This window comes from Neoarius graeffei, chromosome 14, assembly GCF_027579695.1.
Source record: "Neoarius graeffei isolate fNeoGra1 chromosome 14, fNeoGra1.pri, whole genome shotgun sequence".
NCBI lineage: Eukaryota > Metazoa > Chordata > Actinopteri > Siluriformes > Ariidae > Neoarius > Neoarius graeffei.
The window spans coordinates 50,085,417-50,566,510 of record NC_083582.1 but is presented as its reverse complement, the minus strand read 5'-3'; the positions used below and the strand labels follow the sequence as shown (position 1 = coordinate 50,566,510).

At 42.5% G+C, this 481,094-nt stretch overlaps 1 protein-coding gene across 1 annotated transcript; it reads left to right on the top strand.

Moving 5' to 3' along the window:
* Nucleotides 1-95,496: 95,496 nt before the first annotated feature.
* nrg3b (neuregulin 3b) lies at nt 95,497-446,294 on the top strand. The gene is made up of 9 exons (XM_060939918.1): nt 95,497-96,325; nt 325,467-325,599; nt 413,021-413,094; nt 424,513-424,542; nt 429,579-429,681; nt 430,737-430,863; nt 438,831-438,943; nt 439,461-439,628; nt 445,661-446,294. The coding sequence occupies exons 1-9, from the start codon at nt 95,497-95,499 to the stop codon at nt 446,292-446,294; spliced, it is 2,211 nt and encodes a 736-aa protein (XP_060795901.1).
* The last annotated feature ends 34,800 nt before the right edge of the window (nt 446,295-481,094 follow it).

The following is a 481,094-nucleotide window of genomic DNA, read 5'->3' as shown; positions in this document are numbered from 1 at the left end:
GTTGCCCTTCTTCAGCCTGCTTCCATATGCAAATTTTTTAATTGTGTCCTTCTGACATTGTTTTATAAATAAGTTAGAGTTTACTCTGCCCTGATAACACCATCCTAATTTCAAACTGTCACACTAATTTTAAACTTTAATCACTAATTAAAGAATCTACATGATTCTAACGAACAGCTCGCACTAAATATATTTGGAATATAGTGTCAGGTTTCTTACAAACCGGAGACACACACTGTAAGGACACAGCTCTCTGGTTTCTAATCTTGTTTCTTTGCTGCTGGGATTTGTAACTGTCATCTAGTGGTTATGGATATATAAGGCGCTCTTACACATCATCATGACCAAAGCTTCTCTACTAGCTCCAGGGTCTCTGGTTCATTCCTGAGCTTAGGTTACTGTCTGTGCTGTTTCACATGTTCTTTACATGAAGGAGTATGTCAGCTTAGTCAGTGTGGTGCTCTGTGATGGACTGATGCACCATCCAGCAGGCGTTAGGCTCCAGATTCCCCCCACCTGTAACCAAAATGAAGCAGTTACTCAAAATGAATGAATGTAAGACCTCATCATTACCAGTACTTACAGACCAATGATATGCAGGTACAGTCATGAGACAAACAAATACTCTATTAACTGTTTATTTGGATTCGGAAAATGTTTAAAAATAGTATACAGTACCAGTCAAAAGTCTGGACACCCCTACTCATTCATAGGTTTTGCTGTATTTTGACTAATTTGCATTACATTAATGGCATTTAGCAGACACTCTTATCCAGAGCAATATATAACACACCCAGAGCAGCCTGGGGTTAGGTACCTTGCTCAAGGGCACTTAAGCCATTCCTGCTGGTCCAGGGATTCAAATCGGTGACCTTTCAGTCCCAAAGCTGCTTCGCTAACCATTAGGCCATGGCTTCCTCCCAGTTTTGACATTATAGAATAATAGTGAAGACATCAAAACTATAAAATAACATATGTAACATATAAGGAATGATGAGATAAACAAAAAAGTGTTAACAAAAAACAAAAACGCTTATATATTTTAGATTCTTCAAAGAAGCCAGCGTTTACCTTGATGACACTTTGCACACTATTGGCATTACCTTAACCAGCTTCATGAGGGAGTCACCTGGAATGCTTTTCAATTAACAGGTGTGTCTCATCAAAAGTTCCATCCATCCATTATCTGTAGCCGTTTATCCTGTTCTACAGGGTCGCAGGCAAGCTGGAGCCTATTCCAGCTGACTATGGGCGAGAGGAGGGCTACACCCTGGACAAGTCGCCAGGTCATCACAGGGCCGACACAGAGACAACCATTCACACCTATGATCAATTTAGAGCCATCAATTAGCCTAACCTGCATGTCTTTGGACTGTGGGGGAAACCGGAGCGCCCGGAGGAAACCCACACAGACATAGGGAGAACATGCAAACTCCACACAGAAAGGCCCTCACCGGGCACTGGGCTTGAACCCAGGACCTTCTTGCTGTGAGGCGACAGTGCTAACCACTACACCACCATGCCGCCCCCTCGTCAAAAGTTATTTAGTGCAATTTCTTGCTTTCTTAAGGCATTTGAGATCAAACAGTAAATAGTAAATAATAAAAATACAGTAAATAGCCCTATTCCACAACTGTAGTAATCCATGTTATCTCAAGAACCGCTCAACTAAGTAAAGAGAAACAACATCCATCATTACTTTAAGACATGAAGTGTCTTTTAATTAATAAAAATAAAGAAAAATCCCCCACTGAATTAGAAGGCGTGTCCGAACTTTTGACTGGTATTGTATGATGAGTGAAACTGGAAAGTTAATTATACAAGAAGTTATTTACTTCTTCCTAATCCTTTCCGAACATTATTATGTTACTGCCTTGTGGCTACGCTATTCTGTTTGTTTATGACGATGTTTTGATGATTGCATTTTTTAATTTTGTTTTTTTTTTGTTTTTATATCTTCTTTACTGTTCGGAATCAATCAATCAATCAATCAATCAATCAATCAATCAAGATATTACAACCCCGATTCCAAAAAAGTTGGGACAAAGTACAAATTGTAAATAAAAATGGAATGCAATAATTTACAAATCTCAAAAACTGATATTGTATTCACAATAGAACATAGACAACATATCAAATGTCGAAAGTGAGACATTTTGAAATTTCATGCCAAATATTGGCTCATTTGAAATTTCATGACAGCAACACATCTCAAAAAAGTTGGGACAGGGGCAATAAGAGGCTAGAAAAGTTAAAGGTACAAAAAAGGAACAGCTGGAGGACCAAATTGCAACTCATTAGGTCAATTGGGAATAGGTCATTAACATGACTGGGTATAAAAAGAGCATCTTGGAGTGGCAGCAGCTCTCAGAAGTAAAGATGGGAAGAGGATCACCAATCCCCCTAATTCTGCACTGACAAATAGTGGAGCAATATCAGAAAGGAGTTCGACAGTGTAAAATTGCAAAGAGTTTGAACATATCATCTACAGTGCATAATATCATCAAAAGATTCAGACAATCTGGAAGAATCTCTGTGCGTAAGGGTCAAGGCCGGAAAACCATACTGGGTGCCCGTGATCTTTGGGCCCTTAGATGGCACTGCATCACATACAGGCATGCTTCTGTATTGGAAATCACAAAATGGGCTCAGGAATATTTTCAGAGAACACTATCTGTGAACACAATTCACCGTGCCAGCCGCCGTTGCCAGCTAAAACTCTATAGTTCAAAGAAGAAGCCATATCTAAACATGATCCAGAAGCGCAGACGTCTTCTCTGGGCCAAGGCTCATTTAAAATGGACTGTGGCAAAGTAGAAAACTGTTCTGTGGTCAGACGAATCAAAATTTGAAGTTCTTTATGGAAATCAGGGACGCCGTGTCATTCGGACTAAAGAGGAGAAGGACAACCCAAGTTGTTATCAGCGCTCAGTTCAGAAGCCTGCATCTCTGATGGAATGGGGTTGCATTAGTGCGTGTGGCATGGGCAGCTTACACATCTGGAAAGGCACCATCAATGCTGAAAGTTATATCCAGGTTCGAGAGCAACATATGCTCCCATCCAGACGACATCTCTTTCAGGGAAGACCTTGCATTTTCCAACATGACAATGCCAAACCACATACTGCATCAATTACAGCATCATGGCTGCGTAGAAGAAGGATCCGGGTACTGAACTGGCCAGCCTGCAGTCCAGATCTTTCACCCATAGAAAACATTTGGCGCATCATAAAACGGAAGATGCAACAAAAAAGACTGTGGCAGCGGGGGCGTGGTCAAGCGCCGGTCTGTGACAGGAGGGCGGAGTCAGGGAAGGTAAGTGGCAGAATCACGTCACCTGAGAGCAATTAACCTGTTTGTGTGTCTTCCCAGTGACTGCGCCCTATATCAGGAGGGAGAGCGAGAGCAGAGGGGCGCAACCCTGAACCAGACGCCAGTTGTGTGTGTGTCTCTGTAAAAAGTATTGCTAGACTGAAAAGTGTGGCAATAAAGCCAGTTGATAAAACCTGATCTCTGTCCTGCCGTCCTCTGTGCTCCACCCACACGTAGGGTCGTTACAGTGGTGCCGAAACCCGGGACAGTGGAGCACCAAACCCGCAGCCCCATGGAATCCTCCCCGTTCGCCGATCTGATCCACGCCCTCGCCACGGCTCAGCAAAGCCAGCACCAGGCACTCGTCACGCTCCGAAAGGAGCAGGAGCAGCGCTTCAAAGCCCTGGTGCTGGCCCAGCAGGAAGATCGCGAGGCGTTCCGGCATCTCCTCGCGTCGGCGGGGTCCACCAGCGCTCCGGCCGCGGGCCCGTCTCCCCTCATTGTCACCAAGATGGGCCCGCAGGACGACCCCGAGGCTTTCATCACGTTGTTTGAACAGGTCGCCGAAGCCTCGGGGTGGCCGATGGAGCAGCGCGCGGCGCGCCTCCTCCCCCTGCTCACGGGAGAGGCACAGCTGGCCGCGCTACAGCTCCCCGCCGACCGCCGGCTGGCCTACGCGGACCTTCGCCGGGCCGTCCTCCAGCGCGTGGGGCGCACACCGGAGCAACAGCGCCAGCGCTTCCGCGCGCTGCGACTGGAGGAAGTCGGCCGGCCGTTCGCGTTCGGCCAGCAGCTCCGGGACGCCTGCTGGCGGTGGCTGAGGGCCAACGATCGCGACGCCGAGGGAATCGTCGACCAGGTGGTACTGGAACAGTTCATCGCCCGCTTACCAGCCGGAACCGCGGAGTGGGTCCAGTGCCACCGCCCGGCGTCGCTGGATCAGGCAGTCGAGCTGGCGGAGGATCATCTGGCGGCTGTCCCGGCGGCAGGACAGCAGATGGCATCTTCTCTTCTCTCCTCTTCTCTCTCTCTCTCTCCCCCTCCTCCTGTGTCCTGTCCTCGCCCCATTCCCCCTCCGCGGAGGCGGGGGCCGGCACCCCCCCAGCCGGCCCGCCGCACCCGCGGTGCCCTCCCGTTTCTCCCTTCTGTGTCTGTCTCTCCCCCACCTCAGGTGAGTGAGCCCCAGATCACCGGTGCAGAGGGAAAGCCCGGGCCGGTTTGCTGGCGCTGCGGGGAGCCGGGCCACCTTCAACAGCAGTGCACGGCAACGGAAGTGGGCGCGGTGGTTCGGATCCCCGACGCGCCAGAGGCCGCCCTCGATCGGGCCGGAGCGTATCGCATACCGGTGAGTATCCAAGGGGCTACATATCAGGCGTTGGTGGATTCTGGTTGTAATCAGACCTCAATTCGCCAAAGCCTGGTTCAAAACGAGGCATTGGGGGGAGCACAAGGGGTGAAGGTGTTATGTGTGCACGGGGATGTTCACAGCTACCCTTTGGTGTCGGTCCACATTATTTTCAGAGGGGAAAAATTCATAGTAAAGGCGGCGGTTAATCCTCGCCTTACCCACTCTCTAATTTTGGGGACTGATTGGCCGGGATTTCGGGGTTTAATGACACGCCTAGTCGAGAGTGGGTCCTGCCATTTGACAGGGGGAGGTCCCGGTGTCGCTTTGGCGGGAGCAGCTGTCACAGAGCCGTCTACGTCATCTCCGCGTCAGAGTGAGGAGCCGCCGGCTCCTCCTCTCTCTCTTGGGGAATCCCTCGCGGATTTCCCATTAGAGCAGTCGCGAGACGAGACTCTGCGGCATGCGTTTGACCAAGTGAGAGTAATCGATGGTCAAACGCTCCCGCCGAACGCCACCCCGTCCTTCCCCTACTTCGCGATTATGAAGGATAGATTATACCGAGTGACGCAGGACACTCAAACTAAAGAGCGAGTCACGCAGCTTTTAATTCCGAAGAGCCGCCGGGAATTGGTATTCCAGGCGGCTCACTTTAATCCCATGGCCGGACACTTGGGGCAGGATAAAACACTAGCCCGAATAATGGCCCGTTTCTATTGGCCGGGGATTCGCGGCGATGTCCGTAGGTGGTGTACGGCATGCCGCGAATGCCAGTTAGTAAACCCAGCGGCCATTCCAAAAGCGCCTTTGCGCCCTCTACCGTTAATCGAGACCCCGTTCGAGAGAATTGGGATGGATCTCGTCGGGCCATTAGATCGGTCAGCACGAGGGTACCGCTTTATATTAGTTCTGGTGGACTATGCAACGCGATACCCGGAAGCAGTGCCTCTGCGCAATATCTCAGCACGCAGTATTGCCGAGGCACTCTTCCGCGTCATCTCCCGAGTTGGAATCCCGAAAGAGATTCTGACTGATCAAGGCACTACGTTTATGTCACGAACACTGCGCGAACTGTATGGGTTATTGGGGATTAAGCCGATCCGCACCAGCGTGTATCACCCACAAACGGACGGTTTAGTGGAACGATTCAACCGCACCCTCAAAAATATTATTAAAAAATTCGTAAGTGAGGACGGACGTAACTGGGATAAGTGGCTCGAACCCTTGCTGTTCTCAGTGCGAGAGGTCCCCCAAGCCTCCACGGGGTTCTCCCCGTTTGAATTATTATATGGGCGTAAGCCGCGCGGCATCCTGGACGTGCTGCGGGAAAATTGGGAGGAGGGACCTTCACAAAGTAAGAACGAAATTCAGTACGTTATGGACCTGCGCGCAAAACTCCACACACTCACGCACCTAACTCAGGAGAATTTGCGGCAGGCCCAGGAACGGCAAGCCCGCCTGTACAACAAGGGTACGCGCCTTAGAGAGTTCACTCCGGGAGATAAGGTACTCGTACTGTTGCCCACGTCGAGCTCCAAATTGATCGCCAAGTGGCAAGGACCCTTTGAGGTCACACGGCGAGTCGGGGACGTCGACTATGAGGTGAGGCGAACGGACAGGGGTGGGGCGCTACAGATTTACCACCTCAACCTGCTTAAACTCTGGAACGAGGAGGTCCCCGTGGCGTTGGTGTCGGTAGTTCCAGAGAAGGCGGAGCTGGGGCCGGAGGTTCAAAAAGGGACATTGGCATCGCGTACCTCTCCGGTCCCCTGTGGAGACCACCTCTCCCCGACCCAACTCACGGAGGTCGCCCAGTTGCAGACCGAGTTTTCGGATGTGTTCTCGCCCCTGCCCGGTCGCACTAACCTCATAGAGCACCACATAGAGACGCCCCCGGGGGTGGTAGTGCGTAGCCGCCCTTACAGGCTACCCGAACACAAAAAAAAGGTGGTTCGGGAAGAACTTCAGACCATGCTCGAAATGGGCATCGTCGAGGAGTCCTACAGTGACTGGAGCAGCCCGGTGGTCTTGGTACCCAAGGCCGACGGGTCGGTCCGGTTCTGTGTGGACTATAGGAAAGTCAACGCGGTGTCTAAATTCGACGCGTACCCAATGCCTCGTATTGATGAGTTGCTCGATCGACTCGGCACTGCTCGCTTTTATTCGACACTGGATTTGACGAAGGGATATTGGCAGATCCCCTTGACTCCACTATCCCGAGAAAAAACGGCCTTTTCCACACCGTTTGGTTTACACCAATTCGTCACCCTTCCGTTTGGGCTGTTTGGGGCGCCCGCGACGTTTCAGCGGCTGATGGACAGAGTCCTCCGCCCTCACGCCACGTATGCAGCAGCATATTTAGATGACATAATCATCTATAGTAATGACTGGCAGCGGCACCTCGAACATCTGAGGGCTGTCCTTAGGTCACTGAGGCGAGCGGGGCTCACAGCCAACCCAAAGAAGTGTGCGATTGGGCGGGTGGAAGTACGGTATCTGGGCTTCCACTTGGGCAACGGGCAGGTGCGTCCCCAAATTAATAAGACGGCAGCAATTGCGGCCTGCCCGAGGCCCAAGACCAAAAAGGGGGTGAGACAGTTCCTGGGGCTGGCTGGCTATTATCGCAGGTTTATACCTAATTATTCGGACGTCACCAGCCCGCTGACTGATCTCACTAAAAAGGGGGCACCAGATCCGGTCCAGTGGACGGAGCAGTGCCAGCGGGCTTTCTCAGAGGTAAAGGCTGCACTGTGTGGGGGGCCACTTCTACACTCCCCTGACTTTTCTCTCCCTTTTATGTTGCAGACCGATGCGTCGGACAGAGGGCTGGGGGCGGTTTTGTCCCAGGAGGTGGAGGGGGAGGACCGCCCTGTCCTGTATATCAGCAGGAAGCTGTCGGTGCGTGAGGGGCGCTACAGCACCATAGAGAAAGAGTGTCTGGCCATCAAGTGGGCGGTTCTCGCCCTCCGGTACTACCTGCTGGGGCGCCCTTTCACCCTCTGTTCGGACCACGCGCCCCTCCAGTGGCTCCACCGCATGAAGGATGCCAACGCGCGGATCACCCGTTGGTATCTGGCGCTCCAACCCTTTAATTTCAAGGTGGTCCACAGGCCGGGGGCGCAGATGGTCGTGGCGGACTTCCTCTCCCGTCAAGGGGGGGGGGAGTCGGCTGCAGGCCGGACGGCCGCCCGGCCTGAGTCGGGCGGTGGGGGTATGTGGCAGCGGGGGCGTGGTCAAGCGCCGGTCTGTGACAGGAGGGCGGAGTCAGGGAAGGTAAGTGGCAGAATCACGTCACCTGAGAGCAATTAACCTGTTTGTGTGTCTTCCCAGTGACTGCGCCCTATATCAGGAGGGAGAGCGAGAGCAGAGGGGCGCAACCCTGAACCAGACGCCAGTTGTGTGTGTGTCTCTGTAAAAAGTATTGCTAGACTGAAAAGTGTGGCAATAAAGCCAGTTGATAAAACCTGATCTCTGTCCTGCCGTCCTCTGTGCTCCACCCACACGTAGGGTCGTTACAAAGACCTAAGACAGTTGTGCAACTAGAATCCTACATTAGACAAGAATGGGTTAACATTCCTATCCCTAAACTTGAGCAACTTGTCTCCTCAGTCCCCAGACGTTTACAGACTGTTGTAAAGAGAAAAAGGGGATGTCTCACAGTGGTAAACATGGCCTTGTCCCAACTTTTTTGAGATGTGTTGTTGTCATGAAATTTAAAATCACCTAATTTTTCTCTTTAAATGATACATTTTCTCAGTTTAAACATTTGATGTGTCATCTGTGTTCTATTCTGAATAAAATATGGAATTATGAAACTTCCACATCATTGCATTCTGTTTTTATTTACAGTTTGTACTTTGTCCCAACTTTTTTGGAATCGGGGTTGTATATAGGGAAGCAGGAAATGCAGTGATTCATAGTGTCTCTCATTTATTCAACTCACAATAATAAAAAAAGGGTCACACTAAAATCCTTGGTGTCCAGGTTTCACAGCTTAACCTTAAAAATCACCAATTCCAGCCAGAGCAACAGTTCTGTTCCTCTTTGCTGCCCTGCTCACTGATGTGGCAAGTGCTCCTCCTGATAGCCTCCCACTACCTCCCACTGACTCTATCCACCAACCAATGTGCCTGTGCACGACTGGCACTTGAAATGAAATAAATAATATCAACAAAATTCAAGCGCAAACTTTGTCAAAGGTCTGTCTGTACCTGCTGACTGCTGAAAGACAACAGTGGACCACAGGGGGCCAGTGTGCATGTCAATAGGTTTTACTTGCTGCTTCTTCACTTGCAAATGTCAGAGGATCTGACACTGCTGTCTGTTGATGTAGTCTTCAGAGAGCACTCTTTCTGGCGGCAACCCTCCTCTGTGCAGCTCAATGTTCTTCAGCAGAGTGCTCTATACCCCTGGACGAAGGGTCCTTTCTGTTAAGGGTCCTTTCTGTTAAGGGAACTGTTCTTTGGCTCCAGGTGGGAGGCATCTGACTGTGGGAGCATTAGACAACTTAAAGATCCTTATTTTTGCTTGTGAGACAATGAGACATAAGGATGATCGGCACAAGCTGGCAACGCAGAGCAAAATATTGGACAGCTGTTATCCTGACAAAAAGAACAGAGAGAGATTTAGAGGCTGGTTTGTCCTTGGCTCCTTTGGGAAAGTGTCATTCAATCATCACCTGAACAACAGAGAGAAGCCAATCAGCTTATGATCAAGAAACATGGATGCTTGCTTTTCCTTTTGGGCAGCGGGCAGCGTATTTTTTTTTAAATACAGTAAACACACAGATCAAGCTTTCCCTCTGCTGACTTCATCTCAGTCCTTTAGTCACGATTCTGAAGAATAGCCATGTTGGAGTTTGGCCATGCCGTGAGTCCTTTCAAGCCTGCACAAGTTGTACATTTGGTTGGAGAGTGTAGTAAAAGTTCAGCAAGTAGGAGTGAGAGCATGAGGTGTGCAATTTAATTAGTCCTAATTTAAGCCGTGTTTCTCATGGCCTGCTCTGTTCTTCTGTGACTGCTGGGCTCTGTGCTGGCAGGTCTGTGCTACTGTGAGCTTTAACTATGCTAATCATCTAAGTGATTTCTGTTTCTGCAGCCTAGCCATAACAGCATGAGAAAGGTGAGAGTATCACCATGGTAACACACTGTAGGTCGAAACAAAAGTCAGCAATGGTTATTTTCAATGTTCACATTTTTAGATGTCTGTTCATGCTAGTCTCACATGGCAAAATTCACCTTCTAGGTAATGCCATGCTATGGATATTCTAAGGTACACACTGAGCTACAAGAACCGACTAGTCAAATGATCTAAAACAAAAGTTCTGCTGAGATCTAAATGGGTCATGTCTTAAAAATAAAAGCCTCTCAGCTTTGCTGGTTCTTCTCTGAAAACCTCTAGCATCTTTCTTGACTGACTCTGCCATGTCCCTGCTAATTAAGTCTTGCACGTAATCCAGATCTTTTATTGTCTGAGCCACACATGTGAACAAGCCTGTCTCACTCCGCCTCACTCAAGTGAGTTAACATTACACAACTGAGCCCATACTAAGAGAATCCAGCCATGTTTCCTGTTTAAATGCAGTTAACTGGTTTAATAACATATCTGTGAGAAACATGAGTCTGGATGTCTGTGTGGGAGGAGAGGATGTAATAAAAGTAGAGGAAGATGATAGCTGTGTGGTTGGTGAAAATGTGAGCTCTGGGCTTGGGGACGGAATATGATCTTAGTAAAGTCAGGACCCTGAGGCAAGTGTTTAAGCAGTTAAGGAGTGCTGCTCTTGATCTGAGAAGGCCAGGAGTAGCCTTTTTAAATCTGCCATATGGAAGTACACTTTTGAGTCCCTGCCACATCTCAGTAAATGGGTTGTATGGGGTTGTGGGTATTTCAAACTTCCTATGTGTATTCTCAGAAGAGATAAATAATGCAAAATGGGCTGATTGAGCTGCATACTAAGTTGTCAAAACTTGTAGTGTTGGTTGCTCTGATATGACATGGGTGGTAAATCGGGGCATAGCTGGGGGGGAGGGGGGGTTCCTGGGGTGCCCATGACCCCGCTTTTGTTGGACCATACATTTTTTCAATAGCCGCATAAGAATATTAGAAAAGTGCCCACTGTAATTTTTCTAACATTTAAAAAAAAAAAACTAGATTGTCACCTCAGCCTCATTAGGGTTTCTATAACCTTGTATGGATTTCCTGTGGTTTGGGAGTGAAAACCCAGTTCTGCGCAAGCACAACAGGATCGCACTAGAAAGCATGGTCAAGCTGCCAGTGTAGCTGCAGTCTTTTTAGTTGCGAATTATGAGTATTTCCTCGTGTTAATAATTTGCTATGTCAAAACAAGTGAAACTTTCCTCCTTCTTTCAACGTGAAGAGAGGTAAGCAATTTTTAATATATTTTTTTCCATCAAAGTTGCATTTTGTGGCTTCGAAGCTAAGTTTTAGTGTGCCCTTTCTAGAACACAGCATCAAGAAAACGTGGAAGAAACAGCAATAATGGAAGATCCGGTTTCTAAGCTACCTAAAACTCATCTTGTCTCGTCTTCATCCGCTTTATCCGGGGCCGGGTCGCGGAGGCAGCAGTCTGAGCATGGAAGCCCAAACTTCCCTTTCCCTAGACATCTCGGCCAACTCCTCAGGAAGAACACCGAGGTGTTCCCAGGCCAGCCGAGAGACATAGTCCCTCCAGCATGTCCTGGGTCTTCCCCGGGGCCTCCTCCCGGGGGGACATGCCTGGAACACCTCCCCAGGGAGGCGTCCAGGAGGCATCCGAAAGAGGTGCCCGAGCCACCTCAGCTGATTCCTCTCGATGTGGAGGAGCAGTGGCTCTACTCCGAGCTCCTCCCGAGTGACTGTGCTTCTCACCCTATCTCTAAGGGAGCGCCCAGCCACCCTGAAAAGGAAACTCATTTCGGCCGCTTGTATCCGCGATCTTGTTCTTTCGGTCATTACCCAAAGCTCATGACCATAGGTGAAAGTTGGAACGTAGATCGACCAGTAAATCGAGAGCTTCGCCTTTCAGCTCAGCTCCTTCTTCACCACAACGGACCGGTAAAGTGACCGCATCACTGCGGAGGCTGCACCGATCTGCCTGCCGATCTTACGCTCTATCCTTCCCTCACTCGTGAACAAGATCCCGAGATACTTAAACTCCTCCACTTGAGGCAGGACTTCTCCACCAACCTGGAGAGGACAAGCCACCCTTTTCTGGTCGAGAACCATGGCCTCGGACTTGGAGGTGCTGATTCTCATCCCAGCCGCTTCACACTCAACTGCAAACCACCCCAGTGCATGCTGAAGGTCCTGGATTGAAGAAGCCAACAGGACAACATCATCCGCAAAAAGCAGAGATGAAATCCTGTGGTTCCCAAACAGGATTCCTTCCGGCCCCTGGCTGTGCCTAGAAATTCTGTTCATAAAGATTATGAACAGAACCGGTGACAAAGGGCAGCCCTGCCGGAGTCCAACATGCACTGGGAACAGGTCTGACTTACTGCCGGCAATGCGAACCAGACTCCTGCTCTGTTCGTACAGGGACCAGACAGCCCTTAGCAAAGAGCCCCGAACTCCATATTCCCGAAGCACCCCCCAAAGAATACCACGAGGGACATGGTTGAATGCCTTCTCCAGATCCACAAAGCACATGTGGACTGGTTGGGCAAACTCCCATGAACCCTCGAGCACCCTATGAAGGGTATAGAGCTGGTCCAGTGTTCCACGACCAGGACGAAAACCGCATTGTTCCTCCTGGATCCGAGGTTCGACTATTGGTCGAATTCTCCTCTCCAGTACCCTGGAGTAAACCTTCCCAGGGAGGCTGAGAAGTGTGATTCCCCTATAATTGGGGCACACTCTCCGGTCCCCTTTCTTAAAAAGAGGGACCACCACCCCAATCTGCCACTCCAGAGGCACTGTCCCCGACTGCCATGCGATGCTGCAGAGGCGTGTCAGCCAAGACAGTCCCACGACATCCAGAGACTTGAGATACTCAGGGCGGATCTCATCCACCCCCGGTGCCCTGCCACCGAGGAGCTTGAAAACCACCTCAGTGACTTTGGCTTGGGTAATGGACAGGTCCACCTCTGAGTCATCAGCCTCCGCTTCCTCAATGGAAGACGTGACGGTGGGATTGAGGAGATCCTTGAAGTATTCCTTCCACCACCCGACAATGTCCCCAGTCGAGGTCAACAGCTCCCCACCCGCACTGTAAACAGTGTGGGCAGAGTACTGCTTCCCCCTCCTGAGGGCCGGACGGTTTCCCAGAATTTCTTCGAGGCCGACCGATAGTCCTCCTCCATGGCCTCACTGAACTCCTCCCAGTTCCAAATTTTTGCCTCCGCAACTGCCCGAGCTGCGGCACGCCTGGCCTGCCGATACCTGTCAGCTGCCTCCGGAGTCCCGGAGGCCAACATGGCCCGATAGGACTCCTTCTTCAGCTTGACGGCGTCCCTTACTTCCGGTGTCCACCACCGGGTTCGGGGATCCCCGCCACGACAGGCACTGGAGACCTTGCGGCCACAGCTCCGAACAGCTACGTCTACAATGGAGGTAGAGAACATGGCCCACTCAGACTCAATGTCTCCTGCCTCCCTCGGAAGCTGGGAGAAGCTCTCCCGGAGGTGGGAGTTAAAGACCTCCCCGACAGAGTGCTTGGCCAGACGTTCCCAGCAGACCCTCACCATACGTTTGGGCCTGCCAGGTCTGTCCGGCTTCCTCCTCCACCAGCGGATCCAACTCACCACCATGTGGTGATCAGTTGACAGCTCAGCCCCTCTCTTCACCCGAGTGTCCAAGACATAGGGCCGGAGATCCGATGAAATGACAACAAAGTCGATCATCGACCTCCGACCTAAGGTGTCCTGGTGCCACGTGCACTTATGGACACCCCTATGCTCGAACATAGTGTTCGTTATGGACAAACCGTGACCAGCACAGAAGTCCAATAACAAAACACCACTTGGGTTCAGATCGGGGAGGCCGTTCCTCCCAATCACACCCCTCCAGGTATCACTGTCATCGCCCACATGATCGTTGAAGTCCCCCAGTAGAACAATGGAGTCCCCAGTCTGAGCACCTCTCAGTAGCTCTCCCAGGGACTCCAAGAAGGCCGGATACTCTATACTGCTATTCAGCCCGTAGGCACAAACAACAGCAAGAGCCCTCTCCCTGACCCGAAAGCGCAGAGAGGCGACCCTCTCATTCACTGGGGTAAACTCCAACACATGGCGGCTGAGCTGGGGAGCTATAAGCAAGCCCACACCAGCCCGCCGCTGCTCACCATGGGCAACTCCAGAGAAGTGGAGGGTCCAGCCCCTCTTGAGGAGCTGGGTTCCGGAGCCCAAGCTGTGCGTGGAGGTGAGCCCGACTATCTCTAGCTGGTACCTCTCAACCTCCCGCACAAGCTCAGGCTCTTTCCCCCCCAGCAAAGTGACATTCCATGTCCCAACAGCTAGCCGCTGTGTTCGGGGATCAGGTCATCGAGGCCCCTGCCTTCGACTGCCACCTAATCCACACTGCACCAGCCCCCTACGGCTACCTCTGTGGGTGGTGAACCCACAGGAGGTCGGGCCCACGTCACCGCTTCGGGCTGAGCCCGGCCAGGCCCCGTGGGCAAAGGCTCGGTCACCAAGTGCTCGCATATGAGCCCCAACCCTGGGCCTGGCTCCAGGGTGGGGCCCCGGCTGCGCCATACCGGGCGACGTCACGGTCCTTGATTTTATTTTATCCATAAGGGTTTTGGTGAACTGCTCTTGGTCTGGCCTGTCACCTAGGACCTGTTTGCCTTGGGAGACCCTAACAGGGGCGTAATGCCCCCGACAACATAGCTTCTAGGATCATTCAAGCACACAAACCCCTCCACCACAATAAGGTGGCAGTTCTAGGAGGGGTTACCTAAAATAATTACCTAAAACTAGCAATGGTAATTATTTTTCGTTACATAATGTACTCAGGCTGCCAGTCAGTGTGAAAAATCCTAGCAACGCCCCTGTAAATGCTCAAGTCCTTCTGAATTCTTTAAGACTTATAAGACACAATACATAAGGATCCCACCATCCACCTTTTCAGTTTTTCTGATCTTGAACCTCCTCAAGAGTTTCCAGTCCAAGCCATTACAAAATAAATAAATAACTAAAATCATTTTGCCATGGTATATAGCATGGCCAGAGGGAGCTTTTGACAACACAATAATGCTTATATTTGTTTGTAGGAGGAACTTAATAGACAAAATGATGAACAACATGAAAGGACACAGAGCAGAATATTGCCACCTCTCATCCTGATGAAAATAGGAGACAATTTCAGGAGTAGTTTATTTTCATGTTATTCTGACAAATTGTCACTTAATCATTGCTTCTACAGAAGAGCAAAGCAAATCAGTCACAAGGAAATAGAAGCCTGATCAAGAAAGACAGCTGCTTAGTTTCCCCTCTATTCATCAAGAGTCCTACTGTCCCATTCCACCATGTCCTGCATCAGCTGAACAGTCTTGATGGATCAATAAGAGCATCACCGACAGTATACCAGACATTTACAGCCCACAGTTTCAGAGTTGATACAGGGAGTTGGAGCTTTCTGACCTCCTGGCTTCTGTCACATTAATGGAACTTAGCTGTCTCCAGTTAGGATGTCACTCAGGCTTTCTCAGCCTGAAACTGTGTGACCCAAGGTTTAATGAGCCTGCCGGAAAGGTTGAGTTCTTAATCAGAGCTATGAAATTAGCATCGTTTCCAAATGCGCAATTTAACCCTGCTCACCTTTAAAAGCCCGAGCTTCCTTTCTTTATTTGGTGATATAATGAATCCTCACAGCTCATTAGCTTGTACTGACATTACCTCACTCAAAAGAGCCTTGAGCAAACAGGGTGAAATCAGCCAACATTTGCAAGCATGCAAAACCTTTGTAAATCCAAGTGGAACCTCACTCTGGGGTAGGAAAAAGCACCTTTGAGAATCCTCAGGTGCAGACTAGAAGAAATTTGTGTTTGTCTGGTAATGGTGGCAAATGCTGAACCAAACACGTATGCTGTGTAGCTATATAATGATCTGCATGCTTGAACACAGTTTGCTTTTTTGCTGCAACTAAGCTGACATGTTTTGAGAACAAAAGGGGGATATAAAATGATGTCATATAGGTGCATGATGGTTGGCTTAAAGCCTGAATGAACAGCACAAAGAAGCAGTGCTTCCACTGTGGAGGAGGTGTGGAAAAAGAATGTGTATGCCATATATTTTCATCTATAAAGTTGCTATGAAACAAGGTACTGGTAAAATATGATCAGATAATGGCACACATACCACACATTCACGGGCGCAGATAGAGGGGGGGACGGGGGGGATTCGTCCCACCCAGATTTAAATTCACCTCGTTCGGTCCCCCCCACTTATAGGGAGGAAAAAACGTCTATGCTGTCTTTCTTTGCATAAGGCAAACCTCACGGAAAAATCAAAAGACTAATTACCATTCGGTTTATTGAGGTGCACAGCACCCACGTGCAATGAACCGGTGCTACAGGTGCTCTAGCCCCTGCCCCTTTTCTGTTTGCTGTCCAAAGTGCCTTTTCATAGGGACTGTTTTGTTGTTTTTTTTTTAATATTTGTAAAAGATAAGTTAGCTCCAACATCAATATTCTCTACAATTTGACAATAATATATGAAATTATAAATTCATAAAATAACGTTTTTCTATGCAAATGCGGGCATCAATCCGTGACGTCATGCATTCAGTGAGCCTCTGTGCAGAAAGTGCATGCAGGCGGTTGACAGTGGGAGACAGTGCGAGGAACGGCATGGTAAGGTCACACTGAAAGTCTCCTTTCATTTCTTATCTGAACATGCAATATTGTGCAGCTTAGAACACAACAGTAAATGCGTAGGGTTGTTTATCATTTAATGAAGCCGCCTAGGCTATATTTAAACCGTTTGCTCCATCCATTTGATTAACGTGGCAGATTCGGAAACTTTAGTTTGAACGACGGCGTTAATAACATATTCTAGCAGCTTCGAAAACTTAAGGCTGAATGACGACGTCCACAACATATTCTATCAAGACTATTATGTTATAGTAGCTTAGGTTAGTTGAGTTAAAACATAGGGAAACGTTTTCTAAATAAGTGAAAACCTGCATTATGCAAAGATGCCAAGGAAAGAGAGGATAAAGAAGCAGAAAGAGAAGGAGCTGCGGGAGGCAGCAAAAGGCAGTGGATCTCTGTCCAGTTGGGTCAGAAAGAAAACTACCTGTGTCAACTGCAACGGTAGAGCGTTCCTTTTCAAAGTTAAAGCTAGTGAAGACAAAACTCCGCAGCCTTTGTCATGAAGAAAGGCTGTCAGACCTTCGTCTGCTGGCAATTGAGAAAGATATCCATATTGAATACAGTGTTGTCATAGACATTTTCAAGAACATGGCAAACCGAAGACTGCTGCTTTGAAGAATACTGCAGCATTTAGATGGATCTCACTCTCTCTCTCTCTCTCTCTCTCACACACACACACACACACACACACACACACACACACACACACACACACACACACACAGAATGTTCATTTGCAATTGAAATTTAGTTTTGAATAAAGTTAACTTGTGTGAAAAATTTGTTCCAAGAGCCCTTTTTTGAATGTTGAGCCCCTGCCCCTCCAAAGGTCTTTGCACGGCCCTGGTGCACAGCAGTACAGACATAGTTGCAACTGTGCAGACTGCACAGGTTGCGAGCTTGAGCTTGGTTGCTATGGTTACCCACAACAAGTTTGACAGGCATATCGGGGACAGCGCCTCCTAGTTCAGGACCCCAACACGGCATGATGAAGGGTGCCAAAAGGCAGAAAACGATTGCATTGTTTTTTCAAAAAAAAAAAGACTGTAAGTAAACTGTGCCTTACTTTATCATATCACCTTGCAATTTTTTGATAGTCTGTTCAAAGTAATGTCGTAGTGAAAGTAAAATCGTACGGAGTAGAGATGCCTTTCTGGTAGCCTCCTTCTTTCGGTGGCAGCCTGTAGATACAGTGCTCAGAAGGCAGTTTTAATGTTTAATCTGGCGTTCCCTGCCATAATTTCAGCGAACATATTGTTTCATAAGGAAACTTTGCGAAGAGTTGTTGACTGACTGCTGCTCACGCAACACACAGGCATAGTTAGAAAGTCAGGACACTGGTTTACACTTTACACACACACACACACACACGCACGTAGCCCAGCCTCTCGCTATGTTTAACAGTTGGAACTTAGCGGTTTTAAAACTAGTTTGCAGTTTCTGTGCGTGATGATAATGTGTAAACTTTGGATTTCCATAGGCTATGTTAAAATGTTATCATTGTCCTGGCCTGCAGGTAGTTCCTGGTGATGGCAGTGAGGGAGGTGAAATAACATGTATACACACTACCGTTCAAAAGTTTGGGGTCACCCAGACAATTTTGTGTTTTCCATGAAAAGTCACACTTTGATTTACCACCATAAGTTGTAAAATGAATAGAAAATATAGTCAAGACATTTGTCTGGCCATTTTGAGCATTTAATCGACCCCACAAATGTGATGCTCCAGAAACTCAATCTGCTCAAAGGAAGGTCAGTTTTATAGCTTCTCTAAAGAGCTAAACTGTTTTCAGCTGTGCTAACATGATTGTACAAGGGTTTTCTAATCATCCATTAGCCTTCTGAGGCAATGAGCAAACACATTGTACCATTAGAACACTGGAGTGAGAGTTGCTGGAAATGGGCCTCTATACACCTATGGAGATATTGCACCAAAACCTAGACATTTGCAGCTAGAATAGTCATTTACCACATTAGCAATGTATAGAGTGGATTTCTGATTAGTTTAAAGTGATCTTCATTGAAAAGAACAGTGCTTTTCTTTCAAAAATAAGGACTTTTCAAAGTGACCCCAAACTTTTGAACGGTAGTGTGTGTGTGTGTATATATATATATATATATATATATATATATATATATATATATATATATATATATATATATATATACACACACATTTTATATATATATATATATATATATATATATATATATATATATATATATATATATATATACACACACACACAAAATGGAATCATTTGCTGACAGCTCAGTCCCCCCCAGTTCAAAAATCCTATCTGCGCCTCTGCACACATTTAGTGGAGAGAAAACTATGAAAGATGTGGCTTAGAAACATTTGTCAAGAGTGCAACACAGACATTTACAAAAAAGCAAATCCAAGAAGAAGAACCACTGGAATAAAAGCACAAACAAATGTTCTCCATCATAGGAAGAAATTTCACCTCACTTTACTTGGAAAGGAAAGCTGTCAGGTTGGCCATAACGTCTTATCACCAAAATGAGATCATTAGAATATAATAAAGAACTGATTCACCTTCTGTTTCTTTACATATCCATATGCATTTGCTTTGGTTCACCAACCATTAGGTTTACATGCCCTTGATGGTTCATAACCATGTAGAGTGATGATGAGTGATGATGACTCCAGAGTGCTGCCAAATCAGAGACTGGTGGTGGATGTGTGAAAGGCATGAGAGAGAGAGAGAGAGAGAGAGAGAGAGAGAAATGAGTGATGAAGACCCTTTAGGAAAGTGTGATTTTCATCAGAGCTGTTGGAGCTTTAATTAGAGCCCTTGGAAATGCTGTATTGAGTCTTCTCTAATTTGGTTAAAAAATGCAAGCAATTACAGCACAGATGTGCACAATATGGAAGTTTAGCATCAAGCATCAACTAACTATCACTTGGCTTGCTTCGCATGCCAAATTGAACAAGAGGCTGTGTAATGTCAATGGCAATCTGGAGCTCCTTTTAATAGTGCCCACTGCAAACTGTAGAACAATGTGAGCACCTTCTGGCCCAATCCAACTTTAGTCTGGAATGCATAAACAAGAGCATTGTGCTGTGGGAGAGCTTTTTTAAATTAATACTGTAGGGCATGGCTTGGTGGTGGAGTTGTTGGTGTTGATGTCTCAATGCTCCAGGGTACCTGGTTTGAGCCTGTGCTCAGGTTACTGCCTATGTTGAGGTTTTCATGTCCTCCCTTGTCTGTTGGGGCTTCCTTCAGGTTCTCTGGTTTCCTTCTACCTCCCAAAAACATGCCAATAGGTGAACTGGTGACTCTATTCCTACTTCACGCCCAGTGTTCCTGAGATAGGCTTCAGATCCCTTGTGTCCCTGAACAGGATTATTATTATGCAGTGTGGTAGGTGAGAGTGCAATATGTTGATGGTATTTCCATCACTGAAATCAATGTGTCAGAATTATTATTACAGTTGAAATATTTAGATTCATCCTGGATGTTTTTTTTTTTTTTTTGCTTGTCATATTGTATTCACTTTGGAATTGATCAGATGTTGGAGACAAACTCAAAAGGTTCAGACATTTGTTTTTTTCATGAGACTTCTAACATCTGTTTCAAAATCTTTCTACATAATGCATCATTCCATCCACTGGGATTTTGCATCCATCTCTCTTTCGTCAACTCATTCAAGATGTCAGACATATGAAAGATATTCAACTAGAGCATTGTCAGGACAGAAAAGCTATGTGAGGACAGTCACTTAATCAGATTGTGTATTGCACCATCCATCTCTAGCTCTAAGTGTCTGTCTATAGCTGTTTTTAACCTCTCTGACCATTAGACTTCTAATATATATATATATATATATATCCCTGTGAGGGCAGCACGGTGGTGTAGTGGTTAGCGCTGTCGCCTCACAGCAAGAAGGTCCGGGTTCGAGCCCCGTGGCCGGCGAGGGCCTTTCTGTGCGGAGTTTGCATGTTGTCCGCGTGGGTTTCCTCCGGGTGCTCCGGTTTCCCCCACAGTCCAAAGACATGCAGGTTAGGTTAACTGGTGACTCTAAATTGACCGTGAGTGTGAATGGTTGTCTGTGTCTATGTGTCAGCCCTGTGATGACCTGGCGACTTGTCCAGGGTGTACCCTGCCTTTTGCCCGTAGTCAGCTGGGATAGGCTCCAGCTTGCCTGCGACCCGGTAGAAGGATAAAGCGGCTAGAGATGATGAGATGAGATGATCTCCCTGTGATGACCTGGCGACTTGTCCAGGGTGTACCCCGCCTTTCGCCCGTAAGTCAGCTGGGATAGGCTCCAGCTTGCCTGCGACCCTGTAGAAAAGCGGCTAGAGATAATGAGATGAGATTATATATATACTCACACTTTAAAATCATTTTTGTCATGTTTTGCTCACGTCATTCTTTCTATAAACAACATACACACCCCATTGTGTTAATTTGTGAAATGCATGTATGAATTATCTATGGTGGGTGCATATTACACCATTACCTACCTCCATCTAACCATGGCTGGGGTGTAATTATGTCAATCATAGGGATGCTAACAAATATGAGTCTCATCTCAGATCAGCTCACCCCACTGCTGATGATGGCTGTTTTCAGTGCAGATTCATTTGCCTGTTTTGTATACTCAGTGGGATCAGGGATATGAGCTCATTAGCATATTTGTGATGAGAAAGCCTGCCTTGCCAACAGAGAGAACAGGATCAAATGTGAGATGCATTAGCAGATGGTATACTAAAGCAGAAAGTGATGTGAGCACAGGAATTTATACCAGATTCCTTAGTAACAAAAGAACAATAGGATTTTGTGTGCATTGTGTAAAATGTATTTGGGTGTTTGTTTTTTTTTTCCACTGAGTGTAGTGTGTGTGTATGAAAGATGCTGCATATGTGCATTGTATACAGAGCACTGGTTTATACTAATAATGAGATAGTAACCTAGCAACAACATGGCAGGTGTTGCAAATGTTACATAGCACCTATCTGTTCGCTTCTGCGTTCTCCTGTCTCTCATTCCTTACATCCTGGCCACCCTCTTTTTTTTCTTTATCTTTTTCTCATGGCCCATGGTGAACTCTTTCCATTCTACATCCTATTTTAGTATATCACTTCCTTCTTCCTGATATTCTGTGCCCAGCTCCCAGCATGCTCTCCTTCCTGTGCTTTCTGAGCGCCATTGAAGCCTCCTCCAGCTCCACATATTGCTTCAAATCTAACACTTGGCCTGGGAATGAGGTCTCAGCTGAAAGACTGAATCTAGTTTTATGGTAGAAGAAGAATAAAATGGGAAAATCCTCCTATTCTTTTTCTTTCTTTCAGCTCTGTTGAGGGTGATTGGTGTGCCTCTTCAGGCTGCAACTCCAGCACATCTCTGCAGTTTCTGCTTTTATGCCTGAGGGCAGCTTAATTTTAAAACCTTTCAGGGTAAACCCAGCCATTTCTGATTATAAAGAATATTTCAAAAAGCACTCAGTACCCTGTTTTGGAGGAATGGATTTAATTAATCAGAATATATTTACCACTGGTAAATTTTAGTTAGATATTATTTTATGGCAATACAAGGATAATGCAACATGATTGATTGACATTTTCAGTTTCTACCAAGTTTCAGTTTGTTTTGAATCTTTCCACTTGTGTCACCATTCTCTGTACAAAGATTAATGGCTGTCATTCGAAAAGTTCTGATTACACCAAAGATCCAACGTATCTGCTCACTTCTTCACAGTGTGTCATACAGTTTTAGAAATGTCCTAAATTGCCCACATTTTTTCCCTTTAGTCTTGCTTTGCATGGATTAGTAAACAGAAGGAATAAAGGAATTTCAACTATATTGAAGGATAAATGATTCCATAAAATCTTAACATAAAAAAGATAAAGTAAAGAATAGATTCTATCTTGTATCTGTGTAATTTAAGTGACCATATGAATTTTGCTTGGGTTCACATGTTTTTGGTGGCTCAGAACTGTTTAAAGCATTGTTTATTTGGAGTGCTGACAGAACACAAATTGGTGGTAGATGTGTGAAAGGAAGCATGAACAAATTAGCTAGATTTTTGCTTTAGTCTCATTTTTCTTTAATCGGAAGGTCTGTGATTTAAATGAATTTGTTCAAAAACATGATTTGAAATGGTTAACATTTGGTATATTTTACAGTTATTCTGTTCCAGCGTTGCATCACAGGCATTATAAAGCTGAGTAGTTTGGAGCTGACCTGTCTGAAAAACACAACAGTGCATATATCCCACTGGCTACTGTGTTAAAACCTAAAAGGACTTCACCAACTCCTGTCCAATTACACAGGAGCTTGTATTCAGACAAAGTCAGGCATTACAGATACACCACAAACTCCTTGGAGGCAAACAGTGAGCATGCCTGCTCTTGGGATACCCTGGAGCAGAGTTAAAAAAAAAAAAAATGGATGGAGCTTCTCGAAGGTGATGTGTGAGAGAACTATGACACTGTTTAGCCCTCCAGCCAGAAAATGAGCACTTGCCATCTTGTGTGAGCCAAATGAGCAAAAAAAGAGGATGCCAGAGCTTAGATATGAGCAATAAGGCTGTGAGTCAAAGCACACTATTTATAAAAGCACTCTGACATGCATATAAATTGCCCCATGTCTGTTGATGGCAGATGGATACTTTCATACCAAGCTTTTTCACATTTAGCACTCTTAGACTCAAGCAGAGTCTGTCAGTCTTCAAGAACGACATGATGACCACTCATTAAAGTAGAGTTCTTCCACTCAGTTCACATATCTGATGACCTCGTACTCTCATAACTAGTTCCTCAAATGCCTGATCTTTTTAGGATTAGCACGGACATTTCTAAGAGTTACTAACAGTGAAAACTACAGTGGTGCTTGAAAGTTTGTGAACCCTTTAGAATTTTCTATATTTCTGCATAAATATGACCTAAAACATCATCAGATTTTCACACAAGTCCTAAAAGTAGGTAAAGAGAACCCAGTTAAACAAATGAGACAAAAATATTATACTTGGTCATTTATTTATTAAACGAAAATGATCCAATATTACATATTACATATAGTCTGCAGCTGGGGAGAGTGCCCACCCTCTGGAAGACATCATATATCATTCCAGTTCCCAAAAAAAATCGGCCCAGCGAGCTGAACGACTTCCGACCGGTGGCACTCACTTCACATCTGATGAAGACGTTGGAGCGGCTCTTCCTCAGCCTCCTCAGACCCCAGGTACAACATGCCCAGGACTGTCTGCAGTTTGCGTACTGGGCAGGTGTCGGTGTGGAAGACGCCATCCTCTACCTGCTACACCGAGCCCACTCGCATCTGGATAAGGGAAATGGCACAGTGAGGATCCTCTTCTTGGACTTCTCGAGTGCCTTCAACACCATCCAGCCCCTATTGCTTCAGGACAAACTGAACAGGATGCGAGTGGACCCCTGCCTGGTCACCTGGAGCTCCAGCTACCTCACTGACAGGCCGCAGTATGTCAGGCTGAAGGACATCACATCTGACACTGTGATTAGCAGCACTGGAGCACCCCAGGGCACAGTGCTGGCCCCTCTTCTCTTCACCCTGTACACCGCGGACTTCTGCTACAACTCGGAGCTGTGTCACATTCAGAAGTTTGCCGATGACACAGCCATCGTTGGGTGTGTCAGTGACGACAGAGAGGAGGAGTATAGGATCCTGGTGAGGGACTTTGCTGTGTGGTGCAACAGGAACCATCTGCAGCTCAACACCTCGAAGACCAAGGAGCTGGTCATTAACTTTGGGAGGTCCAGGCCAAGGTCATGCCCAGTTCTGATTGAGGGAGTCGAGGTGGAGGCTGTGGATTCCTACAAGTACCTCGGGCTGTGGCTGGACAGCAAGCTGGACTGGACTTGCAACACCAAACACTTATATAGGAGGGGACAGAGCAGGCTATACTTCCTTAGGAGGCTGCGGTCCTTTAACATCTGCAGGAAACTCCTGTGGATGTTCTATCAGTCTGTGGTCGCCAGTGTCCTGTTTTACACCGTGGTGTGCTGGGGGGGGGGCAGCACATCCAAGAAGGACACATCCAGGCTGGACAAACTGATCAGGCGGGCTGGCTCTGTGGTCGGCATGAAGCTGGACTCTCTGGTGACAGTGGCAGAGAAGAGATCTATGGACAAACTATTGAACATCATGGATGATGCCAGTCACTCTCTGCACACCGTCATCAGCAACCAGAGGAGCCTGTTTAGTGACAGAATGCTCCTTCCCAAGTGCAGGACAAACAGACTCAAAAACTCCTTTGTCCCTCACGCTATCAGACTGTAGAACTCCTCTCTGGGGGGGAGGAGGGGTAACAGGAGGACAGAAGACGGGAAGGAGCAGTAGCCTAGCCTAACAATAAGCAATACCGGACAACGTGCAATATAAAGTGCAATATCTCTCCTACCGCCACCCCCCCTTCTCCCCACCTTTCCCCCTTCCCCATATCTTATTCTTTTTATATTTGTATATGTAAATACTTAATTTATTTTAATTTATCTAGAAGTTTTATCTATTTCTTTTCTCTGTTTATCTGTAATGATGCTACTGGAATCTTAATTTCCCTGAGGGAACCTGCCCAAAGGGATCAATAAAGTTTTATCTAATCTAATCTAATCTAATCTAATCTAATCTAATCTAATCTAATCTATCTGTAAGTGGCAAAAGTATGTGAACCTTTGCTTTCTAGTGTGACCCCTTTGTGCAGCAATAACTGCAACTAAACATTTCCAGTAACTGTTGATCAGTCCTGCACACCAGCTTGGAGGAATTTTATCTCATTCCTCCATACAGAACAGATTCAACTCTGGGATGTTGGTGGGTTTCCTCACATGAACTGCTCGCTTCAGGTCATTCCACAAAATTTCGATTGGATTAAGGTCAGGACTTTGACTGGCCAAGGGACAGGCTCCCTCTTCTTCCACAACCATGCCTTTGTAATGTGTGCAGAATGTGGTTTTGCATAGTCTGGTTGAACTGTCCCTGGAAAAGGTGTAATATTGAAGGCAGCACATGTTGCTCCAACATCTGAATGTACTTTTTCTGCATTAATGCTTCCATCACAGAAGTGTAACTGACACAACCCCATACCATGACAGAACCTGTCTTTTGGATTTACAGTGGTGCTTGAAAGTTTGTGAACCCTTTAGAATTTTCTATATTTCTGCATAAATATGACCTAAAACATCATCAGATTTTCACACAAGGCCTAAAAGTAGATAAAGAGAACCCAGTTAAACAAATGAGACAAAATATTATACTTGGTCATTTATTTATTGAGGAAAATGATCCAATATTACATATCTGTGAGTGGCAAAAGTATGTGAACCTTTGCTTTCAGTATCTGGTGTGACCCCCTTGTGCACCAATAACTGCAACTAAACGTTTGCGGTAACTGTTGATCAGTCCTGCACACCGGCTTGGAGGAATTTTATCCCATTCCTCCGTACAGAACAGCTTCAACTCTGGGATGTTGGTGGGTTTCCTCACATGAACTGCTCGCTTCAGGTCATTCCACAACATTTCGATTGGATTAAAGTAAGGACTTTGACTTGGCCATTCCAAAGCATTAACTTTATTCTTCTTTAACCATTCTTTGGTAGAACGACTTGTGTGCTTAGGGTCGTTGTCTTGCTGCATGACCCACCTTCTCTTGAGATTCAGTTCATGGACGCATGTCCTGACATTTTCCTTTAGAATTTGCTGGTGTAATTCAAAATTCATTGTTCCATCAATGATGGCAAGCCGTCCTGGCCCAAATGCAGCAAAACAGGCCCAAACCATGATACTACCACCACCATGTTTTACAGATGGGATAAGGTTCTTATGCTGGAATGTAGTGTTTTCCTTTCTCCAAACATAATGCTTCTCATTTAAACCAAAAAGTTCTATTTTGGTCTCATCCATCCACAAAACATTTTTCCAATAGCCTTTTGGCTTGTCCACGTGATCTTTAGCAAACTGCAGACGAGCAGCAATGTTCTTTTTGGAGAGCAGTGGCTTTCTCCTTGCAACCCTGCCATGCACACCATTGTTGTTCAGTGTTCTCCTGATGGTGGACTCATGAACATTAATATTAGTCAATGTGAGAGAGGCCTTCAGTTGCTTAGAAGTTACCCTGGGGTCCTTTGTGACCTTGCCGACTATTACATGCCTTGCTCTTGGAGTGATCTTTGTTGGTCGACCTCTCCTGGGGAGGGTAACAATGGTCTTGAATTTCCTCCATTTGTACACAATCTGTCTGACTGTGGATTGGTGGAGTCCAAAATCTTTAGAGGTGGTTTTGTAACCTTTTCCAGCCTGATGAGCATCAACAACACTTTTTCTGAGGTCCTCAGAAATCTCCTTTGTCCGTGCCATGATACACTTCCACAAACATGTGTTGTGAAGATCAGACTTTGATAGATCCCTGTTCTTTAAATAAAACAGGGTGCCCACTCACACCTGATTATCATCCCATTGATTGAAAACACCTGACTCTAATTTCACCTTCAAATTAACTGCTAATCCTAGAGGTTCACATACTTTTGCCACTCACAGATATGTAATATTGGATCATGTTCCTCAATAAATAAATGACCAAGTATAATACTTTTCTCTTATTTGTTTAACTAGGTTCTCTTTATCTACTTTTAGGACTTGTGTGAAAATCTGATGATGTTTTAGGTCATATTTATGCAGAAATATAGAAAATTCTAAAGGGTCCACAAACTTTCAAGCACCACTGTAAGTGTCTGGTTTTGTTGTAGGTGTCAGGTTTTGGGGGGTGGTATGGTGGTGTAGTGGTTAGCACTGTTGCCTCACAGCAAGAAGGTTCTGGGTTCAAGCCCAGTGGCCTTTCTGTGTGGAGTTTGCATGTTCTCCCCATGTCTGTGTGGGTTTCCTCCAGGTGCTCTGGTTTCCCCCACAGTCCAAAGACATGCAGGTTAGGCTGATTGGTGGCTCTAAGGTGAGTGTGAATGGTTGTTTGTCTCTATGTGTCAGCCCTGCGATGACCTGGTGACTTGTTCAGGGTGTACCCCACCTCTTCCCCATAGTCAGTTGGGATAGGCTCCAGCTTGCCTGCGACCCTGTACTAGATAAGTGATTACAGATAATGGATGGATGTCAGGTTTTTGCTCATATTAATGTAGGCACAGTATAAGTTAGATAAACAAACAACTCATCAAGCTATTAGATGGGAAGGCTAAATATCTATAAATACCATACCTTGACAATGAAATTATTAGCATTGAGCAATGCATTATATCACAATGACTCATCAAAGGCATCAGAAGACTGATGTGATACCTCCCAAAACCTATTTGATTAAAAATGTCATCAGTTGGAACAAGTGAAAGAAATGTGGATGCAACACTAACTCAATCCTGACACTAATCTTAAACTTCATAATACAGGGTGTTTTTAAAAAATTATATTATTTGAGATGTAAATATCCCAGAAACTACATAGTCTAGGCAAATGAAACTGAACAGGCTTAATGTTGAGCAATACAAGTTTTATTCCTCAAAATTTGAATGAGAAATTCAAAGGTATGTGTATTCCGTGAATGATTTCACAAATTTTCAATATTCCCGCCGCCTGAGACACAGACACACACAGACAGCCTTCCTCTTTGAACTTTTTGTGCCATGTCCAAATCTGCATTGCAGTTGGTGCATTTTTAGAGAATTCTCTCATAAATGCACGCTGCAGTCTTGTTCGACTGTGTTCAAGCGTACTCTAACACACAAAACGCCTTTTCTTTTCCAGTGAATGGCATTTTTATACCTAAAAAGATAAAAGCAAAAAACATTAAACATAAAATTTTGACCTGTTTCCACACATGCTGTTAAAATTTAAGGTCAATTGAACAAGAATTGCCAAAGTTATGGGATTGTGAAATGATATCAAATTTTTTGAAACACCCTGTCTCATCTCATCTCATTATCTCTAGCCGCTTTATCCTTCTACAGGGTCGCAGGCAAGCTGGAGCCTATCCCAGCTGACTACGGGCGAAAGGCGGGGTACACCCTGGACAAGTCGCCAGGTCATCACAGGGCTGACACATAGACACAGACAACCATTCACACCTACGGTCAATTTAGAGTCACCAGTTAACCTAACCTGCATGTCTTTGGACTGTGGGGGAAAACGGAGCACCCGGAGGAAACCCACGCGGACAACATGCAAACTTCACACAGAAAGGCCCTCGCTGGCCCCAGGGCTCGAACCCAGGACCTTCTTGCTGTGAGGCGACAGCGCTAACCACTACACCACCATGCCGCCCTGAAACACCCTGTATTCTATTAATTTGAGTTGTGCAAATTTGCAAGCCTGAGTCTATGTCGATTCACAGGGCTGTCTTTCAATGAAGAGAAGACATCAAAATAAGGTCTAATTTTCACCAACCACATCAGATTATTTGCACTTGATTATTTTGGTCTTAAGGTGGATTATTTGGTTCTTTTGTGGAACCAAGCACAATAGCACCAGCAATGGTCCTAAGAAAAATACACAGAATGGTATAAAGAAAGAAGGCTGGGGTTGATTTCTTTCTAGCCCAAACTGTAGATGCATGTGATTACACAGTGAGTAAAATGCATCCTATTATCTGAAGATATGAACTCCATTTGAGCTTGTGTTTCAACCACATTTATCCCACTCATTCCAATCAATGTGTGTGTGTGTTGACAGATCAGCTTTGTTGCATAGAAAAGTAGAAACATAATGTGATATGCAGTGATTTTATGCTATTAATCATTGTGAGACATCACTTCATTTTGTCACTGAATGGAAAAAGTCAAAACATGCAATCATTCTAAAGGCTTTGCTCTATTACACAGCACATTTTTTAGTTGTCAGACAGAATAAAGTATGGCACTTTCATTATGTTTGCTGTTTGCTCTGTGGCTCTGCTTCAGGGACAGGATCCCCCCCTCAACAGTTTACCCATTATCTCTCTTAGCAAGCTTTCTGTATTAATACACCCTGTACCTTTCCTCTGTGTTGTACATCTCTCTCTCTCTCTCTCTCTCACACACACACACACACACATATTTATGCACCTACAGTAGCAGTCATATGCAACTGACTTAAGTAAATACTGCGATGTCCAAATGAGTTCTGTGTGTTACATGAGCCAGGCACTGCAGTGATAAAGATAAATGGAAACGGCGAAGCAGAAAACTGCCTGACTGGTCATTTGCAGCCTTACTCTCCTGAGCTAAATGTAATCCAGCGTAGCCCAGCTTGCATGATTCTGGTTTATCTTCTGCATGGCTGCCATGCAGCTCCACACTGCAGTTCAGAGTGAAAGGGAAATGTGGTGCCAACTCAGCAATACATCATACATCAACACTCCATATGCCATGTGTTCTGGCCTGGAGGAACTGTGAGACTGAAATAAACAGAGCCATAACTCTTTTGTCTGTGGAACATTCTGGACTTTGACTGAATAGCAGTAGATTGATTTTGATCTAATTATTTTGTTATTTGTTTTCCCTGATATAAATGCTATGATTATAAAAAAAAAAATAGATCCAACAATCTTATTAAGGCCTCAATATTTTTATTTAATGCATGTAATATGTAATTTCAGGTGACACGCTGGTGTAGTGGTTAGGACTGTCACCTCACAGCAAGAAGGTTCTGGGTTTGAGCCCAGTGGCTGATGAGGGCCTTTCTGTGTGGAGTTTGCATGTTCTCCCCGTGTCCGCGTGGGTTTCCTCCAGGTGCTCCGGTTTCCCCCCCACAGTCCAAAGACGTGCAGGTTAGGTTAATTGGTGGCTCTAAATTGACTGTAGTTGTGAATGTGAGTGTGAATGGTTGTTTGTCTCTGTGTGTCAGTCCTGTGATGACCTGGCGACTTGTCCAGGGTGTACCCCGCCTCTCGCCCATAGTCAGCTGGGATAAGCTCCAGCGACCCTGCACAGGATAATTGGTTACAGATAATGGATGGAAAATGTAATTTCTTGTAAACTTTCCCTAATTCCAGCAGATTTAATACTCTAACCTCATTGAGTTGTGTGTAGTTAATAAATTAATTCATTTTCTCTTGAAGGATTGAATTGTTGACAATTTAACCAATAGAATTTGAATGTGTCTGAATGACAAATGGACAATTTTGTGATTAGTGAAATTTATTATTTTAAACCAAATACTGTGTAATCATTAAGGATTTGACACATGCTGATTGGGGCACAGGCTTTCTGCAGTTATGCACAACATAATTTGAATCTGAATCTGTATGATGGAAATTAGTGATTGGTGGGATTAGTGGAATTAGTGATTGATGGAATTAGTGATTGGTGATTTATTGTTACCTAGAATAAAGCCAGGCAGCACAGTGGTGTCACAGTTAGCACTGTCACCTTACAGCAAGAAGGTTCTGGGTTTGAGCCCAGTGGCTGACGGAGGCCTTTCTGTGTGGAGTTTGCATGTTCTCCCCGTGTCTGTGTGGGTTTCCTCTGGGTGCTCCAGTTTCCCCTACAGCCCAAAGACGTGCAGGTTAGGTTAATTGGTGGCTCTAAATTGACCGTGAACGGTTGTTTGTCTCCGTGTGTCAGTCTGGTGACTTGTCCAAGGTATAGCCCTCCTCTCGCCCATAGTTAGCTGGAATAGGCTCCAGCACGCCTGCAACCGTGCATAGGATAAGCAGTTATGGATAATGGATGGATGAATAGAATAAAGCTATGTTCATGTGATCCTTAATCTTTTATTCCTTTTGGCAAGAAAGGAACTGTAGCACAAATTCTTTTCATTGCATTGTGTTGGTGGGAGACTTGAACAGATCGATGAAGTGCTACAATTTAAAAACAGCCATAAAGCAGATATATGAGATCAAACAGAAATCACTGCATCTATATCTCTTGCTCTAATAAATAAAGTAACTGAATGGAATGTTTCAGGAATTCATTTATCTGGAATCATTTGTTACATTGTTCTACTAGTTGGCCAGAACTGATTGCATAATGAATTAATTAATAATAAAATAAAATAAAATAAAATAAATGAAGAGCTTGTGTTTATTCAGCAAACAGCATGGTAATGAAAAGCCACTTAATCCACTGTATCCTCAATGACTTTTACCTCAATCAGAATAATATAATAATTTTCATCTCACTTGTAGTACATACCAAACAAGATTGCATGGCTATGCAACTATAAATGACTTCAGGGGAATCCCACACAAATATAATTTGTGTAATACTTTATTTTACAGTATGGTATAGATCTTGTATTTAATAATCAAGCATGTTATAATTACCTATTGATTTTAAAGTACATAGTAACTTATAAATCATGCTAGGAAGTAACATAATTCAGTAAATGCATACAAATTTGACTGTAAAGATACCGTAAGTACTGATAAGAAATATATAATAATACATTATACATACACATTATTTCATAGAAAATCAACAGTCAGCTGAAATTAAATGGTTATCGGTGTCCGAATATGAATTTAAGGAACCTTGGACTTCATTTATCAACAATGCAAATTAAAGTGCATGATTTATTAAAACAAATGTGTGTTTAGACTGGTGCATATTTTATTTTATGTTCAAAAAGCACCCAGTTGTGAAAAGCCAAAAGTAATGTGTTAACTCAGATGCACTTTTATATTGGGACTTGTTAAGTCATACAGTTGTTTATGAATTGAAGTACCTATGAAAGTAATTTGAGGTAAATACAGACAATATTGTAATGAAAGGCTAACAGAGGTGGCATGTTAATGGATGTAGCATGGCTTATCTTGCTTTGTTGGAGGATTTTACACATTGTGCCGTTTGGAATGAGCATATTTTCAGGGACTGGACCAAATTTATTCCCCCCCCCCAAGTGGCTTATCAGTGGTTACTGATTCCCAAAACCAAAATTGATGACGTGTGATTAGCTGGGACTTAGGTTGGAGAGGGACACAAGGTCTTCAACTATGATACAAGTACATACCGTACCCAGTTTCTTTCAACCAAGCACATTCAGAGAGAAAATGGTTATTTTGTGTGTATGTCTCTGTAATCATTTAATGTGATTATGCTTGCAGTGTTAGATGGCATAATTTCTCTTGGCTTGAACTTGATCCAGTTCCCCTACACCAATGCATAACAGGCACATGTGAAACTTCTACACAATCACTGGCTTTACTGACATCAATATATTCATGTCACAGTTAAAATAAATTCAGTTATGTAAATCTCAAAGGTTCCTATTCCATGTACATGCAGCTGAGTTACAACATGCATTTGTTAATGTTCACTAATTTTCTTATCTGTAAAAGACAGATATACTCAGCACCACATATTAATAACTCTACTTTTTAAGATTTTGTTGGTCACATTCTAAATCTCTGCCTCGGGGGGTGGGGGGGTGGATTATTTTCTTTGCCTGTTTCTCTAAATATTGGAGTCCTTTTTAGGTACACTTTGAAGTAATGCATGCTAAATCTGAATAAGCAGCGACATGCACGTGCATTACAGCTAGGATTGGCTACAACTGATATTTATTAAGCGTCATTGCCTATGCTTATGCATATGATATATGTACATTTGCGGAATCCCAATTTTATTGTGTATATATGGCTTATAAATTGCATGTGTAAGAAGCAATTTGGGACACTGTGTTGATAAATGAGAGCCCTAAAAAAAGGGGGCGGGGGTTTGCTGGTACCAACAATACTACATTGTTTCATAGCTAACCCATGAACAATACCCAACCCATGAACAATACCAAGCTATGTACAAGAGCTGTGTACAGTCTGAATAAGCTCACAGTATCCACTCCAGTTTGCAGTACCCCTCTGAGACAATCATCTCCTTTTTGTGCTTCTGTTCTTTAGCAACTGTGTAATACTCTATTACACAACAGTGAGATAATTGAAGTTGGAAAGCCAATAAGGAATGCTTCAACGTGCATTTTCACAGTTGTTATTATGCAAATGTTTTAATATGTCACAGTTATGTTTATTTTTAACCCATATACAAACAGCCTCCCACTAACCTCAGTAGGGAGTATTGGAAACACATTTTTTCAGCTGACATGGCACATGTATACACATCTCTTCCCTTTACCTCTCTTCCCTTTAAAGGGTTTCATGGTTCATTGTTGCACAGTTCCACTTCAGACATTTTGTATAAGCATTTTAGATCATAAAAATCAAGGGATTGTATAACATGTTGAGAAATAGTCAGAAATGCACTTCAGACGCCACACTCAGCTAATTATTTTCTGAGTGCATGGAGCATGATCACAGAATTGCTCCCTCTTTGTAATGAATATCGCTCACTAAATATAGAAGTACTAAATATATGAATACAGAAGTATGAATATTGTAATTAGCCATTAAGCCATTAAGTTGCATTTTTTTTTTCTGTTCTGCGAATAATAGCTGGGAGGCTGACTGATTTTGTGTCCGTGCAGTCTAGATGAGGTTGTGGCTGCACCCTGATCCTTACTCATACAGCCTCCATAGGAAGTCAGTACATAGTGCACATCATTATTTTTTAGCTTTTAATTTTATTTTTTTAATTCTTCAGCTGAATTATAACTGTGTAATTGAGAGAGCTGAACCCCTCCCTGGCTTATTAAATCCTGCTGCTCCACTCATTTGTGGTGACAATTGATTTAATCATACAATAATCTCCTTCTCTCTTTCTTTTCTTACATACTCTCTGTCTTCCTGCCACCCTACTTGGTGCCCCATTGCTTCTCCATTTTAATGATTTAAGCATGCACTGCCAGAGCCCTGGCCTCATTTTGATGGCTTGAATTCAGCAGTATCAGTGAAATGGAGTGTTTTGCTCCTTTAAGGGAAATAAATTTACATGCTGGAAACTATAACATATGGAGTCAAAGTAGTGCTAAAAAAGAATAAAAATAAACAAATTGGAAAATAAATGCAGAAATAAAAATAAGAGCAAAAGAATAAGAAAACAAATACAAACAAAATAAAAGAATAAGAAATTAAATACAACCCCAATCCCCCCCCCCCCAAAAAAAAAAAAAAAGGTTGGGACACTGTGTAAAAAGTAAATAAAAACAGAATGTGAAGATTTGCAAATCATGGAAACCCTATATGCCATTGAAAATAGTACAAAGAAAATATATCAAATGTTGAAACTGAGACATTTTATTGTGTTTGAAAAATATATGCGCATTTTGAATTTGATGCCAGCAGCATGTTTCAAAAAAGTTGGAACCAGCAACAAAAGACTGGAGAAGTTGTGTAATGTTAAAAAAATAATAATAATTAGCAACTAATTGGCAACAAATCAAAAATAAAAGAACAAGAACATAATTGCAGAAATAAAAATAAAATAATATGAAAATAATTGCTTTTCTTTATTACTTTTACTATTCCGTATTGCTTTTCTTTTTCCCTGTTGCTTTTTTGTTTGCTTGAGTGGCCAAGCTGTCAATCAACTAGCTTTGGGCGGGCCTTCCAGCCCAGGATAAGCAGTCAATTCCTGCACACATGAATCCTGAACCATGGGGAGGTTTACTTTTTAGATATACAGTGCTCAGCGTAAATGAGTACACCCCTTTTGAAAAGTAACATGTTAAACAATATCTCAATGAACACAAACAATTTCCAAATTGTTGACAAGACAAAGTTTAATATAACATCTATTTAACTTATAACGTGAAAGTAAGGTTAATAATATAACTTAGATTACACATTTTTCAGTTTAACTCAAATTAGGGTGGTGCAAAAATGAGTACACCCCACAACAAAAAACTACTACATCTAGTACTTTGTATGGTCTCCATGATTTTTAATCACAGCACCAAGTCTTCTAGGCATGGAAAGAACAAGTTGGTGACATTTTGCAACATCAATCTTTTTCCATTCTTCAACAATGACCTCTTTTAGTGACTGGATGCTGGATGGAGAGTGATGCTCAACTTGTCTCTTCAAAATTCCCCAAAGAAAATAATTTCTTTACACCACAAAGGTGAAGGCTACAAGAAGATCAGCAAAGCTTTACTTATCAGTCAGAATACTGTAGCAAAAGTGGTACAAAAATTTAAGAAAGATGGAACTGCAACCATCTCACAGAGACGTCCAGGTCGTCCACGGAAGTTAACACCTCGACAGGAGCGTCTTCTGATGAGAAGGGTTGAAGAAAATCGGCATGCAAGCTCACTGCAGTTATCTAAAGAAGTAGAAAGCCAAACTGGGGTGACTATTTCCCATGACACAAGATGGCGTACAGTGCAGAGGAATGGCATGCATGGATGCCGTCCACGAAAGAAGCCTCTCCTAAAGCCCAGGCACAAAAAAGCCCACCTAGAGTTTGCCAGGGCCCATGCTGACAAAGATGAAGACTACTGGGACTCAACTCTGGAGTGATGAGACCAAGATAAATGTTTTTGGAACTGATGGCTTCAAAACTGTATGGCGTCGCAAAGGTGAGGAATACAAAGAAAAATGCATGGTGCCTACAGTGAAACATGGTGGTGGCAGTGTCCTTATTTGGGGCTGCATGAGTGCTGCTGGTGTCGGGGAACTGCATTTCATTGATGGCATCATGAATTCACAGACGTATTGTTCTATACTGAAAGAGATGATGCTACCATCACTCTGTGCCCTTGGCTGTCATGCACTTTTCCAACATGACTAAACACACATCTAAGGCCACTGTTGGATTTCTGAAGAAGAACAGGGTGAAAGTGATTCAGTGGCCAAGTATGTCTCCTGATCTGAACCCAATCGAACACCTACGGGGAATTCTGAAGAGACAAGTTGAGCATCACTCTCCATCCAGCATCCAGTCACTAAAAGAGGTCATTGTTGAAGAATGGAAAAAAAGATTGATGTCGCCAACTTGTTCATTCCATGCCTAGAAGACTTGGTGCTGTCATTAAAAATCATGGAGGCCATACAAAGTACTAGATGTAATAGTTTTTGTTATTGGGTGTACTCATTTTTGTACCATGCTAATTTGAATAAAACTGAAAAAATGTGTAATCTAAGTTATATTATTAACCTTACGTTCACCTTATAAGTTAAACAGATGTTATATTAAACTTTGTCTTGTCAACATTTTGGAAATTGTTTGTGTTCATTGAGATATTGTTTAAATGTTACTTTTCAAAGGGGGTGTACTCATTTACGCTGAGCACTGTATATTGCAAAGATTGTTTCAGGATGCTAGTTTGGGACCACAGCGTCATCAGTAAAACCAGTAAATCCTGAAATTAGTCTCCATTATGAAATTACACTTAAAAAAAATCATTGAATTTACCAGATTTAAAATGTGTACATTGGTTGTTCATGAATGAAGTGAGTTGTGTTTACACAGCTTGTTTTCATACAGCCAACAGGATTTGATAGGCGAAATTTTTATTAAGCACTCATGTAAGCTGAGGATTTACACAGAAATAAATAATGAGTAATTTTCAAGTCATTTTAAATGGAAAAAAATAATGTGAGGAAAGCAGAACAATGTCATAGGAGTGCCATTAAAAAGACTAAAGCTGTAAACGAATAAGACCAGATAATGGCTAGCGTACACACAGAGGACGCAAATCCTCTCCTTCCCTCCACGATTCCAACTTCTACCACATTCACACTGCAGAAAGCAGGATTCATGTTTATGTTCAGGAACTGCTACAGGAAGACCCGCCCAAAGCCAGCTGATTGACAGCTTGACCCCTTAAGTAAATGAAAAAGCAATAGCGGAAAAAAAAATGGGAATAGCAAAAGCAATAAAGAAAAGCATTTATTTTCTTATTCTTTTTTATTACCTCTGCCAATGTCGTTGGAGGAGGTTATGTTTTTGTTTCCGTTTGTTTTTGTTTGTTTGTCTGTTCCCAAAGTAACTCAAAAAGTAGTGCATCGATTCTGATGAGATTTTGAAAGATGAGCCATGGGCCAAGGAACAATTAATTAGATTTTGATGCAAATTTGGATATGTATGTGGATCCAGGATTTTTTTTTGTCTGCTTCTAACGTAACTCAAAAAGTAGTGAACGGATTTCAGTGAAATTTGGTGTACAGATTTAGTATTATCCTATGTCTATGTGATCTGATTTTGATGTTGATAATTTGTGGCTTGGCGGAGATATACACTCTACCAAGTTCCCTTCTAGTTCATTTTCTTATTCTTTTGCAGATTTATTCTTTTTTATGGCACTCCTGTGCCTCCATAATAATTCATGTCAGTGAACTCATACTCGAAGAAATGATTGTTTGGAAAGCTGAACAGAAGATGAAGCCTCACTGCTAACATAATGCATGGTCCTAGTGTGGCTTTGTAGTTGACAGTAAATTTTCATTCTTCACCTGTTTGTTGTGCTTCTCACCAAGCTTGCACTGATCTTCCAACTCTGGCAGCCCAGCTATGAATGCTGTCAACTCCTAGGCTTCATACTTGACTTCTTCTCTACTGCTATGATGACATTAATATTGTTGGGAGCTAAGATTATTTTTTTTGTGCCATGAATGTAAAATAAAATAAAGCATATAAATATATAGTTACCACCTCTTTTTAAGCATCCCTTTTTTCTGAGCAGTGCAAAGAGCTCCTCTGAATGATAGACATGTAATAGCTCAGATTTTTTGAGGTAATTCAGTGATAAGGGCTCACGGTATTTCCATCAAATGAAAACATGACAGCAATTTAAAGCATTCTCCATGAGTAAGTGCTTGCTATTTCATATTCATCACAAACATCTCCTAATTCCTGGCATAAAAGTAGGGAAATCACAGACAACCCAGTGAAGCAGGTTCAACAGAAATATGCTGTTATGTAATTCAACCTCTCAGAGTCTGCCCTGCCATGAAACCCCTGAATATTCTGAAACAAATCCTCCTATATTAGAAACTATATGTTTCAAATATAGCTTCAGCAATATGTTCTCCAACACTTATTATCAGCAGTCTTTGACTGATATTTTTGTCTAACCACTGAGATTTAAGACTGGACTGATCTCATGTCTCGCTGTATGTTGTTCTTCATGACTGTACTGTGATGATATGGCCTTAGATTGATTTATTATTATTATTATTAATAAATAATATTGGCTGGCTTTGAGTGGTATATCAAATATATTCCATCTAGCTAGCATGATATTGAATGAGTAGAAGACGAGTTCAGTATCATGCTAGTTAAATGGAATATATCTGATATACCATGAAAAAAGCCAGCCAATATTATTATTATTATTATTATTATTATTATTATTATTATATATATTACATCTGATGGAACAATTATAGATTTTACAAAAAGTTAAGAACAGGGGGGTAACTTACCAATACTGAATGCTGATTCTGATTGAATGTAATTCAATGTTCTGTCAATCGAATGTACTATACAAAGTCAAAGTTCTAACAATAAAAATGATACAAGTCCAAAAAACCTGAACAACAACCCACTTATCTACAAGCTGTATCCAGGTTGACATTTCAAGTTCACAGTTACTTTTGGTAGTGGTTCATTGTTACATTGCAGTTGTTCAAAACAAAAGAGCTTTGCTAAATGAAGTCCACGAGTGAAGTCCTCTTGTAAAAGTCTCCATCACTTTTCTTCACCTCCAAGTAGAACTTTGACAGTATTTCCACTATTGCTCTCTGTGGCAGTGGGGGCGTGGTCAAGCATCGGTCTGTGACCAGAGGGCGGAGTCAGGGAAGGTAAGTGGCAGAATCACTACACCTGATGTGAATTAACCTGTGTTTGTGTTTCTTCCCAGGAGCCGCACCCTATTTAAGGAAGAGAGCGAGAGCAGAGCGGACTCTCTCCCGACCAGAACACGTGTGTGTGTGGCGTGTGTGTATATGTATATGAGTAGAAGCTGAAAAGCTGACAATAAAAGAGTTATTGAGAACTCAGTACTGGCCTGCCATGCTTCTGTGCTCCACCCACCTAGAACGCTTGCTACACTCTCTTTTCCAGTTTTTCAATGTCTGTTGGTATGTTTTTCTCTTGTAAATATGTGTGAAGAATATCCAGTGATGTTTTGGTGGCCTTTTGGGTGTTCAGCGCATTTCTCTCTTTCAAAAATTCTCTCTAAATCTTCCGCTTTTAATGAAGCAAAGCTTGCGGACATGTTTGGGTACAAACTGTCAGTCACTCGCTAGCGTGGAAGTTTTACACCTCTGACGTGTCTCTTTTCCGTTTTTTCAGTGTCTGTTGGTATGTTTTTCTCTTGTACATATGCGTGAAGAATATATAATGAAGTTTTGGTAGCCTTTCGGGTGTTCAGCGCTCCTTTAGTTTCAGTTTTCAGTTCATTTATTTAGTGCTTAAACCCAGCACTGGATTAGCCTCGTTCTCTCTCTTTCCCAGCTGACAAAGAAATGATTATGTGCATGCACAGCAAAAAAGTTTTGTCATTGGAGCTTCACGTGAGAGTTGATGTGTGATGTTGTGTTGACAATATGCAATATTATAACAATATTGCATGCTCATTCTCCATTGGGGAGAGTGGCGTAATACATGGAGGATAAGCGACATGATAATATTGCATGCCATCAATAAACCCACTAAAAGGGAATAGAATACATGTTTTTATTCCATGGAAAAAATGGCCTGTATGTGAAATAATTATTATTGCATGTCCAGTGACTGAAGCTATTATTTATATCACAGCAGTATTGATGTGCATCACTGTAACACTGCTCTGCTATTTTAAGCCTGGAGTCAGAGGAATGGTCAATACTAACTCAGTAGCAGCAGTGAGAGTGGATTGACAGTCTAGTGCATATGCAGGGAACTGCAGAGATGACAGACTCTGCATCTTTATTGACTGATTCAAGGCAGGATCAAAAGCATTGGATAAAGCCATCTACTTCTGACAAAGCCCTGTCATGTTCAGCATTGTAAATATACTGGATCCCATGGAGACAGCACACCTGCATTTTGACAAATCCACCTGGGCAAAATCCAGCCACAGTTATCAGGGTCTAATTTGCTTTAATCTGAATTTGAGTCTTGGCGGCTTGTGCATGGCATCAAAATACCTCATCATCTTGAATATAAATTGGGTTTTTAACTTGTACTCTATACAAATATATCAATTTGGCTGTTATCTTCATGCTGCAGTAGATATCAATTAGGTGAGCCAGGCATGTAATTGATTTTTACCCTGTTAACTTTGCATCACTAAGCTTTGACACAGAGCCATCAGAGCTCGAACCTGATCTGTTTTTAGGTCCACTTTCCCCAATTCACACACAGGTCTACCTGTACATTTCAGATAGTCACTGCAGCTTTTTTTTTTTTCTTTACCTGAATGCATTGCTTGTGCTTGGTGTAATCATGAGCAATCTGTGGCTAATGACTGGAGGTGAATAGCATGGGTCCGACCAACCAGCTTTAGATTCATGTGCTGTTGTGACTGAGTGGACAAACCTGAAAATAACAGGTACGTTTTGTAGTTTAGATAAAGGAAATTTGAATAAGGGAAACATAATTTTTGAAAATGCTAAATGATCTCCACACTTCCAAATGTGGAAGATATTGTGATTCTATTTTCTCATCTCATTATCTCTAGCCGCTTTATCCCTCTACAGGGTCGCAGGCAAGCTGGAGCCTATCCCAGCTGACTACGGGCGAAAGGCGGGGTACACCCTGGACAGGTCGCCAGGTCATCACAGGGCTGACACATAGACACAGACAACCATTCACACTCACACCTACGGTCAATTTAGAGTCACCAGTTAACCTAACCTGCATGTCTTTGGACTGTGGGGGAAACCGGAGCACCCGGAGGAAACCCACGCGGACACGGGGAGAACATGCAAACTCCACACAGAAAGGCCCTCGCCGGCCCCGGGGCTCGAACCCAGGACCTTCTTGCTGTGAGGCGACAGCGCTAACCACTACACCACCGTGCCGCCCCGATTCTATTTTCTGTATAATGAAATTCAATTTCAAGTGTGACTGCTTTGAATAGTATATAAACAGTGTTATAAATCAGGGGTATTCATCAAAATATAGTGAAGGTCCTAATAAACAACGAATATGATTTTATGGCAACAACAGTCACCTTTTAATGCTTAACAATTAATGATTAGTTTAAGGCTATAAATAATACAATTTGAAGTTGTGTTTTTTTTCATAATGGTGCTTTATGCTATGATAGACATACCATGGACAGATGAGAAATCTAGTTTGAATTTAAAGTGAGGAGAATAAACGTATACTTTATTGTCCAATCACTTTAATTTATTTTAAACAAGTCCTTTTGTCCATTGACTAATAAGCACAGACAGTAAATTAAATTAACTTCTGAAAACTCTCACATTTCTGACCTAATGCCTTTAGCCCTGTAGCCAGTCTCTGGTCTAATGGGCTGCCTTCAGATAAATAATTTACACAAATCCTAATGATCAGAAAAGGATTTAAAGAGGATCTGCTACAGAATGATTCATAATTAGAAAACTAGAATCCTTCAACTGTGGCCAGGTGTTTTTTTTTTTCATATGTTTATTGGCTTTGCTCCAGTATTTCCTTTAAAGCAGTACTTGTTTTGGCTTGAAGAAATACTGCAGTCCACCAGCTGATGCCTCTACAAAAAAGTGTGCTTTATAATCATGTTGTCAAAAGATACAAAACTGTCAGAAAATTCATAAACGCTTCACATGCAACTTATCTGCAGCTTCTTCACATCAGTGTTCTGCCACAAGCATATGTTCCACATCAAAGTTTATTACACCAATATAATTGAAATAAGCCCAACTCTAGCAATATGCAGTTTTCATAAGATCAGTGTGTAACCAGAGGCATGGTGGTGTAGTGGTTAGCACTGTTGCCTCACAGCAAGAAGGTTCTGGGTTTGAGCCCAGTGGCCAAGGGGGGCCTTTCTATGTGGAGTTTGCATGTTCTCCCTGTTTCTGTGTTAGTTTCTTCTGGGTGCTCCGGTTTCCCCCAAAGACATGTGGTTAGGTTAGCATAGGGTGGCCTTGGGCTGATATTTCATGTGATGTTGCACAACAGACGACTGCCTACATCAGTGTTAATGCATCTGTATATGATTAAGAACTTTCATTTTGTTTACATGACCTGGCGACTTGTCCAGGGTGTACCCCGCCTTTCGCCCATACGCTCAAAAAAAAAAAAACATTGGATTTACTTAACCGAGTTATGGCAACCGGTCCCACAAAACTGTGTTAATTTAGATGTATTGAATACAGTTGAGTTTTTCAACACATAACTATATTCAATACATCTAAATTAACACAGTTTCGTTGGACCGGTTGCCATAACTCGGTTAAGTAAATCCAATGTTTTATTTTTTTGAGTGTAGTCAGCTGGGATAGGCTCCAGCTTGCCTGCGACCCTGTAGAAGGATAAAGCGGCTACAGATAATGAGGTGAGGTGAGATTTTGTTTACACTGAATATCAGTTGGGTGGCATGGTGGTGTAGTGGTTAGCACTGTTGCCTCACAGCAAGAAGGTTCTGGGTTTGAGCCCAGTGGCTGACGGGGGCCTTTCTGTGTGGAGTTTGCATGTTCTCCCTGTTTCTGTGTTAGTTTCCTCTGGGTGCTCCGGTTTCCCCCAAAGACATGTGGTTAGGTTAACATAGGGTGGCCTTGGGCTGATGTTTCATGTGATGTTGCACAACAGAAGACTGCCTACATCAGTGTTAATGCATCTGTATATTATTAAGAACTTTCATTTTGTTTACACTGAATATCAGCTGGGTGGCATGGTGGTGTAGTGGTTAGCACTGTCACCTCACAGCAAGAAGGTTCTGGGTTTGAGCCCAGTGGCTGACGGGGGCCTTTCTGTGTGGAGTTTGCATGCTTTCCCTGTGTCTGTTTGGGTTTCCTCTGGGTTCTCCAGTTTCCCCCACAGTCCAAAGACATGCAGGTTAGGCTAATTGGTGGCTCTAAATTGACCGTAGGTGTGAATGTGAGTGTGAATGGTTGTTTGTCTCTATGGTGGGGTTTACATTAGACTGTATCAGCGGATCATCAGATTAACGTTTTTAAAAACGATTAGCGTGCACACAGCAACGCCAATACACGATTCGCGTGCACACAGCAACGCCAATACACGGATACGCTAATCACATGACTAATTAGACGGCACGTAAGTTGAAATGTGTAAATGTGTAATGTGTAAATTTCTCCTCAGCGGCTCGGCTCCGCAGGCATCCTGCGCTCCAAATCACTCCGCCCTGAACAGCGAGTGCCCTCTGGAGGGTGCGCACTCCGGCCCTGCGCAGCTCACAGAGCGCGCGAGTGAAGCGCACAAGCAGTGATTCGGGACTGAGCCGCTGTGTGTGTGATCCCAGTGCATATCGGGCATGCGCAAGTCACTTACCACTTGCAAGTGGAAGGATGGCAAGCCTAAAGACAATCATAACTACACAATGGGCAGTATTTGCATCAGTATTTGCAGTATTTGCATACTTTTATACTCTTTAATGAAAGGTGATACAAGGCGGAAGTCCGCGCCGTTTTTCAGCAGTCGCGTCACATGACCAACACCAGCGAATCAGGAAGGTGGATGTCACAGTGACGTTGTCCAATAACGACGTCAGCTAGAGCTCAGCACAGCGTATCCGCGTATCCTCAATGTTTACACAGCACCGGACCAGACACGAACTGGGTTGAATACGTGGGCCCTGGCGGATTCCCGTTTCCCGGCGTTTCCCGGCGTTTTAATGTGAACAGACAGTGCATCCGCGAAGAAAACGAGACAGATACGGTCTAATGTAAACTTGGCCTATGTGTCAGCCCTGTGATGATCTGACAAATTGTCCACAGTGTACCCCGCCTCTTGCCTATAGTCAGCTGGGATAGGCTCTAGCTTGCCCGTGACCCTGCACAGGCTAAACAGTTATGGATAATCGATGGATGGAATATGTAACCAATAACAAGTTTGTGATTTTCATAAAACACATGTACAATTAGACCCACCAGGCTTACAAAATAAGTCTAACTTCTTCTGCACAAACACAATCAGGCTTGGAAGTAATGCACTAACTTGATATGGTAACATAGCTATTTTCAAAATGCAGAAAGTAGTGCCTGTAGCCTAAATAATTCACAGCTTAAAGACTAAAGGGTTTTTGAAAACACTTTTTTCCCCCTCATACAAAGTTACCACATGACTTGTAATACTGATTGTATTGGCTTTTCATTGTGGATGGGAAAGTTTGGCCATAACAAAAACAGCATTTTGAAAATGATCCAGTGTGGACTAGGCCTGAGATCAAGTGGAGAGCTAACCAAAGGGGATCAGCATCTCTGTCTAAAAACAACAAGCACAGCACAGGAACAGATATGCCAGCTTCTGACATTTATACCATGCTACTGCTGATTTATTTTACACTGCTGAGGTGGTGGTCAGAGTAACAACACATTTGTGATGGTTTTCTTGTACTGAACAAGGCAAGCTGCCATGAACTCTGGTGAAGTTTGCTGTAGTGTTAGCATCAAAACAGTTCTCAAAACACTGAAGGAAAGGTTACATATGCACCCATTGGAGGTGGTAGATCTAAGCCTCTGATCATATTAATGTGTTTTTTCCCCAGTCTTTCCTCACATTAAATATCTAGAATGCAGAAAATTGGATTTCTGATTAGTTCACACAGTTCCAGATGGGCCATTCTACGACACAAGCTAAAGGATGTAGAGGTACAGCAGGTGGCTGTATTCATCATCTGATAAATGTCTCTCTCTGCCTTAGCTGATGGAACTGCATGTCTCTAAGGGAAGTGCAATAAGACATATATAAGCATAAACATATCATTCGGAAAGGAGAGTCAATAAAATCCAGAGTTTTTTATTTCCTCTGAAATGGGGATTGTTAAGAGACAAATCCAAGCATAACAGATGAGCCTATAGATAAGAAAAACAAGAAAAATAAACATGAATTTTTACCTATTCATTCTCTGCCTCTGACTTAATTGCCTTTCATTATATCCTATTGGGGATTGCTCTCAGCAATAAAGGGAGAGCTTAAGGAGACAATTTCAGTGTCATCACCACCTCAGTCCAATCATTTGATTTGTGGTGGTGGCAGGTTGAGAGTGCAGACTGACTCAGCCATGCTCTGTGCTTCAAGGTTACGGTGGGAGGACTCTGCTTTATCTCCTGCAGAGTGTGGAGACGCTTCCATCTCCTGCCTCTTCACATCTCCCTCACATACACATGCACAGACACAGACGCAAGCACTCAGTTTAGCACCTGTACAAATAGATATCCTATGTCAAGTCAAGTTTATTTTTATAGCGCTTTTAACAATAGACATTGTCGCAAAGCAGCTTTACAGAATTTTAATGACTTTAAACATGAGATAATTTTATCCCTAATCTATCCCCACTGATATACATATGTGTATTATTAACATATGTATATCAATCTTACTCAATATGCATGTACACAAAGCAGGGTTTGCCCTTCAGATCTCAGCATGCCCTTACATTTTTACAAACAGACAATAGATAATGTGATAACACATACACATTGTTATGTTCAAAGTACAGGTATGCTAGTAAGGAAGAATATCCATTCATCCATCCATTATCTGTAGCCACTTATCCTGTTCTACAGGGTCGCAGGCAAGCTGGAGCCTATCCCAGCTGACTATGGGCGAGAGGCGGGGTACACCCTGGACAAGTTGCCAGGTCATTGCGGGGCCGACACAGAGACAAACAACCATTCACACCTACAATCAATTTAGAGCCACCAATTAGCCTAACCTGCATGTTTTTGGACTGTGGGGGAAACCGGAGCACCCAGAGGAAACCCACGCGGACAACATGCAAACTCCACACAGAAAGGCCTTCGTCAGCCACTGGGCTCAAACCAAGGACCTTCTTGCTGTGAGGCGACAGTGCTAACCACTACACCACTGTGCCACCCCTAAGGAAGAATATATTATTGATTATCTGTAAGCAGTAGACAGTTCATCACAAGACTTACCAGAAGTAAAGGTGCTTTTAATTTCATTTAAAACCTGGATGACTTTATTAACTTCATTAATTGCAGTCTATAATTAAAATGCTACCTGAAGAGAGCTTGATTTCTTTGAAAATGGCTGACATAGCAAACATGGCTGCATTAACTTTGTTGCAATTAATCAGTTACTTATAATACCCGTTGTTTATAGTGGCATGATGTACTGCAATAACGTTATACTGCCAGTTAGAAATGAGGGAGAATTTTTCTTTTTCTCATGAATCTTGCTATTTATATGTAACTCAGTCCTTTTAATACATTCTACTGCTGTCCCAAAATCTCTGTTACCACCTGAAAAATAACTGACAATGTGTATCCATAAAGACTTCCAGCTACACTTAGCTACCATAAGACTGGTTTTTGTTTGCTATATAAAGTTAAACTAATATCATCAGTGAATTTTTACTCAATTATAAAGCTCAAACATATACAACCCCAATTCAGAAAAAGTTGGGATGGTATGGAAAATGCAAAAAAAAAAAAAGAAAAAAAAAGTGATTTATAAATTTACTTTCACTTATATTTCATTCCAGACAGACAGTATGAACCCAAGATATTATTTCATGTTTTGCCTGGTCAATTTCATCTCATTTGTTAATACACATCCATTCCTGCATTTCAGGCCAGCAACATATCCCAACAAAGTTGGGATGGAGGCAATTTAGGGTTAGTAATGAGGTAAAACAATTAAATAATGATGTGTTTTGAAACAGGTGATTGTAATCACGATTTGGTGCAAAATCAGTGTCCAAGAAAGGCCTAGTCTTTGAGGAGAAAAGATAGGCTGAGGATCTCCAGTTTTCAACAAATGTGTGAGAAAATTATTGAAATGAAACAATGAAATATATATGGAGAGATATGGATATTTCACCATCCACCATCTGCAAGGAATCTGGAGGAATTTTGATGCGTAAAGGGCAAGGGTGCAAGCCGAAGCTGAACACCCATGATCTCTGATCCCTCAGATGGCACTGCATCAAGAACCATCATTCATCGATAGCTGATAGAACCACAATGGCTCAGGATTACATTGGCAAACCTTTGTCAATCACTACAATACAGAGTTACATCCACAAATGCCAGTTAAAACCTTACTGTGCAAAAAGGAAACCATATGCTAACTGTGTCCAGAGGCACTGTTGGGTCCTCTGGGCTCAGAGGCATCTGGGATGGACCATCACACAGTGGAAATGTGTATTGTGGTCAGCCAAACAGCATTCCAGGTCTTTTTTTTTTTTTTTGGAAGAAATGGACGCCATGTGCTTTGGACCAAAGATGAAAAAGACTATTCAGACTGTTACCAGCAATACAGTGGTGCTTGAAAGTTTGTGAACCCTTTAGAATTTTCTATATTTCTGCATAAATATGACCTAAAACATCATGAGATTTTCACACAAGTCCTAAAAGTAGATAAAGAGAACCCAGTTAAACAAATGAGACAAATATATTATCCTTGATAATTTAATTATTGAGGAAAATGATCCAATATTACATGTATGTGAGTGGCAAAAGTATGTGAACCTCTAGGATTAGCAGTTAATTTGAAGGTGAAATTAGAGTCAGGTGTTTTCAATCAATGGGATGACAATCAGGTGTGAGTGGGCACCCTGTTTTATTTAAAGAACAGGGATCTATCAAAGTCTGATCTTCACAACACATTTATGGAAGTGTATCATGGCACGAACAAAGGAGATTTCTGAGGGCCTCAGAAAAAGCATTGTTGATGCTCATCAGGCTGGAAAAGGTTACAAAACCATCTCTAAAGAGTTTGGACTCCACCAATCCACAGTCAGACAGACTGTGTACAAATGGTAGAAATTCAAGACCATTGTTACCCTCCCCAGGAGAGGTCGACCAACAAAGATCACTCCAAGAACAAGGCGTGTAATAATTGGCAAGGTCACAAAGGACCCCAGGGTAACTTCTAAGCAACTGAAGGCCTCTCTCACATTGGCTAATGTTAATGTTCATGAGTCCACCATCAGGAGAACACTGAACAACAAGGGTGTGCATGTCAGGGTTGCAAGGAGAAAGCCACTGCTCTCCAAAAAGAACATTGCTGCTCGTCTGCAGTTTGCTAAAGATCACGTGGACAAGCCAAAAGGCTATTGGAAAAATGGTTTGTGGACGGATGAGACCAAAATAGAACTTTTTGGTTTAAATGAGAAGCATTATGTTTGGAGAAAGGAAAACACTACATTCCAGCATAAGAACCTTATCCCATCTGTGAAACATGGTGGTGGTAGTACAACCCCGATTCCAAAAAAGTTGGGACAAAGTACAAATTGTAAATAAAAACAGAATGCAATGATGTGAAAGTTTCAAAATTCCATATTTTATTCAGAATAGAACATAGATGACATATCAAATGTTTAAACTGAGAAAATGTATCATTTAAAGAGAAAAACTAGATGATTTTAAATTTCATGACAACAACACATCTCAAAAAAGTAAACAAGGCAATGTTTACCACTGTGAGACATCCCCTTTTCTCTTTCCAACTGTCTGTAAACGTCTGGGGGTTGAGGAGACAAGTTGCTCAAGTTTAGGGATAGGAATGTTAACCCATTCTTGTCTAATGTAGGATTCTAGTTGCTCAACTGTCTTAGGTCTTTTTTGTCGTATCTTCCATTTTATGATGCATCAAATGTTTCCTATGGGTGAAAGATCTGGACTGCAGGCTGGCCAGTTCAGTACCCGGACCCTTCTTCTACGCAGCCATGATGCTGTAATTGATGCAGTATGTGGTTTGGCATTGTCATGTTGGAAAATGCAAGGTCTTCCCTGAAAGAGACGTCATCTGGATGGGAGCATATGTTGCTCTAGAACCTGGATATACCTTTCAGCATTGATGGTGTCTTTCCAGATGTGTAAGCTGCCCATGCCACACGCACTAATGCAACCCCATACCATCAGAGATGCAGGCTTCTGAACTGAGCGCTGATAACAACTTGGGTCATCCTTCTCCTCTTTAGTCCGAATGACACGGCGTCCCTGATTTCCATAAAGAACTTCAAATTTTGATTCGTCTGACCACAGAACAGTTTTCCACTTTGCCACAGTCCATTTTAAATGAGCCTTGGCCCAGAGAAGACATCTGCGCTTCTGGATCATGTTTAGATACGGCTTCTTCTTTGAACTATCGAGTTTTAGCTGGCAACGGCGGATGGCACGGTGAATTGTGTTCACAGGTAATGTTCTCTGGAAATATTCCTGAGCCCATTTTGTGATTTCCAATACAGAAGCATGCCTGTATGTGATGCAGTGCCGTCTAAGGGCCTGACGATCACAGGCACTCAGTATGGTTTTCCGGCCTTGACCCTTACGCACAGAGATTCTTCCAGATTCTCTGAATCTTTTGATGATATTATGCACTGTAGATGATGAGATGTTCAAACTCTTTGCAATTTTACACTGTCGAACTCCTTTCTGATATTGCTCCACTATTTGTCGGCACAGAATTAGGGGGATTGGTGATCCTCTTCCCATCTTTACTTCTGAGAGCCGCTGCCACTCCAAGATGCTCTTTTTATACCTAGTCATATTAATGACCTATTGCCAATTGACCTGATGAGTTGCAATTTGGTCCTCCAGCTGTTCCTTTTTTGTACCTTTAACTTTTCCAGCGGCGGCATGGTGGTGTAGTGGTTAGCGCTGTCGCCTCACAGCAAGAAGGTCTGGGTTCGAGCCCCGTGGCCGGCGAGGGCCTTTCTGTGTGGAGTTTGCATGTTCTCCCCGTGTCCGTGTGGGTTTCCTCCAGGTGCTCCGGTTTCCCCCACAGTCCAAAGACATGCAGGTTAGGTTAACTGGTGACTCTAAATTGACCGTAGGTGTGAGTGTGAATGGTTGTCTGTGTCTATGTGTCAGCCCTGTGATGACCTGGCGACTTGTCCAGGGTGTACCCCGCCTTTCGCCCGTAGTCAGCTGGGATAGGCTCCAGCTTGCCTGCGACCCTGTAGAAGGATAAAGCGGCTAGAGATAATGAGATGAGATGAGATGAACTTTTCCAGCCTCTTATTGCCCCTGTCCCAACTTTTTTGAAATGTGTTGCTGTCATGAAATTTCAAATGAGCCAATATTTGGCATGAAATTTCAAAATGTCTCACTTTCGACATTTGATATGTTGTCTATGTTCTATTGTGAATACAATATCAGTTTTTGAGATTTGTAAATTATTGCATTCCGTTTTTATTTACAATTTGTACTTTGTCCCAACTTTTTTGGAATCGGGGTTGTATCATGGTTTGGGCCTGTTTTGCTGCATCTGGGCCAGGACGGCTTGCCATCATTGATGGAACAATGAATTTTGAATTACACCAGCAAATTCTAAAGGAAAATGTCAGGACATGCGTCCATGAACTGAATCTCAAGAGAAGGTGTGTCATGCAGCAAGACAACGACCCTAAGCACACAAGTCGTTCTACCAAAGAATGGTTAAAGAAGAATAAAGTTAATGCTTTGGAATGGCCAAGTCAAAGTCCTTACTTTAATCCAATCGAAATGTTGTGGAATGACCTGAAGCGAGCAGTTCATGTGAGGAAACCCACCAACATCCCAGAGTTGAAGCTGTTCTGCACGGAGGAATGGGCTAAAATTCCTCCAAGCCGGTGTGCAGGACTGATCAACAGTTACCGCAAACGTTTAGTTGCAGTTATTGGTGCACAAGGGGGTCACACCAGATACTGAAAGCAAAGGTTCACATACTTTTGCCACTCACAGATATGTAATATTGGATCATTTTCCTCAATAAATAAATGACCAAGTATAATATTTTTGTCTCATTTGTTTAACTGGGTTCTCTTTATCTACTTTTAGTCCTTGTGTGAAAATCTGATGATGTTTTAGGTCATATTTATGCAGAAATATAGAAAATTCTAAAGGGTTCACAAACTTTCAAGCACCACTATAAATCCGAAAGACAGGTTCTGTCATGGTATGGGGTTGTGTCAGTTACACTTCTGTGATGGAAGCATTAATGCAGAAAAAGTACATTCAGATGTTGGAGCAACATGTGCTGCCTTCAATATTACACCTTTTCCAGGGACATTTCAACCAGACTATGCAAAACCACATTCTGCACACATTACAAAGGCATGGTTGTGGAAGAAGAGGGAGCCTGTCCCCTCTGTCCCCTATTGAGGTATTTCACCTGACGTCACAGGGTCACGTGACGCCCCGGTGTCCGCCATTTTGAACGTCAAGCTAGCTAATGTCAACAACAGTAGCTGGTATGTTACTGTAGCAATGTTTACGTTCAGTCATTTGGATGACTGTTAAAACCTTTCAGTCTCAAGTTTTTCCTTTACTGGATTTACTAGTTTACTGAGCTAGCGCGCGCCGGCCGCCGGGGAGCTAGCGCGCGCCGGCAGGCTAGCGCGCGCTAGCTCCCAGCTTGCCTGAGCGTGCTAGCTCAGTAAACTAGTAAATACAGTAAAGGAAAAACTTGAGACTGAAAGGTTTTAACAGTCATCCAAATGACTGAACGTAAACATTGCTACAGTAACATACCAGCTACTGTTGTTGACATTAGCTAGTGCTAACAGCTAGCTGCTAGTGCACTGCTACAACTACACCGACCCTAATAATACAGTTCTTGGTCATTGCCTGGTAACAGCAAATTTATAACGGGCCATGTCTCTACAGACTAAGAAGTTATTTCAATGACATTTAATAACATTTTGTTTATCATGAGGACCAAAAGTAAATGAAAATGTGAACAAACCTTAGCTGTAATAAGATGGCGACCACCGGCTCCAGGGACGACCCGCTGATGTAGGCATGTTACCCAGCCTGACACAAAATATTTTTAGGCATCCAAACTCTTATACGCTTTCAGATCAATACCTGTGTATGGCGATGGGTTTTTAACGACATAGGTATACAGATCATGTGGGCCGAAGTCAGGTAAAGACGAGGGCTTCGTGTACTTCCGTACGTCAGTGAGCAATCCTGGTGGAAGCAGGTAAACATCGTTCTCTAAGCCTGCTAACCTCAATTTTTGCAAATACCTCTCCCTCTGCTCGCCTTGTAAATGCCCTATGTCGCTGGATAGTGAAGGTGTTTTCTGCATCTCGATCCTTTTTCTTTTATGTTTTTCGTTTGTCGCCTTCCTCGCATTCAAACTGATTTGAGCCGTGCTGTCCAAAATGGCAGCCTCACATGACTTGCTCACGTGGGTGAAATACCTCAATAGAGTATGTGTGGTGAATTTTGAAGTGAAAAATATGACAATGAAGATGCCGTACTGTTGCACACCTTAAAACCCATTTGCTGGAAGAATGGGACAAAATAACATCTGAAACGTTTCATCACTCGGTGTCTTCAGTCCCTTTGAATCTTTGAATTGTTGTGAGAAGGAATGGAAACATACTGTAAAGTGGTAAATGCTTTACTGTCCCTTTTTTTTTTGCAAATGCGTGTTTACTTAAAAAAAAGAACAATAAATTTCATGAGGTAAAACAATAATAATAATGTGCTGTTGTATTGTTTTGAGTGCAATACAGGTCAAAGATTATTCACAAATAATTGTTTTCAGTTTTAATTTTATTTTCAACATATTGTCCCATTTTTTTCTGATTTGGGGTTGTATATTTTGTGGTCCAAATAAACTTCGTGTTATTTCATGTCATTTGTGAAACAATCAAACCAATGCATAAGCTATTCTTACATGGAGAGCCAGTTAGCTATGTAAAAAGGAATTAACCTACAGTAGCACATCCTCTCCTAGAAATATGCTAGTCAGCCACCAACAGTTTCATTTGATCTAGAACAGGCTTACAAGCAGGAGGATGTGATGGTGGCTCAGGGGAATAAACTGGCTGCATTTACAGAAATAGTGCCAATGTGGCAGTGCCCATCCCCATTTAAGACCTTAACCACTGAAAAAAAAAAAAGATACCTGCTTACCCAATTACACCTGAATGTCACTGTGTAATTTATATTCTGTTTCATACTGGTTAGACACTGACATTGAAACCAGATGGGCATACACTATGGGCATTGTACTGATATTGCAGTGATGTGAACCTCATTGATATTTATCAGCACCTCCTCTGGATCGTCTCACTGATGCCATCAGGCTGATGTTCAGCATTCACGCTTGAAACACCACCATTGTACAAATGTCAAGGAGTGGGAGAGATTGACAGTTGCACAATGCTATGCAGACACACATGCAGGGAAAACACACACCATTACCATCGCGTTTAATAGGATTTGCTAAGAAATATGTCCATATGGGGGTAACTATATATACCACTACAGTTCAAGAATTTATGGAAATAGTTACATAGGTTATCATATCTTCAGGCTCGTTTTACAGGATTATAGAGTACAACAAACTTGCAGCTAGTTTTTGTTCCCCTTGTGACTTTCAGGCAATAGAGAAACCATTTCTTACATAATCATGATACCCATTGGTCCCACAATAGAACTGATTCTTATTCAGAAGTCTGAAAAATTCAATAAAACATGAAAGGAGATAATGAAGGACATGTGACCACTGATTTTCCAATCTCATTAAGATAATGAAAATAATCTATAAATAAATGAATGTACCATCTTCACCTAAAACCACTCACGTTCCACTTTATATGAAATGCTACATTTTAAGAATTCACTAAGGCTATTCACACTGGAGCTGTTTCTACAGGCTCACAGTTTGGAGTCGTTGATTGCAACGATTTAATAATCATGAAACATCTGCGCTTCAAGAGAACACAACAAATGCATAATAGTAACCTTAGTTATTGTAGTAGTTTTGTGGAGCACCATGATGAGATTTGAATTCGTGACTCGAGCCACTTTACCACTGAAATTATATGCTATTGTGTTACTCAGCTATTCACTTCGCAACTCTCAGAATAAAGCACCATCATGGTGCCCCAAAAATGGTTAAATTTCCTTCCACTGCATTTTGTCAGAGCATCCTTGAAGACAATTCCCTAAGTTGTGATCAAAAGATTATTTGATGTAAAAGTTCCTTTTTAGGGAGTATTTTACAGTCGAATAGAACAATTTCTTCTGGGTTTTACTCAGCATGTCTACGATAAGAGCAGCAAAGATTAAAACCCCAGGAGTTTTTTTCTTTCCACACTCTAGCTCCTACAGTACATGTGCCACACTGTCTCCATATAAATCTTTTCAACTCCATGGTCTGTGTTCAGATTCAGCAACTTCAAACCTCAAACTTTACATCAAAATGTATGCAGGAAAATTCTTCCGCATTCAGACAAGGCTTACACACATGCTTGTTTAAAACAGACACTAAAGAAAATATCAAGTCAAAGTCCCTTTCACGCCAGAATCTGGTCTTCCCAGGCATTCTCCTGTCCCAGTACTAAGTGTATGGGTGCGGCGCCGATCTCTGTTTCGATAGTCCTCGGCCGCTCACCTATAGTGCGGGGCTAGTCCTCTGGTAACCGCAAGAGTTTGACTTCCCCACTTGCATCTGTGAATAAAGTATACCAAATACTAAATCATGGTCATAAAATTTAAGGTCAAGAAATTGTAATATATGCACGGCATGGGCGCTATTTTAATTTGCATGTAATCCTCTATTTTGAATCCAGTTGATAAAAGAGTTGCTCTGTTTTTGCTAATTTGTTAGTTTCTCCTGAAAAGAAAACATGCTCATGGTTTAAAAGAAATCCGCGTGAAACACTATCCATCCATTATCTGTAACCGCTTATCCTGTGCAGGGTCATGGGCAAGCTAGAGCCTATCCCAGCTGACTATGGGCGAGAGGCGGGGTACACCCTGGACAAGTCGCCAGGTCATAGCAGCTGACACATAGAGACAAACAACAATTCACACCTACAGTCAATTTAGAGCCACCAATTAGCCTAACCTGCATGTCTTTGGACTGTGGGGGAAACTGGAGCACCTGGAGGAAACCCACGCAGACACGGGGAGAACATGCAAACTCCACACAGAAAGGCCCTCATCGGCCACTGGGCTCGAACCCCTGTGTGAAACACGTTCCAGTCATTGTGAGATAAGCCAGCTGATACAGTTAATGAATCCAATTAAGATGTTGTTTACTCTGATGTCCTCTGTGTGGATTTAACAGGGATGGTTTGATTAATAGGATCATATTAATTGATTAATAGAGTCATGTATTTAATATTAATCTTAAGTTCCATATTTTTCGCATGTAGTTACATAGCCAAAACATAAAATACAGTACTACATATTGTGGCTATGGTGGCATAGTGGTTAGCACTGTCGCCGCACAGCAAGAAGGTTCTGGGTTCAAGCCCAGTGGCCAACGAGGGCCTTTCTTTGTGGATGTCTGCATGTTCTCCCTGTGTCTGCATGGGTTTCCTCCGGGTGCTCTGGTTTCCCCCACAGTCCAAAGACATGCAGTTTAGGCTACCTGGTGGCTCTAAATTGACCGTGAGTGTGTGTGTGGTTGTTTGTCTCAATGTGTCAGCCCTGTGATGACCTGGCGACTTGTCCAGGGTGTACCCCGCCTCTCACCCACAGTCAGCTGAGATAGGCTCCAGCTTGCCTCTGACCCTGCACAGGATACTGTAAGCAGTTATGGATATTGTGGCTACAGCAAATGGTCAGACAGTTATGTTTGGCTTAATACTGATTCTTTTTTTTGTTGTTGAAATCACTCAAGAATAATCCAAGATTAAAACCACGAGTAATTGAGAAATGCTCTCTTTGAAACAAACTCTACTCACACACTCAACTGCAGTGGAACTGTGTAAGTAGTGCATACATCTGTAGTTACGTCTGAGGTCTAAATACCTGTATTATGGGATTAAATCCTCACTCTGCTTGCATTATTCAATTCTGAATATGGTTACCTATCACCAAGCATAAAAGAATTAAAGCACAGGACAAAATATGAGGATAAGTTGCCCATTACATGTATCTTGAAAAAATGCTGATCGCTCCCTTGATGAAATCAAATTCAAGCAAAGTCGTAATCCCTATATCGTCTGCCATCTTCCCTCCTTCAGCCCACTCCATATCTTCTATAACTCTCAGGCTCCAATCTTCACTCCATTCTGATTGCTCTTTTGTGAACAGATAATCCCATAACCACTACAGTAGCTAATAGAAGTACTTAGATCCAAAATGTGGGCTTTAAGACCAGGCCAAATGACTGATCCTAGGTGATAGAATGGCCATACAAACTCAAAAGGATTGGTACAATCCAAACAAAGTGTCATTCAATGGTCATAACCACTGGTTGTAGCAGCAGTTGAAAAGGCTTTTTCTTCACACTATAATAGTCACTGTGGTTTGTTCAGTATAAGAAGTTGAACCTCTGTAAAAACTCAGTGAATTGGCACCTCAGGTGAAGGTTGTTGTTGCTGGGCTGAGAGCAGCAAGCTGAGGTGTCTGGTTAAGCGGCTCAGAGTAGCTGTGGGAGGCTCAGATAAGGATGAAACACAGATTGTCTGCTGGCACAGACACTAATGTGAGTCATTATTTAGTGGTAGCCTGCCTTTCTTCTTCTTCACTCACAGAGAAAATGGCTTTGATTACAGGAAGGGCAAAATGGAGAATCTATCTGAAACAATAGTACCTTGTGAAAAATTAAATATGCATGAGCTAAATATACAGTAAATCAAGTCAGTTTATTTGTACAGTGCTTTTAACAGCAGACATTGTTGCAAAGCAGCTTTACAGAAAAATAAAAACTTTAAACCTATGAATTAATTTTATCCCTAATAAATGTATTTATCTCTAACAAGCAAGCCTGAGGCAATGATGGCAAAGAAAAACTCCCTCAGACAACATGAGGAAGAAGCCTTGAGAGGAACCAGACTCAAAAGGGAACCCATCCTCATTTGGTTGAAAACAGATAGCGTGATTATAAATAACTTGCTTCTCTAACCATGTCCTATATAATCACAAAGTATAACTGTGTAACCAGGAAATTCATTATAGTTTTAACATGAAGTCTATTTTGTTGAAGTTATCAACTGTTCACTGATGGTGACTTGAGTGCAAAACTGTTCATGACAACTGCAGTCCTAAAGTTATCATGACAATTGTAGTCCTAAGCCATCGTAGGAAAACTGTAAGTGTCCAGCGCCATCTTCTAAGTGTGTCATTCGACTGTCCATATGGGGCCATCCTCACAGGAGTGATGTGATGAGAACTCCAGCCAGACGTAGGGCATGGATCAGTAAGGATGGATGGATCAGGCAGACCCATGTACTGTGTCTAAGTCCTAAACACTCCTTGGAAGGCTGTTCCATAACTGTGGGGCATTTTAAGAAAAGGTTCTGCCCCTGATGTAGCCTTCACTATTTGAGGTACCAACAGATAGCCTGCACCTTTGATCTAAGTAGGTGTGGTGAGTCATAAAAGACCAGAAGTTCACTCAGGTACTGTGGCGCGAGGCCATTCAGTGCTTTACAGTGCAATATAGGTCACTACCAGTGAAACGTTTGGACACACCTATTCATTCATAGGCTTTCCTGTATTTTGACTATTTTCTATATTGTAGAACAATACTGAAGACATCAAAACTGTGAAATAATATATGAAACAGATAAACATGGAATTACACTCACCGGCCACTGTAGGAACTTGTTCTTGATTCTAAGATTCCTGTTCTTGGCTGGCAGGAGTGGAACCCAATGTGGTCTTCTGCTGTTGCATTCTGAGATACTTTTCTGCTCACCATGGTTACAAAGAGTTGCTATGAGTTACTATATCCTTCCTGGCAGCTCAAACCAATCTGGCCATTTTCCTTTGACATCTCTTATCAACAAGGTGTTTCCATCCGCAGAACTGTCACTCACTCAGTGTTTTTTTATTTTTATTTTTTGCACTATTTTGTGTAAACTCTAGAGACTGCTGTGTGTGAAAACTCCAGGAGATCAGCAGTTTCTGAAATACTCAAACCAGCCCATCTGGCACCAACACCCATGCCACAGTGCAAGTCACAGAGATCACAATTTTTCCCGTTCTGATGTTTGAAGTGAACATTAACTGAAGCTCTTGATTTGTATCTGTATAATTTTATGCATTGTGCTGCTGTCAACGGATTGGCTGATTAGATAACTGCATAAAGCAGCAGGTGCATGAGTGCTCCTAATAAAATGACCAGTTAGTGTATGTGGTAAACAAAAAGATGTAAAAAAAACAATGAAACAAATACAAAATACGATTCATATTAGATTCTTCAAAGTAGCCACTGTTTACCTTGATGATGCTTTGCACACTATTGGCATTCTCTTAACCAACTTCATAAGGTAGTCACCTGGAATGCTTTTCAATTAACATCTGTGCCTCATCAAAATTGTTAATTAGTGGGATTTCTTGCCTTCTTAATGCATTTGAGATCAAACAGTAAATAGTAAATAATAAAAATACAGTAAATAGCCCTATTCCACAACTGTAGTTATCGATATCAAGAACCGCTCAGCTAAGTAAAAAGAAACGACATCCATCATTACTTTAAGACATGAAGCGTCTTTTAATTAATAATTAAAGAAAAAACATTGAATTAGAAGGTGTGCCCAAACTTTTGACTGATACTCATCTCATCTCATTATCTCTAGCCACTTTATCCTGTTCTACAGGGTCACAGGCAAGCTGGAGCCTATCCCAGCTGACTACGGGCGAAAGGCGGGGTACACCCTGGACAAGTCGCCAGGTCATCACAGGGCTGACACATAGACACAGACAACCATTCACACCTACGGTCAATTTAGAGTCACCAGTTAACCTAACCTGCATGTCTTTGGACTGTGGGGGAAACCGGAGCACCCGGAGGAAACCCACACGGACACGGGGAGAACATACAAACCCCGCACAGAAAGGCCCTCGCTGGCCACGGGGCTTGAACCCGGACCTCCTTGCTGTGAGGCGACACCGCTAACCACTACACCACTGTGCCGCCCCTTGACTGATACTCATCTCATTATCTCTAGCCGCTTTATCCTGTTCTACAGGGTCACAGGCAAGCTGGAGCCTATCCCAGCTGACTACGGGTGAAAGGCGGGGTACACCCTGGACAAGTCGCCAGGTCATCACAGGGCTGACACATAGACACAGACAACCATTCACACTCACATCTACGGTCAATTTAGAGTCACCAGTTAACCTAACCTGCATGCCTTTGGACTGTGGGGGAAACCGGAGCACCCAGAGGAAACCCACATGGACATGGGGAGAACATACAAACCCCGCACAGAAAGGCCCTCGCCGGCCACGGGGCTTGAACCCGGACCTCCTTGCTGTGAGGCGACACCGCTAACCACTACACCACTGTGCCGCCCCTTGACTGATACTGTCTATACAAATTGATTTTTTAAAATTTTGTTGTATGAGTAAACTTGTAGTCTTTATCACAGTTTATGCTTAACAGAATTCTTAGGGCTTAATTGCTTTCCGAACAGCATGATATCTTTCTGATGAGAATACCAAAAGATATTCTGTTGAGTGAGTCGGTGGCATGGTGGTGCAATGGTTAGCACTGTTGTTTCACAGCAAGAAGGTTCTGGGTTCGAGCATCACAGCCGATGGGAGTCTTTCTGTGTAGAGTTTGCTCCGGTTTCCTACAGAGTTCAAAGTCATACAGATTAGGTAAAATACTCAACCACTGGGATTGTACAAGCCAGTGCATGCTAGTGCTGGTCCTATGCCTGGATAGATTGTGAAGGGTTGTGTCAGAAAGGGCACACAGTGTAAAGCCTTATGCCAAATCAAATGTGTGGAACAGATCTGCTGTGGTGAGCCCTAATGGGAGCAGCCAAAAGAAGAAGATTCTTTTGACAGAATATTTGTACATGGGTCTGGATAAAGTCATCTACTAAATGCTGTGAGTGTAAATGTTAATTTAGGAACCATTTCACAGTGTATTTGTTTTAAAGTAACAATTTCATCATATATATATGAAAGGGTACATGGAGGTTTAGGCACTGTGTTTGTGTGATCAGAGTGAAAACCAATTACTTTTCTCATTCTCCATCTGCACTTACAGAATGGGGTGAACTAGTGCAGAACTCTTATTTATACAAGGAGTTGTCCTTTTGTCCTTATTACTCCGTGTGCGTGCGTGCGTGTGTGTGTGTGTGTGTGTCTTCCTATGCTCTAAACTGTTGAAATTTTTTATATTCTTCAAAACACAGATTATGCTGTGTATAAGTTTTGAAGAAAAAAAAGTGAGACACAGCAGCATAAAAAAATCATAAGAAACAAGTGTTGCCAGGCAAAACTAACCTTGCCCGGTAGCACTTATGATGACTATGAAGGAAGATATTGTGAAATAAATAGGTACCCTATGGGTACATGTGGCTACTGCTTATAAATAAAATTGTTTTCTGATACCATATCTATATAGTAAATATAGCATATACTGTATATTTACTCTATGAGGCGGTAGCCACAAAAATGAAGCGTAATCCAAAAATGAACAATTTAAAAATCACAGAAGTAAAATATACAAAGTGTCTGTACTTTATATTATTCTACTCTTACCTCTTACAGTTTTCGAAACTGAAACCTCCAAACCGAGGCTGACATACACATGCTGTCGCCATGACCGAAATGCTTATTTCCTGGAAATGGCCAAGTGCTAGAGCTCAGTGGAACATGCTTTCCCTCTGTAATAAGCATAAACATGTCTGAAAGCGATTTCTTTAGTCTAGTCCATTTATTTTGAATGGTGAACTGAATTGTATACACTAACCGGCCATTTTAATTGGAACATGTGTATGCGCATGTGCAGTGTGCGACTGTTACACTTTTACATTCTTACAGCATGGTGACATAGTGGCTAGTGCCTTTATATGAGGCAGTAGCCATAACAAAAATGATTCTGACCTTTTTGGTGACCTTGACCGGATGACCCTCAAAATGTTGGAGGTTCTATTTGAGACCAGTGCCCATCTATCCTGAAAGCTTCATGAAGATTGGTCTAGCCGTTTTCCTGTAATATCGTTAACAATGAAAACAAACAAAGAAACCCGGCTGTAAACAATACGTCGCCCCGCTTACTCCGTAGCGGGTGAGGTAATGAGAAAATGACATTAAAAGCAAGAAGTAAAGCCAGTCAGATCTCATTTGTTCATTCAAGCTCTAAATGATCAGTTATCTTCTGCAAGGCAAAGATTTATGGACATGGATAAGGCTCTGTTGTGTACCTATTACCATTTAAGCAGGGTGTTGTGTGTAATTACAGTAGCAAATAGCTGCCCAGCAGAACCCACTTTTTATAGTAGAAGATGCTGTCACTGTGATTTACTATTAGCTGAGGAGTATCAATCACTGCTGAGGTTCCATTTTCAAAACTATGGCAACATTTTGAATTAGTCACTGTATGTGTGTGTGTGTGTTTGCGCGCACGTGCGCGCATGTATGTGTGTGTTGCTGTATCAGGCTACTGTTTGGGAGATAGAATTACACAATTTTTCGATTCCGTTCGTGTGCAGAATGTGATGTGCATCTAAATGTTTAATTTCCAAATTGGCATGAATGAATAATGATTCACATTGACATCATCCATCTTCCTCCATGGCCTAACAAATCTTTTCTATTTATTGTGGGCTGCCTTAAACCTAGGGCTTGACTAATGCATTGTTTAGTCGATAAATTCACCCTATATACAGTACATACACTCACCAGCCACTGTAATAGGAGCTTGTTCTTGATTCTAAGATGCCTGTTCTTGGCTGGCAGGAGTGGAACCCAATGTGGTCTTCCGCTGCTGCATGCTGAGATGCTTTTCTGCTCACCACGGTTGTAAAGAGTTGCTATGAGTTACTATATCTTTCCTGGCAGATTGAACCAATGTGGCCATTTTCCTCTGACCTCTCTTATCAACAAGGTGTTTCCACCCACAGAACTGTCGCTCACTCGATGTTTTTTTGTTTTGCGCACCATCTTGTGTAAACTCTAGAGACTGTTGTGTGTGAAAACCCCAGGAGATTAGTAGTTTCTGAAATATTCAAACCAGTCCATCTGGCTCGAACCAACATCCATGCCACAGTGAAAGAAAGTCACACTTTGAGATCGCAATTTTTTCCCATACTGATGTTTGAAGTGAGCATTAACTGAAGCTCTTGATTTGTATCTGCATGATTTTATGCATTGTGCTTCTGTCAAAGGATTGGCTGATTTGATAACTGCATAAAACAGCAGGTGTATGGGTGTTCCTAATAAAGTGGCCAGTGAGTGTATAACTATTCCATACATTTATAGGCACGTGACAGCAATATCTGTGACGCTATTGACCAAATAGGGTGCTAAAAATGGTAAATACATATTCTTGCCTGACCATCACATGAAAATATAAAAGCCACACAACCCAACAGGACAGCAGATGTTTGACCTTTGCAATGATGATAAATTCGCACAGATCCATATTCAAGGTTGGTAAATTAAGTTCCAATTTATCAATATATATTTGGCATGGGGAAAAATCTGTGTGCTGTTCAGAGGTTGTCAGGTCTTACTTACAACAAATTGCTGAGGTATTATTTTACCTCAGCAATTTGTTTCCGTTTGTTCATCTTTTAAACCAGTTTACATCTTATTTGACCTGGCTGACTAACTGTCTAATTATTCCACGGTTAGTTTTCGTGTGTGTAAGAGCTGTTAAATCTGCCAACTCCTGAATTATCTTTCATTTTTACTCGCCGGGTTGTTTTGGTCCTGTACAACATCATGCCGGATTTGAGTGGTTTGTGTCGTCGTTTTACTGGCCCTACTTCGCTCCAACGGAAATACCAGTGCTGCTATTTTCTTCAAGTAGCTTTTCCTGAACTCAAGTCACGTTATAGAGGAAACAGAGCTGGTAAGAAAGTAAAAGAAAGGTCTTCCTCGAACTTAAAAATTCAGTCTATTGTTACGCAACGTTGCACACAGAGACATGCTAATCCTGTTCGTGAAAGAACTTTGATTAACATAAATGTTAGTCAAAATCAAGCTTCTTATCAAAATGTTGATTCTCATCTTGCTTTATGGAATGCACTGACTAAAAAAACTACGGCTGTGTGCGATACTGTACTTTCTGAGAATATTGGCATCATGCTTATAACAGAATCCTGGCTTAAAGATGATGTCCGTGATTCACCCATTATAGCAGACATTACGAACAGTTTGACAGATCATCAAGTATTCCAACAGTCAACGTCCTCAAGGGGTGGTGGCGGCGTATGTGCTATACTGAGAAAAGGTTACTCTGTCAAAAGGAACACTACATCTGTATTTAAATCGTTTGAGCACTTGGATCTACGAGTTGAATCTGGATCTACTCATTTTCGTATTATTGTTGTCTATCGTCCTTCTCCGTCAAGGAAAAATAACTTGTCTGTTTCCCAATTTTTTGACGAGTTCTCGACGTTTCTGGAGACTGTTTCGATCCTTACCCATAATCTTATAATTGCTGGCGATTTCAAGTTTCAGTTAGATGCTATTTCTAGTAATTTTGATGCTTCTGCTTTCGCTAATCTCCTCTCGTCTTTTGGGCTGATCCAACATGTACAAGATCCTACACATGAACGTGGGCATCTACTCGACTTACTGTAATTATTACTAAATCAGTTGGCGGATTGGTCATTAAGCCTAATGTCACCTTTGGTTTACCATCTGATCATGCCTTGATCTCTTGTCGTGTTACCTTGCCTAGACCACGCCCGACTAGAGTTCTGGTGACTCGCCGTAACCTACGTAGCATCAATCTGGATGAATTTAGGGAATCAGTGATCTGTTTGTCTTTGGCTCGTGAACCTTTTGCTGACCTTTCATCACTAACAGAACAATTTGACACTGTTTTATGTGATCTTCTTGAACAGCATGCACCTCAACATACGCGCTATGTAATGTTACGCCCTCATGCTCCTTGGTTCGATGACTCACTAAGGAATGCCAAGCTCATTAAACGTCTTTTGGAGAGAAAATGGCGTTCGACTCGTTTGGAAGTAGATCGCCAAATATATCGTGAATACTGTGCAATTTACCAACAGCTACTCAAGAATGCCAAGTCTACTGATCATAACAACAAGTTGAAAGATCTTGACCAAAAAGCTTTATTCAGAGAAGTCAACATGCTTGTCCATGGAAGAAAGGTCACGATTCTACTGACTAACATTGATAAGTCTGATTTGCCAGCTGCTTTTGGTGACCATTTTAAAAGCAAAGTTGACAATCTTCAATCATCCACTACTGACTCTGAACATCTATTTGCTCTTCCTGAAAACACATGTTCTGTACACTTGACGGAATTTATCTTGCTAGATGCTGATGAAATTCGCTCAATTGTCATGAGATCGCCTTCTAAATCCTGTAGTTTGGACCCTGTGCCTACCGTGTTGTTAAAGGAATGCATTAATGTTTTGCTTCCTATTATAATGTCCATCATCAACAGTTCTCTGGCCTCTGGATCTGTTCCTAGTGTCTTCAAGTCTGCTTTGGTTACTCCCTGCATTAAGAAGCCAAAATTGGACGCTAACATACTGAATAACTATAGACCTATCTCCAATCGACGTTTTCTCTTGAAAGTTCTTGAACGTGCTGTTCTTCCTCAACTGCTGTCCTATCTACATGAGAATAAACTGTATCCTGAATTTCAATCTGCTTATCGCCCTTGCCATAGTACCGAGACTGCACTACTTCACGTACAAAATGATCTTCTTAGAATTTTGGATGAAGGCAATGAGGCATTCCTGATTTTGCTAGACTTTTCAGCTGCATTTGATACGATTGATCATTGTCTACTTCTCCAATGTCTTGAAAAGCATTTTGGGTTCTCTGGTACTGTTCTCTCTTGGTTTCATTCTTATCTTAACAACCGGACTCAGTGCGTCAAGATAGTTCCTTATCACCCAACTATCTACTAGAATCTGGCGTCCCACAGGGTTCTGTTCTTGGATCAGTCCTATTCAGCCTCTACGTTGCACCACTGGAAGACATATTTACATCTCATGGAATATCGCCTATGATGTATGCTGATGATACACAACTGTATTGTGTTATCCAGAAGCATCAGCAAGACTTTGCACAATCTGCTCTTGAGAACTGCATATGTGATATCAAGTTCTGGTGTTCTGCCAACAAGCTTGTTTTGAATGATGGCAAAACTGAACTCTTGCATATTCACTCAAAGTTTGCCCGGTCACTCTCTACCTTACCTGGAATTGCTGTTGGCGATAAAATTATAGCACCCAAACCTGAGGCCCGCAACCTTGGTGTTCTCTTCGATCATAATCTATCTCTAAAGGGTCAGATTACTAATTGTTGCAAAGCGTCTTTTATGGCTTTGAGTAACATTGCTAAGATTCGACGATATCTGGATCAAGACCAAGCTGAAAAGTTGGTCCATGCTTTTGTCACCTCTAGAGTGGACCACTGTAACAGCCTGTTGTATGGCTTACCTGCTTACGAGATCAACAAGCTTCAACGGGTCCTGAATGCTGCTGCCAGAGTTGTCGCAAGACCAAAGCCTGATGATAATATCCAAGATACTCTTAGGAGGTTACACTGGCTCCCAGTTCAAGATCGAATAATCTACAAGATCCTGTTACTGACATATAAAGTACATAATGGCCTTGCACCTCAATACCTAACTTGTCTCTTGAATGATTACTCTACAACTTGATGTCTGAGGTCCACTACGAAGAATCTCTTGGCTGTTCTGCACACATACACAAAAACTTATGGAGATCGTGCTTTCTCTGTAGTCGCACCGAAGCTCTGGAACGCTCTTCCTGCTGAGCTTAAAGACTCTCCTTCAATAGATAGTTTTAAATCTAAGTTAAAGACATTTTTGTTTAAGTGATTAACCACCATGATCATTTTTTATTAGCTACTAGTATTATTTTATCATCTTTTTCTTCTTGCCATAAATAGTTCCTTTTTTTGGGGGTGGGGGATAATTCTTTATATTTATCACTTTTTTTTAGTATTTTTCATGATTTTTACTGTAAAAAGCATTGAGATTTCTTGCCTCCCATTGAATATGTGTGATGTGTTATGACATGCAAAATATGACAATGGAGACCTCGTATAACAAGAGTTATATATCAAGCAAAATCAGGAAAGAATTTCACATTCAAAACTTCACCAGTTAGTGTCCCCAGTTTCCAAACGCTTACTGAGTGCTGTTAAAAGAAAAGGTGATGTAACACAGTGGTAAACACACCCCTGTCCCTTTTATTTTTTGGAACACTTTGCTGGCATCAAGTTCAGAATGAATGTATAAACCCCATTTCCAGACAATGGTGACCATGGACTATTGGGCAGCTGAAGTCTCGTATCAAGCAAGAATGGACAAAAATTCCAATCACAAAACTGCAACAATTAGTATAATGAGTTCCCATACAATTAAAAAGTGCTATTAAAAGGAAAGGTGATGTAACACAATGGTAAGATGCCTCTGTCCCAACTTTAATTGAGTGTGTTGCAGGCGTCAAATTCTAACTTCGTTTATATTTACAAAATACAATTATATTGGTCAGTAAAACTATTGAAAATCTTTTCTTTGTATTTTTGTCAGTTAAATAAAGGTTCACATAAATTAACAAAATCACAGCATTAATTAAGAGTTGGGATGCTGTGTTTTACACAGCATCCCAACTTTTTTTTTGGAATTGGGGTTGTAAAAATAGCAAAAAGGCAAAGATTCAAATAAACGTTATAGAGCAACCTAAAACATTGAAAATAAATTGAAATTGGTTGCCAGTTATGCAAATCATGGTACAACCCCGATTCCAAAAAAGTTGGAACAAAGTACAAATTGTAAATAAAAACGGAATGCAATAATTTACAAATCTCAAAAACTGATATTGTATTCACAATAGAACATAGACAACATATCAAATGTTGAAAGTGAGACATTTTGAAATTTCATGCCAAATATTGGCTCATTTGAAATTTCATGACAGCAACACATCTCAAAAAAGTTGGGACAGGGGCAATAAGAGGCTGGAAAAGTTAAAGGTACAAAAAAGGAACAGCTGGAGGACCAAATTGCAACTCATTAGGTCAACTGGCAATAGGTCATTAACATAACTGGGTATAAAAAGAGCATCTTGGAGTGGCAGCGGCTCTCAGAAGTAAAGATGGGAAGAGGATCACCAATCCCCCTAATTCTGCGCCAACAAATAGTGGAGCAATATCAGAAAGGAGTTCGACAATGTAAAATTGCAAAGAGTTTGAACATATCATCATCTACAGTGCATAATATCATCAAAAGATTCAGAGAATCTGGAAGAATCTCTGTGTGTAAGGGTCAAGGCTGGAAAACCATACTGGGTGCCCGTGATCTTCGGGCCCTTAGACGGCACTGCATCACATACAGGCATGCTTCTGTATTGGAAATCACAAAATGGGCTCAGGAATATTTCCAGAGAACATTATCTGTGAACACAATTCACCATGTCATCCGCCGTTGCCAGCTAAAACTCTATAGTTCAAAGAAGAAGCCATATCTAAACATGATCCAGAAGCGCAGACGTCTTCTCTGGGCCAAGGCTCATTTAAAATGGACTGTGGCAAAGTGGAAAACTGTTCTGTGGTCAGATGAATCAAAATTTGAAGTTCTTTATGGAAATCAGGGACACCGTGTCATTCGGACTAAAGAGGAGAAGGACGACCCAAGTTGTTATCAGCACTCAGTTCAGAAGCCTGCATCTCTGATGGTATGGGGTTGCATTAGTGCGTGTGGCATGGGCAGCTTACACATCTGGAAAGACACCATCAATGCTGAAAGGTATATCCAGGTTCTAGAGCAACATATGCTCCCATTCAGACGACGTCTCTTTCAGGGAAGACCTTGCATTTTCCAACATGACAATGCCAAACCACAGACTGCATCAATTACAGCATCATGGCTGCGTAGAAGAAGGGTCCGGGTACTGAACTGGCCAGCCTACGGTCCAGATCTTTCACCCATAGAAAACATTTGGCGCATCATAAAACGGAAGATACGACAAAAAAAGACCTAAGACAGTTGAGCAACTAGAATCCTACGTACATTAGACAAGAATGGGTTAACATTCCTATCCCTAAACTTGAGCAACTTGTCTCCTCAGTCCCCAGACGTTTACAGACTGTTGTAAAGAGAAAAGGGGATGTCTCGCAGTGGTAAACATGGCCTTGTCCCAACTTTTTTGAGATGTGTTGTTGTCATGAAATTTAAAATTACCTAATTTTTCTCTTTAAATGATACATTTTCTCAGTTTAAATATTTGATATGTCATCTATGTTCTATTCTGAATAAAATATGGAATTTTGAAACTTCCACATCATTGCATTCCATTTTTATTTACAATTTGTACTTTGTCCCAACATTTTGGAATCGGGGTTGTAATTTTGCTCTGCAAATTTGTCTCAATTTGGCAATCTATGATCCACCCAAGGCAGCACAGTGATGTAATGGTTAGCACTGTAGCCTCACAGCAAGAAGGTTCTGGCTTTGAGCCCAGTGGCCAACAGGGGCCTTTCTGTGTGGAGTTTGCATGTTCTCCCCGTGTCTGTGTGGGTTTTCTCTGGGTGCTTCGGTTTCCCCCACAGTCCAAAGACATGCAGGTTTGGCTAATTGGTGGCTCTAAGTTGACCGTAGGTGTCAATGTGAGTGTGAATGGTTGTTTGTCTATGTGTGTCAGCTTTGCGATGACCTGGCAACTTGTCCAGGGTGTACCTTGCCTTTCGCCCATAGTCAGCTGGGAGAGGCTCCAGCTTGCCCATGACCCTGCACAGTATAAGTGGTTATGGATAATGGATGGATGGATGATCCACCTACATTAATCGATGACCAGACCATAAAATGACATTTAACACTATTAGTATGCAGTAAGTAGACCAGATAGAAGAAATCCATTTTCTAAACAATGAAATACAACTTCTACCACTGAGATCTTTAGTTAGAATACTAGTGGCAACTAGTAAGTATTTAGTGGCAACAGCTAAAGAATAGCTTATAGGATTTAGCTTATAGGAACTTTGGAGGTCAGGTTTTGTGAAGATGATTGCAACCATTAATTCTAAGGCTGATGAGGCAAGTGGAGTGCAGTGGATACCGTTACTTGACCATAATTTGATTCACTGTAATCAGTACAAGAACAGAGATGTCCTTCCTTTTTTTGCACAAAGAAGAACACTGCAGAGACAGGTGATGTGGACGGTTGAATATAATCTTGGAAAAACGCCTCAGAGTTATACTCTTCCCTAGTTTTGTATAAAAATAAAGGTTGAAAGTTCTGCAAGGTGGCAGAGCACAGGCTTAGATTTTTCTGAACACAACTTGGAATTTAGACTAACATTTGGGAATTGTTATGGACTGATGTATACTGGGGTTTTCAAAAGACACTGATGATATGGTTAATTTGGTTATAGAAAAGCCTCATGACAATGAGCAGACAAGGCAGTGGTTTCTTGTTCAAAACAATATTTTAGGATATTGAAGCTATGGAAACCTGCGCGTAATAGGAAATGTAGGATGTGCTGTGACAAGGAGACAGATTAGTTTGATGTGAAGAACATATGCTTAGGCATAGGAGTATGGTCAGATGAATGATGAACTGCTCTCTACCTGGTTTTCCATCCAGAGATTGAACACGAATTGGGATTGCCAGAGGTTGCACAGGAAATTTGAGCCTATAAAGTTTGCCGACAGCTTTGGTATCAATGAAGAACACAGTGTTTGATGTATTATAACTGGTATGCATAATGGCTTACTGGTGTACTCTCTACATTAGCATGTGGATATTCCCCCACACAGAAAATGCTCTTTGCTGAGCCCTCTTGAGATCATAGCAAATGAGCCATTGTGTGATGCACTGAGAAGCCTCTCTGCAGTAGACGCTTCTAAAATCATGGTTGGCATATATCACAGATTAGTTTGGTGCTGCTGATTTGCATGGGTTCTGATGTGGGAGTGGCTTCTCTTTCCCCAGTAGTAAGGTCAAGACTGAGGACAGGTTTCTCTAGGTGAATAATTCACTGTCTTAAAAGGGCAGTTCCATGAGCACCTAAGTCATTAAACAATGAATGTCATAGGTAGCAATAAGCAAGAGCAATCAAATTTGATTGTTCCACCCGCTTCTGTTAGCCAGTTTCAATGCAAAGTCCACTGAAGTGCATTGTCCATGTTTCAAGGTAGAGAGATCTCTCTTGCTTTTCTGCCATCAAGTGAACAGGTAAAATTGTTTGAAAAGAGTTCAACAAAATATCGATATGGCTGTGTATTGTCACCTCTGTTTGACTACAGAGCGGTGGCTCACACTAATGCTCTACTTGCGAGGATGGAGATGAGCAGGCTCTCCGTCATACTTGTTGGTTAGAGCAATGAGTAATAGGTTGTGAGTGCTTAGTATAATGGGAGCAGTGAGGAAACAGAGCTCAAAGCAAATAGATTAAACAGGGAACACACACAGCTCAGAAATGTCAAAGCCAAACTCTGCAGTGAGACTTCACAAATATATAATGAAACTCCTGTTTGTTCAAAAGGTGCATGTGATCAAGTATAGATGTGTCACTTCTGACCATGGATAGGTTTCAATTTGGTCTTGTGACTAAGAGTCATGTGATATGGGATGGCTGAGGATTAAGGGAGTTGGTGGATGCAGATGTGAATGTGACGCATTGTCCAAAAGCTAAATTTCAAAGCGAAATATTGTGGTTACAACAAATTATCAGGGGAAAAAAAAACAACCTTACATATAATTAACCCTCATTGAATGTCAAAGATGTGTACTTCTTTGGTATTGAGATTTCTGTGCAGCACTGTAAACCTCACTGTTCCCTATGGATTTCCCAAACATTAAAGATGCCTTGTTCAGTTACCACTATCATTCAGACTTCTTGAAACTGTGGTTTCTGCAAAACATGCTGCAACATGCACTGACAGACTAAATACCACATGCAAAATATTGATCTGAAAATGGACTGTAAAAGTGTACATGACACTGCAAATATTGTTAGCAATCTTGGAATGCGTCTTATCCTATCAAATTAGTGGACCAGAACTAACTGTGCTATAAGTTTGCAATAACATACTATTCATTGCTAATTTTCAAAAGTCAAGGTCCCTTCCATGCCAGTATCTGGTCTTCCCAGGCAGTCTCCTGTCCCAGTACTAACCAGCAATTTGAGGCGCATGGGTGTGGCACCAATCTCCATTTCTAAAGTCCTCGGCCTCTTGCCTATTGAGGTATTTCACCCACGTGACCAAGTCACGTGATGCAGCCATTTTGGACGGCACGCTTAAGTCCTTCAGTGCAAGGCGGTATGAGATGGTGGAGACCTTTGCACATTTTAACAAGAAAGTAAGCTGTGATTCGTGTTAAATTGGATCTGTCTTTTATCACAAACACTGTACCCAGCCTTGGTATGGAGCCAAGGTTGTCGACAGAAGTCAACAGTTTGATGAAGGATGACCCCAGCAGTTTGAAACGGTACAAGGTAGGCTATGTTCACAACACTGTCTTGTTACTCGGGGGATCCGAGATCCCCTGAAACAGACATGAGATCCCTTGAAAACATGATTTGGGAAATGTTGGGGGGTCTCTAAAATATTGGCAAAATGATGTTTATTGACATAGCAATCGTGTGTAACAGGAAGCATTTGCATATCCGAAGTGTTGTGTTTACATGACAACGACTGCTGCTGCCAGGTTGGTTGTTGAGTAGCCTGACTGTTTTTTTTTTTTCTTGCGTGTGGTATCATTGTTGATGCAAGGTTGTTTTTTGAACATGCCAATGCGGACACGATTTCCCCTGATGAGTTATGACTTCAGATGCGATGCGTGTGTGGAGTCCGCGTGATATGTGCGTAAGATAGGCTTCTCATGTGTTTGGAGATCCGCGCTCTTTTTTTTCTCTCTTTCTTTCTTTCTTTCTTTCTTTCTTTCTTTCTTTTTACTTAATTTCCCTGTTTATTTCTGTGTCCCGTTTCTTTCTAGCCTCTGTTATTGCGTTTTATGTCTGATGTCTGCTACATGCAACCCTAGACAAATTAACACTGCCTTGTTTCACTGCTCAGATGGGTTAACAAACACTGACCCATTTACTTTTTGCTATATATTTTATCAAAATTGCGTTAACTGATAAACTAACCTGAAATGAAATGATCACTGCAAAGTCTGGAGTACTCTGTTGGCTCCCAATCCTGTCTCTTCACAGCTGCAATCCATTTGGCCCTCTTGTCTGGGTCAGTAGGAAACCGGTAGTGATGTGTCGGTCGCGAACGATCCGGTTCAAAGAGCCGGCTCTTTGAAGTGAACGACGGGAGCCGGCTCTTCGGTGGGAGCCGAATTAGTTTTTTGTCCTTAGGTGCCTCAGCGAGAGAGACTTTCACAAAAAAAGTTGCTGTCCGATTGCGTCTTTGTGTTGTCTATTACCATTCAAAGGAAAAAAAGTAGCATGGTGTACGCCTACTTTTTTTGGTTGATGTCATTCACAGCTGCGAAAATACGAAAATTGGTGTAATGCTTAAAGCTGTGGAGCGCAGGGGAGAGGAGTCTGTGAGGCACCTGAGGAGGGGAAAATCAGCTGTGTATTTTATATTGGTAATATAACACAGTTTTGCATTATGTTTGTGAGAAAATAATTTATTAATTGGTAAGTAAGTTTTATTTCTATAGCTAGAACATTGTTACACTGCTATACTTTACAAAGCTTTACAATGGCTACAAAAACTAAAAAATAAAATGGAAAACATCCTATTGATAAAATATAAATAATGTAATTAATTAGCTAGTTAATTGCAGCAATTAAATCAAAAATAAAATCTCAGGAACCGTTTGGGAGCCGAAAGAGCCGGCTCCTTATAGTAAGAAGAGCCAAAAGAGCCGGCTCCCGAAAAAGAGCCGAAATTCCCATTACTAGAAACCGGTAAAAGGAGCGTCCTGCACGCTGTCCCTGTCTGTTGTGGCAGCCCACAGCACAACAAGCAAACACCATGGTTATTTATAGAGTGCTTACTGACAAATTAATCTATTCTAGGTGTCTGTAACACATTTTTTTTCAAGCCGGCTCTCCCTCTCTGTCTGCAGCGTTAGTATGTAGCTTGACGTTCAAAATAGCGGACACCGGGGCATCACGTGACCCTGTGACGTCAGGTGAAATACCTCAATATAGCTAGGGTTACAGTGGGGGGGGTAGTCCTCTGGTAACAACAAGAGTTTGACTCCCTACTTGCATCTGTATTGCAGTGTGCCTTGCCAGATGGCAGCAGGTACCATTTTTATGATGGTCTTTGGTATGACCCAACTGTGAGTAGAACTCGCGATCTCCCAGTCAAGCGGTGGACACGCTAACAACTAGGCCAGCTCACGGTCCATTGCTAATTTTAACATACACTAAAACATTTAAGCATTCCCAGTAACTATGACAGTAATGTAAAGCTATGTATTGTAATATAATGTAATTGCATCCATAAACAATACTTAGCTGGTGGAAACTACTTAGATTGTGAATCCAAATCTATTGTGCAGTAACAAAGAAATGTATGAACAATCCATTAGGCTAGTTAATGAACTGTTGATAAAAGAAACAAGCAAGCTTGACTTTCTTAATGAATTAGTGTTTGTGTGGCACAAGTTGAATAAAGCCATGTTCACCTGTTCAGACATGGAATCGTTTTTTAAGATGAAATATATGTCTCTTCATCAGCACCAAGCACTGAGCAACCAGCGTGCGTATGAAGAGTTCATGTTTGCATCAAATCCTGTCTCGGCTATTTAAAGCCTTAATGTGCTAGCATTCTCAAAATGACACTGTATGTGATAAAAGAAACATAATTGACCCCAAGCCCATAGTTCCAAAAGGTCCAGGATTTGCCATTCGCATCAGTGGAGTCATTCAACCCTGTACTGTAGTGGGGAATTGGGACATTACTGTTACTTGTGAGTCTCCCATTAGAAAACTCACTATAATGCAATGTTGCTCACTTTGATTAAGTAAACAAATGTTATGTGAACTGAAAGTTTTTAGGTCCTCGCCTTAGCAATGAGTAATTTTAAGAAAACATTTTGCATAATTTTATGAATAGTTTCAGTTTGAAAAATACAGACCCTGCTCTGTTTAGATTTCTTAGCTACATATTCAGAGGAAATTTCTTTTTCCTACATTACTTTGACTACCACCAAAATATTCTGGTAAGCTGCACTGAAGTTCATGAAACCATTTCCCATATAAAGGGAAGGAAAACCTTATTCACATAACATTTTCTTACATTATATTCTACCCTTGCTGTTTTCTTTGCAGTATGTACCACTGCATTTTTTGTTGTTTTGTTTTGTTTTTAAATGTATTACAAAGATCCAGGATTAATCTTTTGAATTTAAATACATCTAACAAAATAAAAACACCTATTTATGCAGGATGTCATTGAAAAGTTTCTGGTAAGGTTAATATGAATAGTTTGTAAAGGTTTTCAATGAAAGAACAGGACGAGACAACAACATGCTTATGCAAGTGGCTTTTCATACAGAAGCTCAAGGTAAGAGTGATTTATCCTTGAAAATGTGAGCATATTAACGTGAGCAGGAAGCTGCCTGGACTGAAATCCACTGAGCAACTGACTGAAGGAAATAGCATTTTCCTTTGGGGTTTGGTGAAAGAGAGTTTTTCCATTTTGTGGGAAGTGATGGGAATTGATTTAGGCACTTGTTGTACTGCATTGACCGCCACCCTGTTGGCATTTTACTGAAGCACTCTGTCTCTGATCAATGTTAGCACATGTAACGAACCAGCTGAAGAGCAGATATAGGAGACCCTTCCTTGAAAAGTAAGAAAAGGACTCGGAGACAAGACAGACATTTGCCTCCAAATTCATATTCGGTGTAAGCACACACACACACACACACACACACACACACACACACACACACACACACACACACACACACACACACAGCAGTGCAATTCTCTAAATACAAGCCCCCGTTTGGCTAACCAGTTTAAGGATATTGAAAGAATCACAGTCAACGTTACAACTCAAATTGCAAAAAAGCCTTTGTTTATACCCAAATTATAATGTGTATAATGCAGTTACAAAGTTGATGGACCTTCAGTGTATTTCACTAATGAAATACAGTGAATGAAATAGAAATGTGTCTGCATTCTCTCCAAGTGATAAATATTTATTTAGATGCATTAACTTCTTGTTCAAATGTATCACTGAGTGTTGAAAAAACAAAATATAATGGTGTATAATAGGAATCCAGAAGTATTCCTATTATAATATTTTCCATGCTGTGCATTTACTAAGCCTTACAGTCAGTTTTGCATAATAGTTTCTTGAGTTGCCAATTCTTCTTCCCAAATACAATAAATATATAAGAGTAAAAAGTGGGAAGGTGTGTAGGGTGGGGTCGGGGGTTAAGTTCTTGGTAATATGTGCAGGTACCTATATTATGAAGTTTAATAACACTCATTAAAATATTCATTAAAGTAACTTACTGTATACTGTGGTGTTGTATCCGATTGGTCAGAATCTTACCACGACAATACTGATGACTATAATTCAGATCACAGGTTTACCATTTTTCTAATATGTTATTGTTTTTATAGTAACAGCTCTTTCACTCAAACATGCGTGGTGGGCACTCAACGTAATCTAAGTCTAAAAATAAGTGAATAAGAAATAAACCTTATACTTGTTGATATAACCAGGACAGGACAGACAATTTCTGCTTTCCAATTTCTCTGCAATAATACAAGCTCAAACTAATTTGTCTCTCAGACGTTCCATTACATTAAATGCCACTATACCATTTTATATGGTTAACCTTCATCTTACCAACATGTTTAACATACATGTTCTACTGACTGGGTTCCCTGGGGACCCCAAGAAACATTTATTGTAAGAAGCAATCATAACAGCATAATAATAATAATAATAATAATAATAATAATAATAATAATAATAATAATAGCAAAACTTATTTATTCTCAAAGGATTATTAGTTATGTAATTAGTGTAATTTAAAGAAATTATTATTATTATTATTATTATTATTATTATTATTGTAGCAAAGGTACAATTAATTTTGTGCATTTTGTAAAACAAAAATCTATATTTTTCTTTAAAAAGCATGGTGGGATGTTCATTAATAAATCAAAATAGTAATTGTTGGCAAATTGGTGTGAATAGGAGAAATCTCATCTCATTATCTCTAGCCGCTTTATCCTTCTACAGGGTCGCAGGCAAGCTGGAGCCTATCCCAGCTGACTACGGGCGAAAGGCGGGGTACACCCTGGACAAGTCGCCAGGTCATCACAGGGCTGACACATAGACACAGACAACCATTCACACTCACATTCACACCTACGGTCAATTTAGAGTCACCAGTTAACCTAACCTGCATGTCTTTGGACTGTGGGGGAAACCGGAGCACCCGGAGGAAACCCACACGGACACGGGGAGAACATGCAAACTCCACACAGAAAGGCCCTCGTCAGCCACGGGGCTCGAACCCAGGACCTTCTTGCTGTGAGGTGACAGCGCTAACCACTACACCACCATGCCGCCAAATAGGAGAAATAAAACAAGAAATAAACCAAGGGACCATTTTATCAAAAAACAAACAAACAAGCAAGGAAAAAAAACCCTCCTCATACCTCTTTGGAGTAATACAATCTTTATCACAGTCTCAAGTGTATTTAAACCTAAAAGTCTAATCCAGATAAATTAAAAATAAAAAAAGGAAAAAGCAAAAGGAAATGGTTTCAATTCCCATTGTGCATCCAATGATCCACAGTCTTCTTGCCTTTGCAATGACCCATCCCAAGTCTTTTAACCATATGGGTTATTCTGTGTTAATTCAGATAAGGCTGTTGCTGCATGTGTGACATTATGTTCTTTTTTTTTTTGCTTTTGACCTAAAACCAAAGTCTGTAAAGTATTTTGTCTGAATTCTAACATCACCTTTTTTTCACTCCACTAAATATATAATATTTTTTAATTAAAACAAAAAATGTCTTATCTGGGAAGCCATGTTTAGGATTTAATATCTCTAGAAGAGACTGTTGTGTGTGAAAATCCAAGGAGATCAGCAGTTTCTGAAATACTTAAACCAGCCCATCTGGCACCAACAACCATGTCATAGTTAAAGTCGCTGAGATCAATGTTTTTCCCCCCAATTCTGATGTTTAATTAACTTGCAAGGAAGGACCTTGCAACTTGGAACATATCAATACATTAAACATTTCACACAGTTTTTTCATGATTGTACTATTGAGTCGACATCACCATCTGGGTCTGTAAAATAGAGCAAGCTTTCCAACTTATCTTGTAATTTTGTTCATATCTTTAATTCTATTGGTTGAATTGAGATTTTTATGATACAAAGTCAATAAACTACAGTAGTTTAGGGACAAACTGTGACTTTTAGCATTTGTGTCTATTAAAGTGGAGTCTATAAGCTATTAATATCTCTAACTTTGGAAAATTTGCAATTTTTCCCATTTGGAGGACCCCAGAAGAAAATAACTGGCCCTTTGTGGTGACTTCTGAGCATTTTGACAGATTAAAAACAACAACAACAACAACAACAACAACTTTATCTTTACATCTGCCAAATTTCATGTAGCTGGGAATAATATTTCTGGTGATATTAAATCCTAAACAAGGCTTCCCAGCTAAGGATTTTTTTTTTAAATAGAAAATATTATACTTTTTCTGGGGAGTGGAAAAATGTGATGTTAGAATTCAGCTAGAATATATTCCAGACTTTGCTTTTCAGTCACAAATAATAATAATAATAATAATAATAAGCAAAATTTGGGGCGGCACGGTGGTGTAGTGGTTAGCGCTGTTGCCTCACAGCAAGAAGGTCCTGGGTTCGAGCCCCGGGGCCGGCGAGGGCCTTTCTGTGTGGAGTTTGCATGTTCTCCCTGTGTCCACGTGGGTTTCCTCCGGGTGCTCCGGTTTCCCCCACAGTCCAAAGACATGCAGGTTAGGTTAACTGGTGACTCTAAATTGACCGTAGGTGTGAATGTGAGTGTGAATGGTTGTCTGTGTCTATGTGTCAGCCCTGTGATGACCTGGCGACTTGTCCAGGGTGTACCCCGCCTTTCGCCCATAGTCAGCTGGGATAGGCTCCAGCTTGCCTGCGACCCTGTAGAAGGATAAAGCGGCTAGAGATAATGAGATGAGATGAATAATAATAAGCAAAATTTGGGGCGGCACGGTGGTGTAGTGGTTAGCGCTGTCGCCTCACAGCAAGAAGGTCCTGGGTTCGAGCCCCGGGGCCGGCGAGGGCCTTTCTGTGTGGAGTTTGCATGTTCTCCCTGTGTCCACGTGGGTTTCCTCCGGGTGCTCCGGTTTCCCCCACAGTCCAAAGACATGCAGGTTAGGTTAACTGGTGACTCTAAATTGACCGTAGGTGTGAATGTGAGTGTGAATGGCTGTCTGTGTCTATGTGTCAGCCCTGTGATGATCTGGCGACTTGTCCAGGGTGTACCCCGCCTTTCGCCCGTAGTCAGCTGGGATAGGCTCCAGCTTGCCTGCAACCCTGTAGAAGGATAAAGCGGCTAGAGATGATGAGATAAGCAAAATTTGTGACATGCACCAACAACTCTATCTGAATTGACATGGCATATCCCATAAGCTACCTGACAAGGGATTTAAAAAAACCAAAAACAAAACTAGTTTCTATTCATTCTCTTTCTGGCTGACGTCTAAACCCGCACTCTCTCCCTAAACAAGAAGTATGTTGCTAAAAAGCCTGTGCCTAGTAGAGTTGACATAGAGTTGTACATAATAGCTTTAGAATTGTGACACAGATGGGTGAAGGCTGTAGCTCAGATCTGTGGGGATGTGCATGTGTGAAACACCACACTACACCCTCTAATCAGCACAGCAGCATGCGCATGCCTGCCGTGTCTGAAGATGAAAGAGCTGAGCAGAGGGGTGTTTTTTCCCCCTCTGTATTTGGTGTTTGCTTATTTATACGGTATGTGCTAGAGTCAGAGTGAGAGAAAATATCTCATCTCATCTCATTATCTCTAGCCGCTTTATCCTTCTACAGGGTCGCAGGCAAGCTGGAGCCTATCCCAGCTGACTACGGGCGAAAGGCGGGGTACACCCTGGACAAGTCGCCAGGTCATCACAGGGCTGACACATAGACACAGACAACCATTCACACTCACATTCACACCTACGGTCAATTTAGAGTCACCAGTTAACCTAACCTGCATGTCTTTGGACTGTGGGGGAAACCGGAGCACCCGGAGGAAACCCACGCGGACACGGGGAGAACATGCAAACTCCACACAGAAAGGCCCTCGCCGACCCCGGGGCTCGAACCCAGGACCTTCTTGCTGTGAGGCGACAGCGCTAACCACTACACCACCGTGCCGCCCGAGAGAAAATATGTGTACAGAAATGCATGGGTACAAGTGTGGTGTACGGTTGTATAAGAGGTGTCTCCTGCATGACACCATTCAGCCATAAACCAAAATACTAAACCTAACACACACACATTAACTGGACTGCAATTAAATAAAAAAAAACATTAATTAATTACAACATTAACAAGTCATTTTTTAAAAATATGGTCAGTGAGTGATATTTCTCTTTTTAGAGAAACATGTTGTGCATTGATATGGTGTCAGTGTTGCTGCTTGTCCTTCAGAAGATTCCCTTTCTTATATAGGCTGTGCTAGAGCTTTGCTCTGCATGCAAATACTCTGTGTGCGTATGTGAGTGTGTGTTATTCACATTCTCCTGTGTGTCACAATCTCTTGTCTGTCGGAAGGTGCTCCAGAGACGAGAGAGCTCTCTGTTTGATTTAGCCCTGATTGAACATGATCATCAATTGCCTCTCTCCATGCTTATGTTTACACATTCTGTGCATGAGAAAGTGAGAATGATCCCTGTTCTCTCCTGCGTGCCTCTCCTGCTTCCTGTAATCCCATACTAGATCTTATGCCAGGAACAGTGGACATGCTTCATGGTCTCTTTGACCACAACTAGTGACTCAGCATTTACTTTTGTGAATCAGTAAGATTAAGATCCAACCCACTCTTTCCCAAACGTATGCAGATTGCCATAATGTTTGCCAGAATCTGACACAGGGTTTTTGTGACTAGCCAACTGGCAGAAGTGCGAGAGGCAGACAGAAAACAATGCATTCAGGAACCTGTTAGTTATCAAAATGGTCAATTTACACGAGGCTCCAGTCCAGGCTGGGGAGCTATGCTGGGGAGAGAAGGGAATTATGTGAACACTCAAACTTAGAGTGCTTCATTAAAGCAATAACTGCTCTAATGGGTTTTCTGTCAGGAAATTGCTCGTGTTTTGTGACAGCAATATTAAAGTGTGTTGTTGCCAGAATCAGAGTGGCATTAGATACTAATGCTTCTAAATGATAAATTTGAACTGAATAAAGTATAATTTACTTGAGGAACAATGTACCAGCCAATAATGCATAATTTAAGAGGACCAATATCAGACCAAATCGCAAAAGTGCTTCCATTTGTTGTTATGGCCAGAATTATTTCCTCCAGCATCTGTTGGATAAACCTGTTCTTTTCAAAGTGTTTTAAAAGCTCAGACCTTCTTGCTACCTTTCTGTTTACTCAGAAACTATTAATCGACATGAGTTTTCACATCATTGTTCCTGAGTATATCTGCCTGGGCTTAAATTGGGATGGAGGTTGGGAAGCCCTACTGCCTTCATATGGAAACAGTACTGTTCAATTTATGCATTGTTCTAAGGATATGTCACCACTGATTCCACGGAAATGGAAATTGATATTCTTTTTCGACCCTAAATGCTTCTTTAACTAACCTCAATCTGCAGCCAGATTCAAATTTTGTCATAATTTGGCATCAAAAAGATATGAAAATATGATTCAGTGTTTGAATTTGCAAAATGGGGCGGCACGGTGGTGTAGTGGTTAGCGCTGTCGCCTCACAGCAAGAAGGTCCGGGTTCGAGCCCCGTGGCCGGCGAGGGCCTTTCTGTGCAGAGTTTGCATGTTCTCCCTGTGTCCGCGTGGGTTTCCTCCGGGTGCTCCGGTTTCCCCCACAGTCCAAAGACATGCAGGTTAGGTTAACTGGTGACTCTAAATTGACCGTAGGTGTGAATGTGAGTGTGAATGGTTGTCTGTGTCTATGTGTCAGCCCTGTGATGACCTGGCGACTTGTCCAGGGTGTACCCCGCCTTTCGCCCGTAGTCAGCTGGGATAGGCTCCAGCTTGCCTGCGACCCTGTAGAACAGGATAAAGCGGCTACAGATAATGAGATGAGAATTTGCAAAATAAGCACATGTTTATTTAATGATCAAGTGTACACAAGCAGGCGGCACGGTGGTGTAGTGGTTAGCGCTGTCGCCTCACAGCAAGAAGGTCCGGGTTCGAGCCCCGTGGCCGGCGAGGGCCTTTCTGTGCGGAGTTTGCATGTTCTCCCCGTGTCCGCGTGGGTTTCCTCCGGGTGCTCCGGTTTCCCCCACAGTCCAAAGACATGCAGGTTAGGTTAACTGGTGACTCTAAATTGACCGTAGGTGTGAGTGTGAATGGTTGTCTGTGTCAGCCCTGTGATGACCTGGCGACTTGTCCAGGGTGTACCCCGCCTTTCGCCCGTAGTCAGCTGGGATAGGCTCCAGCTTGCCTGCGACCCTGTAGAACAGGATAAAGCGGCTACAGATAATGAGATAAGATGAGGTGTACACAAGCAGAATTTAACAACCTCTGATGAAGGAAAACATTTTGGAACTTGTAAAAGAAAGCATTTTATAAAGCATTGTGAAATTGAATTACTAAATCATTATTATTTTAACCATTATGTCATGCTATGACTTATATTTCTATAACATTAAATTTCTGGATTTATGCTCACTAAACAGTGCAAGGGCTCTGCCCTAATTTAACCCCTGGTCTGCTGGAATGTACAACTCTACCATATTTTTGTCACTAATGAACTCTAATAACTCTACTAACACTAATAACATTTATGGCATTATAAGGAAATCCCCCGGAAGGATTGTTTAAAAAAAAAAGTAAGACAGAAAAACTAGAGTTCACTCGGAGAATATGATCAGAAAATGGAAATTACTATCAGCAAAGATGAAGAGAGGGAAAGAGACAAACAAATTCAAACTACATCAGAAATAGTCCTGCACTTTAAGTTTGATTTACAGGTCAGTGAGTGCATTCCCTAGGGAGGGAAGACCTTGAAACTGGGGGTCCATGAAGTGAAGTGACAGCTGTCTATCAATAAGCCAGTGCAGTCAAAGCTTTGTTTAGCCTGGATGCTAATCATCCATCCATTATCTGTAGCCACTTATCCTGTTCTACAGGGTCGCAGGCAAGCTGGAGCCTATCCCAGCTGACTATGGGCGAGAGGCGGGGTACACCCTGGACAAGTCGCCAGATCATCACAGGACTAACACATACAGTAGAGACAAACAACCATTCACACTCACATTCACACCTACTGTCAATTTAGACCCATCAGTTAGCCTAACCTGCATGTCTTTGGACTGTAGGGGAAACCGGAGCACCTGGAGGAAACCCACGCAGACATGGGGAGAACATGCAAACTTCATACAGAAAGGCCCTCATCAGCCACTGGGCTCGAACCCAGGACCTTCTTGATGTGAGGTGACAGTGCTAACCACTACACCACTGTGCCGCCCCATACACTATTTGACACATTAAATGAATATTATTCTCTATAAGGCTAATTTTGGCTTCAATTTTTCAAAACACACATAGTGCAAGCAAACTATAATGCCTAAATGCTTGAGCACAATAATGACTGGTCATAATATTGAATGATTTGCCTAAAAAAGTCTACTGACTTACTCAGAATTAGTATCATGATACCATCATGGTTAGAGAATTATAGCACTGGATCTATATGCCTACAAAAGTAGGCATAAAACTATTACACATACACATTGGAATACATCCATTGAAAAATAGATAGGTAGTACCACTCGTGATTATGATTTATTTGTCAAGTGCTTCATGCCTGTAATCAAGGGATTAACTTTGATTTTGACATTGGTGGGGACACAAAAGTGATCCAAGGCAGAGCTTCCGAAAGGTGTTTTTTTTCCATTAGCAATCATCATTTCATGTCATGCAGATCCTATAGGTTAACAAGGGCAGCCGTGGCCTAATGGTTAGAGAGTTGGTCTTTGGGTTGCAGGTTCAAATCCCACCCTTACATCTCCATCCATGGCTGAAGTGCCCTTGAGCAAGGCACCTAACCCAACATTGCTAGAATCTGGTGATTTATTACTTTTACACCACACAATTCCTAATGTGTGTTTAAGCAGTCATTCTGTCTCTTCCACAGAAATACATGAAAATAAGAATTAAAAACTTTAAGCATTTTTAGCATTAAATATTGTTTTTTTTAAATTCAATATCTGTATTGTTTGACATGGGGAGTGTCTCAAAATTCACTGACTGCCTTATTGAGACACTCATAAATAGGTGCTACTGGTGGCATTTTCTATTCTGTAATTAAGCTCAAATTTAGTTAAAATGATATTTGGATATATAATTTAGTGATTGCCTATTATAGCATGATTATGATTACATTAGTATTGCATTTGTAGTATACCCCCCATTTTTTTTGTCTTTTTGTTGCCCCTCCATTTTCCATATTATGTCTTTTTGTTGCCTGTTTCTGTGTTCATAACGTGTGTTATGATTTTCACTGCAGATGTGCTTGTGACTTCTTTTATGTTCATGCTGCAGTTACCAATATTCGTCTGTAGGTGGCAGTAAAGGACCATGGATTTGTTGTATCTAGCCTAGCCTAGTAGTAGTAGAAAGAGGTCTCTGTAAAACGGTGAATGCAGCAGACTCAGCAGCAGACTCAGCGGCTGTCACGCTGTTGATTCTGAAATGCAAGTCGCACATCTGCATGGCCATGCAGTAGCCTACATCTGACTACTTTCATTCTGTAAAACCATTAAGTCTATAAATTTAACATTCATTCATTGTGGATATTATCTAACACCAAGTTACATTGCTCCAGCATTCCTTTTTTCTGCAGCTATGCAGTAGCCTAGCTCTGATGCGTCGTGTCACGTTGCTAAACTTGCCTAAGGAGCCGCAGCAATACTTTTATGAAGGGTTTCCATACATCAAAAGGATTTTGTTGAGTTTTTAAAGCTCGACGGAAACCCTGCTCTTACATTCTTGACTTTGAAGAAGAATGAACGAATGTCTTGTTTCTTGGGAGGGGGGCCGTCATCCATGATACTCAGCATGCAAGTCGTAGGGCAAGCATGCATGGACATTGAAGTCCAGCTCAATTTGTAGGCTGACGGAGAGTGGGAGGTGCGTGGGGTAGGTCAGGTGTGTACGTGTGAGATATGGGGGGTTGATGGGTGGGTAGTCACGGCTGCTGTGGGAAGTGTGCTGCTTTTACAGCAGATGGAGTGACAGCTGGGATAGCCAACCATGTAAGTTAGCGAGAAACAGGTAGCTAATCAGAGAATGTATATCTACGTTAGAGGGGGGATTATTAGCAGTGTCATACATTTAACCCTTTGTGTGCCATATAATCATTGCTCAGGTTAGGACATCGGTTTTATTGATCATGATTACACAGTAGCGGCTGAATATTGGTAGGGACACGTCCCTAGTGTCCCTACCCAAAATTACGTCCTAGCCTGTAATCATGCCATGTCTCTTCTGAATAGCAATCATAGTGAACAGAAAAGCTGACAGCCCTTTCATTCAAACCAAGTAAAAATTTGGTTCTGTCTTTGTCCCTTTATGTTATTTATACTTTTTAATTGGGCAATGTTTGCTTCATCTTTTTATTTCTAGTTTCTCCTCTAAAGGCATTTTGAAAAATCAATGATCAAGAAAGTAATCCACCTTGTTCATGTTTATTATACCTTATTATACCTAATAATTCACATAGTGACTGAAGACATTTTATGGATGTGTCAGTGATGTAGGCTTAAATAAATCAGTGTAATGATTTATTGTACATGTAAATTGAGAGAGCATTTCACCAAGTATAGTAACATGACACGACTGTCACTGACAGGCTGCTTGAAGCTGCTGTCTTTGCTGGAACAAATTCAGCTCAAGTCTCACAATGTTTTCAATTTAGCTACTGTATCACTATATTTGGTGACTAACAAACAGTTGGTGACAAAACTAGTGACTTTTTTTTTTTGCAAACCTTAGCAATTGTCCTTATCAGCTTTCCAGTTTAGATTACAGCTTTGCTCAAGTATATGTTCACAATAACCAATCACTTATCACCATTATTCCCAATGATCAGTCACTGGTCACCACTGTTCTGACTGATTAATCACTGATCATCTTTGTTCCTAATAACCGATCAATGATGAACATCCTTCCCATAGGCCAATCACTTATCAGCATTGTTCCCAATGTCCAAACACTGATCAACATTACTTTCAGTGGCCAATCACTGATCAACAACTTCTTTGTTCTTTGTTTTGAATTCTCATCTTGGCTATATATACAAATAATAAATGCAAGTTAGTCGATCAGTAACATTTCCTTCATGGTCCCAACTACCCTCTACAACTGCTTTTTTTCGGTGTTCTTCATAGTATTTAGTATTTTTCAATGTATGTGTGTAAGTAGATAGTTTGTGTTGACATGACAAAAAAAACCTTCTTTCTATAAGAAATGTTTTAATGTATTATTTCCTATTCTCATAAAACACTATTGTATTACCCTCTGAAAGCATTGGAATATCAAGGCCAATTCGTTTTAGTTTTAAAGTACACTGAAGACGTTTGGGTTTGAGATCAAAAGATGAATATGATATGTCAGAATTGCAGCTTTCGTTTCTTGATATGTACATGTAAATATGTTAAACACCTTAGAACATGGCACCTTTGGTGGCAGACCACCAAATTTTAGATGACAAAGTACTGGAACAGATAGTCTGAAAGTAAAAAACACTTAATATTTGGTTGCATAGACATCCATCTTCTATACCAGTTAACTGTCAGGGTTGCAGGGAAGCTGGAGCCAATCCCAGCTGTCTTTGGGTGAGAGGCAGGGTACACTCTGGGCAGGTCACCAATGTATCACAGGGTTGCATAGTCCTTGCTTGCAATAACTGCATCAAGCCAATGAGCCACTGACCTCACCAAACTGTTGCATTCTTCTTTTGTGATGCTTTTCCATTCTTGTCCTGCAGCTTCTTTCAATTGTTTGTTTTGGGGTTTCTCCATGATGAATGGTTTGCATCTTGTGGTATCCATCCATTATCTGTAACCACTGTGCAGGGTCGTGAGCAAGCTGCAGCCTATCCCAGCTGACTATGGGCGAGAGGCAGGGTATACCCTGGACAAGTCGTCAGGTCATCGCAGGGCTGACACACAGAGACAAGCAACCATTCACACTCACACCTACAGTCAATTTAGAGCCACCAATTAGCCTAACCTGCATGTCTTTGGACTGTGGGGGAAACCGGAGCACCTGGAGGAAACCCACGCAGATATGGGGAGAACATGCAAACTCCACACAGAAAGGCTCCTGTCAGCCACTGGGCTCAAACCCAGAACCTTCTTGCTGTGAGGCAACAGTGTTAACCACTACACCACTGTGCCGCCCATCTTGTGGTATGACATCTTTATTTCTGCTGTTGAAGTCTTCTCCAAATGGTGGATTGTTATGGATTAGGACCTTCACCTCTGTCCTATGGAGAATGTTAGTGATGTCACTAACTGTTATTTTTCATTTTTTTCCCTTTACAGCTCTCACAATGTTTCTGTCAACAACTGTTGCTGTTGTCTTTGGCTGACCTGTTTGATGTCTGGTTGTTAATACACCAGTGGTTTCTTTCTTTTTCAGGACATTCCATATAGTTTTGTTGGCTATGCCCATTGCTTGTGCAATGGATCTGATCAATTTTCCCTCTTCTGAGCTTCAAAATGGCTTGCTTTTCTCCCATAGACAGCTCTCTGGTCTTCATGTTGGTTTTTCCTTTTTAACAACAAATGCAGTCTTCATAGGTGAAACCCAGGGCTCAAACCAAAAGTAGACATTCAGAGCTATTAATTATTTAAACAATCAATCTAACAGGACACACCTGGGCAACAAGATACTACAGTAGATCCCTTACCTACATGTTTCTTCAAACAGATACTACCAGAAGCAATTGAGCTTCTTCTCAAAATAATCAGTTCTTCCTTTAGCACTGGCTATCAACCTAAATCTTTTAAACTAGCAGTTATCAAATCCTTGATTAAAAAACCTGACCTTGACCCCGTCAACTGTCCAATAAGCCAATATCAAACCTACCCTTTATCTCCAAGATCCTAGAAAAGGCTGTGCTGCAGCAGTTATAACATGAATGAAATGCATCAGTCATGATTTAGACTTTATTATAGCACAGAGACAGCACTGGTTAAAGTAGTAAATGACCTACTGCTGGCCTCTGATAAGGGTTGTGTTTCCTTCCTTGTTTTGCTTGACCTTAGTGCAGCTTTTGACAGCATCGATCACACTATTCTCCTTGATAGACTAGAAAATGTTGTTGGAGTTAAAGGACCTGCCCTCTTTTGTCTCAGGTCTTATTTAACTGATCCTTATCAGTTTGTAGATGTAAATGGTGACTTCTTTATGCATACTAATATAAAGTTTGATGTTCCATAAGGTTCTGTTTTAGGCCCACTGCTTTTTCTTTATTATATATGCTACCTCTGGGTAATATTATTTGTAAGCCTAGTATTAGCTTCCACTGTTATACTGATGACATGCACTTGTATGTTTCAGCAAAGCCAGATGAGAGATACCAGCTTAATAATATTGAAGAATGTGTAAAGGAGAGACAGTGGGTGCTTATCAACATTATTCTACTTACAGTAGTTCTGACAAAACACAAGTACATGTACTTGTACTAGGACCACATGCAGCTAGAAGTAAGCTTTCTGATTATGCTGCAGCTGTAACTCTGGATGACCTTTCTGTTTTATTGTGTGCAGCAGTAAAAGACCTTTGTGTGATTATTGACTCCAGTCTTTCATTTGAAGCTCATGTAGGTACTATTACTAGGATAGTTTTCTTTCATCTAAAAAATATTGCTAAGATAGGAAATATAATGTGACTACATGACGCAGAAAAACTAGTTCATGCTTTTTTCTAGGTTGGATTATTGTAATGTCTTACTGTTTTTTTTTCATACCTCAAATAGTAAAGACTACAGCAGGGGCAGAGCTTTCTTTTACAAAGCTCCATAGTTATGGAACAGCCTTCCAAGCAGTGTTTGGGACTCAGACACAGTCTCGGTGTCAGTGTATGTGAGTTATTATAATTATGCTATCTATTATCACACAACTGAAAATGGGCTCCCTTTTGATTCTGGTTCGTCTCAAGGTTTCTTCCTCATGTGGTCTCAGAGAGTTTTTTTCTACCCACTGTCACCTCAGGTCTGCTGATTAGAGCTAAATGTGTACATTTACATGTTTAAAATTTATATCTGGAATTTATATATTTCTGTAAAGCTGCTTTGTGACACTGTCTATTGTTAAAAGTGCTATACACATAAAACTGAACTGAAGATACAACTGTCAGTCACATGTTCTAGTATTTTTTGATCATTTGAAAAATGGGTGGGTTCAAACAAAATATGCTATGTTCTAAGTTATTTAACATAAATGTAAATAAAAGGACTTGAAAGCTAAAATTCTGATTTATTGTGTCATATTCATCGTTTGATCTGAAGTCTAAAGGTCCTCATTGTATAGAAAAAAGGCCTTGCTGTTCCATTACTTTCTAAATCAACATGCAATATAATTTTTCTAATTGTTGGCTGAATGTTGCTGGTTCACATCAGTTATTGATTTTAATTTCATTTACAGTTTGAGGCCGCCACTGAGAGCAAAGTTTTTCCTTTGAGCAGAAAATTTACTGACAGTTGCTGGAATGTGGGAAGATATTACAAAAAAAAAGTCATGCTATCAAGTTCATTATTTCACTGCCACAGATGTTGCAGGGTTGTAACATAAGCTATAGCGATCTGATCCCAAGAAAACAGATGCTGTTATCACAAGATCATGAGGAAAATGAAGTTCTAAATTTGGGATTGGGGGGGGGGGGGGGGGGGGGTAACATATGGCCTCTGGATATCCATATGATTAAGACTGTTGCACATCACAAGGTTTTGTAAGAGCTCGTTTGTCTCAGTATATTTCTTTGCATATTCATTTCCTCCCTGCATTAAATTGCTATTTTATAAGCATTGAACAGAAAGAAAACAACTAAAATATGACTGCACTTGACTGCACTGATGTCTTTATGCATCAATCATAGGCTGAAGTAAAATGAAACCATATCAATCATCTCTGTGTTATAGCCACAGGAGTAGGACCAAGTGAATGTCTTTCTTTTCTCAGTAAATTAAAGCTGGCCTACAATTAATTTGCATCTGTTTGTAAAGCAAGCTATTTGTATACTTTATATATTATTTGACAATATTTATATATTTTGTGTATTATTCCACAATATATACACAGCAGTCAATGTACTACTAAAAAACTCAGCAAGAAATGTATTTATTTTTATGATGTTTTATGTCTTATGGGTGATGTTTTATTTTGACACTTAATAAACTGGAAAAAAAACCCTGCCACCTGCTGGCAGACAGTACCAAGTGCATGCTGATTTCCTGTAACAGACTGTTTACCCCATACCCTAATTCTTCTCTTCTACACACAACTCATGCCAGCTCCAACTGAGTGTTTCACACTCTCCCAAAGCTCAAAGCTAGCAGTCTAAATGCATGTGAATGTTTGTTTGTCTTTACTATTTGGTGTTTGCTTGTTTTGTACCATGGGACAAACAATGGGAATAACCAGAAGGTTTTCTGAATGTGCCAGTGTTTTCCAAATTTGGAGCATTGGCATCCTTGCAGCACTTTTTAGCCTAACACCCATGTGTCTGTCTCCGACACAAAGGAAAGGAAGCCTTGAAAAGGAACTCCGCTTTCTCCGCATTTTATAATTCAAGAGCCAAGGCTCGCTTTAGTGACAGGCCTGTGTTAGTGTTGCTGTGGAAAACTGTCACTCATAACCACCACATTCCCACGTTAACTCCACTCCATCTTAACTGCACATTACAGATTCTGTGAGGAATGTGATGGCTCACTATGACGTCTTTGACTGAGAGAACTCTTTGAATCCGGTGTCTTTGATTAAGAACTTTACAAGGAAAAAGTGGCACATTGAACACAGGGGACTGAGAGTCTATCGAGAGGGTCCCCGGAAATGAAAGATGTCCTTAAACATCCTATGCAGCCTGCCTGCATATAAATAGCCAATTATTCTGTTTAGAAAAGCCACTGATTAACTATAATCATATCTGGAACAATGAAACTCCTTTATGCTACAGGCAGAACATTGTTTTCCAGTTTCATTCCCTGGGCACTGGTTACATTTGCACTGTTGTATTTCTTCAGCGTTTGCATTTTCAGTTAAAAAGGAGGGAAATGCAACACCTTTGTTCACACATACTGTGCATCTCACTCTACATTTGTTTTATTTCTATTAAAGGTGGGGGTTAGTGAGTAAGAGCACCCTTGTGCTACGTATGTGTGCTAAGTTCTCACCATTCTCATTACAGCAGCTGGCAATAAAATTAGAGTATAAACTCCAGTTTCCATGGAGGCACAACATCCAAGAAGTCATGACAAGCTGACTATGGGCGAGAGGCGGTGTACACCCTGGACAAGTCGCCAGGTCATCGCAGGGCTGACACACAGAGACAAGCAACTATTCACACTCACACCTATGGTCAATTTAGAGCCACCAATTAACCTAACCTGCATGCCTTTGGACTGTGGGGGAAACCGGAGCACCTGGAGGAAACCCACGCAGACATAGGGAGAACATGCAAACTCCACACAGAAAGGCCCCCGTTGGCCACTGGGCTCAAACCCAGAACCTTCTTGCTGTGAGGAAACAGTGCTAACCACTACACCACCGTGCCGCCCATCTTGTGGTATGACATCTTTATTTCTGCTGTTGAAGTCTTCTCCAAATGGTGGATTGTTATGGATTAGGACCTTCACTTCTGCCCTATGGAGAATGTTAGTGATGTCACTAACTGTCATTTTTAATTTTTTTCCTTTACAGCTCTCACAATGTTTCTGTCAGCAACTGTTGCTGTTGTCTTTGGCTGACCTGTTTGATGTCTGGTTGTTAATACACCAGTGGTTTCTTTTTCAGGACATGCCATATAGTTTTGTTGGCTATGCCCATTGCTTGTGCAATGGATCTGATCAATTTTCCCTCTTCTGAACTTCAAAATGGCTTGCTTTTCTCCCATAGACAGCTCTCTGGTCTTCATGTTGGTTTTTCCTTTTTAACAACAAATGCAGTCTTCATAGGTGAAACCCAGGGCTCAAACCAAAAGTAGACATTCAGAGTTATTAATTATTTAAACAATCAATCTAACAGGACACACCTGGGCAACAAGATACTACAGTAGATCCCTTACCTACATGTTTCTTCAAACAGATACTACCAGAAGCAATTGAGGTTCTTCTCAAAATAATCAGTTCTTCCTTTAGCACTGGCTATCAACCTAAATCTTTTAAACTAGCAGTTATCAAATCCTTGATTAAAAAACCTGACCTTGACCCCTGTCAACTGTCCAACTATAGGCCAATATCAAACCTACCCTTTATTTCCAAGATCCTAGAAAAGGCTGTGCTGCAGCAGTTATAACATGAATGAAATGCATCAGTCATGATTTAGACTTTATCATAGCACAGAGACAGCACTGGTTAAAGTAGTAAATGACCTACTGCTGGCCTCTGATAAGGGTTGTGTTTCCTTCCTTGTTTTGCTTGACCTTAGTGTAGCTTTTGACAGCATCGATCACACTATTCTCCTTGATAGACTAGAAAATGTTGTTGGAGTTAAAGGACCTGCCCTCTTTTGTCTCAGGTCTTATTTAACTGATCCTTATCAGCAGCTGGCAATAAAATTAGAGTATAAACTCCAGTTTCCATGGAGGCACAACATCCAAGAAGTCATGACAAGCTGCCTATGGGCGAGAGGCGGTGTAAACCCTGGACAAGTCGCCAGGTCATCACAGGGCTGACACACAGAGACAAACAACCATTCACATCTACGGTCAATTTAGAGCCACCAATTAGCCTAACCTGCATATCTTTGGACTGTGAGAGAAACTGGAGCACCCGGAGGAAACCCATGCAGACATGGGGAGAACATGCAATCTACACACAATAAGGCCTCTGTCGGCCACTGAGCTTGAACCCAGAACCTTCTTGCTGTGGGGTGACAGTGCTAACCACTACACCACCGTGCCGCCCCATGTTAGCCATGTTTTCTGTCAATTCAGAAAATCCCCGTCTTGCTAGCATTTAGGTAGTTTAGTCTAGTATAATTTTATGTCCATCCATCCATTATCTGTATATTATATATACAGATAATGGATGGATATTATATATAGTTTAAACAGTAGGGGTGTAACTGAATACCATCCATCCATTATCTGTAGCCGCTTATCCTGTGCAGGGTTGCGGGCAAGCTGGAGCCTATCCCAGCTGACTATGGGTGAGAGGCGGGGTACACCCTGGACAAGTTGCCAGATCATTGCAGGGCTGACACATAGAGACAAACAACCATTCACATTCACACCTACGGTCAAATTAGAGTCACCCGTTAACCTAACCTGCATGTCTTTGGACTGTGGTGGGAAACTGAAGCACCCGGAGGAAACCCATGCAGACAGGGAGAGAACATGCAAACTCCACACAGAAAGGCCCCCGTCGGCCACTGGGCTCGAACCCAGTCGCTGTAAGGCGACAGCGCTAACCACTACACCACCGTGCCACCCCAATTTTATGTCTTTTGGAGGATTTAACTTCAACTACATTCTAAAACAAAAAAAAAAGAAAAAAAGAAGAACTACTGGCTATACCTCAAATCCCATTCAATACACTTCATATTTTTTGCACATTTAAGTTCTCAAACCACAAAGTATTGGAATTATTCATAAAACCCTGAATATATCTTGCTTTTCCATCCTCTCCAGCTACTATTAAATTACCCCAGTCACACTGTTATTGTGTTTCTGTAGGTTTTTGAGAGGTTTGTATTATTATTCTGTCCATATAAAATGCTAGGACCCACAACATTCTGCTAAAGCATGTCTCATCTCATCTCATCATCTCTAGCCGCTTTATCCTGTTCTACAGGGTCGCAGGCAAGCTGGAGCCTATCCCAGCTGACTACGGGCGAAAGGCAGGGTACACCCTGGACAAGTCACCAGGTCATCACAGGGCTGGCACATAGACACAGACAACCATTCACACCTACAGTCAATTTAGAGTCACCAGTTAACCTAACCTGTATGTCTTTGGACTGTGGGGGAAACCGGAGCACCTGGAGGAAACCCACGCGGACACGGGGAGAACATGCAAACTCCACACAGAAAGGCCCTCACTGGCCACGGGGCTCGAACCCAGAACCTTCTTGCTGTGAGGCGACAGCGCTAACCACTACACCACCGTGCCGCCTGCTAAAGCATGTAATGATTGTATAATGTTTCTGTGGTTTGTGGTTGGTGTTGCTTGTGTGACACTTGCACCTCGATGACAAAAGCATACACCCCTTTCCTTCTCTACAGTCTCTAACTTCCATATCCCATATTTGATACAATTTCTCTTCTATCTCCCTCTAGGGAACCAGGGGGAGTGTCTGCAAGCCTTGAAGCTTTGCATTCAGCGCTGCTGCCTCACACTTACTGCATACTCCACTTTCATTTCACTCCTCCTCCTCCCCTTGTCCCCATCTTGTTCTCATTCATTTTCTTTATAGTTCTCTAAGCTTTTTGCATTTGCTCCTCCCTTTATTTACTGCTAAATCTGTCATTATTCACACACACACACACACACACACACTAGAAATTGTGGTCGCACAGAAGGAGGAGGAAACAGGTGACAGAAGAAACAGAAAGACAGCATCACTCACAGACTCACAGTCCAACCCTCCACACACACACACACACACACACACACACACACTGCAGCCTCTAAGAAAAGCAGCCGCATCAGTTTTCAGAGCAGCGCTCCCTCCTCCTCCCATGCTCTTCTCACTTGATTCTCTTTCTCTTTCTCTCTCTCTCTCTTTCTCTCTCATGCTTACTCACATGCTCTCTCCTTCTTCACTAGCACTCTGGTGTGCTCTCTCTCTTTAACTGTATTAGTGCCAGTGTCTGTGTCTCTTAGTGTGGGAATGTAGCAGACTTGGAGGCAGCGCTGCTGTTCAATTTGAGCGCATGGATGGACCTTGGACAGTTGTCTGGATGTGTGTGGGCACAAGGGTCTAACTAAGGGCATGGATTGTCAAAAAAAAATCAAATGGATTTAGCCCCTCTCTGCGCTCTGTGATTAATTCCCCTGGATCATTGTCCATCGCTCAGCTGCTTCCTCCTGGGGAGGAGATTACCGTCTGCCTGAGTCGGCTGGAGAGCCACTGGTGAGTGAAGAGAGATGAGGAGGGCAAGCTTGGCGTATATGTGGAAAGAGTGAGCTGCAAACGTGCCTTTGGAGTGAAGCTTTGCTACCCACCGCTATTAGAGCTTTCCAATTCAAACCCACAGACAGAAACGCTGAAAGGCAGGGCTGCATCAGCTGCGATGGTTGCTGCGTTGGTGCAGCTGTGAGAGGGGCTGCAGCAGGGAGTTGCCGGGTACATTCTCACTCAGCCTTGGATTTACATCGTATTTCTAACGGTAGCCGCAGTGTCCTCGAGCCACTGTTCTGTCTGTCAACCTTGTTTTTTTCTTGTTCTCACCTTTTCTATTCACTGGAGCATCTTGGGAATTATCTTTAGCTCTCTGGACACTGAACTGGATAGAGGCACGTCTCTCAAACCCCCCCTCTCCCTTCCCTTTCCTCACTTACCTCTGATCTCTGAGTGTGTGTCTGTGCTACAGCATTTGTGTGTGTGTGTGTGTGTTTGTGTGTGTGTGTAATTATTCCTGGCTTGTAATTATTGTACATTGTATTGTTGAGAATTTGTATTCAGGTAGCTATGTGTAGGCTAAGGTCTTGTTCACTGTTAATATGATCTGTCAGAGATTGCATCTGTCTCTGTAGCTGTGGATGAGTGCATGTTTGAATGTTAATGAAATGCCCAGCCCTGGTTTCTTGGTTAGTCCCCTCCCCTGCTTGCATTGCCTCCTAGCCAGGCCCTAAACTGCAACAGCATGAGTGAGAGAACAGCTCTTGGGGCCACCATGGAGACCATGACCCTGGAGGAGCCTGGGGTTGAAGAGTCCTCTCCTCGGGTCCCGGGGCCCCTCCGCTGTGGCCCCTGTGCCATGTGGCCCCGCCAACAGACATGGCTGTGCGCTGTGCCCTTGGTGATGGGATTTGTGGGACTGGGCCTCAGTCTTATGCTCCTCAAGTGGATTGTAGTAGGCTCAGTCCAGGACTACGTGCCCACTGATTTGGTTAATGCCAAGGGTATTGGGCAAGACCCCATCTTCCTCTCGAAACCTAGCGCCCTGCCAAAGGGCCCAGATGTCACCACTACATCCACTACCTCCCCAGGCAATACTAATGGGCCAATACCTGGTTCAGCTGCAGATGGGACCTCTACAGTGCACAGGACTCAATCAGGCACATCCTCAAACCACAGCAGCAACAGCAGTGGGGCAAGAGGTGCTGGGGCAGTGGAGGGAAGCTCTGGGAATCGAGTTCCACACCTTCATAACAGGGTTGGCACACGAGGGAATGGCACAGCTATACCTGGGGAAAAAGAAGTAACCCCACGCAGTACCACAGTCAGAAAGCCAAGTCCAGGTGGCAGCCGAAATGTTTATCCCTCATCAAGAGCTGTACCACCAAGCCCAATATCCATCACTACCACAACTACTGCAATTACCACTACTTCTACAGTGAAAAGCACAGCCACTACCCAAGTGCCCCCACCTATCACTACATCTACTAGGCCTACTCAGCGCTTAAACCATGGACGCGCCTCCAAGGGGCCTTCCACCAAGCCCACTCGTCCTCACAACCGCTTCAAAACACGTAAGTCTAATAACCCAACACTTCAGCAACACTGTGTTGCATGTGTTTTATGTATGTGTAGTCATTATGCATATGTGACTGCGGTTTTCTTTTTTCAGTTTTCCCCATTTTCCAACTTTGGAATTTGCTGGTTGTTATCAGACAATTTATTTTACTGTGATTTCAGTCATGCAGTAGCTTCTTATTCCTCAGCTTGTTTATGCAAAGGAGAGTTAGTATGTAACACAGTGGATATACTCACATAGACACTGCTTTCAGATCAGTCTTACAAAAGAGCCAGTCAAGCAGAGTAATAGTGCTGGTGCTGCTGCGCTCATTAACTGTGCATGGTAATGAGGGCTCACATGAGTCCTCTGTCTTTCTCTGCACACTCGGAATTGGATCTTTCATTCAAGCCTGTTTTTGCTATCTTTTAAAATTAATGATTAGGAATAATATTTTTGGTATTCCTATATATTCTTGGCTTCCTCTGATATTCTATTTTTTTTCTGTAGCACTAGCCTATTCTATCTCAGTGTTGATCAAGCATAGGAGATATGTGCCCTTATCAGGTGCAACCCTTAGAGACAGAGCAAACAAGACAGAAAGGCGAGAATAGTTAGGAGAGAAGAATTTAAGAGGAAAGGGCACTGCTCCCTCTGTCAGCACAGATCAAGTCTCAAGGAAAAGATTCCATTTAGATAAGTGAAGATATGAGTACTGCGGTAGGTATGGCGGGTAGACTGGAGACAGCGGCTGCAAACTAGTCTGAGAGCTCTACTACTGGGAAGACAAGAGAAAGAACGAAGGATCTGAATCTGGAGGGGTTTTCATTATAGATCTGAAAAAGCTGCAAGCAGAGAATCGTTTTTTTTTTTAAGTGTGTATCTCTCTATACATGTCTATTATTCAAATCTGTTTCTGAATTCATGTATGCTTTTTGCGAACAGTAACTCCATTGTCTGAGCAATGTGATAACTAGGCACAAATGAAATCACTTCATCACTTCAGAAAAATGGGGAATATTAATGGCACCAGCATGAGTTGTAGCCAGAGGATGAGCCACAGTGGGGAATTAGCACTACTCTGTGTACTAATTAAATGTTATTCTCTAATCAAATCCAGAAGGCTGTTTATTTAGAAAGCAGGGTCCTAAAAACAGGCCACCAATTGTGAGTGTCACTAACAATGATCAACTTTAAGATGATAATTTCAGCAGTTTACATAGGACTTTAATGCTTAATTCATTAAGAATGAACTCATTTTAGTGTGGTTTATGAAGGAGCATCAGTCTGTGCATCATCTTTACACCCTAATTTCCTTTTTAAAAATATATGATAGATATGTCATATTAGTCTGATGAATATGAAAAAAAAAGATGATCCAATTTTAGCCAGTAATTTTGGCTGATATAGTATTAAATTGGAATAAATTACATAAATGCCATTCAGTTTACTGACATGATAAAGCAGAAACTCATAATTTTTTAGTTGAAAGGAACAATTGGATTGAATGTAAAACTGATTTAAAAAACACTTTCCCTTCTTCTTAGGTACTGTTGATCAGTGTCTCACAATTTATCAAGTGAGATAGATGTCGGCGGCACGGTGGTGTAGTGGTTACCACGGTCACCTCATAGCAAGAAGGTTCTGGGTTTGAACCCAGTGGCCGGCAAGGGCCTTTCTGTGTGGAGTTTGCATGTTCTGGGTGGCACGGTGGTGTAGTGGTTAACGCTGTCGCCTCACAGCAAGAAGGTCCGGGTTCGAGCCCCGTGGCTGGCGAGGGCCTTTCTGTGTGGAGTTTGCATGTTCTCCCCATGTCCGCGTGGGTTTCCTCAGGGTGCTCCGGTTTCCCCCACAGTCCAAAGACATGCAGGTTAGGTTAACTGGTGACTCTAAATTGAGCGTAGGTGTGAATGTGAGTGTGAATGGTTGTCTGTGTCTATGTGTCAGCCCTGTGATGACCTGGCGACTTGTCCAGGGTGTACCCCGCCTTTCGCCCGTAGTCAGCTGGGATAGGCTCCAGCTTGCCTGTGACCCTGAAGAACAGGATAAAGCGGCTAGAGATGATGAGATAGATGTCTGTTTCTTTTACACAACTCAAACTGAACTTTTGCAGTTAAAACACTGGCTGTCTGCCTGAGTGATGTGACAGGTTTAGACTAAATAAATACTAAATTACTACTACAGACTAAACGTTCAAGTAATAATCAAACAAATCTTATTATACCATATAAATACTGTTGTAATATATATGAAAATTAATATCAAAGAAAAGGTTATGAGAATAATGTTTTCATAAAATTTTATATATATACATGGTGTTTCAAAAAATTTGATATTATTTGAGATGTAAATATCCCAGAAACTACATAGTCTAGGCAAATTAAACTGAACAGGCTTAATGTTGAGCAATATAAGATTTATTCCTCAAAATCTGAATGAGAAAATCAAAAGGTATGTGGAATCCATGAACAATTTCACACATTTTCAATATGCGCGCCGCCTGAGACACAGACACAAAGACAGTCTTTGAACTTTTTGTGCCATGTCCAAATCTGCATTGCAGTTGGTGCATTTTTAGAGAATTCTCTCATAAATGCACACTGCACAGTCTTGTTCGACTGTGTTCGAGCGTACGCTAACACACAAAATGTGTTTTCTTTTCCAGTGAATGGCATTTCTATACCTAAAACGATAAAAACAAGAAACATTAAACATAAAATTTTGACCTGTTTCCACACATGCTGTTAAAAATTGAGGTCACACAGTAAAATCGCCAGTGTTAATATAACACTTAAAGAGTTAATTTCAACACTACCTCAGTGAACATATGGCCCCTATCTACAGAGTGTAAAATGTACACTGAACATAGAGTTAAATTTTCAGAGTCAATTTTACTCTGGTAAGAGTTAATATTTTACACTACGCTACACTAAGAAGTGTCAATCAAGTTTTACACTATGTGAGAAGTAACACCCATAGTGTTATTCACTTTCAACACTGAAGAGTTATTTCTTAAAGGACCCATGGCATGGTGGTTTGTTGATGCTTTAAACGGGATCGTGGAGGCTTCTGGATGTTATATGAACCCTCGTAACGTAGATATAGCCTCCTGGAAGAAAACCCCATTTCAGCCCTTTTCCCAGTGCGTCGTTTTGCTAATGAGAAGCAGGAGGCAGGGAAGGGTAGAGGGTGGGGGCGTGCCATGGGGGGAGGGGGAAGAGCTGCCGTCTGCCTCCCAAGCCGGCCGAGAGCACTCCTCGTCGGGCACGGCCAGGCGGGTGAATGCCCTGGTCCGTCCGCCCTGTCTAAAAAAATGGTACAACTCGAGCCCATGGTAAAACTGGGACTTTGTCGGTTTTTTTTCAGCCTGAGGCCCATGGTAAAACTGAGCAGTTTTACCATGGAGGAGTGGGGACTTTGCCGTTTACTCACCCCTGGGAGAACCGCTGCCTCCACGGGCGGCCGGTGCCGCTGGAGGGCCGCCCGCGCGACCTCGGCTCCCGACAAAAGATTGGATCTAGGGCTGACTTTCAATGGATCGCAGCGATGGAGCTGCTCTGCCACTCACGACACCCCGGCCCAGAATCAGGGAAAAATACCGTGCGCTGACGTCATTAAGGTGCGACGCGAGGAAATAAAATAAATTCAACAAATGTTTGGGTTTTTACTGAACAAACAAACAAATAAAATGAACGAGTGACTTAAAAAAAAGAATGTGGGTGTCTTTGTAAAAACTGTTTTGATTGGCTATTATAACAGAGGTAGCGCAGAGTACCTGGCTAACTGCAGGAAGCGGTTAGCTGCACAGCTAATGTAGCCATTGCAAATGCACCGATTTTAAAACACGGCAAAACGACTTAACAGTTATACACTTACTTGTTCGGTGTTTGTTGCTGATGCGGCAGGGATGCTTGGTACGGACCCAGGCTTCAGTGACAGTTGATGTGCAAAACCTGCCCTGTACTGTCCCAAGTTGTGGAAACATTCCTCAGGAAAATGCTTCCGACAAACATACACCGTCTTAGGTAGACTCAACGGCGTATTATTGAAGTAAATAAAATTAAGCCACTGCGTCTTCAGGGGCTCTCCTGTCGGCAGTAAAAACAGACTCTTTTCTGTGTTGTCACATCCATGTACAGCGCAATTTCCATGTTTCGCTCGCTTAGGTGATGCCATGTTGTTGTGTCCTCTATGGTCTCCTCACTACAACTGGGCGGGCAATTCATACAGTGGGTGGGAATCCAGAGGGGGGGCATAGGGATCATCTCCCTTGCTGACGTAGTAAAGGGAAGAGCTTATCAACGCGCCGTTTTGACGCGCCATTCTCAAATGTTGGGCATAGTTTGGTTTACACATTATGAAATTTCTAGCCACTGGGGTGACTTAAGAAGGTCAGAGGAACTCATTTTAACGTTAAAAAACCTCAGAAAGTGAAAATTTCATGCCATGGGACCTTTAACACTTAACTTTCCCAGTGTTAAACCTACTTAACACTACATGTTGATTAAGAAATTACTCCAAAGAGTGTTGATTTTTAACTGACTCCTACCAGTGTTACACATGATCTACTTGTGTAGTCCCAGTGTTATGGCTCACCATGTAGAGCTACACTACCGTTCAAAAGTTTGGGGTCACCCAGACAATTTTGTGTTTTCCATGAAAAGTCACACTTTGATTTACCACCATAAGTTGTAAAATGAATAGAAAATATAGTCAAGACATTTTTCTGGCCATTTTGAGCATTTAATCGACCCCACAAATGTGATGCTCCAGAAACTCAATCTGCTCAAAGGAAGGTCAGTTTTATAGCTTCTCTAAAGAGCTAAACTGTTTTCAGCTGTGCTAACATGATTGTACAAGGGTTTTCTAATCATCCATTAGCCTTCTGAGGCAATGAGCAAACACATTGTACCATTAGAACACTGGAGTGATAGTTGCTGGAAATGGGCCTCTATACACCTATGGAGATATTGCACCAAAAACCAGACATTTAGTAGAATTTAGCTAGAATAGTCATTTACCACATTAGCAATGTATAGAGTGTATTTCTGATTAGTTTAAAGTGATCTTCATTGAAAAGAACAGTGCTTTTTATTTCAAAAATAAGGAAATTTCAAAGTGACCCCAAACTTTTGAACGGTAGTGTATATGACACAAAACTTAATATGTTTGCAGGGGGAAAAAACACAAACAATTATATCCATAACTTAATACCAATTTATTCAAAGAAAACATGAAATATTGGCATTAAAAGTGTTAGGACTAGGACTGTTTTGACCTCTAGAGGCCGCTGTTATTTCCTTATCTTTTCCAAGACCGTGCAGGAGCACTGCCACCATGTCCGCCAGGTTCTCCAGAGGCTGCTACAGAACAATCTGTTCGCTAAGGCCCAGAAATGCGAATTTCATGTTCCCGAGGTCTCCTTTCTGGGATTTATTGTACGGACAGGCCAACTCCAAATGGACCCTGCCAAGACCCTGGCCGTCCGGGACTGGCCTACTCCCAAGTCCGTTAAGGAGGTTCAGCGGTTCTTAGGATTCGCTAACTTCTACCGCAAGTTCATCAGGAACTTCAGTTCTGTAGCAGCACCCATGTCAGACCTCACCAAAGGGACAGGTGGATCTTATGTCTGGTCTCCTCAGGCGGAAAAGGCGTTCAAAGACCTCAAGGACTGCTTCTGCACGGCACCCATTCTGGTCCTCCCGGATACCTCCCAACCATTCATCGTGGAGGTGGACGCCTCGGACAGTGGTGTCGGCGCGGTGCTCTCTCAACGTTCGGAAGGAAAGCTGCACCCCTGCACTTACTTCTCCCACTGCCTGAGTCCTGCGGAGTCCCGGTACGATGTGGGGGATCGAGAACTGCTAGCGGTCAAACTTGCCCTTGAGGAGTGGAGGCACTGGCTGGAGGGAGCGCAACATCCATTCCTGGTTTGGACTGACCACAAGAACCTGGAGTACCTCCAGCAAGCCAAGAGACTGAACCCTCGACAGGCTAGGTGGGCCCTGTTTTTCAGTCGGTTTGACTTCACCCTCTCGTACCGCCCCGGCTCCAAGAACACTAAACCTGACGCACTGTCCAGGCTGTTCTCTGCCACTAACAGGGAGAATGAAGTCGGGCCTATTATCCCTGTGTCCCGGATTGTAGCCCCTGTCCGCTGGGGTATTGAGGAGGCTGTCCGACGAGCCCAATGCCAGGACCCCGGTCCTGGGACGGGGCCACCGGGCCTCTTGTACATCCCACATCAAGCCCGGGCCAAGGTTCTCCAGTGGGGTCACTCTTCCCCTCTCACCGCCCACCCGGGAGCTCGGAGGACCCTGGACTTCCTGAAAAGACGCTTCTGGTGGCCTAACATGGAGAAGGAAGTAAGGTCATTTGTCCTGTCCTGTGAGGTTTGCACCAGAACCAAGAACCCACGACAGTGTCCCCAGGGTCTCCTGCATCCTCTGACCATTCCCCGGCGTCCCTGGTCCCACGTGGCAGTCGACTTCATCACGGGTCTCCCTGAGTCACAAGGTAACACGGTCATTTTGGTCATAGTTGACAGATTCTCCAAGGCCTGCCACTTCATACCACTGTGCAAACTCCCCTCTGCTCTTGAGACAGCGAAACTTATGTTTAATCATGTCTTCCGAGTCTTTGGTCTTCCACAGGACATCGTCTCAGACCGAGGGCCCCAGTTCTCCTCCCAAGTGTGGCACGGGTTCTGCAAGGTCATCGGAGCCACTGCCAGCCTCTCCTCTGGGTTTCACCCACAGTCCAATGGTCAGACGGAGAGGCTCAACCAGGACCTGGAAACCACCCTGCGAGGCCTGGCTATGGATAACCCGACATTGTGGAGCACCTGGCTGCCATGGGCAGAGTACGCCCACAACACCCTGCAGTCATCGGCCACCAAGCTGTCGCCATTCCAGTGCCAATTCGGGTTCCAGCCACCTCTGTTCCCGGACCAGGAGGAGGACGCGGGGGTGCCCTCGGTCAACCAATATGTGAGACGGTGTCGCAAGACCTGGAGCAAGGTCAGGAAGACCCTCATACAGACCTCCAGAACCAACCAGACTCAGGCCAACCGCCATAGAAGCCCTGCACACGCTTTCCGCCCTGGGCAGCGGGTTTGGCTGTCCACTAAGGACCTTCCGCTGCAGGTGGAGAACCGCAAGCTTGCTCCTCGCTACATTGGCCCCTTCAAGGTGGTGCGCAGGGTGAACCCTGTCTCCTACCGGCTCCAGTTGCCCCGGACTCTGAGGATCAACCCCACTTTCCATGTTTCCCTGTTGCGGCCCGTACTGATGTCTACGTATGCCCCTGCCCCTAGGAACCCCCCACCCCCCCACATCTTCCAGGGTCAGACTGTGTTCACTGTGCATCGCCTGCTTGACTCCCGCCGGGTCCGCGGCGGGTTGCAATATCTGGTGGACTGGGAGGGCTATGGTCCTGAGGAGCGCTGCTGGGTTCCTGCTCGGGATGTCCTAGATAAAGAACTGTGTCGGGACTTCCATTCGGCCCATCCGGATCGCCCTGGGAACATCAGGAGACGCTCCTAGAGGGGGGGGGGTCCTGTTAGGACTAGGACTGTTTTGGCCTCTAGAGGCCGCTGTTATTTCCTTTTCGTGTCATGTTTATTTTGGCCTCTAGAGGCTGCCACTGTTCCTGTGTTTTGTGTTTGTGTTAATTGCATGTTTAGTCCTGATTATCTTCACCTGTGTTCAATTTAGTTTGTGTATTTATACCCCCTGAGTTCAGTCCTCTTGTCACGGAGTCTTTGTGCTGTTATGTTTATCTCCATTTTCCTCTGTACCATGTTCTTTGTTTTGCACTTTGCTTTTCTTTTGGACCTAAGTATTTACTGTGTTTTTGGATCTTCTGAGTGTTCAGCATTTTGCCTTTCCTTTTGTTTTTGGACTTTGCACCTTTGGATATTTTTATTTTTGTTATCTTCTGAGCTTTTGGATTTTCTTTTTTTTTCATCGGATTGTAAATATTGTCTCATCTCATCTCATTATCTCTAGCTGCTTTATCCTTCTACAGGGTCGCAGGCAAGCTGGAGCCTATCCCAGCTGACTACGGGCGAAAGGCGGGGTACACCCTGGACAAGTCGCCAGGTCATCACAGGGCTCCACTGAATCAATAAAGAGCAATTATACTGTCATCAAATTTGATGGCAAGTATGCCAGTGTTGGGCTGCTGCGCTATGTCAGAGAAGACCTCCGCATCCACCTCAGTTCCTGTTTCATCAAAAACCTTGACACCTTCACTGACTGGTGGAACTGAGAACTTCAAGAAAGCTATGACCAAGAAAAGCAAACAAACTAACTAACAATATTTCAATCCATACAAAATGCTCAAGATTAACCAAGGCCATTCTCCAAAAACACGTCAGTGCATTAGTAGCATGGTCTGAGGTGCTAACATGCTACTAATGCACTGATGCTGCCAGGCACTGAATCTTTCAATGGTGTACAACTGTAAATACAACTCAACTAAACCAACCACAAAACTTAGATCTTAATTGCTGACCCCTGAACATGCCTCATAGGGTAGCTTGCCAAGAAGGTGAAGACAACGATTATTTTCAATTTAAAAATACGATGAACACACCAACGCTCTTAGTTCCTTTAGTTTTAACAACGGTGTGTAACTGACAGTGTCATACTGACTGTGGCTTACCAGAATTTAAGAATTCCTCGAGGCTTGGCTCGTTTATCTTGACATATTTCTGTGTATTGTAGATTCTGGTTTTGATTAACATGATGGTATCTGCAAAGACAGCAAACTGAAATCAACATTATGCTCCACAACACAGCAGTATAAGCTGTGGCACAAAAGGTAAATAGACAAACTGAAATGACCTATTTCAGCTTTAAAAATCACAAACACACACAATTCAATTTTGTATCAAGTACATCAACTTATTACTTACCACCAGAGCACCACAGTACATTACAGAACAATCTGAAAGAAAAAAGAAAATGTGCATATTATGAAAAAAAAACGGGAAAACAAAGCCATCTCAAATGTGGGTATGAAAATATTTCAAAGTCCAACGCGCGCGCGCGCACACACTATTTCTGTCCAATTTATTGTGATTCACAATTTACAATTAAAGCCATTCTGCACGCACCACCACCTCCCCAGCCCCCACAGCTGACAACACGACATCCTGTGCTGATGTGCTCACACCGCGCTAGTAAAACATATCAAAAATCATTGATATTGATCGGCGTATGAAATTTTAGCAACAGCGACCATGTTTTAGCAGCCACGGTGCGTGGTATGTAAACACATCCAGAGCACCGACTGCACCGACCGACACCGGAAACCGATTCATTCAAGGCCACGTTCGACTAAAATCTTCATGCCAGCGTGCACATTTATCTCCCTGCCGCGTTAGCCACCACAGACACCAAATCACTAATGTTAGCTACTTTAGCCGATTCCCGACACATGCAGTGTTGGCTCTTTTACTGGAATAAATGTGCAAGCATAACACACAACACAACAGCCCGTCCTCGTTGACATTAACGTTACTTCGTGTTGTTTTTGTTCAGTTTGGCGTTGCATGGTCAGCCTTAATTATCTCCATGTGGCTGGTACATTTAAGCTAGCCGCCGACCCGATATCACATTAGCCATTTGAAATTCGGTATTTGAAGACACGTACACAACATTGACAGGTATGGTAAATGACGACGTACCTTTATTCTTACACACAGATTCTGCATGAATGAAAAAACAACAACTAATAGTTTATTTGGAAAAACTTACCATAGTCTTTCGATGCAAGGAAGATGGCGATGCCAGAGTCGATGTTGTCAGTTTGAGCGGGGAAGTTGGTGGGCGGGGCTTTTCAGAGTAAATGTTTTTTACACTGGAAGGTATTGTGCTCTAATCAGTGTAGAATTAACTCTGAGAGAGTCAATTTACTTTAACACGAAATATGTGACACTGACAGTGTAAAACCTCTGTTAACTCCAATTATTTTCACCAACACTGGAAGTTCATCTCATCTCATTATCTCTAGCCGCTTTATCCTTCTACAGCAGGGGTCTTCAATCCTATCCACAAAGGGCCAGTGTGGCTGCAGGCTTTCATTCCAACCAAGCAGGAGCTACACCTGATTTCACTTGTTTAATCATTTCACCCTCGTCTCCAGTCAACAATCAAGGGAGCCTCCAATTTGGCTGTAATGAAAGCCTGCAGCTACACCGGCCCTTTGCGGATAGGATTGAAGACCCCTGTTCTACAGGGTCGCAGGAGCCTATCCCAGCTGACTATGGGCAAAAGGCAGGGTACACCCTGGACAAGTCGCCAGGTCATCACAGGGCTGACACAGACAACCATTCACACCTACAGTCAATTTAGAGTCACCAGTTAACCTAACCTGCATGTCTTTGGACTGTGGGGGAAACCGGAGCACCCGGAGGAAACCCACGCGGGCACGGGGAGAACATGCAAACTCCGCACAGAAAGGCCCTCGCTGGCCACGGGGCTTGAACCCGGACCTTCTTGCTGTGAGGCGACAGCGCTAACCACTACACCACCGTGCCGCCCCACACTGGAAGTTATCTTGTTCAATTTCATTGTTGGAAGAACTCCGAAAGAATTAAAATACTTTGACACTGCATATTTTACACTGGCAAATTTACTGTGCAATTGAACAAGAATTGGCAAAGTTATTAGATTGTGAAATGATATCAAAGTTTTAAAACACCATATCCATTTAATCACCCAAAAAGGCAACATGCTCACCTCAAGTCAAAAGACAAGCATGGATTTCATGTTTTCCTGTGATGGTAAAGCAAAAACCAGTAATCTAGAAGCAACAACTTCGATCTTGACCCTTTGTTTGGCTGTGATTGTAATAGGCATCTGACTCATCTAAGTGGTTTTCCTGTGTAATATTCAGTGTGCCAGCCAAGCAGCAAACCAAACAAAATAGCAAACAAACCAGAAGTATCAAATTTCACTGCTGCACATGGACTAATAGGTAAGAGTTTCCTGCATGCATTTCAACTCTTCATATCCTTTAGCCAACTTTTTTTTGGTTTTTGGTTTGTAGAACGTATCAAATTTCACTCTAATTCAGACTCTGCAAATGGACTAATAGATGTGAAAGCACCTTTAATCTCTCTCAATCCTGAAGAGTGAGTAAATGATAATTAAATATCACATATTTTATCCAATTAACAACATATTGGTCAAACAACAGTGAGAAGATGTCCTCAATTTCTAATATATTCTGTGATTCATATTCTGCATTTATATTCAGGAACATGATCATTATGTTAATTTGCCATGCCAGTGATTTGGATTTACCCTCATGCAGGAAGTGCTGTACTTAAGGGCAAGTACTGAACAAGCCATGAACCAGCACTGGATGGAGGGTGGTTATGGGTTAGGGTTGAAAGCCTCTACAGACCTCATGGCACTCATTTATTTATGTGTTGACGATATTTTCAGTCACATCCCCGGGCATGATAGAGATAGCAGTGGTTACAGAGCTGAGGTCTTTATGACTTGAGTTTTATGTGTTTGCAGGACTGGGAGCTGCCCCTAGGGCTAGTGATATTGTGACACACTCCACATGGCCTTTGCATCCTGTGATAAGTGTTGCTTTTGGAAATGGGTGACGTTTTTAAGTTCATCCTCAGTGGCAATAAAAGGATGAGGTTTGGCTGCTTGTAAAATAGACTTCAATTTCTTTTCTGCCATATTGTGTAAAGGTAATCTGTCACAATTTAATGCAATCTATTCCACTCTAGCTAGAGCCTGCATACACTGTCTTCTGGGCAAGTGCATGATGAAATGGCCTGTAGTGACCAGATGCACAAACATCCATCTTTACAGTGGTGCTTGAAAATTTGTGAACCCTTTAGAATTTTCTATATTTCTGCATAAATATGACCTAAAACATCATCAGATTTTCACACAAGTCCTAAAAGTAGATAAAGAGAACCCAGTTAAACAAATGAGACAAAAATATACTTGGTCATTTATTTATTGAGGAAAATGATCCAATTGTAGGGGGGGCTGCCATGCCGTAGCCATAGTAACCAATTCCCTGCTTCACTTTATGAACCATCTTCTCCCTTCCACTGTACAGCATTGAACACAAAAATCCCTGTACTTGATGCCATGTTCTATCTCCGCCCATTTTTCTGACTCCCTGTAATGGTATTGGATACAGAGATGATACTGGATGCCAAATACAGTGACATCACGACTGTGCTTAAAACCCGCAGTAAAATCGAAATTCCCTCTCTCTGGCGGTGGATCCCATGCGTGAAAGAGACGTTGTTGCATCTGTGCTACAGAAGAACAAAGGACAAAGAACGAGCTATTGATACCGGACCTTTAGCCAAAGTTCAATGTGTTTGATCTTCGCATAGTTGCAATAATAACTGAACCGGTTAGTTACTGCAGCCCACACAGTATTTTAAAGAGAAAAGGTGACTGGATCCCTTTTCCCTTTCGCAACGTTGACAAACTACAAACAAGATTCCTTCCAGATCATCGGACGACTGACGGGACACCGAAGATCTTCAGCTGACAAGCTGTAAAAGCAAAAGGAACAGAACTGTTTTCTCCCTGGATCTTCGCTCTGTGCTGTCTTCGGATAACAGACGGCGGAGTTTCAGTCACCAAGTAAGAGCGATCTCAAGTAAGGCTGGCATTTGGGCAATTGTTAGTCTTGGTTGCGGCTAGTTAATGTGAAGAGTGTTGTTTAATTGAATTCATTCATGGTTTAAATGTATGCATTTTGATTCACATGAAAGTCGGTCTTAGACCATGTGTTGTTTGATTTGCTTTGTTTACTATCTGTATTTAGTTAGATCGTGCATGCATTTTCTCTCTCTCTCTCTCTCTCTCTCTCTCTCTCTCTCGCTCTCTTTTTAATTCCCTCCGTCACACTACACCCCTCAACATTGGGATTTCAGGAGTAGCTAAGGTTGAGTAGAAGTTTGGGTTTAAGGCCTAGCACAAAGGCTCGCGCATTACATTCACATACCACACCCATCTCGCCCGCACGTGCACACAACTTCGTTCCTCACTCCCCTCCTCCTTGTTGTGCACCTGCATACACCCTCTCTCCCTAGCTCCTCCTCATCTCGTTAGTGTGCAGCTGCGCACACGCACGCACACACCTACCCCCCACACACACTCTCACACAGACAGACATAAACACGTGATTTCCCTCTCACATTTTAACATTCACTTGCCCCTACACTGAACACTTGCATATAGCCTATTACTTCTGATCACCATTAGTGCCTTAGCTATCATCATATTCACTGCTGATTTCTTACTCTGTTTACTGCTGGTTACTATTCTACTTACTAGTGACTATTGCTCTATACACTACTGATTATTACCTGTATACATTGTATCACCATTTATATTGAATTGTTCCTTGGCTGCTATTGTTGCTATATCTGATCAGTATTAGTTTCCTAATTCATGTCAGCTATTTCAATAAATGGTATCTTTGGAATAAACTGTGTCCTGTCTATTGCTACAACATTCACTGAGTGCCAACCTCTGCCAAACAAGTATTCTAATTGCCATCGCCCATTTGGTTGTTATATGAATGTTATAGATCTAGAGTAAACGTATTACATTAGAGCTACAATAGTCACTAAAACTATAGCAACATCACCACATTGATTTTAATAGTTTAGCTATAAACTATTAGACACTTGAATTAATGATTAATGAATTTGAGACTGATCCCTTTTTACATGATACTAATTCGATAAGCCTATTGCACCTACACAATATTACATATCTGTGAGTGGAAAAAGTATGTGAAACTTTGCTTTCAGTATCTGGTGTGACCCCCTTATCATTGCTGTCAGTTCAAAACCTGCTATGTGACAATTTAGGTCAAATTGGGTTCTCTATGCTGATTGGTCAATTTTGACCTCGTGCTTCCATTTATGCTAATTAGAAAAGCTAATAATAGAACAAGTAAACTTTTACTGGCTTCTCAGCTTGTTATTTCAGAGTTTTATTCAGTTTTTTACGTCTCCTGTAAAAAAGGAAAAATGTCACATAGCAGGTTTTGACCTGACAGCGACGTTATGTAGCAATAACTGCAACTAAACGTTTCCAGTAACTGTTGATTAGTCCTGCACACCAGCTTGGAGGAATTTTAGCCCATTCCTCTGTACAGAACAGCTTCAACTCTGGGATGTTGGTGGATTTCCTCACATGAAGTCCTCACTTCAGGTCCTTCCACAACATTTCGATTGGATTAAGGTCAGGACTTTGACTTGGTCATTCCAAAACATTAACTTTATTCTTCTTTAACCATTCTTTGGTAGAATGACTTGTGTGCTTAGGGTTGTTGTCTTGCTGCATGACCCACCTTCTCTTGAGATTCAGTTCATGGACAGATGTACTGACATTTTCCTTTAGAATTCGCTGGTATAATTCAGAATTCATTGTTCCATCAATGATGGCAAGCCGTCCTGGCCCAGATGCAGCAAAACAGGCCCAAACCATGATACTACCACCACCATGTTTCACAGATGGGATAAAGTTCTTATGCTGGAATGCAGTGTTTTCCTTTCTCCAAACATAACGCTTCTCATTTAAACCAAAAAGTTCTATTTTGGTCTCATCTGTCTATAAAACATTTTTCCAATAGCCTTCTGGCTTGTCCATGTGATCTTTGGCAAACTGCAGACGAGCAGCAGTGTTCTTTTCGGAGAGCAGTGGCTTTCTCCTTGCAACCCTGCCATGCACACCATTGTTGTTCAGTGTTCTCCTGATGGTGAACTCATGAACATTAACATTAGCCAATGTGAGAGAGGTCTTCAGTTGCTTAGAAGTTACCCTGGGGTCCTTTATGACCTTGCCAACTATTACATGCCTTGCTCTAGGAGTGATCTTTGTTGGTCGACCATTCCTGGGGAGCGTAGCAATGGTCTTGAATTTCCTCCATTTGTACACAATCTGTCTGACTGTGGATTGATGGAGTCCAAACTCTTTAGAGATGGTTTTGTAACCTTTTCCAGCCTGATAAGCATCAACAACGCTTTTTCTGAGGTCCTCAGAAATCTCCTTTGCTCATGCCATGATACACTTCCACAAACATGTGTTGTGAAGATCAGACTTTGATAGATCCCTGTTCTTTAAATAAAACAGGGTGCCCACTCACACCTGATTGTCATCCCATTGATTGAAAATACCTGACTCTAATTTCACCTTCAAATTAACTGCTAATCCTAGAGGTTCACATACTTTTGCCACTCTCAGATATGTAATATTGGATCATTTTCCTCAATAAATAAATGACCAAGTATAATATTTTTGTCTTATTTGTTTAACTAGGTTCTCTTTATCTACTTTTAGGACTTGTGTGAAAATCTGATGATGTTTTGGGTCATATTTATGCAGAAATATAGAAAATTCTCAAGGGTTCACAAACTTTCAAGCACCACTGTAGGTGAGATTTGTATGATAATACATTTGGGAGAGGCTGTGCTTCTATTCCAATCGAGAGAAAAGGATCAACGAGACTAAGAACATTTTAATATCACTCAAACACATCCCACCACACATAGCACTTGAATTAATCTCTGTTTGTTCTGTAGCAGGGATTGCAGCCATTTTTAGGAATAGTAGTGAAATTAGAGAACTGCATATATATATATATATATATATATATATATATATATATATATATATATATATATAATGTCTCCAGCTCTACTGCACTTCACCTTCTTCTACTCCTGTGGAAGCTCTCCTCTTTTCTCTCCTCTTTAGCTATTTCATTTTTCATTTTACCTGTCTTTATCTCTCACGGTCTCTCTTAAATTGCCTGTCTGTGCACATGTGTGTGTGTGTGTGTGTGTGTGTGTCCCCTTGCGTCCAGTGTCTGTGTTTCTGTTTGGTGTACTTGTTCTGTACACAGCCTCATTGCTTCCTGTATGAGGAGGTGAGAAGGCATAGAGCAGTTTGCTGACTCCTGGTGAAATTGGGAAAGAGGCACACCAGCCGAAACATCTTTGTTATTCCACACATATATTTCATGATAGAATGGTAAGAGTCAGAAAGTAGTGTGCTAGAATGGGTTTCTGTCAGGAATGAAAGCATTTGGAGGAAGAAACGGTAACGGAGGGGGGGGGAATATGCAAGGCTAGAAACTTACAAAACCAGGAAATAGCAGTCGAGTCAATCAAACAGAACAGTTTTCAGGTAAAAGGAGTGAAGGCGAACACTGTGCTGCTTTGATGTGCTAACCTGGAACATGCCAACCGTTCACGTCAGCAGCATCAGCAGTCTCAGTGTCGCACATGCTTAAACCTTAGGATTACAGATGAAAAACAGAAATCCATTTAGAGCAGACCCAGGGGAGGTCATCTGGGCTTTGGCTCAGCTGCCATCAACACATTGCTCTCCCCAGATACCAGCAACAGGACTGTCACATGACCCTCAACTACCAATCAAAAATGATAAGAGATATAGGAAGACAGACAGACCCTAAGGGATTGATACTTTACTTTCTGGTATGGTAATGATATCTCCAAGCCAAGCATGACCCAAAATATTTTTACTCCTACCGTAAATTGGATTTGAAGAGATTTGACCATGCAGTATGTAAGATTCCGAGTGACCATCTATGTTCAGGCTGGACAGAGGTTCCTCTCCAACCTGACCCTGTTTGTCAGTGACATTTAAATAATATTGGCTGGCTTTGAGTGGTCTATCAGATATATTCCATTCAGCTAGCATGATACTGAACGAGTCGAAGATGAGTAGCTGAATGGAATATATCTGATAGACCACGAAAAAAAACCCCATTATTATTATTATTATTATTATTATTATTATTATACATACACACTTCATATCAGCATTCTCAAAGGCCAATGGTAGCTTACCTGTGACTGTGCTGTTAGTGTGGCAGTTCAGTTACCTTTCAGCCGATATAGTGTTAGCGAAGGCCAATGCTAGCACAGTAAAGCCGAATATTATTATTATTTTCCCTGTGTAATTTACTTAGTTACTTTTAAAATCAAAATCAACAACTACACACAACAGACCGACCTGGCAGCCAAAATTCTCTCAAAATCTTCTGCTTTTAACGACGCAAACCTTGCAGCCATGTTTGTTCACAAACTCTCACAGTTACTCACTAGCAAGGAAGTTTTACATCTCCAGTGTGTCTCTTTTTCAGTTTTTCGATGTCCATTGGTATGTTTTTCTCTTGTAAATATGCGTGAAGAATATCTAATGAAGTCTTAGTAGCCTTTTGGGTGTTCAGCGCATCTTCAGTTTCAGTTTATTTATTTAGTGCTTAATTATAGCATAGCTAATCCTAGCAGTAGCACTGGATTAGCCTTGTCTTCTCTCTTTCCCAGTGGACAAAGAAATGATTCTGCACATGCGCGGCAGAAAAATTGTCACGGGATAGCCGCATGAGCTTTGATGTGTGACGTTGTGTTGTCTTGACAACGTGCAATATTGTAACAATAGTGCATGCTCATTCTCCATTGGGGAGAGTGGCGTAATACATGGAGGATGAGCAATATGATAACAATATTGCATGATATCAATAAACCCGCGAGAAGGGAATAGAATACATATATGTTATTTACCAGCTGGGAGGTCTGTATCATGAAATACCATGACCGAGGTCTTGAAAGTACTGACTGAGGCCCTGTTCAATACCTTAAGCTGGTAAATAATATATTTATTTTTTTTCTTTACCAAATTCTAACAGAAAACGAGAGCGCCCAAAAAGAAACGAAGCCAAGGCGAGCCGCCATTTTGAATCCTCATTCACGGCTGTAATGCAAATGGCTTCCTCCTCGGTATACAAGTGCACTTCCATGGCAGGAAAAAAAACTACATTTTGCCACCTATGTAGTCCCCTATTTATACAAAATTGAGTCATTCAGGATTCAGCCATGTTTTTGCTCGGTGTTAGCAACAGTTACAGGTTTTCAGTTTTCTCCCAAAATGTTTTCTTTTATTTTGTCTTCATCAGGGTAGTAAAACTTGCTTTCGCTGTGAACACTGTCGTTATCGCTATCCATGCTGTAAAATTAATGCTATTCTCCTGAGAAATGTGAAAATAAACGTTGACAAAAAATGCTACTATGTTTGTTGTTGTTGTGAACAAGTGAGTTGCCAAAGGTCCGTAACCAGGGTCCGTAACTGGGGTCCATATCGTAGGATATGGAACCGCTCGCCAGCCAATCAGAGCGCAGGATTTGATGGAAACCGGACCACGAAAAAAAAGGGTTTTATTCCATGGAAAAAGTGTCCTGTATGTATAATAATTCAGCATACTGCATGCCTGACCCTTTACAGTCTAGTGGGAGGCAGGGAGGTTGACATGGCCTAATATTTGGCTGCAATAAGTGGCACTGAAGACCATCTTATGCTTCCTTAATGTCACCGAGAGATTTATGGGAGCAAAATGTCCACTGGAATGCAGAGACTGTGGACACATGGGGATGATATGGCAGATGCTGAAATGTTAATGCACAGAAAGAGAAACATGTGGAATGTGTGTTGGAGGAAACATGTATATTTAATGAAACCTTATTTTAAATGTGGAAAGGATGTCTCAGGAAGAGTGTACGAGAGGAATCACTTTATAGTGCAGATATAGAGTGCTACAAGCTTTGTGAATATACCTGGAAATCACACCCTGACAGAAACTGACAAAAGACACCATTGCCGAAAAAAACTTTAAATGCTACAGTACCAGTCAATAATTTAAACACACCTTCTAATTCAACAGTTTTTCTTTATTTGTTTTAATTAAAAGACACTTCATGTCTTCAAGTAATGATGGATGTCGTTTCTCTTTACTTAGTTGAGCGGTTCTTGACGTAATATGGATTACTACAGTTGTGGAATAGGGCTATTTACTGTATTTTTATTATTTACTGTTTACTGTTGGATCGCAAACACATTAAGAAGGCAAGAAATTGCACTCATTAACTTTTGATGCGGCACAGCTGTTAATTGAAAAGCATTCCAGGTGACAACCTCATGAAGCTAGTTTAGATAATGCCAATAGTGTACCAAGTGACATCAAGGTAAATGCTGGTGTAGAGCTCTTTAAAGTGTGGGTGGAGCACAGAGGACGGCAGGACAACGCTTCAGATGAAACAGGCTTTTTATTTCTCCGACTTTTCAGTTTACTCGCCAGTTCTTAATCTGGTAGCGTCACATATATATATATACACACACACTGTGTTCTTGTCCCTGGATGAGCTCTCCTCTGCTCTCCCTCTGCCTCCTTAAATAGGGCGCGGTTACTGGGAAAACACACAAAACACAGGTTAATTACCGTCAGGTGTAGTGATTCTGCCACTCACCTTCCCTGGCTCCGCCCTCCTGTCACAGACCAGCGCTTGACCATGCCCCCGCTGCCACAGCTGGCTATTTTGAAGAACCAAAATATGAAAGGGTGGCACGGTGGTGTAGTGGTTAGCGCTGTCGCCTCACAGCAAGAAGGTTCTGGGTTTGAGCCCCGTGGCCGGCGAGGGACTTTCTGTGCGGAGTTTGCATGTTGCCCGCGTGGGTTTCCTCCGGGTGCTCCAGTTTCCCCCACAGTCCAAAGACATGCAGGTTAGGTTAACTGGTGACTCTAAATTGAGTGTGAATGGTTGTCTATGTGTCAGCCCTGTGATGACCTGGTGACTTGTCCAGGGTGTATCCCGCCTTTTGCCCGTAGTCAGCTGGGATAGGCTCTAGCTTGCCTGCGACCCTGTAGAACAGGATAAAGCGGCTAGAGATAATGAGATGAGATGAGGAAATATGAAAAATATTTCATTATTTAAACACCTTTTTGTTTACCACATAATTCCATACATGTTCCATGTGTTATTTTATAGTTTTGATGTCTTCACTATTGTTCTACATTGTAGAAAATAGTCCGAATACTGAAAAACCTATGAATAAGTAGGTGTGTGCAAACTTTTGACTGGTACTGTATGTCTGGGAAGATCTGTTATTTTTTTCTCCTAAAACTGCACAAGCTGGGTTTTTGTCAACCGTTATTGCTCCAGATGTATATAAAAAAGCTACCAACCCTGACTTTAGCATTATAACCTCAAGTATTTTCTTGTCATCAAATTTTACTCTAGAGTGGGTTCAGCATGTACACTCACCTTACATCACTTATGGTAATTGAGTACTTAAGCCTGGATTGATGTATCTGTCAGGGTCTGAAACCAGAGTAGGAGTGCGGTAGAGTACTGCAGTACAGCCTCAGTGTTCACTTTTGACAGACCTGCACTGCAGCCCTGCTCCGCTGATGGTGATCTATGAGAGCGCTGTAATTTATCCAGATTACAGGCATGTAAGACACAGCAGCCTAGATGCTCATGGCCGTTCATGGCGCTCTGTGACCTTCGTCCCATTTACAGACTACGAAAAGCAATATACTGTAGCTACAGCAATACAGTATTACACACAGCTGAGCTGGTACCAAGGGGATTACAGTTCATCATATCTGATCTTAGCCACTTAGCTCCCCTCTATCAAATTCCACATCCAAAGGGCCCCCTGGATTCCAGTATCAATTTACCCAGTGATGGAAGGATGAATTGAAGTGAGATTTGCACATTCTCAGCAGAGTGCCACCATGTTGGAGGCGGGAGTAATTAGAGTAGGAGAGAGCAAGGCATGTGGGATATGCTGGCCCATTGCTGACAGCACTCTGCTGCTCTAGTTCGTGAAAGCAACCAGCAAACCTACTGGGAGTCTAGATGCTGTCAGCCAGCTGTGTTCTGCCTGACTTATGGGTGCTTGCACTGCAGTCTTACCATACTTCCTGAATTGGAGGAAAGGGACATAGATGTTTAAAGGAGACACACTTCTCTCTTCTTTTCTCATTATGGCCAAGTTTTGGAGGATCTAACTTTCATAAGCTTCCCTTCTGTTGTTATTACTGTTGTTGTTAAACGGTTTCATCGTTAATGATGTTTAACCGTCCTTGTCTTTTCAAAGCATCACAAATTTCCTTCCTCCACTGAGTCCTGTCCTGGCATGCTCTAATGTTTGCAATGATGTTCTTTCCTGCCCATTGTCTTGTAGTATGTTGCTTCATGATGATAAGGGTTTTCAGCAGGTAATTAGACACAGTAGTCTGCCATTGCTTTCTGTGTCTGCAATGCTCATCTGACTAGAGTCTTAATGATCCTGTCCATTCACCTAGTTGCACTTGGGATCTGCACAGCATCTATGCATCAGTGCCATTTATCAAGTTGTGCTTGACTTCTGCTATATAAATGCGAAATGTTGTCCTGCTGCCAACAAACATAGAGCATAAATGGGGGTTTGGGAAAAGCATTCCCAAGTCACCGATCTGGAATCCACAAGATCAGCTACCCACACAGTTCAACCAGTGGGTCGACACTGTTGCCCAGGGTGTGGCCACTGCTCTACCCCAGAAGCAGCTACTAGGAGCCATATGTGCGAGTTGAGTGCATGTGTGTGTACCAAATCCATTTCCAGCACCCATAGTGGGTCGACCACCTTAAACATTGAGGTCTTAACACTACACATGCACCCTACACCCCTTCTGTTATCCAGTACTCTCTGTCAGACATCGCACACTCCCGTATTCTCTCCAGAGCACGAACTATCATCAAGGACAATTCTCACCCAGGTCACCATCTGTTTGAACTGTTGCCCTCTGGCAGGTGTTACAGGTCCATCAAATCCAGAACCACTAGATTCATAAACAGTTTCTTCCCATATGCCATAAAATACCTAAACAAACAGAAATGACAACTGCCTAAGCCACCCTCTCACTTATGGACTCATCACGTTGTACTTTTTATTCTTGATTGCATTTTGTGTAGATGTTGTTGTTTTTCATTGTTTTACTGTTTTATTTATTTTATTATTTTACTATTTATTGATGGTATTGAGTACCGAGTTGGAGTAGCAGCATAATTTCGTTGTACTTGACATATAATGACAATATATATATATATATATATATATATATATATATATATATATATATATATAATGACATTGAATTGAATTGAATTGGAAAGAACAGAAAGACTGTGTCCATATGCTCTGAAAACACAAATCCTGAATAATGCACAGTTGTACAGTACAATGGAATGTTTTTACTGGTCAGTCAGTACGTTTACATGCACATCCAAATCGAGCTACTGTTGGTAATCGAGCAAAGGGTCCCAGCAGGGGTGCCAGAGAAATCCAATCCTACATGCACAAGTGAAATCGGGCTATTGTGCAAGGTGCATTGTGCACCCGAGCCACACGTGGCGCTACACGCCCCATCGTGTTGGTACACTTCCGGTTGTCGTCATGAAGAAGAGCTATACTGCTGACGTATTCCAGCCCAAAACATGTTCAAATCCGCCAAAAAGCACTTAAAACCCCCCAATCTGGCAACATTGGCAGTTCCGTGTTCAAGCTGTTAGGCTTGCTCTAACAGACTGTATGGCTACAAACTGTCCGGCGCAGACCACTGTTTTGTCTCTCATCTCATTATCTCTAGCCGCTTTATCCTTCTACAGGGTCGCAGGCAAGCTGGAGCCTATCCCAGCTGACTATGGGCGAAAGGCAGGGTACACCCTGGACAAGTCGCCAGGTCATCACAGGGCTGACACATAGACACAGACAACCATTCACACTCACATTCACACCTACGGTCAATTTAGAGTCACCAGTTAACCTAACTTGCATATCTTTGGACTGTGGGGGAAACCGGAGCACCCGGAGGAAACCCACGCGGACACGGGGAGAACATGCAAACTCCGCACAGAAAGGCCCTCACCGGCCCTGGGGCTCGAACCCAGGACCTTCTTGCTGTGAGGCAACAGCGCTAACCACTACACCACCGTGCCGCCCACCCACTGTTTTGTAAGACAAATTATTTTGCACAATTGTATATTTTTCTAAAGTCCATTTTTTGCTTACAAAAAAATATTTTTTTTTGCTTACAATTTAACTTATGTCTTAATAAACACACAAAAAGTTCAATTGTTTTGTTTTTATTGACATTCTTCAGATGTTGGACATCTATACACACACACACACACACACACACACACACACACACAAATACAGTGACTTGTTTATGTACACAATTCACAGCTATGCAACAGCTGTACAGATGTATTTGGTGATACAGTAAGTGAGCTAAATTTTAACAGTGCAAACAATGCCACAAAAAGAAAAAGATTCATGCCGTTGTCATGCCGACCGAGGCTGTTGTGTTTCCCGCTTGTGGTCTCATCACTCGTCACTTCCGGAAGGGGCAGTGCTGAAGTAAGTAGCTCGAATACGTAGCTCAATAGGGTTTACATGCAGTAAGTAGCTCGGCAGAAATCGCATAATCTAGGTCGTGTAGCTCGATTCCGAGAAATCAAGTTCGGTTCAATTTCAGCAGAATTAAGGTGTATACATGGCATTTTGAACTTCGATTTCAGTCGAGCAACGGCAGAAATTCGATTTTCTCTGTGCATGTAAACGCACTGAGTGTATTTCTAACCATGTAACTATAAACAAGTAAAGGAAATGCCAGAATCTATGAATATGCATGATTATGCCTGGTTATGGCCCATGTCATCTTGCTATCTCAAATAATTAGCTGTGAACAAGCTAGCTAACATTTCTTGTAGGTGGATAATGTTGAATTATTATTTGTATTGTCATATTCTCAATAATTTATTTAACAGTAGCTATTCCTGACCTAATGCCCAAGATTTTGTTTAAGTAACCTGCTAGTAAACTATCTTGGGTTGTCACAAGTAGATGTGTGTTTTTAGTAACTGAGTCTTGATTTGCATTGATATATTCTTTCAGAGATGGAAGTCAAATGAAAGAAAGTACTCGATAGAAAGTACAGGTCATGTGTCAAATTCTCACACAATTCAAAGTGAAGGTTTCTTGTCACAAATGTATTTGAATAAAATGTTAAGTTTTAAATGTACTCAAGTATTAAAAAGTATTAAAATATTATAAAGTATAAAATTTTTTAACTGATGAATTGTTAAAATGTCATGTTTTCATGTGAAAGGTTAATTTGTTATTTATCTAAAACTATTTTAAGCAACTACTTGGTTTTGGCTGAAAGCGTCAATCAATCTCTGTAAGTTTGCTGGTGACTAACACAGCTTGCTTTCCATCCTATGCACGAATATGTAATTTGATCAAGAAATTATTGGAAGTAAAATATCATGGAAATAACCAATATTTAGCATCAGCTAGAATTTGACTTGCTGCCTAGACAATTTATGTTAACTTCTAGAATCGATACTAGTCTAACCTGACATGAAAAACATAAACAGACATAGTTAAATAAAGCCAATTAACATTAGCAAATTAGCAAAACGTGCCTGAACATGCTTTTTCAAATGATCAAATTAAAAACCATGCTATTTGTTGAGTTGATTCAATTCAGTTGATAGTATACAGTTATTGGCTAGAAGAAAGAAGAAGAGACCTTTGAGAATTGTACCAAGTAACAGGTAACAGGCCAAAAGTCAAGTCAAGTTTATTTGTATAGCGCTTTTAACGATAAACATTGTCGCAAAGCAGCTTTACAGAATTTGAACGACTTAAAACATGAGCCAATTTTATCCCTAATCTATCTCCAATGAGCAAGCCTGTGGCGACGGTGGCAAGGAAAAACTCCCTCAGACGACATGAGGAAGAAACCTCGAGAGGAACCAGACTCAAAAGGGAACCCATCCTCATTTGGGCAACAACAGACAACATGACTATAACATTGTAACAGTTCTAACGAAGGGTGGAGCACAGAGGACGGCAGGACAGAGATCAGGTTTGTAAACAAGGCTTTTATTGCCACACTTTTCAGTGAAACATCAGTGACTAACACAGACACACACACACAACCGGCGTCTGGTTCGGGGATGAGCTCCTCTGCTCTACGCTCTTCCTCCTTAAATAGGGCACGGTCACTGGGAAGACACACACAAACACAGGTTAATTGACCTCAGGTGTAGTGATTCTGCCACTTACCTTCCCTGACTCCGCCCTCCTGTAACAGACCGGCGCTTGACCACGCCCCCGCTGCCACATACCCCCACCGCCCGACTCAGGCCGGGCGGCTGTCCGGCCTGTAGCCGACTCCCCCCCCCGACGGGAGAGGAAGTCCGCCATGACCATCTGCGCCCCCAGCCTGTGGACCACCTTGAAATTAAAGGGTTGGAGTGCCAGATACCAACGGGTGATCCGCGCGTTGGCATCCTTCATGCGGTGGAGCCACTGGAGGGGCGCGTGGTCCGAACACAGGGTGAAAGGGCACCCCAGCAGGTAGTAACGGAGGGCGAGGACCGCCCACTTGATTGTCAGACACTCTTTTTCTATCGTGCTGTAGCGCCCCTCATGCACCGACAGTTTCCTACTGATGTATAGGACTGGGCGGTCCTCCCCCTCCACCTCCTGGGACAAAACCGCCCCCAGCCCTCTGTCCGACGCATCCGTCTGCAACATAAAGGGGAGAGAAAAGTCAGGGGAGTGTAAAAGTGGCCCCCCACACAGTGCGGCCTTTACCTCAGAAAAAGCCCGCTGGCATTGCTCCGTCCACTGGACCGGATCTGGTGCCCCCTTTTTAGTGAGATCAGTCAGTGGGCTGGTGACATCCGAATAATTAGGTATAAACCTCCGATAATAGCCAGCCAGCCCCAGGAACTGTCTCACCCCCTTTTTGGTCTTGGGCCTCGGGCAGGCTGCAATTGCTGCGGTCTTGTTAATTTGGGGACACACCTGCCCATTGCCCAAGTGGAAGCCCACATACTGTACTTCCACCCGCCCAATCGCACACTTCTTCGGGTTGGCTGTGAGACCCGCTCGCCTCAGCGACCTAAGGACGGCCCTCAGATGTTCGAGATGCCTCGGCCAGTCATTGCTATAGATGATTATGTCGTCGAGGTAGGCGTGGGGGCGGAGGACCCTGTCCATTAGCCGCTGAAACGTAGCGGGCGCCCCGAACAGCCCGAACGGAAGTGTGACGAATTGGTGTAAACCGAACGGTGTGGAAAAGGCCGTTTTTTCTCGGGATAGTGGAGTCAAGGGGATCTGCCAGTATCCCTTCATTAAATCCAGCGTCGAATAAAAGTGAGCAGTGCCTAGTCGATCGAGCAACTCATCAATACGAGGCATTGGGTACGCGTCGAATTTAGACACCGCGTTGACTTTTCTATAGTCCACACAGAACCGGACCGACCCATCGGCCTTGGGTACCAAGACCACCGGGCTGCTCCAGTCACTGTGGGACTCCTCGACGATGCCCATTTCGAGCATGGCCTCGAGTTCTTCCCGAACCACTTTTTTCTTGTGTTCGGGTAGCCTGTAAGGGCGGCTATGCACTACCACCCCGGGGGCGTCTCAATGTGATGCTCTATGAGGTTGGTGCGGCCGGGCAGGGGCGAGAACAGGTCCGAAAACTCGGTCTGCAACTGGGCGACCTCCGCGAGTTGGGTTGGGGAGAGGTGGTCTCCACAGGGGACCGGAGAGGTATGCGATGTCAATGCGCCTTTTTGAACCTCCGGCCCCAGCTCCGCCTTCTCCAGAACCACCGACACCAACGCTACAGGGACCTCCTCATTCCAGAGTTTGAGTAGATTGAGGTGGTAAACCTGTAGCGCCCCACCCCTGTCCGTTCGCCTCACCTCATAGTTGACGTCCCCGACTCGCCGTGTGACCTCAAAGGGCCCTTGCCACTTGGCGACTAATTTAGAGCTCGATGTGGGCAACAGGACGAGTACCTTATCTCCTGGTGCGAACTCTCTAAGGCGCGTACCCTTGTCGTACAGGCGGGTCTGCCGTTCTTGGGCCTGCCGCAAATTCTCCTGGGTTAGGTGCATGAGTGTGTGGAGTTTTGTGCGCAGGTCAATAACATATTGAATTTTGTTTTTACTTGGTGAAGGTCCCTCCTCCCAATTTTCTCGCAGCACATCTAAAATGCCGTGCGGCTTATGTCCATATAATAATTCAAATGGGGAGAAACCCATGGAGGCTTGGGGGACCTCTCGCACTGCAAATAACAAGGGTTCGACCCATTTATCCCAGTTACGTGCGTCCTCACTTACGAATTTTTTAATTATGTTCTTGAGGGTGCAATTAAACCATTCAACTAAACTGTCCGTTTGTGGGTGATACACGCTGGTGAGGATCGGCTTAATACCCAATAACCTATACAGTTCGTTCAGTGTTTGTGACATAAACGAGGTGCCTTGATCAGTCAGAATCTCTTTCGGGATTCCAACTTGGGAGATGACGCGGAAGAGTGCCTCTGCAATACTGCGTGCTGAGATATTGCGAAGAGGCACGGCTTCCGGGTATCGCGTTGCATAGTCCACCAGAACTAATAGAAAGTGGTACCCTCGTGTTGACCGATCTAATGGCCTGACGAGATCCATCCCAATTCTTTCGAACGGGGTCTCGATTAATGGTAGAGGGCGCAAAGATGCTTTTGGAATGGCTGCTGGGTTTACTAATTGGCATTCGCGGCACGCCGTACACCACCTACGGACATCGCCGCGAATCCCCGGCCAATAGAATTGGACCATTATTCGGGCTAGTGTCTTATCCTGCCCTAGGTGTCCAGCCATGGGATTAAAGTGAGCCGCCTGGAATACCAATTCCTGGCGGCTCTTCGGAATTAAAAGCTGCGTGACTCGTTCTTTCGTCTGAGTGTCCTGAGTCACTCGGTATAATCTATCCTTCATAATTGCGAAGTAGGAGAAGGACGGGGTGGAGTTTGGCTGGAGCGTTTGACCATCGATTACTCTCACTTGGTCAAACGCATGCCGCAGAGTCTCGTCTCGCGATTGCTCTAATGGGAAATCCGCGAGGGATTCCCCAACAGAGAGAGGAGGGGCCGGTGGCTCCTCACTCTGACGCAGAGATGACGTAGACGGCTCTGCGACAGCTGCTCCCGCCAAAGCGACACCGGGACCTCCCCCTGTTAAATGGCAGGACCCACTCTTCACCAAGTGTGTCATTAAATCCCGAAATCCCAGCCAATCAGTCCCCAAAATTAAAGAGTGGGTAAGGTGAGGATTAACCACCGCCTTCACTATGAATTTTTCCCCTCAGAAAAAAATGTGGACCGACACCAAAGGGTAGCTGTGAACGTCCCCATGCACACACAACACCTTCACCCCCTGTGCTCCCCCCAATGCCTCGTTTTGCACCAGGCTTTGGTGAATTGAGGTCTGATTACAACCAGAATCCACCAACGCCTGATATGTATCCCCTTGAATACTCACCGGTATGCGATACGCTCCGGCCCGATCGAGGGCGGCTCCTGGTGCGTCGGGGATCCGAACCACCGCACCCACCTCCATTACCGTGCACTGTTGTTGGAGGTGGCCCGGCTCCCCGCAGCACCAGCAAACTGGCCCGGGCTTCCTCTCTGCACTGGTGTTCTGGGGCTCACTCACCTGAGGGGGGGGAGAGACAGACACAGAAGGGAGAAACAGGAGGGCACCGCGGGTGCGGCGGGCCGGCACAGGTGGCGCCGGCCCCCGCCTCCGTGGTGGGGGAATGGGGCGAGGACGAGACACAGGAAGAGAGGGAGAGAGAGAGAGAGAGAGAGAGAGAAGAGGAGAGAAGAAGCTGTCTGCTGTCCTGCCGCCAGGACAGCCGCCATATGGTCCTCCGCCAGCTCGATTGCCTGATCCAGCAATGCCGGGCGGTGGCACTGGACCCACTCCACGGTTCCTGCTGGCAAGCGAGCGACGAATTGCTCCAGTACCAACTGGTCGATGATCCACTCGGCGTCGCGGTTGTTGGCCCTCAACCACCACCAGCAGGCGTCCCGGAGTTGCTGGCCAAACGCGAACGGCCGGCCGACTTCCTCCAAGTGCAAAGCGTGGAAGTGCTGACGCTGCTGCTCAGGGGTGCGCCCCACACGCTGGAGGACGGCCCGGCGGAGGTCTGTGTAGGCCAGCCAGCGGTCGGCGGGGAGCTGTAGCGCGGCCAGCTGCACCTCTCCTGTTAGCAGGGGGAGGAGGCGCGCCGCACACTGCTACATTGGCCACCCCGAGGTCTCCGCGACTTGCTCGAAGAGCGTGATAAATGCCTCAGAGTCGTCCTGCGGGCCCATCTTGGTTAGGGTGAGGGGGACGGGCCCGTGGTGGGAGCGCTGGTGGACCCCGCTGACGCGAGGAGGTGCCGGAACGCCTCACGATCTTCTTGCTGGGCCAGCACCAGGGCCTCAAAGCGCTGTTCCTGTTCCTTTCGGAGGGTGACTAGCGCCTGGTGCTGGCTTTGCTGGGCCGTGGCGAGGGCGTGGACCAGTTTGGTGAACGGGGAGGACTCCATGGGGCTGATTGGCTGCTGCGCTCCAGGCCCCAGGTTTCAGCACCACTGTAACAGTTCTAACGAAGGGTGGAGCACAGAAGACGGCAGGACGGAGATCAGGTTCGTAAACAAGGCTTTTATTGCCACACTTTTCAGTGAAACATCAGTGACTAACACAGACACACACACACAACCGGCATCTGGTTCGGGGATGAGCTCCTCTGCTCTACGCTCTCCCTCCTTAAATACGGCACGGTCACTGGGAAGACACACACAAACACAGGTTAATTGACCTCAGGTGTAGTGATTCTGCCACTTACCTTCCCTGACTCCGCCCTCCTGTAACAGACCGGCGCTTGACCACGCCCCCGCTGCCACAAACATTAACAGTTTTAACATGAAGTCAGTTTTGTTGATGTTATAAACTCTTCATTGATGGAAACTTGAGTGCAAAACTGTTCATGACAACTGCAGTCTTAAAGTTAGCAAGTCAACTGTAGTCCTCAGCCATAAAAGCATTACTGTAAGTGTCCAGAGTGTCCTCCAAGTGTGACTTTCAACTGTCCATATGGGGCCGTCCTCCACAGGGGTGATGCGATGAGACTCCAACCAGACACAAGGCACCAGGATAGATCAGACAGATCCGAGGAGCAGAAGAGGTCAGCATCTCGATCCCAGGACCGACATGTAACTCAGAGGGACAGATTTTTTTTTGGGGGGGAGAGAGAGAGAGAGAGAGAGAGAGAGAGAGAAAAAACACAGGTTGTTAGGTATGCCCAATGTCACCTGAATAAGTAGGAACAGTATACATATTGCACTGAGTACAAAAGTATTTTTTTCTTGGAAATGAAATTAAGTAAGGGTACAAATATTGAATTTTAAAAGTCTTCAGGAATTTCAAGCAAGTCCAACTTTACATGTGATCCATTTTGTGACGTCACAAACTGAGCTCTTATAAATCATTTCCAGAATCAGTTTTATTTTAGATTCACCCATCCAAAAGAAATTAAGAATTTAATTTTTGACTTTAAGATTTAATCTCTAATTTAAATATTCAGAATGTTGCATAAAAACAGGTGAACACTGGAGTCATTCCTCTGAAATATTTTGACAACTGCTTTATTGTTAAGGTTGAGAATGGTTTTATGAATGTGCCATACTGAAAAGGAAAAGATTGTTTCAAGTAAACTGCTATAGCTTGTGTTACAGTGTCTGTGGTTGTCTAAGAAGGCCTTTCCTTGAGATATGTTCAAGGTCAGGGTAAAGTGTTCATTAATAAATAATGTATAACGAGAGCAATACACTTTAGCATCAGTCATATTGTTTCAGTTGTGGCCAGGTTATGTGCACCATAAAGCTTGTATTATAAGCTGCAATCATGTAGGTGTTTGTACCTATGTAAACAGGTGAGTGTCATAGCTGGCTGTTCATGTATAATGCAAATTTAGGGATCCTTGTACGGTAATGCCATATGGGGTATGTGTATGTGAGTGGCTAAGTGACTCACACTCAGAGGCTGTCCACACGGCAACGGATTCAGGTGAATCTGATAAAATTGTTTATCGTTTCGGCCTGGCGTCCACACGGCACTGGCGTTTTTGGTGCCCCAAAATGATATTTTTTGAGAACGGGTTCCAGAGTGGAAAAATCTGGCAACGGCGCCGTTGCGAAGTCGTCTGGATGAGTAGAACGGATTTGTTTACGATGACGTCACAACTGCATGACTAGAACAAGCAGCACTCTTGCTGTTTTGTATGAACCACTGCATTGCATTCACTTTTGTATGCAGCTTTTCTTTTAAATAAACAAGTGCTGCCTCCGCGACCCGGTCCTGGATAAGCGGAAGAAGACGAGACGAGACGAGACGAGTAACTGAACCATTTCTTGAATTTCTTTTTTTTATTGGATAAGACTGCTTTTCAAAATGTTCACACACAATATAAAAAGTTATATAAATTATATAAAAATGCTTTTCAAAATGTTCACACACAATAAGAAAATTAAGTTATATAAAACTATGCACACTAATAAAACAAATTTGTACACACAGAAGGCACGATTTCCTCGTGTAGTCGCAGCCATCTTCTTCTTGTTGTTGTGTGTTTGTTCCTGAGAGTGCTTCATGCCGGGTAGAAGAAGGGGTTTATGCGCATGCGTCCTACTTCTTCTATTGTTCTGGTGTCTCCGATGGGACCGTCTTACAGCGCACGTAGAGGTGTGGCATGTATATTGCATCGTTTTCAGCAAGCGTTGCGTTGCCATATGTACCTGATATTTTACTGATCCGTTGCCCATGTGGACGCGATATCAGTTAGACTAAGTGTGCCTGAGGTACAGAGTGAGAAAGAGGCCATCACTTTTGTCTGGACCAGCAAAGTCTTGCTCGCTGTTGTAATCCTGGTATGGTGACCTCTCCAGGGAGATGATGTAAATCCTCCCCTGGAGATGAAAAGTGCCCTATGTCTTGCTGTCTCACTTTCTTTCTATTTTTCTATGTTTTTCTGTTTGGTCAAACCTTCTTTTCTATCCTTTTAATTCCCCTAAAAATAGAATTATAATTTAAGCTCTCCACACTTATATTCAATGTTTTAGAGTGTCGAAATGTCAGTTGCTCAGCCTGTGATGGAACATTGTGAATTATATATCAGATGTTCTACCTAGACTACTCTCCTCAACATGTCCCTCCTTCTATTTGATGTTGGGCAGTAAATCATTGATGGGTACATGTTGAACAATAATGCTCAGCTCATGAAACACCTGTCACAGACAGACTGAGAAGAACACACAAGCACAGCAAGAAGAACTGATATAAAACCATACCAGAAGTTTACGGGAAGTAAATTTAGATCAGGGTGGTCAAGTAAAATTCATGAGGGTTCAGCTACAGGAAACTCCTTACTTACAAAGGTCCAGATAAATAACTAATGTGACTGTAGACTTCCCTAGGTGTGGGTGGAGCACAGAGGACGGCAGGACAGAGATCAGGTTCAACAAACAGTTTAATTGTTTCCACTTTTCAGGGGACACAAGAGGTTTTAACCAGACACACGCACACACACACACAGGTGTCTGGTTCGGGAGAGATCTCCTCTGCTCTCGCTCTCCCTCCCTAAATAGGGCGCGGTCCCTGGGAAGACACACAAACACAGGTTAATTGCTCTCAGGTGAAGTGAATCTGCCACTTACCTTCCCCGACTCCGCCCTCCTGTCACAGACCGGTGCTTGACCACGCCCCCGCTGCCACATACCCCCACCGCCCGACTCAGGCCGGGCAGCCGTCCGGCCCGCCGCCGACTCCCCCCCCCCCTTGACGGGAGAGGAAGTCCGCCACGACCATCTGCGCCCCCGGCCTGTGGACCACCTTGAAATTAAAGGGTTGGAGCGCCAGATACCAACGGGTGATCCGCGCGTTGGCATCTTTCATGCGGTGGAGCCACTGGAGGGGCGCGTGGTCCGAACAGAGGGTGAAAGAGCGCCCCAGCAGGTAGTACCGGAGGGCGAGGACCGCCCATTTGATCGCCAGGCACTCCTTCTCAATCGTGCTGTAGCGCCCCTCACGCACTGACAGCTTCCGGCTGATGTATAGGACCGGGCGATCCTCCCCCTCCACCTGCTGGGACAAAACGGCCCCCAGCCCTCTGTCCGACGCATCCGTCTGTAACATAAAAGGGAGAGAGAAGTCAGGGGAGTGTAAAAGTGGCCCCCCACACAGTGCAGCCTTTACCTCAGAGAAAGCCCGCTGGCACTGCTCCGTCCACTGGACCGGATCTGGCGCCCCCTTTTTAGTGAGGTCAGTCAGCGGGCTGGTGACGTCCGAATAATTAGGTATAAACCTACGATAGTAGCCAGCCAGCCCCAGGAACTGTCTCACCCCCTTTTTGGTCTTGGGCCTCGGGCAGGCCGCAATCGCTGCTGTCTTATTAATCTGGGGACGCACCTGCCCGTTGCCCAAGTGGAAGCCCAGATACCGTACTTCCACCCGCCCAATCGCACACTTCTTTGGGTTGGCCGTGAGTCCCGCCCGTCTCAGCGACCTAAGGACGGCCCTCAGGTGTTGCAGGTGCCGCTGCCAGTCGTTACTATAAACGATAATGTCGTCCAGGTAGGCGGCCGCATAGGTGGCGTGGGGCCGGAGGACCCGGTCCATCAGCCGCTGAAACGTAGCGGGCGCCCCAAACAGCCCAAACGGAAGTGTGACGAACTGGTGTAAGCCGAACGGTGTGGAAAAGGCCGTTTTCTCCCGGGATAATGGAGTCAAGGGGATCTGCCAATATCCCTTCGTTAAATCCAGTGTCGAGTAAAAGCGAGCCGTGCCTAGTCGATCGAGCAGCTCATCAATGCGAGGCATTGGGTACGCGTCGAATTTAGACACCGCGTTGACTTTTCTATAGTCCACACAGAACCGGACCGAGCCGTCGGCCTTGGGAACCAAGACCACCGGGCTGCTCCAGTCGCTGTGGGACTCCTCGACGATGCCCATTTCGAGCATGGCCTGAAGTTCTTCCCGAACCACCTTTTTTTTGTGTTCGGGTAGTCTATAAGGGCGGCTACGCACTACCACCCCCGGGGGTGTCTCTATGTGGTGTTCTATGAGGTTAGTGCGACCGGGCAGGGGCGAGAACACATCCGAAAACTCGGCTTGCAACTGGGCGACCTCCGTGAGTTGGGTCGGGGAGAGGTGGTCTCCACAGGGGACCGGAGAGGTACATGATGCCAAATTCCCTTTTTGAACCTCCGGCCCCAGCTCCGCCTTCTCCGGAACTACCGACACCAACGCCACGGGGACCTCCTCGTTCCAGAGTTTGAGCAGATTGAGGTGGTAAATCTGTAGCGCCCCACCCCTGTCTGTTCGCCTCACCTCATAGTCGACATCCCCGACTCGCCGTGTGACCTCAAAGGGTCCTTGCCACTTGGCGATTAATTTGGAGCTCGACGTGGGCAAGAGTACGAGTACTTTATCTCCCGGTGTGAACTCTCTAAGGCGCGTACCCTTGTTGTACAGGCGGGCTTGCCGTTCCTGGGCCTGCCGCAAATTCTCCTGAGTTAGGTGGGTGAGCGTGTGGAGTTTTGCGCGCAGGTCCATAACGTACTGAATTTCATTCTTACTCTGTGAAGGTCCCTCCTCCCAATTTTCCCGCAGCACGTCTAGGATGCCGCGCGGCTTACGCCCATATAATAATTCGAACGGGGAGAACCCCGTGGAGGCTTGAGGGACCTCTCGCACTGAGAACAGCAAGGGTTCGAGCCACTTATCCCAATTACGTGCGTCCTCACTTACGAATTTTTTAATGATATTTTTGAGGGTGCGGTTGAACCGTTCTACTAAACCGTCCGTTTGTGGGTGATATACACTGGTGCGGATCGGCTTAATCCCCAATAACCCATACAGTTCGCGTAGTGTTCGTGACATAAACGTAGTGCCTTGATCAGTCAGAATCTCTTTCGGGATTCCAACTCGGGAGATGACGCGGAAGAGTGCCTCTGCAATACTGCGTGCTGAGATATTGCGCAGAGGCACTGCTTCCGGGTATCGCGTTGCATAGTCCACTAGAACTAATATAAAGCGGTACCCTCGTGCTGACCGATCTAATGGCCCGACGAGATCCATCCCAATTCTTTCAAACGGGGTCTCGATTAACGGTAGAGGGCGCAACGGCGCTTTTGGAATGGCCGCTGGATTTACTAACTGGCATTCGCGGCATGCCGTACACCACCTACGGACATCGCCGCGAATCCCCGGCCAATAGAATCGGGCCATTATTCGGGCTAGTGTTTTATCCTGCCCTAAGTGTCCAGCCATGGGATTAAAGTGAGCCGCCTGGAATACTAATTCCCGGCGGCTCTTTGGAATCAAAAGCTGCGTGACTCGCTCTTTAGTTTGAGTGTCCTGCGTCACTCGGTATAATCTATCCTTCATAATCGCGAAGTAGGGGAAGGACGGGGTGGCGTTCGGCTGGAGCGTTTGACCATCGATTACTCTCACTTGGTCAAACGCATGCCGCAGAGTCTCGTCTCGCGACTGCTCCAATGGGAAATCCGCGAGGGATTCCCCAATAGAGAGAGGAGGAGCCGGTGGCTCCTCACCCTGACGCGGAGATGACGTAGACGGCTCCGCGACAGCTGCTCCCGCCAAAACGACACCGGGACCTCCCCCTGTCAACTGGCAGGACCCACTCTCTACTAGGCGCGTCATTAAACCCCGAAATCCCGGCCAATCAGTCCCCAAAATTAACGAGTGGGTAAGGCGAGGATTAACCGCAGCCTTCACTATAAATTTTTCCCCTCTGAAAATAATGTGGACCGACACCAAAGGGTAGCTGTGAACATCCCCTCTGCACCGGTGCTCTGGGGCTCACTCACCTGAGGTGGGGGAGAGACAGACACAGAAGGGAGACACGGGAGGGCACCGCGGGTGCGGCGGGCCGGCAGGGGTGGTGCCGGCCCCCGCCTCCGCGGTGGGGGAATGGGGCGAGGACGGGACACAGAAGGAGGGGAGAGAGAGAGAGAAAGAGAAGAGGAGAGAAGAGATGTCGACATCCGCTGTCCTGCCGCCGAGACAGCCGCCAGATGATCCTCCGCCAGCTCGACTGCCTGATCCAGCGACGCCGGGCGGTGGCACTGGACCCACTCCGCGGCTCCTGCTGGTAAGCGGGCGATGAACTGTTCCAGTACCACCTGATCGACGATTCCCTCGGCGTCGCGATCTTCGGCCCTCAGCCACCGCCAGCAGGCGTCCCGGAGCTGCTGGCCGAACGCGAACGGGCTGCCGACTTCCTCCATCCGCAGCGCGCGGAAGCGCTGGCGCTGCTGCTCCGGCGTGCGCCCCACGCGCTGAAGGACAGCCCGGCGAAGGTCGGCGTAGGCCAGCCGGCGATCGGCGGGGAGCTGTAGTGCAGCCAGCTGCGCCTCTCCCGTCAGGAGGGGGAGGAGGCGCGCCGCGCGCTGCTCCATCGGCCACCCCGAGGCTTCAGCGACCTGTTCGAATAACGTGAAGAAAGCCTCGGGGTCATCCTGCGGGCCCATCTTAGTTAAGGTGAGGGGAGACGGGCCCGCGGCCGGAGCGCTGGTGGGCCCCGCCGACGCGAGGAGACGCCGGAACGCCTTGCGATCTTCTTGCTGGGCCAGCACCAGGGCATCGAAGCGCCGCTCTTGTTCCTTTCGGAGTGTGATGAGCGCCTGGTGCTGGCTTTGCTGAGCCGTGGCGAGGGCGTGGACCAGGTCGGTGAACGGGGAGGATTCCATGGGGCTGCTGGGTTGGTGCTCCATTTCCCGGGTTTCGGCACCACTGTAGACTTCCCTAGGTGTGGGTGGAGCACAGAGGACGGCAGGACAGAGATCAGGTTCAACAAACAGTTTAATTGTTTCCACTTTTCAGGGGACACAAGAGGTTTTAACCAGACACACGCACACACACACACAGGTGTCTGGTTCGGGAGAGATCTCCTCTGCTCTCGCTCTCCCTCCCTAAATAGGGCGCGGTCCCTGGGAAGACACACAAACACAGGTTAATTGCTCTCAGGTGAAGTGAATCTGCCACTTACCTTCCCCGACTCCGCCCTCCTGTCACAGACCGGTGCTTGACCACGCCCCCGCTGCCACAGTGACTGAATAGTGACAACTGTTAGAATATCTACTGCTTAATCATTAGTGACTAGTTCATAGCTATAAATATGGCACATCAATTTAAAGTGGTTATATTTTGTTTTACACTAGTGCTGTACATTAATACTGTATATATACAGGGTTAGTTAAAATTATGTTAACACTAATGGATTATTTTTCTCCTGAATGTGTGGTGTGCCCTGACTGCTGCTGGCATAATTGGGCCCTACTTTTTTGACACCCCAACAGTGGCATCAAACGTCTACTTAAAGATGGTGCAGCAGTATGTCATTGATGAACTTCCACTACAGATTCGATTGGCGGGGTATTTCCGACAGGGTGGCGCACCACCGCATTTTGGCCGTACTGTTCATGCTTATCTCAACCACACATTTCCAGGTCGATGGATAGGTCACGGTGGACCATTGCTGTGACCTCCACACTCCCCTGATTTGATGCCCTGTGATTTCTGGTTATGGGGTATGGTGAAGGAGCGCGTGTATAGCAGGAAAGTTTGTGATATCAATGACCTCAAGGACAGAATAAGGACTGTGGTATCATCTATTCCCCGCGAAATGTGTGTCCGGGCTTTAAATGGTACTGTTGTTCGTTGGTTTTTGTGTGTTGAAGAGGTTGAAATCGTCCTGTAAATCATCTTGCACATATGATGTATGTTTTGTGAATAAATGGTTTCTACCATTTAAGTGTTAACATAATTTTGACTAACCCTGTATGTGTGTGTGTATACTATCTATCTATCTATCTATCTATCTATCTATCTATCTATCTATCTATCTATCTATCTATCTATCTATCTATATAAAATTTAGTTCCTTTGGTGTTCTCTAGGCGGCACGGTGGTGTAGTGGTTAGCGCTGTCGCCTCACAGCAAGAAGGTCCGGGTTCGAGCCCTGTGGCCGGTGAGGGCCTTTCTGTGCGGAGTTTGCATGTTCTCCCTGTGTCCGCGTGGGTTTCCTCCGGGTGCTCCGGTTTCCCCCACAGTCCAAAGACATGCAGGTTAGGCTAACTGGTGACTCTAAATTGACTGTAGGTGTGAATGTGAGTGTGAATGGTTGTCTGTGTCTATGTGTCAGCCCTGTGATGACCTGGCGACTTGTCCAGGGTGTACCCTGCCTTTCGCCCGTAGTCAGCTGGGATAGGCTCCAGCTTGCTTGCGACCCTGTAGAACAGGATAAAGTGGCTAGAGATGATGAGATGAGATGAGATGAGATGAGATGAGATGAGATGAGATGAGATTCTTGCCTCTTCCCGGTTATACTAACCTCATAGAGCACCACATTGAGACTCCTCCAGGTATGGTTGTACACAGCTGCTCATACCACTTACCTGGACACAAGTAAAATGTAGTTTGGGATGAACTCAACACTATGCTCGACATGGGGGTAATCGAGGAGTCCCACAGTGACACCAGTTCGTCACCCTTGACACCAGTTTGTCACCCTTGATACCAATTTTTCACCCTTCCCTTTGGGTTGTTTGAAGCCCCAGTGACGTTTCAATGACTCATGGAAAGAATCCTCCACCCGTGCAATGCATGTGCATGTGTCAGCCCTGTGATGACCTGGCGACTTGTCCAGGGTGTACCCCGCCTTTCGCCCGTAGTCAGCTGGGATAGGCTCCAGCTTGCCTGCGACCCTGTAGAACAGGATAAAGCGGCTAGAGATAATGAGATGAGATGAGATGGTGTTCTCTACAGTTTGGTCAAATAATAATTCACACTCATCATCCAGCTCTCCCCTATCATACAACTATTACTAAGTGTGGAGGGTGAAAGCTATCACATGCTTCTGCTGAGACAAGCGAAGCTTGCCAACTACATCCTTTTGAACCACAGCTCAAGCTGGGCTGTATAACATTCAAACAAAAGTGGTATTTGCCCTCTTCAGCATATAGGTACATGATCTCACAGACACCCACCACTGGCTAGTGGAACTGAGATTGACAGGGTAGAAAGAGTAACACCACACCTCCCACCCAGACAGTAAAGCCAAATGTGCTGTCTTGGCTCCTGGTCATGGATACCATCATTGTGATTTAAACATGCAGTCTTCTGACAATATGGCAATATCTACTGAATCTACAGTGGTTGGTGTTAAAAAAAATAAAATAAACTAGAGGTGCCATTGTTCTTCACACTTATTTATGAAGCTTGTAGTTCTATTTACCATAGCTGTTTTATTTGTTGATGCTTCGGCATCCTAACCAGTTTTCTACTGGTTTTTATTTGGAGCGAATGGTCCCTCTGGTGTGCTTCTTTCACTCAGCATTTAATAATGATGGGTATTATCCTGAAAATTTTTGGTTATTGCTTTTACTTTCCCATTTGCCTCATAGCCAGATGTTGATATATTATTTAAAGATTCCAGAAAGCAAATCGTTGTACTCCTGTTACCTTTTCTATGTGCAGTGGTGTGTGTCTGAGTGTCAACTTAATATTTCAATACACAGACCTTTGAATTCTAAGGTTCTACCTGACAGTTTTGTGATTTTAATATATTGAGGCATCAAGGTTTTGGCCCTCAATAATTTAGACCTACAGTATATTTGGGTATTTACTTATTTCTTGTTTCTTCATTTCTCTGTCTCTACAGATTATTTCATTGCAGTGGTTAAGAAGTAAATGGGGATTTTGAGTTTATCTTTATAGAGTATCTTGGATTCTCTTGGTGGATCTCTTGATAAATATCTCTTTCTATTAGAAATAAAATATAAAACAATAACAATAGCAAATTACAGGTAGTCGTCGACTTACGACCTACAGTATGCGACTTACGACCGATTGACTTTACGACCGTCTGGTTATGACTGGCAAGTGTTTCCCAGCTGAGCTAGCTGAGCGTACGACAGTTTCCGCCCCAACTCCCGGCAGCACCTCTCGCCACGTACAACAGTTTCGGCCCCAGCTCCAGGCACATGCGCAGTCTCTCTCGCGCTCCCTCACGCACTCCGTCATACAGTTTCCGCCCCAGCTCCAGGCACATGCACAGTCTCTCTCGGGCTCCCTCGTGCACTCCGTCATACAGTTTCCGCCCCAGCTCCTGATTTATGAAACGAGCAAATGCTCCCGCCAGCCCGAGCACTGCAACAGCTGATGATGACGTAGACGACCCACAGCCAAGCACCAGTGATGCCAGCGGTCACTAAATTTTGTATTTTGCTATGTTTTACATTTGTATTTTGGTATGTTTCAAACTAAAATGTTTTCTATTTTTCACACCTGTATTTCGTATTTTTTGTTTTGCACATATTAAACGAATTGTACTGTACACAGTGTAGTATGCAGTGTTTGACTTAAACCAAATAATGAGCCAAGGTAATGAAATAAGAAAATGTTGATAAAATAAGACTTTAAGATGATTACAATATCATTACACATCACAGTATACTTACGTTCATTTAACATAGGCCGATTTATGACCATATATATATACACACACACACACACTGTATATATATGTAGTAACAGTAAATAATTTACAACTGAATCAATTAAAAAGCTAATTTGTTTTAATTGTATATTCTATAGCTTAATTGCAAGTATCAACAAGTATTACTTTATAAATAACTAACCAGCACTACACTATTATGACAATCTGTAACTTGACCATTGGTTTCTTTGATCTGTGTTTTTGTTTTTGTCATTAGTTTTCTATAAAGTATTTCTCAGTATAACTTATTGCATAAGCAAATAAAATATGTTTAATTTTACTTAAAAATTAACCTGTAGATGAAACTCTTCAAATAGATTTTTCTAAAACTCTCGCTCTCTCTCTCTCTCTCTCTCTCTCACACACACACACACACACACACACACACACACACACACACACACACACACACACACACACACACACACGTGCATGCTTAAATAAGAACAATGACAAATTATAATAAAAATATGCTGGAGTTGGAGATTACATTTTTTACCTAATTTTGTCAAAGATTTTAAATTTTATAAATATTAAATTTTATAATTCAGCATACCCACAAAAACAACTCGACCTCACCTTGTACAAAGGAAGCCCTGGATTGGCCAAGCATGTGTAGTGTGAATTGTGGTTGGGAGATGATACACACATTGATAACACCAATGAAGAATACGTAAAGCAAATACACTTTGTGTAAAAAAAAAAGGCAAAAACAAATTTCATGCTTTGTGGCATGTAAATAACATATTTTGAATATAGACTGCCAAATAGAGCTTTAGAATTCCAAACTGTGTTTGTATACCAATATTCCCAAGAGGAATCCCAACAGGTATAATTGTTGGCACTAAATTAATGTGATACTACCCCTTTTATTACAACTCCGATTCCAAAAAATTTGGGACAAAGTACAAATTGTAAATAAAAACGGAATGCAATAATTTACAAATCTCAAAAACTGATATTGTATTCACAATCAAACATAGACAACATATCAAATGTCAAAAGTGAGACATTTTGAAATTTCATGCCAAATATTGGCTCATTTGAAATTTCATGACAGCAACACATCTCAAAAAAGTTGGGACAGGGGCAATAAGAGGCTGGAAAAGTTAAAGGTACAAAAAAGGAACAGCTGGAGGACCAAATTGCAACTCATTAGGTCTATTGGCAATAGGTCATTAACATGACTGGGTATAAAAAGAGCATCTTGGAGTGGCAGCGGCTCTCAGAGGTAAAGATGGGAAGAGGATCACCAATCCCCCTAATTCTGCACCGGCAAATAGTGGAGCAATATCAGAAAGGAGTTCGACAGTGTAAAATTGCAAAGAGTTTGAACATATCATCATCTACAGTGCATATTATCATCAAAAGATTCAGAGAATCTGGAAGAATCTCTGTGCATAAGGGTCAAGGCTGGAAAACCATACTGGGTGCCCGTGATCTTCGGGCCCTTAGACGGCACTGCATCACATACAGGCATGCTTCTGTATTGGAAATCACAAAATGGGCTCAGGAATATTTCCAGAGAACATTATCTGTGAACACAATTCACCGTGCCATCCGCCGTTGCCAGCTAAAACTCTATAGTTCAAAGAAGAAGCCGTATCTAAACATGATCCAGAAGTGCAGACGTCTTCTCTGGGCCAAGATTCATTTAAAATGGACTGTGGCAAAGTGGAAAACTGCTCTGTGGTCAGACGAATCAAAATTTGAAGTTCTTTATGGAAATCAGGGACGCCGTGTCATTCGGACTAAAGAGGAGAAGGACGACCCAAGTTGTTATCAGCGCTCAGTTCAGAAGCCTGCATCTCTGATGGTATGGGGTTGCATTAGTGTGTGTGGCATGGGCAGCTTACACATCTGGAAAGACACCATCAATGCTGAAAGGTATATCCAGGTTCTAGAGCAACATATGCTCCCATCCAGATGACGTCTCTTTCAGGGAAGACCTTGCATTTTCCAACATGACAATGCCAAACCACATACTGCATCAATTACAGCATCATGGCTGCGTAGAAGAAGGGTCCGGGTACTGAACTGGCCAGCCTGCAGTCCAGATCTTTCACCCATAGAAAACATTTGGCGCATCATGAAACAGAAGATACGACAATAAATACCTAAGACAGTTGAGCAACTAGAATCCTACATTAGACAAGAATGGGTTAACATTCCTATCCCTAAACTTGAGCAACTTGTCTCCTCAGTCCCCAGATGTTTACAGACTGTTGTAAAGAGAAAAGGGGATGTCTCACAGTGGTAAACATGGCCTTGTCCCAACTTTTTTGAGATGTGTTGTTGTCATGAAATTTAAAATCACCTAATTTTTCTCTTTAAATGATACATTTGCTCAGTTTAAACATTTGAAATGTCATCTATGTTCTATTCTGAATAAAATATGGAATTTTGAAACTTCCACATCATTGCATTCCGTTTTTATTTACAATTTGTACTTTGTCCCAACTTTTTTGGAATCGGGGTTGTACTCATTTTACTTCTCTGTGTTTAAATTCATACATTTCACAAGAAATTACAGTGAAGCTGTTATTAATTAAGCAGGAGGTACATGTTCCTGATTGTGTTCCTCCTGATTGGAGGAAAGTACAAAAAATTACAGCCTACATTAATCTTTCACCCTTTAACCCAAAAAATAGTATACAAATGGATAAATGAACGAATACATAAAGCAATTCTAAGGTTCTACCTGAAATGAAACCAATTCGTTCATTTATCCATTTGTATAACATTTTTTGGGTTAAAGGGTGAATGATTAATGTAGGCTGTAATTTTTTGTATTTTCCTCCAATTCGTTCATTTACCCAACATTGTAGACGCTGGTCATTTGCTACAGTGTCATTACAAACTGACTCTGTTGGAGGTTACTTGGGCTATTTTTTACTTAAACCAATATAACACTTAAACCCCTTATTCATTCATTTGTTCATCTTCAGTGAATTAAGAATTTAGACCCCACCCAGGAATACTGGACATGAGGCAGTATACCCTAGGACTGCAAGGCAGATCCACATTCACACACTCATTCACATCTAGAGCCAATTTATGGAACCTTGGCTTGAAATACAGGGTCCTGGTACTCCCAAGATGCCTGTGTAATTTGTATATGTAAATGTGGTTATATACAGTAGTACCTGTTTTCAGGGGCTTGTGTGTTGTCTTCCATTCATGTGTTCGTCATTTTCTTCTAGGCTTTACACAGGATGAAGTCTCTGCATTAAAAAAATACTCACTCAGTCACTCACTTACTCATTCACTTCTGTTGTGCATCCTACAGCTTCATTAGGGATGGAAGTGTTTAAAACTCTGTGCCAGACTGTGTACTCAGACCCTCCAATGCTAGATATGAAAGCTTTGATCCTCACAGACTCTGTGCTACTGTTGGGATATAATAAGATATATTTGAGCACGCAGAATGGAGTTATGCCAAGACCAGCCACACTCCCAGCTTTAGCTTCCTTATATGATTTCATATGTCTGTGGGTATGCATCTCTCAATTTCTGGCTCTTATTTATCCATCTGGGTGGGTGGATTGCTGGTGTGTCCTTTGTGTACCTGCTTGTCCCTGCAAGTCACGCCAATGAGTTGAGTGAGTGGAACGCTAGGTGGAATAATGAAGATTAAGTAGAGATTGAAGAGATAGATTTGAGGTTCACAAAGAGAGATGGTTAGAGTTCCCTTTCCGTGTCTCTGCGCTACATTCTCACAGTTGGATCCATTTTTATTAAAACAGCTCACTCTATTTCTTCTCCTAGAGCCATGTCTGGGTTTTACAGGTCGCAAGTGGGAGCTGAGCAGACCAAGATGTTTTTTGTACAGGGTCAAAGTTTTGCGTATCTGACTTACAGTCACTTCAGAACTGAAAGAGCAAAAGAGGCAGTGTGACAGTAGTGATGGCGATGGATGATTTTCTCTGTCAGAACAGTTCAGTTTGGGTTATGCAGTTAGAAGCCACAGTAGGAGGGAATACTAGAAATGCCTAAAGGAAGTTTATTTTTAAAGCAAGCAGTAGGTTACTCAAAACCCCCCAAAACAAACCAGTGAACGCAGTAGTATTCCAGCTGTCTGTTGTCAGGGGAAAAGTGGAGACGCGTGTTTCATGTGATTGATGAAAGTTATGTATAGAATGTGGATGATTCATAATTTTGGCTTATGAGTGTGCAAACAGGTGGGCATATGTGTGATGTCTGCAGTTTTATGCAATATGTCTTAGTGGTGAGTGTGTGGGCAAGTCCTACATGGTGTGATGCATAGTGTCTTATTTTCAGGTGTGCTGGCACTGGATGGTCTTATCAGCAATAAGAGAAAGTAAAATGCAAGTATAGAGACTCTCTTGCGGCAAGTTGACTGCTGTGCTTTTTCATGAACACATGTCCTGTAAGTAAAGAAGCTCAGTGCTTCAGTGGGCACCACAGCTACAGACAGCTTCAAACTAACCTGGCTCCTGGAAACCTGAACTAAACCTGCTTCATCTGGCCATCCTGGATGAATTTCTTGCAGCTAGAAACCGTCATTTCTATAGTTACGTATGTTAGTAGTGTTATAGCTCTTCCATAGATGCCTTGACTTATTTCAACAAAAAGAGCTACAGGCATTTAGCATTTTTTCCACAATTGTGAATGAAAGAAGAAGAAAAACAGAAATAATTGAAGCTATGTTTTTAAGCAAAACTTACAATTAGAAAATAATGGGGAAAATGGAAAAATTACAAAATTAATTTGTTGCTCCAAGTAAATTATTTTGGTGCTTGTTTTACAGTCACTTTAAACTTTGAGTAAACTCTCATCACCTACAACACATTACAAACTGCAGAAACTGCAAAAACACAAAGTCCTCTGTCTTGAAGGCTTTCCTGAATTGGAAAAATTAGTTATAGCTTTTGCTTTGACTGTTACAAAGTGCTGACACTATCCATCCATCCATTATCTGTAGCCGCTTATCCTGTCCTACAGGGTCGCAGGCAAGCTGGAGCCTATCCCAGCTGACTATGGGTGAGAGGCAGGGTACACCCTGGACAAGTCGCCAGGTCATCACAGGGCTGACAGTGCTGACACTAGAGACCCCTATTAATGCTAAATACAAGGGGTGATCAGAAAGTTCTGGGACTGTTACTGTTGCGAACAAACGGAATGTGGCAAGGTCATGCACATGCAGCAGGACTGAGTAGTAGAAGAAGAAGCCTTTATTTGTCACATGCACACTCAAGCACAGTGAAATTCGTCCTCTGCATTTAACCCATCTGAAGCATTGAACACATGCCCACACACAAGTGAGCACTGAGCACACACAAATACCCAGAGCAGTGGGCAGCTATGCTACAGCACCCAGGTAGTAACTCTCACGAGTCACAGTATGTCATGTGACACTGTGCTGTCAACTTTAGGACCTGTTACATCCATTTTTGTGACAACATGCACATGCTTGTAGTACACGAGTCCAGGACTCGAACTCAAGTCCGATTTGTGCCCTAATTTTAAGGATTCATGACTGGACTTGGACTTGAGCATTGATGACTCATACTTGGACTCGGACTCGTGCATTAACTGCATTAGGACTCGTAAATTGGAGACAAGGACTCTGATTTTTTCTTTTTTTTTGGAACATGCCATAATAATTTGGCTTAAGACATTTATATCTACATACACCCCTTTTGAAAAGTAACATTTTAAACAATATCTCAATGAACACAAACAATTTCCAAAATGTTGACAAGACAAAATTTAATATAACATCTGTTTAACTTATAACGTGAAAGTAAGGTTAATAATATAACTTAGATTACACATTTTTTTCAGTTTTACTCAAATTAGGGTGGTGCAAAAATGAGTACACCCCACAACAAAAACTACTACGTCTAGTACTTTGTATGGCCTCCATGATTTTTAATGACAGCACCAAGTCTTCTAGGCATGGAATGAAGAAATTGGCGACATTTTGCAGCATCAATCTTTTTCCATTCTTCAACAATGACCTCTTTTAGTGACTGGATGCTGGATGGAGAGTGATGCTCAACTTGTCTCTTCAGAATTCCCCAAAGAAAATAATTTCTTTACACCACAAAGGTGAAGGCTACAAGAGGATCAGCAAAGCTTTACTTATCAGTCAGAATACTGTAGCAAAAGTGGTACAAAAATTTAAGAAAGAAGGAACTGCAGCCATCTCACAGAGACATCCAGGTCATCCACAGAAGTTAACACCTCGACAGGAGCGTCTTCTGATGAGAAGGGCTGAAGAAAATCAGCATGCAAGTTCACTGCAGTTATCTAAAGAAGTAGAAAGCCAAACTGGGGTGACTATTTCCCGTGACACAATACGGCGTACACTGCAGAGGAATGACATGCATGGATGCCATCCACGCAAGAAGCCTCTCCTAAAGCCCAGGCACAAAAAAGCCCACCTAGAGTTTGCCAGAGCCCATGCTGACAAAGATGAAGACTACTGGGACTCTATACTCTGGAGTGATGAGACCAAGATAAATGTTTTTGGAACTGATAGCTTCAAAACTGTATGGCGTCGCAAAGGTGAGGAATACAAAGAAAAATGCATGGTGCCTACAGTGAAACATGGTGGTGGCAGTGTCCTTATGTGGGGCTGCATGAGTGCTGCTGGTGTCGGGGAGCTGCATTTCACTGACGGCATCATGAATTCACAGATGTATTGCTCTATACTGAAAGAGAAGATGCTACCATCACTCTGTGCCCTTGGTCGTCGTGCACTTTTCCAACATGACTAAACACACATCTAAGGCCACTGTTGGATTTCTGAAGAAGAACAGGGTGAAAGTGATTCAGTGGCCAAGTATGTCTCCTGATCTGAACCCAATCAAACACCTATGGGGAATTCTGAAGAGACAAGTTGAGCATCACTCTCCATCCAGCATCCAGTCACTAAAAGAGGTCATTGTTGAAGAATGGAAAAAGATTGATGCTGCAAAATGTCGCCAACTTGTTCATTCCATGCCTAGAAGACTTGGTGCTGTCATTAAAAATCATGGAGGCCATACAAAGTACTAGATGTAGTAGTTTTTGTTGTGGGGTGTACTCATTTTTGCACCACCCTAATTTGAGTAAAACTGAAAAAATGTGTAATCTAAGTTATATTATTAACCTTACTTTCACGTTATAAGTTAAACAGATGTTATATTAAACTTTGTCTTGTCAACATTTTGGAAATTGTTTGTGTTCATTGAGATATTGTTTAAAATGTTACTTTTCAAAGGGGGTGTACTCATTTACGCTGAGCACTGTATGAGTGTGATGATCAAGTGTCCACAAACTTCTGGCCATATAATATACTTATACATAACAATATAAGCTAATTATACAGGTAGTCATCGACTTACGACTGCGTTTGGTTATGACTGACCGGTCGTAAACCGATCTGGTCGTAAGTGGGCCTATGTTAAATGAACGTAAGTATATTGTGATGTGTAATGATATTGTAATCATCTTAAAGTCTTATTTTATCAACATTTTCTTATTTCATTACCTTGGCTCATTATTTGGTTTAAGTCAAACACTGCATACTACACTGTGTACAATTCGTTTAATATGTGCAAAACAAAAAATACAAAATACAGGTGTGAAAAATAGAAACATTTTAGTTTATAACATACCAAAATACAAATGTAAAACATAGCAAAATACAAAATTTAGTGACCGCTGGCATCACTGGTGCTTGGCTGTGGGTCGTCTACGTCATCATCAGCTGTTGCAGCGCTCGGGCTGGCAGGAGCATTTGCTCGTTTCATAAACCAGGAGCTGGGGCGGAAACTGTATGACGGAGCGTGAGAGAGACTGCGCGTGTGCCTGGAGCTGGGGCGGAAACTGTTGTATGCGGCAAGAAGCGCTGCCGGGAGCTGGGGCGGAAACTGTTGTACGCGGCAAGAGGCGCTGCCGGGAGCTGGGGCGGAAACTGTTGTACGCGGCGAGAGGCGCTGCTGGGAGCTGGGGCGGAAACTGTCATACACTCAGCTAGCTCAGCTGGGAAACACTTGCCAGTCATAACCAGACGGTCGTAAGGTCAATCGGTTGTAAGTCGCATAGGTCGTAAGTCGAAGACTACCTGTATTATCGTGCACTGCGTATACACTCATCGGCCGCTTTAATAGGAACTTGTTCTTGATTCTAAGATTCCTGTTCTTGGCTGGCAGGAGTGGAACCCAATGTGGCCTTCTGCTGTTGCATGCTGAGATGCTTTTCTGCTCACCACGGTTGTAAAGAGTTGCTATGAGTTACTATATCCTTCCTGGCAGCTCAAAACAATCTGGCCATCTTCCTCTGACCTCTCTTATCAACAAAGTGTTTCTATCTGCAGAACTGTCGCTCACGCAATGTTTTTTTTTTCTTTTTCACACCATTCTGTGTAAACACAAGAGACTGTTGTGTGTGAAAACCCCAAGAGATCGGCAGTTTCTGAAATACTCAAACCAGTCCATCTGGCACCAACATCCATGCCACAGTGAAAGTCACAGAGATCATGATTTTTCCCGTTCTGATGTTTCAAGTGAACATTAACTGAAGCCCTTGATTTGTATCTGCATGATTTTATGCATTGTGCTGCTGTCAAGGGATTGGCTGATTAGATAACTGCATAAAACAGCAGGTGTATTGGTGTTCCTAATAAAGTGGCCGGTAAGTTTATACAGTAGTTAAGGGAACACTGCAACCACAGAGCACCGACTAGCCAAGCTGTTACCTTTTCCCACCAGTACCAATACATTTTGCTAATTTCTAACTTCATAACATGAATTTCGTTACCCACAATCCAATATAAACCTTGGAAATGGAAATAGATGAGCAAGAAGCAGCTGATTTGTGCAGCTCTGTGGTGCAGTAGAGAGTCCATGTGGAATACTCCAGTTTCGTCTCAGCTCCCAAAATCGTGCTAGTAGGTGATTTGGCTATGTTATACTTTCCTTGCTTGAATGTGTGTATGCAATGCCCTGCCATGGGCTCATGTCCCATCTATAGTGTATTCCTGCCTTCCTGTCTGTGTTCCCAGGATAATCTTTGGCTCCACCAAACCCTGACCAGCATAAAGTGAACTGGAATGAAGCTCAAACAATGAATAAATGAGAAATATCAAATGAGCAGGGGCGGCACGGTGGTGTAGTGGTTAGCACTGTCGCCTCACAGCAAGAAGGTCCGGGTTCGAGCCCCGTGGCTGGCGAGGGCCTTTCTGTGCGGAGTTTGTATGTTCTCCCCGTGTCCGTGTGGGTTTCCTCCGGGTGCTCCGGTTTCCCCCACAGTCCAAAGACATGCAGGTTAGGTTAACTGGTGGCTCTAAATTGACCGTAGGTGTGAATGTGAGTGTGAATGGTTGTCTGTGTCTATGTGTCAGCCCTGTGATGACCTGGCGACTTGTCCAGGGTGTACCCCGCCTTTCGCCCGTAGTCAGCTGGGATAGGCTCCAGCTTGCCTGCGACCCTGTAGAACAGGATAAAACGGCTAGAGATAATGAGATGAGATGAGATGAGATCAAATGAGCATAATGCAATAGCCATGTTACATAGCATTATGTGTGGAATTGGTGTTAGGGTGGCTGCAACCTGAGCATGCTTAAATCTCAGCAAATCCTTGTGTGTACAGTCACATGAAGATTGTGATAAAGCAGAGGAAGTGGTTATCATCAAATACAATGGGGATACCAAGCTGTAACCTGTACTATTTTTATAAGTGATAGTTTGATTGGAGCAACAGAGACGCTGATAAGACGAGACTAGCTCATCCTCCAAGACAGACCCAGGTCAAATAGGAGCAAATGCTGAGCATGTAATGTAAAACAGCCTAGCCTAGCCTAGCCTAGCGTCTCAGTCATCCGCAACAGCTGCTCAGCTGGTATGTATGTGTGTGTGTATGTGTAGTGTCTGCTTGTCCAGATGGGGCAGCTGTGGATATGGTGGCCTAGATTAGCTACTGCACCTCTCTAGGCCTGTGCCAGTGAGGACTGATACAGTGGGTGAGGGCTTTGGACTCACGGGGTCAGCTCTCATTACACATCTCAAACCAATGCCATTAATCAGCCTCTGTGCATATACAGTACACAGGGGAGGGGAGCATGTCTCCTGTTTATTAATCAGACAAATAGTAGCATGCCAATCTGTGCTTAATAAATAGATCGTTGCTCATTCTTCTGCCCCTTCCACTTCATCATCAAATTAATGGAAGTTTGGTCTTGCCCTGGAAAAGACCTTTTCCTCAATGGAGTGCTAGTGGAGGAAAGGCAAAAGGCAGGTAAAGGTTGAGCTTTCTGTCCTCCATGTGGCCACAGAGAGGTAGCAGATTAATGCTGGGATCTTTAATATTTTATACACAAATGTATTAAAGTTCCCTCTGCCTCACTTTTTTTTAAATTTGCTGTCTTGCTCCTTTCTCCACTATGCCCTCTCTGTATCTTCCTGATGGATAGGGGAGAGGATGACATTGACTCAAACGAGAAGACAGATACCCCCTTCCAATACTCATCCCTGGTCTGTCATTATGTCTCGTTCTCTTGTCACAACACTCTGTCTATCTCCTTTTCCATGTCTCTCTTTCACTTGCCCTGTGACCAAGAGTTTGCACATATAGTTGTGCTGTGAAAGCTTTCACCAAGCACCCTTTTTTTCTTCTCTGGCATATTGCGGCATATAATCCAGCACAGGATATTTATCTGTTTATATTTCCATTTCATTTCTGTCTGTTCTCTCATTACATCCATTTCAGAAGCTTAAGTCTGGGCTGCACTGTGCTGTTTGTGATATATGGTAATGTGCACCAGGCCTGACAGCCTGTACATCGACTTTAAGAGGATTAGACCTGACAGTGTCCCTCCATGTGCCTGTTGTTGTATGGTCTGCTCAACTCCAGAAAATATATTGAACAACCTAGCTATTCAGCTGCTCTCTGTCACCCCCTGTTGGTTTGGAGGAACATCTGGACTCCACTGACTGACATCTCTCCAAAAAGATAAAAAGAAAACTGCGTTATAGAAACGGATATAGAAATGGTTTCCATCTGTCCGTACGTCTGGCTGTCTATCCGTCTGGTCATGTTTTCGCTTCCGAGCCATATCTTTAAAACTACTGAAGATATCTTCATGAAACTTTGTATACATATCAAGCAACATGTGAACTGGTGCCTTTTGCTATTTTGGATTTTTTTTTAAAATTATTTTTCAAATTTTTACATAAAAATAGATTTTGACTTAGTTTCTAAGAGCAATGTTCATTTCTGGAGCATATATCCAAAACTATTCATGATACAGATTTGAAACTTGGTATACATATTAACAAGGTGATGTAGATGTGCCTTTTCATACTAAGACATTTGAGAAATGTAAATTTTTCATGTTTCCATGGAAACAATTTCAGACTTAGTCTCTCAGGTTAGTCTTAGGGGTAGGTTTTGTTTCCGGAACAGAACTTGAAAACTATGAGTCATATGGTCTTGAAAGTTGGTCTATGGGTCCGTCTCAGAAACTGGTCTTTCATTTGGGACATTATGGTCAAAAAAATACATTTTCTCATTTTACTTTTTTTTGCATTTACCTAACACTCAATGTTTCTTTTGTCATGTTTAATAAGAATAAAGATAGCATCTTGCTTTATCTGGCCTCCACTGTGGAAATTTTTTTTGATTACAATTCAAATGCTTTTGTAAAATTGATTTACATATAAAATAACTCCATCATGAAGAATTAAAGCCCCTCCTTCACAGATGAGTGAAAATATTGAATAAATTTCCTCTTTTTGATTGCTTGGGTTAAAAATGCCAAGGTATGATGACTGAATTGATTATTCACTTAAATATGAATAATATGATACATTTTGGGTATTTGATATGGTGAAATGGGACACAATGGAAAAATCAAGAACACACCAGAAAGATAAGAATAACGGCGGTGGTAAAAGAACAGCGATTGTACCGGCTGAAGGTCGCGCGGGTCTCTGCTGCGGCGCGTGAGCAACAGGACATCACTACCGCACCGGATGGAGTGCGAGGTGGGGGCGGGGCAAAATGACTGGCCGTAGATTCTATCAAAAGTTCGATCTAAATTGACCGTGGTTGCAAAATATTGGCCAAAAATACGCAAACACTACGAAATATGAAAGTAAAAAGAAACATTCTATTGCCTTATACTGCAAGACTAAAACAAAATAAAACTGTCAAAACTCACCTTTTCAGTGATAACGTCCGAACAGATCACTCGCGTAACAGAAAGACCGCAAATGGAAGCACGATCAACTTCTAACTATCGGAGTGGAAAATTCCATTCTACACATGCAAATTGTTAATGCGTGTCCTTCCCCGCACACAAATAACACGCTACGGTAAAAAATAGACCACAACTCATTTTATAGCTCAGAAATTCATACAAGACCAGCTACCATCGTAACATATTCTGTAAGAAACATTCTATAGCTAACTTTCAGCTTTCGTTTTAAAAAACAAAATTGCAGATTTATAACTAAATTTTTATATGGCGTAGTGATTTTAAGTTCCTACTTTTGGTGAGGTAGTGACCTTGACCCTGAGGCTTTCCGTTTAGATCAAAACACACAATCGTATTGGTTTTGGGTCTGCGGAAAATGGAGTTACAACAGTGATCAAATATTTTGCATGATGTTTTATTACGATTATGATTATTCTGTGAGCGCACCAACTTTAGGTAACTTTAGGTAACTTTAGGTGTATAAAGTTACAACTTAAAATATAATCAGTGATAACTGTAGAATTTTCAGTGGACTACAGCCTTTTTAAGGGAATGCGATGTAGTCAACCATTTATCATGTCCCAGATCAAGCCGCCATTTTTCCACAAATTTGCAGAATTTTTGCCAAATTCTGAATAGAGTATTCACATCAAAGATTTAGTTTTATCTGTATTATTTCTTTCATCATTTTATTTCAAATTAAAACCAACATCACCATTCAAAACCGTATAGTTTATTGACTGTGAGTATATTTAGTGGGGTACCCCCACAGTACCCAGTTTCTGAGACAGACCCATATATGTTCATTAAGTAATGTATATGTGCCTTTTGATACTAAGAAATGTGAGAAATTTTAATCTTTAGCTCACCTGGACCAAAGGTCTGGTGGGTTTATGCCATGGGCTGCTGAGGTCAGTGTAAAGAGGTAGGGTTGGTTTCCTGCAGCAGAACTTGAAAAATGTGACAAATAATATTGTGAAACTTGGTGTATAGTTAGTATATAGGGTGGGGGATATAGATGACTCTGTCTTATTGTTTGTTTGTTTTTTAAAACTAGTGTGTGGTATCTTTAACCTTCATGGCTGTAAGTAGGTCTCATGATTCGCTCATTTTTAATTTTTTTAGCTTTGCCATAGCAAGATATATATGTCCATACATTATGGCTGGGAAACCACAATAGCATGCACCAATTACAGTGGCCCCATTGTACCTAATCTGCATGTCTTTGAACTGTGTGGGAAACCAGAGCACCCAGAGAAAACCCACACAGACACAGGGAGAACATGCAAACTCCACCCAGAAAGGCCCCGTCAGCCATGCGGTTCAAACCCAGAACCTTCTTGCTGTGAGGCAACAGGGCTAACCACTGCACCTTCGTGCTGCCATGATGGTGCTGGGCTTTCACTCACACCTTCAATGCACAGTATTGCCACAATTTACATTAATTTCAGTGTCGTTATCAATGTAATAGCTGCAATATCTGTCCTCAAAGATTAAATCTCCCTGTATGTTTGTTAGGAAGCTTATTGCCTGTTCAAGAGAGTTTTAGTCTGGCAGTGTGCACATTTCTGCTGCTCCTAAAATGGCAGCAGAGGGGCTATTCCTCAGTAGTGTTTTTCTCATTGCTAGCCCTTATTCATTATGCATACTGTTTAAAATGTCACTCTGCATTTAGTGCCCTAAGGCTTTGTGCTGAGTAAAGTGGATCTGCTCACTTCCTGTGTCTCTACTGTCTCTCTTTTATTCTCTAAAGACTTCTTCACTCTTCTAACAGGGAGGCCTGTTATCTCCCTTCTCCCCCCTCCTTCTATTTCTCAGCCTCTTGACTGTGTTTCTCTAGTCCTCTTCTCATCCTCGTTCTATGGTGGTCAGTGTCTCTCTTTTTTATCAGTCATCTTGCTTAAAAAAGCAGTCTCTCTCTCTCTCTCTCTGTCTGTCTGTGCTACACACCCACAAACCACACACACACAGTCGTGATAACTGTGAGACCACCACAGTGCAAGCTGCTGGCTACTGCTAAATTGCAGAATTGTTGTAATGAATCGTGCTCTGGCACAGTGTCTAATAGCTTAGGGAGCATACAAAAAGGTAAAGTTCAGAAATCTAAGTAATGAAAACAATGACTAAACAACCCAATTGTTTTATTATTGCTCAATTCACTTCTGAAACAGTGTTGATTTGCTTTGATATCCTCAATGTCTAGCAAGTTCCTGAAGAACTAGTACTAAAATTTTTAGCACCCTGTATCAAATAGCATACAATATCAAACCCTTCCAACAATAGCGATAATAACAGACTAGATTAATTGCACATTCAAAATGCATTTCTGAGTCTTCAGAATCACCATCATTTCTGACCTGCTTTCACTAGCCACAGTGTGTAAACATTAAGCTTGTCAGCATCAGCAGGGAAAGAGGAAAAGCTTTTTCTTGCCAAGGCTGTAAATATGAGGAGAGCTGTCTAATGACACTGGGACTGAAACAATGGAACACTGAAGTGCTTTGGCAGACAGGGAGCTGTCCAACGCTGAAATCTGAGGATTGGAGTGGAACAGAATAGAGGAAGCAGCAATTTAGGTTGATGTTTGTGCTAAAGAAAGACAGGAAGAGAGGACGACAGGGAGCAGGAGAAAGGTCAGCCCGAGCAACATTGCTTTGTAAGGTAGAGCACTGCTTTTGTGGCAAATTAGGGTGTTACTCTGTTGACCGTGTAGGTTAATTTTTGGGGGTCCTGAGCTGTGTGATAGCTGCAGTGAGGCCTGTCCACTGTGAGCAGTTTTGATAACAGCCCTTCCATCCAGTCAGAGTGAGAGGAGGATTGATGCCAACCTCTCATTTTGTCTTTCACTCACTCTTTCTGAAACTGTGTGTGTGTAATGCCATTTGGGAGTCTTTGCAATATAGGAAATTTTGTATTGCACATAAATGTTATTGATGGAAGGCAGGATAACCATTACATATATTTACTTCTGATGTTTCAAGATTTGTTGAGTGATTGACTGGAAGTTTTCTAATTCCTATAGAATTTTATTACAACCTCAATTCCAAAAAAGTTGGGATGCTGTATAAACTCTAAATTAAAACATAATACGATAATTTGCAAATCACTGAAACAATGTTTATTTTTAAAAGCGTTATACAAATAAACTTGACTTGACACCCTATATTTCATTGAAAATAGTACAAAGACAACTTATCAAATGTTGAAACTGAAAAATTTTAATGTTTTTTGAAAAATATATGCTCATTTTGAATTTGATGTCAGCAACACATTTCAAAAAAGTTGGGACAGGGACATGTTTACTACTGTGTTGCATTATCTCTACTTTTAACAACACTCTGGAAACGTTTGAGAACTAAGGAGACCGATTGTTGTAGTTTTGAAAGAGAAACGTTCTCCCACTCTTGCCTGATATACAATTTCAGTTGCTCAACAGTTCAGGGTCTCCTTTGTCATATTTTGCGCTTCATTATGCACCAAATGTTTTAAATGGGAGACAGGTCTGGACTGCAGGCAGGTCAGTTTAGCACTCAGACTCTTTTGCCATGGAGCCATGCAGTTTTAATATGTGCAGAAAGCGGTTTGGCATTGTCTTGCTGAAAGAAGGAAGGCCTTCCCTGAAAATGATTTCGTCTGGATGGCAGCATATTGTTCTGAAATGTGTATATATCATTCAGCATTAATGATGCCTTCCCAGATGTACAAGCTCCCCATGTCATGTGCGCTAATGCCCCCTCATACCATCACAGATGCTGAACTGTGCACTGATAACAAGCCGGATGGTCCCTCTCCTCTTTAGCCTGGAGGACATGGTGTCCATGATTTCTAAAAAGAATTTCTACTTTTGATTCGTCAGACCTCAGGACAATTTTCCACTTCACCTCAGTCCATCATAAAAGAGCTCGGGCCCAGAGAAGGTGGCGGTGTTTCTGGATATTGTTTATATCTAGTTTTAACTTGCTTTTGTGGATACAGTAATGAACTGTTTTCACAGACGATGATTTTCTGAAGTGTTCCTGAGCCCATACAGTGATTTCCACTACAAACACGTCAGCTTTTAATGCAGTGGCTCCTGAGGGCCTGAAGATCACAGGCATCCAATGTCAGTTTTCAGCCTTGTCTGTTGCATACAGAGCTTTCTCCAGATTCTCTGAATCTTTTAATGATATTATTTACCATAGATGATGTGATTCCCAAATTATTTGCAGTTTTACATTGAGGAATGGGGGTGGCACGGTGGTGTAATGGTTAGCGCTGTCGCCTCACAGCAAGAAGGTCCTGGGTTCGAGCCCCGGGGCCGGCGAGGGCCTTTCTGTGTAGAGTTTGCATGTTCTCCCCGTGTCCGCGTGGGTTTCCTCCGGGTGCTCCGGTTTCCCCCACAGTCCAAAGACATGCAGGTTAGGTTAACTGGTGACTCTAAATTGACCGTAGGTGTGAGTGTGAATGGTTGTCTGTGTCTATGTGTCAGCCCTGTGATGACCTGGCGACTTGTCCAGGGTGTACCCCGCCTTTCACCCATAGTCAGCTGGGATAGGCTCCAGCTTGCCTGCGACCCTGTAGAAGGATAAAGCGGCTAGAGATAATGAGATGAGATGAGACATTGAGGAATGTTATTCTTAAATTGTTGCACTGTTTGCCCATGCAGTCTTTCACAGAGCGGTGAACCCATCCCCATCTTTACTTCTGAGAGACTCCGCCTCTCTGGGATGCTCTATTTATACCCAATCATGTTACTGACCTGTTGCCAATTAACCAAATTATTATTATTATTATTATTGTTATTATTTTTTTAGCATTACACAGCTTTTGCAGTCTTTTGTTGCCCCTGTTCCAACTTTTCTGAAATGTGTTGTTGACATCAAATTCAAAATTTAAAAAATTAAAATTAAAAAAAAACAACAACAAAATAAAATTTCTCAGTTTCAACATTTAATATGTTGTCTTTGTACTATTTTCAATGAAATGTAGGGTTTCCATGATTTGCAAATTTTCACATATCTGTTTTTATTTGTTTTACACAGTGTCCCTACTTCTTTGGAATTAGGGTTATAAAATCATCATGAAAAACTTTATCCTGGTCATGTCAGATCTGTGGCCTATTCCAGAAATACACATGGAATACGCTGTAGACGGGACTCCAGTCCATCATAGGGTGCATTCTCTCTCTCTCTCTCTCTCTCTCTCTCTCTCTCACACACACACACACACAGAGCTTACTCTTTAGGTAATTAGATAAATATTTCACCTCACATGATGCCAGTTGGTGTTTAGTATTTAAATGGTACCCGCAGAATTTTTTTTTAATTTCATGGCCTACATAGGGGCAGCATGGTGGTGTAATGGTTAGCACTATCGCCTGACAGCAAGAAGGTCCTGGGTTCAAGCCCAGCAGCTAGCGAGGGCCTTTCTTTGTGGAGTTTGCATGTTCTCCCCATGTCTGCGTGGGTTTCCTCTGGGCGCTCTGGTTTCCCCTACAGTCCAAAGACATGCAGGCTAGGTTAATTGGTGGCTCTAAATTGACCATAGGTGTGAATGGTTGTTTGTGTCAGCCCTGTGATAACCTGGTGACTTGTCCAGGGTGTACCCCACCTCTCGCCCATAGTCAGCTGGGATAGGCTCAAGCTTGCCTACGACCCTGTAGGACAGAATAAGCGGCTACAGATAATGGATGGATGGATGGATGGATGGATGGATGGATGGATGGATGGATGGATGGATGGGCCTACGTAGGTATATATCATCTGTGAATATCTGGGTCAGAGGACAGGTAAGATGGTGGCAGACTATCTGAATTGTGTCCTTACTACTTACTTGCATACTCATAGAATGTACTCCAGTTACGGTCAGGTAGTCAGTACATAACTGACATTAGTACATACTGAGAATTTGGATGCAGCCAGTGAAGGCTTTACCATTATGTCATGTCAGTGCAAATTAATGGAATATTTTGGGGGAAAAAATGTTTTAGTTAAAACTCAGGCTTCCAAGTGTTCATTCTGTTGTTGAGTGTCAAATCCCAATGATCTACAGGAATACATGGTGAAGTGGCAAAAATTAAATTTGAGTTTTTCTTTAACCCCGTATTCCAATTTTCTATTATTTTACCACGTGGATAGTGTAGGTGCAGTATGTCAGACTTGCAGCCTTCCTCCGAGCAATGAATCCAAAGAGTGTGCCATTGACTTTTGCTTAGGATTTATTGTCAAATAAACACAATATGAAAATAAACTGCAGTTATCTTATATTTTAGCTTGCAGCATTGCCAATGCCATTGAACAACAGACGCATTGGGGTTGAGGAATGAGGTCAAGGCTGAGGCCGGTGACAATATCTGCTGTAACCTGCATTCCCTGCCATGACCATTGCACACAATTTGTAGGATAGAGCCTTCACCACTTGTGGAGGATGCACACTCACAAACACAAATATAGAAAGATAGTTAAATTATGTAAATCAGAATTAAATGTAAATGCAGCTCTTCCACACCAGCCCCTGATTGTTCTCTATAAAACCAATTACTTTAAAATAAGTACAAAAAAGGAGCCATAAAATAAACAATAACTAGTCAGTTTATTTTTTTTAAAGTATATACATTATATCCCTTATTGGTGTCTTTGATCTTTCGCAGGAAGGTCAGTCATTCTTCAGCCTTGAGTATGAGGCACAGCTTGGTTATAGGCCTTTCAGTGACTGAAGTCTTAGGCTACATCCACACGACAACGGCAACGAGATTTTTTTTTTAAATATTGCGTCCACATGGGCAACGGATCAGTAAAATTTCAGGTACATATGGCAACGCAGCGCTTGCTGAAAACGATGCAATACACATGCCACACCTCTATGTGCGCTGTAAGACGGTCCCATTGGAGACACCAGAACAATAGAAGAAGTAGACGCATGCGCATAAACCCCTTCTTCTGTAGCATTAGCCACATAAAGTTTTGATTATTAATCAGTAGCGTAAAACGAAAGACGCAGAAAGAGGAATGAATGGGGGTAGATGGAAGCCGGTACGCCAACATTCTGATATCCTAGAGAATTCTTTAATGGTCCGGAATAAATTGAATGCTACACGTTGACGGATTACTTTGTTCTTCTATGCCCTTTTTGAGGAATGTATTGTCGGACTTAAACCAACATCTGAAGAGGTGAGATCGCTCCTTTTTTTTCCCTATTTTTGCTGACGGGATTGTTTTTGTTTTTGGAAAGCGCACGGGCGGTGCGCGGTTTGGTACTGCTTCCACAGTGTTTGGACTAAAGACTCTGCCCTAAGGGCTATTCTCTCACTCTCTCTCTCACTTTGCACCATTACACAATAAATATCTCATCTCATTATCTCTAGCCGCTTTATCCTTCTACAGGGTCACAGGCAAGCTGGAGCCTATCCCAGCTGACTACGGGCAAAAGGCCTGGACAAGTCGCCAGGTCATCACAGGGCTGACACATAGACAACCATTCACACTCAATTTAGAGTCACCAGTTAACCTAACCTGCATGTCTTTGGACTGTGGGGGAAACCGGAGCACCTGGAGGAAACCCACGCGGACAACATGCAAACTCTGCACAGAAAGGCCCTCGCTGGCCACGGGGCTCGAACCCGGACCTTCTTGCTGTGAGGCGACAGCGCTAACCACTACACCACCGTGCCGCCACAATAAGTATTCACAGTGAAAATATTTTGTAAGCGTGTTTCATGAACCAAGTTATAGGATTTGTTGACAACTCGCATCAAGTTCGTTACACTTCTACCCGGCGTGAAGCACTGACAGTCATGTGGTTGTGACGTCATCATAAACAAATCCGTTCTACTCATCCAGACGACTTCGCAACGGGGCCGTTGCCAGATTTTTCCACTCTGGAACCCATTCTCAAAAGATTTCGATTTGGGGCACCCAAAACGCCGGTGCCGTGTGGACGCCAGGCCGAAACGATAAACAATTTTATCAGATTCACCTGAATCTGTTGCCGTGTGGACAGGGCCTTAGTCTGGAGCCTCACTGAGTAGACCAGACCTCTTCCATTAGGCACTGAAAGGCCTTTAACCAAGCTGAGCCTCATCCTAGAGACTGAAGAATTAGGAGTCCAAGAGATAATATTCGGTCCTTCTCTATGGAAAGGAAGAATATTATGCCTTTCCATCCCTCGATATGCATTCATCTGCCAGATTCATATATATATATATATATATATATATATATATATATATATATATATATATATATATATATATATATATATATATATAAAGAAATGCTTTGCTACCATGCATTTGACTGTGGCATACATATGAACAGTATTTCATGGTATTTCAGTAATTTACAGCAAAAAATAAACAGGGAAACAAGAATATTATCAATATTCATCAACAGTAATGACATCCACTTCATTTCAGTGTAAAAAGGAAACTTGTGATCAGCATGAAGCCTGGGTTAAATACAGACTATAATCTGCTCTCTTGTGGGGGTAGAGCTAATGTGGTCACGATTCAAGCTGTGCAAACTAAAGTAAACAAACTGACATATTTGGAATTGACATGAAAACCTGTAAAAATCTCTGTTTTGAAAGCATTTTACACAATGACGCCTGGGTGATCATATTTTACACTTCAGTGGTTCTACAGCAGTAATGTGTAGACTCTGCAGACAGATAAAATGCAGGTACCAATAATTTTCAGAAGGACATAGAGGAGATTTTCAAGCCTTTCACTATTTTGTCCATGGAATTCCAGGTATATGTTGCCTTAGAGATCTTGTAAAGCATTTGGCTTAACCACTGAGGTGTAGGAGCAGCACTTGATCTTGGCAACAGTGTGTTTGCTAATGAGGCTTAAATGGAGGCTTTGATGCTATATTTGGGATTTACTGTGCTTTGGTGCATGGCTGATTGACTGCAGAATTAAAGGCCAAGAAAATGTCTCCCTAAGGCATATCATTGTATCATTAGACTACCTAAACAGTCAATCACCGGGGCCCAAGTGAGACTTCAGGGTTTTAACTGCTTGCAGATTTTTACATTTTTTTTTAATTATTATTTGGTGATGATGCCTGGTATCCAGCTGCATTTTCAGGTTTGTTCCTCTTTTCAAACTCTAGGATGCAGCGAACCAAGAGCTATCTATTAAAGCTAATGGTTGTCCATGAATGTTTTAACACTCCAAGGGATTTTAGGTTTAATAAGTGTGTGACTTTAGGGGTCAGCTTGTTCCTTTTGTCACACAACGAGTACTTGAATGAAACTCTTGTAATTCTGTGCTTCTTGGCAATGGAACTTGAATGTAGGAAGTTAAGGGGGAACATAAAGGGGAAAGTAAAGGTTAAGATAAAGTAAATGCTAGTGCTCTATAGAGATAAAGAGGCTAATAGATTAACAGATGGCCCCACCATTCAGAAAGCAGAAAAGGGTCATGTCAATCCTGCCTTTCTTATAAATGACTAAACATTTGGAATAATGTTGGGGGTCTTTTCTCTCTCTCTCTCTCTCTCTGTAAAGGAGGTGTGGTAGTACTGAATAGTGATGAATTACCATGATGTTGTCAGCTTCCTACCTAAAGTGTAAGTGACAGGTGAAAGCTCACGCTGCTGTTTCTGCTCTAAAAGCAAGCCAGCAGGTGACTTAAAGGGCTATCTACCTCCATTCTACAACAGAATCAGTTGCTATTAAAAGTGTAATTTACCTGTTATCTCCATCATTTTGCTTTAGTGCAAGCCAATTTCTTTTTGTATTTTTGCACTTTTGTTATTTTTATGACTATAATTAATGTGATACTCTGATGTGGGTAAGGTTTTTTTAAAGGGCTTGTGACTGTCAAAAAAATAAAATGCTAACCTGTTAAACATGTGTTTGCTTGTAATACAATCAATCCTAATTAGTATATAGTGACAAATAAATAAATGTATCAATAAACAAATGTGCGTACATAAAAATGTAAATACGTTTACACTTGTTCCTGAATCTCTGCACACCAGACACTAACACTAACAAATACATGTAAAATCTAGCAAAAGAGATAGCCAAAAATTTTGCTGTAAATCCTGTCAGTCAGCTAGTTATTGCTACTCGAAAATTTGTAAATCATCCGTGATTATGGAAACATCACCAATCAGCTCTTTAAGGGAAACAAAAGAGCTGATTTGATTGGATATCGACCATAATCACACATCTTGATATAGTAATCATTCAAACTCAACCCCATTTTCACCTCTGCCGATGATCATAAAGATTCTTAAAATAAACAACGTGCCTAGCTCATATCTTGTTTTTGCGATATTACCACAAAAACAGAATCCTTTGATATTTCCGCTGCTTCTCCATGGTGCCTTAGTCAGGATGTCAAGGAGTGGATTGAAAAAAATACATAGCACTTTAAGCTAAGTAAGTTCAGTTCTGTTGGAAAGCGAGGCAGTGACAGTCTCCACAAACATCTTAACAGCTTGTTGTACACAGGATGATTGCTTAGGTGAGGCTTTGCTCTTAAAGTAATCACTTAAAAGCAGAATTTCAGGAACTGAAAAACAAACACTTTCTGCTCAGAATCAGAGACAATCTTTGTCAGGGGAAATAATATTCCAATTATTCAGAGAAAATGAAAAACAAATGAAGCCACTTTGAATGGTGAGGTTTACGTGAATGCAGTTGCTGGGTTTGAGTGAACATATTTGGTGTCAACAGTCACGTTTGTAAAGCTTTAAAAATGTTGCATTGATTTCATAAGAATATTTTCATGTAGGTTGTTGTAACACTCTCACGGTTCAGGGGAAATGAGGAAATGGTAGACAGGCTTGTGACAACTCAAGGTGTGTTTTATTCTCTCTTAGTTCCACTTTTCAGTGATTTTATTTCTATTTTATTGCACTCAGCGCCCGCGCGCACACACACACACACACACACAGTGCTGAGCTGCTCAGCTCTCTCTCTCTCTCTCTCTCTCTCTCTCTCTGTTTACCAGCTTCTCTCTGCATGGACACATACACAAAGGACACACATAAATAAACTGCCAGCAATCTGACGCAGGTGAGACTCATCATGTGTTACCTGTTGGTTCTATCTGCCTCCTCTCCGTTTACAGCTGATGTTCGACCATGTCCCCACTGCCATATACCTCCACCACCTGCAGCTGATTCCCCCCTCTAGTGAGAGACATAATCTGCCAACACCATCTGTACCCCTTGGCTGTGGACCACCTAAAACTTAAGTGGCTGAAGCACCAAATACAAATGAGTTATCTGCATGTTGGAATTCTTCATGCAGTGGAGCCATTGGTGCAGGACGTGATTTGAACAGAGTGTGAAAGGGCATCCCAGCAGGTAGTATCGGAGCGTGAGGACCACCCACTTGATGGCCAGACACTCCGTCTCTATTGTGCTGTACTTCATCTCTTGCACCGAGAGCATTCGTCTGATGTACAGCACAGGTCACTCCTCCACCTCCATCACCTGGGAAAAAATGGCCCCCAGCCCTCTGTCAAATCAAGTCACATCAATTTTATTTGTATAGTGCTTTTAACAATAGACATTGTCGCAAAGCAGCTTTATAGACAAAAATATAAATTTTAACCATATGAATTTATCCCTATTGAGCAAGCCTGAGGTGACAGTGGCACAGAAAAACTTCCCTGAGACAACATGATGAAGAAACCTTGAGAGGAACCAGACTCAAAAGGGAATTCATCCTCATTTGGGTAATAACAGATAGTGTGATTATAAATAACTCACTTCTATAAGTGTGTCCTAGATGGTCCAAAAGTGCAGTTGTGTAACCAGGAAATTCAGCATAGTTTAGACATGAAGTCTATTTTGTAGAAGTTACCAGCTGTTCACTGATGGAGACTTGAGTGCAAAATTGTTCATGACAACTGTAGTCCTAAAGTTATCATGGCAATTGTAGTCCTAAGCCATCATAGCAAAACTGTTTGTATTAATTGTCAAAAGCATTTAGGCTGTCCATACGAGGCCATATGGAGAGAGAGAGATTGAGAGAGAGAGAGAGAGAGAGAGAGAGAGAGAGAGAGATTGTTAGGTATGCCCATTGTCAAAAGGGAGAGCCAGAAGCTAACACAGACATGAGCGCACCCTGGGACATAAAGCAGCTGGCCACTCTACCATCAACAAACATGAGTGAACATGTGAGAGTGAGGTATGGCACTGCACCAGCATCCAAACATTCCAGTTTACCAAAACACTCTGTGCCCAAGAACCCTCCAGATATGTTCATTTACCTAATAAAAAGCTATTAACAAAAAGCTTGACTAAACAAATATGTTTTCAGTCTAGACTTAAACACTGAGGCCCTGTCCACATGGCAACGGATTCAGGTGACTCCGATACAATTGCTTATCATTTAGGCCTGGCGTCCACACGGCACCGGTATTTTGGGTGCCCAAAACGCAATCTTTTTGAGAACGGGTTCCAGAGTGGAAAGATCTGGCAACGTTGCCGTTGTGAAGTCGTCTGGATGAGTAGAATGGATTTGTTTACGATGACGTCACAACCACATGACTGTGAGTGCTTCACGCCGGGTAGAAGTGTAACGAACTCGATGCGAGTTGTCAACAAATCCTATAACTTGGTTCATGAAACGCGCTTACAAAATATTTTCACTGTGAATATTTATTGTGTAATGGTGCAAAGAGAGAGAGAGAGAGAGAGAGAGTCTCTGCCCTTAGGGCAGAGTCAATCCCGCCAGCAAAAATAGGGAAAAAAAGGAGCGATCTCACCTCTTCAGATGTTGGTTTAAGTCCTACAATACATTCCTCAAAAAGGGCGTAGAAGAGCAAATTAATCCATCAACGTGTAGCATTCAATTTATTCCGGACCATTAAAGATGCCGCCTTCCGCGTAGAATCATATGTCATCCTCGCCGCCATATTGGATAGGTCAAAGCGGAGAATAAAGATTCATGTGCTGCGTTTAACTGTACCAACAGGTTTACCGTCCAAACGAGATCACATGGGATTACCTTTCACAGGTGAGAAACAACAAATTAATCCATCAACGTGTAGCATTCAATTTATTCCGGACCATTAAAGACGCCGCCTTCCGCGTAGAATCATACGTCATCCTCGCCGCCATATTGGATAGGTCAAAGCGGAGAATAAAGATTAGCTGCGTTTAACTGTACCAACAGGTTTGCCGTCCAAACAAGATCACATGGGATTACCTTTCACAGGTGAGACTGGAAAAATACTTTTCATTGTATTTGGTCATTATAATGTAATTTTACGAACAGATTTTCCTGACTTTGTGGCTAATATGAAGTCTCGTGCATAATAGTTTATGCGCATGCGTCCTTACTTCTTCTATTGTTCTGGTGTCTCCGAAGGGACCGTCTTACAGCGCCCCTAGAGGTGTGGCATGTGTATTGCATCGTTTTCAGCAAGCGTTGCGTTGCCATATGGACCTGATATTTAACTGATCGTTGCCCATTTGGACGCGATATATTTTTAAATAACATCTCGTTGCCGTTGTCGTGTGGATGTAGCCTGAGACTGTGTCTGAGTCCTGAACACTATTTGGAAGGCTATTCCATAACTGTGGGGCTTTGGAAGAAAAGGCTCTGCCCCCTAATGTAGCCTTCACTATTTCAACTATCAACAAATAGCCTGCACTATTTGATCTAAATAGGCGTCATGGGTCATAAAAGATCAGATGTTTGCTACTATAAGTACCGGCGCGAGACCATTCAGTGCTTTATAGGTTAATGGTAGTATTTTATAATCAATGCAAAATTTGATTGGGAGCCAATGCAGTGTGGATAAGATGGGGGTGATGTGATCATATCTTCTTGTTCTAGTAAGGAGTACTGCATTCTGGACTAACCGGAACTTGTTTATGCACCTACTGGAACAGCCAGGCAGTAAGGTATCACAATAATCCGACCTAGAGGCAACAAAAGCATGAACTAGTTTTTCTTCATCATGCAGTGACATATATTTCCTATCTTAACAATATTTCTGAGGTGAAAGAAGGCTATCCTCATAATATTATCTACATGAGCTTCAGATGAAAGACTGGAGTCAATAATCACACAAAAGTCTTTTACTGCTGCACATGATAAAACAGAAAGGCCATCCAGAGTTAGAGAATAATCAGAAAGCTTACTTCTAGCTGCATGTGGTCCTAGTACAAGTAATTTTGTCTTGTCAGAATTAAGTAGAAGAAAGTTAATAAGCATTCCGTGTCTAATGTCCCTTAAAAATTCCTCAAATGTATTTAGTTGGTGTCTTTCATCTGGCTTTGCTGAAACATACAACTGTGTGTCATCAGCATAACAGTGGAAGCTAATACCATGCTTATTAATAAAATTACCCAGAGGCAGCATATATAAAGAAAAAAAGCAGTGGGCCTAAGACAGAACATTGTGGAACACAAAACTTTACCTTAGTATGCATAGAGAAGTCACCATTTACATCTACAAACTAATAATGATTAATTAAAAAAGATCTGAGCCAGGAGAAAGCTGTTCCTTTATCAGGATCTTCCCGAGTGGTACAGATACCCTTCTGCCCTAACAGGACAGCTTTGCCCTTAAAACTACTTCAATTGTCTATAAAGCCCACACTGTTTTCTGAGCACCACCTGTACAAACAGCAGTTCAGTCACCGTAACCTGCTGTAAGCTACATCACCACGCCGCACTGGGATGAGGTGAGAGCATATTACAATGCTCTGTCTGACACATCAGTCTGGAGAACAAAAGGGAGAGAAAAGTCAAGTGACTGCAACAGCAGGCTCCCACTCAAAACTGCTTTCACCTGGGTGAAATGCCACTCACACAGATCCATCCACTGGATCAGATCAAGCGCCCCCTTTGTAGTGAGGTCAGTCAACGGGCTGGTGACATCCGAATAATTAGGTACAAATCTTCTCTAATACCCAGCCAGCCCCAGGAGCTACCTCAACCCTTTTTTTGGTCTTGGGTCTCAGGCAGGTCACAATTGCTGTTGTCTTATCAATTTGGGGATACACCTGCCCATTACATTACATGGCATTTAGCAGATGTGCTTATCCAGAGCAATGTATGACAAGTGCAAAAGTGCAAGAAATGCTGAATTTCTAGACAAGAAAGTTCTAGTACCAACTGAACAAGTGATAGAATAACACCTAGTGTAATGTTCTGTTGAAGTACCAATACTCAGCAAACAGCCAATGAAAACAATTCAACCATACAAATGAGCTGACAAAGTACAACTAAATAGAGAAAAATAAAACTCCATCAGCTAACCCCACTAGACAGTACACAGCCTGGGTTAGTCAAGACCAATATGCAATTACACAGTGGACATGAAAGCAGGGTAGAAGTGCAGCCTGAAGAGGTGAATCTTCAGTCTGCGCTTGAAGGTGGTCAGGGAGTCAGCAGTTCTGACCTCAATGGGAAGGTCATTCCACCAATGGGGAGCCAGAAGACAGCTGTCTTGAGTGGGCTGGGCAGGAGGAGAGGAGGAGGGGCCAGGTAACCAGTTGTAGCGGAGTGTAGGGATCTGGCTGGCATGTAGGGGCAGATCAGTCTCTGGAGTTATGCTGACCCTAACCCCTTGACAGCCTGGTAAGCTAGCACCAATGACAAATTTAATGCGAGCTGCACTAGGTAGTAAGTGAAGGGTGGCAGGCAGAGGGGTAATGTGGGAGGAACAAGGGAGGTTGTAGACCAGGTGGGCTGCAGCATTCTGGGTGAGCTGCAGGGGTCTGAGGGGAGTTGCAGGGGCCCATGACTCAATTGGAAGCTCAGATACCATAATTCTACCTGCCCAATTGCCTACTTCTTTGGGTTTTCTGTGTATCAGATGTTGTAAATGCCACTGCCAAGCATTACTGTAAATGATTATGTCATCTAAATAGGCAGTGGCACATGCATTGCATGGGTGGAGAATTCTTTCCATGAGTCATTGAAACGTCACTGGGGCTTCAAACAACCCAAAGGGAAGGGTGAAAAATTGGTATCAAGGGTGACAAACTGGTGTCAAGGGTGACGAACTGGTGTCACTGTGGGACTCCTCGATTATCCCCATGTCGAGCATAGTGTTGAGTTCATCCCAAACTACATTTTACTTGTGTCCAGGTAAGTGGTATGAGCAGCTGTGTACAACCATACCTGGAGGAGTCTCAATGTGGTGCTCTATGAGGTTAGTGTAACCGGGAAGAGGCAAGAATCTCATCTCATCTCATCTCATCTCCTCTCATTATCTCTAGCCACTTTATCCTGTTCTACAGGGTCGCAGGCAAGCTGGAGACTATCCCAGCTGACTACGGGCGAAAGGCAGGGTACACCCTGGACAAGTCGCCAGGTCATCACAGGGCTGACACATAGGTGGGGTTTACATTAGACCATATCAGCGGATCATCAGATTAACGTTTTTAAAACGATTAGCGTGCACACAGCAACGCCAATACACGATTCGCGTGCACACAGCAACGCCAATACACGGATACGCTCAGCTCGGCAGGCATCCTGAGCTCCAAATCACTCCGCCCTGAACAGCGAGTGACCTCTGGAGGGTGCGCACTCCGGCCCTGCGCAGCTCACAGAGCGCGCGAGTGAAGCGCACGAGCAGTGATTCGGGACTGAGCCGCTGTGTGTGTGATCTCAGTGCATATCGGGCATGCACGTCACTTACCACTTGCAAGTGGAAGGATGGCAAGCCTAAAGACAATCATAACTACACAATGGGCAGTATTTGCATCAGTATTTGCAGTATTTTCATACTTTTATACTCTTTAATGAAAGGTGATACAAGGCGGAAGTCCGCACCGTTTTTCAGCAGTCGCGTCACATGACCAACGCCAGCGAATCAGGAAGGTGGATGTCACAGTGACGTTGTCCAATGACGACGCCAGCTAGAGCTCAGCACAGCGTATCCGCGTATCCGCGTATTCTCAATGTTTACACAGCACTGGACCAGACACGATCTGGATTGAATACGTGGACGCTGGCGGATTCCCGTTTCCCGGCGTTTCCAGGTGTTTTAATGTAAACGGACAGTGCATCCGCGAAGAAAACGAGACAGATACGGTCTAATGTAAACTTGGCCATAGACACAGACAACCATTCACACTCACATTCACACCTACGGTCAATTTAGAGTCACCAGTTAACCTAATCTGCATGTCTTTGGACTGTGGGGGAAACCGGAGCACCCGGAGGAGACCCACGTGGACACGGGGAGAACATGCAAACTCCGCACAAAAAGGCCCTTGTCGGACACGGGGCTCGAACCCGGACCTTCTTGCTGTGAGGCGATGGTGCTAACCACTACACCACCGTGCCGCCCAGAGGCAAGAATACATCAGAAAATTCATTCTGCAGCCTGGCACCCTGGGATCTCTGGGACGGTGAGAGGTGGTCTTCACAGAGGACTGGGGTGAATTGGGTCACACTTTTTGGGACCTCCTCTCTCCATGGTTTTACGAGATTGAGGTGGTATATCTGAAGTGCATTGCTTCTATCTGTTCATCTGACCTCACAGTTGACTTTTTCAACTTGCTATGTGACCTCAAAAAGTCCTTGACACTTTTGCAAGTAATTTAGAGGTCAAAACAGGTCATAAAATGAGCACTTTATCTCCCGGTGCAAATTCCCATACAGCTGGGATTGCCGTTTTTGTGCCTGTAGCAAATTCTCCTTGGTTAGGTGGCATCTAGAGTTTTGCCTTCAGGTCAAAAACATACTGAATTGCTTTTTTACTCACAGAAGGTCCTCCCAAGTTCCCCTAATGATGCCAAAGACACCGTGAAGCTTGCAACCATACAATAATTCCAATGGGGAGAACTCCACGGAGGCTTGGAACCACCTCTCAGACTGCAAATAAGAGGGGTTCCAGCCATCTATCCCAATTTCTAGTGTCATCATGCACAAACTTACAAATCATGTTTTTAAGCATCTGATTAAATCATTCGACTAGCCTGTCCATTTTCAGATGGTACAGGCTGGTACAAATCGATTTTATCTCCAATAATTCATACAATTTGTAAAATGTGTGTGTAACATGAATGTAGTGCCTTGATCAGTCAGGATCTTATTTGGATTCCTGACTAGGGTGATATATAAATGATCACATGACCAGTCATTTCCTATCTATTTTTTACCTCAGAAAAAAGTGAAAGTAAAAGAAGTGATTAAAACAGATGAAAATATAAATACAACTAGCAAATGTCGTAGATTTTGCATATTGAAATGTTAATAACTTCACATAATAACATTCACATTCATGGCATTCTTACAGGATATATAAATATGTCAATGGGCACACGTACAGTGGGATAACTCAATGTACGTAAATAATCCTTCATAACTTCCGTATTTTGTGTCATGTCAAGTACGGGCCATTATAGTCTAAGATGACCAGTAATGGTTTACTCCCTCTCTTGGGGTGGCTTTAACGATCCAAGATAGTAATAATGTTATATAGTGATAATAATCTATTTACTGAAAAAAATATCATGGCTTATTATTCTGAGGTTATTCAGCTACTACTATGAATTATTCAGTAAGTAAAATGAAACTTCATTTTAACGTATATAGTAATAGTAGCAGTAAGAAATATAAAGAAACTCTGGACCTGCTGATGGCTGCTGGGAGTTTAAGGGGTTAAAGTATTGTATATCTAAATTGCTTGTGTTGCATTTTTAATTATATAGTTAATTAAATCGAGTCTCTGAAGGTCTCTGGCTTATTCTACTTAACAACCAAACATGGCCAGCTTTTTTAAATTCATTTTATTTATTTATTTATTTATTTATTTAAGACCTATATTCCTTTCTGATTGTATGAGTGCTACTAATTGTTAAAATTTTTTCTCAACAAAACAATGTCAACCTAAGCAAAAGTGATGACTGGCAGCAAAAATCAGCTGCAATGCAGCAACCCTGAATAAAGATATTATTAATAATGTGATGTACTGTCTCACTTAGGCAAAAAAAAAAAACAAAACAGCAAACTACTGGAAATAATTATCATATGGTGCTACAGTATAGCTGGATTAGAAGTCATCTTTGATGTTATGGCTGCTGTGGTGGGGGAGCTGGTAATGATAATCAGTATGCTATTATTATAACAGGTGCCTGCAGTTGTTATGAGCTCATTCTAGCCAAGGCAGTGATGGGAGCTTAAATTCGTGGGCTGGATTCTGGGGCAGGAACAGAAAAAGCCATTTGATATAGACCACTAATATTCAGGCATTTGTAATCCAGGCACAGCTGTGCAGCATAATGAACTATTGCTCTCTGTGCCTCTCTTACACATATGTCCTCACAAATATGTTCACTTGTATGTATTTGGTGGAAACAATAAACGCCACACCCATTGTGATTTCAGCATCTGCCACGTTAGTGTCACATCTACCTTCATTGCTAGTAATACAACTAAGCGGACCAAAAGTGCAGCTATACATAGTTTCACTGACGTCACGGCATTCCGGGGAAAGCCCTCCAGCCGCCATCTTGTGGGTCAAACAAAACGGACCATCGCCATTACCGGCTACGTTATCTCGGATGAATTTATGAAGTTATATAGTCAGTTTTCTAAAATAAAGATCAATGTCGGCAAAATCAAGCAAACAGAAGTATATAGATACATTAGACGACATCTCACGACAACGGTATGCAGCCAAACTGGCCTTGATTGGGGGAACTGACCCCTACGAAGTGGACAAAGATGCATTTTCAAGTGACTATGCAGGGCTGCCAAAGCCTGAAACTGCCAAAGCCTGCTCCAAAGCCTGAAACTGACTTCATCAAACTTTAAAGGCTGTCTGATATATACAACTTTATATATTCTAGCATTAAATAGACTGTTGAATGTTATGCATAACACAAATCAAATCATACAGAATAGACCTAAAATGTTTTTCAAAAATGACCCTTGCGTGAGTGAAGTGACAAGTGTGAAATAGAAACGTGACAAATGAGCGATATTAAGTGTACATTACAATGTAAACGTACACTCAGCGGTTCCAGTTAGGCATTCTCCAGAGATTGTTTACATGATGTTTTGGTTTCCAAAAACAAACTTAAACACAATTGATTGTTTATTTAAACAACTTACCACTTATAAAATGATCAGAGCAGACTTTGCTGTGTTTGGAAGGCTGATAATCCTTGCGGTTGATTCTCGCAAGCCATAGATTTCTCCTTTGTATGCTGAGTTTCTTTGTTTGCTCGCCTTCGTGCTCCCGTACAGTGGGAATTCCATAAAACCTCCGCTTGACGTCATCATCTGACCTATTACGACAGCCGTGAATACAACAGGTGTGCACCATTGCTAGCTTTAAATAGCCTGCTTGGGTTCTTTTGAAGACTTTGTACTCACGCGTTACAATGTGTGCTCAGTGACCCGTACGGTAAGCTTGACCCACAAGATGGCCACTACTGGGGAATCCCCGACTCTGTGACGTCATGTGCAAACTATGTATTGTAAACCTTACAAAGTTATTTGTTCCTACAGGTATGAGTGATAATACCTACTATTGTGTACCACTAATGTGGGTGCATAATGGGCGCTTTGAACAGGTTGATTGTAGAATGGCTGTATGCTGCAGTGGACCGGTGCCTGGGAGGTGTCAGGGATCATCCAACAAATCACATCATTCATGGCTCATTTCCATTCTGGAGTGGCCTGGACCCAGGGAGCATGGAGAGCCAATGTGCTAATTCATTCTCTCTATCCCACAGAAAGAGTACACATTATCTTAACACTGGGTTACCCTTGATTTCACAGCATCATAATGACGCAGTGGCAATTCAAAACCAGACACAATTATAGGCTTTGATTCAGTGTTGGGGGGCTTTAGAGATAGAACTGTATAATTGTCACAAAACTCAAAGATGGCAATACATGGGGGAATAAATGATGTAATTCAGACAGCAGACACTGTTTTGAAATGTTGTTTTGCTAGTTAATTTTTCTCAGTCAGTTCTGTCAGAGTTTTTTTTTTTCTCTTAATGCATTCTGTTTTGAAGTTCGCTGCTGGAAAGTTCAGTTTTCTTTTCCACAAGCATAGTGTTGAGCAAACAAGACAGTTTAAAGTAGGTTTTTTTTAATGATCTGTCACTTCAGACTAGATGCCTATACAATATGTTCTGTAAATATACCATACTATTTGTATATACAGTACCCTCCACTAGGGTATTAGGCAGAAAAAGAAAATTACCAGTCAAAAATAATGTTTTATATAATCCTGATGAGCGCCGCAGGTGCGAAGACGAGCGCCGCAGGCGCGAAGTCCCTCTAGGGGGGTCTGGGGGCATGCCCCCCCAGAAAATTTTTGAAATTTAGACTTCATTTCCTGCATTCTAGGACATTTTCAGGGTGAAATGGCGTGTAATTTTTGATCAGAAATATTGCATATTTTTACTTTGTATTTTTTTCAGTTTCACTCCTGAATGTATCAGATGTATGTATGGTGTTTGATTTGGTAACAAAAGTGAAAAGAAAATAAACAACAATGAATTGTGTATAATCTTTTGATCTAGTTACAGTATTTAATAAAAAAAAAAAACAGTATTCTATTTTACCATACCCCCATGAAACCCCCTTGTTAATCAATGTATCACACATACCTTTTCTGTCTTTTTGTGGAAAAACGAATCAATTTTTGTAATATTCAATTTGGGGCGTTTGTTGGGATTCATCTTGATCCAGAAGAGTGAGTCAGCAAAAAAAAAAATGCGGTTCTCCCGCCAAGAAAGAGGAAACTACAACGCAGGGTGTTTGGCAATTTTCGACCAATCAGAATTCGCGATTTATTCAGTCCGCATGTTACAAGATTCAGTGCGGGCCAAAATGGCGGAAGCGATGAAATATTCTGATTTTTCATTTCAAGTTTTCAGTATTTTTCGTATTAAACTGTGTTTCTTACGATTTGTAAATGATGGCGGAACCACACACGGACTGGCCATCGGGAGTAGCGGGAGTTTTCCCGGTGGGCTGGTGGTTCAGTGTGGGCCAGCGGAGAAAAAAAAAAAAACAGTTGCGCGCTGGCCTTTAATATGATAAGCAATGTTAACAGTTTCTTTAACAAACTGTTAACATTGCTTATCATATTAAAGGCCAGCGCGCAACTGTAATAAGCAATGTTAACAGTTTGTTAAAGAAACTGTTAACATTGCTTATCATATTAAAGGCCAGCGCGCAACTGTTTTTTTTTTTTCTCCGCCGGCCCACACTGAACCACCGGCCCACCGGGAAAACTCCCGCTACTCCCGATGGCCAGTCCGTGTGTGGGCGGAACATAACTGGATTTATCGGATGACGTGGGAGTATTCATGTGCGAAAATTTTCGGCATTATCGTCCGTTTCAGTATCCGTCTGTGTGTATACTTGCCCGTTGAAATCGGCAATCGCCCATCAAATTTACGGGTGGACGGGTCTCTGCCTAATACCTTACCCTCCACAATTATTGGTACCCTTGTAAAGATTCATAAAAAGTGTTAGAAAAATTCCACCTTTTGATGAAGTAGCTTCATCTCAAATTGAAAAAAAAAAGAAAAATCCAACCTTGAATTAAAATAAATGTATTCAGAGAAAAACAAATCACATGTGCCACTATTATTGGCACCCCTGGAAAAGATAGCAAATACAATGTAACTGAAGCATGTTTTCCATTTAATTTGCACATTTTTGAGTTGATTGGAGTGTGTAGGAGCTTTCAAGCTGTAATCCATGACTTCCTGATTAACTGAGGTACAAATATGACGTGACACAGAGGCTAAATTCCCTTAGTCATTCATCAACATGGGAAAGATAAGAGAACACACAAACCAAATGAGGGAGAAATGCGTTAATTGACTGTCATAAGCCAGAGAATGGTTATTAAAAAAATGTCCATTTCTACTGTTGGAGCAATAACAAAAAGGTGGACATCAACTGGAACTGTTGAAAACTTGCCTGGAAGAGGACCCAAGTTTATTTTGCTCCATGTTCAATGAGAGGGATGGTAAGATAGGCAAAAAAAAAAAAATCCCCAAGGATCACTGTTGGTGAATTACAAGAAAAAGTGAAATATTGGGTTTTCCAAGTCTCCAAAACCACCATCAAATGCCACCTCCATGCCAACAGATTATTTGGAAGGTATGCCAGAAAAAAAAGTCTTTTCTGTCAGTGAACCACAAATATAAGCACTTGAAGTTTACAAAACGCTACTACAGCTTTGATTGGAACTGTGTTCTATGGTCTGATGAAACAAAAATAGAGCTTTTTGACAATAAACACTCAAGGTGGGTTTGGCGTAAAAAGAAGGAAGGCTATAATGAATCCCAACTGTAAAATATGGTGAAAGTTCTGTGATGTTTTGGGCTGTTTTTCCTCCAAAGGCCTTAGAACCCTTGTTAGGGTACATGTCATCATGGACTCCATGAAATACCAGGGCATTTTAAATCAAAACCTGGCTGCCTCTGCCAGGAAACTAAAACTGGGTCGTCATTGGATCTTCCAGCAAGACAATGATCTGAAGCATCTGTCCAAATTAGCACAAAAATGGTTAAATGACCACAGAATCAAGCTTCTGCCATGAACATCTCAGTCCCCTGACCTGAATCCCACTGAAAACCTGTGGGGTGAGCTGAAGAGGAGAGAGCAAAAGAGAGGGCCGAGGACCCTGGATGATCTGGAGAGATTGTGTAAAGAGGAATGGTCTCAGATGCTCTGCTCTGTATCTCCAACCTTATAAAATGTTATAGGAGAAGACTCAGTGCTGTTTTACAGGCAAAGGGAGGTTGTACAAATACAGGGGTGCCAATAATAGTGGCACGTGTTTTTGTTGAAAATAATTTCTTGACGAGGGATTTGTTTTTCTCTGAATAAACTTATTTCAATTAAAGATTTGATTTTTTTTTTCCGTGTGAGATGAAGCTACTTCACCAAAAGGTGGATTGTTCTAACAATTTTTACTCATCTTTACAAGGGAGGCCAATAATCATGGCGGGCACTGTAAAACTCTTGCAGTGGTGCTTGAAAGTTTGTGAAACCTTTAGAATTTTCTATATTTCTCCATAAATATGACCAAAAACATCATCAGATTTTCACATAAAAGCTAATAGAGGTATTTAGGCAGTGCCTAAAAGCAGAGCTCCTGATGAGTGTATGAGCAAAGTATTTGCAAGGGCACAAAATCAACATAGAATAATACTATTATAGCATGTGAACCATTGAATTGTGTAGTGCAGTGTTTCTCAAAGTGGGCAGTGAAGCGCCATCTAGTGGGCCGCATTTTTTTTTTTTTTTTTTAAGTTTGAAGCCAAATACTAAATAGTTCAGGATGTTCTAGTGTCCCAAATCTGGTAGCTGGTTTGATGTACACTTTTCAAGTGGAATAAAACCATTTGTGGGTAAATTAAGAAGAACAAGCCTTTATTTTTTGTCACATTCCTCCTCTACATTTAACACACACACACACACACACACACACACACACACACACACACACACACACACACACACACACACAGAGCATGCAGTGGGCAGAATAAATAAATATGTTTGTGGGTAAATTCTATGGATCTGTGATGCATGCTGGAAGAGAAGAGCAGGGAGGATTGAGAATCGGACAGCCATGGTTTGTTTACACCCAATACTAAAACTTGTAGCATCCTAGCAACCATCGCAAAGACATGTGCAAAAAACCCAGAAATCCCTCCTTACCCAGGCTAAAACAATGCAGGATTTATCTTGTAGTGTCCTGATCCTCATAGCTTTAACCCAGCCACATATAAAAAGTTGTTCGTCTCCATGCTCTTCCAGGTTTTCATCTGTTTGTCCATGTAGAATGATGTCTGCAGCACCAGGTAGTTTGAGATGTCAGGGAACTCAACAGATGGATCATTTTCCAGCTCATAATGAATGAATGAATAACTTTATTTAAACATGATAAGTTGATCAGCAGAGCTGGTGGGGTTGTGCATGTACAGATACAAATAATTACAAATACAAAAGACTGAAAATATACAGAATCTTGAAAAAAAACCTTAAATCTGTTGATTACCTGTTAATTATCTTCACATTAAGTTAATACAATACCTACAATTAAAAAACAGTTTGCTTTAATTGCATTTATTTAATTCCTGGGCTCCCATTTGTAACAGAGAGCGATGTTGCATCCCTTTAATATAAAAAGTGCAATTCCTGCATTTTATAATAGATTATTAAATTCTAAGAGAATAGATGAGCCAAAATAATTGGGGATCTTTTTTAATGGGCCCTGACTCATTACAAATATGAATAGGTGGGCCTCAAAGTAGAAAAGGTTTAGAACCCCTGGTGTAGTGTATTTCGCATCAATAAATTGCTGCATTGTCCTGTGACAGTGAGGCCAATAATGAGACACATATCACAGTTATGAATATACACTTATTCCTTTCTTTGACACTGCATGTAATGCGCCAGAAACAACACCACAACATTTATTATGGTGTGACTCTGCTGGGTGCCTGGTGGATAGCAGTGAACCAGCGCTTTCACTTTATATCATTACTGTACAGTTATGATTGAATATTATTGGACGTGAGAACTAATTGATATCGATCCATGGTAGTTTCAGATTACCTCAAACTAAGGAAAGATGCTTATAATTGCTATTGAACTATACAATAATTATGTTTCCATGAGTGTGCTGGGTAAGAAATCATTCAGGTAAAAAAAAAAAAATCATACAATGCAAAGATATGTTGCCCACTATGAAAAACCCAGTAGGATAAAAACCTTCGGTAAAAACCTACTGGAAAACATGATGCTCGACTGAATGCAGCTCCAAGGGTTTGAGCTGCCATCTTGATATTTCAAGCTTGATATGTCAAACAGTTGTCTGGTTACAACTGTCAATTGTCCAACTGTCATGTCTGTGTACCTCAGACGGCAACTCACGCTCAAGCTTATTAGGACTAATTGCCAGCACCTGTTCTTGATTAGAGTGCTATCACAGCTCGCACTTAGCAACACAGACTTTGCAAAGTTTTCATTCTGTACTCTGTGCCTGACATGACCAAGCTTTGTATTTTGTATATTCTGGTTTTGACTCGAGTTTGTGCTCTTGGATTTTATTTCTTCATCTTTCCCTCTGATGTCCTGTCTGTGCCTTGCTTGACTATTGCCTGTTTTTCGACTGCCTTTGTTTGACATTTTGGAGCTGTTTGCGATCATGCTTATTATTACACTCTTTCTGCACTTACGTCCGTCTAATTCCCAAATACATGATGCCAACAAGCTAGTGGACTGTTTTAACTAGTTTTATATTAAACTGTTGTTAATATTTTCCATAAAATGTGTTAGTAAATAATCCCATGTTATTTTTTAAAAAGCAAATTAAAAAAAAAGCACTGGATAAAAACCCATCTATCTTATGTAAATAAAGATACACATTTTGTTGTCTGGTGGTCAAGTGTTTATGAGCTACGTTGCCTTGCACTTATGATCGGCTTCCCTGTGGTGGAACAGGTATGTTGTTCATATGGATGTTGTACGGTCACAAAGGCCATCAAAAATCAGGTCGATACATTACCATGTTCTCTTCTGTACTCAGAGCACTGCTAAAAGTTGATAAAAAGAACCCAATTAAACAAACAAGGCAAAAATATTATACTTGGTCATTTATTTATTGAGGAAAATGAGCCAATATTACGGGCGGCATGGTGGTGTAAGGGTTAGCGCTGTCGCCTCACAGCAAGAAGGTCCGGGTTCGAGTCCCATGGCCGGCAAGGGCCTTTCTGTGTGGAGTTTGCATGTTCTCCCCGTATCCGCATGGGTTTCCTTCGGGTGCTTAGGTTTCCTCCACAGTCCAAAGACATGCAGGTTAGGTTAACTGGTGACTCTAAATTGACTGTGAGTGTGAATGGTTGTCTGTGTCTATTGGCCCTTTTCCACTACCCTTTTTCAGCTCACTTCAGCCCGACACGGCTCGTGTTTCGACTACCTCAGAACAGCACGACTCAGCTCGCTTCAGCCCTGCTTAGCCCCTAAAACTCGCACGGTTTTGGAGTGGGGCTGAAGCGAGCCAAACTGAGCTGAGTGAGGCTGGGGGCATGAGCAGACACTCCCCTGTGCACTGATTGGTGAGGAGGAGTGTCCTCACATGCCCACACACGCCCCGCGAGCACGCTGGGATCTGTAAACACCGCAAACCCGGAAGAAGAAGAATTATGAATTACGAGAATTTCTGAAGCCTTATGTGCCTCGCCTCATCTATACGCTCTTGCCAGTATCTGTTGGCGTTGTCGGTGACAACAAGCCACAGCACCAAGACCAGCAACACTAACGACTCCATGTCCTCCATGTTTATTGTTTACTATCCGGGTCGTGAGACTACCGCTTAAAAGCTCACTGATGTCACTGTTTGCGCTGCTTAACAACATCACGTGACGTCCACCCACTTTCGCTAACTCCACCCAATGTGTCCACCCACTTCCAGCCAGCACGGTTCAGCGCGGTTGTAGTCGAAATGCAACTCCAATAGCCCCACTCAGCTCGACTCAGCCCAACTCAGCACAGCACAGCTCAGCCGCGTTTGTAGTGGAAAAGCGGCATATGTGTCAGCCCTGTGATGACCTGGCGACTTGTCCAGGGTGTACCCCGCCTTTCGCCCGTAGTCAGCTGGGATAGGCTCCAGCTTGCCTGCGACCCTGTAGAACAGGATAAAGCGGCTAGAGATAATGAGATGAGATGAGAGCCAATATTACATATCTGTGAGTGGAAAAAGTGTATGAACCTTTACTTTTAGTATCTGGTGTGACCCAATTGTGCAGCAATAACTGAAACTAAACGTTTCTGGTAACTGTTGATTGGTCCTATATATTGGCTTGGAGGAATTTAGCCCATTCCTCCATACAGAATAGCTTCAACTCGTTAACAATACAAGTATTACTGTGTTATTCTTGTGTTGTAAAGTAAAACACATGGAAACACGTTAGTAATGACCAACGTGTTAGTGTGTACTTCTTCAGTCGTTAATTTAGATGTGGAACAGCACTGTCAAGTGAAACACATGGAAACTCATTAGTAATGACTGAAATGTTACAGTGTCATTCCTCTGTAGTTAATAAAGCTGTGGAACAGTACTGTAAATTGAAACACATGATAGCTCAATAGTAATGAATGAAGCGTTAGTGTATAGTTCTTCAGTAGTTAATTAAGATGTGGAACAGCACTGTAAAGTAAAGCACATGGAAAATTTTACCAATGACTTACATTCTTCTGTGTTGTTTTTCAAAAAAAATTGAATTTGTGTTAATGGACAGTTAAGCTTTCACTCACACTGTATCCTTTTGTTGAAAAACGCATTCCTTAATACTGACAGTATTTTAGGGACTGAAACAATTTGTGGAACTTTCTAAAACACTGACAACTCCAGTTATACACAACCCATCAGTTTTTTTTCTTTCTTACTTTAATACAAGGTTTTAGAAAGAGCTAACTTTGCTCAGCCAAACAAGATGAATCAAGACCCCATTATGACCTTATAGATCTGCAGGTAGTAAATGTCTGCCATGCATCAGGCCTTGTTAGATGTTCATGGATTTCTTTTGCTTAGTCTTATAATAAATAAATTGGATTGCATCTATTCCAATTACTGGTACTACAGAGACCTGTGAGCAACGGTTGATACAGAAGAAGTAACAACTTATTTATGCCATTTTTTTGTGTTGATGGTTGTTGACACAAAATGTCTGAGCAAAACGGAGACCAGTGTCTAGATTAAGATACAAGCAGCCTCTAGTGTTTATGTTCAGCCATAGAATTTCTCAGCTTGGCCAATTGGTGTAACACTAGGACAGTATGTATTGATTCATTTTCACTCAGAAATATCCCTGTACTGCGACTTGAGATACACTCTGATTCAATTCACATTATCGAAAGTTTCCAAGGGGCTGGCTAATGCTGCTCTGTTTGTCTTGCATTTGATCTGATGGAGAAACATTGCAGGATGGAGAAAAACTGCATAATTATTTAACTGTGGTTCATTATAGGACTGCTAATATGAGGCGTGGCCATTGTAGGAATGGGAAAAAAAAAAGATTAACCTTGTCAGAGTTCATATTTCATTTAAAGTATACCAGCTCTCTTAACACAAAAAGACGTTTGCTGACAGAATTATTAATGGAGCTGACACTTATCAGTGTGAACCTTGCAGACTGCAGGTTAAACACAAGCAAACATGAAGTGCTTTTCCTTGTACAGTCTTGAAGGTGTCATCAAGCACAGGGCTGCTAAAGGGTGACCTTCCATACCTCATGCTGGAGAGAGAGAGAGATGGAAAGATAGAGGAAGATGATGAGGACTCCTACAGTTAAGGGGAACTACCACACTTTAGCAATCAGTGAACATTTTTAAAGGTGTACTTCATGAAAGGGTAAAGTTCCATTTCAGGGTCTTTGTTTACAGCATTAAACAAACACCCTTATCCAGTGACACAAACATGCTTTGTAGTCTCCACCAGAAACATGGCCTTGTGTTAGTTCAAAAGACCAGGTCTACGAATTCCATCAAGCTGAACCCTGTTACAGAAAAGTCAGTACAGCAAAACAGATAATAACTCAGCTGTTCAGTCAGTGGTTGGCATGGTGGTGTAGCGGTTAGCACTGTTGCCTCACAGCAAGAAGGTTCTGGGTTCGAGCCCAGTGGCTGACGGGGGCCTTTCTGTGTGGAGTTTGCATGTTCTCCCCGTGTCTGCGTGGGGTTCCTCCGGGTGCTCCGGTTTCCCCCACAGTCCAAAGACATGAGGGTTAGGCTAATTGGTGGCTCTAAATTGACCGTACGTGTGAATGTGAGTGTGAATGGTTGTTTTTCTCTATATGTCAGCCCTGTGATAATCTGGCAACTTGTCTAGGGTGTACCCCGCCTCTTGTCCACAGTCAGCTGGGATAGGTTCCAGCTCGCCTGCGACCCTGTACAGGATAAGCGGCTACAGATAATGGATGGATGGATGTTCAGTCAGCCAGGAGAAGTTAAATCCACCACCTGCATGCCAATAGAAAGAAGATATATGTGTTTTCCTTCTACTTTGAGGAATGGAGGGTCAAGTCATGCTAGAGGCGCAAAGGGACCAATGTGTGATAAGTGTCTTTAGGTAGTTGGGTGCTGGTCAATTTTTGGCTTTATATGCAAGCATCAGTGTTTTGCATTTGATGCAAGCACTGTGCAAGCCAGTGAAGTGAATGCAGCATTTGGGTGATGGGAAGAATTTGGAGAGACTTCGAAGACATGTCATGCAGCTGCATTCTGTGTCAGTTTCAAGGCTCAGATGGCATGCAGGGGAAGATCTGCCAGGACTGAGTTGCAGGGGTCCAATCTCAAAATGACAAGGAACTACAGGATCACCTGAGTGGCCTCTGTGGATAGAAATGGATCCCCCTAATGTTGAAGGATAAACCTGCATGAACAAATCAGATTAGCAGTGTGAGGTGAGAAGGATATTTGGTTGTCTAGAACTACCTCACTGTTGCATGCCTTGCTAGATGATGTGATCTGAGAGTTCTCCAGGGAGATCACAAGATATCTTGATATGAGGATACATCTCCAGGGATATACAGGAGCTCAGTCTTGCTGGGAATGAGTTTCAGTTGGTAAGCTGTCATCCACGATGAGATGTCTTCCAGACATGTCAAAATCAGTACAGAAACATAGGTGTCTGAAGGAGGAAAGGAAGGGATGAGTTGGGTGTCACCAGCATAGCAGTGGTATTAAAAAAGCATGAGGATATTGCCTCACTGAGAGACATAGCATAGGGGAAGAACAGAAGAGCACTTGGTACTGATCTTTGTGGGACACTTGTGGAGAGTCTGCATGGAGCACCTGATATGACTGTCCCTCCAGGTAAGAAGCAAACTATGCTGTACCACTAATTTCCAGGACTTGTGAGGATGGACTGAAGAGTCTTGTGACTGAGAGTGTTGAAAGCTGCTGAAAGGTCAAGGAGGAGGAAGCCCTTTGATAGTTTGTCTGATCTAGCAACTTGAAGATTCCCAGTAACAGCTACAAGGGAAGTTTCTTTGGAGTGTGCCACTTTGAAGCCAGGCTGGTTAAGAACTTGGAGGGCATTCTGGGTAAGATAGCAAGACAACTTATTGTATACAGCACATTCAAGAATTTTAGAAAGAAAGAAGGATTATACACTGTAGGTGGACTCCTACAGTTAAGGATACATCTCTGGGGAACTACCACACTTCAGCAAAGAATGAACTACTTTTGTGTTGAAAGTTGTATGTGTGTTAGAGAGGAATGAGTCATGAGGGATATGCTTTCCATGCTCACTCCTGTACAATTACTTCACTATCATCAAAGTGATTCACAGAGGAAGAAAGCTCATAAGCTTCACACATGCTCACCTTCTTGGTCGTCAAAGTGCAGGGATGTCAGCACAGATTGCAGGACGCAGTTGCAGAAATGCTTTAAAGGTGAATTTTATGAAAGGGTAAAGTTAATGTTGCATCTGCAGTTCATGAACTTCTGAGACCAGAAATTTTATTTGACATCCGGAAAAAGCAAAATTAAGTTGCAATGTGCAAGTTGGCAGAATTTATTTTCACCACGGCCTAGGCAAATCAGTTGATCATTATTATTCACATAACTAATTGGAATTGTACTAATTCTGTGATGGATATTATTTACATTAATTTATATTAAAGCTTTCCAGACAACACAGTGGTCATTGACAGAAAATCTGCAGAGTAGAAAACATCTGATTCTCTTTATTCTTTTACTCAGCTGCCCAAAATCAGTATTTACAAAATAACGACTTACATTGTAAAATTGCTTTTTATTGCCAAACTATCATTGCATAAAGCTGTATTTACGAAATCGCATTTGGTTTAGACTCAATGTGGCATTTGTTGCGATACATTGGCACATGTTTGGACTATAAAGTTAAATACATATTAATGAAGCCATCTACTGTAAGTTAGCCTAATTAAAATAATTTCATTTCATGGATGGAAACACATTTCACCTCACAAAGACAACTAATTAAAAGTTATTTAGCCTTGCAGAATAGCAACACACAAAATTGCTGAGTTTTACCAGCCCAATCCTCTGGGCAATTCTAATGCTATATCTTGCTGGTGGTGGAACAAGTTACACTTGCATCCATATAACAAAGACGTCAGCTATTGTGAACACAAATCAAAGTGAGAGCATGTGTCTATGCATGTGTGTGCAGTCAGAAAGCACACACCTTAATAGAGGCAGCACGATGCATTATACAAATATATTTCATTTCACTTTTTAAGGTATGAATCAGACAGATAGACAGAGAGCACCTTGAGGAGGGATATATTTATGAGGGGAATTATGTGTTTTATTGCTGTGTGCAGTATGTGTAAATAAGTAGTTGCTGGTGTTAAAGTGAGGGTAGTTATGGCTTTATAATATATTTTCACCCTGAGGACCATGAAGCCGTCGAGATGAAACTCAAATCTTCTTCATAATGTACTGTGCAAGGGAAAAATTACAGTCCTCGGTGCTGTAGCAGCTTTAAAACACACACACACGCCTGCACGCGTGCATGCTCGCGCGCACACACACACACACACACACACACACACACACACACACACACACACCTTAGTCTTTAGATAAATATTTCACCTCACATGATGGCAGTTAGTGTCACTTAAACCCAGGGCTTGACACTACGCACACTTTTGCACTCAATTTCAAGCTCATATTTAGTTCCCAGGTACAAGTGTTTGCCTGTGTGTTCTTTTTGGTGAAAGTGCAATTACTGTCAGCATAGTGAAAGCAGACAAAGTCCTTGGGCATGTCCATATTGCCCTTTAATTCCCCATCTCCCTGGAAGCTGCATGTGATCTATAATTTAATAGTGAGCGAGCAAGCGAGGGAGGCTAGGTAAGGAATCTACAGCCCCATTTGAAGTCATCTGTCAGCCTCTGCTCAAAACCAGCCTCAATGCAGTGGAGTCAGATATCAAAACTGTGTCAACACTCTTGATTTTTGAGTTTGGTCATTTCTGAGTCTGGTCATCCATCCATTATCCATAACCGCTTATCCTATGCAAGGTCGCGGGCAAGCTGGAGCCTATCCCAGCTGACTATGGGTAAGAGGTGGGGTACACCCTGGACAAGTCGCCAGGTCATCGCAGGGCTGACACATGAGACAAACAACCATTCACACTCACATTCACACCTACAGTCAATTTAGAGCCACCAATCAGTCTAACCTGCATGTCTTTGGACTGTGGGGGAAACCGGAGCACCCGGAGGAAACCCACGCAGACACGGGGAGAACATGCAAACTCCGCACAGAAAGGCCCCCGTCGGCCGTTGGGCTTGAACCCAGAACCTTCTTACTGTGAAGCAACAGTGCTAACCACTACACCACCATGCCACCCAACTCGCATAAAATACTTTGTTTTGAAATCGATAAAATAAATTACAATTCCACCTTACCTTTGAATAGTTTTATACCAAACTTCGTAGTATCTTTATTGCTTTTAGGAACAGCATTTTCTTTCATAATTTGTAATTCTTTCTCACTTACAGTGACAAAGCAATTGGCCGCCATTTTGCCTAGTCACTCAAGTTGATAATCAAGACATAATCCAATTTTATTGACCAATCAGCATGCATGATTTTCTATAATCACTTGCGTAGTTATACTAAAAAATAATATATAATAGCTACATAATGCAGGAAATTGATATTTCTGAATAATATAATTGTCACAAAGACAGTATTTTTATGACATTTATATATCCATTTATATAACCTCACACCCGAGTGGGGCCTTTCTGTGTGGAGTTTGCATGTTCTCTCCGTGCCTGCATGGATTTCCTCTGGGTTCTCCGTTTTTCTTGCACAATCCAAAGACATGCGGATTAGCTCAACTGGCTACTCTAAACTGCCCATAGGAGTGAATGTGAGTGTGAATGGTTGTTTGTCTCTGTGTTAGCCGTGTGATAGTTTGGCGACCTGCCCACACTCAAAAAAAACAAACATTGGATTTACTTAACCGAGTTATGGCAACCGGTCCCACGAAACTGTGTTAATTTAGATGTATTGAATACAGTTATGCTGAGTTATTCAAAACATAACTGTATTCAATACATCTAAATTAACACAGTTTCGTGGGACCGGATGCCATAACTCGGTTAAGTAAATCCAATGTTTTATTTTTTTGAGTGCAGGGTGTACCCTGCTTCTTGCTTGAATTCAGCTAGGATTGGCTCCAGCTTCCCCTTCGACCCTGACAGGTAAGCGGTATAGATAATGGATGGATGGATGAATGTATTAGTCTCTAATTAACTTTATATTTTGGCTTTTATACACGTAAAAAAAAATCCTTTCGGCAGTATGGTGGCAAAGTTGGTAGTGTAACTGTCTCACAGCTCCAAGGTTTACTGTATGTGTGAAGTTCCACATGTTCTCCCCGTCTTTCTGTGGGTTTCCTCTGGGTTCTTCAATTTCCTCACAACTCTGAAGACATGTTAGTAGGTGGACTGACTAAGGCCAAGTTTACATTAGACCGTATCTGTCTCGTTTTCTTCGCGGATGCACTGTCCGTTTACATTAAAACGCCTGGAAACGCCAGGGAACGGGAATCCACCAGCGTCCACGTATTCAATCCAGATCGTGTCTGGTCCGGTGCTGTGTAAACATTGAGAATACGCGGATACGCGGATACGCTGTGCTGAGCTCTAGCTGGCGTCGTCATTGGACAACGTCACTGTGACATCCACCTTCCTGATTCGCTGGCGTTGGTCATGTGACGCGACTGCTGAAAAACGGCGTGGACTTCCGCCTTGTATCACCTTTCATTAAAGAGTATAAAAGTATGAAAATACTGCAAATACTGATGCAAGTACTGCCCATTGTGTAGTTATGATTGTCTTTAGGCTTGCCATCCTTCCACTTGCAAGTGGTAAGTGACGCGCATACCCGATATGCACTGAGAGCACACACACAGCGGCTCAGTCCCGAATTACTGCTCGTGCACTTCACTCGCGCGCTCTGTGAGCTGCGCAGGGCCGGAGTGCGCACCCTCCAGAGGGCACTCGCTGTTCAGGGCGGAGTGATTTGGAGCGCAGGATGCCTGCGGAGCCGAGCGTATCCGTGTATTGGCGTTGCTGTGTGCAGGCGAATCGTGTATTGGTGTTGCTGTGTGCATGTTAATCGTTTTAAAAACGTTAATCTGATGATCCGCTGATACGGTCTAATGCAAACCCCACCTAAGATAAATTGCCCCTAGGTGTGAATGAGTATGTGTGTCAGTCATGCTCTTTAATGGACAGGTGTCCCATTCTGGGTGTATTCCTGCTTCACATCCAGTGTTACCTGAATAAGCTCCAAATCTGCCGTGACCCAGACCAGGATAAACATAATGTGAACTGAATATGAGTTTTAGTGTAGAAGCACTTTATATTTTGACCTTTTTAGTGTAGTAAATGAGGCACTCTGTGAATGATGTACTCCTTTTTAAACTAACCCCTTAAATGTCAGTGGGTACTCATGTATATCATTTCTATTAATTTTACTGTAGTAACTTAGTAATTCATAGTGAATTAGTAAATAATATGCTTCATGATGATGAATAATTGAATAATGAGTGTTTAATGGATGCAGAATCCAAAAGAAATATTACATTACTGATCACATATTCAGCACTACATTACATTTCCACAGTAATCTCCCCAGCATTGCTCAGGACTCACTTTGTCATGCTGCTTAGATAGTCAGCATGAAATAAGGGGCAGTGTTTGCTTCTGGACAGGCTTAAATGAACAGAGAGCTTGGTGCTTCCCACTGATGAGGTTTATTCAGCTGTCACTCAACAAAAAAAGGTCAACCAAGGACAGCGTCCCTAGGGGATCTTGGTAATTTGATTGAGGTGCATCCCCACCACCACCTTTCTTTTACCTATATTCCTACATAAAAACACTGAATGTTATCTTTTGAGCTGTAGGGAAGCATAGCACAGAGTGCTCATGTGTGCTTGTTGTTTCTAAATTACCTGCTGATATAGTGGCTGTGTGGAAGCTCATCTGGCTCAGGAACCATGCAGCTGGGCTCTCTGTCTCCCAACACAAGGAGAGGAAGGATGAAGCCCCCGTAGACAGAGACTGGTTGATGGGGTCACGCCCAGTTGAGTTAGTGAGATGGGCTCCAGTCCACCTTTTGAGCCAGGCATTAATGAATGTATCGTTGATTGAGCTGCTTAACCTAATGCTACAGCCATCATAAGTCTCCTGTATACAGGGACTTGAGTGCCTGGATTAATATGCGGATGACTGCGTGTGAGTAATGATGACGAGTCCAGCAGAACCAAGTCCCTGCTGCACAGCAATGCTTGCACACAGCTTGCACATATCATGTCCATCTGCACCTATGCGGATGGTCAGCTGTGTCATATATTCTTGAATTAGCAGATTTAGATATCAGTAACTGCTGCATTGACTCTTGGAGATTGAACTCAGTCTACTGTGTGATGATAGAGGAAAAGAATTTATACACTCGCGCGCGCACACACAGAGAGTGTATTTTAAATGGATAAAGTCTCAAATTGTCTCTCTGAAGCCAGTTCCAGGTGAAGTATATTCCCATAATGCAGCCTTAGAGTGGATTTCTCATAGATTGTTAAAATGTCTTGAGGTGAATAAATTGGTGAGTAGACTCATTACCTGCTATGTAAAGTAGCCTGAAGCACAGGTTGTAAACATTGTGTGTTCTCTCTCTCTCTCTCTCTCTCTCTCTCGCTCTCTCTCTCTCACACACACACAGAGCTGAAAAAGGTCTTATTTAATGAAAATTGAAAAAATCTGGAAACTCGAGCCTTTCAGAATTTGCTCTTTGAATTTCCCACAATTCTGTACAACACTTCAATCTCTTGCATTTACGTATATATGCACGTAAATGTGAGAGGGTGAAAGCAGGAAAGAGAAATTCATTTCTTTAGGGCTTTAATGCTCAAGGTTGTGTCAGAACATTTTAAAAAGACATCATTGTTAAATGGTGTTCAAAGTTTCATTACATTAGTCATCAGAACCAAGTTTTATTCTGTCCTTACATAACAGTTATTAGTAACAGCATATTTCTGTGAGTGATGTAGATTTCCATCTGTTCGAGGTTTATTCATTTTAGCATGCAGTCACTGAGCTCATTAAGGCATGTTGAGTTAATCAAGCATTAATGCCACATTTCCCACACAATCAGTTTGGTTGATGCCCTTTGTCCTAAAGAAGATCCTTTAGAAACTGCCCAGAAACTACCTCCTCCCTTGACTGTTGCCATGCAGAAAAACAACCAGTTTCTGTATTACCAATAGCTCCAGTAGCTTTATATCTGACAGACACTATCAGATTATATAAAAATCTCTCCTATAGTCACGCTGTTGAAAAGGACCTAGGAGCTGTAATTGCCACCTTCATATTTGGGGAGGAAGATGAGAACTGTCTGCCTTGATGTAGTGACAGGTGCATAATGGTAGCAGGATTATAGCATATTATTTTCTTGTGAGTGTGCACTACTGGAGAATGATGGTGTTTGCACTTGGTGCAGATAATAAGCTCCACTTTTGAAGGAATACTCGGGAAGGTTCTGAGTTTACAGTGAGGTAGCGACAAGAAGACTGCTCAGTGGAGCTGACCTTTGGGTTAAGGCTATTAAATTATACAGTGGTTCTGTGAATTAGATTACTATCACTGAGCGATGTTACAAAATAGTAATTTGATTGAACTGATTAGATTGGTATTAAAAAGAAACAAGCACACACTTTGACATCTGAAAATTATGTGCTTTGTTTATTTCTGGCTTAAAACAGCTTTCTCACACACACACACACACACACACACACACACACACACACACACACACACACACAAATCTAAAAGGCAATTATAGCCTAACTACTGATTCTTATTTTCAGATGTAGCTATCCCAGTCTAGTCACAGCAGCAGGAACAAAAAACAAAACAAAAAAAATGTGTGTATGTAAATGTTCAACAGAAATATCAACATTACATATAGGCGTCACGGTGGTGTAGTGGTTAGCACTGTCACCTCACAACAAGAAGGTGCTGGGTTAAAGCCAGTTTCTGTGTGGAGTTTGCATGTTCTCCCCGTGTCCGCGTGGGTTTCCTCTGGGTGCTCCGGTTTCCCCCACAGTCCAAAGACATGCAGGTTAGGTTAACTGGTGACTCTAAATTGACTGTAGGTGTGAATGTGAGTGTGAATGGTTGTTTGTCTCTGTGTGTCAGCCCTGCGATGACCTGGTGACTTGTCCAGGGTGTACCCCGCCTTTCGCCCATAGTCAGCTGGGATAGGCTCCAGCTTGCCTGTGACCCTGCACAGGATAAGCAGCTACAGATAATGGATGGATGGAACATTATATATAAATGGAAATATTAAATATACCTTTAAATCTTAAGTGTAAATGTAGAACTTAAATGTTTTCTTCATATGCTAAATACCCCTGCCCTATCAGAGTGTGCTTTACTGAGAAAATTCTGGCAGTAGACTTCCCAGGTTTACACCATACTGTGCTAGATTAAGTACAATGTAGCCGGAGTAAAGAGCAAGTCTGCGGGTGGTGGTGGTTTTTGTTTGTATTCGGCGTGCTCGATTGGGATCATTATGTCATCAGTACAACTGGTAAATTGTTAAATTTGTTTCTTCTGTGAAATAACAAATATAGAAATAGAGAATTAGGTACACAGTGCATTAGCTAAGCTGTCTACCTGACCAGCTAGTACCACAGCTACTACCTGCCTTTATATTTATCTACTTCTGTATTTTTATACATCTATGTATGTGGTTGGTCAGATGTAAGAGAAAATATTATGTCCAGTTTACATTAAAAAAAATGTACCCTCATCAAAATGTGATTTCATTTCTCATCTCATCTCATTATCTCTAGCCGCTTTATCCTGTTCTACAGGGTCGCAGGCAAGCTGGAGCCTATCCCAGCTGACTACGGGCGAGAGGCGGGGTACACCCTGGACAAGTCGCCAGGTCATCACAGGGCTGACACATAGACACAGACAACCATTCACACTCACATTCACACCTACGGTCAATTTAGAGTCACCAGTTAACCTAACCTGCATGTCTTTGGACTGTGGGGAAAACCGGAGCACCCGGAGGAAACCCACGCGGACACGGGGAGAACATGCAAACTCCACACAGAAAGGCCCTCGCAGGCCACGGGGCTCAAACCCGGACCTTCTTGCTGTGAGGCGAAAGCGCTAACCACTACACCACCGTGCCGCCCCTTAAACCAATATCTAATCTACTAATTTGAATTAGTATGTAAAGTGCTCACATGGTATAGCTGGGTAGCATAGTTGGCAGTATCATGGTGACACCGCTCTAGGATCATTGGTTCAGTGCTCAGATGTGTGGTGTTCAATTTTATTCTAGGGCTTTGAAAATATATGATCAAATCATGTTGGCTGTGGGAAAACAAATTGTGTTAATGCAACTCAATTCAATCCTGTGGAACCAATGTACACATTTGAATCAGGTAATTTCAATGAACTTTTTTTTTTTCAGTTTAATTTCATAGCGGAGACAGATTTCAGGCTTTACCAGTCTTAGTGATGACATTGTGGTCCCAAATGAGCATCCTGAATAAATCTTTGCAATATAATAGCTAGATAGATAGAGTTATGAGAAAAAGAAAGTACACCCTCCTTCAATTCTATGTTTTTATTTATCGGGGACTTAATAACAGTTGTGTGATCCTTGCCAATTATATAAACAAACAAATAACCTAAGGTGACCCCCCCCCCCCTCCCCCCCGAAGAAGAAGAAGAGCAACAACAACAACACAGATTTCAATGGAGTCATTTATTACCCCTAAAAAGTAAACCCAACATTCAGAAAACAGGATGAAAATAATGACACCCTTCCTACTTCCTTCCTACTGAGTAATGAGCAGGTAGGTGAAATTTACAAAATTAGTTAATCATCACAAAGTGTGACTACTTCTATAAAAACAGAACCTTTGACAGTTTGGCATTCTGGAGCACTCACATGTGTCTACATCATGCCAAGAAGAAAAGACATTAGCCATGACCTCAAAGAAGCAATAGTTGCTGCTCATCATACGGTAATCTGGAAATAATTTAAATTCACCATTCTGCCATTTAATGCTCAGAGATATAAAGAAAAATCAAGAATTACATAATTTGACCTTCAGGCCTCTGTAAGCACATTAAATGCTTATATTCATGACAGCACAATCAGAAAATGACTGAACAAACATGGATTTCATGGAAGGGTGGCTAGGAAAAAGCCCCTTCTCTCCAAGAAGAATATGGCAGCATGATTTAAGTTTGCATAACTACATCTGAACAAACCACACAAACTCTGGAATAATATCCTTTGGACTGCTGGGACCAAGGTGGAGTTGTTTAATCATCATGCTCAGCACCATGTTTGTCGAAACCAAACACACACTGTAAGAAGTGATTTTGGAGAGTGGTAAATATAATCTAAGCAAACCAGATAAAATTTACTCGATTATTGCAGTCAGCCAAGGAATTATAAAGTAATGGGTAAATTATACCTATTCGTTAACAGTAACAACCATTACATGGAAAAATATGGTAAAATATACCCCAAAGCCGTGAGTCCTGTGCTCCAGATTGCGCATGCGTCAGACCGTGCGTTCGAGTGAGCGGGACAGGGAACTCTCGGACCGCCATCTTCATCTCTCCGGCTGTTAGTTTAGTGAGTTATAAAACAGGTTCATTACTTGAAATGTTGTGTGAAGCTGTTGTACTGCACTTTATTCTGTGTTTTTTGATCATTTGGTGCATCATTGCTGCATATAAACAAGGCAGTTCAGTTATTTGTTGTATAAATGCACCTGGACTGCAGATTTGGTCAGTCCAGAAACAACATTTGAAGCTGTTAGTTAGTGAGTTATAAAACAGGTTCATTACTTGAAATGTTGTGTGAAGCTGTTGTACTGCACTTTATTCTGTGGTTTTTTTGGATGATTTTATGGATTAAAAACATTGAGATGATGAACCATCTGAAAGTCTTTTTTTGGGGGGGTACATCTTACCTTCTCCGAATAAGTAATGGTTACTAAGTGATATTAATTACCTTTGATTAGTAATTATCAGGTATTACCTACTAGCAAACAAGAGATAATTTTACCCAATTTCAATGAGAAAGTAGCTGTTGAATAGATACATAAATGTGAGGTAAATTTTACCCAATTTATTTAAGTACTTCATAGCTTTTTATTTCAGTTATTTTATACTCAATATATGGAATGAAATCTACCCCAAACAAGTCAATGCAAATTGTTACCTCAGATTTATTGGGTAAATTCTATAGGTTACTTTTTTCAGTGCAGTGTATCACCACATACCTTATACCAACTGTCAAGCATGGTAGTGGAGGGATGATGATTTGGGCTTGTTTTGCAGCCACAGGACCTGGGAAACTTGCAGTTATTGAGACAATGATGAATTCCAATTTATCCCAGAATATTCCATCTGTCCAGCTGCTTAAGCTGGGAAACTGGGTCATGCAGCCGAATAATGATTCGAAGCACACCAGAAAATCAACATCTGAATGACTAAAGAAAAGAAAAAAATCAAGGTGTTGGAATAGTCAAGTCAAAGTCCAGGATCTTAAGACAGCTGTGCATAAACAAATGTCCTCAAACTCCAATCAACTAAAACAAGAGGAGTGGACCAAAATTTCTCCAAAAAGAGAGACTGTGAGAGACTGACAAACTCCTAAACAAAATGTTTACTTCAAGTTGTATTTGCTAACGGTGACTTTACATGTTACTGAATGATAGGGTGTACTTATTTTTCCCCACCTGGTTTCTGAATATTGATTTTCTTTTTGAAAAAAAAAAAGACTACATATTGAAACCTCTGGTTGTTTTTGTTGTCAACTAAGGGTATTTGTTTATACAACCCCAAAAATTTGGGACAGTGTAGAAAATGCAAACAAAAAAGAAAGCAGTGATTTCTAAAATTACTTTGCCTTGTTTTTCATTGCAGACAGTCTGAATTCAAGATATTTCATGTTTTGTCTGGTCAGCTTCATTTTATTTGTTAATATACATCCATTCCTACATTTCAGGTCTATAACACATTCCAAAAAAAGTTGGGACGGGGGCAATTTAGGGCTAGTAATGAAGTAAAACTATTAAATAATGATGTGATTTGAAACAGGTGATGTCAACAGATGATTGTAATCATGATTTGGTACAAAATCAGTATCCAGGAAAGTCCTAGTCTTTGAGGAGCAAAGATGGGTTGCAGATCTCCAGTTTGTCAATAAGTGTGTGAGAAAATTATTGAAATGCTTAAAAACAATGTTCCTCAAAGAAAGATACAAAAGGATTTGGATATTTCACCGTCTACGTTGCATAATATCATTAAACACTTCAAGGAATCTTGAGGAATTTTGGTGCATAAAGGGCAAGGGCACAAGCCTAAGCTGAGCACCCGTGATCTCCGATCCCTCAGACGGCACTGCATCAAGAACTGCAATTCATCTGTAGCTGATATAACCACATGGGCTCTGGATTACTTTGCTAAACTTTTGTCACATAGTACAATACAATACCACACTATAGTTACATCCAAAATGCTAGTTAAAACTTTACTGTGCAAAAATGAAGCCTAATGATTACAGTGTTCAGAAGTGCTGTTGACTTCTCTGGGCTCAGAGGTATGTGGTATGACCATCACACAGTGGAAATGTATATTGTGGTCAGATGAATCAGGTAACTTACACTTCTGTGATGGCGACATTAATGCAGAAATGTACATTCAGATTTTGGAGCAAAATATGCTGCCTCCAAGATGATATCTTTTCCAGGGATTTTTCAACAAAACATTGTAAAACCACATTCATTACCAAGGCATGGCTGTGGAAGAAGAGGGTGCCTGTCCCCTCTGTCCCTAATATGTGTGGCAAATTTTGAAATGAGAAATGCAACAATGATGATCCCGTACTGTTGCACACCTTAAGACCTGTTTGCAGAAAGAATGGGACTAAATAACATCATCACTTCATCACTTGGTGTCTTCAGTCCCTAATACATCTTTTAAGTGTTGTAAGAAGGAATGGCAACATTATTTAGTCATAAATGCTTTACTGTCCCAACTTTTTTAATGTGTTGCAAGAATCAAAATTGAAATGTCTTTATTTAAAAATAAATAAATTAATAATAATAATAATGGGGCGGCACGGTGGTGTAGTGGTTAGCGCTGTCGCCTCACAGCAAGAAGGTCCTGGGTTCGAGCCCCGGGGCCGGCGAGGGCCTTTCTGTGTGGAGTTTGCATGTTCTCCCCGTGTCCGCGTGGGTTTCCTCCGGGTGCTCCGGTTTCCCCCACAGTCCAAAGACATGCAGGTTAGGTTAACTGGTGACTCTAAATTGACCGTAGGTGTGAATGTGAGTGTGAATGGTTGTCTGTGTCTATGTGTCAGCCCTGTGATGACCTGGCGACTTGTCCAGGGTGTACCCCGCCTTTCGCCCGTAGTCAGCTGGGATAGGCTCCAGCTTGCCTGCGACCCTGTAGAAGGATAAAGCGGCTAGAGATAATGAGATGAGATTAGATGAGAATAATAATAATAATGAGGTAAAACATAAAAAAGTGCTGTTGTATTGTTTTGAGCGCAATTCATCTCATCTCATTATCTCTAGCCGCTTTATCCTTCTACAGGGTCGCAGGCAAGCTGGAGCCTATCCCAGCTGACTATGGGCGAAAGGCAGGGTACACCCTGGACAAGTCGCCAGGTCATCACAGGGCTGACACATAGACACAGACAATCATTCACACCTACAGTCAATTTAGAGTCACCAATTAACCTAACCCGCATGTCTTTGGACTGTGGGGGAAACCGGAGCACCCGGAGGAAACCCACGCGGACACGGGGAGAACATGCAAACTCCGCACAGAAAGGCCCTCGCCGGCCACGGGGCTCGAACCCGGGCCTTCTTGCTGTGAGGCGACAGCGCTAACCACTACACCACCGTGCCGCCCTGAGCGCAATTCAGGTCAAAGAATTTTTTTTTTTAACAAATCAACATTTTCAGTTTTAATTTCAATTTCAACATACTGTCCCAACTTTTTTTCTAATTTGTGGTTGTAGAAGCTGGTGAGGACCACACCATTGTTATTTGTTCCCTGATATCAAAAAAATATATAGAACTGAAGGAGGGTGTACTTTCTTTTCCCCAGGACTGTAGATATTTTATTGACCCACAGGAGAATACTGAGGGGAAAATACAACAAAAAACTATTCAGTCACCTGAGTTCAGGATTGAACCCAAAATCTTGGGGTTTAAAAGCAAAAGCTCTTCCACTGCAGTAGTTATTTTCTCCAATATCAACCACTGATTAAAATAAAAATGGGTTTTAATAACATTAAAAAAGCAACAACATAACTGATCGAAAGAAAACAACTTTTGTTATCTTGACACAAGAAAGAAAACTCATGTCCTTTGTGTACTCCCACAGGGAACAAAAATGGTTATGTACCTTGTAGACAGGTATAGACTGTCTGCATTTAAATGTTCTCCTTGCCATAGCATATGTTTATAGCAACTAGTTTGATTTAATTCTGATTTACTTTAAAGCAAAATCTTGGTGGCCACAAGCTATTTTTAAATCAATTCCAAAATAGCATCAGTGTACTTGTTTTTTCACATCAAATTTATTTATTTATTTATTTATTTATTATTTATTTATTATTATTATTATTATTATTTTAAATAGCACAGTATGGGGTAAACCTAGTGACCCTACTGGTGCCATATTTTCCCATGATGCACACTCTGAATCAGAGAAGAAAAGAGTATCTTTTTACATTTGGCATCCCATATATTCCCAGTATAGGCTCTGGATCCAGTGTGACTCTGAGCAGGATGTTGTGGTATTGTAGTGAAGAAGTGTGTTACTGAAAACAAATGAAAGGATCAAGGCTACTGTCTTTGCAGAGCTGTATCCCCAAAACAGAATATGAATAGTGGCTACAGAAAGTAATCAGATCCTTTCAATTTTTGCACACTTTGTTGCTATAAATTTGATTTTAAATGGATTCAATGAACATTTAGTAAATCATCAATCTAAACAAAATAATCCATAATGACAAAGCAAAAACAAGTTTTTGGAAATGTTTGCAAAACAACAATAACTTAGTTGTGTAAATTCTTGAGCAGGTTTTCTTCAAGGACCTTTCTGTATGTGACTGCATTCATTCTTCCCTCAATTCTGATTAATCTTCTCGTCCCTGCCACTGAGAAGCATCCCCATAGCATGATGCTTCCACCACCATGCTTCATCATAGGGAAGTTGATGAACAGTACCTGCTTTTTTTGTTGTTGTCATTCATAGCCCCTGGTGTTCAGTCTCAAAGAATTCATCATCTCATCACACCAGAGACTTTTTAAGTGCCTGCCATATGCCATTCAGGAGTGGGTTCTTTCTAGCTACTTTGCCATGTAGGCCTGATTGATCAGTATTTCTGAGATGGTTGTCCTCTTAGCAGGTTTGCCCATCTTTGCAGGAGACTTTTTAAAAAATCTCTGTTAGAATCGCCATTAGTTTCTTGTTCACCTCTTTGACCAAGGAGCTCAGATACTGAGTTTGGCTGGTCGGCCAGCTCTAGAAAGAGTCCTTGTGGCTCCAAATGTCTTCATTTCACAATGATGAGAATCCACAGTGCTCCTGGGAACATTCAAAGATTTAGAAATACTTTTATACCCTTACCCAGATCTATGTCTCAACACAATTTGAACATGGAAGTCTATGAAGAGTTCCTGAAACTTCATGGCTTGCTTTATTGTCCGACATGCACTGTGGATTATTGGGCCTTATACACGCACACAGGTGTGTGCCATTTCAAGCATAACAAGGCCACAGGCTGTGTTGAGACTGTTTGTAATCAGGCAGTGACACAGGCACAGTAAATGGTACTACAGGAAAGAAAATTAAGACACAATTTACAGAATAATGTCCCCCCTTCCCCATTACTCACACCATCATTTTACAAAGTGCTGCAAGAATTTCAGATAAAATTCAGTATATTTGTGCAAACAAAAACATGAAAGGGACAGATATCTGATTACTGCTTTAAATTACATTAGATGATTATGGTGTTATTAGATAATGAATAATGTAATAAGGGGATGGAGTGATCAGCAGTTATGTATGCTAGTTACACCAGATGCATATAAGAAAGAAATGAGCTCTGTACTTTTATTTCTTAAAGGTGCCATAGAATGGAAATCTATATCTGCCTTGGCATAGTTGAAAAAGGAGACTTCAGTACATGGAACTGTCATACCGTGAACCTCAAACACTGTTTCCTCTTTCAAATGCAAATCCTGCATATGCAAAAGTGAGTGGTAAAACAGACCAATTCCGAAATCCTGGAGTGCTTTGTAACAGTCCAGACTCATGAATAATCATGCCCCAAAATTTGCATACACCAGTCCATGCACAGCTGAAACTTCAATAGCTCTGCAGGTATTGTGAAGAATGAAACAATTTCCATTGCATAAATATAATGAGATTAAGTGTAGTTGGTGCACCAGTGATTGTTGACATAGATATTCCTGCTCTTACCGGAATCCTTTGTTTGGTCTTTGTGGTGTATTGTCTGGTTCATTAGCCCCATTGCCTTTTTGGAAACCATTGAGTTGGAACACACAGTAGTCCTTCCGAGATCTTTGTATGTTGAGCCACAGCCTTACTTCATCCATCTTGTTAGTGAGTGACCAGACATTTATGAGGAAAGTTCTTAGCAAAGAAGGTCTGTACAGAGCACTTCTTAGCCTGGCCTGCAGGCCAGTACACCATCCCTATTCTTGCTTTTTTTCATGGCACCATCTTTTTCTCCTTCCAGCCAGTGTGGTGATCCATGGAGCTGCAGTACTCAGGCTCTCTCTTTCAGGATGCTCCCAAAGTAGCTAAAAACTTGTTGGTCATAACTTTGCCTGATGTTAAGCAGTTCCTTGTACTGTAGCTATATGAGTGATTCGCACTGGCGACTAAATTTAACATTAAGACAAAAGATAAGTAAATACTATAAATAGTATCTGTATGGAGCACGCAGAGTTGATGCATCTGGATGCATTGCTGCACATTTCAAATTTCCTTTATGAGCGTGAGTTTGTTGGAAACTGACAAAAATTCAGATTGCTTTGAGCATTGGTTTATGGTGAAAAGAGATTTAAATCACCACTTGATTGAGATATATCAGAAAATATCTGGCAACCCTGGTCATTGAGGTGTCTGTACAAGTTGTCATGCTGCCAACCAGCCAATCAGAGCAGAGTTCATCAACATATTAATGATCCCACCAAAAAGGGCATGCAGCTTGTTTCATTCTAGAGCCATATCATAGGGCTGTGTATGGGTGTGTAAAACCACATCTGGGCATTTTTTCCCCAAAACTATGCCACATACCTTCTATTTGGACATCAGAGCACAATATAAAATGTTGAATAAATATGTCATGTAATGATTCACCTGATTTCACAATTTGATTCGAATTCATAATACAGTATTGGATTCACAATTTGATTTTCTCACAATATTTTTGAAAATAATTAAATGAATTTCATTTCCTTCATAACCAAAATTAATTATTTACTGACATTTGTAAAAGTTGTAGTAAAATGTAATTGCATATTAAATGAATTATTCCTTTTATTAAAATGAAAAAGTTAATAATAAATAGGCCTTCTCTTCATAAACTTTTATCAAGTTCAAAGTGTTTATTGTCATATGCACAGTAAGGACATGTCCACTTGCACAATGAAATTCTTAGTTTGCTGTCCACCATGAATGCCAATTACAAATAAATAAAATAAATAAATAGGTGGAAGAAGTAATACAAAAGTAAAGACAATATAGTGCAAAAATAAAAGCAAAAGCAACAAAAACACCCAGTATAGTACAAAATAAAGGTAAATGTAGTGCAAAATAGGTAGTGTAATACAAAAATAAGGCAATGATCAGACGTAGCAGCAGAAGGGCAGTAATGTGTGAATGTGCAAACAATGTAAACAGTCAAGGAAACAGCAGCAAAATGGCAGTAATGTGCAAATATGTGCAAACAATGTAACCAGATGTAAACAGTCAAGGAACAGCAGCAAAAAGGGCAGTAATGTGCAAACAAATGTAAACAGATGTAAACAGTCAAGGACAGTTTACAGGGAGGTAATCCATGGTTATAGACTCCTGCCAGCTGTTTAGGAGTCTGATGGCAGTGGGAAAGAAAGAGTTCTTTAGTCTGACAGTCTTACATTTCAGACTTCTGTACCTCCGGCCTGAGGGTATGAGTGTGAACAGTCCGTGCTGGGGGTGGGTGGGGTCTTTGAGGATGGAGGCAGCTCTCTTGAGGACTCTGCAGTGGTAGATGCTCTGCAGAGAGGGCAGTGGAGTTTTGGTGATCCTCTCAGCAGTCTTCACCACCCTCTGCAGGCATTTGCAGTCCATTGCTGTAGTGCTGCCGTACCACACAGTGATACAGTTGGTCAGGATGCTCTCAAATCACGCAGCTGTAGAAGTTGCTGAGGATCTTGGGTGACATGCCAAACTTCCTCAGCCTCCTCAGAAAGTACAGTCGCTGTTGAGCCTTCCTAACCATCTGTGTGGTGTTAGGTGTCCATGTGAGGTCCTCACTGATGTGAACACCCAGGTATTTGAAGCTACTCACCCTCTGCACCTTAAGCTCCCGGATGAACAGTGGCCGATGAGGTCTCCTCTCCTTCCTCATGTCCACTATCATCTCCTTTGTCTTGTCCGTGTTGAGGGTGAGGTTGTTGTCCTCACACCATGACACCAGACTGGCCACTTCCCTCCTGTAGGCCGTTTCGTCAACGCCAGCGATGCGTCCTATCACTGTGTCGTCGTCTGTGAACTTCAGGATGATGTTGTCCTTGTGGGAGGTGACACAGTCATGGGTTAACAGAGTGTAGAGGATAGGGCTGAGGACGCATCCCTGTGGGGTGCCAATGTTTGTGATGATGCTGGATGAAGTCCTATTACCAATCCTGACAGTCTGGGGCCTGCCAGTCAGGAAGTCGATGAGCCAGTCACAGAGGGTGGGGTGCAAACCAAGTGTGGACAGTTTATGGATGAGTTTGTGGGGGATGACAGAGCTATAGTCAACAAAGAGCATCCTGATGTAAGAGTCTTTCTTTTCCAGGTGGGAGAGGGCATAATGGAGGGCAGCAGCAATGGCATTTACCTCTACATCCATTTGCTTCTCTTTTCTTTTGCTTTCAGTAGTCTGTAAAAAGATAGCTCCAATTTCTTATTAAATCTGTTTGTACAATCAGTCGCACAACAGTGCTTTCCCATTTTAGACCTGGTTTGTTTGTGCATGTGTGCATGTGCGCATGCGTTTTCACGATAGAGCTGTGTTACTTCCACCCAAGGTCACGTGCATTCGTGACACCCTCTGCTGTCTAAACAATGCAATTACAGAGAGGCAAATCTAAGCGAATAGATTAATTACTCCCTGTAAACCAGGGGTGTCAAACCTGATCCATAAAGGGCCGTGTGGCTGCAGGTTTTCATTCCAGCCATGCAGCAGCACCCTGATTTGGCTTATTCAATCAACTGACACACCCACCCTTTAATCAAGGGTGGGTGTGGCTGCAAGTATTTGACTGTGTGAAAACAGTTCAGTTGATTGAATGAGCCAAGTCAGGTGTGCTGCTGCATGGCTGGAATGAAAACCTGCAGCCACAAGGCCCTTTATGGATCAGGTTTGACACCCCTGCTGTAAACTGTCCTTGACTGTTTACATCTGTTTACATTTGTTTGCACATTACTGCCCTTTTTGCTGCTGTTCCTTGACTGTTTACATCTGGTTACATTGTTTGCACATATTTGCACATTACTGCCATTTTTAAATTCATCGATTTGAATGGTCATAAATTTGTATCTCAGTATATCAGTACACCATATATTGCTACATGCCTACCGTTAATTATTGCTTGATACTTTCTTTATGTTCAGATTTCCTCTTGATGCTGTTTCATTTCTAGCTGCCATCAAGTCTTTCTCTCAGTCTCTGATGTAGCTGAGTATAGCTCTGGACAGATCAGATAATAATTCATTTCTCCTAATGCATTAAACACAATATCTTTTAAATATTCAGACTGGAGAATTGTTTTGCTACACACTATTAAATACTATATTCCCAATATGTAGATGTTGTAATATTCCCAGGATGTCTAAGTCTGGGCGTCACGGTGGTGTAGTGGTTAGCGCTATCACCTCACAGCAAGAAGGTCCGGGTTCGAGTCCCGTGGCCGGCGAGGGCCTTTCTGTGTGGAGTTTGCATGTTCTCCCCGTGTCTGCGTGGGTTTCCTCCGGGTGCTCCGGTTTCCCCCACAGTCCAAAGACATGCAGGTTAGGCTAACTGGCGACTCTAAATGGACCGTAGGTGTGAATGTGAGTGTGAATGGTTGTCTGTGTCTATGTTTCAGCCCTGTGATGACCTGGCGACTTGTCCAGGGTGTACCCCGCCTTTCGCCCGTAGTCAGCTGGGATAGGCTCCAGCTTGCCTGCGACCCTGTAGAACAGGATAAAGCGGCTAGAGATAATGAGATGAGATGAGATATTGTTTCCAAAATCCAGATGGAATTTATGGACAATTTAACTGTTGGCTGGTACAGTAGATGACTATGTCTTTTGTCCTTGTATTGTTTCTTTGGAACCTCTTGCTTTGTACTGAGGGTTTTTCTGAGATAATGTTACCTGACAGGAATGGACTGCAGTGCTATTTAAGATGGATAATGTATTTTCCTGAGCTTTTACTGACTGTTATCACCCTGCTGTCAGCTTGACTGCTTTGTCCTTGAATTCACTGGCATTCTCAACAGTTTTTCTTTGAACATGGAGACAGAGGGTTATGACTGAGGCAAAAAATAAAGCTTACCACACTGAATATCCAATTGTCTGTTCCATCAGACAGATGGTCTGGATCTGTACAAAATCTTATCACATCTCACACCCAATTCACACAATTCCTCTGCACTCTTAACACTTAAATACCTTTGATGACAAGTGGCCCATGGTTTCATTTGTCCCCTCTACATCGTCCTTTTTTTCCAGTTAGGCTTCACCTCTGTAGTATCATTTAATCATAATTTGTTTAGTAAAATTTACCAATATTGATATTGGTACAATACAAATATCCTGTAAAAACTTACAATACAAATACATTGTATATAGCATATCGTTCAGTATTCTCCTATTTATCTCTGATATGTGAATAGTTACTGGATAGTACGTTCATCTTATTAACGGGAAACATAATTATATTTAAAGAATTATGTAACTTTTTTTTACATAGCATGTGGGGTAAAATGCCCCTGGTGCCATGGGGTAAAAATATTTACTGTAGTTAATATGTTCTGACCATCAAATCCATTGTTTTTCACTAAATGTAGCTTAACTTGGTGGTTGAGTCCAAATATTTGATCTCAATATAAAAAAAACCTAGCTCAAGTTAGCATCAACGAGCTAATGTTAGCTAAAGGCCCGGTCCCACTGCACTTACGGATGCAAAGAGGATGTAAAACGTAAAAAAATCTTTGCCATCCGTTGGAAAACGCTATGCATCCGTTGTGTACTCATTGCATACGTGCTTCATACGCTCTATCCATCGAGCATCCGTCCACTGTGATTTCATCCGCGCAAAAAGTTTTGAGCTGCACAAAACTTTTAGAACGGATGAACTTTCCGCCGTGTACGATGTAAATCCGCGACATATACGAGCAACAAACGTTCTATGTCCGTCATCATCCGTTAAACGTCTGCTGTATCCTCTCTGCATCCTCTGGGCATCCTCGCAACTCACATCCGCTGCAGCTGAAAACGGAAAGAGGGAGGAAAGATAAGGTACATGAAACGTCTATTCATCGTTAGTAGCACGGAAATAGAACGGATGTAAGCGTATGCATCTCGTATATAAAGTATTCAAAACGGACAAAGCGTTTATATCTGGGATGTATCTCGTAGATTTAGGATGTCTGGAGTATGTCTAGAGTATGTAGAAGGACACCTAGCGGACAATCGATATTTTGTATAAAAAGGGGGAGAAAATCATCTAGTAGTAGAGATGTATCGATGTAGCCGTCAGCACGTCTTTCCACTTTATGCTGACGGCGTGCGTGCTGCATCCCTTTATTTCCACGGAGCAGACGCAATTCATACCCCCCGCATGCGCAGTGAACGGTCTGCATCCGATATACATCCGCGCAACATCCCCTTTGTTTCCGTTAGGCGTACGTGATGCATCCCTTTCATCTGCTATGCATCCGCTCTTTCTGCTATGCGTCCGCTTCTCAGTTATCACCGGTAACCCCTTCGGAGCTGTCATCCACTTCCATCCGCTTTCATCCGCTAAGCTTCCTATGAACATGCGTTTAACATCCCCGCTATATACTACCCACGTCCGTTCTTTTCCGTTCTGTTTTCGCAAATTTTCGCCAATTTTGTCCATTTCTGGAGCGGATGAAAACGGATAGAGCCACCCCCGAAATTTTGCTCGTCCACTGTGTCCTTTTTGCATACGTTTTGTGTCCATCGGCCAGTGGGACCGGGCCTTAACTAGCTCATGTAGGCTAGCTAGGAAAGTTGACTAACAGTAATCTATTGATCTAATATCTATACAGTGGCATGCAAAACTTTGGGCACCCTTACTGAAAACGTCTGTTACTGTGAATAGTTAAGTGAGCAGAAGAAGAACTGATCACCAAAAGGTATAAAGGTAAAAACGACATTTCTTTTCAGCGTTTTCTGCAAGATGTGTGTATTATTTTTGTTTTATACAATTGGAGAGTGAAAAAAGAAAAGGGACACCATGCAAAAGTTTGGGCACCCCAATACATTTGAGTTCTGAGGTAACTTTTACCAAGGTTCCAGACCTTAATTAGCTTATTGAGCTGTGGCTTGTTCAAATTCTTCGTTAGGAAAGGTCAGATGATGCAGATTTCAAAGCTGTATAAATTCTCTGACTCCTCAAACTTGTCCCTAAAGTCAACAGCCATGGGCTCCTCTGAGCAACTCCCTAGCATTCTGAATAATAAAATAATTGATGCTCACAAAGCAGGAGAAGGCTACAAGAATGTAGCAAAGGTGTTTTCAGGTAGCTGTTTCCTCAGGTTGTAATGTTATCAAGAAATGGCAGTTAACAGAAACAGTGGAGATCAAGGTGAGGTCTGGAAGATGAAGAAAACTTTCTGAAAGAACTGCTCATTGGATTACTAGAAAGGCAAATAAAAATCCCTGTTTGACTGCAAAAGACCTTCAGAAAGATTTAGTAGACCCTGGAGTGGTGGTGCACTGTTCTACTATGCAGTGACACCTGAACAAATATGACCTTCATGGAAGAGTCATCAGAAGAAAACCATTCCTGCGTCCTACCCACAAAATTCAGCGTCTGAAGTTTGCAAATGAACATCTAAATAAGCCTGATGCATTTTGGAAACAAGTCCTGTGGACTGATGAAACCAAAATAGAACTTTTTGGCCACAATGTGCAAAGGTATGTTTGGAGAAAAAAGGGTGCCAAATTCCAGGAAAAGAACACCTCTCCAACTCTGAAGCATGGGTGTGGATCGATCATGCTTTGGGGTCGTGTTGCAGCCAGTGGCACAGGGCACATTTCATTGGTCTAGGGAAGCATGGATTCGAATAAATACCAGCAAATTCTGGAAGCAAACATCACACCATCTCTAAAAAAGTTGAAGTTAAAAAGAGGATGGGTCCTACAATAAGATGATGATCCAAAACACTCCTCAAAATCTACAATGGACTACCTCAAAAGGCACAAGCTGAAGGTTTTGCCATGGCCCTCACAGTCCCCTGACCTAAACATCATTGAAAATCTGTGGATAGATCTCAAAAGAGCAGTGCATGCAAGACAGCCCAAGAAACTTGTAGAACTGGAAGCCTTTTGCAAGGATGTATGTGTGAAAATCCCCCAGGTAAGAACTGAAAGATTATTAGCTGGCTACAATAAATGTTTACAAGTTGTGATACTTGCCAAAGGGGGAGTTACTAGGTACCAACCATGCAGGGTGCCCAAACTTTTGCTTCGGGCCCTTTTCCTTTTTTGTCATGTTGAAAATGTAAAAGATGAAAAAAAAATTGTTTTTCCTTAAAATATAAAGGGAATGAGTCATCTTTAACTTTATGCCTTTTGGAGATCATTTCATCTTCAACTTGCTTAACTGTTCACAGTAACAGCAATTTTGACCAGGGGTGCCCAAACTTTTGCATACCACTGTAGTTGCCTATAATAATAATAATAATAATAATAATAATAATAATAATAACCGCTTATCTTGTAATTTTGCTGTTAATGTATGAAGTGAGTTGCTTTGTCGAGCTGGGGCATTTTACCCCACATCATGGGGTAAAACACCCTTTGTACAAATTTATTTTCTTGTTAAAAAACTAATTACATGTAAATGCTAGACAATTTTCAAATTTGATTTATACTTCATGTCATTGTCACAAAAACTAGGATAAAAATCCTACACGTTTACCTTTTGTTTCATAGCAAATTTGCATATATCTTAAGGGGGGTTTCCTGCACCCCACTAATTATTTTTAAAAATTTTGTTTGAAGGTTTAACACTACTAGTGCAGTATTGGTAAAAATGTGTTGGATATAATCACTGATCTACTTATGACCCACAGTTTATATAAGCACCCTTGCATTTAAGGTTAAAGGTAATTTCATCTCATTGCAATTTTGCCAAGAGTCTAACAAACAGTTCAGAGTATAATGAATGATCTGCATTGTTTGTAAAATCTATATTGCCACTGTTCTTCAGATATGTGGATAAAATATACTAAGCTGGAATATAATCAGTTTGCTTAAACTGATTATTTAAAGCACAATGAGATTATAGCCAAGTCATTATTCTGAGATTTGTCTATTGAGTACATCTGCACAGCTGCTAGCTGGGCTGCTTTTCACACAGTTGTGAGCTTCTGCCATGTGGAAGTCACTGGACAGTCTCTGGCACAGGAAGTTTGGCAGGAAATACTATAAGCTGTTACTCACAGTCCAGTGATTTCTGGCTTGGTGGCATAACAGTTTAATGCTGACACCTGCCAGTGCCTTTTTTTTAATACTGCCATCTGTTTTTGAGATGTGCGTTTGACCAATTGACAGAGGAAGAATGAACATTTTCTCTTGAAACTAGGGAGCAATGGAGAACGCAGCACATCTGAGTCAGTTATATCAGACTATTATGAACAAATTACTTATGAGCTGACAATACATGGTCAGAGGCTTTATCTCTTCAGGGTTGCTTTTGTGTACTTGTTCTGGCTAGGTTCTATTGCCCAGTATGCATCATGAAGAATTTTCATATGTTTCTCCATTGCTTCCATCATTCCACATGAAACAACTTTTTGTGTAACTTAAGTTTCATGGTTTTCCATATAGGGTAGCCATACTTCAATAGCTGAATCACTAACAATCCTGAACTAATAGATGTCAGTGCATATAACTGGAGGTTCTAAGGTAAGTTAATTCAGAGTGTGGGAAGTTTGGCTTGGCTTTAATTAAAAAAAAGTTTTTAATTTTACTAAAGGCAGATGTCACAACACCATCCATCATACCTCTATCACTCTTTCAGCTTTTTAATGCGTGTTAGGTGCAGAGGTTTGTTAATGAACCGCTGTATTTCAGAGTTGGTGAAGCCATTCTGTAGCTCCTGAGTTAATTCTGGGTTAAATTGTGGGATGAATACTTATTAAAATGAACATGAGAGACAATCGTTCTAATTCACATTTATAAAGGCACCCCACACACTCCAGCAAGATAATGAGAAGGACTGGCAGTAATGGTGTGTGGAGCTATAACAAGAGGTCCTTCTTCCTCTCGCTTCTCTTCCTCCCACTCTCCATCCCTGAGCTGATTCTTTCCATCTCAAAGAACTGCGCTTCTCTATAATTCTCTCTTCCAACAGACCCAACTTTTGTCTACAGCCTTGAGATTGAACCATGACAGGTTATGAAAAGCAACATGTTGAAAGATGTAGGGATGAATACATGGCTGTGTGAATGGGACTGGGATGACACATGCTTTGTTGCCATGTTCCCATATGCATCGTTTCTCTGTGTTCCCTCCGAGCTCTTGGTGCCGATCTCTGTTTGCCACATCCTGCTCTATTCCTTCTGTAACCATTCCAGCAGAACATGGCCAAAATGCACTTTTCTTCTTTCTTTCTTGAATTGTTTTGAGAATGTCATCTGGAAAAGCAACACGATTGGCTAGTTGACCACTGAAGAAGAAGCAAAGAGATGGTGTAATGAAGAAAGCTTTTGTGTGTATGTGTGTGTGTGGGAGAGATAGAAATGAGTAAGAGAGGAAGGAGTAAGAGAAAAATGGTACAAGAGATGAGTGATACAGCCAGCCCCAGGAATCAAAATTAAGCCCATGGCCTTGAAGCAGAGGCTGGGGTAAGCCCTGCCAGCTGCCACAAACACAGGCACAGAGGGAGGAATATATTTTCTTGACAGTGAGAGGCAGGGCCAGATGCTCCATTTCCGTTCTGTTTGTCAGAGAAGAGGCCATCTTCCTGTGAAAAACAGTCACACATGGGGGCTCGGCCAAATTCTGGTTCTGGGATGGTGTACTTTCTTTCTTTTTTTTGTTGGGGGGTGCAGTGATGCTCAAAATCCTCTTCTAATCTTGGAAAGGATAGTGGGGCAGAAGTTTTTTCACTAGTGAGTAATGATGACACAGACATGCAGCAATTTGGCTAAACATCTCAGGAGTGTTCATTTGGTGGAAAGTGACTATAGCTGCTTAGTGTTTAATCCCATTTCTCTGACAAAAAGAGGTAGCGGGTGTGGACAGATCTCATTTGTGATCAATGGTTGTGTCAAGGACACATGTTTTAAATCACATTTCCAGCACCGTGTCCACCATGCCTGCCCTCTGCTGATGACATATTCAACCCAATGTGTCTCTCACTTTCTCACTAGTGCTAAATTAAGTTTGTTACTGAGGCTAGACATTTATTAATGGCTCCTCCTGCTCGCCATGGTAGCCATCTCACTCTGTTTCTCTCTCATCTTGGCTCTATCTGCTCTATGGTAGCGCTGAGCGAATGTTGAGTAGATTTCGGGATTTTATGGAAGTAGTCTGGACTAGGAATCCTGCGTGAACTAGTGGACTTTTAGTGCTGTAGGCAAACACATATTTAAGAAATGGTTCCATTGTCTGAGATGAGAACACAAAACCAGGACCACATTATGGTCTTAATGGTATCTGCTTATTATTGTACCAACATGACACTCTTTTCTCACTTGGCTCATCATCCATAGCTGTCCATCTGGCTGCAGCAATAGATAGCTAACAGTACCATCACATATCTGCAAAATCCGATGATAATTCTTTCAAATAAGTCTTTGAAACTCCAACAGACTCAATTTGCTCTGCACTGTGCAAGCCTGTAATTATTTCTCAATTATGGAATGGAAGCAAAAGACACACCGTTTTTGAACCAATTGTGTGAGTGAAGTGTTGCACCTCAGAGGCCAGGGACAAACGATCTATTATGGGGGCTCACTGGTTTGTTTCCTCCATGGTTCATTTGTTTGTCAGACAAGTTTATTCAGTGCTGCTGGTCTAATTATTCTCTTGTTATGGCTGAATGCTGCAGATGACTACATGCTTCACAGCTGAACGCAGCCCAGCTTTTGTCTCAACCTTTCTGATATGCCGTCCCTAAAATGGCTTTCAAAGGTTCATCATTGTACACTCAGTGTGTATACGTATATATGCATCAATTTAAGGGAGTACAGACAATGTGTGGGAAAGTGTTTAGGAAAATATAATTGGTCTGACTGAAGACAAAGCAACATAGTGTGCATGTATGTGTGGGTTCAATAGTGTTTGTGGACATTTTTTTTTTTAATATATCTTGTTTTGATAACTTCACACTTTTGACCTTGTGGGGATATTTTGTTGAGCCCCATGAGGAAAACTGTTCTTTTTATTATTACAATAACTACTGCTTTTATTAAAAAAGTAAAAGACTCAAAGGTTTACTTTTGGTAACTGAGGTTAAGGTTAGATTTAGGTTTAAAAGTAGCATTAATTATCTATACTATTAATAATGTGAGCGGAAATTCCTCACAAGGATAGTAAGACAAAACTGGCTGTCGATGTATTAGTGGAACTCTGAAAGAATTCATTTACCTTCATTATATTATAGTTAAATAATATTGGCTGGCTTTTTCATGGTATATCAGATTTCTTCCATTCAGCTAGCATGATATTGAACAAGTCAAAGACAAGTTCAGTATCATGCTAGCTGAATGGAATATATCTGATATTCCAAGAAAAAAGCCATTATTATTATTATTATTATTATTATTATTAGTAGTAGTAGTAGTAGTAGTAGTATACATTTGATGGAACAATTATAGATTTTACAAAAAGTTAAGAACAGGGGAGTAACTTACCAATACTGAATGCTGATTCTGATCAAATGTAATTCAATGTTCTGTCAATCCAATGTACTGTACAAAGTCAAAGTTCTAACAATAAAAATGGTACAAGTCCAAAAAGCCTGAACAACAACTCAACTTGTATACAAGCTATATACAGGTTGACAGTTCAAGTTCACAGTTACTTTTGGTAGTAATTAATTGTTACATTGCAGTTGTTCAAAACAAAAGGGCTTTGCTGAGTGAAGTCCTCTTGTAAAAGTCCTTGTCACTTTTCTTCACCTCCAAGTAGAACTTTGACAATATTTCCACTATTGCTCTCTTTTCCAGTTTTTCAATGTCTGTTGGTATGTTTTTATCTTGTAAATATGCGTGAAGAATATCCACTGAAATTTTGGTAGCCTTTTGGATGTTCAGCACGTCTTTCTCTTTAAATCTAATGCTTTTAATGAAGCAAACCTCACGGCCATGTTTGTATACAAACTGTCACAGTCACTCACGAGCGAAGACGTTTTACATCTCTCACGTGTTTCTTTTCCAGTTTCTCCATATATTTAATGCAGAAGATTAAATGCGTGAAGAATATCCAGTGAAGATTTGGCAGCCTTTTGGGTGTTCAGCGTGTCTTTCTCTTTCAAAATTCTCTCTAAATCTTCTGCTTTTAATGAAGCAAACCTCATGGAAATGTTTGTGTACAAACTGTCAGAGTCACTTGCTAGCGTGGAAGTTTTACATCTCCAACATGTCTCTTTTCCTGTTTTCGATGTCTGTTCGTATGTTTTTCTCTTGTAAATATACGTGAAGAATATATAATGAAGTTTTGGTAGCCTTTTGGGTGTTCAGCATGTCTTTAGTTTCAGTTTTCAGTTTATTTATTTAGTGCTTAAACCTAGCACTGGATCTTCTCTTTTCCCCAGCTGACAAGGAAACGATTGTGCCCATGCGCAGCAGAAAAGTTTTGTCATTGGATCTTCGCATGAGCTCCAATGTGTGACATCGTGTTGTCTTGACAACATGCAATATTATAACAATATTGCATGCTCATTCTCCATTGGGGAAAGTGGCGTCTGACATGGAGGATAAGCGATAATATTGCATGCCATCAATAAACCCACTAGAAGGGAATAGAATATATGTTTTTATTCCATGGAAAAAGTGGCCCATATATATTATATTATATTATATTATATTATATTATATTATATTATATTATATTATATTATATTATATTATATTATATTATATTATATTATATTATAATAATGGGGCACTAGAATGAATTTAAACAACAGTTAGTTCATCACAGTGGTCAGTTTTTGCAATAACCATTGGAAGGTGAAGGGGGTCACTTCTTGACCCCCTTCAGTTCGCCTACCAGCCCCATCTTGGAGTAGAGGACGCAATCATCTACCTGCTCAACAAAGTCTATGGCCACCTGGACAAGCCAGCCAGTACTGTGAGGATCATGATTTTTGATTTCTCCAGTGCTTTTGACACCATCCGGCCGGCTCTGCTGGGTGAGAAGTTGACAGCGATGCAGGTGGATGCCCCACTGGTGTCCTGGATTGTGGATTATTTGACTGGCAGACCACAGTACGTGCGCTTGCAGTGCTGTGTGTCGGACAGAGTGATCAGCAACACCGGGGCTCCGCAAGGGACTGTCCTTTCTCCTTTCCTTTTCACTCTCTACACCACTGATTTCAACTACTGCATGGAGACCTGCCACCTCCAGAAATGTTCTGATGACTCTGCAGTGGTTGGATGTATTACCGGTGGTGATGAGAGCGAGTACAGGACAGTGGTGGATAACTGTCACATGGAGTAGGAAGAACCACCTACAGCTCAACGTGATGAAGACAAAAGAACTGGTGGTCAATCTGAAGAGAATCAGGGCTCCGGTGAACCCTGTTAACATCCAAGGGGTCAGTGTGGATGTGGTGGAGGAATATAGGTACCTGGGGGTGTACTTGGATAATAAACTGGACTGGTCCAAAAACATGGACACTGTATACAAAAAGGGCCAGAGCCGTCTCTATTTTCTGAGATGGCTGAAGTCCTTCAACATCTGCCAAACAATGCTGCGGCTGTTCTATGAGTCTGTGGTGGCCAGTGCCATCCTGTACGCTGTTGTCTGCTGGGGCAGCGGCTTGAAGGTGAAGGGCACTAACAGACTCAATAAGATCATCAGGAAGGCCGGCCATGTTGTAGGCGTGGAACTGGATTCTCTGACAGTGGTGTTGGAGAAGAGGACACTGTCCAAAATAAAAACAAATCTTAGACTGTCCTTCCCACCCTCTACATGAGGAGCTGATCAGCCACAGGAGGACATTCAGTAAATGGCTGATTCTTTCACGCTGCACAACTGAGAGACACAGGAAATCATTCCTACCTGTTGCAGTCAAGCTGTACAATGTCACTGTATAATTGTGGTACACTGTCTTACCATGTATACTGTATCCTTAACTCAGGTGCAATATATGTATATAGGAATCATTGTATATAAAATCACTTCATTTTGCTTTTACTTAAGTTATTGAACTTATTTTATTTTTTCAGACGATTTTATCTTCTATTTTTTAGACGTTTACTTCTTCTTTGATTCAGGATCTTGGTAGCAAATTTGAATTTCCCTCTGGGGATTAATAAAGTAATTCTGATTCTGAACATCATTAATAGCGAATATGCTAGTGGTTCCATTCCAAGCAACATCCAAGTAAGGTAGATAAGGGACTTTTATTTTAACATGTCCTTTCATGATTTAATAATAAATATTTATACTGCTGATGGCTAAAATTAGTATCAGCTAATGTTACAAATGACCTGTTGTCACGTTGGTGCCGGAATCCGTCTCAAACTCCACTTCCCAGAATACACTGTGGCCTACAGACATGGACTACAACTCCTGGCAACCACACTCACTTTCACATTCACAGTCCCCCATTACTGATTACGCAGGCCTGGGCTCAATTACCACCATACACTTCACAAGCACACTCACAGCCCAATGACTTTTCAAAGGCTATGCTCAGACTGTCAGTCCAAATCAATTTTTTGCATTATCCAAACTGAATCCAATGTTCCTAATTGTCTGTCCACATTATACTTTGCAAGTGATGAGATCTGTCTGTGTGGCAATCATCATTTCCAGTCCGATTCACATTGGTTGCTATAGTAACGACATTGCCCCTGGAAGTAGAAGCAGAGTGAATTGAAGTGGAATATTCTAAGATCTTTGGTAGAAGTAGTTGACATAAACAAACCAAAATGGAGGGTAATGAAACGGCCTTGCTTATTTACCATATGGCATTGCAGAACTGCAGCGCAGGTTTTATAAAAATGAGACAACGTCAGAGATGGAGGAGGCTTGCCTGCTCCACTTTATTTCCTGCACCACCAAACTAGCATGTGTCCTCTATGTCTGACGTAAGCATGAACTTAACCTGGCACCAAAAGTCACAGACATAAAAAAAAACAACAACACCTGAAATCTGATCAGAGCAGTCAGACCTAAACAGATTTGCAAAAATGTGATTTGAATCATATATCATACCACATATGAATGTACTTTGAAACAGATTTATAAAAATCAGATCTCGTAATTTTCAGCTATTTACGCTACGTTCACACTGCAAGGCTTAATGCTCAATTACGATTTTTTTGTGAAATCCGATTTTTTTGTGAGGTCGTTCACATTAACAAATATATGCGACTTGTATGTGATCCTCAGTATGAACGAAAAGCGACCTAAAAGTGTTCTGCATGCGCATTGCAGGATACGACGACGTCACACGCAGTGAGCATGGCCAGTGTTTACGGAAGTAAAACCGCCCGGTTGCAGTATGACTCATCCAATCTAGCTTGAATAGCTGTATCCCCCCAAATGGAAATCAGCTCCCTAACCTCTGCGTCCTTCCATTGAGAAGATTCAGAACCTTCACAGCCCGAAGCGTCCCTCGCATTGATGTCATGCGCAGGGGCGCAGATACGTTTTTTGAACTGGGAGGGACAAAAAACTGGGGGGGGACAAAGCTGCCAGCAAACCAACCCCAACCCCGATATGCCTGTCAAACTTGTTGTTAGTAACCATAGCAACCAAGCTCGAGCTCGCAACCTGTGCAGTCTGCGCAGCTCAACCAACCGAATATCAGTCTTTGTTTTATGTGAGTTGTTGCAACTATGTATACACTGCTGTGCACCTCAATAAACCAAATGGTAATTAGTCTTTTGATTTTTCCGTGAGGTTTGCCTTATGCAAAGAAAGACAGCATAGACGTTTTTTCCTCCCTATAAGTGGGGGGGACCGAACGAGGTGAATTTAAATCTGGGTGGGACGAGTCCCCCCCCATCTGTGCCCGTGATTATGCGCCATGTTGTTGTAACTTTTTTTGAGAGACCCGCCGCCTACTTCAGCGCAGAATAGTGTGGCTTGTTGATGACGTGTAAGTCGGATGAATGCGACCTGGCGGTTCAGACTGAAGTCGCATATGAAAAGAGCGGATAGGGATCGGAATTAGGACCACATATCCAAACGGCCTGGGTCGGATTTGAAAAAATCGGATCTGTGTCGTTCATATTGTCAATAAAAGATCGGATACAGGTCACATATGGGCGAAAAGATCGGATTTGAGTCACTTCAGCCTGCAGTGTGAACGTAGCCTTAGACTTGCTATATGTGATCAGATATGCTTATAAATCAGATTTGGATGGACAGTCTGAACATAGCCAGAGTAAATGCTCAGTGTGATTTTGCTTGACTTTACCAAGCCTTTTGTTATACCACACATCACCTGATATTTCTGCCTGTCCCTGACCATGAGTTTGATTCACGTATTGGATTTGGCCGCCATGCTTTGAAATAAATTCTTAAACTGCACCTGCATCCACATCCAACCCATCCCCGACATACCTGAAACAAAATGCTACAACTTTTGTGCAGATGCAATGTGCAATATTTGTACATTGGATTTACAGTTCATTGTGGGAATTTAATTTATTCTTTGATACTTTAGACAACACTACAAAATGCCTCACACCAAAAATAATGCGTTATGTAATAAATAGGGAACAAATTCAGTTTGTATCTGTGTGCATAAGAATACAGTATATAACACGTATGATATTTTGAATTCCAACACATGGGAACATTGTATAATTTTATTGTATTAGTTTATTTCTTCATTTTAATTGAGATCAGCTCTAAAATGATCACCATGCTTGCAATTGCATTTTGGCAATCCTCCTTTAGAGAGACTAACAGCACTCCTACTCCTGTCATGTCTGTCAGGGTTGGAGATGATTGTAGAGGATGGTACACAACATTCAAGTTGCTTTATAGTCTTAAGTTTGTACATGTGGACTTTCCTCTTCAATTCAGTCCACAGACTTTCAAAAGGGTTGAAATCTGGGAATGGATGTACAGTATGTTGGGGTTCATGATCCTCACCCCCTGTCAGAAGCAGGCAGGATTTGGGCTAAAATATCCTGGTGCTTAACAATGTTCATGCTGCCATCAGTTTTCACAAGGATCATTAACCACACAACTGCCCAAAAGCACCAATCATCAACCATAATTTACAGTGGGTATCAGGTGCTTTTCCTTGTAGGCAGTACCTATTTATTGCCGAACATGCCAAATGATGTCCATGGATGAAAAGTTTGATTGTGGTCTCATCTGATGACAACACAATACAAATTCCAATTTTTTTTTGTACCAATGATGCTTGGCGAAGTTCAGGTGCTTTATTTTATGGGTTGCTCTCAGGAGAGGCTTCTTTTTTGCAACCCTTCCAAAGAGTGTGTTGTTACAGAGGTGGGATCTAATTTGAAACTTGACTTGGAATCAACTAACTATGGAGTCTTCTTCACCTCAATCAAAAATTCCTTCCCTTTGCTCATAGGTCCAATTCTGGACAAACAGTTAAAGGAATAATCCGGAGCGATATGCTTTCTATTTTCGCATTATTGGGAGTGCATACGTTGAGTTGCTACCACAATCATGTCAATCGGATGTGTTTTGAGACAGTTAGTTTTTTGCGATTTCAACCGGAAAGCGCTAACACGGCAGTGCGAGGGGCATGTCTTTTTGCCGATACAAAACGCTAGTTTTAAAACCATTGCAAAGCTCAAAACATGACAGTTCTGTGGAAGTGAATAGAGGGTTCCTACAAACAAAACGAAGCTCTGCAAGTGCACGGACAGAGTGTATAGAAGAGTAAATACAAAGCCAGTACCTTACCTGAAGTTGTTCTTCTCCAGACGCCATCTTCAGGGGAAAGTCTGTAAAAGTCGAGTACCGAGTGCAGGATGGGCTTTGCACTCGGCACTCAACTTTTACGGACTTTCCCCTGGAGAAGAACAACTTCAGGTAAGGTACTGGCTTTGTATTTACTCTTCTACACACACTGTCCATGCACTTGCAGAGCTAGGGACACTTCGTTTTGTTTGTAGGAACCCTCTACTCACTTCCACAGAACTCATCTCATCTCATTATCTCTAGCCGCTTTATCCTTCTACAGGGTTGCTGGCAAGCTGGAGCCTATCCCAGCTGACTACGGGTGAAAGGCGGGGTACACCCTGGACAAGTCGCCAGGTCATCACAGGGCTGACACATAGACACAGACAACCATTCACACTCACATTCACACCTACGGTCAATTTAGAGTCACCAGTTAACCTAACCTGCATGTCTTTGGACTGTGGGGGAAACCGGAGCACCCAGAGGAAACCCACACGGACACGGGGAGAACATGCAAACTCCGCACAGAAAGGCCCTCGCCGGCCACGGGGCTCGAACCCAGGACCTTCTTGCTGTGAGGCAACAGCGCTAACCACTACACCACCGTGCCGCCCCTTCCACAGAACTGTCATGTTGTTTTGAGCTTTGCAATGGTTTTAAAACTAGCGTTTTGTATTGGCAAAAAGACATGCCCCTCGCACTGCCGTGTTAGCGCTTTTCCGGTTGACATCGCAAAAAACGAACCGTGTCAAAACACATCCGATTGACGTGATTGTGGTAGCAACTCAACGTATGCACTCCCAATAATGTGAAAATAGACCTAGAAAGCATATCACTCCAGATTATTCCTTTAACTGTTATAGACTTTATATTGTGCTTAATGATATATTATTATTATTATTATTATTATTAATAATAACAATAATAATTTATTATTATTATTATTATTATTATTATTATTATTATTAATTAGTTGACTTTTACAGGTCAGCAAAATCTGACTTTTTTGTATTTTTGTTATGGTGAAGGATAGTGAGAGGATTTTACTTGCTCACCACCTCAAATTTATACCCCAGGGATGTAAGGCATGGTCAAAGGCAAAACTAGTTCCTGAGGATGTTTTTTTCTTCGAGGAAATGTTTTTCCCAACTGAGTAAAAAACTGAATGAAAAAAAATACAAGCTGCTTATTTTATTTCGTAATTTTTGCTCATGTACAATAAGGGTGCCTGTAGTTCTAGAGTTGACTGCATGCATGTGTGTAGTGATACTGATAAAAGCCTTTCTTGCTTTCTTTCATGTATCTCTGGTGCAGGAGATGCTATTCATACCTATTGTTAGAAAGAACATCAAATCCCTGTAGTCGCTCCTGTCAGCCATGTATTCAGCTCACTTTTTTTTAATCTCCAAATAGCATTTTCATCTTTTCTATGAGCAAAGAAAAACTGGCTGTTAGTTCTTATTGGTTTTCTTTACATCTAATTTTCCCCTAAGAAAACACTCATGGGGAAGCCATGACCGAAAGGTTAAAGAAGCAGCTTTGGGACCAAAAGGTCTCATCTCATTATCTCTAGCCGCTTTATCCTGTTCTACAGGGTCGCAGGCAAGCTGGAGCCTATCCCAGCTGACTATGGGCGAAAGGCGGGGTACACCCTGGACAAGTCGCCAGGTCATCACAGGGCTGACACATAGACACAGACAACCATTCACACTCACATTCACACCTACGCTCAATTTAGAGTCACCAGTTAACCTAACCTGCATGTCTTTGGACTGTGGGGGAAACCGGAGCACCCGGAGGAAACCCACGCGGACACGGGGAGAACATGCAAACTCCACACAGAAAGGCCCTCGCCGGCCACGGGGACCAAAAGGTCAACAGTTCAATTCCCTGGACCAGCAGGAATGGCTGAAGCGCCCTTGAGCAAGGCACTTAAAACCCAACTGCTCTCCAGGCTGCCCACTGCTGTGGGTATGTCAGGGTCCTGTTGTATATTGCTCTGTATAAAAGTGTCTGCTAAATGCCTGTACTGTAATGTAATTTCAGTAATTGGCATTGTGCCATTGACTTTAATGTTTTTAATGAAGGTCAAGTGTCATGGAATTGTCATACAGTGGTGCTTGAAAGTTTGTGAACCCTTTAGAATTTTCTATATTTCTGCATAAATATGACCTAAAACATCAGATTTTCACACAAGTCCTAAAAGTAGATAAAGAGAACCCAGTTAAACAAATGAGACAAAATATTATACTTGGTCATTTATTTATTGAGGAAAATGATCCAATATTACATATCTGAGAGTGGCAAAAGTATGTGAACCTTTGCTTTCAGTACCTGGTGTGACCCCTTGTGCAGCAATAACTGCAACTAAACGTTTGCGGTAACTGTTGATCAGTCCTGCACACCGGCTTGGAGGAATTTTAGCCTGCTCCTCCGTACAGAACAGCTTCAACTCTGGGATGTTGGTGGGTTTCCTCACATGAACTGCTCGCTTCAGGTCCTTCCACAACATTTCCATTGGATTAAGGTCAGGACTTTGACCTGGCCGTTCCAAAACATTAACTTTATCCTTCTTTAACCATTCTTTGGTAGAACAGCTCGTGTGCTTAGGGTTGTTGTCTTGCTGCATGACCCACCTTCTCTTGAGATTCAGTTCATGGACAGATGTCCTGACATTTTCCTTTAGAATTCGCTGGTATAATTCAGAATTCATTGTTCCATCAATGATGACAAGCCGTCTTGGCCCAGATGCAGTAAAACAGGCCCAAACCATGATACTACCACTACCATGTTTCACAGATGGGCTAAAGTTCTTATGCTGGAATGCAGTGTTTTCCTTTTTCCAAACATAACGCTTCTCATTTAAACCAAAAAGTTGGTTCAAAAGTTAAAGTGCAGAGAACCTCACAGCACAACATGAAGTTACCTTAAAATATAATATAAATGCCTCAGCTTTCATGTAAGAATGTTACGTTCCCCGCGGCAAATAGGGGATGGGGGAAAGCAACAGAGATAAACCAAAAAGACCCGGGAGGAAAAAGAGGACAAGGAGGCGGACTCAGGGCCGAAATGGAAACCGTTTTTATTCACAAAATAGAAAAAAAAAACAACTAAAGTCACTGGTCTCCAAACAAAGGAAAAACAAACACAAGAGCCAGGTTTTCTCACCAAAACTACAATAAACAAACCACAACCAAACAGTTCCGGGATTACGCACGCTCCTTTCCCCTTAAAGGAGCAGCACACTCTCACTAGATGCAGCTCACAACTCTCTCTCTCCTAACTGTCACCGCCACAGCCCACCGGCTCACACACCTCTCTCGAAAGGCGTCTGCCTCTCACTTTTAAACATGGCCCCTCAGTGAGGTGAGTGGGAACAGCTGCGTATAAGAGGAAGGGGCGTCCATCTGAGAGAGAGAGAAAAAAAAAACATGCACCCACACAACCACACACACGACCCCTGACACCAGGGTTGTAACACCCCCACCCATAAAAAACAAACCCCCAGTTTGTTTAGGAAAGTGGTAGGGAATACCGGTCTACAATTTTCAATTCCTTACCTCACCCACGGGAGAGAGTGTCAGCTACCACATTATTAACCCCTTTTTTGTGTTTGATCTCAATGTTGTACCCCTGCACCAACAAAGACCAACCCATCTGCCGTTGGTTATGGTTGTACATTTGGGCCAGAAACACAAGGGGATTATGGTCAGTGTACACGGTCACTGGGAGTGTACTGTAAAGTGTACAGCTTCAAATTCTGTAAAGCTGCTTTGCGACAATGTTTATTGTTAAAAGCGCTGTACAAATAAACTTGATTTGATTTGATTTGAGTGTACGTGAGCCTACATAGACCTCAAAGTGCTGTAAAGCGAGTAACATGGCTAGGGTTTCCTTCTCAATGGTGGAGTAGTTCAGCTGATAGGGTTTGAATTTTGCAGAGAAGAAACACACTGGGTGAGGAACCCCACTACCATCACTCTGGAGCAATACCGCGCCAGCCCCAGACGCACTAGCATCGACTTCTAGCTGGAAGGGAAGAGAAAAGTTAGGTGCAACAAGTACAGGGGCACTACACGAGAGATTTAGCCGCTTCAAAAGCATGCTGACACTCTGTGGTCCACACAAAAGGGACGTTCGGGCTACACAGAGTAGTAAGAGGGGCGACTACAACAGAGAAATTCTTTTCAGAAGCACCGATAATAGCCTTTCATGCCCAAAAAATGGCGCAGCTCACACCTGGTGGTGGGAACTGGGTAGGCTACCACAGCAGAGATTTTAGCCTCCACCGGTCGGACCTGCCCCTGCCCCACCTGTTTACCCAGATAGGTGACGGTAGCCTTGCAAAATTCACACTTGGCAAGATTGAGAGTTAGATTCGCATCCGCCAGCCGCTGAAATACTATCCTCAAGGTGGACAGGTGGCTCGACCACTTACTAGAATACACCACCACATCATCAAGATACACATTACACTGTGGAACATCACCCAACACTTGGTGCATTAAGCGCTGGAAAGTAGCAGGCACATTCTTTAACCCAAATGCCATGACTGTGTACTGCATGAAGTGGTCAGGGGTCACAAAAGCCGAGATGTCAGATGCTTGGGGTGTTAGCGGGACCTGCCAGTACCCTTTTAAGAGATCTAACTTTGTGATGTAAGTGGCCGGACCTATACTGTCCACGCAGTCATCAATACAGGGCAAAGGGAAACTATCGGACACCGTGACCGCATTTACCCTCCTAAAATCAGTACAGAAACGGGGCATTCCATCAGCTTTTGGCACTAACAAACACGGGGAACTCCAGGGACTGCGACTAGGCTTAGCTAAACCATTTTCCACCAGGTACTTCACCTCAGCCTTCATTAGCTGACGCTTGTCTACTGAGCATCGATAGGCACGTTGCTTAATAGGAGCAGCCCCCCCCCCCATCAATATCATGCTGCAATACCTTGGTACAAGACGGCACATCCCCAAGCAAGGTAGGAAAGGACTGAAACAAGCTCAGAATTTCATATCGCTGTTCGGCTGGGAGGTTAGAAAGATGGGAGTCAGCATCCGACAGAAACTCAGAATTTGTTAGTTTACCACTCTGTTGGCCACCAGAGGGCACATTGAGTCCCTCATCTGCTGGTACCTCAGCACACACCAGGGAAGCCAGCTGTCCAGCGCTGCCCCGCACCTGAGACGGTTCTCTGGGAAAATAAGGTTTTAACATGTTTACATGACACAGTCGTGTTTTTCGTCTATGTTCAGGGGTGCGGATGATATAATCCGTGTCTGATGCCCTTTTGTCCATCACATACGGACCCAGAAACCGAGCGGTGAGAGCAGAACCAGGCACCGGTAGCAACACAAGCACTTGATCACCAGGGTGGAATTGGCGCACCACCGCCTTACGATCATACCACTTCTTCATATCCTCTTGGGAAGCGGAGAGGGCTTCCCTCGCCAGCGAAGTGGTGCTATGTAATCGGGCTCTACACTGTGACACAAAATCTAAAACATTGGTTTTAGGAGGGGAACTGGTTGTGAACTGGTCCTGCAACACTTTTAAAGGGCCACGTATATTGTGGCCAAACACCAGCTCCGACGGACTAAACCCCAGTGACTCCTGCTTAGCATCACGGATAGCAAAGAGCATAAACGGCAGCCCCTCACCCCAATCTTTCCCGGACTCGTAGCAATATTTCTGCAACATTGATTTCAGGGTTTGGTGCCATCACTCCAATGCACCCTGTGACTCTGGGTGGTAAGCGCTACTTACAGAATGGGAAATCCCCAAGGACTGCAGGGCCTGTCGGAACGCTTTTGACATAAAATTTGTGCCTTGATCTGTCTGCATGATACTGTAGGTGGAAGGCCAAAAGTGGTGAAGAACTTTAGGAGGGCTTTACTCACCACCGATGCAGTAATTTTCCGAAGGGGAAAGGCTTCAGGAAAACGAGTCGCGACACACATCACCGTCAATAAGAACTGGTTACCGGATTTAGTTTTTGGTAGGGGACCCACACAGTCTACAATAACATGCTCGAATGGCGTGCCAACAGCGGGAATGGGACACAGCGGGGCTGGGGGAACCTTCTGATTTGGTTTACCAGTTACCTGGCATGTGTGACACGTTCGGCAAAAACGGGCTACGTCCGCTTTCATTTCGGGCCAAAAGAAATATTTTAGGACCCGATCATACATTTTAGTCACCCCCAGGTGACCAGACCACAGATGTTCATGGGCCAACGACAACACATGCTGCCTACAACCCTCCGGAATCACTATTTGATGGACCGACCCCCAGTCCTCATCCACCCCTCCCGGTCGCGGAACCCACCTCCGCACCAACAAGCCATCATCCAGTAAGTACAATGATTTTCTTTTATTTCCGTGATTACCATCACCAACAGCAGCAAAACACTTTTTCAGAGAGGGGTCAGCCTTCTGAGCTTTTATAAGGGCGTCCCGATTTAGTGGCAGGGTGACATCAGGAGCGGTAACCATCTCCACTACTTCTGTCAACTCAACAGAAGGGGGAAGCTTGTCCTCAAACAGGGCGGTACCGAACAGAGAGTCAGACAGATTCACTTCCTTACCTTGCTTACGGGCCTGAGCTCTGGTCAAAACACTGATGCCGAACACATCTGGGTGCTTTTCAGCCAAGACATCAGGCTCATGAACAGAGATAGGGACACTCATGACTTCTGGAGGAGGGTAAACTTTCCCACCCGCCAAGTCATTTCCCATAATGAATTCAACGCCTTCTATAGGGAAAGAGGTGCGAGCAGCCACCGAAAAGAAACCAGTCACTAACTGTGATTGCACATGGACACGGTGGAGGGGCGCAGGCACAAAACTCATCCCAATCCCCCTAACCACAGCACTCACATCACAGGCAGACTCTTTATTCAAAGGTAAAACACTAGATAGGATAAACGACTGGGAACCACCAGTGTCACGGAGAATGGTAACCGGATGCTGATCCTCCACTCTACCCATGAGTGACACGAACCCACGAGAAATGAACGGTTTAAAGCACTCATCTGACTCGGGTATGGCAGGACACTGACTGATCGGTGACGAGGCTGCCATTTTAATCAGACCCACTCCTTTTGGTGGTTTCGGCGCAGCCCCCTGCTACCTCCGCTTCAGCGCCTCACAGTCAGCAACCAGGTGGCCCGGCTTGAGGCAATAAAAGCAGGGCTTTCCCCCTCTTGGGCCCTGAGCAGGTGGACTGGCACTGGGAGCTGGACCCACCGGCGAGTCAACAGCCTTGCGGGAAAAGGTGCGGGTGGAAAAGGGGTCATGCTGGTCGAAGTTGGTTTTGTGCGTCAGCAAAAACTCATCTGCCAGCACCGCAGCCTGCTGCAGTGTTGACACCTTTCGCTCATTTAAGTATGTAACAATACGGTCAGAGACACAGTTCTTGAACTCTTCCACCAGCACCAGTTCCCGCAAGGAGGCTACATCCTGAACCTTACATGCCGCACACCACCTGTCAAACAACATGCCCTTTTCCCAGGCAAAGTCGGCATAAGTTTGGCCATGGCTTTTCCTGAGCCCCCTGAAGCATTGGCGGTACGCCTCTGGCACCAGCTCATATGCCTGCAGGACAGCTCCTTTAAGTTTATCATATTCTAGGCTATCAGTAACCGAGAGCGATGCGCAAGCTTCTTGGGCTTTACCACTTAGCTTGCACTGTAGCAAAACTGCCCACACCTCCTGTGGCCAGCTTAATGCTACAGCGATTCGCTCGAATGCACTAAAATAGGTCTCAACCTCGGCCTCGCGGAACACCGGGACCAGGGGAATGTTTTTACTCACATCGAAGCCCCCTCCGGTCAGAGACGGCGGAGACTTGGTCACCACCCCCGACCCTGTCTGTAGTTCCAACTGCCTCATTCTAATCGCCATATTTGCCTCCAATTTCCTCAATTCCAACTCCCTCCAAAGTTGGAATTCCCTCTTACGCTCCTCCTTCTCCAGCTGGAGGCGAGCGAGCGAATCTTCAGCCGAGCGTCAATCTTCGAACCAGGGGAGGACTCGGCTGAAAAGGGGTCAAATTGCGGCAGAGTGACCGGCTTCTTTTCCCCCAGCACACTGGAGTGAGGAGTCAACCCAGTCAGCTGGGCCTCAGCCGGCTCCTCCAAAGGAGAAGAGGGGCGGCTCACCGCAACATTCGTCTCCCCGATACCACTTGGGAATTCCACGGGCGCCGGGCTAAGCACCCCCTTAGCCACTAAAGCCTCCGCAACCGCAGCCTTCAGGTCACACTTACGGAGAGAAAATGGGACAGAGACACCATAGTGCCTGGCAATTTCGAATAAGTCCCGTTTCCTACACTCCTCCAACTGACCCCACGTAGGACTGGCCGAAAACATTGCTACATCAACTGTTGCCATGGCTAACAGTAGCGCTACAGTCACAAAACAAGAGAACACAACTAACCTATTACACAAAACAGACCCACCAGCTAACAGTTCACCCCCGGTTCCTACCTAACCAGAACTTCACCTACCTCAATCTTCTCGGAGCGTTCCGGGCTCGAGGCGACTTTAAAGGCTATCCCTCGGCGGCCGGAGCCCCGAACGCCTACCCCCGCCAGGGAAATACATCCCCACCCAGGATTACTCCAAAAACAAAAAAGGCAAAATAATAAATGAGTGCCTGATGGAAAGACTGAAATCAGCCTAGCTGGTCACTCACCTATCTCAACCAGGGAGACTGTCAAAAACCACACACACACACACCGGTGATCCACGACCAAAACCCTCTCCTTCGATAGGGCGCTCCCGGACGAGCCCCCACTTGTTACGTTCCCTGCGGCAAATAGGGGATGGGGGAAAGCAACAGAGATAAACCAAAAAGACCCGGGAGGAAAAAGAGGCAGACTCAGGGCCGAAATGGAAACTGTTTTTATTCACAAAATAGAAAAAAAAACAACAACTAAAGTCACTGGTCTCCAAACAAAGGAAAAACAAACACAAGAGCCAGGTTTTCTCACCAAAACTACAATAAACAAACCACAACTAAACAGTTCCAGGACTGCGCACGCTCCTTTCCCCTTAAAGGAGCAGCACACTCTCGCTAGATGCAGCTCACAACTCTCTCTCTCCTAACTGTCACCGCCACAGCCCACCGGCTCACACACCTCTCTCGAAAGGCGTCTCCCTCTCACTTTTAAACATGGCCCCTTAATGAGGTGAGTAGGAACAGCTGCGTATAAGAGGAAGGGGCGTCCACCTGAGAGAGAAAGAGAGAGAGAAAAAAAACACGCACCCACACAACCACACACACGACCCCTGACACCAGGGTCGTAACAAAGAAAAAAAGCCTATTAATACTAGTACTGTGTGCAGGCAGTCTCTCCTGAAGACTAAATTAAACAATAATTATAAACTAATAAAATAAATGGCTCAGGCTTCATAGAAGAAAAAAAACAATTTGAACAGAATCTCACAGTATGATGCTGAAGCTGCCTAGATAATGGAAAATAAAATACCATTTTGCAAAATTTTGGCATCCATTAATTTCTTGTATTATGTAAAAAAAAAATGTAACGTGCACACAGTGCTTCAATGTAAGCATAACACACTTTCAGTAACACTATAGAGAATTGAAGCCTATAGAAACATGGACTTCAAATTCAAAAGGAAATTCCTCAGCCTTCATATAAGAAAAAAAACTATTAATACTAGTGCTGTGTGCAGGCAGTCTCTCCTGAGACTCACACATGCTGCTTCTCTTGAACGTATACATGGAAGTAAGGCGGAAGGTAGTTTGTCGATGTCACCTCAAGACGACGCCAATGATTGGTCAAATTTGCGGGAAAGTTGCGGTGATTGGATATAATTGCAACACCGCCCTGAATTCATGGGGATTGGTTGAATTTGCGTTGATGTTGCAAATTGCAACATCGCGAAATCCTGGAGGGTCTGCTCTGCTCTTCCATCACTATTTGGTTTGGATTGGTCACCAAGCAGGACAAGAACAGACTGCAACGGACAATAAGGTCTGCAGAGAAAATTATTGGTGTCAGCCTGCCCTCCATCCAAGACCTGTACCTGTCCAGAGTCAGGAAACGGGCAGGTAACATCTCTGCAGACCCATCACACCCTGGTCACAAATTGTTTAAACTTCTCCTCTCTGGGAGACGCTACAGATCACTGTATGCAAAAACAACCAGACACAAGAACAGTTTTTTCCCCCCTCAGGCTGTCTCTGTGATGAACAGCTAAAACCGAACTCAAATATCAGTAACATCAACTGTGAAATATCTGCACGCTCATACTGTCATTCTGTACACACTGTATATTTATATTTACTAAGTCATCTTTGCACTATGCACCATTTTGCACCAAAAGATTTAAAAAAATCCTTGTCTATACATATATTTACCCTTCTACACGAACATAGCTTTTTGTTTTGTTTTTGTCTATGCTTTTTTATCTGTTTGTACTAAGAGAGCTAAGTGAAACCAGAGTCAAATTCCTAGTGTGTGTTCACATACCAGACAAAACATGTGTTGTGAAGATCAGACTTTGATAGATCCCTGTTCTTTAAATAAAACAGGGTGCCCACTCACACCTGATTGTCATCCCATTGATTGAAAACACCCAACTCTAATTTCACCTTCAAATTAACTGCTAATCCTAGAGGTTCACATACTTTTGCCACTCACAGATATGCATTATTGGATCATTTTCTTCAATAAATAAATGACCAAGTATAATATTTTTGCCTCATTTGTTTAACTGGGTTCTCTTTATCTACTTTTAGGACTTGTGTGAAAATCTGATGATGTTTTAGGTCGTATTTATGCAGAAATATAGAAAATTCTAAAGGGTTCACAAACTTTCAAGCACCACTGTAGGTTTGCCTTTGAAACACTTTCTTCAGAGAAGGAAGTCCTCTGGAATTCTCATCAAAATGCAGAGCGTCACACTTTGCTGCACTAATAAATTTTCCCCAAGATGCTTATTGCAATGTGCCATTGATCTTAGTGTCAATCCACAGTATTCATCAGCCTGGGGGCACACTTTGCCTGCATCCTCCACCATTAAGCAAGTGTGGTTCAGAAACATGACTGCCTACTTACTAAAAAAAATAGAAGCATATATGACTGTTTATTTTATATATTTCTTGTAAATGTCATTTCTCTCAAACCATCGCTTAAGTTTTGAAAGCAAGAAATTAAGTGTCTTATTGTCAGTGGTAAAAAGGTGTCATAGTAACCAGTGAAACAAAACAATCAGGTGTCATCATTAAAACAAACAGATTCTCCCACATAATCCTGATCTATTTCAAACCCTAGCTGCATCTCTGCAACTGAGAAACACCTGAAGAGCATGGTGTGTACACACACACACACACACACACACACGTTAGGGGTGAATCCAGGACAATTAGAAAGGGGGGGTCAGCCTAGTAAGGCTGGGGGTTCAGGGGCCAGTAGAGGTTACTGGAATCTCTGCAGTTTTTAAATGCCCAGAGATGCATTTTGAGCTGTCAGAGACATGTTGTAAATGAAGTCTCTTAAGGCTAGAAGGCCTTTTGAGTTCATAAAATCGGTGAAATTTAGTTCCCTCTGAAATTTGGTTATTGTGGTATATGTTTATATCTGTAATATCTCAACAAAAAAAAACCCAGGCCATTCTGTGGCTGGGAAATTATTTCATTTGAGGGGATTCCCGAGCAAATAATATACATGAAATCGCTCACATCCTGCAGTTACGCAAACAGAGGAAGTCCATTTGTGCATGCGCAGGTTTACCTTCTTCTTCTTCTTCTTCTGGGTTTTACAGCAGCTGGCATCCAGTGTTGCATTACTACCATCTACAGGTTTACCTTGACCGTGCACTGACAGTTACATAATTCCGTCGCTAAACGAACAGCTGATCACACAGAGGTGCTCACTGACTACCGATATTTATTAGTTTGGTCCTGCATTTCCTTTCCTTCGCAACATAACGTCTTTTTTTTTTCATGGTGTGGTTTCCATCAAATCCCGCACTCTGACTGGCTGGCGAGCGGGTCCGTATCCTACGGTACGGACCCCAGTTACGGACCCCGGTTACGGACCTCTGGCGACTCGCTCATTCACAACAACAACAAACATAGTAGCAATTTTTGTCAACATTTATTTTTGCATTTCTCAGGAGAATAGCATTAATTTTACATCATGGATAGCGATAACGACAGTGTTCACAGCGAAAGCGAGTTTTACTACCCTGAGGAAGAAGAAATAAAATAAAACATTTCAGGAGAAAGCTAAAAACCTGTAACTTGCTAACGCCGAGCAAAAACATGGCTGAATCCTGAATGACTCAATTTTGTATAAATAGGGGACTACATAGGTGGCGAAATGTAGCTTTTTTCCTGCCATGGAAGTGCACTTGTATACCGAGGAGAAAGCAATTTGCATTACAGCCGTGAATGAGGATTCAAAATGGCGGCTCGCCTCGGTTTTCCCTTTCAGGCGCTCTCGTTTTCTGTTAGAATTTGGTAAAGAAAAAAATAAATATATTATTTACCAGCTTAAGGTCGGTCCGTATGGTGAAATACTGTGACCTCGGCCAAGAGGGCCTCAGTCAGTACTTTCAAGACCTCGGTCACGGTATTTCACGATACGGCCCTCCCAGCTGGTAAATAATATAGATTTCTTCTCGCTTTCCGTTACTGTCGTCGGTCTTTCACTTTTCATTTGCATACTCACGTCCTCCATTTTTCTCTCCTGTTTCAAAGTTGTATCCCACAATGCCTTGTGCAAACAGGGAAAGCCCACCACATGATGCATGACATAGTACAACCCCGATTCCAAAAAAGTTGGGACAAAGTACAAATTGTAAATAAAAACGGAATGCAATAATTTACAAATCTCAAAAACTGATATTGTATTCACAATAGAACATAGACAACATATCAAATGTCGAAAGTGAGACATTTTGAAATTTCATGCCAAATATTGGCTCATTTGAAATTTCATGACAGCAACACATCTCAAAAAAGTTGGGACAGGGGCAATAAGAGGCTGGAAAAGTTAAAGGTACAAAAAAGGAACAGCTGGAGGACCAAATTGCAACTCATTAGGTCAATTGACAATAGGTCATTAACATGACTGGGTATAAAAAGAGCATCTTGGAGTGGCAGCGGCTCTCAGAAGTAAAGATGGGAAGAGGATCACCAATCCCCCTAATTCTGCGCCGACAAATAGTGGAGCAATATCAGAAAGGAGTTCGACAGTGTAAAATTGCAAAGAGTTTGAACATATCATCATCTACAGTGCATATTATCATCAAAAGATTCAGAGAATCTGGAAGAATCTCTGTGCGTAAGGGTCAAGGCCGGAAAACCATACTGGGTGCCCGTGATCTTCGGGCCCTTAGACGGCACTGCATCACATACAGGCATGCTTCTGTATTGGAAATCACAAAATGGGCTCAGGAATATTTCCAGAGAACATTATCTGTGAACACAGTTCACCGTGCCAGCCGCCGTTGCCAGCTAAAACTCTATAGTTCAAAGAAGAAGCCGTATCTAAACATGATCCAGAAGCGCAGACGTCTCCTCTGGGCCAAGGCTCATTTAAAATGGACTGTGGCAAAGTGGAAAACTGTTCTGTGGTCAGACGAATCAAAATTTGAAGTTCTTTATGGAAATCAGGGACGCCGTGTCATTCGGACTAAGGAGGAGAAGGACGACCCAAGTTGTTATCAGCGCGCAGTTCAGAAGCCTGCATCTCTGATGGTATGGGGTTTCATTAGTGCGTGTGGCATGGGCAGCTTACACATCTGGAAAGACACCATCAATGCTGAAAGGTATATCCAGGTTCTAGAGCAACATATGCTCCCATCCAGACGACGTCTCTTTCAGGGAAGACCTTGCATTTTCCAACATGACAATGCCAAACCACATACTGCATCAATTACAGCATCATGGCTGCGTAGAAGAAGGGTCCGGGTACTGAACTGGCCAGCCTGCAGTCCAGATCTTTCACCCATAGAAAACATTTGGCGCATCATAAAACGGAAGATACGACAAAAAAAAGACCCAAGACAGTTGAGCAACTAGAATCCTACATTAGACAAGAATGGGTTAACATTCCTATCCCTAAACTTGAGCAACTTGTCTCCTCAGTCCCCAGACATTTACAGACTGTTGTAAAGAGAAAAGGGGATGTCTCACAGTGGTAAACATGGCCTTGTCCCAACTTTTTTGAGATGTGTTGTTGTCATGAAATTTAAAATCACCTAATTTTTCTCTTTAAATGATACATTTTCTCAGTTTAAACATTTGATATGTCATCTGTGTTCTATTCTGAATAAAATATGGAATTTTCAAACTTCCACATCATTGCATTCCGTTTTTATTTACAATTTGTACTTTGTCCCAACTTTTTTGGAATCGGGGTTGTTTCTTGAATAGGGTCATGGCGAAGCAGGAAAAAATAGTGGAGAATTCAGGGCCATGTGGCCCTACATTCATTAATTGTTCTACTTAAAAAAAAAAATTGGAAGTCTGATTTGAATTCAGTAGCTTTCGGTCCACTAAACAAAAATAATTGGGTGTCAGGGAAAATTCTGTTTATGACCTACACTTGAAAAATCTGAAAGACAGTCTACCTTTAAAGAAAATTACCATATCAAAAATATGCTATAAAAGTAGGAACCTTCAAAACCATTTTATTCGTCACTGAAAATGATATTGTTAGAGTTGCAGGTATATATATGCAGAACATAATTACAACTGATATATGGTAATATTGATGAAAGTTGCATTGTCATGTAATGCATTACCATGACACTACAGTGTAGTACACTGACCACAAAACACCTTATATCAATAAATTATTACTATTTTAGCAACTGCAATCTGAGCCCCTGCTCAGGACATTCAGTGTACATATAAAACAGTGAACATACCCAGGTAAACTGAGTGAATGTAAGTGGCCAGTTAAAGGTCATAGGCAATGGTTGGAGGTGAAACGTAGAATATCAACTTTATTGTCTAGAAGAATGACCCAAAAAGCGAATTCAATCTTCCTAGTGTCTAATTTGCACCCTAAAATTGAATAAAACGGTTAAAATATACTGTTTTGCCCAATTTCCGAAGGTTTGTTTACATCTCACTTATGCGCACTTTCACCGCCACGGGACCGTCGTTGTGACATCATTTAAGCCAAACAGACTGGGAGCAGCTCTGTGTTTACTTGTGAACCGAGCACATGTGTACGGATTTTAGTCGTGAGAGGTTGTGTAAAATGTCTGAAAGCGATAGTGATTTTGAAATAGGAAGTCTCCAAATTGAATATTGAGAGGTGAAACCATACATGTATGAACCTATGGCCATTGCGAAGCAATCGGTGAATGTGGCTCACTGGTTTGACCGTGTGGCCTCAGAATCGGAAAGCGACTCGGCCGACTCTAATCGCGGTGACCCCGGACCTTAACAAGCCTCGCACCCAAGCGATTTATCCGGGTAGTTATGATAAATTCCTACTTTCGTTGTAATACTAAATAAGAGCCCTTTTGAAGAATAATTAAACTGCCCTCCCTAGTGGATATAGGTAACGATTACTTGACAGTGTGCCGGTATGCTAGCCTAGTAAACTAGACCCACCCGCCTAGCGGCCAAAAATATTTTTTGCCTGCGAGTGGGTCTAGCCTCGCACCATATAAACAAAAACACCCCGGGCATCAAATCGTGCCCGCCAATCACAACGCAAGGTTTTTGTTTGGATTCTTTGGGCAGGCTTTTGCAGGAGTGACGACAAAGCTGTGCGACGCTGGAGAAAGCACAGCAGGAAAGATGGCTACGGCTAGTGAACAGCGCGCGTTTGACTCCGCTTTGGAATCAGTTTTAGAAGAATTAGACTTGGAGTTTTCGTTGAAACATGAGCAGGAAGAGGCTCTCCGCTCATTCCTTTTCAAGAAGGACGTTTTCGCTGTTTTGCCGACCGGCTATGGCAAAAGTCTGATCTACCAGCTGGCTCCGCTCGTAGCCAAAAGGATGGGGCTAGTTTGTGCAGTACGAAGAATTAATAAACAGCTTTGAAACATTACTTTTTGATTGTTTCTTATTTTTCCGTTATTTTAAATTTAAGGGAAATTATTTCACCAAACACCACTAAATAAAAACTCTCAAAAACAGTTTAAGCAAACCCTTGAAAAACACTTGGAAAAAAAAATGAGTGTATGTGGTACAGACTCCAAACTTGTGGTCATTATCTCCAAACTTCTTAATATCTAGAACCTGTTTATTAATTAATACGCATTTTGAAAAATTATTTATTTCAAGGTCTCCCCCACTGCTTTCTGTTGCTCTGACTACGTCACAGTCACTGTTGCGCTGATTGGTCAGAGCGTTGGCCTATACGCACAGAGACAGTTTGAAAGACAGCGGTTTGTTCCTCCCACCCCCTTCGGAAATGTCTACAGATCGAGGCCAGACTAAATATTCACATTTAGTCTGGCTTGCCAGGCTACCGGTAGGCCACATTAGCCTGCCATCCACGGCATTATACTATTTATAGCCTACTCTAAGCGAGGAAATATCCCTTTGTCTCATTTCCACAATGATTGTACAGGATCCCTCAGGATTCTTGACTTGTCAATTGCAAGCAAAAGTAAAAATGTTTACCTCCAATCTTCTCCTTTTTGCTTGAGCGTTGCTGCTCCGTTTCTTCTTTGACTGCTTGATTTTGTTTCATGCGCACAATCCACTCTCTCCGCCTTGTCTCCTCTTCTGGAAAAAAAACAACCCTCTGGCTTCACGCACACAACCCACTCGCTCCGCCTCTTCTCCTTTTTCGGAAAAAGCCAATCCTCTCACTCTGCCTCTTCTCTTCTGGAAAAAGCCAATTCTCTTGCTCCACCTCTTCCGGAAAAAGCCAATCCACTCTCTCTGCCTCTTCTCCTCTCTCGGAAAAAGGTAAAAACTTCTTCCTGAACTGGTCCTGTTGTTACAGTTCACTGCACAACAATAAGGCATGGGGTTTTTCTTTGGAAATTCCTGAACACACATCTGCACTCAAGCCGAACGGCAATGTAAGTAAATGGAAGTGGACTCAACTCAAGCGGTTTGTTTATCTTAAATGACATCATGCGCCAAGTGGTCACAAAAATAGCCGAACAGAAATTCGCCACGATCCGCGCTAACTTATTTTAATTATTACTTATTAACAATATTTCTTGGGATCAGAAGAAGATTACAGAGGGTTTAACATATAAAGTTTCAAATGTGCATAAAATTAAAACCGTTGCCTGAACTTTAAGACAGAGCTTAATACCGAGATAACTATAAACAAAGACTGCAAGAGTTGCGTGTCTATAATACAAAGTCAGTAACTGCAAGCTGAGCTCCTGAGTCTAACAGACTGAGATAACTACACAATGATTGTGTGAGTTGCATGTGAACAAGTCCTATAATAAGTCTTAGTTCCCGAGACTCAGGGGATTTCAAGCAGATTTTCTTCAGAGCCGTTGCAAAAATCAACATCTCTCACAGACCTATTCAACCGCTGTTGTAAAAATCAAAGTGAGGCTCACCCCCAAAACGGCATGTGTACCATGTACATACACGGGGTATAGTGAGTACAGGGATACCCTATTAATGAATACGAGCAGGAGCTGGACAGCCGACACGCGTGTGTGCGCTGCAGCATCTTACCATTTTGGCTTGTGAACATGCATGTTAACAATACCATAAACATAAAAGGATGGTGCACACCCTTTACATGTAGTCTACAGTGCAGTCCAGGAATACATTATGTTATTATGTCGATGCACAAAGTTCCTGCAGCCTGTTAAAATCCAATAGGACTCACCCAGCTTGCTTTTCACTGCATTCATGTCATGAGCAAAAAACCTAAGTCAAGTCAACTTTATTGTCAAATATGCTATACATGCTCGACATACAGCACAGATGAAATTTCAGTCCTCTCTGACCCACGGTGCAAACAGGCAATGCAATAAATAAAAATAGAATAATTGAAAAAAACAAACAACAATATAAACAGTATAAACACTCTAGATAGGAACTAGACATAGACTAAACACTCAGACAAACAATATAAACAGTATAAATAAACAGTATAAACACTAGATAAGAACAAGACATAGACTAAACACTCAGACAATATAAACAGAGTAAACACTAGATAAGAACTACACACAGACTAAACACTCAAACAGACAATATAAACAGTATAAACACTCTAGATATGAACTAGACGTAGACTAAACACTCATATATACACACACACACATAGACACACACATAAATTGGTTCAAATAACCAAACAGTCGGGGCGGCATGGTGGTGTAGTGGTTAGCGCTATCGCCTCACAGCAAGAAGGTCCGGGTTCGAGCCCCGTGGCTGGCGAGGGCCTTTCTGTGCGGAGTTTGCATGTTCTCCCCGTGTCCGCGTGGGTTTCCTCCGGGTGCTCCGGTTTCCCCCACAGTCCAAAGACATGCAGGTTAGGTTAACTGGTGACTCTAAATTGACCGTAGGTGTGGATGTGAGTGTGAATGGTTGTCTGTGTCTATGTGTCAGCCCTGTGATGACCTGGCGACTTGTCCAGGGTGTACCCCGCCTCTCGCCCGTAGTCAGCTGGGATAGGCTCCAGCTTGCCTGCGACCCTGTAGAACAGGATAAAGCGGCTACAGATAATGAGATGAGATGAGAACCAAACAGTCAAGGGCACTTGAGGTATAGCAGGTAAACATGAAACATGAAATAAGCAGTATAAACAAACTAGCAGCTGTTAAGATGAGGTAGTGCAGAATAGTGCAAATGAGTGAGGTAAAGTGAGATGTGCGGTCCCTGAGTTCAGTGTGTTAATGAACGATGAGATGTATGCATGTATGCATGTATGTGTGTGTGTGTGTGTGTTGGGGGGGGGGGGGGGACTGTGAGGATGACATGTCAGATGCTGAAGGGGGTGTGTGCGAGCAGAATCTGTGGCAGGGGGCAGAGGGGGGAGGAAGGGCAGAACAGGGAGGGAGTTGAGCCTCCTGACTGCCTGGTGAAAGAAACTGTTCTTGAGCCTGCTGGTTTTGGCCCGGAGACTCCGCAGTCTCCTCCCTGACGGCAGCAGACTGAAGAGGCTGTGAGATGGGTGGGTGGGGTCACCTGCAATCCTGATGGCTTTGTGGGTGAGGCGGGAGTTATAGATTTCCATAAGAGAAGGGAAAGAGACACCAATGATCCTCTCAGCTGCTCTCACGATGCGCTGCAGAGACTTGCAGCAGGACACAGTGCAGGTGCCGTACCACACGGTGATGCAGCTGGTCAGGATGTTCTCGATGGTGCCTCTGTAGAAAGTGTGCATGATGGGGGCCGGGGCTGTTGCTCTCCTCAGTTTGCGGAGGAAGTACAGACGCTGTTGGGCTTTTTTGGCCAGTGATGCGGTGTTGTTGCTCCAGGACAGGTCTTCAGAGATATGCGCACCCAGAAACTTGGTGCTGCTCACCCTCTCCACTGCAGCACCGTCGATAGATAGTGGAGCATGCTGGGTGTGCTCTCTCCTGAAGTCCACAACAATCTCCTTCGTCTTCTCCACGTTCAGACGGAGATTGTTGTCCTTGCACCACATGGCCAAGCGGCTCACCTCACTCCTGTAGATTGTCTCATCGCCATTGTTGATGAGACCCACCACAGTCGTGTCATCCGCAAACTTAATGAAGAGATTTGAGCTGGATGTTGGTGTGCAGTCGTGGGTCAGCAGAGTGAAGAGGAGGGGGCTTAGCACACATCCTTGGGGGGCCCCCGGGTTCAGTGTGATGGTGCTGGAGGACCTACTATTAAATATAAATTTACACCATAAACTCTTCAGCTCAATCCCACAAAACGATTTATTTTGTTTATTTTTTAAGCCGGCGGCACGGTGGTGTAGTGGTTAAAGCTTTCGCCTCACAGCAAGAAGGTCCGGGTTCGAGTCCCGTGGCTGGGGAGGGCCTTTCTGTGTGGAGTTTGCATGTTCTCCCCGTGTCCGCGTGGGTTTACTCCGGGTGCTCCGGTTTCCCCCACAGTCCAAAGACATGCAGGTTAGGTTAACTGGTGACTCTAAATTGACCGTAGGTGTGAATGTGAGTGTGAATGGTTGTCTGTGTCTATGTGTCAGCCCTGTGATGACCTGGCGACTTGTCCAGGGTGTACCCCACCTTTCGCCCGTAGTCAGCTGGGATAGGCTCCAGCTTGCCTGCGACCCTGTAGAACAGGATAAAGTGGCTAGAGATAATGAGATGAGATTTTTTAAGCCTTATTAATTAAAAAAACGGTGGGTATATCTCGGTATCTGCAATACAATCAAGTCACAATTCCAAGGAGCCATGTACTAAAACTTTTTTTTTTTGGACGGGGGTAGGAATCCCGCCCAAAAAAAAAAAAATCCGTGCCAGCACACACGCACACACACACACACACACACACACACTGGAGTGGCACTTTCCTCTTGAACAACATCACCATATCTCCCAGACAGTAATATTCTCCAAAGAGCACTCTTGGAGCTTTTCAATCTGGTCACTGAACTTTGAGAGACAAAGAAGAAATTGCTTTAGTGCGAACATGCAGGAGGCTATACAAAACGAGCCACAACACAGAAGCATCTAATGGAAAATATATTGTTGGTATGCTTCAAATTTGTATTCCAGAGACATTAACAAAAAGATTGAGTGTTCTGACTGAGTGTTGGTTCTATTTAGAGTAGTGAATGAAGTGTGAACTGTCTCATGTGTCCAGTATACTCCTGATACAGATGTGAGAAAATCAGCAAACAACAAGCCAATTATAATGAGCAGCTTCACAAACACTCTAAACATGGCCTTTGCGTCGAAAATCTTTTAAATGTGTTAAGCGGCAATGACAAAGACCAGTTCAAACAGCTCATTACTGTGATGGATGATTTCGCTGGCCGGTAACACATACTGGTCACAGCTTGGTGGTAAGCATCATGCCATGGCTGAGGGCTGACCATGTTTTGGAGAACTAAGAGTATGTGTACATACATGTGAAATTAAAATTTTGGTGAGCTGAGTGTAACTTTAATTGTTAGCATTTATAATTGCATATTATGAGTGTTTACAGCAATGGTGTCTAAATACATGCCTTTGGGTGAAGGCATTAAAAGCCTAAGTTTTCCCACGAAAACGATCTTACTTGTTTTTGTGCATCTGGTATATTTTAGGGGTTGCAAAACTATTCATTTTTACTAGTTGACTAGTTAAAAAAAAAAGCAGTTGACTAGTCATTTATTCCACAGTTAAAGCAAAAACTGATTTAGGACATGGCTATTTTTTAGGCTGTTTTATTAGTGCATGTTAATGCTTATACATAACAGAAAGAAAAAAAAACATGTCAAACTTTAATTAACAACCAAACACAGAGAACAAATTACATTCACACCTATTTTAGGCTACACCAGAAGCAAAATAAATAAATAAGAGCAGTAAGTGTGCAAATGAATATTACCCCGTATAAACAAAGCAATTTAAAATAGACAGCAATTTAAAATTACTCCACAATTATTGGCCCCCATTGTAAAGATTAGTAAAAAGGGTTAGAAAAAAAATCCACATTTTGGTGAAATAGCTTCATCTCACACTGAAAATGAGAAAAATCCAACCTTTAATGGAAATAAATTTATACAGAGAAAAACAAAATCCCTCATTAAGAAATTATTATTTTCAACAAAAACACATGTGCCACTATTATCGGCGCCCCTGTATTCAATACTTTGTACAACCTCCCTTTGCCAGTAAAACAGCACTGAGTCTTCTCCTATAACATTTTACAAGGTTGGAGATACACAGCAGGGCATTTAAGACCATTCCTCTTTACACAGTCTCTCCAGATCATCCAGGGTCCTCAGCCCTCTCTTGTGCTCTCTCTCCTCTTCAGCTCACCCCACGGGTTTTCAGTGGGGTTCAGGTCAGGGGACTGAGATGGCCAAAGCAGAAGCTTGATTCTGTGCTCAGCGAACCATTTTTGTGTTGCTTTGGACAGATGCTTCAGATCATTGTCCTGCTGGAAGATCCAGTGATGACCCAGTTTTAGTTTCCTGGCAGAGGCAGCCAGGTTTTGATTTAAAATGTCCTGGTATTTCATGGAATCCGTGATGTCATGTACCCTAACAAGGTTTCCAGTCCTTTGGAGGAAAAACAGCCCTAAAACATCACAGAACTTCCACCAGGTTTTACAGTTGGGATCAGGTTCTTTTCATTATAGCCATCCTTCTTTTTACACCAAAACCACCTTGAGTGTTTATTGCAAAAACACTTTTTTGTTGCATTTTTGTTACATCAGACCAGAGAACATGGTTCCAATCAAAGGTGTAGTAGAGTTTTGCAAACTTCAGGGGCTTACTTTTGTGGTTAACTGACAGAAAAGGCTTTTTTTTTTCTGGTATACCTTCAAAATAATTTGTTTGCATGGAGATGGCATCTTATGGTGGTTTTGGAGAATTGGAAACCCCAAGATTTTACTTTGTCTTGTAATTCACCAACAGTGATCCTTGGGGATTTTTTTTTTTTTTGCCTCTTTTACCATCTTCCTCACTGTATGTGGGGGCAAAATAAACTTGGGTCCTCTTCCAGGCAAGTTTGTAACAGTTCCAATTGGTGTCCACTTTTTTTTTTTAATCGTTTGGCGGGGGATATAGAAGCGGGTTCCATCCATCCATCCATCTGGCTGTCTGTCTGTCGGATCACGTTTTCATTTCTGGGCCATATCTTTAAAACTACTGAAGATATCTTCATGAAACTTTGGACACATATCAATCAACATGTGAACTGGTGCCTTTTGCTATTTTTGAAAAAAAGAGTATTTTTCAAAATTTTACAAAAAAATTAATTTTGACTTAGTTTCTAAGAGCAATGTTCATTTCCGGAGCATATATCCAAAACTATTCATGATACGGATTTGAAACTTGGTATACATGTTAACAAGGTGATGTAGATGTGCCTTTTCATACTAAGAAATTTGAGAAATTTAAATTTTTCATGTTTCCATAAAAACAATTTCAGATTTAGTTTCTCAGATTAGTCTTGGGGTAGGTTTTGTTTCCGGAGCAGAACTTGAAAATTATGAGTGGTATGGTCTTAAAAGTTGGTATATGTGTTTGATACTAAGAAATGTGAGAAATTTTAATTTTTAGCTCACCTGGACCAAAGGTCTGGTGGGCTTATGCCATGGGCTGCTGAGGTCAGTGTAAAGAGGTAGGGTTGGTTTCCTGCAGCAAAACTTGAAAAATATGACAAATAATATCTTGAAACTTGGTATATAGTTCAGGGCTCAAAATTCACGGTGGTCTGGTCGCCCGAGGCGACTTAATTTGTCATTTGGCGAGTAATTCCTGTCACTAGCCAGCCCGGCTGGCTAGTTGAAAATTAAAAAAAAAAAAAGATATATGAAGCGAAGATTCAAACACACCATCAACTAAAGCCGCCACATATTAAGCGCGTGCTGTGTCTGTGTTAATCGATGTGTTTATCTGCAGGACAGTCAGGCTGTCAGTTTTTTCACTACTGCGCATGCATATAACAGACATCCCAAGTCTCCTGGAAGTTCCGGGAGTCTCCCGCATATTGATAGTGGCTCCCTGATGCCCGCAAATTGGAGAATATCTCCCGGAATCTAGAGCAAGCGAGCAAGAGCGTGCACGCGAAACATTAATGTCTGCATCGCGCATATGACGGAGTGCGCGAGGGAGAGCGAGAGAGACTGCGTGTGTGCCTGTTCATGAAGCACATGCTAGACAAAGAGCATCCTGATTGGTTTATAGACATCCCAACCTGCAGACCCCCCCGCTGATGGGGGAAAAAAGTCCAATATATTATTATTTGTTGATATTATATTATGGTGCTCTGTATTGTTCTCATTTATGTATTTAACAACAGTATCAAAATACTCCGGTTCTTGAAATAAATGCACATTAGTCATGAACAATGGTAACTACTCTCTTTTGTGTTATTTTTGACAGAAGTAAAATTCATACATGAACAAATTTTGGCTAGTTGATTTTCTGTTTGGCTAGTTACTTTGGAAGGTAACTAGTCCGGCTGGCTGGTGAAAAAAAATATATGAATTTCAAGCCCTGTAGTTGGTATCAGTGGCGGCTGGTAGTCTTTCAAACAGGGGAGGCTGGTCGGTTACGATATTTCCAAATTTTAAAAGAAAAAAGAAAAAATACATCAATTTTGCCCATACTCTTGCCTCTGATCTGGCTGATTGTTGGCAGGGTCACAAACTGTGAAATAACAGGTTTTTTTGGCCCATTAGCCTACTGTCCAATATACATGATGGTGGTGTTGGGGGGGTATATTTTAACATTTTATATTTTAAAATTGCGGCAGGGCGGCACGGTGGTGTAGTGGTTAGTGCTGTCGCCTCACAGCAAGAAGGTCCGGGTTCGAGCCCCGTGGCCGGCGAGGGCCTTTCTGTGCGGAGTTTGCATGTTCTCCCCGTGTCCGCGTGGGTTTCCTCCGGGTGCTCCGGTTTCCCCCACAGTCCAAAGGCATGCAGGTTAGGTTAACTGGTGACTCTAAATTGACCGTAGGTGTGAATGGTTGTCTGTGTTTATGTGTCAGCCCTGTGATGACCTGGCGACTTGTCCAGGGTGTACCCTGCCTTTTGCCCATAGTCAGCTGGGATAGGCTCCAGCTTGCCTGCGACCCTGTAGAACAGGATAAAGCGGCTAGAGATAATGAGATGAGATGAGAAAATCGTGGCATGTTGTTTAAAAATTGATCATTATTGAAAGCAGCTCTTTGTCAGGAACCTCAGCAGTAACAGCAGAGTGTTCTGGAATAGGCACAAACACTGACCTTGGGGAGCCAAACATAGAGCTGGGTGCCACACATTTCATTCAATGACACTTTCCCTATATTTTATTTATTTTGACTGAGAAATGTTTTATTGACAATTTTGATAACCCTTCACTTTTAATCCAGGTCTGTAGTGTGAAATGTTCTCGGCTGTGTTTTTGTTTAAAAATTTTTTCAAAATTGTAGCTGTGTTTAATTCATATCCAGAAAAATATATCTCATCTCATCTCATTATCTCTAGCCGCTTTATCCTGTTCTACAGGGTCGCAGGCAAGCTGGAGCCTATCCTAGCTGACTACGGGTGAAAGGCGGGGTACACCCCGGACAAGTCGCCAGGTCATCACAGGGCTGACACATAGACAACCATTCACACTCACATTCACACCTATGGTCAATTTAGAGTCACCAGTTAACCTAACCTGCATGTCTTTGGACTGTGGGGGAAACCGGAGCACCCGGAGGAAACCCACGCGGACACGGGGAGAACATGCAAACTCCACACAGAAAGGCTCTCACCGGCCACGGGGCTCGAACCCGGACCTTCTTGCTGTGAGACGACAGCGCTAACCACTACACCACCGTGCCGCTCAGAAAAATATATATTCCAATATAATATACTCAGCATAAACATTTTAAATAGATTCTATATTTTTGGTCCATCCATGACATATTACTAAAGTAGCCTATTTACTGTTGTTGATGTGGGTCACTTGCTGTTAGCCAATTCACTTTCTCGTACCAGGAGAGCTGAAACGAACGAGTATTATTCCCTACCTTTTTCACCAAGTCAATTTGAGGCGTTGGTCTACCCTGCTCTTTAATTTTAATTTTTTTCCTCGGAAGGAAGACTGGCAAATGGCTTTGCCAAAATTAAATCAGCAATGCTTGGCATCCGTGCGCAGCTTTCTTGCTAGCTGACTAGCCCCCTCAAGTTCAAGTTCAGTCACTCAAATAAATGAAATTTCTGGAACTAAGATAGCAAACTTGAGAACACTATATTTACACTTTATTTACAATGAAAATATATACAAACTAAAAAAGCTGGTAGAAACCGTATGTAATGAATGAAATCGAAATGTAAGCTGATCTCTTACAATACACCACAGCACTTGCGAATCCGCATGGGACTGAACTGAAATTCACCACTGCCTGTCTATATTTGAAACGAGCTGTCAATCAAAGAAAATATCCGACCGCTTTCACCAATCACCAGTCTCCTCGCGGAAAGCTTTGCCATGTCCCTCCCATGTGAGGCTCGGAGTCCGTAGGCGGGCATTTTCACAGTATTTGTCCAATAATTATCTTGCATTTTGAGATTGAAAAGCGCATAGCTCCCAAATGCCATTGAAGTCCACTGAGGCTCGGAGTCCGGTGGGCGGGCGTTTTCGCAGTAGTTGTCCAATAACCGTCTTGCATTTTGAGATTGAAAAGCGCATAGCTCCCAAATGCCATTGAAGTCCACTGAGGCTGGGCTGCATCACGCTGTCACGAGGGGGAAAAACTCACGCACACATTAAAGTTATAACGGAATGATTTCACACTGTAGTTGGGTTGAGCACATATATTTCTATGATTCTGGATCTGAAATAGCAATGTTATAAGGTCAGCTATAACATAAGCCTAGCGCAATTCATCCTACACGATGTTCGTCATTTTTAGAGGAGGCTGAGCCTCCCTCATTGTCTTAGAGCAATCGCCTGTGGTTGGTATATAGGGCAGGGGATATAGATGACTGTCTTTTTGTTTTAATTATTATTGCCCTAACAGTAGAAATGGGCATTTTCAGGTGAGTAGCTGTTTTATATAACCATTCCCTAGCTTATGAAGGTCAACACACTTCTCCCTCATTTGGTTTGTGTGTTCTCTTATCTTTCCCATTTTGATGGATGACTAAGGGAATTTGGCCTCTGTGTCCCCTCATATTTGTACCCCAGTTAATCAGGAAATCATGGATTACAACTTGAAAGTCCCTCCACACACCAATCAACTCAAAAATTTACAATTTAAATGGGAAACATGCTTCAGTTACATTGTGTTCACTATAATTTCCAGGGGTGCCAATAATAGTGGCATATGTGTTTTTGTTGAAAGTAATTATTTCTTGACGAGGGATTTTTTTTCTCTGAATACATTTATTTCAATTCAAGGTTGGATTTTTCTCATTATTTCAGTGTGAGATGAAACTACTTAACCAAAACGTGGATTTTTTTTCCCTAACCCTTTTTACTAATCTTTAGGAGTGCCAGTAATCATGGATGACACTGTAAATTAAGATCAAGTCATGTGAATGATGGAACTTCCGCTAAAATCTCCGATACTGGAACTGACAGTGCACGGCACATACATGTCCATCAAGAGAGCCCTCCTTACAGCTCAATCACTGGCTTTCCTTGGATGGAGGATGTTTCTGCATTTTTCCAGACTGGTAATGACTACCATATTTAAAGGAGGTACGCAGAGCCTTTATTTTTAAATAAATTTCTGAGTGGATCGTATCTCCATCCTTGACTCTTGTATGCTGCATAAATGGGAATAAAAATATATTTTTTGAGAGTTAAAATCGACCGCAAAGTTGGCATTGGAGCTGCTCCGCTGAGCCAGCCAGCCCTGAGTGCATGACATCACAGCAGTAACCGGTTTTAAGGCCGAGGCCTTTGATAGCTTTAGACCAAAAGTCATATCAATAAAAATTGATGGTGAGAGTAAGAAATACTGTTACTGACTTGCTCAACTAAGACTGATTTGACTTCACTGATTGTGGGTTGACTCTCATTAAAACAGGATAGGTGTTATAACTTATGCAACATACATGTACATGCATGCATTTTCACTGATAAAACATAAAAGGCTAATTAAATAATCAGATGAACTGAGACAATCACATTCTGTAGCAAGTTAAATAATCTTATACTGGAAACTTAAACACACAATACAAGTTACATGTATTAATCTAAATGCAGGTAAACAACGTGGTTTTTTTATCCAAATGAGAGTCAGAGCTTACCCGTCTGTGTTCTCGCTTCTTGAAGGTCGATATTGTGGCTGACTGTTTTTGAAACAATCTGACTTTCAGTTGTTCGTTCAGTTCTCCATTCATTCACTTCTTCCACGTAAGGGCGAGATGGCAGCAATATCCAGCTTAGAAATAAGACAGCTGGTCCACTCATTCACTTTTCTTCATAAGGTGTATTCTGCCATTACTGCTGGGCTCAGGCAATTACTAAAACCCAGGACGGAACGGGATGTCACCGATTTTAGCAAAAACTGCAGGGAGGTCACTGCCCGAGTGATATGACCCATCACGTTCCGTCCCGGGTTTTAGCAACAACCCTCGGCTCACTCCGGAGGACTGGTGCAACTGAACTCACGTTCCTTTTAAAATAAATAAATAAATAAATACTTTCCTTTTCTTGTAGTATTCTTTTCCTTTAATTGTTGGTACTGCACCCTCTTTCAATACAGGCTTATAGCCAACGCTCCTCAACAGATCAGAGGTCTCGTACGAGTCTTCAGTAAAATGTGCAGAGCAGAGGAGAGACCACTTCGTAGGTGCCCAGTGTGCCCATGAACTTCTCGCAAAACGCGTCCAAATCTTTGCAGTTTGAACATTCTTGGGCCATGAATGCAACATGAATCCACCTTCTGTCGTGTTGCTGCACCCACCAGCAACACATCTACGTGGCATGGTGATAAATTAGCTCAAAATGGAGGATCGGAGTTGCAGTCAGCTCTGTGTTTTAGTATAGCAGAAATAGCGATGAGACCTATAGACTTCCTGCTGTGACGTTACGGACGTCAAGATCATTCACTCAGACCGCTACCTATATGAATCACTTTAATCGTAAAAATTACTATATTAGATTTATTTTTAACGCTTAAAACTATTCCTGTGCCATTCTTGAGGTTTCAAGGTGTTTATAAACGAAAGTGAGGCCATGGCTCTGCGTATATGCTTTAACCTCAGCTTCAGGAGTGTCCGAGTCTGGATCAGTCTCTGTCAATTACCATGCTCTGCTGTAATCTATCTGCGTGGGCCTGGATAGTGACATGCAGTCAGCTGGAACAAATGCGGCACTTTTGCACAGTGCTGATCATAATGGAATTCACTATGCCATTACCTTAAACATTATTTAGCTTTAAAGGATGACAAAATAACCACTTGAGGAAATTATTTACATTAGGTATGAGTGGGGTTAGAAACCACAGTCCTGTGCACCCCTCATTACATCATATAAAGTGATATCAATCTGATTATGTTCCATTAAAGCAAAAGAAGATTTAAAAAGAAGTGTAGACTTCCATAATGTGCAATTTCTGACTTTTTAACCTTGGAAATTCTCTATTTTTTTTTCTCAAAATATTACCCCTCACCTCAGGTCCATTTTTTTAAAACCTACAATGGCCCTAATATGCTGTCATAAAAACCAGATTGGTAAACATCAAACAAATTGTTATTAGACAGATCCATATACAATTGTTGGTCTATAACCATTTTAAGTATTTTTTTCCAGGAATGGAAGGTTTGGGATCGGTCTGTAGTTCTCTCTCTCTCTCTCTCTCTCTCTCTCTCTCTCACACACACACACACACACACACAATTAGATGAAGATTACCCTTTTTAACAGTGGTGTTATAATAGCTTGTTTAAGACATGTGGGGAAGAGTCCAGAGAGTTAAGCGGTATTAACAATCTCAAAGACATCATCTACCAAGCAGCTGAAAACATTTTTGAAGAAATTAGTAGGTATTAAGTATAATTAAACATGCAGCACATGCTGCATAAAATTTCCTGCTACGCTATTTCTTGTTCATTATATTGAATAAGGGTGAAGTTGGAAAAAGTGGCAGTATAGCATTGAGGGGAGTAAGGATAATCACATCCACCAGTAAAGGAAGCCACAATGCTATACCATCCTTCCATCCATTATCTGTAACCGCTTATCCTGTGCAGGCAAGCTGGAGCCTATCCCAGCTGACTATGGGCGAAAGGCGGGGTATACCCTGGACAAGTCGCCAGGTCATCACAGGGCTGACACATAGACACAGACAACCATTCACACTCACACCTACGGTCAATTTAGAGTCACCAGTTAACCTAACCTGCATGTCTTTGGACTGTGGGGGAAACCGGAGCACCCGGAGGAAACCCACGCGGACACGGGGGAGAACATGCAAACTCCACACAGAAAGGCCCTCGCCGGCCCCGGGGCTCGAACCCAGGACCTTCTTGCTGTGAGGCGACAGCGCTAACCACTACACCGCCGTGCCGCCCATGCTATACCTAATATTGGAAATTTTATATGTACAGTTTGAGGTAAATTCATTTGTTTCATTGATGAGGTAAAAAGAATACATTAAATTTATTACATTGCTGAATTTAAAAAAATATCTTTCTGTCTGTCTTCTCCAGGTGCACAGAAGGGTGAGAGAGTATTTTTTTTCTCATACTGTTAAGTAAAAATAGTGGGTGACAAATCATGCCACACACCCTTTAACCATTCATCCAGCATCTCTGCTGCTTATCCATCAGGGTCACTGGGGGAGCTGGAGCCAATCTGTCACAGGGACACAAACACAGAGACAAACAACCATTCACATTCATAGCTATGGGCAATTTAGAGTAGCCAGTTGACCTCATCTGCATGTCTTTGGACTGTGGGAGGAAACCCAGGCAGGCATGGGCCCCAGGCCAAGTTTACATTAGATCGTATCTGTCTCGTTTTCTTCGTGGATGCACTGTCCGTTTACATTAAAACGCCTGGAAACGCCGGGAAACGGGAATCCGCCAGGGTCCACGTATTCAATCCAGATCGTGTCTGGTCCGGTGCTGTGTAAACATTGAGAATACGCGGATACGCTGTGCTGAGCTCTAGCTGGCGTCGTCATTGGACAACGTCACTGTGACATCCACCTTCCTGATTCGCTGGCGTTGGTCATGTGACACGACTGCTGAAAAACGGCGCGGACTTCCGCCTTGTATCACCTTTCATTAAAGAGTATAAAAGTATGAAAATACTGCAAATACTGCCCATTGTGTAGTTATGATTGTCTTTAGGCTTGCCATCCTTCCACTTGCAAGTGGTGAGTGACTTGCGCACAGCGGCTCAGTCCCGAATCACTGCTAGTGCGCTTCACTCACGCGCTCTGTGAGCTGCGCAGGTCCGGAGTGCGCACCCTCCAGAGGGCACTCGCTGTTCAGGGCGGAGTGATTTGGAGTGCAGCCGCTGAGGAGGAAGCGATGAGCCGCACTGACACATTTCAACTTACGTGCCAAATTAGTCATGTGATTAGCGTATCCGTGTATTGGCGTTGCTGTGTGCACGCTAATCATTTTTAAAAACGTTAATCTGATGATCCGGTCTAATGTAAACCCCACCCCAGTCAACCATGAGGTTCAAACCCAGAACCTTCTTGCTGTGAGGCAAGAGTGCTAACCACTGCACCACCCTATCACTTAACCGATGATATAAAATTGAATTTTTTCCCTTCACTATAATCAGAATGAGCCAGCAGGGAATGTTATAATGAATGCACTGCTTTTACATATATTTATATAGAGGGATTTTAACTTTCCGTAGCCTATCTTTAAATACGATATATGGATTCTCTTATGATCAAGTTCTATGATTGTTATTCTTTGGAATTTGTGCAAATGAAAATGAAAGCTTTAAGACGTGTGGGTGTGAGGTGGGGTTGAACTGATGTGCGAGTTTGCGCTTGCCTTACCTCACTATTAGTGTGGGTTCTTTCTGATATCAAGTAGTCAAATGGTCTAATGTAGATTAAAACACATCTATCAAGCTCATTTTTCCCTCTCTCTCTCCACCACTACTAACCTCTGCACAGCTTGACATTTTCAGATTTTCAGCCAGTGTCTTCATTCAGCTCTTATTATTGGACTGAACATGTTCCCAGAATGCACAGTGGAATGTATCAGACAAATTGTATTTGATTGGTATCTTCAACACATAATGTCCTCTGAGAAAATCATTATGGCTTTTAAAGCTATTAGCAATTTGTTTTGTGTTTTGTATTTCTTTTCAGTTTACATTATCATTGCCCAATAGGGACATTTTGATGCAAATACTGATGCAATGTAAGTACTGTTTTTCATCAAAGCCAAAACCAAAAATCAAAAGCATAAATCTGTCGCTATTATTCGCAATATGTCAAACGCACTCCCTCACCACTAGTAGATTTCCTCACCATCATCGTATAAATCATCGCATAAAGTATCTAGCCCAGTGGTGCTCTTCATCTTTGGCAATAGACCAACCCCTTCAGTCACGATTGCTCCCTGTCTCAGCATGGCAAATGAACAAAACACATCTGCATGTGTGGCTCACCATGGCCCTTCTCCATAGCAACAGCTCCCTGCCATTGAAAGCCTGAAAATCATATTCATTAAGATAATAAATCTAAATATTTCAACAGCATTGCAATGGCTTTTTTTCAGTATGATCTTGTTAGAGGAAATTCTGTCATTCTCCAGCGTGTGATCATGAGTTATAATTTCATACTGTATAAGCATGAATATCATAGGGATCTATTTACAAAAGCTAATGAAAAAATATAAGCGATAAAATCTGATGACATAGATGGCAATCAGGTCAAGTATCTGTTCTTCCTAGATATTGTAGATAGTATGAGTCATAGAGGCAGGCCTACACCTTCATCACCTAGCTCTATCAATAACAATTCTCCCAGCACAGGCAAGGGAGTCAGGGTGCTTAGAATCCTCTCCGTCATAAGAGTAAGGCCTTGTCTAAGGCAAACTGTCTGATGTACGAAATGGCTCCCTTTTCATGTCCATGTCACATAAGGCGTATATAAGATTAGGTTAGAGGAAGGAGACTGGAATACAGTGTGAGTGGAGATCTCCATTTTAGATGCATTTGCCCACACACAGACAGATGTGGACAAAGTGGGATTTCATCACAGTCCTTCTAGTAAAATCTGTCCACTTTGTGGCAATCTTAACAATCCTGAGCAGTTATTTTCAGCCACACAACACTCTTATCTACTTGATTAGGAGTGTTATTCGAGAAACAGAGCGACAAGATGGCCTTAAAATGGCTGTTCCATTTTACTGATGGGCAATACTTATGTAATATAGCCACCATGCTGAGTGCCACATGCTGCTTCATTCATATTTTAAGCAGTGGACTGTCTCTGTTCAAATCGTCGCTAACTCCATCCAGCATGTCAGCTAGGCCACATCTCTTCCTGCGCTGCCACTCAGCACAGCACAGAGGTAGTACGTCTCCCAGTGCTGTCAAAGATTTAGTTCAGCAAGTCACAGTGTGATCTGTGTTGCATCTGCCTTCACTGCCAGGCCAGTAATGAAAAAGATTCCGCTCTGCAGGTTCCCACCAATCTTTATAAATGGTTCTGCTCAATCGCAATTTATTTGAAATAGATAAGAGAGCCATGAATGTTTATGGTTTATTTTGAATAACAATCGATAGTTTTATGGACACCAAGAATGAATTTTATCCCATACTTGTTAAAATTGGCATTGTTTCTTGTTTTTGGCCCCTGGTTATATGAATTTTGACAGGCTGTTACTGCAACATTAATTTTATGAATATAAAAAGCTAATGACAAAATTGTTAAACTCTGAAGCAATGCTTGAGGAGCCATTTTCTTCGTTCTACACTCCCACACCCTGCTAACATTTTAAATAAATGCATTGTGTGACTGGATATGGCTTGAGGGGGTATATACTGTATGTGTGAAGGAGAAGACAAACACAGCATGCTGGGATGTTTGTGGTGTGAAAGCCAGTTCCCAGATGCTAATTGGTAATACAACCCAATCCAGCAGGGCAGTGATTAATGATGATTATTTTTGCATTCAGCAGACTTCCCTCATTAAGCTGGAGTTTTCATGTGAGTAACCCTGCACATTGGAAAAAGAGCCAGGTTTCCTATAGTCACTATAAGTCATCAGCTTTCCACTGAACCTGCTTCTGCGGGGTCTCTCATTCTGTGTGTGTGTGAGATCATATCTGTGCCATACATGTGTAAGATCTACTCGTGTCTACCATTCCCTATATAGTATATATAATATATGGAGGAGGAACAGTTGGAGGTGTGGAGCTGGCCGATTAGCCTCCTCCACAGCCTACTTTTGCTCACAGCCTGCCACCTTCCATTTACAATTCCAGCATAGAGAGCACAAGGGCAGGCAGAGGTGGTGTAGGAAATAGATTGAAAGCCTCTCACCTTCCAGTTCTCATGCTCTAGGCTTGGCAAGATTCATTTTCACTTTCATTTCTAAGGCCTCCATTCCCTTGTCCTGCTATAATGTTCCTCACTCTGTTTTCAACCCACAAGCAGCTTCCCCCTTGAGCATTGTACCTCAACCTCAGAACATGAAACAGGGTATTTAACCAAAACACAAACCAGAGGGCTAATCTGGGAGATTTCTTCTGTATGGTCTCTGGACAAGAAAATAGAGCTCAATATGATCAAGCCCTGCTTATACGGTATATCTGTATATTTTCATTCAGCGTCTGCTTATCTGATCTTTATTACTCAGACATCCGCAACTGAACTGGACCAGTGCAGTATCAATTTCAACATCCAGAAATAGAGAGCAAGGCAGAAACAGAATCATCTTAAGTAGAGTCTCAAGATAAAGAACCAAACATCCAGGTGCAGAAAATAATACAGAGATTTAACCATCAGTATGTTTACATGCACACTAATATTTCAGCAATGTAACATGAGAGAGAGTGTTGTTGTACTTGAATATCAGCATGGTGGCTGTGATTCAGTCATATATAATCATAGCCCTGCTGATATTCACTACAGCAGCATTGACATTTATGGCATTTGGCAGACACCGTAATCTAGAGTGACTTACATTTCTCTCATTTATACTTCTGAGCATTTGAAGGATAAGGGCCTTGCTCAAGGGCCCAACAGTGACAACTTGGCAGTGCTCAGGTTTGGACTCATAAGCTTCTAATCAGTAGTTCAGTGTCTTAAACACTGAGCTATCAAAGCATGACTTCAAGTGTGATATTGCTTTTATTCAACAGTTCTATAAACATTTTTGACATTATGGCCCTCATTTATCAATCTAACATAGAAACTGGCACAGACTCAAGTGCAGAAACCATCATAAGAGGGTTCATGTGCAATTCATGAAACATTCATATCTCTGCAATCACAAAGTAAGAATGATTAGGTGTTGATAAACATGGCTGAATTATTCTCGGTTTAGAGGCCACGCCCCTAGACTTTCCGACATGGAGAGTTATAACATGGGCAAAAAGAGAAACTTCGCCCTCGAAATTGAAACGCTAACTTTGCAAGTCAAATTGAATGTATTATTTCTATTGCCAAGCTGAAAAGTAGCAGTATAGGAAGTTAGAAAAATACTATATGGAAAGAAATCACTGCTGTGGTCAACAGTGTTGCTGTTGACAATGGAACTCCAGCTGAGGTTTGAATATTTAATTTATACATCTGTGATAGGCTATTTAATTTATTTAGTTTTGCTGGAGCGAGATATATATGTACTGTACATACATTATGGCTGGGAAACCACTACAGCTCGCACCAATTACAGAGGCCCCATGGTACCTAATCTGTATGTCTTTGAACTGGGGGGGGGACTGGAACACCTGGAGGAAACCCACGCAGAGAACATGCAAACTCCACACAGAAATGCCCCTGCCAGCCATGAGGTTCAAACCCGGAACCTTCTTGCTGTGAGGTGACAGTGCTAACCACTGCACCACCGTGCGTATATACTGTATGTAATAGTAATATAATAGTTTATATCACAGTTCTTGACATGTAGGTGAAGAAAAAATGGTCACATCTCAAACTCTCCACCAAAAATTACCCAGGTGTGGAGTATCTTTTTTTCTCATTTTAATGATGTTTCAGCTCAGTCAGAGCCAAGCACAAGTGGTGTTCAACCTTCAGCTAGGCAAACCGGCTTGGAACCCCACAGAGCCAGGCAACAGCTGTGAGAGACAGAGTGTGTCCTCTGCCCCCTTTGTTGGCACACCCCCACCCTGGATGCCTTGGGAGATGAAAATGGCTTAATAGCCACTCGTCACCCACCATAAAAATTCCCTGCACTCCCTCTCGCTTCTTACGGACACACAGAGGTCTTCTAACAGAGCCAGATGTTCCATTGCCACGATTTGATGACTGGCAAAGCTCTTGTTTAAATAGGTGACTGAACAAGCATCTAACCTACCAGATTACAAATCCGTTAGCCTACTCATTGCTTTTAATTGATTAATTTCAATTGCTTATACTTATGTCACCAGTAGCCTAGTGTAACAAGTATGCTATGAAAGAGAAATTAATCTTCTGTCAAAAAAAAAATTGTTAACCCCGTTAATTGCAAACAGTCAGAAAATACCTGTTTAGCCTGTGTTAGGGATATATGACACAGAGTTGATGTAAGCCTTTACAAAGTATGATATTTTAGCATACATATTTTAAATTATGAATATGTGTCTGCATATGCTTAGATGCTAGTGAGGATGTATGGTCTGATAAAAAAAAATTCTCCACTCAGCCAGATTAACTGTGCTGCACTGCACATTCGCGCTGGCACAAAAATTTGCATACACGAGGTGAAACTTGATGTGAGATTTGATCGTAGCCTCCACTCACATCCACATTGATAAACGCTGAGCTTTGTGTGGATATGACCGTATGCCCAGTTTTCTGTCGTATGTTCATTTTGTAAATGAGGGCCAGTATGGCCAAATGCTCCATTCATTTTTGCTTTGTGAGTGGAAATAGTCCAAAGAAGCCACACTCACTTTATAGCATGTGGGCTAGCTGACTTTGATTTTAAGTAGCAACGACAGCGCGCCACTGCATTGATGAACCTCCCATACGTTTGTATGGGAGAACAGTATGTTTTCGTTTGGCCTTTAAAGATGTTTAAAAGTGTTTAATCTACATAAAACTAGTGTCGATTGAAGAATAAATAACATTTATGGAATATATTGTTAATTTTGTGTGGTGCTGTGATGAGTTCTTACTTTAAGCGTTTTTTTAACATTGTGTGATGCAATACACCAAACTCACAGGCGCCGTCATCATGGATGTTTTAGTGATATTCATCATCGGTCCGTGTGTTTTGTTGTTACTTCCAGCTCAGTCTCTGTTGGTTCAATCAGCTTGAAACTCATGATTTCCACCTATTGTTCGAGTCTCTCATATTGACTTGATTTTCCAATAAAATCGGCTGAACACTTTGCTGTCTAGTGCCCATGAAAGATCAGATCACTGAGGGAAATTTTGTATCCTTCCAAAAAATAAATGATTTTCCTAATGCCCTCTTGCCCTCCTGCTATGCCATTCTGATGCCCTATGTCTGGCTGGAGTCTCATCACATCGCTCCTGTGGAGGACGGCCCCATATGGACAGATGAAAGTCACACTTGGAAGATGCTCTGGACACTTACAGTAATGCTTTTATGGCTGAGGACTACAATTGACTTGCAAACTTTAGGACTGCAGTTGTCATGAACAGTTTTGCACTCAAGTTTCCATCAATGAAGAGCTTATAACTTCAACAAAACAGACTTCATGTTAAAACTGTTAAAAATGTTATAATCACGTTGTCTGTTATCACCCAAATGAGGATGGGTTCCCTTTTGACTCTGGTTCCTCTCGAGGTTTCTTCCTCATGTCGTCTGAGGGAGTTTTTCCTTGCCACTGTCGCCACAGGCTTGCTTATTGGGGATAGATTAGGGATAAAATTAGCTCATGTTTAAAGTCATTAAAATTCTATAAAGCTGCTTTGCGACAATGTCTATTGTTAAAAGCGCTATAAAAATAAACTTGACTAATATTTTTTCATGGAGAAAAAATGAGAAGGTGTATAAATAGCAGTAATACTGTTTTGAAGAGAATTAACAAAAGTTTTACTCTCTTATACACAGTGCATTCGAGCACTACCGTCGTTAGTCATGCTTGGTGTCAGCAATTTAAAAGTGAACATACCCGCTAAATTCTGGCTTTTATGTTTAAACACAAAGGATACTGGTTTGTGACCAGGGTATTCATCCATCCATTATCTGTAACCGCTTATCCTGTTCTACAGGGTTGCAGCCAAGCTGGAGCCTATCCCAGCTGACTATGGGCAAGAGGCGGGGTACACCCTGGACAAGTCAGGGCTGACACAGAGACAAACAAACAACCATTCACACTCACATTCACACCTTCAGTCAATTTAGAACCACCAATTAACCTAACCTGCGTGTCTCTGGACTGTGGGGGAAACCGGAGCACCCAGAGGAAACCCACACAGACACGGGGAGAACATGCAAACTCCACACAGAAAGGCCCTCGCCAGCCACTGGGCTTGAACCCAGGACCTTCTTGCTGTGAAGCGACAGTGCTAACCACTACACCACCGTGCCACCATGACTGGGGTAATGGACAGCAATAGAAATTTCATAAAACACTGGATTTTCATATGTTCATAACTTCAGTTCTTTAGACATATTTACAAAATTAAACAAGTTCAGAGCCCTGTGATGACCTGGCGACTTGTCCAGGGTGTACCCTGCCTTTCACCCATAGTCAGCTGGGATAGGCTCCAGCTTGCCTGCGACCCTGTAGAACAGGATAAAGCGGCTACAGATAATGAGATGAGATGAGAACAAGTTCAGCTCTTCACACTCTTTAATTTGATACATTACACAACACTACTTTTAAAAAAATGGCTTGCCATTGCTATTTTAAGCCGAAAGTTATATACCTGAAAAGTATCCTTTGCCACGTCCGCTGATGATGTCACTAAAACCACTGTAGTAACCGGTTAAAACTAGGAAGTGGAGTTTTACGTGGCAAGTGGTATGATACACACATGCCCCTTTTCCGCCAAAGCAGTTCCAGGGCTGGTTCGGGGCCAGACCGGGTTTTCTGTTTCCACTGACAAAGAACTGGCTCTGGGGCCAGAAAAAAATGGTTCCAGGCTAGCACCAACTCTTTGCTGGGCCAGAGGAAAGAACCGCTTACGTCAGCGGGGGGGGGGAGCAGAGTTGTTAAGACCAACAACAATAACAAGACTGCGAAAGATTGCCATTTTTAAGCGACAAGAAGCAGCAGCTGTACAAATGCGAAGTCATCCATTATTATTATTTTTGTTGTTGTTGTTGCTGCTGCTGCTGCTTCCGTGTTGTTTTTGCTTCGATATTCGCGCCAAGGTTTATGCAAACGTAGCGACGTAACTGACGTATACAGCGACGTAATGACGTGGCTTCCCTTAGCACCGCAAGCTATGGAAAAGCAAACTGGTTCTCAGCTGGCTCGCAAGTTGAACGAGTTGTGAACTAGCACCAGCACTGGCCCCGAACCAGCCCTGGAACTGATTTGGTGGAAAAGGGGTATCAGTGAATCATCCCGGTACTGTTATCCTGAAATATCAGCACCCTCGGAACACTGCTCAACCAATTAAATTAGTGGACCGGAACTAACCATTGTATAATCCACTGTTATTCTGAATATCACAATATGCAGAATTTTATATGGGTCATGTAAACAGCATATTCCGTTTGGATATTCCAAATTTGGCCCTATTTTGAATTTAGCATTTTCCGATTCAGACATGTGGATTATGCCAATATTATTCAAGTTTTTTAGCATTCTTTGCACATGTATACAGCACATTTGGAATATCCATCTCAACTAGAGTTTTTAATGGCAGTTTGCGACACAAAGCTTCTTGCCTGTTTATGGTCAGCTCTGTCCACGGTACACAAACCAACTAGACAACAACTTGCAAGACTGGAGAAGAGATGTGGCGACATGTAAAGTGCAGCCACATCTCTATCTCTTAATATTAGTAGAATATTCATTTTTATTAGCCATGTAAACAGCTTAGTAGGAATATTTTCTTTTTCAGAATGAGAGCAAAAACCAGAATCTTTTAGAATGTAAATGTAGTCTTTTTAGTCACAGTGCTGTTGTGCTTAGAATGGAGTATTTCTGCAAGGGGAAGCTGGTTCTGTGCTCCCTTTGCTTCAGTGTCCTTCTTGTTTCCATTTCAGTCACAGCAGTGAGACCTCTCAGTGGCCTGTGTTTTGCCTGAGGGTAGAGTGGTCCATGGTAAGGGTCATCCATCTGGAGATGTACATACATAAGCTTATGTAATACGCATAAGCCCTGGGTGATGCCCACATCTAACTTCTGTCATTTGTTCCCCAATGGGTTTGTATACAGCATGAGTTAGTATTATAAGGGCAGGCGTTGCACAGGTAACCAAGCTCTTTTTTCCACGAAAGCACTGTAGCAGCAGAGAGTGTTTTAATACAAGTGAGAAAGGAAAATTGAGTGTAGCTTAACAATGAATAATCTGCCTGAATAGTGGCCTGTCCTGAATGTAGTCTTGTCTTTAATTGACAGTCTATCTGGCTGAGCAATCACACTTCTCCAATTTATTAAAGTGCACTGGAAGTCACTTGTGCCCAACAGAGAATGGTAGTCATTTTTCATCTACTGGTCAGCTAAGAGGTGCTGCAATCATTCTCCCTCCTTTACATACTCTCTCCATGCATATCACTCTCTCTCTTTCACTCATTCACACACACACTTCTTCCTCACACCATTTCCTAGCACTTCCCACACAATGAAATCTAATCTCAGCTGTATTTTTTCCAAGCCCCCAAAATAGTTCATCTGCAGTCAGTGCAGGTTTCTCTTCTTCCGGAAGACCTGTGTACCTTACATCAAGTAAGATGATGGACTGAGACAACCTTTATGCTTGATTGGTGCATGGCCAGAGGCTATAAACACACTCTAGTGTGGCATAAAAGCCCCAAGTATACTCCTGAATATTGGCTATCATACTACTAAAATTCACTAAGCAAAATTTCATGTGACCTTCTTAAAAAGAGGAGGAGTGGAAGTTAAAGAAGATGCATCTTGTATCAGCTTATTTTACAGATTCTGTCAATACATTGTCAGATGCCTGTCATAAAAAAACATAACTCATCAGTGGGTGTTTGAGTGAAAGGGGTGGGATGTAAAACATTTTATAACAGATGTGTCTAGGAGGTGGGAGAGGACTTCCACAGGCTGGTAGTAGTTTTCATGTCTACCATGTCTAAGAAAGCACATTACCTTATGCCATAGGCTTAGAAAGTACCGTACCAGTATAACAAATAGTATTTTCAGTCGTGTGACGTATGCATACAGAGACAAAGAAAACTCCAAATATTTTACACATACTGTAGATGTAAAACATACTGTGATACTGTCATTTAAGCTTCAGCAACTTTTATGAAAGTTAACCAGTTATAGTTGAGTAACTATAGCTATTTGGTACACGGTAAGAAGAATTACCTTGAAAATTTACTGTAAAATATTTCCAGCAGGGCGGCATGGTGGTGTAGTGGTTAGCACTGTCGCCTCACAGCAAGAAGGTCCTGGGTTCGAGCCCCGGGGCCGGCGAGGGCCTTTCTGTGTGGAGTTTGCATGTTCTCCCCGTGTCCGCGTGGGTTTCCTCCGGGTGCTCCGGTTTCCCCCACAGTCCAAAGACATGCAGGTTAGGTTAACTGGTGACTCTAAATTGACCGTAGGTGTGAGTGTGAATGGTTGTCTGTGTCTATGTGTCAGCCCTGTGATGACCTGGCGACTTGTCCAGGGTGTACCCCGCCTTTCGCCCGTAGTCAGCTGGGATAGGCTCCAGCTTGCCTGCGACCCTGTAGAAGGATAAAGCGGCTAGAGATAATGAGATGAGATGAGATACTACTAAAATTCACTAAGCAAAATTTCATGTGACCTTCTTAAAAAGAGGAGGAGTGGAAGTTAAAGAAGATGCATCTTGTATCAGCTTATTTTACAGATTCTGTCAATACATTGTCAGATGCCTGTCATAAAAAAACATAACTCATCAGTGGGTGTTTGAGTGAAAGGGGTGGGATGTAAAACATTTTATAACAGATGTGTCTAGGAGGTGGGAGAGGACTTCCACAGGCTGGTAGTAGTTTTCATGTCTACCATGTCTAAGAAAGCACATTACCTTATGCCATAGGCTTAGAAAGTACCGTACCAGTATAACAAATAGTATTTTCAGTCGTGTGACGTATGCATACAGAGACAAAGAAAACTCCAAATATTTTACACATACTGTAGATGTAAAACATACTGTGATACTGTCATTTAAGCTTCAGCAACTTTTATGAAAGTTAACCAGTTATAGTTGAGTAACTATAGCTATTTGGTACACGGTAAGAAGAATTACCTTGAAAATTTACTGTAAAATATTTCCAGCAGGGCGGCATGGTGGTGTAGTGGTTAGCGCTGTCGCCTCACAGCAAGAAGGTCCGGGTTCGAGCCCCGTGGCCGGCAAGGGCCTTTCTGTGTGGAGTTTGCATGTTCTCCCCGTGTCCACGTGGGTTTCCTCCAGGTGCTCCGGTTTCCCCCACAGTCCAAAGACATGCAGGTTAGGTTAACTGGTGACTCTAAATTGACCGTGAGTGTGAATGGTTGTCTGTGTCTATGTGTCGGCCCTGTGATGACCTGGCGACTTGTCCAGGGTGTACCCCGCCTTTCGCCCGTAGTCAGCTGGGATAGGCTCCAGCTTGCCAGCTTGCCTGCGACCCTGTAGAACAGGATAAAGCGGCTAGAGATAATGAGATGAGATGAGATATTTCCAGCAGGGGTTCCAAGTAGTTTAATTAATAATTACAGCATTCATTCTGTAATGCCCATTTAACATAATGTACATAACGGTACAGCATATAATGACATGTTGTACTGTAGTTTTAAATAGGGTGCAATACTGCATATTGATAACATTATATTCCTGTTAAAATTATGAAGTTTAGTTATACTGTTATTTAAGTCATACAGTTAGACCATTATTTAATGTTATACAAGTATATTATTGCCAAATATAGATCTCAAGAAATGAGAAATAATCAAAAATTAACATGATAAACAGAATAACTTTAAAGCTTTTATTCAATTTCAGTTTGCATAAGAATAAACATGTCAGATTATACTATAAGAAGCTATTAAAATCATTGAGGGTTATTATACAGTTTTTTAAAAAAAAAACTGCTACAATGAACAGAGTGAATAGCCTGAATGCTACAAGGAAAGGAAAAAAAAAACAGGATATCAAGTGAAAGTAAGTTCAGAAATAGAGGTACAGGAGGAGTCCATTTCTGTATCCCATGGTACAATCTACACTAATGTACCCCTTACGGCTTATTATTGGACCTCAAGGTAACTGTGTGTACCTTTTTTAGGGCATACCTGCCAACTATTACAGTTTGCCTGTAGTCATTACAGTTTTCACAGTCTTGCTATGGGCTACGGATTTTCATGAATTTGTTACGGTTTTACATAATTTTATAATTATTTTTTGTTTTGTGTAAAAATAAAAGAAAAACAAACATTTGTTGATATTACAGTGTTTCCCACAGACCAGGTAGCAATTTGTGGTGCTCCACTGTGCCGATGAGGGAATCGTGCGCGGTGGTGTTGTGGCGGTCAGTGGAGTCGGTCATTGGGGTGTATGCAAAGTGTTTATAGCGGGCGGTGTTCAAACACAGTATTTTTCTTCAGAGTCACCTGCTGGGATTATTTTAAAGCTACAAGAAGCATTTGAGATTATTCAGTTCAATCTAAATTCTTTTAAGTTCTTTAAGAGAAGACAGCTAAAACAATGTTTACCAGAACCCTGCCTGGTTTCATTCCTTGACCCAACTTTACATTACAGGGCAGGCCATTAGTTTGCTGGGCTTGATGTTGGTGGAAAACCTGTCTTTTAAAATTTTTGAAAATTACTCACCAAAATTGAAGTTAAAGTTTAGTTTTTTGCCTTTTTGGTGGCAATCATTCAATCATTCTTTAGTTGACATTCAAGGAATAAATTGCAAAAAACAAGCTGGAGGTTTTTATTTTAAATATTGAACTCAACACTTACCTCAACCAATACTAAAATGAAATAAATAGTATAATGTAACAACAAAATAATAATAAAATATCATAATTAGATGTAAGAAACCACTTAAGGTAACACCAAGGCAACTAACAATAATGAAAAATCATTACCCTAATTGGTGCAAAGCCTGCATGCCCTATCAGAATATTTAATTCTGTGTGGCTTCCTGAAAAAAAAAACCTCAAGTGGCCTATTGTAAGGGAAGTCATTGGGTTCGGGACCATTTATGGAGATTCGTAAGCAGGCTGCCAGGTGTTCCCCTTGGAGCCTATTCCTGAGGTCTGTTTTAATCTATGGATAAAAAAAGTACATTTTCTTCATCATCAAAGCACTAAAAATTTCCATTACATCAAAAAAATATACAAAGGAATACTGAATTTCTATGTGCTTACCCTATTCATAGCTGAGAAATCCTGCTTGCAATTCTACTTCGCCAATAAAGCTAAAAAAAAGATGTTTCTTAAAATATTCAGATTTTATGCTTCAGATAGTATCAACTAGGCATCCCCGCGAGTATAACAACATTTTATTTAGGCTAGTGGGAAATCCTTATTTATTGTGAATGTCAAGCCATTATTAATAAAGTTAGGGATGCACTGATACCACTTTTTTGAAAACCGATACGAGTACGAGTACAGTAATTTCTGTACTTGCCGATACCGAGTACCGATACTACCCCCGCCCCCATCATACAATGAAAATAAATGGAAAGGCAGATATTATTCTTATTCTTTTTATTCTCTTTATGAATTTCTATGCATAGTTAGCACTTACCAAACAGTGAGTATCAACTGAACACTTTATCCAGCTTTGAACAAATAGGGAATCACTTTAATGGTATCTATTGCCATCTTAATTAAACAAAAGACTAACAGCACACATGTTGCAGCCTCTGACACAGGCCTGTGCTTTTTCTTTAAGAGGCACCTTTTTGAACATTCTGACATGTCTAAAGGGCTTGTGTCAATTAAACAAAAAGTAAATTACATGCCCATATTTAAATTAAACACATTAATTATCAGGGATTGCTGTGAAATAACTTTTCAACTCACACTGAACTATGCCCTATGCTTTTTTTTTTTTTAGAACGTAAGAGGCAGATTTTTTTTAAGGAACAAAATCATCTCTGCATGTTCAGGTGTCAGCCTGTTTCTACTTTCATTCACAATGTCTGCTGCTGAGCTAAACAGCCACTTGCTTTCAACACTACTGCAAGGTGCTGAGAGGTATCTGCAAGCCATTTTGGCCAAAGTAGGGAACCTAACTTTGTTAACCTTCCAATATTGTAGTGGATCGTCCTCACAAGCCAAAGGAGGCTCCCCAAGGTATGTCTCTAATTGCGCAGTACAGCATACAATGCCTGGGGTGAGTGCTACTGCTGCCTGCTCGTTTGCAATTTCATTGAAGATACGGTCAAGACAGCTGCTGGTCTGGTCTGTGCGTGCTGTTTTGGTGGGTGGCTCCTGTACATCTTGTGCGCCCTCCTCCGTAATTTTCTGCAACTCAAGTAGCAGCATATCCTTGGCCATTGTGGAAGCGTTGGTTCTGGAGAAAAATCCAGTTTTGTACCTGAACAAAGAAAACATTTACCGGTATAGTTAGATAATCTGTATTTATGTACAGTAGCTGTAGCATATACATGCATAATGAGTCTCTGCAAAGTAACGTCACTTTTGTTAGAACTGAAGCTTTTCTCTCTCGCGCACACGCACACACACACTAGGCCTACCTCGGGTCAAGTAAGGTTGCGATGATGTAGAGAGGGTTTCCTTCGATTTCGGCGAATCTCGTCTTGACAGCAGCAGCCAAGGTCACCTTCATTGTTTTGATTCCATGGTCCTCGTCTGTCTCTCTAGACAGGAATCGCTGCAGCACTGTGATAGCAGGAATTACATCTCCCACCATTGCGTCGGATGAGCTTACTCTGCGTGTCAACTCCTCAAACGGACCTAGAACTGTAGCTGTTTTCTCCAGCAGTGTCCACTGGTTTGCGCTGAGGTTGTCTATGTCGTTTTCGGATGTGTAAATCCCCAATGCCCGTTTTTGTTCAATCAAGGACTGAATCATGTAGAACGTGCTATTCCAGCAAGTTATTACGTCCTGTTGGAGGTGTTTTGTAGGCTGGTTCATCAGCTACACTCCTCTGTGACAGCAGACCCTCATTAACCATGAGCTGGAGAGAGTGAGCGGCGCAACACAGGCTCGGTAGTCCAGCATCACTCATGCCCCGAATCATATTTCTCGCGTTGTCGTGGAGGACAACATGAACTGAATTTTTTTGAATCCCCCAGAGTTGTAGCATGTCAATGAATGTCTCCGCTATAGCCAAGCTTGTGTGGTGGCCTCGAAATGGTCTCGTGTGGAGTATAACTTGATGACGAGTAAACGCCTCATCATCCATCAATTGGGCTGTCAAACTTAATAGTGACATTGGGCAGACACTGCTGCTCCAAATGTCAGTCGTAAAACTTATTGATTTGACCTCATGCACCAACGACTTCACGTGAGCTTTGACGACATCGAACACTTTAGGCAACATCACATCTGTGATGTAGCGACAACTGGGTAGCTCGTATCTGGGCTCAAGAACATCTATAAGATGCTGAAACCCAATATCGTCGACGACTGAAATTGGTTGGTCGTCCAGCGCAATATACTGGGTAAGTGCCTCTGTAATTTTTTTTGCCTGAGGGCTATCTTTGGACAGTTTCTCCCACTTCAGTAAGACTTCATTCAAAGTAGGCTGCTTTTGGCGGCTGCTAGCCTGCGTGAACTTGGCATACTGGTCATCATGGTGTGTCTTCAAATGTTTGATCAAATTGCTCGTATTAAACAAAGTGTTTTCCCTCCCACCCCTCGATACTTTGGCACTACATAACTTGCAATCCGCCTTACTCCTGTCGTCCTCCCTAACACGAAAATACTCCCAAACTGCTGAGCCAAACGACGACATGATTGCGCATGTTTGAGCATCTGACTTGCAGCTTCTTCTTCTCTGTCTCTTCGTTCTAATTCTAATTCATTTTCCTGACTCTTTGTCTCCCCCTAGACATTGAAATGAGGTAGAACAACAAATGGAATCCTGAACATGACCAGTGATGTTGTGTACTGCTGTCTAATAATGGTATCAGTGCATGGTATCGGCAAATGTTTAACGAGTACGAGTATATTACTGAGGTATCGGGCCGATACCCGATGCCAGTATTGGTATCGGTGCATCCCTAAATAACTTGCATGAATGCTGAAGCAGGATAAACGGGATAATGCAATAAGGCCGGTTCCTCGCGTCAAGCTGCTACTGTATGCATCAAAATTGGTTTATAGCCTGTCTCAGGGATGTCCGTTTCATGTAAGCCAAGAAGGCTATGATAAAGCTCATCATGAGCACGACGTAGGCTACCTTTTAAAATAAGGGGTCGGAAGGCGAATCGGGAAGGCTGCGATATTTTTAATTAGCCTAACAGGCCTACTTGCAGTCCGGGTATATGCGCAACGGCAGGCCTGTGTACACGTCTCTCCGTCTCTGTGTGTGGGTGTGTGCGCGCGCGTGCGTGAACGAGAAGAAAGAGCACTATGAATGAACAGAACGATACGCAACGGAAATTTTTTTTTTCAAAACCACGAGTCTGTGTGGCGATAGGAATCCATTGTGTGGCACTGCGCCACACAATGGTCTCTGTATGGGAAACCCTGTATTAACTTCATTAATATTGAAAATAAAAACCTGAAAACTTCGCTGTTAAACTCAGCCATTGTTTTGACACTTGGCACTGCTGCCATCTTATTTCCTTTTTTTTGTATAACTTTATTTCAATCAGTAAACATTAAAGGTCTCCTTGCATCGTTTTTTCATTAATTGTGTGGTGGTCTCCAGTATGAATGAATGCCCTGTGAGCCGGTTTTGGTGAAAAAAAATGCTGTGGTTCTCCTGTTTCAGGCTGTTCTAGTTTGCTGGAGAAGTGGGTGGTGGGAGAACGACAGGATTTCAGCTCTTACTCATTAAATATTCATGACATGTAAACGTGTTACCTCTGATTGGCTAACAGCACTCTGACGCTACCTCCAGCGAGTCTTTTTTTATTTATTTATGCAAAACAACAACAAAACACCAAGAACAAGTGAAAAACAGTGACAGACATTCCAAGACACGACACACACACACACACACACACACACACACACACATATATATATATATATATATATATATATATATATATATATATATATATATATATATATATATATATTATGTGTGTGTATACACACACACACACACACACACACTAGTGCATCTCAAAAAATTAGAATACCATGAAAAAGTTCCTTTTTTTCATAATTTAATTCAAAAAGGTAAACTTTCATATATTCTATATTCATTACATGTAAAGTGAAATATTTAAAGCCTTTTTTGTTTTAATTTTGATGATTATGGCTTATAGCTCATGAAAATCAGAAATCTAGTATCTCAAATTATTAGAATATTCCCTAAGATCAATCAAAAAAGGATTTACAATACAGAAATGTCCAACTTCTGAAAAGTATATTCATTTATACACTCAATACTCGGTTAGGGCTCCTGTACCATGAATTACTGTATCAATGCGGTGTGGCATGGAGATGATCAGTCTGTGGCACTGCTGAGGTGTTATTGAAGCCCAGGTTGCTTTGGTAGTGGTCTTCAGCGTATCTGTATTTTTGGGTCAGGTGTTTCTCATCTTCCTCTTGACAATACCCCATAGATTCTCTATGGGGTTCAGGTCAGGCAAGTTGGCTGGCCAATCAAACACAGTAACATCATGGTCAGCAAATTATTTGGTAGTAGTTTTGGCACTGTGGGTAGGTGCTAAGTCCTGCTGGAAAAGGAAATCAGCATCTCCAAAAAGCTCGTCAGCAGATGGAAGCATGAAGTGCTCTAAAATCTCCTGGTAGATGGCTGTGTTGACTCTGGACTTGATAAAATACAGTGGACCAACACCAGCAGATGACATGGCACCCCAAATCATCACAGACTGTGGAAACATCACACTGGGCTTCAAACACCTTGGATTCTGTGCCTCTCCATTCTTCCTCCAGACTCTAGAACCGTGATTTCCAAATTAAATGCAAAATGTACTTTCATCTGAAAAGAGGGCTTTGGACCACTGAGCAACAGTCCATTTCTTTCTCTCCTGAGCCCAGATAAGACACTTCTGACATTGTCTCTGGTTCAGGAGTAGCTTGATATTAGGAATGCGAAAGTTGTATCCCCTTTCTTGAAGATGTCTGTTCGTGATGGGTCTTGATACACTGACACCAGCCTCAGTCCACTCCTTGTGAAGCTCTCCCAAGTTCTTGAATCAACTTTTCTTGACAATCCTCTCAAGACTGCGGCCATCCCTGTTGCTTGTGCACCTTTTCCAGCCACCCTTTTCAGCAATGACCTTTTGTGGCTTACCCTCCTTGTGGAGGGCATCAGTGATCATCTTTTGGACAACAGTCAAGTCAGCAGTCTTCCCCATGATTGTGGTTGTGTGTACTGAACTAGACCGAGAGATACACTGTGTTCATACTGTTTTACTCAAACTCGAAATGAAGTATTCTAATAGTTTGAGATGTTTTTTTTTTATGTTTTTGTACTGTATGCCATACTGATTAAAATTAAAATAGAAAAATGCTTGAAACATTTTAGTTTATGTGTAATGAGTCTATAATATATAACATTTTCACTTTCTTAAATAATTGATGGAAAATATTGAACTTTCACAACATTCTAATTTTTTGAGATGCACTTATATATAAAATGTGTGTGTGTACACACACACACAGTGGTGTTTGAAAGTTTGTGAACCCTTTAGAATTTTCTATATTTCTGCATAAATATGGCCTAAAACATCATCAGATTTTCACACAATTCCTAAAAGTAGATAAAGAGAACCCAGTTAAACAAATGACACAAAAATATTATACTTGGTCATTGATTTATTGAAGAAAATGATCCAATATTACATATCAATATTACAGTATCTGGTGTGACCCCCTTGTGCAGCAATAACTGCAACTAAGCATTTGCGGTAACTGTTGATCAGTCCTGCACACCGGCTTGGAGGAATTTTAGCCCATTCCTCCGTAAAGAACAGCTTCAACTCTGGGATGTTGGTGGGTTTCCTCACATGAACTGCTCGCTTCAGGTCCTTCCACAACATTTCCATTGGATTAAGGTCAGGACTTTGACTTGGCCATTCCAAAACATTAACTTTATTCTTCTTTAACCATTCTTTGGTAGAACAACTTGTGTGCTTGGGGTCATTGTCTTGCTGCATGACCCACCTTCTCTTGAGATTCAGTTCATGGACAGATGTCCTGACATTTTCCTTTAGAATTCGCTGGTATAATTCAGAATTCATTGTTCCATCAATGATGGCAAGCCGTCCTGGCCCAGATGCAGCAAAACAGGCCCAAACCATGATACTACCACCACCATGTTTCACAGATGGGATAAGGGTCTTATGCTGGAATGCAGTGTTTTCCTTTCTCCAAACATAACGCTTCTCATTTAAACCAAAAAGTTCTATTTTGGTCTCATCCGTCCACAAAACATTTTTCCAATAGCCTTCTGGCTTGTCCACGTGATCTTTAGCAAACTGTCGACGAGCAGCAATGTTCTTTTTGGAGAGCAGTGGCTTTCTCCTTGCAACCCTGCCATGCACACCATTGTTGTTCAGTGCTCTCCTGATGGTGGACTCATGAACATTAACATTAGTCAACGTGAGAGAGGCCTTCAGTTGCTTAGAAGTTACCCTGGGATCCTTTGTGACCTCGCCGACTATTACACGCCTTGATCTTGGAGTGATCTTTGTTGGTCGACCACTCCTGGGGAGGGTAACAATGGTCTTGAATTTCCTCCATTTGTACAAAATCTGTGACTGTGGATTGGTGGAGTCCAAACTCTTTAGAGTTGGTTTTGTAACCTTTTCCAGCCTGATGAGGATCAACAACGCTTTTTCTGAGGTCCTCAGAAATCTCCTTTGTTCGTGCCATGATACACTTCCACAAACATGTGTTGTGAAGATCAGACTTTGATAGATCCCTGTACTTTAAATAAAACAGGATGTCCACTCACACCTGATTGTCATCCCATTGATTGAAAACACCTGACTCTAATTTCACCTTCAAATTAACTGCTAATCCTAGAGGTTCACATACTTTTGCCACTCACAGATATGTAATATTGGATCATTTTCCTCAATAAATAAATGACCAAGTATAATATTTTTGTCTCATTTGTTTAACTGGGTTCTCTTTATCTACTTTTAGGACTTGTGTGAAAATCTGATGATGTTTTAGGTCATATTTATGCAGAAATATAGAAAATTCTAAAGGGTTCACAAACTTTCAAGCACCACTGTGTATATATACACATACACTATTTGTAAGAAAGGAAAAAAAAGAATAAGGGGTTTATGAAAGGTTAATTTCTGCTATGTGTACAGTTTATTTGCATGGGGATTGTTTATATATCAAACAATTTTGTAACAAACCTCCAGTGAGTCAGAACAAGCGGATGTGGGTGTCTTACTACGGCGAGAGAGAAGGAACAAACCGCGAAGGGAAAAATACTGCACGCTGACGTCATTGAGGTGCGACGCGAGGAAATGTTTGGGATTTTACTGAACAAACAAACGAATAAAATGAACGAGTCACTTAAAAAATGAATGTGTGTGTGTGTCTTTGTAAAAACTATTTTGATTGGCTATTATGGTCTCGACGTCGATGTTTTCACCAATAACAATGTAGATAACACGAATTTTCCATCACATTAAACGAGACTAAAGATGGCGACTTACAAATAACGTGTAAACATCGTTGGAGTTAATAAAGTTTGAACAGCATGAAGGAACATACCCCAACCCCCTGAAATTAATAAAAAAAAAATTTCAACGGATTTGGCATAATATAAAAAGGTCATTTTTTTACTCAGAAAAAGTGGAAAACTCTCATCCCTGCCTAGCTTGTGACCATGTCATGCATGCTAACGTGGAGAATATGAACATGCCATTTTGTAACAAAAACCTTCAAACAAAAAGTTCATGTTTTACTTACAGCTTGTAAGCTGGTGGTCGATCTTGACGGCGCAGATCCAGGGATTAAATGCAACCTCGAAGCAAAACCACTACTGAAGGCACCGAAGTTTGAAAAGTCACTGTGGTTGAAATGATCAGAACACAGTACTAATGCTGCATTATACTTCACTGGTGGTGTTCCAAAGATAAATTCCAACCACTTATTCTTCACCTCTTCTATCTTGGGCAAGAAATGCAACGTTGATGTGTTACTGCCACAAATAACACAGGCACGAACTTCAGACATGTTTTCAACTTGCTGTTAGATCCTCTTCTACCACTTTTCCACCAAATCAGTTCCAGGGCTGGTTCGGGGCCAGTGCTGGTGCTGGTTCACAATTCGTTCAACTTGCGAGCCAGCTGAGAACCAGTTTGCTTTTCCATAGCCCGCGGTGCTAAGGGAAGCCACGTCATTATGTCGCTGTATACGTCAGTTACGTCGTTGTATACGTCAGTTACGTCGCTGTATACGTCAGTTACGTCGCTGTTTGCATAAACCTTGGCGCTAACATCGAAGCAAAAACAACACGGAAGAAGCAGCAGCAGCAACAACAATAATAATAATAATGGATGACTTCACGTTTGTACAGCTGCTGCTTCTCGTCGCTTAAAAATGGCGATCTTTCGCGGTCTTGTTATTGTTGTTGGTCTTAACAATTCCGCCCCCCCACTGACGTAAACGGTTCTTTCCTCTGGCCCAGCAGAGAGTTGGTGCTAGCCTGGAACCAGTTTTTCTGGCCCCAGAGCCAGTTCTTTGTCAGTGGAAACAGAAAACCCGGTTCCAAACTAAGCACTGGCCCCGAACCAGCCCTGGAACTGCTTTGGTGGAAAAGGGGCATTCGTTAGCTACTGACGAGATGGGCTCTGCTCAGTGTTGCCAGATACTGTTGACGTTTTCCAGCCCAAAATATGTTCAAATCTGCCAAAATGCACTTAAAACCGCCAAATCTGGCAACACTGGCTCTGCTGTCTCTCCTCGCGCTTAAATCCGAACTTCCTTCCCGTGGGCGGTCGCAAGCCAAGGTGGGCGAGGCCATGAACACTAATTTACGAAGTGACGTAAGATCGTAGGGCTTTTTCAGATCCGCTCGTTTTTCCGACTATTTTCTTTCATAAGCTAATACAGGGAATGGGGGTAGAATTACATTTTCACATGCAGCATGCATATGCAACTTGGTATTTCAGAAAGAGCCAGTATTAAACGTTTTTGGTGGAAGGGCACCTTTAACAAAAACAGACATGAAATCATTTATATTCAAAGGCAAAAGTTAAAAACAATTCACAAAAGATAAAAATACATAAATAGATAATAAAAATAATTAAAAAAATAAATATATAAACACATGCTCATCTCATCATCTCTAGCCGCTTTATCCTGTTCTACAGGGTCACAGGCAAGCTGGAGCCTATCCCAGCTGACTACGGGCGAAAGGCGGGTACACCCTGGACAAATCGCCAGGTCATCACAGGGCTGACACATAGACACAGACAACCATTCACACCTACAGTCAATTTAGTCACCAGTTAACCTAACCTGCATGTCTTTGGACTGTGGGGGAAACCGGCGCACCTGGAGGAAACCCACGCGGACGTGGGGAGAACATGCAAACTCCACACAGAAAGGCCCTCGCCGGCCACGGGGCTCGAACCCAGACCTTCTTGCTGTGAGGCGACAGCGCTAACCACTACACCACCGCGCCGCCCCATAAACACATGCTAATAATACAAAAAAATTAAACAGTAAATGCAAGGTTACTGAATAAAACCATCAAGTAAAGACATTAAACATAGTGCATATATTAATTGTTTTAGCTGCTTTTTTGTTTTGTACAGGGGAAATTGTTGCAATGTACTGCTCCATTTCTGTCTTGAGCACCAAGCAATGAGGCTTCTCATTTGAGGATTTGCATTCATGAATGTGAAATTTGGCAAGAAGTAAGATCAGATTGATGAGGAAAAATACATTATTGTCCTTTTTACTGTGATCATAACAACCAAATATATCATTTCTATAGTAAAGAACAAATTCAGAGAAAACATTGTTAACAATAAAGGAGTTAATGTCTTTCCAAAGTTTATGCACAGATTCACAAGACCAAAATAAATGAGAGACAGTTTCAGGGTGCAGTTCACAAAAAGAACAATTCACATCGATGTCACACTTAAAACGATGCAAAAACACTTTTGTGAGGTAAAATCTATGGAGTAACTTGAATGAGACCACTTTAGTTTTATTTGTTAGAAAGAACTTTTGGGGTAAGAACCAGACTTTTTTCCAGTCTATATTGTTGACAAACTTACTCCAGTAGAATGTTGCCGAGGGGGTAGAGACTAAATCAGCCTGAAACAAAGACCTAATTTTAGAGTTCGAACCTTTGTTGAAGGAGAAATAAATTTTACCTAAAGGAAGCTGAGTTGGATCTGGGGATGACACTGCCAAAAGCACAGAGACATCAACCATCCTGAATAACATGCAAAGGCCAGAAGGAATAGCATCAAAGAGTACAGAAAATTCCTTTGGACTTATTGGTATCTTGTACCGTGCGAGAAATTCTGAATAGCTGTATAGTATCCCTTCTTTATTAAAGAGCTGACTAACAAGTATAATACCATTGTTGAACCATTTATCATAAAACAATGACTTGTTCTTATATACAGTACTGGAATTGTTCCAGATATAACATCTCTGTGGAGAGAAGTTGTGCTTATAGTTATTTCCTTGTACAATGCATACTGGGTTGCAGAAATGACCAGGGAATCATAATTGGCTATGGCTATTTTTAGCACAACAGTATTCAACGCCAGCACCATTGGTCAGTTGTTCGATATGAGCACGCGATCGTATCATGGATAGTAATGACCTAATTTCTAAACAAAAGCTAAAACAAAAACTCAAGTTGCAGACATTTTGAGAAGAATACTCAAAAAGTTATCCAGGCATTATACTTCCTTCAGTAAAAAGGGAAAATCACTCACATTGCACCTTGTGCCACCAGGACTTTTAAAGCAGACATGGAGGAATCAGCGACATCAAAGACCACATGGGTATGAAAAAGCACAAATCTTTCTTTCACCTATGCTTCTGATTCTAGTAGCAAACTAAGTACTTTTTTTGTTGCTCCTTCCGACCCATTGGAAATTATCAATGCAGAAGTGTTATTTACGGAAGCGATTATTGAACATGGGCTTCCAATTGCCTTGCGTTGTTGAAATGTGTTTATTGATATGGACCTGTTCTTCAATTTTATGACAGTAATATTACTGTAATTCCAGAAAAAAATAATCAGAAGGAATTGATGTTTTGAAAAGTGGCTATCATTTTTTGAAAATAGTATACTCCTACAATAGGCTAGATGTTGAAACATTTCAGTTGCTTTTGTAGTTTGAACAATTCGAGTTCCTTGAAGCATTAGGTATATTTATTGAAAAGTATATTGCTGTTATGCCAAGTTTGCATGTTACTGTATTTTATGTCACGTGCTATTTCGATAATACATTGATGACATGGCTAACAAACAACACTTTGCATCAGTGCAGAAAGATCATTTATAAACACATTGTCAATTGGAAAGTATGCAATAAAAGGTCATTTTTAACATGGTTTTGAATTTTTGTGTCACCAGTGGCAAGAGGAAGGCAACCAAGACAGCTAATGTATGTTTCAAAAGTCATCTGCAAAACAATGCAGTAGATCCCGATTTTCAGGTTTAAATTGCTTAAAAGCATTTTCCGTCGGGGGACTTTGCTCCCCTGAACCTTCCACCAGGGCATTGCTGACCAGGGACCTGCAGCCTCTGGACCCCAGCTATTAGGGTTTTTGGTTTCCAAAAGTTGGCAGGTACAGTATGTTAGGGCCCAAAAGGTACATATATGTTCCCAAGCAGTATATAAAGGGTACAAATAAGTACCTTAGAGGGTACTGTCCCAGTGACAAGCCACTGTACCCTTAAAAGTACAATAATATACTTTATTTCTGAGAGTGTAGATGTTTAAAATCTATTTAAAATATCAGAAGGTAACAAACTAGCTGCCTAGCTAATCTAGCATGACCTAGTATTGCCTAGCTTTATCGCTACACTTACCCCACTTTGCTAACACAATTATTATAGTAACATTAAAACAAAATTAGCTTTTATATCAAAACATAGGATGACAAAATAATAGAAGAAATGAAAAATGGAAAATTAGCCACACACAATTAATCTGCTGCTTCAGGTAAAGATTGTGCTACTGTGTTTTACAGTAAGGCTAATAATACTGTATGGTTTACTGTGGTTTTACATCTTAGAAGTGTTACAGGAGCTATACTCTACAGTATGGTTCTTTGATATGGTATAAAATGATAGTACTGTTAATATTTTGTCAGAACTAAAAGGCAGGCTACAGTATTGAACTGTAAAGGACACTGAAGCGTTATACGAGTTTGAATACATATAGGATATTACACAGTGGGTGGAAAGATATGAAGTTTATCTTTGAGTGGTGAACATATTTCATGAGTATGTGCAACGAACAAGTAAAATATTTTTCAACTCAAGAAGATAAACTTCCTATCTTCATGCCACTGGGCAATATTCTTTTTATTACATAGACACATCCACAAAAAATACGCAAGTTAATCAAAATAATTTTAATTTTGAACCGGGTAGTCGTTTTGACAACACGCATCTAGTCAGTGGGAAAACAGTGGAAGTGATATCATTGATATCCTCCTGAGTGAAGATAATAGGAAATATGTTACTCAGGTTAGGGATGTATAGTATGTCATATGAAAAATACAAGTTTTTCAACACGAGAAGATAAACTTCATATCTTCAAACCAACGTGTAATTTTCTTTTTATTCTATAGACACATTCACAAACAAAAACTATGCAAGTTTATCAAAACAATTCATCAATATCCTCACAAGTGAAGATATTAGAAAATATGTTACGCAATGCCCTGGATGTAGTTCATATGAAAAATATGAGTGGTGTATATCCCAGTAAAACACTCGTGTCTATGTAATAAAATATTTTATTGTGTTACAGAAATTATTTACAGTGTAGCTTGACTTTTGAGTGTGACAACATCATTGTAGGTCCCAGTAAAAGGGCTGGCTTCCCACTTAAGGTTCTGGGTTTGATCCCAGCAGCCGACGGTGGCCTTTCTGTGTGGAGTTTGCATGTTCTCCTCGTGTCTCCGTGGGTTTCCTCCGGGTGCTCCGGTTTCCCCCACAGTTCAAAGACATGTGGTTAGGTTAACATGGGGCAGCTTTGAGCTGAAGTACCCTTGAGCAAGGCACCTAACCTCGCTTCAGATGGGTTAAATGCAAAGGATGAATTTCACTTTGCTTGAGTGTGCATGTCACAAAGTCTTCTTCTTCTTCTAATTTCAACATCTGAAAAAAGCAAATCTTTAGTGTTTGAACAAAGCATTCAAGACATTTTTGCCCCAGAATTCCTGAATTTTCCCCATGGATGGAGAGCAAATTTGATGAGTGGTTATCAGAGTGAAAAAGGAAATGAGCTGTGCATGGGGGTGTTATATCTGTCATGAGTTATCATTATAAGATGCTAACTGTATGAATTATCCTCCAGTCTTCCCATAATCTGAGCCAGACCATTTGTAATAAAAAGGCAGGCAGTTCTTGCTAATTCAGTCTCATAAAGAACACACACACTAACAGGAACATTTTAAAATTGTCCCTATTTGTGGTGTGGATAAAATGAAACACAGTTCAAATGGACAGAATATTTTCACCTGCTTGTTCTCATGTCCTCAGAGAGCACTGTTTCATTGGTAGAATGGTTGCAGGGGGCTTTTTAGATAAGATCTCAAGCTACCCAGGCAGTCAATACAGCATGCTATTTCTTCCGCTTGAAAGATATTTACAACTTGGGGACAAAAAATGAGCTGACAGTACATTGTTCTAAAAATCCAGCAAGCATTTAGTGCATTTTCACTACAAAGCCAAAATATAGACCTGTGTGATGAGTAGTAATATACCCCTATAAGCAATAGAGTGCTGGTATACATAGGAAACAAAACAGAATTGGGGAAAATAGTCAACTATGGGATGGTGTGATACAGCGTAATGTGAGACAGAAGTTGATCATTATAAGGATTATACCATACATAAGGGACTATATTCCTGAATGGGTGAATGAGCATAGACCTTTAAACTGAGTTGGATACACAAGTGTGTTTGTGTCACTCAGAGGTGGACAATAATGAAGTATATTTACTTGAGTACTGTACTTAAGTACAGTTTTTAAGTATCTGTACTTTACTTGAGTATTATTTTTGTTGGAAACTTATGACTTTAACTTCAGTACATTTGAAAGACAAATATCGTACTTTTCACTCCACTACATTTCTATCAATGTCCTCGTTACTTGTTACTATGAAGCAGCTTTGAAAGTTGTTTTTTCTTTTCTTTTCTAAAATGTGATTTTTTTTTTTTTTTGCAGGTGACACTGAGACAGCCTATCAGTAATCACTAGGGTCACGTCACGTCCATAGACTGTATAACATCGATGTTATACAGTTTATGGACATGACGTGAACCATGGGTGTGTGCATTCCCCAAAAGAACTGCCTCCTTCCATTCTGCCATCTACTGATTGTATTTGAATACGATCAGTACACTGCAAAAAATGGCCTTTCAAAAATAAGAAATAAAAGATTAAAACAAAGCATATTTGCTTGAATCAGGTGAAAAAAAATCTGCCAATGGAACTAGTCAAATTTGACTTAGTAAGATTTCTTAAAGTAAGATGAAAAATCTAATCTGTTTTTAGATGAAATAATTCCAAAATAAGATTGGGGAACTTATTATGCGAGATCTGATTAACTCAAAATAATTCTTGTAACAAGATCATACTTCTTACATTTAGCCATTCTTTTTTAAAGATTTTTTTCAGGCCTTTTCCACCTTTATTGGATAGGACAGTGTAGAGACAGGAAATGAGCAGGAGAGAGATTGGGAAATGACCTCAGGTCAGAATTGAACCCAGGTCCCTGGATTTATGGTATGGCACCTTATCCACCTGAGCCACGGCAATGCATTTTGGGGGCACTAGATTCAAAGATTTCAGTAAAGTTCATTTATTCCCAAACCAAGCATACGGTACTTTGTTGTTTTTTTTTTCTTGAAACAAGATGAACCGCATTTGACAAATGTCCAAAATGTACTTACTTGTTTTAAAAAAAAATTGTTTTATTTTCAAAGGTGCTCCAAATAAGACTTTTTCAAGACATTTTGTCTATACAAGATTTTCAAGATGGACTGTCTGAAAACTAGCCTTTCTAGCTAAATGAGGTTTTGCTTGTTGGACAATTATGTCTTATAATAAGGGTGGCTAGATGTTTTGACTTGAAAATAGACACATAAACTTCCTAAGATTTTTATTTTTTGCAGTGTAAATGGCAGAATGGAAGGAGGCGGTTCTTTTGGGGAATGCATGCACTCATGGCCATACCTAGAACCCACGTTTCAGTTTTGTGAAAGGATTAAAGATTCGTTTTGTTTTAAATGTTTGCTTTGTTTGCCTAAAACAGAGCATGTCACAGCCTACAAAAACTCGCCATCCAACCTGCGGAAGCATATTGAGGTATGTACCGTAAATGTTTTATTCCAAGAGAAAGCTTGTACTGAAGTTGTCTATGCTTTTAGAGCTAGCGATAACGTTGCAATAGCTATACAGTCTGGTTCGTCAAATGACTGTCTATGGATTTGCCCACCAAGTTGCCATAGCCTAGTCTACAGCTAACATTAACACATAGCTAGTTAACTTGGACACTGTTAGTTAGCATGTAAAAACAGAGTTACGCTAACGTGAATAATGTTAACTTATCTGAAGTCCTTTCAGAAATATGTTTTAGGATAATCTTGTCAAATAAACAGAATGTAGAAATCTTTCTTTTCTAGTAATGTTAGCTACCCAATATGATTTTGAGTTTGAAAAGAGTTTGCTTGCATGTCAGGTGGGGCTTCAGCTCTACAGGTTCTACAAGCTAGTCAGTAAATCCATTCAGTTCCTTCAGAGGCATTCGGTATTATAGGCATTGTGGCAATAATACAACAATGCGCTGACAGAAAATGTAATTTTAATACTTAAGTATTTTTAAAAGCAAGTACTTCAGTACTTTAACTTAAGTAAAAAATTGGCTGGACAACTTTCACTTGTATCGGAGTAACAGTTAACCAGTGGGATCTGTACTTTGACTTAAGTAATGAAGTTGGGTACTTTGTCCACCTCTGGTGTCACTGCAGGGTACATCATCTTTATTTGCCTCTCCAGCACAGTGAGATCAAACTACGCCAGTCAACCCTCATGCTCTGGGCACAGACCTGTCCAGTCTAGCACCTGAAGGTTATACCGTATATTGCTGGGAGCAAGTGAATGTCTCCGAGGTTCAGTTTCAGTCTTATATAACTAGAGGAGTATGTTTGTCATGACAGAAGTGACTTTTTCACGCAGTTCTGGGTCTTTCTGTCACAGGCTTTGCAGTGAGAATGGATCAGCCAAATCAATGCATGACTTACTATACTACAAACTCATTCACACACACAACACATAAACTGTATGTACACAGCAGAAAGACAGTAAACAGAGGATATTTGTCTCTGTTCTGTCAGCAGTCTGCTTTTCTAGCTGTCAAATAGATCCAAACCTTCTGACCTTTTCAGTAAAATATCGCAGCAGACTCTAACTGTTGTCTGTTTAAGATCTCTGGTCATTCAGGCAGACGTACAGATGGCCATGTTGGCACACTCTTGAAATTGTAAAGTTTGATATAAGAATTAAGCTGCCCATGTTACGGGAGATGAAACATGTTTCCTTGAGGTAGAGGACAGTGTATATGTAGTATATATGTGTGCATCCATGTGCATGTGTGCAGATAAATTAGGATAAATTGTTCCTCTGGACAAGGGAATTAGCAGAATGGGAAATGATACAGAATTCTCACTGGATGTAATTAAACACATATTTCCCGACCAGCCCCAAAGGTTGAACTAATCATAAGAGTAATAATGAGAAGAGGGAAGAGAGCATGTGCATCGAGTTCTGTGTTTATGTTGAGAGCTTTCTACGCAATCAGCAGCACAATGATGAATGCAGCCTACAGAAGCTAAATAGTAATAACCAATCAGCGCTCAAATGGAACTCTGTGTATGTGTGTGTGTGTGAGAAAGAGAGAGAGAGGTGTTCTTATGTGCCTTAATGTGTGGATTACATTTGACAGCCTGGAGGGCATGCAGGGATGCTTCCTCTGACGTTCTTGCTAAACAAACCCGTTTCTGGTTCATTCACATTTTCCATGCCTGTCTATTAGACAACCATCCATCCATCCATTCACTCTCCTGGGGTTTGTTGCCTTGTGATGGTTAGGGTAGCTGGGTAGAGGAACACCATTTGCCAAGGGTAAGTGAGGTAGAGAGAAATAGATAGATAGATTGAGAGGGGGGAGAGAAGCTCCTTCATGCCTCATTGGCTCTGTTTTCACTCACTAATTTCCCTCCTCTGTCAGCTGTCCCACATGTGTCTGGGCTTTGTTATTTCCCCTGATGCCTGTCACTCCTAAGCTTGTCTGCGACAATCTGCACGACTGCAGCACAATCCCACACTCACACCCATATATGTGCTAGAGCAGTCACGGCACAGCAGACACACACACACAACACACTATATATATATATATATATATATATATATATATATATATATATATATATATATATAAAATACAGCAAATATACAGAAAAATACAAGTAAAACATTTGTGTGTGCATATATATATATATATATATATATATATGCACACAAATGTTTTACTTGTATTTTTCATATGAACTACATCCGGGACACTGAGTGACATATTTTCCAATAGCTTCACTCATGAGGAAATCAATGAATTACTGATTCACTTGCATAGTTTTTGTTTGTGGCTATATAATATAAAGAATGTGGCTACATAATATAAAGAAATTTACATGTTGGCTTGAAGATATGAAGTTTATCTTCTCATGTTGAAAAACTCAAATTTTTCATACAAAATACATTTCAGATCTGAATGGCATATTTAAATAATATTGGCTGGCTTTGAGTGGTATATTTGAGTATGGAATATATCTGATTGACCATGAAAAAAAGCCATTTATTATTATTATTATTATTATTCTACATACATGCACTCTTCTTATCAGCATTCTTGAAGGCCAACGTGAGCTTACCTGTGACTTGGTGTTGTTAGCGCAGCAGTCCAGTTACCTTCTAGCTGGTGTAGCATTCAGTAGTAGCATTAGTGAAGGACTACGTGAGCTTACCCGTGACTTGGTGCTGTTAGCGCGGTAGTCCAGTTACGTTCTAGCTGGTGTAGTGTTAGCGAAGGCCAATGCTAGCACAGGCTAATGCTAGCACAGTCAAGCCAAATATTATTATTATTTTCCCTGTGCAATTTACTTAGTTACTTTTAAAATCAACATCGGCAACTATACACAATGGAGCGACCTGGTAGCCAAAATTCTCTCAAAATCTTCCACTTTTAACTAAGCAAACTTCAGGGCCATGTTTCTTTACAAACTGTCACAGTCACTTACTAGCGCGGAAGTTTTACATCTCCAGTGTGTCTCTTTTCCAGTTTTTTGATGTCCGTTGGTATGTTTTTCTCTTGTAAATACAGTGGTGCTTGAAAGTTTGTGAACCCTTTAGAATTTTCTATATTTCTGCATAAATATGACCTAAAACATCATCAGATTTTCACACAAGTCCTAAAAGTAGATAAAGAGAACCCAGTTAAACAAATGAGACAAAAATATTATACTTGGTCATTTATTTATTGAAGAAAATGATCCAATATTACATATCTGTGAGTGGCAAAAGTATGTGAACCTTTGCTTTCAGTATCTGGTGTGACCCCCTTGTGCAGCAATAACTGCAACTAAATGTTTCTGGTAACTGTTGATCAGTCCTGGAAATCAGCTTGGATGAAATTTAGCCCGTTCCTCCGTACAGAACAGCTTCAACTCTGGGATGTTGTGGGTTTCCTCACATGAACTGCTCGCTTCAGGTTCTTCCACAACATTTCCATTGGATTAAGGTGAGGACTTTGACTTGGCCATTACAGAACATTAACTTTATTATTCTTTAACCATTCTTTGGTAGAATGACTTGTGTGCTTAGGGTCATTGTCTTGCTGCATGACCCACCTTCTCTTGAGATTCAGTTCATGGACAGATGTCCTGACCTTTTCCTTTAGAATTCACTGGTATAATTCAGAATTCATTGTTCCATCAATGATGGCAAGCCGTCCTGGCCCAGATGCAGCAAATCAGGCCCAAACCATGATACTATCACCACCATGTTTCACAGATGGGATAAGGCTCTTATGCTGGAATGCATAAGATAAGCAGAAATGTTCTTTTTGGAGAGCAGTGGCTTTCTCCTTGCAACCCTGCCATGCACACCATTGTTGTTCAGTGTTCTCCTGATGGTGGACTCATGAACATTAACATTAGCCAATGTGAGAGAGGCCTTCAGTTGCTTAGAAGTTACCCTGGGGTCCTTTGTGACCTCACTGACTATTACATGCCTTGCTCTTGGAGTGATCTTTGTTGGTCGACCACTCCTGGGGAGGGTAACAATGGTCTTGAATTTCCTCCATTTGTACACAATCTGTCTGACTGTGGATTGGTGGAGTCCAAACTCTTTACAGATGGTTTTGTAACCTTTTCCAGCCTGATGAGCATCAACAACACTTTTTCTGAGGTCCTCAGAAATCTCCTTTGTTCGTGCCATGATACACTTCCACAAACATGTGTTGTGAAGATCAGGCTTTGATAGATCCCTGTTCTTTAAATAAAACAGGGTGCCCACTCACACCTGATTGTCATCCCATTGATTGAAAACACCTGACTCTAATTTCACCTTCAAATTAACTGCTAATCCTAGAGGTTCACATACTTTTGCCACTCACAGAAATGTAATATTGGATCATTTTCCTCAATAAATAAATGACCACGTATAATATTTTTGTCTCATTTGTTTAACTGGGTTCTCTTTATCTACTTTTAGGACTTGTGTGAAAATCTGATGATGTTTTAGGTCATATTTATGCAGAAATATAGAAAATTCTAAAGGGTTCACAAACTTTCAAGCACCACTGTATGTGTTAAGAAAATATAATGAAGTTTTGGTAGCCTTTCGAGTGTTCAGTGTGTCTTTAATTTCAGTTTTCAGTTTATTTATTTATTTAATGCTTAAACCTAGCAGTGGATTAGCCTCGTGTTCTCTCTTTCTTGGCCGAAGAAATGATTGTGCGCATGCGCAGGAGAAAAGTTTTGTCATTGGATCTTTGCATGAGCTCCAACGTGTGACGTCGTGTTGTCTTCACAACATGCAATATTATAACAATATTACATGCTCATTCTCCATTGGGGAGAATGTCATAATTCATGGAGGATAAGCGATATTATAACAATATTGCATGCCATCAATAAACCCACTAGAAGGGAATAAAATACATGTTTTTATTCCATGGAAAAAGTGGCCCGTATGTATAACAATTCCCAATATTTCACTCCAGTAATGTCTCTTCCAGTGTTTTCCCACTGACCTGATGTGCATTGTCAAAATGTCAAACTGGTTCAAAAATTAAAATTCTTTTGATTAACTTGCATGTTTTTGTGGATGTGTTTATATGATAAAAAGAACATGACACTTTGGCTTGAAGATATGAAGTTTATCTTCTCATGTTGAAAAATATTTCATTCGTTTGCTATGCTCACTCATGAAATATACATTCATCACTTGAAGATAAACTTCATATCTTCATGCTACTGTGCACAGTATAGAACAGTATAGACAGTATAGAAGATGTAAGGAATAAAAAATGATGGGGCGGTGTGATGCCTCAACGAACTTAATTAGTTCCAATAACATCACGTCCCTAAGTGTGATAGTCCACTCACACTCCAGCAATTTGCCAACAGCTTCAATTTTACAAGAACCCAATGTATCTTTATGAAGAACCGAATGTATGTCTCAACCCTTGTGCAAAAAAATTATTTTTGTGTTCATTTCTTATTAACTGGATCACAAATCAATTAAATTCTATTGACTTTACATCTGCCAACTTTGTTAGAGGAAGTTATGTTTCACCTACATTTGTTTGTTTGTTTGTTTGTCTGTTCCCAATCTAACTCAAAGCGTAGTGAACAGATTTAGATGAAATTTTGAAGAAAGGTGGGCCATTGGGCCAAGAAAGAATTGATTAGATTTTCATGCAAATCTGAATACGTATGTAAACATAGTAAACTTCTAATATGTGGCTTGGAGGAGGTATGGACTCTACCAAGTGCCCTTCTCGTATTTTTTTTTTAATTTACCCTTTATATTAGGAGTTATGGACATTTATTAGCTGGTGGAGTTGCTGGTTTAAGGTAAACAGTCGAAGCACCTCTTGAGCACAATGGACTAGCAGTATGGTTTTATGTTAACAGTTACAAATTTTTAAGGAATGTTGATTGTAAACTTTTCTAAGTGTCAAATGTTATCAAAATGATCTTAAATATTTTTAGTCTCTCACTCTTGCTGTGTTCACACTTATACCGGTACGAAAGTGGTATAACTGTATCGATACAAAGTATACCGGTACAGTTTAGTGCATCTGTCCACACTAGCGAGAAATGTTTGCGGTTTTCTTTCACGGTAGTTGAAATGCGCGTGCGTGAAATGTTTCCGTGGTTACCGAGTAACTTCCTTCCGAGAATATATGGCATCCGTTATTTCGAGATCTCGAGAAAACAAAACAATTATTTCATGATCTCAGCTGGATCACTGTATCTCCATCAGTAGAGACGAAGCTGGGCCAGTCTTTTGCGGAGGTGCCGCGGACTAATTTTGAAATTATCCCTTATTAAAAGACTTAATGCAATCTCTCCCTGTGTCAACCCCTGATCAAAATATTGCCTTATTAGGTGATCGATTATTCCAGACATTCTAATGACCAAAGTTGCGTCTATACAGAATGAGAAATAGCCCCAAAGTCAGCATATCACAAGTCTCTTGGCACACCTGAATGAACCATTTCTCAGCTGTTTACTCGAGATCATGAAATAATTGTTTTGTTTTCTCGAGATCACGGAATATGGTAATTGTTTTGTTTTCTTGAGATCTCGAATTAATTATGTCGTTATCTCGGGATAACAAGGTGAATAAAAAAAGGATCATATGAAGGGCCTCTCTCAGCTTCTGTACAGATGAAACAACATGTGTGTGCTTTTTGTTGTCAATGTACAGTCTGTATTTCTGGTGGTCATTTATTCAGTTGAATCGTATAAAACGCGTGAGGCAGTTGAGAAAGAAACAAATGAATCTCCGTTCTTCACTATTTTATTCAGCGAAGACATCAATTGAGGTGTGTGACTTTGCGCATGCGCATTATATTTGTATCGATACAGAGCCGCTTCATCTGTCCACACTACAGCGAAGCGCTACAGTACCGATACTGTACCGGTACGAAACCCATACATTTGTGGGTTTCGTACCGATACAGTTATACCGCTACAGTACCGGTATAGTTGCTAGTGTGGACAGGTGTTGCGGTACGAAAGTAGTTTCGTATCGGTACAAAATCCCTAGTTTGGACAGGGTAACAGACTAGACAGGACGAGACCATGACTATCACCTTCTATAAGAGTATCACGTTCTATTTAAAAAAAAATACTACAAGTACTTATCCTACACATATATTTAAGTTAAAAGCTCATAGAACTTTAATCTATAGCTGCTAAGGTTGTGAGCCTGTCTAGTTTGTCACCATTCCTTTTTACATTTATGGCATTTGGGAAACGGTTTTATTCAGAGGGACTTACATTTATACAAAATACGGGTGTGTGTGTGTAGTGGTCCTGCCACCTCACAGCAAGAAGGTTCTTGGTTCAAGTCTCATGGCTGACTGGAGGCTTTCTGTGTAGAGTTTGCATGTTCTTCCTGTGCGGGTTTCCTCTGGGTACTCCAGTTTCCTCCCACAGTCTAAAGACATGTGGATTAGGTCAACTGGATATTCTAAATTGCCCATAGGTGTGAATGTGAGTGTGAATGGTTGATTGTCTCTGTGTTAGCCCTGCAGTAGATTGGTGACCTGTCCAAGGTGTACCCCACCTCTAGTCCTAAGTCAGCTGGTATTGACTCCAGCTTCCCCACAACGAATAAACGGCATAGATAATGGATGGATGTATATACAACTGAGCACTTGAAGACCTTGCTCATTAGTGGCAGTGCTGGGATTTAAACTCATAACCTTCTGGTCAGTAGTCCAATGTCTTAACTACTACCAGAGCTCTTATTTTATTTCTTTTTCTTTTTTTTTTCTTTCCTGTGTGTTTGTGTAGTTTGGTGTTTGAGTGTTTTGTCCGCTGGTTGTGGTGTAGCTCTGGACCCAATTTGGGGCGTCGGTTCCCTCCAGGCCTTGGTTCACTGTGGGTGATGCCTGCACTCCCAGCTGTGGACTGCAGTGAGCCTGTTGCTCAATTTACATCGTGGTTGTCCAGCGCTCTGTGCTTTAATGCTTGGCGTGATGTTCCGAGCGATGTTGCTTGGTGGCGTCGTGGCGGCTGTGCAGGCGGTTTGGGACACACCAGTGCTCTGCATGGCGGAGCTTCTCTGCTCGCTGTGTGGATCCACGGTGTGGTGTTCGAGCGATGTTGCTGACGGCGTCACGGCGGCAGTGCTGGAGATGTGGGACTTGTTTTCGTGTGCCTTTTGGTGGGACTGTGGCTGCTACACCACGGGAATTACATCCTGACCCTACTTGGTGGACTTTTTACTTTTTATTTTTTATTATATTTTTATTTATTTATTTTTCTTTCCTTGTCTATAATTGTAAAGCATCCTTGGGTTTTTTGAAAGGCGCTATATAAATTTAACTTATTATTATTATTATTATTATTACTAAGCTACCAGTGCTTTTTCGTTAACTATGACAAATAAACCCTGAGGACTATGGTTCATGAGTGCAGGTTCCTTGTAATGATATACAACCCTGATTCCAAAAAAGTTGGGACAAAGTACAAATTGTAAATAAAAACAGAATGCAATAATTTACAAATCTCAAAAACTGATATCGTATTCACAATAGAACATAGACAACATATCAAATGTCAAAAGTGAGACATTTTGAAATTTCATGGCAAATATTGGCTCCTTTGAAATTTCATGACAGTAACACATCTCAAAAAAGTTGGGACAGGGGCAATAAGAGGCTGGAAAAGTTAAAGGTACAAAAAAGGAACAGCTGGAGGACCAAATTGCAACTCATTAGGTCAATTGGCAATAGGTCATTAACATGACTGGGTATAAAAAGAGCATCTTGGAGTGGCAGCGGCTCTCAGAAGTAAAGATGGGAAGAGGATCACCAATCCCCCTAATTCTGCGCCGACAAATAGTGGAGCAATATCAGAAAGGAGTTCGACAGTGTAAAATTGCAAAGAGTTCGAACATATCATCATCTACAGTGCATAATATCATCAAAAGATTCAGAGAATCTGGAAGAATCTCTGTGCGTAAGGGTCAAGGCCGGAAAACCATACTGGGTGCCCGTGATCTTCGGGCCCTTAGACGGCACTGCATCACATACAGGCATGCTTCTGTATTGGAAATCACAAAATGGGCTCAGGAATATTTCCAGAGAACATTATCTGTGAACACAATTCACCATGCCATCCGCCGTTGCCAGCTAAAGCTCTATACAGGGAGTGCAGAATTATTAGGCAAATGAGTATGTTGACCACATTACCCTCTCTATGCATGTTGGCCTACTCCAAGCTGCATAGGCTTGAAAGCCTCCTACCAATTAAGCATACCAGGTGATGTGCATCTCTGTAATGAAAAGGGGTGTGGTCTAATGACTTCAACACCCTATATCAGGTGTGCAAAATTATTAGGCAACTTCCTTTCCTTTGGCAAAATGGGTCAGAAGAGGGATTTGACGGACTCAGAAAAGTCAAAAATAGTGACATATATTGCAAAGGGATGGAGCACTCTTAAAATTGCCCAGCTTTTGAAGCGTGACCATCGAACAATCAAGCGCTTCATTCAAAATAGTCAACAGGGTCGCAAGAAGCGCGTTGACAAAAAAAGGCGCAAACTAACTGCCCGTGAACTGAGGAAAGTCAAGCGTGAAGCTGCCAAGATGCCACTCGCCACCAGTTTTGCCATATTTCAGAGCTGCAACATCACTGGAGTGTCAAAAAGCACAAGGTGTGCAATACTCAGGGACACGGCCAAGGTAACAAAGGCTGAAAAACGACCACCACTGAACAAGACACACAAGATGAAACGTCAAGACTGGGCCAAGAAGTATCACAAGACTGATTTTTCTAAGGTCTTATGGACAGATGAAATGAGAGTGAGTCTTGATGGGCCAGATGGATGGGCTCGTGGCTGGATCAGCAAAGGGCAGAGAGCTCCAGTCCGACTCAGACGCCAGCAAGGTGGAGGTGGGGTACTGGTATGGGCTGGTATCATCAAAGATGAGCTTGTGGGACCTTTTCGGGTTGAGGATGGCGTCAAGCTCAACTCCCAGTCCTATTGTCAGTTTTTGGAAGACACCTTCTTCAAGCAGTGGTACAGGAAGAAGTCAGCATCCTTCAAGAAAAACATGATTTTCATGCAGGACAATGCTCCATCACACGCATCCAAGTACTCCACAGCATGGCTGGCCAGAAAGGGTCTAAAGGAAGAAAGATTAATGACGTGGCCTCCTTGTTCACCTGATCTGAACCCCATAGAAAACCTGTGGTCCCTCATCAAATGTGAGATCTACAAGGAGGGGAAACAGTACACATCTCTGAACAGTGTCTGGGAGGCTGTGGTTGCTGCTGCACGCAATGTTGATTGCAAACAGATCAAAACACTGACCGAATCCATGGATGGCAGGCTTTTGAGTGTCCTTGTAAAGAAAGGCAGCTATATTAGTCACTGATTTTTTTTTGTTTGTTTTTGAATGCCAGCAATGTATATTAGTGAATGTTGAGTTGTTATATTGGTTTCCCTGGTGAAAATAAATGAGTGAAATGGGTATATGTTTGTTTTTTGTTAAGTTGCCTAATAATTATGCACAGTTATAGTCACCTGCACACACAGATATCCTCCTAAGATAGCTAAAACTAAGAAAGCCCTACTCCAACTTCCAAAAATACTCAGCTTTGATATTTATGAGTCTTTTGGGTTCATCAAGAACATAGTTGTTTTTCAATAATAAAACTAATCCTCAAAAATACAACTTGCCTAATAATTCTGCACTCCCTGTAGTTCAAAGAAGAAGCCATATCTAAACATGATCCAGAAGCGCAGACGTCTTCTCTGGGCCAAGGCTCATTTAAAATGGACTGTGGCAAAGTGGAAAACTGTTCTGTGGTCAGATGAATCAAAATTTGAAAGTTCTTTATGGAAATCAGGGACGCCGTGTCATTCAGACTAAAGAGGAGAAGGACGACCCAAGTTGTTATCAGCGCTCAGTTCAGAAGCCTGCATCTCTGATGGTATGGGGTTGCATTAGTGCGTGTGGCATGGGCAGCTTACACATCTGGAAAGACACCATCAATGCTGAAAGGTCTATCCAGGTTCTAGAGCAACATATGCTCCCATCCAGACGACGTCTCTTTCAGGGAAGACCTTGCATTTTCCAACATGACAATGCCAAACCACATACTGCATCAATTACAGCATCATGGCTGCGTAGAAGAAGGGTCCGGGTACTGAACTGGCCAGCCTGCAGTCCAGATCTTTCACCCATAGAAAACATTTGGTGCATCATAAAACGGAAGATACGACAAAAAAGACCCAAGACAGTTGAGCAACTAGAATCCTACATTAGACAAGAATGGGTTAACATTCCTATCCCTAAACTTGAGCAACTTGTCTCCTCAGTCCCCAGACGTTTACAGACTGTTGTAAAGAGAAAAGGGGATGTCTCACAGTGGTAAACATGGCCTTGTCCCAACTTTTTTGAGATGTGTTGTTGTCAAGAAATTTAAAATCACCTAATTTTTCTCTTTAAATGATACATTTTCTCAGTTTAAACATTTGATATGTCATCTATGCTCTATTCTGAATAAAATATGGAATTTTGAAACTTCCACATCATTGCATTCCATTTTTATTTACAATTTGTAGTTTGTCCCAACTTTTTTGGAATCAGGGTTGTATATTCAATGCATCATCATTTTGATAATCATTATAAAACCTGATGCTCATGAAATTGCTGATAAATCTTGCTCACAACTGACTGAGAGCTGGGAGTGAGCTGCTAAGGCCAAGTTTACATTAGGCCGTATCTGTCTCGTTTTCTTCGCGGATGCACTGTCCGTTTACATTAAACCGCCTGGAAACGCCGGGAAACGGGAATCCGCCAGGGTCCACGTATTCAATCCAGATCGTGTCAGCTCCGGTGCTGTGTAAACATTGAGATATGCGGATACGCTGTGCTGAGCTCTAGCTGGCGTCGTCATTGGACAACGTCACTGTGACATCCACCTTCCTGATTCGCTGGCGTTGGTCATGTGACGCGACTGCTGAAAAACGGTGCGGACTTCCACCTTGTAACACCTTTCATTAAAGAGTATAAAAGTATGAAAATACTGCAAATACTGATGCAAATACTGCCCAATGTGTACTTATGATTGTCTTTAGGCTTGCCATCCTTCCACTTGCAAGTGGTAAGTGATATGCGCTGGGATCACACACACAGCGGCTCAGTCCCGAATCACTGGTTGTGCACTTCACTCGCGCGCTCTGTGAGCTGCACAAGGCCGGAGTGCGCACCCTCCACTAAGTAACCGTGTGGTAATACTTGTTTAAACTCATGTACAAATACCAGGGCATGACTAATATTGCACCTCCATAATGTCAAGAGTGGAAAGTCAAAAACAAGGTATGTGTTTGACTTTTTACCAATTTTTTAATTTACAAATTTTTGTCATTTTAGCTGGTAATATCAGTGTCCGGTTTTCATACCAATTTTAAAGCTATATTTCAAAAATTGAATGAGCCCCACTGTAACTATATCAACAAGACTCATTGAGATACAGGGAAAGGTTGGAGACCAATTTATGACACTATATATTGGAATTACAGTGACAAATGTGTGCAAACATGTGGTTGTGCAATCTGTTAACCATTTGTAGTTACATTTAATGTTGTAGTACGTCTGTGAGAAACATTTGTTCCTGTTTCACTTCTGTTATAGCAGTTATAAACACTTTCCCTACAGTCTCTCTCTCTCTCTCTCTCTCTCTCTCTCTCTCTCTCAGTTAATAGTAAAAATAGCTTGTCATGTTACAGAGAAACTGTTAAGCACAAATTCCTCTATCCTGAAGACTCTCCTGTGGCAGAACATTATGACCAATCAGAATTTAATTGCGGGCGGCATGGTGGTGTAGTGGTTAGCGCTGTCGCCTCACAGCAAGAAGGTACGGGTTCGAGCCCCGTGGCCGGCGAGGGCCTTTCTGTGCGGAGTTTGCATGTTCTCCCCGTGTCCGCGTGGGTTTCCTCCGGGTGCTCCAGTTTCCCCCACAGTCCAAAGACATGCAGGTTAGGTTAACTGGTGACTCTAATATCCTGTCCACACTAGGGATTTTGTACTGATACGAAACTACTTTCGTACCCCAACACCTGTCCACACTAGCAACTATACCGGTACTGTAGCGGTATAACTGTATCGGTACGAAACCCACAAATGTATGGGTTTCGTACCGGTACAGTATCGGTACTGTAGTGCTTCGCTGTAGTGTGGACAGATGAAGCGGTTCTGTATCGATACAAATATAATGCGCATGCGAAAACGAAATGACCGTGGAGCTACATGGAGCAAAGAAAAGGGGGAAAGAGGGAGGAAGAAAGGAGGAAGAGGGGAAAAGGGAGAGAAAGGGAGGGGAAGAGAAGGAAAGAGGGAGAAAGGGAGGGGAAGAGAAGGAAAGAGGGAGAAAGGGAGGGGAAGAGAAGGGAAGAGGGAGAAAGTGAGGGGGGAGAAAGGGAGATTCGTTTTCTTTGTTTCTTTCTCAACTGCCTCGCGCGTTTTATACAAGTCGACTGAATAAATGACCACCAGAAATACAGACTGTACATTGACAACAAAAAGCACACACACGTTGTTTCATCCGCCATATTCTCGGAAGGAAGTTACTCGGTAACCACTGAAACATTTCGCACATGCACATTTCAACTACCGTGAAAGAAAACCGCAAACATTTCTCGCTAGTGTGGACAGATGCACTAAACTGTACAGGTATACTTTGTATCGATACAGTTATACCACTTTCGTACTGGTATAAGTGTGAACACAGCATAAATTGACCGTAGGTGTGAATGTGAGTGTGAATGGTTGTCTGTGTCAGCCCTGTGATGACCTGGCGACTTGTCCAGGGTGTACCCCGCCGTTCGCCCGTAGTCAGCTGGGATAGGCTCCAGCTTGCCTGCGACCCTGTAGGACAGGATAAAGCAGCTACAGATAATGAGATGAGATGAGAATTTAATTGCATTATAATATAGGGTGCAAAGTTCAGTGAACAACAAGTAAAACTTTGTAACAATCAACAATCAAATTTTTTACCTAAAAACTGGTTTCTATGCAAATAGGCCAATTTTGGCTTAAAGAGGAATGACCTGGCAAGTGATCAAGGTTTATGAAATTAAAACATCCAGATGTTCTTAGATGAAGTTGTGAATATATTTGGGTTGGGTATTAAAATGGACAGGAATGCCCAGCTCCAGCTGACAGTGTTGACAGATTAATTATATGAAGTCACAGCAGCGTAACCTATTAGACATGGGCAGGAATTAAAGCAGGAGGAGGACGAAGTACTGCAGTGAGTTTGAACTGTCAAAGAAGAGCTGCAGTAAAGCCTTCATACACTCTCCTCAGTTACTCTGTGTGTGTGTGTGTGTGTGTGTGCGCACACACATGGTGTTTTGCGGGTAGGTGCCTCTAGAGGCACAGAGACAGTGGAACGAGGAAAGCGACAGTATGTGACAGAGACAGAAAGAGAGAATGAGATGTGTGTGTGTGTGTGTGTGTGTGTGTGTGTGTGTGTGTGTGTGTGTGTGTGTGTGTGTGTGTGTGTGAGAGAGAGAGAATTACTATATGACAAGAAAAAGCTATGTTCCATTCAATGATTATCACCTCACATCCTCTGGTATAGTACAGAAGAACATCAAGTTATACACAAATGAATATCTCACTGTTTTAACCTTCACAAGAATAAAATATGCTGAAACTTTCAAGCATGTCAGTCATAAAATTTAAAATGGAAGTCATGATTCAATGGTCGATATATACTTTAAGTTCAAGTGGACTTCTGCCTTCCTATAGTCAAATGCGGATAATGAAAAGGTTAGGCTTGACTGCACGGTAATCCAAAAGAGCTTTGTTTACAAGTAAAAGAAAATGAAGGCGCTGTCTAAAGATTTTCAAACAAACGGTGCAGGCTCACCCTCAGTGCTCAGTTGTGACTCAGGAAATCACTGACAACAGCAGATGGAAGAGGAAAAGAAGTGTCATTGGCAAACAGATTTCAGTTTGTCAAGCATTTCTTTAGTCCATGGATATTGTTATTAGTTTGCTATTAAGGTACATGATTTGTATTGGGAATTCCTGATATTTCATGCAGTTTTTTTTTTTTGTCTAAAAAAATTCAGTCGTCCTCTCATATTATGTTCTATAAGTTCTGAGCACTAAAGTTTAGTTTGCCATTTTGGAACATTTCCATTTAGAAGATTGAGATTATATAAAAATATGATTTAGATATGGTGGTGTAGTGGTTAGCACTGTTGTCTCACAGCAAGAAGGTTCTGGGTTCGAGCCCAGTGGCCAACAGGGGCCTTTCTGTGTGGAGTTTGCATGTTCTCCCCGTGTCCGTGTGGGTTTCCTCCGGGTGTTCCGGTTTCCCCCACAGTCCAAAGACATGCAGGTTAGGCTAATTGGTGGCTCTAAATTGACCGTAGGTGTGAATGTGAGTGTGAATGGTTGTTTGTCTGTATGTGTATGACCTGGTGACTTGTCCAGGATGTAACCCGCCTCTCGCCCATAGTCAGCTGGGATAGGCTCCAGCTTGCCCACGACCCTGCACAGGATAAGGGGCTACGGATGATGGATGGATGGATGATTTAGATAGATAGTCAGGGTCATGATACATTAAAATTAAAACAAAATTTGGTTACACTCCAAATTATTTGGCTCTTATATCAGTTATAAATTTGGAACATAATTTTCACTAAAACAACTTCCAAGTAAGGTAGATTCTAAACCAAGCATATAACTCAGATGTATGGCTTTGCTCCCAGACAGTGGCACTCTGTAAATTCCAGGATTTGAACTTACAACCTTCCAGTTGAGCCAAATGCTGAGCCAAAACTATGTTGCAATGTCCTGATTATGTCATTTCAGCTACTATCAAGTCTCAAAAAAATCTCTAGTGCTGGCCTAATTTTTTTTTTTTCCTGTGACTAAATTGTTTTAAAATGACAGCTGTTCAGTGTATATGTCTTTTAAAAATAAGGTATATTTATGTGTCATATATGCATTATTCATAAACTTCAGAATTGTCAGCTGTCTCGTGATAACTCATTAATATTACCCGAGTTTTTAAGACCTCCCACAGTAAATGTGAGATTCCCATGTTTACGATATCAAGCCTGTCATCATGCAGTGAAAAACAAAATTGGAGGTAAACCATCACCTATAGAGATCTTGCAGTCACGTGACCGGAAAGTACACAACCGCCATCTTGTCGGTCAAAAACACCGCTGAATACTGCTGCACTCGTGTACAGAATGGATCAATTTCAACCGACGGACTACACGGCTCATTTTTCTAATGAACAGATAACTAGATATATGTCTAAAATAAACGATCTACAGATTAGTGACCCTTATGGCTTACCGGACGGAGTTTTCACGACCGTGTCAGTGGATATGGAACTGCCAGAGGTGGAATACCCGGACGTGTATAATTACCTCATTAACTTTCCCTCGCTGTTCAGTGGTGAAGCACTGCGTGCCTATAAATCTCTGGACAGTTTTCTCTACAGAAATTCAGGATTTGTCAGCGACTCAGATGTGGCATCTTGTAAACAAGAATCCTCATTGGATGGGTAAGTCACTTAAGTATTGAGTATAGCACTGACCAGCCGATTATAATTTGTAATTATATTGTAATTCCAGCTGTAATTCCAAATCGTCCGTGTTGTTTACATGGATCTGGCATTGGAGAGGTAGAGGCTTAGCAGTGGAGGTTTGAGTAGCTGTTTTCTGAGCTTAGTCAACAGGCCGGCTCTGCAGCCTCGCTTTTGCTTCCGTTCCCGGCGCCGCCTCCTTCGCTTTGCTTCCGATAACAATCCACGGAGACCCCGCTGGTCTCGCTATCTCGTCCGGAATGTTTTTTTTTTTCTCTCGTCCGGAATGTTGTGCATGCGATGGAAATCGCTACAAACCGTCATTTTCTGCTGGAAACCAATGTCCAGTAAGTCCATATGGTTGTAGTGGATATTGAAGTCCGGTACAGACGAACAACACGCAAAAATACACACAAAAAACATAAAAAACGTGCACAAGTAGGGAGAGCTTGTAGCCGCAGCCGTTGTAGTAGAATTGTATATAGTAGGGTTTTCCAGAAGAAAAGGTAGAAGTAGAAGCAGAAGTAGAAGGCGGAATATGGCGTTTGACCGACAAGATGGCGTCTGTCACAATCTGGATCGGCTGTGACGTCACATGCAAGTGCTCCATTGAGTTTGTAAGGTTAAAGCTGCAGGAGTCCCATTGAGCTGTAAACAATGCTGTGGCATTATAGCAACTGATATTTGGAAAGCGAGGAGGCATTGTATTATCATAGAAATGAGTTCAGATCACTATATTAGTGCTCACTGTCCCTGTGGTTACATCATGTACAATGAAAAGGTATCGGACATATTGAAAGAAGTAAGATATAGTTATTTCTGGCTGTGGCTTATGTGATGAAACACAAATACAGTTGCACCTCTATGTACTTGTTTGTTACCCAGAAAGCTAAAGGTTTGAAAGGTTGTTTTGCAAAGCATGGGTTTATAGAAATAGCAATATGCCTCAGAGCAAAACACCCTTTTTACTTACATTTACATTACAGAAGAATGACAGTTTTCCAAGCCAAAAAAAACACAAAACAGTTTATTTTTAGGCATGTACTTATTGACTTATTTATTTAAAATTGATTTAGGATACAAAATCAAATAGCCTTTAAATCTGTCTTCCCTGCCATACCAGATGCTTTGGCATATATAAAACCTACGAGTTAACAGCTTCCAATTTGCATTTATCCACTTTTAGACACAGTAATATATTTAGACACAGTATTTCAGAATTTTTATACTTTTTTATTGTCACTATACCCTCATAATTCGGTCTGTAAATTTTATTCTCTCAAATGTTCTTACATCAAGTCATTTTTTTCAGACCACCAAAGCGGGTTCCTTCAGAAGTAGCACAATTTTCACCTTGTGACTATAACCTCACCACAGACTATAAAAGGTGCCTGCAATGTCACACTCATCCTCTTTCCCATTCTTGCCTTGTTACTTCGTATAGGGCCCTCATATCGTCATAATCACAAGGCTGTTTATGGGATCATTCTCTCCTCTGCAAGTAGATCATTGGAGCTTGATAACAACAGACCAGTGGTTATAGAGTGGCTTCATTTACAGTTTCACCATTGGCCACTGCCAAACACAGAGGTCCACCCAAGGCCCAAGCCAACTGGTTATACTGACTGACTATATAGTTTGACTGTTTTTTTTCTGCCCCATTTTAGATCTAAGAGACTTAAATTTCCTTTTTAAAATGACTGATGTTTCATATGCCACACATAACAGATGCAATGTGAGTGATGAACAAACATGATTGGTTTGTACCTACAGTTCTGGAGCATACAACACTTCTGCTTCCTTTTTTGTGCTTTGAACAATATGGGATTCCTAATTTTCTATTTAAAAAGTGTTTAGTATTCATATATGCAAACAGATAAGAAGTAAAAAACTGAAAAAGAAATGTTTTGTACTGGTTTGAAACATTCATCACTTCGCTCCTGCAAGGATGGCCCCATATGGAAAGCCCCTGATCCATCCTGATGCTCTACTTCTGGCTGGAATTCTCATCACTTCACTCCTGTGGAGGATGGCTCCATATAGAGGATGTGCAGTCACGTGACCCGTCCGTGTTTACTCCGCCATATTGGACGGCTTCAGGATTGTTTACCTTGCGCGAGCGTAATGGATCCAGGGAGTAATCCCCAAGAAAATTCGGGAAATACCCCATCTACATCGCGCGATAACTTGTCTAAGTTTGTTCAGCATCTTGAAGGTGACGTGAGGCAGCGTTACGTGGAAAAGTGTTCCAGGTTGGGAATTCCAGATCCGTACAACTTGCCACAATCCTTGTTCAGGGAAATTCAGAGCTGCGGTGCCGGCGATTTGCCCGATCTGGCCTACCACGACATTTACAATTTTCTTGTTAATCGTGAATCGTGTTACACTGGCAAAGCCCTCAAAGCTTACAAGAGCCTGGAAGCTTATAAATATTTTGTTGCGGGATGGGTATCCCAACTATACCTCTGGAAGGTTCCGAAGAAGAATGTCTACTTGATAACCTCATGGGTAAGTGGCATTAAGACGTTTATCATAAAGAGACTATGCAGGACGTTTTATCGTAAGAATGTTCGAAATCTAAACTCAGTTCCAGATAATGACAGGGTTGTAAATATGTATGTTTTTGTCTGAAAAAAAAATCACAAATCACCGCTATCTTTATCTGTGCAGAATTATTATTCAATATCAGATATAAATGTATTAGAAGATTACACCTACCTGATATGAAGTGTTCACTACAAATGCGGCTGGTAGAACTGGGGTACCAGTTTTCTCTTCGCACAGCGGACACCCATTTTGCGCGTCTCTCCTCGTCTGCGGGGAATCTATAAAATGACAGGCCCTCCTTTTGGCCCTGTCTATTGGTACAACCAAATGCTGAACAAGATATAACCATTCTCGAAAGATCTACTCCCACACACTTGATAATTAGAACGGGTTCGTCTAAGTTCTATGCGCGGCCATGCTGTCCAAGATGGCAGATAAACAAATATCATGTGACCTCGTGACGTCACGTGCACACTCTCTATAGACAGTCTAAAGATACACTTGGAAGATGGCTCTGGACACTTATAATTTTGCTATTATAGCTTAGGACTACAATTGTCATGAACAGTTTGCACTCAAGTTTCCACCAATCAACAGTTAATAACTTCAACAAAATAGACTTCATGTTAAAACTATAATCTCCTGGTTACACAAATGCACTTTATGACGATATAGGATACACTTATAAAAGCAAGTTATTTATAATCACAATATCTGTTATCACCCAAATGAGGATGGCTTCCCTTTTATTATTATTATTATTATTATTATTATTATTATTATTATTATTGTAAAGCTGCTTTGCAACAATGTCTGTTGTTAAAAGCACTATACAAATAAACTGACTTGACTTTTTTCTTTGTTATTAATTAGTCATTGTTAAATTAGTCATTAACAGTCATTGTTATTAATGCTTAAGTAAAACTATTTTCCTTTTAGAATGTCTTTTCATGACACTTTCCACCACTGACTATGTCCCAGACTTTTAAATTGCTCAGTACAGTCTGTGAAGAGTCTGAAACTGCTGCTCAGTCACCCAGTGGCAGCCAAATTGGACCAATATTGCAAAAGAAAAAAAAAGCCCTCATAGCCTACTTTTTACTTCTTTACCCTAGTTTTGTGTAAGATGCGCTGTGCGCATTAATACACAGCACGGTCTGCTTGGTCAGAAACCTGCCTAGCTCGAATGCCATTTACTACATGTCATGAATCAGTAGCCCCGCTATCCAAAGCAGCCTCAGTGCTATGAGTCCTCAGATTGTATTAGACTGATATTCAACTTCATTCAAACTTTCACCAATCATTCTCTATATCCAGGCATGGAGATACATTTAAATAAGAAACAAAATATTGATAATGAATATTTTATTATTAAATTGGAGATGAGTAATCAGTCAATACAAAATGAATAAATACAAAAACCATTCTTACTATTCAAACTTGTGTTATGTGAAAATTAACAAATGTTAATTTAAATAATGACTTTATTGTTGATTGTAAATGCTGTTGTGTGCTTTGGTTTCAATGTGTTTTTTCCTGTCGTTCTTAAAAATAAAATAATTATCAACACTGAATCAGAAGAGAAAAAACAAAACAAAACATGAGTCACTCTGGCAGGCCTGTAATAGCCACAGTTAAAGTCACTCTGGTCAGATGTAATTGGGGAACAAGCTAATGTTAATGACAGCTAATATTAGCAAGCTAGGTAAAAAACAGACCAGAGATAAATACGTAAAGCATAAAAGAAAATGCCCAGAGGAGAATACACAAATAATCATGTACACACCAGGCATGTGCACATTGTTCTACATTTTTGCCTGGCTATATTTTGTGTTTTAGTTTGCTAGTTAGCATCATTTAGCTAACTGGCTACCTTTGTCCCTGTATGTTGTACCATAGAACTGCATGAATCAGCCAGTACAATAACAGTGAGGTACTGGATATCGACAAATTCTCCTGCCTCCAACAAGGGCTTGTGTTTTAGTTACTTAGATTGTGGCTAAAGTTAACTAACTAGCTCATTCATTAAGCTCTATTTGTTGTGCTGTGCAGTGATCCCACATGACACCATCTTGATTTAGATGATGCACAAACAGCACTCAGAACAAGCAAACTGGCTAATATTTTCTTGCTATCTTAAACAAAGCTTCTTGTTGGAGGTGAGAGTTTGTAGGTTTCCTTGGTAATTATGATCTTAGATTTTGCTAATGGGTGGCACGGTGGTGTAGTGGTTAGCGCTGTCGCCTCACAACAAGAAGGTCCGGGTTCGAGCCCCGTGGCCGGCGAGGGCCTTTTTCTGCAGAGTTTGCATGTTCTCCCCGTGTCCGCGTGGGTTTCCTCCGGGTGCTCCGGTTTCCCCCACAGTCCAAAGACATGCAGGTTAGGTTAACTGGTGACTCTAAATTGACCATAGGTGTGAATGTGAGTGTGAATGGTTGTCTGTGTCTATGTGTCAGCCCTGTGATGACCTGGCGACTTGTCCAGGGTGTACCCCGCCTTTCGCCCGTAGTCAGCTGGGATAGGCTCCAGCTTGCCTGCGACCCTGTAGAACAGGATAAAGCAGCTACAGATGAGATTTTGATAACAGTTTTGTAATACTAAGGTGATGACAACAATGGTAAGTACACACTTTGAGTCTCAAATACCTAGATCATGTCCCAAACTGCATTTGCCATGTGCCGTGCCATGTGCAAAACTACTGTAAATAGCATGCCAAATTAACACAAATTCATAACTACTACAACCCCAATTCCAAAAAAGTTGGGATGCTGTGTAAAATGTAAATTAAAACAGAATGCAATGATTTCATAAACCCATATATTTTTCACAATAGAACATAGACAACAAAAAATGGTTAAACTGAGACATTTTACTATTTCAATAAAAATATTCACTCATTTGGATTTGATGGCAGCAACAAGTCTCAAAAAAGTTGGGACGAGGGAACAACAGGCTGGAAAAGTAAGTGGCACTAAAAAGGAACAGCTGGAGGAACATTTTACAACTAATTAGGTTAATTGGCAACAGGTCAATTGCATGATTGGGTATTAAAAAAAAGCATCTAAGAGAGGCAGAGTATCTCAGAAGTAAAGATGGGCAGAGATTCACCAATCTGCGAAAAAACTGCATCTACAAATTGTGGAACAATTTCAGAATAATGTTCCTCAATGTACAATTGCAAAAACTTTGAATATCTCATCATCTACAGTACATAATATAATCAAAAGAGTCCAAGAATCTGGAGAAATCTCTGTGTGCAAAGAACAAGGCCAAAAATCAATATTGGATGTCTGTGATCTTTGGGCCCTCAGGAGGCACTGCATTAAAAGCAGACATGATTCTGGAATGGAAATCACTGCATGGGCTCAGGAACATTTCCAGAAATCATTGTCTGTGAGCATAGTTTGCTGTGCCATCCATAAATGCAGGTTCAAGCTCTGTGATGCAAAGAAGAAGGCATACATGAAAATGATCCAGAAACGCTGCCATCTTCTCTGAGCCAAAGCTCATTTAAAATGGACTGAGGCAAAGGGGAAAAGTGTCCTATGGTCAGACGAATCGAAATTTGAAATTCTTTTTGGAAGCCATGGATGCTGTGTCCTCCAGGCTAAAGAGGAGAGGGACCATCCACCTTGTTATCAGCGCTCTGTTCAATAGCCTGCATGTCCGATGGTATGGGGGTGCATTAGTGCCTATGGTATGGACAACTTGCACATCTGGAAAGACACTATCAGTGCTGAAAGGTACACTGTAATAAATGATTTATTGTTTTAACTTAAAGTTAGTACCCAGGCTGCCTTAAAATTTTGAGTTCATTGAAATTAATATAGTAAGTTAACACAACGAGGTGAACAATTTAACTTACTATATGAATTTCAATGAACTCAAAATTTTAAGGCAGCCCGGGTACTAACTTTAAGTTAAAACAGCAAATCATTTTTTACAGTGAACATGTGCTCCCATCCAGATGATGTCTTTCTAGGAAGGCCTTGAATATTTCAGCAAGAAAATGCTATAGCGCATACTGTATCTATTACATCAGCATGACTTCATAGTAGAAGAGTACAGGTGCTGAACTGGCCTGCCTGCAGTCCAGACCTTTCACCAATTGAAAAAATTTGGTGCATCATGAAATGAAAAACACGACAAAGAAGACCCAGGACTGTTGAGTAGCTAGAATCGTATATCGGGCAAAAATGGGACAACATTCCTCTCCCCAAATTCCAGCAACTGACCTCCTCAGTTCCCAGACATTGACGGACTGTTATTAAAATCAGAGGGGATGCTATACAATGGTAAACATGGCCCTGTCCCTACTTTTTTGAGACATGTTGCTGACATCAAATTCATCTCTCATCTCATCTCATTATCTCTAGCCGCTTTATCCTTCTACAGGGTCGCAGGTAAGCTGGAGCCTATCCCAGCTGACTACGGGCGAAAGGCAGGGTACACCCTGGACAAGTCGCCAGGTCATCACAGGGCTGACACACAGACAACCATTCACACTCACATTCACACCTACGGTCAATTTAGAGTCACCAGTTAACCTAACCTGCATGTCTTTGGACTGTGGGGGAAACCGGAGCACCCGGAGGAAACCCACGCGGACACGGGGAGAACATGCAAACTCCACACAGAAAGGACCTCGCCGGCCCCGGGGCTCGAACCCAGGACCTTCTTGCTGTGAGGCGACAGCACTAACCACTACACCACCGTGCCGCCCACATCAAATTCAAAATTACCTTATTTTTTTTTCCTTAAAATGGTACATTTTCTCAGTTTAAACATTTGATATGTTGTCTGATACATTTTACACAGTGTCCCAACTTTTTTGGAATTGGGGTTGTAAATTTTGCCTTTACTCTTTATACACACTAATTAATGTGTTATATGCTGTTTGGGGCACACCCTTGAATAATCCTAGAATGTGATATATTCTACTGTTTAATGTAGTAATAGGTCACATATGATGAAACTGGGTGGCATGGTGGTGTAGTGGTTAGCACTGTCGCCTCACAGCAAGAAGGTCCTGGGTTCGAGCCCAGCAGCCGGTGAGGGCCTTTCTATGTGGAGTTTGCATGTTCTCCGTGTGTCTGCATAGGTTTCCTTCGGATGCTCCGGTTTCCCCCACAGTCTAAAGACATGCAGGTTAGGTTAACTGGAGGCTCTAAATTGACCGCAAGTGTGAGTGTGAATGGTTGTTTGTCTCTGTGTCAGCCCTGCGACCAGTAACCTGGCGACTTGTCCAGGGTGTACCCTGCCTCTTGCCCATAGTCAGCTGGGATAGGCTCCAGCTTGCCTGCGACCCTGTAGAACAGGATAAGTGACTACAGATAATGGATGGATGATGAAACTGTTAAAGTGTCCTTAAGTCTATGATCCTTCATTTTCCATTTTATATATACAGTGATGCATCCCTTGAACTCTTGAAAGTACTTAGAAATCTAATGAAGGCTTTGAAAGAAAGTTTTAGAACATTTGTCATTTAGGCACACAGAATGGATATAAACTGCACAAATGAATTTTCTGTAGCATTAAAAGAAAACATCAAAAAGGTTTCCTAACATTAAAGAAGTGTTTCACACACACACACAAAAATCATTATTTAATAAGATGCATGACAGTGAAGTGAGTTTAGAGTAATATACCCAATATTTTCAATGCAAACAAAATCATCCAGCAGTGAAATAATGTCTGCGTGACATTGTATAGATGGTAGAATCCTTTTGTGTAGGTTTTATTGAGAAGAAAAGTTGAAGCTGGTGAGTAAAAACATAATCCCAGGGCCAGACTGGACCCAAGAACCCTGCTTTATCAGAATAAATTTTATTTGCCAGATATGCTGTGTAATTTGTCTTGCTGAAAGCAACATAGTAAACAAATTGCTTACAAATTAGCAACAAAAAATAAATTCGATAGAAACAGAAATAGATAAAAAAGAGTAAACCCACCTGAAATAAATGTTACATCATATACGATAAAGAGGACAATTATTGGAGAATCAGTATAAAATAATAATGAATATATACAAGACTAGGTATACAGTACCAGTCAAAAGTTTAGACACACCAACTCATTCATAGGTTTTTCTGTATTTTGACTATTTTCTAGATTACAGAACAATACTTAAGACATCAAAACTATGAAATAACATATGGAACATGTAAGGAATTATTTGGTGGACAAAAGAAACATGTTAAAATACAAAATATGCTTCATATTTTAGATTCTTCAAAGTAGTCAGAGCTTCATGAGATAGTCACCTGGAATGCTTTTCAATTAATAGGTGTGCCTCGTCAAAAGTTAATTAGTGGATGAGTTTCCTGCCTTCTTAATGCATTTGAGACCAAACAGTAAATAATAAAAATACAGTAAATAGCCCTATTCCACAACTGTAGTAATCCATATTACTGTATGTCAAGAACCGCTCAACTAAGTAAAAAGAAACGACATGCATCATTACTTCAAGACATGAAGTGTCTTTTAATTAATAAAAATAAAGAAAAAAAACATTGAATAAAAGGTTTGTCAGACTTTTGACTGGGACTGTATATGTGCAATACTTTAAGAACCATGCACAGTAACTGTGTAATGATACAGTAAGAATCAGTATATTATTGCACAGATGGTATCTTTGTAAAAAATGGTGCAGAGAGATGAAGTGCTGTACTACAGTGGACTGGGTGCTGGGTTTCAAGCTGGGTTTCAAGCTATTAGCAATTATTTAGCAAAATAATTGAGTCATGGTTGCCAATAGGAGCATGACCTGTCTATGGCTGCCTTTTACTCTTTTCAATTCTTTTTATTTTATATAAGTAGGTTTTTATTGTCATCACAGCCATACACAATGAGATGAAATAACATTTCACCTGGACCCAATGAGCAAAGATACATGTATGACATATTCAGTGCTGGCAGGACATATACATATGTAGTTATATGAATTTCTACTGTTTTTTTTTTTTAAAGTTATGGCCAGGTTCTTGCCCAAACTGATAATCACATCATCAGTTTTTCCTTTGGCTAATCAGATACAAGGTACACCAGCACTCTTGCCAGAGCAGTTGGGGGTTAGGCACCTTGCTCAAGGACACTTAAGCCAGTCCTGCTGGTTCAGGGAATCAAACCAGCAACCTTTTGGTCCCAAAGCTGTTTCTCTAACCATTTGGCCATGGCTTCCCCTATTGGTATGGTTGGTCAAATAGGCAGGTATGCACTCAACACTCAGATCTAGAACCCTTCAGGATTCTACAATCAGAAGGGGTTCTAAGTATAGGAAGTTAAGAACCCTTGACTATCGAAAGAATCCCTTGAGAAACATTTGAAGAATCCTGTTTTCAGAGGGTGTATGTTCTGGATATTACAAATTTGTTCCATATTTGCTGCTAGTTGCTATGGTGTTATCTAGCTCTTGGAGTCTATCCTGTATCTGAGCACTCTGAATTTGTGAGCCTAAGGGATTTGATTTCAAATAAGTAATAACTGGGTGTGAAACAGAAAGTTCTCTATTAGTTTGCTTTACAAATGTGGCCCTGTGTTGAATATTTGTGTGCCTGCATTAGAGAACAACCAACGTAAACTATACATTGGTACCATTTTGCTCTACCAGACTATTGGTATGTTGCAAGAACATTCTGTACTGCTATAAATGTCTTGGTTGTTACTTTAGAAAATACAAGGAAGAGTGATTTTATGTTACATAAGTGGCATGCACACAAATACATGAAAAAAAGTGTTTGCCAATGTATCATAATGCACATAACACCATGAAATGAGACTGTCGCTTACTCTCTGGTGGAACTGATTACAGCATGCAATTATGAAGAGTGAATCACTTATGGACAAATAGTTCCTGCAAATAAATGTTTATATTTTAATATTTAAAAGCTAAAATATCCTGCTCAGTTTTTAGTATAACCGGATGCTTATTGATTCTATTGTGTATATGTGTTTGGCATTTGAGAAAGAGAACATGTGCAGTAGTATACACCGATCAGCCATAATATTCACTTTACCACTGACAGGTAAAGCGAATTACATTATGTTGTTACAATGGCACCTGTCAAGGGGTGGAATATATTAGACAGCAAGAGAACAGTCAATTCTCAAAGTTGATGTGTTGGAAGCAGGAAAAATGGGCAAGCGTAAGGATCTGAGTGACTTTGACAAGGGCCAAATTGTGATGGCTAGATGACTGGGTCTGAGCATCTCCAAAATGGCACATCTCGTGGGGTATTCCCGGTATGCAGTGGTTAGTACCTACCACAAGTGGTCCAAGGATGTCGATGGTCATGGGTGTCGAAGGCTCACTGATTTGCATGGGGCACGAAGGCTAGCCCATATGGTCTAATCCCACAGAAGAGCTCCTGTAGCACAAATTGCTGAAAAAGTTAATGCTGGCTAAAACAAAAAGGTGTCGGCATTAACTTTCTGTTGCTCAGATCCTTAAGCTTGCCCATTTTTCCTGCTTCCAACCCATCAACTTCAAGAACTGACTGTTCTCTTGCTGCCTAATATATTCCACCCCTTGACAGGTGCCATTGTAACAACATGATCAGTGTAATTCACTTTACCTGTCAGTGGTTTTAATGTTTTGGCTGATCAGTATATATGCACACTTAGGTTTTCTCTTATAATAACTTGGATTGTAAATCACAGGGTTGCTGGGTAATGAAAATAAAAGACAGTAAGAGACAGACATAGAGAGAAAGATCTGCATCTCTGCATTATGCTTCCTGTCCTCCTCTGCTATGTTAAAGGAACAGTCCACCGTACTTCCATAATGAAATATGCTCTTATCTGAATTGAGACGAGCTGCTCTGTACCTCTCCGAGCTTTGCGCGACCTCCCAGTCAGTCAGACGCGCTGTCACTCCTGTTAGCAATGTAGCTAGGCTCAGTATGGCCAATGGTATTTTTTGGGGCTGTAGTTAGATGCGACCAAACTCTTCCACATTTTTCCTGTTTACATAGGTTTATATGACCAGTGATATGAAACAAGTTCAGTTACACAAATTGAAACGTAGCGATTTTCTATGCTATGGAAAGTCCACACTATAATGACAGGCGTACTAACACCTTCTGCGCGCTTCGGCAGCGCATTGATATCTGAGCTCCATATCAATGCGCTGCCGAAGTGCGCAGAAGGTGTTAGTACGCCTGTCATTATAGTGCGGACTTTCCATAGCATAGAAAATCGCTACGTTTCAATTTGTGTAACTGAACTTGTTTCATATCACTGGTCATATAAACCTATGTAAACAGGAAAAACGTGGAAGAGTTTGGTCGCATCTAACTACAGCCCCCAAAAATACCATTGGCCATACTGAGCCTAGCTACATTGCTAACAGGAGTGACAGTGCGTCTGACTGCGTCTGACTGACTGGGAGGTCGCGCAAAGCTCGGAGAGGTATGGAGCAGCTCGTCTCAATTCAGATAAGAGCATATTTCATTATGGAAGTACGGTGGACTGTTCCTTTAAGTTCTCCCACCCTCCTTCTGAGTATGTTCATGGTACTAGTATGCACACCATAGCACTTAGCAGGGCACCAAGGTTAAATGTGATCACACACACTGAGCTTTAGAGATGCCAGGACCCAGAGGCTATAACAGCCACTCCAGAAAGGGCGTAGCATGACCCCTCTCTTGTTCTGAGTGTGTTAGGATGATTGGTTCTGATGTGCCTGTGAGAGGGGAATCTCAGACACAGGCTTGTAATCCTGTTTGCTGGAGTTCCAAGGATCTTGTGTACCTAATGTTTGTTTGAATAAAGTCGGTGTGTGAAGTGAAGCACTGTGGTGCATATTGACAAGAAGATTAGATACTGTGCACATCCACATATTTCTCCTCACAGGAAAGATAGCAGTCTCTTCGAGCAGGAGTCTGCCATTGATCTCAGCTGTCTGAAGGAAAACTGAAAGTCATTCCTCACATTTCTTCTTCAGTAGTCTGCATTTTTGAAATAACTTACAAAAACAATAGGAAAGGAAAGAAAAATTCTGAGTGTCATTCACAGTGCCATTTTTGGGTCAGGCCACTGGTGTGTCAGTGGGTCCTAATGTCTGTCCTTAGCATAGTTAGCCTTGAGCCTTATGCTGGGAGCAATGCCAAGAGGCTCCAAGTCAGACAGACTGATTGGCAAACAGATGCCCAAAACATTGTTCATCCAGAGCTACTATTTAGCATTATATTATTCTTTAACATAAAAACACAGGTATCTGGATGTACACTGTGTATGCAGACTAGAGATCTAACTGAATACATTATTTGTATTGAACAGATAATATGTCCTAAACGGATCCAAATGCAGATATGAATAGGAAGTGCACTATTCTTTTTAAATTTTAGTATTTTTTTTTAGCAGCATAGGCTAGACAGTGACAGGAATCCCGTGGGTCAAAGCAAAAAATAAATAAATAAAAATGCACGAGCAGGAGGTTTTTACTTTCATACAATGCAGGCTTAAGCACAAACAACACATATTACATGGGATAAACAATGTTCACTAACATGAACTTTTAGCATCCTTACTAATTGCCTAGACGGGGGCATGGGGGTTTAAATTAGGTTACAGTTAATTCCCACATCTAATATAAAGCTATCTGAGTCAGAAACCATGCTGACAGTGCTGCCATTTCTACCTCTGGGTTATATATTTATTTATCTTCAGTAATTCCTTTTTCTACTTCAGGGTTCTGGTAACGGCAGCACGGTGGTGTAGTGGTTAGCGCTGTTGCCTCACAGCAAGAAGGTCCGGGTTCGAGCCCCGTGGCCGGCGAGGGCCTTTCTGTGTGGAGTTTGCATGTTGTCCGCGTGGGTTTCCTCCGGGTGCTCCGATTTCCCCCACAGTCCAAAGACATGCAGGTTAGGTTAACTGGTGACTCTAAATTGACCGTAGGTGTGAATGTGAGTGTGAATGGTTGTCTGTGTCTATGTGTCAGCCCTGTGATGACCTGGCGACTTGTCCAGGGTGTACCCCGCCTTTCGCCCGTAGTCAGCTGGGATAGGCTCCAGCTTGCCTGCGACCCTGTAGAACAGGATAAAGCAGCTAGAGATAATGAGATGAGATGAGGTTCTGGTAACACTAGATGCAAGGCAGGGGAATTCATCCTAGATGAGACACAGGGTATTATTTACACAAACGCAATAATGTCTAACTGCATGTTCTTCAATAGTGGGAGTAAATACACACAAACACAGGGAGGACATGATACACACTAACCTAAACTCAGGATTGAACCGGAGACCCTGGATATGTGAGGCAGCAATCCAGTGAGGCGCCACTGTACCACTGCTGGATAGTTATGTTTAAATAAAAAAAAAAATAAATTTAAAAAATTGGAAAGGATCCACTAGGAAAATAAATAACCATATCACCTCTAAACTTGATACACACTGATATGCTGGTGTGTTATCATTCCATTTGCGTTTCATAAGCTTGCTAGTTTGCTTCCAAGCCATTACAAACCTCCTGCTGAGAGACCTGCTTTCTATCAGCAGCAAGCAAAAGCACAGAGTGTATAATTCATGGAGTGTAACCATGCAACTTATGAATAATTATATTATATGTGTTTAAGGAGAACATACCTTGCACCTCTGAAATGTGGTTTCGTCTGTTTAAAGGGATTGAGAGTCGAGGAAGACTTTAATAAAGGTGAGATTAATGTAGGTGCTGAGAAATGCATCTGAAGACTGTTCGTAAAAGATGAATCTGAATTTAAAATCATGTTCCATCTTTTATTTGTCTTGTGAAATAATCTTCATGTTTGCCATTTTGCAACAAGCAGAGAAAGAGAAAATGGGTGAATAAAACAACAGAGTAAACATTTGTGCAAACATGTCAATATGGAACATTTTTGCAAATCTACACTTGTAAGCGTTTTGTGTTTATATGATTTCAACCCATTCCATGTTCCGGCTTTATCTCTGTCTCTGGCTCATTCCCCATGTTTATGCTGGCTCTGCACATCCTCTTTCTCCCGTGTATCAGCCAGTGGATAAATATTTCATTGGACGTTAAATATAGCCGTTCTTTCAGTGAGCCTGAAAGCGCTGGGTCTCCTCTTCAGGGCAGAAATTAAGTGGGGAGGAGAGACAGAGGGTGCAGAGCTAAAGGAGACCCCCTATGCCCTTGTAAGCTCTCGCTCTTAGCCAAGGTTGCTCTTGTCATATATTTACTGTATTGAATGATCAGGTTCAAGTGTGTGTGTCTCTCCAGAAGTGGATATAAACTTGTCTGTGTTACTCATAGAGAGAAGGGCTTCCTAAATATATTATGCTTCTATAGTTGCTTTTTCCTTCTTTCATAGATATGCTTTCTATTTGGGCTGTATGATGCCCTTGTAATGTTACCCTTTCAGTTATGCACACAATAAATAGGAAATCAAATACCTAAAATACCAATGTGTGCATTTATGTATGTTTCATGGGAAGAAATGCAGAATGTCTCTTCTGTAAGCCCTCTGTGATCATGGCATGAATCAGTCTGATGTGTTTTGAGAGTGTGGGAGGCTCTGCCATTTGAGCAGATCAAATGATGAAAAACCAGCCAAATCTGCAGTCCATCAGGGAAATTGGGAAGGCTAGGGGCCCCTGGGTTGCTTGGCACTTGCAAGGAGATGTCAAATTGGAAACTCTGTTGGTACATTTTTTATTGGCTTTATTATGAGGATAATGTGTGCTGAAATATCAATTAAATGTCTATGTGGGAATTCAGTGTTTTGTTCTGCATACATCACTTGAATCTGCATTTCTCCTCACATCAATATGGTACATTCAAAAATACTTTGAAGCTCATTCTAGTGTGGTAGCTCACATGCTTTTATTTCCAAAGCACCCAAATGTCATTAAATATACATTTACTTTTAATTTATCTATATGCAACGCATTATAAGCCACTTAGAACTATTCACACATGCTCAGATGATAATGAAGGCAAAAGCACAATTTTAGTCATTGGCTTATGACTTCTCATGCTTCAAAAACCTTTTACTTGAGCTAATCTCCAAACTTTTACTGAGCGCGGCCAGATAAAAACACATCATATGATTTGAATATCTCATCTCATCTCATTATCTCTAGCCGCTTTATCCTTCTACAGGGTCGCAGGCAAGCTGGAGCCTATCCCAGCTGACTACGGGCGAAAGGCGGGGTACCCCCTGGACAAGTCGCCAGGTCATCACAGGGCTGACACATACAACCATTCACACTCACATTCACACCTACGGTCAATTTAGAGTCACCATTTAACCTAACCTGCATGTCTTTGGACTGTGGGGGAAACCGGAGCACCCGGAGGAAACCCACGCGGACACGGGGAGAACATGCAAACTCCACACAGAAAGGCCCTCGCCGGCCCCGGGGCTCGAACCCAGGACCTTCTTGCTGTGAGGCGACAGCGCTAACCACTACACCACCGTGCCGCCCATGATTTGAATATGCTGTAAGCAAATTTCTTATAGAACACAACTAGGAAAATTTCTGTAAGAAAGCAGTCCTTGTTGCTTTTCAGTTGTTTTATATGTGCACAGGCAGCCCATACAAGAATATGAATAAACAGGAAACAAAGACTAGGTAATAAACCTAATATTATAGTGGCAGTATGGATATATTTTACAGAAGCAATGACAGAAGGCTGAGGTTTGACCATAAATTCCAGTTCAGCGAGCTTGTACTACATATAAAAAAGAAGGAAAATGAAAGAAGGCAGAAAGAAATAGGAAAAGCAAGATGGAAGACTAGAGCAAAAATCATCATAGCTCGAGATTACTGGAGAGACATTAAGCTTGGCATATGTTATTGATTTTTGAAAAGCAAAAACATTTAACACTTTTTCATGCTAAATTTACTGTCTGTTTGTTGTAAGAGTACAGTAAGAGCTTAAGCAAAAAGAAAAAAAAAATCACAAACTTCATGAGTTTTGCAATAAAAATCTCAGAATCCCAAATCTGGAGGTAATCAACACAATCCCATTATAATCTGATGGTAACAAAGTTACAGCTGCATGCGCTGTATAGTCCTGGATTTGTTTGTGTCTTTTTATATGCAGACATGTATAAGAAGTTAAAAAGTACTTAATAGTGGATGAAGATATTGGCTGGTTAAAAGTGGACGTTTATTTCATTGTTCCACAGGCTCTTTATATATCTTTGCCCAGATGTAAAGTTTATAAATTTCTTTGACATTTTGCATGCAGGGGTGGCACGGTGGTGTAGTGGTTAGCGCTGTCGCCTCACAGCAAGAAGGTCCGGGTTCAAGCCCCGTGGCCGGCGAGGGCCTTTCTGTGCGGAGTTTGCATGTTCTCCCCGTGTCCGCGTGGGTTTCCTCCGGGTGCTCCGGTTTCCCCCACAGTCCAAAGACATGCAGGTTAGGTTAACTGGTGACTCTAAATTGACCGTAGGTGTGAATGTGAGTGTGAATGGTTGTCTGTGTCTATGTGTCAGCCCTGTGATGACCTGGCGACTTGTCCAGGGTGTACCCCGCCTTTCGCCCGTAGTCAGCTGGGATAGGCTCCAGCTTGCCTGTGACCCTGTAGAACAGGATAAAGCGGCTACAGATAATGAGATGAGATTTTGAATGCAGTAGGTGAACTTCAGTTTGAGTTTGGCATTAGAACCGTAAACATCAGTTATATTGGCTTTAATTGATAAAGACAGATTTTACAGCTTCACAGTTTGATAGGTCTTGTAATGTCATTAAAACGTATTACACAGCCTGGATAGTATAGTCAAGACATTTTTGGGTACCACTGTAGTTAAAAATTTTTTTTTTTTCGTTTCTTTTTTTTTTACATCCAAGAAAGGCTTGCCAGTCATGTTGCTTAATTAAAACCATTTAATGGTGGCAAGCCACTAAGATCCTTTCTGTGCCTAATTGATCGTGATCTTATGTTTTGATGTCCCTGGGCTAGCATAAAACAGTTGAAAAAACGTTGTTTTTAAATCCTGTGGAGTGCTAGCCTTTGTCCTAAATGCCACTTCAGGTCATACAGGCACACTTGCATTACATTACAGGCATTTAGCAGACACTCTTATCCAAAGCGACATACAACATACCCAGAGCAGCCTGGGGAGCAGTTGGGGGTCAGGTGCTTTGTTCAAGGACACTTCAGCTATTCCTTTGTCCATAGAGAGCTGTCTTCATCTGTAGAGGAGTCATTTCAGAGTGCCAAGAGGATTCAATTTACATTTTCTCAAAAAGGTGAAGGGTCTTACTTTTCATCTCATACTCCTTGGTTCTATTTGGTAATGGCCCTGTTTTTCTGGCATTTGCATGATGAATAAGTTCTTTAATTCTCACTGGAGAGCATACTGCCATGGGTAACCAATTTTCTTCCCTGAGTACTTCCTAGGTTAGCTACAACTGGAACCCAAACCAAACCAGAATCTCATCTCATCTCATTATCTCTAGCCACTTTATCCTGTTCTACAGGATCGCAGGCAAGCTGGAGCCTATCACAGCTGACTACGGGCGAAAGGCGGGGTACACCCTGGACAAGTCGCCAGGTCATCACAGGGCTGACACATAGACACAGACAACCATTCACACTCACATTCACACCTACGGTCAATTTAGAGTCATCAGTTAACCTAACCTGCATGTCTTTGGACTGTGGGGGAAACTGGAGCACCCGGAGGAAACCCACGCAGACACGGGGAGAACATGCAAACTCCACACAGAAAGACCCTCCCCGGCCACGGGGCTCGAACCCGGACCTTCTTGCTGTGAGGCGACAGCGCTAACCACTACACCACCGTGCCGCCCCCCAAACCAGAATAATTCTTAAAATGTAATTTACAATAAGATATTGTAGTCTGCCTGGTATTGTAGGAAAATATTTACAGAACTAGAGGTTTATACTGTGGAGTTTATCAGTGGGCCATACTGTCATGTCTGCACCTGCTCACAGCGGCCGTCAAATTTGGCTGCCACGGACTACAACAACCATCCTGCATCTCACCACTTACAGTCTCCCGAATTCTAACACAGTTTGTCATTGGGAAGTAAACACTCAGAGTTCCTGTGCTTGATTTTACCATGCCTTGTTGATTTGTGCTGTTTATTTGGTTATTGACCCAGGCTGTTCTTCGATTACTGCTTATCGTGTTTGCCTTTGATATCCTGTCTGTGCCTCGCCTGACCATTGCCTGTTTTACAACTCTGACTTTAATTATTAATTTGGATTTGTCTGCCAACTTTGCTGCAATAAACTCTCTATTGCTTTTACATCTTTCTGTCACCTGCATACCAGACACATACTGTACAGCTACTGTAACATCGCTGTCACAGTGCATATTGTAATAAAACATTAAAGCAGACAGTATCATTAATTTTGCTCTAGCATTTACCTAAAGCAGCAAATGAACTTTGGCTAGCTAATGTGGTCATTGTGAGGTTTGATAAATGATGTACAGCCTCAATTATTTTAGCTGATAATAAGTACAACAAGTTTAAACCAGATATAAAATTAAGTTAATCTGAAAGCTAGCCAGTTATTTTAATTAAATAACCCACATACGCTTAGATTGTTCTTGTTTTGTTTTTTTTTCCTCTTTGGTCTTCAGGATTGTATCTTACTGTATAATCATCAATCATTTTAGCAGGTTCTTATAGTGTAATTTGATAGTTTGCTTTTATGAAACAATTTGGTGCCATTACTGTAAACAAGCAGGACAGTAAGGATGTCATAAGTGCAGTAATTAACATTTACAATTTATAATTGTATAATAATATTGCATTACTTTATGAACTTTTTTCATGCTTACTAAGTGGTATCCTATAAAAATACTATTTTCTACCTTCTTTTAAAAAAGATTTGAAGCTAAACACAAAGTGAAAATTTGTCCATAGATGCTTATTTTAGCTTAGCATTAACTTTAGTGATATTAGCAAGGAGGAAGAGAGAGGAGCACTATTCTCTTTATTAACATCATTTCCTCAATTACTAAATGCACTGCTCTCAACATCCCCCTCTGTAAAAGCATTTTACATCTCTCTCAAGGCCAGTCCAAAAGGTGCATATTGATGAAATTAATGTTAATATAGCTCTTAAAATCACTGCTTCCTTCTAAACTCCACTTATCTGATAAGTGCTTGTACCTGTCCAGCAATCCTTTTTGTATGTTTTGAAGTAATGTGGTTTTAGCTTTGTCATGTGTGCTGCCATTTGAACTATCAGAAGCTTAAGTGTCTTACTAATGTGTTGGACTATTACAAGCAAAGAAAAGCTTCAATAGATAAATCTACAGAGTCTAAGGCCAAGTTTACATTAGACCGTATCTGTCTCGTTTTCTTCGCGGATGCACTGTCCGTTTACATTAAAATGCCTGGAAACGCCTGGAAACGGGAACCCGCCAGCGTCCACGTATTCAATCCAGATTGTGTCTGGTCCGGTGCTGTGTAAACATTGAGAATACGCGGATACGCTGTGCTGAGCTCTAGCTGGCGTTGTCATTGGACAACGTCACTGTGACATCCACCTTCCTGATTCGCTGGCGTTGGTCATGTGACGCGACTGCTGAAAAACGGCGCGGACTTCCGCCTTGTATCACCTTTCATTAAAGAGTATAAAAGTATGAAAATACTGCAAATACTGCCCATTGTGTAGTTATGATTGTCTTTAGGCTTGCCATCCTTCCACTTGCAAGTGGTAAGTGACGCGCATACCCGATATGCGCTGGGATCACACACACAGCGGCTCAGTCCCGAATTACTGCTCGTGCACTTCACTCGCGCGCTCTGTGAGCTGCGCAGGGCCGGAGTGCGCACCCTCCAGAGGGCACTCGCTGTTCAGGGCGGAGTGATTTGGAGCGCAGGATGCCTGCGGAGCCGAGCGTATCCGTGTATTGGCGTTGCTGTGTGCAGGCAAATCGTGTATTGGTGTTGCTGTGTGCATGTTAATCGTTTTAAAAACGTTAATCTGATGATCCGCTGATACGGTCTAATGTAAACCCCACCTAAGGCCCTGTCCACACGGCAACGGATTCAGGTGAATCTGATAAAATTTTTTATCGTTTCGGCCTGGCGTCCAGACGGCACCGGCGTTTTGGGTGCCCCAAAACGATATTTTTTGAGAACAGGTTCCAGAGTGGAAAAATCTGGCAACGGCACCGATGCGAAGTCGTCTGGATGAGTAGAACGGATTTGTTTACGATGACATCACAACCACATGACTAGAACAAGCAGCACTCTCACGCGCATCATTCGTAACAACAACAGCAACAATGGCTTTTAAATAATTTTAAATAATTCTTTTAAATAAACAAGTAACTGAACCATTTCTTGAATTTCTTTTTTTTATTGGATAAGACTGCTTTTCAAAATGTTCACACACAATATAAAAAGTTATATAAATTATATAAAAATGCTTTTCAAAATGTTCACACACAATAAGAAAATTAAAGTTATATAAAACTATGCACACTAATAAAACTAATTTGTACACACAGAAGGCACGATTTCCTCGCGTAGTCGCAGCCATCTTCTTCTTGTTGTTGTGTGTTTGTTCCTGTGAGTGCTTCACGCCGGGTGGAAGAAGGGGTTTATCATAGATTTACATAGAAGACTAGATGCCTCGTCCCCGTTGCCCGTCAACGAAGTCGAACATCCGCACATGGCGGCCATCTTACCTCAGACAGCTGGCTTACCCATTACATTGTGTTGGTAGCGATATGTACTTTTCAGATGACCGTAACTTCCTCAAATTTCAATCGATATTCAAACGGTTTGGTTTGTTATATAAAAAACCCAAACGGAAGTATGTATTTATGATATTAATGATTATTCATCATTTTATGTTTTAAAAAAATACGCATAGCTTGGCAAAAATATTTCAGACTGTAAGACAGGATGCATGCTGAAATTCCTATGCTGTGAGAAGCCTAACACTGCATACTTATGGATAACTGCGGCCTGAGGACAAATAACCATACAATTTATTTCCAATTTTTAGTGAAAATATTTTTACATGTGATAGGGCCGTAGGGGAAGCTAAAGTTAAATAAACAGCTTACTCACTTCTGAAACTTCAGAAATACTTCATCCACCTCAAAAACCTAATGCACTCACATCATAGCATAATAACAAATGTAAACTCACATCATAGCATAATAACAAATGCACTGCCCGAGTAAGTAATAGTATAAAACAGTGACAGCGACTCACAGTAGTTTGTGACAAAAAAAGCATTTAATTAAATCACATGTGGTTATACTTCCAAGGATAAAAAGATATCTTTACATTTACAAAAAGAACATTCAAAGCTGATTATCATGTCAAAGTCAATATATGTTAGCACAGAAGGTTGAAATTTCATTTGACTAGGCTCCAATGTGCAGTTAAAATAAAACTAAACATACTGATATAAACATCTACAATTAAAACACACACAGACACACACATCATCTTGTCATCAAAGTCATTACTTTGATTTCCTGTAAATCATAATGTGAGTGCTGTGCTGTGCTTGCGTAAGTCTTCATACCCCTTGTCTGTGGTAAGATGGCCGCCCTGTGCGGACGTTCTGGAATACGCGGTGAGGAATCTAGTCTTCTATGTAAATCTATGGGGTTTATGTGCATGCGTCCTACTTCTTCTATTGTTCTGGTGTCTCCGATGGGACCGTCTTACAGCGCACATAGTGGTGTGGCATGTGTATTGCATCGTTTTCAGCAAGCATTGCGTTGCCATATGTACCTGATATTTTACTGATCCCTTGCCCATGTGGACGCGATATTTTTTTTACCCGCTAAAAAAAAAAAAAAAAAAAAATCTCGTTGCCGTTGTCGTGTGGCTGTAGCCTAAAGGCCAATTTATGCTGACAACCCAGTCCTCGCAGACGGTGTCGCAGACAGTGTCTGCGTAGCCCCCCCACCTTCGCAGACGCTCTGCGCGCACCTCCCAAAAATTGTGACCACCGCAGAAGCCTCGCAGACAAGAGGGCTCTGATTGGTCCACTCTATATTCGCTGTACACGCACTTCCGCTTCCCTACTTTCCCGGTTTGTTTTGTTTTCACGACCGGCATTTTTAAAAACACGAGCGAAGATGGAGCAGCACGAAGAGCGGTTGATCGAGGAAGTGAGGAAGTGCGTACATCTATACGACTCCAGTTCTAGTCATTATAAGTAACCGGAGGATAAACACTCCACTAACCACACCCACCAACTACTCCTAGCGACTTCGCGCCCCCTTGCGTTGTGCCGGTGAATAACATCGCGCACGCCTATTATCCCCGCTCAACAATAAATTACAACTGTCTGCGAAAAGCTGTCTGCGAAAGCCGTGTCGCACAAGCATGCAGAGGCCTTAAGTCTCTTCAACAAAACTGGAGGGACGAACACTAAAAGATATACCCTCAATTGGTGGTTTGATGATAGTGGTGGAGAGTGCTCTCTAACAGTTTGCTGCAAAATCTCCCAAGTGTTCAATTGGGGAGGGTTCTGGTGACTGTGAAGGCCATAGCATATGACTTACAACATTTTCATACACCACTTACTGAGTCACTGTGCCATGTGAATGGAGAAATTGTCATCCTGAAAGACAGCCTTGTTTCATCATAGGATAAAGGTGATCATTTAGAATAACTTTGTACTGATTTGCAGTGATGCTTTACTCTAAGTGGACAAGCAGACCAAAATGCCTCCAACAGCATAACAGACACACCATTTTTCCTTTAATTTGTCATCTGTCTGTAGTGACAAATGTAGGCAAAAACAATTTAGCTTGGCTCAGGTAACACTATCTTGAAACGTTGTCTATGGAAGGAATAAAACAAAACAGGTTCTGTTGTTATAAGAAAAAAAAATCAGCAGTGGGTTGGTGGGACAGTGATATTTTGATCCATTTATTATTAACCTTATATTTTGTAGAGCATCTAAGTCAGTGGATCCACCATCTAAGTAAATGAGTTGTTACTATGGAAACAGTAATGTATTAGAACATGCACATTTAATATAGCCTTGAGATTTGAAATACACCCAGCACTACTGCCAGAGCTGATGTTAAGAAGAATAAGAATAATGAACACCAACTAATGAATTCAAATTTGAGAATTGAACAGTGGTGGGGTATGAAAAATTATAATTGTTCATTATACCAATATGGTTATATTCTGACACCATAGCACACAAGAATGTGGCTTATTTTTAGTCATAGAAGATTTTCTTTATATTTTCAGATTTATAGCCTAGTAGAGATTTCTCTAATGAACGTGGGAGCACGTGGTGTGTGTTTCAGGCTACATCCACACGACAACGAGATGTTATTTAAAAAAATATCGCGTCCACATGGGCAACGATCAGTAAAATATCAGGTCCATATGGCAACGCAATGCTTGCTGAAAACGATGCAATACACATACCACACCTCTAGGGGCACTGTAAGACAGTCCCTTCGGAGACACCAGAACAATAGAAGAAGTAAGGACGCATGCGCATAAACTATTATGCGCGAGACTTCATATTAGCCACAAAGTCAGGAAAATCTGTTGCTAAAATTACGTTATAATGACCAAATACAATGAAAAGTATTTTTCCAGTCTCACCTGTGAAAGGTAATCCCATGTGATCTCGTTTGGATGGTAAACCTGTTGGTACAGTTAAACGCAGCACATGAATGAGGCATCTTTATTCTCCGCTTTGACCCATCCAATATGGCGGCGAGGAAGACGTATGATTCTACGCGGAAGGCGACGTCTTTAATGGTCCGGAATAAATTGAATGCTACACGTTGATGGATTAATTTGTTCTTCTACGCCCTTTTTGAGGAATGTATTGTAGGACTTAAACCAACATCTGAAGAGGTGAGATCGCTCCTTTTTTTCCCCTATTTTTGCTGGCGGGATTGACTCTGCCCTAACTCTCTCTCTCTCTCTCTCTCTCTCACTTTGCACCATTACACAATAAATATTCACAGTGAAAATATTTTGTAAGCGCGTTTCATGAACCCCTATGGAGAAAAAATCCAGGACCGTGACGTCGCCCGGTAGGACGCAGCCGGGGCCCCACCCTGGAGCCAGGCCCGGGGTTGGGGCTCGTATGCGAGCGCTTGGTGGTCGGGCCTTTGCCCATGGGGCCCGGCCGGGCTCAGCCCGAAGAGGCGACGTGGGCCCGACCTCCTGTGGGTTCACCACCCACAGAGGTAGCAGTAGGGGTTTGGTGCAGTGTGGATTGGGTGGCAGTCGAAGGCAGGGGCCTCGACGACCTGACCCCCGGACACAGCGGCTGGCTGTTGGGACATGGAATGTCACTTCGCTGGGGGGGAAGGAGCCTGAGCTTGTGCGGGAGGTTGAGAGGTACCGGCTAGAGATAGTCGGGCTCACCTCCACGCACAGCTTGGGCTCTGGAACCCAGCTCCTCGAGAGGGGCTGGACTTTCCACTTCTCTGGAGTCGCCCATGGTGAGCGGCGGCGGGCTGGTGTGGGCTTCCTTATAGCTCCCCAGCTCAGCCGCCATGTGTTGGAGTTTACCCCAGTGAACGAGAGGGTCGCCTCTCTGCGCCTTCGGATTGGGGAGAGGGCTCTTGCTGTTGTTTGTGCCTACGGGCCAAATAGCAGTATAGAGTATCCGGCCTTCTTGGAGTCCCTGGGAGAGGTACTGAGGGGTGCTCAGACTGGGGACTCCATTGTGCTACTGGGGGACTTCAATGCTCACGTGGGCGATGACAGTGACACCTGGAGGGGCGTGGTTGGGAGGAACGGCCTCCCCGATCTGAACCTGAGTGGTGTTTTGTTATTGGACTTCTGTGCTAGTCACAGTTTGTCCATAACGAACACCATGTTCGAGCATAGGGGTGTCCATAAGTGCACGTGGCACCAGGACACCTTAGGTCGGAGGTCGATGATCGACTTTGTAGTCGTGTCATCTGATCTCCGACCCTATGTCTTGGACACTCGGGTGAAGAGAGGGGCTGAGTTGTCAACTGATCACCACCTGGTGGTGAGTTGGATCCGCTGGCGGAGGAGGAAGCTGGACAGACCTGGCAGGCCCAAACGTATGGTGAGGGTCTGCTGGGAACGTCTGGCCGAGCACTCTGTTGGGGAGGTCTTTAACTCCCACCTCCGGGAGAGCTTTTCCCAGCTTCCGAGGGAGGCGGGGGACATTGAGTCTGAGTGGACCATGTTCTCTACCTCCATTGTGGACGCAGCTGTTCGGAGCTGTGGCCGCAAGGTCTCCGGTGCCTGTCGTGGCGGCAATCCCCGAACCCGGTGGTGGACACCGGAAGTAAGGGATGCCGTCAAGCTGAAGAAGGAGTCCTATCGGGCCATGTTGACCTCCGGGACTCCTGAGGCAGCCGACGGGTATCGGCAGGCCAGGCGTGCTGCAGCTCGGGCAGTTGCGGAGGCAAAAACTCGGAACTGGGAGGAGTTCGGGGAGGCCATGGAGAAGGACTATCGGTCGGCCTCGAAGAAATTCTGGCAAACCGTCCGGCGCCTCAGGAGGGGGAAGCAGTACTCTGCCAACACTGTTTACAGTGCGGGTGGGGAGCTGTTGACCTCGACTGGGGACATTGTCGGGCGGTGGAAGGAATACTTTGAGGATCTCCTCAATCCCACCGTCATGTCTTCCACTGAGGAGACTGAGGCTGATGACTCAGAGGTGGACTCGTCCATTACCCAAGCCGAAGTCACTGAGGTGGTTTGCAAGCTCCTCGGTGGCAAGGCACCGGGGGTGGATGAGATCCGCCCTGAGTATCTCAAGTCTCTGGATGTTGTGGGGCTGTCTTGGTTGACACGCCTCTGCAACATCGCGTGGCGGTCGGGGACAGTGCCTCTGGAGTGGCAGACTGGGGTGGTGGTCCCTCTTTTTAAGAAAGGGGACCGGAGAGTGTGCTCCAATTATAGGGGAATCACACTTCTCAGCCTCCCAGGGAAAGTTTACTCCAGGGTACTGGAGAGGAGAATTCGACCAATAGTCGAACCTCGGATCCAGGAGGAACAATGCGGTTTTCGTCCTGGTCGCGGAACACTGGACCAGCTCTATACCCTTCATAGGGTGCTCGAGGGTTCATGGGAGTTTGCCCAACCAGTCCACATGTGCTTTGTGGATCTGGAGAAGGCATTCGACCATGTCCCCCGTGGTATTCTGTGGGGGGTGCTTCGGGAGTATGGGGTTCGGGGCTCTTTGCTAAGGGCTGTCCGGTCCCTGTACGAACGGAGCAGGAGTCTGGTTCGCATTGCCGGCAGTAAGTCAGATCTGTTCCCAGTGCATGTTGGACTCCGTCAGGGCTGCCCTTTGTCACCGGTTCTGTTCATAATTTTTATGGACAGAATTTCTAGGCGCAGCCAGGGGCCGGAAGGAATCCTGTTTGGGAACCACAGGATTTCATCTCTGCTTTTTGCGGATGATGTTGTCCTGTTGGCTTCTTCAAACCAGGACCTTCAGCATGTACTGGGGCGGTTTGCAGTCGAGTGTGAAGCGGCTGGGATGAGAATCAGCACCTCCAAGTCCGAGGCCATGGTTCTCGACCGGAAAAGGGTGGCTTGCCCTCTCCAGGTTGGTGGAGAAGTCCTGCCTCAAGTGGAGGAGTTTAAGTATCTCGGGATCTTGTTCACGAGTGAGGGAAGGATGGAGCATGAGATCGACAGGCGGATCGGTGCAGCCTCTGCAGTGATGCGGTCGCTTTACCGGTCCGTCGTGGTGAAGAAGGAGCTGAGCCAAAAGGCGAAGCTCTCAATTTACCGGTCGATCTACGTTCCGACTCTCACCTATGGTCATGAGCTTTGGGTAATGACAGAAAGAAAAAGATCGCGGATACAAGCGGCTGAAATGAGTTTCCTTCGCAGGGTGGCTGGGCGCTCCCTTAGAGATAGGGTGAGAAGCACAGTCACTCGGGAGGAGCTCGGAGTAGAGCCGCTGCTCCTCCACATCGAGAGGAACCAGCTGAGGTGGCTCGGGCATCTTTTTCGGATGCCTCCTGGACGCCTCCCTGGGGAGGTGTTCCAGGCATGTCCCCCCGGGAGGAGGCCCCGGGGAAGACCCAGGACACGCTGGAGGGACTATGTCTCTCGGCTGGCCTGGGAACGCCTCGGTGTTCTTCCCGAGGAGCTGGCCGAGGTGTCTGGGGAAAGGGAAGTTTGGGCTTCCATGCTTAGACTGCTGCCTCCGCGACCCGGTCCTGGATAAGCGGAAGAAGACGAGACGAGACGAGACGAGACGTTTCATGAACCAAGTTATAGGATTTGTTGACAACTCGCATCGAGTTCGTTACACTTCTACCCGGCGTGAAGCACTCACAGTCATGTGGTTGTGACGTAATCGTAAACAAATCCGTTCTACTCATCCAGACGACTTCACAACGGCGCCGTTGCCAGATCTTTCCACTCTGGAACCCGTTCTCAAAAGATTGCGTTTTGGGGCACCCAAAACACCGGTGCCGTGTGGACGCCAGGCCGAAACAATAAAAAATTGTATCGGATTCACCTGAATCCGTTGCCGTGTGGACAGGGCCTCAGATTGCAGGAATTTCTCAGATGATGTTTCAGGAAATTGCCCTTAGGGGACTGTCTACCTGATTGGTGAAGGACAAGGTGGGCTGTGACTGTGTGACAGATGTTTGTGTCTACAGCTATTCCAGGCCGTCAATGCAGCCAAGCCTTCACAGTCCACCACCCTGCTGGCAAGAAGCACACTGCCCCCTCACTAACCCCCATTTGTCTTTGACAGAGGATGTCATGATGAGCATGATGGAGTTAAGGGGAAAGTATTGGCAGAACCAATCTGTCTATGACCTCTCAGGCCTGGTAACACTACCTTTAAGTCAGAGGCTTGGCTGTAAGAGAAAAGATCAAAACTGTATGAATATAGAGCCAACAATGAAAAACTAGTTGTTATATAGTGAACACTTTCCAAATTACTAACTGACACACATTTTGCTCATTCAAAGAATAAAAAACTAACCTTACAAAATAGTTTCCATCAGACATGGATTTGTCTTGCAAAGAACCTCCTACTTCTCTGTACTTGACTGAAAAAAGTAGAAGGGCTGTAGGGAGTGGTGGATGATGGGTAAAGATAGTGTCCTCAGCAGTCTGTTTGATGGGCTTGGCTGTAAACACTGTGAGAGAACTCTCCCCAGAGATCAGCCACAGCCTGAGCACACTAATGAGCAGGGTGATTACAGACAGGGCATTCAGAAAACTGCTATGTAAATGTACATCCTAGTTCCTATCCTGACTTTAGTGACTGTATGCATTGTTTTTTTTTCTTCAAAGGGGTGCATGATGCACTGTATGTAATGCATATATTTATCTAGATATACTCTATAGCTGAATAAATCTTACAGCCATGCAATTTCCTAAATACAGTATGCTCATAGTTTCCATTGCTGTTCTATTACAATTAACATTATGCATTATACTGAATATTTATCTATTGAAACAATATTTACAGAAACAGGATAATTAGCTTGTATTTAGTTTGCATCAGATCCATTTTAATCTGCTTAATCTGTATGTAGGGAGGCAATGTGTCTTTGTTTTATGCTTTTCCCATGTGCTCCCTTGCATATACATAGAATATTAATTGACTCTTTTACATATCACTGGAAATATACTGTAATATCATGTTTTTTGAGCCTCTACACAGAATACAGTTTCATTTTTAACTCGTTCCAAGGCTATATTATAGTATTCTACAGAGGAATCACATGACATTGTGAATGATTTACTAAATTGCCTTTTGGACTACTTTTAAAGTGACCAGGATGAATATAGTATTTAGGGAATAACTACAGGGATAATTCTTCCATTGAGTACAGACTGAACAATTATCCCATCAACACCTGAACAATTACTGAAGCTGTTTTTGCACATTACTGAGCAAAATTAGTGGAAGCTCACAGCATTACACTGAGTGGTAAACACAGAGAATGCTTTAAATCCTGCACACTTCATTTTGCAGATGGTTGGGGTTGGCAACCACAAAATTTCAATTTCTTTTCAGCTTGCTTTCAGTCTGTTTCTTTTAAATAATTTGTCGACAGAAGTGAAGGCTGCTGTGCTTCAGAGAGGACCTCATAAGCTCTACTTTAAATGATTGTTTTTCTTTTGGTTGGTTTAGTTAATGTTCCCAAAATGTACTCATTGAAAAATCCGCTTTGTAAAGCTATAAATGTGCTTATTTAGCAAACCATTAAATATGTCTCACAAAATTGAATAAAGAACATGACTAGCTGGTATCAGTATTGTAGCTTTCCCAGCTCTGATAGTAGTTCTGGCTGGATTTCAAATTATTTATATTTAATTCAAATGAGCTTTAAATTAATGCTTTTACCCTAATATTTTACTGTTCTTATAGTGATAACTCATAATGCTTTATTGACTTCAAGAAAGAAAAGAGAAGCTGGTGAGACTATTTATAGCTACTATAATGTAAATAACAGGATACTAACTTATCTCATGGACATTCCACAATATTAAATGTAACTGTAAATGGTTAAAAAGCATGAAGTTTCATTCACTGATAAATTAAACTTTGTAATCATTGGCAAATCCTATGGTATAAGAGGAATAAACTGCTTTACAAAACACTAAATGTTTTGGGAGTAGACTCCCAAACAATCCACTTCGGGGTTGTATCACTCCACCTCATTGTACGTTATTTTTGTTGTACAATTCATCCATCCATCCATTATCCTTAACCACTTATCCTGTGCAGGGTTGCGGGCAAGCTGGAGCCTATCCCAGCTGACTATGGACGAAAGCCAGCGTACACCCTGGACAAGTCGCCAGGTCATCGCAGGGCTGATACATAGGTGGGGTTTACATTAGACCGTATCAGCGGATCATCAGATTAACGTTTTTAAAACGATTAGCGTGCACACAGCAACGCCAATACACGATTCGCGTGCACACAGCAACGCCAATACACGGATACGCTCGGCTCCGCAGGCATCCTGCGCTCCAAATCACTCTGCCCTGAACAGCGAGTGCCCTCTGGAGGGTGCGCACTCCGGCCCTGCGCAGCTCACAGGGCGTGCGAATGAAGCGCACGAGCAGTGATTCGGGACTGAGCCGCTGTGTGTGTGATCCTAGTGCATATCGGGCATGCGCGTCACTTACCACTTGCAAGTGGAAGGATGGCAAGCCTAAAGACAATCATAACTACACAATGGGCAGTATTTGCATCAGTATTTGCAGTATTTTCATACTTTTATACTCTTTAATGAAAGGTGATACAAGGCGGAAGTCCGCACCGTTTTTCAGCAGTCGCGTCACATGACCAACGCCAGCGAATCAGGAAGGTGGATGTCACAGTGACGTTGTCCAATGACGACGCCAGCTAGAGCTCAGCACAGCGTATCCGCATATCTCAATGTTTACACAGCACCGGACCAGACACGATCTGGATTGAATACATGGACCCTGGCGGATTCCCGTTTCCCGGCGTTTTAATGTAAACGGACAGTGCATCCGCGAAGAAAACGAGACAGATACGGTCTAATGTAAACTTGGCCATAGAGACAAACAACCATTTACACTCACATTCACACCTACAGCCAATTTAGAGCCACCAATTAACCTAACCTGCATGTCTTTGGACTGTGGGGGAAACCCACGCAAACATGGGGAGAACATGCAAACTCTGCACAGAAAGGCCCCCATTGGCCACGAACCCACAACTTTCTTGCTGTGAAGTGACAGTGCTAACTATTACACCACTCTGCTGCCCTATTGTACAATTCTCTTTACATAATTGGTGAGTGAACACCAGCCTTGACTAGCCTATATTCAAAGCTAATTCCTTTAACAAAACATTTTCTCTTATCAGCAGGATGGAAACTAAGAATGTGGTATAGCAATATAAGAACAAACTAACAGTTCTACTGTATTTATAAATAAAATCTTTATTCATAGTCACATCACAGCATGTTACAAAATAATGTCACAATATGTAGTCAAATTGTTCCTGATTTGAGTGCTGAGTGAACTGTATGAGGTTGATGTAAAATTGATGGACGCCACCTTCCGTGTTATATGGGCATATTCTAGTGCTGGGATTTATATGAAAGCTATAAAATGTACTCAAGGTTAAAAAAAAAATCACTAGCTTTGACAGCTAGAAACTGTGTGCAGAGTATGACTAGTAGTTTGCTCTGATGTGCAAAATCAATCAAGAAAGAAATAATAAACTTATCATTGTTCAGACATAAAAGGTTGCTTATTGTTAGTCGCTTCTCAGAATCCCTGTGCATTGATTATGGTGTTCATTAATTCATTAAACACCTCCCCCAGTCTCTCAAGAGCACCAATATTGATGCAATTATTATTGATGGTTTGTAATTTTTAATTTAGTGCTTGATGATGTTTATTGCATGTTTCTGCTCTCTTAGCCTGCAGATGGTCCCTTTTTATGAGCATCTTAATCAAATCTGTTGTAGTAAAATATCTGGTCCATGAGTGGCCCTAGGTCACACAGTAAACACAGCGGATTGCTGATCAGGTTCCTTGTCAGTGGTAGTATTCTGGCCTCACTTTTAAAGAGCACTCTAGAGGATAAAACTGACAATAATAATCTGAAAAGAGTTACAATTTTCTGTTTTTACAATGAAACATTTGATGCAGTAACTTCTGATCAATACTTTCGAGATGATTTATATCATGTTATAACCCTCAGAATGTTTATGGTGGGCTCGATGCAAAATAAAACTCTCGCTGATGCTTCCAAATGGCAGAGCTGAATTACATACATAAAACTTCATGAAACTATTTTCAGTGAATGGGTATCATTGTCGATCATAATTTGCATAAAATTCTATATGATAGCAGCCTCTGTATCCCTGTGTCCTCGTGTTCTCATCTTAACACCATTCTAATCCGTTCTGATCCAGAAGTAGTGGCTTGAAGGAGCTAATCTTCTGACCTGAGGTTCATAAATCAATGAGAACAACAGATTGATTTGACCACAACACTGTAAATGCCTGACTTATTTGGGCTACAGATTTTTCTCCCATTGTTACATGCATTGACAGATATTCATGATTTTAGATGGGAGCTAAAATCTCCCTCTTGGCTCTTTTATTATTATTATTTTAACCTTCAAGCGACCAAGCTATTTTAGCAACTAATATGACCGGGTGGGGTCATTTACAGTGGTGCTTGAAAGTTTGTGAACCCTTTAGAATTTTCTATATTTCTGCATAAATATGACCTAAAACATCATCAGATTTTCACACAAGTCCTAAAAGTACATAAAGAGAAGCCAGTTAAACAAATGAGACAAAATTATTATACTTGGTCATTTATTTATTGAGGAAAATGATCCAATATTACATATCTGTGAGTGGCAAAAGTATGTGAACCTTTGCTTTCAGTATCTGGTGTGACCCCCTTGTGCAGCAAGAACTGAAACTAAACGTTTCCGGTAACTGTTGATCAGTCCTGCACACCGGCTTGGAGGAATTTTAGCCCATTCCTCCGTACAGAACAGCTTCAACTCTGGGATGTTGGTGGGTTTCCTCACATGAACTGCTTGCTTCAGGTCCTTCCACAACATTTTGATTGGATTAAGATCAGGACTTTGACTTGCCCATTCCAAAACATTAACTTTATTCTTCTTTAACCATTCTTTGGTAGAATGACTTGTGTGCTTAGGGTCGTTGTCTTGCTGCATGACCCACCTTCTCTTGAGATTCAGTTCATGGACAGATGTCCTGACATTTTCCTTTAGAATTCGCTGGTATAATTCAGAATTCATTGTTCCATCAATAATGGCAAGCCGTCCTGGCCCAGATGCAGCAAAATAGGCCCAAACCATGATACTACCACCACCATGTTTCACAGATGGGATAAGGTTCTTATGCTGAGATACAGTGTTTTCCTTTCTCCACACAGAATGCTTCTCATTTTAACCAAAAAGTTCTATTTTGATCTCATCTTTCCACATAACATTTTTCCAATAGCCTTCTGGCTTGTCCACATGATCTTTAGCAAACTGCAGACAATCAGCAATGTTCTTTTTGTAGAGCAGTGGCTTTCTCCTTGCAACCCTGCCATGCACACCATTGTTGTTCAGTGTTCTCCTGATGGTGGACTCATAAACATTAACATTAGCCAGTGTGAGAGAGGCCTTCAGTTGCTCGGAAGTTACCCTGGGGTCCTTTGTGACCTCGCCGAATATTACACGCCTTGCTCTTGGAGTGATCTTTGTTGGTCGGCCACTCCTGGGGAGGGTAACAATGGTCTTGAATTTCCTCCATTTGTACACAATCTGTCTGACTGTGGATTGGTGGATTCCAAACTCTTTAGTGATGGTTTTGTAACCTTTTCCAGCCTGATGAACATCAACAACTCTTTTTCTGAGGTCCTCAGAAATCTCCTTTGTTCGTGCCATGATACACTTCCACAAACATGTGTTGTGAAGATCAGACTTTGATAGATCCCTGTTCTTTAAATAAAACAGGATGCCCACTCATACCTGATTGTCATCCCACTGATTGAAAACACCTGACTCTAATTTCACTTTCAAATTAACTGCTAATCCTAGAGGTTCACATACTTTTGCCATTCACAGATATGTAATATTGGATCATTTTCCTTGATAAATAAATGACCAAGTATGATATTTTTGTCTCGTTTGTTTAACTGGGTTCTCTTTATCTACTTTTAGGACTTGTGTGAAAATCTGATGATGTTTTAGGTCATATTTATGCAGAAATATAGAAAATTCTAAAGGGTTCACAATCTTTCAAGTGCCACTGTATGGCCCCACTATATTCAGTACATGAATCTGTATACCTAGTTATTTTCTCTTGGTTTTACATACATGTACTACTTCCTGTGTTCAAGACAGATAGTATAAAAATATATAAAATGTAGATAGGTATGGTTTACAACAAATTTTAATGCAGAAAGAAGATAAAGAGACACAGCATAAGAAGAATATAACGTAATCTAGATGGTCTTTGTTATGTCTTACTGGAACATTTTCTTAATTCAACAACACTGACTGAAAATGTATCATGAAAATAAAAGTATGAGCAAAAATATCCATTGCAGTGTTGATGGGATCTTTGTAACATCAAAACTAGTTACTAACTAATATACTAATACTCACTAACATGCTATTTCTAGCGGATATGCTAATACTAAAATTAATCATCATCAACTGAGCGATTTTCATCATCACTTTGGGCCTCAAGTATCTGTCTCAATGCTTCTGCAGCTGTAAATCTAGCTATTCTTAGTCTACTTGCTATGGTTCACTGTAACAATAGTACAACATACAGATAAGTAATTGGTAAAAGCAAAATTTGATAAGGAATAACTGCAAGAAATCCTATGCTTCTTTCCGGTGTCATAAATTACCCCACACAATTTTTCATTACTCTTGCCACACCATTCGGCTGATCCCTGCAAAAACCTATGAACAGTTGTAGGACAAGTTAACTGACAAATTCATGGTAGGAAATATTTGTCGGATCAAATGTATAAAAACTGCACACAAAATTATATGCCCGGGGTCATAAATGACCCCACTTGGTCGCTTGAGGGTTAAATACAGAAAAAAGTTATTTTTCTTGTATGGCCCAAATTCTCATATATTCCTATCCTTGTGGGGACATTTGGTCCCCACCAAGATATAAAAACCTGCCAGCCCCCTCCATTCCTCCATTACACTGACAGTCTGAAAAATATCAGGGAGTGTTCCACTCTATGTAATCACCTTACACAAATGTCACTAATAGGCTGCAGTAATCTACAATCTGGGATAGATTCTACTCTGTGTGTGTGTGTGTTCATGGATGCAGTGTGCATGTGTTTCAGCTGGGCCGTGGAAACACAAGAAAGCAAGTACATGAATATATAAGGTTAGCGTTCTAGAATAAGGCAAGTACAGCTGGATCAATGCAAACTATTAGCACATACAAAAGGAGACACAATAACTACAGTATTTTATGCTATTTTGATTTGCGCTCCATATTGATTCATTGTGATTTAAGCCTGGGGAATTGATTTTAGCCTACCATGTATTGCACTAATTAAATGATAATAAGCAGCCAATATATTGTTTCCTCATAGCATATGAGATGCTGTACACCACTTGGGTACTGTCATGCAGTGAATGTGTGTATTTAACTACCAACAGATAGTTGTTTCTCATTAAGTGTTCTCCATCTGGTCTATTGTCCGTGGCACTGTATTATTAACCCTGCCACTGTATAATACATGTTGGACAATCTTGTTTGCTCAGTGACTCAATTAAAAACAGGGGATGTATTATGAAATTCACCATACTTGAAAATGTCATTCATCTAACATATTTAATCCCATAACAATGTTAACATAACATATTTTTCTCATTGGAAATTGACAAAATAAATGAAATGTATTTTTATGACTAAATTTAAATTGTATTAATTTCTTTCTCACCCTGTTTGTTTCTTTTTCATGAAGTCGCACCTACAACCCCGACTGTCCGCTCAGAGTTCTTCAAACCTTGTCAAGACAGCCAAGAGTTGGCCTTCTGTCTGAACGAAGGAGAATGCTTTATTATCGAGACAGTGGCAGGAGTTCACAGACACTGCAGGTAAGACTTTTATTTTTAGGGCATTTGCGTGTCAGTCACATGCAAGGGAAATTAGCATGAATTCTTGACTTGCACTTTTCTCTACAATTGCTTCATTCTTTGCACACATTGCTGCAACAGTCATTCTGTATGATTTAGGTTTATGTTAGTTTACTAATACAGATCCATAAACAAACAAACTAAATCTTTTGACTGGTTATCAGTATGTGTGGTGGGCAGTGGCACCCTATGTATGGGGCAGCCATGGCCTAAAGGTTAGAGAAGTAGGCTTGGGCCCAAAGGGTCACTGGTTTGATTCCCTGGACCAGCAGGGAAAATCCATGGCTGAAGTGCCCTTGAGCAAGGCACCTAACCCCAACAGCTCCCTCAGCACTGGGTATGTATGTTGCTCTGGATAAGAGCATCTGCTACGGTAAATGCCTGTAATGTATTGCAGTTTACACAGGTAACAAAAAATATTCTTTTAAAGTTTTATATTTACTTTTTAGAGAACAACAGGCATTCAAAGCTGTACAGATCAGGTCATGTGCTCTTTGTCATGTCTACGGCAGAATCTGCAAGGAACTGCACCTCCCAGACTGCTCCCATAACTACAAATAGTACACACACTCATTGTCACATTCACAGTTACCTGACTACTGATTACACACACCTAGACTTTATCACCAAACACCACTCATCTCTACATATGCACACATGAAGCACGACTCTGACATGGAGTATTGTTTAGTGTTTTTGTTCCTGATGTGCCAAGCCTGGTTCACAGTTTGACTTTGCTATTGTCCTTCAGTTTTGAGATTCTGTTTTTTCTAGTCTGTTCTGTTTGCTGATCACCTGGCATTTGCATGTTTTTTTTTTTAAATCACTGTTTTTGTTCTATGTTTTTGGATTGTTTGCTACCTGCATGTTTAGTAAATGCATGACAGAATTCGCCACTTCAATGGATACAGCAAGTATGCTTGAGTGGCAGCAGGCGATCACTTCTCAAAGCCGGTTAGTGGGAGAACATCAACAACAGCTGATCCAGCTAAATGCTACTGTAGACTCATACAGCTTAGCAGCATGCTGCCATTGCAGCCAGCTCCACAGGTGGCACCCACTTATCAAACTCTCCCACTCATTGCATGGTCAGAAATACGCCAGTGAGCCAGCCTGTGTAAGGATTTTTGTTACAATGTTCCCTGTATTTTACTGAGCAGGAGGGAGTTTCTGAGCAACATAAAATTACTCGCTGTGATTGCACATTGGGCAAATGCCATTTGGTCTCAAGGAGGTGAGCCTGTCTCATCTTATGAATGAATGAATGAATGCTTCATTGAATGCTTTCAAGAATTGCTCACTCCCCAGAGGGAAAAGAAATTGTGGAAAAGCCCCTTGACATCAAGCAGGGCAACTGGAACATCTCTGAGTATGCTCTAGAGTTCAGAACACTGGTTGCCAGCTGTGGATGGAACAAGCCGCCATTAAAAGCAGTGTGCCAACAAGAATTATGTCCAGACATCTTAATGGAGCTTTACTGTCATGACAAACAAGCCATAGTATATTTGCTCATCAACCTGTCAATCTGCCTCAGCCAGATTCTAAAACAGGAGACAGATCACCTGCTGAAGAAAAGCCCCCTCCTAACCCAAGCATCACAGAGCCCATGCCGGTTGGTAGAACTAAGCTTAGTACCTTTGGACACTAATGTTGCCAAAGTGGAAGACTTTGCCTTGAAAGCAACAGCACCAAAGCACTTGGTCTCTCATTGCCCTGAATATCCTTCTCCACAGACCATGCAACCACCTCAGGAGTGAATTAGCTGTTCCCATCAATCAAAAATAATGAGTCCAATTCAATGAATTTCCTACCCAGTCTTCACCATAAAAATACAAATAAGACACTCATACCCCTTTTCCACCAAATCAGTTCCAGGGCTGGTTAGGGGCCAGTGCTGGTGCTGGTTCACAACTCGTTCAACTTGCGAGCCAGCTGAGAACCAGTTTGCTTTTCCATAGCTCGCGGTGCTAAGGGAAGACATGTCATTACGTCGCTGTATACGTCAGTTACATTGCTGTATAAGTCAGTTATGTCGCTACGTTTGCATAAACCTTGGCGCGAATATTGAAGCAAAAACAACACGGAAGAAGCAGCAGCAGCAACAACAATAATAATAGATGACTTCGCATTTGTACAGCTGCTGCTTCTCGTCGCTTAAAAATGGCGATCTTTCACGGTCTTGTTATTGTTGTTGGTCTTAACAACTCCGCCCCCCCCCCCCCCGCTGACATAAGCGGTTCTTTCCTCTGGCCCAGCAGAGAGCTGGTGCTAGCCTGGAACCGGTTTTTCTGGCCCCAGAGCCAGTTATTTGTCAGTGGAAACAGAAAACCCAGTTCCAAACTGGCCCCGAACCAGCCCTGGAACTGCTTTGGTGGAAAAGGGGCATCAGAAGATTTCTCTGTTATTTCAGCACTCATTGAGTATGTAGCAGAGGGTAATATCATAGACTGAGCTCTAGTAGAAAACTCTGCCTTGACAGCAAAGCATTCCAGGCTCCACTCAAAATGCAAGCCCTCAACGGAGGATTAATTGGAGATGGCTCTATCATGCATTGTACCAAATCCATTGAACTGCAAGTCAGCACCCTCCACCAAAAGCATACAGTACATCTCTCATCATCACCACAACCACAAACTTCCCCATCATCATTGTTTTTTCCTGGATGCACATTTGCAACCCACAGATTCACCTCTTTTGAGGGTCCCTAACCGTCCACTCAGGTAGAAATTCCCACCTGTTACCATGATTTCTAGGACATGTTTAGTAAAGTCAAGTCAAAGCCATCATCTTTATGAATGCACCATAAAGCTCATGGCAGGCAACACACCACCACACAACAGCATTTATCTGTTGACAGGAACTGAGAATCAAGCCATGGAAGAGTACATTGAGGAGGCACATAAATTCAACCCTCTTTATCACCCTTATCAGCAGGATTTTTTTTTTGTAGAAAAGAAGGGGTGGACTCATGCCATGCATTGATTATTTGGGATTAAATCCAATTACCATAAAATATTGTTACCTCTTCTACTAGTTCCATCATTTCTAGAGCAACTCTGAAAGGGAAGCATATTTACCAAGCTGGACACTTCAAGACACGCTGAGCAAGTTTGTGACTGCCTACATAGATGATATTAATCTATTTCCCATCTTTAAAGACTCTAACTATGTCAAACAAGTGCTAAAAAAATACTGCTACAGGACCAACTGTACATTGAAGGAGAAAAATGTGAATTCCACCAATATAAAATTTAATTCCTGGGTTGTTATCAGCACTGAAGGGGTCCTTATGGAAACAAATGAGGTAATCACCATCAAAGAATGACCCATACCCAAAACAGCCAAGGACCCTCAAGCATTTCAAGGGCTTTGCAAAAGTCTATCAATGATTCATCTGCAACATCAGCCTCCTCCACACTTCCCTACTTAAAAATGGGATCAAGAAATTAAAATGGACTTCAGCTGTGGAACAAGCCTTCTCTCAGCTCAAGGAGGCATTTACCACTGCTCCCATCCTTAACCATTCGGACCCCTTTAGATAGTTCGTCAGAGAGGTTGATGCCTCAGAAACAGGAGTTGGGGCTCTGCTGTCTCATAGCCCTTTTCCACCAGATCAGTGCCAGGGCTGGTTTGGGGCCAGTGCTTAGTTTGGAACCGGGTTTTCTGTTTCCACTGACAAAGAACTGGCTCTGGGCCAGAAAAACCGGTTCCAGGGTAGCACCAGCTCTTTGCTGGGCTACAGGAAAGAACTGCTTACGTTAGCGGGGGGGGGGGCGGAGTTGTTAAGACCAACAACAATAGCAAGACCGCAAGAGGGCGCCATTTTTAAATAAGCAACGAGATATCATGGATGCAGTAAAGCAGCACTCATCCATTATTGTTGTTGTTGCTGCTTCTTCTTCTTCTCTGTGTTGTTGTTGCTTCGATGTTCGCGCCAAGGTTTATGCAAACGCAGCGAAGTAACTGATGTATACAGTGACATAATGACATGGCTCCCGTTAGCACCCCGAGCTATGGAAAAGCAAACTGGTTCTCAGCTGGTCGCAAGTTGAACGAGTTGTGAACCAGCACCAGCACTGGCCCCGAACCAGCCCTGGAACTGATTTGGTGGAAAAGGGGTATCAGTGATTTGAAGACAAACCCAAACTTCACCCTCTTGCCTTCTTTTCCTGGAACTAAAACAATGGTTATCAAAAACTACTGTCTGTTAAACTGTCATTGGAGGAATGTCGCCACTGGCTGGAGGGGACAAACTTCCTTTATTGTCTACACCAACTACAAAAATCTTGGGTAAATCAATACTGCTAAGTATCCCAAGTTTGCTGGCAAAATGGGGATAACCCAATCACAAGATCATCTCTTGCCAGAATCCTGCCCCATGGAATGAATGTATATACCTACCATATGGAGAGACAAACTCATCACCTGGGCTCATCCCTCCCACCAGATATTCACAGGTACACAAAACCCACCAGCTCTTCCATGATAAGTACTGGTGGCCAAGCATGCTTACCAACATCAATAGGTTAATCTCCTCCTGCTCCCAGTGTGCCCAAGCCAAAGTCTCCACAACCCTATTGGCAGGTAAATGTATGCTTCTACCCATTCAACAGTGACCATAGTTCTATTGATTTTGTGACAGATTATCCCATTTCCCAAGGAAACACAGTCTTAATGGCTATCATTCACCTCTTCCCTAAATTTATGTTCCTCAATGCACTACCAAACTACCATCTGCTTTTGCAATTGCCAAACAATATGTTCAATACATATTCAGACACTTTGGCATCATGGAGGACATCATCAGTGATAGAGAAGTACAAGTACGAGTTTGGTCCAGTTTTACAGAAAAATTGGAAGTCATGAACAGTCTTGCCTCAGTATACCACCCACAGTCCAATAGTCAAGTGGAATGGGGCAATTAAGAAATCTTCAGGTTTCTAATCATTTTCTCTGCCACTAACCAGCAGGACTGGTCTCAGTTTCTTCCTGAAAACACCCAGAACTGCCTGCAAAACTCATACAGCTGAACCTATTCCCATATGTACTTGGTTACCAACCACCTTTGTTCCCCTGGAATGCAACCAGAATGGACTCACCAGCTGTGAATGAATGATTTGGACACTTGGCAGACAATTGAACAAGCAGCATAACCATACCCTTAGCAAAAAGAAGTTTATTCAAGTGTACTATGAGTATACTTATTTTTTTTACTAAAACTGCAGAAGTATACTTGAAGTTGACTTTTTATAAACTATATTTTATATACTTAAGAATAGTAGAGTGAAGTATACTTGGCTTATACTGAAAAGTATAAATAAAAGTCTAAGACTAAGTACATTAATACTAAGACTTATACTTTAATACTAAAACGTATACTTTAGTATACTTTTCACGTTTTTCTGCCACAAAGTACTAATACTTAGTATATCTTGCTCCAAGTGCATAATAAGGTCAAGTCATTGACTCATGCTTAACATTTAATTTATATATTAATATAATATAATGCTGGAGTTTAAAACTTTACAGTATATAGTATGTGTGCTCAATTGCATTATCTTTATGTACCTTAAAATCATACACAAAAACAGAAAAACTTTTGACTTGATCAATTTCTCCAGTAAGGAAGGACTTGATTTCATAGGTCTTTATTTTTGAAATGTTTGAAAATATATCAAACTTGTTTTCAACATTCTGTCTTGTGATTTTGTAAATGCATCACACTCTTGTGTACATACAGTATGAGTAAACTTTAAGAATACATTAAGGAGTATATTTCCGGTATATAAATAGTAAGCTACAAGTAATATGCCAAGCAAACTTAAAGTATAACAAGTAAACTAGTGAAATAACCAACGTTTATAACAGTATACTTAAAGTATACAATAATAAACTAAAAATAGGGACTTGAAGTATGTAACCAAGGGGTGTTGTGGCTCAGTCAACTAAAGCGCCATACCATAAATCTGGGGACCTGGGTTCGATTCCAACCCAAGGTAATTTCCTGATCCATTTCCTGTGTCTACACTGTCCTATCCATTAAAGGTGAAAAAAGCCCAAAAAAAGAAGTATATTGATAAGTGTACTTGTGGTATACTTTAAGCATGCAAGAGGGATATACCAAGTACATTGATAGTATATAGATGAGTGTACTTGTTGTATACTTTAAAACGAACTTTAAAGTATACTTTTATAAACTTGAAATGTTCCAATTTAGTCCGAAAAAGTATTAAATTTGTATACTTTCTAGTACACTAAAAGTACATGGTCTGTAGTATACTTGCTATACTTATACTCATACTGAAGCATACTTAATAAAATGAACTTTAAGTATACTACTTTTTGCTAAGGGTATAAGGAGTTTGCTGACCAACACAGAGGAGAGATCCCAAGCTATGAGCCAGGTGATTGTGTGTGGTTGTCAACCCGAGACCTCCATGTGAACCAAGCTGCAAAAAACTCACACACCACTACACAGGCCCTTATAAAATCCTCCATCAAATTAACAAAATTATCTACAAACTGGAATCACCCCATCACTGCTGCCTAGCTCCATCAGTGCATGTGTTTCAAATGAAACCAGTCACCCCAGGCCCAACAGCAGCCAATGTTCCACCTTCCACCCCCCCCCCCACCCAGCACCCCTCAACATTGAAGACAAACCAACTTACATTGGCAAGAAAATGCAAAACTCACATCTTAAGAGGGACAGTTTCTAATACCTCAGTGACTGGAAGGGTTATGGCCCAGAGGAGCAATGTTGGGTCCAAGCCCAAGACATTCTAAATCCCATCATTTGTAGTGAATTCCATACTCATCACCCTGAACACCCAGCTCCTCAAGCTTGACGTAGACAATCTGTGCCTGGGGTGTGCTCTGGGGTGTTGTCAGGTCTATGCTGGAATCAGCAAGGAACTCCAACTCCCAGACTGCCCCCCGAACTACAAACATGGCTGGCTTGAACTCCAGTTCACAACCCACCTCACAGTCTATGGACGTGACTGCTATGAACTCCGGTTCCCAGCACACACCCTCAGTCAGTACGTTCACATGCACATCCAAATCGAGCTGCTGTCGGTAATCGAGCAAAGGGTCCCAGCAGGGGTGCCAGAGAAATCCAATCCTACATGCACACAAGGAAATCGAGCTATTGTGTGAGGTACATTGTGCACCCGAGCCACAGGTGGCGCTACACGCCCCATCGTGTTGGTACACTTCCGGTTGTCGTCATGAAGAAGAGCTATTCAAGAGTATAAACAAAGTTATCGGTTCCGTGTTCACAAGAAGAGTGTTTGTATGTACGAACAGAAGTGTTCCTAATAAAATGGCCACTAAGTTGAAGTTGAGCTGTAATGGTGAACATATTAACTGTTAGCCTGCTAACATGCTAATAACTTACCAACTAATTGGAAATGGGTGCGTACATGCAAGGCCAGATTAACTATATGGGCCTGCGGCACAGTGCCCAGGGGCACTAACCACTCACAGCCAGTGGGGGGGCACCACATGACAGAAACTTTAAAAATATTTTTCGTGAATGTTTGTACACTTAAAATGGTTATACACCTGACATTGTTAAATAGTCATATATAATTCATTATGAACACTAATTTCATAAGAACAATAATCATAATTCTGAGCAAGAGTGGCCTATGTGACCATTAAACCCCCTTTCCTCAACCTGTCAGTTGAGCCAGTCCACCTACGGTGAAATGTATCAATTTTTTTAAAACCGCGGTAGAAATGAAAAATGGACAGACATCAATTGAGTGGTTGTGCGAAGAGAAAATTAAAAAAAGAGAAAGACTCCAGGCGTGTAGCTGCAATTAAAAATGTTCCAGTGTTAGATCGTTTTTTTATAAAAACATCGACATCTGCTGTCACTACCAGCGCTGAAGCCGGGGAGGAGGATATGTGCGAAGCCACTTTAAGCCAGGTAGAGATCAGTTCACACCATGGTGACGAGAAGGAAGACGAGGGTGTTATGGATGTCAGCCCAGCGCAGCCGACGCCGGTAGAACACTTCTGTATTTCAACTGATCCTGCGCTATGGGGAGAACATGTCTAGGTTCATACAGAACAGATACTCTTTGAATCGATACACATATGTACATTGTACATCTGAATATGCCGTAATGGATGTTATTTGAATTTATATTTCGAATTGAGACATTTGAATATGTTGCCTAGATCGATGCTATTTTAATTGATACACATTTTGAATTGACACATTTGAATATGCTGTATTGTATATAGATGGATGCTGTTTAAATTTCTGATGCTGTTTGAATTGATACACATTTTGAATTGAGACATTTTAATATGGATAGAATAGAGTATGGATGCTTTGAAGGTTTTTATTGAGACATACAAATATATGCTGCTCATTTTTTAATAAAACATTTCAATATGGGCGGCACGGTGGTGTAGTGGTTAGCGCTGTCGCCTCACAGCAAGAAGGTCCGGGTTCGAGCCCCATGGCCGGCGAGGGCCTTTCTGTGCGGAGTTTGCATGTTCTCCCCGTGTCCGCGTGGGTTTCCTCCAGGTGCTCCGGTTTCCCCCACAGTCCAAAGACATGCAGGTTAGGTTAACTGGTGACTCTAAATTGAGCGTAGGTGTGAATGTGAGTGTGAATGGTTGTCTGTGTCTATGTGTCGGCCCTGTGATGACCTGGCGACTTGTCCAGGGTGTACCCCGCCTTTCGCCCGTAGTCAGCTGGGATGACCTGGCGACTTGTCCAGGGTGTACCCCGCCTTTCGCCCGTAGTCAGCTGGGATAGGCTCCAGCTTGCCTGCGACCCTGTAGAAGGATAAAGCGGCTAGAGATAATGAGATGAGATGAGACATTTCAATATGCCTACATGCATATCGTTGGTTGTTTTCAGTGAATTTGATGGGCTGATGTAGCCTACTTAATAAATTTTCAATGAGGAAGAATGACCTTATGTGTACTATTGTTTATGTATATGCTACTATTTTTGACAGCAAAGGGCAAGGTTTGTGAGTGTGTGCAGGAGGTTACTGAACGTGTGCGCGCAGGGTGGTGGTGGTGGGGGGCACTTGAGGTATAGTGCCCAGGGGCTCCGCATTGGCTTAATACTGCACTGCGTACATGCCCAGACACAAGTGTTCCTAATAAAGTGGCGGCTAAAGTGAAGTGTCATGCCAACCGAGGCTGTTTTTTTTTTCGACCAAGGCTGTTGTGTTTCCCGCTTGTGGTCTCGTCACTCGTCACTTCCGGAAGGGGCAGTGCTGAAGTAAGTAGCTCGACTACGTAGCTTAATAGGGTTACATGCACTAAGTAGCTCGGCAAAAATCGCATAATCTAGGTCGTGTAGCTCGATTACGAGAAATCAAGTTCGGTTCAATTTCAGCCGAGCTAAGGTGTTTCCATGCCATTGAGAACTTCGATTTCAGTCGAGCAACGGCAGAAATTCGATTTTCTCTATGTGCATGTAAACGCACTCAGTGTCATGTTCACAGTAACTGGACTACTGATTACACACATCTGGACATCACCAATCATGACTTACCTCTAGATAAACACACACCAAACACCAGTCCAACACTAAGTATTGAGGTATTTCACCTGACATCACAGGGTCACGTGACGCCCCGGTGTCCGCCATTTTGGACGGCAAGCTAGCTAATGTCAACATCATAGTATCTAGTATGTTGCTGTAGCAACGTTTACGTTCAGTCATTTGGATGACTGTTAAAACCTTTCAGTCTCAAGTTTTTCCTTTACTGGATTTACTAGTTTACTGAGCCGGCCAGCCCCGGAGCGCTAGCTAGCCCCGGCCAGCCCCGGAGCGCTAGCTAGCCCCGGCCAGCCCCGGAGCGCTAGCTAGCGCCGGCCAGCCCCGGAGCGCTAGCTAGCGCCGGCCAGCCCCGGAGCGCTAGCTAGCGCCGGCCAGCCCCGGAGCGGTAGCTAGCCCCGGCCAGCCCCGGAGCGCTAGCTAGCGCCGGCCAGCCCCGGAGCGCTAGCTAGCCCCGGCCAGCCCCGGAGCGCTAGCTAGCCCCGGCCAGCCCCGGAGCGCTAGCTAGCCCCGGCCAGCCCCGGAGCGCTAGCTAGCCCCGGCCAGCCCCGGAGCGCTAGCTAGCGCCGGCCAGCCCCGGAGCGGTAGCTAGCGCCGGCCAGCCCCGGAGCGGTAGCTAGCGCCGGCCAGCCCCGGAGCGGTAGCTAGCGCCGGCCAGCCCCGGAGCGGTAGCTAGCCCCGGCCAGCCCCGGAGCGGTACCTAGCCCCGGCCAGCCCCGGAGCGCTAGCTAGCCCCGGCCAGCCCCGGAGCGCTAGCTAGCCCCGGCCAGCCCCGGAGCGCTAGCTAGCCCCGGCCAGCCCCGGAGCGGTAGCTAGCGCCGGCCAGCCCCGGAGCGGTAGCTAGCGCCGGCCAGCCCCGGAGCGGTACCTAGCCCCGGCCAGCCCCGGAGCGCTAGCTAGCGCCGGCCAGCCCCGGAGCGCTAGCTAGCGCCGGCCAGCCCCGGAGCGCTAGCTAGCCCCGGCCAGCCCCGGAGCGCTAGCTAGCGCCGGCCAGCCCCGGAGCGGTAGCTAGCGCCGGCCAGCCCCGGAGCGGTAGCTAGCCCCGGCCAGCCCCGGAGCGGTACCTAGCCCCGGCCAGCCCCGGAGCGCTAGCTAGCGCCGGCCAGCCCCGGAGCGCTAGCTAGCCCCGGCCAGCCCCGGAGCGCTAGCTAGCCCCGGCCAGCCCCGGAGCGGTAGCTAGCGCCGGCCAGCCCCGGAGCGGTAGCTAGCGCCGGCCAGCCCCGGAGCGGTAGCTAGCGCCGGCCAGCCCCGGAGCGGTACCTAGCCCCGGCCAGCCCCGGAGCGCTAGCTAGCGCCGGCCAGCCCCGGAGCGCTAGCTAGCGCCGGCCAGCCCCGGAGCGCTAGCTAGCCCCGGCCAGCCCCGGAGCGCTAGCTAGCCCCGGCCAGCCCCGGAGCGCTAGCTAGCCCCGGCCAGCCCCGGAGCGCTAGCTAGCGCCGGCCAGCCCCGGAGCGGTAGCTAGCGCCGGCCAGCCCCGGAGCGCTAGCTAGCCCCGGCCAGCCCCGGAGCGCTAGCTAGCGCCGGCCAGCCCCGGAGCGCTAGCTAGCCCCGGCCAGCCCCGGAGCGCTAGCTAGCGCCGGCCAGCCCCGGAGCGCTAGCTAGCCCCGGCCAGCCCCGGAGCGCTAGCTAGCCCCGGCCAGCCCCGGAGCGCTAGCTAGCGCCGGCCAGCCCCGGAGCGGTAGCTAGCGCCGGCCAGCCCCGGAGCGCTAGCTAGCCCCGGCCAGCCCCGGAGCGCTAGCTAGCCCCGGCCAGCCCCGGAGCGCTAGCTAGCGCCGGCCAGCCCCGGAGCGCTAGCTAGCCCCGGCCAGCCCCGGAGCGCTAGCTAGCGCCGGCCAGCCCCGGAGCGCTAGCTAGCCCCGGCCAGCCCCGGAGCGCTAGCTAGCCCCGGCCAGCCCCGGAGCGCTAGCTAGCGCCGGCCAGCCCCGGAGCGCTAGCTAGCGCCGGCCAGCCCCGGAGCGGTAGCTAGCGCCGGCCAGCCCCGGAGCGCTACCTAGCGCCGGCCAGCCCCGGAGCGGTAGCTAGCGCCGGCCAGCCCCGGAGCGGTAGCTAGCGCCGGCCAGCCCCGGAGCGCTAGCTAGCCCCGGCCAGCCCCGGAGCGCTAGCTAGCCCCGGCCAGCCCCGGAGCGCTAGCTAGCCCCGGCCAGCCCCGGAGCGCTAGCTAGCCCCGGCCAGCCCCGGAGCGGTAGCTAGCGCCGGCCAGCCCCGGAGCGGTAGCTAGCGCCGGCCAGCCCCGGAGCGGTACCTAGCCCCGGCCAGCCCCGGAGCGCTAGCTAGCGCCGGCCAGCCCCGGAGCGCTAGCTAGCGCCGGCCAGCCCCGGAGCGCTAGCTAGCCCCGGCCAGCCCCGGAGCGCTACCTAGCCCCGGCCAGCCCCGGAGCGCTAGCTAGCCCCGGCCAGCCCCGGAGCGCTACCTAGCCCCGGCCAGCCCCGGCGCGCGCTCAGTAAACTCGTAAATACAGTAAAGGAAAAACTTATAACGGGCCATGTCTCAACAGACTAAGAAGTTATTTCAATGACATTTAATAACATTTTATCCTGAGGACCGAAAGTAAATGAAAATGTGAACAAATCTTAGCTGTCAGTGAACAATCCTGGTGGAAGCAGGTAAACATCGTTCTCTAAGCCTGCTAACCTCAATTTTTGCAAATACCTCTCCCTCTGCTCGCCCTGTAAATGCCCTATGTCGCTGGATAGTGAAGGTGTTTTCTGCATCTCGCTCCTTTTTCTTTTATGTTTTTCGTTTGTCGCCTTCCTCGCATTCAAACTGATTCGAGCCGTGCCGTCCAAAATGGCAGCATCACATGACTTGGTCACGTGAGTGAAATACCTCAATTGTTCACTATTTTTATTCCTGATGTGTTAAGCCCTGTTCACAGTGTTTGATGTTCTGACTTTGCTATTGTCTTTTAGTTTTGGGATTCTGGTTTGATTTGCTAGTCTGTTTAGTCTGTTCTATTTGCTGAACACCTGACCATTGTATGTTTTATGACCATTGATTTAGTCCCACATTTCTGGATTGTTTGCTACCTGTATATTGTTTAATAAATGCATTTCTTTGCAGCTGCATACACTTCTGCCATATGACACATTACTCATGGGTTGTTATACATAACAAAAAGTAGATTTTTAAACCAGCATTAATATCTAACTTTGCTTTTTAAATAGATTCCCCCCCCCCCCCCCCCAAAGTTCAATGGCCTACTTTCTAAATCTCATGACTCATGCTTTTCACATGGATGTGTTAACTGATTGTACATAAAGTACATAATTATTTAGTGATAACAGATCTGGGTGATTACATTTACTGTATATCAATAAAATTGGCTGAGTCTGACAGTCTAAATTTTTATTTTTATCCAATTGTGGCTTTTACTTGAAATTGTGAAGGGTCTGAGATGTGACGCATAGATTCATACTTTGCACCAAAACACTGAAGAACAAGATCTGATTTGTTATATATACAGTTTTTGCTGTTTAATGCTGTTTGTTACAAGTGTATATTAAAGATTGTACACTCACCATGCACTCTAAGAGGAACACCTATAGAGATCTTGCAGTCACGTGACCGGAAAGTACACAACCGCCATCTTGTCGGTCAAAAACACCGCTGAATACTGCTGCACACGTGTACAGAATGGATCAATTTCAACCGACGGACTACACGGCTCATTTTTCTAATGAACAGATAACTAGATATATGTCTAAAATAAACGATCTACAGATTAGTGACCCTTATGGCTTACCGGACGGAGTTTTCACGACCGGATTTTGAACTGCCAGCGGAATACCCGGACGTGTATAATTACCTCATTAACTTTCCCTCGCTGTTCAGTGGTGAAGCACTGCGTGCCTATAAATCTCTGGACAGTTTTCTTTACAGAAATTCAGGATTTGTCAGCGACTCAAATGTGGCATCTTGTAAACAAGAAAATAATCCTCATTGGATGGGTAAGTCACTTAAGTATTGAGTATTGAGGTATTTCACCTGACGTCACAGGGTCACATGACGCCCCGGTGTCCACCATTTTGGACGGCAAGCTAGCTAATGTCAACAACAGTAGCTAGTATGTTACTGTAGCAATATTTACGTTCAGTCATTTGGATGACTGTTAAAACCTTTCAGTCTCAAGTTTTTCCTTTACTGGATTTACTAGTTTACTGAGCTAGCGCGCGATGGCTCCCGGCTTGGCCGGCGAGCGCGCGATGGCTCCCGGCTTGGCCGGCGAGCGCGCGATGGCTCCCGGCTTGGCCGGCGAGCGCGCGATGGCTCCCGGCTTGGCCGGCGAGCGCGCGATGGCTCACGGCTTGGCCGGCGAGCGCGCGATGGCTCCCGGCTTGGCCGGCGAGCGCGCGATGGCTCCCGGCTTGGCCGGCGAGCGCGCGATGGCTCCCGGCTTGGCCGGCGAGCGCGCGATGGCTCCCGGCTTGGCCGGCGAGCGCGCGATGGCTCCCGGCTTGGCCGGCGAGCGCGCGATGGCTCCCGGCTTGGCCGGAGAGCGCGCGATGGCTCCCGGCTTGGCCGGAGAGCGCGCGATGGCTCCCGGCTTGGCCAAGCGCGCTAGCTCAGTAAACTAGTAAATCCAGTAAAGGAAAAACTTGAGACTGAAAGGTTTTAACAGTCATCCAAATGACTGAACGTAAATATTGCTACAGTAACATACCAGCTACGATGTTGTTGACATTAGCTAGTGCTAACAGCTAGTTGCTAATACACTGCTACAACTACACCGACCCTAATAATACAGTTCTTAGTCATTGCCTGGTAACAGCAAATTTATAACGGGCCATGTCTCAACAGACTAAGAAGTTATTTCAATGACATTTAATAACATTTTGTTTATCCTGAGGACCGAAAGTAAATGAAAATGTGAACAAACCTTAGCTGTAATCAGATGGCGACCACCGGCTCCAGGGACGACCTGCTGATGTAGGCATGTTACCCAGCCTGACAAAATATTTGTAGGCATCCAAACTCTTATACGCTTTCAGATCAATACCTGTGTATGGCGATGGGTTTTTAACGACATAGGTATACAGATCATGTGGGCCGAAGTCAGGTAAAGACGAGGGCTTCGTGTACTTCTGTACGTCAGTGAACAATCCTGGTGGAAGCAGGTAAACGTCGTTCTCTAAGCCTGCTAACCTCAATTTTTGCAAATACCTCTCCCTCTGCTCGCCCTGTAAATGCCCTACGTCGCTGGATAGTGAAGGTGTTTTCTGCATCTCGCTCCTTTTTCTTTTATGTTTTTCGTTTGTCGCCTTCCTCGCATTCAAACTGATTCGAGGCGTGCCGTCCAAAATGGCAGCATCACATGACTTGGTCACGTGAGTGAAATACCTCAATAGCACTGACCAGCCGATTATAGAATAGAATAAGGTAATTCCAAATCGTCCGTCTTGTTTACATGGATCTGGCGTTGGAGAGGTAGAGGCTTGGCAGTGGAGGTTTGAGTAGCTGTTTTCTGAGCTTAGTCAACAGGCCGGCTCTGCAGCCTTGCTTTTGCTTCGGCTCCCGGCGCCGCCTCCTTCCCTTTGCTTCCAATAACAATCCACGGAGACCCCGCTGGTCTCGGCATCTCGTCCGGAATGTTTTTTTTTTTCTCATCCGGAATGTTGTGCATGCGATGGAAATCGCTACAAACCGTCATTTTCTGCTGGAAACCAATGTCCAGTAAGTCCATACGGTTGTAGTGGATATTGAAGTCCGGTACAGACGAACAACACGCAAAAATACACACAAAAAACATAAAAAACGTGCACAGGTAGGGAGAGCTTGTAGCCGCAGCCGTTGTAGTAGAATTGTATATAGTAGGGTTTTCCAGAAGAAAAGGTAGAAGTAAAAGCAGAAGTAGAACCAGAAGTAGAAGGCGGAATATGGCGTTTGACCGACACGATGGCGTCTGTCACAATCTGGATCAGCTGTGACGTCACATGCAAGTGCTCCATACACCTTATTTATGCAGTTATCCAATCAGCCAATCATGTGGCAGCAATGCATAAAATCATGCAGATACAGGTCAGGAGCTTCAGTTAATGTTCATACTGAATATCAGGGGGGAAATTTTTTGATCTCTGTAATTTTAACCATGGCTTGTTGGTGCCAGATGGGCTGGTTTGAGTCTTTTAGAAACTGTTGATCTCCTGGAATTTTCACACACAGTAATATTTTAAGTTTACACAGAATAGTATGAAAAACAAAAACCATCCTGTGTGCAAATGTCTGCAAGCTGAAACACTTTGTTGATGAGAGAAGTCAGAGGACAATGACCAGACTGGTCTGAGTTAAGAGGAAGTCTATAGTAACTCAAATAAGCATTCTTTACAACAGTGGTGTGTAGAAGAGCATTTTAGAAACCAGAAAACATCAAACCTTGAGATGGATGAACTACAACAGCAGAGGACCACATCAGGTTCCACTCCTTTCAGTCAAGAACAAGAATCTGTGGCTATCATGGGCACAGACTCACTGAAACTGGACAGCTGAAGACTGGAAAAAAAACAGGTGATTCTCCCCCTAAACTTCAACTGCCTGGTTTGTTTGAACCTGGGCCCATGATAGCCTCACATTCCTGTTGTGGAACCCATTAGGGTCTTCTGTTGTTGTAGCCCATCCACCTCAAGGTTTGATGTTTTGTGCATGCTGAGATGCTTTTCTGCTCATCACATTTGTAATCATACGAGTTACTATATCCTTCTTGGCAGCTCAAACCATCCATCCATTATCTGTAGCCACTTTATCCTGTTCTACAGGGTCGCAGGCAAGCTGGAGTCTATCCCAGCTGACTATGGGCAAGAGATGGGGTACATCCTGGACAAGTCGCCAGGTCATCACAGGGCTGACACATAGAGACAAACAACCAATCACACTCACATGTACGGTCAATTTAGACCCAGCAGTTAGCCTAACCTGCATGTCTTTGGACTGTGGGGGAAACCAGAGCACCCAGAGGAAACCCACGCAAACACAGGGAGAACATGCAAACTCCACACAGAAAGACCCTCGTCGGCCACAGGGCTCGAACCCGGACCTTCTTGCTGTGAGGTGACAGTGCTCATCACTACATCACCGTGCCACCCCCAGCTCGAACCAATCTGTCCATTTTCCTCTGTCCTCTCTTATCAACAAGGCATTTCTACCCACAGAACTGTCATTCACTGTTTTTCCCCCCCCATGTAAACTCTAGAGACAGTTGTTTCTGAAAATCCCAAGAGATCAGCAGTTTCTGACCATACAGTTTCTCACCAATACCCAAACCAGCCTATTTGGCACCAACAAACATGCCATGGTTAAAGTGACAGAGATTACACTTTTTCCTCATTCTGATGTTTGATGTCAACATTATTGTACTGCTGCCAAATGATTGACTGACTGGATAACTGCACAAAGAAGCAGGTGTACAGTACAGGTGTTCTTATTAAAGTGGATGGTGAGTGCATGTAGAATGCTACAAGAGTGTTTCCCTATTAGAAATGGACTAAAACCTTTGTCAGGAAGCATAGAACTCTCAAATATCCAAAATAACATTTTTCACCCCAATACAAAGTGGAAAAAATAAACATTTGAATACAGAGAAAGAAAGAAAGAAAGAAAGAAAGAAAGAAAGAAAGAAAGAAAGAAAGAAAGAAAGATTATTGGTCCTGGGAGTTCATCGGTGCAGGTAGGAACCTTATGAAGCATAGTTACCTAATTGCTGACATGAAAGCAGGAAAGACATTGTAGTAGGCAGTATAGGGTTGTTAGCTGTTTGGTGATCGACTCTTTGTGTGCACATGTGATGGGTAATTGAAAAGCCAGGATTTCTGCTCCTGTATTGGAGTCTGTAATTATGGTCAGAATTTCCTCACTGAAGGGACTGTGGGCTATAACCTGAGGAGTTGAATGCTGGCAGCTTTTTCAAAAATGAGTGACTCTACTCTGAAAGAATAATTGCAGGTTTCTTTGACTGCTCTGAAATGCTCTTGCATCACTCTCTGGAATGTAAGACATTATATTACATAAAGCAATTACTTCATCCAGCTCATCAGGACTGGATATACACGACATTTAATTGTGATAGCAGTTTACAAAAGTTTCTCTAACCACACACATGCATACACTTATTTACATTTAGGGACAAATTTAGCATTAGCCAGTCCACCTACTGGCATGTTCTTGGGAGGTCGGAGGAAACCAGAGAACCCAGAGGAAACCCATAAAAATAAGGGGAGAACACCCATGCTCAGGATCAAATTGAAGACCCTGGAGCTGTGATGCAGCAACACCACCTACTTTAACACCATGCTTCCCCTAGAACACAAATTGTGCTATAACTTACGCAATGTGTTTTATAATGATTTACCACAGCACTGCTGAAATCTCAATTATGATTCGAGATTATTATTGTTTCTATATAAATGGATTTTAAAAAAATGTGTAGTTGTTGATATGGTAAAGTTTTGTGGACATGGAAGGCTTTGTGGTTCTCTGTACAAAAAATTTTTTTAAACCTTTTAAATCTTTATTTGTCACATGCACATATTTTTTTGTGGGTGGTGTGGTGGTTAGCACAGTTGCCTCACAGCAAGAAGGTTCTGGGTTCGAACCCAGCGGCCGGCGAGGGCCTTTCTGTATGGAGTTTGCATGTTCTCCCCGTGTCTGCGTGGGTTTCCTCCGGGTGCTCCGGTTTCCCCCACAGTCCAAAGACGTGCAAGGTTAGGTTAATGTGGGACGGCCTTAGGCTGAGGTGCCCTTGAGCGAGGCACCTAACTCCTAGCTGCTCCCTGACCGCTGTTAGCATGGCTGCCCACTGCTCTGGGTATGTGTGTGTGCATGTTCACTGCTTCAGATGGGTTAAATGCAGAGAGGAAATTTCACAAGTGTGTGATGAATAAAGTTGTGCTTTCTTTCACACTTCAAGCACAGTGAAATTCATCCTCTGCATTTAACCCATCTGAAGCAGTGAACACACACACACACACATCCAGAGCAGTGAGCAGCCACACTAGAGTGCCTGGGGAGCAGTCAGGGGTTAGGTACCTTGCTCAAGGGCACCTCAGCCCAAGGCCACCCCACGTTAACCTAACTGCATGTCTTTGGACTGTGGGGGAAACCGGAGCACCCGGAGGAAACCCACGCAGACATGTGGAGAACATGCAAACTCCACACAGAAACGCCCTCGCCAGCCGCTGGGCTCGAACCCAGAACCTTCTTGCTGTAAGGCAACCGTGCTGACCACTACACCACTGTGCTGCCCGTGTGAAATTCAGCTTTTCTGTACCATGAAAAGCTGAATTTTCTTGTCATATTAACATCAAGAAAGAGAAAGAGGCTGGTGAGGACTGTTTATGTCTATTATAGGACATAGATAACAGCAACTAAAATTAATTAAAAATAAGTATAAACTTATTAGGATCAAATGTATGACCTTTTTTCTTCTATTAAAAAAAATGCAAGCCTGGCAAATTGATGTGGTATAAGAGGAATAAAACACTTCAGGGTGTCAAGCTAATGGAAAATAATCAACTTTGATTATTTTCCTATAACAGTACACTTGTGTTTTATTTATTACTTGAAATACAGGCAAAACCTTCCTGACTTTTTGTGCATAAATACTTAGGTAGTGAGCTACACAAGATGAATACAAGATGAATTATTATTTCTACAGTATTTTGATATTGGTAAATTTTTCAAGACAAAAATTTTTTGAAGAATGCTATGTAGGCAGGAAAATGGTCAGGTTGCAGGTCACTAGCAATCTAATGTACCTATTTAAGGGTTTTTATGCTTCATTATATCAAAGCAACGCAGTTAGTAAAGAAAAAATGCACTCCAGTCCGGTGTGATGTTTTTCTGCCTGATAGACATATGGCTTCAATACCTAAGAGAATTTCTTGTCAAAATTATAGAACATAATTAAGGAAATGAAGCTGATGAATATCCTCACAGAAAACAAGGTGTGTTTTTGACCATGCAGGTACTCATTTAATATATATGAGGCATTATTTTGTATTCTCAGTCCCATTTATACTGGCAGGCAGGAACATTGCTTCTTATCAAATAATGACACTTCTCGAGGAAGCTCAAACTAGCCAGTGCCATCTTAGGCCCTTAAGTACAAACCTCAACCACGTAATATGCACTTAAACCCTTCTAAAGGCGCACATTTACTGTACTTTAGCTGTCACTCACATTCATGTGCTTGCTATTTAATCATTTTTTAAAAAAATCTCTCTCATTTAAAGCAAATGTGACATTAAGTGTTGTAAATCATGATTGTCATAGTAACACTCAGTGCGTTTACATGCACATAGAGAAAATCGAATTTCTGCCGTTGCTCGACTGAAATCGAAGTTCTAAATGGCATGGAAACACCTTAGCTCGGCTGAAATTGAACCGAACTTGATTTCTCGTAATCGAGCTACACGACCTAAATTATGCGATTTTTGCCAAGCTACTTAGTGCATGTAAACCCTATCGAGCTACGTAGTCGAGCTACTTACTTCAGCACTGCCCCTTCCGGAAGTGACGAGTGACGAGACCACAAGCGGGAAACACAACAGCCTCGGTCGGCATGACACGTCACCTTAGCCGCCACTTTATTAGGAACACTTCTGTTCGTACATACAAACTACAAACACTCTTCTTGTGAACATGGAACTGATAACTTTGTTTATACTCTTGAATAGCTCTTCTTCATTACGACAACCGGAAGTGTACCAACATGATGGGGCGTGTAGCGCCACCTCTGGCTCGGGTGCACAATGTACCTCACACAATAGCTCGATTTCCTTGTGTGCATGTAGGATTGGATTTCTCTGGCACCCCTGCTGGGACCCTTTGCTCGATTACCGACAGCAGCTCGATTTGGATGTGCATGTAAGCGTACTGAATCTCTAACCAATCCATTATGGGATGGAAGGTCTGGACTGTTGTGTTGAGATCACATCTTTAAAAAAAAAGAAAGAAAGAAAGAAAGAAAGAAAGAAAGAAAGAAAGAAAGAAAGAAAGAAAGAAAAGAAATGCAGCATTAAAAGACTGATTCCAATTTTAACTTATGAATTGAGGAGGAAGAGCTTTACTTACCTTTGCTGCTTTTATGAAAGGAGGAGAGAGAGCAATTTAAAAGTACACTTCAGCATATCAGTTCACGTTGCTATTTTAGCTGGTGCTTACTTTGGTTCATAATAGAGAACAAAATGTTAAATTCAAAACAGCTTGGGTTTAAATGAATGCCATGCATTTTAAAATACAATTACATTGTCTCTATTTAATTTTATTACATTTCCTGGAAAAGTGTGTATTGAGGAAGGAGGAGAACTGTTACAGATGTGGAAAGAGTGAGAAACAGTGAGAAAGGGGGAAAAAGAGAGAAAGCAGTGTTTCATGAATGAATAAATGCTTGTCTGTGACAGAAAATATCATAAGGTAGACTTTCTCAGTGGCAGTGAAGCCAACTGATTGAGAAATAGGTGTTAAATGGCCAGGCAGGATCCAGGAGACCAAGGCAAGGTGATTAACCATATCTGATATGACAAAATAAATCTCATTAATGATGAGGACATTCACTTTTTAAACTCTTTGTCCACTCCCGCAGGAGTGGCACGTGAGTAAATTATCACTTGGCTGTCAGGCTGTGGATATCACGACAGGCTGCGTTAATCCCAGTTGCAGTCTCCTCTTATCTCATTTCTCCTTAGAAGATGAACTAGACATGTCTGTATCCTTTGAGCCATGCATAACCTCATGAAAGAAGGCAACTTCTTGTATGTAAAATTTGCATGGTTATAAGGGTAGAATAAGCTTTTAGAATTGCTCATTACAGACAATGAATATTAATAGGATTAGTTATGCACAATTGTAAATGAATGTTAATCAGAGTAGCTGATTATGAATGCATATAGCTTTCCAACAAAGCCGATTACTTTCTTCCTTAACAGAGACGAACCTTACAACAAAATTCATAATATAGCAAAATATCAAAAAAGACAAAGCAATACATCATAGCATATCTCACCATAATACAACATGCAGCAATGCAAATGATAAATTGCACTGAACATCGTGCGAGACGTCTGCAGTTTTGCAGTTCACTGTATATGGCAATGGCAGAAGTGTGCCTGAAATGTTTGTCCTTCCTCTAGGCTTCTGAGCCTGTGTGGGGAGCAGAACATCTGTGGACGATTCATTCTGTATGTATAAGTGGATTACCTACGCAGTCAACACCACAGAGCAGACCTGTGTGATTAACATATGGATGTTTAAGCGCAGACGCATGTTTCTGCTTGTTTAGATAAACAAGAGAGTCCATGTCGAGCTCTATACTGCAGATGATTGTGTAGGGAGCTGGTGATTGTTCATCCAGAAAACTGATCCTGTTCCTAATGACAGAACAGGAAACAGTTCTGGAGGAAGAGAGAGAGAGAGAGAACATGAAACAAGTTTTATCGAGTTACTTTACCTTATTGAACTGTCCTGTCACAACCCATTAAATGCTAAATTGTTCAACTGTTTTTGAGCTATTTCTTTGTTATATACTGGCAGTGTTATTTATGTGTCTGTTTTGCCGTTATTGTTGTTGCTGCTGCTGTTGTATGGCAGCCATGATGGTAGATGGACTGATCCTTGAATTGCATTTGAATGGACTGGATTGGAGTGAGGAATGCACAGAATTGTACATTGGTGAAACAAAACAACCGCTTCACAAGCGCATGGCTCAACACAGGAGAGCCAGTTCCTCAGGCCAGTACTCTGCAGTCTGTCTTCATCTCGATAACAAAGGACACTCGTTTCAGGACTGTAATGTACACATTTTAGCCAGAGAAGACCAGTGGTTTGAAAGAGGAGTAAAAGAAGCCATCTTCATCAACCTGGAATGACCATCACTGAACAGAGGTGGTCTGAGGCTACATCCACACGACAACGGCAACGAGATGTTATTTAAAAATATATCGCGTCCAAATGGGCAACAATCAGTAAAATATCAGGTCCATATGGCAACGCAACGCTTGCTGAAAACGATGCAATACACATGCCACACCTCTAGGGGCGCTGTAAGACGGTCCCTTCGGAGACACCAGAACAATAGAAGAAGTAACGATGCATGCGCATAAACTATTATGCGCAAGACTTCATATTAGCCACAAAGTCAGGAAAATCTGTTCGTAAAATTACATTATAATGACCAAATACAATGAAAAGTATTTTTCCAGTCTCACCTGTGAAAGGTAATCCCATGTGATCTCGTTTGGACAGAAAACCTGTTGGTACAGTTAAACGCAGCTAATCTTTATTCTCCACTTTGACCTTTCCAAAATGGCGGCGAGGATGACGTATGATTCTACGCGGAAGGCGGCGTCTTCAATGGTCCGGAATAAAGTGAATGATACACGTTGATGGAATTAATTTGTTGTTTCTCACCTGTGAAAGGTAATCCCATATGATCTCGTTTGGACGGTAAACCTGTTGGTACAGTTAAACGCAGCACATGAATCTTTATTCTCCGCTTTGACCTCTCCAATATGGCGGCGAGGATGACGTATGATTCTACGCGGAAGGCGGCGTCTTTAATGGTCCGGAATAAATTGGATTAATTTGCTCCTCTACGCCCTTTTTAAGGAATGTATTGTCGGACTTAAATCAACATCTGAAGAAGTGAGATCGCTCCTTTTTTTCCCTATTTTTGCTGGCGGGATTGCACCATTACACAATAAATATTCACAGTGAAAATATTTTGTAAGCGCGTTTCATGAACCAAGTTATAGGATTTGTTGACAACTCGCACCGCAATGAGATCATTGGCACTACTGGTGTTAAGAATCAGACCATTTCATAAATGAATATTTTGCTGTAGAGCTGCAGTGTTTGTACAATTGCATGTTTTTGCTTCACTATTACTGTCACTATTCTGCTCCTTGCATTACTACTGTGAACTAACACTGAACATAATAATAATAATAATAATAATAATAATAATAATAATAATATCCAAGCTCGTGTTTCACTCTCACTAGTGCTCTGTAAGGCTTTTTCCTGGTGATATTCGTTACACTTCTACCTGGCGTGAAGCACTCACAGTCATGTGGTTGTGACGTCATCGTAAACAAATCCGTTCTACTCATCCAGACGACTTCACAACGGCAACGTTGCCAGATCTTTCCACTCTGGAACCCATTCTCAAAAAGATTGCGTTTTGGGCACCCAAAACGCCGGTGCCGTGTGGACGCCAGGCCTAAACGATAAGCAATTGTATTGGAGTCACCTGAATCCGTTGCCGTGTGGACAGGGCCTGAGACACCACTTATCAGCCACCTACAATGCAGTCCTTGGCACACTTCCCAGAAAACTGAATACACATCCACACCAAGACTCAGCTGACTTCAATAGCTCACATGATGGCAGAGAGAGCCAACAACCCACAGATCACCCTAACGACCTTCTAGGCTGCTAACACCATTCACACTTGGCCTCCAGTGACCCTAACAATCTACAGGATGACTGAGAGGGTCAACGACCCATATGACCTTAACGACTCTCCTTAGGGTTGCTTTTGGTCTACTAGAGGATAAATACATGGAACTCCCCACTAGTCAGACAGAACTGAAGAAGTCTTTTGGATGAGAGGTGAAACGTTTTCAAGAATTTCAAGCAAGGCCAGTTGCCTTCTTTAGCACATACAGTTTACGATGACCTGGGTGACTGAGAACCTTCACAGACATTGGCATGAGAGAGACAAAGATAGAAAAAGGCAGAGCAAAGGAGGAGGGTGCTGCTCTTTCTCCCTTGAGTGAAGCAAGTTGTCAGGTAGAGGGCTTGACATAATTAATTATTCTAAGTGCATTAACAGTGAAAGAAAGGTTGAATAAACGTCCAGTAATCACACCATCTTGGCTTTTTAGAACGAGGCCTTTAAAAGCTGTCCCATGACAAAGAAGGTTTAGCGTTAACACTTTGTGGTAACACTTTCTCTAATACCCCTTTTCCACCAAATCAGTTCCAGGGCTGGTTCAGGGCCGGTGCTGGTTCACAACTCATTCAACTTGCGAGCCAGCTGAGAACCAGTTTGCTTTTCCATAGCTCGCGGTGCTAAGGGAAGCCATGTCATTATGTCGCTGTATACGTCAGTTACATCGTTGTATACGTCAGTTACATCGCTACATTTGCATAAACCTTGGCACGAATATCGAAGCAAAAACAACACAGAAGAAGCAGCAGCAGCAGCAACAATAATAATTAAAGCCGCAAGCGGCCTCGACGGGCCCTCGCGCCAGCGGCCAAGGGGGGCGGGGGCATGCGTCCCCGCGAAATACCTTCCACAGCTTCTTCGGCAAGAGACATTACTCCCACAATGGCGACAAAGCACAGAATCGGACACAGAGTACACGGTGCGCTGAGATGTTGTCATGGACAGAAAATTTTATGCCATGGCTTCCCAACCAAATTAATGTATTTACCTCATCAGTCACCAAGCTATAGCTACATAGGATTGTCTTCTGTTAGACATCCATTAGTCTGTATGTAACGCTACAACACTTGCTCCCGACTGCCTACCCATTCCCCACAAGTCATGTTTGTTTAAGGCAACCAAAACAGCATACTCCTGGTGCCTCATGAGTGTAAACACCTCTCCTGCAACTGATACAGCGCAATGAGCGCCCCCAGTGGTGAAAGTTCACCAAATTTGGTATACATGTCAAGGGACCTATGAAGAGTTGTTGTGTCAAGTTTGATCAAGTTTGACCAATCAGAAGCCGAGATATAAAATGTTGCCTGAAAACAGCGCCCCCAGTGGCAAAAGTTTACAAAATTTGGGAGATATGTCAGGTGACCTGTTAAGAGTGTGCGTGTCAAGTTTGATCAAGATTGAGTAAGTAGAAGATGAGATATTGATTTTTGAAGAAAAAATGTTTTGGTTTTTCCCATGTCAGTAGGTGGCGCTATGCTGTACATGAGCGATTATGAGTTGGAAAAATAAGTGTCTACAACAGCAACGTACTATCACAAGGTAGTGGTGTGAAGGAAAAGCATTATGGAATTATTTACCAAAAACCCGTTTTGGAGCAATTGCGTCGGCCAAAAACAGCGCCCCCCATGGACGAAAATTCCCAAAATGGGGTATACATGACATGGGAGGCAGTAAGAGGGTGGCCATGAAGTTTGACCAAATTTGAGGAAAGATTGGATTTTTTGCCCAAAAATAGCGCCCTCAGTGGCGAAATATCACAGAATTTGGGTAGCATGTCAGAAGCCCAATGAGTGATTTGTGTGTGAAGTATGAGCAGTTTTGAGCAATTAGAAGAATTGTTATGAATTTTTAAGCATGTAAAATTTTGCATTGAAAATTGATTGACGTATAACTTCTGAACGGCTTATCCCACGTGAAACGCATTTAGGAACTTTTGTCAGCCATGTCTGTAGATGATGTCTATCAATTTTGGTGACATTCCTATGAACGGCCTAGGAGGAGTTGCGCCGTCTTCGTGGCCATGCATTTCGCACAAAAGTGAAATTACCTCACTTCCTGTTGGGCGTGGCTAATGCATTGGCATTACATTTTTGTCCGGCTTAGTGAGATACATATGCGTACCAAATGGCATGCAACTACTACAAACGACATGGCAACCAGGCACCGTTATGCGGGAGGCCAAAATCACAACGACTTAGGGGGCGCTAAAGAGGCCCTGAGGCCCGCCTGGATCTGGGCTTCTGGTTCTCAGTAGCGGTGGCAGTGTAAGAAAAAGGAGCCAAATTTCGTGCGTTGTTGACCATGGCAAGCGCCCCAAAAAGGGTCTTGTAAAGAGTTTGCTTGCCAAGTTTGACAAATCAGAAGCTGCAATATCATTTTTGCCATAACCAGCACCCCCAGGGGCAAAAGTGCACAAAATTTGGCGTATATGTCAGGTGAGCTATGAAGAGTTTGCGTATGAAGTTTGATGACAATTGAGTAAATAGAAGATGAGATATAGATTTTTGAAGAATAAATTTTTAGGTTTTTCCCATGTCAGTAGGTGGCGCTATGCTGAACATGAGCGATTATGAGTTGGAAAAATAAGTGTCTACAACAGCAACGTACTATCACAAGGGAGTGGTGTGAAGGGAAAGCATTATGGAATAATTTACCAAAAACCCGTTTAGGAGCAATTGCGTCGGCAAAAAACAGCGCCCCCCATGGACGAAAATACCCAAAATGTGGTATACATGACATGGGAGGTAGTAAGAGGGTGGCCGTGAAGTTTGACCAAATTTGAGGAAAGATTGGATTTTTTGCCCAAAAATAGCGCCCCCAGTGGCGAAATATCACAGAAATTGGGTGACATGTCAGAAGCCCAATGAGTGATGTGCGTGTGAAGTATGAGCAGTTTTGAGCAACTAGAAGATTTGTTATGAATTTTTAAGCATGTAAAATTTTGCATCGAAAATTGATTGACGTATAACTTCTGAACGGTTTATGCTACGTGAAAGGTATTTAGTAACTTTTGTCAGCCATGTCTCTAGATGATGTCTATCAATTTTGGTGACATTCCTATGAACGGTCTAGGAGGAGTTGCGCTGTCTTCGTGGCCATGCATTTCGCACAAAAGTGAAATTACCTCACTTCCTGTTGGGCGTGGCTAATGCATTGGCATTACATTTTTGTCCGGCTTAGTGAGATACATATGCGTACCAAATGGCATGCCACTACTACAAACGACATGGCAACCAGGCACCTTAATGCGGGAGACCAAAATCACAACGACTTAGGGGGCGCTATAGAGGCCCTGAGCCCCGGCCAAGTTTGGGCTTTTGGTTCTGAGTAGCGGTGGCAATTCTCAGAACTGGTGCCAAATTTCGTGCGTTTTCGCCCATGGCAAGTGCCCCGAAAATGGCCCAACAGCGGAGAAAAATAAAGAAGACGGAAGAATAATAATAGTGAACTCTTACAAGAACAATAGGGCCTTCGCCCATAGGGCTCGGGCCCTAATAATGGATGACTTGCCGTTTGTACAGCTGCTGCTTCTCGTCGCTTAAAAATGGCGATCTTTCGCGGTCTTGTTATTGTTGTTGGTCTTAACAACTCCACCCCCCCGCTGACGTAAGCGGTTCTTTCCTCTGGCCCAGCAAAGAGTTGGTGCTAGCCTGGAACCGGTTTTTCTGGCCCCAGAGCCAGTTCTTTGTCAGTGGAAACAGAAAACCCGGTTCCAAACTAAGCACTGGCCCCGAACCAGCCCTGGAACTGCTTTGGTGGAAAAGGGGCATAAGAGTTCCATTAAACTACTAGGTGTTTGTGAGAAACTCAATGGTGTTCAGTGTTTACTTTTGTTTAAAAAAGAAAAGAAAAGGGGGAAGTACCAAGACTTTGTAACAATAATGCAGTGGAAGGGAAGAGAAGTGTGTGAAGCAAACACTACACAAGTGATTAATTATTTTGGTTTATAAAGACAGTTAACTCATTTTCACTGAAAGGCCTAACAGAGTATAAGTATTAAGAATAAAAGGACATGAAAACGCTTCATTTGGATAGTCATCTAGAGTATCAAGCTGGAAAGTAGAAACATACGCATAGTAAATTTTACTGTAAAACCACGTTTTTGCAGCAAGATAAACAGGAAGAATCTCAGTGCACTGGCAAGTTATTCAGCCTAAGTTCAAAGCTGTTATATTAGTACGAGAACACTACTAAAGTAGGTAAAGGGCACTCAAAAATCTCTCTAAAAGGAGAGATCAACAGGGAAAGAAATCAAAGGAACAAGGAAAGAAAACCTTTGCAAATATGGCTGGAAATTGTAATGATTTATACATCATATCCAGAATCACATGTTTTACACATTTCACGGAGGTTTGCGCTCAGTAGCATCCTGCTAAATACAGTCAGGTAGGAATACACCCGCTACTTCACTGTTATGGAATACTGAGTGGGAATGAAAATGTGTTATCTATCCTGTGCTTGTTTTTACTTGATACATTAAATATGTATGTGAAAGGGGCTGTAGACTAACATGCATATTCCTTTATTCATCATGATCACTGGCATATCAAATTACAAATTAAGGTATATGAAGAAGGCAGACTTTCACTTAGAAAATAAAAGAGAATATAATAGAGTTTTATCAGAATGAAATAATAGAAAATAATAGATTACAATTTGTTTCTAGTTCATATAGAAAGAAGTCATCTTTGGTTATGGCACTATGCATTAACTAAACTTTTAACACTATACTACAGTGTCTTGCAAAAGTATTCATCCCCATTGGTGTCTGCCCTGTTTTGTCGCAGCTGAAATTAAAATAGATTTTTGGAGGGTTAGCACCATTTGATTTACACAACATGCCTACCTGAGCCTACGACTTTAAAGGTGCAAATTATTGTTTTATTGCGACACAAACAATAATTCAGATGAAAAAACAGAAATTTGGAGTGTGCATAGGTATTCACCCCCTTTTGTATGAAACCCTTAAATAAGAGCTGGTCCAACCAATTCACTTCATAAGTCACATAATTAGTTGATTAAGATCCACCTGTGTGCAATTAAAGTGTCACATGATCTGTCACATGATGTCTGTATAAATCAACCTGTTCTGGAAGGACCCTGACTCTGCAACATGAGAACCAGGAGCACTCCAAACAGGTCAGAGACAAAGGGCATCAGGACACTTCGTCCAATGACCATTTCGTCCAAAGCCTTTTTCATATGCACTATCAATTATTTTATATGTGTGACAAGATCGAGATATAAACAAACCATAATTAATTTAAGGGAGTGCATTGAGCAGGTTTATGACTGCATCTCCCCGTAATAAATGGAAATAAACAATTTTTGAAAAGCAAACGAGTGCCGTAGTACGAGCGCTTCGACACAAAAGAGTGATGTAAGGGGTGTAAACAAGTAGACCCTTACCATTACAGGCTGCTCGCCGAGCTTTGAGTCCAGCGAGGCTGTTTAATTCATCGTATAGCCAGTCTTAATAAGGCCAACACAGCCTTAATCAGTAAAATGGTTCAATAAATATTTTATTTAAATAGTATTTTATTCATTTAAGGGAGTGCATTAAGCAGGTTTATAACTGCGTCTCCCGCGATTTATGTACCTCCCACTGTCAGAGAACGGTAGGAGATGGATGCAAGTGCAGAAATATTGTTTATTAACAAATGTGAACACACACAAGCAAACAATCCAAAATGGCAGGCAATCTCGTAAACGTGAAACTAGCAAAAGGTTGGGCGAGGCGCAAATAGGCTAAATCAGGCAAAGACAAAAACAGAAACTAAGAAGAGGAAACAGGATCGGAAACCAAGGGAATCTACACGGGAGAATAAGGCTCGGTAATGCGCACTGACGTGGTGTAATACTGTGCACTGAACATGCGTTTTCTCAGTCTTTATATAGGCACGCCGATGCCTCTTGATCATTTTCAGGTGAGCCTCATTAACAGCACGCGCGCAGTCCAGAGCGCACCCAAGCAGACTCTCGCACCTGCGCTGTTAATGAGGCTCACCTACACATGATCAAGAGGCATCAGCGTGCCTGTATAAAGACTGAGAAAACGTATGTTTTCTCATATCTGGATATCATATTTCATATCTCGCACTTGCTAAGGATATCTGGCAAGTGCGAGTATAGATTTTCTATGTAATTTGGTCTAATAAAAATGATCTCTCCCCACAAGCGGCCCCAGCCGAACGCGCCCAAAGTTGACACTCGCTGATTTCCATCATTTCTGGTTTCGTTTTAATTTTGCAAAAATGTGTTTTGCTTCAGTCAAATGCCATGAGGACTTCCTCCTTTTTTCAAACAAACAAATGCCTGAAATATAAAATAACTGATAGTGCATATGAAAAAGGCCTTGGACAAAATGCTTTAACTATTGGACGAAATGGCACTGGATGAAATCACCTGTATCCAGACAAAGTTGTGAAGAAGTATGGATCATGATTTGGTTAAAAAAATACATATCCCAAACTTTGAATATCCCACAGAGCACCATTAAATGCATTATAGCAAAATGGAAAGAATATGGCACTACTACAAAACTGGCAAGACAAGGCCACCCACCAAAACTCACAGACCGGGCAAGGAGGGCATTAATCAGAGATGTAACAAAGACACCAAAGATAACACTGAAGGAGCTGCAAAGATCCACAGCGGAGATGGGAGTATCTGTCCATAGGACCACTTTAAGCCATATACTCCACAGAGCAGAGCTTTATAGAAGAGTGGCCAGAAAAAAGCCATTGCTTAAGAAAACATGCTCGGAGTTTGCCCAACAGCATGTGGCAGATGCCCCAAATACATGGAAGAAGATTCTCTGGTTAGATGAGACTAAAATTGATCTTTTTGGCCGTCATGAGAAATGCCATGTGTGGCGCAAACCCAACACCCTGAGAACACCATTCCTACAGTGAAGCATGGTGGTGGCAGCATCATGCTGTGGGGATATTTTTCATCTGCAGGGACAGGAAAGCTGGTCAGGACTGAAGGAAACATGGATGGCACTAAATACAGGGCAATTCTGGAGGAAAACCTGTTTGAGTCAGCCAGAGGTTTGAGACTGGGACGAAGGTTCACATTCCAGCAGGACAATGACCCTAAACATGCTGCTAAAGCTACACTGCAGTGGTTTAAAGGGAAACATTTAAATGTCTTGGAATGGCCTAATCAAAGCATAGACTTCAATCCAATTGAAAATCTGTGGCATAATTTGAAGATTGCTGTACACCACCGCAACCCATCTAACTTGAAGGAGCTGGAGCAGTTTTACCTTGAGGAATGGGCAAAAATCCCAGTGGCTAGATGTGCTAAACTAATAGAGATGTATCCCAGGAGACTTGCAGCTGTAATTGCAGCAAAAGGTGGCTCTACAAAGTATTGACTGGGGAGGAGGATACTTATGCACACTCCGGATTTCTGTTTTTTTTTTTCATCTTAATTATTGTTTGTGTTACAATAATAAAAGAAACAATGTGCACCTTTAAAGTGGTAGGCATGTTGTGTCAATCAAATGGTGCTAACCCTCCCAAAATCCATTTAATTCCAGCTTGTAATGCGACAAAACAGGACAAACACCAAGGGGCCTGAATACTTTTGCAAGACACTGTATATAAAATACAAAATACTCTATTTTCTATTAAGAAAGCAGACAAAAAGAAGCGGTCATAGTGAGCATTCATGAAAGAAACAGTTATTTGCTTGTATTACTTGTAAATATCTCCATAAAGAGAGTTTAAAATGAAGAACAAAGAAGTGCAAGGATGGGAAAAACAGTGGTGATCAGTGATTTTTGGGAAACATTGATAATTAGTGATTGGGCTTTTGGAGCATTGGTGGTCAGTGATTGGTCACGAGGACAACACAGTCAGGCTCTACACACTGGTAGTGAGTGGAGGGAACCTGACCTGACTGGAGGGTAGGGCTTTGACCTTGGCCCAAAAATCATATTCGAAGTTCGTTTGGAAATTAATCTAGACATTCGAATAGTATTCGAACTTTTTTAATTATATTATTCTTAAATGCCTCACTAACACCTCGGCATCAAAATTAAATATGATATTCAGTCCACCAGGGGGCAGTGTTCAGTCAATGTCAATAAGATTACGTGCAGGAAATACGAAATATTCAGGCGTGTTTTTACAACCACTACTAATGAAACATGCAGTGTCGTAGTAATTGGCATTATACCGGCTGACACTTTTAACGTTACATAATCCACAAACTTCGTCGTTTGTCCGTTGCCTTTTTTGTGTGAAACGCTGTTCCTTCGGTTTCCTGGTTGCTTGTACTGATGAAAGCCTCTAAACTGTAGCCTCACTGACAATCAAAGGGGAACGTTTACAAAATGAGCAGGTACTGCTAGGCCTACACCTAATCTGTGAGTTTATAACACTGCCGTTCCGAGCCCATTCGTGTTGGCTTTTGAGAATGTTTGTTTTGAATGAGACCGGTGTCAGCTGTCATGTCACTGCTTCCTGCTCGCGTCTCTGATTCACAATTCAAACAAACACGGACACGATATGTTATAAGATCACAGATTAGTTTTACGTGCTCATTTCGTTAACTTATGAACTTCATGGTATGTAAATTCCACCATGTGTAGGCTAAATTAATTTAGGCCTATAGGCTACTTGCGCAAGTAAGCTAATATGTTTTTTTTTTTTAGCAACTATCCCAAGTTGACAAAAATAACAGCGCATGAAAGCATTACTGCGCAGTGTCGCATAGTCAGCTTGACGCTAACGTCTACAGGTGCCCAGATAAGACAAAAGACAATGACCTTCGCGATTCACATAAATTCCACAGACGTTAAAAAAAAACAAAACCTGCGACCTGAACTGAAAACGTTTACAACCACATTCACAAAAATAAAATAATTATGCCTAATGATACCATATACAGGTTCGAATATTTAGAGCTGCCTAATATTCGTTCGAACATCTCTTTTTTTCACAACATTCGAATTGTATTCGAATATCGAAGTTCGAAGTCAAAGCCCTACTGGAGGGAACCTGTTCTCTCAACTTATACATCAGCAGCTGTGATGTGAGCTGGATATGAGCCATTTTAATTTATGGAATGTCCCTTCAACATTTTTATCCTTGCATATTCAAAAAAAAATCCATGTGAATGGAAACATTATTGTGGTCATCAAAATGTGACAGAGTTCATTCTGTTTTCCCCCAGATTTTTCTCTTTACCTCATAACTGGCAAGAATTTACTGCTAGTTTTTTTTTTTTAATTGCAACAACTGTCATAAATATAGTAGAATTATAATTGACCTCTTTGCCCTATATTATTCATAATGTATGTTACCACATCTTATTGCATTGGAGCGAAATCGTATTATATGGGATTGCTGGCTGTATTAATTTCATCTTTCATAAATGACATTGTTGTCACATAAAGGTCTGTATTATATAAAGTCTCAGAAGAGTGATATACACGACCATTCATACAAACGTCTCAGGATCTTTCAAAGGCACAGGAATCACACAGCCCATTTTATAGCCCTCTCAAGTCAAATTGGAGGCCAGCGAGATATGTTTATACCCTATAGCTCATATTCTATAATTTATGATGATTGAAATTGAACAGTGGCTTATCTACTTTACATATGAATCTCCGGAAAGTGTATATATATATATATATATATATATATATATATATATATATATATATATATACACACACACACACACACACACATACACAGGCTTTCGTCTAAACGGGGGAACAGGGGCGCTGCGCCCTCTTACTCTCGGCGTGCACCCCCTTACCGACTCCGTGAAAACATCCCAGCAACACTACGTGACAATGTGTCTGATCATCAAATACGTTATAATTGCTCCAAAAATATTCCAATCATAGTAGATACACCGCCAGACGGTGCAAAAACAATCCGAATTGGCGTTTTCCAGACTGAGGCGCCATGTTGTTTAGTTGTTTACTTGTCGCGGCTGCTCTCGCGAGATTTGACATGGGTTACATACAAGGTCAGCTGACTTGTAGCGCGAGATTTCTCGAGACTGAATGACCTTTCACCCACGGGCGCGGGAGCTTTTGACAGAAGTAGTTCGCGAGTTGTTTTTGTTGACACTTGGGCATTTAAAGATGTCATCCTGCGGCACGAAACGGAAGAAAGCCAAAGACTGTCAGGGGCAGAAGATTAGGCCAAAAAAAAAAAAAAAAAGTGTGTTTCCGGTAACCCGACCGATCGAGAATTTCCGCGTCGAAATTGCCGACCGTAAAGTTTTTATTACAAATTTCCCTCGATATTTTAGTGTAAGCGGCGTTAGTTTGTCATAATTTTTTGTTTCAACGCATTCAAGTTATGAAAGAAACGATAAAAAGTAAAATGTTTCGCCACTTCTATCAGCCCTCCTCCATAAACTGAGCCGAGCCGCCATTTTGAATCCTCATTCAAGGCTGTAATGCAAATTGCTTCCTTTTCAGTATACAAGTGCACTTCCATGGCAGGGAAAAACACTACATTTTGCCACCTATGTAGTCCCCTATTTATACAAATAGGAGTCATTCAGGATTCAGCCATGTTTTTGCTCGACCCAAGTTCTACAGTAGGTTAGGCCAGGCCGTCTGCTTTTAATGGAAGTAGCCTAGCCTAGGACGTTATTTTCACGTTATTTCTTGATAAGGTGTTTTCACGTTATTACATGAAAATATTATGAAATATCGCTTCCGTAGATCATAACTCGAACTCTCGCGATATTTTTTTTATTCGTTTAAATATTTAAAACACTTATTTTATTATGATGTGTGGTATAAAGGATTCTGTGCCAAAATACTATTTTGTAAGATGTTTACTTGTGTTAATTTTTTCGAACAAAATTAAGAATAAAAAATTAAGAACAAAAATAAACCTTTCCTACCTACCGACCTTATTTTAGTATTTCATGTTACCGGAAACACACTATTTTTTTTTTTTGGCCTTACTTCTTTCTTTTTCAATGTTGACAGACAATTTGTTACAATTTCCCTCTCAGATAGCCTCAGAATGTCCCATTGGAGCATTTTTCAAAGGCTTTGCACGGCGGGGGGGGGACAACCGGCACCATATATATATATATATATATATATATATATATATATATATATATATATATATATATATATATATATATTTGATTGCACTGACAAGCATTTTTACAACAGTACCATGCAATCTCATTAATTTAATGTGAAGTTTAGCAGGAAATTAATTGCCACAGAGCAATGCCAACAGTATGCCAACTTTCAATTTTTAAATCAACTATGAGCTACAGCAAACATCTAATGAAATATAAAGGTTGGGACTGGGGTGTTAGTAATGTCTTTACTTTTCACATGAGCTTTATTAATATCAGGATATAAAATTAATGAAGGAAAGTAGATCCAGCTTTAAAACTTAACCAGAGAAACAGATCTAATCATTCGTTAGTACATATGGCATTTAATTGACATTTGGATTCACTTAATAGTCCACATTTGCACTTGATACTTTGCTGCTCAATGGTAAGAATAAAGTTGAAAATAATGCTATTAACGTTTACTTTTTAAATGAACATTTTACTGTTCATTTGAGACTGAAAGCCTTGAGGATGTGCACTGACATTATTGTTAACTCTATATCTACTGTATCTATCTATCTATCTATACATCCATGGTACACCCTGGACAAGTCGCCAGGTTATCGCATATATATATATATATATATATATATATATATATATATGTGCGATGACCTGGTGACTTGTCCAGGGTGTACCCTGGATATCTATCTATCTATCTATCTATCTATCTATCTATCTATCTATCTATCTATCTATCTATTTACTTACACACACACACACACACACACACACACACGTGCATCTTAAACAACTAGAATAATGTGAGAAAGTTCATTTTTTCATAATTTAATTCAAAAAGGTTAACTTTTATATTCTATATTCATTGCATGTCAAGTGAAATACTTCAAGCCTTTTTTGTTATAATTTTGATGATTATGGCTTATAGCTCATGAAAATCAGAAATCCAATATCTCAAATTATTAGAATATTTCCTAAGATCAATCAAAAAAGGATTTACAACAAAGAAATGTCTAACTTCCGAAAACTATGTTCATTTATACACTCAGTACCTGGTTTGACTTTTCTTTACAATCCTCTCAAGGCTGCAGTCATCCCTGTTGCTTGTGCACCTTTTCCAGGCAGCCTTTTCAGCAATGACCTTCTGTGGTTTACCCTCCTTGTGGAGGGTGTCCATGATCATCTTCTGGACAACTATCAAGTCAGCAGTCTTCCCCATGATTGTGGTTGTGTGTACTGAACTAGACCAAGAAATACACTATATTTATACTGTTTTACTCAAAATGAGATACTCTAATATTTTGAGATGTCTTAGTTTTATTTTTGCGCTATAGGCCATAATTATTAAAATTAAAGTGCATATCACGGGTAAATTCAGGAGCAAGATCAATGTAATTCTCCTATTTTAGATTAAACTTTGGTCAAATATCTGTAACATTCTGCATTCTCTACAATTTTTTACCTTGCGCAATACCAGAAAAATTCAGTTGAAATCAAGCCATTTGAGGCGAATTTGTCCGCCTCTGAAAAAGCTTTGCATTTGAATTTCCCGGCAAACACTGATTTTCATGATGTCACGTGTGGGACGCCTCCTTCTGAATCCTACGTCAGCGCTGGTTTGTTTATGAGGAAACGACCTGGTGGTTTTCTGCAAATTTCTTCAACGTTATCGCGTAATTATTAAAATGGTTAACAGATGTATCGTAGGAGGGTGTAGCAACACCAATCTTGATGGGATTAGTACTCATCGTTTCCCAAAAGACCGGACAATGAGAGAGAAATGGGAGCGCTTGGTCTACACAGGCTGTGCACTGAAACCGTGCAAAGCTCGCGCAGCCTGCTGGTGCTTCCGCAGGTAACGTCACGAATCTGGCTCCAGACTCCCTTGGGATTTTTCCAGACGCGTTTTGTTATTTAATTTTTTCCTGCTGTAGACAGATGGCCTTGTGCAAAATTACCCTTCTGGATGAGTGTGTAAAGGGACATACTTTCATATAAAAAAAACTAAATTGGTCCACAATATGCCCTTTAAAGTAGAAAAATGGTTGAAACATTTTAGTTTATGTGTAATGAGTCTAGAATATATTAAATTTTCACTTTCTTAACTTATGGAAAATATTGAACTTTTTCACAACATTCTAATTTTTGGAGATGCACTTGTGTGTGTGTGTGTGTGTGTGTGTCTGTGTGTGTGTGTGTGCATGCGTGCCTGTGTACACTGAGTGTTGAGTTGGCTATAAGCCATGTACGATGAGATTGAGTGGAATAACTGTTTTATACTATCCACATTCCCTGAATTTTGAGAAACAGAGCATTTTTATTTTTATTTTTTGCAAATTTGATAAATAAAAAAACTTCATCCAAAAATGTCAGACAAAATCATTTCCGCTTAGAATGTAAACAAACCGGTGAAATGACAGCAGCAATTTGTAAAAAAAAAATGCTAGAATAATAATTCTTGAAAAATTTAAAAAGATATGTTCTTACCTTCAAATACTTTTATTCCATATTTTGTTGCTTTTTTGTAATTTGTGGGGCTTTGTTTTCGAGTAGAGTTTTTATTTTGTCCTCGGTTGGTTCAGCAAAATGCGCCACCATTTTCTCCTTCTTCTTTAGGGTTTTTTTTTTGTCAGTTGGCAAACCAACTTAAAGGTGCATTACCGCCACCAACTGGGCCGGAGTGTGGAACAGGAGATACCGGGGGGGACTATATTCTTTTAGCTATTTCTCTTTCTTTTAAATGCTTAATAACAAAGCCACTATTTTGTTTTTCTTGCCTCACAATATATGAGCTGATATCCTAGTAGTAGAATAGCCAATCAGTGTGTGATTGCTCATATCCAGTGAATGTGAATTGAAAAAAAAAAAAATATATATATATATATATATATATATATATATATGGGCAGCACGGTGGTGTAGTGGTTAGCGCTGTCGCCTCACAGCAAGAAGGTCTGGGTTCGAGCCCCGTGGCCGGCGAGGGCCTTTCTGTGTGGAGTTTGCATGTTCTCCCCGTGTCCGCGTGGGTTTCCTCCGGGTGCTCTGGTTTCCTCCACAGTCCAAAGGCATGCAGGTTAGGTTAACTGGTGACTCTAAATTGACCGTAGGTGTGAATGTGAGTGTGAATGGTTGTCTGTGTCTATGTGTCAGCCCTGTGATGACCTGGCGACTTGTCCAGGGTGTACCCCGCCTTTCGCCCGTAGTCAGCTGGGATAGGCTCCAGCTTGCCTGCGACACTGTAGAAGGATAAAGCGGCTAGAGATAATGAGATGAGATGATATATATATATATATATATATAGGCGGCACGGTGGTGCAGTGGTTAGCGCTGTCGCCTCACAGCAAGAAGGTCTAGGTTTGAGCCCCGTGGCCGGCGAGGGCCTTTCTGTGTGGAGTTTGCATGTTCTCCCCGTGTCCGCGTGGGTTTCCTCCGGGTGCTCTGGTTTCCCCCACAGTCCAAAGACATGCAGGTTAGGTTAACTGGTGACTCTAAATTGACCGTAGGTGTGAATGTGAGTGTGAATGGTTGTCTGTGTCTGTGTCAGCCCTGTGATGACCTGGCGACTTGTCCAGGGTGTATCCCGCCTCTCGCCCGTAGTCAGCTGGGATAGGCTCCAGCTTGCCTGCGACCCTGTAGAACAGGATAAAGTGGCTAGAGATGATGAGATGAGATATATACACACACACCAGAGCAGCAAGCTTCACTCTGTAATAATTTCCATTTTCCTCAGAGTTTTTTGTTTATTCCAATTGTTATCCAATTGTATTTTCTAATCTGACACCCATAACAGGGGCAGGCAGTGAGTAGGAAAGAGCAAAGGAAATAGGGAGAGTGGAGAGATGCAAAACACTTTTTGACATGGCATGCCTTTTAAGTCTGAAGTTTTTGATGTGCTAATGAGATGCAAATATATGCAAATGAGCATGCATTTGCCCAGATTCAGGCAGAATGTGTGAAGTATAGTTGCAATCTCAGGGAAAGTGTGTGTTTGCTATAAATACTCAAAATTAATAGGACGTTGTGGCATTAAACTGCGTAGACAAAGTATTGTGTGCTGTGAAAGGATAATAGGAGGAGAGAAGGAGTGTAAGGACAGCCTCCTCACATTCAGATTCATCTCATTCTGTCACTTGATTTATTCTGATCATTTCCATTTCATTTCCATTTTTCCTGCTTGTGGTTCTCATATGAGTGGTCACGATTACAGGTCACTTGTGTGCATGAGTCTTAATCTTCATATTAATGTTGAAGTCCAACTAAGACTTGTCTGACTGATTTAACTCGCTGTGTACACATCATTGTACTAACTCATGATGTCGTGATGCACATTGCTCATGTGTATCTGATCAGCCTCTGTGGCCTGATGAGCATCTCCCTCTATAGAGCACAAGCACTTAGGTGTGAAACTGCACATCAAGCTTCACATAGATTTGAAGATTTGACTTGTTTGTTTATCTCTTCTTGCAAAGCATGAAATCAATATGCTAAAAACAGAGGAGAAGGGATGTAGGATGTGCTTATTTCCCTCATTTTAGCACATTGTTGTTTTCATGATTGTTGTTTTCATAAAGAACTAATGCTATGGTACTGTCAGCCTCGTAACTGCCATACATATATATCTCATCTCGTTTGCATTATCTCTAGCCGCTTTATCCTGTTCTACAGGGTCGCAGGCAAGCTGGAGCTTATCCCAGCTGACTACGGGCGAAAGGCGGGGTACACCCTGGACAAGTCGCTAGGTCGTCACAGGGCTGACACATGCAGTAGACACAGACAACCATTCACACTCACATTCACACCTACGGTCAATTTAGAGTCACCAGTTAACCTAACCTGCATGTCTTTGGACTGTGGGGGAAACTGGAGCACCCAGAGGAAACCCACGCTGACACGGGGAGAACATGCAAACTCCGCACAGAAAGGCCCTCACCGGCCACAGGGCTCGAACCCAGACCTTCTTGCTGTGAGGCGATGGTGCTAACCACTACACCACCGTGCCCCCCATACTGTACATATTAGTGCATCTCAAAAAATTAGAATACCATGAAAAAGTTCCTTTTTTCATAATTTAATTCAAAAGGTAAACTTTCATATATTCTATATTCATTACATGTAAAGTGAAATATTTAATGCCTTTTTTGTTTTAATTTTGATGATTATGGCTTATGGCTCATGAACATCAGAAATCCAGTATCTCAAATTATTACAATATTCCCTAAAATCAATCAAAAAAAGGATTTGCAATACAGAAATGTCCAACTTCTGAAAAGTATATTCATTTATACACTCAATACTTGGTTGGGGCTCCTTTACCATGAATTACTGTATCAATGCGGTGTGGCATGGAGGTGATCAGTCTGTGGCACTGCTGAGGTGTTATTGAAGCCCAGGTTGCTTTGATAGTGGCCTTCAGCATATCTGTATTTTTGGGTCGGGTGTTTCTCATCTTCCTCTTGACAATACCCCATAGATTCTCTATGGGGTTCAGGTCAGGCAAGTTGGCTGGCCAATCAAACACAGAAATATCATGGTCAGCAAACCATTTGGTAGTAGTTTTGGCACTACGGATAGGTGCTAAGTCCTGCTGGAAAAGGAAATCAGCAACTCCAAAAAGCTCATCAGCAGATGGAAGCATGAAGTGCTCTAAAATCTCCTGGTAGATGGCTGTGTTGACTTTGGACTTGATAAAATACAGTGGACCAACACCAGCAGATGACATGGCACCCCAAATTATCACAGACTGTGGAAACTTCACACTGTGCTTCAAACACCTTGGATTCTGTGCCTCTCCACTCTTCCTCCAGACTCTAGAACCGTGATTTCCAAATTAAATGCAAAATGTACTTTCATCTGAAAAGAGGACTTTGGACCACTGAGCATTAACAGTCCATTTCTTTCTCTCCTTAGCCCAGATAAGACACTTCTGACATTGTCTCTGGCTCAGGAGTAGCTTGATATTAGGAATGCGAAAATTGTATCCCCTTTCTTGAAGATGTCTGTTCGTGATGAGTCTTGATACACTGACACCAGCCTCAGTCCACTCCTTGTGAAGCTCTCCCAAGTTCTTGAATCAGCTTTTCTTGACAATCCTCTCAAGACTGCGGCCATCCCTGTTGCTTGTGCACCTTTTCCAGCCACCCTTTTCAGCAATGACCTTTTGTGGCTTACCCTCCTTGTGGAGGGCATCAGTGATCATCTTCTGGACAACAGTCAAGTCAGCAGTCTTCCCCATGATTGTGGTTGTGTGTACTAAACTAGACCGAGAGATACACTGTGTTCATACTGTTTTACTCAAACTCGAAATAAAATATTCTAATATTTTGAGATGTTTTTTAAATGTTTTTGTACTGTATGCCATACTGATTAAAATTAAAATAGAAAAATGCTTGAAACATTTTAGTTTATGTGTTAGTTAAAAGTTAAAGTCCTTCCCGCGCCATGTGGCACATTGGGCGGCGCCGATCTCCGTTTCCGTAGCCCTCGGCCTCTCGCCTATTACATAGCTAGGGTTACAGTGGGGGGCTAGTCCTCTGGTAACCACGAGAGTTTATAGTTTATGTGTAATGAGTCTATAATATATAACATTTTCACTTTCTTAAATAACTGATGGAAAATATTGAACTTTTTCACAATATTCTAATTTTTTGAGATGCACTAGTGTGTATATATATGGAAAATATATATTCTTTAACCAATTCAATATGCTCCCACTTCTGAAGCAAGCCATATGTTCTTTTTTTCCTCCCTTAGACTCCAGCTTACATTTTTTTCTTCCATTCTTTCTTCTGTCAAAGGGAACATGCTGTGGAAAACATTTTTTTTCTTGTTGTTTTTGAAAAAGATATGTTGATATGACTTAGGGACGTACTGGGCCTTACAGAATGGACTGTTACCTTCTCAGTATGTAATGGCCATGGAAAGAAAATAGGAAGAGAGAACAGGCCAGCTATAAAAGTGCATGCATCTTACATAGAATTTCTTGTCTTTCTTTGATACCACGCTTCATTAACATATGAATTGCTACCCCATAGCAATCTGAATCAAGAAGATAGAGCCATCTACCTAGTTATTCAGCAAATGATAAGCAGATATCTTGGGCAGAAAGCACAAGTGTGCTCTTCCAGGATATACAAAAGAAAACCTGAGTCTGCATATTCTTCCAAAGCATCTGGTGAGCTCTCACTGGTTCCTGAAAATCCAGGGGAGAGGGGGTAAATCTTGTGTACCCATATCCACAGCAGGTCTCCAAGGTGAATAGCCTCTGCAGTCTTGATGGTGGCACTGGCTCAATGTCTGCCCCTTCATTTTCCTATTCTGACTCAGATTCATACATGTTCAGCTGTAATATTGGTGCCGAAGCCATTGCTTACCTCTCAGGGTTTAGCTACAGTTCCACACATGTTGATGGAGAGAGTATGGATAACAGCGTACTTGTATAAAGATTTTTGTCATTCAGAGTGAAGCTAATTGCATGCTTAATATTTAAAAGCACAGCCACAAAATCACTGTCTTATCCTATAGGGTTTGCATACCATGCTAAAATGGCATGAGAAAAAAGAACCAAGGCGTTCTTTACAAACTTTACAAAAGTGTCTCAGGGAATAATATAAAATAATTGAAAAGTGTATGGCATATCCCCTTCAACAAAAATGTGCTCATTTTCTCCTGAAAGCCTGCCTGCAAGTGGCTTAGAGTATATTAATTTCCGTTAATGATAACGAACTGGGGGCGGCACGGTGGTGTAGTGGTTAGCGCTGTCGCCTCACAGCAAGAAGGTCCTGGGTTCGAGCCCCGGGGCCGGCGAGGGCCTTTCTGTGTGGAGTTTGCATGTTCTCCCCGTGTCCGCGTGGGTTTCCTCCAGGTGCTCTGGTTTCCCCCACAGTCCAAAGACATGCAGGTTAGGTTAACTGGTGACTCTAAATTGACCATAGGTGTGAATGTGAGTGTGAATGGTTGTCTGTGTCTATGTGTCAGCCCTGTGATGACCTGGCGACTTGTCCAGGGTGTACCCCGCCTTTCGCCCGTAGTCAGCTGGGATAGGCTCCAGCTTGCCTGCGACCCTGTAGATGGATAAAGCGGCTAGAGATAATGAGATGAGATGAGATAACGAACTGTTCATTTTAATGAGTGTCAGGCCAAAGTGAGACATATAGACCGAGGACACAGGAAGGTCACAAATAGTAACTGAGGTGTTTAGTGACATGCATTGTGGAGGTGAGAAAAATAAGGCATTTCAAATGTGACCCTGGTGATTTATCTTGCAGAATAATTAACATCCATCCATCCATCCATCCATTATCTGTAGTTGCTTATCCTGTACGGGGTCACAGGCAAGCTGGAGCCTATCCCAGCTGACTATGGGCGAGAGGCGGGGTACACCCTGGACAAGTCACCAGGTCATCACAGGGCTGACACATAGAGACAAACAACCATTCACATTCACACCTACGGTCAATTTAGAGCCACCAATTAGCCTAACCTGAATGTCTTTGGACTGTGGGGGAAACCCACGCAGACATGGGGAGAACATGCAAACTCCACACAGAAAGGCCCTCACCGGCCACTGGGCTCGAACCCAGAACCTTCTTGCTGTGAGGCAACAGTGCTAATCACTGCACCACCATGCTGGCATTATTATTATTATTATTATTGGAGGTGAGGTGCTGGTAGAGTAATATAGGTTGCTAATTTTGGTGTAAGTGTTGCTGTTGTTGGTGATGCAGCATTATTATTTTTGGTGCCACTATTATTGTTGGTGATGGTATTAGGGTTCTTAGTGTTGTTTATGATTTCTGTAATAGTAGATGTTATAGAAAAGTTACAGATTATTTTAATATCTTGGTCATCTACCAAACTCAGGCGGCATGGTGGCGTAGTGGTTAGCACTGTCACCTCACAGCAAGAAGGTCTGGGTTCGAGCCCCATGGCCGGCAAGGGCCTTTCTGTGTGGAGTTTGCATGTTCTCCCTGTGTCCGCGTGGGTTTCCTCCCGGGGCTCCGGTTTCCCTCACAGTCCAAAGACATGCAGGTTAGGTTAACTAGCGACTCTAAATTGACCGTAGGTGTGAATGTGAATGGTTGTCTGTGTCTATGTGTTGGCCCTGTGATGACCCGGCGACTTGTCCAGGGTGTACCCCGCCTTTTGCCCGTAGTCAGCTGGGATAGGCTCCAGCTTGCCTGCGACCCTGTAGAAGGATAAAGCGGCTAGAGATAATGAGATGAGATGAGATCTACCAAACTCCCTTAAGACACGGAGATATTTATTCCCTGAATTATTCTCAAAGGCTAGTGAATATTTAAGTCCTATGGATAAACTAGCACATCGTTCAAATCAATACAGGGGTGATGGCATGCAAGCAAAACTTGGAAAATCAAACATTTTACTAACTTGAGTGGAGTTCATGCTTGTAATAGACTCTCAATCATAAGATGAAGTTGTAAAAGAACCGACTTCATATTTATATGAGTCCATAAAGAAATAGTCCTGTTTGTGCAGAGAAAGTCCTTAGTACAGAATAATATAGAGTCCTTAGGTTGACAAAGACTGACTGGCAAGATTTTAGTAGGAGCAAGAAGTTATTTTATAACTTCCTATTAGCACGAGTGTTCTCCATTATGGAGATGTTAGGCTGGAATCAATACTGAGTAAGGGGGTATAAGAGGAGAACACAGAGCCTTGTGATTCTTTCTATAAATCTGCATGGTCCTGTGAGCTCTGTAAACGATTATGGGTGCATTCTTAGAATGACAGTAATCACGGTAGTAATATTTTACATAGCTACTCAGTTCTGCACAGAGTTTCTCTAAAGTCCCAGTCCCTATAAAACTGTCACCAAGTGCAAACAGTATATGTGTTTTATGTGAAAAAAGCAAGTTGATTCCATTGATCTCTGCTAAAAGTTGGTCCACACTAATAGCTTTGTTTTGTCATTTTCTTTCTGAATTGCTATCTCACAAAGCAGGGAGAATTTGACTTCTTTATTTTTTTGTTTATTTATTTGTTTATTTATTTTTACAAAGCACATTCATTCATAGTGAAATATTCCACACACAGCCAGACTCAAGCTCTATATAATCAATACCTTGCTTTGTAACATTTCTTTTCCTGATGCTTAAATATATTTTGTCATAACCAACAGGCATTCTCATAAATTCATTCTTGGCCATGATTAAAAAGTTTAAAAAATTATACTTTACTTGATTGGTGATAGCGGCATGGTGGTGTAGTGGTTAGCACTGTCGCCTCACGGCAAGAAGGTTCTAGGTTCGAGTCCAGCGGCTGGCGAGGGCCTTTCTGTGTGGAGTTTGCATGTTCTGCGTGGGTTTCCTCCGGGTGCTCCGGTTTCCCCCACAGTCCAAAGACATGCAGGTTAGGTTAACTGGTGGCTTTAAATTGACTGTAGGTGTGAATGGTTATTTGTCTCTATGTGTCAGCCCTGCGATGACCTAGCGACTTGTCCAGGGTGTACCCCGCCTCTCGCCCATAGTCAGCTGGGATAGGCTCCAGCTTGCCTGCGACCCTGTAGAACAGGATAAGCGTCTACAGATAATGGATGGATGGATTGATTGGTGATATGTTACTGAACCTGAGCCTCAGTGTTGGATATTGTTGAAAACAAATTGAAACCCATATGCTCCCTTAGTTTTGTGTTCATGTCATCTGTATTAATCACTTAAAATACAAAACACTTCACCATCTCATCTCATTATCTCTAGCCGCTTTATCCTTCTACAGGGTCACAGGCAAGCTGGAGCCTATCCCAGCTGACTACGGGCGAAAGGCGGGGTACACCCTGGACAAGTCGCCAGGTCATCACAGGGCTGACACATAGACACAGACAACCATTCACACTCACATTCACACCTACGGTCAATTTAGAGTCACCAGTTAACCTAACCTGCATGTCTTTGGACTGTGGGGGAAACCGGAGCACCCGGAAGAAACCCACGCGGACACGGGGAGAACATGCAAACTCCACACAGAAAGGCCCTCGCCGGCCACGGGGCTCGAACCCAGGACCTTCTTGCTGTGAGGCGACAGCGCTAACCACTACACCACCGTGCCACCCAACACTTCACCAATTTAGGAAAAAAAATGCATTTAAATTTCCATTTCACTGTATTTAAGGTGTGGCAGAAAAATAGGTTTGACGGCGAATTGTAGCTTTTAAGTGAAATGGAAATGCATGCATACATACAGTGTGGTATGTTGCATAAGCTTTATTATTTGTTGTGATCAGTAATAGAATTTTTATCTTGTGGGATTTGTATAACATGATATAATTTGAGTGATGTTTAAATTTGAAAAAGGTTGGGCTTCTATACTAAAATATACTAAACTTATTAAAGCTAATAAAAACAGATCTGCAGGAGACAGCAGGCACACTGGCTAAATTAATATTTTTCTTATGTTCAACGAGAGGGGAGTGCATCTGTTTAATTTGTCAAGACTCAGTTGTTGTTTTTAAGAAATGCAATTAATGAGTGAAATGTATAAAATCTTTATTTAACAGCACTGTTCAAACTTCAAAAAATAATGATGACCGCAGGCCTACTATATATTTATCCTGCAGCTTTTCTTCTTCTTCTTCTTCTTCTTCTTCTTCTTCTTCTTCTTCACTTGTGCCTCAATTAAAAAAAAAAGTCTGGATACCCCCGCTAGGATAGAGAAATGCTACAGAAAGAGAGGATATCTGAGAACTAACAGATCATAGGGGATATTAGGGGTATTGTCATGCCAAAGTACATGTTAAATCCATTTTTGCTTATTTTCTAAAGACTTGTCTCAGCCTATCACACAAGCTAATTCAATAAGGAGCCTTGGCATCTTGTCCTTTTTCACTTGAAGCAGACAGACATATCTTATATGATCATGGTGTATGTGTCAGGACAGACAGACGAGGACCCAAGAGCGCAAGTTAAATGTTGAGTTTATTGATAGCAGGGGAAACGGAGTTGGGAGGATGTGTGTGTGAAGTGTGTGAAGCAGGGGCCGCACCATCTTCACTGTCGGAAGACTCGTCATCCAAGGGCCCCCGCCCAGGATTCGGTTCAGTGTCAGACTCGGACACTGGAGCAGGGGTGGCGGCAGGGTCCAGAAGTGGATCCGCACGGTGAGAACCCCTATGTCGACCCCGTCAGATGGAGGGCTGGTCAGGGTGTAGGCGATGGAAGTCGGCGATGAGGGCTGGATCCAAAATCCTTCCAGCGGGGACCCATGCCCTCTCCTCAGGACCATAACCCTCCCAGTCTACCAAGTATTGGATGCCCCTACCCCTGCGTCGAGAGCGGAGCAGTCGCCGGACCATGTAGACTGGTCCACCATCAATGAAGCATGGAGGAGGAGGCGGCGGTGTTACCGGGACCAGGGGGCTCTCGTGCACCGGTTTGAGTTTGGAGATGTGGAAGGTGGGATGTATTTTCATGGTCTTGGGCAGCAGCAGCCAAACTGCCGTTGGACTGATGACCTTCTGTATGGGAAAGGGTCCGATGTAGCGAGGCGCCAATTTGCGTGACTCCACCCGCAGTAGTAGGTCTTGAGCAGACAACTATACCTTCTGGCCGACATGGTAAATGGGTGCAGGGGTCCTCTGCCGGTTGGCCCCAATAGCATAGCTGGTACTGGACTTCAGGAGTGCGGTGCGGGCCTGGGCCCACGTGCGGCGGCAGCGGCGGGCGTAGGCGAGAGCAGACGGGCAGGTGGCATCTCCCTCCTGGCTGGCAAACAGAGGTGGTTGATATCCATACACACACTGGAAGGGGGAGAGTCTGGTGGCAGAACTGGTGAGGAAGTTATGGGCATATTCCACCCAGAGCAGATGTTGAGCCCAGGCGTGGGGGTTGCGTGAAGCCACACACCTAAGTGCCTTCTCCAGTTCTTGGTTCATGCGCTCCGTTTGGCCATTTGACTGTGGGTGAAACCCAGATGACAGACTGGAAGTGGCCCTGAGGAGGTGGCAAAATTCTTTCCAGAAACTGGCAGAGAACTGTGGTCCCCGGTCAGACACGATATCCCTGGGCAGGCCGTGGACTCAAAAGACGTGTTCTAAGATGACCCAGGCAGTCTCCTTCGCCGTTGGCAGTTTTGGGAGGGGCACAAAGTGGGTCATCTTACTGGAGCGGTCCACAATGGTGAGGATGACCGTATTACCTTCCGACGGAGGAAGACCAGTAACAAAATCCAGGGAGACATGGGACCAGGGACGCATGGGTACTGGCAGGGGCTGGAGTAACCCGGCTGGGGGCTGACTGGGGGATTTGTGCTGGTTGCAAGTGGGGCAGGCTCTCACAAAATCCTGGATGTCCTTCCTCATCAATGGCCACCAGAACCACTGAGACAGCAGATGGAGGGTGCGTGTGACCCCAGGGTGACAGGCCAGGCGGGAGTCATGTCCCCATTGAATCACCTGAGACCTCAGACCGGCTGGGACATAGAGACGGTTGGAGGGGCAAGCGCTGGGGCTTGGCTGGTTCCTGATGGCTTCTCGAACCTGCTCCTCGATGTCCCAGGTCAAGGCAGCAACGATACAGGGGCTTGGGAGGATGGGTATTGATTCATCCTTGGATGCCTCATCCTTCTGAAACATCCAGGAGAGTGCATCGGGCTTGATGTTGCGGGAGCCAGGATGGTAGGAAAGGACAAAGTTGAATCGGGTGAAGAATAATGACCACCGGCGCTGGCGGGAGTTTAGCCTCCTGGCTGTCCGGATATACTCCAGGTTTTTGTGGTCAGTCCAGACCACAAACAGAACCTTAGACCCCTCCAACCAGTGGCGCCACTCCTCGAGGGCGAGCTTGACAGCCAGTAGCTCGCGGTTGCCGATGTCGTAGTTGCTTTCTGCTGGGGTCAGTCTTCGGGAGTAGAAGGCACAGGGGTGCATTTTGCCATCCTCTGCTGCTCGCTGGGAAAGCACAGCCCCGACTCCTACATCCGAAGCATCTACCTCCACTACAAACTGCTGCTCGGCGTCAGGCATCCGGAGGATGGGAGCTGAAGTGAAACGGGCCTTGAGGGTTTCGAAAGCTTTGTCAGCTGCTGCAGTCCATTGGAAAGGCTGTTTGATGCTGGTCAGTGCGGTGAGTGGGGCTGCCACGGTGCTGTAGCCCCGGATGAATCTCCTATAAAAGTTGGCAAACCCCAGGAACTGCTGCAGTTTCTTACGGCTCTCTGGAACCGGCCACGACGTCACTGCCGACACCTTCTCAGGGTCCATTTGAATGCTGCCCTCAGTCACCACATATCCCAGGAACGAGACAGACTGAGAGTGGAACTTGCACTTCTCTGCTTTCACAAACAGCGAGTTTTCAAGCAGGCGGCGCAGGACCAACTGGACATGGTGGGTGTGTTCTGACAGGGTTTTTGAGAAGATCAAAATATCGTCCAAGTAAACAAAAACAAACTTATTGAGCATGTCTCTGAGGATGTCGTTTACCAGCGCCTGGAACACTGCTGGGGCATTGGTGAGACCGAATGGCATGGCAAGATATTCATAATGTCCCGTCGGGGTGTTGAACGCAGTCTTCCACTCATCGCCTTCTCTCACTCGCACCAGATGGTAAGCGTTCCAGAGATCTAGCTTGGTGAACACTGTGGCCCCTTGCAGCAGTTCAAAGGCGGAGGAGAGTAGTGGCAGAGGGTAGCGGTTCTTAACCGTAATGTCGTTCAAGCCCCGGTAATCTATGCATGGGCGAAGAGAACCATCCTTCTTTCCCACGAAGAAGAATCCAGCTCCAGCAGGAGAGGACGATGGACGGATTATGCCAGCAGCCAGAGAGTCATTTATGTAGTCTTCCATGGGCTTTCTCTCCGGGGCTGACAGGAAGTAGAGACAGCCCTTCGGGGGTGCGGTGCCTGGCAGGAGGTCGATGGCGCAGTCATATGGTCAGTGTGGGGGCAAAGACGTGGCCTTGGACTTGTTGAACACCTCTCTCAGGTTGTGATAGCAGACAGGAACCTTGGATATGTCGGGGGCGGAGCTGGTGGTCTCCTGGTTGGTTGGCAGGATGGCTCCCTTTAAGCAGGTCTGATGGCAGCCCCTTCCCCACTCTCGTATTGTGCCAGTCTCCCAGTCAAGTTGGGGGTTGTGTTGACGGAGCCACGGGTAACCTAGGATGAGTGGTTGGCCGGGTGAGTGTAGGAGGTGGAACTGGATGGACTCCTGGTGGTTTCCTGACAGCAGCATTGTCACGGGGGCTGTGATGTGTGTCACTGTGCCGAGACGATGTCCACCCAGCGCTCGTACAGGAACGGGTGGAGTGAGATGGTGACGGCCCACACCCAGCTGCCGTGCGAACTCTGTATCCATGATGTTTGCTTCGGCTCCAGAGTCCACCAGGGCGGCCAAGGCACAAGTGGTGTCAGGAAGCTGAAGGCGGAGCTGAAGCAGGGGTTTTCGGATGGAGGGAGACTGGATACATGTCGAGCTCACCCGGATCTCCCCTACGCCTGGTAAGCTCTGGCTTTTGCCGGGCAGGTGGTGACACAGTGACCCTCCCCACCGCAGTAGAGGCACAGGTTTGAGGTTAGGCAGCGCTGTCGCTCTTCGGGGGTGAGGGAGGCACGGCCGATCTCCATGGGCTCAGGCTGATTATGTTGGCTTTGGGGCGTGACAGGCGGGAACTGGGCAGCGGAAGACTCACCCCGAGTGCGGGTGGCAGGTTGACTCGGACGCCCCTTCTCTCGTCTGCAGATCTGGATACGGTGATCGATGCGTACGGCAAGGGCAATGGCCTCATCGAGTGTCGGGGGTTGCTCATGGGAAACGAGCTCGTCTTTGACGTAGTCTGCCAAACTGTGGAGGAAGGCATCCACTAGTGCCGCCATGTTCCACGAACTGCGCCTCGCCAGGGTACGAAAGTCGATGGAGTAGTCTGCCACCATCCGGTTGCCCTGACGGATACTCATCAGTGCTCTTGATGCCTCTGTTCTTGACAAGCCCAGGTCGAACACCTTTAACATCTCCTTGGCGAAGGCACAGGCCGGGGTCTGCCAGTCGAACTCTGCTGTCCCCCACAGCCGAGCCCGGCCGGTCAGGTGAGTGATGACATGCCCCACCTTGGCTCCCTCCGTCGAGAAGGTCCTGGGCTGCAGAGAAAACTGGATACGGCAGCTGATCAGGAATGGCCGGACCTGGTTTGGGTCATCATTGAAACGTTCCGGATTACCAATCTTCGGTTCCGGGTCACCGGGAGCCAGAGGCTGTGCCACCAGGACTGGAGCAACTGGATTTTGAGGGGCAGCCATGGCAGAGGGGCTTGGTGGTGCAGACGGAGCTGGAGCGGTGAGGTTGGCGAGTACTTGCAGGACTTGGGTTAGCTGATGCTGCTGCTGAAACAGTTGTTGCTGCTGGTTGAACTGCTGTCGTTGTTGGTGGCCAAGCTGGAGCAGAGATGCAATGTTGCCGGACATCCGGTTTATGTCTCCCTCTGTGCATTCCAGTCGCTGCAGGGCAGTCATTTTGGGCTCAATCCCCATGCTGGTCGGGAAGGGCGCTGGGTCCATGATGGTCAGATCGTTCTGTCAGGACAGACAGACGAGGACCCAAGAGCGCAAGTTAAATGTTGAGTTTATTGATAGCAGGGGAAAGGGAGTTGGGAGGATGTGTGTGTGAAGTTCAGTGGCAGGAGGACTGAGAGGCAGGGATGGCTGGTGGGAGCGTGGTGGTGATGTCTGAGGTCTCCCCTCCAAGTACTAACCAGGCCCGACCCTGCTTAGCTTCTGAGAAGAGACAGGATCAGGCGTTGTCAGAGTAGTTTGGCTGTAAGCTGACAGCACTTGGTATTCAGGCAGTCTCCCAGCGAGCAGTCTCTCAGCAGGCAGACAGGACAGCACGACAGACAGGAGTTTGGGAACAGGCTGAAACACAGAGTCACAGGTCAGGTAGCGAGAATGGGGACAGAAATGCAGGGTCAGATTACCAGGGCTGAAGAGTTGACGGAGTCGATGCCTTGAAGACGATCTGACACTGAAGCTTGGGAGGACTGCAGTTTAAATACACACAGAGAAGGCAGCAGGTGATAGGCAACAGCCACTGAAAGTCAATGAAAGTCAATGATGGTAAACTGACAGCAGGTGAGCCTGATAGAGAAGGAGCATGCGGACGTGGCAGGTAATACTGAGTGGAGAGGAGTGGAATGTTACCTGATGAGAGGAAAACCACAGGTAGGACCATGACAGTATGATGATGTTAGGGACCTAGAATATGTGACAGGCCAACAAGTTATTAAGCGTCTCTTAACATATTAAACATTATCAGACAGCCAATTCAGTGCAACAAGCATGATACAGTGATAAACAGGAATAATGTTCAAGATTCCAATCTACATTTCAGTATATATTGTTGCTGTTGATCAGCATGAGTTACTCTGGCCATGTGGCTGAGGCAGCAGACATTTTGTTTTGCTGGTCTGTTCTTCTCTTCTCTTCTAAGAGGAATGTGTGTCTGTTCAGATCCAATGTGTGACATTTTGTTTTTGACAAATGTTTGAGGTGTGCCCTTGTTAAAGCCACAGCTAGTATAATTCCAACAGTGCTGAATTTATTGATAAATCTGTTTCATTAAGTGTGCTCCCTTTCTGACATTTTACTATGGCTGCTCTTTTATTATGTCTGGACAGCAGCAATACGCTGCAACATAGGAGCTCATTATTTGTACATATCAGAGAACCTTTATAAATGTGAGAAGAGGATGTCAGATCAAATTCAGACCAGATGATCATTTCATTCAGCTTCAGTAACTGCTTCTTCCTGGTAGTGGAATCAAGCTCCGGAACAATGAGTGCAAGGCTAGAACACATCCTCAATGGGACCAGATTGTAATATATAGAATAATGGGTGGAACTTTCCACTGGACCCTTTGGTCAATAAAGTGCTCAGGAAAAGTGTTGCAGAAGTGCATTTGAAACCCTCCGGGTATTGCTAGGCTATCTGTGCAGGGAGGAAAGCAAACACATTGCACAATCATGAACAATATCCACAGCTTATCAAAAAAAATTAAAAATTGACTTGGGAAAGAATTCTGAATAAAGGATGGATATTCATCTTTTCTCAAAAAAATATGAACAACAGAATTATCTCTGCTCTTTCTCTCTCTCATTCTTCATCTACAGAAACAATGTCTGTTTCTCCGCATAGTGATGTGTCTTATAATATTTGCATGGAATACTGAATGCTGTGGTGTTATCCATGGTGATCTGCTCAAATTAGAGACCGAATCAACACTCCAATCACAAGAGTGCCATGTTTTTAAACATTCATGTGTTCTCAAACAATTTTTCTGTCTGATCTGAAACCGCAGCCACTGTTAATAATTTAGCTAGCCTGTCTGGCACTGAAGAGTCGTGGCAATGGTGGGATAGGTGCAATTGGCATGCCAGCAATATTCTGCCTTTCCATTTCTGATCCCACAACACGATTCACAAAAGGCTGACAAACTATCATAAGGCTCAATTTGCATGATTGCATGTTCGTTAATCAACAGTTGCTAGAGTCTGAAAACACAATGGAAGGCCGAAATGTTGCAAATAGGAAATTGCTATTAGACCAGGGTTGAGAGACTAATGATACTGCAAATATTACATAGCTATTACAGAATAAGCATTACTTAAGCACTAATTAACATAGCACTATACGTTCTGTAATTGGGTTTTGTCATCCTACTGAAAGCACCCATTATGTTTTCTCTGTAATATAGTTGATACATGTCTTAGAAGTAAGGTCTTTGTTTCATGTTTGGGTACAGAAGATGCAAACACAGCTTAAGCTGTCTCAATGAAGCAACATATAGGGAATGTGCACATAATTATAGCTTATACAAGGATAAGTGCTGCAGGATTACTGTCTTGATTTGTTTGTATGTTAGTTTTGCATGACTATACTCCATATCTTCTACAGTTCTAATCTGTTTCAAGTCAGTTCCTATATATGCTTATGAGCAGGATGACATTTGAGGTTGTTACAATTAGCTGCAGTATAAGCTTTATTTGCTTGCATTACATTAAGTTGTATTAGGCCATAAATAATTGCCTCTCTATTTAATCAAGACTTAATCTACTTTTTTACTACAAATCCCCAGTCTGATACCATGCCATAGGGATCCTCAGTTTGCATTTATTAATCTTATCATTAGTGATGCCCTAAACTGAATTTTTCTAATTTACATAAAGCTAATCTTCATTTATCACATCACAGTAAAGTGACCAGGAGGATTACTTTCATTACTTACTGACCAACCGACAGTGGTAGAGCCAGACAATTTTTCTAGGGGTGGCCAGACTGAGACCATTGTTCACACAGGGGTGGCACATAAACTGATATCTTCTTGTTATTTTTCTGGGCGGCAAGTCACTGTAGGTCTAGTGGTGTTTCTTGGCCACTCACTCATTAATTTGGGCAGGCATTGACTGCCATGTAGAATTACATCATGAAGACCTGCATAATAAGTTTTGTAATGCATTACTAAGCTGATTAAAAAAAAAAACTTAAACAGTTGTGAAAATTGTGCCTTTTTAATTGGTGAGAAAGCTCACACAATTAAAAAATTCACACACACACACACACACACACACACACACACACACATATATAAAAAAGAGAAGGTACTTATGACCGTGGCACATTCCGATTTTTTAGAATTCTGTCCGTGATTCGGAAAGAGGGCGAGGAAACTCTGAGGCTTAGTACAGAGAGGAGACAAGGGGATCAGGACACTTCGTCCAATGACCATTTCGTCCAATAGTTAAGACATTTTGTCCAAAGCCTTTTTCATATGCACTGTCAATTATTTTATATTTCACGTATTTCAGTGTTCGCAAACAAAGCCCCCGCAAGAGCGCTGCTCTGCGCCTAAAGATTTGACATGATCCAGCCGGCTTCAAAAATTAATAATTCAGCCAATGGAGCTCACAGCAAAGCCAAATTTGACAGGCACCTCCCTCTAATCCTCCCCCTTGGAAAGAGCATGGTCTTGGGTCGGTAGGACCGTGCCTCGGCCTGGGATTCAAGAACGAAGCCCCTGCGAGAGCGCTGCTCGACACCTAAAGATTTAACATGATCCATACTATGGCACTCATTTGCTTTACAAAAATGTGTTTTGCTTCAGTCAAATTTCATTGAAAATTCCTTCTTTTTTCAAGCAAACAAATACCTGAAATATAAAATAACATGAAAATGGCTTTGGACGAAATGACCTGTATTCGTACGCAATGGTCGGTAGAAGCATCTTATCTTCAGAAAAGTCTGACATTTTTAAATATTATGGGTCAAAACCGCACATATCTATCTTCTCTTTGTATCGAATCTTCGCTCGATTGTTCAAATCTTGGTAATACTGAGAAAATTCAGTATTATATACAGACACGCTTTCAGCAGTTGCCATCCTAGTTGTTTTGTATATCTACCATCATGGCAGACGCTCATGACGTAGTACATTTTGATCCTGTGGTTGCAAGTCATCTATAGACAGCTACTTGTTCTTCTTCTGTAACTGTGTTGATGGTGGTTCATATTCAAGTTGAGTGTATTACCGCCACCTACTGTTTGGGTGGAGAACTACTGGTTTGAGAGTTCGCTGCTGAATTGCGCCCGTATGGGAACAACTGCATACAGACATAGTTTCGCAAAAAAGTTGCAGACAAAGCGGTGTTGGGAGTGGCCGAAAGAGTGGCCAGAGATTAATTTAGGGTGGCTTTGGCCACCACTGGCCACAACCTTGGCTCTGCCCCTGCCAACCAACTAGCCAGGGAGGACTGTGCTGGAATTATGGCCTCATATCAGATCTGTTTATTTCCTTTCCCTGGTGACTAACAGAACCACTTTTAATCACTTAGTTCAATTAATTAATTCATTTAATATTTCTAAGGAACTTTGAAGAGCCAGTCATGATTTTTGAAAGCAAGTAATTCACTGCTTTAATTAATAATACAAATAAAAGCTATTATAAAGACCAATTATTGAATATAGAGGAGGGCAATTCCATGTAAATGTCAACCTCACCATGCAAAATTAAAGCAACATGTAATACATCAAAACCACTCCCAGAGATATCACCTAGGCCTGTATTTTACAGAGGTGAATAAGTTGAACCAATTTGTAACCAACCTAATATGTCAGTCAGTCTTTCTTTCTTATAATGTAAAACCCAAGCTAAAACCAACTTTGATCATGTACAATTCTATATTATTGCCACAAGCCACAGAAATGTATGCTAAAATCCACAAAACAGCAAAACAATAGCCATTCTAAATATTATTTAAGAACTTTGATAGTTTTAGCTGATATTTAGAGAGTTTTTCAAAGGGTTATGGTGGTTAAATTGCTGATTTTCTAAACATATGCCATATCTATTTCAGACGCGTCACATCCATAACGGAATTTCGTCACATCCATAACGCTGACTTTTCCTTCCGAAACTCTGCATGAAATACAAAATATTTTAAACAAAGATTTTTTAATATTCACCTTGGACCCCTCTATCAAATGGATATCTCCATTTCGACATTAGGTTTACAATTTCACAGAGTTTGATAAAAATGTACAGTCACCCAAGAAAAGTGATACTTTTTCTGTCACATCCATAACGCATCTTTTATTGGCATTTTCTGGCATGCCCTAGATGTACTATGGGAATTGTTCTTGTTCTATCACTTCTCCAGTATGGTACAGCCTTAAAATATGCAACACCTGTTTAAATACTGGGAGACAATAAAACATGCACTGGGTCATTTGTTGCCATTTTGAGTTCAAGTGTCACGTCCATAACGCTGGAATTGCTCAGTATTGAAAAGGCAAAGGCGGCACAGTGGTGTAGTGGTTAGCATTGTTACCTCACAGCAAGAAGGTTCTGTGTTCGAGCCCAGTGGCCGGTGGGGGCCTTTCTGTGTGGAGTTTGCATGCTCTCCCCGTGTCTGTGTGGGTTTGCTCCGGTTTCCCCCAAAGACATGCAGGTTAGGCTAATTGGTAGCTCTAAATTGACTGTAGGTGTGAATCTGAGTGGTTGTTTGTCTCTATATGTCTGCCCTGCAATGATCTGGTGACTTGTCCAGGGTGTACCCCACCTCTTGCCCATAGTCAGCTGGGATAGACTCCAGCTTGCCTGCGACCCTGCACAGGATAAGCGGTTATGGATGAAAATACAATGCAAAAACTTAGATTTTATTATGCCAAATAATAAATATGGATCATGTAACATGAGTGGCAAGCTTAACATAAAAGACTCCATAATTATGCTAGTATATTGTCACTATGCTGTTTTAATCCTCCAGCTCATCTTTCTTTACCATGCACATCCTTATCAGTGTCTTCAGCTGATACCCCAAGCCTTTGCTAAGAGCATATTGACTGGCCTCTTTTTCTGCACATTTGCAGCAATGCACTCTTGAGCATGAGGCATTGGGGAAAGCTACAGTAAGTTGGAGATAGATTGACTGGAGACATCTGGTCAGTACTGTACATCATGAACCACTGCTGAGAGGCACCTAGGTAGCCAGGTAGAGGTTGTATCGGCATTTTTGAGAATGCCATTACAAACTCAAAGGGCTCTTTTCTTCTCAAGCTGAATTACCTTGAGAGTTATGAAATGTACAGAACATCAGGGCATTTTGAAGGAGAAATCAATTTTTTTGTCTCAGAGGCATGCTAGAGTCTTTGTGCAATGACTCCTCAAGAAAAAAAAGTAATATAGAAATCAGAAACAGAGGAAACTTAAACAAAAACAGGGACATGGAATAGATATCAGTTGAGCTGCTAGTGTAATGTGTAATGGAAATAAAAATATCAATATGGCGTCTGGTAATTTCTTGCAAACCATGTAGCAATTTTCATTCTTTTTTCACTTTTTTTTCTATATGATATACACCCACAGAACACTTTATTAGGAACACCTGTAGACCTACTCATGAAATTATTATCTAATTAGCCAACTGTGTGTCAGCAGTGAAATACATGAAATCAAAATCATGCAGATATGATGCATGGGGGGGGGGGGGGGGGGGAATGTGATCTCAGTGACTTTGACTGTGGCATGATTGTTATGATTGTTGGTGCCAGATGGGCTGGTTTGAGTATTTCTATAACTATACTGCTGATCTTCTGGGATTTTCACCCACAACAGTCTCTAGAGTTTACTCAAAATTATGCAATAAAGAAAAAAAACCATCCAGTGAGTGACAGTTCTGTGGATGGAAATGAATTGTTGATGAGAGAGGATGTCAATGGACAACAGCCAGACCGGTTCAAGCTGACAGAAAATTACAGTAACTCAAATAATCACTCTTTACAATTGTGGTGAGCAGAAAAGCATTTCAGAATGCACAACACGTTGAACCTTGAGGCGGATGGACTACAACAGCAGAAGATCATGTTGGGTTCCACTTCTGTCAGCCAAGAACAGAAAGCTGATGCTGCAATGGACATAGGCTCGCTAAAACTGGACAGTTGAAGACTGGGAAAACGTAGCCTTGTCTGAGAAATCTCTATCTCTCTCGAGGCACACAGATGGTAGGGTCAGAATCTGGCACCAACAGGATGAATCTATGCTGAATCTAACAGTCCCAGCTGGTGGAGGTGGTGTAGTGTTGTGGGGAATATGTTTTCTTTGCACACTTTGGGCACATTAATACAAATCAATCATCACTTGAATGCCACAGCCTATTTAAATATTGTTGCTGGCCACAGTTTACCATTGTCTAATGGCTATATCCAGCACAATAATGCACCATGCCGCAAAGCAAAAAGTAATCTCAAACTAGTTTCATGAACATGACCATGAGTTCAATGTTCTTCAGTGGCCTTCACAGTCATTGGATCTGAATCCAATAAAACACCTTTGTGATGTGGTCAAGTCAAGTCAAGGTTATTTGTATAGTGCTTTTAACAATAGACATTTTCACAAAGCAGCTTTACAGAAAATTATAGGCTTTGAACATGAGCTCATTTTATCCTTAATTTATCCCCAATGAGAAAGCCTGTGGTGACGGTAGCAAGGAAAAACTCCCTCAGATGACATGAGGAAGAAACCTCAAGAGGAACCAGACTCGAAAGGGCACCCATCCTCATCTGGGTGATAACAGATAGTGTGATTATAAATAACTCGCTTCTATAACTGTGTCCTATATAGTCACAAAGTATAACTGTGAAACCAGGAAATTCATTAAAGTTTTAACAAGAAGTCTGTTTTGTTGAAGTTATAAACTGTTCACTGATGGAAACTTGAGTGCAAAACTGTTCATGACAACTGCAGTCCTAAAGTTAGCAAGTCGACTATAGTACTCAGACATAGATGCGTTACTGTAAGTATCCAGAGCCATCTTCCAAATGCGACTTTTGAGTGTCCATATGGCGTCATCCTCTACAGGAGCAATGTGATGAGATTCCAGCCAGACGTAGGGCATCAGGATGGATCAGGCAGTGAAAGAAAGGGAAATTTGCAACATGAAAGTGCACCTGACAAATCTACAGGAATTGTGAGATCCAATCACGTCATCGTGGACCAAAATCTCAATGGAATGTTTCCAACATCTTGTGGACTCCATGTCATGAAGAATTGAGGCTGTTTTGAGAACAAAGAGAGGCCCTACACACTATTAGTGTTGTGTTCCTAATAAAATATTCATTGAGTGTATATAAAATGTATTGACCTTTCACTGGTTTTATTTTTATTTTTGCTCTCTATTTTATGTGCCAGTTGTTGCATTTTTTTCTTTTTTGGTTCAGTAACAAAATGTTGATTGAGTGATGCATCCATCAGGTCTTTAATCAAAAACCTGATGTTGTGTTGTGCTACACTGTCTCATCCAGCCTACTGGGAACAAATTTGTCTACTGAAATGAAGAATGTAACATTGTGAGCTGTGAAATGAATTTGTATTCCGTGGCTGTCCATCATGATCCTCAGTCCTTACACACATGGATAGTCAATGTTCTACAGAAACCCTATGTTGTACAGAGTTGTGTTTCACCTAGGAGTCATATGAGTGAATGTTCCATTATATATTCAGTTGGAAAGCTTGTGTGTGTGTGTTTTTGGGAGGAGGCAATCCAGATTTCAAAGCATCGACATTTATTATTCCATTAAACCAACCTAAGGTCAGAGCATCACATTCGGCTGGGGCTTTGAGCAGAAAGTTGCTGAGAAATTAATCTAAAAAGACAGTCAAACTGACTTTCCAGCACACAATTCTCTTGTTTTGCTTGATTATGCGATACACTCATCTGTTTCTAATCAATCAGGGAGATACCCTCTAATGACCATACTGCAACATAATTTTACCCTTCTTTAAATGAGCATGTGGAAAGCTTGTTATTGCAGTAAAGCAGCTGAACTGAGGAAAACTGGTGGAGACGCAACAACCGCTGTACCACTAATGAGCAGTAACCTCAGTGCTGTGTGTGTGTGTGTGTGTGTGTGTGTGTGTGTGTGTGTGTGTGTGTGTGTGGTCCTCCAGTTTGGGGGTTGGGCATAGGGCAAACAACCCCATCCTGTAATAAACTGTAGGGGATCTTCGGAGCTACAGTGGTCCCCAGAGGTCAAATGCACAGGCTCACATGGAGTGACATGCCCTGCATTGGCCAATCACTGTCCTGCTGCCTTTTGGGTAAGTCGAGGATGACAAAGGCTAGGGGAGCACACCCTGAGAGAAAAGCAACGTGTGTGGCAGCATGTGACAAGCGGTTCTCCGAAAGACTGGAGTTCCGGCAGCCTCCTGCAGCTGTGGAAGAGTGCTGGTCGTCTTGGGCTTTCCCTCGCCACCAGGTCCCACCCTCTCACGGTGAAGAAGTGCTGCTGAGACATGCGCACCCCCAACGGCACTCTAAATAATGTCTCTGCGCAGGTATCCACCTCTGCCTCAGTGAGACCAGCAACAAGAAATGGAAAGTCTGGTGGCGATAGGGTATCTGGTGACAGGAGCAGATTTGAATGCACTGGGAGCTCCTAGTCAGATCCCTGCACGCCAGTGGCACAGGGCTATTTATGGTCGCCAGCAGCTGGGCTGAGTGTCAGCTGCTCTCGGCAGACTCCTGTGTGACTGAGCAGCCCTATTTGGGAGCTACACTGCTCACCCCAAGTGGGAAGGGGCCTAGAAAAGGTGGCCTAAACATTGCCCTCTCAGAGTATCCTGGATAGGCTACCGCACCTATCAGGACATTCCACTCTGTGGTCGAAATAAATGCAAGAAAACTGTCCCTCTTAAACTGGCAACACGGAACATTCAAACCCTGCTGGACGCCAATGATGAAAGACCTCAGCGAAGAACTGCACTCATTGCAGCAGAACTCAATGGCTACAACATTGACATTGCTGCTTTGAGTGAGACAAGGTTCCTGGATGAAGGCTCCCTGAAGGAGGACACCTACACATTCTTCTGGAAGAGATACCCTGCAGGAGGACAACACCAGCATGGTGTAGGACTTGCAATAAAAAATAGCCTCCTACCAAGACTCACTGAAACACCGATTGGCATAAGCGAAAGGCTCATGTCACTCAGGATCCCTCTGGCTAAGAAACACTACGCTACCCTCCTAAGTGCCTGTGCACCAACACTACCATCAGGGGATGACGTGAAGGACCACTTCTATCAGTCACTAGATGAGGCTCTCCGTCGTATACCCAAGGAAGACAAGATCCTTTTGCTGGACGATTTCAATGCTAGAGTGGGGAAAGACAACAAGGTATGGAGTGGTGTCATTGGTGGGCATGGCATTGGTCATGTCAGTGCAAACGGTCTGCGTCTGCTAAGCCTCTGTGCTGAGCATGGCCTGACCATCACAAACACACTCTTCCAGCTCAAAAATAAACATAAAACATCCTGGATGCACCCACGCTCCAAACATTGGCACCTGCTGGACTACATCATTGTGAGATGGTCTGAGATAAAAGACATCTTACTCACTCGTGCAATGAGAGGCGCTGAGTGCTGGACAGATTACCGGCTCATCATGACCAGGCTCCTAGTGAAATACGCCCTGCTGTCCATCTCCAGAAGCCAAGAAAGAAGAAGCTGGACTGTATCCAGCTAGAAAAGGCTGAGATCTGGAAAAGCCTCTGTCTCGCTCTGGCTGAAAACCTGGAAGACATTGAGCTTCTCCTGAGCACAAATGACTCCATAGATGAGAAGTGGTCTTCTTTGAGCTCTAGGCTCTACGAGTCAGCTTCCTAATCCATTAGGTACAAGGGCAGAAAGCAACAGAACTGGTTCAGTGACAACACGGGCACAATAACTTCCATACTGAAAGGCATGCACAAAGCACATAGTGCTGTCCTCACAAATCCTACATCAACTGCTCTCCGGCAAAAATGGCAAGAATCCAGGAGAGAGGTGCAGTCAAGATTGCATGCCCTGCAGAATGAATGGTGGATATCAAAGGCAAATGAAATATCTTATGCCGACAGAAATGATATGCATAACTTTTATGATGCAGTGAAAACGATCTATGGCCCAAGAAACTGCTCCATCTCCCCCCTGAAGTCTGGCGATGGTACCACCCTCACAAAGGACCAGAACCTGATCTCAAAAAGGTGGGTAGAGCACTTTCAAGCTCTGCTGAACCAGCCCTCCCCAGCAGATCCCTCAGTCCTGGATGAACTACCTGTCCACCCCACCATCCAAGACCTTGACCATCTACCAACCCTTGAAGAGGTTCATCATGCAGTAAGGTCACTAAAGAACAACAAGACCCCTGGCCCTGACAACATCCCTGTGGAGATCTTCAGATAGGGAGGCTACCTCTGCACCTGTGCACTTTTCCTCTTTATCTCACACATATGGAAGACCAAAACTGTCCCCCAGCAGTGGAAGGATGCTAACATCATCCCCATATACAAAGGCAAAGGAGAAAAGTCCCTCTGTGGCAACAGCCGTGGCATATCACTCCTGACTGCTGCTGGAAAAGTCCTGGCCAAAGTTATGCTACAGAGGTTGGTGGAAAAACATCTCAGAGGAGCTGCTGCCTGAGTCTCAGTGTGGGTTCAGGAGAAACAGGAGTACTGTGGACATGGTATTCATAGCACGGCAACTCCAGGAGAAGTGTAGGGAGCAACATCGAGACCTCTTCATAGCCTTCATTGACCTGTCAAAGGCCTTCTACACAGTCAACAGGGAGATCCTATGGAAAATCCTTCTGAAGTTTGGCTGCCCACAAAGGTTTGTTAACATCCTCCAGCAGTTTCATGAAGGCATGATGGCACATGTGACCATCGGAGGCCAGGAATCCGAGCCATTCAGGGTGTGCACTGGTGTACATCAGGGGTGCATCCTTGCTCCAGTTCTTTTTAACATTTTCCTCCTGTGTGCGACACTACTGCTCCACAAGGACATCCAGAGAGACAGTGGAATTACCTTGGACTTCAGACTTGACGGGAATCTGTTTAACTTCCAAAGGCTCCAAGCGGCCACAAAAACAACATCTGAGCACATCATTGAGCTACAGTATGCCAATGACTGTGCAGTCGTGGCCCATACACCAGAAGCACTGCAAGTCACCCTTGCAGCTGCTGCAAAGGCATATGGCAGGATGGGGCTTTCCATAAACGTGGCCAAGACTGAAGTACTATGCCAGTGGGCCTCTACTCCTCCACTCCACTCACCAACCTTCACCGTCTCCAACAAACCACTTACAAGAGTGGAATCCTTCAAATACCTGGGCAGTTTCCTCTCTGACGACTCCAGCATCGACAGAGAGATACAAAACCAGATTAAACATGCGTCATCTTCCTTTGGCAGACTCAGAAAAAGGGTCTTCCAAAATAAAGACCTCAAACTCCACACCAAAATATCAGTCTATCTGGCAGTCATCATCACAACTCTCCTCTACACCTGTGAGGCGTGGACCCTGTGCAGTCACCACCTCTAGATGCTTGAGGCTTTTCATATCAGATGCCTCCAATGCATCCTGGGAATAACCTGGAGTGACCGAGTGCCCCATACTGAAATCTTCCGCAAGACCAACTGCGTCAGTATGGAGGCCATCATCACCCAGCACCAACTTCGCTGGCTCGGTCACATCATCAAGATGCCGAAGGAACACCTACCTCACAAGGTGCTGTATAGCCACCTACATTCTGGCCGCCGCCTGGCAGGGGGCCAGAAAAAATGTTACAAAGACCAACTGAAGACGACTATGAAAAAGTGTGGTTTGAACCCAAGCCAGCTGGAGGACATTGCCACCCAACGTTCCATCTGGCGGCAGCTCTGTCAGCAAGGGGTGCAGAAGCTCGAGGAGGACCGAGGAGACCGACGGACCAGGAGACACTTGAAAAGACATGAAGCCAGTCCCACACCCATACCCCCAGTCAGTGCCCTTAACTATTCTGTTTGCGGCAGGCAGTGTGGCTCACAGATTGGACTTTATAGTCACATAAGAACTCACAAGTAGCAGAGGCAGGATTGTCATCATCGGATATGATGAACATCCTTAAGTAAGCAAATGTGTGTGTGTGTGTGTGTGTGTGTGTGTGTGTGTGTGTGTGTGTGTGTGTGTCGGGGGTTGAGGGGAGGAGGAGTTGTGCATGATTGTATATGAACTCTGGCATTGGTAGCAATGCAAGTTAAACAAAGCCCACCTAGTACTTGTTAAAGAGGATGTCTGTGGTAGATCCTGATCTCCTGCATCTGTCGATAATGACTTATGGTATGCTTGTATTTGTTTGCTCTTGTTTCCTCAGAGTCTGTGATGGGAAGCTTTTGGATGAACTATGCTGCATCAGAGACAGGACACGTATTAATGTAGAGGAGGGGAAGGGAGAATTCTCTGTCCAAACAGAGAGATAAAAGAGTGAGAGAGGTTACACTACCATGCTAAAAAAAATTTAAAAAAGGAAGCGCTATCTGAGGAAACTGGGAACGGTAAAAAGCAATGTATAAATATCTCAGGCAAGGTATAATTCTGGTATCTTGCAGGATTCAAAGTGGGGACTCCAGCTGCAATTTCAGTGAAAGTTAAAATGCAGTCTTTCACTGATAATTACTTTTAATATGTACTTCCTTAATTAGTTCTGAGAAGGTATTTGGAGTGTGTAGGAAGAAGCTGTGAGGGAAGTTAGAGGCCATTGAGCTGACAATAATCCCCTACCCCTGGATGTTTTTCTCTTTCCTTGAGAAAAAAGAAAATCTCAGGGGGTGTTTTTCTTTATCTCTGCTCAGTGCTCAGATGTCCAGTTTTCACTGTTACTTCATGTGGAAATTGGATGGTGACACACAGAGAGGTTACCTAGCTATCACTTGATATTCCATCAGTGTCTGGGTTAACTCAGAAATCACATGCACAAACATGCCTGGAGCAGTGGGTCACATACTCTGCCTAATCTTGATTATGTTCCACCCTCATGAAATGCATTTGTTTATTGAGTGCAATCAGACCTGATTTCACAGACTGGGTTTCATTTTCCAAAGCACATTAGTGATTAAGGTTCCATCACATGCACTTTTCAGCTATGTAAGCAAAAGCTGATGGTAGATATTCTAACTAACAATGCATAATTACGTGGTATGGATTCAAAGAAAGTCATTAGTAAAACTAGGGCCCAACCCCCTCACCCACCTGCTTCCTCCAATAGCAGTAGTGATGGGAGTGTGAAAAGATGTGCTATATTCATCTCATCTCACTCCACTTGCACAACACACTCACACCCATTCTACTGTCATCCATCTGCACCTGACAAAGCACTGAGATGAAAGCTAACAATTTATCATATCCATGGAAAGTACAGGAAAAGCCCTTGGAGATTTCACGCAATGCATTGCTGGAGTTACAGTTAGGCCTAATCAAAACTCTGCTCGCTCTGAATTTAATATACTGGTCATCACTATGATAGCAAATTAGCTTTATGCTTTACTAAGACATAAAAGCAGTTTTAATTGGATTTTAATGAAACCTAAAGACGCATGTCCATCTGACAGCTACTGGCAGGAGACACTAATCAACTCCAGTCCTCTGTCAGAGAGGACAACAAGAGCATGACCAAGCAGAGGAGAGACGTATCTGTGTTGTTCCTCGCGTGCATCTGAGTCTCTGGCAAGAGCCTGGCTGTGCATGTTAAATCTGTCAAAGCAGATAAGCAGCAGAATAAATCCAATTCTCCACCACTGTGGCTTTACAAAATTCTTCCAATTAAGCATACAGTACGTACTAGCTGTATACTTTATCCCATTACTAAAGATTGAAGCTATGACAACTATTATGAACTTAATTAATTACATTTCACAAATTGATAAGGGCATCAAACCTTTGATGTTATTTCAAATAATGCTATTATTCCCCAGATACAAATTATATGCCTGGCTTTTTCCCAGCAAGAGGATGGCACTTCATGGAGTCCAACTGTTCCCTGCAGAGCTTAGATGAGTTCTGATGTGATAAGGTGTCTGCTTCTTGCATGTGTCAAGTACAAGAAGTGCTTATAATGAGCAATGATAAGAAGATACAGACTTGGACATGCTCACACAAAGCCATAGTGCAAGAAAAAAAAAAACCTTGAAAACTGTGGCCAACCTCAATGGATAACAATGTAGGTTATACGCTACCAGTCAAAAGCTTGGACACACCTTTTAATTCAATGATTTTTCTTTCTTTCTTTTTTTTTACATTGTAGAACAATTAAATAACACATATGGAAAACTATGTAATAAAATGTGGACTTGTATAGTAAGCAAAAAAAAGTGTAAACAAAGCAAAATGTTTTATATTTTAGATTCTTCAAAGTAGCCACCTTTTGCTTTGATGACAGCTTTGCACACTCTTGGCACTCTCTCAACAAGCTTCATGAGGTAGTCGCCTGGAATGGTTTCCCAAGAGTCTTGAAAGAGTTCCCATATTTGTTGAGCACTTGTTGTTTTCTTTCACTCTGTGGCCCAGGTCATCCCAAATGATCTCAATTGGGTTTATGTCGGGTGATTGTGGAGGCCAGGTCATAAGATGTAGCACTTGTTTTCTCTCCTTGGTTAAATAGCCCTTACATAGCCTGGAGGTGTGTTTTGGTGATTGTCCTCTTGAAAAACAAATGAAGCATAAAACGGATAGGGTGACATGTCATTGCAGAATGCTGTGACAGTGATGCTGGTTAAGTGTGCCTTCAGTTTTGAGCAAATTGTTAACAGTATCACCAGCAAAGCACCCCCACACATCACACCTCCTCCTCCTCCTCCTCCATGCTTCACGGTGGGAACCACACATGCAGATACCATCCATTCCCTTTTCTGTATCTCACAAAGACACACAGGTTGGAACCAGAAATCTCAAATTTGGACTCATCAGACCAAAGCACAGATTTCCACTGGTCTAATGTCCATTCCTTGTGTTTCTTGGTCCAAGCAATTCTCTTTTTATTCATCTTATTGGCCTCTCTCAGTAGTGGTTCCTTTGCAGCAATTCGCCTGTGAAGGCCTGATTCACACAATCTCTTCTGAACAGTTGAAGTTGAGATGTGTTTGCTACTTGAACTCTGTGAAGCATTCATGTAGGCTCTAATCTGAGGTGCTGTTAATTGGTGATTTCTGAGGCTGATAACGCTAATACACGTATCCTCTAGAGCTGAGGTAAGTCTTGGTTTTCCTTTCCTGGGACAGCCCTCATGAGAGCCAGTTTCATCAGAGTGTTTGATGGTTTTTGCAGCTGCACTTGAAAATACATTAAAACTTTATGCAATTTACTGGACTGACTGATCTTCATGTCTTAAAGTAATGACGGACTGTCATTTTTCTTTACTTAGTTGAGCAGTTCTTGACATAATATAGGTTACTACAATTGTTGAATAGGGCTATTTACTGTATACCAACACTACCTCCTAAAAAGATGGTGGAACAAACTTCAGAGAAGTGATTTTGTAGACAAATTTTTTTTTTTTGGACTTTTTCGGCTTTGATTTTTTTTTTTGAAAAGTCAGTGAGAAATAAACATTGTACTATCTTATAATCTAGTGACTGTAATCAAATAAATTTATTTGATATCATTTGTGAGACATGTGTTAGCATAAACTAGCTAACTCTTTGGTTTAATTACATGGTGTGCTGACATCACATGTTACCGTAAATGCTATCCTAAAGGGTCATTCCAAACTAATGTCCTTAGAAGATGCCTTCAGTGGAAAGTCCTGCCTTATGAGACACCTGTTTATTATGGTAGTGAGGCAACAAGGCAGCATGAACGCAGCCATATCTAGCTTGCTTAGCCAAATGCTCTTGTAAAATGCAGCTGAATAGTTATTAAATATCTACAATGGTGCACCTACACTGTAAAAAATGATTTGTTGTTTTAACTTAAAAAAGGGGCGGCACGGTGGTGTAGTGGTTAGCGCTGTCGCCTCACAGCAAGAAGGTCTGGGTTCGAGCCCTGTGGCCAGCGAGGGCCTTTCTGTGTGGAGTTTGCATGTTCTCCCCGTGTCCGCGTGGGTTTCCTCCGGGTGCTCCGGTTTCCCCCACAGTCCAAAGACATGCAGGTTAGGTTAACTGGTGACTCTAAATTGACCGTAGGTGTGAATGTGAGTGTGAATGGTTGTCTGTGTCTATGTGTCAGCCCTGTGATGACCTGGCGACTTGTCCAGGGTGTACCCCGCCTTTCACCCGTAGTCAGCTGGAATAGGCTCCAGCTTGCATGCGACCCTGTAGAACAGGATAAAGTGGCTAGAGATAATGAGATGAGAACTTAAAAAAGTTAGTACCCGGGCTGCCTTAAAATTTTGAGTTCATTGAAATTCATACAGTAAGTTAAATTGTTCACCTCGTTGTGTTAACTTACTATATTAATTTCAATGAACTCAAAATTTTAAGGCAGCCCAGGTACTAACTTTAAGTTAAAACAACAAATCATTTTTACAGTGAAGAATGTTGAATGAAGAGGGAAGAAATTTGTCTGTCAGTTAGATTCATACAGATCTCTCCTAAACTAGGACCACATTTTGATTATTTATCTTTCACAAAATATAAACTGCTCATTAAGTAAATATACAAGATCAAATCTAGCACCATGACAACTGCCTGAAGCTGAAAGCATCCTAAAGTGCTAGAATGCTAGAATTGGAAGAACAGGTGAGATTTAAAGCCACATAGTATATAAAGAGCTGTTGGGCATCTGTTGGGTCCTATCTGTGAGACAAAGGATCCAATATGATAGTAAGAATCTGTGATTCACATAGAATTGAAAAATGGCCCATTAAGGGAAAGTTATGGTTGGAAATCTCATTAGGGCAAAATTACGTTTGAAAAACAACCTCCCAGTTGACTGTCAAACTCTCAGATTTATACGTATGAGGTGGACAGTGATATAAATAAATAAATATATCACTGTCCACCTCATGCGTATAAATCTGAGAGTTTGACAGTACTTATATAAAACATCTCTGTAAATGGGGCGGCACAGTGGTGTAGTGGTTAGCGCTGTCGCCTCACAGCAAGAAGGTCCGGGCGGCGAGGGCCTTTCTGTGCGGAGTTTGCATGTTCTCCCCGTGTCCGTATGGGTTTCCTCCGGGTGCTCCGGTTTCCCCCACAGTCCAAAGACATGCAGGTTAGGTTAACTGGTGACTCTAAATTGACCGTAGGTGTGAATGTGAGTGTGAATGGTTGTCTGTGTCTATGTGTCAGCCCTGTGATGACCTGGCGACTTGTCCAGGGTGTACCCCGCCTTTCACCCATAGTCAGCTGGGATAGGCTCCAGCTTACCTGCGACCCTGTAGAACAGGATAAAAGCGGCTAGAGATAATGAAATGAGATGAGAATGAGATCTCTGTAAATATAACAATATTTTCTGATTTACTCATCAGGGCATTTTAAGAATAAAGATTATTTGTAAAACTTAGGACAGCAGTGAATTCTTATTGATTACATTCTAATTTAATTCTCTCAGTTGTGCTGCTTAGGGCTGTCTGATTTCCCTTGCAAGAACCTGAAAAGATGCATGAGCTCATGCTCTCAGTGTGCTCTGTGTGCAAATATATATGACCCCTGATGCTTCAATTACCTCTTGATATTCTCTGGCCAGATTCTTGCAGTGAATTATCCTTGGCATGATGTCAGCCTATGGGTTTTAGCCACTCCTGAGCACTTGGAAGTGCTACCTTTCCCCTCTCAGACGCCTGTCTTCTCCACATGGACATGCAGTTCCATGGAGGCCAGAAACAAACCTCTCAGTTTGGGGTGAGGCAGCTGTTGCAGTTGCAGAGCCACATTTAAAATGGTCACCCTTCACTGTGACCAAGAGATGGAGGAGGGAGGGAGGAGAGGCACTGGCAAATCTGAGTGAGAGAGAACCTTAATCCATCACCTCCAGCTGATTGTGTATAAAGAGTGCCCAGGTCTGGCACAGCTTCACTTGTAACTAAGCCTGTGTGTGATGTGTGTATGTGTGTGCTGCATCCGCTTCTGTCTGTTAAACATTATTATAATGCCTGATTGTGTAGCGGGTTTTTTGATAATAGCCCAAATGTGTATTTGAATAGGTTTGTTTTGTGCGTGTCCAGTAGTGAGCATGACAAATCTGTGTCTGTCCCTTCACACACATTAACATTTGCAATTATTTGATCTCAGTCATGCCTAATGTAGCTGACAGGAATAAAATCACAGAGGCAAATGTCAAAATCACACACTTTGCTTATAAAAGGCAACTACACCATTTTCTGCTTGGAGCAATTTGAAAATGCCAGCATGTGTAAGGCTTCAAGCAGCAATGTCACAAAGAAAAATAAAACTTTTTGGTCAGCCAGATTAGTGATCTAACAGGGAAGAAGAATACGGCTAATAACAACAGATATAGAGAATTGATATTTTGGCAGAAGGAGCAATGGTGACTGCCAAAAATTTCTGAGCTTCTTTAGTGCCCATGGGACAGCACCTCTTGATGCCGAGAGTTAGCAGCACTACTAGACAATGCATTGAGATGTGACTAGTGCACTCAAACCTAGGAAAACATAATCTTCTTGCTCCTTTTCTGGAGCTGTCTGATGCATGCCACAGGCGTTAAGCTCAGTGCATTCAGTTTAATGTTCTGGCCCATCCCAAGTCCCTGTAATGAATGCAGCAGACAAATATGGAGTTTCTGCCTGCTTAATTGGCTAGCATGCTTCTGAGCTGACTATAGAGGGAGACTCCATCGATAAATTTCCAAGATAGCACAAAAAAGAGGAAGGGAATTTAAAAATTCAGCTCCAGCAGGCAACAGTCTCTTGAGTAATTTCACATCTGCTCGTCTCGCCTTTACCACTCTGGCTTTATCCATGCAGCATAAGTGAGAGCAACTACAAAAAGTTGCAATGGCATTAATATTCATAACTGTGGCACATGAGCCTAGAACATTTTCTTCTACTCTGGACTCTCACAACCGGACCTGCATAGGTTGTTGGTTTCAGAAAGAAAGTAGTTATCAAACTATTTTTCACCATCTTGCTATAGATCATTGTATCAACCTGAGTTCAAGATGTACACTCGCATGTGCCACTGTAAATCTCATTTGGGTTTTTGCCTCTATTCTGCTGCTGTCACTCAAAACAGAAGAGGAGGCTGTCAGTGAGAGTATACAGTAAGTTTATGATGACTTTAAAATGCCAGTAGTTATGTTGCTAAATATATCCTCTAATTTGAACCCAACCGAGACTGCAAAAATGGCATAAACATATGTCATGTATTTCATTTGGCCTTCAGTTACTACCATATTCCAGATGTAATTAAATGTTGACAATATGAGGCATGTGCGAAGCCTTTAGCCATCAACAACTCATAATCCCACTCATGCCAAAAGCTTGATGGTGAAGAGAAAAATAACATTAAGCATCTCCACTATATGGGTATAGCAAGCAGGCTTCCTATTGTTCATTCATTCTTTTTTGGTAAGCACTGATCAGGGTTATGGTGGCTCCAGAACTTATCCAGGGAATACTTGACAGCCGATAGAAATCTGGATTGGACACTATTCCATCACAGGGCACTATGCACATCTTCTTTCATGCCTAGAGGCAATTTAGCATAGCCAGTCTACTTAATGATATGTTTTCAGGATGTGGAGAGGAACCAAAAACATAGAATAAACCCAAAGTGAAAAAAATGTAAAGAAACTCCACTCAAACAGAATCAACATGAAGACCATGGAGCTGTAAGATGGCAATGTTACCCACTGTGCTACAGTACCACCCAGATCCATCCATCCATTATCGGTTACCACTTATCTTGTGGAGGGTCACAGGCAAGCTGGAGCCTATCCCAGCTGACTATGGGTGAGAGGCAGGGTACACCCTGGATAAGTTGCCAAATCATCGCAGGGCTGACGCATAGAGACAAACAACCATTCACACTCACATTCACACCTACGGTCAATTTAGAGCCACCAGTTAACCTAACCTGCATGTCTTTGGACTGTGGGGGAAACTGGAGCACCCGGAGGAAACCCACGCAGACACGAGGAGAACATGCAAACTCCACACAGAAAGGCCCTCGTCAGCCACTGGGCTCGAACCCAGAACCTTCTTACTGTGAGGCAACAGTGCTAATCACTGCACCACCATGCCACTACCACCCAGATTACTAAGTTAAAAGCACAAAAGCATGTTTCAATGCACCATAATGAGGTCCTCAGAAAGAGTCCATTTAGTGCTCGCGCAAGGATTCTATATACGTTTGGGATCATTATATCATAATTTTGCAATGACATTAAACATATTAGAAATCCCCATATTGTATAAGTCCAATACTCATCCAGTCACATCTGAAAGCAAAAAGAAAAGTCATCCCAAAGATTAATCTTTTACCAACAAGCCATGTGTAGCAATAAAAGAGAAAGTGACATTTAATTGGATAACCAAAACGATCAATATCAGTTTCTCTAGTTTTGACAGTCCACATCTTATACTGATTTTCTTTTGATTATAAAAAGATTAAAGGATGAAAAACAAAAAATTTCTGTAAACTTCCTATTAACCCCCATTCTAACTTCAGCCATTTTTCAGCTACCTTCACCTCCCAAGTATTCTTCAAAAGTTTCTCTTTCTCTCTTTAATTTCAATTTGGTTAACAAAACTGTGTATTACCATGGACAGAAACCCCAAGTTTAACCCCAAAATTATTCTAGAATCATCTGGCCACCAGTGTATACAAGCTTAATAATAATAATAATAATAATAATAATAATAATAATAATAATAATAATAATAAAACCTTTATTTGCCAGGTATGTGAACACACACAAGGAATTTGACTCCGGTTTCACTTAGCTCTCTTAGTACAAACAGATAAAAAGAGTAGACAAAAACAAAAAGCTATGTACTTGTAGAAGGGTAAATATATGTATAGACAGCATAGTGCAAGGATGAATTAGTAAATATAAATATACAGTGCGTACAGAATGACGGTATGAGCGTGCAGATATTTCACAGTTGATGTTACTGATATTTGAGTTCGGTTTTAGCTGTTCATCACAGAGACAACCTGAGGGGGGAAAAAACTGTTCTTGTGTCTGGTTGTTTTTGCGTACAGTGATCTGTAGCGTCTCCCAGAGGGGAGAAGTTTAAACAATTTGTGACCAGGGTGTGATGGGTCTGCAGAGATGTTACCTGCCCATTTCCTGACTCTGGACAGGTACAGGTCTTGGATGGAGGGCAGGCTGACACCAATAATTTTCTCTGCAGACCTTATTGTCCATTGCAGTCTGTTCTTGTCCTGCTTGGTGACTGATCCAAACCAAACAGTGATGGAAGAGCAGAGAATAGACTGAATGATGGCAGAGTAGAATTGTGTCAGCAGCTCCGTAGACAGGTTGAGCTTCCTGAGCTGGCACAGAAAGTACAACCTCTGCTGGGCCTTTTTGATGATGGTGACTGTGTTGGTCTCCCACTTCAGGTCCCGGGAGATTGTGGAACCCAGAAACCTGAAGGTTTCAACAGCAGTCACAATGTTGTTGGTGATCGTGATGGGCGGCAGGGTGGGGGGGGCTCCTCCTAAAGTCCACTGTCATCTCCACAGTTTTGAGTATGTTCAGCTCCAGATTGTTCTGACTGCACCAACAGACCAGCCATTCAACCTCCCGTCTGTATGCAGACTCGTCACCGTCTTGGATGAGGCCGATGACCGTTGTGTCGTCTGCAAATTTCAGGAGTTTAACAGACGGGTCTCTTGAGGTGCAGTCATTGGTGTAAAGGGAGAGGAGCAGTGGGTAGAGCACACACCCCTGGGGTTCTTGGAAATTCTGATTAATTTCAGAATGTTGCTCAAAAAGCCAGAGTTGAACATCACAATTCAACAGTTACAACAGTAGGTCTGGAAAATTATCTCAGATAGTGTTTGTGCTCCTCAAATTTAGAGCAGGAGGGAAACTCAACTCTCAGGCTGTAAGGAGAATTGTTTTGAAAAGCGTGAGCTTCTGCTTCTGCACTCAATTTCAGCTGTGCCACATCTGATTCCATGTTATCTATATTCCTAGAAAGAGACTCAGATAGTTTGCATATTTGCAGTCAATGACTCTGCATGTCGTCCTAAATCTTTAATGTGCTTTGTGCGTTTATGTGGGACCAAGTGGCACTGATTTCACAGATAGGCTTAGTTTTATCAGTTTGCTTGGTTATATCCAAAAATAAATTCTATGAGGGCCTTTCTTGATCATTATGTTATCAGCATGTGCATTCACAGATTTATTTAATTGGTGCTAATATTTTTCAGGATGGGGTTGTAATAAAAGTGATTAAGTACTGTCTTCGCAGAAAATGGAATTTTAGTTCAAAGTAAGTGTTGTTTGTACTAAACAGAAGGGCCAAATAATGTATATAGTCATAAAGATAAGCATTTATACACACTTGATAGACTGCTGTGCATCAGAAGGGAATGAGCTCAATACCGCTGATGAAAAAGCTATTGATATATTGCGTATATTGTAAAAGAAATGCATTTAAGCCAGAAATGTGATCTGTATGTTTGTGTTTTGTAGGATGCAAATAATGAGAAAATTTGAGTATAAGAATGGATGCTTAGCTGTGAGACTTTCTATGGCCATAAGTTTTTAACATGCTTGATAAATTCTGCATTGTTTTTGACATTAAAAAACACTCCACTGCACACCAGCTTGGAATGTGACACAATATCAGGCTCTTTTTCCTCTTAAAGGTTTGTGCAACAGCCTGGTCTGTGTGGCTGACTGTTAGGCTTGGCAGTTTGTGACTGAGCAGAGCAAAAGCCCTCCTTTTTCTTGTTTGTATTTACAGCAGCTTGAATACCTTGAATACCTCTTATCTTAGCGGGTTTTGAACAGCACCTGCACCTGAATCTGCGCCACGCTTACATGGTGGTGAGTCAGAGAAAGGCTGGGCTGCAGTCCTCTCCCTTATCTCTCACTCTCTCCATCTCTCGGCTCCACCCTCCAAACAGCTGCCAAGACACTCTTTAGAAACAGCTTTACACCGCAGTGTTACAAATCAGACAGCACTCTCCAGCTCTGCCAAATTACAAGTGGGAGCTGTGTCAGTCAAAAATACATCAAATATATTCTGATATATAAGAAGACTAACCCTAAGAATATTAGTGTTCTAGTGGATGACAGCTAATGTTAATATCCTTCAGAAAGGACAATAGTGATTATAAAGTGTAAATGATATTATAAAAGGTGAATTATAACTGTCTCTTTAATTTGTAAGGTTAACTTGCTGTTATATTTTTCTTCTGTACATTCTAACAAGAACCAGCCAGTGGTGGAAAGAGGAATTACCTATTTGAGTAAAAATACTGCTCCTGAATTACCTATTTGAGTAAAAGTATGCTCTCTCTCATATATATATATATATATATATATATATATATATATATATATATATATATATATATATATATATATATAGAGAGAGAGAGAGAGAGAGAGAGAGAGATTAGCTTTAGCTTTCTAGCAAAGATGCACTTTACACATTATTCTATTACACATTATTATATGCACTGTAGCAGCACTTACTGTAAAGATAATCAGTACAGTAGCAAATTCCTGCTCAACATCAAACTGACATCTCTTAAGTTTAATACAGCACTTTCATATTGTAAAACACCAAAAGATTTAGCTAGCTATTCCAGCTCACTCAGCTAGCTAATGATGTACCTGTACATTTCTGCAGATTTGGATGTTCATGGGTTTTGGCTTATGTACTTTGCAGATCATTTTCATGCTGTTTCAGTGCTATCATCTGAAGCATTTTAAACTAAGATACTTGATACATTTCGCCAGGGATGCTCATCTGTCTCCACTTTCTCAAATGTGACTATGCATTTGGTATCTGATGTGTAGAGTTTTGGCAGGATGTTGCTTTATTTTGATTGGGCCTCGAAATTTAAATATAGAAAATAAAAAATACTGTATTTTTAATTGGCTTATACTCTTTTGGGGTGAAACACTGCTAGTACTATTAATAGTAGTGGTAGTAGTAGTAATAGTAGTAGTAGTGGTGGTGGTGGTAATCGTAGTAGTGGTGGTGGTGGTGGTGGTAATAGTAGTAGTGATAGTAGTAGTAGTGGTGGTGGTGGTAATAGTAGTAGTAGTAGTACTAGTAGTGATGGTGGTAATAGTAGTAGTAGTGGTAGTGGTGATAATAGTAGTAGTAGTAGTATCAAAAGTAAATGTAGTAGAATTTAATATTTTATTTTAAAAACTCAAGTAAAAGTACTAGGATTTAATTATCTATGATAAAAGTACTATGATTTAAATATCAGTGAACCGTCTACTCAAGTTCCGTAACAAGTGTATATGTAGTTTGTTACTATCCACCTCTGGCAAAAACCTAACTTAACTACAGAAAGATGAATAAGAAAAAAGTTACAGAGCAAGTGAAATCTTTGAAACAATTATCCATTGCTATTACATACAATGATAACAGTCCTGTTGTTGTTCTTGTTGTTGTCCCCCCCCCCCCCCCCCCAATATGTTGGGAAAAAAAAAACATTCAGTTAACACATTGCAACGTCTCTGCGACTTTCCTGACGAGTCCAGGCATTTGCAACCTGCTACTATGTTCATGAGCTATTCACAAACAGAAGGTGCTCCCTTCTGATAAGTCTTTGGTCCTAGAAGATAATTTTGAGCAAATCCCTGGGCTCGGTCTCGACAATGGCATTGTCAGGGGGGAAAAAATACTTTGAGTTGAATGTTTGTGCTTTCCAAACTAAAGTACAAAGAGGCTTATCTGCTCACTTGTGATTACCATTTTAATAGCTTTATTTTGAAGGTAGAACTTTGTTGCTTTAGAAAGCACTTGAAAGGTGGAAGACGTTGAGTTTGACATCAGTGCAGTGCCCAAATATACCTCCGGGAAAAGATCTCATTTATTCAGTGCATTTTATCTATGTATGTTTTTACTCTACCAACACACAATCCAGTTTCCTGTCTCACAATGAGATTTTGAAGGGACATTGAACACAGGAACATATTTGCACTGCATCGCAGTTTCACATGCAAACAGCAGAGGCTGTGGTCATCAGTCAATGTCATTCAGAGCTAAATCGCCATTTTTTTAACCCTCACACAAACAGGGCTGCACTGGCAGATATAAATATGTACTAGGGAAGTGTCAGGGTTTTTTGTTTTGGAGAGAGATTGAAGGGGGGATGAGAAGAATTGGAAGAAGATTGGTCTGGAGACGGGGCTCATCACAGCCTTTGAGTCCATCAATAACACTGAGGAGATTTGTCAGGGCTGATTAGGACACAACAATGTGTTTCCCTGGGAGGGTTACAGGAGGAAGACCTCTGTGTATATTGTGTGCTTCGTCTGTGTGTGAGTTGTATTTCTTACAAAAATGAACATGAAAAAAAACATGATTTGCAAATCTTTGTTGCTAAGTATGTCTTTTGTTGCATTATTAGTATTATGATGAACACATAACATAGTATTATTATGAACATAAGTACAACAATTAATTTTGATGCAACTATAAGTACATTTATCTATTCAAGCTGTTTATATTGTTATTTGTGAATGGTATGACGGCTATGGTACTTTTTACTACAGTTTATTAAACATTAAAGTTACATATGCCAAATTAAGTTATCTTTTGTAATCCATTTTCTACTTATAATCCTATAACACAATAAAGGAACAGCTACTGTTACACCATTAAAGAAAAGTCCACACTGAATGACTTGCATATCAATCACGATCATTATCATTATCATATAATCTTCAGTGGTGCACATTTTGTATGTAAAAATCTGTATTGATTGTTTTAGGGGTTGTTTTACAATCAGGGTACAAAATTTGTGTCACAGGGGTCCAAAATTCAAATTGATTCAAACTGGTTCTTGTACCAGTTTTTAAGTGAAGGACAAGTTAAAGAACAGATTTCAGGTAATTTTTTGACATGTGTATGGTAGTTTTGTGTAATCTGCTATAAGATGGGAGAAACAAATGAAGTGATTCTCGGAGAGGACTTTTTTTTTTGACAATTCAGAATCCACTACTTCCATAGTGCTTTTAAATATAAGGCTGTAAGCTTTGTGTTAGTTGTCTCTAATATTTATGTCCCAATATCTTGACCACATTTTAAGATGAAAATAATCATTTTAGATATGTTATTTTATACTGAAAAATTAGCTGTCTCAGAGAGGACATTTTTTTTTACACAATTACATACTAATTTGATCAAAATAGTCTGAAAACTTACTGGCATTCAACATTAAAACTTAACTATGTTTCCAATGATATGGAACCAAATATGTGTTTTATGGTATAAAGAATGATTTAAGTGCATCCCTTTTGGAGCTACCTGTGGTCAAAAAAAGCACTTTTTCTAAATGACACAAGTAATTTTGCTAAATATGACGTATTGCCATACATTCACCAAAAATAACGTTATCACCATTTTTTTTTTGCATGGTAAATAGAGCGATCACAGGGCTACAATAAACAACCAAGTTTATTTAGTCAAGCCTTTTGATATTGAAGATAATAAGTGTTAAATGTGATTTTTAGCTTGCGTACCCTGATTGTAAAACAACCCTTAAAGGAACAGTCCACCGTACTTCCATAATGAAATGTGTTCTCTGAATTGAGACGAGCTGATCCGTACCTCTCCGAGCTTTGCGCGACCTCCCAGTCAGTCAGACTCGCTGTCACTCCTGTTAGCAATGTAGCTAGGCTCAGCATGGCCAATGGTATGTTTTGGGGCTGTAGTTAGATGCGACCAAACTCTTCCACGTTTTTCCTGTTTACATAGGTTTATATGACAAGTGACATGAAACAAAGTTCAGTTACACAAATTGAAACGTGGCGATTTTCTATGCTATGGAAAGTCCGCACTATAATGACAGGCGTACTGACACCTTCTGCGTGCTTCGGCAGCGCATTGATACCTTCACTCGGAGTTGTACCATTTTTTTTTAGACAGGGCGGACGGACCAGGGCATTCGCCCGCCTGGCCGTGCCCGACGAGGAGCGCTCTCGGCCGGCTTGGGAGGCAGACGGCAGACCCTCCTGGAAGTGTGGTTTTACCATGGGCCTCATGCGGAAAAATGACAAAGTCCCAATTTTACCATGGGGCTCGAGTTGTACCATTTTTTTTAGACAGGGCGGACGGACCAGGGCATTCGCCCTCCTGGCCGTGCCCGAAGAGGAGTGAAGGTATCAATGCGCTGTCGAAGCGCGCAGAAGGTGTTAGTACGCCTGTCATTATAGTGCGGACTTTCCATAGCATAGAAAATCGCCACGTTTCAATTTGTGTAACTGAACTTTGTTTCATGTCACTGGTCATATAAACCTATGTAAACAGGAAAAACGTGGAAGAGTTTGGTCGCATCTAACTACAGCCCCAAAAAATACCGTTGGCCATGCTGAGCCTAGCTACATTGCTAACAGGAGTGACAGCGCGTCTGACTGACTGGGAGGTCGCACAAAGCTCGGAGAGGTACGGATCAGTTCGTCTCAATTCAGAGAAGAACATATTTCATTATGGAAGTACGGTGGACTGTTCCTTTAAGTTTAAACTTCTTTAACATGTTGGACATTTTCATTTTGGTTAACCATTTACTACAATACACAATGCCTTTCAATAACTTGCTGCCTGTGCTGCAGTGGGAGTTGGCCCTTGTTTAAGCTCTCCCTGTAGAGAACAATGCAACAGCGCTCTAGTTTGTCCAGCTTTCATGCCTCCTCATCTGCACCCTCTGTTCAAACAGATCAGGTTCCATAAAGCTTGAACTTTCATGCTAATACCACCCTTCAGTACCATTGTGCTTTGAGCCGAGCCTATGCCATAACTCAGATCAACTGTGGCATATAGCTGTATTGCATTGGATCTGGAACTTTGAGTTTAATGTTTGTTGTCTCCTCTACTTATACACCGGATTCCTCATTAAAGACATTAAGTTTCCCTAGAAAATGGTGAGTGAGAAAAGGGGCTAACAGAGCAAAACAACAAAAATGCCACAGCTAGGAGTATCCATTAGATACCACAGGAAACCTGTAGCAGCTTTACGTTTTATAATATATAGTAATCATTAACAATTATTCATTGAAAGCGGAGTGAATATCGGTGAATAATAACCGAGATTAAGTAATGCGCGCAGACTTGTGTCACTTATCTATGCCGAGTCACATAAAATATTTTATTTTGAAATGGATAAAATAAATCACAATTCCACCTTACCTTTGAATAATTTTAGACCAAACCTCCTAGCATCTTTAGTGCTTTTAGGAACAGCATTTTCTTTCATAATTTGTAATTCTTCCTCGGTTATGGTGACAAAGCGATTGGCCGCCATTTTGCCGATTCGCTCGGGTGATTATCAAGGAGAAATAGTCCGAATTCCTCGACCAATCAGCACACGTGATTTTCTATAATCACCTGCATATTTATGCTAAATAGAATTAAACCAAAGCACTGTAGTATAAACATGGGAGTCTAAGAGTAGTACATAGTATTATGGAGTCAACCTTGTGATGGTCTTATGGTTCAGATTTTGAAAATGTAAATGCCCCCAAAGTACTCTAAACTGTAGTGGCTTTTCCTAAAAGTTTTTGTCTGACTGCAAGGTTTTTGTGTGAACTGAGTATGCATTGATCAGCTGTGGTATGAGTATATACAGCATGAATGTGCGTAATACATTGAGGAGATAAGTATCAAGCCTACACACACACACACACACACACGCCACTGTCGCCTAGCAAATCCATGTCCATTTACTCACTATTAATTAAAGAGCCGAGCATTAATTAAAAGCTGGGTTCTGTTCTGCTCCTCCTGTTCCTTCCCTCCTTCCCCTCCTTTCCTGTGATCTCTCTCTCTCTCTCTGTCTGCCTTACATTTTGCCTTCTCTTTTCTTCCCTCCACCTTTACAGGGTAAGTGAACTAACAGGAGGCAATTAATGAGACCAAAATACACATTTATTTATAATAATAAATACTCCTGAAGGCACATGCATTTATAATCTTGTTTACTCGGTTGTGCACTCATACATGCAGTTCTCCATTATTCCTCCACACAAGCTACTGGAGGACTGTGAGGAGCACTGATTGGTGATGATAACCTTATACATACGAGACTGTTCATGTTCATTGGTTCTGTCATTTAAAAGAGAACCAACCATCATTACTTTTTATATTGTCATAGTTTATTTTGTGACTTTTACTTTTTATAGGCTGATCACTAGCAATTGAGTGTAAAACTTGCACATGTTTATTTATTCAGTTATTTTACACTTTTACATAAAAAGTGCTCAAACCAGTAAAGTTGGATCATTTTATACTGAAATGGCTTAGATATATGTGATGGATGAATACTCCTCTCTTCAAGTAATTTGATCTGAAATTAATCCCCAAGGTCAGAATTCCCATGTAGAACTATTTTACTGGCTTTATAACATTTTTTTTTATGTCTTGCTGGAGGGACAAATTTCAATTATCAAGGTCAGTCTACTCCAGTCTGACAAAATTCCTGGATGGATTGGCCATTATGAAATCTTTCTAGGACACACTGTCCCTAACCTCTATTATTATTATTATTATTATTATTATTATTATTATTATTGTTGTTGTTGTTGTTACTGTTGTTGTTGAACTTTGAAATGTATTGGTGCCCCTTGTCAGGCTGGAATGTTTTGTTTGTTTGTTTGTTTGTTTGTTTGTTTGTTTGTTTGTTTGTTTGTTTGTTTGTTTGTTTGTTTGTTGAAAATGTACAGAATGATTATGGGTAGTGAATCATACCCATAGGTGTGATTTGAATCTAAAATTAGATTCAAATCTAAGTTTAGCTTCAGTGAAAGTTAAAAAGTGTCCAAAATGAAAGCTGTCCAAAACAGCATCCTGTGGTTATGTTCATACTTACTGGTAGAGTTATCCAGCTAGTCTTTAAATGTTTTCTTCAACCCTAAGAAAGCAAACAAAATCCAAAAACATTCTCACTAATTTAAAGTCCTAAACATTTCTCACGTGATCGGGTTCTCAGATTTTTTTTCCTCTCAGATTTGGTTATGGGCGGCACGGTGGTGTAGTGCTTAGCGCTGTCGCCTCACAGCAAGAGGGTCTGGATTCGAGCCCCCGTGGCTGACGAGGGCCTTTCTGTGCGAAGTTTGCATGTTGTTCGTGTGGGTTTCCTCCGGGTGCTCCGGTTTCCCCCACAGTCCAAAGACATGCAGGTTAGGTTAACTGGTGACTCTAAATTGACCGTAGGTGTGAATGTGAGTGTGAATGGTTGTCTATGTGTCAGCCCTGTGATGACCTGGTGACTTGTCCAGGGTGTACCCCACCTTTCGCCTGTAGTCAGCTGGGATAGGCTCCAGCTTGCCTGTGACCCTGTAGAACAGGATAAAGCGGCTAGAGATAATGAGATGAGATTTGGTTATACTGTTCATATAAATTAGTGAAACATATTTCATCTAGCCTGGCAAGCCAGACTAAATGTGAATATTTAGTCTGGCCTCGATCCGTAGACATTTCCGAAGTGGGTAGGAGGAACAAACCGCTGTCTTTCAAACTGTCTCTGTGCGTATAGGCCAACGCTCTGACCAATCAGCGCAACAGTGACTGTGACGTAGTCAGAGCGACAGAAAGCAGTGGGGGAGACCTTGAAATAAATAATTTTTCAAAATGCGTATTAATTAATAAACAGGTTCTAGATATTAAGAAGTTTGGAGATAATGACCACAAGTTTGGAGTCTGTACCACATACACATTTTTTTCCAAGTGTTTTTCAAGGGTTTGCTTAAACTGTTTTTGAGAGTTTTTATTTAGTGGTGTTTGGTGAAACAATTTCCCTTAAATTTAAAATAACAGGAAAATAAGAAACAATCAAAAAGTAATGTTTCAAAGCTGTTTATTAATTCTTCGTACTGCACAAACTAGCCCCATCCTTTTGGCTACGAGCAGAGCCAGCTGGTAGATCAGACTTTTGCCATAGCCGGTCGGCAAAACAGCGAAAACGTCCTTCTTGAAAAGGAATGAGCGGAGAGCCTCTTCCTGCTCATGTTTCAACAAAAACTCCAAGTCTAATTCTTCTAAAACTGATTCCAAAGCGGAGTCAAATGCGCGCTGTTCACTAGCCGTAGCCATTTTTCCTGTTGCGCTTTCTCCAGTGTCGCGCAGCTTTGTCGTCACTCCTGCAAAAGCCCGCCCAAAGAATCCAAACAAAAACCTTGCGTTGTGATTGGCGGGCACGATTCGATGCCCGGGGTGTTTTTGTTTATATGGTGCGAGGCTAGACCCATTCGCTAGGCAAAAATATTTTTGGCCGCTAGGCAGGTGGGTCTAGTTTACTAGGCTATATTTCATCCATACACTTTTGGAAAGTCTAAATAAAATGAAAGGAATCAAATATAAGTTTGTTTGTTTGGACATTCAATTAAGAGTAGAAGTATTATTTTTTCATGTTGATGAAAGAAAACCCTACAATTCAGGGTTTTTTTTTTCCGGTTGAGAGTACGTCGTGCGCATTCTAGCTGCCGCGTCTCACCAGAGCTTTTTTTTTCTTCTTTCTTTTTCAATTTTCATTTTATTTATTTTTTTTCTGTGTGTTTGTGTAGTTTGATGTTTGTTTGAGTGTTTTGTCCGCCAGTTGTGGTGTAGCTCCGGACCCAGTTTTGGGCGTTGGTTCCCTCTAGGCCTTGGTTCGCTGTGCCTGCGCTCCCAGCTGTGGACTGCAGTGAGCTCGCTGCTCATTTAACATTCGTGGTTGTCCAGCGCTCTGCGCTTTAATGCTTGGCGTGATGTTCCGAGCGATGTTGCTCGGTGGCGTCGCGGCGGCTGTGCAGGCGGTTTGGGACACACCATTGCTCTGCATGGTGGAGCTTCTCTGCTCGCTTTGTGGATCCACGGCGTGGTGTTTGAGCGATGTGGCTGATGGCGTCACGGCGGCTGTGCTGGAGATGTGGGACTCGTTTTCATGAGCCTTTGGGTGGGACTGTGGCTGCTACACCGCTGGAATTACATCCTGACCCCTACTTGGTGGACTTTTTATTTTTTATTATTTATTCATTTATTTATTTATTTATTATTTTTTATTGTTATTTTTTTTCTTTGTCTATAATTGTAAAGCGTCCTTGGGTTTCTTGAAAGGCGCTATATAAGTTGAACTTATTATTATTATTATTATTATTATTACAATGACTGCCAGAAAATGGGATAGAAAAATGAAACAGCCTGGCTGATAGACATCTTCATCTTACCATTGACACATTAGTCAGCATTTGACGGCCTGTGCACAGAAAGCTGAGCATGAATAAAGGGTTAGACAGACCCGTATCAGACTCACCTAATTCATGGCTGCTCATGCATTGTCACTTACTATGACTAATTAGACAAGTCATTTATTCCAGTGTTTCACTCAGAGCCACCACCAGTCATGCTGCTCCAAACCCAACACACAAACAGGCAACACAAACACACAGTCATGTGCTTGTCAGCTAACGTCTTCTGGAAATTATGATAAATGAAATAAGCTGCAAGAGCATATATTCTGTCACAGAGCTGTACATGGACCTCAGCTTGTGAGGTTATTTTTCAGGGTCATATTTTTAGGTTTCATGCTTTTTTTCTTCTTTTTTTTCTTTTTAAACTGTTCTGTGATCTCACAAGGAGAACTTCTTGGCTGTTGTGAACCATTAATTGGTCCTTTTGGTTTACTATTATAGTGCTTTGTTGCCTCTTTTAGTTCATGACTTAGTCATACCTCTTGTGGCTATTGTTCACCATAGCACATTATATTTTAAAAGATAATAATTAATTAATTAATTAATTTAAAAAACTGTTGAATGTGTTGTCGTTAATGTGCATTATTTATGCAAAGGCAGGTTATAATTATAAAAAATACCTTTTCATCCAGCAAATGTGAGTGGATTTTAATGTTGAATTAAAGCGCTGTGTTGTAGGTACGCAGCTGTGACTCGGCAGTATGTCCAGCAACAGTACAGTTATTTGCAAACAGTAGTCCAATGCTTTGGGGCTGAAAGAGAAACAATATGAAGATAGGAGGTGTAAAGGGGATAAGAAATTAGAAAGGGCTCTCACACTGCTGCTGAATCCATGGGCTTGCTGGAGGAAAGCTGGTAATCACTATAGTTTTACAGATTAAGTGTTATGCTGCTCTAGCATGGGTATGTCTGTCTCACATAGATCTCCCAGCAAGAGTCCAATCAAATGTGCCAATTCAGCCACATCGGTCCTTTGGGAAGTGACATTAGCACCAAGACTGTGTTATCTGTACAAATGCAGGCGCCACAGAGCTCTGGCCAAGCCCGCCTTGTTGTCCTTCTCATTCTTATCCCTTCTCCCTTCACACATTTTCAGACTCTGCTTCATGTTTCATATAACCACAAACACTCTCACAGTAACATTGCTTTGTGATAAAGAATGACCTGACTTGCAGATGGACACACACGCTTTTGTCTTCTTATCCTTGTGAGGACATTCTTTTGACACCTGAATTAAACTCTAACCTTATCCACAGAAGGCGGAAGGAAACCCTCTGGTTCTTTTATTTAACTGTTTGTTTGTTCATTGGTTTGTTTGTTTGTTTGTTTGTTTGTTTGTTTGTTTGTTTGTTTGTTTGTTTTACTTAAACCTGCAATTTCTGTTTAAAAATTAATTTATAAATTAAAGAATGTCCCCACAAGGGCAAAACTGTCAGATATTCTTATCCTTGTAAAGGCCAATTTATGCTGGCAACGCAGTCCTCGCAGATAGCGTCGCAGATGGCGTCTGCGTAGCCCCCCCCTTCGCAGACGCTCTGCGCGCACCTCCCAAAAATTGTGACCACTGCAGAAGCCTCGCAGACAGCGTCGCAGACAAGAGGGCTCTGATTGGTCCACTCTACATCCGCTGTACATGCACTTCCGCTTCCCTACTTTCCCGGTTTGGTTTGTTTTCACTACCGCCATTTTTAAAAACACGAGCGAAGATGGAGCAGCACGAAGAGCGGTTGATCGAGGAAGTGAGGAAGTATGTACATCTATACGACTCCAGTTCTAGTCATTATAAGTAACCAGAGGATAAACACTCCACTAACCACACCCACCAACTACTCCTAGCGATTTTGCGACTTCGCGCCCCCTTGCGTTGTGGCGGTGAATAACATCGCACACGCCTGTTACTCCCCGCTCAACGATAAATTACAACTGTCTGCGAAAAGCTATCTGCGAAAGCCTTGTCGCAAGAGCATGCAGAGGCCCTAAGACTAGTCCTAACTTATTGGTCCTCACCAAGATGCAGTATACAAACAAGTCCACCTATACACATAGAAGCTGAAGAAAAAGTTTATTTATTTAATACTTTATGACACAAACAAATGCTATAAATTAAATTACGTTCCATCCATCCATCCATCCATTATCTGTAGCCACTTATCCTGTTCTACAGGGTCACAGGCAAGTTGGAGCCTATCCCAGCTGACTATGGGCGAAAGGCGGGGTACACCCTGGACAAGTCGCCAGGTTATCGCAGGGCTGACACAGAGACAAACAACCATTCACACTCACATTCACACCTACAGTCAATTTAGAGTCACCGATTAACCTGCATGTCTTTGGACTGTGGGGGAAACCGGAGCACCCGGAGGAAACCCACGTGGACATGGGGAGAACATGCAAACTCCACACAGAAAGGCCCTCGCTGGCCGCTGGGCTCAAACCCAGGACCTTCTTGCTGTGAGGCGACAGTGCTAACCACTACACCACCGTGCCGCCCTAAATTATGTTCCAGTAGGGTAAAATAATTTCCTTTAATTAAATAACATAAAAATAGAATGCATTATCTGGCTTACGTATTGGAGAAGTTTAATTCTCTCTTGAAGAAAAATGGTAGATATATTGTTTAGGTCTGAGATATTTACAGCTTTTTTTTTTTTACTTCTCTCATCTACTTTTTCATCTCCTCTTACCTTTTTCTCCCTTTTCTTCTCTTGTAGATGTAAAGAGGGTTACCGTGGACTTCGCTGTGACCAGTTTGTTCCTAAGACAGACCCTATCCTCTCCAACCCAAGTATGTTTTATCATGCCTATCATGGTTTTCAGGAATGTATGAGGGAACTATTTGTTTATCCTACATACAGTGCCTTCCATGATTATTGGCACTTCTTGTAAAGATTAGTAAAGGGGTTAGAAAACATGAACCTTTTGGTGAAGTAGCTTCATCTCACACTGAAAGAATGAGAAAAATCCCACCTTTAATTGAATTAAATTTATTCAGAGAAAAACAAATCCCTCGTCAAGAAATAATTATTTTCAACAAAAACACATGTGGCACTATTATTGGCACTCCTGTATTTAATACTTTGTACAACCTCCCTCTGCCAGTAAAACAGCACTGAGTCTTCTCCTATAACATTTTATAAGGTTGGAGATACAGAGCAGGGCATCTGAGACCATTCCTCTTTACACACTCTCTCCAGATCATCCAGGGTCCTCGGCCCTCTCTTGTGCACTCTCCTCTTCAGCTCACCCCACGGGTTTTCAGTGGGATTCAGGTCAGGGGACTGAGATGTTCATGGCAGAAGTTTGATTCTGTGCAGTTAACCATTTTTGTGCTGCTTTGGACAGAAGCTTCAGATCATTGTCCTGCTAAAAGATCCAGTGATGACTCAGTTTTAGTTTCCTGGCAGAGGCAGCCAGGTTTTGATTTAAAATGTCCTGGTATTTCATGGGGTCCATGATGCCATGTACCCTAAAAATGTTTCCAGGGACTTTGGAGGAAAAACAGCCCAAAAACATCACAGAACTTCCACCATACTTTACAGTTGAGATCGGGTTCTTTTAATTATAGCCATCCTTCTTTTTACACCAAACCCACCTTGAGTGTTTATTGTCAAAAAGCTCCATTTTTGTTGCATCAGACCATAGAACACAGTTCTAGTCAAAGCTGTAGTAGTGTTTCACAAACTTCAGGTGCTTACCTTTCTGGTTAACTGACAGAAAAGGCTTTTTTTCTGGCATACTTTCCACATAATCTGTTGGCATGGAGGTGGTGTCTGATGGTAGTTTAGGAGACTTGGAAACCCCAAGATTTTACTTTTTCTTATAATTCACCAACAGTGATCCTTGGGGAATTTCCCCCCCTCTCTTACCCTCTTCACTATACATGGGCGCAAAATAAACTTGGGTCCTCTTTCAGGCAAGTTTGTAACAGTTCCATTTGGTGTCCACTTTTTTATTATTATTGTCCTAACAGTAGAAATTAACATTTTCAAGTGAGTACCTATTTTTTTTAGAGCCATTCCCTGACTTATGAAGGGCAACACACTTTTCCCTCATTTGGTTTGTGTGTTCTCTTATCTTTCCCGTGTTGATGGATGACTAAGGGAATTTGGCCTCTGTGTCGCCTCATATTTGTTCCCCAGTTAATTAGGAAGTCATGGATTACAGCTTGAAAGTTCCTATACACTCCAATCAACTCAAGAACATACAATTTAAATGGGAAACATGCTTCAATTAGGGGGTCATTTCACTGAGAAATCTTCCCGGAAGACCGAGCTGTGATCTCAGAGCGTGGCTTGGTCGCCGCAGGTCGTACGCAGTTGACGGTTGACCGAGGGTTGGTCACGCCTTGGTCTTCCGTGGTTGTACGTGGTTGAGGAATGGTCTCCCCGACAAAGAGATCGTAGCTCATTTTTTTTGACATGTCAAAAAACTGAGCCTCGACCTAAAAGTCGCACAGAGAGCGTCGAAAGAGCGAACAAGGTCGAGGAAAGGACGCATTGGTCGAGAGACAATCGAGGCTAGAACAGGGTTGAGCGATGCTCAGTCTTCTCGAGCGAGAACTGATTGCGCGCATGGTTGTGCTGCTCGGCCCGTCCTCAACACTCACTCGATCCGTGTGATCTAACTTCACTCTTTTGCGATCAAGCCTCGCTCCGCGCAACCTGTCCCAGACCTTCCCTAGACCCGTACGCTCCCTATTCTTCCCATGGGCACGATTGGATTCTAAAGAGGATTAAGGTGCGACCTTCTTCAACCAATAAAGATCGACCACCGCTTAAGTTGCAACCTACCTTCGCCTAATCCTATTAAAGCTATGCGTATTGAATGTCATATAAATAGGGCGCATAAATAGGGCGCATGAAGCATAACCAGAGAGTCTTGCTGCAGTTGCAGGGCACGGTGCTCAGGGGTGAAAGTAAGCCGGTCCTGGCCGGTCCAGCGTACCACTAAAAGATTTGGCCTTACCGGAAAGAAAAATATACTGTCTCTGAAAAAAAAAAAATGTTTAAACTAAAAAAAAAATTTAACCATTTCTTGTGCTATAACGTGGTAATAGCTGGTAATCAAAGTGTTTCAGCAGACAGACGTTAGTTGCAAAGTCTCCCAAATAAAAAGGCATATAAAGAAACATGTTAATGTTTCATGATAGACTATTTAAAAATTACTTTGATCAGAATTCATAAATCGAGTGGAAGTTGGGGCAAAGATTCTAGATTACTGTCTGGTTGGAGTGAGCAGAGTAACTAGGCTACCAATGCATGGCACGCACACTGAGAACACACGCACTTTCTCAAACGTTCAAGCTTCTTTGGAATTTATTTTAAGTGTTTTACCTAAAAACTTTCACTTTTCTATTCTGTTACACTGTTCTGTGTCCAATGTCCAAAATGAAAAGTTAGTTTTCAACTGTTCAGCTAAAAAAAATGTTATTAAATTGTGTTGTTGAAATGATGTGTTTGCAATTTATTTATAATCAAAAACAGATACAGGTGGATGAAAGAGTGATAGTGTGATAAAAAAGTACTATACTAGTACTACTGAGTGATAAGAAGTTCTAGTGAATGCTTGATAAGTAGACAATAATAAATAATTAGGTGTATTTTCCGGCGCGCGCTTTGCGCACGCACTATGACTCAAAATAATAGTACCAGCAAGAAATAAAAGTTACTTTCACCCCTGACGGTGCTGTAATAACATAGCATGATGCAGAGCGATTGGGTCCATGTTGTCCCTTCGGAGGCTGGTCAAAAACTGATGGTTGGCCACCGATCGCCAGGCCTTTTTATACGGTTGCAGTGGGTCGCACGCAAATCCGGGCGACTGTGACAAATTTGTGCGTAGCTCAGGTGAGAATCTGTCTAGAAAAGATCGAGAATTGAGCGTACAGAGCGAGGCTAGAACGTTTATATCGCAGGCTAAATCGTATTGATCGAGGGTACGTTGCAACTTGTACATAGCTAGATCGGCCAACATTGAGCCTTGATCGGCCGAGGTCGCGCACTTGCGAGGATAGATCGCCGAGAGATTGACGCTATGTCGCAGATTGGTCGAACAGAACGAGCCTTGGTCGTGTTAAGATCGCATCAGATCGAGTGGATAGACGCAAGTGGAGCGTATGTAAAGCATCTACAGAGCGTATAGGACACAGGTAGAGTGTACACATCGAAGGTCGAACGAGATAACATCGAACATAGAGCGTACACAGAAAATAATGGGTTTAGGTCGCACGGATTTTGCCTGCGACTACGGGAAAACATAGCTGCGATCATAGGTGCGCATGGTCATGTGCGATTTTTCCAGCTCGTACTCGGTGAAATGAGCCCCTTACATTGTGTTCACTATCATTTCCAGGGGTCCAATAATAGTGGCAGATGTGTTTTTGTTGAAAATAATTATATCTTGATGAGGGCTTTGTTTTTCTCTAAATAAATTTATTTCAATTCAAGGTTGGATTTTTCTCATTATTTCGGTGTGAGATGAGGCTACTTCACCAAAAGGTGTATTTTTTATAATGCTTTTTTACTAACCTTTACAAGGCATGCCAATGAACATGGAGGGCACTGTACAAGACAGCTGTGGCCAGAGCTGATACGTCTTTATCAAGCTCGAATTCACTATATGCACTTTAGCCAGCTGTACAACTGTTTGTCACATCACATCACATTATCTCTAGCCGCTTTATCCTTCTACAGGGTCGCAGGCAAGCTGGAGCCTATCCCAGCTGACTACGGGCGAAAGGCGGGGTACACCCTGGACAAGTCGCCAGGTCATCACAGGGCTGACACATAGACACAGACAACCATTCACACTCACATTCACACCTACGGTCAATTTAGAGTCACCAGTTAACCTAACCTGCATGTCTTTGGACTGTGGGGGAAACCGGAGCACCCGGAGGAAACCCACGCGGACACGGGGAGAACATGCAAACTCCACACAGAAAGGCCCTCGCCGGCCACGGGGCTCGAACCCAGGACCTTCTTGCTGTGAGGCGACAGCGCTAACCACTACACCACCGTGCCGCCCGTGGAACACATAATAATGTTTAATTTGTTTTCTTACTTTCTTTCTCTAGTTTTAGATATTTTTTCATCCATCTTGAAATACTCTTGTTCTGCAAAACTTAGAGCACTTTCCAAAAATCAAATATGCTAAAAAGAAGCTAATTATGCTCCAGCTTAAGTGCTGAAATTAGCAGAACATTACAGTCTTGAGAGAAAATAGTTTTTAATCAGTGTGCATCAGTGTCTTCTTTGTAAGACAGCTAGGATCTAAGGATTTGAATATGGAACTATTGGTGTTTTCAACCAAATTGTTTAAAATGCATTTTCTATCACAGTACAGGTAGCTTTCTGGAGTAATGTGAGTCTTTGAAGGTTCATGGCTCATTAGCAATTGAGCATTTTGCAGACAGGCCTTGTGTTTCTTTTGTGTGAACAGAATACAGAGAAAGGCAATAATTGTCTTGCTAATTTGAGGTCAATAGTAAAATCATTAGTTTCTTTGGAGTTAGATTGGACTCTTGATTAGTATGGAGGGCATTTGCAAACAGATTAAGATGGACACTGACGGATGATTTCAGAAGTTCATAGAGAGATAAAGGACTCATTTGTCTTTAGAGTGTTTGCTTTGTCAATGTAATTTAGAGTTTTAGACTTGAGAGTGTTTTTGCTATATAGATTGTTTCAACATAGCTTAACTTCAAAGTAAGCTAAGGCAGACAGCAGGAGGAGAAAATTCTCTCAGATGGAACTCAAAAGAAAGAATTCATGAGAGGAACCAAGAGTCAAAAGGACAAGCCATCCTCTTCTGGTTCATGAGGTTTTTTTGTTTGCTAGTTGTTTTTTGTTTTGTTTTGTTTTTCACATCAAATAATCTCGGAATTCTAGCTACATATCATTATCCAAGTCCTTTAGATTGTTGTGTGACCCAAGATTGCAAGATACAAAACCTTGGCAGAATGGAAGTTTAAATATCAGTGTTGCTGAATTTGAGGTTTCTCAGAGCTATTGTAGTCTTGTGAAAGCACAGTGGGGAATAGAGAAGAAAAAGCAAAGACGCCAATGCAAGGGGAGATATCCAGCATGAATCTCAGACATAGCTCTTTCTATGAGAGGCTTATGAATGCTTTTGCTTTTAAGGAGTGATTTTTACTGTAAGTGAGATAGACACCTAAACTTCCACTTACAGCTGTGTAAAGTAGCTGAACCTGCTGCATGGCTGGGAATGGAATTTGGTCTGCCATATCTGATTTTTTTTTCATAGAGAACATTCACTGGCCTCTGTATACAATACTACAAGATGTGGAGCTCTCTCTGCTGGAAGCCCCATCATCTTTATCACAGATGCACCTATATTATCTCCCTGTTACTACACTTGTATAGTTAGGGGGAAATGGCACAGCAATTTGTCAACAAGCCTGTTTACAGGTGATTTAACTTCCAGTCTTTTTTAAACCAATTTTTCACATTTTTTCTCGCTATTTTTAGTCATTGTTAAGTCCCACTCATTAACTATCGCCTCATCTGGGAGGGTTGAGGGTTAGCTCATGCTTCCTCTGAGACCCATGAAACAACTCACAACGGCTTTTTGAACTGCCGCTCATGCAATGCCAGCCAGAAGAGAAGTGCTGACTTCCCTCTTCCATATGCATGACCTCAAAACGGCTGTGATAGGTCAGAGGCCCTGTCCACACGGCAACGGATTCAGGTGACTCCGATACAACTGCTTATCATTTCGGCCTGGCGTCCACACGGCACCGGCGTTTTGGGTGCCCAAAACGCAATCTTTTGAGAACGGGTTCCAGAGTGGAAAGATCTGGCAACGTTGCCGTTGTGAAGTCGTCTGGATGAGTAGAACGGATTTGTTTACGATGACGTCACAACCACATGACTGTGAGTGCTTCATGCCGGGTAGAAGTGTAACGAACTCGATGCGAGTTGTCAACAAATCCTATAACTTGGTTCATGAAACGCGCTTACAAAATATTTTCACTGTGAATATTTATTGTGTAATGGTGCAAAGTGAGAGAGAGAGAGAGAGAGAGAGAGAGAGAGAGACTCTGCCCTAATCCCGTCAGCAAAAATAGGGAAAAAAAGGAGCGATCTCACCTCTTCAGATGTTGGTTTAAGTCCTACAATACATTCCTCAAAAAGGGCGTAGAAGAGCAAATTAATCCATCAACGTGTAGCATTCAATTTATTCCGGACCATTAAAGACACCGCCTTCCGCGTAGAATCATACGTCATCCTCGCCGCCATATTGGATAGGTCAAAGCGAAGAAGAAAGATTCATGTGCTGCGTTTAACTGTACCAACAGGTTTACCGTCCAAATGAGATCACATGGGATTACCTTTCACAGGTGAGAAACAACAAATTAATCCATCAACGTGTAGCATTCAATTTATTCCGGACCATTAAAGACACCGCCTTCCGCGTAGAATCATACGTCATCCTCGCCGCCATATTGGATAAGTCAAAGCGGAGAATAAAGATTAGCTGCGTTTAACTGTACCAACAGGTTTGCCATCCAAACGAGATCACATGGGATTACCTTTCACAGGTGAGACTGGAAAAATACTTTTCACTGTATTTGGTCATTATAATGTAATTTTACGAACAGATTTTCCTGACTTTGTGGCTAATATGAAGTCTCGCGCATAATAGTTTATGCGCATGCGTCCTTACTTCTTCTATTGTTCTGGTGTCTCCGAAGGGACCGTCTTACAGCACCCCTGGAGGTGTGGCATGTGTATTGCATCATTTTCAGCAAGCGTTGCGTTGCCATATGGACCTGATATTTTACTGATCGTTGCCCATTTGAACGCGATATATTTTTAAATAACATCTCGTTGCCGTTGTCGTGTGGATGTAGCCAGAGTCTCTCTGATTGATACCATCCAGGGCCATTCAGAGAGCAGGACCAATTGTTCTCTTAGGCTACATCCACACGACAACGGCAACGAGATGTTATTTAAAAAAATATCGCGTCCACATGGGCAACGATCAGTAAGATATCAGGTCCATATGGCAACGCAACGCTTGCTGAAAACGATGCAATACACATGCCACACCTCTAGGGGAGCTGTAAGACGGTCCCTTCGGAGACACCAGAACAATAGAAGAAGTAAGGACGCATGCGCATAAACTATTATGCGCGAGACTTCATATTAGCCACAAAGTCAGGAAAATCAGTTCGTAAAATTACATTATAATGACCAAATACAATGAAAAGTATTTTTCCAGTCTCACCTGTGAAAGGTAATCCCATGTGATCTCGTTTGGACGGTAAACCTGTTGGTACAGTTAAACGCAGCACATGAATGAGGCATCTTTATTCTCCGCTTTGACCTATCCAATATGGCGGCGAGGATGACGTATGATTCTACGCGGAAGGCTGCGTCTTTAATGGTCCGGAATAAATTGAATGCTACACGTTGATGGATTAATTTGTTCTTCTACGCCCTTTTTGAGGAATGTATTGTAGGACTTAAACCAACATCTGAAGAGGTGAGATTGCTCCTTTTTTTTCCCTATTTTTGCTGGCGGGATTGACTCTGCCCTAAGGGCTATTTTCTCTCTCTCTCTCTCACTTTACACCATTACACAATAAATATTCACAGTGAAAATATTTTGTAAGCGCGTTTCATGAACCAAGTTATAGGATTTGTTGACAACTCGCATCGAGTTCGTTACACTTCTACCCGGCGTGAAGCACTCACAGTCGTGGTTGTGACATCATCGTAAACAAATCCGTTCTACTCATCCAGACGACTTCACAACGGCAATGTTGCCAGATCTTTCCACTCTGGAACCCGTTCTCAAAAGATTGCGTTTTGGGCACCCAAAACGCCGGTGCCGTGTGGACGCCAGGCCTAAACGATAAACAATTGTATTGGATTCACCTGAATCCATTGCCGTGTGGACAGGGCCTTAGATTCTCAGTCATGGATGGCTATGACATTCGTTCTCCTGATCTCCAATGATAGGATGCTTAGACTGTTTCATTCACACAGTTTAGACAGAGATGAGCCAGTTAATCCAGATAATGTGCTTGATTTACAATACTGCCATGAAAACAAATACAGTGCATCACAGAGCGACCCTCATAGCAAGAAATCCCAAGACCCAATACATCATTTCAGTTTGTATTTTTCATAGTTCATTATGTTTCCGATGTGTCTTTATTCCACTCTGTTGAGGCCTCTGTTTGTTTTCTTCTCACTCTGCTGCTACGCCCAGTGTTTGTTCGTAGGTCAGTGCATCTTTAGTCACTTAACCGTCCAAATGAGCCACAAATCATGCCCTAGAGGCTTTATGTGCCACCAAGCTTTTTTTTTCGTTGTCTTGTAAGTTTCTATCCTTCTCACACAATCTATCTTTTGCATACTGGACCATAGAAAATCATCAGTCAGCCATCATTCTTTATCTTGAGATTGACCATCACAGAGGAGGCGATCCAGCAGGCCTCTGCTGTGTTCACTTTCCCTGATATGAGATCTCTGAGCCCGGCTTTCAGCTTTAGCGGAACAAAGAAAAAAAAAACAGTGTGGGCCAAGCTCACTGTTTACTTGTGCAGAATGTCAGGTCAAATGTGTCCCTACCATGTAGCTTGCCATTTTATTTATACAAAGGGGTTAAAAGCTGCAAGATGTTCTTGGAGGAAGATTTCTGAGATTGTGTACACCACCTTCTCAGGGCTGATGTGCAGCTGTAGATTATACTGTGTGGATGAACTGCAGTCTTGTTGGGGTCAAACTGTGTATCCAGTGACTCAGAAGAGACAGATTGCTTGACTGCCCATAGCAGAATTATTTTGATATCACTCTGTGATTAATCTACACTCAAAAAAAACCCCATTGGATTTACTTAACTGAGTTATGGCAACCGGGGCGGCACGGTGGTTAGAGCTGTCACCTCACAGCAAAGAAGGTCCAGGTTCGAGCCCCATGGCCGGCGAGGGCCTTTCTGTGTGGAGTTTGCATGTTCTCCCTGTGTCCGCGTGGGTTTCCTCCGGGTGCTCCGGTTTCCCCCACAGTCCAAAGACATGCAGGTTAGGTTAACTGGTGACTCTAAATTGACCGTAGGTGTGAATGTGAGTGTGAATGGTTGTCTGTGTCTATGTGTCAGCCCTGTGATGACCTGGCGACTTGTCCAGGGTGTACCCCGCCTTTCGCCCGTAGTCAGCTGGGATAGGCTCCAGCTTGCCTGCGACCCTGTAGAACAGGATAAAGCGGCTAGAGATAATGAGATGAGATGAGTTATGGCAACCGGTCCCACGAAACTGTGTTAATTTAGATGTATTGAATACAGTTTTGTTGAGTTTTTCAACACAAAACTGTATTCAATACATCTAACTGTTGGACCGGTTGCCATAACTCGGTTAAGTAAATCCAATGTTTTATTTTTTTGAGTGTAAGGTGCACTAAGGCAGGCTTTCAAGTCTTACTAACTAAAATGTGGATTATGTGGGATTTGAATCACTTCGGTTATTGTTTCCAGATACGGTGCATGGCTACATGATAGACTGACGTTGATCTTGCCAGTTGTCCACATTGGCACTACTGGTGCTCCTATCTCGGGATGGCAGTTTCTCCCAAGGGTACTCTGTATTTGAGATGTGCTTTATATGCCAGTCCAGAAGAACCAATACCCAAGTTTAATGATGTCGTGGGTACAGCTGGTGACAGCACTGCAATTACACATGGATATATGTAGCTGTTTGGGTGGGCAATCAGAAGCAGCAGCTGCTTGAACATTCAAGCTGCACTGGCAGCATCAATATGATCTAGCCTGGTTTGCCACCCATGCCTTTTGTCTCTTAGAGCTCAGGGCTCTGGTTTAAAAAGCATCTGTTTTCTTCACATCAAGTATTAAACAGCATGTCTGTTGAACAAAATGTACTGAAATAGCAATGCCAGCACATCTACGTACGTGGACATGAGGCTTCAAATCTCCCCCCAACATGCAGTTGTTGAGCAGGAGGGAGGGTGAGCCACTAGTCTATTGTTTTACTCCCCTTCTGCAGCCATTGTCTACTGTGTCCATTTCACAGCATAGAGACGCTCCTCAAAATAGGCATAAATGCTCTAAGTATGAGAATAACCCTGATTGTTCACTGTACTTTCATTTTAACTGTTTAAAAGCTACTTTAGAAACAAGAGTATCCATTCAGTCACTTCCACTAATGTAATCAATCTGATCAGTTCTAATCCCAGATGCTTTGAAAAATCTTACATACTGAATGCATGTTTAATATTTAACCTACAGCGATAGCGTCTCTTTCGCTGTTCCTTCTTCTGTCATCTTACATTAACGTGCCGCAGCTAGAATTATAGTTATCATTTAAATACTAATTGTGTTTAACTACTGCATGGATATATTCATAATCCCTTGGCATTGATAAGTCCTACAATTTATCAACTAACAGATGGGTTCCTGTCTGTGTGTTTGATTTCCCTTTTTTTATGTCGAGCATATAAATCTTTCAACAAGCTTGGGAAGCCGAATGTATTTAAAAACATTCGACCACCTCTGTCAGAAAAGCAATTATGTGTGAGGGTTCGCCTTTAATTTAAATGAGATTATGTTACAGTGCTATGAAAAAAAGGGGTGGCGTTCGGATAAGAAGAACACAAGTGCTCAGCTCTTTATCAAAACTGAGGTTCTGGGGCTGAGCGAGACTGAGAACGAGCCCTAGCTGCATTGAGAAAGTCGTCCGTCCGTTAACATGCACCACTGGAGCAGACATTCTTAAAGAGGAGACAGCAGGAAAAATAGAGGAATGAATAAAAACTTGTGAGCAGCAGAGACAATTATGAGCATCCCTTGGGTGTGCAAAGCAAAACAAAGGCATTTGCAGAGCCTATTTCCACAGGCAATCTGTGCAGGGGTGTAATTCTAATCGAGAGACAGTGGTAAAGGCTGAGCAGGACTTTTTATGCAAGCTATTTAACAATGTGTGTGAATGCCTCCCTCCCTCTAGGCTGACTGGAACAAACCTGTTTTTGTTGTTCAATCATTGTACTACAGAAATATGTTTCCTTGGCTGATAACACTCAATAGTTTTGTTACACTGCAAGTGCTCTTCATCACAACGTAGTAGAAGCTATAAGTATGTGTCTATTATTCTAAATACATTTGATTCCCCCCCCACACACACACACACACACACTCACTCACTTATTTCTGTTTCTCCCTCCAGCAGCAGATGAGCTTGGCATCGAGTTCATGGGTAAGGAAAATGCTTTCTGTAATTACTATTCATCTCACAAAACACATGCACCCTCTCTTCTTCATACCAATTTATCATTTTAGCTATCATTTGTTTCACAAGGTTTTCCCATTCCTGCACAGCAGTGTTACAAATCAAAGGGTGCTGAGGGTGCGCACCTGTGTTGTTTTACCTCCTGACTTTGTCAAGCACCGCTCAGCCGTATCGTGTGATTACTATGTGGCTGGCTGGCACTCTTCTGAGCAGCAGGGGAGTGAGCAAGCCTACAGTCCTTTCCCCCGTAGTGAGAACATTGACAGTAACATTGTTGAAGATTGCCAGCTACAGACCACATATGACTCAGATGAGCTTCATTTGCACAGAATTAATGTGCACCAAAGTGCATACCTAAACACTAAAACGTCTGACTGCAGCCCTGGTGTCACCATGGAAACACAGGTAGTGGATGAGCTAGGTAATGTGAGGGCAGTGTACCTGCTGGACCTGCATAGGTGATGCCAGTTATGCAGATGTGTGTACCTGTGTCTGTATATTTGTGTGTTGTTTTATGTGTCCCAGTTAGTACCTGTTAAGCCCAAAGGTATATCACTTGCTGAGGTTGCACGTTGTGTAATGTGACTCTTGGGATAAGAAATACCATGCAGCCAATAGGATAAGTGGCTGCCTTTACTGACAAACTGGAGTAGCCACAGATTTTAAGCAGTGTCAACGAACAGGAGTCATAAACTGCAATAAACAGTATTTTTTTAATATACAGAAGCTGTTTTTCCCACTTTTCTATCTGTCACTGGCTATCTTTTCTCCCCCGTGATCAAAGTCATTTCCATTTTTCTACACCCGCACTCTCATACGCCCACTGCCCTCTGTCATTTGCTTGACAGCTGAATATATTCTATGAGTGAATCTAGTGAAGTTTTCTATTAGCCTAGGTTCACATGTCTGCTTTAGTACCTCCACTTCAATCCTCAAAGTGAGACAGAGGGAGACGAGTGGTGGAAAAGGAGAGGAATGGATATGTATTACTCTTCACTGATTTTAATCTGGATCTTAAATGAGTCTGGTCACAGTCATTTTATAATATGTGTGTCTGTCTGTGTAAGAGAGAAATATGTAGACAGAAAGACAGAGCGAGGAAGGAGATGAGATCTCCAGCCTTACAAGTCACTACACATTTGATACTGTCATTCGGAGCCACTTTCTCCTTTCATAATCACTGGCAGATATAGTATGATCAATAGTTTGTTACTATATGAACTGCCAGTGATAAGCTCACAAGTCAAAGAATAATTACTATTAAGTCGCAACCTGGCATATCACCAGTGGAACAAAAATCAGTAACACTTGATTTGGATATTCCACTCCAAACCCTCTATGAGTAATCAACAAATTGTCAAGCAACCATCATCAACTCGCCTATCAACTAATATTAAACAACAAATAAAATTTTATGGTTGTTCATTTTAGTACATAATCTATCCACACTCCATAGGCCTGAGTTTATTGATTTTGTAATTATGTTTTGTGTTGTACTGGCATTATTGACTATAGTCACAGACTCTGAATAGATCTGTTTTGAACCAAAATACTTCTCTGGGACAGCGTCTGGACTGTGTTCCACCTGTTGATGAACCTACCATGAACCTTGCCAACTTGCATTGTGCATTATCTACTGCAAAATTTCACAAATTCCCAAATTTTACATTGCAGCTACCTTAAAAGGGCATTGCATAAAATTGTAGCTCTTGCAGTTACTATGTGAACTGCGCAATCATTCATCTTCATCCATATCGAGTCAGTAGCGAGTTAGTTAATTCTATCATCTCATTCTCGTTTGCCAGATGTGACAAAGATAGCTATAAATATCCAAATAGCTTATTGATTTGTTAATGCAATAATGGTTTCGAATGCCCAGTTTTATCTTCCCTAGGTTTCCTCCTTGAAGGTGGAAGTCAGAATCAAGTTTTATTCTCTCAGATGCATTTAGGTGGCTGGTTTTTAATTTTTTTTTGGGGGGGGGGGGCAGTGAATAATATATATCATTAATATATAATTTAAAAGGGTATATATAACGTTTGGCATTTGCATCTGAACAATGTTTCATCAAAATAACAAACATCGTGCACAGAAAAGTGTAGCCCTTTTGTTCAACCAAAAAAACCCCCACTAAAGATATGGTTTTGCCATCTGTACTTTTGTGTTATTTTACTTTGATTATACAATATGTGCTCAGTCTATCAACTTTCAGTTTCTCCTCCAAACATATTTCAGCAGAAAAATAATGATAGATTAAATAATCCACTTTATTCACGTTCATTACACCTGCGACTGAGTCCAAACACGCCTACTGGTAACATATTACAGAAACATCATCAAAATGGGCTAGCATATATTAGCCAATTGGAGCTCGAACCCGGGGTGTATGTGTGTCCATGCTGTGTAGTCACATGACACAACTGTTGCTGATTGGCTACATTAAACCTACAGCACTGGGCTCATTACAGTTAACCCATGGCCTCACTTCATGTTTTGTTTTGTTTTTTTCTTGTATGACTGCTAGTGGTGGGGTTACACTCAGTTTAAAAAATCACAGTCTTCTTTAAAACATTTCTTAACCCTTTGATGCAAAACATGGGTCAAAAGTGACCCGGCTGAGTTTTTATCTTCTATATCTTTGCAATAAATTAATTCCATCATTCAGTATTCAAGATATTCCTCAATTAACTTGTTTTTGATCATCATACATCCTTATTTTATTTTTTCCTTTCTTACTTTTTGAGTAAAAACCCTTTTTGTATCACTACCTTTCTAATGCACAACATGGGTCAAAAACGACCTGCATTCATTTTCCAGGTTATTTCATGTACGGCTGAGTGTTTCTATGATATACTTTTGAAATAAATTCATTTTGTCATTTACTTTTCCAAATATGCAGTAAATATCTTGTTTTTGTTTAGCACAAATCATCATTTTTATTTTTCCTTTCTTAAGTTATGAACAAGCACAGCTTTTGTAATTCTACATCAAGTTTACACACATGGGTCAGAAACGACCCGCATGCATTTACTCCAGCGTTTGGTGGGAACTGTGAATTGTGCTTGTGTCAGACATTTCACAGCTCAGCACAGCGCCCTTTGCCCATCTCATACATGGAAGTAATGTTTTTCAATTGTTCTAATATTACCTTAGAAAAAAATTGATTATGTTTAGGTTAGGCGGCACGGTGGTGTAGTGGTTAGCGCTGTCGCCTCACAGCAAGAAGGTCCTGGGTTCGAGCCCCGGGGCCGGCGAGGGCCTTTCTGTGTGGAGTTTGCATGTTCTCCCCGTGTCCGCGTGGGTTTACTCCGGGTGCTCCAGTTTCCCCCACAGTCCAAAGACATGCAGGTTAGGTTAACTGGTGACTCTAAATTGAGCGTAGGTGTGAATGTGAGTGTGAATGGTTGTCTGTGTCTATGTGTCAGCCCTGTGATGACCTGGCGACTTGTCCAGGGTGTACCCCGCCTTTCGCCCGTAGTCAGCTGGGATAGGCTCCAGCTTGCCTGCGACCCTGTAGAAGGATAAAGCGGCTAGAGATAATGAGATGAGATGTTTAGGTTACCTTGAGAGTGAGTAGATTACTTGTCAGAAAGTTACAAGTAATTACTATTAGCTACCGAGCTGTTGACATATTCTACTTTAGTTAGCTAATTTTATTGTAGTTGGCTTAGCTAACTACATAGTTAATAAATAAATAACTGGCCCCATTCACTGCTAAAGTAATTACTTGAAACAAATTATTATTATAGTATTAAGACATTTAATTTTAAATCACACTTGGATGACCCATATAAAAAGTATTTTTGTTCATAAAGTAGGAAAGAAAAAATTAAATTAATGATTTGTGGTAATTAAAAACAAGATATTTAAAGAATACTTGGAATATTCAATCATAAAATAAATTGATTTCAAAAGATAGAGCAAAGAAAAACTCAGTCAGCATGAAATAACCTGGAAAATGAATGCGGGTTATTTTTGACCCATGTTGTGCATTAGAAGGGGTGTGCATGGGTTTTGCATCAAAGGGTTAACTGCAGATAAGATGATGTGGATGCCCAAAATGAAACATTTTATTGATTTTTCATTTACCTTTGAAAGGCAGGGGGTGGGGGGACTTAGCTCTGCTAGCCCACTGATACAAGCCGCCCCTGCTTCGACGTCAGCTGTTTTGTCTATCTTGGAAAGTGTCCATCTTTCGAAAGCAGCCCCCAGTTTTACTCATTTTATTTCTTTTGGCATCAGTGCACATTTATGGCAGCAGATTGTGCTTTTTGCCCACAACAACAGTATCTGCCAGTGGGGGCTGTTTAATACCGAATTCTGCAATATTTGCATTTCTTAGCAGTAAAAATGGGGGAATTTCTATAACATGGCTGACAGGAGGGATATAAACACAACCAAGAAGTCAAGCACAGAACTGACTTTTTCGAAAGTGTCTCTTTGTTTTCAGCAATTACAAGTCACTGTGCTCCTCTTTTATTTGTAATGGTTAGAACAATAAAACTACTGACCAGTGCATCTTTCCTCTGGGATGGTAAGAGAAGAAGTGGGGTCATCTGCCAGCCAGGACTACATGCATTCATTCAATTTTTTTTTTTTTTAGTGCTTGCTTCCTCCTCTGAAAATGACGTGTATGAGAGAAAATTAAAAAGAGAGTTTCAGAGACAGCAAGGCAGATAACAAAATAAGACAAACACTGGCTCATCATTATAGATGGCTTTCCCTATACCAATCGTTAGCACAATTAATTAATAAACATATCTGGACAAGTGTGGTATATAAGCAGAAGGTATATAAACCAGATGAGAACATATTCTATATATTGCTAATATGTCTAATAATTAATATTAGCTCTCTGCCATGACGTACTTGTCCAAACCGCTTTCACACACCTGTAAGGAAAATATTATTTCGTTCAGTCAATACAGCTCAGCAGACAGAGGAGAGAGGACAAATTTACACAAGGAATTAACTTTGGACCCTTATTGTGTCTGTCTTATCAGAGAGTGGAGAGACCTACCAGAGACAGATCTTGTCAATCTTCAGCATCGCCATGGGGATTAGCTTGCTGGGTTTGACCTGCATGGCTCTTTACTGCAGGAACAAGTGAGTTATGAACATACATTATGAGTTTATTAACAAAACAAAAATTCTTATTGGTAATACTTTATTTAAGGGTAGTGTTCATACCCTGCACAAACCATTCATGATTGCTGACATAATTCTGCATAAACAATTATAAAATAAGCATCAACAATCAAAAAAATTGCTTTCATGCTCGTTGGCCAGGCTTATGTTCGAAAATAACTGAATGTACCATAACTCAGTTTACTCACATCATGGTGATGATGTCAAACACACTCTGATTTGCAGCTGGTGTTATGATATTGCCATAAATATTAAGAATCTTGTTCACAAAAATAAGAAACACACCTTAATGTAGAACCAGAGAATATCTACAGTATAAAACATACTGTACTTATTGTAGAAGAATAGCTATGGAACAGTGTAAGACAGCAGGTTTTCATGTCAATATTGTTACCAAGGGCTGAGTGGATGAAACACTGTAGAGCATCTTTTAGGGGTGCTTAACTTTGTTTGATTTTCCAGTTAACCTCATCTGGAAAAGTATGGCACATCATCACCATGATGTTTCTCGAATATAGAACAAGTACACTGAGCTGCATGGTAAGCTGTCATTATGCTGTAATTATATGAACAAAAATGTCACTTGATTCAAGTATTATGCCAATCTGACATTGAAGTTGAAGAAAGCAGGCTTTACGCCAGGGAATCCCTAATAAAATAACCCATCCCAAACATTCCTATCGCTGTGCCATTTATGTGACATGCAAAACTTCCATCAGAACCAAAATATCACCTATGTCTAATTCCTAAAAATATAGATGTGAAAATATATAACTGATAATATGCTCACATTGTTTGTTTGTTATGAGCGTTTGCAGATTACTATCTAACTAAGCAGAAATGGACAGACCCATCATGACTGTAAATATAATATTTGAATTAACATGACCTTTGGATCAGAGTTACAATAATGAAATATATCATTTTGTTCACATCAGAGAAAATAAACAGAAGAAACCTTTAACATGACTTCATGTTAAAGCACATGCTTATAACTGATTAATGTGTTGCAGGAGACAAAGGGGAAAGCCTAGAGCTCATCAGACTGAGATCCGCTCTCTGAGGGACTGCAGTCTCATAGCTTCCCGACTCATGTCCAAATCCAGCCCAAGGATTGATTATGACCTGCAGCATCAAAAGGTGAAATATCTGGGACGCTTCAGTAGAAGAATTTTTTTTTCTTATTTGTGTTGAAAGATGTATAAGGAGCAATGTGTCACCTTATTTTCCATGCGTATCAGCTATGTTGGATGTAGATGGTAGGAAATCAAGCCACCAATGTGTGACTGTGAGAGATCTCAAAATGAATTCTCTGTGTATAACAGTCATGTATAATGAAGACTATTGGCCAGCAGGCAGCTCAAGGAATGGTGCCCTCCATGGCTTTCACCACAACCAATGATCCCTCACACTGACAGAAATAGCAGTGCATATAGCTCTGAGTAAACATAGCATCCATTCGATCAGCAGTCTACCATGCTGCTGGGGAAAAAAAAAAAGCTGCTGTACAGAAGAGCTGTGTGGAAATAGAAGTAAATCTGTCATTTTTTTTTTTTTTTTTTTTGCTTCCATGGATCTAGACAATGCATTCTTGTTTGGCCAGAGGATACTGACAGTTCATGTCCACATGTACAGTGTTGGATTTGTACAGGGGGGAAAAAAAGATGAGGTTTAAGGACTCTTTATTTCCTCAGCTTGTACTATTTTAAACTATAATAATAATGTTCATAATCCTCCATGACACCTACATAAGGACTTTATGACAACCGATTATGGGTGTAATTCAATGGAACTACAGTATTTGTATCTGTTCAATGCTCCCAATATCCATATCTGTACTCAAACCCAAATTAAACCCAATGTGGGTTTAGGCTAAACCAGGTTAAAAAAAAAGACAAAAGGTATAAATGTCAATACTGTCAGCATGATAGAAGAAGAAGCCTTTATTTGTCACATGCATACCCAAGCACAGTGAAATTCGTACTCTGCATTTAACCCATCTGAAACAGTGAACACACACATGCACACACACAAGTGAGCATTGAGCATACACACATACCCAGAGCAGTGGACAGCTATACTATAGCACCCGGGGAGCAGTTGAGGGTTAGGTGCCTTGCTCAAGGGCACTTCAGCCCAAGGCCGCCCCATGTTAACCTAACCGTATGTCTTTGGACTGTGGGGGAAACTGGAGCACCCAGAGGAAACCCATGCAGACACAGGGAGAACATGCAAACTCCACACAGAAAGACCCCCCGTTGGTCACTGGGCTCGAACCCAGAACCTTTTTGCTGTGAGGCAACAGTGCTAACCACTACACCACCATGATGTGTGAATCCTGCCTGTGACAATTCTTCTACTTGAACTACATCCCTCAAAATCATAATTGGTCTCAACTAGACAGTGCATGGGACTGTGTTTAAACCTGTTTGCTCAGTTATTAATTTTGTTTAATAGGGTGGTGTGATCAGGGGCGCAGATAGGATTTTTGAACTGGGGGGGACTGAGCTGTCAGCAAATGATTCCATTTTGTGTATGCATGTATGTGTGCGTGTGTATATATATATATATATATATATATATATATATATATATACACACTACCGTTCAAAAGTTTGGGGTCACTTTGAAATGTCCTTATTTTTGAAAGAAAAGCACTGTTCTTTTCAATGAAGATCACTTTAAACTAATCAGAAATCCACTCTATACATTGCTAATGTGGTAAATGGCTATTCTAGCTGCAAATGTCTGGTTTTTGGTGCAATATCTCCATAGGTATATAGAGGCCCATTTCCAGCAACTATCACGCCAGTGTTCTAATGGTACAATGTGTTTGCTCATTGCCTCAGAAGGCTAATGGATGATTAGAAAACCCTTGTACAATCATGTTAGCACAGCTGAAAACAGTTGAGCTCTTTAGAGAAGCTATAAAACTGACCTTCCTTTGAGCAGATTGAGTTTCTGGAGCATCACATTTGTGGGGTCGATTAAATGCTCAAAATGGCCAGAAAAATGTCTTGACTATATTTTCTATTCATTTTACAACTTATGGTGGTAAATAAAAGTGTGACTTTTCATGGAAAACACAAAATTGTCTGGGTGACCCCAAACTTTTGAACGGTAGTGTGTATACATGTTATTTCACCTCCCTCACTGCCATCACCAGGAACTACCTGCAGGCCAGGACAATGATAACATTTTAACATAGCCTATGGAAATCCAAAGTTTACACATTATCATCACACACAGAAATTGCAAAACTGCAAAACTAGTTTTAAAACCGCTAAGTTCCAACTGTTAAACATAGCGAGAGCCTGGGCTACGTGTGTGTGTAAAGTGTAAACCAGTGCATCCTGACTTTCTAACTATGCCTGTGTGTTGCGTGAGCAGCAGCCAGTCAACAACTCTTCGCAAAGTTTCCTTATGAAACAATATGCTCGCTGAAATTATGGCAGGGAACGCCAGATTAAACATTAAAACTGCCTTCTGAGCACTGTATCTACAGGCTGCCACCGAAAGGAGGAGGCTACCAGAAAGGCATCTCCGTACGATTTTACTTTCACTACGACATTACTTTGAACAGACTATCAAAAAATTGCAAGGTGATATGATAAAGTAAGGCACAGTTTACTTACAGTCTTTTTTTTTTTAAACGATGCAATCGTTTTCTGCCTTTTGGCACCCTTCATCATGCCGTGTTGGGGTCCTGAACTAGGAGGCGCTGTCCCCGATATGCCTGTCAAACTTGTTGTGGGTAACCATAGCAACCAAGCTCGAGCTCACAACCTGTGCAGTCTGCGCAGTTGCAACTACGTCTGTACTGCTGTGCACCTCAATAAACCGAATGGTAATTAGTCTTTTGATTTTTCCGTGAGGTTTGCCTTATGCAAAGAAAGACAGCATAGACGTTTTTTCCTCCCTATAAGTGGGGGGGGGGGACCGAACGAGGTGAATTTAAATCTGGGTGGGACGAATCCCCCCCGTCCCCCCCTCTATCTGCGCCCGTGGGTGTGATGACCGGCCCGAGGCTGATTATTTTCCTTAACAGCACATGTCAAAATGTGATTACTCTTACCAGAGCAATTTACCAATGATTACATTCATTCATTGTCTTTGCTGCTCATCCATTGCTGGTGGTGGGTGAGCTAGAGCCAATCCCAGCCAGTTGACTTAATCCGCATGTCTTTGGATTGTGAGAGGAAACCTACACAGGCATGAGAAGAACATGCAAACGTCACACAGAAAGCCCTGTCACTGGCAGGTTTGAACATGGAACCTGCTTGTTGTGAGGCAACCGTGCTCTTCACTGCACCACCGTGCTGCCCTCCCAAAGATTGCAAATTTTCAATTTATTAATAAATGTAAGATTATACTTTTAACTGTTTCATAGTTACATTTATTGTTGGGGAACGTTCACAAAACAAGTTAGTTCTTTGTAGTCTCTTATGCTATAGCAGCTACAAACAGTTGTTCCTTCAGCAGTATCTTTGGGTTTCACGTGATGCCACATCCGCCTCATTAGTTATTCAAAACTTTAGCTGGTGGTCTACCAAAGCTCAGTTGACAAAGTGTTTATACGGAAGGTGCATTGCTCACATGAAAAATGCCTCACGCTTGCATTGTTTTAGGTTGTTCGAATCGATCAAACCGTGAAACTGATAAAAGTTTCTTCAGGGTTCCCCATGAACTAATAAAAAAGGGTGAACAAACACAGGATTTCACAAAAAGACATCAAGAAAGGAGGGCAGCATGGTGGTGTAGTGGTTAGCACTGTCGCCTTACAGCGATAAGGTCCGGGTTCGAGCCCCGTGGCCGGCGAGGGCCTTTCTGTGCGGAGTTTGCATGTTGTCCGCGTGGGTTTCCTCCGGGTGCTCCGGTTTCCCCCACAGTCCAAAGACATGCAGGTTAGGTTAACTGGTGACTCTAAATTGACCGTAGGTGTGAGTGTGAATGGTTGTCTGTGTCTATGTGTCAGCCCTGTGATGACCTGGCGACTTGTCCAGGGTGTACCCTGCCTTTCGCCTGTAGTCAGCTGGGATAGGCTCCAGCTTGCCTGCGACCCTGTAGAACAGGATAAAGCGGCTAGAGATAATGAGATGAGATGAGACATCAAGAAAGGTGGCTTTTGAACCTCTCACTGAAATCGAAGCGAGCCGAGTCAAAGCATGCTCGAGTTTGCAGTGATCACTTTATGAAAGGTTTGTATCTCCCTCTCAGCTATGTCCTTAATATTTACCAAGTACTTTTCTTGCTATGTGTCGTTATTTTATGGTACTTTTTTTAGTCACAAAGCACTAAAGTATCCAGTTGTTTCTTTGTTTACTCCTCACTTCTCACAAAGTCCATATACATGAAGGTCGTGACAAAATTCTTACCCAGCCATACAGTTACAATGCGCCATGATCACTTCTCTGTCTTGTTTAACTAAGATCCAGGTCTTTAAAGGGGTTTCTGATTATCTTTGTGAATGATTTACCTGAGAGATAAGAGCCAACACAAGTGAGAATCAAGCAAACTGTTGTTTGTTTACACTTCAACTTGCAGCACTTCATTGTAAAGATGCGAACGAAAAGCTTAAAAAAAAACCACATACTTACACGGGCAAAAACAATACAGGATTCATTCTGCAGAGACTTGATAGCGAGGTCCTTTACCCAGCCACATACAAAAAAGTTGTAAGCCTCCATACTCTTCCACACTTCCATCTGGTTTGCAGTGTAGAAGGATGTCTGCAACACCAGATACAACCCCGATTCCAAAAAAGTTGGGACAAAGTACAAATTGTAAATAAAAACAGAATGCAATGATGTGGAAGTTTCAAAATTCCATATTTTATTCAGAATAGAACATAGATGACATATCAAATGTTTAAACTGAGAAAATGTATCATTTAAAGAGAAAAATTACGTGATTTTAAATTTCATGACAACAACACATCTCAAAAAAGTTGGGACAAGGCCATGTTTACCACTGTGAGACATCCCCTTTTCTCTTTACAACAGTCTGTAAACGTCTGGGGACTGAGGAGACAAGTTGCTCAAGTTTAGGGATAGGAATGTTAACCCATTCTTGTCTAATGTAGGATTCTAGTTGCTCAACTGTCTTAGGTCTTTTTTGTTGTATCTTCCGTTTTATGATGCGCCAAATGTTTTCTATGGGTGAAAGCTCTGGACTGCAGGCTGGCCAGTTCAGTACCTGGACCCTTCTTCTACGCAGCCATGATGCTGTAATTGATGCAGTATGTGGTTTGGCATTGTCATGTTGGAAAATGCAAGGTCTTCCCTGAAAGAGACGTCGTCTGGATGGGAGCATATGTTGCTCTAGAACCTGGATATACCTTTCAGCATTGATGGTGTCTTTCCAGATGTGTAAGCTGCCCGTGCCACACGCACTAATGCAACCCCATACCATCAGAGATGCAGGCTTCTGAACTGAGCGCTGATAACAACTTGGGTCGTCCTTCTCCTCTTTAGTCCGAATGACACGGCGTCCCTGATTTCCATAAAGAACTTCAAATTTTGATTCGTCTGACCACAGAACAGTTTTCCATTTTGCCACAGTCCATTTTAAATGAGCCTTGGCCCAGAGAAGACGTCTGCGCTTCTGGATCATGTTTAGATACGGCTTCTTCTTTGAACTATAGAGTTTTAGCTGGCAACGGTGGATGTCACGGTGAATTGTGTTCACAGATAATGTTCTCTGGAAATATTCCTGAGCCTATTTTGTGATTTCCAATACAGAACCATGCCTGTATGTGATGCAGTGCCGTCTAAGGGCCCGAAGATCACGGGCACCCAGTATAGTTTTCCGGCCTTGACCCTTACGCACAGAGATTCTTCCAGATTGTCTGAATCTTTTGATGATATTATGCACTGTAGATGATGATATGTTCAAACTCTTTGCAATTTTACACTGTCAAACTCCTTTCTGATATTGCTCCACTATTTGTCGGTGCAGAATTAGGGGGATTGGTGATCCTCTTCCCATCTTTACTTCTGAGAGCCGCTGCCACTCCAAGATGCTCTTTTTATACCCAGTCATGTTAATGACCTATTGCCAATTGACCTAATGAGTTGCAGTTTGGTCCTCCAGCTGTTCCTTTTTTGTACCTTTAACTTTTCCAGCCTCTTATTGCCCCTGTCCCAACTTTTTTGAGATGTGTTGCTGTCATGAAATTTCAAATGAGCCAATATTTGGCATGAAATTTCAAAATGTCTCACTTTTGACATTTGATATGTTGTCTATGTTCTATTGTGAATACAATATCAGTTTTTGAGATTTGTAAATTATTGCATTCTGTTTTTATTTACAATTTGTACTTTGTCCCAACTTTTTTGGAATCAGGGTTGTAGTTCGAGATGTCGGGGAACTCGACTGAAGGGTAGTTTTCAAGATCATATGACAGATCCTTCTTTCCCAGACTGTAGGGGTCTATTCCATTGCACACAGCAATCTTCTGAATATATCTAAAGCGAGCAGTGGCTTCTAGATTACGAGCATACGCTGATAAGTTATCGCTAGTTGTTTGCACTACGGCAGTCATTTTGGTTTGCTAGACCACCAGCTGTTTTACCGGACGTGAAATCACTAAGAAAAGTCACTTAACTGAAACCCAAGAATTTATTTTTTTCTCTCTTGAAAATAATAAGACAAAAAATATATATCAGTGGTATGTTATTAACAAATCAAAAAAGAACAAAGCCCTCTGTCCTGAAGACTGACCCGTGGTGAAAGCTTACTGACTGTTACAGAGCACTGACTCTGGAAACTCATATAAATGTTCAATAAATATCTCTTTACAAAAGGATTCACCACATTTTTAATTGATAACATTTTTATCTGTTTATTTTTCCTCTTTTACTTTTTAGCCTTAAGATTATGTGGAAACAATAACGTATTAGAATGGGAACATTTATATGAACCTGTGATTGGAATTACAGCCATCAGTGATGCTAGAGCTACAGTGAAATACAAAATCAGCTCTCGTAACATTCTAATATAATTCATTGTATTGTAAACAATAATCTATAACTTCACGCAAGCTCACAAGCTCAATGTTGTTGTAGCTTGGTATGAGTTATCATAAAGGTCTTGTGTAAGTTTTATATAACCACATCAACACCACCCTTAAGTAAAGCATTAATACATCACCCAAAGGTCACGAAAGTGTTCAAATACATTAAAATGCAATTATATTGAAAAGATTGCCCCGAAACGCCTGCATGTCTGGTATTGTATTAACTTTGAAGTAGGTGTGAATCTACATGTTCCAAACTATCAAAAAGTTCCTGCAATTATACTGGTGAGACCAGTAGCTCTGTTCCCGGTAGGGCATTCTCACCCAGCTGAGGATTTGAGAGGGTGGCCAGAAATGATCCAATTTTCCTGCTGGAGAGAATAAAAATGCTAACAGGTCCCTGAGGAGGCACAAGTGTTAGGATGACACACTTTATCAGCTGCAAGGCTTCACACTAGTTTTAAGTGAAACCCGCTAGCTTTAATGATATTCTACAGGACAAGAGAGGCAAGCATGTGTCACTTACTAGAATAAGAGCATTATCTGGTAACTCAGATGACTTTAGGGGGCATCCAAGGCTGCTTTCTGAATAGCCTTCATATTCTGGACTGTTGCAAGATAATGGTTTTAATTTTGGAGGAGAAAAAAAGAGAATGAAAGAAATTCTTTAGGAATTCATTAATGTAATCTTGTCTGGGATTAGTTCCCGACTCGGCAGAAGGACCGAGAAAGTCGACAGGGAGTGTAATCAGAGAGTGTCTCTCTTAATCTGCTGTTTAAATGTAACATCTAATTAAAGTGACTCTCCTCTCACTGAGGGGACATATATCACTGAATGAACTACATTCTTAGTCCATAAGCCACTATTCCATTTTTGGCACTGAAGAGTCAAGTGTGTGTGTGTGTGTGTGTGTGTGTGTGTGTGTGTGTGTGTGTGTGTGTGTGTGTGTGTGTGTAAGTGAGAGAAATTGAAGGATAGATCTATTGAAAGACAGGAGGATGTGGAAGTGAAGTCCTACAAGGCAGAACTTTGTCACATCAGTACCGTTTAACCTTTAGAAACATATCACCTGTCATCTCCTTACCACAGTGCTGCAAAGCCCATGGGTCGTCCTCAACACCAGGCCACAGTATAGGATCCAACAATTTCAAAGTCTCTTCACCCCATAAGAGCAGCAGACTGGCTACAGTGAAAAGTTGCAGGTATTTTCCTGTTTTTTTTTTCTTCCCTTGCTTGCTTTCTTGCTCTTCCAATGCAAATAGATGAGAAGACAGGAGAATGAATTGGCTCATGTGTCAACATATGCTCATACGTTCAAGTATAAAGATAAATAACACTAAAATAATTTTGGTCTAAGTATCATTTATTGTACAAAAATGCATTTCTCAATGACATCCAAAAAATGATTCAGAACTAACTTGTGATTTACAGTTGGAAGGAGACACTTGGACTGAATGTATAATTATATTTCTTCAGTCCAACAGATTGTAAATCATGTACAAAGAAATAGTCTGTGCTCTTCAAACTTCTTGACAATTCAGCTATGTGTTTTGTCACAATCAAATGCATTCACATACAACAACCAGATTTTGAATGTTTCACATTTTGTAATAATAAAAAAATGTGTATAACCAGACTGTTTAAATGTCAAATAATAGCATCTTTTAAGTTATTTTAGCTGAGTTCTCCTTGTATTTTTTGTGTCTGTGTTTGTTTTAGTCCTGCTGCAAAACAAAAGATATCCAATCATCAACCTGTATCACGTTGGACACCACCCATCTCTAGAGCAGGACATTATCTAGCTGGAGGATCAAAGGATTCTATTCATAGCTACAAACATCTCCGAGAGCTGGAGTCCACAGATACTACATTAGAATCTCTGAGACGGTATGTATGTATGTATGTATGTATGTATGTATGTATGTATGTCCCCTCGACTGGTTTCACTCCTATCTCTCTGGCCGCACTCAGTTCATTCAACTCAAGTCCTTTAGATCTCAACCCTCCCCCGTCACCTCTGGCATGCCCCAGGGCTCTGTCCTGGGGCCCCTCCTCTTCATCACCTACCTCCTTCCCCTCGGCAATATATTTCGTAAATTTAATATCAATTTTCATTGCTGTGCGGATGACACCCAGCTCTACCTGTCTGGAAAACCCTCTTCCACCCTCCCTCCCCCCTTCCTTACCACCTGCTTAGCTGAAATCAAATTCTGGTTCACCTCTAACTTCCTGAAACTGAACAGCGACAGAACTGAAGTCCTCCTTGTAGGCACCAAATCCACCCTCTCCAAAGTTGACAGTATCTCCTTTTCAATTGACGGTTCCATAGTCTCCCCTCCCCTCAGGTCAAGAGCCTGGGTGTCATCCTAGACAGCTCTCTATCCTTCCTCTCTCATATCAATAACATTACACGGTCTGCTTATTTTCACTTACGCAACATAAATCGCCTTCGCCCCTCCCTCACCTCCCACACCACCTCCATCCTTGTACACAGTCTTGTCACCTCCCGCATTGACTACTGTAATTCTCTCCTCTTTGGTCTCCCTCAAAAATCCCTTCATAAGCTCCAATTGGTCCAGAATTCAGCTGCACGTATCATCACCAATACGCCCTCTTTTCATCACATCACCCCAACAATACAGACTCTCCACTGGCTCCCTATCAAATACAGGATCAATTTCAAAATTCTTCTCCACACATTCAAGGCCATCCATAATCTTGCCCCTCCATATTTGTCCAATCTTCTCCACATTACTACCCCCTCTCGCTCCCTCCGATCCTCCTCCTCCATCCTCCTTACTGTCCCCTCTGCCCGCCTCAGTACTATGGGGAGTAGAGCTTTCAGTCGCTCTGCTCCCCAACTTTGGAATTCACTCCCCCCCGACATACGTAATATCGAGACTCTACCTCTATTCAAATCCAGACTGAAAACTCACTTGTTTCAGTTAGCATATTCACTGTGACTCTTACCATCTCTAAATTCTCTGTTTACTTTCTCTGTGCTTTTATTGTGTCTTGTTTTACTGTTTTTACTATTGTTTTTACTCTTGTTTTTACTGTTTGTATAGTGTCCTTGAGTGTTTTGAAAGGCGCTTCTAAATAAAATGCATTATTATTATTATTATTATTATTATTATTATTATTATTATTATTATGTACTAAGCCCATTTCCAGAAAAGTTGGGATATTTTCCAATATGCAATAAAAACAAAAATCTGTGATTTGTTAATTCACATTAACCTTTATTTAACTGACAAAAGTACAAAGAAAAGCCTTTCAATAGTTTTACTGACCAACTTAATTGCATCTTGTAAATATAAATGAAGCTAGAATTCGATGCCTGCACCACACTCAAAAAAGTTGAGATGGAGGCAAAATAAAACTGAAAAGTTTATAGGATATTCAAGTAACAACATTTTGGAAAATTCCACAATACGCAGGTTAGGTCGGAAACCGCTGTTGAATGTGCGTGATCTTCGAGCCCTCAGACAGCATTGCCAAAGAAACTGTCAGGCTAATGTGACAAATACAGCCACATGCGCTCGGGAGTACTTCGGAAAACTGTTGTCACTTAACGGAGTCCACCGCTACATCCAGAAATGCAACATGAAACTGTATTACACAAAGAGGAAGCCATTCATCAGTTCTAGGCAGAAACAACACTGATTTCTCTGGGCCCAAATTCATCTCAAATGGACCAAAAAACAGTGGAAAAGTGTGCTGTGGTCAAATGAGTCTACATTTCAGCTTGCTTTTGGGAAAACTGGACATTGAGTTCTCCATGTCAAAGGTGAACATGACCATCTAATTTGTTATCAGAGAAAGTTGCAAAAGCCAGCACCTGTGATGGTATGGGGAGAACTGGTGCCCACAGCATGGGTGAGTTGCATGTGTGTGAAGATACTATTGATATATTGGGGAATATATCGGGATTTTAGAGAGACATACTCACCAAGGCGACGTCTCTTCCCGGGAAGTCCATGGTTATTTTAGTAGGACAATGCCAGGCCTCATTCTGTATGGGCAACAACAGCGTGGCTTTGTAGACACAGAGTGTGTGTGCTCGACTGGCCTGCTGCCAGTCCAGATCTGTCTCCTATTGAGAAAGTATGGTGCATCATGAAGATGAGAATCAGACAGTGATAACGACGGACTGTTGAACAGCTGAAGTGTCAAGCAAGAATGAACAAAAATTCCAATTGCGAAACTGCAACAGTTAGTATCCTCAGTTCCCATACGATTAAAAACTGTTATTAAAAGGAAAGGTGAAGTAATACAATGCCTCTGTCCCAACTTTTTTTGAGTGTGTGACAGGCATCAAAATCTTACTTTGTTTATATTTACAAAATAAAATTAAGTTGGTCAGTAAAACTAATGAAAATCTTTTCTTTGTACTTTTGTCAGTTAAATAAAGGTTCATGTGAATTAATAAATTACAGATTTTTGTTTTTATTGCATTTTGGAAAATATCCCAACTTTTTGGAAATGGGGTTAGTATGTATGTATGTATGTATGTATGTATGTATGTATGTATGTATGTATCAGTGGCGGCTGGTAGTCTTTCAAACAGGGGAGGCTGGTCGGTTACGATATTTCTAGATTTTAAAAGAAAAAAGAAAAAACACATCAATTTTGCCCATACTCTTGCCTCTGATCTGGCTGATTGTTGGCAGGGTCACAAACTGTGAAATAACAGGTTCTTTTGGCCCATTAGCCTACTGTCCAATATACATGATGGTGGTGTTGGGGGGTATATTTTAACATTTTATATTTTAAAATTGTGGCATGTTGTTTAAAAATTGATCATTATTGAAAGCAGCTCTTTGTCAGGAACCTCAGCAGTAACAGCAGAGTGTTCTGGAATAGGCACAAGCACTGACCTTGGGGAGCCAAACATAGAGCTGGGTGCCACACATTTCATTCAATGACACTTTCCCTATATTTTACTTATTTTGACTGAGAAATGTTTTATTGACAATTTTGATAACCCTTCACTTTTAATCCAGGTCTGTAGTGTGAAATGTTCTCGGCTGTGTTTTTGTTTAAAAATGTTTTCCAAATTGTAGTTGTGTTTAATTCATATCCAGAAAAATATATATTCCAATATAATATACTCAGCATAAACATTTTAAATAGATTCTATATTTTTGGTCTATCCATGACATATTGCTAAAGTAGCCTATTTACTGTTGTTGATGTGGGTCACTTGCTGTTAGCCAATTCACTTTCTCGTACCAGGAGAGCTGAAAGGAACAAGTATTATTCCCTACCTTTTTCACCAAGTCAGTTTGAGGCGTTGGTCTACCCTGCTCTTTAATTTTAATTTTTTCCTCGAAAGGAAGACTGGCAAATGGCTTCACCAAAATTAAATCAGCAATGCTTGGCATCCGTGCGCAGCTTTCTTGCTAGCTGACTAGCCCCCTCAAGTTCAAGTTCAGTCACTCAAATATATGAAATTTCTGGAACTAAGATAGCAAACTTGACAACACTATATTTACACTTTATTTACAATGAAAATATATACAAACTAAAAAAGCTGGTAGAAACCGTATGTAATGAATGAAATTGAAATGTAAGCTGATCTCTTACAATACACCACAGCACTTGCGAATCCGCATGGGACTGAACTGAAATTCACCGCTGCCTGTCTATAGTTGAAACGAGCTGTCAATCAAAGAAAATATCCAGCCGTTTTCACCAATCACCAGTCTCCTCGTGGAAACTGCCATGTCCCTCCCACTGTGAGGCTGGGAGTCCATGGGCGGGCATTTTCGCAGTATTTGTCCAATAACCGTCTTGCATTTTGAGATTGACAAGCGCATAGCTCCCAAATGCCATTGAAGTCCACTGAGGCTGGGAGTCCGTGGGGCGGGCATTTTCGCAGTATTTGTCCAATAACCGTCTTGCATTTTGATATTGAAAAGCACATAGCTCCCAAATGCCATTGAAGTGCACTGAGGCTGGGCTGCATTGCGTTGTCACGAGGGGGAAAAACTCACACACACATTAGGCGAACTGGGGAAAGTTATAACGGCATGATTTCGCACTGTAGTTGGGTTGAGCACATATATTTCTATGATTCTGGATCTGAAATAGCAATGTTATAAGGTCGGCTATAACATAAGCCTAGCGCAATTCATCCTACACGATGTTCGTCATTTTTAGAGGAGGCTGAGCCTCCCTCGTTGTCTTAGAGCAATCGCCCGTGGTATGTATGTATGTATGTATGTATGTATGTATGTATGTATGTATGTATGTATGTATGTATGTATGTATGGTAGGTCTCTCCATTCTTTGACAAATTTATTCGCACAAAAAATCTCTCTAAAAAATTAAAAATAAATCAGATATGACAAGACACAGTTCTATGCTAAAAGTTAAGATTGCAAATTAAAATTGCCTCAATAACATTAAATCCTCTGAGTATGAAGTGCTTACACAAGAGATTTTCAACTGCTGTCAACATGAGCCAACTTCCCAGCGAGCCATAAACTCATCTCACAACCAGTTCTTTTATTTTACCCTATTTCCATAATTTGAATTCGTAAACCATGCACTTTGGAGGGTTGCCTTCAGGTGTTATGTTGAGCTCTTCCCCATGTCTCAGCACTAAGACACATCCATACACACAGTGAAACTCTGGTCTGTGTCTCAGCAGTAGGATACTGTATTGGTAATGAATATGAACATTTGCATGACTCAGACTTGCTTCTTACACTCAAGTTCGATAATGCTGCTACTGAAAATCTTCAGTTATTAATAGTATTGTTCATAATTAAGAACTGATAAACTTGTACCCTGTGTTATGTGAGTCGGGGCTAGGGCTAGAGCCAGGCAGACAAGCTTGCACTGACCTATTTCTAGACTTAACAACCTTAAAACATCAACATCACCCCTAAACCTCCCCTGTTGCCATGGAGACACCCCTCTGGTCTCCAGGAATATGGATGCAGAAAGGAAGAGTGAAAGAGGAAGAAAAGGACAGTGAGAAATAAAGACAATGATGAGAATAAGAGATAGATATGATCCTGTTATAGTAGATCCCTATATAACATAAAAATATTTGGGAATAGTTTGGATATTTATGTGTCGAGCTGGCAGGTTAAACTTCTTTTCTAAACAAAACGGTTTTATAGTCTGTTATCAGTCTTTACTGACAAATAAAATGGTGGGTTAGTGTTTAGGGCAACAATATCTGTTTTATTAGTCAGTATTTCTTTAACACTAATGCTTTTTCTGTTATACGTTATTGAAATTCTGAATTTACCCTCCCATAATGTTATATGTGGATGGCTAGAGTGAGAAGAGTAGGTAATTAGGTTGAGGCCCTGCAGTTGTGCTGCCTTATAAACCATGACAGATAAAAACAGGCTGGAGTCTCTGGGACTTTACTTGACACAAACTTTGAATAACCTGCTTTGGTCTTTTGGGTACATCCCAGGAACCATGTTCATTATTCCAGGGAGCTGTCCCAGTTTAGAGCTGTATGCTATCTAGGTTCTTTGGGCTGTTGTCAGACAAGGTGTGTTGGGTTTGATAAGGTATCTGAGCATGCAAATTCAAAACCATCCTTCAAATGTATAGCCCAAATGGGTATTCATTGGTTCACAGGCTCAGCTAAGGTACACCCAAGATTTGATACTAATGACTTATATTTCAGGTAAGGCTTTCACAGGTGGAAGGAAGTCCAGAGTTAATGCTGTCAAAGGAAGGTAGCCTGACTCATGGATTATGAACAATTACATGGAGGATTTACATTGCCACTAGCTCAAAGTCAATTCCCTATTGCAAAGATGATTTGGGAATTAATTATGCACACCATGTTCTCTGAGTCAGAGTGGTTTCTCCAATCGGAGGCAGAAATTGGGGGAAAAAGACTTCACAGAAGGGCTAATCCACACTCTATTTTCTCTCTCTAGGTGTCACTCCCAAACTGAAGGTAATCAGTACAGCCGCTCCTTTCTGAACATGCATACTGAAGCCTTCACCCATTCCAGAGAAAGGTTGACCCTGGCTGATGTTCCTTGCACTCGTCTGGATCAGGGAACAGCATTTCCTCCTCCAGCCCACCGTGCCTCTTCTGTTCCCATCATCCCTTCTGTTCAGGCATCCAACCCGGAGGACAGGGCTGAGGATCAAAGCACCATGGTCTTGCAGTATAAGGATGGAGTTTCTGTTAGCCAAACTATCAATTCAGAGAATGAAATAGGGCCATTGTCAAATTGCAGCCAGGGGTCACATGCCCTGGGGAATCAAACCAAACACAAAAGCCTTGTCACTTACACGACAGCTTTGGGACCACGTACAGAGTCCACTAGGGCAAAGACTGTCATCTCTATAACTGTACTGGGATCAGGGAAGGAGCGTGTGCACCACTCCTCCAATTTGGCCAAAACCACTGGAAGACTAGAGCATCAACATGTCCAGTCCACTCACAAGGAAAAAGAGGAGCAAGGAGCTGCTTTACACAATCCACTTATCAGGAGAGAGAGAGACTGCTACCTTTTCACTGAGCCTAAAGGTCTGCCCAGTCTCACAGCCTCTAAGAGCTGATTGGATCAATTCATAGGACTGAAGAATTAACTAACACAAAAAAGGTGGAATTGGGAACAGTGAAAGACTAAAATCCATGAAGGTTTATTCCTTCACCCTCATCTCCCTTTTACTGACATGAGACTTACTCTCGAAACTCTGTAACTGCACTGTGGACTACAGCAAGAACTTGCAATGACAGAATTCAGCACACTGGATACCTGAAAATACAATGTGAATAAATTATGAAATGATATAATGACTGTCGTTGGGATGTTGATTTAAAGAGGCATTGAAGATTTAAAAAAGATTTATATGCCACTATTTAACAAAAATGCTTCTACTTAGAAACCAAATAGTGTGTCATCTCTATGTTGTTTCTCTATTGTAAAAAAAAAAAGAAGAAGAAAATATAATAGATGTCATAACTCTATGTATGTCATATATGGAATATATATGACATACAACAGGACAAAAAATAAAGATGCAGAATATAATGAACAGGAAGCTTTTCATTTCCAACAGCTCTGCCATCCTAAGTCATAACCCAGTTCAAGTTTGTCTTTTCTCTGTTTTTGCTTGAGGACGTGAAGACGTGAGTTTGGTGCTTTATGAATAAAATCTCTATGTTACCTTGTGATTTGATCAGAGACTGTCTCCACACACTGGCGGGTGTTACACAGTGATCAATGCTCTATTTCCTGCCACCCACTCCATGCATAGCAGACAGATATCTGCAGCTATCACTGGCACACATCTAGAAAACGTGCCAATAGGAAGATAGTCAGTCACCAGAGCTATCTCCATGGCAACAAAGACCCATGGAGTCAGTCCTCACAAGCTCGAGCTGCCCTGCATCCACCAGGGCAGACTGTCAGCAGATTTGATTATTTACATGTTTATCACCCATAAAAGTAGCTCACCAATTTAAATCTAGATTCATTATTTTGCACCAGATATTTTCAAACTGCAAAAAGGGAGCAAGAAGTTTTTAACTAACCTTTTTTTTTTTAGGCAGGAATATTTTTCAGTGGAATTAATCAGCGAAAATATTAAAGACTAGTGCCCTTGTTGTCTGTGCTCATGTTTTGCCTTCCACAAAATGGTCTAACATGAAAAAACTCCTTTCCTAAAAACCTGAAGAATTATTCAGCTTGAGCATGAATATTAAAACACATTATAACTAAAATATAAAACAAATAATGTCTCTGTGACTGGCATCATTCAGTAAGAATAACACGTGATTTCTGCTTCATGTGGTCTGAGCAGGAGCCAATGTATTAGTCAACCATTATGGAAAATTCGCATACAATTTCATGTGATTATTTTTTCACATGATTACATGAGTAATATGTGATCACATGAAAAATGTGTGAAGGCGCATTTCATCACGGTACGCCTTGAAAATAAAAATCCAAACTCAAGTAAATCCATCTGACATAATTTGAAAAATAATGCAAGATCATGTGAAAAATAAAAACGTATACCATGCATGTGGAAAAAAATAACATGAAAATAAGCCAATCATGTGAACCAACCATGTGTAAAATTAAAAAATAAATAAATAAATACAAAACACATGCACTACATCTGAAAAGTCCACATGTGAAAAATGTCACATGACTTTTTATGTGAATTGTTTAAAAACCAAATGTGGGAAAATGTATGCATATATATTAATTATGTAATTATTCATGTGTGACATTTCTATCAGGGAAATAATTGCGAGAAAGATAATGACTTGTCTCAGTTTGTTTGGCATAATAATCTATAGATCCATGGATGGAGTTACAGCGACTTTATAATACACATCCATCCATCATCTGTAGCCGCTTATCTTGTACAGGGTCGCAGGCAAGCTGGATCCTATCCCAGCTGACTATGGGCGAGAAGCGGGGTACACCCTGGACAAGTCACCAGGTCATCGCAGGGCTGACACATAGAGAAAAGCAACCATTCACACTCACATTCTCACCTACGGTCAATTTAGAGCAACCAGTTAGCCTAACCTGCATGTCTTTGGACTGTGGGGGAAACCGGAGCACCCGGAGGAAACCCACGCAGACACGGGGAGAACATGCAAACTCCACACAGAAAGGCCCTCATTGGCTACGAACTCCGTGGGCTCGAACCCAGAACCTTCTTGCTGTGAGGCGACAGCGCTAACCACTACACCACCGTGCCATCCTACAATACACACTGCAGGGTTAATAATCTTAATGTTAAATAGCATTGGAGCTTTTCTAGCTCTCCCAGTCATAGCTAAATTTTTACTCCTCAAAGAACACCTCTTGGAAAGCTTCTAATGTCTAAAGAGTATTAGTTGGATGATAATGGGTCATTGTTACAATATTGTGTTGTTGGCCCTTTCTCAATCATCCATCATCTTTGTCATTTGACACTGGCAAGCTGATTCCCCAGGGAGACTGCTAACAGTGTGAGGAATGGAAAGAGCCAAGCCACAGAGACTGGTCAAAAATGAGCACAGTGCAGTAGTGAAACAGTGTGAGAGTAGACACAATGAGGGCAGGAGGAGGAAGTAAGATATACTGTATCTGTCACCTGAAATGAGCAGCAGTGTCTCTGTGAAATGGTGCTGCATGTTTAATATGCTGCATTAACTGGCTGACCCCCACATCTTCTCACCGCAGAGCTTGTCATCTCAAATCTCTCTTCAAAATTGGTGCTAGATGAATGCTGGTGCTGGTTGGAATTACTTAGAGGCCTGAAGTTCCACTTGAGTGAGATGGACTGGTGGAAAGTACAATAGACGATGAGACTAACTGAACATAAAGGATAAGCTCCTATAAGCTTTGGGATCCACCTTCATCAACCCCTCGAGCAGTGGTGGCTCATCCATAGTGGCAGGTGGGGCAGAGGCCCAACATTTATATCAGCTGTTTAACCAATGTTAATCTTCAGTTAGTCTTATAAAGCCCTCATTCACAACTCCTACATATACATTTACTGTAAATACTAATGGCCTCTTCCAAGTGATCAATGATTTTCTAAAAAGTGTCACTATTTGACAGATATAATGCCGCTTTTCCACTACAAACGCGGCTGAGTCGGGCTGAGCCGTGCCGTGCTGAGTCGGGCTGAGCGGGGCTGTTGGAGTTGCATTTCGACTACAACCGCGCTGAACCGTGCTGGCTGGAAGTGGGTGGACACATTGGGTGGAGTTAGCGAAAGTGGGTGGGCGTCACGTGATGTCGTTAAGCAGCGCAAACAGTGACATCAGTGACCTTTTAAGCGGTAGTCTCACGACCCGGATAGTAAACAATAAACATGGAGGACATGGAGTCGTTAGTGTTGCTGGTCTTGGTTCTGTGGCTTTTTGTCACCGACAACGCCAACAGATACTGGCAAGAGCGTATAGATGAGGCGAGGTGCATAAGGCTTCATAATTCTCGTAATTCGTAATTCTCCTTCTTCCAGGTTTACGGCGTTTACAGATCCCAGCGTGCTCGCGGGGCGTGTGTGGGCATGTGAGGACACTCCTCCTCACCAATCAGTGCACAGGGGAGTGTCTGCTCACGCCCCCAGCCTCACTCGGCACGGTTTGGCTCGCTTCAGCCCCACTCCAAAACCGTGCGAGTTTTAGGGGCTAAGCAGGGCTGAAGCGAGCCGAGTCGTGCTGTTTTTTGGTAGTCGAAACGCAAGCCGTGCCGGGCTGAAGTGAGCTGAAGCGAGCTGAAGTGAGCTGAAAAAGGGTAGTGGAAAAGGGCCATTAGTCAATGTTCTGTTGAGTTGCTCACCTTTCTAGTTGCTGGGCGCTGCTCCCCTTAGCTTTAATAGAGTTATTAATGTACCTAGGGGTGGCACAGTGGTGTAGTGGTTAGCACTGTCACATCACAGCAAGAAGGTTCTGGGTTCAAGCCCAGTGGCCGATGAGGGCCTTTCTGTGTGGAGTTTGCATGTTCTCCCTGTGGGTTTCCTCTGGGTGCTCCAGTTTCCCCCACAATCCAAAGACATGCAGGTTAGGCTAATTGGTGGCTCTAAATTGGCCATAAGTGTGAATAGTTGTTTGTCTCTGTGTATCAGCCCTACGATAATCTGGCAACTTGTCCAGGGTGTACTCCGCCTCTCACCCATAGTCAGCTGGGATAGGCTCCAGCTTGCCTGTGACCCTGCACAGGATAAGCAGCTACAGATAATGGATGGATTAATGCACTTGGTGGTCAAAATGGGAACTGCAACAAGCACAAATAGAAGTTCATGGGGGTGGAGGTACACTCTGTTCCACACTTGATTTTCAGGTTGGGAGGAATTTTTTATAGCAAATAATTGAAATTAAATATAGTACATTTCCACAAAAAAGGGTAAGTGCAGACAGTGAGTCTATGATGCACAGAACCTTTTCAGCTGGAAGGATGCACAGAACCTTTTCAACTGGAAGATATATTGCAAAGATTGGAAAAGGGGGATTATGGAATAATGTCTCTACAGCTGAAGAATAATGTCCATAAAAAGTATCTCCCATACTGAAAAAGGCTGAGAAAAAGAAGAAAATGTCTCCATATTCCAATGGGTTTTTTGGGGGGCATAGTTTTAGGTCTTGTGTGGTTTTTGACATGTAGTCAGGCTGGAAATTTTGCTGAAATCAGTCAATCCTGGTTAAAAACACTACCATGAATAAAGGTATTAAATAAAGGCTAAAATCACTAAAAGAGAGAGAGAGAGAGAGATGCTAAACTGTTTGCTTCATGACTGTAGTCAACTCATAACTGTCTATTACAAGGTTACTAGACAGTACTGGAATTTAGACAACAAAATATGTCAATTGTGACAGCCTTTCAACTTAAATTTTTTAAGACTATGTTGTTATCAATGTCATCCCGTCTCACCAAAATCTATGGTCATGAGCCTCCGTCACCCTTAAAGTAGGACAGACTCTTGTACAATATTGGTTAAATAGTTATTATAGAGAACAAAAGGGAATTTTGTTTAGAGACTCTGAATCATGGCCCTTAAAAAGGGAATACCAACACAAATAAAATCAAATTCAAAATAGCACATGATCAGAACTTTTAAATAACACTTAGCCCCTTAGATGTTTGCATCAAAATATCATGCAGACATAATAACAACAACAACAACAACAACAATCATCATCACCATCATCATCATCAATAGCAAGCTAATTCGAAGGGGGTGGGAGGTAGTTGTGTAGTGCTGTGGCCAGTCAATGGTAATAATCACTAGGTCATAAATAGATCTGTTAACCTCTAGGTTAATGGGAAAAAAATTGTCATATTTTGTTTAAAACCACATGCCATTTGACACCTGACTAAAAACCTACATTATGCTCATTCAGTATATTACTTTATTAACCATAGCAGCAGAATGAATAATGTATTTAAGAATCACTTTTCAGTGAAAGTACATTATGTATAAGTTTGAAAGTGTGCAAACGAACCTCCATAATGGATGGAGAGGTAATGCAGTATCACCTTTATTAACCTCAAGGCAAGGCAAGGCAAGTTTATTTATATAGCACATTTCATACACAATGGCAGTTCAATGTGCTTTACAGAAGTAAAAACAAAAACAGTAAACAATAGAGAAATAAAATTACATAAAATAATTTTATTTTTATTCTAAAACAATTTAATTAAAAGAATTAAAAGAATTAAAAGAAAATAAGAATTAAACAATAGTAAAAATAAAATAATAAAATGAAGTAGTAGTTCAAATAGGAGGAGAAAAAAGAAACCAGCAGAATAGAATAAAGAATAAAATAGAATAAAGTTAAAGTAAATTACCTCAGATTCTGAAAAATGGTATCCATCCACATTGATGCTTTAATACTGAGAATTAATCCAATGCCGATTCCAAAAAGGTGAGACACTGTGTTAAATGTAAATAAAAACATAATGCATCCATCCATCCATTATCCGTAACCGCTTATCCTGTACAGAGTCACAGGCAAGCTGGAGCCTATCCCAGCTGATTATGGGTGAGAGGCGGGGTACATCCTGGACAAGTCGCCAGGTCATTGCAGGACTGACATATAGAGACAAACAACCAGTCACACTTACGGTCAATTTAGAGCCACCAATTAGCCTAACCTGCATGTCTTTGGACTGTGGGGGAAACCGGAGCATCCGGCGGAAACCCACGCAGACACGGGGAGAACATGCAAACTCCACACAGAAAGACCCCTGTTGGCCACTGGGCTTGAACCCAGAACCTTCTTGCTGTGAGGCGACAGTGCTAACCACTACACCACCGTGCCGCCCCAAAAACATAATGCAATAATTTGCAAATACTTTTCAACCTATGTTCAATTGAATACAATACAAAGACAAGCTATTTAATGTTCAAAGTGATCAACTTCATTGTTTTTGTATATATACACTCATTCTGACTTTGATGCCTGCAACACATTCCAAAAATAGTTGGAACATCAGCATGTTTACAACTGTATTACATCACCTTTTCCTTTAACAACACTCAGTAAGTGTTTGGAAACTGAGAACACTAATTGTTGAAGTTTTGAAAGTGAAATCCTTTCCCATTCTTGCTTGATATACAATTTCAGTTGCTCAACAGTTTGGGGTCTCCACTGTCATATTTTATGCTTCATAAAGCGTCACACCTTTTCAGTGGGAGACAGGCAGGCGAGTTTACGACCAACACTTTTTTTACTACCAAGTCACGTTGTTGTAACATGTGCAGAATGTGTTGTGGCAGCGGGGGCGTGGTCAAGCATCGGTCTGTGACAGGAGGGTGGAGCCGGGGAAGGTGAGTGGCAGATTCGCTACACCTGACTGTAATTAACCTGTGTTTTGTGTGTGTTTTCCCAGTAAACCGCTCCCTATTTTAGGAGGCTGAGAGAAAGCAGAGGGAGCGCGACCCGGGATTGGAGGCTGAGTGTGCGTCTGTGTGCTGCGATTTTTAGACTGAAAAGTTTACTAATAAATACGCTGTCACTACCTCCAAACGTTGTCCTGCCGTCCTCTGTGCTCCACCCACTCATTGTCCGCGCTACAGTGGTGCTGAAACCCGGGAAAAGGTGGAGCACCAGTGCTGCAGCTCCATGGAATCCTCCCCGTTCGCGGACTTGGTCCATGCCCTCGCCACGGCTCAGCAGAGCCAGCACCAGGCACTCGTCACGCTCCGAAAGGAGCAGGAGCGCCGCTTCGAAGCCCTGGTGCTGGCTCAACAGGAAGATCGGGAGGCGTTCCGGCGGCTCCTCGCGTCGGCGGGGTCCACCAGCGCCCCGGCCGCGGGCCCGTCTCCCCTCACTGTGACCAAGATGGGCCCGCAGGACGACCCCGAGGCTTTCATCACCTTGTTCGAGCAGGTCGCCGAAGCCTCGGGGTGGCCGATGGAGCAGCGCGCGGCACGCCTCCTCCCCCTCCTGACTGGAGAGGCGCAGCTGGCCGCATTACAGCTCCCCGCCGACCGCCGGCTGGCCTACGCTGACCTTCGCCGGGCCGTCCTCCAGCGCGTGGGGCGCATGCCGGAGCAGCAGCGCCAGCGCTTCCGCGCGCTGCAGATGGAGGAAGTCGGCAGCCCGTTCGCGTTCGGCCAGCAGCTCCGGGACGCCTGCTGGCGGTGGCTGAGGGCCGAAGATCGCGACGCTGAGGGAATCATCGACCAGGTGGTGCTGGAACAGTTCGTTGCCCGCTTACCAGCCGGAACCGCGGAGTGGGTCCAGTGCCACCGCCCGGCGTCGCTGGATCAGGCCGTAGGACTGGCGGAGGATCATCTGGCGGCTGTTCCGGTGGCAGGACAATGGATGACATCGTCTTCTGTCTCCTCTTCTCTCTCTCTGTCTTCCCCCCCTCCTCCCGTGTCCCGTCCTCGCCCCATTCCCCCACCACGGAGGCGGGGGCCGGCTCCACCCCAGCCGGCCCGCCGCACCCGTGGTGCCCTCCCGTTTCTCCCTTCTGTGTCTGTCTCTCCCCCCCCTCAGGTGAGTGAGCCCCAGAACACAGCTGCAGAGGGAAGGCCCGGGCCGGTTTGCTGGCGCTGCGGGGAACCGGGCCACCTGCAGCAACAATGTGCAGCGATGGAGGTGGGGGCGGTGGTGCGGATCCCCGACGCGCCAGAGGCTGCCCTCGATCGGGCCGGAGCGTATCGCATACCGGTAAGTGTCCAAGGGGCTACATATCAGGCGTTGGTGGATTCAGGCTGCAATCAGACCTCGATCCGCCAAAGCCTGGTGCAAGACGAGGCATTGGGGGGAGCACAAGGGGTGAAGGTGTTGTGTGTGTGTGTGTGTGTGTGTGTGTGTGTGTGTGTGTGTGTGTGTGTGTGTGTGTGTGTGTGCACGGGGATATTCACAGCTACCCGTTGGTGTCGGTCCACATATATTTTAGAGGGGAAAAATCTATAGTGAAGGCGGCGGTTAATCCTCGCCTTACCCACTCTTTGATCTTGGGGACCGATTGGCCGGGATTTCGGGGTTTAATGGCACGCCTAGTAAAGAGTGGGTCCTGCCGGTTGACGGGGGAGGGTCCCGGTGTCGCTTTGGCTGGAGCGGCGGTCGCAGAGCCGTCTACGTCATCTCCACAACAGGGTGAGGAGCCGCCGGCCCCTCCTCTTTCTATTGGGGAATCCCTCGTGGATTTCCCACTGGAACAATCGCAAGACGAGACTCTGCGACACGCGTTTGACCAAGTGAGAGTAATCGATGGTCAAACGCTCCAGCCGAACGCCACCCCGTCCTTCCCCTATTTTTCCATTTTGAAGGATAGATTATACCGAGTGACGCAGGACACTCAGACGAAAGAGCGAGTCACCCAGTTATTAATTCCAAAGAGCCGCCGGGAATTGGTATTCCAGGCGGCCCATTTTAATCCCATGGCTGGACACCTCGGGCAGGATAAGACACTCGCCCGGATAATGGCCCGATTCTATTGGCCGGGGATTCGCGGCGACGTCTGTAAGTGGTGTACGGCGTGCCGCGAATGCCAGTTAGTAAATCCAGCGGCCATTCCAAAAGCGTCCTTGCGCCCCCTACCATTAATCGAGACCCCGTTCGAAAGAATTGGGATGGATCTCGTCGGGCCATTAGATCGGTCAACACGAGGGTACCGCTTTATATTAGTTCTGGTGGACTATGCAACGCGATACCCGGAAGCGGTGCCTCTTCGCAATATCTCAGCACACAGTATTGCAGAGGCCCTCTTCCACGTCATCTCCCGGGTTAGAATCCCGAAAGAGATTCTGACTGACCAAGGCACCTCGTTTATGTCACGAACACTGAGCGAACTGTATGGGCTACTGGGTATTAAGCCGCTCCGCACCAGCGTTTATCACCCACAGACGGACGGTTTAGTTGAACGGTTCAATCGCACCCTCAAGAATATTATTAAAAATTCGTAAGTGAGGACGCACATAACTGGGATAAGTGGCTCGAACCCTTGTTGTTTGCAGTGCGAGAGGTCCCCCAAGCCTCCACGGGGTTCTCCCCATTTGAATTATTATACGGGCGTAAGCCGCGCGGCATCTTAGATGTACTGCGGGAAAATTGGGAGGAGGGACCTTCACAGAGCAAAAACGAAATTCAGTACGTTATGGATCTGCGCGCAAAACTCCACACGCTCACCCACCTAACTCAGGAGAATTTGCGGCAGGCCCAGGAACGGCAAGCCCGCCTGTACAACAAGGGCACGCGCCTTAGAGAGTTCACTCCGGGAGATAAGGTACTCGTCCTGTTGCCCACGTCGAGCTCCAAATTAATCGCCAAGTGGCAAGGACCCTTTGAGGTCACACGGTGAGTCGGGGACGTCGACTATGAGGTTAGGCGAACGGACAGGGAGGGGGCGCTACAGATCTACCACCTCAATCTGCTGAAACTCTGGAATGAGGAGGTCCCCGTGGCGTTGGTGTCGGTAGTTCCGGAGAAGGCGGAGCTGGGGCCGGAGGTCCCTAAAGGGTCATTGGCATCACGTACCTCTCCAGTCCCCTGTGGAGACCACCTCTCCCCGACCCAACTCGCGGAGGTCGCCCAGTTGCAGGCCGAGTTTTCGGATGTGTTCTCGCCCCTGCCCGGTCGCACGAACCTCATAGAACACCACATAGAGACGCCCCCGGGGGTGGTAGTGCGTAGCCGCCCTTATAGATTACCCGAACACAAAAAAAAGGTGGTTCGGGAAGAACTTCAGGCCATGCTCGAAATGGGCATCGTCGAGGAGTCCCACAGTGACTGGAGCAGCCCGGTGGTCTTGGTTCCCAAGGCCGACGGGTCGGTCCGGTTCTGTGTGGACTATAGAAAAGTCAACGTGGTGTCTAAATTCGACGCGTACCCAATGCCTCGTATTGATGAGCTGCTCGATCGACTAGGCACGGCTCGCTTTTACTCGACACTGGATTTGACGAAGGGATATTGGCAGATCCCCTTGACTCCATTATCCCGAGAGAAAACGGCCTTTTCCACACCATTCGGCTTACACCAGTTCGTCACACTTCCGTTTGGGCTGTTTGGGGCGCCCGCTACGTTTCAGCGGCTGATGGACCGGGTCCTCCGGCCGCACGCCACCTATGCGGCCGCGTACCTAGACGACATCATTTATAGCAATGACTGGCAGCGGCACCTGCAACACCTGAGGGCCGTCCTTAGGTCGCTGAGGTGGGTGGGACTCACTGCCAACCCGAAGAAGTGTGCGATTGGGTGGGTGGAAGTACGGTATCTGGGCTTCCACTTGGGCAACGGGCAGGTGCGTCCCCAAATTAATAAGACAGCAGCGATTGCGGCCTGCCCGAGGCCCAAGACCAAAAAGGGGGTGAGACAGTTCCTGGGGCTGGCTGGCTACTATCGTAGGTTTATACCTAATTATTCAGACGTCACCAGCCCGCTGACTGACCTCACTAAAAAGGGGGCGCCAGATCCGGTCCAGTGGACGGAGCAGTGCCAGCGGGCTTTCTCTGAGGTAAAGGCTGCACTGTGTGGGGGGCCACTCTTACACTCCCCTGACTTCTCTCTCCCTTTTTTTTTGCAGACGGATGCGTCGGACAGAGGGCTGGGGGCCGTTTTGTCCCAGCAGGTGGAGGGGGAGGACCGCCCAGTCCTATACATCAGCCGCAAGCTGTCAGTGCGTGAGGGGCGCTACAGCACCATTGAGAGAGTGCCTGGCGATCAAGTGGGCGGTCCTTGCCCTCCGTTACTACCTGCTGGGGCGCTCTTTCACCCTCTGTTCGGATCACGCGCCCCTCCAGTGGCTCCACCGCATGAAGGATGCCAACGCGCGGATCACCCGTTGGTATCTGGCACTCCAACCCTTCAACTTCAAGGTGGTCCACAGGCCGGGGGCGCAGATGGTCGTGGCGGACTTCCTCTCCCGTCAAGGGGGGGGGGGGGGGGGAGTCGGCTGCGGGCCGGACGGGCGCCCGGCCTGAGTCGGGCGGTGGGGGTATGTGGCAGCGGGGGCGTGGTCAAGCATCGGTCTGTGACAGGAGGGTGGAGCCGGGGAAGGTGAGTGGCAGATTCGCTACACCTGACTGTAATTAACCTGTGTTGTGTGTGTTTTCCCAGTAAACCGCTCCTTATTTTAGGAGGCTGAGAGAAAGCAGAGGGAGCGCGACCCGGGATTGGAGGCTGAGTGTGCGTCTGTGTGCTGCGATTTTTAGACTGAAAAGTTTACTAATAAATACGCTGTCACTACCTCCAAACGTTGTCCTGCCGTCCTCTGTGCTCCACCCACTCATTGTCCGCGCTACATGTGTCTTGGCATTTTCTCGCTGTAATAAGCAGGGACGTCCCTGAAAAAGACATCGTCTGGATGGCAGCACATGTTGCTCCAAAACCTGCATTCACTTTTCAGCATTAATGGAGCCTTCACAGATGTGCGAGTTACCCATGCCATGGTCACTAACACACCCCCATACCATCACAGATGCTGGATTAGAACTTTCTGCTAGTAAAAATCAGGATGGTCCTTTTCATCTTTAGCTCAGAGGACAGAATGTCCATGATTTCCATAAACAATTCGAACAGCACACTTTTCCACTTTGTGTTAGTCGATCTCAGATGAGCTTGGGTCCTGAGAATTCAACAGCGTTTCTGGATGTTGTTGATATATGGCTTTCACATTGCATGGTAGGTGCAGCGATGAGATGTGTTTATCAATAATGGTTTTCTGAAGTGTTTCCAAGCCCAATAGCGTTTATACAATCATGGCCAATCATTTTGATGCAGTGCCACTTGAGGGATCGAAGGTCACAGGCGTTCAGTGTTAGTTTTCGTTTTTGCTCCTTACGTGCAGAGATTTCTCTGAAGCTTTTAATGAGATTATGGATTGTTGATGATTAAATGCCTACCATCCTTGCAATTGTAAGATGGGAAACATTGTTCTCAAACTATTGGGCCATTTGCCCATATGTTTTTTCACAAAATGGTGAACCTCACCCCATCCTTGCTTTTGAAAGACTGAGTCTTTCCAACAGTTACTGATTACACTGATTACCTGTAGAATATTCCAAACAGGTGCTTTTTTTTTTATCATTCCACATTGTTCCCAGTCTTTTGTTGCCCTTGTCCCAACTTTTTTGGAATGTGTTGAAGGCATTAAATTCAGAATGAGTGTATATTTAGAAAAAATAATAAAGTTTATTAGTTTGAACATTAATTATATTGTCTTTGTCTCATATTCAATTGATTATAGGCTGAAAAGGATTTGCAAATCATTGCATTCTGTTTTTATTTACATTTTACACAGCGTCCCAACATTTTTGGAATTGGGGTTGTACACCACAGCCATATACGTACTCAAAATCACGGAAGCGTATTACTGCCACACCAGAAAAAGAAAAACAGGTTAGTATCAAATTATAATGTGAAATGTTTATTGTGATAAGAAGATGTTTTGTTGTGTTATAACAATGGTTTGTCACATTTATAGCAAGATAAATAATACATTTCTTGTTAAGGTGATAAGTTATATCATAATGTAAAATTTTTTGCTAAAATGTGAAAAACATATTGTTATAACAGTAAACTTTTCAAACTATAACATGATACTGATCTTTTTTTTTCTCTTTCTGGTGCGGCAGTAATATACTTCTGTACAAAATCTCATCTCATCTCATTATCTCTAGCTGCTTTATCCTGTTCTACAGGGTCGCAGGCAAGCTGGAGCCTATCCCAGCTGACTACGGGCGAAAGGCGGGGTACACCCTGGACAAGTCGCCAGGTCATCACAGGGCTGACACATAGACACAGACAACCATTCACACTCACACCTACAGTCAATTTAGAGTCACCAGTTAACCTAACCTGCATGTCTTTGGACTGTGGGGGAAACCGGATCACCCGGAGGAAACCCACGCGGACACGGGGAGAACATGCAAACTCCGCACAGAAAGGCCCTCGCCGGCCACGGGGCTTGAACCTGGACCTTCTTGCTGTGAGGCGACAGCGCCAACCACTACACCACCGTGCTGCCCGCTGTACAAAATCACTCTGAAAAAAATTAGATCTCCATTCGTAGAATGAATTAGCTGTTATATTCAATTAAATTTTACTTGGATAGCATTTTAAAAATGGACGTGGTCACAAAGCAGCTTTACAGAAGTCTGAATATAAAGTTTGAATTTTAATTTATATACACTAATTAACCATAACATTAAAACTGCTGACAAGTGACGTAAATAACATTGATTATCTCGTTACAATGGCACCTGTCAAGGACTGGGATATTTAACAGTTATTCCACAAAATTGAGTCATACTTGAACTGATAGCCGACGAGGCATGTAGCGCCAAGTTGGCTATAAACCATATACAATGGGATTGAGTGGAATAACTGTTTTATTCTAGCCACATTCAATGGATTTTGAGCAACAGAGCATTTTTATTTCTATTTTTTGCAAATGCGATAAATGAAAACTTTATGCAAAACGTCCAACAAAATAATTTCTGTTTAGAATGTAAACAAATTGGCGAAATGACAGTAGCAATTTATGAAAAATGCTGTAATAATAATTCTTGAACAATAAAAAAACAATATGTTCTTACCCTCAAATACTTTTATTCTATATTTTGTTGCTTTTTTGTATTTTATTTAATTTTTTTGGGGGGGGTCTTCTTCTTTCAGGTTTTTTGTTTGTTTGTTTGTTTGTTTGTTTGTTTTTTGGTGGTCGGTAAACCAACTTATAGGTGCATTACTGCCACCAACTGGGCTGGAGTGTGGAACAGGAGATATTGGGGGAAAAAATCAAACAAACAAAAAACAATATCTCATTCTCATTATCTCTAGCCGCTTTATCCTTCTACAGGGTCGCAGGCAAGCTGGAGCCTATCCCAGCTGACTACGGGCGAAAGGCAGGGTACACCCTGGACAAGTCGCCAGGTCATCACAGGGCTGACACATAGACACAGACAACCATTCACACTGACACCTACAGTCAATTTAGAGTCACCAGTTAACCTAACCTGCATGTCTTTGGACTGTGGGGGAAACCGGATCACCCGGAGGAAACCCACGCGGACACGGGGAGAACATGCAAACTCCGCACAGAAAGGCCCTCGCCGGCCACGGGGCTTGAACCTGGACCTTCTTGCTGTGAGGCGACAGCGCCAACCACTACACCACCGTGCTGCCCGCTGTACAAAATCACTCTGAAAAAAATTAGATCTCCATTCGTAGAATGAATTAGCTGTTATATTCAATTAAATTTTACTTGGATAGCATTTTAAAAATGGACGTGGTCACAAAGCAGCTTTACAGAAGTCTGAATATAAAGTTTGAATTTTAATTTATATACACTAATTAACCATAACATTAAAACTGCTGACAAGTGACGTAAATAACATTGATTATCTCGTTACAATGGCACCTGTCAAGGACTGGGATATTTAACAGTTATTCCACAAAATTGAGTCATACTTGAACTGATAGCCGACGAGGCATGTAGCGCCAAGTTGGCTATAAACCATATACAATGGGATTGAGTGGAATAACTGTTTTATTCTAGCCACATTCAATGGATTTTGAGCAACAGAGCATTTTTATTTCTATTTTTTGCAAATGCGATAAATGAAAACTTTATGCAAAACGTCCAACAAAATAATTTCTGTTTAGAATGTAAACAAATTGGCGAAATGACAGTAGCAATTTATGAAAAATGCTGTAATAATAATTCTTGAACAATAAAAAAACAATATGTTCTTACCCTCAAATACTTTTATTCTATATTTTGTTGCTTTTTTGTATTTTATTTAATTTTTTTGGGGGGGGTCTTCTTCTTTCAGGTTTTTTGTTTGTTTGTTTGTTTGTTTGTTTGTTTGTTTTTTGGTGGTCGGTAAACCAACTTATAGGTGCATTACTGCCACCAACTGGGCTGGAGTGTGGAACAGGAGATATTGGGGGAAAAAATCAAACAAACAAAAAACAATATTCTTTTAGCTATTTCTGTTTCTTTTAAATGTTTGATAATTTTTTTTGGGGGGGGGTTGTTTTTGCGTAGTTTTTATTTCGTCTTCGGTTGGTTCAGCAACACACTCCGTCATTTTATTTTTCTCTACTCATAGTATATGAATTGATATCCTAGTAGAAGAGTAGCCAATCAGAGTGCACGATTGCTCATATCCAGTGAATGTGGATAAAATAAATTGGGTTAGTTCTTGAAGTTCTTGTGATGGAAGCAGGAAAACTGGGCAAGCATAAGGATCTGAATGATTCTGACAAGGGCCAAATTTTGATGGATGGATGACTAGATCAGAGCATCTCCAAAACAGCAGGTCTTGTGGTGTGTTTCTGGTATGCAATGGTTAGTATCTACCAAAATGGTCCAAGGAAGAACAACCGGTGAACCTGCGACAGGGTCATGGGCACCCAAGGCTCATTGGTCTGATCCCACAGAAGAGCTTCTGTAGCACAAATTACTGAAAAAGGTAATGCTGGCTATGATAGAAATGTGTCAGAACACACAGTGCATTGCATCTGCTGCCTATGGGGCTGCATAGCCATAGTGCCCATGTTGACCCCTGTCCACTGCTGAAAGCACCTACAATGGGCACCTGAGCATCAGAACTGGACTGTGGAGCAATGGAATGTGGCCTAGTCTGATGAATAATGTTTTCTTTTACATCATGTGTAAAAGATGTGGGTGGGTGTGCATCACTTACCTGGGGAAGAGATGGCATTAGGATGAACTATGGGAAGAAGGCAAGCTGGTGGATGCAGTGTGATGCTCTGGGCAATGTTCTGCTGGGAAACCTTGGGTCCTGACATTCATGTGGATGTTACTTTGATACACACCACCTACCTGAACATTGTACCAAGTACACCCCTTCATGGCAATGGTATTCCCTAATGGCAGTGGCCTCTTTTAGCAGGATAATGCACCCTGCCACACTGCAAAAATTGTTCAGGAATAGTTTGAGAAACATGAGAGTTCCAGGTGTTGACTTTTCCTCAAAATTCCCCAGATTTCAATCTGATCGAGCATCTGTGGGATGTACTGGGCAAACAAGTCCAATCCATGGAGGCCCTATCTCATAACTTACAGGACTTAAAGGACCTGCTGCTAACATCTTGGTGCCAGATACCACAGCGCACCGTCAGAGGTCTTGTGGAGTCCAGCCTCGATGTATCAGAGCTGTTTTGGTGGCACAAGAGCAGTGGCGATCCTAGAGTGATTTACTCCCCGGGTGAAACCCCCTGCTGGCACACCCCCCCCGGCCCAACCCGACAACCACCTCCCACCCACCACCTAAGGAAACACTAACTTCGTCCAGAACACACACGACCCCATACACAAACTCACAACAGCTATTTTCAAGAACAAATTTCCAGTTTTAATGACTAGTGGAATAAAAAATACAAAGATAAACAATAAAAGATAAACAATAAACAAAAAGACTCAATGACCGCATTACAGCTATCCACAGCTATTTAAGAAAGCACAACTGCACTACAGCACCACCCGATGGTCAAAATATTGCACAAGTCAGTCAGTTTTACCAACAGAGTGCACAATGAATTATCATAGAGTACCATTCACCATTATTATTAACAAGAAGACTTAAACCTCCATTAAAGTCGCACCATATAAATAACAAAAGAAGCTAAACAGTTAAACAATCACAATTACAGAATAACATGAAGTGGCAAAAGATCTAAAAATACTATACATTAAAGTGGCAAAAATGGTAAAACGCAATCATGTATCATAAATAAATGAACTAACGACAGAGAAGAGGTAAATCCTATACATATTACTGTACACATAAGAAGAAATAACAAACACTATTGTGTATCATAAATAACAAGAAGTAACAAATGAAGACGTTAACACTCTTTAAAGTGGCAAAAATGGCAAACCACTATAATTTGTCATAAATAACAAGACGTGCAAAAGAAGTAAGAGGAAAACAGTCTATATACATTTAAGTGCCAATTACATTCAGGATGCAAAAGTGAAAGCACAACCTAAAAGTTGGCTTTTCTGGCCTTCCTGGATGCAAATTCTTTCACAATGTCTTCATATGAGATTTGTTCCCCTAAGGCGTGGTTTATGCTGATCACAGCAAGGCCACTGAACCGTTCCTGTGACATTGTTGACCTTAGGTAAGTCTTGATCAGTTTTAGCTTCGAGAAGCTCCTCTCTGCCTGAGCCACAGTGACAGGCAGAGTGGCAGCAATTCTGAGTCCAGTCCAGAAATTGGGGTAGATCTCTGATAGCTCCTTCTCGTGCATGAATGTGATCAGCTCAAGGGGGGTCACAGTTGCTGACGGCAAGTCAGGAAAGTTCCTGATCTCCTGCACGAGCTCTTTTTTTTGGGGGACCGTTTTTTTTTTTTCGCGCCCGTGCTCATACACCCCCCCCCCCCCCCCCCCCCCCCCGCTATGCCGCCCCGGGCGGCTGCCCGGTCGGACCGCCCCCAGGACCGTCCCTGCACAAGAGGGACCATAATATTAAGCAGCTGGTTTTAATGTTACGGCTGATTGGTCTTTGTCTCTGCTAAGCCATACTGGTGCATTATAGTAGCAGTATAGCTGTAATCGAGTCTTAATATTTTAACATTTAGCATATTTTTATTTGTTCCCTTTCCTTCCCAATTATATCATAATATATGTGCAATGTAATTGTAGCTACACTCACTGTCCACTTTAATAGGAAAACCTGTACACACACTCATTTATGGGGTTATACAGTCAGGCTGAATGAGCCAATCATGTAGCAGCAGCACAGTGCATAAAATCATGCAGATACAGGCCAAGAGCTTCAGTTAATGTTCATATCAAACATCAGAATGGGGAAAAAAGTGATCTTTGTAATCACACAATGGCATGGTTGTTAACCATAGCATGGTTGTTGGTGCCAGATGGACTGGTTCGAGGATTCCAGAAACTGCTGATCTCCTGAGAATTTCACACACATTACTCTCTACAGTTTATGCAGAATGGTACAAAAAACATTGAGTGAATGACAGTTTTTTGAGTAGAAATGATTTGTTGATATAGATAAGTCAGAGAAAAATGACTAAATTGGTTCAAGATGGGCGGCACAGTGGTGTAGCGGTTAGCACTGTCGCCTCACAGCAAGAAGGTTCTGGGTTCGAGCCCAGCAGCCAACAAGGGCCTTTCTGTGTGGAGTTTGCATGTTCTCCTTGTGTCTGCGTGGGTTTCCTCCGGGTGCTCTGGTTTCCCCCACAGTCCAAAGACATGCAGGTTAGGCTAATTGGTGGCTCTAAATTGACCGTAGGTGTGAATGTGAGTGTGAATGGTTGTCTGTGTCTATGTGTCAGCCCTATGATGACCTGGCGACTTGTCCAGGGTGTACCCCACCTCTCACCCATAGTCAGCTGGGATAGGTTCCAGCTTGCCTGCGACCCTGTAGGACAGGATGAGCGGCTACAGATAATGGATGGATGGATGGTTCAAGATGCCAGGAAGGACACAAGAACTCATATCATCACTCTTTACATCTGTGGTGAGCAGAAAGGCATCTCAGCATGCACAAAACATCAAACCTTTAGAATCTATGATATCTAAAGTTTAGATGAACAGATTATTTAAGTTTAATTTCCCATAGCCAAACTTTTAGTCTCTTGAATATGGATTTGGGGGTGGCACGGTAGTGTAGTGGTTAGCACTGTCGCCTCACAGCAAGAAGGTCCTGGGTTTGAGCCCAGTGGCCGATGGGGGCCTTTCTGTGTGGAGTTTGCATGTTCTGTCCATGTCTGCGTGGTTTTCCTCTGGGTGCTCTGGTTTCCCCCACAGACCAAAGACATGCAGATTAGGCTAATTGGTAGGTCTAAATTGACTGTAGGTGTGAATGTGAGTGTGAATGGTCGTTTGTCTCTGTGTCAGCCCTGTGATGATCTGGCGACTTGTCCAGGGTGTACCCCGCCTCTCACCCATAGTCAGCTGGGATAGGCTCCAGCTTGCCTGTGACCCTGCATAGGATAAGCGGCTACAGATAATGGATGGATGGATGGATGGATGGATATGGATTTGCCTGCATTCAACATGTCTGTATGTGTTTTGACCCCTTCTCTGGGCATCACTGTACGTCCTGAAGAAAAAGAAAAAAAAGAACAACAGAAAACTGTTTCTGTTATTCTGATTTTGCAGCTTATTAACAGTGACTGTGACTAGAGTCCTTTCATACTCCAGTGTTTCTCTGCAGTATGCACAGCCATAAGATGGCCACCTGATCCCACAGCAAGGCCACAAATTACTCCCAATCTAGTGTGGGAGGATGATCCCACTGATGCCCAGAAATCACCTATCTGATGGCAGCATACCTGATGGCAGCATATCTGCCTGGCAGTGTACCAATGCTGATGGCACATCCGTTTGTACTTCAATCAGATGCACGTTTCTCTCCCTTTCTCTCTCTGTAGCCCACACACTCATCCTGCCTAATTATACTAATTAACCTCAACACAAAAAAACAACAAAACATCCCGGCCCAGACCGACAGCCGTGCTGAGGTTACAGAGTGGTGCAGAGAGTGGTGTTTAAATGAATCAGACATCATATCTGCTTCAATTAGCAGTAGAACTGGATAAATCTGCCACAGGAAAAGGTAGCTTTCTTTCTTTCTGTCACTTCAGAGAATTTGAGAAAGAAATGCAGAGGGGTAGCATCAGTATTCCAAGCAGGAAACAAACAACAACTTCAACTTCTACAGGGAAACAAGGACGTTGTTCGAATGAGTTCCACCTCATTTTCACCATGTCCGTTTTAAAAACATCTTTGAATTAAAATAAAAGTGTGTACGTGGGGTGTATCATATACGGTGCTGCGCTCACAACCACCTACAAAGAGGTGGTGGATGAAAAATCTGAGACCCACTGGGCCTTGTTCACCTACAAGGGAAACACCAATGATATCTGGCTGGCTGATAAAAGGGATCTTCACAACCTCAATAACCACCTGCATCCGGATTGTATGGGCATTTTTAGGAAGACTGGAATACTTCACCGCGGCCATTCTCTACACAGAGGATCTGGCCACATGTTTACATATTACGCTTCGTCTCCATATTCTATTCCATTCCTATGGTCCTGTCATGTACCAATTTCTGTATTACGTCACCACAACAAACAACATGTGAATCTGGCTAATCTTCATCCCCTTTCCCGGTCCTCACAACCAATTATAAAGCAACGCCACCTGAAAATGGCTTTGCTGAACATTCGTTCGCTCAAAAAAAAAAAGCCTTATCCTGCACGAATTTATAGTTGACAATAATCTGGATTTTCTTTGTCTCACTGAAACCTGGCACAAGCCTCTGGACTATTTCTCATTAAACCAGACAACACCAACAGGATTCACTTACATTGACCAACCCTGCACTGATGGGCAGGGAGGTGGTGTCGCTGATGTATTCAGGGAGGACATTAAAACAACCACCATCTCCATTCCTGTTGCTCGTTCTTTTGAACATATTGCCTTCAAACTCTCAGGCCCCATTCCTCTGGTCACTGCCGTTATTTACCGTCCCCCCAAGCCAAACGCCTTCTTTTTCTCTGATTTCTCTGAGTTTCTGACCCAGTTATGTGCCATCTCACCTTCTATTCTCCTCCTGGGTGATTTTAATATCCACATTGATGACACTGACTGTAAATTCGCTACAGAATTCCTGGAACTATTACAATGTTTTAACTTCACACAACATATCAATTTCCCCACTCACAGCCATGGTCACATCTTGGATTTGGTCTGCTCCACTGGACTTTCAATTCATCACCTCTCCAGTCTTAACCTCGACATCTCTGACCACCTGGCAGTCATTTTGGACATCGACATCCCTATCCCCATTCCAAAAGGCAAACGAAATATATCCTTCAGAAACCTCAAATCTGTCTCTTCCTCAGCTCTATCAGCTCTTCTTGCTAGTAAACTGTCCACCTCCTCTCCCCCTCTGTCTGAAAATCCCTTTGATCTCATTAATTATTACAACAATATACTCTCCTCCTGTCTTGATCAGATGGCTCATGTTAAAACCAAAACCATTTCATTCACACATTCAGCTCCCTGGTACACTCCTGAACACCACCAAATGAAAACCCGCAAGTGCCAGCTTGAGAGACTCTACAAGAAAATTGGCCTCACAGTGCATTTTCAGGCTTATTCAGACTACCTCCAACAATACAAAGAAGCTCTCACCACTGCTCGGTCCACCTATTACTCAGATCTTATACACTCTGGCTCCACCAACCCAAAGGCTCTCTTCTCCACAATAAACAATCTGTTAGGACTTGGACTGTTTTGGCCTCTAGAGGCCGCTGTTATTTCCTTTTCGTGTCTTGTTTATTTTGGCCTCTAGAGGCCGCCACTGTTCCTGTGTTTTGTGTTTTTGTTAATTGCCTGTTAGTCCTAATTATCTTCACCTGTGTCCTTAATTAGTTTGTGTATTTATACCCCTGAGTTCAGTCCTCTTGTCACGGAGTCTTTATGCTGTTATGTTTATCTCCAGTTTCCTCTGTACCGTGTTCTTTGTTTTGCACTTTGCTTTTCTGGTTTTTTGGCTTTTGTTTTGTACCTTTGGATATTTTTATTTTTGTGATCTTCTGAGCTTTTGCATTTTTGCCTTTTCCTTTTTGGACTTTGAACTTTTGATATTTTATTTTTCCCTTTGTCTTCCCAGTATTGGATTATACTCTTTGTTTTTGTTTTTTTGTTTTGCCCTGTATATAGTGTATATAGTATAAATAAACCTTTTGATACTTTTTCTACTTCCGCCTCACGCCTCTGCATTTGAGTCATCCCCCTGGTGGCCTAGTGGGGGTTTGCTGGATTATCACACCAACGAACCAGGTTCGAATCCCAGCAAAACCCTAACAGAAAGACTCTGTCATGACCGACTCAGCAGAGGCTGCTTCAACTGTCTACCCGGCCATCCTTCAGGGAATTATGGCAGCTTTGACACGCTTCGGAGCGACCATGGACGCTCATGGACGTACGCTCACCAGCCAACGTGAGGCCCTTGCTCGCCACGAGGAACTGCTTCAGCAAATTGGGAAAACCCTGGCACAGCTGACATCTCTGCCTGCATCTCCTGATCCAGTTCCTGCTCCTGATCCAGTTCCTGCTCCTGATCCAGCTCCCACTCCTGCTCCAGTGCCTCCTGCCATGCTGCCTTCTTCACCTCGCGAACCCAGCCTTCCTGCACCACAGAGGTATGACGGCAAGCACAGTGAGTGCTGAGAGTTCCTTACCCAGTGTCAACTCACCTTTGAGCTTCAGCCTACCACCTACACTACGGATCGCCGCAAGATTGCCTTTGTGATCACCTTATTAGCTGGTAAGGCGCGAGCCTGGGCTACTGCTATCTGGCAAAGACAGGGACCTGAGTGCTTTGATTTCCAGCTGTTTTCTGAAGAGATGCTTCGGGTCTTCGATCAGGCAGACATCAGTACCGACGCAGCCCGAAAGCTCATGTCCATCCGGCAAGGAGGAAGCGTCGCAGATTACGCCATCTCGTTCCGAACACTCGCAGCAGTAAGTGGATGGAACGAGACTGCCCTGGTGTCAGCCTTCCACCATGGTCTGTCTGACCCCATCAAGGACGGTCTGGCCTCTATTGGATGCCCAAGTGACCTTGAAAACCTCATCTCACATGCTATTCGTCTGGACAACAGGATGAGAGAACGCCACCAAGCCTTGAGCCCCCCCAGCCTCCCTACCTCTACCTGGAGACCGTCTACCTCCTTCAGTGACTGTCCAGAACCCATGCAAGTGGGTCGTACTCGCCTCTCCGCATCTGAGAGGGAGCGCAGAAGGAGGGACAGGTGCTGCATCTACTGTGGCAAGCCTGGTCACTTCCGAGCATCATGTCCCGAACTCTTGGGAAAAGGACCGCCCCGTCCAGCCGAGGGAGGGTTGTGACGGGGCCTACCCTCTCTCCCGGACTCCCTGGCCAAGGAATCTACATCCCGGTCTCCATCTCCTGGGGTGAGTCTGTCCACTCTTGTCAAGCTTTGATAGACTCAGGGGCGGCTGGGAACTTTATGGATATTCACTTCGCCCAAAGCATCAATATACCTACTGCACCTCTTGAAGTCCCTCTGTCTGTGTCTGCCCTCGATGGCCAAGTGTTAGGTGATGGAAGAGTCACTCAAGTTACTTCTCCAGTCTTCCTCCAGTCTCAAGGTCACAAGGAAGAAATATCCCTGCACCTGATTCCTTCACCTGAGTTCCCAGTTATTCTAGGCCTTCCTTGGCTTACTCGCCACAACCCTCGCATAGACTGGGTAACAAGCCAGGTTGTGGAATGGGGCCCTGCATGCCATGCCTCTTGTCTGCTCTCTAGCTCTCCTGTGTCTCCTGCCGAGCCCCCTGATCTCACCGAGTTATCTCAAGTTCCCACAGAGTACTGGGATCTCAAGGAGGTATTCAGCAAGAGCAGGGCCGCCGTTCTTCCTCCGCACCGGGCCTACGACTGTGCCATCGACTTGCTCCCTGGGACTACCCCTCCTCGTGGCAGACTGTTTTCCCTCTCTCAGCCAGAACGCAAGGCTATGGAGGAATACCTCAAAGACGCCCTGGTCTCTGGGTTCATTCGACCCTCCACCTCACCTGCTGGTGCCGGCTTCTTCTTTGTCGGCAAGAAGGATGGGGGGCTTCGACCATGTATTGACTACAGGGGCCTGAACAAGATCACTGTGCGCAACCGATATCCCCTTCCGCTGATGTCCACTGCTTTCGACCTGCTCCAAGGCGCCACCGTCTTCACCAAGTTGGACCTACGGAACGCATACCACCTCATCCGTATCCGACAGGGAGACGAGTGGAAGACTGCCTTTAACATCCCATCTGGGCACTACGAATACCAGGTGATGCCCTTCGGACTCACCAACGCACCAGCTGTTTTTCAGGCCCTAATCAACGACGTCTTAAGGGACATGATTAACCTGTACGTCTTTGTCTACCTCGACGACATCCTTATCTTTTCCAAGACCGTGCAGGAGCACCGCCACCATGTCCGCCAGGTTCTCCAGAGGCTGCTACAGAACAATCTGTTCGCCAAGGCCCAGAAATGCGAATTTCATGTTCCCGAGGTCTCCTTTCTGGGATTTATTGTACGGACAGGCCAACTCCAAATGGACCCTGCCAAGACCCTGGCCGTCCGGGACTGGCCTACTCCTAAGTCCGTTAAGGAGGTTCAGCGGTTCTTAGGATTCGCTAACTTCTACCGCAAGTTCATCAGGAACTTCAGTTCTGTGGCAGCACCCATGTCAGACCTCACCAAAGGGACAGGTGGATCTTATGGGTGGTCTCCTCAGGCAGAAAAGGCGTTCAAAGACCTCAAGGCCCGCTTCTGCACGGCACCCATTCTGGTCCTCCCGGACACCTCCCAACCATTCATCGTGGAGGTGGACGCCTCGGACAGTGGTGTCGGCGCGGTACTCTCTCAACGTTCGGAAGGAAAGCTGCACCCCTGCGCTTACTTCTCCCACCGCCTGAGTCCTGCGGAGTCCCGGTACGATGTGGGGGATCGAGAACTGCTAGCGGTCAAACTGGCCCTTGAGGAGTGGAGGCACTGGCTGGAGGGAGCGCAACATCCATTCCTGGTTTGGACTGACCACAAGAACCTGGAGTACCTCCAGCAAGCCAAGAGACTGAACCCTCGACAGGCTAGGTGGGCCCTGTTTTTCAGTCGGTTTGACTTCACCCTCTCGTACCGTCCCGGCTCCAAGAACACCAAATCTGACGCACTGTCCAGGCTGTTCTCTGCCACTAACAGGGAGAATGAAGTCGGGCCTATTATCCCGGTGTCCCGGATTGTGGCCCCTGTCCGCTGGGGTATTGAGGAGGCTGTTCGACGAGCCCAACGCCAGGACCCCGGTCCTGGGACAGGGCCACCGGGCCTCTTGTACGTCCCACATCAAGCCCGGGCCAAGGTTCTCCAGTGGGGTCACTCTTCCCCTCTCACCGCCCACCCGGGAGCTCGGAGGACCCTGGACTTCCTGAAAAGACGCTTCTGGTGGCCTAACATGGAGCAGGAAGTAAGGTCATTTGTCCTGTCCTGTGAGGTTTGCACCAGAACCAAGAACCCACGACAGCGTCCCCAGGGTCTCCTGCATCCTCTGACCATTCCCCGGCGTCCCTGGTCCCACGTGGCAGTCGACTTCATCACGGGTCTCCCTGAGTCACAAGGTAACATGGTCATTTTGGTCATTGTTGACAGATTCTCCAAGGCCTGCCGCTTCATACCTCTGTGCAAACTCCCCTCTGCTCTTGAAACAGCGAAACTTATATTTAATCATGTCTTCCGAGTCTTTGGTCTTCCACAGGACATCGTCTCAGACCGAGGGCCCCAGTTCTCCTCCCGAGTGTGGCACGGGTTCTGCAAGGTCATCGGAGCCACTGCCAGCCTCTCCTCTGGGTTTCACCCACAGTCCAATGGTCAGATGGAGAGGCTCAACCAGGACCTGGAAACCACCCTGCGAGGCCTGGCTATGGATAACCCGACATCATGGAGCACCTGGCTGCCATGGGCAGAGTACGCCCACAACACCCTGCAGTCATCGGCCACCAAGCTGTCGCCATTCCAGTGCCAATTCGGGTTCCAGCCACCTCTGTTCCCGGACCAGGAGGAGGACGCGGGGGTGCCCTCGGTCAACCAATATGTGAGACGGTGTCGCAAGACCTGGAGCAAGGTCAGGAAGACCCTCATACAGACCTCCAGAACCAACCAGACTCAGGCCAACCGCCACAGAAGACCTGCACACACTTTCCGCCCTGGGCAGCGGGTTTGGCTGTCCACTAAGGACCTTCCGCTGCGGGTGGAGAACCGCAAGCTTGCTCCTCGCTACATTGGCCCCTTCAAGGTGGTGCGCAGGGTGAACCCTGTCTCCTACCGGCTCCAGTTGCCCCGGACTCTGAGGATCAACCCCACTTTCCATGTTTCCCTGTTGCGGCCTGTACTGACGTCTACGTATGCCCCTGCCCCTAGGAACCCCCCACCCCCCGCATCTTCCAGGGGCAGACTGTGTTCACTGTGCATTGCCTGCTTGACTCCCGCCGGGTCCGCGGCGGGTTGCAATATCTGGTGGACTGGGAGGGCTATGGTCCTGAGGAGCGCTGCTGGGTTCCTGCTCGGGATGTCCTAGATAAAGAACTGTGTCGGGACTTCCATTCGGCCCATCCGGATCGCCCTGAGAACGTCAGGAGACGCTCCTAGAGGGGGGGTCCTGTTAGGACTTGGACTGTTTTGGCCTCTAGAGGCCGCTGTTATTTCCTTTTCGTGTCTTGTTTATTTTGGCCTCTAGAGGCCGCCACTGTTCCTGTGTTTTGTGTTTTTGTTAATTGCCTGTTAGTCCTAATTATCTTCACCTGTGTCCTTAATTAGTTTGTGTATTTATACCCCTGAGTTCAGTCCTCTTGTCACGGAGTCTTTATGCTGTTATGTTTATCTCCAGTTTCCTCTGTACCGTGTTCTTTGTTTTGCACTTTGCTTTTCTGGTTTTTTGGCTTTTGTTTTGTACCTTTGGATATTTTTATTTTTGTGATCTTCTGAGCTTTTGCATTTTTGCCTTTTCCTTTTTGGACTTTGAACTTTTGATATTTTATTTTTCCCTTTGTCTTCCCAGTATTGGATTATACTCTTTGTTTTTGTTTTTTTGTTTTGCCCTGTATATAGTGTATATAGTATAAATAAACCTTTTGATACTTTTTCTACTTCCGCCTCACGCCTCTGCATTTGAGTCATCCCCCTGGTGGCCTAGTGGGGGTTTGCTGGATTATCACACCAACGAACCAGGTTCGAATCCCAGCAAAACCCTAACACAATCTTCTCAAGCCCACTGACAACACTCTCAAAACCTTTACTGTTAATAAGTGTAATGCTTTTCTTTCATTTTTCCAAACTAAAATTGATACTATCTACAATAATTTGACCATCTCCCATGCCCTCCTCAGCTTCCAAAGTGTGTCTCTTCAATTCACCACTCTTCATTGCGTCTCTTCCGTTTCCCCAATGGAACTGGCCAACATCATGGCGGGGATGAAAAGCTCCAACTGCATTCTCAATCCTATCCCATCCAACTTCGTCAAGGACTGTTTCCCGGCTCTCTCCTCACTCATCACACTGATCATAAACTCTTCCCTCAGTTCTGGTTCAGTCCCCCAAATGCTCAAACTGGCTGCTGTCACCCCCATTCTCAAAAAACCTGGACTCAACCCCGACATCCTGTGCGGTTTTCATCCCATCTTCAATCTCCCTTTCTTTCAAAAATACTGGAATGTGTTGTCACTTCCCAAATCAAAGCCCACTTCAGTTCAAACGATTTGTTTGAACCATTTCAATCTGGTTTTCGTTCACAGTAGAGCACAGAATCAGCTCTGCTCAAAGTCACCAATGACCTATTCCTCTCTTCAGACTCTGGCTACCTCAGCATTCTCATCCTCCTTGACCTCACCACAGCTTTTGACACCATCAACCACACTATTCTTCTTTCCCATCTTGAATCCCATGTCAACATCACTGGCACTGCCCTCTCCTGGTTAAAGTCATATCTCATAAATAGACAACAGTTCATCAATATTAACAACTGTACCTCCTCCGTAGCCCCTTTGTCCCAAGGCGTCCCCCAGGGTTCAGTGCTTGGTCCTCTTCTATTCATCCTCTACACACTCCCCCTTGGCAACATCATCCGTCAGCACAGTCTCCACTTCCACTGCTATGCTGATGATGTCCAGCTCTACATTTCCACCAAATCCATCACTACTGCAACTTACTCTACTTTGATCAACTGTATCACTGAGGTTAAATCCTGGATGCAAGCCAATTTCCTCATGCTAAACTGGGAAAAATCAGATATGATCATCATCGGTCCCTAATTCCTCACAAAAAATGCTCACAATGTCTGCCATCAGTAACTCCACATTGTCTCCCTCCCCACACATCCGCAACCTCGGGGTCATTTTTGACAGCAACCTCTCTTTTGAACACCATGTTAATTATATCACCAGAACTGCTTTCTTCCATCTAAAGAACATAGCACGTCTCTGTTCATCACTCTCCTTTTCTGCTGCAGAAGCTCTGATCCATGCTTTCATTACATCCAGGATTGACTACTGCAACAGCATTCTTTACGGCTCATCAACCAAAGTCCTAAATAAACTTCAATACATTCAGATCTGCTGCTCACTTGCTCAATCACTCCCATTCCTGTGATCACATCACCCCGGTTCTTCAGAAACTCCACTGGCTTCCTGTTCCTCAACGGATCCAATTTAAAGTTCTCCTTTTCACTTTCAAAGCCCTCCATAACCAGGCCCCCTCCTATCTTACCGACCTGCTGCATCTTCATGCTCCTTCCCGCAGCCTCCGTTCCTCTGATGCGAAACTCCTGTCTGTACCATGCAGGACCAAGCACCGGGCCTGGGGCGATACAGCCTTCTCCATTGCTGCCCCCTCCCTCTGGAATTCCCTCCCCTAACACATCCGAGACTGCACTGAATTATTAACATTCAAATCCCTCCTTAAAACCCATCTCTTTTGAATTGCTTTTAATTTATGATTAACACTGTGTCTTATACCTTTTTATTGCACTGATTTTATGACTTTTCTCTCCTTAGTCAAGTGCCTCTGACTCTTATTCTTATTTTATTGTTCTTATGTTCTCTTGTGTTTTTTCTTGATTATGATTCTTTTACTGATTATTTTATGCTTGTTAAGCATCTTTGAGTATCATGAAAAGCGCTCTACAAATAAAATGTATTATTATTATTATTATTATTATTATTATTATTATTAAATAGCACAAAACACAGATTCTACCTCAACATACGTGAACATCACTTATACATGAACACTCATCACGTATAGTGTCATCATTTATCAGAAGGAAGGAATATCTAAGGTCTGTCCAAAATTAGTGATTTAAAACAACGTGAAGATCAAATGAAGTCATGATTTTTAGTATCTCACGAAATAGGCTCAAAAAGTTAGATAGCTTTTGAATGATTTAACATCCTTGAATGATTTAAAACAATCTTCCCTGTATTAGTGTCCTTGCTGCATTTCTGTGCTAACAGAAAGGTGTCTTGTGAGATTTAATCCTGTCTTTTATTAACTTAATTCTTCGATAAACAATCGGAAATGAGCGATTCCAAATTTCATATGCAAAAATGTAATAAAGTGAGCAGGATTAATGATGATTAAAAGACTAACTTATTAATGACTCATTGTCCTAACATTTTAATGCCTGGAAATCTGAAGAAGGTCTAATTAATGACATCACCACTTAATACACCACCACCACTTGGGCAGCACAGTGATGTAGTGGTTAGCACTGTCGCCTCACAGCAAGAAGGTGCTGGGTTTGAGCCCAGTGGCTGACGGGGGCCTTTCTGTGTGGAGTTGGAATGTTCTCCCCGTGTTTGTGTGGGTTTCCTCCATGTGCTCCGGTTTACCCCCCAGTCCAAAGACATGTGGTTAGGTTAACATGGGGCAGCCATGGCCTGAGGTTGGGCTGAAATGCCCTTGAGCAAGGCTCCTAACTCCCAACTGCTCCCTGGGCACTGTAGCATAGTTACCCACTGCTCTGGGTATGTGTGTGTGTGTGTGTGTGTTCACTGGATCAGATGGGTTAAATGCAGAGGTTAAATTTCACTGTGTGCTTAAGTCTGTGCTTGAGTGCACGTGTGACAAATAAAAGCTTGGCTTGGCTTTTTAATAAGTGCACTTTTATTAGACGTTTTGTTTATGGCCTTTTTCCCCCTTTCATTTATTTGTTATTTGTTGCTAAAATAATATAACATTCTGGTTACTGTTATATTAACATAAATTAAGTCATGCTTCAATGCTGTGAAGTAAAGGAATGGAAATGATACAATTCATAACATAGCCTACCTGTGGGATCCCTCAAAGTTGTATATTTGGTACTGTTCTACCTATACTATGCACCTGTCCAGATCCTGGGCTCCTATTAGGTTGTTTGTCTGTGTGCTGGTTGTGTGGAAGGACAGCTGGCTTGGCTAACAGGCAGCGGGGGAGGCGTCACCACCAGCTATATTGAGGAGAATTAAGGAGACGTCCTCTGACATGCTGAGAAGAGAAAAAAGCAGGGCTCTGTGGAGACATTAAACATTCTGTAATTCACTTAAAATGCAGAAGACAGATGGTAGGTGTTTTTATGTGCTTTCAACAACTGTCAGAAAGTGGATTTGATTAATGTAAGGTGAAAAACGAACAATACAGAATCAGAGCTGTTAAGCCATGAGAACTCAGAGGCCCCCTTCACATCTGGGATTAACATGCATCCTGGGTGGAAAGCTCCAAGTACAGGTGTGAAGGGGGTCAAATATGTTGCAAATGCACATTGTGATCTGATCCATCAGCCGACATTCAGAGGTAGTCTGGGCCACCTACCATCATATTCTTTTAGCAGTGTGTATGCAAATGTGTCCTGGACCACAATGAAGGACCGCCTACTCAGCTGACGTCCGCTGTGTAAGCTGATGTACATACTGATTCTCACGACAATGGATAACAACAACAGGCTAAGTGCTTTAAATGCTTAATTTAAATGCTTTAATTTCAAGCAGACGAGACTTTATGCTAGACTTTTTTGAGGGCTAACAGGGGTGTTAATATTCCTGAATTCCTGGCCATATAGTACAACTCCCGGACATGTGTTTTAAATAGATACTGTATATGTGAGCAAAGTTTTCAATGTGTTAAATGCTAAAACAAACAGAGCTTAAAAAACTTGTTAAAATGACACCAAGATGAAGTTTATAAGTTGAGTAATCACAAAACTCTGGTAATTTGAAACTTGCATTAATTAGTATTGTTTTGTCCTTTGTTTTCCATTTAAATTAAAACAAAAGCTGTGACATGAAGCATAAAAATAAGATTTTTTTGTCATAACTTTTTTTTTTTTGGAGATACTGTTTAGTTATAACTGCTTTATGCAAGAAAGTGAAGTTTCTTCAGAGGTTTTGGTATGCAACATTCAAGAATCATATTTCCTTGTATTCTCTGCCATGATTCTTGGGTCATGGAACCAAATTTTGCAGGCAATAAAACTCATGTGGTCTTCATTCATCTCATCTCATCTCATCTCATTATCTCTAGCCGCTTTATCCTTCTACAGGGTCGCAGGCAAGCTGGAGCCTATCCCAGCTGACTACAGGCGAAAGGCGGGGTACACCCTGGACAAGTCGCCAGGTCATCACAGGGCTGACACATAGACACAGACAACCATTCACACTCACACCTACGGTCAATTTAGAGTCACCAGTTAACCTAACCTGCATGTCTTTGGACTGTGGGGGAAACCGGAGCACCCGGAGGAAACCCACGCAGACACGGGGAGAACATGCAAACTCCACACAGAAAGGCCCTCGCCGGCCCCGGGGCTTGAACCCAGGACCTTCTTGCTGTGAGGCAACAGCGCTAACCACTACACCACCGTGCCGCCGGTCTTCATTCAAATTCATTGAAATTTCCTTCACTTCTAGTTAAGCATACACAGCAAATTCCTCAGTGTTGAATTAACACTTTCAGAGTTAATTTGTGTCCAATTGGACATATATAAACACAGTAGGGTGTTAAATCAACACTCTGGTTGTTAATTAAACACTGGGGATTTTGCTGTGTATAAGCTAAAAGTCTATTAAAGAGTAAAGAATGCTTTTAGTCACCTTCAGCAAAAACAATGATGATTTTATGACCCAGAAAACATCTCACAATCACGAGCTCACAATCACGGTGGCCGAAACTGGAACTAAACAATTTGGAATTGAGTCATTGGTTATGTATGCATGGATGTTATGTATACAGTAATTATGTATACATAACATAAATTAATCGCAATGAGGTGGCATATCTGAAAGTGTTGTTAGAGGAGTATGTCTATTTACTCAAAACCATGTTCCCTGGCCACAGTCACCAAAGCATCACTACTTGTTGCATTATCCAGACCTTATCCTTCAATTTGGACCACTGATACGCTTGTGGACATTAAGGTTTGAGAACAAGCATTCCTATTTCAAGGAGTGTGCTAGGAAACGTCACAATTTTTTACACCTAAGTAAAACCCTAGCAGAAAGACACCAGCTTCTTCAGTCATATCTAAGCAGTGGTCAGTTATTTCCACCTCCCATCCAGGTTGCTGGTGTAGCAAATGAAATCGATGAACAGTCATACAACAGCAACATACAGAGTGTGTTGAAGACCTCTGTCATTGATAAACACAGAACCTCAGAAGTTTCAGCGGTGATATATAAAGGGACTAAATACACTAAGGGCTTTGTTGTTGTTCTGGAGCACAGCAATGACTCACTAGTGTTTGGGAAAATATCACTCATTCTCATTGATGATAAACAGGTACACTTTGTTGTTTTGGTGCATCACTCAGTATTCCTAATTGATCTTGGAGTCCACCACATATTTCAAGCAGACAACAAATATATGTGTGTTAATGCAGATAGTCTGCAGGACCATTATCCACTGCCAGTGTACAGCACCCTGGACATCCCCGTAGTTTCCTTGCATCGTTCAGTGTGTTCTTCATTCTAGGTATGGATGCTGAATGTACTCACGAAATTCAGAGAGTCCTACCTGAACTGGATAATGACAGCTTGGAGGCACTGGTTGAACACCTGACATTCGTGGTGGGAGTGAGGGAGAAAAAGCACTTGGCCTTTCTAGAGAAGGATGACCTGCAGAATCATTTAACACCTATACAAAGTCTCCAAACAATCAAGGCTTTTGAACCAAAAGGTGAGAACAAATGCATACAACAATCTAACATGTGAAATTCATAAGTAAGAGCCATGTGCCTGGATAAATGTTGTTTCAAAATATAAATAGTTTTCAGGAAATTTTGGATTAAGTTCATAAAATGTTATAAGGTGTGTTTTTAAAATGTTTTACAACTCATTCATGATTGATAGATGACAAAGGTTGCACATAGCCCTATAATTTCTTGCACTTGCACTACTACATATTTCCCACTGCCCTACCACAAATGTTGCCCATATTTACACGCCATGTCATGCATATTCACCAATGGGCTCAGGGAGTCATATTCACCACACACGCACACACAAACGTACAAGCACACACACAACATTTCCAAATTCAAGATTATTTACCATACCCATACACTCATACCAACCATGACTTCTTGCCGTTCAGTAGCTTTATTGATTGTTGAAAAGTATTGCACATCCCCCAACAGGCCGAAGATGCTTGCCACACACACGCGCACACACACACCTTGATGGATAGATGAAACAGAGAATTTGGGTGCAAGACATGAATGCATCAGCTTGTGCTCGTGAATTTGTGTCATCAATAGCCAAATTTGTGTATTTGTTGTTAATAGTGATTAAATGTCTTTGGTCCTTGTGTTCTGTACTGTAAATAATGTAAAAACCTTTTTTTTTTTGTCCTCAGACCAAAATGACACGGCAACAAATGAATCAGCACAGCCCTCCTCAGCCCCGTCACCAAATACATCACTGGCAGAGGAACATTCCCCTATACTTCTTTGCGTGCCAGCTACCTCCGTTTCAACACAAAACTGGATTCAGAACATCACTATTCCCTGGGACAAGATGCCGAGTACCCTGTTACAGAGCATATCAAAAGGCCATAGAGCCAATCCACCGGATAGAAGACAGATGGTCAGAATTGTGGTCAATGCGATGCGTGAACACTGTCCTAATCCGAACAGGGCTGCTTGTGTTGAGGTGGCCAAAATGATGATCTCAAAGTATCCTTTAACCTTTAACCTTTACTGACAGAACAGTTGATCGAGAGCAGCTCGGCATTGGCTACTATTCCCTTGCTAATCAGTTGAAAAGTAGAATTGAACACGTGAACCGCAATAACACCAGCGATCGCATTCGGAAACCAAGGACAATGACAGAAAATAATTGCACTGCTACCAAAACTGTACGGTGCAAAACAGACAGTTACGGTTGTATTCACTGGCAGCCAAAATCGCTTCCTTCCTTCGACAACTGACTGAGTTTGAGTGGAAGAACTCTGATTAAGTGAGGCGTTTAGAAGCATCACATGTACTGTATGTGCCCAAGTTCATTACAAAAGGAACACTGTTACTTAACTGTGGGTTGTTAAGTGTAGTATTTTTTGTCAAATTATATCAGCATGCTGTATCAATTTCAAAAATCTAGGCTGTCTGATGTTACCTGCTGCACTGTTGATCAGCATAGTGTGTGATAATGTGTTTTGATAATTCTAGTCCAAGTTTCAATGACAACTAATGTAATATTGTTAAAATAATAATTCAGAACTGTAGTCCTTGTTCTTTGAAATAGTGATTTTTAAATGTCTGTTTTTAATGTCATATTAGTCATTTGTGACTTTTCTACTGTGAGGAATTTTGAATTTCTGTAAGCAAGAAACACAATTTCGAATTCGCAAT

Coding starts and splice junctions, on each gene's coding strand:
- nrg3b (XM_060939918.1), top strand. CDS start 95,497: ATGAGTGAGAGAACAGCTCTTGGGGCCACCATGGAGACCATGACCCTG. Junction 424,543..429,578: donor GCTTGGCATCGAGTTCATGG/GTAAGGAAAATG, acceptor CTGTCTTATCAG/AGAGTGGAGAGACCTACCAG. Junction 429,682..430,736: donor GCTCTTTACTGCAGGAACAA/GTGAGTTATGAA, acceptor AATGTGTTGCAG/GAGACAAAGGGGAAAGCCTA.